Consider the following 424,971-nt stretch of genomic DNA (forward strand, 5'->3'; position numbering starts at 1 on the left):
GTTGTCGCCCGTGTTCCTGTGTTGTCGCCCGTGTTCCTGTGTTGTCGCCCGTGTTCCTGTGTTGTCGCCCGTGTTCCTGTGTTGTCGCCCGTGTTCCTGTGTTGTCGCCCGTGTTCCTGTGTTGTCGCCCGTGTTCCTGTGTTGTCGCCCGTGTTCCTGTGTTGTCGCCCGTGTTCCTGTGTTGTCGCCCGTGTTCCTGTGTTGTCGCCCGTGTTCCTGTGTTGTCGCCCGTGTTCCTGTGTTGTCGCCCGTGTTCCTGTTCCATGCCTTGTTCGAGAACTGTGAGTTTTGTGTTTTTGCTTTAGTTTTATCCTGCCTTGTTTTATTTAAGACGTTGTGTCGTGTTTTTTAGTAAGGGTTTTGCTGTTCTTGTTTTTCCTTTTGCCCCCACGCGGGAAGTCTTTGTTTTGTTTAATACAGATTCTTAGTTTCGTTTTTCCCCCATCGAGGGTGTTTTGTTTTGTGTTTTTGTATAATAAATACCCTTGTTAACCCCTTCACTGCTGCCTGCAATTGGGTTCTTCCTCTCGCACACGATTCGTGACAGAATACACGAGCCAATACTGAGCCCAGCAGGCAGCTCTTTGGAAATGGGGAGCCGGGCTAAGGAGACCCACCGCCTCCTTTCCCTCTGCCAGGGAGACACTAACATCTGGGTGTTCGCCGATCAGTTCCTGGATGTAGCAGAGCGAGGCTGCTTTGGGGAGGAGGAACTCAAGGTAATGTTCAATGGCTGTCTTGCGGAACCACTCTCCCGGTCAGAGATGCGGATGCTGAGACCCCTGGGCTTTGGGAATCTCGTATGTTACGCTAACAATCGGGATCCGCCAGGGGCCTCAGCACGTCTTGCCTCTCCGACCCGCCTGGAGGTGATTTCGGAGGAAGGTGTCCTTAACATTGACACCATTACCTTGGGTCCCTCCGATCCATCTGCCTCGGGGCACTCTGCTGCACCACCTAGCGACACCCGTGGCCGGCGGAGACAAAGGGAGTCGTGGGACTCCCCGTCCGACTCCTCCGGTGCGGAGTATCTCGGGCTCCCCATCGCTTCTCAGCAACCGGCCATATGTCCTGTGGGCCGGTCAAGGAAGAAGAAGCCTTGATTGGATGGCCAGGTGAGCCGGCGTCCAGTCCGGTGCAGCCGGCGTCCAGTCCGGTCCAGCCGGCGTCCCAGGTCCCAGCCGGATCCAGCCGCGCCTGCCCCATCCTGCCGGTGATCCAGCCGGCGTCCCAGCCGGTGTATCCAGCCGGCGTCAAGCCGTCCAGCCCTGCCTCCAGCCGGTGTCCAGCCGGCCATCAGCCCGTCCAGCTGGCCTCCAGCCGGTCGTCAGCCGGCCATGCGGTCCAGCCGGACCTTCCAGCCGGCGTCAAGCCCTGTCCAGCCGGCCTTCCAGCCGGCGTCAAGCCCTGTCCAGCCGGCCTTCCAGCGGTCAAGCCTTTCCAGCCGGCCTTCCAGCCGCGTCAAGCCCTTTCCAGCCGGCCTTCCAGCCGGCGCAGCCCTTTCCAGCCGGCCTTCCAGCCGGCACCCAGCCCTTTACAGTCTGCCTTGTCTTGTCCGTCTACCCCTTGGTGAGCACCTGGAGGTGCTCATTAAAGGGGGGGCTTCTGTCATGGCTCTGCTTCCTTAGTCATGTTTTTCTTGGTCCTGTAGCAGAGCCATGGCAAAGTCTTTGGTTATGTGTGGAGAGAAACATATTATTGGATTATTTATTATTATAAATAAAATAAAAATAAAGTTGAGTATTGTCCTTTTGACAATAATATGCGTTCTCTCCAGTGTCTCCTCATTGGCCCCGCTCCTCTCGTTTCCTTGTGATCTTTCCCTGAGTGTTTGATTACCCACACCTGCCCCATGTCGTTATCCCTCGTTTGTGTTCCCTATATATACCCTCTTGTTTCTTTGTCCTGTGCTCGTGTATTACGTATGTGTATGTGTTCATGCTCGTGTTGTCGCCCGTGTTCCTATGTTGTTGCCCGTGTTCTTGTTCCATGCCTTGTTCGAGAACTGTGAGTTTTGTGTTTTTGCTTTAGTTTTATCCTGCCTTGTTTTATTTAAGACGTTGTGTCGTGTTTTTTAGTAAGGGTTTTGCTGTTCTTGTTTTTCCTTTTGCCCCCACGCGGGAAGTCTTTGTTTTGTTTAATACAGATTCTTAGTTTCGTTTTTCCCCCATCGAGGGTGTTTTGTTTTGTGTTTTTGTATAATAAATACCCTTGTTAACCCCTTCACTGCTGCCTGCAATTGGGTTCTTCCTCTCGCACATGATTTGTGACAGAAGATTCATATTTGTACTCGCTGCTTGCACAAAGTTTGCCGGACTACAATAAACAATATTCGTCAGCATTGTGAGACTGTCAGCTGCCCCCCTGTCAATTAAAATGGAGAAGTACTTCAAACTACGTTTAAAAATACATGGACAGCTTGGATGCTATTGCTATTAGCATGTAACACGTAACGTTAAGGCTGGATAACACTGAATGGCATCATCTTTACAAGGAGTTTATCAAAGATGTTCAGCCCTTAAATACCTTTACCTTTAAACAACAAATTTGTATGAATCTGACCAGATATCAATAACACAGTTCCCGGTAAGACACATCTGTCATATGGCTCTAATATGCAGGTTTGCTGTAAAGAAACAGACATCGCTTGGCTCATAAAAGGTATATTGTTTAAATACTGAATCGGTTTTTAATTTGTTGTTACACAATTCACCTTAAGTTGATGACATTGATTTTTTTAATAAATTTTAACGTTCTCACTTACCTCATTGTTATTTTACGAGTGTGATTTTCAAATCATTAATACTAGGCTATATGTATTTTCTCAGCTCCCAGTCAGAATCAGATGACAGGAGATCAGGGAGAGGACGACATGTTTCAGAATTATGATGAAGTCAGAGAAGACACAAAATTTAGGAGCAGGACACACCAAAGGATAGCTGTGACCTAAAGCTTCAATATATTGTTTTAATAATTTTGTGAAGTTTTCCAAAGATCACAGACAAAGTAGTACTGTTAACCACAAGAAATATGAGAAATGGTTAAGAGCCGGGATAACATAAGAAGAACAGGGACATCTTTTGAAATGGTAGTGAGCATTTTTACTGTGTATTGTGAGAATTTCATATAGTCCATTCATTTTAATCATTTTAAATATTTTACTTTACAATATTCCAATATGAAACCTTATTTAAATCAAAAGCATTTGTTTGACATATTTAATAGTTTTTGTATTTGCATTTTACCAGACAATTTCTCTATATCAGTTATTATATACAGTATAAGCTTACATTAATACATAAATAAATAGTTACACACAAAAAAGTACACACTAAGAACTAAGATATGGATGACTGCACAAGCACATATAATGCATATTACGTACAGAAACAAAAATGTACAGTACATTAATGTCTAAGTATATATTTACATTATTTTTATTTACATCACAATTTGTACAAATAAAACCAAATTTATGTATCCACAGTGTTACGTTTATTCTTTAGCATTAGCTAACTTTAGCGTTTTCACCAATAGACCATTTGATCTTCAGTAGCTGACGTGCTGTGGCTCAATCACATCTGCACTCTTAACGTGATGACAACAAACTGTAGTACCAGTTAAGGTTTAAATCCTTACGTGTAATAAAGTAAATCCATGCTCGGAACATTATTAAATCTCTGTGAAGCTTCATAAAACGACACAGCCATGCCTGACGGAACCACAGTCACGTGTTTTAAACGCTGCAGGTCATGACTAAATTAAAGTTTTGTATTATAGCACCGTTACATGTTTAATATATAGTATTTTAACAATACGATGTATTTCACTTATCTATATTACACGTTAATTCCCCACAAAACGAGCGCTGGTAAAGCACATTTGCTATGGGTGAATACAACCCGGAAGCTTTCCCGCCCCCTGAGATTTTACCGGAAATACGTAGCCAGCACTCCATGCATTGAGTGCATTCCAGCAACTCTTCAGATACCCTACACATATTTCAGCTCTGCAACAGAAGGCTTGAGGTGGCTTCAAATTGGATTTGATGCTAAACATTTTTAATTGCCAAAAGTCATTTATGAAGTGCAAGATGGCTGTTGTTTTGATGAGAAATTCACACAATAAATTTATTCTGCAGCAAAAAATGTGACCAAAAAGTACGTAAAATTGTATTTATTATATTTACATAATGCAAAATGTATAGAATTATATAGCACATATACAGTACATGCTATATAAAAAGAGTATAAAAAACAATATATACAGTATATATATAGAGAGAGAGAGAGAGAGAGAGAGAGAGAGAGAGAGAGAGAGAGAGCACAATGTCTCACTTCCTGTCTGTTGTCATGACAACAGGGGTATTGTGGCATGCTAGTAGTTATACGCCATTTGGTTGAGATGAGGAGAACGACCTGCCACCATGGTAACAGCCTGAGAACCAATCAGTGTTTCTGCCTTGTAGTTTTTTTCCAAGGCTGGAGAATTCTCTCTCCCCTTAAAGGCGGGGTAACCGATTTCCGAATTACGCTTTAGACAACTGAGTCGGGCCGAGTACCAAAACAACCTTGTAGCCAATCAGCAGTAAGGTGCACAGTGCACAGGACGGACATTAGCCGAGCGCTGACAAAAGCGAATGATGGGGGTAGGGGTGTGTTTGTTTTGGTCATTTGAACATCAACAACGGCTAAGAGAAATCGGACACCCCGCCTTTAAGCAAACCCCTCTCTTCCTGAACCCAAGACATGCAAATTACAACTTGGCCCACTTGGGAAAGCCTGGTAAAGAGAGATGGAGAAAGATATGGAAAGCAAGAGGCCAATAGAGAAAAAAAAAGAGTCATAAAGACAAGAACAGAGCGAGAGAGCTCTTTTTATTAAGCCATGTTTGCCTTCATCCATGCATGAGTAAACTTGAAGCACACAGTTCAAACAGGCTCTGGTTACAAGCAGCAAAAAAAATCAATTCTATTGCAACAATCCACTAAAATTCTCTGCACTCAGGCGAGATACGCGTTAGTTTGATGATGGAGAGGGAGAAAGAGATAACAGATGTGAAATCTCACTACAGGAATGGGACTGAAAACAATACTTTCAAGTAACTCAATGCAAAGTGCATTATTCAACACCAGCTCTCTCTCTCTCAGGCAAGAATAAATCTGTTTCAGTCACCAAAAAACCCTCTGTTATTCTCCTGATAGACCCTTCTGCACGTCTCTGTGCAGTTCAGATCACGGGTAACGCATCTTCATCTGCCTCAGGTGCACATGTCAGTCATGATGTAGAACAAAAGCCTCCATTGAGCTTGCGACATTGCATGAATATTTCATATCAAAAGGCCCAAAGAGAGACAGTATCAACAGAATGCAGCTGGACCCGTGTGTGTACGTATACGTTACACATGTGAGTATGTATGTGTGCTGTTCATTATAATGGATCGATGTAAACAGCTGTCCAGCTGAACAAAAAGCAGACAATGTGATGGGTTTCAATACAGCCCCTGGGAATCATCTCTGCAGCAGGCCTCCTCGTGTAACGTGCCTTGCTTAAGAGCACAAATGCAATAGAGAGTGACTGTGTTCTGAATTGGTCTCCAGTTTCAGAGTTAACCCTATTGTAAAAATCACACTTTTCTAAGGTAGCCCAGATCTATACCACAACCACCTCCATAACATGAGACACGAGGCATGAGACCACGCTGTCGGATTCAATAGTTGGCTCTACTCTTTAATAACAATCCACAACGAAATGTGCTACATAAGCTGTTCAGGTATGAATGAACAGGAATCATGATTCAAATTTTATCTTCCATGACTTGTCACTTAGAGCGCTTATCCACCATCGCGCCGTATCGTTCTTGTTGCTTAACCGTTCCACTTCATGCCGAACCATGCCAGACGGTAACGTAAATGGTTTAATTTTCCACCGCAGGGTTTATAACGGAAATCTTTAGAATGTAAACACAAACGCGTCACACGCTGATTTATTAACACAATTAAGCACGATTCTGAGCCGAGAACAGTTTGTAATCATGCCGTGTTGAACCAGGCTCACATGGAAACATAACTGTAACCGTTTCAGACCGTGCTTAGAACGGTTCGGCACGATGGTGGAAAAGCACTCTTCGTTGAACCAGCTGGACGTATACCCAGTCTTAAGACTAGTCTGTACATAAAATGTGCCTTCCTACGTTGAATTTATACCTGTTGCACCATCTTGGCATAGCACAGGCTTGAGACTAAATTTCACACCTATTCAAAGATGGACAAAAGTGAAAAGATTTGACTTGTTTCTGTGGAGAAAATAAGAATTACTTACATAATTAAGACAATAGCACGCCTAATACAGGCTAATATTTTAGACATGACGGAGTGATAAGGCACTGCACAAATCCTTTAAATATATAATTACAGATTCAGCAGCACTCGATTATTAGAATTAATTAACAAATTATTGCCACATGTAACACAGAAATGGAGAGATGTCCATAGGGATGGGTACCGAGAACCGGTACTTTTTTGGACCGGTACATAATTGGGTCGATACTAGAGTATCGATAAGCTTCATGACAAACGATACTGTTATCGATACTTGCGTTGTTTTATCTCTGTGTATTCGGGTGTTAAATGGCGAATTAGAGGCTGCTGACTGTCATTTTCCATTAGGGCTGTCAAACGATTAATCGCGATTAATCGCATCCAAAATAAAGGTTTGTGTTTACATAATATATATCTGTGTACTGTGCATATTAATTTTGTATTATAAAGACAAAACATACACATACTTGTCTATAAATTTTAAATGTATTAATTTATATTTACCAATAATTTAAATTGTAAATAAAAGTTTATTAATAGTTATATTTTTCTTAAATATATGCATTTATGTGTACATGTTTATAAATAAAAAATTAATATGCAAAGAACACCAGCATATATTATGTAAACGCAAACTTTTATTCTGGATGCGATTAATCACGATTAATCTTTGACAGCCATATTTTCCATCCCTGAATGATGTCCGAATGGCCGAAGTTTGCTCGACGTATGTGTGATATCTAGGGCCATATGATTTCCGCGGTGTATTTGTAATCTGCTTGTTTTGCGTGTTTATGAGTGAAAGAGTGGCATGGTTGCGCTTGTAGAGCTTTCAGCATCTGCGTTTCACAACTAGGAAGCTTCCGTCAAACACCCCTTTGCGGAAACCCATCAAAATAAAAGTCCTTAATTTGAGAACAAGTTATAACATTGTTTTTAATAAAACGGCGTACATTTACTTACTTTAGTAAATTGAAGTAAATGTGCTAGTAAAATTATAAAAAATAGTACATATAATTTAAAAAATATTACTTGCTTAGAAAATAGTACTTAAATTTATGTAGACCTAAAACCAGAAAGTAAAAAGAAATATGGTCTACCAGCCAAATAACCATAGTGATGTAAAGTAAATATGTTGAATTACATTATGATGTGCTCCTATGCACATGCTAAGTGCCGTAAGTGCACGTTATGTGGCATTTTCTGTTTGCTCAGAAGCATTTGTAAACTGCAGTTCTAAAGCTCAGCTGTAATAAAGAAACTTAACATGTACTTTTCATCATTCAATCTTTTCACATCATGTGTTTTTGCATCAAATTATAGAGCGTAGTATCGATAACAGTATTGATAAGTACCGGTATCGATAAGCAGTAAAAATCTTAACGATACCCATCCCTAGATGTCCATGGACTTATCTTCTGGCAGCTGCATTGTTTTTTATTCTCTTGCTGCTTCCCAATTCGCATACTATCCGTCCTAAATGGTATTCGAAAATAGAATTAGTATGTCCCAAATCGTAGTATGTTGAAAAGAGTATTCCAAAGATTCCCGGATGGTCTACTACTTCCGGTAGAAATTCGAAGTGCAGAATGATGCACACTCTAACGGCTAATATTACCCACAACTCACCGCGAGTAGGTGGAGTTAAATGACGCTCCGCTGCATATATAAAATTAAATAACTGATGTGTCACTAAATTAATAAATATAAGCACAGAGTTAACATTACATATGAAACAATGAATGAATAAATACTTAAATGGAAAGAAGAGCTGTATTTTGATGTGTGTGACAGTTAATGGCCACAATGTTGTCTAGGCAACAACGGCCACTTCAGTTTCCTGTTAGTATGTCCCAGTGTGTGCATATTGTTTTGCTACACACTAAAATGTATATACTTCTCCATAACATAAACAGTACATACTTTTAGTGCATAGTATAAGTAGGCGAATTGGGACGGAACATCTATTGTTCCCTTTCTGTCGGTCTCTCGACGTTGTGTCGAACCGACAGAATGGGGTTTGTCTTGAGAACCTATCATCTTCTGAGTATTTAGAAAAGGCCAATGAAAATTGGCGAATGAAATTTGCATGCCGGGCTCCTCCCCGGATGTCCGGGTATAAGAGGGAAGCCGGCGTGCTCATTCATTCACCTTTGGTCTGAGGAGCCTAAAGCATCCTCCCCCGACCGCTGGGGTGGGCGGCCAGTGTTGTGGCATGAGGGACACAACGTCTCGTTCCCTCCATCAGGGAACCGAGGTTACATCCGTAACCAAGACGTTCCCTTTCTGTCGGTCTCTCGACGTTGTGTCGAACCGACAGAATGGGGTTCCTATGGAAAACGCCACAGCACTGAGCCGCGTCACAATCTCTGCGGAGCGACGTTGACTGGCCTGGGCGAGTCAGACGAACACGCTAGCGCGAAATTATGACCTTCCAGTGGAGAGGAAGGGGGACCCAGAGCTTTCCACAAAAAGTTGGGAAGCCCCCTAACGCCGGCCGTCACGGGCGGAGGCCTAATTCTCTAAATGGCGAGAAGCCGCCCGGCACCGTACGGGCCACTGGGTAAGCATTATTCCCCCTGGGGGAAAAACGCTGCAGAGGCCACTACCTACCGTAGGGAGGAATTAGTGGAGACACCACATGGTCTCACCATCAGGGGAGAACTCATGGGAGGAATGTGCGGACTGCAGGAGTTAACCGCAAGGTGGGAGTCCACCTGGGGAGGTCATGGGTTGCCAAGGTGGGAACCATTCATGAGGATACATCAGACGGAACAGCCCACGGAGGGGGGGTTACCACGTCTGGAGCACTAGGTCCGGTTAGAGCTATGTGGGAGATAACTCAACTGTTCCCCGGCCTAAGGGGGCAGGGCTGCTCTGCCCAGCCTGTCCCCTGGAAGGGTGCTTAGTGATGGATGGAATGCCTGTTCTTTACCCGAGGGGAAAGAAGTGAGGCGGGATCGCCACTGCTCCCCCCGGAGGGGGAAGGGCTTCCGCAGGCGTACGCCCTACCGGCTGCCGGTCCCACACCTTGCCAGGATGCGGGCTGACACCGGTTCCGCGCGTAGGTATTAGAACCTCACGGAGTTGTTGGGCATAGCCCAACCCGCAGCTCTGCAGATGTCTGCCAGAGAGGCGCCCTGAGCCAGTGCCCATGAGGGGTGTGCCTCACTCCCAACGGGCAGGGGCGAAATGAGATCGGTATGCCCTAACGAGGGCATCCACGATCCAGTGCGCCAGCCTCTGTTTGGAGACAGCCCTCCCTTCTGCTGACCTCCGAAACAGACAAAGAGCTGCTCAGAGCTTCTGGGCTCTGCGTGCGGTCCAAGTAGAGGCGCCGTGCGCGTACTGGACACAACACGGATAGGTTGGGTCTTCCTCCCCGGTGGGGAGCGCCTGCAGGTTCACCACCTGGTCTCTCGGGAGAGTGGTGGGAACCTTGGGCACGTAGCCGGGGCGGGGTCTCAAGATAACGTGAGAATCCCGGCCCCGAGTTCTAGGCAATCTGTGGACACGGAGGGTGCTTGCAGATCCCCTACCCTCTTGGAGGTGAGCGCCATGCGGAAAGCCGTCTTTATCAAGACTGAGAAAGAGCGGCAACCCCGAGAGGCTCGAAGGGGGCGGGGCCTCTTGAGGCCCGCCACCTAGGTCGCAAGAGGGTACGGAGCGCGGATAAGGTGGTCACCCTCTCGCGCCCCTTAGGAACCTAATGACCAGGTCGTGCTGTCCCAGAGGCTACCCAGCACTCGGGTCATGATGAGCGGCCGTAGCGGCTACATACATTCCCAGTGTGGAGGGGGAGAGGTTACTCCCCCGTCTCTCTTGAGGACGGGACAGCCCGTACCCGACCGAGCAACTCCGCGGGTCTTCTCGCCGAGAAGAGCACCAGGACGAGAAGAGGCGCCACCTATGGGCGTATAGCCGCCCAGTGGCCGAAGCCCTAGCCTGAGTGACGTCCCAACCGGACCGGGGGTGGGTCACTCAGGATCTCCTCGTCCCGTCCAGACATGGAGACCAGGTTTTGCCTGGGATGCCGTAACGTGCCCCTTCCCCTGGGGAAGCTGTCCGCCAGGGGGAGCGGCCAGGGGGGAGTTGTTGTCAGAGCCTCAGCTCCGAGAACCAAGTCCTGGTTAGGCCGAAGGGGCGTAACTAGTACCACTTGATGCTCCTCTTCCCTGGCCTTGCACAGGCCCTGTGCAATGAGGCTCACTGGGGGGAAGCGTACTTCCGCTTGTCCCGCGGCCAGCTGTGCGCAAGGGCATCCGTGCCGAGGGTACCTCGGACAGGGAGTACCCAAGCGGACAATGGGAGGAGTTCGGGGAGGCAACAGGACCACCTGTGCCTGGCCAAACTGCCCCCAAATGAGCCGGCTGCGCGGGGAGGGAGTCGCCACTCTCCGCAAGGCGTCAACTGACGAGAGAGCACATCGGCTGTCTGGTTCAGGACGCCTGGGATGTGTGTGGCTCGCAGGGAGCTGATCACCTGCTGACTCCAGAGGAGGAGGCGTCGGGCGAGTCATGTTAGCTGCTGTGAGTGAAGAATACGCCACAGCAGCTGTGCTGTCCGACCGGACCAGCACGTGCTTCCCTGCACGAGAGGAAGTCCCTCAATGCAAGTAGCACAACCCACAACTCTAGGCAGTTGAATGCCAACGCAGGCGGGGGCCCGTCCACCGCCCCGACACTGCTTGCCCGTTGCACACGGCACCCCTTAGGGTGTGTCGGCAGAAAAGCGTGTGACCAACGCCTGCTGCCGGTGTGCCACGCTCTCCAAGGAACTTGACTCTGCCGCCAGTGTTGGAGCGGTCGTATATGCATCGACCCGAGGGGGGGCCACCCCCGCCGAGGATGCCATGAATCCCAGGAGCCTCCTGTTACAGGGGGACCGCTGACTGTCTGATCTCAGGCAGTTCAACACTGACCGGGCGCGCTAGTCCTCGCCCCCCCCCCTGGGGGTGAGCGGGGCCGCTCGTGAGGACAGAGTCGAGTTCCATACCGAGAAAGAGGATGCTCTGCACCGGGGAGAGCTTGCTCTTTTCTCAGTTGACCTGTGGCCCCACCGATCTAGGTGCCGGAGCACCAGGTCCCTGTGTGTACACCACAGATCTCGAGAGTGTGCCCAAACTTGAGCCAGTCGTCGAGATAGTTAGTACCCGCACACCTCCTTCCCAACGGGGAAGGAGGGCGGCTTCCACGACCTTCGTAAAGACTCGTGGAGACAGGGACAGACCGAAGGGGAGGACCCTGTACTGATATGCCCGTCCCTCGAACGCGAACCGTCGGAACGGCCGAAGTCGAGGGAGGATCGAGACATGAAAGTACGCGTCCTTCAGGTCGATTGCCATGAACCAGTCCTGACGCCTGACGGACGCCAGGATGCGCTTCTGCGTGACCCTCCTGAAAGGCAGCTAGTGTAGGTGCCTGTTCAGAACACACAGACCCAAGATAGGGCGCAACCCTCCGCCTTTCTTAGGGACAATGAAGTACGGGCTGTAAAACCCGCTGAACACCTCGGCCGGTGGGACGGGCTCGATCGCTCCCTTCACCAGAAGGGAGGCGACCTCCGCCCGAAGTACGGGGGCATCCCTGCCTCTGCCTGAGGTAAAAGGACGTCCCGGAACTTGGGCGGACGTGTAGCGACTGAATCGCGTAGCCGAGACGGATCGTCTTCCTCAGCCCGCCTGACAGTCTGGGGGCTCCCAGAACTGTGACAGGGGACTAGAGGTTGATCTGCTTCATCGCCCCCGCGGAGGGTGGTTCGATGGCTAGCAGTACGGATTCCTTGCCAGGGGAGGCCCCCCGGGGAGGAGATCGGCTCTGCCATATTTCCTGCCTGGCGACTGCGCAGCTCAACGCACTGTCTGACTGAGAGTGCTGAGGGCTGGTGTTTATACTCGACATTGCACTTTGCCATGACGCAACGTCGAGTTTGCCGTTCACCGTCGAGCAGAGGGTGAGAGCGGCTGTGGTAACCCAGAGAGAGAGAGGAAACTCTCCTTTTTTGAGAGTAAGTGGGCGCTAGCCCCCCGGAGGGGGCCAGCAGATGGAGAGACGGGGCAGGATCCGTCCCTATCCGACTTCCCAGCGATGTGGCTGGGGTCGGGCCCAATGGTAGCCTCGATCCCCCTGAGGTCTTCCCATGAGGGCCGCTTCCCCGCGGCTGCTGATGGGGCGATGGTCTCCTCTTCGCTGTCTCCTCCAGGGGGGGCCGCCTGAGTGGGGGGCGCCAGAGCTGGAGGGCGTCGAAGAGGACCAGGGCTGCTGGGAAGCAGACAGTGCACGGGACTCGACGGCCGAGGCGGCCGAGTCGCGGCACGGAGGACTGCTTCTTTACTGTCGAGAACCCTCCGGGGGAGGCAGCGTGCGGGTCTCGCGCCCCCGACGGGCGGGGGGTGAGAGGGGCCGCTGCCCCTCGACAGTAACACCAACCAGCCCCCCCTTGCGAGACGGGTGCGTCGAGAAAGCGGACCTTCTCAGCGTTACTCATCTGCGCAAGGATCGGCCAGAGGAGTTTCTCATGGACCACAAGTGTGGACATCGTCCGACCCAGGGCCCGCGTGGTCACCTTGGTCGCCCGTAGAGCGAGGTCGGTGGCGGCGCGGAGTTCCTGCATAAGCGCTGGGTCGGTCTTACCCTCGTGGAGCTCTCTCAACGCCCTGGCCTGGCAGGAGCCATAGCGTGGAGAGAGGAGGCAGCTTGGTCCGCCGCAATGTAAGCTCTCGACACCAGAGATGCCGAGACACCACATGCTTTGGACGGGAGTCTAGGTCGAGCCCCCCCAGGTGGCCGCCACCTACGGGCACGAGTGCACCGCGGCGGCAACTCCACCTGGGGACACCGACGCATCCTCCAGCTGTCTCAACCTCGAGGGAAGAGAGGGTGACAGAACTTTGTTTGACGTGAAACGTGCCGGGAAGGGGCGTTCCAGGTCTTACAAAGTTCCTCATGCACTTCCGGTAAACACGGCACTGGGGGCGGGCGCGGCTTGGAGCCGCGCTCAAACCCGAGGCGCCATGTAGCCAGCCGCGAGCGCCGGGAGAGGCAGTGCGGGCACTGCAACCCAACACTCACGGCGGCCCGGGAAAGCATGGCTGACATTTCGACGTCCGCTTCTTCCTGGGCTCGACCCCCCGAGGGAGGGAGCCCGAGGAATCGTCGGAGTCGGATGGCAGTACGTCACCCCCCGATGCTGCAAGAGACATCTCATCATCACGCATCGTGTCCGAATACGTGATTGAGGAATAAGACGGCGGACCGTCTTTTTTGGGGAACGGTCAGACGAGCGAAACGAGGTGTGAACGGTCCGTGAGCCGTGGCTGGCGGATTATCGCTCACAGTAATCCTCATATCACCCTCGCTGCTTGCCATAGCGGACGGCAGGGCCGTAGTCCTGCCGCCACGGAACGGGGAGCAAACGAGGTGGTGGCTGAGTCCCGTGGGAACACAGCCACCTGTGACGCAACGTCTGAATCGTCACCGCCCGCAGTGCGGGCAGGACGTATCCACAACGTCTGCCCCAGCGTACTGGAAGCAGGCATTGTGTCCGTCCCCCTCCTCGATGAGTGTGTTGCACCCATGAGAACAGCGGGACAAGCCACGCTGGAGAAATTTGCTCTTTTAGAAAAGGAAATTTGCTCGAACACCTCCGGAACTGCCGAGACGCCCAGGGGAGAGTCACTGCAGGAAGGGACCGTCCGCTGTCCACGTCGTAGATTCCAGCAGAAAGAATGATCACCAGATCGTAGAGAAGCTCATCAGATGCGTAGGCTCTGAAGAACAAAAGGTGAATGAATGAGCACGCCGGCTTCCCTCTTATACCCGGACATCCGGGGAGGAGCCCGGCATGCAAATTTCATTCGCCAATTTTCATTGGCCTTTTCTAAATACTCAGAAGATGATAGGTTCTCAAGACAAACCCCATTCTGTCGGTTCGACACAACGTCTCGTTCCCTCCATCAGGGAACCGAGGTTACATCCGTAACCAAGACGTTTTGTTTGCATACTTAAAATATGCATAAACTACTCAAGAGCATTATTTCTTGTTTCATATTATGAGTAACTTTAAGCTCAGCAGTCATTCTTAATCAGTCCCCACACGATTTTGTGGTGATTTTTTGTGATTTCTGTGGCCAAAAATATGGACTTGTCACGGACGGCAGGAAAGAACCCAATTGCAGGCAGGAAGAAGGTGAAGGGGTTAACAAAGACTTTAATACAAGACAAAACAAAACACCCACGAGGGGGTAACGAGGACAAGACTAATGTACATATAAACTGAAACCAAAAACTTTCCACGAGGGGAACACAAAACAGCAGGACAAGGATAGACTAAAACTAAACACAACACAACATCTCAAAAAACAGGTAAGGTAATCCAATGGAGAGCACAACACAAGCGGACACGTATACCAACACATCAAATACAATGCACGAGCACAAGACAATAGACACGAGGGGTTTTTAAAGGGAGACAAACAAAGGAAGGTAACGAGGGGCGTGTGAGGAACATAAGACATGGCAGGAAGGTAATACGGGAAACGAGAGGGGCGGGGCCAATGACGAGACACGAGAAAGCACATGGCATGTCCATGGTTAACACCCCATGACTTTCTCACACTAAACATAAGGGATCTGTCACGATCCTGCCACAAGACTAGAAAATCCTGAACAAGAAGGCAGGACCATGACAGGACTTTTACATGTGATGCTCATGTGCATCATGTCACAGTTCTGCGTTTTCACCTGTTGTCACAGTTTACAGGGAGACAACAATCTGAAATCATTAAGTTGCTGAAGTCTCTTTAAATTAAAGAGAAATTCTGAATTCTGAAAATTATACCACATCAAATCCTCTCCTTTCCAAGCTCAAAAAAGGTTTATTTTCATGATTAGACCCCCTCAAAGTCCATAGCACTTTTGTGCTACAGCATTTTTTCGGAACAGGTCCTCAGTGATCCACCTGCACTCTAAACACTGAATCACTCCATTCACTAACTCCCTACAGAGCACTTGAAGAAGGTATCTGTCCTGGCCCTCTGAACAACCACTTACGCTTGGAATTAGAGCAAAAGAGCAGATTGTGGCCTAATGGTTAGAGAGTCGGACTCATGACCAGAAGGTTGCCGGTTCGATTCCCAGGGCCGGCGGGTAACAACTGAGGTGCCCTTGAGCAAGGCACCTTACCCCTACTTGCTCCCCGGGCGCTGCAGTGATAGCTGCCCACTGCTCCGGGGGTACGTGTGTTCACCACTTGCTGTGCGTGTGTTCACTACTCTCTGGATGGGTTAAATGCAGAGGTCACATTTCGTTGCCTTGTACTTGTGCAATGACAATAAATTGAATCTAAAAAAGATGGCACCTGAGAGCTTTGGGCAATGGAGATAAAGGAGCATCCGACTCAACAGTCCATATTTTATTCTGCTGTAGTCGCTATAACTGAGGTTTCCCTGGCAATGGTTGCCAGGACAGACAGGAGGATGTAAAGAAAATCGGAGTGGCCGGGGGCGAGTGTGTATAATGAAAGAAAAAACAGTGACAGCATGTGTGTGCCTCTGTGAGATAGAGAGTAATGGACACAAGTGTGTGTGGTTGGGCTGAGTGATGTAGTGGACAAGGCAATAGCCCTGCTAAACCTTGTTAATCTTGTTGAGGGCTTCTGCTCTAAATTCCATTAGCAATGGACTCGCTTTCTCCTGCTGACCCGAATGAGATCATCAATGTGATGGGTGTTTGCGTGTAATCTGTATGGTCATGTGAAAACCAATGCGTGCCTCGGGTATGGGTTTTTCAATCAGGGAGTTTTGGGTTTGTCCACTGGCTGTCTGTTCCAAACAATAACTTTTCCAACAACGGTCCCACTGGCGTTATGATTCTGAGTCAGAGGTGAGACAGAATGACTCTGCGGTCCAACGCAGCAGTCTGTCAGCTCTCCACACATCAGAGAGGGAGAGAGATTCAGAACCACTGGAATATTGATTACAAGTGATTGTTTTCACAAAACATACAAGCCTACACTAGAGTTTAAGTTTTGGGTTACTTGAGTGAAACGTTTCTCTAAACCTTATAAACATTTTGATCTGAAAGTGTATGCTTGAATGTCTGAAATTAGTTTTGTGCGCACATTTCTTTCATGACAAAATTAAAATGACATTGAATAAAAACGCTTTGGATGACTATGACTGAATAATGAGGAAAAATAAACAGAAGCCCAGAATAGACAGGACACACCTCAAGAAGCTAGTTAAAAATGGCAAATTTTAAAAATTCTAGGCAAAGGGTGGCTACAACAAAGATGCCAAAATTTAAGTCTTAAATTCTTTTGGATTTTTTAAAATCACATAATCGTAATCTTATACAATTACACATTTCAACATAAATAGTTACTTTCATGTTTTTCCATTTTTTTATGAGTTTACTATACTTCTAAAATGTGAAAATAAACTTTTAAATAATAGTGTATATGACAGCATATTATGGTTGGTGAATAACTGAAAATGTGTCTTCTGTGTTCTGTTAAACTGTTCGTGTGTGTGTTTGTGTGTGTGTGTGTGCGTGCGCGAGTGCGTGCGTGCGTGCATTGGCAAGTGCCTCCCAATACGATATATCACGATAGATGTGTCACGATACAATATATTGCTATGTATTTCGATACGATACACATTTGCGATATATTGCAATACTTTAAATAGAAAATGTAAAAAGTAGAGCTAGAAATACAACATGCTGTGCACCACCGGGGGTTTTCTGTAAGGATAAGTGTAAAAACATCCCTTACCTCTGCAGAGTGGCCATGATGTGCGATGCATGGACCTTAGATCAGAGGTTTGGGTTCTCAAACTGTGGATTGCGCCCCTCTAGTGGGTAGCACAGGGGAATAAGGTGGCTCACGCAAGTCACTTGGCTGTTGTGGTGCATTACAGTTAAAACACTGAACATGGGCAGTATAAAACCTCTGGTTCATCCGTGCTGTAAATGTGCTGGTGTCACATCCGTGAAAGCACAATAAATGCCATTGTTACTTTTCTTAATAAACTTTTTGTCTAATGCACTGCAGTAGCCAAGTGACTTGTGTCATAACTTGCAAAGCCTACAAACAGCATTATTTTATATAACTCATTACTCCATGACTTATTTTGAAAACCAAAGCACACCCACACATCAGCTCTGAGAGCTCCAAGCGTTCTTATATTTTTCGCCATGCTCGCTTCCACTTACTTTTGGCCGTATGTATATGACATGATTTTTTTTAAATTATCGATAGTAGAGGTATCACTATCGATACACTATTGAAAAAAAAAATATTGCGATAGTTGCATGTATAGATATTTTTGCACAGCCCTAGTGTGTGTGCGCGTGTTGTGCATAACAGCTTTGGGTGTGTGATTATGAGCGCAATCATCATTAGAAACATAATCACCACCTCAGAGCCAATGCAGCTGATTTCATTCCACAACTGGTCTACTCCATTACAGCCCTGTTCAATAAAACCAAACCAACCAATCTCATATTTTCCAAAGAAAGTGCACCGCATCAACATGGGGTCTAACAGAGCACTCTATGATGCTCTTGGCACAAAATCCTGCTGAGAAGCCCCTGAGCGAACCCCTCTAAACACATTTCACAGCCAAGACAAGAGAGTCTTTGAGGTCTGTGACTTCAAAAAATACACACAGCCAGGCAAAACTCTAGTCTATAACAAAAGAAAACAGGAGCAGCGGCATTTCGCACTTCTAATCCGAAAATTCATCTACATCTGTGGTTGATTATTTCATTGTTTCATTGTGAGCACATTTCACTGTGATTGTGCTGTCGGTGGATCTGTAATCGACGAGCCCCCGTCACAATCAGCCGTTAGTATGTAAATATGAGAAAACAAATGAAGTGACTACATAACGTAATTACATTCTGCATTCCATTCGTCCTAATACACGTGGTGGGGAAACATGAATATGTGGGCACACATACATACACAGCATTCATACAAAGGGCCGGCTGACCTCAGCATACCGACTTTGTGTCCATTTCAAATGCTTTGGTGATTTTCCCAGGCTGCTTTTGGGGATGATACAGAGCATCTATTGAGCTATTCTTGGCTTGGCTTTAAACAGAGTCTCTGACAGTCCACTGGAGCAGAAGTGGATAAAGCAAAGGCAGGCCTGAGGGAAGAGAGGATGCTGTCCATAATGGACAGGAAGAACAGAGTCGCATTGAGAAAAAGCAAAGTGTAGATAAAGAACTCTAATATATACTGCAATATACTGTATATAGGGATATTGTGCATTGAAGAAAAATCTTGTTTTTCCACTGTGGGCTGGATTATTGCTGAAGTGCGAAGACCTCTGAGATTTTGAGGTTGAAATTAAAGACAATATCACAGGTGGTATGATTAAAACAACTCAATGCGGAAAATTTAATTTACTGTGAGCTTTGAAAAAGGCAAGTCAACGCTTCAATAGTAGGAATTATCACGAGTCCTTTTGTCACTCTTGATCTTGTCCACCGCTATAACCAACAATAAAGCCAATACAAACAGAAACAGGGTTTTTCCTGCATAGAGAAATTGGAGGTGGCTGCCTCCATCTAATGTCTTGCCGCCTCAGGCTCTCGCCAAAATTATGTTGTGAGTCTTCACAAGAAATGCTGCGTGCATTTAACAGACTGTCATTTGTAACTGCAGTTGCGACATCACGCTGTTTCGTTATCAGCACACTGAGGCGCTAAAAAGAGTTCCAGAACAAGAGCGAGCCTGTGTTTCACGGCTGTTTGTTTTGCATCCAAGTACGTTTAATTTCTTGATATTTCTTAAATTAACATGACGTACATCATTGTAATGTCTTTAGCTGTGCAGCTGGATCGTTGAATCAGCATATACTGTACACAGCGAGTTAGCCAGTATGAACACACATTGCGTTCAGAACGACTTGCACACGATCATTTGAACCGATTCATTTAAACTATTGAACTTTTCAGTCACTAGCGAATATAAGAGATCTTTGAGTCATTTAAAGTTAACCACAGAGAATGCAAGCTGTGAATGAGCTTTGCTAATTTAGAAAGACTGGTTAATTCAGTTGGCTATTGTGGGCTGAAAAGTTAGTTGAAAATGATAAAAAAAGCTTTATTTGATTAAAAAAATTCAGTTTGGTTGAATAAAAGTAATGTTTTATATAACTTAATAATTGTCATTTTATCTAATTTATTAGAACTTTTAATATGTCAAACTCAAAGTCACTTTCGTTAAGCCACTTAAAGGTACGGTAGGCATACGTGTGTGTGTAAAAGATCAGGATGGCACCACCTCCACCTCATTTTGAGCCAGGAAAAACCCTGAGAAACATCAAATCTTCAAGATGTAAATGTCTGTTTCCCTTCTCTGAAATAATGCCTTGAAGTCCTCTTGTCATTTTAGGACGGGGTGAGCGATGATCCAATTAGGCTTATCTCAGATTAAAGCCTTCGTCCTCAGCCAAGTCCACTGTAAAGACTGCAAACAAACAGCAGGGTCCACAAGCTTTCCCATCATCTGTTGCTGAAAATGATGGCTGACCCATTATGAAGCTTTGAATTTGACTCGGCCTGATAAAATGAGGTTTTATGAAATCATAAATGTAGCTGAAGGGGGCGCATTAAAGGCAGAAACACATGATGAAATGACTCCAGTTCTGGCTCATACAGAAATCATTTACTTCAGACAATCTTGCTAGGCCAAACAAAAGCAACATACTCAGCTTTCATAAAGATGGCACGGAACAGGGTGGCGTGCTCATTTAAACCGTTTATTTTAATGGCATGGCAGAGGATCAGTGAATAGATGTGCAATATACACAAGGGAATTTTTGCCTGGCTCTTGTATCATTACATGAGTCACCAAACATCTGCTCTACCGTATCATATTAAAGAGTACAAGCTTAGATGAAGGCAGTCTTTTGAACGTGAAGAAAGATGAGTGATGTGGCTATGAGACAATTCCAAACTGCTAATATTTATTCCCATGTGCTTATCCAAACCAAAGGGATGGAGAGCAAATGCAAAAGACCAATTCAAACGAAACACGTATAGTGGGAACTACAGTGTCACAAATAGAATTGCAGAACACAAACGACCTGACAATTTCTTAAATACTGTGCACCAAAAAGCAACAATTAAGTACATTTGTCACAGCTTATGTGAAAAGCATCCCCATAAATGTATTTCTTGGTGACCTTGATAAAAATCAATTTTCACTCTAATGGAATGAAGTAGAATGTTTTAGAATGAGAAATGAATACTTACGCGGCTATTGATTGATTTGAAATGCCCAGTTTCGACTCAAATGTACAGTAGCTGCATGGAGGAACTATAACTGTTGGCCAGAACAGCAGTGAAATGGATTAATGGATTTATCATCGACTTTTTCTTCAGCACCCACGTGCTTCTCCACATGTCTCTATCTGGTCTTCCCACTATCTCACCGTTTCTGGCCCATGATCCCTCTTTCCAGCTTCCTCTCCCACTCTGCCTCATATGAAATATACAATGTTTGGCCTGCTGCAGACTCACTCAATTAGACACGGACCTCTAAGGGGTTCTGCTGCTCCTTTCATCCATATATTATTACATAACCGCCTTCATTACAGAACACAGCGTTTGGCTTTCGTACAACTTTAGTCTCCTCACATTTTTCCCACCACACCTGTTATGTTAAACTCCTTCCATGTGTTAGTGTATTGTTTCACACATCTGTGCCTCATCATGACATAACACTTTATGACTGCGCAGCTGTATGGGAGCCTTGGACTGAGGGGGATATTTGCTCTTAATAATTATCTCCTCATCGAATCATGTTATGCATATTTATGCTTTTTTATTTGTGAAAAATCTCTGAAAGCAGATTTGTTCGTTCTTGTTCACTAATGTTCTATAATGGATTGTTCAACAATCAGTGGTCTGACTCAGAATACATTCGTTTTCAATGGCACATTAAAATAATTCGATAAATCTAAATACCATAAAAGCTTTTATGTTTTTAATGTGCATGTATATAGGCCATTTTTTATAAATATCAAATAGTGAAGGGAGACAAAAGTAGGCTTGAGGACATTTTCGTTCTGTGCTTGTACAGCTCATAAACTGGCAAAAGTGTCCCTGCAGACTCAATTAAAAGACTGCCAGAAGAAGCCTTCTATCCATGACAATTTCACCACACTGTCCTGGACCAATCCAAAATAGATATGAAATATTTACGTTTTAGAAACCGGCCAAAATTAATTTACATAAAATTTGTTTACATAGAGAAAGCAAGCGAAATAAAACAAGAATGAATCTAAATGTTTTGTTAACATTTTACAACAAGGTCTTCCAACATAAAATAACAACAAGCACTATATTTTTATAGCATTTAATAAAGTTGATTAATGTTATAGATAACACAAAAACAATTGTTTGTTGTCCATTCATGTATGTATGAACACTTTGCATTAAACTAATGTTACCATAAAAAGCTTTTAATGTAAAATAAACAACAAGTAACAACAAGTTTATTGTGGGTGTTTTATGCATTGTTAATTCATAGCAACCAATGCAGGTAACGAGAGTTGCCTAATGTGAACCCTATTGTAAAGTGTTACCGATGTTTTAATATACAATCTTTAAAAATATATTTTTGGGGTAAAACTTTTGTCATTTCTGGGAGCAGGAGTCAAACCCAGCTGCTAAACACATAAGCTGGTTTTGATCAATAATGCCAGAATTTGGTGTGAAGAGCAGCAGTTTGCTGTTGTTTATCCTGAATTTATTTTATTATGATATTGTTAATACTTGTGTTTTATTGATTTACACCAAGGATACTTCAAATAATTGACCCCAATCTATTAGAAACAATGAAGAAATTTTTAAAATAAACCCTTCATATGCGTATCTTTGTTTTATACACAATCACACCTTACAACAAGTACACAAAACACAACCACACCTTACAGCAAGTAAACGAACAAACAACAAATGTGTAAACCATGTAAAAAGATACTGAAATAATGCAATCGCTATTCCCACATTTAATATAATGTAATGCGGTGAATTTCTCAGAAAATCTTGTTCCGAGTTGCCTACCTACATTTTTGTTTGAGTTTTTGGTAAAGGATTAATACTATGACGCAATAACAAAACAATAAGACAATTCTGTCGTGATGAACACGTGACTAATTCCAACACTGTATCAAATCAATTCAGCTCGTTTGCACAGTGGACAGCCAAAGTGTTCGTGAAAAACAAAACATTTCTACACAATCACCACGAAATACAGGAGTCCCTATTGTAATTGTCGCTTGCTGCTTTTCCATGATACACGGAGTAGCCTACTGTTATGCACAATAATGCAAAACACAATCCAATACAGCGTTTACAACGCTGTTGAAAAAAGAACACACACGCACGCACGCACGCACACACTGAGCAGGAACAATAGCACAACAATATCATCTCTGAGATGCGCTGCCAGAATCCTTGTGACATTAACATGTAGGCTATGAACGTAAAAAATGACGTAAAATACATATTCGTGACGGTGTTCTTAAGCCCTTTTCTATTGCTATGCTATGCCGCATTTTAAATTCCTATTTTTGCTTAACGCTCAATGTAGACAAAGGATTGGACAAAACCTAGTACCATTACCCTAACGTTACCTGTGTTTAACAGTACACGTTACCAAGAAACACTCTGGATATCTTTTATTTAAGAATACATCAAGGGTTTTAAAACTTTGATCCTTTGGAAGCGCACAGTATATAAGTTAAATAATGCATATGAAAAGAGCGACTCACCGTCGTGGCAGCTCAAGATCAGTAGTTTATTTTCATAAGTGTAGCGCGGCTAACTCAAGCGTCGACGCGGCAGTTACAGTTAACATCCTTTGTTAGCGGAAGCCTTTGCATGCAACGCTTCAGTCTTTCATTGAGTTTACTGGGATCTAATGCAAAAACGTATGTACGTTAACCCTCCAGTGTGGCACTGCATCACATAATTTGTCCAGAACCCTTTAAAACGATTCCGTTCATTATATTGTCGCTTTTTGGATTCCCTCTGAATTTCCTATCTTTCCGGTGTACTGTCTGATGGAACTCACTGTTTTCATTTTTATCCACATGCTCTGTCTTTGGACTGTACCATTTGCTTAGGATGCGGGGGTGGCGCGGTGACCGGAGGCGGCGGGGGGAGGTGTGGGGGTATGTGTACAAAGAGGGTCTTAGTGAATGAAGTGCAGTCCATTCAATATAATCGATATAAGTTGCGTATTCTTATAAGGATATAGCTAACTAAACATGAAACATGAAGTCTAGTTTAAGGACATCTTGTAAGTTGGTGATGTAAACTTCCCATGTCTTCTAAAAAAAAAAAAAATAAATAAATAAAAAAATTTAAAAAAAAAAAAAATGTCTTCTATAATGATGATCAGTGTAACGGGGGGATAGGGAGTGGTCGCATTTTTCAAAATGACGGGACATCTTCGTGTAGCATGTGCGATAAATGTAATGCAGGAAGGAAACAAGTAGTGACTTTATGATAGTGCTGTTTTTTACTGTGGTATTATAATGTGAATAGACATATTTTACAAATAAGCAGTTTTATTTAACAACAAAATCAACCAATTGGAGTATCACAGCAAGAGAGTTTTGGCTTAACACTCCCTGGCGCTGTCTAGTGCTGAAACAACACACATCTATTAATAGATAACAAGCTACATTTATCCAAATATTGAAGTCTGTTCTAAATTACTAAAGACCATTCGTGAGGTTACAAACGAATAACACAAATGCTGTATATAAAACACGATGTTTTTTATAAAGCGATGCGGATGGATGGCTACTGATCTGTGAAATACACAAGAGTTCAGTTTTTCTTTATCTGGTTTCAACAGGCTGCTGAACAAGCTCAACTTGTTTCATTGGGCTGCGATATTGAAGCACTAACGCCCCCCAGCGTATAACAGACGCAGCAATAATACAATAAAACATTACTGATTACACCAGTTAAAGCATGACTCGGTTCTTTAACTATTCCATATAACATCAAACTGGAGGTAAGTTGCCAGTTCTACATTCTGAGAATAAATTAAAGGGTCTTTAAATTTTTTAAGTTAAATTGGTTATTGCGTTGATCTGTTACGGTTTATAAGTGATGGGGAATTTTTTATTATTTTATTTTCCATGTTTCAGACAAAAGGTTTAGATTCTGCAACTGTTTGTTAGCACTGTGATAACATATATGATTTAAAATAATGTCATCTTTGAGTTTGGGCTCATAATGCATACAATCAAATTCAAGAGACAGAGGAGGACATTAAAGCAGATTTTAAAAACACAAGAGGCAGGATGTATGAGACGTGTACAGATACACGTGCAAACTGATCCCTCTACTGGTGCTTTATTGTGACTGTAAGTAAACTTTCTTGTGTCTTGTCATATGCACATTGCGCAGTTTACACAGGGTTTACTGGCATTGAAATGTATGAAGCAACAATTTTGCAAAGATACAAAACAGACACACACCAAGTAAATAAAGTATGCATAATGTACTGGATATCTGTGTATCAGTGTGACATGACATAAAATGAATTTAATTTATTTTAGGGCAGCAAGGGCACACATAACTGATGTCATACATAATGTACATTGTGTTCTCAAAACAATGAGCTAGAAACCATTCTGTCAAAGATTAGACATACTTAAGTCACATGAGAAGTGAAGTGTTTGAAAAGTCAGTAATAGTGTCATGAAATCCACAGGTGTGGAGAACCCAATTGCAGGCAGCGGGGGATGAAGGGATTATGTTAACAAGGTTAACAAGGATTTTTATTTTAATAAACACAAAACAAAACCCACAATGGGGGAAAACATAATACAATAAGATAATCACAGGACGAAGACTAACTAACACTAAACTGAAAATAAACAACACTTGACATAAACTAAACTGAACACTTACTAGACTGACGGGGGTTTTCACAGCAAACAGGAATACGAGCGTGGGAAAAACAGGTAATCACTGGACACATCAAGACATGGAACTCAACCAAAGACACCATATACAATGACCGAGCAACAAGACAATGGAACATGAGGGCATTTTAAAGGGAAGACAACTGAAGCGTAATCAACAAGGGCAGGTGGGAAACATTAGACACGGCAGGGAAGCAATACATGAAACAAGAGGGGCGGGGCCAATGACAAGACACGAAAGCACATGAGATGTAAAAACGTAAACAACTCATGGCTTTCTCACATAAAACAAGGGATGCCGTGATTCTGCTACAAGATCAAGAAAGACATGACAAGATGGGGCAGAATCACAACAAATAGTTGTCAAGTGATGCATAACGGCATTACACATTCAAGGAAACTTGAAATGGCAAATCCAGCTGCCAGGTAAATGATACAGATTTATATAAAAAATGACCACATTGCACTTTCTATGTAGCTGTTTAATAAGAACAAATACAGATGCAATGTTTATAGCTTGACTGACATTCATCAGTCAACATTTGTTGTATTATAGGCTGGCATATGGCAATCATATTAGCATTACTGTTTTATTTTAGATATTTTAAAATGCCCACATTATGCAACTGATGAAAGGTGGGTGGGTGGTTGAACAGGTACTAACTTTATCATTCACCCTGTAAACTTTGGTTGGTACTTTGGTATATGTTTAGTATGCTTCTGGGATATTGCCTAGTGTTACCATTATTGTGCATGTGTCAGGAAAGCCTGAGGAGAACTCAATTGCAGGCAGCAGGGAATTAAGGGGTTAAACAAAAAGACTTTATTTAAACAATAAACACAAAACAAAGACCCACAATGGGGTAAAAACAGGAACAAGGATAAACACAAGCACAGAGCAAAAACTAACTAAACACTAGACATGAACTAAACTCAACACTTACTGGACTAGACACGGAACAGCAAAATTGGCACTGAGGCACAAACGGCAGAACGCACGGGTGGCACACTGAACACAAGGCAACTGGAAACATACAGAACACGGACCGAACGTAATACATGAGCACAGGACAATGAAACAAGAGGGCATTAAATAGGGTAAGACAAACGAAGGATAACGAGCAAGGGCAGGTGTAGAACATAAGACACAAGAGGGAGACAATACAGGAAATGAGAGGGGCGGGGCCAATGACAAGACACTGTAGAGAACGTATATTATTGTCAAAAGTACAATAATATGTTTCTCTCCACACATAACCAAAGACTTTGTCATGGCTCTGCTACAGGACCAAGAAAAACATGACTAAGGAAGCAGAGCCATGACAGAAGCCCCCCCCTTTAATGAGCACCTCCAGGTGCTCACCAAGGGGTAGACGGACGAGACAAGACAGACTGGGAGACAGACAGGACAAGGCAAAACAAAGAAAACAAAATCAAGGGCAGACAAGACACAACAACAACAGGACTAGGGTGGGACATCAAAAATAACAAACAAGGGAGGGGGGGTGGGGCCAAACAAGGGCCCATAGGGGGCAGTCCATGGGGGTGGGGAGAAGTCCCAGTCCCCGGCTGCGCTCGAGGGCGCGTAGTCCTAGGGGACTTAGGGGGAGTCCTGGGGGGGACAGTCCTTGACCCTGGGGGTCTCCCCGAGGCCGGCTTGGCTGCCGGACTAGGGACCGGCTGGAAGGCCGGCTGGGCAGGGCTTGACGCCGGCTGGAACACCGGACTGGACGCCGGCTGGAACACCGGACTGGACGCCGGCTGGAACACCGGACTGGACTCCGGCTGGAACACCGGACTGGACGCCGGCTGGACCACCGGACTGGACGCCGGCTGGACCACCGGACTGGACGCCGGCTGGACCACCGGACTGGACGCCGGCTGGATCACCGGACTGGACGCCGGCTGGATCACCGGACTGGACGCCGGCTGGATCACCGGACTGGACGCTGGCTGGATCACCGGACTGGACGCCGGCTGGATCACCGGACTGGACAAAAGACTGAACACCGGACTGGACGCCGGCTGCACCGGACTGGACACAGGACTGGACACAAGACTGGACATCGTGCTGGACACTGGACTGGACACAAGACTGGACACCAAACAGGACGCCGGCTGCACCGGACTGGACGCCGGCCGCACCGGACTGGACACCGGCCGCACCGGACTGGATGCCGGCTGCACCGGCATGGACGCTCCTCCGCTGCGCCTCTCCCTCCTTCTCCGCACCACCGGATCCATAGCCGACCTTGGCGAATCCGTGGGGACCGGAGGGAGTTCCGCAGCGGAGGAATCAGCGGATGTCATCCCCGGATCCCCTCCCGCTCGCTACCGGCGCCACCAGAGTGAACGGGGACCGTGGAGCTCAAGCCGGAGGGTACCGAGTCCCTCCGGGCAGCGGCAGTCAGGTCGAGGCCCTCCGGCGTGATCGACCGCGAGGTGGAAGTCCCACGTGGAACCCCACCCCCGGGATCGTCCCGGTTGGCCACGAACCTGACCATTGCCGCGAACCCTAGGGGACCCAGCAGCCTCTTCTCAGACGGGGTGAGGCGCTGAGTGAGGCAGCAGTTGATGATCGTCTTCAACTCTGCCTCGTTGAACTCAGCCCTCTCAGCCACCGCCGAGAATGCCCCGGCGAACTCCCGATTCCCGTAGTTCCCCTGGCGGAAACCTAGCAGCAAGCGGGCTTGAGCGGACCGTGAGGACGACGCCGTGCCGTCCATCTTGCTGCCCGCTGGGTTCTGAATTGGCTCGTGTATTCTGTCGGCTGGATCATTCAGTCACGGTTCTCAGGGTGAGACACAGAGACAAGGACAGAGGACCCAAATGCAGACAGCGGGTAAGGGGTTAACACAAACTTTAATAATAACTAAAAATACAAAACAAGGACCCACGTGGGGGAACATAACAAAACATAGCAACACGGACAGGAACTAACTAGACTGAAAATAATAACATTTGACATGAACACTGTAAACTAAACTAACTACACAACAAGAACTCACCACGAAGACAAACACAACGCAACAGAACAATGATCCAGCACGAGACAGAAGACACAAGGGCATTATAAAGGGGACAAATCAAGAGGAAGCAGGTGCGGGGCATGAACTAATTAACAAACAATAACGAGGAGACGAAAGGGCGGGAACAGAGACGCCACACCGGAGAGTGGAAGACCAACAGGGACAAAACGTCACTCTCCACATAAAACAAGAGGTTCTATCATGGTTCTGCCACTAGGTCAAGAGAAGCAAGACAAGGTGGGGCAGAACCATGACAGCATGCAACTGATGGCTATTGGTTTTGAAATAGTAATTACATCACTTGCCAAATCCTGGTACTTAATAAATGTTTGATCCATGAACCACTAAGTAACTGCCTATGTGAGTCTAGAGAACCACGAATAAACCAGAACCATCTGCTAAAATCCGAGTGAACATTTGTGGAGAAGCTCAGGAGTTTATGGAGTTCGGTCCACACCAATCCTCAACTGAGCCAGTATTTTGACATTTTCTTCTTTATAAATGGCAAATCATGTAGGTCAGTTATATTCACAAGTTTTGCGACCTGTCACAGTCAATTTCATTCACAATGTTCTCACAACAACGTTGTTCAGTTACCAACATTCTTCAAAATATCTTCTTTTGTATTTTGAAGAAGAAAGAAAATCATACAGGTTTGAAATAACAAGAGGGTAAGTATATGATGACAGAATTTTCATTTTTGGATGAACTTTGACTTTAACAACACAGGTTATAACTTATTAAATACTGTAAAAACTAAAAATTGTGACTACTATTAAATCACTTTGCGTCTTTGTGAGGGCAAATATCTCAAGGATCTACAACCAATACAAAAAGTGTGACACATGAAAAACAATGACTCTTTTTTGAATACAAGATAAAAGTATCTTGTAAAAAATAAAGTTCAAAACATTATGCGCTGATTAATTTCTCTTCCTTGTTTTAATGATATAAAGAAGTATGCGTAAAAAGTGCATAATGTAAACATGGTAAACTAGTCCTGCAATCTTTTAGCTAGTGTGACATTAAAATAATGTATTCTGGTAATCTTTTTAAACCCAATGGGCAAGGTCCTATGAAAACAGCCCAAATTCACCTTTTATCCCAGCATTTAATTTAGGCAAATTGTATTAGAGTTTTCGGCAGAGAAGCAATAACACACTATAACACTTGCAGTGAGCAGATCGTAATTATTAGTATTGGGTTACTGTGCGGCCTCGGTGGCGTGACATAAAAAATAGTGTACTGCCTCTTTAAGACTGCGCTATTGTCATTGGTCGCTGTATCCTGTGTGCGCTCGTGTAGGTTCATTCTATTCCACGGACGGTTTATTACAGGGCATCGAATTTAATGGACCTGCATTAAGGCAAATAATTAGATATTGTGACCGAATGCTCTTTTGACACGTCTCGTGGAAATCATATAATCCGGCAAAAGAATGGCTGAATTACCAATGGGGAAAGGGGTTTCCGCAGGGAGGATTGCGAGCAATGTACAGAAAAAAATAACCAGGGCTCAGGAAAAGGTAAGCACATTTTTAAATGCGGCTTCAAATACATCATCGTGATATTCAGGGTTGCTTTCATCTGGCACGGTGTTATATATCTCTGCGTTATATAGATTACATGACGATCGTAGGCTACATCTAAAAGACCGTCGCTGTGACGTCCCCAAAATAATGTCATTTATGCGATGAGTCGGAGCTCTGAATAGATGCGCTTGAACAGAAAACACATCTTGCCAAAAGCGTCAAATTGTCCTCTACAGTTATAGGCTACGTTTAAATGCATGAATGTATTAGCCTATTTGAAGGCGCAATGCAAGCAGCCCAATGCCTATGAGGCTGCGCCTGCTACGCCGGTTTAGAGAGCACGATGGTCAGCTCTAGATATATTTCGGTTTAAATTAATCAATTTTAGAGCAATAATAGCTATAATACCTTAACTCTTTCAGTGCATGATAGCAGCTGCAATACTGACCCTGATCCTGCATCACTTTAAAAATATTGATGCGGCCCAACTGTATACTGTGTGACAACACTCTAGGGTGGATCTTGTCGTTTACAGAGGTCACTTATGACCTGAATGATATTTAATGCCTATCATGGCTGCGTTATCACAGCACCATACTCGGATTATAAATGCATAAAAAGTTACATTACCTTTCATCTAAAGCCCTGCAGAAGCTCTCTTGCGGGTATTGATTATGTCCAAAATATATCAGGCACTTCAGATAAACAGGCTTTTAACAAAAACGTGTGTTTTACTGATCCAAACAAACATTCCAGCAGGATAAATGTTTTTTTTTCTGTTTTTAAGTGTCAGTCAAGGACATCATGATTCCTTGCTGCATGGTGTTATTAGTATTACTCCAGCTCTAATAATCACTCCAGAATGGAGGTACTAGAAAGGTCTTTTACAACACAGGAGGAATCAATACGGTTTCATCTTTCATCAGGTTCTCCAAAAGCTTGGCAAGGCTGATGAAACTAAAGATCTGGCATTTGAAGAGGGTGTGATCAACTTTAATAAACAGCTGGTGAGTTTTATTATTGTGTTTAATTTGGAAGGGGTTTGTTAAGATGTCCTAAAGCAATCTAAGCATTAGGGACCCTTGCCTACTACGCCCTGGTGTGATCTTCTGTATGACCCTGTCTCAGTTTGTCCTCTTTTCTTATGTGCTTACATAGGTTGAGGGTACCAAACTGCAGAAAGACCTTCGGGCCTATTTGACTGCTGTGAAAGGTAAGACTATTGATACAAATTTACATTTGTCATATGTGGACTTTCTGACATTTTCACTATTTTATACCAGCCTGCCTTTCTGATTCCTTTCTCTTGGTTTCCACAGCCATGCATGAGTCCTCTAAACATCTCTACGAGTGCCTAGATGAAATGTATGAGCCGGATTGGTATGGCAGAAAGGATGTGGACTCCCTCTTTGAGGTTATTTTTTTATTAAGGCTTTGTCAGCATTATGTAAGATAGTTTAAAGGTGATTTAGAAGGAAAATGACAAAAACTCTCCAACATTGTGCGGATTTCTTTGTGAAACATTTCTTTTTTTCAATAAGACCCTTTTACATTGCTGTGCCCTATTTGGCTGTTTTCCATCTTTTTTTTCTTTGATCCCATAAACCACACTATTTTATTTAGCTCTCACAAACAACCTTAATGCATTTTTTCATTCATTTCTCCAACAATGAAAACCCACAAGGCCTCTCGGTAACATGTATTACCTGTTTTCATTAGCCTAGCCTAGCCCATTCATTTTGCTTATCGGTTTAAGATAATTACGAGAAGAAAGTGTAAAAACAAAATATACCTGTCAACGCTGGGATGTAACACATTTTTGTATATATTCACAACTTCTCTTAAAGACCTTATGACATCAGAATTTAAGTTTTATTGCTTTTAGTCCATGTGTATTAGTTTGATATTATTTGTACACTGGTCAAGTCCTCCTAAAAGCAAATTATTATTAAGTCATTAAACATTTTTTTAGGTGTAGTATGTACAGTATTTATTTTTCACGGTAAAAGAAAATATTAATGACTCACCCCGCACCCAGAGGCATATTCAAATTTTGTCATTTCAAATTCTTAAGACAACAAAGTGATGTAAACTAAAGGCTATTATCTATAACAAGAACCAAATGAAAGCTAAAATAGAATCCTATTAACATTATGAGTGTTTGATAAAATTTACAAGACTAAGCCGATCTCTATTTTAGTTTACTGTCATTGAACCTTTGCTTTCTGTTGTTTGAAATATCACGTCTATTCCTCGTGTCTTGCATGCCCAACATTTTCCCTTGATTTCTGCTTTTTTGAAAGGAATATTACAGTATATGCATTATGGGAGTGTGGAAACAGATGGGAGGTAAATCAAGGGGTTTACATTTGTTTTACACCTGTGTGCATTGTTTATTTTCACATCTTATTGTTGCTTAAAAGCAGATACAGAGAAGTACCGTAATTAGAAGAAAATATTATTTAACAGTTGATTCTTGATCTAGAATTAGCCCAAATAGCTTTACAACATCCCGCTGCTTTATAGTTAGATGCATGTGTTTGTTTGTGAACGTCTTAACAAATTGTTTACAATAAGTTTTGTACCATCCAAATAAGCTATTTACAATGTTGTACTTGCATTACAGGACTCAGACCTCCTCTGGACAGATTTCCATCAAAAATTGGTAGATCATGCGCTTATATCCATGGACACTTACTTGGGCCAATTTCCTGACATCAGGGTACAGAGTTCCCATGTTTAAGATGTTTAACATGTTCTGGGTTATTAGCATTTACTGTTATTATTAAATGCTGAAATTTTCTAATATCTGTGTAATGTACAGGCTCGTATCGCAAAGCGTGACAGGAAGCTGGTGGACTATGACAGTGCTCGCCACAATTATGCTGCAGTAAACAAAGGCAAGAAAAAAGAGGGGATTAAGATCACCAAGGTAACACTGGACAAAACATAAAAATGGAATTTATTGTAGTCATGGTGTTTATTAATTTCTTGATGAATTCGACACCTTCTGTAATCACTGTATACAGTATGTGTTCATGTATGTACATTATTGTTCACAATCTCTCTTTTTCCGTTTGTAGCCAGCATCTCTGCTGGAGAGAGCCGCCCCAGGCTGGGCTCAGGGGATCCTGTCGGCCCATAATGTAGCGCAGACCAGTCTCTCCAGGAGTCAGGTGACATTTCATTGCTATTACTTGTTATAAGAGTTATAACTGGCCAGTATTTTCAATTCCCCCTTTGTGAAGAGGACAATATCTTCTTGCCAGGCCAATAATGAGTAAAGGTGAAATGAGATTCCCTGCATTTTCGGGCCGAATGTATGACATAGAGAACTAAAATTAATTAGTGCTGCTCACACAAATAAATAAAATGAATTTCACTCCGTTTCATGTTATAATGTTATTTGTGATATTTGTTTTAGGCAGAAGAAGAGTTGGAGAGGGCACAGAAGGTGTTCGAGGAGATTAATATAGATTTGCAGGAGGAACTGCCATCACTGTGGAACAGGTGTTGTTTTAAACAGTGTTTTAATCTCACAGAGCCTTATGTTTGATTATTGGCATGAAGTCAGATTTCCGCTAAGATTCACTCACTTAGACAAGAAGGTGCCAAATTGACCATTATGTAAAACAACAACAACAACAACAACAAAAACATTTTTAAGTGAAATTTGATTTTTCTTTTAAATTCCGTGTGCAACAACTTTCAGTTTTAGTTATCAGTACGGTCTGTCCTCTTTTCCAGTCGTGTCGGCTTTTATGTGAACACATTCCAGAGTATGGCTGGTCTGGAGGAAAAGTTTCACAGAGAAATGGGGAAAGTGAGTTCAATGTAACACCATTCAGTGATATATTTGTTGCCGTTTAAATTAAATATTATATTTGCTGATGGTCAAAAAATATATAAATAAATAAAATATTGAAATTAAAATATGAAAGAAATAACCTCTTTATATGTTAATTTCCCTTTTCATATTTCTTTATTACAGATTAATCTGAATCTGAATGATACACTGGAGAAATTAGAAAATCAAGATATGTCCAGGTCAGTCGCGTTAAAAATGACATACATAAGTATAAACAGCCCAAACCAGCAGTGTTAACCATGCTGGTTCATTTTTTACCCATGTTGCCTTCTAGGTTTATAAACAGACATGCATATGGCTATAATTTAATTACACCATATTTAAACAAACAAATAATTGAATAAACTCCAACACCACTCTCACAGAAAAACAGGTAGCCAAGGGGCGAGGACATCAGCACCCCAGACGAGGTAACAGTGGTGACCCTGCAGTGCTCTGTGTGTTGAAGAATTTGTATTCGTGCGTGTGTATGTTTGAATGTATGTGTCTGCATTCCCTCTTATTGAAGCTTATGTGTATGTGTGCTGTCCACGCTGTGCAGCAGCAGGCGATGTGCACCTAGACAAGGGTTTGTCACGTGCAGTCCTATAGGTGCTTCACAAGTAATAATTTAGAGCAATACTTTCGCATTCCAACATTGTGTTACAAATGAACATTTGTTAAAGATGATGCTTTCATAGTACTTGAGTTCCCTGCATGAATAGAATGACTTTGCACAGGAAGCAACCGCATCTCAGTCTGCATGAACGATTGTTACATATGAAACTGTCTTCAGTGCAGTTATGGAGAAGTTTTGGCTTTTGTATTCCTGTTAGGCTAACGGTACAAACCGGTCATCTTATATGAAATGGCTTGCAGTTTGAAGCATGCCAGAGAGGGGTTCCTTACAGCAGTCTTAATGTATTAACATAAGAATCTATTTTTTATGCTGTAGTGAGAGAACTGAAGATGCCAATCACACTTTGAGCCCAGGAGGACCGCCAGCCATTCCCAAATCACCATCTAAGGTCATTTGTGTTTGGAATGTTCATTTTTTGCTTAAGAAAACATGGTACCGCTAAACAGCACTCATTGATTTCTCATCAGTCTTTGGGTTGGCATCATTAATACTGCCATCCACTGTGCTTCAGTTCTCATTTCTTGACACTTCATGTGTGTCTACAGCTAAGGCCTGCCGTCCCTCCGCCTCCTAAAGTTACTCCATCAAAGGACTTGAAGCAGGAAAGCATAATCAACCTGTTTGGAGAAGCTGCCACTCCAGACATCAGTGTCACTTCGCCAACCCAAGTCAGCAGTTTTTCCTCTCTTTTGATCTAATCCTATCTTCATTCTAATGCTGTTAAAAGTGGAGCCAAAGAAAATATACCTGATTTCTTGAGTCAGATGCATACACATTATCAATGCTTCCTCTTTTATAATTATGCTTTTTATATTTTTATATTGCATTATATCTCCTAAAAGCCTTTTAATTCAAAACAATAATAATGACATAAGTTGGAAGTCGAGCCTTCATAAACAGTTCATTATGACTTGAAACCTTAAAACAACAGTGCGCACCGGACGAGAAGCAGCGCCGCGCGTCATGTCTACAGTACAACTCGCAAATAGGCAGTGCGTGGCTAGACGCTGTAGAAAGGAAACACAAGCACGCGCAGACATGCGGTGCATTCCAAACGGAATATATCTCCCTCTGAATACCTCGGTAAGGGGACACCAAACAAAACGTCACTCCAAATAATGAGAAAATTACTTTGTTTTTATTGCTCCTTTAGCCAAATGAATTTTAAACGGACAGATTAAGAGAGACAATTGCGTTTTTCCCTCTAGAGTTTACACATCAAGAGCTTCAAAGGGAGTAGGGCATAGGGATGATCACTTCGGAAGGGAACGCAGGGAATGGTTTCTGCGCGCAGGCGGTTAATATGCGACTGCGAGTTGGGTTATTACGTTGCATATAGATCAGTTTTTTGCGATTATCAGTGTAAGTGTATACACTGACAAAAGGGTAATAGTTACTTGAACTTGAGATTTATACTGGGGCACAGCGGATTTATAATGGGGCATGATGGAATGCCGCTCTATGACACCAGAAGAGCCGCACACTGGCGGGGAGCAGAGCGAGATCGTCAGCCTATGTGCCGCGGCCCAATTTAACCCCTGACGAAAACTATATAATGCCTACTACAAGAAACAATAACGTTATGTAGTTCAACATTTTATATTTGTAAGCCCTTCATATTTGAATGATTTCTACCATTTTTTATATGCATTTTGTTTCGCAATCAAATCCCTTTATTGTCACTCAAACATACAGTATACACTAGTGCAAGAGTAGGTGGAATAGTGCAATAGTCGGTTCAGTTCCGACCAACATAGCAGTTCTCTACACAGTTATACCAGAGATTTCTGAACAGTGTTTAAGCACAATAATACAACACATAATTTACATATCTGTATAAACATAGTACACACAACATAATATACAGATAATGTACAATGTGCAGTATATATATATATATATATATATATAATCTATATATAATATTGTTGGTTAGTTGTAGTAATGTGAATGAATGAATGATTTCATTGCAATTCATTCACTTATTTTTTCCATCTTTTGAGTTAGTATGAGGCTCCAGCAACTGCTAATCTGCTGGACATGGACCTGGACTCACTTCAGGCTGCCACCACTCCTGTAGCTCAGGTCTGTCACAGTTACAGCAGTTAAAAGAGAATCCACTTCAAATCATGTTGTTTTAGAACTTATTGTGTTTAGCATACATGGTATACTTAAAAAAGTAAATGTGTTTAAAATAATTAACATAATAAGCATGTTTACTGTCATTTTACTGATTTGATTGGATAATTTTGAGGAGCAATGAAAGATCCAACCAGGGGGCTGGGGTGCACTTGGGGGCAAAAAAAAGTAATAAAAAATAAAATGCATGAACATAAGTTAAAGGAATTTATATTATTTTTAATATTTTATTTGTAAAACAAAATACACATTTCTAGTAATATCATGCTACAGAACTTTTTTTCCAGGTAGAAATTGTGAGTGGGTTGACCTCAGATATTTTTGTGGACGATGGGGGAATGTGACGTCAAAAAGGTTGAGAACCACTGCTGTAGAATGTCTGTAAAATAACTGTTATTTTATGATTATTCTTTTGTTTTTTATTTGCTTTTCTAAAAGAATTGGGACTCATGGGAGGTGAGTGACATTTTGATTATGTTTACTCACAATTATGTAGTCAGATATTTTGATGGATTCTTAAACTAATTGTGAATTCAGTAATAATTGTATGTCTTTAGTGAATAGCCAAGTTATTCCAATGCATTGTAGGGCAGAGAAGACCAAACCAAATTGTAAAGAACAAAAATGTGCCCTTGTCAGACACTTGCAATTCCATTAAATTTCCTTTCACTGCAAGGCTTTCCTACATATATGCTTTAGAGATTGTAAATGTCTGTCTGTCCTGCTTTTGCATTTATAATTGTCCACGATATTAATGTTGCATGTTTCACATCATTCCATAGACTAGATGACCTTCAAAACTAAAACAAAAGAGTGTTCAGCTGTTCAAATTCTCATCTGTCTTTTTTCTGGCTCATCATTCTGTCCAATCCGTATAATCCCTGGTCATGCATTTCCCTGGCTCCCACATGCCCCGCCCCCCATAACTGCCCTTCTTCCCCCTCCCCCACCCACCTTGCCACATGTAGCAAGCAGGCAAGGAAGCTGAGGTGCCTCAGACATGGGACGATGATGGTACCCAGACTGTGCGCTCTGGCTGGGGTGATGATGGTACCCAGGCTACCTGGGATGATGATGGTAGCCAACCTGTGCATGCTCCAGCCGCATACACCACCTGGGATGATGATGATGATGGCTCTCAGCCTGTTCAGGGGGATGAAAATGATGCTACCCAGCAGGCCGAGGGGTGGGACGATGATGGGGCTCAGGTACAGTTCTCATAGAGCTAGCTAAGAGGAGCTGAGGGGATGCTCAACCGCGGATGTGAGCGAGAAGATGCTTAGCATGGCAATTGGGAGAATGATGGTAGCAGTGGTAGTAGCATTAGTAGTAGTGGTAGATGCCGCTGGGCATGATATGCTATGAGGATTGATGTGTAATTTGCATCTTGTTTTGTTTTCTCTTTCAATTCTCGGCTCTCTCTTGATATTTCACCCTCTTGTTGCTCGGCTCTCTCTGTCTTCTTCTATATCTCTCACTCTTTCCATTTAGCAGGCCACAGAAAAGACAGCTGCTCCAGAAGAGCCATCAGCTGAAGTGGTAAGTGTTGTTCAAGATGTTTACAAGTTAAAAAATACAAACACATTACACAAAGCAAAGTGTAGTTAACGAACAGCAAAATTCAAAACATACGAATCTGGCAACCAAATCTTAAGCAAGGTCTCCCTCTAGAGGACCGAAGGAGCAACTGCAAGCTTGAATGAGCTGTTTATTAATCACATAGTATTTTTATTGATAACAGACAATATATACCACATGTACCAATATCAACCACATGGGGAACCATAAGCAAAAGTTCTCTAATGTTGCGTTAAAGGGATAGTTCACCCAAAAATAAAAAATGTGTGATTATTTAATCACCGTCTTGTTGTTTAAAACATCTATATGTCTCTTTCTTCTGTGGAACACAAAAGAAGATGTTTTGGGAAATGTTTCAGTAGTTTTGTGTCCGTACAATGGAATCAGCAATGTTGTTTGGTTACCAGCTTTGTATTGCAAGAAAAGGAAAGTCATACAGGTTTGGATGACATAAGGATGAGCAAATGTTAAAAGAATTAGCATTTTGTGTGAACCATCCCTTTAAATCTTTTAACCTATACTTTGCCTTTGTAAAAGATGTTTCTGTTCTCTGAATTCTTTATATTAATACACATTTATGTGTTTTTTCTGTTTTTATTTTCACATATTCTTAAAATGTAGACACCAGAGGCACCCGCTGAGAGTGTAGAGATGCCAGAAGGCTTGCTTTTTAAAGTGAGTTTATCTACCAACAAATAATTATGCCTTAATTTACCTATATACTTATATATTATATACCACCCATTGTAAATTATGCCTTAAGTTACGTTTATACTTACATATTATATAGCACCAATTAGTTTAATATTTGTTCCCTTGGTCAAAAGTTTAAGCAAATTAAATATTATTTATTTAATTAATAATATTTGTATGCCTGCAGGTGAAAGCAATGCATGACTACAATGCCAATGACTGTGATGAGCTGGAGTTAAAAGCAGGAGATGTAGTGTTGGTGGTGACTTATGAAAGTCAAGATGACCAGGTTAGTATATAGACCATGTTGCAAGATTTAAACAACTGTGGAGAAGAAGCACTTCCCGTAACTGTTAACATGAACAACTGTTTTGACATTAACTTACATAAACAAAGATGAATCAATTAATAAAACCTACAGTATGTTGCTCGTTGGTTTGTGTAAGCTACTGCATTTAATGCTATATCATCTTATTGTAAAGTTTTACAAAAAAATATCAGATTCATTTGCTTTATTATACATATAATTCATAGGTCAAAGCCAGGAAATAAAGATCATTATGCATTATGTGCTTGCAGGATGAAGGGTGGCTGGTAGGGGTAAAAGAATCCGACTGGATTCAGTCTAAAGATCTTGGGAAAAAAGGAGTCTTTCCTGAAAATTTCACACAGCGGATTTAAGAGCCCGGCCGTCGGCCTGATCTGTGACACGTCTGCTGTTTCCCTGTGAATCCTTGTTTCACCTTTGAACTTTCCCTGAAAATGCAGAGATTAAAAACTGTACTACACAGACAAATGCAGAAACCGCTGGCGTAGCCCACTACATTTATGCACCCACAGGCAATCAGTTGTGTTACGTTTGTGGAAGTGGAGTTTGCGTTGTTGACAGGTCAGTCTTTCTGTTTTTTTATTAGCCTCCCTACAGCGTCAAGTGACACTCTGTTATTAAGTATTGCCTAGAAGGAACGTTATTTCATCTGCCAGTATGTTTCGTAACAAAAAACAGGAAATAGTCAAAAACGTATAAATCTTAATTGTTGCTTTGGAGCTCACAAAACAAGTAGTCTCTGTAGTCTAATACTGAGCACTTTGTGAGTTGCATGATGTTGTAAGAGCACTCTTTCAAGGAAACAGATTTTGACTGCTCAATGTCAAATATCTACGTTATTTTTTTCCCGTTCCACCCCGCTAGCTTTGGCCCTGTCTACAGCATCATATTTTCTGCATTTTTAAATCGGGAACAAAGAAAAACGTAAGAAAAAACATGAGACTAATAAGGTGTCCTGTGCTTCTTATTAACAGAAAAACAATATGCACTCATTCAAATGTAGTTAATATTGAAACTAATGAGGCTGACATATATAACCTCAGATTCTTGCTCAGGTTAGATGTTAATAAACCTGCGTGCTGTCTCTGACACTCAGCTTTACTCTATATATGATATAACTGTCCACAGATCCTTAAAAAGCCATTCATGGTATCTGTGTGATCATTTTACTTCACTGTGCGTAATCATTCAGTGAAATATGGTTTATATTCTGTGACCTACTGTCAGATGCTTTCTTTACTTAACATGTGATGCAATAATGTCTACACAGATCTTTATTTGTTTATGAAGTGTATTTATAGACGTGGGTCAGAAATATAGGAAAATTGGCATTTTGTGATTCGAGAAAGAAACATATTAAGACAAAATCGTGTGTAATATGGTGCAACATATAAAAGTCGTTCCAAATATGCATAATTCAGTCCTCTTACATTGTATTTAAAGTTTTATTTTTGTACATTGTGAGACAAATGAGAGTTGCAATGTTTAAGTCTACGTGCCATGAACATGAACCGGTGAGGTATAATCTGCTCATTTCATGTTTGGATCAGATCTTATGATCAATTTCAAAGCAAGTGCAGTTTATGAACTTGTAGATAGCCGGACCTTAAGTCTGTATTTCAGAGAAATTGATTCATCAGTTGTTGTGCTGAATGACAACTTGTCGTTTGCTTTTTGTTTGGTTTGCTACTCCTGATCGCTCTCTTCTCTCCTTGAGGCACGTACGCGTGTGTTTTTGTATCCTGTACTGAGAAATCAATGTAAAGAGACAAATTATTGCGTTATTTAAACTGCCAATGCGTTTTGATGGCCTGTCGGGCGTAATCAGAACGGATGGGAAACACATCCTCTTCCTGTATTTGAGCGCATTTACAATATTTGGTAGTCGTTGTGTTTGTGGCTGTAAACATTGTGTAGTTTTCTTGGGTTTTATCACTAAAATACAAATTATCTTGCCATATCTATATCTGTATTTAGTGTGAATGTGAAAAAGGCATGCTAAACTCCACGAGCAGTGTGTCAGTGTGTACTAACTTGATGTTTTCAGGCTGAGGTGATCTGGGAGACCAGAGCCACTTCATGCCACTATAAGCCATGAGTGTACTCATTCTACAGACCTGTGTCCTGCTAACACACCTATGTTAATAAACATACATTTTATGCTGTAATATGTTCTATGTGTTCACAACAAATATTTTTACTCTTTATTTGTGCAAATGTAAAGTCTAAGGGCGACTGAGGCTTGTCAAGCCATCCCTGAACCCAATGATCCAAACCACTGTTAAACAACTATCAGCATGATTTCCACAGGAATGTCCCCTACACATCACATGACTGAACTTTGTGTTAAACTATACATACACATCTTAGGTATTCTTTAAGAACATATCTTTCCTCAGTATTTTTCCAATCCAAGCATGTCCACCGCTGCAGGTCACTGTAGAACTCACAACAGGTCACTGCAAACACAATCACAGATTCCTTCATATCAGCTTTGCCAGCAATGTTGCTGCAATCATCCATTGTCAATTTAAGTCAATGCAAAGATAATGATTAAAAGTAATACTGATGAAAAACCGCATGTTGCATAACATAGTGTCAAAGGCCACCAAAAGACAGAAAGAAAGAGTGAACGGATTGAGCAGATATTGTGAATAAAGACACAGCCAAAATAGCATTTAAAGTCAGACTAAAGAAGAGCTAAGAAACGGGAAGGAGAATACAATGGTAAAGAGTGACGGAAGTAAAAACCTGGCTGCATGTGAAGAGGAACCTTTGGACCCAAACAAAGCTGGAGGAATAAAGAGTCTAGAAGTGGATTTCAGTCCTTCATTGTTGCTGAATATTCCACTTGCACTGCAAGTAAGTTTTATACAAGTTTTATAGTGAACATTTTTGAAGGTTAAAGGTGCACTCAGGAATGCTTCCACAGTTAAAAAGCTGTACTCTTAAAAATCTAAATGAAATCATGTATTAATATAAGATTAAGTATTCAGTCATTGCAATAGCGAAATAAAAATGGATAAAACATTTTTTTTTCTGGGAATACTACTTCATCTCAAAACAGAACTGTTAAACTATGCCTGATGTTGCTCTTGCTACACCGCTAAGTGTCTCTAAAAAATATAGGTGCTACGAAACTTTCTTCACAGCAATTCCACAGAAGAACCCTTTATGTTCCCCAAAGAACCATACCTTTTTATAGTTAAAATAACCTTTTTTGTTTCTTTAAATAATGTTACTTCACTCATTTTTGAAAACCTGGCAAATTCACACAATGACATTCTTTAAAATAATCTAAAACAGAAGGGTAAAATAAAAGGATGCAGATTAAAGCAAGTTTCACTGCTGAGAAAATACACTCTCAGAAAAGGCCCTAATATGTACCCAATATGCACTCTTTAGGTGCAAAAGTGTACTTTTTGAAATGTACCTTTGTGTTGTCTTAGAGCTTAGGATGTTAAGACTAACTTTGCGTTCACACCGCCAACGACACCCAGCGACAAAGCGAGGCGATGTCATTCATTTCAATGTAGAGCCCGTGACATTGGTTGCTTCTCAATTCTTATTTGTGCATCCTCATTTCTTTCTTCCTTTCCTAGCATCTTAGCTCCACCCCTTCAGGATGCAAAGACGCGAGGATTGAGGAATTGAAAGAAGTGAACTGGCATATCCTCGCTCTCTCTAGCGTCACTTCAATGAGTCGTCAATTAATGATGACTGTACACACTGCACTATTTGAGAATTTATACGCGCACTAGGTTTAGTCGATAAAACACTTGTGTATGCTCGATCATGACTCCTCAGAAAGCCTCCTCTCTCCTTGATCCTCACCTCCTCCCGTTGCAATTACAGAATTGAGATGTCCTTAAAGATGGCTGCGCTCGATCGGTTTCCGGGTCATAGGATGGAGGAGCGAGGAAACGATGAGGCATATTGAGGCCCTGTCCCAAATGGCGCACTCCGGTCTTGTGGACCTCCTCCGAGTCCACACTTGGTGACTTCAGGAAATGCAGACCTATAGTGCACTAGGCAAGGGTACGTGGGAGTGCATTTTGAGACAGACTTGAGGTCATCACACTGGAAAGAGCAAGCGGTGCTTTCTAATCACTCTCGCGGTACTTTGTTGTCAATCGCTGATCAGTCTGCGCAGCGCCGCGTGAAGTCCACCACACTTGTCCCATTGTTGTTATTTGGGAGAATTGGGACAGGAGCTGCCTGTTTTTATAGTTCTGTATTTCATATGTTGATATGCCACCTGAGCATTATGCAATAGAAAGTTATGTTTCGCAAGGACTTCTGGGTTGTAAGTTGTGTGGAACCTGCTGCAGTGCTGGCTTCGCCGAAGACCGCATCAAGGGCACAAAGGGGTCGCCGATGAGCACACCTCAGAACGTAAAAATGACAAATGGGACACCCTACGGACTCGTAGACTTGGCGAGTATGCGCAATTTAAGACCACGAGACCACAAGTCCACGTGAAGTGCGCCATATGGGACAGGGCCTGAGAAGCACCCAGTGACCATTGGCGACAGGAAGTGGGCATGTCTAGTGACGTGACAAAATTGAGATTTGCTCAACTTTATGCAAATGATGAACGACTTTTGGGAGCGACAACCAATAGGAGTAGAGCAGCGGAACTCACATCATCCGTCTCTTGTCAGTTACTGCAGAGTTTTTGTCTATAAATTTTACTAGAGCAACCAAAGCTAGGAACGCCTTCTAACGACCTTGTAGCAAGAGACTAGCGACACCTAGCGTAGAGTCGCTGGTGGTGTGAACGCAAAGTAAACCTTTTTGAAACAGGCCAAAGAACAATTGTAGTGGGAAACAAAAGAATACAAATATTTATATTTTTTCTGTGTCTCTGTGCAGCATGTGTTGGTACAGTCCTCTCTCTGTGCATTGGTTGTGGGTTTGCTAATCCATGAAGTAGACAAGGAAAGAGTAGTGGCCCATGTGCTCTTTTATTCAGGTATATCTACACTACTGCAGAGCTGGATTGGGTCACGGTAAGGTTGCTTTTACCTTTCATCATTCTGTTCTTTTCTATTTAAACTGATAAAGTTTTACTTAAGCATTTGGCATCTAAGGATAAAACCAATGTTACTCCGGTCCACAGCTTGCCACTGATCCAGGCTCCATCTCTGGATTTCCTGATCCCTGCCATGACCCTGATTTCTGCTCAGACCGGTAAGAATTAAAGAGATACTATACCCAAAAATACAAATTCTGTCATCATTTACTCATACTCAAGTTGTTCCAAACCTGTATAAATTTCTTTGTTCTGATGAACACAAAGAAATATATTTGGAAAAAGGTTAGCCGCTAGCTGTTCTAGGCCCCCTGACTAAGTTTAAGGCTGGGCCTTGGTCCCTTCACAACCTTCCCTTTGGTCCGTTAATGGAGGGTCCCCTTAAATGCGAGGGCCCTTAGAATCCTCTTCACTTTCACTTGCCTGACCATGACAACATTTCAGATGATGTGTAACAAGATCAACACTCTAGTTAGTCAGGTTATGCCGTCTCATAGTGCAGTTACATGACATTTTAGATTAGTTATAATTCGGCAAATGTTTTTTCCATCTTCAATTATTCGCATTAACCCTATTTCGCAAAAAGAAAAACCACCTCAAGCGAGCATAAAAACTTTTGCGTTTTTATTTTGAAATTTGCCTTTTCCATCACTCGTTTTCGATGTGAAACTTCAAAATGCGCATAAAACCAGGGCGATGGAAACCCGGCTAGTGACTACCATAGGAAAAATGATTGTATCCTTTTTTTGTTCTGTTGAACACAAAATTAGATATTTTGAAGAATGTAAGCAAACAATTCTAGGGCACCTTTGACTGCCATTTAAATTTTTCCTACTATGATAGTCAGAAATACCAGTTGCTATAGAAATGCTAACATTCTTTCTTTGTGTTCAACTGAACAAAGACATTTATTCAGGTTTGGAACAACTTGGAGGGGAGTAATTAATGACAGAATTTTCATTTTTGGGTGGAGTATCGCTTTAAAATGCAGGGAATTGACCATTTTTGAAAGAAAACACTGCATAATAATGCAAAATGTGTATATTCCTCAATATTTAAATACTATTGACTATTGATACTATCACTATACCAGTGGTTCTTTACAACGTCGCAAAAAAAACTTTTTTTGTTCCTCAAAGAACCATTCACTTCAAGAACCACTTCTTTCTTACTTTTTAAGAACCTCTTTCCACCATGAAAAATCTTTTGAGAAACAGAAAGGTTCTTCTGATGTTATAGGTTCTTTATAAAACCGTTGTGACATTGTGAAGCGCCATTTTCTAAGAGTGTAATCTTATATAGACTCAAAAAGAGCCACTTTCGGAGCATTGTATATTGATATTCATCATTGCATCATCTGTTAGGGATTTCTGTAGCCTGCAGGGGGCAGTGTCTCATACCCGAGGAGACTGTGGCCCCAGCACACCCAATAAGAGAGGTAGAGCGCAGTGCTGTCCGTGGTGCTGAACCTTCAGACCACCCCTCCACTATCTCTCACAAACATTCACAGTAGCACACAATCACACCAACTCCAAGTTGTTTGGCATGCTTTAAACATTTATTTGATCATTTTCTCGTTTTAAGGCAAACATTTCTTAATCATCTTAATTTCTGTGTGTGTGTATACATGCAAGTTTGTCTACTGAAGTGTGTTTATTCATACAACACTCTATGTATCTCTATGTGTGTGTGTATGCAGTTGAGAGGGATGACTGTAGTCACAGGTATGGTGCAGTTGGCAGTGGGATTGACTGGTGTGAGTGGGTTTGCACTTGGACGGAGTGGACCTTTAGTTCTGGCCCCGCTACTCTGCATCCTGGGGTTTTCCATCTACAGGAACGCAGCGCTGCTTTGTTCTGACCACTGGGGCATGGCTGCACTGTGAGAAGTCTCTATGCTCATAATATTGTGTTTCTCATATCTTTTTTACTTGTTCACACCTTTCTTTCTCTTTCAAAAATTTTATGTAGTCATTTAGTAGTTTTGCCTAAATATACCACATGCACTCTCTACCTTTTTACTAAATTGTAAATATTATAGAAGACGTGATTCTTTTTGTAAACTTAATAACACAGAGGTAATACAAATCATGTATTTTCCAGGGCAATTGTGCTTCTGGTCATCCTGTCCCAACACCTGCACTCCTTTCTGCGCTTATCTGTGTTTCCGCTCTGCCGGAAGCTCTGTGTGAGTAGACCTGAAATTCGATCAACATTAAAGGATGTGGTTTAATGTATGACATAGTTTGATTTGAGGGCCAGTGCTCCATTAAACAAAGTCTTTACAACTTGAATCATGTTTTATCACCTTTCATTGTGTTACAATAGACCTGCGACGAAAGAAAAGTTTACTTGTACTTTTACTTTTGTGTTTACTTGTACCTTAAGACAGCTTAAGTCATGATTTATGGCATATCCTGTACTAGATTTCTTTTACAGCTTTTAACCTGCAGTACATTAGATTGATGTTTTGCCTGTAAGAAGATTATACCATTGATCTGGGCAAAGTTTCCCAACGAAGATGTGCCTTGTGTTACAGAGATCTTTGGCTAAAATGTTCTTAATTTAATATGAGATTGAATAAGGCTGATCGTAAGCTCATATTGGAATCTTGCTTTTGGGAAATCCTTATTGGTGTTTCACTTCTGACAGTGCCTGACTGTCTAGGTTGGATTTGTGTCCATCTGGGTTTGAGTTAATTTCTTTATGTGTGGGTGATTGTGTATCTGTGCCCTTAGGGATTATACAGACGCCCCCAACAGTATTGAAATTTAAGACTTGTTTTTAAAGACATACATTTTATTGCATGAGATAATATACTGTAACAATAAAGTAAGTTGCCTTTGCAAACAAAAGATGCCAGACCTTTTCTCAGAGCTAACTTTTACTATAGCAATACTGTCATTTTGGTGTGAAGTGTGATGTCAGATCCCTGCATAGGAGCAATAACATTCATAAGTGTCTTAAGTGTCCACATACTTAAGTGGACTCTGCTTTTAAACAGGTTATGTACGTAACTTTCTAGAGTATGTGCATGCTCAATAACAGTTATATTATTTCTGCTCGTTCCAGGTACTTCTGTCGGTGATGTTGACGTGGGGTGTTTGTGCCGCTCTGGTAAAGTGGGGACATGTTCACCTTACCTCTTTTGCCCAGATACTTTCAACGGAGAGAGTTTTAAATGACACCTTTATACGGTCCATGAACACTCTGAACTCATCTAACATTCTCTTTTCTAATCACACTGTACCCTGGCTTGACTTCCCCCTTCCTGGTAGGTTGAAAGATCTCTTTTCCAGTTTTATTTTAAATGAATTAACACTCCTATTTTAATATCCATGCAGTTCCATATTTTAATGTCACATATAAAGCAGCTCTTCAGGATATAAATCCTAAATTGTGTTGTCCATCAAAAAAGTAATATTGTTGTCTGCTGTATTGTCTATGTGTGCTTTCAGCTTCAGCGCTCCCCCTGCTGTCTGGAAAAAACATTGCAGCAGGAGTGGCTGGAGGCCTCTCTGCCAGTGTCAGCTCTACAGCTGTTTATGTGGTAGCAGCTCGGCTCCTGAAGGCTCCTGTGCCCCCAGCACATGCCTGTAACCGGGGCCTGTGTGTGGATGGGTTGGGAAGTGTGCTCACTGGCCTGATGGGGGCGCCAGTAGGTCTGTGCAGCAGTGTGCCTAATGCATGCGTTATTGGCCTCAGCCAGGTAATGCTCTTACACCAGATGCATGACTTGAGTTTGTTAAAATACTCTTTTGCTCATTATTGTAGCATCTTTTCTGTAGTTTCATTATCAAAGTTTTGTTAAAGGCTTTTGGGATATATACTTTCTTTTCTACACTCCCAGAACAAAAGCATAGATTGCTCTTTTAATAGCTCAGGATACATTTGGCAGGGTGTAGCCAGAACTTCTTTTTAGAGGTGGCCAGGTAAGAACCAGTGATTTTATTAGGGTGACCAAAAAAATCCTTACAGACAGAAATTCTTTAACTTCTACTGTAATTTACACCAATTCTTCATTACACATAGTTTGCTGGTCAAAAACATACACAAAGAATTTGCTAGCTATCATTTGCAGTAAGTTAGCATTTTTTATAGAAAATAAACATTGCAGTACCCCAACTTAACTTTCGCGAAAATGTAATTAATGAATGAAATCCAGTTAAACAAGACTGATTTTACTGACCTGATCTTTCTGCTCGCGATGAACTTCAATGGTACACAGACAGTACAATGTCACGAAGCGGTTAGCAGCTGTTCAGCTATAGCGCTCAGACTGTTTGCGTCAGTGCGTCAGCGTATGACATCATATTAACGCGAGAGTAATGTTCTCACGTTATTTTCAGTGCATACGATAAATGATCTGCGCAGCACTCCGTAAACTCCGACACACATCTTAAAACTTCTTCGCACAACAGAGGTGGCCAGATAGGTGGCCATCAATCATTCAGGGGTAGCCGTGGCCACCCATGGCCACCATGTAGCAACGCCCCTGACGTTTGGGGGTAAATTTAGTTATGTTTAGTATCAACTTCAACTATGTCAAATTCCCTCTGAAAATTGACCATGGTTTTCTTATAATAAAAGGGAAGTAACCAATGTATTTTGGCAGATTGATTAATACTGTGTTTGTTTTACCACAGTTTGACTATACAAATATCTTGGTTAAACTATGGTTACTGTAGCAATACCATGGTAATTTTTGTTTACTATACAATAGTTTTACCAGTAAAACACACAAAAAACCCTATGGTAGTTAAACAATTGTAAAGCTCAGATCATTTGGTCTTGAAAAATTTGGATGAGAAACATGTTCAAATTGAAATCAGGTGTTTGACGTTTGCCAATTTGAGACATTTGTGATATATCTTCAGAAACTGTAAAGGCAATAACCAGTAAACACAGAACGTTCTCCCCTAACGTTCTAAGAATGTTCTTTCCAGGTTTAATTTTTGCAACCAGAAAATAACGGTCTTAGAAAGTTTTTAGGTTTTTAAGGTTTATTTCTGTTTTTGTTTATTAAAATTAAATGTTATTTTTATAACAGTAGGGGAACGTTAGTTTTTGTTTCAGAACGTTCTATTTCTGTAAGGAAAACTATCCTGGATAACCAAAAACAAACCTTAAAACGCTCTGGAGGCCAATACTGTTCAGGGAACGTTATGGGAACCAAAAAATTTTAGCTGGGTAAATTGAATGTCTCATGTGTGGTCTATTTAATTCTCACTGCTAAATATATTGATATTAATGAGATGTAATTTGTAATTATTCTTTTTTTTCCTTCAGTCTGGGTCTCGGAGCACAGTGCAGTTAGCCGGTGTGTTTTTGTTAATTTTGGGTGTGTCTCCACAACTAGCTCAGATCCTCTGCTCAGTCCCTCTGGCCGTCCATGGTGATTGTCTTTAATATCTTCTTCTATATCAACTTCGCATGGTTTATTCATTCACATACTGAGTGTTTAATTGCTTCTCTCAGGTGCTGTGCTCAGCGTGACCTACACAATCGCCACAGCAACAGGCATAACTTATTTCCAGCATGCCGACTTGGACTCAGGACGCAACATTTTCAACATCGGCTTTACATTGTTCATGTCATTGGCATTGCCACGCTGGTTTACACTTCACTCGGGGTTTATTCAAACGGGTATGACAGACTAATGTACAGTACTGTAGGCTATAATAGAGATGTAGCCTAATGCAGTGGTTCTCAAACTGGGGGCCCCAAGATGGATCCAGGGGGGCCACAGATTTTAATAATAATAATAATAATACTTCAAATTTTATTTGTAGGCGCCTTTCAAAACACTCAAGGACAACGTAAAATTGAGTTGTAATTATAAAACGAACAGCAGCAATACAACAAACAACAATTATTGACAGTTAAAAATGATCAGGAAAAGCTCATCTAAAACTAAGAGCAGCAATTACAACAAACAACAATTATTGACTCCTAAGAATGATCAGGAAAAGCTAATCTAAACAAATAAGTTTTAAAACGTGATTTGAAAGTGGTCAAACAGTCACTTTCTTTGTTTAGATTGAGGAATAGGAGCGGATCAGCTAAATGCACTATACCCCATGGTGACTAAACAAACAGAAGGTTCCACGAGGGAATTAGATGAAGACGATCTAAGAGTACGTTTTGGGGTGTAGATATGAAGCAAATCAAGAGAGATATGAGGGGGCAAGATTATGTAGAACTTTAAAAGTGAGAAGCAGAATCTTGTACTCTATTCGATATTTAACAGGATCTTTTAATATAACAATTACATTAAGAACGTGTCCTGTGTGAAAGGCCTAAATGTATTTTTTTACTATTTTTGCACTTATTATTTAGTCTACATTCATTTGGACAGAAATGCATTTGTTGACCCTTAACTTCATCTCGTGTTCAGGTTCACCCAGTGTCGATGTTCTTCTTCAGTCTCTTTTGACGTTACCCGTTTTCTTTGTTGGGGTTTTGGCTTTTTTTCTAGAGCACACCGTTTCAGGTAAGACAACAGAGTAATACACTGAACACAAAAAAATAAAGCTCTGTTTAATGCATATCATTTTGGGAATTTACTAGGAACTCTGTCTGAGAGGGGCCTTGTCCGGCGTCAAGGCACAAGTACGATTCAGTCACTGGCTGACCAGCAGCAAGGATACAGCCATAGCCCAGACTCAGTGTATGACCCACCTCCCCTATTCATAAATCTACTGGAGCTGCGTGGACTTAGAACTGTGCCCTTCTGTGCCTGCAGAACCCCAAATGTTGAAGTAGTGACTGTAACTGTACCTGAGATGTCTAACTTATTAGGTGAAAGAGATGCCGGTGTTAGTAGCACTTGAATGTTTGCACATTACAGTAGTCTTTTGTATTTCAATATTCAAAATGTATTTAAATTTCTGGTTTGGTTAGTTTGTTTTGTGTTTATGACTGATCTGATATCTGTTGGCACAGAATTTTACCAAGAAACTATTCAAAAGAAACATAAACTATGCCCAAATAAAGACAAAGACACGTATTTCCATAATCTTTAATTCTGAAAAATAGATCTTTAAATAGTTTTACAAATATTATATAATTTCTGACATCTTTAAGTAAAATGTAAATAATGCCACAAAACAGATAAATACAGTAAATTGTACGGGAAATTGAGTATTACTGCATAAAGCACACATAAGGCCTACATAAACTGGCATAAACTCTGATGCATATAACATTGCTACACATTGCACTGAGTTAACGTAATGTTTCTAATAAACCTTCATAAAAGTGTACTCAAACCCTTATGTATGCTAGATGGAGAAATACAGTGTAAAGTGTGACCATTAAATAGCTGATTAAGTTGGGAAAGACACTTATCTTTTCAGTGAAAAACGTAACTGACCATACAAATGCAAACAAAACGGTTATGACCTGAGAGCACAGCAGGTTTCTATGCAGTATAAGACATTTTCCTGATGTTTTGCCCATGCTCGCTCTACAGCTGTGAAGTTTCTGTGGGTGTGTTTGTGTACCTTCCAATCTCATTTCTTTTTGAAAAGGACTTCCTTATCCATCTCAAACCTCAACCTTATCAGGCGGGGTTGGCCTGATGTCCGGTGGTTCACTGCTTACCTGAGTATGAGCATTTTTAGTTTACCTGTTTTTAATGATTATAATGATATGTTTAGTGAACATGTAGAAGAGACACAGACGGACATACTGTATATGAGTAAGCGTGTGCGTGTCTGTATATGTGAGAATGTTCCAGTGTAGGCAGTATAGAAAACCCATTTAAACAAGTGTTAAATATTTCTTTACACATGAGTTAAAGGAATCCGTTCATGTCCACTTTCTCAAACGAGAGTCGACACACAGAATCATGGCATCCTTTTTAGTCTCTTGACAGAATCCATTTTGCTCATGCACGATTCTGTTTTTCAAACCTTCTCCCTTACTTCCTTCTCTCCATTAACTTCCTTTCTGCATCATTTAACCTCGTCTCTTCTTTTCCTGTTTCCTACTTGTAGACAATTCATCCGAATTCGTTCAATTCCTCCCCATTTATTTACCAAACGCTTCTGTTCATTTCTCATTTCCTCCTCGCATTCATCTGTCATTGTCCGTCATGCTCCAGGGGTGAAAATGTGTTGGGTCCAGCACATGAGTCCCAACCCAGTGCAGCAGTGAGGAATACCAATGTATCCCCACAGCCTGATGTCCAACTGGCCCGCCCCAGTTATAAAGTACCCTGAGTGGGCCAAACGCCCAATGAGCAAGCCCGTGCTGGTCCACGGCTGCGTAGCAGGAGGAAACGATGCCATTGACCACCACTGTGCCGTGGCGGGTAAGCGGAGCAAAAACGCCCCTGTCCTCCTGGATCTGGATCTTAGTGACCCGGGACAGTTGTCCCTGCTGTTCTCGTGTGGACACCACACACTGACCTAGCCGCACGTCACTGGCATATACGGATCGCAGCTCTCCGCTCACAACAGACCCTGAGCAGTTCCCCACGGACACAAACAGGAGATGGGCTGAGGTCAAGCTCAGTGTGGCACCGGAGTCTGTTTGGATGCTGTAGAACTGCTTCCGGACGGTATGATCTCGGTCCAGGAAGGCGATGACTTCACTGTAGAGGAGCGGTCCGGTGCCGTCGCTCTCTGAAGATGCGAGAACTTTCTCTCCAGGTTGTAAGCTCTCCATGGTCTTCAAGGTACCGCCCTCAACTGTGACATACGCCGATGCAGGAAAACAGCCTCCGGTTTTAGCAGCCACAGAGTGATCTGAGGAAATCAAAGAATGAGAGAGAACAACATCCAATTACAACCAATGTTCTTTTTTGTGACTTCTCTACATGAAAATGTGCCTATAACAATTTCAAAAACCACATGGTTAGTTCATACTGTATGTAGTGGTTTGTCTACTAAAGTTCAGGTTTGGATTTTTCAAACAAACATGGCACAATGCCTTCCCTAGATTAATCTTCAAACGTCTTTAAATTCTTTCAGAGACTATGAACATGACTCAACGCACACACACCCGAGTACACAAACCCACTCCTGCTCTCCTTGTAAACACATAAAAATCCAATCAAACTCCAAGTCACAGTGGCAAAACAACCCGCCGTGCACAGGCAAACATTTCAAACGCCATCCTTCAAGCTAATTAGTTTTCTCTTTTCACACGACTCCAGTCAGCAGGTAAAAATGCAATAAAAGCTAATAAATAACCGCTTGATTCAATCTCAGCTCTCCACGTCTCCTGTCCAACAGAAGTGACTGAGGTCAGAAGTTGTCAGCACGCTTAAGAAACAGGAATGAGTCTTAAGTCTCCGTTGAGTCCTGCACAAATATTTGGGAAAGGTAAGTACCAAGGCCGGGTGATAAGACTGTGATAAGACATCTGAGAAAGGCAACAACAGAATTGCCATCTGGAAAACAAAGAAGCTGGTTAATCATCTCAGAGAACTTTAGCAGTCCTGCTACTTAAGCCACATTCCCTCTTGCATACACACCCACAAAAGTTCATAAAGAGAAAAATGCTCTGATACTCGCATCACAACTAGAAAGACTTTCTCACTACATTCTTGTTTAAAGCAAATAGATTTGTTTTATGCAGCTCTACTGTCACAAGCTCCACCAAAGGTATTCATTCAAACCGTGATTACAAATATTAAAAGAAGTGTGGTGAGGGGACAAATATCTTGGTTTCGACCAAAGTGACACACTGCGGATCCTTGTATCAATCTGATAGTTGCACATACATTCCATTTATACTGAATCCAAGTGTTTGAAATCGGGAAATAACCGCTCAGCCAGATAAAGAACACACCTATAGGACTTTGATAAAGCAAAGGCAGACAACGGGTCTTGCTTGTGTTTGCACGCTCTATCAGACAGATAACACAAGTGCCTCACAAATGTCCACACAGAAGTCCCATTCCCCACTAGCAGTGGTGAAATACTCCACAGACAAAAACTGACGCATTACGGTCACAAACATTGGATTATGGTCCACACTGGCCAGCAAAATAAATGTGTGTTTCTGCACATGCAAGGTAATAGATGTTAAAAAAAACAACATTAATACATTTATAGAGGAAGCACAGAAGGTCAGAGGAAACGATAGACGACTCTTGTCTAAAGGTTGCACTTTTACTTGCTGCTTGTCTGGCCAATAATGTGGTCTCTGGTGACTCAGGTAGAAGCAGGTGTTTAAGGTTTAATGATGTGGTCGGTTACCTTTTTGTTACCTTCATCCCAGGTCTACCACTTACCTCACCCAAACTAATGAGAACTGACCACATTCACCACAACAGGACACACCTGATCTAATTGCACTTTGTATGCATATCTACCTTACAGCCTAGATGTTCCTTAGTTGTGACACCATATAGATGAAATGAGGCCTAAGTTCTGGAAACTGAAAAAAACTGGACAATTTTTAACCAGAACCATAAACCTCATTCAACAAAAATGTATATTTATTTGGTTATCCTGATAGCCTAGTTTTGACCCTATAAAGCTCAATAACGCACAATTGATAATGTGAGATTTTTCTACCTGATTTCACACTGCAGTGGACGTGAGCTTTGGACTCATAGTAGACCCAATCAAAACCGGCCTCCACCGCTAGACGTGCCAACATGCCGTATTTATTACGGTCGCGATCCGAGGTGGTGATATCGACGGCTCTGCCCTCGTAGTGCAGTGAATCTTCAAAGTGATGACCATCTTCATCCCAGCCCTCAGTCACTCTGAGCTTCACGCCGGGCCACATGTTCATCACAGAGATAGCCAGAGCATTCAGCTTATCTTTACAGCGCTGTGAATGCAACACGGAGAGAGGTTTAAACCTGGGTTACGTGGAACACCGTGATGACCCTTCATTGAGTTTCGCAAGAACTAGCCACAACATTCTAAAGTTATAACTCCAAAGGGCTTAACAGGTTACAGAAAACAACATACCAAAGGTGCAGTGAACTATAATTGTGGTATAAAAATAAAGCAGATTAAAAGTGTTACTTTGAAGGGCAAAGATCAATCTAAAAGTGAGTTAAAGTGTAGGACAGTAGTACCATAAACATTATACAAAATAAAAGTAATTTTAAAAAATCATCTCTAAATGTTTTGACTACATAAAAGATATATATTTGAGATATTTTTACTGAACTATTACTGTGTTTCCCCAGTTTTGTTTTGACTAACAATTAATACGTTTGCTTTTCTTAAAAAAAAACAAAAAAAATATTTCTAAATTAACAAAATGAGCAGTTCTGCTATCCTTTTCCGCCTTTCTTACAAACATGTCATTGTCAGTGTTAGTTTATAATCCAGGCACCTCTCTTGTATGCATAGTTTGTTTTCAGAAGCGCCCACGTAAAACATTACATAATATGACCAAATTATTGAATTATGAGGAGAACTGACTGATGCTTCAACCCACAAATACAGGCCGAGTTATATTTACCTTCCCACAGGTATTTTTCTTTGACCAAGGTACAAAATGTGTCCAACATGTTGAGAGTGATTCACTTTTAACCTAACCGCATTCACCACCCTTTAAAAATACACAGGACATTTTTTTCTATTAACAGCAAATTCAAACTTTAACATGGAAAGACGAGCACATTGCCAAAGCAGAGTACACATAAACAACCAAATTTGTTTACATAAGATATTTTTCTGCGTTGATTAAACTGTATTTTATATTTGTTTAGTTTTGACATTAAGTACTTTGTTTATTTTACGGTGTAGCGCAAGTAAAGCTTATAGATGATGACATTTTATCCATGAACGACCTCATTTCTTTAGTATAAGCCTGTAACGAATAGGAAACACCTGCTTTCATTCTTTGGCGTTAAAGTGTCCGATAAACTACGCACCTTAACGATTCTTTTGTATTATTATTATTTATTTATTTTTTAGTGCAAATTAACTAGTGTTGTTAAGCCATTACTAGTGTCAAGCCATTGCGTTAAGTGAAATATTCGAACATTATTTTAAAGATCTTAAAGTAGAGGAAAATTAGATTGGCAAAGCATGCAGACGCAATAACATTATTTGAAAGGTTTCAGATTTAACTCGGAATATGACAGCTGTGTTAACGTTAGCTTTTGCGAGTGGCGCCCAATCGCAATTTACAAAACAAACCGCTGTCAGCAATCAATTCCTCTGAAAGCTGCGAAGATCGATGAGGACCGAGCAAAGGGCGAACTGGTGCGCAACAGGTCTAATGCGCTCGCAATCGAATCAAAGCCACTGAGTGTCTTTCTAATGGGCAGATAATTGAATTCATTCCCCTTGCATTATCCAAGTGTTGCTCACCTGCGTCATGAGTCGATCCGCACCTGTGTTCTCCTCATCTTTGAAGATGATATCGGGGTTGTAGTTCGGCGTCAGCTCTTTAAAGCGCTCAGAGTTCCTTGTTATCTTGCCCTCGTGTCTGCCGCTGGCTCCCAGTGTCTTTTCGGCTACTTGCGGACTAAACTGCTTGTAATTAAGGGGTGTCAGTTTCTGCGGAGGCCGCCTTTTCCCATATCCTCTCCCCGGCCCACAACCCTCGTTAACAGGTGCGAAAATCAGGGCGCAGCCGATGAGGAACCCAAACACCACGGGGAGACGCATTCCACCCCAACGCGCCGGGCACTCACACGGAGTGGTACGGTGGCACAGCTCGCCGATGAATACGAGACTACCCCCAGTAGGTCCTTATTCCCCCCCACGGGGTAAAAGATGGGGGGTGGAGGACGAAATGTCTACTTCTTTATCGCCCTTATCCTCGTCATCGTCAGTGCGTAAAAGTTAAGTCGCTTTACGCAGAGGCTGTCACGGAGAGATGGCGAAAAGATCCAGTGATACCAAGTGTTCAGTGCCCACACAATGCGAAACGTCGGTCTCTCGAGAAAAACACCGAAATGAGAATGAGCAGGCAAGTCCATTTATTTATCTAACAGGAGAGAGAGAGATACGGTGGGACTCCGACGCAACCTAGGACAACTGTCAGAGAGACTGCTGCTGTCTTTGAATGAGCTCCCTTGGCGAACGTCTTCCACTTGAATCGGGAATTAAAGTGATCTGAGTCGCCGGCGCAAATAAGACCGCACCCTGCCAGTTTTTTGCCCCTCTCGATCCCTGCCTGCCACTCCTCCCCACGGGTCACATTGGGTGCGTCGTATACCCACCGGCTCTCTTTAGCTTCACAGCGCCTGACTGGGCAAACACAAATCTCAGGAACGAACTGTGGACTCAGGCGCTCCCATTCATAGATCCACAAATAGCGCGCGAGAGAAGGAGCCTGGCTACTCCTCAAACAAACGTGAGCGCGTGCTGCCCTCCCCTCCTCTCTGTTCATCACATTAATACGCTTAAGGAAACGCACTGATCTGAATGGTTTAATTCTGATTCACAAGTTGTTTGTATGTTGTAGGCCTTTCAGTTTCGTGTAACAATGTGGCTTATGTAAATGCGTTATAGTCTGCGTCTACAAATAACATTGTAAAAGCTCAACAAAAGACCCAAAATCCTGCTCTTGACTGCAGCTGCTCTTCAATTTAAAACCTAAATATTTATATTTGCCTGATATATCGGTTCCATGCCCATCTTGCCCAACAGCTCTCACGTGTGTCATCTATGAACAGATAGAGCTCCAGTGTGTGGTGGTCTGAGTTAAAGTATGAGGGCTTCAACTGTTCTAATTGCAGATGAAGCTGGTAAAGAGTCAGTCTATTCTCCAGAACTGAGAGAAGACGTTCCACCCCACAAGTGATGACTGTGTGGATGTAGCCAGCGGTCAGCACTTTAAGAACAGATATATCCATGAACTCAAAGTCTGTTCACGTTCTCTTCAAACGAGGGAAAGGAAACAGACCCAAGTCTTCCAAATTAGCTCTGCAAATATTTGCCGGAAAGGGGCTAGTGGTTTTGTGCCCATTTCAAAAGCAAATTTAACAGACGTGGTGTTTGGTGTTGATTTATTTGTTTTTATTATTTACATCTGTAAATATCAAAGTATTTTAGTTCTGGTTGGTGTGTCCTCATTTGGAACAGAGAGTTGAAGAGAGTAATTGAGACACTAAACACTACTGTCACTCTTGTACTCTCACCATCAGCATTTGTTAATTTGGTCCCCTTTATATCTAAAGGCGTGTGTGAAATGGTACGTCAGTTACTGAACATTTTACCTAATACCTTCATTTTAGCTGTTCAGTTCCTTCAGTTTGTTCTTCTATTCTGTTCAATTATTGTTAAATCATTAGTTCTTCCTCCAAATGTAAATTTATTGACATTATTAAAAATGAAATGACTTCAAATGCATATGATAAAATCTAGCTAAAACACTTAATAAAGTATTAGCTCAGATAGCAAATTGTTATCTTAATCGTATTTGCACGGGAAAAGCACATCACACACTGTCAGAAAAAAATACAAAGTTACAAAGTACCTTTCACTGTGGCTGGGATGGTACCCTAAAAGGAAAGGTTCATCCAAAAATGAAAATTCTGTCTTCATTTACTCACCCTCCAGTTTTTTCAAACCTGTATAAATGTATTTGTTCCAATGAACACAGAGAAAGAGATTTGGAAGAATGCTTGTAACCAAACAGTTGTTCATCACGTTTGTTAGGGGTACAAAACATTTAACTGTACCTCTAAAGCTACAGAAGCTACTTTATTTTTTAAACAAACTGTTATTTTTTGCAACAATGAGATAAATGGCAACAACATGTATAAGTTACATTGCATTATGTTTTGTGTAGTGAATTAAATCATTGAAAAACATTTTTATTTTATTTTTGTACCAGATGTATACATTTACAAAACCTTTCATCCCATGTCATTTGAATGTTTTTTTGTATTGTTGTGCCATAAGATGATAAATGGTAATATTAATAGACATTCGAGTTTTTTTGTACTTTTTTCTATAAACACTCCTGGTACTGTGTTAACTTAACTGTGTTGATCTTTATTGTTTAATTATACGTGTAAGTTGAGAATCACTGGACTCGTGCACCTCACTTTTCAAGGGTCACTTCTACATAAATTGACTCCTCCCTACTCTTAACATGACTTAAATTCTAAAGATAATCTTAAAATATGCACACCGTATGCTACAAACTTAAAAAAAAAAACGCACAAAATAACCCCCCCTTAATCCTACTGGACAGGTGATGTTCCCACTAACTGATCACACTAAGAGGATGAATGTTTTTGACTGTAAGTCCACGAGCCCTCTGAGAAGCAGGTACTTGAAAGCAACACCAGCATGCACGAATGGAATGTAAGGATGATCTTATTTTGAAACTTTCGCATCTTGATGTGGAGAAACAATTACAGAGCGTGCGGATCCCACGGAGCATGTCCTCTTCCCTTTGATGGACGTAAATAAAGCCATGGCTGCTAGCGGGCCTGCCTATTGAACTTGGCTGTTGACAATGCTTCAGAAGTGGTCGGATCCAGTCAGAAATCCCTTCTGCCCTCAAGAAAAGAGCCCACGTCCTTCAAGGCATCACTGGGGCGGCTGTTCCCCGTCAGCCGGGTGATGGCAGTGGTTCAGACGCCAGCCCAGGCTCTTTTAGCGTGAGTCCATTGATGTAGCGGAGTTATTAATTTGCCCTGTGAAATAAGAGGACACCAGGGCCAAAACAGAGAGAGATGGGTGCCTTTCAAATAATGCCAGCCAGTGAGTCTTTCATCTGCTGTCAGTGGGGTGAGCGAACCGGGTATGCTGGGTTCTCACATGGGCACCAGGGCTACCCACGGAACTAACCAACAAAGGGTGTGCAGGAGGGAAACAGCGAGAGCGAGTACAGAGGGGAAGGAGGAGAGAAAGAGAGAGATGGCAAATTGGTGTTTCTCCACTATTAACTGGTAAACAACTCTGTTTTTAGTTGTTTTCGTCCTTTGGAATGGCGTTCTTGTGGACTGCGGTGGGATTCGGTGTTCTCCGCCGCTCTTTCACTCCCCTCAAGGTAGTGGCGGCTTTTTTCCTTCACCACTTCCTGCTGTCCCTAACAACCTCAGGGTATGATAATATAATGCGATACTTCCTTTATTGGTAGCCTAAGTTACATTTTTCATTCTGTTGCGCTTTCCGTTTCCTCCTTTTCTCGAGGGGCACCTGAATCCCAACCTCTCACCGAGCACACGGGAGGTTTAGGTCCGATGTGAAGTCTCTGGAGGCCACTAAGTACAAGTTTTGACTGGAACAGAGAGAGGAGATGTCATTGAATTCATGCATGCATGGCACTGCACAGCGTCAGTGACCGATTACTCTGTTTCTCCACATGCAGCTGAGCACGAGGAGCGGTCGGGGCAGTCATAGTTGGAGCGAGCAGGGAAAAAATAATACCAGAGATGTATAAAAGCAGAGGCTAAAAGCAGCCTGAGCTAGCCGCCTGCTAAAAAAACAAAGCACTGCCCAGGGGACGAGCACAGGGTCGGTCAGCGTGGACTGGACTCGCCACAGCCGCGTCTCCACACGTTAGTCCTCCTGCCAAATGGCTGTAATTGAGGCCTAAAGTCAAGAGCCCTGAATAACTCAATGCATCAATGGCAGTCTACGGGACCTCCCCCCTGTATGTTTCTCTGTACCTTCTTAACCTAAACCTAACCATTTTTTCATCAACAACATGAAACCTTTCACACTTCCACATGCGAAACTGACCTATACTCTTAATGACATAAATGGTAACAGTTCGAGATGAACAGTGGGTCGTGTTTCAATTTTTAGCGTTGGTTACTAGAGGAACGTTTTTGTTAACTTCTGTTTTGTTAACTTTCTTTGTGCTTGGGATTAAGGAATGTTTGATACTTAGGCGATGCAGCACGTTTTGAAGTCTAATTCGGTATCGCTCAAATTCGACGCAAGATGTGGAGTTTCATAGGGATTATGATAATTATACGAATGATTATTATTATATGATGTTTGCGTAGGCGATATTTGTGGAGGGATCCACACTAATGGCAGCGTGGAAGACGAAGTAGGGCACATGCTGCACATTTCTGCCTGTTTATTGGTCCTGCTGGGTTCTCCTCTCCAGCTTCAGAGGCCTGGGCTGCTTTTTTCCTGCACGCATGCCACAGCTGTGGTCACTGTGGTGATGTTTCACTGCTCAGAATGGATTCACCAGCTCAAAAACGTTCTTATTATATTTATATTTTACTATACCGCTGGTGCTCCTGCCAGTTGTGTACTGGCTAACAGCCTGTTTCCTTTAAATAGGCTGTGACAATATGATTAAACAGTTAAAACTTAGGTAAACATCAACATGCATTGCCCAGTATTGACATAAAGGCCACAAGCAAACAATGCCGGATGCTTTCGGGCCTCGGTTTGTGCTGACAGGCAACTGAACAGAGGAACGGCAAGACAAGAAGACAGAAAAGTCTCCGAAAAGCGAGTGAGATAATAAAGGGTTATAGCTCTCCCAAAAATGACAAGTCTGTCGTCATTTGTTATGATTTTCTTTCTTAGGAAAAGAATGAGAATGTTCTTTTTTCTGAACAATAAAAGTGAATGGAGACGGAGGATGTCAGTCACTAACATCCAGCCCAACATTATCTTTTGTGTTCCGTGTAAGAATGAACCGGTTTGAAGCAACATGAGGTTGGCTTGACAGTAAATGATGACAGCAGTTTTATTCTTAGACGAACTGTTCCTTTAAACTGCAAATTATGAGTGAGACTGTCAAGCAGTTTAGTTAAATGGATCAACTGAAAATATGTCCCGAAAGGCAGAGCAACATTTTAAACAGTTTTGTAAAATACAGGAGGCATAAAGAAAGAAATAATGAAAGGCAGGTGAGAGAAGGAGATGATTGCGCAATCGCGACGAAAGCGGGAACTGTAGAGGAAAAGACGGAACAGATCCTGCGTGTCCATGTTGTACGGGTTTGTCTCGTGATCTTCTGCGGGATGCCGCTGTCACCCCGGCTGTGGCGAGTTGCTGTGGTGCTGCTGCTAGCTTCAAAGACTGCAGGCCCGCCCGCAGCCCTAATTACAGGCTGTTTGCTTGGAGCTGGGGACAGGCTAGCGGAAAGTGTGCGCAAGTGCACACACTGCCCTTCAGTGGCAGCGAGCTGACGCGATGAAGGGAGAGACAGCATCCTACCATCCTATCCCACAATACTTTCTCTCTTTACCAGTATATGGTCCATGGCCCAGGCCTAGGAGGAGGCAGTTCTCGGCCCCCTGATTGTATATTTCTCTGGGTTTAAGCTGCAATTCGTAACATTTTGGGTTAAAAATAAGCAAATAGTTATTGAGCAACTATAAAAAAATAATCTCCTTAATTTACTTTAGGCTTAAAGTGATGATTTATAATTTGAGCTCAGCTGTCAGGTACTTCCGCCCATGTAAAGATAAGTATATGCAAAGTAACCAGCAATTTTATGTTTCAAACAAAGATGGCAATATAGAGGCAAAAGTTGGTGGATGGCCAATTTATGTGTTGATGACATGAGAATTCACCTTCACTTTATTTATTTATCTATAAAGCCAACCAATCTTTTTAAAGTTGATGTGTGTAATTTTTGGAGGATCTATTGACAGAAATGCAATATAATATACATAACTATGTCTTCAGAAGTGTATAAAGACCTTGAAGCGTCTTTGAATGAGCTATTTCTATCTACATACACCGCATGCACCATGTTGTTTCTACAGTACCCTTAATGGACAAACTGTATGGAGCGAAAATTGTGCCTAAACTTAACAAACAAATCCAGCGTTTTGCAAACAAATGCAACCTTTCAAGCAAAAGAGATAAACTCTGAAACAAACAGAAAGCATTTTACAAATACATAATGCAATTCGAGAGAAAATGCACCATATAAATATACTGTGTTTAAGTCTCACATTTTTATGAGATTCTCTGAGCTTGATTTTCTCACAAATGTTAACGTGCAGATTTTCTCACAAATGTTACCGTGCAGATTCACAAATGTGACCGTACAGATTTTCTCACAAATGTTACCGTGCAGATTCACAAATGTTAACGTGCAGATTTTCTCAGTTATGCAACTTCTCCCAAAACAGCAGATAGTTCAATTGTTTGACTTAGATTTATATTACAGTTTTTTTGTGCTGGTTTATTTTATTGCAAAAATTGCCCAATAGCCCAAAAAATAGCAGCATTCATTTTAAACCTAAATAGGCTAATGGCAACCAAACAATGTAGACGACTGACTGAAACAACTGCCACGACGACTTATTTGCTTTTTCATCTTTTATAACCTAGAAAACTCTCTACTTTAATGCCATAGTGTTTAGACATAATGTTAAATACTTTTTATCTATGAGTTGCTATGGATAAAAGTCAAACATATGTATCAATGCAACTTTCATGCAGAAAAATTACTAAAAACTGAGTCGCATCTCAGAAAGAGTGCAAAATACTAAAATCTTCCAAAAAATTGACATATATAAACCAGGCCCAGTTCCTTCCAGGTGCAGAAGGGTGGACTAGCAGATATCCTGGGTGGGAATATACCCCAACCACACAGACAGTATAGCTGCAGACAAAATTAAGAGTCCATTTCAAAAGTATTTTCCTTTTTTTCTGATAAGAATGTGTTTTGGTAAAATGATCATTTCTGTTTATTTCTGTGAACTTCTGACAACATTTCTCCCAAATTTCATATAATTTATTTTTATTTATTTGGAGAAAATGAACTGGAGAAAACAGGTCAAAACAACAGAAAAGATGATCTGTATTTTTAAAACAGAAACACCGCAAAAAACAAGTTCATATTTAGTTTCAAGCAACACAAAACTAATGTTTGTACACGTTAGAAAAAGTAAAAAAAAAGAGTTTTATGAAATAACCCAGATTTTTTAAAATTAGTTTATTATCATGCTCTCAGTCACTCTTGAGGTTTGCTTTTGTTGGAATTCAACAAACACTGCAGTATATGACTGCAATACATGCAGGATTTAAATGATTTATGATGTTATAAATATAACAAACAGGCATTCATTACAGAAGACTGCGAGTTTAAAACAAAAAATAATTATTGTTGATTATTGCCTTTTATATAGTAATTGTGTATAGATTATATAGTAATTTCATTGATGTTTTACAAATTAAATAAAGTGGTTATGTAAACTGGACATAAATAGAAGCCTACAAAAGAAAGCGGGCTAAGAACATTCCCCATCACTGAACGATCACTGATTTCTGTTTAATTTCGTTTAATGAATTGAATGAATTAATCTGATTACACTGCACAATGAACTTTACATGCTTAATTTTACATATGTGCAGTGCATCTAAAATTCCTTTGCACAGTATTTTGCTTCCACCTGTAGCATGTAGCATGCTTCTCTGTTACAAACTAAAGCCAGAGCAGTGAAGTGAAGAGTGACGTTGCTTTCAGCCAATAGAAAATACAACAATTTTTGGTTTTATTTTTTGATTCTCATTGGGTGGGCAAGACAGACGTTTAGGTGGGTTCAGCCCACCCCTGCCCATGCCCATGCCTAGTGCCGGCCCTGATATAAACACAAAATGATGTCAAAATCCCCTTATAAGAAAGTATCCTTGTAAAAGTAGTGTGTTTTGTGAACGTAAACAGTTGGGAAACAAGAACGAGAGAATGAGATGGGGTGGAAGGGGTGACAACATTGCAAATGCATCCAGTTTGTTGTACATTATTTGTATATTAAAACCAATGCATAATTCATTATTTATTATTAAGAACAGCAACTGATTATTATTAACAGTTTCAATAAATTTCATGAGACTAACTGAATGAAACTTAATGAATGAAATTAATTCAGTTTCTGGCACTGGCAAGGGTGGCACGCAAGGTAATGTTCATGGCTTCTTCCTATAGAAACTAGTGTCAAATTCCCAATAGCACCACCTGCTGTTTTGTAAGAGGAAGTTGCACATGCATTTGTGAGAAAATCTGCACGTTAACGTTTGTGAGAAAATCTGCACAGTAACGTTTGTGAGAAAATCTGCACGGTCACATTTGTGAGAAAATCTGCACGTTAACATTTATGAGAAAATCTGCACGATCACATTTGTGAGAAAATCTGCACGGTCACATTTGTGAGAAAATCTGCACGTTAACATTTGTGAGAAAATCTGCACGTTAACGTTTGTGAGAAAATCTGCACGTTAACGTTTGTGAGAAAATCTGCAGGTTAACATTTATGAGAAAATCTGCACGTTAACGTTTGTGAGAAAATCTGCAGGTTAACATTTATGAGAAAATCTGCACGGTCACATTTGTGAGAAAATCTGCACGTTAACGTTTATGAGAAAATCTGCACGGTCACATTTGTGAGAAAATCTGCAAGGTCACATTTATGAGAAAATCTGCACGTTAACGTTTGTGAGAAAATCTGCACGGTCACATTTATGAGAAAATCTGCACGTTAAAGTTTGTGAGAAAATCTGCACGTTAACGTTTGTGAGAAAATCTGCACGTTAACATTTATGAGAAAATCTGCACGGTCACATTTGTGAGAAAATCTGCACATTAACGTTTATGAGAAAATCTGCACGGTCAGATTTGTGAGAAAATCTGCACGTTAACGTTTGTGAGAAAATCTGCACGGTCACATTTGTGAGAAAATCTGCACGGTCACATTTGTGAGAAAATCTGGACGTCACATTTGTGAGAAAATCTGGACGTCACATTTGTGAGAAAATCTGCACGGTCACATTTGTGAGAAAATCTGCACGTTAACATTTGTGAGAAAATCAAGCTGAGATAAAAAGGTGAGACTTAAACACAGTAGCCTACATTTATATGGTACACCTTTGCATTTTCTCTCGAATTGCATTATGTATTTGTAAAACGCTTTCTGTTTGTTTCGGAGTTTATTTCTTTTGCATAAAAGGTTGCGTTTGTTTGCAAAACGCTGGATTTGTTTGTTAAATTTAGGCACAATTTTCGCTCCATAAAACTGCTCTACAGAGCACATTTGGTAAATACGTTATCTCCTTCGGCAAAGAAGAGAAAATGTGACTACATCTTAAGCCGCCTTTTCACTGCACACGACAAACAACGGCCGATAGACCGGAAGTCATTCGTTTCCTATGGAGAATCAGACAGGGGTCACGTCTGCAGATGATCAATTTTCAGATCTGATCTGAGCTTTGGATGAATTAAAAAAAACTGAACTTGAGCGACTAGACCGCATGCGATTCGCCGACCGGAAGTGATGTATTTCAATGTACTCCAATAAAAAAAACTTGAACTGGTTTATTGGAATAAGCTTCCCTCCCGTGTTGGCATGGATTTACGTTCAAACTGAAAGTTCCTCACGACTGCCACTAGGGGGCGAATTTCAACAGTCGTGTCCAAATGTCGTGTGCAGTGAAAAGGCGGCTTAAGTCCACTCTCAGCCACTGTAGTGCTTCGAAAGGGAGGGGTGGTGGAGTGAGCCGTTGGTTGCAATTTGCAACCTCACCGCTAGATGCCGCTAAAAATCTCACAATGGTCCTTTAAGTCTCAAGCATAACATGTTTTTTTTTTTAAATAGCTAAGAGTAAATGACTTAAAGTGTAGTTTGCAGGTCAATATAGTGTCGGATCTTGAGATGTAGGGTTTTACATCTACGTCCTCCTGCTTTATTCACTTTCCCCAAGTTTTTTTTAATCAAATTTATGGCACTATATATTGTGATACAAAAATATGATACGTAATGTACAGTAGAGCTAGGCTATATTGATTTTAAAGGATATGACATCTGATAGGTCCTGTTGGTAAGCTGCCAAAACTTGGCCTAAACATCAATATAGCTGCTGAAAAAACCACACAAAAACAATTTTCAGTTTTTCTGAATTTACCATTTATAGGTAAATGACCATTTGTGTTTCATTCTGTGAAGTAGTGACAACAATTCTCCCAAATTTTGAATGAAAATAATGTTTTTATTTGCATTTATCAAATAAAATCAAAACAAACCAACTGCAGTTGGTTGATATTAATTGGAATGCACAATAAAATAACTTGATTTTTCTCATTTTGGAACCAAGCTCTTCATATATAGTTTATAAATATGTTTAAACAACACAATGCTAATGTATTTACTTGTATTTTAGTATCAGTTCAATATGACATGATGAACATCAATGGATTTCGTCGTTGGGGTCTCTCATTCTTTCACATGCTGTTGGGTGACTTTACTGTATGTCATTCCTGATGTTTGTTTCTGTTGAAATTCACCACACGATGGAATGGAATTGCCGCAATATATACAGAAATCCTGATTGAAAACTAGAGTGGTTTCTTATTTTTTCCATGCCTGTATATTGTTTTATTTTGTAACTGTATGCTTTTTTTCTTTTACAAATTTCTTTCTTGAGTTTACTTTTATTAATTTAATTTTAATGTTAAAATTTAGAAGAAAAAAAACAAGAATGAATTGACTCTCTTCAATTCATGCATTTACATAGGATGACAGAAAGTTAAATGAAACCTTGAATGTTCTCAAAAAAAAATGTTGTTTTGGTAATAAATCTGTTACTTAAATAAGTTACTTTTCTATTTTGTATAACCGAGTATTGTGTATTGTATTGAATTGTGAGCTGAGTGAACCATTTCAGCCCTACTTGCAACACATAGGCCCGGTTTCACAGACACGGCTTAGCTTAAGCCAGGATATGCTTCTGTTGAATTAAGATATTTATGTTGCTTTTATAAAAATGCCTTAGAAGAATACATTACTGGTGTGCATCTTGAGACAAAACAATGGAACCGATATATATTTTAAGATATTTCTGGGCAAGTTATATTCAGTTAAGACAGGTCACATTCATTTTAGTCTGGGACTAGCCTTAAGCCTTGTCTGTGAAACCGGGCCATGAAGTTTAATTCATTCTATTTTTTGACTTAAAATACATTTAACATCTTTGGAGCCTACATCAATCCTACAAGAGTGGTACTTTAGAATTATTCCCACCTTTCACCCCATTACCAACAGTCCTAAATCAACAGCTATAGGATATAGTCCCAGGTTGTGGTTGATAAATGTAGCTAGTTGTTTCCTCAATTTAATGATTTAGCGGACACGGCAGCGCCTGTTCATCATCCCTGTTCCTTAAACGATTATCATTTCACAAGTTCCCTGCTTTACTAAGCCATCAGCACACACGTGACGATGAATCGGTTCATTATTGCAGCCACATCTCAGCCTGGACTGTTAAATGCTGTTTATGATCAGCACTGCAGCATAAAGGTCCTATTTTTGCTCATTTTAACCTCTTCCCGGTCTGTCTTCAGGTCCCCTCACATTCCCTGTCTCACCTATATACAGAGAGAGACCCACAAGCGTGCAGTATAGCTAATCTGACCACAGGTAAACACTGTCTTACCACAGACATGCTCACTTAGGGCTATAATGGACAAAAATACCACATGGCAATGAATGCGCACTCACACACGAGTGTACACACATACACCTTCAAGCAGACTGACTGTTTGTTGCCCTTGCACAGCGTTTATATCATTCAGGGTTTTCCAAGTAAGACCACAATCTGATTCATGACAAATTTTCTGTCTTCACGGTTTGTGTATATATTCAGTGCCTGACAGTAAAGTTTCCCATAGCTCCTTCGGCCGGGGTAAGAAATGAAGAGTTGGTAAAGGAAGGAAGGCGGATTTAAACAGACACAGAATTAGGTTGCCCAGCGATACGGCAGGGAACGGTCAGGATATTTACCGTCGGCTAATATTTACTCAGGTCACACTCTGTAATTTATTGTTATTCCTTGATTATTTTGTTTAGCAATCGTCGGCTAGTGCCTTCATGCTCTATATCCTGCTTTTATAGATTTGAGCAAGGTATGTAAACGTCTCTATAGGTATGGTGGCTATAGTAAGATTGCTGTGGTTTGAAGGCCACAGACCTATCCCTAAATCCCTAAATAACATACTTCTGTTAGCTTCTTTGATATTGCTTCAAAAGACTATGGGTTTACATTATGCTAGTTTCCAATGTTCTTTTCCTTTAAGGCATTAGGTATTAAAGGGGTCATATGGTCATATGGAAGTACGTGTTTTTCTGTGTTTTTGGTGTGTTATAAGTTGCCCATGCATGTATTAGACACGTAAAATTGCACAAATGAAAGTGTGGGAACAAAAGATGAATTCTATCTAAAAGCGAATGCTCAACCAGACTTGCCTGAAACGCCTCGTGTAACCACACCCCTGCGAATCTACGTAACTTCATAACATGATTTGACTAAGACCGCCCAAATCTACACGTAGTTAATGTGGGCGTAATTGTAAATCTCATTGTATCGCCTGTCAGTACAATTGCTTTGGAACCTGATGTTCCGAATATGGTAAGAGGCGTTACATTTCCGTGAAATGCTTGCAGTATTTGACCAATCACTACGCACTGGTGAACTGGCCAATCATAGCACACCTCGCTTTTCAGAGCCATGAGCTTTGTAAAAAATCTGTGCGTTTCAGAGAGGCGGGGCAAAGAGGAGATACAAACATGCACGGTATGTGGAAATACAACGTTTTTTAAACTTTAAATGGTGTATACACATTGCGTTACATCTAAAACAAACAATAATATTCGTTTTAGCCGTGCAATAGGAATCCTTTAATACTTACTAGAGTTGAAGTTCAAGTTACACCCTGTCTAAACGATTACATTTTATTTACATTGCATTGTTTTTAATCGGTTTGTCGTGTCGCGCAGCATCCAGTGTGGACAAAAGCTGCCAGAATTCACCCCCTATCTCCTATATAGTGCACTATATCGGGTGTCCGCCATTTTGTAGTGTTGTCTGAATTCTGAGTGAAAAACTCATTCCCTACATTCGTTCAGTACTTTTTACCCACAATGCAATCTGATTTTGAGTGTACATCCGATGTGCACTTGTTCACTCATACAACGGGAATCAACCGCCTGATTAGAATTAGCTGCCTGCCACGAATCAATGCCCCACTAATATCTTTTTTAAACGTAAGTACAAGGTAACAGATACAGTCTAAACTCACTATTGACTGAAATTTTGTGCAAAACAATAACAAAAAAATCCTTAAGAAAATGGCAATTTCCAGCAGCTGGGGCACCAGTAAAATATTGTAAAATAACAGTTTTGTCACATAAAATTATATGTTTTTATGTTTTTTATAGTATTTTCCAAACGATTAAAAAATGTAAAAGGAAGTAAAATATATTCTTTATACAGTAGGCCTATACGTGAAAAATATGTTTAAAAAAAACAGTAACATTCTGTAAAGTACGTTTTTTTTACAGTGAACAGAAGAAAAATATGAATTCACTTATAATACATGCCATCCCAAATACATACAACTAGTTATTGATATTGGATATCAATGATATTATTTTATATAATGATATTTTGTCATCATGAGACACATCAGAACCAGTGAGATGTTAATGTTAAGTTATTGATGCTACTCAAATTTAGCTCAAATATCTAAGAATTTTACCACACAATATTTCACTTTAACAGATATTTATTCATTTACTGAGTCATACTTTTATGATAGACATACGTATGTGCTTTTTCGAGCTTCAACATTTTAGGATCAATATATTTACAGTATATAAAGTGTATAAGTGACGGATATTTTTATTTACAAAACATCTGGAATGGCATAAGGTGCAAATTATGAGATAACTTTCGTTTTACGGTGAACAATTTCTTTAAATGGAGTCTGTATCTTTAGCGGTTGGTTTTATTTCAGATGTATTGTTTAGTATTTATTTAGGGATGTAACAATATCAAAAAATCTCACTGTGCAATAATACCTCAGAATAAGTCCGCGGTAAGATATTTATTGCAATATTTCAAATAACAAATGATGACTTTGAAACGTGCCAAGTATCCTCTTTTCTTTATCCTCTAATCATAACTGTTGCTTAGAGGTATGAGTTATAGTATGAGATGGGTCAAATGACCTAAAAATCCCTTTTATAAAATAAAATAATTGCACCAGATGGACCTTGCCAAAGGTACCATCAATTAGTTGATCTAACATTCTCTAGCTAAGAGGTAACATTAAGCTATTATATAGACCCAACATGAGTGGAAAATCCACTTTTATATTTTTGGATATCTACAAATGATCAGAGTTTTATTTCCACATATAGATCTGGGTGGAGGTGTTCTCTGCAGGCTCACAATTGAAAGTTGAATTCACAATAGGAAGGAAAGTGGAGGAGGCTCATTGAACAAACTTCATGTTCACAAAAAGATTCAAATCAGGAGGAAGTAATAATGGCAACTCCCATGCAGCCGCTGAAACTCATTGGTACTTTTGTACTAGCGTGTGCTTACAGTCCCACCTCACTGCAATTTGTCATCGGCAGCGATTTAAAACAGGCAAGAGCAATCAGTGACCAGTGTACAGATGCCCTCTAACCAAAACATCGCTCTGTGATCTTCATGTCAACGGCTCGAGGTTCAATCACGCTATAGTTTTAATAGGAACAACAGAACTCACTGGATTTGCCGTTTGATCAGAATAAATAATAATGACTAATGTTATTGTCTTCTATGCATCTGTCAACATATCTTTAATCACCCCAGAAACACCCTTCCTGGACAAATGATACTTTTGGTAATTCAGAGAAATTAAAGAAGAGGATGAAAATGAGTTTAAAAATCAAAGGAGAGAAAGAAAAGGGGGGTGCTGACGGATAGGAAGAGCTGAAACAATGTGAGCAAGGAACAGTTTACACACACACACACATTTTTAATAATATATTTTGAGAAATGTCTCGTATAATGGGAGTCAAAGGGGGCCAGTCTTGTTTGGTAACCAACATTTTTCAAAATATCTTTTTAGCTGTACACTTTGTGAACAAATCATACATTTGAGTGCGATTCGCTTTACTAAACTGATCTAAATTATTTCTTCACGATTCAGAGTTCAGATCCCAGCTGGTCTCGAGTCAAAAGGAATGGAACATAATTAGCCAATAACAACTTGATGTGGCTATAGAAGACTTATGAACTACTTTAAAACATACTTTTATGATTCTTTTATGGTGCTTTTGCGTCCTTTTTGAAGCTTGAAAGCTCCCGTCCCCATTCATTGTAATGTCACAAAACAGCAACCAGAAGTCAACATGAGTGATTCATTTTTGGGAGATATATTCCTTAAACAAAAGGATGTTTGAGTCTATGAGTATGTGCGTGGAACGTTCTGGAAATGAAAGGTATGGTCTGTATGGTGCTGATCAGTGATGTTATACGAGCAGGAGCCAGATTCGCTTGCATCGCCTTGCTTGCACATTCCCACATCCCAGCGCACCACTTTAAAGAGCGTCCCGGCTGCTCTGGTTCGCCACTCCCTGAAGAAAACGCAACTCTGAAACGGCAAATATCAATACGTTCATTATGCACTTTATATTTATACATTTATACTCGTGCTTTTATAAAATCCTTCTATTTTGTTGTTAATAGTATTTTTAGAGAGGAGCTGCAAGGCCGCACTAGACTGGCAGAGAGACTGTATGTTTGTCGAGTGGGTTTGCAAGACTGGGGAAGGAGAGAGAGATTGGGTCCTCTGTGGTTTTTAAAGGGCAAATGTGATTGGTGTCCTGGTCAGTTCGCCGCACAGCTGTGTAGAAAAGAAACAGCCTGAATCCTGCCCAGCTGTGGCCGCTGGTGTGCTGCTGGCTCGAGCCGTTTTAACCCATCAGTGACAATCCAATGAGTATCACAAACCATTAAAGAGCTATCAAAATGAAGCCATTAACTATAAAAAAAGAAAATAAATAAAGCCATTAACAGAATAATTAACTAATGGAATGGTAGTACAGTTTGAAATTAACACCTGGCAGGTAACAATGAATTTCACCTGCTTTTCCTGCCATGTGCCCAACTTAGGAATTGCTGTAGGATATTTGGTTTAAATTTATATAGGCCTACATTGTTTAGCAAATTTATTTGACCATCTGTCACTAGAGAAAACGCAAATATTTTTAGGAATCTGTCAAAAACCTTTTAGTCATTTACAAACTATTTTTTCTGCCTTTCTAGTAAAACAGTAAATTTGAAATTTAATGAATAACAACAAGAATTCTATTTTAGCATTAGGAATACTATTGTGACTAAAGATATAATCTGAATCTTTCAAAGTGTGTTTCAGTTGATATCAAAGATCTACAATAAAAACAGTTTATCTAGATTTACAGATATCTAAGTATATAATGTTATGATATGCACGGTATATCAACATGTGTAATGTGCCCCGAAACAAATTATATAGTAAACAAACTGACAAATCAAATCTGTAATACAATTTCATGGACTACAATCACATCTATATTTCGTTGTTTCTTGCAGTGGTTTTCTGAATGGACAGATTTGCGTCGCCTCTACAAGTTCACATAATCACACAGTCTGAACATTTATTGACAGGGTTGTCTGTAAATGTTTAACCTAAGGAATAAAGGGAAGAGGGCAGAGAGAAAGAGTGAGACAAGTAAGTAAGCAGTATAATCAGATCTGTGACAGGACTGGCCTCTTTAACTCTTTCTTTCTGATAGCTTCACAGCCTCTGGTCCACTGAACTCTGAATTGCAACACAACTTTGAAAAAGTTGCACTGAATGCAAACCAGTTTTAACCCCATTTCATGAGACAGTATTTATTTAGCAGAGCATAGACATCATTGGTAAGTTTTTTACTATATGTGACAGTCTACCGAAGAGCATATTTATCACAGAGAGGTACAGTGTTTGTAAACCTGAAATCTGTTATTCTGAGCCTAAAATTTGTATTAGGTTCAAATGTTCAGCATGAATTATGGACGTGCTATGATGATTATTCTCTACGTACAGCTTATTTGTTATGAATGTTCACTTGTTTTAAGATTAGATTTTTTTTACAGTATATGACATTTTGGGTAGATAATTGAAACAAACTGTATTATTTAATGGCTCTGGGCTGTGTTTCCCAAAAGCATCGTAAGCCTACGTTGATCGTAGCTCCATTGGTGACAATGGTTCTAAGATCAACTTACAATGCTTTTGGGAAAAGCAGCCCTGGACAGTTCTTAAAGGTACAGTTCACCCAAAAACCATTTACCCTTATACCCCCATTACTCTCTTTCTCCTGCAGAAGATTACAGAAGATATTTTAAACAATGTTTTTCCATACAATATTGTATAAACCAAACCATTACTTTTATATACGAAACAGCTCGGACTTTTAACAAAATTTAAACCATTTATGGGGTGAACTATGCCTTTAACACCAAACTGACTGATATTGGGAAACTAAGAAAGACCAGTGGCTCCAGCAGCCCAGCAGGGGGTCTGCCCTGTCGAACAGCGGGTACGAGGGGAGTGATATTTACACTCGAGACTCCAAACACACTCATTGTTCATATGTTTATTGTGTTGAGCACATAATTACTTGAGCGGGCTCCCATAGATTCTGCAGATTGTTCATATTGTTTCATTTAATTTAACACAGACTTAAACAAATGGGAGCTGAGTAAATTTGCTTGCTAATGGTGAGTATTCTAAGGGGTGATTCACATTTCGCGTCTTTCGCAATTAGGGAGCGACGCGGTCGCGACACGCATACGGTGCGGCATGGACATTTTTCTAAGCGCATCGGCGCCGCATCGAAATGGAAATAGTTCAACTTTACAGAGAGCCGCGTGTGCGCCGTGGGTCATTTGACTAGAGAAAGCGGCGCGACTCACGTTTTCCGTGCGGTTTTAGACGCAAATGTGAATCGCCCCTTAGTCATGTAATTTGTCACATAAAGAAGTCACAGTGACATCACACCTTAAGTTACACTTTACTGAGCATGTCATAGAAAGCCTCTTCCATGCTTGAGGATATGATCACTATGACTAAATAAAGTTTTACACTAGATTAAAATACAGGTTGAGTCAACTCTCTTGACATGTCAGTGGATTACCACAGAAAATAATTCTGTCCATTTAAAAAAGAAATAGGAAAAACGTGTTTACCTTTAAGTCAAGTAGTGCAAACGTGCATTGCTTTAAATTATTTAAATGAGCCATATCAATATAAATTAGTAGATTTGAAGAGTTTGGGTAACTTTTTTTGTTGTTTACCTATTTTAATGTTTACACTTTAAAAAGTACCCCCAAAAAAAAATCTTTCACCATTTACTCACATTCGAGTTTTATACATTTCTTTGTTCTGATGAACACAGAGAAAGATATTTGGAAGAATGCTTATAACCAAACAGTTCTTGGACCCCATTGACTACCATAGTAGCAAAAATTACTTTATATTTTTTGCTCTGTTGAACACAAAAGAATATATTTTGAAGACTGTAGGACAGCAAACAGTTCTGGGGCACTTTTGACTACAATTGTAATTTTTCCTACTATTGTAGTCAATGGGGTCCAAGAACTGTTTGGTTAAAAGCATTTGTCCAAATATCTTTCTCTGTGTTCAACCGAACAAAGAAATGTATACAGGGTTGGGACAATTATGGAGTGAGTAATTTTTGGGTGAACTGTCACTAAGTATTTATTTTTTTGTGTGCCAGAAATGCTCATAAAGACAGTAACATTTATTTTTGTGCCAAATTGTCTGGAATGAATCATGAGGAATTTACAAATGTTTTATAGTACAATGGAAGTAAGGTCAAGAAAACCTGGTGACATTTGCGTGGTTTGCATAAAATAACAAGAAAACATGTCTTGTAAGTATTTGTAAAGCAGTTTGAAGTAAACTTCACAGACAGAATTTACATCATAGAAAAGTAGTCCTCAAACAACAAATAATACAGATAAACAAACAATAAACATTTTTACTGACTCATTTCATATTCGTGTGTAAACAAAAATGTGGCTTTTACGCGATTGCTTATAGGCCCTCTGGTGCTGCCATTGTATGTGCATTACAGTAGAGTACTCCTACAAAGTGAGAGACTTGTCTTCAATTATTCTCAGATTATTATATTGATTCGGATTATAAAAACACATCCATGAACAAATAATAATTTGCTTCTCATTTAAATCTACAGTAAATGAATAACATGTCCATCAGGCTTTTGTCATTAAAAGTAAGTCTTTACAGACAGACACCTCAGAATGTATTTGGAAGGACAACAGCAGCAGTGTTTGCAGCAGAATAACTTCCTAGCACCCCCGATGAGGCGAGCGAGAGGAGGTGACGAAAAAGGTTGATTGATTGCACCTGCTTCTACAACCTACAGACCCAACTGCGCTCTTGCATCACAGTGAGATGGCACCACCACACCGCTGACAAATATGTGCTTATACATGTCATGCGTGGATTTTTAAGCGTAGGATATGTTATTTAAGAACTATTTGAGTAGGGATTTGTTTGTACCAGAACCTGAATAAATCAACGGATGTCAGCCTTAAAAATATACATTCAATAGTGATGCATATGGACTGTTGTATTTGTGGAGAGGTAGGTTCGGAGGTGCAGAGCAGAAGCAGAGGCGAGGTGCTGAGAGGCATGGCCGCAGCAGGGACACAGCCCTGCATGTCCCTCACAGAGCACAGCTCCAGGCTGCGAGCAGGAGGGGGTGCGTGCGGTTTCGGGGGGTGTTGGGGTTTAAAACTCCCAGCCTCTAATCCTGACACACTGTCTCCACCAATTAGAACTCCTTCAAAAGGCGAAAGGGGAGGAAAAAACAAAACCAGAAAGCCAGCGAGGGCATATTTAGTAACATTTTGGCAAGCTATAATTACATGTATGGCTAACAGAGAGATTTAACTGCTTTTTACCCATTGATTGACAAGGCAGAGAACGACAGTGTTTCAATACAAGACGGCCAGACAAACAGAGGCAGAAGTCAAACAAATGAGTTTAAGCATGAAGAGAACTTTGCTTGTTTATATTCAGCGATGTCATGATCACTCTGTGCCAAAAAATGCAACTGCTACAGTATGTACTGTAGGTTTTTGAACAATGATGCTTTTTTTGCATCAATTTCTGATAGCTATAAGTGGAGCAGAGGTTAGTTGGATTGTGGGAAGGAAGGGTAAATATTTACCTTGACAAAATTGTCTTTTGATCACGCAATCTAAATCAAAACACCTAACACACTATCTATTGACTGTAAGCTCGCTGTCGGCAGTGTTCAGAGGGTTATAATTACCTTACAGGTCAATATTGACCAGGGGAGAGAAAAGTGTCACTGTGAGGGCTCTGGTGAGAATCTATTCTAGACTCATAACAAACATGGCTAGAAATGTTTAGATCAAACTCCATATCAAAGATTTAGCCATTTTATAAAATATAGCCATTGGCGTTTAGTTTAGTTTCTTGCTTGTTGGTTCATTGTAGAGATTTTTATTAAAGAAAAGGTACGCTGTGCATTAAAAAGAAAAACACAGATGGGCTCTCGAGTTATTTCTCCTAGACCTAGACATCAGTCAAATTAAATGCAGAGCAAATGGAAACCTGTCTCCATTACAGCTTCAGAAGAGATCTCAACAATATCAGAAACTGAGCTCAGATTTGCGAAGTCTGCATTCGAAAGTCAATATTATTGAAGATTTATAATTGACTTTTTTTACACCTCGATACTCTGTATTTTAACAAATCTCATTTGTTTCTTCTAACAACTTTAGGAGAAGCCTCTGAAACTAAATTAATATTTAAATGAAACACAACTGATGACTCCATCGAGTCTACTAAGCAAATGTGAAAAAGCAACCTCAGATTTATTTTAGAAATGAGTCATCAATATTTTTTCCATCAATATTTATTTCTATACTCTGAATACTGTGAATTTTAATGTACATATCTGCAAAAACATACTTTTGATCATTTTTAGCAATACATTAGCATAGATGACCTCAAAACTACCAGACATGAACTAAAAGCCATGCAGACTTAAATTTAGCACAGTGAAATTGCCATTGGCTCTGTGACGTTTTGAAAAAACATTTTGGTTAGGTGACCCTTGAGAAACAGCAGACTCTGTGAAGGTCTTTTAAAAGTCCTGCCCTAGTCCATCCGGCAATCACCTTTCCACCATCTGTATTATTACAAATCACCTCATCCCCACGTTTCATCAGTCTCTCCTCTCTTTCCATCTCTCCCTCTCTTAGGGTTAGAGCAAGCGCATGTTTGGCGTTAGCGGTGAGTTTTCTATTTCTCCAGAGAACAGGTTAACCATGTTAAACAACCCCAAAACAAGACCCCTTTTTTCAAACGAGGAAAAAATCATTCACCAGAAATACCCCTCTCTGGACTTTGATGATGAATGTCTTGGTTCATTCATCATGTGCGTGTGAAAACATTGGACAGTTAGTGTCCTAAATGTGACTGTGTGTTTATGTTGGGCCCTGCGTTATGAAAGTAAGTTTATCATTATTACACCAGAGATTATTTAAGACTCCATAAGACAGACAGGGAAAATAAACTACTGAAGACACGATATTATGGGAAAGTTAGAAGATTGTTTTGTTAGACACTGATTTCATGGAAAGACGGGCTATTGCTTCTAAACTGGTAGAAATATCATGGACACGTAGTTCAGGAAAATGTAAAAGTTTAAGAACTGGTCAGAATTATGGGAAGAGTCTATACACTGTAAAAAAAAAATTACCTGGTTGCCTTAAAATTTTGAGTTAATTCAACTTAAAAACATTAGTCAACGAGTTTAGTCAACTCAACAAAGAAATATATTGAGTTAACTAATATTTTTAACTTGAATTAACTTAAAATTTTAAGACAACCATTTTAAGTTGAACCAACAAAAAACAACAAATATTTTTTTACAGTGTATTGCTTACAGCCCAGCAGAGTTTATCACCATAAAGATAAAATAAAACAAAAATAAAATTCTTTATCATTCCTATATTTTTTCTTACAATGCATTTAAGCTATACATATATTTTTATGAGTATATGTTTCTGGGAATCGAACCCATGAACTTTGCATTCTACCAACTGAGCTACAGGAATATTGAATAAGTATGTCACTTTAATAGTGTGTTGTAAAAAACTTTTGCACGGCATAACCGCACGCACTCGCACCACATTGTCCTGTCAAAAGTGAGACATATTCCTGATAAGAGTCAATAAGGAAGCTGGTGAATATCAAAGGCTGTCTCGGGCCATACAGCGCGAGTTGTTTACTTCCCTGCCAAGTGCCCGACACCAGCCAGCCGTCAGACGACGATGTCAAAACAACAGCACACGCCTCGCGCGCACATCCCGTAAAAGAACAGCAACACCCATATCACAGAGAATTCCACAGCTCCCCAACCCCTCATTTCCTCTGGGAGCTGATGACCTGTAATCACACTTGGAGAAACCACCATACTTCATTACTGGAGTGATTACACCAATTAGCAGCATGTAGGGAGTGGCCCACAATGCCCAGCACCACCGCCAGACTGCCTGCTTTACCCACATGCCAATATTGATGGGAAGTTACAACTTTGTACTCGATCAAACAGCAGTTCTGCTGTGTTTGTAACAGTTTACAGGTACAGACAGTCATTTTGAGTAATCAAAAGGGGCAATTCCAGAGTTGTGGATGTGACATTTTCAGTCAAAACTTTACATTTTCATATTTCCATTTATGAGAAATGGACTGTTATGGATGGGACAATTCACTTATACCTGACTATGGAAAATTATGCTTAAACAAAAAAGTGCTTTAAAAACTAAGAGAGACTTCACATGTCTATTTAAACTACCAAATATTGACATCTCACCTATCAGTATGGCCAAAACCTTTGGTAAAAAATATATTTTATGTTAATGTTGACATCATGGAATGGCCCAAAGGTCTGATGAAAAATCTGATGCGACATGTGGGGAGGACTGGACGATATACCCAAAGTGTGATCAAATTTGACGTTACTCAACAAATATCTCTGTATTTTTGCTTTTAATAAAAAAGGGATTTTCTTTTGCCCCAGTTTAAAAAAGCATGATCTGGAAAGAACATTCAAAAAGTTTACTGTTAAAACAGCAAACAGTTGCTTGAGGTGATGAAAGAGAGTATTTGTGTTAGTATTAGTTTACTGAAAACCGAACCATCCCCATTTTATAAATTTACAGATGCAGATTGCAGGTTACAGTCCTTTTTGGGCACTAATTCATCATCCCACTCCAGTGTCGTTTTCCACACCTGTGTCACTTGCTGTTACCATTTTGATAATGATGAGTTATGTTTTGTGAGTTACATTTTATGAGATAAAACAGGGAAGGTGAAATTGCCTATTGTTTGTGCTCAAATAGAGGGGGGGCTGGGGGATCTGAGACCTCCCAAAAGGCATTGGGGACCCCTATAAGAGGTAAAAATAGACTTAAAGGAGTTCCTGGGATAAATTTATTTTAGAAACAATAATAATGACAGTTATATGCGACAGTGCAGACACACAGTGTAAAACTTTGCTGTAGTTTTGCAGCAGGTTTGCCTACTTACTGTAGATTTAATTACTACGTAATACAACTTTCCTATTAGTACTGTTTTCAATTTGAGTTAGACTGCATTAATCAAAATTAAAACACTTTGACTTTTCATATTAAAATGAGCAAGCAAATAACAATACATTTACATAACAAGAAAAGTTATTTTCTTGATATTTAATCTTGTTTTATAAAAGAAAATATAAGAATTAGGTAAATTTATGTTTAAAACAAAATTGTAAATTAAATCTACAGTAAGTTATTGGCAACCTGCTGCAAAACGTTTTACAGTGTGCGAACGAATTATTTACAAGAATTAATTTGTCTATTTTTAGGTGACTTGTCATGAATCTTAAAGGGATACTTCCCCCCAAAATTTTAATTCTGTCACTCACTTTCGAGTTGTTCCAAATCTGTATACATTTCTTTGTTCTGATGAACACAGAGAAAGATATTTGGAAGAATGCTTATAACCAAACAGATCTCGCCCACCATTGACTCCCATATAGTAGGAAAAATTACTTTATATTTTTTTGTTCTGTTGAACACAAAAGAATATATTTCGAAGAATGTGGGACAGCAAACAGTTCTGGGGCACTTTTGACTACCATTGTTTTTTTCCTACTATGTAGTCAATGGGTGTTGAGATCTGTTTGGTTATAAGCATTATTCCAAATATCTTTCTCTGTGTTAATCAGAACAAAGAAATTTATACAGATTTGGAATAACTCAAAGGTGAGTAAATGAGGACAGAATTTTTATTTTTGATGTGAAGTATCCCTTTAAAATGTAACAATATTGTTTATTGGTTGTTTGACACCTCTCTGATAATTAAACTGAGCAAAAATAGATGTATGCTAATAAATCCTCACTTGAAATTGTAAAGTTTTATACAGATTTTTAGGGTGATTTTATCTCTCTTTCGCTCTCCTTTTGTACTGTATTTATCCATTCCATTTTGAGGTTTTGAATTCCTTAAATACACATTTAGCCTTTGCGTTTTGTCTGCTGTTTTCATTAAAACATGCTGTTTGGCACATTACTCTTAACTTTCTGCACAATTTGATCTTCAAAATATTCTGTATTTTTATATCTCCAGCAGAATATCTCGATATTATCTTATCTTAGATATATCGCTCTAGAAGCGGGTATCTGTTAGCATTGTCTGCAGAGCAAATGCCACATTTCTAAGTACTTGTGAGATATGGAAGACTGCAAAGACCAGGTATCTATACAACAGTGCCATAAAATGTAATAGATTTGTTGTGTTCCATGAACCGCCTTACATCTGTTGCACATTATTCGTTGTGACAGAAGTGCGTTTTAGGTTGTGAATAATTTGCGCAATTAAGAATCTGGTGTCAATCACTGTTTAGAAACACATTTCCTAGCCACTCGTCTTTGATGTGCAATTGTCTGCCACAAAAAAATGAATCATGATGGAATCCAAAGATCTAAAAGCCCAGTGATCTCTACTGACCCCAAGCCAGCCAATCTGAGGACGCTGTTTTCATCTTTCAACTCAACACATGACATGAATCTGAAAATGTGAGCACAAGATTAGCAGGTTTTTTATGCTGTACCCCTCGCTCTTTCAACATCTTCCTCTAAGCAGATGTTATAGTCTCAGGAGTGGCATCCCGATAACCCACAAGCCAGCGTTTTTTCTTCCCACAGGCTTGAGAGAGAAGCCACAAAACAGTCTGCTGCGACTCACCATAAAGCAAAGCACATGAAAAAAGGGGAAAAAATGAAGCCATTTTTCAAAAATTGGGGAGGGTGAAAACTTAAGATTTTGTAATGCAACCTTTATTGAGGTCCCTGGTTTCAGCGCAGCAAACTTTTTTTATGTGTCGGAGAAACTCCCTGTAATTTCTTCACCACTAGCACTGGACAGACTTATAATAAAGAGAAGTCTATTCTGGGATTCTCTGTAATAATGGCCTCTTCCTGTCTTCATGCACTGATGTCTCGTCTGAAGAAAGACAGGCAGCAGGTGATAAATGCCTGGCCAGATGGATGGACGGACGCATAGCTGAATGATGACATTTGTTGGATAAATCAATGGTTAAACTTGGTGAAAATGACCTAATTCAGACATCTTTAACTGTTTTTAGACTAAAGCTCATTTGGTGCATAGGGATATACTTTGTTATCATAATTACAATAATTTGTTATGAAAGATCATTAGTCATACTTGTACATTTGATTATTTGATTAATGTGGAATGAAAAAAACATTTTGTTTTTCTGTTTTTTTATTGAACAGTAATAGTTTGACATCAAACAATAATCGGCTGACCCTCTGCACTACTCAGTGGTTAAGAGATCTGTTGAATCTATCAGGCAAAACGGGATTAAAGCGATAGATCACACAAAAAGAAAATTCTTTGATCATTGACTCACCCTCATGTCATTTCAAACCTGTATGAGTTTCTTTTCTCCAAAGAACGCATCAAACAACATTGGCCCCTATTGACTCCCATTGTATGGACACAAAAGTATTTCATAAAATATCTTCTTTTGTGTTCCACAGAAGAAAGTCATACACAGGTTGAGGTGACAAAATATGACAGATTTTTTATTTTTTGGTGAAATATCCTTTTAAGTGTCCTGCTCAAATCGAGAGGACAACCTTTAGTCCATTCCGTTTTGATATCTTACATAAGGTATTGCAATTATACTTACTGTAACTTTGTTACAGTACATTGTTCTATTCGTACAATGACAAGGAAAATAAAAACTACTCTCTACTAAAAAAAAAAAACAATGTGTACTTTTAACCATATTTCCATTTAAAAATATTTTATTGGGTCTTTCTTGAGACAAAATTATACCTGTGTGGTGAGTCTTCCAATTCTTCATGAAGTCAAATGTGGCTTAATGGGCCTGACATTAGAACCAGAATCTATCACATAATTAAAGAGCATTAAGAATGATTGAGCGTGTTTTGTATTTTATGACATGTTGACTGCAATTATGACTTTAATTCTGCATGATGATATCAAGAACCGTCGACCACAGTTATGAATTACTTGTTATGTTTCAGATCAAATGGAAATTGTTACCATTTTCATTACATGACACGTATCACTCATTCAGCTTAAATCACTGATCGCAATCCACACAAACATGTAAACAGATGTTTCCATTATAATCAAAAGACGTGTCACGTCTTATTAAGCTTCAGCGAACCCGTTGTACAAAGCACATACTCTTCCGATCCACATTCTGGTGGTAAAGGCCATTTAAGAGGAACTCATGTGCGGTTGCTTTGCTTAATACTTACAGTGGCCAAATATCTCAAAAAAGGAGGGAAATAAGTGAAAAACACACTCTTGTTGCATGACAGAATCCCTCCCAACCAAGACTTGTCCTTTAATACCAAGACCTTTTTATGTGGTGCCTCCACGATTGCACATGGGGAAATGCAAACCACACTGTTACAGTGCTTATTATACACTGAGCGCATGTGTATGTGTGTTACTGTGTGAGCAAAGACGGCTCGCTGCAGTCCATGCAGCATGCTTTAAATTGAAATGACACGTCTTAATTTGTAAACAAGCTTGGAAAGGGTAAGCAAGAAGTGAATGAAATAAAGCAAGCACTCACAGCGATTCACTGCTAGATGCACATGCATGTGGATTGGCTTGTGAAAATCTAGACTTCAACATTTTATGATCTAAACTAATATCCCAACAAAAGACAAAGTCTTCTAGACAATACGTTTCCATGACTTCATTGAACGCGCTGTTTAATAAGAGAAATTTCTTAACTGGTCCGACTGTTTCTATTCCTATCCAAGAATAAAGGTAAATAAACATTGCGCAAGCAAAACTGAAAAATATTATTTTTTACCAATATTATTGCAGTGCTTATCATAAATGATTTATCCGTGTGGGTCATTGTTTTTATAAAATCCATGATCTTTATAAAAGGATACCATACAAGGCGCCATAGTTGTCCATAACAAAAACGATGGTTTAGAGCTGATCTGATGCCTCAAGGCCGTTTTGGGACATTTTTCAAGATAATGTCCATCATATTAAGCCTAACTTCCAGTTGTGGCTCGAGTAATCGAGTCGAGTAATGCAACAGGACAATGATCCAAAGCAACAGAATGGCTTCAACAGAAGAAAATCCACCTTCTGGAGCGGCCCAGTCAGAGTCCTGACCTCAACCTCATTTAGATGCTTTGGCATGACTTTAGGAGAGCGATTCACATCAAACATCCCAAGTATATTGCTGAACTAAAACAGCTTTGTAAGGAGGAATGGTGCAAAATTCCTTTTGACCAATGTGAAAATCTGCAATTATAGAAACGTTTGGTTGAAATTGCTGCCAAAGGAAGATCAACCAGTAAAATCCAACCATTTGCATTTTTGCATTTCCCAGACACTTTTATCCAAAGCAACTTACAGTGCATTCAATCTAGACATTGTTTTGTTAGTATGTGTGTTCCCTGGGAATCAAACCTTACATTAGCAACATTACATTCACACTACTGCACTGTGAATGTTTACTCTGTGTGCACATGTATCATTGTATATGTTATTTGTTAAGCAGACTGTGTTTGTCTATTGATTCGACACGTCAGATCCAGTTTTATGACCTATTTATGCTCCTGTCTCTGTATCTTGATGTCACATCAGCAAATATATATGCTATGAAGTGTACAAGCCTTATTATCCAGGGCAACGTTCACATAACACTTTAGATAACAATCCACACGTATTACGGCTCAGCTCAGTATTTATGCTCTTAAGAAACATCAGTTCAGCGATGTGATAAACATTACCACACTTCTCCTCACCTTTTCTGTGACAGAAAATGGAAGATGGCAGCTCTATGGGTGCACGAACAGGCACCAGGGTCGACTGCTGGGTAAGGTGCCGTCCCATGGCCGAACTGTTCCAATTGCCTTCTCCCCCAAAATCCGGTCTGCTTGCTGCCATGCATGAATTGCTAGCCACAGGAAAGTTAAAAAAGAGGAGTCTAAATTAAGTGCCCTTTCATTCCAGCATTTTCATGGTTTGGCTAAAAACAGGGTGCAAGATGATTCACATTTTATAAGCCCTCTCTTGCGGTCGCCTGCGTCACCCAGGCGCTCGGACTTTACCGCTCATTCACACATCCCTCCGCTTCTCTCCCTCTTTTACTTTTCTGTCATTTAGAAATCTGAGTTTTCAGAGTCCTAATAAAGTACAGCTTCATCACCAGTGATATGTGGCAGGGTTAGTGAAATGCACGAGTGCTAGCCAAATTTTGAATAACATTGACAAAAATGTATTATGAAACGATTGTGAATTGTAAAGTCTGATTGGATGAACCACATTTAAAGCCGTTGTAAAATGACTACACCCGACATAGCAGATTTTGTAATAATCTGCCAAGTCCCTATGCTTTGTAATGACCACACAGCTTACAGTGAGAAAAATGTATTACATTACTTGGCGAACAAATGGTATATTCATAATACTGTTAATAATCATTAAACATGAGGGTTTATTACATTGCTGTTTTCCCTATGTACAAAAAATACAAAAATGATGCCTACCGGTGGCAAATATCTAGTACTGCTTGTTTTCTTAATATAGACATTAGTCTGAATCATCTGTATTTCAATTTTAAGTCGGCTCATATTTTACTGTAGAAAATGCTCAATGAACAAGACACCCCTATAGCAGACATCGTTTCAGGGTTTCAGCGAAAACAAAACTCGTGGTTGCCTGGAAGAAAAAGTTAGGGGATAGACATTTCTCTAAACAAGTCTGACAGCTACTACCATTCTGACCACTGTCCATTATCATTTCCGCATCATGGCTGCCGCTGGCCTGGAAACTGGTGCCAAAAAAAACACGAGAGAGGGGAACTTGTCTGAGTGAAGCTCGCAGATGTGGGACTTGACATCTCAAAGCTTTAATGTTGTGCAATGCTGCCCCCTGCCATCTATTGTTGTAAGAAGCAAAGTGTGTATATTTATTTAGAGGGATAGTTGACCCAAAAATAAAAATTCGGTCATTATTTATTCACCCGCATATTGTTATAAACTTGTGACTCTTTTTCTGTGCATCACAAAAGAAGATATTTTGAGAAATGTCTCAGTGGTTTTGTATACAATGGAACTCAATGGGGACCAATGTGATTATCAACATTGTGTAAAATATCTTCAGTTGTGTTCTGCAGAAGAAAGAAAGTCATACATGTTTGGAATGACATGAGGGTGAGTAAATGAAGATACATTTTTTGGGGGGTTCACCTATCCTATCCACCTATCACCTATAAGTTCAAGTAAACAATTACTACTATTGTCTTTTGTAAATTGTCAATTTTGTCTCATCCTCTTATTACCTTCAACCTCAAATGTTTTCAGAATATTCGGCTTTTCTGGAAAATTCATCTGTATTCTTATGATGTGAATCATACAAATATGCAGAGGCGTATTAAGACCTCATGGTGCCCCTGGGCAACAGCCCCAGAGGTGCCTCCCCATCAACCCACACGCAAGAATCCACTCATTAAAAGATGTATATATTAAAAGATTTTATAAGAATGAAACTCAGCAATTTACAATATACTATTTTACAAGAATTATACATTAACATGACACTTTTGTAGAATATAACACAAAAACAACTCTTTTCCATTAAGTATTTTTAACAATTAGGCCTACTTGTAGTTAAGGGGCACCTGCTTTCTGTTGTAATGTTACATTTCAGGTTTTGATGTAGTTTAAAAAAATCACTAACATTGTTTTAACAGGTGTAAATGTTGTGCGTGCCACAAAATGGGGGTACAGTGACACACACACACACACACACACACACACACTATGTATGTATTCACACTAGGGGTCAATGGAACAATGTACAGATTTTCAGGACATTGGGACTTTAATTCACCAAAGTGGCATTAACCAGATTACAATGTACAGCAAGGTTATTCATAAAAATAACATGAAACGTTATTGTTACTATTTTAACTGCTATACAGCTATTCAAACGCTCTTTTTAAGCACAGTATGTGTATATTCTTCTTACTAAACGATCACATAAGTACTAAGATAAAAGTGTACTCCACTAAAAAGGACACATATGAATTGATTGCTATAGTGATGACACCGACCGTTCTTCACTTTCACTTTAAAACCCAGGTTTGGACCTTAAATAGTGGCCTTACCTCCACGTACTATTATTAGCATACATTATCGGCACTATAACATCTTATTTCTGACGCATGCCATGTACCTTTATTAATCAGTGCTAATCCCCACATTTTTAGTCGCCGCTACAACAATGCGCTCTGCATCGTTACCGCTTCCATCTGTTTGAAGATTAAAGTGTAGGCTACACGAAAGACGACTTGCCTAATAACACTCACTTGTGATTGGCTGAATGTTAATTCACTCAAATCTATGTAACTAACCAGATAACATGGGCGGGAATTTTGGCGGAGGTGTGTCGAAAAAGTGCGGAGGACAGAACCATTTTTATCTTAAAGTGGGGGTATTCCCGCACATGGTGCCACGCCTATTTAGCGCAGATGCGTGACTTAAGTCTTAAAAAACAAGTGCTTATGTACATTTATAAAAAATATATATTTTGTATTGCGGGTTTATTTGGTGCCCCTAAAGTCTTGGTGCCCCTGGGCACTTGCCCAATTGCCCATATGGTTAATCCGCCTCTGCAAATATGCACTATATTAAAAAACACAATAATGAAGCCCCAACACTTTCTTGCGACTCAAAAGTACGAACAAGATTCATACAAATAAGCCACTCTGATAAGTTCTGAGATTGTGTTGACATTTGTGTTGACATACACTAGCCTTTCATACACGACCTCGTTCATAATGGAGATGAGGTTTCAGAGCTGGCGGTCTGGTGCAATCACCACAAATGGGCGCAAATACATCAAAAAGTATTTAGATACAAATTACAACTACTTACTCATAAAATGTATTTAAATCAAATACAAAATACTGCTGTGAAATTTTTTTTTTAAATTAAAATACAAGTATCTTGTAATTTGAAAATACAAAAATACAAACATTTTTACAAGCAATCATTTGAAGTGCGAGAGTAACAGTGGAGTTAGATACACAGAAGAAAGAGAGAAAAGTTTTCTAAACAGCAGTCGATCAAACACACTACCTACTATTTTAGCAACAAACAACCACACACATGTAGGCCTTCACGTCATTTTAAAGAGGTCATATGGCGTGAACACGTGTTTTTCTGTGTCTTTGGTGTGTTATAAGTTGCCCATGCATGTATTAGACACGTAAAATTGCAAAAATGAAAGTGTCGGAACAAAAGATGCATGCTATCTAAAAGCGAACGCTCACCCAGACCTGCCTGAAACGCCTCGTGTAACCACACCCCCACAAATCTACGTCAGTTCGTGATATGATTTGAATAAGACCGCCCAAATGTGTACGCAAGTAAGGTGGGCATACCTGTCAGTACAATTGCTTTGGAACCTGATGTTCCAAATATGGTAAGAGGCGTTACATTTCTGTCATACGCTTGCAGTATTCGACCAATCACTACGATCATCATAGCACACCTCGCATTTTTTCGAGCGATGAGCTTTGTAAAAAATCTGCGTGTTTCAGAGAGGCGGGGCAAAGAGGGGATACAAACATGCATGGTACGTGAAAAATACAGCGTTTTTTTACCTTAAATCGTGTATACATATTGCATTACATCTAAAACAATCGATAATATTCATTTTAGCCATGTCATATGACTCCTTTAATATTATCATCATTATTGATTTATTTCATTCTCCAGTGACCCACCCGCAATTAATCAGAATGTGTTTTTTTATTACTTGAACCACCTGCCACTCGAGTATAACTGAGATCCGGTGTGCTGTCGATTTATGCTACCCATCGAATTTTGCTACCCTCGTGTTGTGATTGGGTTGGGGGAGGGGGTAACTTATGTGTTAGGGTTGGGGGAGGGGTTAGACCTGTTTTGTATGGAGGTAGCAAAGTTTGATAGGGTAGTGCAGGTGTTCTGTCGATTTCTGCTACCCATCGAATTTTGCTACCCTCGTGTTGTGATTGGGTTGGAAGAGGGGTATTTTAGGTGTAAAGGTTGGGTTTGGGGAGGGGTTAGTCCTGTTTTGTATGGCGGTAGCAAAATTTGATAGGTATAAATTGTCAGAACACCGGCATCACTAGACAACAGAAGTCACTCTTTAGCTAGCAGATAATTCTAGATATTTGCGCTAATCTTTTGTCATGACTTTCAATGAATGTATCTGATAGTAGATTTTACTAGATCCTTTACCTTAAAGCACTTTAAGCACAAAAGCAGTTTCTTTACTTTCTTTACTTACAGTAAATCAAAGTACCGTTATTGGAAAACGTTGCTTTTGAAACATTCTCGCGACACGTTAATGTCTTAGGCCGATCGGTCTGCATGCGCAGCCTCGGAATAAGTCAGAAGCACCTAATAACAGACAGGTCTGACTCGGTTGAAAAAAAACAATCAAAACTTCGAATTCAGCTAGTCGTTGGGTTACCCGCGCTTTGACGCTCATCCAGATGCACTATGATCGTCCGTTCATTATTGCTAGCATTTACAGTATTCTTAAATGAACCCAAAATGTCTTGGTTTTAACACAACTGTTTTTAGAGTGTATAACGTTAAAAGCAAACTGCATATATGTTGTACAGGTATACATCTACATCTTCTCTCAGACAAAAAGATGATTAAACTGATTTCCCTGGAGACGGATGCATGTAGAATCACTTTAAATCTAGCAATGAATCTCTATCTGTTTTTCTACAGCACATCAATAACATCTAATTTTTTAAAGGTATTAAATGTATACTTAAACAAATATTATCTTCTTAAATATTTTCAGCAATTTAAAGGGATACTTCACCCAATAATGAAAATTCTGTCATTATTTACTCACCCTTAGATTGTTCCAAACCTTTATACATTTCTTTGTTCTGCTGAACACACAGGAAGATATTTGTAAGAATGTCAGATCTCATTCCCCATTGACTTCCATAGTATTTATTTTCCCTACTATGGCAGTAAATGGGGGGTGAGATCTAAATGATGACAGAATTGTCATTATTGGGTGAAGTATCCCTTTAATGGAATGAAAGATCACCATAGTCTAGAACAGTGTTTCCCAATCCAAAATCCTGAGGGTTCTTTACTGTTTAATAAAATTAATTTTTAAAAATGTGTTCTGCTTGCATTTCCAATCTCCAAGATCTCTACACCTCCAAAGTGAGAAAAGGGGCTAAGAAAACCACTTTGGACCCCGCTCACCCAGCTCACTCCCTCTTCGAACTGTTGCCATCTGGCCGGCGCTACAGAGCACTGACCACTAGAACAGCCAGACACAAGAACATTTTTTTCCCGCAGGCTATATTCAGCCTGAACAATTAAAAGCTCTTACTACACACTGTCCATCACGTTGCACATTTGTACATAGCATCTGGAAATTGTACATTGTAAGCAACCATACGAACAACCTGTAAATAACACATCTGTACATTCATTTATATGTATATTCATCTGTACAGTCATTGGCCTTATTCAAGACGGTGATGAATCTGCTTACAGAAAGGAGGTTGCTCAGCTGGCTGCCTGGTGTAGTCAAAACAACCTAGAGCTGAATGCATTCAAGACAATGGAGATGATAGTGGATTTCAGAAGGAACCCTCCATCACTTCCTCCCCTCACCATCCTGGACAGCACTGTGGATACTGTGGAGTCATTCAGGTTCCTGGGCTCCACCATCTCTCAGGACCTGAAGTGGGCCCTGTAAAGAAGTAAAGAAGGCCCAGCAGAGGTTATACTTCCTCTGTCAACTGAGGAAGTTCAACCTACCACAGGAGCTACTGACCCAGTTCTACTCAGTGGTCATCGAATCTGTTCTGTGCACTTCAATTACTGTTTGGTATGGCTCGGCCACCAAATCAAACCTATGAAGACTACAACGGACAGTTCGTAGTGCTGAGAAAATTATTGGTGCTCCTCTGCCCACACTTCAGGACCTGTACGATTCCAGAGTGAAAAACAGGGCAAGAAAAATCATCATTGACTCCACACACCCAGCAAACAAACTTTTTGAACTGTTGCCCTCTGGCCGGCGCTTTAGAGCACCAAACGCCAGGACTTCCAGATACAGAAGCAGCTTCTTCCCCCAGGCAATCTCCCTCCTAAACAGATAACTGCTCCTTAAGAGCAATATTCCACTTCCACTACTCCTATAGTGTGCACTATAGTGCCTTATTATATCTACATCTTATGTATACATGTATATAACACTACCTCTACTTACTACATTATCCATTTGCACAAGTGTACATACAATCTGTTAATATGTATATTCTACTATATACTACCCTGTACAATGTCTCTTATATGTTATTATCCACCAATTTCTGTAAAATAGTCTTTATTTTATATATGCATATTTTAGAATCTTTTAGACTGTAAATCTTAGTATATTGTATTGTCATTGTGTTGAATGTCTGTACTAGAAGCTTCCAACACCAAAGAAAATTACTTGTGTGTGCAAGCACACTTGGCAATAAAGCTCTTCTGATTCTGATTCTTCTGATTTATTTAGTGTATTATAATTATTATTTAATTTTCTTTCTTTTTCTATCTTAGAGTTGTATTTAATGTTTGCACTATGTGTATATTTTCTTCTGCACTAGAAGATCCTGTCGCCAAGTGAAATGCCTTGTGTGTAGGAATATGTAAGAATACTGTGCATATTAATATTACTGTTAAATGCAAGTATAGTGCAGACAGGTGTTGACAAAGTTTTGTCCAGCTTTAAACAGACGTCCAAGTAAATATGTTGTGAGACTGTGCTTTATATACATGTAATTCTCTTCTCTTCTAACGTGCTTATATGATTTGTAATGTGTGGATACATATAATTATATATGCATTGTGCAAACAAAGCTTTTGCTTTTATGGATGCAGAATATTTTATGTCATTCCACAGCTCTAGACTTCATCCATCAGTTTTTTCTGAAGTCTGTACTGTTTTAGACAAGAAACTAATCTGATTTAGTTGACCAATGACATCAGCTAAAGGGGCGGGGCTTGTGCTTATGAAGGCTCTCAAAGAGGAGTCGATACCTTTAATGGCCTTGGATTCGAGGAATTGATTCTTTTTGGAAACTATTCCCAGTACTACTTGTGTGTGTAAACATACTTCGTAATAAAGCTCCTGATTCTTATCCTGATCAGGCCGATCTTTTTTCTTTCTTTCCAGGAAAACGTGCTGTTTTGGTCACACGGCTTACTTTATATGGCAGCTGGACACAGTCAGCCACACATACGCACAATACCTCATCACATGACCACATATTTACTGAGGATGTTTAACCCCAGAAAATCAAAACACTGATCCACTACAAAGACATTCAAATGAATCGCATTCCATAGTTACAACTGTACACAGACGAACCTCCATTCATGCCATAGCAAGAGGAAGTGCTGGCCAGTTGGCGAGAGGAAATGGCGTGGCTGGTCTGAGGTTTGGAGGAAGAATGGGAGGTATGCTGTTACTGTGGTGCTGGTCAGACAGCAGGCTTTAGGTTTCCTCACCACAGCTGCCCTGACCACATCTGTCCTCTGCTCTCACTCAATCTTCTCAGCCATTTAAGCTATAAAATGCTTCCGCACTAAATACTGCTCCACCCAACTCTTAAACTGTGTGCATTAAAAGAGCACCCCTTGCTACACCCACATTACAGTGAATAAAACAGGCTTGTTCGGCTGTTAAAACCGTTGGAGCGGCTTTTCATTCGCATGTTCTGATGTTGTTTGTGGTCACTGTTGCCTCTTTATGAACAAGCAGGAGAACATGAAGAGCAATGATGAGAGGGCCATGAAAGCTGAATTCAATAACAGAGTAAAGTTATACTGTAGAAGAACAAAAAAATGTATATTTAAATTCCAAGACGTTTACAGGATCATTTCATTTTTAAATGGATAAATTAAATAATAAATTAAATCCAGCCCCACAGTACTACAAAACCCCAGGGAAAACACTGTGCTAGTGGTGTAAGGGTTTCAGCCTGAAGAATGATGCCACTCTACCAAATCCTTGTTCAAAGTGAGATTTATTTCTAACAGGCAAACAGGAACTAAAAAAGGTCAAAAAACATCCAAGAAGGAAGGTATAATCCGCTTGATACACACAAGGTATAACTTCCAAAAACAGAGGCAAGAAGATAGAAAACACGGTGGCAATCCAACAAAGAAACAACCAGATCTGACAAAATTACAAGTGAGGTGTGCATTTAAATATTGTCCGGGTAATGGATGACAAGTGGCGGAACAATCAAGATGGCTGCTGGGATGTGATGCATTATGGGTAATGGAGTCCAGTGAATCAATAGTCCGGGGATTGTGAGCGTGAAACGTTGGGGAAGAGAGATGATGCGGTGGGTGTTGTCGGGGCCGATTGGGTGGACGTTACAAGTGGTTTTTAGGTAGTTTAATGCAAAATCTTACATAGTGTGCCTTTAAATACATCACTATCTGGAGGTCTTCTGAGTCAGTGGCGAAACTTACACTATTGGGGAAGAATACTCTCCTAAACTCTGTAAAAAAGTAATTGAAAAGACCAAGGCAGAGGCTGGAGGATGTCCAAGTCACAGTGTTCAATTGTGAAATAGAGCTAAGAAAGAGTATGGCATATCTTCTTAAAGCAGACCATTCTCAAAATATGAAAAAAGTAAACTGGTCAGGAAGGTCACGCAAGCCCAATCACAACTTTAAAAAAGTTAAAGCCTCAGTGGCTCAGATTTGAGAGGCTGTGCATACTGTTGACTGGGTTGTCACAGCTTTATGGAAAAAGTGGCAAAGAGAAGCAAATGTTAAGAAATATGCATTATGACATCCTGGCAACGGTTGCCTGAAAACATGTAGGACACTTTAAAGCCAGCTGGAAGAATTTCTATGGTCTGATGAGACCAAAATTGAGCTCTTGGGCCATCACACTAAATGCCATGTTTGGTGTAAGCCAAGCAAAGTGCATCATCAAAAGCACACAATCCCCACTGAAGCATTGTGGTGGCAGCATCATGCCCTGGATAAGCTCCTCTGCCATTCGTTTTGGAAGGAAAGGGGGGGAAAGAATGCGCTACATTTACGCATCTGGCAGAAGCTTTTTTATATTTTAAGTGACAGTGCATTTGAACAAATGACTTTGGTATTTCTAACATCATGGGAAATCAGCTGGGAAAACTGGGCTCTACACTATATCAAATCATAGAGGAAAACATGATGGAGCATGCTAAACGCATAAAATATCCTAGTCAACCTCAGTCCAGTTACTACTTTATATAAGTTCAAAAAGGCTGTACACTCACAATCTTCATACTATTAATCTTGATCAGTATGGCAAAGAAGAATAGGTGGAAATGCAGAGACCAGTTGTTTGAAGCTGAACTATTTATGTAGGCTCCTAACATCTCTTCAAAACGTGTAATATTTATTAAACAAGTATTTCATGTTTCTTAAAATTTTTATTTATTATTAGATATACCTTTCACTTTTTTCAGATTTTTCAGTTGAGCTAAACAAATAAAGAATAAATAAATAACATGAGTGTTTTCTGTTAAAAATGGCATGAGATCGCTTTAATTAAATATAATATAAAATATAAATATATTAGAATGAAAACAATTGTTTTCATTTTTTGCTTCGGCAGACACCGCATTGACCACTAGATTGTTCGCCAACGTAACCGCCACATTGCCAGGCAAAACACATACAAGGAAACGTGAGCAATGCTGCTTTTCTGTATAAAAATCACAAAAACATATACATTTCTTTTAGAAACATCAACGCTGACATATCACAACAACATGTCAAATCGCTCAATGTGACGTTTATGAATATCATGGATTCTGTATGTTTTATTTTGTTCGCTTGACGGAAACGGAAATGGTCCTTCAATATAATGGGAACGGCTGTATTCAGCTGTATTTAAAGTTCCTACCGGAAATGTATAAAAGTAACGTCTGGTTTAAAGCTAACTTATTTATTTCCGAAAGTTGTATTCGTGCTGGCATTTAATTTCAGTATCGTTTTTAAAATCATTTTAAATGAATAAATGTGGTTCCATTACTTTAATGATTACGAAAGCATCCCAAAAGTAGGTTTATTTTTGTTTAAGAGAGTTAGAGACAATGGTGTGCTTCTCTTAATGGCATTTTCCCCGTGTTTAAAAGAGCTTTAACAAATGCAGAAATACTTCCTATTTCTACACACTATCCTCGATTGGAGTTGTACATGTAAGAGTCATTGGCAGAAGGATCTTTTGCACTGATTTTGTTGCCTTAGCCATCAAAGAAGGTGGAATATGGCTCAGGATTTTCTCCCAGGCATGGAGAGCTCTGCTATCTCTGTCCTAAAGAGAGCTGTGGAGTTGGATCAGAGCTCCCGCTTACAAGAGTCTCTGGTGTGCTACCAGGAGGGGATCCAGCTCCTCCTAGATGTACTGAAAGGTATGCCCAAAAACTGGTTAATGTAGTCCTTATAGTTTTCAATGGTACTCTGAATATGACCACTCTTTTCTAGCTGTAAAAGATGAATCTAAGAAGGTCCACTACAGAGAGAAGATCAAGGGCTATATGGACCGTGCAGAACAGATTAAAGACCATATGAACAAGCTGAAGGAAGGTATTTGTTAGGTTAGGTTTTAACAAACTTTAGTCAATGCTCTCAATCTCTTGAGTCACACTGACTGTCAAGTCACATCAGTTTTCTCTGTTTCTAATTTTCTTCTCGTCTGTCAGAGGGTAAATACCATGAGCAGGTTAAGATCGCTGACAATTCCACTGGTTTCAGTTATGAATCCCTCTTCAAACCATACATCAGAGATGGGCTGACTGAAGTCTGGGTGGAAGACCCCTATGTGCGGCATGTCCATCAGGTAGAGACTACAGCGCTCCTGCATTCTTAAATAATTATTTTACCATTTGAAAAAAAACGGGTAATGTGCATTAAAGTTTTGTTTTGCAGTTGTATAATTTTCTTCGCTTCTGTGAAATGGTGTTGAAAGGTCCTTGTAAAGTAAAGACTATCCACCTCCTTACCTCTAAGGATGAGGTAAGATTTAGTGCTTTGCAACCTTTTATTTGCTACTACAAAATTTTACATATTTGCTTGCATCAAATAATAGAAGAGTGTTTGTCTTTCTAACAATCATTCATTTAAATCTGTGGTTTTCCAGGAAAGATCCTCTCAGCAAGTCAGTGCCCTGGCTGAAATAAGGCAGTCACTACAGAGTGAAAATGTTTGTTTGGATATTCAGTTCTCATCTACTATTCATGATAGAGAGATCAGGTACATCTTCTATATTATTTACTGTATACTAGTCTTTTAGCATTGTGGGAGATAATATTAAAAGATTTCCTGTGCCAATATCTGTTCAAGGTACATTTTAATGATCGATTGATTGCTTGATTGATTGCTTGATTGGCAGAAAAAAAATAACTGGCCATATTTTGTTTGAAAGTGATTCAAAATATTAACTAAAAAATACTTTGCTGCATGAACGCAGTGTCACTCTTGCAGTCATGCTGTTGTGCTTAATACCAGCTAACAGCTCTTATTCAGCCACAGACTGATCTTACTACAACAGGACTTTTGCTTAATTTCGCCATTTTCAATTTAGGAATTTACTTGTTTAAGACTGTGAGAATGGACTATCTATATTTGCCACTAACTTAGAGGGTTGAACAGTGACACCAGCTATAGATAGACCAGTTAACTAAATAACCAGCATCAGCTGTTGTTGTTTTTGCAGGTGTGAGTTATGACATATTGACTTGGTTTCCTCAGGTTTAATAATGGTTGGATAATTAAGATCGGCAGAGGTCTTGATTATTTCAAGAAACCAAAGGTACCACTATACACAACATTTTTACACAGCCCTATTCATTAATCATTTCTATCTGTGAAATAGAACAGAGCCAGAGAACCTGAGATCTGATGTTAGGCTGCAGTACAAACATATAAAACATAATGTTTCTCTTTTTTTAAGGGTCGATTCTCCATAGGATACTGTGATTATGATTTGAGAGAGTGTCATGAGACTACCGTGGACATTTTTCACACAAAACACACAAAAACGACATAAGGCTGGCTTGAAAAGCTTCTGCACTTTCTTATCTTTATGGATGAATCATCACATTCAGCTCTTACATACTGCACGTACCTGGACAACTGGAAATGTGCCTTTGTCTCCTATTTCCATTTTATTGATGTTAAAAACAGTGGAAACTGATTTTATGGTCTTTTTTAACCTATTCTGTGATATTTTATGATGCCCTTGACCATCTGTACAACTTATGGGTTTACACACCCAACATTTGCAAGATTTTTTTATAGCTAGGTGGTGATTGTTTTAAAGATTGTTTTATTTTTGGTACTGTTCAACCGGTTGGAATTATGTAAAGACTTTTCTTTTCTATTCAGGAGAACTTATTTCGGGCAAAAAAGCAAAACATTTAGATTCTGCAAGTGGTTTGTAAGTTTGAAGGGATATTTCATCCAAAAATGAAAATTCTGTCATCATTTACTCACCTTCGAGTTGTTCCAAATCTGTATACATTTCTTTGTTCTGATGAACACAGAGATAGATATTTGGAAGAATGCTTATAACCAAACAGATCTCGCCCACAATTGACCATAGTAGGAAAAAATACAATGGTAGTCAAAAGTGCCCCAAAACTGTTTGTTGTCCTGCATTATTCAAAATGTCTTCTTTTGTGTTCCCCAGAACAAAAAAAATGATAAAGTATTTTTTCCTACAATGGGAGTCAAAGGGGACGAGATCTGTGTGGTTATAAGCATTCTTCCAAATATCACATTTTTATACAGATTTGGAACAACTCGAAGGTGAGTAAATTATGACAGAATTTTCTTTTTTGGGTGAACCATACCTTTAAGGGACATTCTTTTGTTTTAATGTTTATATTTATTATCTTGTCTGGCCTTTTTGTTGTGCTAAAGTTATCAAACAACCTGCATTTGCAAGCAATTTAGCAATATGCTTTCTGGTTTATACTCCGCTGAATTCAGTAAAATATAAATTATATATAGCATCAGCGTCATCTTGTGGACATTTTGTGAATGGCTCTACTATCTAACAGAAATGAACTGCGCACACCTTGTGTTCTACGTCACGATTTCTCTTGATACGACGGTCATGGTGTTTTGCTCCACTGGCTCGTTTAAAGTGCAAGTGTATGACAGACAGAGAATAACTTCACTTTCAACATGTGAGTATATGACATATTTCTGTAAATTTAGAAGCCTAATACAATTCATAAAACAAGCCATATGAATGTTAATTGTCTTTCATTTTTAGAAATAATTGTGAAGGTTTTTAATGGGGAAAATTAAAAATGTTCTTATATACTTTGTACGCAATGACTGACACATTTGAATGTCTTTTGGAGTATTTATTTGTGTGACGTTATGTATTTAACGGGCAACTGAATGTGGGGCATTTGGACTATGAAACAGCTGGCTGTTTAGGAAGGGATAAAGAGTGTAGTAAAGTGAAACGTCGATTTTTTAAAACTATTTTATAACCCGAAATACCCGACATTGTTTATTTTACTGTATTTTGTACTTTTGCGTTAACATACAATAGGCTATTTGTATTTCCCAGCAGGAAGAGAGGATTAAATCTGTCTATAATCACCCTTAATCTCGATATGCGCTCTTCATCTCGCTTCATGAAAGATACGTGGCTCGGAATTACACATTATTAGTCTCTTCAGAAGACAGAAGAGTAGCTGTGGTGATGTTTGTTTATTTATTTTAACGCCACGATGTTTTGTTCAATGGTTTATTTTCATTTATTTATTTGTAAAAACATTTGATGATGATTAAGTGCATTTCCCCAAAAAATCTACAATGAAAAACTATGAAAACTCTAAAATGCATTGTAGTAAATTGATAGCACTTCACAGCGAGGTTGTATTTGTTAACTATAATGCAGCTAACACAAACTTTACTACAGTTAGTTCATGTGAATTTCAACGTTTAAATATAGGCTATGTTTAAAATAAAATGTTGTAACTGTTAATAGTTAATGCACCATGAACTAACATAAATAATTTTATTGACATTAACAAGGATTAATACATGATGAAAATGTATATTGTTCATTGTTAGTTCATGTTAGTTAATGCATTTTCTACTGTCATTTTCTACTGTAAAGTGTTACCAGTCAATTTTAGTAGAATTTACTAGAATTTGGTAGGAAATGCTCATCAAAATCATCACATCACACCTGTTTTTATTACATAAATTCAACGAAACAAATGTCCATTGACTTTTGTTTAAATATTGACTGTTTAAATACTCATTTCAATATACATGTGTAAATTATTCATTGGATTAGATTGAAAGGCCAGACACATAATCTGAAAGTCACCCAGATGTGGAGATGACTCTTGTCCAGTATACGGAGAGGGATTTGTGGCATGCACCTCTGGATCCTGACACAGATTTATGCTCTGTATCTGGGGCATAGCTGCTCTGTGCTTTGCCGAGTGCCGGATACAAAACGTTCTATCCTCAGATATAATGGGTACTTAAATGAATGATTGACTAGCATATGTAATTTTAAAGGGTCAATATAGGAGAGATTAAATGGTGTTGGAATGTTTACTGTTGTTAGAGAATAAAGGAGAACTTTTGAAATCCAGTTGTCTGTCAGTGGTTTATTTTACTTTTTAAACTGGCTTTGTACAAACACCTTTCAAATAGGTTGTAGCCTACTTTCACGGTTACTTATAGTAACATACAAGAGGGAGTTGAAAGCTCCTGTCAGTGTCTGCACGGAAAGAAGGAAAGCATAGCGTCTTTTCCATCATGTTCTAAACCTAGCAACCAAATATCAACACTGAACTACAGAGCAGTTTACTGTACGCTACTGTATGTGCTGTAAATTCAGGCTAACCGAACTTTGAGCGGGGTTTGATGTTGTTACAATGATTTGCATACAAAAACTGAATTTCATTGGAGTGCTTTAATGCAAATTTGCAGGTCATAGTTGTTATAGTGATATCTTAAACAATATATCTAAATACAAATCCAACAAAGAGAAATCTGAATTGTATGTGCGTATGCTTATATGGTTTATGAATGGCTCATAAAAATGAGTCTGTAAATGTTCATTATGACTAAGCATAGTTTCTTCATGATATCAGTCTGTCTATCGACATATAAAGTATTGGGTGATGCATTGTATTGACGGATGGATGCCTTCATCAGTTCTACATTCCAATAGCAGCACACTCCAAAAGCTGTTTAGTGTTTTGTAAGAAGCTTAAGCGTGCTGGAAAACGTGTTGGGAATGTAACAGGGTTTGTGAATGTGTATGTCCAACTCCTTTCTGCCAAACATCAATCCCATCAGTGTGGTGTTTTTCACCTTCTTGAGGGTGAATAAATGATGACAGAATTTTTATTTTTGGGTGAACTACCTTTAAATCGGTTTGTAACTTCTTGTTAGCCCTTTGTTGTAAATATATCAGTTCATAAGTGAATTTTTGTGTAATATCTGCATTTCGGCCCGTTATTTGTCGGACTGTACTACTGTAACTGTATTTCATCTGTAGTTTGGGGATTAATCCTTAGTAAAATATTGTATGCGATGTCAAAGCTAAAAAAAGTCCATGTTACAGTTAATAATATGTTACATACTGATTATTCATTCATTTCTTACAGCATCTGTTTTCTCAAAGTAAGTCAAGAATATGCTTCAGTCAACAAGTGATATAGGCTACAGGTAGCATTGGACATTGTAAGGACAATTTTCTTTTACATAAAAACTATTCAGCAGAGGTCTTAACACAGGGATGGACTTTGCATTTTTTCATTTATTCATGTCTCTGTTATCATGCTCAGTGATAAGAAAAGTTTGCTGTCATAATAAAGAACGTGGACGTTCAACGTGGACGTCCAATACAGGACAATGCCTCTGCTAGAGTGAGTCAGTATATAAACAAGGTTTTGCATCCTTATGGTTTAATAGTAAAAGGCTGAAAGAATGGAAAGCTAGCTGCTTTTAATATGCCGTTTATGCATCACACAACGTATAACTGGTTAATGTTAGAATAATATTTCTAAAACATACAGAAAAGATTTTTGACTAAATCCATTTCCTTATACAAAGCTATAAAATAACAAGAGTGAATCACATGTAAAATGTAACGACTACAGATGAAACCTTTGGTCTCCGTCAGCTTGAGAAAAGCTCTCTGTTATCAGGACTATAACATGCGAAATTAATTTATTAACCCTGAGAAATTGCTGATATACGATTCCTCATTTCATATGTCAATACATTTCTCTTCTGTTCCTTGAAGCAAAGATCACTTTTCTTAACTTTTCTCAACTGTAAATTTAAGAATTACAAACAATCATTTTTAACCATTTGTCTGAGACTATATAGCTTTTCTATAAATCAGATTACTCCATTTATGGCTGAACTGTTTTCCAAACCTTTCTTTGTACTAATTCAGTTTTTGTGATTTCTGCGTAACTGTCCTTATTAACAGCTGTGCTGGTGAAGATGGATGTCTTGGAACCTTCGGGAGACCCAGAAGGGGGAGGTAGTGATGACTTAACAGGTCAGAATTCTTTCCATAAAATAAAATTTAGTAAGTCCCAAATTTGGCTCTTCAAACCCACTTTCGAATGATATGTAAATATGTTGGAAGTACATACGTCACGAGCAATGTGTGTTTGTGTTTAGGGCGAAAGAAGCCTGGGTTAAAGTCCTTAAAGTCACGGCTGTTCGGGAAGATAAAGAGAAAAGATGATGATGGCAGCATGAAGCAGACTCAGTCTGAAAGTGACATCACATTGGGTGCTAAAAACTCACAGCATGAGCAGTAAGTATCAGTCAGTAAACTGTTGGTGTCCTCTGGTTATCTTTCCTGTTGTCCTCAATGTTGCAGAATTTTACACAAATTGTATTTTCACATATTTTGTCACAAAGGTGTGATCCGGAAAATGTGTAACAAATTAAAAGTTCCCCAAAACTGAAGCTCATAAATCTCTGACTGGTCTTTTCTTCTTAGCTCCCAAGGCATGCTGGGATCCCGTGCATTGTCACATGATAGCATTTTCCTGGCAGAAGACTGTCATTTAGACCCTGAGCCACCAAGAGGTCTGTCTCATGAGAACATTCATGGGAAAATTCAAGCACTACAGGTATGCGCTGTCAAACACACACAAGACATGGTCCTATTTATTAAGTAAAACTTAATAAAGTTAATTTTCTTTATTCTAACTTACTTTATTAAGTTTCATGTTCAAACATAAGCGGAAGTCATTTTGTAATCTTTTAGATTATTGTTATATATGGAATTATTATGAACTTGCAGTTAAACATTTTATTTTGGTTGTTTAGATGAAACTCCAGAAGCAGAAGATGCATTTAGGTCCGCAGCCCCTGCTGTTGCCCATTAAACGTCATGAACACATAGGTGCAGGTTCAGAGGAGGACGGGCTTCATCGACTGTCCATGAGCATACCGAACAAGGTGCTTGTACTATATAACAGAACAGTGTTCTGTATAGATGCATATAGTTTATCTGAACCATCTTTATTGTAATGCATGTTGTGTATTGGTGCTAAAAGCTTGTTTTCCTCATGAGTAGGCCTTCTGTCTTTCTCACTAAATTATGTGCATGAGTTTGTGGTTCATTTTGTCATTAATCTATTCAACATTTTCCCTAATATAAACATCCATATTATTATTCTTGCCATTTCCTAGTTGCTTGCCAAGTTTAAAGCCCCGCCCCTTACACTAAATAGGGAAACTAAAACTATTAGTGCATAAGGGGCCGTTATAATATGACGATAACTATAATGTAAACTGTAAAGGTGCACTTGTCTCCGGGATGTAAAGCATTTATTTAGCCAGCTTGCCCAGACTTTTAATATATAAGCGTTATATCAATAAGTATTATAGTCCACATTCGACTGATACAGCTTTTAATTCGAACATAAACCCACATCACATTTGGCAATAGCCAAACAATATTCCATGTGTGATTTCTCACAACATGTGTTGATAATATGCCATTCATACAGGACAAATAAAACTGGAAATATATGGACTAAATGTCCATGGTTTCTTCTATGTAAAATAGTTTGTAATGTCCCTTTAATAGATGTCCTACTGTTCCACCCCCAGGTGTCGTCCCGGCCACTCTCCCCACGACCCATTAGCCCAGTATCTTCACCCATCTCCCCATTTGCCCCAAGCTCAGGAGTGGACTTAAGCATTCCTCCCCAGCTCTCTTCCCTCCTCGACAACTCTGCTGCCCGTCACCGTATGTCTATTAAACCTAAGAACCAACGAGCAAGTGCCAAGAACAAGAGAACAGTCACCACGGTGAGTCCTCTTATAAATCTGTTTATGTAGTATTGATTATGGCACGTATTTTAACTGAATGTCAGTATGTCAATTACTTCATTAGTAAAAAAAATCTATTATGGATATTTTGAAGCATCTTTACGATGTTCTTTTCCTTACAGTACAGTTCATAGTGACCATGTTTGTCCAATCCCCCTCCATAAATAATAATTTTATTATTACATTTTTTCAAATGTGCTTCCTGGACAGGCTGAAAACAGAGCACAATCTGAGAGTATGAACAACTTGGAACATTCATTGACTGACAGAGAGGAAGGATTGCTAGCTAAAGAGTCTACCCATATTCGCTCATATTCCTCTAAGGTCTTACGCCCAGGGGACAAGCAAACTGCTACACAAAGGAAGAGCACCCCTCCAGTTTCACCTTTAATGTCTCTACAGTGTCATGAAGAAAGTAGACAAGTTTCAGCTGAATCTGAGAATGAGAGAAACCTCATGTCCACATCTCCTCAGAGCCCTGGCCTAACGGAGCCGATTCCAGCTGAGACACCAATCTCCACCACAAGACAAGAGGTTACAAAAGAAAGCAAATGCCTTCCAAGATCAGATGAAGCCCAAGCTGCCAAACCTCCAAGCACAGTGCTGTCAATTGACAGAAAAGGGAAAGGAGATGTGTATAGTTTCAGACTGCCTAGGAACAGCCAAAGCAGCCTTGTGTCAACTTTAGGGACACGTGTTGAGGCCACACAAAAAACAAGTATTACCCAAGATGAGAGGAAGTATAATGATGTGGTAGTACAAAACAAAATGGACACATCAGGCAAATGTAGTGTTCAGAATGCAGGGAATGTAGAAAATCGCCATTTCTCTACTCAAGCTCCAGCTAATGTGAATAGTGAAGTGAATTTGAGACCATCATCTCTGAGAAGAAATGCACCTTCTACAGATAAAAATTGTGAGTCAAAGATCCTTCTGCCAGTCATGACAGTGTCTACTGTCAGTCAGGAAGAACACAAGACAGAGTCCACAAAGTGGCAGAGACCACTATCTGGATCATTCCACTTTACTGTCTCTTCAGACAAGATTCAAGAGCGTCCAAGGACTGCAAGCTTTACTGGAGTAATTGGACAGGCCAGACTGAGAAAAGAACCTCTGTCTCCTTCCAAACCACCTTTAACTTTCAACATAAAGGGCCAACAAGCTGAGAAATCAAAAACAGACTCAAGCTGTAACATATTACCGGAGTCGCAAAACGTAGGCAGAGCACCCAGCCATCCAGTGATACCAACAAAGTTTACCGATCCAGCAACGAATCACTCTCGATCCCAGGATATTGAGGGCAATCAGGACAACGGGATGCACGAGCTTGGGGTAGAGGCTACAGAGGAAGAGGTACAGGAGGGAGTGGAGGAAGCAGAGGAGGCAGGAGAGAATGTGACCGACAATACTGAGGAAGGTAAAGAGAAAGACTCTTCAAATGCATTTGGAGTAAAGCTGCGTTCCACCTCTCTTTCACTAAAGTTCCGCCTGGACAAGGCACAGTCAGATATCAAAATAAATCAACATAGTTCTGAGGTCTCCACGCTGTCTCCGCCCCTAGCCTTGTGGTCTAATTTAACCAGTTTCGTGGAACGTGAGGACCATCACACTAGCATTGGCTTGAAACCCAAAGACCCTCCACTCCAAACCAATGAGTCTTTCACATCCAGTTGCTCACTCAAGGGTGTCTGTAAAGACAAGGAAAGACCTGCCCTACTTACACAGGCCGGTGAGTTTCCTTTTGTGGTTTTACAAAGTGTCTGAGAACGTTTAGTTTCCAGTACTTTCCAGCACTTTATTCCAGTAGTCAGAAGCCCATCTATGTGAAACTGATTTGTTAATATGAAACATTATGTATTTCCAGAACCTCCTCCGTCCTCATCAGTACCCAGCAAAGCCACTAAGAAAGTACCTTTACTTCCTAAAGAAACTGCAGACTTGCCCCTAAAAGAGCCAATTGCAGTCTCCTCTCAGGAGAATGCAACATCTACAACCTCTGAGTTATCCTGGATGGAGATGGCAAGAGAGAAGACTAGAAGTCTACAACAGCTTTTTACTAGTAGACTGCCCGAGTTCCCTGGCTTGCAAACAACCACACGACCAACAACCTTGAACACAACACAACCACAAGCCCAAACATCCACCTCCCAAGTTAATGCAAGAACCACCCAAAACATTACAAGCCAGCAGACGCAGCTTCAATTGTGGCCTACAGACACGACTGCAAGAAATATGCCATCTGCGCAGTCTTCAGAAAGATCCACACAACATATGCAAACCAATAGAACAATGAGCCAACCTTCAGCCATACAAACCTGTACAACCACCAGTCAATCACAAGTTGACAGTACCAGAGAAGTCCTGTTTCAATCCAAACCACAAAACAGTCATTCAACACCAAAACCAACTCAGTCTTCAGTTACAAGCACATCAAACACACAACCCACCACTCACACTATACATACAGCAAAACCATTACAACCACAGACTCCACCCATCCAACAGACATCACCACTGCGTGTAGGACCCTTCCAAGCATCACATACCTTCACACAATCTATACAGTGTCCCACAACTTTTCCAGCTTACCCTTGCCTATCATCAAGCCCCAAAATAACATCCAACCTGATGCCCCAACAATCTGCCAATACTGTCTCAATGCATCAACTCCAAAATGAGGGCGGTGAGTCCTCCACAGCTGCAGGGAAAGCTGATAGAATAGTGGCTCAGGGGAAGGGCGCTGGAATTGAGGATGGTAAATCAATGTGGTCAGCAGGATTGGGAAACAAGCCCCCACTGATGCAACGATGGGAAAACCAATCTACTTCGGCAACCAAGGTATTATATACAGTAATTTAATCTTTACCCAGTGAAGTGCAGGGTAGATGCAGATTACCAAAATACAGTTCAAATAATACATGTTTTTAACAACAAGAAATAAGCATTGCAGCTACACGCCAGAAGTCAAAAGCTAACATGAGGCCATAGACTACATCAGGGGTTCCCAAACTTTTCAGCCCGCGACCCCCAAAATAACAGTGCCAGTGAATCGAGACCCCCACTATCCTCGGAGGTGGTTTAAGTATACAAATGTTGCGCACAAAAGCGCACATGCACCTATTCAACCCAAACGCGCATAATGACAACACAAAAGAGCACAGTCTAACATAATATTATTTTATAGTTATTTACCCATTACTTTACTTGTTGGTATACATAAAATATGAACTATTACTACAGATGGTTGAATTTCATCAAACTGATTCGAGTGCTCATGGATGTGCTTCTTTTCGTACTGAGGACTATGGCCCCTCTGACTGCGGCGCTTCTCCGCCCTCCTCCGCTGGCCTCCCTGCGTTGTCTTTGGTCGATATTAATCAATGTTTCATTTCGACAAATAAGAATATCCTAAACTTAAAGCCTGAAAAATAATCTGCGTGCACATGGGACTGTTTACCGCTGTGCTATAAATGGACTTGCTGCGCCTAACCTAATGCGGTTGCTAATGTTGAAAATGTGACGTAATCACCTCAGGGGTCATGATGGAGGGGGAGGAAATTCCTAAGGCTGATGGCATCTTTTTAACTTAACTGATATTTTTATATTTTATTATACTTATTGATTACATACTCTATTTCTAATAATATAAATATATATTTCTGGAAATCATCTTGCGACCCTGCCCTCGCGGCCTTGCGACCCCCACTTTGGGAACCCCTGGACTACATCACGGTCGCCTGACATCCACGTCACCACCAATCCTCTCACAACTATTTTTAAAAAGTAACAAAGTTACAGGGTCATGTTACAATATCTATAATTGTATTGATTCTTGTGATTAAATTGATGATAATTATGGCGGTTTTGTGATTATTCATTTCTGTAGGCAGGTGAGCAGAAAGACACACCAGAGTCCCAAGCCACAGCTCAGTCAACAGCTCCTCTCAGACCTATCTCAAAGGTCTCAGGAACAGACAAAGGCATAGACCTTAGTGAGTATATCGATGCCTGAGTGGGTTTGCATACATGTCAATGTGTATGAGATTGCAACTGACATTCGCTGTTGATAATTCTATAGATGCTTCAGTTTCGTCTGTCACTATGAAGACAGGAGACAGAGAGGATAAATGCCAGAAGAAACCAGTGCTACCTTCATCATCACCATCATCTCCTCTGCAGTTCGTTCGTAACAGTGGCCAGCCATCATGGATGGAACTGGCCAAACGGAAGTCACTGGCATGGAGTGATAAGACTATGGACTAAAATAAAACAGTGCTCAACAGTAGACAGGGAGAGCTCAACAGTAGAAATATTGAAAGGATGCTGAGACTGTTTATAAGATTGGAAAGCATTTTCATGTTAAAGCATCTAATGAAGACCCATGTCAAAACTGTCATCTATTTGTAAGTCAAACTGAACTGCGGTAGAGAGTGATCCAGTGTGATTTGGAAATGAAGCACTATTGTAAATGTTGTTAACGACCGCATATTCATCAGACAGTCTCTGTAAAACAGTGTAGGTACCAACATTATGGCACTGAAACATAAATAAAGTTTTATGGTTAAAGGGATATTTCAAAGGCAAAACAAAATTTCCATGTTTTACTCACCCTCAAGGCATCCTGACTGAATGTGACTTTATTCTTGAAGAATAATGCAGTGTTATAATACCACGTATCATTTTTCTTCCAAGCGGTAGAATGGGAGTGAATGGGGGCAATTTTTTGAATCTCCAAAAAGTGCATCCATTGATCCATCCATCTTCAAGAGGAAAGTCATATTCAGTCAGGATGCCTTGAGGGTGAGTAACACATGGGGAATTTTGTTTTGCTGGTGAAATAAAGAGTAGCTGGTAGTGCTTGCATGAACGTATCTCACAAACACACCACAGAGTGGCACAACAGAACACAGTTGTGTGAAAGTAAACCAGAGGAGAAAAGGAAGGGGAAGAACCAAATTGAGGTTGTGACTCAAATAAAAGCACCTGAGTGAGATCTCAGGAATACAATAAGATTCTTATCCACTTACATTAGTGCATTTTCATCATTTCTGATGTTCACCACTTTGTATCATTGCTTTTACTATGTTAAAATATGAAGTAATTATTCAACTACGATTTATTTCCCTTTCCAATTACACATTTTATTTATTCTATTATTGGAATGTTATTGTATTTCACAATAAAGATGCATTCAATGACTTTGAGCTTGCTTTTGGAAATAGAATCTCCATCTTTCAACATCTGTGACCAATAAGTTGTATTACCAAAACCCTTAAATTGGTATTGTTTAGTAATTGGTTAACAATACCAATAAATAAACAATAACAATTTAAAATGCAAAAAAACCACTATCAGAATATACAGTAATCAAGCTCACCTTGTTGCATTTCTCAGGCGGTTCACGTGGTGTCACTGTTATACTTGGCTTTTCCCTACTATTACCAAAGACTATACATATTAACAAGACGCTGCAGTTCCATTGCTATGGAAGGGGAGAAGAGCGACCCCACGATACATCGCTCTAGCGAATAAAGCCCCGCCTTCCAGCAAAAAGAGCCAATCGTCAAAGACGGTTTTTTGAGGGCGCAGCTTGCACTACGTGACAATCTATGCGCATGCGCAGTAGCTGGAGAACCTAAAATGAATATTTTAGCGCAATCTGAGGTTGCGAAACTAAATATGGTATAGTTCCTGTCGGATTTAATTATTTGCCATAAATGTATTCTTTTATTATGACTTTTGTGAGCGATTTACAGATATCTATTTTCGCCTTTCAAGTACTGTAAATTAGACAGGACTTGGTATTGTATGACTGAAATGATTTTGCAAATATGGCTGCCGAGTGCGGTGACTTTCCTTAAGGCGACTTTGCTATTACGTAACGCCATTAATCTTTGGTTGTGAAATCAACATGTTTCCCATGCAATCTGAAAACACAAGGGCCCACCTTGAAATAATCTAAACGCTATAATGTTGCTTTATTCGCTCGTTGCATTAATGACAGTGTGTTTTAGTCAAGGTTACACCATCAGAAGCTCGGTCTCGTGGGCTGTCACGAATGATGTGGTGGATGAAGAGCTGGACCCGCACTCAGACGAAACGCCCGCTGTGCTCGTCGATAATATCGGGATCTGGAAACAAGCCTACCCGTCCTCTGTGTACCGGGACGGTCCAGACAAAAAAACTGAACAGAGGTCAAAAAGCGAGGACTTGTCATCTGCATCTCGTGTGTTTTCATATCGAATAGCGGAGTTGAAAGTGCCGTCCAGTATCCCTACCCCTCCGCCTCATGAGGAGACGGCGAGGATGGCCCGATATATGGCACACTACAGCGACTGGGGTTACCTAGCAACCATCTCCACGCAGGATAAGGTGATGCTTTATTTATTTGGGTGCTTTGATCTGAAGCAGTGTGGCAGGAGTCGGTTGTGACGCATTTTTAAACTTGTGCTTTAATAAAACTATTGAAACGTAATGTTGTTCCTTAAAGTCCACACCTTGGACTGATAAACTGTGTATATAATAAATGAATGCACTTAATAATCATTTTAATTAATTAGTCATTATTGAACATAATTCCATTATGTCTGAAAGTTTAGTTATTCATGCACATTCTAATACAAATACATTGTAACACTGCTGCATGTGACTAAATTATTTTACATGTGTATTCCTCTTGGAAACTTTCTTTGAAAACAAGAACAATCTCTTCTCTAAATGTTAGATCAAAGGATTTCCATTTGGAAACATCTTCTCGGTCAGTGACGGTCCACTGGACAATAGCACTGGAGTGCCTTATTTTTACGTCACACCTATGGACAACACGGTAACGGATCTTCAGAGCTTCCCATTTGCCTCCTTAACCTTTTCTCAAGCAGAAGGAGATTTTTGCAGGTGTGTCAAATATCTCAAATTCTGCCTATTTACTTGAATTTTTTTAAGTGGTCATAGACATACTGTATGTATTTATACAATTAATATTTTAATTGATGCTCTCTATTCTGTTATCACGCTATATGTATTTTTCTGAGACAGGAAGCAAGTTTATGACCCTGAGGATCCAAGGTGTGCTAGACTTACTTTGACTGGTAAAATGGTGGAGGTGGAGCCAGAGGAGCTTGACTTTGCCAGAGAAGCTATGTTTTCCAGGTAATTATGCAAAATATACAAATTAATGTATTGTGCACATAGTTGTTTTGAATGAATGTTCAGCTATATACACTTTCAAGCCAGTTAAATGTCATAAGAACTTGACAAGGCACATTTGGATGAGGTGTTTTAAAAAATATAGAAACTCATTCAGTTGTTTATTTTCTAGGTTAGAGGGTTAGACTTGGGGACACATGCCACCATTTAATAGAGAAGAACATAAACCAGTATATTCTTTATTCTGATACTTATATTTATGTATGGGTCAATGACTTATAAGGACCACTTATCATGTGGTGCGTGCGTCCAATAATATCAATAATTGTATTAAAATAAAAAATAAGATATTTAATTTTAGTGGCTAAAATATTAATTTCTGATACAGTATGCTTGATACAGTATTAGTGAATGGTATTTTTTATATCAGTTGAATGCGATTTTTAGGAAAAATACATTTGTTAATTTGTTAAAAACGTAAAGATTTTAAGCATGTCAAGGAAATGAATTAATTTCAAGATAATTCACAGTCGCACCACATTACATTTTTTAAGGTTATGGCCAATTCATAGATGAAAAACACTAAAATCACTTAATTTAATTTTTTTATCTGCATTTATGTGTACACCACATTCTCAATGTTTGAATAACTGCAATAGTTATTATTTATTTGTATTTTAAAATTGGCAAGTGGAAAATCCGTACATGTCATTGACCCATAGAAACAGTGAAAGCAGTTTTGGGTGACACTTGAGTAGTTTCAGGGCAGTTTGCATAAATTTTGCCTTCTATATGTCCCACTCCAAATGAACTCGGACCATCTCAGATGTCCACGTTGTCAGCATGGTGTACTTATACATGATTTGCTTTGTGAATGCAGAATTTATTAACATATATTTGCCTGCACATACACAGGGATACAAAAATGGGGAGGACAGAGAAATCTTCCCCATTTTAGCAAGCACAACTGAAGTCATGTGATACATAGTTAATGCTATCAACACTGTCAAGAGATAACTGGTGGCAGAAGCAATCGATTTTAATCGCGGAACCATGCAGCTCTTAGTATTTGGAAAAATACATTTGCATTACTTTTGTTTCATTTTCTTTAGGCATCCTGTTATGAAGAAGTGGCCCCCAGAACATAAGTGGTTTTTCATGAAGCTGGTTCTGGAGCAAGTTTGGTTGCAGGACTGGGTTGGAGGAGTCTCACTCATTTCACTTGAAGAGTATTTCAAAGCAACACCTTTCTGAGAAGGAAAAACAATAACCAGATTATAGAATGAAAACAGTATAAAAATATTTAAACTGATACGACTATGGAAATAAGAAAGTGCTTTTGACTAAATGTTTTGCCTTGGCCAAGATGTTCCATGCCCCTGAATTTTGCTGCTTACATATTCTTAAGGAGTTGTTATATGTATAAAGGTTGGAATTTTAGTTCATGTAGTTTTGTGTTTACATATTTGTACATAAACATTCAAATAACTCATATTAAATCATTCTACTATAACCACTTCAGAAAATTTAAACAACGCTGGCTCAGATGAACTTCCTGTTTTGTTTTTTAAAACTGCACAAACATTTGAATGGAATACAACAGAACATTTGTAACCCAATTAAAATGTTAAATGAATGTCTTTTAAGATGTAATTAATTATATATGTACGATTTTTAAAAAATAAATGAAAACATGAAACTGAAGTGCTGTTGGACCTTGCAAAGTGGTCTAAAGGGCTGTATATTTTTATACACAATAAAAGTATATAAAAGTGTTTATATTAAATAGAGATTAAATTAGGATATCTCCTCTGAAACTCAGTTTACATTTAAAGTCTGACATTTCAGTTATGGAATACATACTTACATTTCAGTTAAGTTTTAGGTCCATAACTTTGTCTGGAGGACAGTTGTTAACAAGAACAAAAATCATCCTAATGAAAACTTAAATAATAGTTTGTGCCTTGAATTTTCACAATGATGCATATGCTGCACAACTGAAATAAAGTATTACGTGTACATATTATGTGCAAAAGTGAAAGTTTACTGTCCTTTTTTTTTGGTTCAGTATTTTGTGGCTGACATTTTTGTTTTTAATTTGAATGAAGAAAAAAAATGTTTGACAGCAGTAATATGCTATAATAGAGGAGCTTAAAATAGATGTTAGCAAAATAAAATGTAACACTTTCTAGATGTACATGAGGAACATATAAAGGTACAATCTGTATTATTTCTGGGACAACACATTTTGTGTTAACTTTTAATTCAACTTTGTTGTCTCTTTTATTTATTTAACACATAATCAACAAAATGACTAGCATAACACATATAAATCACATAACACATCCTTTTTGAGATTGGTAATAGTGTGAAATGAGTGGACTGGATTGACTCAATTACCGGCCATACTGTATATAAGAACGACAAAAGTTCAAACATGACTTTCACATGACCATGTCAAATGGAGATTAGATATGATATGGGGTAAATCAAAAAGTTGTTTGCTAAAGTGTCTGTGGAGAAAAGATAGGAAACACTGTACGATTATATTCGTATACTGCAAGGGTTCAAGCCCTTAAGCTATCAGTGACAGTGAAGGTCAGATAAGCAAATCAATTATTCATTAAATGTGCATGCCCTCTGGCGCCTACATTCAGACGGCAGGCATTACGCACACGCACGCACGCACGCACGCACGCACACACACACGCACACACACACACACATCTAAATATAATGTACATATACACTAGGCAAATCAGACCAAGCGCCAATCTGATGTACAATTCAAGAAACTTCATTTTATGGCTTAAAATATGTGTGGGTAGGTTTAACATTTTCTGAAATAAAAAATTACCAAGATATTAATATGTGGTGACAAAATGTATAATTAACAGAATGGTTCATAGGATAGTGAGCCGCTATAAACTTGAGAGTGCTTTGTAAAAAATTGAATCGGTGCAATGTGTTCAGTCTACCGTGTGGCGGCAGGCAGGAGCTGCACTGTGACTCTAGCCAATCATCTTCCACGATTTGCGATGGCTACTCTTTGTGGGCGAGGTCCGTCGATTTTACCCAATCATCGTTTATGGTGTGGGGTTGCAACCTTCGGTGGGTGTGGTGTTGAACAAAGCTTGATTGAGAGCTCAAATCACCACTGAAGGTTCAGGCAGTACGGTGCGTCCGATTTATACATTTATCAAATTTGTGTTTGGATCGCAGCTTAAAAACAAGTGTGAAAAGGTAAGAACTGTTAAACTTGAGCTATTTGAAAATGCCTGTTATATATGCCTGATATATTTTGGTTCCTCCGACAGGTAGTCAACTCTGTTTGTTTTACAGCAACGGTCGGAATATCTGTTTTATAGAACATTGAATGTTGTATTGCCCCGATTTCTGTATCTCCCTATCCACAATATGAATTGTCCTCTGCAATATTTGTTAATATTTTTTTGGTGATCCTTATAGGGGTTGGTGATTTTCCTACAGTCAGCTAGCTCCATAGAGCAGGAAAATCATATTGCATGTATAGGCTATTTGTCAAAGCTGTCCGTTTAACTATACAGTGCAGTCCCCCTTAACAAAACCGAAGCCCACATAATACCGTTATCATGTCTATTTATATTTCTCTAGGTGCGGGAAATCAAGCAAAGGCAGGCATGAGCATTGCACGTTTTGCTCTTGAAATGCATCAGTTCCGCTGGGTTGCCTCGTGACTGAAAGGAGGACCGCGCGAAGGAGACAGCGGATGATTCGGACCCCTGTCACCTCCCCCTCCGCTCCTCTGAAGCGCCTATGTACGGCTGGATCAGGAGGACAGCTGCACGGGGAGGCGCTGAAATGAGATGAGGCTCAGACATGGAACTGTTGCCACTGCGATCATTTTCTTTACCTCGTTTCTCAGTTTATCTTGGTACACGGCTTGGCAAAATGGAAAAGGTACGGAGATCTCTTCAACTCATTCATATTACACCTTCATCTAGCCAAGCAATGTTCAAAGGAAACTTTGGATTGGTCTTAATGTTTGAAATTCCCAGCTGGAAATGTTATTTTCAAGAGTGGATCATTCGAGTTAATCCATTCATGTATAGTATGTATTAGAGTTGGATAAAGTAGATGCTACACTTTCATATACGTGACTTTTGTCAATAAACGTTTTCTCTAGAATTTAGTCAAATGTGATTGTTCAAATGCATTTGTCCACACGCATTCCCAAAACCACAATTAAATAACTTATCGAATGAATTACTTGGTCAATGCTATCAGGTATTTTAAAGTTTCACTCTTGTGCTATTCTGGTGTTGAATGAGATTTTAGGCATTAACTAAGTTTAGGAGAATTGGTCTGCCAGTAACTTTTAATCAAAAATGCTATACATTTAATAATCTCATACATAAATATTTTGATATTAACCCTTTTCAGTGTAACGTAAACCTTTGGTGCCATCTGGATGCCACAAATTTGTGATTGATTAGGGACCAAGACATTCAAGTGTGGAATTTGTATTTTTCATTATTCATTTTTCAATGCCTGTTTATAAATCAGATTTTAAATTGTGGATTTGTCACTGTGGAATCTCGTACAGATCTTACTGTATAAGCCTATGTACATATGCATTTCTGGACAGGCATCTGAAAACTAGCATCCCTCTAAAACCTGTTGTATTACCTTGTTAAACCTGCTTGTATGTAGCCTTGTGGTTCCTGAACATCCATTTTCTATTCTTATTGACAAGTGTCACACATGATGTTGAGTCTGTTTAAAGGGTCTTAGAAATTACAGCTAAATCTACAGATTACTTCACCCAAAAATGAAAATTCTCTCATCATTTACTCACCTTCGAGTTGTTTCAAATGTGTATAAATTTAAGTGTTTCCCCTAGGTTTACAGCTTTACATAAAAAATTAAATTAACTTGACCTTCAAGGGTGGCGGGAGGTGCCGTTGGAGGGGCGGGGGGCGGGGCCCCCCCAAGGTAATAGTAGGGGAAACACTGTATTTCTTTGTTCTGATGAACACAGAGAAAGATATTTGGAATAATGCTTACAACCAAACAGATCTCAACACCCACTGACTTCCATAGTAGGAAAAATTACTTTATCATTTTTTTTGTTCTGTTGAACACAAAAGAAGACATTTTGAGGAATGTAGACAGCAAACCGTTCTCGGGCACTTTTGACTACCATTGTTTTTTTACCCACTATGGTAGTCAGCAGGTGTTGAGATATGTTTGGTTATAAGCATTATTCCAAATATCTTTCTCTGTGTTCATCAGAACAAAGAAATTTATACACATTTGGAACAACTCGAAGGTGAGTAAATGATGACAGAATTTTCATTTTGGGTGAAGTATCCCTTTAATGTTGTGGTCAAATACAAAGCACTTTAAAGGAATAGTTCACCCAAAAAATGAAAATTCTGTCAGTATCCTTCTTGTCATTTTAAATCTGTATGACTTTCTTACTTCTGCAGAACACAAAATAAATTATTTGTTGGTATTTGAAAAATGTTGGTAACCAGTACCCATTGACTTGCATTGGTTTCGTGTCCATACAATACAAATGAATGAATACCAACATTCGATTACCAACATTTAAAAAAAATCTTCTTTTGTGTTCTGCAGAAGAAAGAATATCATACAGATTTGAAATGACAAGAGTGATCAGGGTTTCCGCTATATTCATTTTGCCGTGATGTGCCGCCACACTAAATCCCCCCACCATGGCTGCAGCTTCTCGATGACGTACTGTTTCCCATTCATTCCTAATTTGTCTCACCAGTGTTTCACCAACTCTTTCACTAGTTTTAGGGATTTTCCAACCCCTTTTGTTCAGTAGAGGCTCATACAGACAAACTTAGTGTCTTTTTGGATAAACATTAGCTTTTGGTCAGTGGAAAAATGTCTTGTTTTCCCTGTGCAGGGATCACCTCTCTCAGCGTCTACTCTGTGCAGGGAGAAGCGGCAGCCTACTTGTGAATTAATGAGTACAAAACAGCGTTTCCAAAAACGTGACACCGTTACCAGAGGTTGTGTCATAATCGTGTTCAGGGCAGGGGTAATAGCCTACGATCACGCTCTAATGAAGGGAAATTACAAAAATGGGAGTTACAAATTGTCCTTATTTTAATCTGTCAAAATGACGGACGGCCTTCAGATTTTTTCGTCACTGGAAAACAAAATACGTCAATGACGGAGAATTTTCGGCTAGCGTGACGACTGTAACTGACTGTTTGATATATAAATATGAAACAGAAAATATGTACATGAGAATGGCTTTATTGGGCAATATGCTGTATTAAAATACAGAATGTTAGAAATTAGAAGCAAAACAGTGTTGTACGTTGCAACACAGAAAACTATGTGATGATGTCACGAATATGTTAATTTCCCTTTGAAGTCATCCATTGCCACAGTTCAACAAAATCCTATCAGAAACACTGATAGTGACAGAATTTTCTCTTTAATATTGATAGTATTTATTGGAAAGAACCCCTTCCTCATATGTGCACTCTTGTTTTAAATTCTCGTGTCTTCAGAGCGTTTAAGCCATATAAGTGACTCATTATTAAATAATTTGATGTCGCTCCAACTCTTTTACGTCTCTGTGTCTTCTGTCTGTCAGGCACAATGTTGATTACTGTTTAACGGGTTTTACGAGCAGTCATAGATTGTACGTGTAATAGCATTGTAACTGCTCTCAAAGGTTCAAGGTTCCATTTCAATGTTTCCCACATGATTAGACTATGGGGGCTAAACATATTTTTCTCTAGGGGGGTCCGGGGGCATGCTCCCCCGTACGAAAATTGAACATATTTTAAAGGTAAATGCTGCAATCTGGTGCATTTTAAGAGCAAAATTAAGTGACTCAATCTATAAGAATACAATAGCTACTAGTAGTAATTTAATCATTGGCACCATATATATAAAAGGGATAACACATGGTAAAAGGAGAGTGCACAAACAAAAAAAGTCAAAAACATGTAGAGCATGAGCCATCAAAAAATGAAGCAAAAAAGTGTTTACAGTTGAACTAATTTGTATATTACCATATATTAAAACGCAGGCCGGGCATCAGGCCTTTTTCACAGTGCCATTGTCCCACTCCCCCGCATGGTAGTAGGCCTATCACTTTACTATCCGGACCAGAGCATTCATACATTCATTCATACACAACAGAGTAATGTAAAGTTTGTGATTTATTATGTTTTCAACTTTATGCGCTAAACTATTTTAACAGTTTAAACAGTGTCATTCACCTCATTAATTCAAATTCGTGCTCCTCATTAATTCAAATTCGTGCTCCAGCACATTTGGCTATCAAACTATGCGTTCTGCACGTGAGCCACAAACAAAAAATACTCCAAACATTTTTCTAAATTAACTTAATATCGAAATTAAAGGAAACATGAATAATTTGCCATTAAAAACAAAACAGAACTATTTTTGGCGATTTGGAAAAGGTTAAACGAAGTGCTTTTGCCGCTAAATAAGGACGGATATTAGAGATATAGCGCCAAAAGATAATCATTATAAAAGTCATGGGTGCGCGTGCTGCGTATAGCTCCGTTGTGTAGACGCGCGCTGCTCATTTTAAATGACAGAAATGGTGTATTTCAAATGTCCCTATATGCAGACTGGTATTTTAGCTGGAAATAATATGATGCTGAAACTGATGAAGCTGAACATAATGATGTTAACGCCATGAGGTAATGCTATCTGTTTGCTCTGTCGTACACTGATAAAATCATGTTTGTACTGGTGGTGGATAACTGCAGTGAATACTGAAACATTAGATTTTACTTCCCTCAAACGATAATTGTCTTAAATCCTGGCCAGTTCACGTGTCTGCGTTTCAACCGTGAAAGCTGAAACAGTAGCGAGCGAGCGTGCGTCTTGAGCTGTCTTAACTGAAAATAACTTGCCCAAATATATCTTAAAACATGTCATTGCCATTGTTTTGGCTCAAGATGCACACCAGTAATGTGTTTATCTATGGAATTTGAATAAAAGCGACTTAAATATTCTAATTTAACTAAGGCATAGTCCTGGCTTAAGATAAGCCTCGTCTGTGAAACCGGGCCATTATATTTTAAGATTTAAAGCAGATTTGCTGTTGTTGTGGGTTTTCTCTTGGTGTTTGAGGCCTATCTTTCCTGCTTAAAAAAAACAATAAAACCCTGCCAATAACACAATAGAAATTTTAATGGATTTACTGGTTATACTGGGAATCGTATTGGTTTTAATGAAAACTAAGATGGAGTCTAATTTTGGTATGTGGTGGATTCTGTTGGTGGGATATAAAATCATACTGGAAAAATCATAATGTTTTACTTTAATGGAAACCATTAGAATTTCTGTGATGGTTTTTATGTTTTTTCAGTAGGGATGTGCTCTGCACTTCTAAGCGGCATCATACTATGTTTTACAAAGTTCTCCTGCTGCAGTTATGATTTTGTGATAAATTGCGATGTATAGAAATATGGGTAGTGATTATATCATTTTGAATGATTAAAGATCTGAGCTGTTAACTGTGTGGTTGTTGGTTGAAACCCAACAAGCATTGATTTGTTAGCTCCCGAGCAAGGCATGAAACCCTGCTGTATGTTGTTCCAAGGGTCACTGTAATTTTTCACAGAAAGCTGCTCTGGGTAAAAAAGTGAAATCAAGATGGGATCTTTCAGCATTCGTTTTTGTTACTGTTCTAGTACAAGAGGTTAAAATTAACTGCACTATTGGCCTGTTCCTTCTTTTTTATTCTCAACAGAGGCTTTCCATCCTCAGGATGTGCGGAAAGCACAATAGACCGAAAATAGCGGGCCACGGATGATTATTCTCAGAGACACAGTGAGGGAGGGGTCAGTTTTCTAATGAACCTTGTGGAGAGGAGAGGAACAGTTTGTCGCGCTTTTTTTTTGTGCGGGGCTTGATTGTTTCTCTTCGTGAGGAGCCCACGCGTACCCTGTCAAGCAGAGCCGAGGTGCAGGAGAGCGAGGGGGCTGTGTTAAGCACACCGCTGCGAGAGAAAGTCACTGATTTACAATAGAAGTCAAATGATCTGTTAGATTTGAGAGCGAGAGTTTGATTAGTGAGGTCGGCATCTTAGTGCTATTTTTACTGAAGTGGAGATTTTTAAGGGATTCATTTAGAGACCCAACTTCTGAGTGATGGTTTTGGTGTGCTATGCTTTTGGCGTTTATAGAAACGGTGACTGTTAAAATCCTCAATGAGGAATTCATTCTGTAACTACCATGATAAAATTGTTCTTTTTGCAGTCATATCCATAGCAACACAATCTCACGACAACTCATAACGATTTTATGAGGTGGCTAATGTACGTTTTAGTGCGATTCGCTTTCGAGCGTTTCGTGCATTTTTCTAATAATTGTACGATTCTTGTGAGACAGGCTTAGGGTTGGGCCAATAGATGATGCCATCGTCCATCGCTGATGGTTGACAGATATCCCGCTGTTGATCCGGCATCGTGATTCCCACATGCAACCCCCCGCAAAGGTTTCACTTATGTCATGTGACTCTCGCTGCAGCGAAACAAGGCTAAGGAGCCTATGAGCTCGTGCTATACCGATAAGATGAGCTTGCTTTTTCAACTGCATAGGTCACGTGTATAGAGAAGTCGCACATGGCGTTACAACTGACACGCATGGCTTTTTATCTGCGCAACTGGCATGTATAGAGGAGTTGCGCCTGACTTTATAACTGCGCTGCTTGTACTGTTTAAAGAAGACGCTGATGTCATCGTCAATCGCAATGTTTCACTGTAGACATCGTCCGATGCCAATCTGGTAGACATTGCCCAACCCTTATCAGGTTATCCAGACAGACAGACAGAGTCACGTCTCACAGTTTTTTTTCTGTCTTACACTCTTTTGTAGGGATGTAACAATATTATCGATATCGTGTTATCGTAATAGCAAAATTGTCTCAATATGAGTCGAGAATGTTAGAAAAAATAATAGATGTACCTTTGGCAAGATCCATCTGGTGCAATTATTTTATAAAAGGGATTTTTAAGTCATTTAAAAATCCATACCTCTAAGCAACAGTTATGATTATAGGATAAAGAAAAGAGGATGCTTATGGCACGTTTCCAAGTCATCATTTGTCATTTTAAATATTGCAATAAATACTGTATTATGGACGGTATACCGAGGTATTATCGCAAAGCGAGATTTTTTGATATTGTTACATCCCTATTCTTTGACAGCGAGTGAACATTAGTTAAAATCTCTAAAGCACTTTAACCTCTAAAGTGTTCTGCACCATGCTGTTGCATGCCTTTCAGCTTGTTTTGAATGCACGCACGCATACCACTAGTGGTACTCGAAGAGACCCCTGGTGGTACGTGACACGACAGGAAATTAAAAACGCTATATATTAGTTTACATTTCGTGTTTCCAATACAACTTCAAATGTTTAATACATGATCGATAAATACGGAATACATCCCATATAGCCTATGTGGAATTTTTAAATAGTTGAATGAATTATTGTTTATTTATCATTGGTCGATGTAACTTGTGACAGGCAGCTCAAACACAGAGCGGGGCGCTGGTGCGTCTCTCACTCTCTCTCTCTCTCTCTCTCTCTCTCTCTCTCTCTCTCTCTTCAGATGAGCTGTGTGTAAATTAAGCTTCTTTTGTATTTCTGAACTTGAACCACTGTTTAAAGCTGTTTTTAATGCTGTAAAGCGGCAATTCAACACATGTCTGCATCTACTTGAGGTTAAATCAATGAAGCGAGCGTTGCGATTTAAATAATAATCGCTCTTTATTTTTGATGCGCCACTTTGACAAGAGCCGATGCAGTAAAGTGTGAGTCTAAAAGAAAGTCTAATAGAAAGTAAAACGAGACATGCAGTACTTACTTAAACAGACCCTATAATCACCACCTTATAACACACCTGTCCCATTTATAATCTGATTTCTAGATATCTATTTGCTATATATACAGCTGTTCTTTGCTATATTTATGCATAAGTATAAATATATCTTCTGTCTGTGTTAAATATTCTTTCTGCAAGTCCCCACAAAGTTAATAAACCCCCCATGAGAGTCATTTAGCCTACAGAGCCCTGTTTACAGTGCACTATAGACGGTTTCATCTTAACAATATAAATAAACGTTACACTGTGTCTACACCAGATGCGACCGGTGCGACACGACAAAAGATTTTAGAAACACATTAGAACCCATTATAATTTTAAGTTTTGTCCACACTGGATGCGGCGCGGTCCTACGCGACAAACCCATTAAGAACAAGCAGGTTGTCATGTCGAGTCGCGCCTGTCGCGTCCGGTGTAGACACGGTGTTACTGCGCATGCGCACTTTTGTGACCCCAACTGAACTTCCGGTACACACAAACAATAGATTGCCTGTGGATTATTTCTGATAACAATCAAAAGAAACCGGGATCAACCTTTACTTGGCTAAACTTGTCTCTCCAATATTTTGAATTTAGACTCCGATACCAAGCTCAACCTTTAGATGTCGGTGTACCATACGGTTTGTTTAAATGTGACCGAACTATAGGACCCATTCAACAAATAGTTTTATTTAAAATAAAATGAAAATACTACAAAATTGAACAAATCGTTTATTTTATACAATTATTATACAGTAAAATAATAATATAAATTAAATTAAATAAAATATACATAGTTATTATTTGACATTAGCCAAACACAAACCAGAAGTTAACTGGGGGTCAGGCGCACGTGCGTCTGATAAAACCGTGTTTAGGAAAGTGTTTTGTGTCCACTATTACTGCTGACTAACTTGAAAAAAAAAGAAAAAACAGCTTGTAAACAAAAAAGTGTATTATTAATAATAAAGAATGTGAAGCTGACGTCACGCCCTATGTTGCATGTTGCAGTAGCGCCGCCATCTTGGGAGGATAATGCTCCACTGCTATTTTTGATTTGTACCGTTACTTGTTTTGTTTGATATATGGTGAAATCGAAAGAGAAAGAACCAGGGGCTTTTCCTGAACGACTCTGCGTAATGGTATTGCAGTTTTTAACACAACAAGACCGACCTACCATAGTTATAATTTCCTAATCAAACAAGAAAAAAAACACTGCATTGAACGCACTAGCAGCCATCCTTCCAAGATGGCGCAACATTCAACGCGACGTGCCGTTGATAAACAAATTCTATACATTAGATTTGGAGGACAAGGTGTATCTAATCATGAGGCATGTAAAGATTTACAGCTCTAATATTAATTTGAGTGTTTATTCATGTGATTTTCTATGGTGGTCATTAGGTGGTACTTAGAACAACTATTTTTATTAAAGGTGGTACTTGATCTGAAAAGAAAGAGAACCACTGTTCTAGATCATTCCAGACACAAGAACAGTGTCAGTGTTCCAGACAAGTTTTCATTGAATCACCATTATACTTTACTGTGGCGTCCCTCTGCTATCCTACCTCCATATTAGGTTGAAGAACGTAGCCATTGTCATTGAGTCCAAAATAAGTTTTTGGCTCGTGCTGTTGACATTTTTCAGTTTTATCACCTCCCATCTCCAGTGCCAAAGGCTGCAGTTTTCAAGAGCTGTCACATGAAGTCATTTCTGGCTGTCATTCCTGGTAGGTGTTATTCGCCTCTGTGACTTTGCTCTCTCTCTCTCTCTTGCTTCTCTCAGGAGGTATGTAGCTTGTAAATGGTGCGAGGAACATTACTGTTTAGGTTGGGAATGGAGAACAGGTTCTTCTGGAAGCAAATGATTTTCCTGAATTACATTTGTCGGATGTGCTTCATCCAGCACGCTTCAGCTGAGACATGTTAAAATATTTGGAATTTTTTTCTGGACCACTGCTGTTGAATCAAAATAAATTGTTTCTGTCGCTAGTTGTGAGTTTACATACTGAATTAAATGCGACGAGTGAATTCTTTGTGACTCAATGTGAAACATACATGATCAAATTCTCCTATGAGCTACTGTTTTTTAATCAGTTGACATGTAGTATCATGTCAGTTTTATCTTGTATGGTGTTCTGTGAGATTAAAGGCTTAAATCACAGTAAATACAGATTTTTATACAGGCTGGCTTCTTTAAGGAAATATATTTTAAACTATAAAGTTGGCTTTCAGTTTACAGACTCTCTTGTGATGTATACGGATCATATGACTTTCTTCAACTGAAGACAAACAGGAAGCTTAAGTCATTCAACCCCTGTAATGACATGAGGGGGAATTAATGATGATGAGAGAGTTTTTTGGTTGAACTATTCCTTAAAAAAAATTCTTGAGTTGTGTTTTTGCAACCAGATTTGTTGAATTCCTAATGATTCCATTTCATGTTGTACTTGAATATACTGTATATATATTTTCATTTCTTTTTCATCTCCTACTAATGGTTCACAGAGATAGTTAATCCAATCGAAGCACATGACTAATGGAGCCCATGCGGTATTTTTGGCAGTCCAGCAACCAAAATGGAAACAAAACAGAGCAGCAGGAATATAAGCAGAACCAGAAGAGGCTTTCAGCTTCAACACTAGACAACTCACTGTGTTTCACCTGAGGGACACAGTCACAAACAGAGGGCTGAGGAATAAGAGCTGGACAGAGAGATATGTGCAAAGAATCTCGACAGATGGCTCATCTACATCCCAAAAGGGCAGTTAGCATGGAGACTATGGTTTAGGCAGGGAATTAAAGCTCATTCCCAAATGTACTATTTAGGAACAGAACCGGATAAGGATCTGGATTTATATTAAAGGGGTGGTTCAACAGTGTTTCATGAATTCTGACTTCTTTACCATGTTAAACGTGGTGGCTTCTCATGCTTGACATGGTCAACTTGTCAAACAAATGATGCAGTACTTCTGTGCTCGAGACACTCCACCAAGGTTCGTATAATTTTCGGAAAGTTTTTTCAAACATGAAATTCCGTTACGTAACAACTTTTCATAGTCCCTTATTGGACGATTCTCCCAGAAAAGCATGCCCACGCGTCAACCATTGAGAGTGAGAAAAAGAGCACGTCCACGTGTCAACCAGCGAGAGCGGGAGAGCACGCTCACACATCAACCAGCTAGAGCGAGAGAAAGAGCAGGGCTGTACAGAAAAAAATCTGTCTGCGCTTAGAATAAATTAGCCAGTGTTACACGCGTGCGATACAGTTTGGCAGGTGCATTAACACAGAGCTGCGTGTTTGTGTGAAGTGTGTTTGTCGTTGCGCTTGTTTGTGTGTGACATTAATCAATGGTGCTTTGCTAATTTATATTGCGGTTTTTTTTCGGCTGCATTGAGTCCATATAACTAGATGCGGACTCGCGGACGTGGAATCCTGTTATTTAAGTACGTCATCTGGCTGTTCTGCATGTCTGCGTGAATGAACTACACAGTTCAATCTGCTACATGCAGATTTGTCTGCGTCTGCACTGTATAAGGATATGAACACATTCACTTCATCTCCAGAGTTCAGGGTTTTTCCTGGGTCAAAATTGCTCTTCGGTGGTGGCTGACGAACACTGTCATCCACACACAGTTAAACGGACTCTACTCTTGAACTGCGAGTCCTGACAATTAATCCAATGTAAATGGCAAAAAACATTTGATTTGTCATTTTATTCATTATTTAGTTTTACAACCTTTTCCAAGTTATATAATGGTTATGAAATACTGTAAACACAGAAATTACCCGTCACTCTCACAACCTCCTTTCTTGCCCTCTTTGCCAAAAAGTAGTATATTTTATATTGATATATAATTATATCAGTATCATAGGACATTAAAAAGTAAAGTATTATTACTCATCCCATACTTTAAATAACAGTTCTTATTCTCACCACATACAATTAAATTTATGATTTGTTCTGGTTTCACCTCTCTCCTGTCTAAACTAAATGATTTTCTAGGTACTACACATTGTCAATAAAAAACTGTAAATACTGTTAATTATTTAGACTAAATCTTACTAACCACTCTTGCTAAACGGCCTAAGCACACTTACGTTCTGAGGTGTTTTGAGTAATTGATTTGATGGATTCAGACAGTGAGTCTCGCGAGTTCTGTGTTTGACATATCAGTTGTTTCAACTGTTCATTAAAATGAATGAGTCATTAGGACGCGAATATGACATTAGCAGATGCGCTGTGTGTTAATCACAGCTGTTAGGACATCCCAAAAGATAGAAGTTAACACGGAAAACACCTCATCGCTGGATTGTTTTGTTTGTTTATGTCAATTGAACGAGCAGAAACCTTGTCAGAGAAAAGGACAGCACTTTTGATCGCAGTTCATCCAGCTATAATTCAGGTAAAGTATTCACCGGATGCGCCACCTGAAACATGGATTCAGTCTTCTGACATCTTCTGTCATCGTGTCAGTTGCTTTTGAATGTTGTGCATGGAAGAGGGTTGTGGCTAGAAGGGAAAATTGTAGTACCCTTGTAGTAAATTGATAAACTGAAGTAAACACTGTAGTATACAATAGTAAGGTTCAAAAGCACTATAGTATCTAGGAATTTTACTGCAGTTTACTATAGTAAATACTATAGTATACTGCAGTAATTAAAGTGGACAAATATACCACTATTGTATAGTAAAAAATGAAAACACAGAACTTAGAAAAATGAAAACAAATTTAGGTAATATAAAAATGATATGGCCCTAATTTATCCATCTCTATAAAACATTAATGTCATTTGTCAGTTACCTGCCTATTCATGTGATGAACTGCACTTGCATATTTTTTTAATGCTGACAACAGACATTTCATACTTGTGCTACAACTGTTTGGCCTGTGCTACAAAACTTTAAACCTCTGTAGCATCAGTGCTATGTGCCAAAAAAGAGGAGCATGGCCATGCGTTTACATGGACCAATGTAATCCGATAAAAAGTCCAATCTGAATGAAAACGCTCCATATAAACACATCAATCAGATTAAAAATGCCCAAACCAATTGAAATTTCAGTGGGATTGTAAGGGGTGGTTAATGCCGTTTGTAATCCGCTTGATAGGACATGTAAACACTTGATCAGATTAAAAACCGAATTAGGAAGTTTTGCGCATGTGCAAAGACGACGCTGGCTCGTACAGACGTAAAGGCGTATGACGCACGGAATGGAGCAGCTGCTGCTAAAGAAACCAACAAATTTCCATATGCTTGTCATCTCTAAATGAACATTAATGTTTCTATGCATTTAAAACGTCTCTGTTTACAGTTAATGCTGATATATGAATCCGCATAAACTGAAAAAAATGATTATGTACCTTAGTAGATTTTATGAAAAGAAATTATTAAAATATATTTAATATAATTATGTTCCTGTTTTTAACAAAAAAATTTGTTAAAATAACGAAAAAATCTTGGGAATAAAATCTACTAATTTTGGTTGTTTTGATTTTAATTATTTTGTTTGAGTAATTTTAATTGAACAAATTATTAAGTAAATCCAACTAAATTTTATTATGTTAAACCCATTTAAATTGGTCAAATAAAGTTTACTTATTTATTTTGTGTTGAGACTACATAAATCATTTTTGTAGATATAACTACTTTGGCAGTTGATCTGTAGTTCCCAGCATGCTTTGTATCTGACTGCATTCGGAGATTAATTTTCAAGATTAATTGTCAGACTTGTTCGTGTTTTTTGTTGATTTATCTTTGAGATTTAGGAGAGCTTTGGCATTTTTTTTTTAAGTTTGGGTTTTTTAAGTTGTTACCGTTGTTCAGAAGAGTGGTGCTTGTGCCTAGGCTGAGGGAGGCACTATTAGTCATGAAGTGAGTTATTTCACTTATTTAGCAGTAACTGTGCTAATGCCAGTACAGAGACAACCAGTCTCTTCTTACTTGACCATCTATGTTGTAAAAAAATAGTATATTTCAATATGAAAGTAAATGGTCCGCAAAGTTTGAGTTAGACACATGATTTTTTGTTCAACAAAGAGCAAAAAAGGTTTTTTTGTTTACTTTAAGTAACATTTACTTGATATTTTAACAAAAACTAAATGTATTTAATAAGTAGAGTTGACTTTATTCTGGTTGGTAAGTTGTACTTGAATTATAGCAGCCAATTTTACTTTAAAAAATTTCGTGCAAGTTGTTACGAGGATTTTATTAAGTAAATTCTACAAGTTATTTTTTTCAGTGTATTATCACTTCTAAAGTTCGGTATTAGCTGTTGCTAAACATTTATTTTAATTATTGTTTGCCTGCAGACGCTCTGGTGGGTCTTGGTAGTTTTGTCATGGTTTTACCATGGTAAAACCGCATCGGATGTGCTTGTGCTTCATTGGCACAAGACATATTTCTGCCTTTATAAACTGTAAAAAAAAATTGTGCCGTTTGTAAAATACATGCATAAGGTAAACAACACAAACTTATTGTGAATCAACAGTTATGCAGGGATAATGCGATGATGTATTGTGTGCTCGTGCTTTAGTTCCGCCCCCCTGCACACCTTCCGGAGGTCGCCTGTTTTCAGAAATAATCGTACAGCTGTATCTGTCTTTAAATGTGATCAAACTATGTAAGGACTATGCCTTATTTGAATTAAGATATTTATGTCGCTTTTATGAAAATGCCTTAGAAGAATACATGAGATTGGCAGAAACTGCGTGTTTTACATCCGCTTTAAAATTGATATTAAGATCAACATCATTTAGACATCAACGAGAATTTACTTGGAGTTTAGTGTAATGCCTTTAATGTAGGACGTTGTAGTGATTCGTAATTTCCATGGGCAGTCATGACACAATCGATCATTTTGTCCTGTATAGTTTTGTCATAGTAATAATAATTGTGTAATTTGAACAGGCATACGTAAGTGTGGATGGTGACAGAGATGGTGACATAGTTGTTTTGAGACTGATAGTTTAGATCTTTGGTTTACAGCTGGCTTCAGATAACTCATGATTAGTAACTTGAGAAACACTGCTATAGACAACATACAGTACAGTCCTGACTAGGGATGTAACGATTCATTCAGCTCACGATGCGATGCGATTCACGATTCTGATCTCACGATGCGATTTATTCACGATTTACTCACGATTTATTTTTACAAAATGAGTTGAAACAAATTAGAAATGGACAACTTCCCTTGCATTATTTCTTAAATGCTTCACGTTTCTTTGTATAATAAAATTATGTTTTATTTCAAATAACAAAACTAAACTGCAATTTTATACCAAATTAATAATAGAAAAAGTCTCTTTAATATAAACAAACTTATACTCTCTGTGCTTTTCTTGGATTTTTTTGCATTTAAGAAATATCAGCATGTCCACGTTTAGGTTTGCAGCCCCTGCTGTTCAAAAAATGTATTGCGATTCAGTTCACACCTCAACCGATTTGAATCGTCACACATTATAATCGATTTTCAACCGGCTCACGGTGAATCGTTACATCCCTAGTCCTGACAACATTGGATAAAAGCGTCAGCCCAAATCTAAACGTAAGCATATACAAAGTGACACAATGCATTCAATCTATACATATCTTGTTAGTATGTATGTTCCCTGATTGATCCAATGATCTTTGTGTTGCTAATCCAATAAGCTACATGAACATACTTGGCTTGTATGTGCCAGTGAATTTAAGAGACACAGCAGTTGTGGTGTGTGTTTAATGTGCTTACTAATCTAATTTAAAGCTTTTTGAAGATAATTTGTTAGAATTTCTGGGCTGTCAAACGATTAATCGTGATTAATCGCATCCAGAATAAAAGTTTGTGTTTACGTAATTTATGTCGGTCTACTGTGCTAATTAATTTTGTATTTATGAACACATACACATAAATGCATTTATTTTAGAAAAATATAAAATACAACAATAAATAAACGTTTATTTAGAATTTAAATTATTGTTAAATATAAATTAATATTTTATCCTTTTATTATCCTAAATATATAGACAAGTATGTGTATGTTTTGTGTTTATAAATACAAAATTAATATGCACTGTACACAGATATATATGATGTAAACACAAACTTTTATTCTGGATGCGATTAATCGCGATTAATCGTTTGACAGCCCTACTCATCATATATCATTATTGATCTGTTTACAAATTTGTTTAGGTATACAGTTCTGCTCATAGGGTTACATACATTTATTTTACAAAAAATCTGCATTTACAGTACATATTTCTCTCGTGTTTTTTTAATGACACCTTTGCCCTTTTTTTAGCTCCAATGACTGTACTGTATAGTTTTTTTTATTAGTTGGGTTTGACCTTAGCAGTAAATCTCGCCGTTCTTGTCTTGACTGGCTTTCTTCAGGTCCTGTAGGTTCTCTGGTTTTCCTTGCATTCTTTGCACATTTGAGTTTTTCCCACAACAGCTCAACAATGTCAAACCAGCTTTGCCACTCGGACATTGGGACTATAACAACTATAACAAAAGGCTGCAATCAGTCATTAAAGCTCAAGGAGCAAACACGTGATATTAAGAACTAAAGATATATTTAAACAGGATAATTTGATACTGTTTTGCCATTTGTAATGTACTTTATTTCTTTAGGACATTAGAAAATGTGGTAAAAAATGTTAAAAAAAAATGTAGAAAATAAAAACATGCATATTTTAAACTTCCTTGTACAAGAATTGTACAAAGATACAGAATTTTGCTTGCCCTGCACTTTCATTCTTTCACTGCACATGGTGAAGGAAAAGTGACTCACCCATCGGTGCCTGAGAACTGGGATGGTATCCATGCCTCTCCAAACCGCTACCTTTCCCTCTTTGTTCGCATTCATACATACCACTCTCTCCCAAAACAATTCACCCACGTGTCATATGACCAACACAGTGATTGTGTCACATGAATATTCCCCTTGTATCTGCATTCCTTATTCCGATATTCATACTTTGTTTCAGTTTGACTTCAGTCTCTATCGCAGTTCTTGATTTGTGTGAATGAATTCAAACATGATTTAGATGGCACTGGTTAAAAGTGACGGTAATTTGTATTTGTATTTTAACAATATACAAATGAAATACAATAGGTTGTTCTTTGGAAAACATTGACTGACAGTCATGTATTGATTGACTTATAATTGACGCTATCGTTGTCCCATAGCAGGTTTTTTGTAAGGGGTATTAAACTCTGGAACCCTTTTAAGGATGACTTGAAGTTGAAAGAGTGAGAAGGAGAAGAGATTAAGAGGGTGGGACTGTTTCCTGAGGAGAGCTGATAAACTGCTGCAGTCAGCTGCAACTCTTGCACTGTTGCTTGTTTATTGTGTGTGTCAGAAAGGAACATGTTGTGATCCCAGCTCTCTCCGTATCCCATGGGTCTTGACCTCTAAACAAGACCATGTGTTAAAAACATGTTTTTGTCTTTTAAAGTCACGCACACACTTGTCTTGATGACATTATATTGCCATAAAACTATTTCCATTCATTTTCAAGTGTGTTTGTTTATGGTTTTGTACAATTTGTTTTAAAAACTAAACATCCTGTTCCTTTCTATCCAAAATTCAGTGCTTGTGGTAGAAAAAACAGCAAAATCATTCATGATCTGATCTTAGGTGACATGATCTTTCAATTAAATGTTGGTCGAACTTAAACGTTTCCCTTTGCTGAAATCATCAGTTTTTATTTTCAGTCTTTCTCTTTCAACCACCAAGCTCCATTCTTCTGTTATTATAGTGTACTAAAACGTGAAAAATGAAAGATTTCGGTTTACTAAAATAAAATATTTACATAAATGTTTTACGTGAAATTTATTAAAATTAGAAATCTTCTCTCAGGCAATAAAATTAGTGACTTATAAATAAAATAAATTAAAACTAAACTAAACTTAGAAACATAAATAATAAACAATTAAATAGTAAAATAGCATGACAAAATTCCTAAAAATAAACTAATAAAACTAAAACTAACAAAATAAATCTACTATAATGCAAATCTACTATGGCTGGGGCCCCAGAACCCCAGAATATGTTTTTTTACACCCAATTTATAAATTTGCAATCCATTTCTGTATTTTTTTGTGAATGACTTCAGCCCTAGTGGCACATTATACTGTAAGCATGAAATTACAGTGTTTCCCATAGGATGTTGACAGACCTGTGGTGCTTGTGATGTCACAAACTAATTAGCATATTTGTGACGTCATCACGTCGTGTTAGTGTTAGCACTTTTTTTTGATCCTCCAACTGGCTGCCATTTTGTTTCTTCAAGCTTGAGCCTTCTCGACCTATCACGTTCCTCGCATGTTGTTATGGAAACGACAGGTCTCTGTCATTGGTTAGCTGTGAAAAAGGAGCTTGACGTAGGGCGTTTTTTTCCGAGAAGTTGAACTTTTTTCAACCTCAAAAGATGCTCTGAGCTGCAGAAAAAGACGCCGGCGCTGGCATTTAAAAAAGCGCTCGGGACGTTTTTTGAAAACACGGTTTACTCCATAGGATTATAATGTAAAACAGACACTAGCAGCTTCAAAAAGAAGTCAAGTCTGAACACGGCTGTATTTTACAACGGGATGCCACTAGCCGTCACTTTAACCGATGCTAAAATTCTGATTTATAAACGCAACATCATCGGACAAAATCACAATACAGTACATTAAAGAGCGGCTATATGCTGTTTGCCCTTTCTCGACAATGTGTTGCTGTATTACGAACGCTTCTTTGATTTTAAATGCAAGTGACAGTTACATAAGAGAGGCCGAGGGCTCGCGCACACACATAGAGCTCATCGGAAGAGAGAGTGCATGCGAACGCGGAAGACAAGGCACGCGGCCACGTGGCCACGCTCCACTCACACCAAAGTCAGGAAGGAGAGAAGACGCGTAAGCGCTTTTTATCCACTAGTTGTTCGATCACAGGTACTGTCATTAGCATGGATGGATAAAAAAAAGTGACACCAAATATACTGTACTTGGGCGGCCATAAATATACCTGGGCGGACCGCCCAAATAAATGCATTGTATGGGAAACGCTGAATTATTCGCTAACACCTACCGTTTCATGTTGACTTTCTTGGTTTATCCAAAACCTTGTACTGGTGAGCTAAGAAACTTTTCTGGGCTGTTCTGTGTAGTCTCGCTGACCCTGAATGATATCATACAGTAGCTCAGGTTCCTGTGGTAGAGCTATGCTACATTTTTAGGGCTGTGTATTAGCAAGTGCCTCCCGATATGATGCATATCACGATAGATGGGTCACGATACAATATATTGTTATGTATTTCGATACGATACACATTTGCGATATATTGCAATACTTTAAATAGAAAATGTAAAAAGTAGAGCTAGAAATACAACATGCTGTGCACCACCTGGGGTTTTCTGTAAGGATAAGTGTAAAAACATCCCTTACCGCTGCAGAGTGGCCATGATGTGCGATGCATGGACCTTAGATCAGAGGTTTGGGTTCTGAAACTGTGGATTGCGCCCCTCTAGTGGGTAGCACAGGGGAATAAGGTGGGTCACGCAAGTCACTTGGCTGTTGTGGTGCATTACAGTTAAAACACTGAACATGGGCAGTATAAAACCCCTGCTTCATCCGTGCTGTAAATGCGCTGGTGTCACATCCGTGAAAGCACAATAAATGTCATTGATACTTTTCTTAATAAACTTTTTGTCTAATGCACTGCAGTAGCCAAGTGACTTGTGTCATGACTTGGAAAGCTTACAAACAGCATTATTTTATACACTCACCTAAAGGATTATTAGGAACACCTGTTCAATTTCTCATTAATGCAATTATCTAATCAACCAATCACATGGCAGTTGCTTCAATGCATTTAGGGGTGTGGTCCTGGTCAAGACAATCTCCTGTACTCCAAACTGAATGTCAGAATGGGAAAGAAAGGTGATTTAAGCAATTTTGAGCGTGGCATGGTTGTTGGTGCCAGACGGGCCGGTCTGAGTATTTCACAATCTGCTCAGTTACTGGGATTTTCACGCACAACCATTTCTAGGGTTTACAAAGAATGGTGTGAAAAGGGAAAAACATCCAGTATGCGGCAGTCCTGTGGGCGAAAATGCCTTGTTGATGCTAGAGGTCAGAGGAGAATGGGCCGACTGATTCAAGCTGATAGAAGAGCAACTTTGACTGAAATAACCACTCGTTACAACCGAGGTATGCAGCAAAGCATTTGTGAAGCCACAACACGCACAACCTTGAGGCAGATGGGCTACAACAGCAGAAGACCCCACCGGGTACCACTCATCTCCACTACAAATAGGAAAAAGAGGCTACAATTTGCACGAGCTCACCAAAATTGGACAGTTGAAGACTGGAAAAATGTTGCCTGGTCTGATGAGTCTCGATTTCTGTTGAGACATTCAAATGGTAGAGTCAGAATTTGGCGTAAACAGAATGAGAACATGGATCCATCATGCCTTGTTACCACTGTGCAGGCTGGTGGTGGTGGTGTAATGGTGTGGGGGATGTTTTCTTGGCACACTTTAGGCCCCTTAGTGCCAATTGGGCATCGTTTAAATGCCACGGCCTACCTGAGCATTGTTTCTGACCATGTCCATCCCTTTATGACCACCATGTACCCATCCTCTAATGGCTACTTCCAGCAGGATAATGCACCATGTCACAAAGCTCGAATCATTTCAAATTGGTTTCTTGAACATGACAATGAGTTCACTGTACTAGAATGGCCCCCACAGTCACCAGATCTCAACCCGATAGAACATCTTTGGGATGTGGTGGAACGGGAGCTTCGTGCCCTGGATGTGCATCCCACAAATCTCCATCAACTGCAAGATGCTATCCTATCAATATGGGCCAACATTTCTAAAGAATGCTTTCAGCACCTTGTTGAATCAATGCCACGTAGAATTAAGGCAGTTCTGAAGGCGAAAGGGGGTCAAACACCGTATTAGTATGGTGTTCCTAATAATCCTTTAGGTGAGTGTATATCTCATTACTCCATGACTTATTTTGAAAACCAGAGCACACCCACACATCAGCTCTGAGAGCTCCATGCGTTCTTATATTTTTCGCCATGCTCGCTTCCACTTACTTTTGGCCATATGTATATTACATGATTTAAAAAAATATATCGATAGTAGAGGTATCACTATCGATACACTATCGATACACTATCGAAAAAAGAAATATTGCGATAGTTACATGTATCGATATTTTTGCACAGCCCTATACATTTTGGAGCTTTGATTCATATTTTATGACACTGGTTTGAAAGTCTGCTTCTTTTCACCTTTTTTCAGGGGATCATATAGCTTTGTTTTGCTGTATGAGCCCCTGCTTTGTTTTATGTGGTTGCCTGTGGACTTTCATCTTCAGAGCTTTGTAGTGCTGCTCTCCATCATTTTTCAAGGCAGAACAAAGTGCTGTTCCACCAGGTTAACTTCTCCACTGAGGTTCTCTGTGCCTAGGCCTGACAAATTTCACCTCTTACCTTGATATTTTTCCTTGAGGGTGGATGACAATTTCAGTTGTTTTTTAGGTTGGCAGGAGATTGGATATTTACATTCATGGTATACCTGGTAAATGCAGTGCAACCAGGGTATTTTATATAGTTTTTAGCTCTGTTTCCTGGTAATTAAACCTGTGACATTGGCTTGACTAACACCACACACAGGTTAAGGAACTGGAACCCTGTGGGAAAAGAAGAATAGCTTCCTCTTTTCACCGCACATTCACAAACGCAGAGGAACAAAGAGCAGGTTACACAAAGAGCATCATTATGCTGTCATCTCCCAACGGCAAACCACTTTGTCAGCAATCAAACATTCAAAAAACGTTCAAATCAAACATGCAATTATGGCATGCAGGTTGAATGTGTCAAAATATTTGGATGTTTAGTGCTATAAGTGCTATGGTCACTTTAAAATGAATGCAAAATCAAAAACTTGCCTCTTTCGCACCGTGTTGTGCATGACTCATCAGGGCAAATCTGAAAAAAGTTTTAATCCTTATAATAGGATACGTCCTGATTTTACATGTTTTTAATGTCTCTACTAAACTCCTCTGATTTTAAGGATTACATCCCATGCCTGTGTAATATCTTGCAAAGTATACTATATTAACACAAAATTGTGCTCTACCGTAGACCGTAGGTAATACTCATGCTGTGCAAATTTCAGCTGCACCCTTTTATTCCTTTCAATATTATTACAGTCTCTTTTCACACCGTGACTGCAAATTTTCCAATGTTTACATCTAGGACTTGCACTAAACTTACATGTTGCACCAACCTTTTTAACTCCAAGACCCACAATTGTATTCAACAATATTCGAAGGCCCCCTTTGACAAAAAACTTCAAAGCTTGACATTAAAGTGATAATTCACCCAAAAATGACAATTCTGTCATCAGCAGATCTCGTCCCCCATTTACTCCCATAGTAGGGAAAATAAATACTATGGGAGTCAATAGGGGACGAGATCCGGTTACTGACATTCTTCCAAATATCTCCGTTTGTGTTTAGCAGAACAAAGACATTTAAACAGGTTTTGAACAATGTGAAGGTGAGTAAATGATGACAGAATTTTCATTTTTGGGTGAACTATCCCTTTAACTGGAAAATTTTTTATTTGTTATAAAAATGACCCCCTGTTGAGAACCACTGCCTTACACATACTTAACATTCCAATAAATAAACCTTACACCAGTGATTCTCAAACTTTTTCGTTGTAAGCCCCCCTTTGTGTAGAGTGCATCGCTTTGTGGCTCCCCAAATAAAAATGAATAATCTTTTTTCTAATTTTAATTCAACCGAAAACAAGTTCTGTTATACAATGCTGGAACATCAATACTTTTGGTTGGTGGTCTTATTTTTCTGGTGTTTGATTGTATAAGATGTATGATTTTGATAAAATGTATGATAACTTGACCCAGTGCTTACTTTTTTTTCTGAAAGCAGGTTGGTAGCCATAGAGACATTTACATTTATGCACACTGTAAGTCGCTTTGTATAAAACCATCAGGCAAATTTATAAGTCACACATTCATAAGCTACACATTTTGTTTTATGTACGTATGTGTGTTCACTGGGAATCAACCCATGACCTTTGCCTTACAGATATAGATTACTGCTTACATGTCTGTTTAGTCCATGCAGCAGGTAGGAGCTCTGGATTGGTCCTAAAGTTGTCATTTTACACAAACTTTTACAATTTTTTTGCTGAACTCTTGCCTGACGAACCAGAGCTTTTCTAGTCATTCCTTGCATTTTGGTGATACAACACATTCTGCATTTAGGCATGTCAACCTTGTTTGAATGTAGATGAATGCAGAGAAGCAACCCAATTTTAAATTGTGTTCAGTGTAGGATTAAGGTTGTTTTTCTTGTAGCTGATCATTTCCATGTCATTGGCAGGGGGACAGACAATGTGATCGGACAGTAGGGTTGGGTATGGTTTTAATTTTAGCGATTCCGATTCTGCTTATAGAATCCGGTTCTTATCGATTCTCTGTTTCGATTCCAATATTTTTTGGGGAGAGAAAAAAAAAAGCAAATACTTAAAGAAAAAAGATTTTACCTTTTATTCGTGCCACATTTAGGCTATAACCTAACCAGTAGGCTAACTGTTAACTGTGACAATTTGTCAAATAATAACAACACTTCCATTAAGGAATAATCAGAAGCAATTACCAACCAAAGCTATTTAAGTATAACACAAAAATACAACATAAAAAGTGTTTAAATGAATTTTTAATTGAATCATTCATTTAAGAGTCGTTCAAAACAGTAGATCGTCCATTATCTGAACAATTATTTGTGAATAAAACACTAAATTAATTCATTTTTAAAAGGTGATTGAATGAATAATTCAAATGAATATCATTTAAATAAACAAGAACATTTGTATTTAATTGTGATCACTATTTAAAAAAATAAAGTAACTTAAACAAAACTGATTGTCTTTTCATCTCTATCTGTAATTTGTACCGAAGTGTGAGATGCTGTGCTATTTCTGCTAATATTAGCTGTTTTTGGTCCGTTGTAGCAGGAGGACTCGATGCTGGGAGATTTAAAAACGGTGCATTCCTTCAGATTAATGCCGTGTTGAAGCAAATGTTTCATCATATTAGAGGTACTTCCTCCCTTGCACGAAATATCTTTACCAAATGTATTGCATGTGGCAATGCTATCATCTTTTTTCACAAAGTTTATCCAAACTTTTGAACGTTTGCTGCAGTCAGTTATAGTGCAGATTGTAATGAACTGTGCCCATGTGCGTAATGAGATAGGGTCCTTGTAGCAGGTCCTCCTGGCAGACAGATACAACTGTAAAACGCTCACTGCCGTTCGCGAGTGACTGAAAAAGTCAGGAATCGATAAACAGAACGGAAATGCGCCGTCCTATCGAATCCCCGGTTCTTTGAAATTTGGAAATCGGTTCTAAAATGGAACCGGTTCTCGATACCCAACCCTATCGGACAGCATGTCAATTTTTTGTCACTTATGTTAATCAGAAGCTCAAAGAAAAATAAATGTAATCCAGGACCAAATGGACCAAATTTGACGGAGATTGTACTTTTGGATGCTGGCTTATTTTACATAGATTTGACCTTCCCTGAAGCACAATGTCATGAGTCATCAAAATGCAGGGAGTGTCTACACATCCATCAGATGCACTTCCTGTATGTATGTGTGCCGTATGTTTGGATGGAGGCTTGAGAGAAACGAACAAAACAGAAAAAGGGCAGGAACGGAGGGGTAGGGAAGAATATAACAAGATTACGGGATGTGCAACAGTTTATGTACTAATCCATTTAAAGGCTGCAGTCTGTCAGGATATTGATGGACTTTCTGTGGTCGAGACAAACACTGGACTAATGGTGATTTAAGGGCTGACTGTCCTTCATGGCTGGTTTATTGATCATTGCAAATTTGCCTAAAGAATGATGCTGGTGTGAAATTATGAATAATGAAACAGACCTATAGAAGTCTTGAAAAGTTCTCTTTCATTTGTTGTGGGCCTGGGAGCATCTTAAAGGAGTCATCCAGGCTGTTCTAAACTTAAATGAACTTCTGTCTTCTCCCGAACGCAAAAGATATTTTGAAGAATGCCCAAGTTGTTTTTGCATGCAGTGGAATTGTACAGCGGTCAAGTGTCAGAAAAGGCATGTAATCCACATGACTCAAAGTCTTCTAGAGCTGTACAGTCACTTTGTATGATGAACAGATTCAAAGTTCAAATCAATTGAAATTGATTTTTATGTCATAATGTTTGGTCACAAGATTCGCAAGAACCAATAAGGTTTGATGTTAGTGGTGTGACTTGAATGATTTGTGATGTTATTAAAGGGTGGATAGTGATGTATGTATGACCCCTGTTGTGTACGCTAACCTTATAGGTTGTTCGAGACGGGCCAAGTTGTTGAATGCTGCGTAGCTTTTGATATGTTGATATGACTGGACGCAAAGTTTTGTTACATTTATTAAAAGGTATTTTTTAAAGACTTTATATTAAAGGTAAGGTCCAATGCTATTGCATACATTCTGGCTTATTTGCGCAGTTAAAGAGTTGGATTCTCATGCTAAACATGGCACAAGATTAAACAAAACATGGACAGAGCAGGGGTCAACAATAAGGACTGCCCGATGGCCCGGGGCCAGCATGGGAGACCCTCGGCCCAGTTGACAGAACTGCAATGCCAAGTTCACACTACATGATTTTAAGCCCGATTTGCAAGTCGTTGAGCTCGCCGACAGGTTGGGCTGTGATCGGGGGCAAAACAGCGTGCGATTAGCGTGAGAGCAGCGCTCGCCAATCATTATGTGTGAACTAGTAAACGACTCATCAAAGAGGCTCCCTGACGCGTCGCTGATGCCTCGCAGACGCCAGACAAATATCTAGCATGATAAATATCTGGAGCTGTCGTCCGACTCGACATCATGTGATGTCAAGTGACGCGACGAGCAACAGCCAATGACAGCAAGCCATGGGTTGAGGTCACCGGAACTGCTCCCGTATGCTGATCCATTCTTTCAAGCATATCCTTTGTTTTTTCCTTTTTCTAGGTTTTTCCGAGCAGATCATCAAGCAAACAGCTTGAAGCGAAAATTTCTTTCCGACGTCCATTTTCACATAAACAATTCCCATGTCACATGCTTTTCGTGTCATTTTCCGTTCCACTTCTCACGTTTTTTTGGGACAATACGTGGTTTGGGGACCGGATTGAGTCGCAGGGTGACAGATTGTTCACAGCTTGTGTAGTGTGTAACCTCCTGTTGCAGATCATTTACGTAGTGTCACGTAGTGTGAACACAATAACAACTTAAAGACTCCAGACTTCACAGAGAGCAAGTCATATGTCTGAACAGCGATCGGCCGATGTTTAAAGTTGTGTAATGTGAACTTGGCTTTACTTGCCCGATCGGGACAGTGCTGTATCGTCACGAAAAATTATAATTTGCTTGTTTTTAGGCCTGTCCTATTTAAATATTCTCAAGATGACGCAAAGGAGAACTTGATTCTGTACTCACGGGCTGTTTGAGATATGCGCGTGGCCGGAAATACCCATCTCAGACAATGCTCAAAATACTGAATTGAGTTCTCTTTCATTTCTTCTTACTCTGAAAAAGACATATCTACTAGGGGTGTGACAAGATCTCCTGCCACAAGATCTCGCAAGGTTAAAATATGACAAGATTTCTTGTCAAGGTCTTGTGATATCAGCATGATGGAGTTTGATGGCGAAATTTGTATTGAATATGCCCTGCAACTTTTAAATCATATTATAATTCATAAAAATAGACGTCTTGTTCTTGTGAACCCAATCTTGTGTCAAGTCTCATCTCGTGGGATAAGTGTCGCATCACTCCCCTAATATCCACACAAAATTATGTCAAAATGCCCATAGTAGCAAGTATCCTTGTAAAAGTAATTCATTATATCTTAAATGAATGTGAAAGTTTGGAAACAAACTCATGTGTTACAGTATATTAGAGCTCTTAAAGGGGCATCAGCATAATAAACATCTCGGTTTTGAGTGTGGCCATGATGTCAATAGAGGGGCTTTCCTTGTATGGGCACTTGTCCCGGAAGTGCTTTCCTGTAGCTCAGTGGTTAGAGTATGGTGTTAGCAACCCCAAGGTCATGGGTTTGATCCCAGGGATTGCACGTACTCGCATACAAATGTACAGTATAATGCAATGTAAGTCTCTTTGGGTAAAAGCGTCTGCCAAATCCATAAATTAGGGCTGTCGCGATAAACCGACGATAAATATCACGTGATTTATGCACAGCTTTTCAGTGAAGTACAGGAAAATGCTGCTGCATCCGAAAGCCAGAGGGCGCTCTCGTGCGGAAACTCCAAATACACACTGCAGAAGAAGACCATAAAACCTTCTAGAATCTAGGAAATGCCTATGGACATCTTTTTTATCACTGTTACTCAAGCCTCATCGGGTATTTTTAGGATAATAAAGTATATTTATAATGATCATGTTTGACGGGTGTTGCTTTTTCAAATGCACATTGTAAGCGACTCAAACTCGCACTGCTTTTAGATCGAGCAGCATTTCCTACTGATCCCAGAGACGTGCTTCACGGACAAGCTACGCATTAAAAAAATATCGACACATTGCATATCGCAGCCAGCTTGATTTCAATAGGATTTAGTGGTATCGCGATAAATTATTGTGCAGCCCTACCATAAATGTAAATGTAAGAGTGCACATTTCGTTCAGTTTACAGAAGTATTCGGCAGCGTTGCACAGAACTTGTTTTATAAACAAGACCTAGTTCAACCTTGCATTTACTGATCGTTTAAAACTGGAAAATTGATATAATTTAAACAACGCAAATGTATAGTGAATTGAAAGTTGTCCAGGGATAATATGATGACGTATTGTGTGCTTGTGACTCTTTAGCTCCGCCCATGGTACAGCTCCAGCACTATACTGTTTTCAGAGGGAAGTGGTATTAATCTGATAAACTTGATTCTTTGGAGGATGCAATACTACTCTATAGGTACTTGAGATTAACATGAGATACTCATGAGATGTGTGTCATGTCCGCTGTAACAGGATGGTCCAGTGGTAAAGAATGGAAAGCACAACAATCAGATTGTTGGTGTTTTCACACTTGGTTCGATTATTTGGTCTGAACTAGTGGTCCAACAGATCGCAAAACTCACGGTTCGGATCATTTTAAGGATTTTGGTTCACGGATCGAATCATTTTTCGGATCAGTTAAATGCTATGTAAATGCTCATCATAGCACTTTCACATTGTACTCGTCGAGATAGTGAAGAGCGCGTGCTCAATAAAACTATATTTTACTCTCATGAATAAACTTACAATTAATCCGCGGGTCACATGCATTCCGAACCGTAGAGCAAGATCAACCGCGATCTGTTTCACCATTAGTCTGAACAAAAACAGCCCTATTTAGCCTTTCATGTCTCATTGTACATTCTTGTTTTTGGTTCTGATCTATCTGTGATACGTTGCATTGTGGGCGAGAGCACCAGCTGCTGTCAGCTGCATGAGGCATGAGGCTTTTACCCAAAGTGACACAGTACATTTAAAAAACATTTCTCATTTTGTGGGTTTTTTGTTTGTGTTCCCTGGAAATGAACGTAATGATCTGTGGTTTGTGCAAGACTCTACCTTGTTGAGCTCCAGGAAGTTCAACTCAAGCTTTCACATCAACCCCTTTACCTAACACATGTACTGTGCTGTATGTGTGTGTTTGTGTGTTGTTTGAGGTAAAACATCTGTACGAAACCCTTAACGGTGTAAGCATCTTTCTTCCTCTTTAGCACATCACTCAGTCTTCAACCGGCTCTGTGTTCAGGGCGGAAGCTACATGCTGCATCTTCATTAATGTGCGTGTGCCAGATGCAGACTAAGATAACTTGGGCCTGCTACTCTTTATAGTGTGTGTGTGTGTGTGTGTGTGTGTGTGCATGTTTCAATGTGAATTTTAGTCTAAAAGCATGAACGCCTTGTGCCCACACTCACATTGTTATTTTCTTTATAGCAAACACAAGTATAACATTTGAATTTTTGTTTCCTAATGTTTCGAGTGTGTTAAGAAAATGCACTAAGCTGCAAACAAACAAGCCACTTGATCCTCATGTTATTGTAGGATGGAGTGCTTTTACTCGCCTGCAGATGAAGTTTGTACCTTTGGGAATATGAGTTTCCCCTTACTGCTGGCTGATTGTCTGGACAAACCACTGAGGAATTTGGTAACACTGCTGAATACAACATTTCTGTTCATGCTGAAAAGATGTTGTGATAGTAGTTGTATTTAGGATAGAGACATCTATTTATATATATTTTAGGGCTGTCAAACGATTAATCGCGATTAATCGCATCCAGAATAAAAGTTTGTGTTTACATAATATGTATCTGTGTACTGTGCATAATAATTTTGTAGTTATTAACATGCACATACATGCATATATTTAAGGAAAATCTAAAAATTAATAAACATTTATATATAATTTCAATTATTAGTAAATATAAATAAATACTGTAAATATTTCCTAAATATGTATTCATGTGTATGTGTTTGTATTTATAAATACAAAATGAATATGCACAGTACATAGACATATATTATGTAAACACAAACTTTTATTCTGGATGCGATTAATCGCGATTAATCGTTTGACAGCCCTAATATATTTCTATATGTTTGTGTGTGTGCCCATGAGAGATGCTTGCAAAAACCCTATAAGAAACATCAGGGGCTGGTCAGGGTTGACATACAGTCATATAAAACATCCGGTAAAACATCTTATAGCAAAAGTTCAAAGCAATCATGCTCCTACGAAAACAGCTGACATTTTACATAGACACTCAATGATGTTCTTGTGTAAACTCTGTGTGAAATGTTCTTGTGTTCAACTGCAGAATTTGAACCTTGAGCTTTTAGAGGAATGGAAGTTGATTGGCCATAGAAGAGGTTTTGTTTCCAAACATCAACACAGTTCTCCATTGTACTGTATGTAAAGCGAACACATTAAGCTTCATGCATCTTTAAAACCTTCTCAGATGCTCTAAACAGACCAGAATCTAGCAGTCCATCTTTTTTGACGCTGAACAACCGTAATAGAACCTTACTGGGACCAAGTATTTTTTTTAATGTGATGTCATCAGGAAGAGGTGGGTAGGTCTGGTTCCTGACCGCAACGGTTGTGTTGATGTTAGAGATGTTTATTAGTTGTAGTTTTTTTGTTGCTTAGAAAGTTATTTTTGTTCAAGCCTCAACTAGCAGCAGTTGTTTATCTTTTTTGCCGCTAGTTCATTAGATTCTTAGCAAATGCCTGTTCATGCACACAGCATGATGTGCGCTTAAAAGACTGTCTTAAATTGAAACTGTTTTCTATTTCGATGTACTTTTTCTTTCCCAGTTTAATATGCAGAAGCAATTTATAAGACCTACACCCTTTAAAGGTCTAGTGTATACAAATTAACGGCATCTAGGGGTGAGGTTGTAAATCGCAACAAACTGCTCACTCCACCCTCCCTTGCGAAGCACTCCGGTCGTTGACACAGGACTAAGATGATGTCACGTTTTCACTTCCTTGCCGAAGGAGATAACGTATTTACTAAACGCACACTATAGGGCAATATGTCCGTTTACGGCTACTGTAGAAACAACATGGCGAAGTCCATTCAAGGGGACCCTTAACTCCCTGAAACTCTCGATGTGATCTACACAGACATACATTAAAACACAATTATTGACTCAACCAATGACTTGTGTTTGGGGAAGAATGTGTTGTTGTCATGTTAAAAGTTTTGCTCGAGCACAGCATTGGTCAGACCTAACGTTCTGTCTCCTCATCTCATCTGTGTAGAAAAGTTGGTAGCTTACCAGAGGGAGTTTCATGCCCTGAGGGAGCGACTCCGTGTGGCTGAACACCGAACCCTCCAGCGCTCATCTGAGCTCAACACCATCCTCGAACAGTTCAGACGTGCCATCGCAGAGACCAACGGCAGCAAAGATGCTCTCTCCAACTTCTCAGGTTATTGGATGCTTCTTTATACATTGTAATACCAAAATTAGTGGGTGCAGGTGAATTCTTTGATTAGCGGCTTAATGTATTTTATGAGAAAATCTGTGCTTACAGAATTTAGTGAAATTGAACAATCAATTTTTCTTATTTAAAGGGATACTCCACCCAAAAAATTTAATTTAGTCATGAATTACTCCCCCCACGTTGTTCCAAACCTGTATAAATGCCTTTGTTCTGTTGAACCAAAGAAAGATATTTGGATACTGTTTGCTTTTCTAAATTCTTCAAAATATCTAATTTCATGTTCAACAGAGAAAAAAAATCTATGGTAATTTATACAGGAACAGGACAACTTGAGGGTGAGTAAATGAAGACATAGTCCCTTTAAAAACACAGTTTACCATTTCAAATCCATTATCACTGAATTATGCAGATTCCCCCCTCGTCAGAACAGAACATGTCACACCCTGACTATTACTGTACAACCACTTCGTGGAGGATCTTAGCATTGCCGATAAATTCATATTGCATTGGGAGGCATCGCTCTCCAGCTGCGTTCTCGTTTCCACTTTTCTTTTTTCAAGAAGCTCTTTATTAAACATTCGGCTGCTGTTCGTCTGCAAAATTGGCTCTTCATCTCTTAGGAGGCAAAACGGCACCAAATGTTCACTGATATGTGGTTCTGTGACTTTGTTCATTCAAACAAAATATATTTTCCCAATAGGAAAGGAACTGGTGCCAGCCCTCATACTATAAAGTTGTCATGAAAATATTTTTGTTTTCATAGTTAAAATCCAAGAGACTTGCAAACTTAAAATAAAATCTCTCGAGATAAAAAGACATTAACACCCATGCCAAGCAGCAAGTACTTGCTAATTAAAACACAGCAGTCTTAGACTGATAGACTGTTCTTTTTTTAGACACCATACAGAATTTAAAACACCTCTGCTTGCTTCCAAGTACTCAATAAGTAAAGTTTTGTATTCTACTGATTGTTTATATGTGAATTAGGGCTGTGCAATTAATCGAAAATAATTGTAATCGTCAATTTTGGCCTTCAACAATTACAAAAACAAAATAATCAACGTAAAAAGATTATTGTGCCGCATTCCATTTTGCAAGGATCATCTCTTTTCTTGTGGTATAAATCCACAGCGTACCCCCTTCCTTTACAGTTGTTCAGCTGTGCTATTTCTTTACATTTATTTTTCAGTTGAATTCACAGTTTAAAAGCCAAGTGTTTTTATTTTTGTATGTTGTTTTAAAACTTAGTGAGTAATCATGTTAAATAATCGGGATCTCAATATTGGCCAAAATAATCGTGATTATGATTTTTGTCATAATCGAGCAGCCCTAATATGAATATTATTAGGATCGGAAAATGATCTATATGTGGCGCAAAATAATACTTTTATTGATCCTAAATTTCTGAATGTGTTTACATTAGTCATCACGTCACAAAATATCAATGATCTGGGACCAGTGATAATGCTTAGTTGCTGTGCTTTCTTACAGATGAGACACAGAAGTTATTGAAGGAGTTGGCTCACAGGAAGCCCCTCCAGGTGCCAAATATTTTCCACCATCTGCCTCACCTGCTCAACAATGAAGGCAGCCTGCATCCCGCTGTACAGGCGGGCCAGGGGCGTACTGGAGGTGAGCGAAACAACCTGTAATTCATTAGCATAGCAAATGATTCAAAGAAAAGATTCCTTTGTATGAATTCATATGTTTCACTATAATTATCACTATAATAATTGTAGCAGGAAATTTTCTTTCAATATGGCCAATTTTTGGATAATCCAGTGATTTAAATGAAAGCAGCAAATGTACGGTGATTTATCCCTTTTGGTTATATTGTCTTTTCTTGATAAACTGGCCACTTGTCTGGGTGGCTTAAGGCGTGCAGTATAAGCTATATAAGGCATGATATTTTTATAATCACAACTCTAATAAACCAGCATAAATTCTACTCTTATTAAATCAGTGCTGAGGAATGGACGCATTTTGAAACTGATCAAACCATCATTGATGAATTATTAATATATAACAATGCTGCAGCTGTGGCCTTGTGAAGCATAATAACACTCATGTAATGTTTGTTTTTCACCCTCCATTTCCTCCCATTTTCACCCAAATAGTGGGAGTGACCCGTCTACTATGTCCTTGTCTGTCGTTTTGTGTTACACGTGGGCTGTCACAGGCCTGGTCAGTTAGTCAGGGCTGAAGCTTTTGCCAGCGGCCCTGAGTGTAGCTCTGGGGAACTTTTGTCCCTCCATCACACCCACAGCAGGCCTATCATATTCTCATTAGAGGAATCAAGCCCTCCTAAGTTCAGACAGGGTTACAGAGAGGACACTTTTTTGTGTTTTGAAACATGATTTATTCTGCAGGCTTGGCTTACATTGGGTGGTTCTCAACTGTTTTTGCTTCCCACAGTGCTATGCATTTATAGCATTGCTCCGTTGGTATATGACCAAACCTACAACAGGTTTTTGGATTGTGACCCACCAGTTGAATCATAGTGGTTTAAAAGTCTTCAAATACGTATGTACCATGAGGGTTATGATACAGAGAGACAAGGAAGAAACTTAGTATTTAATCGAATCTGATTTGGCCCTAAATATGGTGGTCTCGATTGCGAGGATATAACCAAATATTTGAGATAAAGGTGTCCAAAAATCATGGAATTTTGGAAGCTGGTAGTGGTTTTAGTGGTTAAACATTCACCGTTCCAGTGATATTGCTTGTCGACACCCTGGAGGTGTCGTGCTCTTTTGTGGTGAGCTGTGTTTTGTTCTCATTCGCACTATTCTGTATGTGGGTTAACGACAGTTGAGTTAACAACTAAACGGCTTCATTACAAGCCACATCCTATGCCAGGACAGTCTGCGGTTTATAAACAATATTCTTGGATGACAATAATGACGTTAGAGAAACCGGTCACACGAGGAGGTTGTTTTTTCGAGTATATGGGAAAAACACAGAGAGCGTGTTGTTTTTGGAAAGCCACAGGCCACCCGTGCTCTACGCCCGTCCCCTCCCTGACTCGTAGATGGACATCCCCCGCTGGCTTACAGAAACGTCAGCATGCTCTTTCCAAGACTGCCGTTGACTCTGGCTCGTAGCCCTCTCTCAATGAGATCGTGGCTAAGGAGAGGCTATTTTTAGATCTGTAAATGGGGACATCTTCTTCTGTCCGGACCCTAGAGACTGTGCACCATATCCCACGCTCACCAGTCAGAGAGAAATATTGAAATGAAGCTGACATTCGAAAATGAAAATATTCTGCAGTACAGGGTTGAATGTGAGAGCCCCTACTGAGCCCCTAGGAATATAAAGTAAGCAATATTGTAATGATTGTAATGGGCGTTTCTTAGCAGGTTAAGTTTGCTTTAGACGTATCATTAGGCTGGTTTCACAATTCTGTTCCTTCTTTCACAATCGTTTCTGATTTAAAGGAATAGTTCACCCCCTCCCCCCAAAAATACTCACCTTCATGCCGTCCCAGATGTCAATGACTTCCTTTCTTCATGATTCATTTTATTATTAAAATAGCATCAGCTGATCTTCTTATATGGGGGCAAAATGCACTGTAAAACATTTTTTACAGAAATTTACTGTTCTTTTTTATAGTTTTTTTCGGGTATAATGTAAAAAAATGTTTTTTACAGATATTTCACATATTGTTGAAAAAGTCCAATTACAGAAAAAGACTGAAAATTAAACATGAAAAACGTAATTTTATGTGAATTTTTTTTTTACTCTATTTTTTAAATTAAAAAGTCAAACAACAGAGAGACTGCAAATTTGCAAGAAAAACATGTAATTTTATGTGAGAAAACTGTGAGATAAACCTTAGCTTTCATTCAGTGGGAAAACAAATATTATAGTTTGTTTAAGATGTAATGCAATGTGTATACACGATTTAAGGTTCAAAAACACTGTATTTTCCACATACCGTGCATGTTTGTATCTCCTCTTTGTATCTCCTCCTTCGATTTTTTCACCCACCCCTATAATAAAATACATCATCCCACACAATATGGAGGATGAAATCAATGCATTAGATTATTCTTTTAGCCTAATAATTCCTTTTTCATTACTGAAGTAGCCTAATTTTCGATTTAAACAGCACAGTATATCATTTCTAATAAAACCACACTGTGTGTAGGCCTACCTCAACATCAGACATAGATATTGAAATAAAATAACCAATGACTTCAACACAATATTTAAAGCAGATTTTTATTGACAGAAGAATAAACATTTAATTATCTTCAGGCTAACAATATTCTTGTCTCACCACAGAAGTAAAGCGCAGCTCCGTCTTTAGATATAACAATCAAAAGTCCTGAGTTTCAGTCCTTACATCATGGTCTGTTGATTTAGATGTGTCAAATCAATCGAAAATCACGAAAATCTAATTTTACTCTCAAATCTGTACGCTTTTAAATAATAAAATTTAAATGAATGAATCGCTAAAATAATGTGTTAGTGGGTGAGGTAAAACGAAATGACCGTAAAAAATTTTAATGACGGGAGTGCGCGGCAGAGCGGAGAATGCACGTGCTCGAGCACACACACATACAGTAACAGACAACCACACTAATGAAATACACATGGATATATATGATTGTATTTTCATTTAGCTAAACTAGTTTATTATTTTCAGCCATTAAAGGGTACATTTATTAATTTAATTTGGTCATTATAACATGTGTTAATGTGATCTTATAATTTCTGTATTGCACGTCACTGACGTTTACCAGTTTTTCCTATTGTTACCATTGAAAAATAACCAAAAAAGAACCATCAGGTAACGTTATTTTCTGGTTATTTTCTGGTTGCAAAAAATAACCGTCAGAGAACGTTATTTTCTGGTTTAAAAAAAAAAGAATAACCATCAGGGAACATTATTTTCTGGTTATTTTCTGGTTGCAAAAAAATTACCGATAAATAACCAGCTGGGAAAGTTACTTTCTGGTTGCAAAAAAATTCCAAAAAATAACCATCAGGGAACGTTGTTTTCTGGTTATTTTCTGGTTGCAAAAAATAACCTATAAATAACCATCAGAGAACGTTATTTTCTGGTTATTTTCTGGTTTCAAAAAATAACCAATAAATAACCATCAGGGAACGTTATTTTCTGGTTATTTTCTGGTTGCAAAATAATAACCAAAAAAGAACCATCAGGTAACGTTATTTTCTGGTTATTTTCTGGTTGCAAAAAATTCCAAAAAATAACCATCAGGGAACGTTGTTTTCTGGTTATTTTCTGGTTGCAAAAATAACCTATAAATAACCATCAGAGAACGTTATTTGCTGGTTATTTTCTGGTTTAAAAAATAACCAATAAATAACCATCAGGGAACGTTATTTTCTGGTTTCAAAAAATAACCATCAGGGAACGTTACTTTCTGGTTATTTTCTGGTTGCAAAAAATAACCATCAGGGAACGTTACTTTCTGGTTATTTTCTGGTTGCAAAAAATTACCAAAAAATAACTGTCGGGGAACGTTATTTTCTGGTTATTTAAAAAAACAGCCTGCAATGTTCTGGGAACGTTATTTTCTGGTTGCAAAAATGAAACCTAAAAAAAGTACTTATAACGTTATTTTTTGTTTCCCAAAAAAATAACCAAAAGGAACCAAAAACTAACGTTAGGGGAACGTTCTGTGTTTGCTGGGCTTTTTTCCCGACACTTTAATTTTTGCAATTTTACGTGTCTAATACATGCATGGGCAACATAACACACCAAAGACACATAAAAACTCGTTTTCGCGCCATATGACCCCTTTAAACGGTCATATTAAATATTTTTGTTTCATTTGAGAGTCATTAAAAATGTAACCGCATGTGTTAACTAGTCAAGTAATATAGAAATATCTATTAAATTAATCGAATCGCAAACATTTCCGAGGTATCAGCAATTATCGATTCGCTTGCGGAGAATATGGCATCATATCGTGATTAACTGTCCGATTTACACCCCTACTAATTATACCTGTCTAGAATCGATTCTGAATCGCAAAGACTTCGATTCTGTGTTTCATGCACAGCTCTTCCGTGAACTATGGCTCTTTGATCAGTAGGAAGTACTTCTCGATCTAAAATCACTACAAGATTGAATCGTTTATAACGTGCATTTGAAAAAGCAACACTCGTCAAACATCATTATTATAAATATACTTTATTATCACGAAAATACCTGAAAAGGTTTGAAGAACAGCGATAGAATATGACCATTGGCATTTCCTTGAACTTTGGCTGTCCGAAATAGCCCCCTAAACCCTAATATAGTGCACTATTTGAGGGGACATCCATTTTTAGTGGTGTCTGAATTCATAGTGCGGATCTAGATATCCGCACCCGATCATAACATTATTCATTCCAATTCTAATTCTTAGAATGTGTTATTAATAATTAAGTGCTCAGATCTGCTTGTTTACTTTTTTATTTTTAGGTGAATTATTGGAGGCCGAAATGTTTTTACATCAGCCAGCCCTAATGTAAACACTTTCGTCAGTGAGCCACTGTAATGTTTCTAAAGACTGTCTGTATTAATCTACCATAGTTTATTCTCAAGGCATGTTAGGTGGCTCCATCTCAAACTCAAAGTACAAGAGCATACAGACCTCACAGGGCTCTAGACTAACTTTTTGCACTGGTTGCACTGGTGCGCCTAACTTTTTTTCTTAGGTGCACCAGCACAAAAGTTAGGTGCACCCAAATTTTCGACCGCATCGCATTTAACACCGCAGTTTTACCAGTTCATAGGCAAAATTGACTTGTAAATGATTAACTAACAACCTGGTCAACATAAAGTTCTTTATTTGAAGCACAATTCTACAAGAAAGGTAACTTACTGAAAAAGTGTTGGTGCTTAAAGTGCTTCACTGAACTGAAACTTAAAACATCTCAAGATAAATGGACCAGGGCTTGACATAACCTGGGAGGTTGATGGCTCCGTGTCAGAGCCTTGCTTATGATTTTCAGACGGATCAGGCCTTAATTTAACATTATTCACGAAAAAATTGTCAATCGTTCTTTTCATCTTCTCTCATCATCCACGGCTACATCCACTCTGTTTAACTGACGGGCCTATAGGCTCCTCCCCTCTCTGTCTGACTGCAGCACACGCATTTTCACACGTACACACCAGAGGTTGCGCTAGACTTTTTATTGTCCGTCATTTTGACTGACAGGCTCGTAAAAAATCCGTCATAATCTATTATTACCCGTCACTATGGTGCAAGGTGGCGTTAGGTGGTAATTAGTATGTTCGTGACGTCATCACACTGTACTTGCGTCTCGGAACTTGTTGTATTTTAATACAACTGAATGCCCAATAAAGCCGTTGTTGTTTATATTCATCTATATATTTAATGTTTTAATGTTTATGTTCATATGTGATTCGATCTGGGAAAACCCAACACATGGTGCAAATTTATATATTACAGTTTTTCATACCAAGCCCTTTCCAAATCAGTTTTTATTTTGCTCATTGTATGTATGTAACAAAATTTATGGCTGAGGTCGGCTGAAGCGCTATGATTTTCAGGAACGGAATTTGGAGGAAAACGGTTTTAAAGTTAAGTGATGAAAATAAAAGCACAACAGTCCAGTATCACAAGTAAAAGTCACTTTACAGTGGTGAAAGACTTACTCTAATAACAATTTAATAAAAAAACATTTCCTAGTGTTGAAGTCTATAAAAATACTGTACAAAACCGTTTGAATAAAGGTGCAGGGCACACTTAAAGAACGAGAGCTCTGCCGTTATCACTACATGAGGAAACTAGCAAACATTACGGACAACAACTAATAAGCAGTGAAGCAAGTTTTACCTTGTTTATCATGTGCATACTGTAGTGTCTGGACTTTTGATCATCCCTTGTATGTTTTGCGATCGCGGTCCGGCTCGCATGAGCAGCGATAACTCCCGGTGCTGCAGACGATCCGCCATCTCACGAAAACATTGTATGAAAAAAACTTTGCATGCCGTAGTTTACACAGGACTGGCGGGAAATGTGCATTGATACTCCTTCATTCTTCATGTTATGTAGTTTACTTTGATAGGTGAACTGTCTTTCCCGCATCCCAGCGCGACATCCGACGGGTTTTCTCAGATCGCATCACGTATTAGATTCAGATTCAATTTTATTGTCATTGCACATGTACGAAGGTACAAGGCAACGAAATGTGACCTCTGCATTTAACCCATCCAGAGAGTAGTGAACACACGTACAGCTATCACTGCAGCGCCCGGGGAGCAAGTAGGGGTAAGGTGCCTTGCTCAAGGGCACCTCAGTTGTTACCCGCTGGCCCTGGGAATCGAACCGGCAACCTTCTGGTCACGAGTCCAACTCTCTAACCATTAGGCCACAACTGCCCCTTTTTTTTTTTTTTAGATTTTTTTTTAGATTTTAGATTCAATTTATAGTCATTGCACATGTACGAAGGTACAAGGCAACGAAATGTGACCTCTGCATTTAACCCATCCAGAGAGTAGTGAACACACGTACCCCCGGAGCAGTGGGCAGCTATCACTGCAGCGCCCGGGGAGCAAGTAGGGGTAAGGTGCAGTTGTTACCCGCCGGCCCTGGGAATAGAACCGGCACGGAACTTCTGGTCACGAGTCCGACTCTCTAACCATTAGGCCACAACTGCCCTGCCAACTGCCAACTGCCCTATATGTCTAGTCGGTAACAATGACGGGTGAAAACACGCACGTCCCTTCGCGAGCATATCACGCTCTAATGAAGGGAAACGGGGAGTTACAAATTGCCATCATTGTAATCCGTCAAAATAGCTGATGGACGGACGGACGGCATTCAGATTTTTCCGTCACTGGTAAACATTTTTTGTCAATGACAGAGAATTTTCGGTTAACACGACCTCTGGTACACACACTTACAGGAAAATCTGGACCACGGCCAATCAGAGGGGCGGTCCGCCCTTCACTATCTCTGATTGGTTTAGACCACGATATGGGCCTAATGTGTGTCTGTTGTTGAATCACAGGAAGACTTTCAGAGTCGCGGAGACTTTTTTTCTCCCTCGAACGGCTGGTTGCACCGGTGCGACCTCAGATTTTTCTTAGTCGCACCATTGAGAAATCAAGTCGCATGTGCGACCAAATTGGTCGCACTCTAGAGCCCTGCCTCATGCTGCAGCTGGGGAGAGTCTTTGTGATGTCTTTATAAAACCGAGTGCCTGAAGGCCAAATGTTACTTCTGTGAAAGAGAAGAGGTGGCGTAGGAGAAAGATGACTTGTGTTGAATGCACATCAACTGGCTTTTTAATGTGCCTCTGTTACTTTTTTCATCTGGGTCTCTCAGGTGCTTTATCTCTGTCTGCTAGACTTTCCCTTTCATAGGCTATTTCTTTCTTTTCCTCATCCACACTACAACGCAAAAACGCTGTTTTCAAATGTATCCACTTTCGATTGCATTTTCGAAAAGCTCTGTTTTCGTTGACAAAAATGCCGTCTCGGTGTGGACGGAAGGCCAAACGGAGAGAAAAAGATGCGTTTTCAAGCGAAACACATTAGTGTGGATTGGTCTTAATCCTCTCTCAGCCTCTGTAGTGCTTAGAAAGGGAGGGGGGGAGTGAGAGGCTGGTTGCAATTCGCAACCTCACCGCTAGATGCCTCTAAAAAATGACACACAGCACCTTTAAAATAGGAACTGAATTGTTACACTGTTTTGAAGATAAGCACTCTCTGAATACATTGATCTTTGACACGGTTTGTTGACTTAGGTGCAAGAACCACAGGATCTCTGTCAACACATGTGAAAAAACATTTGTCTTCTCTGGCTGACTCTAAATCAACTTATTTCACATTATTTAGAATAATTTGTCATCTACGGAGCAATATGTGTATGAAATGTTGGCAAATTGAGTACGAGGTGAAAATTTAGTTTTTGTTTGATGTCCTATGCAGTTTCCATGGTGATGGGCATCCCAACAGTGAAGCGGAAAGTGAAGTCGTACCTGTCAGAAACTCTTCATTCGCTCATCGATAAACTCTCAGCGGAAGAGAAACTTGACTGTGTCATCATAGTGTTTGTTGGAGAGGTGAGTATTCTCTTAAAGTGTGTTTGTGTGTGTGCGTGTGTAAGAAAGAGACACAGTAGTTGTGGTTTTGTCTTCCTGTCTGAAGATTTCAGATAAACTTTCAGAAGTTTGTTGCTGAGCCATGTTCACACGAATACGTACTTAACCGTAGTGGTTATGGTTATTGCTGTGTGAGCGTCACTCATCATGAATGTTCTTTTGAATGACAGTCCTGTGTGAAAGGCTGGTTTCAGAGGCAGAGGGTTTCTAGGTTGTTTGCTTGTGGAGGGGTGTGGGTGGTGCAGGGGTCTTGGTGCTTTCATGCTGCAGAGGAGCAGACATCTTCCACACGGTCTCTGCGGTCACGTCGCTTAACATATTGCCTCCCACTCTATGTTCGAAAAATAAGTAATGTTTCTATGTCATATTATAAGTTACAAAAATGTAGGAACTTGTTTGAGGAAAATGTGTTATACATTTGCAGAACTAACAGTAGATTATAATAAATTGAGTTATTATACTTTTGAGGTCTCGATTGGTTTTGAAATCCTGAAGAAATATGAAGCAATCCTAAAAATGATATTATAGTTAGGGGTGTGACGAGATCTCGTGGCACACATCGCGAGAACACAATATCCTCAGGAAATTGGCAAGATGGAGTGCTGGGTTCGAAATTGCGACCATTTTAGTCACATATGCTCCCTAAATTGAACCTGTTCGACCTCAAAATATGTTTGGGAGCATTTGTGTGAGTGCTCATTTTGTTGTGGTGCGACCTGTTTTCATTACTGTGCAGAACACGCTAATAACTGCACAAAGTATGTGCGTGCTGTGAGCTACAGTGACCGGTCTGGCCATTCATAGACAACGTGATTTCCCGCCCCGCATTGCTACTTTTCCACAGTTTTTCTATGTAAACATGCTCTAGACGGACTGGTTTCAACGTTCGCACGTGTCTCTCAGTTTAGTTTAAACTGGCGGACAAAACAAATCTTTAGCCGAAAAATATGTCGCTATGGTTACCAGTTTGTCGATCATCACAAATGCGGGAGTGTGTGGCTAAAGTCATTCGCGAACCAGTGGGCGGGGCTAGAGAAGTAGTCGTTGATATTTTTCTGTGGAGGCGGTGTTCAACCTGTCATAGATAGGTGCATTCCAGGACCTGGCGTTCGCACTGCTTTTTAATTTTAGTCTCCGCAAATCCAGCGCCTTGCGCATAAGCACTAGTATTTATGGCGGTTCACGCTGCCAGCAGCGCCTTGAGCGCATAGCTGAACAGCAGCGGACTGTACCACAAGTACAGTATAGCAATTGCAAGCTCACATTACGTTATTTTAAATACATTCACAGGCTAACCTCTTCAAAAACAGATAATCTGTCTCTTACATATGTGCAATGTAAGCATAAAACATGATGTGTTTATGTAGTTTTAACTGTTTCTCCAAAGGCTAAGAGGGTTCAGTCAGTGGAGGAAGAAGGATTGACAGTGTGATATGATCGCCGCCTCTGCTAACACGAGCACTATGCAAAAGCATATAGAGAAAACAACCACAGCTCTTAAAGGTGTCCTGAACTGGGCTTGTTTATTGTTTTATACTGATGTATGAGGTCTACTTATGATGTTCGTGTGGTTTGTACATTTGAAAACATCAAAATCAATAAGTAATATGCTATTTTCTAACTGGGTTTTGAGGCCGTCTCGTCAAACGCTCTGTTTAACTTGGCGTGTCGCCTTGAAGACTTGGAAGTTAACACCCAGTGCTATGATTGGATAGCAGTTTGCGTAGTAAACTTAGTTGGAGCCTTCTGTGAATTTGGTTAGACACGTAACGTTAGGTTACACATTATCAGGACATATCAAGCGATCTCTAGCAAAGCAATAGTGACGCATAGTACAAATATGTTTTACTCACAAAAGATTGCTGCGCCATTCCTGTCGGATCCAATATTGACTGCACAGCACTGCTTTTTAATTTTAGTCTCCGCAAATCCAGCGCCTTGTTCACAAAGGAATCCATGGTGAAATGAAGCGAACAAATTCTCAATGTTTCACCCACGTGAGCAGGAACATACTTAAAAATAAACTTCAACCACGCATTCCTAATATCAGAATCCGAAGGAAGCGACTGTGTTCTTCCACAACCAGGCGCTGCACAATGATGCATGTTTGTTGCTTGGTCGCTCTAAATAAAAATAACAGTGAAACAAGTCCTCACTTTTGCACATATGACACGGGGCTAGCCGGCCTCGAGAGCCCTTCACTAAAGTAAAGGGTTGCCAGATCTTCACAGAAAAAATAAGCAAATAAAGACAACAAAAACAAACCTTAAAATGCAAAGTGTTTATATATTTTATAAGACCAAAAATTCTTAAAATCTGTAACAGACAATTTATTAACACCTAAGTGCTGAGGCTTTTGGATCTAAGACCAAACGACAAGCATAAAAGCACTTATTAATATGCATTAAGCGCATAAACATGGCAACACAGCAAAAGAGCACAGTGTGATGGAGCCTTCCGAGCATAAACACAACACAGCAGTTTATATCAGCAGTTTAGTTTAAACTGGCGGACAAAACAATTCTTTAGCCGAAAAATATGTCGCTATTGTTACCAGTTTGTCGATCATCACAAATGCGGGAGTGTGTACTATGTGTGGCTAAAGTCATTCGCGAACCAGTGGGCGGGGCTAGAGAAGTAGTCGTTGATATTTTTCTGTGGAGGCGGTGTTCAACCTGTCATAGACAGGTGCATTCCAGGCGTTCGCTGAGCCTCGTGTCAATAATAGTAACAAGGGCGTTTTCAGTTGTGACACTTACAGGATGTTCGCTTGAATATGATTCCCTCTTATACAACAAAAGCTCGGGTTAAAATTGTGGTTTTAATTCATGGCTCCTTTAAAATTTTGTGCAATTACTGCCTGTCAGTTGAGTTTGTGACAAAACATTTTGCAGTGTTTACATATTGTTTATTACTGCATAATATAATTCATTAAAATATAAGTTTAATTTGTTTCATTAAGTACAAGTTGATTTTATAATGCCTACATTTTTTGCATTTTGTGTTTTTAAGTTGAATAAAACACTATTTTTCCCTATATATTTCATCATTGAGGATTTCTTTAAAAAGTCTAAAAATCTTGTCTCATCTCGTTCTAGATTAAAACTCTTAAGAAACATTACAGTGGCTCACTGATGAGAGTGTTTACATTAGGGCTGGCTTATGTAAAAAAAATATTTTTGCCTCTAAAGGGCTGGTTAAAAGGAATAATTCACCTAAAAATAAAAAATTAAACAAGCAGATCTGAGCACTTAATTAAACATGGTGGATCATTGATAAATCTCTTTTGTTCTTTGCAGGTCCCATGACTAGATTTCTTAAAACATTTTGTGGAAGAACCAGTAAAAATCAGATTTAAAGTTATCAACGTCACATGCCACCATAAATTTATTAAGCTTGAATTGCGTGTCCGAAATCGCATACTATGACAGTACTTATTTAAATGAAGTATCTACCTATCGACCGGTAAAACAGTACGTTCTATGTAGTATGAGTGCGGGTAGTATGAATAGATTTCGGACGTACTGCATCCGGCATGTTCCGTCTTGTGGGATAAGTGTCTTGTCACACCCGTAATTATGGTATATAGTGATTACAGTATTACTGAGGGCTGTATTTCTAAACAGTAGCTCTCATAGTATAATATATTCAGTTATTCTTATTTGGCATGTCCAGAGCTCATCTTTGATTTCTGTTAGCCGTCTGTTGGCTTTGTTTGCCGATGTTCTTCAGTCTGATCTGTCATCATGTATTGTGGTTTTCTGGAACAATTGCAGTCGTTAGTGTTGAGTGCTTTAGTTCAGTGAACACACCCTGTGACTGTGATGCTAAAGAACCTTTAATGACGGCCTTGTGTTGCTCTGGTTTGTGTGTGTGTGTGAGAGAGAGAGAGGATATCCCTTTCTTTCTACATCGTCCCCTGTAGTTTTGCCTGGTCTCACAATTGGCCTAGGGTTAAAAAATCAGACAACAAAAACTCCAGGCTCTCGGGCATTGACTTTTATTTACTTCCTTGTTACTGTACCTGCGTTTTGTAAATAGTGTGTGTGTGTGTGTGTGTGTGTGTGTACTAACCAGTTATTTTATCATGTTTGTTTTCTCACAGACAGACATTGAGTACGTAAACAGTGTGGTTGCAGCCCTTGAGAAAGAGTAAGTGATGTCCTTTTTCAAATATAAAAACAGCTAATAAAATATTTTAAATATAGCTGCAAGCAGCGGATATGAGGTCAAGCTGACCAAATTCGAAAAAAACATAGCTCAATGCATGACATGAGCCAAGCAATCAAAAATAGTTTCTAGGATTTGCGAATCAAAATATGAACATGCATAAACATGTGAAGTTTGAACTGCTCATTTAAGCTTTTGTTTTCTTTTGTTTTTGTTAGGTTTTACACAGAACTGAATTCTGGGTTGTTGGAGGTTATATCTCCCCCTGTCAGCTACTATCCAGACCTCAACAACTTGAAAGAGACTTTCGGCGACTCAAAGGAGAGGGTGAAGTAAGTATGCAAAAAATTAAATTCTCATTGTTCTAGGACTGCATACTTCTACAGTGTATTAAATGTAATTGGAAAGTGGCACACTGTGATTAGAAGCATATAGCAAAAACAAGATCTAACTTTGGAGTACATTTAAAATTTGCCTTTGCAGGTTTACGCTGCGTGCACACCAATAAGCACAGTTTGTACGTTGCAAAACTCATTTCATAAGCTATATTTCATAAGGTTTTGCAAATTATGTGAGAAACAAAATAGCAGTCAAGTTCGCTCAAGCATTATGCTGTCAGTTTATTTAAGCATGTACATTTGGGTGTGCAAGTATTGGTTTAGGTCAGATTGTTGTCGTGGCGGATGCATGTGATATTTAAATGTCCATAGTATAGTTTCTGTGGTGAGGGTGAAATAAAGTTTTTTATTAGCTCAGATCTCATATTTCAGTGGCAGAGACGAAGCTGATTTACTGCCTATAATATGATTAGAGAGAGAGCGAGACATCAGTTAGAGAGACAGACAAACAGCTAGAGGATGGGTAGTGATAGACAGGAAGTGGATTGAGCAAAAGACAGCAGTGAACTTTATTCCTTACTTCTCAGCTAGCTCAAAGTCACACAAAGACAACTACTCTTACTCCACACTCATCTCTCTCTCTGTCTCTGTCTCTCTCTCTCTCTCTCTCTCTCTCGCTCTCTCGCTCTCTCTCTCTTGCGAATGCTCGATGATGATGATTCATGTTGTCTGCCCTAAAAAGACTCCTCTTCTCATCTCCGGCTCCCTCTAAATCTTTCATCCACAGCTGTCTCAATTTAATCTCAATCACTCTGGGTAGCTCTTTCTTTGCCCTCTTTTACATATTTTCAGTCTCTTTCTCTTTCATTATCAGAAGCGGGATTCTGTCAGAGACATTATAAGATGGAGGAAGCAGCCCCCTGATTAAAAAATGAATGAATGCTTGAAGTCACAGTTACTCATTACGGGCTTGTAGGAAAGGAAGTTTTATCTTTAATTTAACCATATATATATACACAGTATAATGCAGGTAATATCCCATCACCTTGCAGCATCTTATATGATGAGGTCATCGCTCAGCACCTGTCAGAGAAAGAATGTGTTTGATTGTTCATCTTAATTTAATTTGTGGGTTTTAATGTTACGTGTGTCCCAAATCATTTTTCAGTGAGGTAATAATAAACTTTATTTTATATAGCGCCTTTAAAAGCAGCATCTCAAAGCGCTTTACATACATATACAAATATGGAGTAAAAAGATACACACAAAAGTACAAGCAATAAAAACAAATCAAACAAAACAAAGGTCAAAATAATAAAACACAGATTAAGCACATAAATCACCTAAACGCTAACCTAAAAAAGTAAGTTTTAAGGGACGATTTAAAAACACTAAGGGATTCAGCATTTCTAATCTTAGAAGGTAAGGAATTCCACAATTTAGGAGCCAGTGAAGAGAAAGCCCGATCGCCCATAGTTTTAAGCCGAGTTGTTCGAACAGATAAAAGACCAGCTTCAGAGGAGCGTAGAACACGTGTAGGTATGTAGGGGGTTAAAAGCTCTGACAAATATTGAGGAGCCAAATTATTCAAGGCCTTATAAGTAAGCATGAGAATTTTAAAATCAATACGAAAACTAACAGGATGCCAGTGCAATTTTTCCAAGACAGGTGTGATGTGCTCCCTTGCGCTGGTCCTAGTCAGTATTCTGGCAGCTGAATTTCGTACCAACTGTAATTTACTTAGGGTAGTTTTTGAAACTCCAGCCAGCAATGCATTACAGTAATCAATACGCGAAAACACAAAAGTGTTGATTAACTTTTCAGCCACTGAAAAAGTCAACATGGGACGTAATTTGGCAATGTTTCTGAGATGAAAAAACGATGCTTTGAATGTATTACGAACATGCAGATCAAATGTTAGGTTGACATCAAATATCACCCCCAGATTTCTTAGTTTAGTTTGAAACTGTGAAGCAGACCCATCCAGACCTAAAGTTGCGGACTCTGCTTTGCGCAACTGGTGGGGTAATCCAATAAGTATCACTTCGGTCTTATCACTGTTTAGACAGAGCAAATTTTCAGACATCCATTTTTTCTGAGTGTCATCGGCATAAAAGTGGAAGTTAAGACCAAGTGTTTTTAAAACTTGACCAAGAGGAAAAATGTAAATATTAAAAAGTAAAGGGCCCAAAACTGATCCCTAGGGAACACCAGAGTGCACCACACCGACCTCAGACCTGCAACCACCCATCACAACAAACTGCTTGCGATCAGAGAGATAGGATTTAAACCACTTTAATGCAGAATTAGAAACTCCAAAGACAGTCTCTAAATGGGTGATTAAAATAGAGTGATCTATAGTGTCAAAAGCGGCACTAAGATCAAGAAGAATCAGTATAGATAGGCGACCCAAATCAGAAGCCATTAACAAGTCATTGGTGACCTTAACTAATGCCGTTTCAGTACTGTGTAGTTTTCGGAATCCAGATTGAAGTGGCTCAAAAAGATTGTTTGAAGAAAGATGTGAAAGCAATTGAGAAGCCACTGTTTGTTCAAAAATTTTGGCAAGGAATGGAAGATTAGAGATGGGACGAAAATTATTCAGGTTATCAAAGTCCATGTTGTTAGTTTTTGGTACAGGGGTGACAGCAGCAATTTTAAGTGCAGCTGGCACAACACCAGTGCACAAGGAGTCATTGATAATACTCAAAACAACAGGACATAGGGAATCAAAACATGATTTAAACAGACAAGAAGGAACCGGATCAACTCTAGAAGTCGTAGCTTTCATTTTCAATACCATATTACAGAGAGACTGGGAGTCATGAATGGCAAAGTTGGAGAGAGAAATACCAGAAAATGCCGAAATACATAAGGAAGAATCAACCAAAGTATGAGTATTGATAATGTGGTTAAATATATAATCAATTTTGGTGTTAAAAAACTCCAAAAACGTATTACAAAGGTGAGTTGAAGCAGGAACACTAGAGTGATTTTTAAGCAGCTTGTTGATTGAGTGAAACAGTTTAGGGTTTCTCTGTAGGTAAAAGGTAAAAGTTGTTAAAAGATGCACCAACCTTGGCTGGTGTTTTCTGTGGGTCTTTTCTTTATCTGAAATGTGTACTTACCTCTGTGAGGGGTAATATTCCTGTAATTCGATTTAAGCTATGTATGTTGCCGTTCTTAATGTATCTGGCCACTGGTGAGCTATTCGGTTTCATGTATTCATCAAAACTAATTTTTACTCTCATTTGGCACTCAGTGAGTATTAATTTTAGACTCTGTCGGGGGCTTTTCCAATATTGCTTGTCTTAAAGGGACCCAAGTTCTGCCCAACTATCCCACCATCTGCATGCGCCAGCGTAGGTGTGTAGGGTGTAACTTTTACCGCATGTGCGATTTTAGTATGCGTTGTCAAACTTGTGCTTCTTCTTCATCCAAGTCTGTTTGATCAAAGCTTTGATGCTCCTCCCAGTTAAAGTTCTTTTTGAATATTTAAATCTCTGTTCTGTGGACCCCTCACTGCAGAGGTCGAATGAATAACAAGACTTTTATTGTGTGTGTGTGTGTGTTGAATTTTCTGCTGAGGACAGGAATGGTTTACCGTATTTGCCTCCCACTTATAGCCCAGTTTTGTGTGTATGTGATGAATCTTTGTTTACAGCAGCACTCACACTTATTTTGGCCTTAGAATTCTGTATACGTTTTTAGTTTCTGTCAGTCACACTCAACATACACACCTGTCCTGTAGATAAGTGGTTTTCAACATTTTGTCCTTGAATCCTTCCCTCCATACATATAAGAAAACCTTATTGAAAGACCGGGTCTCTTTTTTTGTGAAATGTGGCAAGCCCTCAGGTGAAAGTTTTCAAAAGAGAACAGCACGTGGATGCAGAATTATACACACAATTTAACTGTGATATTATTGGACTCTAGCCCAGTCGGGACTGAGACGACACCACTGCTAAGCTCTTTATATTCTCTTGGGTCATAAAAATGCGTGTATGTATGAAGTTAAATTAGTGCCTAAAAGATTTGCATGCGCAGGATAACATTTGTAAAAGCGTACGTGACATTGCAAGCGTAAAATAAATTTGCATTCGCACAAAAGTTTTGTAAAGGTGTAAATCAAGCTGCAAGCGAAAGAAAACAAGTTTTGCAGCATTGTATCATTTTTCGTAAGTGTAATTCATGTGTTGTGAAATGGCAACTTCATATTACGTCAAATAATTATGATCTGTATTCTTCTGACCTCCGTTTTTTCCACGCTTAAACTTTTGGCACGTTTTTTGCGCTGAAATACGGCCAAAAGCATTGCGAGTCTGTAAACGAAGGTGTGCATGCAAAAACAATGGTGTTATGAACTGCAAAACGGATTCATCGCGCAGAACCTGTCTTTGTGTGTGTAAAATAAATCTGTTGCAAACGTCTTGCCTACGCAGGCGAAAACTGTTTCTTGCAGTAAACCGATGTGTACGGTTCCGTCTCGCACGTACACTTTTGGCACGATATACAATTCTTTAATCATTTAGCTGATTGACATGTGTTGATACTGAATTCTTAGCTGGTGTCTTGGAAAGAAAATCTTGTTTAAAATGTATTGAATTATCAGTGCTATAAATTCTATACATCATGTAAATCTGCTTAAACCATGAACTATAATTATACAATCTACAATTAAAACAGTTAATACCAAGTTTCTAGGTCTTGCGTTTATGCAGTGCTTCTTCCCAATAATACCAGAAGCCATAATTTACTGCAAATGGCTGAGATTTGGGTGACTCAAGTTCTCAACACGTTTTTATATTTTTAAACTATTTATGCAGGAAATTTATAAAATGTGCATAGCTAATATGCATAGTATGCTAAATCCTGGGAAAACCTAAACTCCAATAAGTCTTAATCAATTGGTTGTGGACTAAGCGGGACAGTCGCAAACGAAGCCTATCCAATACAGCATCCAACATCAAATCCTTAAGAGACCATTAAAATTACAGTGTAAATTCTCATACATTTGGAATTAACAGTTTTAATTATAGATTGTAGCATCAGTTCAATGGTTTAAGCACATTTTCATGATGTACAGAATTTCTATCCTTATGAAATTAACCATGTTTTTGTAGTAGCAACCATGGTGTTAGGATTACCATTGGCAAACCCAGTTTTACTGTGGTTAAACAATTATTTTTTAATTTTCGTAAGGGTATATAGTAGTAATTCAACACATGTCAGTCAGGTTAATGTTTAAAGAATCGTGTACAAATTAGATATCTGTGATCGCCTGGGTGCATGCATTAAAATGTCTGATGTCTGCTTGACTGGCGCGTTATTGAACCAATCAGATAAGAGAAAACGATGAGTCATCAGGAACCTCATTTGATTGGTCACAAGAAGGTAGCCCCGCCAAAAGTGTACGCGCGAGACGGAACCGTACACATCGGTTTACTGCAAGAAACAGTTTTCGCCTGCGTAGGCAAGACGTTTGCAACAGATTTATTTTACACACACAAAGACAGGTTCTGCGCGATGAATCCGTTTTGCAGTTCATAAAACCATTGTTTTTGCCAAAAAAACGTGCCAAAAGTGTAAGCGTGGAAAAAACGGAGGTCAGAAGAATACAGATCATAATTATTTGACGTAATATGAAGTTGCCGTTTCACAACGTCATGTGAGTGTGTGTGCACTGTATACTTTGTGTGTGTTGTGTGTGAATGAGAGTGTGCGTCTGTGTTTTATGCTATATTCACAGAGATACAGAGGAATGAAATGTGTTTTACAGGACGACAGTTTTACTGTCATGTCCGCTTCATTCATACAAACTTGTTAAAGTAACAACTCACAACTCAAGCAACTTGTTGTACAATGTGCATGATTAATAGAAAGAGCTTTCTGAATTTATCATGTGATTAACGTGATGTTTTGCTTTTGAAACAATACCGTTTTTCTGCTGAGGGAGATATTTTGAAAAACCACATATCGAATTAAAAAGGAAGTATCGACTGGTCCCAAACAGTGGAGGATCTTCTGGTATATTCCATGAAGTACCTATGACAAACATTTTTGCATTCGTGTTTCACCTCAAAGCGTATAAGCTCCTGCCTGTACACTGTCCCAAGGTTGTGAGCAGTTCTAGAGTCACCAACAGATGAACTTCCACATTCATGTTTTTATTTTCCAATTTTTGTGATGTCATTTTTTTGTATTATTTGTTTTACAGATGGCGGACCAAGCAGAACTTGGACTATTCCTTTCTAATGATGTATGCCGTCAACAAAGGGATCTTTTATGTGCAGGTAACCAAATTCACAAATGTTAAATTGAAAATTTGTGCGACGCAACATTGGAATTGCAAGCAGTCAAACAGACCTCTCCCATTCTATACTGGTTAACAAATAAACCATCCCACCACAAAATCTTGCCACTGACAGGCGTACCCAGATTAATGTTTTGAGGGGTTTAAAAGGAAGAAATGTTAAAAAGGCTTTACCTGATCATCTTCCAAGAGGGATTCTTCAGTCAAGAGGGATAGTCCAGATTATAACACTTAACATAACACTGTGTATATTCCCCTCTGGTGAACAAGCTAACATGAAATGCAGGGGCGCACAGACCTGTTCAACTTGTTTCATATTTGGAACAAGTTTGTGATTCCCCCACACAGACACTTTATAGAGGTGCTGCATTAAACCAAAGTCCCTTTAGGCAAGTCGTGGCTCTCTGTGTCTATCTCTGAAATCCCTGGCTAAACTCGCAATTAAATAACATTTGCGACCAACAATTAAACCATACATCATGTGCATAGGTTGGCAAGCAAGACTCTGTATAGAGCCCCGACCTTTAGCCATTGACGATTGGTTCTTTTTACTGGAAGGCGGGACTTTTTCAGACATATTGAACTTTGCGTTTCCCCCACTCATAGTGATAGCAGTGCTGCATCTTGTTAATATCTATAAACTTCGATTAAACCAAAATTTAAAAACCAAGCAGGCATCTCTATATTTAATATTTATTTAATATACATTGATACGATGTCACAGCAGTGTTCATGAGCTGATTAAAATAAAAATTACAATGCCTATTTTTTTCATGAAATATTGCAGCGTTTATTGTGAATAGTTTATCAATGTGGGTCATACTCTTTTTAAAACTCATGTGCCCTCATGAAACTAAATCTGAAAATGCACTTCTGTCCTGTAATGACTGTCCATCTTAAATGATGGCTTGGGCGGAGCATCTGTTTACTTCTCCCCTCCAACTGTCAGTCTGCTGCCAGTTCCGTTTCAAAATGCAACGGCTGTTTTTATACCTCCAATCAAATCGCAGAGAAAGACGAAAGCCACGGCCACTATTGTTCTCATTCAAAATTCCATGCATCAAAATACGGAAGTAAAAACGATGGCAACTTACAGTTCACAGGGACTTTAATAACCTTGATCAACATAAATGCTAACTGACATTTCTGGTTTCAAATTGAGTTTTTACGGTTTCATATGGTACACATGTAGGGATTGACAACAATGTTAAACTTCTGTAGACATGCTGATGTGAGAGGTAATATATCCCCCTCACCTTTTAGTTCACTCTCATGCTCCTTAGGTTTAGTTTCTATGCGTTTGCATTAAATGTCGTCTGACCTTTGACATTTTCCCAAGAAAAAGAAAAAACACCATCATCTGATATTGTTTATGTCATTGTAAATACAATCATGTCTGTCTCATTCTCACACGCTCCTGTCTGTCTCTCTGTCTGTCTGTGAATGTTGTTTTCATTCATTTTGTTTTGTTTTGTGCTTTGCCAATAAACCTCTCCAGTATCCTCATGTCTTTGTGTTTTGTATACACGCTGTGCTGTCGTAGGAGAGGGGAAAGGTATTGCTTTCATCATATTTTGTAACTCAACAAGGGTGTAGAACATGCGCTAATTTGGTTTGGCTGTGCTTTTATTAGCAGATGGAGCATGTATGTTTTTTCCCTCTTTCTTCGGGTTGATTGTTAGTTATCGGGGTGATGTTTGTAGTATGTGCAGGTTGTGTCAGTATGATGTGTTCTGTATGATTCACCTGTTCCTGTTTTTCTTTCAGTTAGAGGACGATATCGTTGCCAAGCCCAACTATTTTGCCACAATGAAAAACTTCGCCCTACAACTCGCCAGTGAGGACTGGATGATTCTTGAGTTCTCACAGCTGGGCTTCATTGGTGTGTGTCTTTTTTCTAAAATTGTTTGTCATTTTTTAAATATATAAGCTACTGCAGACAATAGCCAGTTTATATCAATTGCTATGTTGCAAATGTGTGACTTATCTGTGGAACACAAAAGAAAAGGTGAACAAAACATACATTCACAGCAGGTTGTCAAACCAAAAAAATGACAAAATTTCTCCTTTTGTGTTCCACAACTTCAGAGTGAGTAAACAATGAGGTTTTTTATTTTTTTACTACTACTTCAATATATTTATAAAGTTTATTGTCATTATATAAGATTATGGTTCAAGTCTGTTCAAGTCCGTTTTTCCCAATTTCAGGAAAGATGTTCCAAGCCCCAGATCTAAATCTCATAGTGGAGTTTATCTTCATGTTTTACAAAGAGAAGCCCATTGATTGGCTGCTGGATCACATACTATGGGTCAAAGTTTGCAACCCTGAGAAAGACGCTGTGAGTCAATACTCGCTCCATGCATGTTTGTTCAACACCTCTGCTGTGGTGTGTCAGGACAGACCTTTTCACTCCTCTGTGCAGCATACACACACATTCAGTGTCTTATTTCTTATATTTTACGTGTCCGTCCTTCTCACGTTGCAATGTTCTCTCTAGAAACACTGTGAGAGGCAGAAGTCTAGTCTGCGCATTCGTTTCAGGCCCTCTTTATTCCAGCACGTTGGTTTGCATTCCTCCCTGGCTGGGAAAATCCAGAAGCTCACGGTAACTCTTATTTCATAAGTTTTCTTTGCCAGTATCTTTTTTACCAGTTTACTGTTGTCTCAACTTCTGTACTACGTTTACACTTGGCATAAACATTCGTCTTTGGTGGTCAGCCAAGACACAATATCGCTTGCACCTGGTGGTAACATGCGTCTCAAGTACTTCTCCTGTGACCGCTTGTGATTGGATATCAAGTGAAGAGGCTCTGATTTCAGTACTACGCGACACGCACCAATATGTCTGAGCCATTACCCTTGTTGGTCATGTGACATATCGCTCATGCAACATACTACATATCGCTCATGCAACATACTACATATCGCTTGTACTGCCATACGAATGACCCCGGTTTGTATCCTGACTCTAATAAAAGCAAAAAAAAACTAGTGTTCAACAGCAGTGGTTCTCAAACTGGGGGCCGTGGCCTCCTGGGGGGGGCCCCAAGATGGTTCCAGGGGGCCACAGATTTTGTGGCAGTTTAGATATATAGATATCTATCGTACATTTTGTGCAATCAAACATCAGAAAAAACAACACCACCAACCAAAAGAATTGATGTTTTAGCATTGTTTAACTGAATATTTTCTTGGTTTAATTAAAATTTTAAGTTTAAGATTATAAGTCTTTGCGGCCCCCCAAATAAAGCAATGCACTCTACACAAAGGGGGCCTTACAACAAAAAAGTTTGAGAACCGCTGTTCTACAGCACACTAATACACTTGAATTTTAAACCTAGTTTAAAGCAAAATGCTTTTTAACAAAATTTAAACTACAATAAAAAAAAATACTAAAAATAAAAATGAGTATTTTTAATCAAATAAAAGGATATTTAGAAAAGCTTATTTTTAGAAAAGCACTTTTTATTCAGTTGTTTCATATCAGACTGCCTACCGTTGACAATCTGTGTTTCAGTGCAATAGATGATTTACATGGGAGTGTCCTGTCCTGTTATCAGGGTTTACAGTACACAACATGATCACATGTGTTTCTGACTACCTCTGAATGTGCTTTCAAAGAACTGTTTCATAAAACAGACCCTGTTGACACCCTTTTGTGACACTGTACTTCTGATCGGACTGATTCTAAGATGAGACCAGATGTAAGCCAGGGCTTTCTGACCTTGCTGAAGTTGCATACACACATATTTTGCCTTTTTGTTATCTTTTTTATCCTGTTATCGCTTCTTGAATCACTGACATTTAGTTTGCTGTTATAAGTACAGTATCAATGCCGGACATCACTTGCACTTCCTGTTGGCCGCAGTCATAACTTCCTCTGCTTTCTGCTCTCTAAGGATAAAGACTTCCTGAAACCTCTACTGCATAAGATTCACGTGAACCCGCCGGCTGAAGTTTCCACCTCTCTTAAAGTGTATCAAGGCCACACGCTTGAGAAGACCTACATGGGCGAGGACTTCTTCTGGGCCATCAATCCAATGGCTGGAGACTACGTTCTGTTTAAGTTTGATCGACCGGTCAACATAGAAAGGTCGGTGGCCACGTCTTCTGTGCCGGCTTTGTGTAAATGGCTGGAGGTACAGATGGACACGGGTTCAAGTGTTCAGAAGTTTGACAATATAGCTGTTAAAGTGCTTGGGTTATTTAACTTTAATTTGCTGTAATACTGCGTTGTAATGAAATATTAATATTTACTTAATCCTCACTTCACCAAAAGTGTTGTTCACACTTGTTCAGAGAGCTCTAACCAGAAGTCGTCATTCACACTTCTGCATTTCTCTGTGTGGAGGTGTCTAATAAGAAGCTTCTAAAATAAGGAGCTGCATACACAAACCTCTGGAGAGAGCGAGAGATGTAATGGAAGAAATGTTGAACAAATTTATATTTTATATACGGTTTCAAAGGACGTACGCATCTGGCTGGAAGTTAACTTCCAGTCTGTGTTTGGTTATAACAATTTATTTTATATCAAATTAATATTAATTTATATTAATATTTTATTGTATATTAATTGTATTAAATGAAATTAAAATGACTCAACGGTTATTGATTCTTTGCGGAGGTCTACCGGAAAGGCCACATAACGTTTATGTTGTTGCCACTGAAACCGTCTATAACTTTGTAAGATAGCATTTCTTACTTTTTGAAAGCGTATGAGACCTGGTTCAAAACATTTTCCCCAACTTCCGGTTTCATGTTCAGAGGTATTCAAAAAAGCTCATGATCACATTGTGTTTGTAGCATAAGCTAAACTTGCCTGGTGTATCCCGGACAACAATAAAGGACTACCCACACACCTGGCAATTACCTATTGTGCTAAAAACGCGGATATTACTTAGATATATGCACATTTTTAAGGAAATAAACATATTTTTCAAAACTTCAACATAGATTATGCATGCATTTCCATGAAAATGAAGTTGAATTGATACAGGTGGTTACCTAAAATAACAAAGTTTTCATTTAAATTTACATGCATATTTTGTATAAAAGTATCTGCCAAATGCATGTTATGGTTGTTTATTGGGATTTTTGTTTGTTTGTTTTTTCCAATCTGCATGCAGTAACATACAGTGATAATCATTCAAGGGATAGTTAAAAGAAAAATGCTATCGTTTAATTACCCTCATGTCATTCAAAACCTGTATACAGGTTTATGGCTCTTTCGAAAATGATGCATATTTGGAATGATATGAACATGAGTGAATAATGACATCATTTTCATTTTGTGTAAAAGTTGATTGGAATAAGAGACCCTTCCCTTTGAGACCCATCACAAACAGTTGGAGATTTCCAGGTGAAGACATTGATCTTCTGATCACTAAATCAGTCAGAATCAGGTATAAACAGGACCTATGATAGGTAGGGAGACCGTATCTGTATCTCAGAAACAGACCCAGACAGGCAGGCAGACCGTTATAAGAACATGCAGCCATTAATGTTCCTTGTCTAGCATGGGCTTGACCTCTTCAGAGTGTATAAACAGTGCTAACAAGATGAGCTCTCCATTTACTTGTGTGACTAGATTTAATTAACAGCTTTCATGTAGAGACCCTTTATCTCTCTGTGTGTGTGTGTGTGTGTGTGTTCTAAGTTAGGCACAACTTTCTAAGTTCTGGCCCATGTCCTGCAAATGGGTGTGCGCGCGCGTACAATCCGTACATGCGTGTTCATGAATATTCATGAGTTTGTGCCTGGACATGAATGTTCATTTACAATCAGCTTTATGATTGGCAGGTTCCTTTTTCGCAGTGGAAACCAGGAGCACCCTGGAGACAAAATCGAGAACACTACCGTCGAGATCCTGCCCGTCACGGTAAAAAATAAAAAACACACTCTTTATTAGATTAATACAGTTTTCTTCAAACGTCCAGACAAGCCCTGGGGTGACAAGTTTGTCAGAGTCTAACTGCAGGCTTACTGACAGCAATATCTAGCATACGCCTCCTGTGTATGCTGTTACCCCGGCTAATTTTAGTCAGTATCAGGTTGGAGCGGTCGTGGTAATGAGGCCGTCTACTGCCACCCTGCTGTGATACACATCTTAAAACACCTTCAAATTGGCTTTGATGTTTGTTCCCGTAGACTTTCCGTGAATAAATGAGACCGGTAATACATCCAAGTTTGTGAGCTTGGTTCCACTTATAATTTGATCAAAGTTTACTTAAGTTGCTTCCAAAATTGTGTATAAATGTGTTATCATATTATATTGTAGTGGCCCCCACGAAAGCTCTGTAATCGCATGTAAATGAGAATTTAATCTCTTACAGGACACTGAATTGAAGACCAAAGAGAAATACAAACGAACAGAGGACCGCTTCTATAAAATCGGTGAGTTATTGCATGCTGACAGCAGCAATTTTGGACTTAGGATATATAATAGGATCCGTGCAGGGACAGAATAGCAGTTTTTGAAACAAGACCTGGTATTACACTCGCACACAAACAGACAGTGCTAAATCATTTGAAACTATGTTTTCATTTTTTATAACATCACTTCGTCTCCTGTGTTCTTCTCCTCGGACATCCAAGTCTGCAGGATAGTTAGATCTATCAGTTTTGCCGTATGAACAAGATGGAACAACACTACGGTGTCATTTTGGATGAATAACAAGATAGTAGAATCTATCAGATCTATCACCCGGGACCACAAAACAAAAATCAGTTTTTTGAAATTGAGATTTATACATCATACATAAAGAAACATCTAATGACACACATTTGTTCAACTCAGTTTTCTCGCTCAGCCATACAATTCACAATAACTGAATAAATGTGACGTTCTGATGGTCAAAGCAGGACATTATTGCTGTTCATAAACTCACTAACTGACAATGTTTCTCTCTTTTCAGCTGAATTTGAGAAGGGAGTGGCAGAGGGGACGGTTGACCCTGCTTTCAACCCTGTGGTGGCTGTACGTCTGTCTGTCCAGAAGGACTCTGCTGTGTGGGCTATTATTAGTGAGGTCTGTGTACTGTATTTGTCATACACTCCTCATTTTTAAAATATGGATCACTTATATTAACTACTGATGTTGTAACATACTGTTCTATAAGGCATCAAGCAGTAAATTGCATCACTTTGACGAACGTTTGATTTCAATATGTGACACGTCAAGCAAGCAAGCAAGCGTCATTTAAGGCGCAAATATCAGAAATTTGCATTTTACACCTGTTTTGAATTTAGATAGGCATGATTATGTGGGAATCATTTTTAATAGATGTGCTCCGATTTCTTTTTTTTAGATTCACATCAAGAGGATACCTGGGTAACTACAAGGGTTGGGCGATGGATGATGACATGATGACAAGTGAGGCACATACAATGCGAGCTGCACAGACACGCCTCGTCTTTATACAACGCGGGCTGCACAGTATGGAAAGCCGTTTGGGTGGGTGTTTGGTTAATGGTGAAATTTGACCTTAACGGCTTTCCATAGCACAGACACGCGTCATTTTTATACAATGCGGGCTGCGCAGACACGCGTCTTCTTTACACAACACGTGCTGCGCAAACTGCGCGTCCTCTTTATACAGCACGAGCTTTACAGTTATAAAGTCAGGCCAGTCTGTACAGCGCGAGCTTATATGCCCCTTAGCCTTGTTCATATTTGTTTACAAAGTGATTTGCAGCACAGAGCAGCGAGTCAAGTGACGAAAGTGAAACATTTGTTGGAATCACGATGCCGGCTCACCATTGTGATGTCTGTCAGCCATCAGCGACGGACGATGGCATCGTCTATCGGCCCAACCCTAGTAACTACCAACATGTCTCCCCGCTAGCTGAGGCCGTGATTGGTCTCCTGAGATGGGATGTGCTGCCTGACACACCCTTCTGCTGCAGTTTTAAAGAGAAAGTGACATTATGGGATCTTTATATTGATGAAGGAGGCAGTCACAGTTTCCTTTGAAAGGACTTGATTTATCTTCACCCCTCCAACTTCACTGTTTCATCTTTCTCTGATAACTTCGTTATTCTTTTTGACTTTGTCCACATCTTCTCACTTAGATTCATTGTTCTACTCTGAATTCTGTTGTGTAAACGTGACTACTACTGTACAGAAAACAACACTTTTCGACAGACCGTTTCCAGACATTGGGTTTGTGTCACAAAGAATTGCAATCATTGCTGTCATGAAGGATTCTAGGCTGCACCAATGCTGGAGAAAGCATATGTCCTACTGGTGAAGATGTTCTCAGCACTCGTGGACCATAACTGACCTCAAACCCATGGTCAGATAACCACGGCTGGATTGGTGAAAAAGGTGAAGACATTGTGAAAAAGTGGGACAGCAGAAATGTCAACGTTTTTGCTTCTGAGAAGTTTTTTTGTGTTTAGGTTTTAGATTGTTGATATTTGGCACTCTGTTGAAATGTGTAGAAAACCATTTTATTTTATTAACTGATTTGCCAAAATTTCTAAACAAATTTCTAAAAAAACAGGCAGCGTATCTTACGACCTCTACCTGGTCAACAAAAGTGTCTTTTCTTCCTTTGAGTCAGTTTCTCGTCAAGTAGTCAAACATGACTTTCAATCTGAAGGTTTATATATAGATATTTTTATTGTTATTATTGTCATGACGATCTATGAAGGTGAATTAATTTATTTGAGATAAATCTTTCATTTTTACAAGAGGTAAATCCTTTTTTTTATAATCATTGGAAATTTATGACGTGGCAGAGAATTTATTGCTTTTGAGTGATTGTGGCTCAAAGTCGAGTGAAGATTCATGTTTGTTCCTATCTTTGTATAATCCTGAAGGGTGCAGGGCCGCCCACCTCTGTGCCTTAACATCTAGCGTTCCCATGGGACCTGGAAAAGGACTGTCTTGCGCTGTTGTCAAATTGCTTAAAAATGCAATAGAACTTCTGTCATGTGCTTGATTTGACTGATACGTTGTATTTTAGAGCATGGCGTGTCCATATTCATGTTATCGAATACATCATGTTACCTTTTGTCTATTGGGCATTTTTTCTTTCAAATATCATCTTGTCAGTCAGAAAGGCATTCTTTTCTTTGGCCGTATTTAATGCTGTATCACCTACCTGTAGATGAGTGTCTGTAGAACGTTTAGAGAGTGATATGACCAGGCCCAGACAAAAGCTGCGCTGATTTGGGGGTATCTATGGGATTCTGTGAAATGTGTTTGGGAAAATGAATTCAGTTGAAGTACTTTGCTCCTATTGGGACGCTGAGCTGAAAGCACCATTCATTCGAGCTTGCCAAAATATTTAATAAATAAACATGGGCGTGTGTAGAACGTCAAGACTGACGGGCATTTCCAGTTATGCAGAAATCTGGAAATGCCCGTTAAGTTCTGTGGTCGCAACTGTTCCCGGTCATGAGCAAATTAATACCAGAACCATAGATTTATAATGGTGATGAATGAAGAAACACTTCAGTGAATTACTTCTTGCAATATTATGTGTTCTGCTTGGTCACTATGATTGGATGTGGATGGTTTTTTATTTGGTAAACCTATGGTTCTAATTTATTTTGCTTTTATGTGCTGGCTTTGAGAGTTGATGGTGAGGTAACTACTGTACAAATTTTCCAAAGTGCTCTCATCTCATGTGATTGTATATATCTTTAAGATGATAGATTATAATGAAGTTCAGCCTGTGAAAATGTCTCATTGTCTAACCCTTTATGTTTCAAGCAGAGCGTTAGTTACCCGCTCCCACATTTTTGTAACTACTTGAGGCTGGATGTGAATTGCAGAACTTGACCGGTTTATGTTGTTGACCAGTTAACAAGCCAATGTACTGTCATACACGTTTGTTTACAATTTGTTTATGATCTCTCCTGAGTGGTGGGACTAAAATGTTTCCTTTAAGTGTAGAGTGCACTGTATCGTTCTTGTTTGCATCTTGGGGGAATGAAAGAAAGAAGAAAGTGTTGCCTTTTAGTCAGATTTGTGCTCAATGATTAATGTTCATGACTTGTTTCCACGCCTGTGGTGGATTGTTGTCTATAATGATCTCTACTCGCTCACGTGGCAGGTTTCCAGACTCATGTGGTTTAATCTGGGATCCGCATGTATCCATCTTTAAATCCACCCTTCAAAATTGCTTTGAGATGAATCGGACATAAAACGTTTCCCTCCTTGTGAGGTGCATTCTGGACTTTCATGTGCCTTCATCTGTCTTGCTCCTGCTCTGAAATTGATTTGAATAAACTGTTCTGTAATAAACCAGTCTTAAAACCATAGCGTCTTTTTCTTTTATTTCATTGTATGAGAAGAGGTGTGGTTTTTATAACATTTTAGGGCCATTTAAAACTGCATGCTTAAACTGTATTCTAATCTAATAAAGTGAGTATAATGCCCTCAAAACCAACCCTTACAAAAATTAACCACGGTTTAACCCTATTGACCATAGTTTTTGGATTTATTTGTAGCAAACATATGTTAACTGTTCTGACCCCAGCAACCACCTCTTTACCCTGCTGCCCCCTGGAAGATGCTATTGGTCTCTTAAAACCACGCCTCCTGACCCCTGAACAGTTTTATCCATGTGCCATCAGAGTAATATATTGTCCACCATTAAATGAAGTTCAGTTCTATAATCTTCAGGGTTTGTGTAATAATATTAAGGACAGCACAACTTTACACCACATTATTCACACCATGATAAGCTACAAGATGCATGTTTAACCTATGTGCAATAACGTTCTGTTGTTTACCAGTTATGCTTTTCTATATTTTAATCTTCTAAGCCTTTCACACAGTTCACTACAGTGAACAGCTATTCAAAAAGCCATTTCTTGCATATGCATTGGTCTTGATGGCATTACACATCAACCACTGCAGAGGATACTGGTGCGTCATCCTATACACCGTCCATCACCTCTTCAGATAAAAGTGAAAAAAATATGTGTAATAATGTTCAAATCTTGTTTCAGATGCCCTAAGAGCAATCAACAATCCTGACTGAGGTTGTCATAATATATGCATGAATAAAGGGATAACATATTTTGTATGCTCTTCTGTACATATTGTTTACATGTGCACTCCTCCATATCTGCTGTATGTGTTTTAATGGATCTGTGTTACTACTGAAGAGCTAAAATATTATTCCATTCTATCCTTACAGTTATAATTACTACAATCTCTATAAAATAATTACAATTACTTAAGTTTGACCACTCCCAAGTACTACTTTTGTATTTATTTTGAACAGGTTTAAAAGTGAAAAATATATTTTGTGTGAAATATTTGGGCTGAAAAGTGTACTTCTGCAATATATTCTTTAGAATTATGCAACGATCGGAGTATGACATCGAAGTAACGCGAGAGCAATTCGTAAGCATGCGGAAGAAGTCTGTTCTCGCGGTCCTTGCATGTCACGCTCCAAATGGTGTGCGCAGCACCGCATGAAATCGAACACACCAACTATGTCGTTGTTTTAGCGCCCTCTTGTGGTCAAAATATATGAACATTTGATTTTTGCTATTGAAACATTCTAGACATCGATATCGAACATAGAATAGTTTCACGTTTCATGTTTTCAATCAAATATTTGCGTCCCTGTCAGGCCTGTCTATGGTTAATAGTTAATATTATGTCTATAAATGAAAAAAGCAACCCCAAAAATGCATTTCCCTTCAACTTCCGGAAGTACGTATACTTAACATGGCCGCATTCATAACAATTTCTGTTTGACTCCTATATGCTGCAGTTTTGACGTTTTTATACACCGTTTCTGGCTCCATACATTCTTCGCTGTAACTTGCTCGGATGAAAGCTCTACAGAATGCCCAAATATTATGAGGATAAAGAGGAAGATGGGCGTGCCTGCGCTGGAATCAGAGAGGATTTTAAAACCTGTCTCCTTCAGCATGACTGTGTAGTGAAGGTAACACCAGCATCATGTCACAAAAAAGGGAAATTATAATATTTTGTTTTGTAACACAGAGGAGTAAACATCGGAAGTTGCTTTAGATAAATGCAATAATCATTTAATAAAATGGTTTACAAGGTATTAAAGTTAAAATAAGCTACCGCTTATAAACTGCGGTGAGGTTAAAGGGTGCTGTTATGTCATGCGTCATAGGAAGGCAAGATGCCCAGCGAGTGTCTGAAGGAGGGACATTGCAAAGGCTTGCAGGTGGCTTTCTTTGAGTGCAAGAGATCCATGGTAAGTACATCTGCTGCACTGATTCTTCAGCTATGTGATATTTGAAGTACTTGGCGCAATAACAAAAACATCTTGGTACTATCAGTGTAATAATTATAGAAAACCCAAGGTAAAAATCACCTTTTTATGCCATGGTACCACTAGAGCTGTCACGGTTATTAAATAATCGTCTCATCGCGATTGTTTGACCTCATCGCGATGGTTTCAGATCATCGCAATTATTGCACATCTCAATAGAAGACACTAGGGGGAGCTGTACTGCATCTTCATATTGCATATTTTATTGTATATATTGTAACTAAAGCATGGTAATACTTGTAAAATGTACCACCACAACACAATCACTTTAAAAAAAACTAATGCATATACCATAAAAATAACCTGCAGTACAATTTAATGTTATTTCAGTGTGAAAACCAGTCTACCAAAATCTCATTAACATAGAAGTAAACTTTTATTGTAGTCTTGCAAGTGAGAAACAAACAGACTAGAAGCTTTTCTATGACTGATAGCATTTTAATGGTGGCTTCAATTCACTCCTGATCAATTTACTTAATTTACAAGTATTTTACGGTTGTATTATTGACCGGTAAAAGCCTAAACCTTAAGTATGATGACCCAATTTTTTCCTATGTTTTCCAAGAAAAAGAACATAGTCTTTATATTCAGAACAATATGGTCGTTTCAAAGCTGAATAAAAAATGTATGAGAATTAAAAGTCAAAGCTCTAAAACAGACAATTAATCGACATAATCGCAATGATTTATCAGACAATTAATCGTCAGCCAAATTTCATAATCGTGACAGCCCTAGGTACCACACCAGGAAGGCTCTTTTATAAGCTCTTGGTGCCAGTGGTTCATTTCTACAGCTTGTATAAAGACTGTTCTGTTCTATAAGATACCCACACGCATTTCAACAATCCAAATTGGTGAAATATATTTTCATCCCCTTTCTTGTAGCTGGACACACGATCTCGATTCCGAGGCAGAAAGGGATACTGAGTAACGGCTACCTTGTATTAAACGTGAAGACTCTCCTGATTTGTGAATACTTGTTCTTTTTATGCAAATGTTTCTTCGAAGATCCAATCGTACAATCCAAAAACTCTTCATTTGGGAACACAATGAACTGCATCAGTGTAAAAAGTCATTAAAGGGCTCATATGGCGGAAGTACGTGTTTTTCTGTGTTTATGGTGTGTTATAAGTTGCCCATGCATGTATTAGACACGCAAAATTGCAAAAATGAAAGTGTGGGAATAAAAGAGGCATTCTATCTAAAAGCGAATGCTCAACCAGACTTGCCTGAAACGCCTCGTGTAACCACACCCCGGCGAATCTACGTAACTTCGTAACATGATTTGACTAAGACCACCCAAATCTACACGTAGTTAAGGTGGGTGTAATTGTAAATCTCATTGTATCGCCTGTCAGTACAATTGCTTTGGAACCTGATGTTCTGAATATGGTAAGAGGCGTTACATTTCCGTGAAATGCTTGCAGTATTTGACCAATCACTACGCACTGGTGAACTGGCCAATCATAGCACACCTCGCTTTTCAGAGCCATGAGCTTTGTAAAAAATCTGCGCGTTTCAGAGAGGCGGGGCAAAGAGGAGATACAAACATGCACGGTATGTGGAAATATGTTTTTTAAACTTTAAATGGTGTATACACATTGCGTTACATCTAAAACAAACAATATTCGTTTTAGCCGTGCAGTATGACTCCTTCAAATGTCTGCTCACCACTGAAACGTTTCTTTCATCCCAATCACTGAAAGATAATTCAGGATCCACACACCCTTATCAATTATAAGCAATTTACATCTTATTCAACTAATACTTGCCATGGGATTAAACATTTTCTTAATTTTCAAGTCACCAATGAGCTGCCTTACTGCCTAGTTGATGCTTTGTATTAAGGGGTCTAATACTGGTGTCAAAGTGGCATTCAGGACATCAAGGTGTAATCAGATGGAATAAATGCGAGTCAATTTATGGGATTTTGTAGATAAATGTAGAATCGTACATAAAGACAAGACAATCTTATCCATTTATTACATTATTTTTAAAAAATGTAGTGCCTAGGCCATGATTACAAAAATACAGTAGTAAAATGACATGTATGGCCATGATGCTACTAATGTACAAATTAACAGTTATTTTAAAGCATTCATCATGAGCATTTTAAACTTCTCCAAGTCCACCTTCTTCATGATTTGGACTTTGTGAGCTTTCTTCATAAGCTCAAGATGATCTACAACCATCATTCCTCTGCAATAGTTGCCTGCGAGCTCTACCGTTACGGCTTTATGGTCAGTTTCAACAATGTATTTGTCATCTATGGCTGCTGCCATGGCATAAGAATCACAGGAGATGAAGCCCTGCCCTTCCACCAGTTCTTTCTCCATCCTCTCACTGTGGCTGTTCTCCATGCTGTGCTTAAAGATCTGCTTCATGAACCGAGCCTTATCGGTGTCCTGGGCCAGCCAGCCATCACAGAAGTCCTGAAACAGACAAGTACAAATATAAATGGGTATTATATGTACATCCCAGTTTATACTTCACGAGTTCGCCTTAGCAAAAAATTAAATTGGCGGCAATTAAGTAAGAAGAGAATATTGTATGCGTATTTGGCGTGCTGCCCAGGGAGAGGGCTCCGAGGTCGGTATTTTTTCCCAAACCCAGAGCACTCCCCCTTGTCCGGGGAGAGGGCTCCGATCTCTGTATTTGCCCAAGCCCAGAGCGCTCCCATTCCCCCTACCACCTGGGTAGAAAAGAGGGTTAATGGGGAGGAGTCGGGATGGAGGAGGGATACTGCGAAAATGTAGAGTGAAAGGAGCAAGGCGATTTAACTATTTATAGAGCTCGCTCTTGATTTGATAGGACGGGTGACGTAATAGCTAATGACGGGCAGCTGCGTAATTATTTGCACGTGCTCCTCCCGAACTTTGTTAATAAAACATCATGTGTTAAACTGAATGCAACAAGCAAGCCTAAACCATCAAGAGAAGATCTTACCCAGGGTATTTTACTTCGACAGGTGAACTCCCAGGTTGCAATGTACGTTTGGCAAAGGAATTCATTTAGAACAATGTAAGCTGCTTCTGGATCAGTTGCAAAGTTGAATTCTCCACACATAGTGGTGTTCCCATGAGCTAAAGATAAATATTTGTTGTTATTCTCTAAATTACAAAAAATATATTGTATAAAATTACCAGCAGTGCAGATCAAACCCTGTTTTTATATCAAACTTGCTAACTCTCGAAATCTTTGCTACAATGTAACATAACTGTACAGAAGTGTTAGGGACTTACAATCTGTGTTTCCACCCATAATGTAAAGCCCTTTGAGTTTCTGGCCGATTGAGGGGTCAAGTTTCACTGCCAAAGCCAGATTGGTCAATGGAGCCGTGGCCACTAGAGATACCTTGAAGAACCAAGGAAAATTGTGGTAAAATGCTGGTAATGTGTGATCAATCTATTAACAAATGTTTCAATAATCATACAGTACACACCTCCCCAGGATTCTCATTGACTATTCGAATCATGGCTGACACGGCCCCCTCTGCCTGGATGAGATCCAAACCAGGAGCGTTGGGGTCTGGGGCATCTCCAAGTCCATCTTTCCCATGGAACTCTCCAGCACTGCTGGTCTGACCCAAGAGCGATTTAACTGCTCCACGGAATACAGGAATCTGAAACAAATTCAGGCAGTTTTTCATTATTGTGTAATAAGCGGAGTGAAATCGTTCAATCTTGCAAAGTCATTTAAACCCAGACAGTATAGCTAAAGGTTACTGTCAGATTTTTATCATAATAGACTATTAAAAACAACACTGTCATCAAAACCAGCCCTTTCCTGCTAATTTACTTTTTCAAAAGTCAACAAATTTGCAACAACTGAACATTTTTGACAACAACAACAAAAAACACTCGGGCACCATTGACTACCATTAAAATAGTTGTTAAATGTGCCCCAGAACTGTTTGTTTTCCCAAATTCTTAAAATATTTTCTTTTGTGTTCAACAGAACAAAACGTATATATAATAATTTTCCCAGAAATGTCAGTCGCATTTATACAAATATCTTTGTGTTCAACAAAACAATGAAATTTATTTATACAGGTTTGGAATGTGACAGAATTTCCCTTTTTGGGCGAACTAGGAGGAAAAATCTTAAATGCATGATAATGTCACAATATTTTATGTGGCGACAACGTATCAATACATTTTAAATGTGAAATATAAACTGTGACAATACTGAAAAAATAGACAGGTTCTCTCATGTAATTTAACATTTTAGTTTGCTTGAAAACAGCTGGTAAATAAAAAGTTGAAAGAGTTTCAAGTGTTTGTATGATTAATAAAAAACTGAAAAGTAGGATGCATCACATCAGATCGTGATGTTAAAGCATGTGATCAAGCAAGTTCAGGTTACCTCCAGACGCTTACAAACTTTCAGGATGCGCAGGACATTCTTGCACACATTATCTACTTCAGTGTTTCCATGAACGCAGGTGATGCCCAGGATCTGTACATCTGGCACTGCCAAAGCCATCATAATAGCCTGAGCATCATCCACCCCAGAGTCAACATCCAAAAGTAGTTTCTTCATGTTGGCTTCTAGATGAAGATAAAAATATGTTTTGAGTTCAAAGCCCACAAGGGGTGAACATTAACAAAATATCAGATACTGCACTCTAAAAAATAAAAACGTAAAATAGGGCACAATATACAGTATTAATATGAAGGAATTTTCCGTATTCATTTTTTACAGTTGTTTTACCTGTATTTTGCACTGCATTAACGTACATTTTCGCATTAAGGGAAATGTCCGTAAATTAAAGGAAAATATCCAGGTAATTTTCTGCCAATACTTTATTTGTTTTTTTACCGATTTTTTAACAGTGTGTAAATGACTAAGGTGCATGCTCTGCTGGTAACAAAACTCCAATGGTTTCCAAATACCATTCTGAACCATCAACTGTTTAACGTTACTGTTAAAACCATTATAAAATGTCAATGTAGTTATGTTGTGAGCCTTATTCCAGTAAGATTTAATGGTAGGGGTGTAACGATACTTCGCATTACGAGATTTCACGATGCAAAAATGTTACGATGCGCACCGTAGAGAGATGGGGATATTTTACAATATGTTTAGAAGCACAAGACACAATCTGTGTCTCCAAGTGGTTTACAAAGCGTCATATTTTCCTTCACAATCGCCGTTAAAACACAGCAAACTTGAAGCGTGACTGCAGGCGAGTCACCCCGAAGCTCATTACAAAGGCAGCACAAACGTTCCCTTTCGAGAGAGGTCTCTCTACATTGCGTGAAACGCTAGGGGAATCCCCTTCTCCAACCTTTACTGAATCCTTATTGAATAACGCCAGTGAAAATAAAATGTAACTGGCCAATGCCGGTCAAGACGGCGCTTAGGGGCGTGGCGCCACCCCTATATAACTCGTCATCTGGACCGCATTCCTCAGAATCTTTCTCCTTCACTCACTTTTCGCATGCTGTTGAGGATACGCTTCAGAGAAGAGGAATTCATCGGATCCTTCTGCTCGTGTGTTCCGGTATGCCAATTTGCAAGTTATGTTCAGGGCCCATCGACCCGCAGGACACGCACTCACACTGCGTGCTCTGCCTAGGTCTGGCCCATGCAGAGGGGGCTCTCTCTGAGTCTAACTGCCCGCACTGCAAAGACCTTCCGGTGCGGGTGCTTAAGGCTCGGAGAGTCGCCGCCCTCAAAGATTTTGTTAGGCAGCGTCCCGCCACCGCCAGTGAGCCGCTGGCGGGACCGCCGCCCCTCCCCCCCGGGGAGATAAAGAGCTGGACCGCCGTCATCGCTCTCGGCCCCCAGGGTCTCCAATGTCCTTCGCGGATGATAGCCTCCGTCCCGCTGATGAAGCTACGGAGATGATCCGGTTTGGCGCTTCGGGAGATGAAGACGAGCTCATGTCGCTGGCGGCTTCGGACAGGGATCTGTCGGGGTCAGAGGAGCTAGCGGCGTCGGGGAAGGAACGGGCGGAGTGGGATGCCCCTCCCGCGCTTCACGAAGAGCTCGTTCGTGTTCTCACCAGGGCCGTACAAGAACTTGGCCTCGAATGGAACTCCCCCGACGAGCCGGCGAGGAGTAAGCTGGACACGTGGTTTCTTCAGCCGGGCTGCTGCGCCGCCGCCCAGAAGAAACGCGTGCCTTTTTTCCCAGATGTCCACGAGGAGGTCGTGAAAGCGTAGCCTTGGGATCGGCTATCTTCTCTCTGGTGGATGGGGCGGAAGCCTGCGGCTATGTGCGCATTCCCGCCGTCGAGCAGGCGATTGCGGCGCACCTGGGTCCGTCTTCGTCATCGCTGCGATCCGAGGCCGTGCTGCCATCTAAATCGAGCCGGATGACCGCCCACATAGCAGAGAAGGCATATGCCGCCTCTGCTCTGCACACCATGGCGGTAATCCAGGTTTTCCAGGCTCAGCTGCTGCGTTCTCTGGACGGGGAAGAACCTAACCCGGACGGCGTTAAGGACCTGCGCGCGGCCATGGTTTTCGCGCTTATGGCCACTAAACGCACAGCCCAAGCCATCGGCCACACCATGGGCTTCATGGTTGCGCTCCACCGTCACCTGTGGCTGACGCTCACGGATCTCAAGGAGGCGGACAAGAGAGCCCTCCTGAACGCTCCGTTGTCTCCCTCTGGTCTATTCGGGGACGCCGTGGATGCCGTCATCCAGCGTTTCACGGAGGACCAAAAGCGCTCACGTGCTATGAGCCAGGTACTCCCCAGACGCCCCGCCCAGCTGTCTTCGCATCACCGATCCTCATCTGCACGCTCGGCGCAGAGACCGGTGAAGCAGCCCACGCTCGCGGCCCCCTCCGCCGCAACAGCTCCCGAACCGGCGGTTCGCCCCAAACAATGGCGAGACATGCCCAGGAAGCGCCAAGGCCCAGGGAAGGATCGTAGCCCGAGGGAAGGTTCAACGTCGGGGCCGAAGCCGAATTCCTGAAGAGTTCGCTGGGAGGAGGAAAGCGTTCGACGGGGGACCTCTCGCGAAGAGTCCGAGGTTATCGTCTGTCCCCCTAGCGGTTGCGGGCGACACAGAGAACGATTGTGTTATGGATGTTGTTGTGTCAAATGTAATAAAAATGCACACATTTTCACAATCAGAGTATCTTCCTCCTCTGATGAATGCTGCAAGCTCGCCGCCTCCGTGCCGCGAGCTGCTGTTGTCTCATCCTGTGCCGGTTTTACGGCGATGCACCAATCCCGCCTTATGTCCTGTCTCATACTCTGGTTACTGCGAGTCAGAGCTCTCTCGGCGGAGCTCGGAGCGGCGCTCGTACGCCGCCGCTAAGTCCGCCGACGGCGGTTTCTCCCTCGCGCGGGATAACCTGGAGAGTGCAGAACGAGACGTTGCGTCCCTTGCAGGCTCGCAAGGCAGCATGGCAGTCCATCCCAGGTATCTCGCCCTGGGTGCTGAACATAGTAGAGAACAGCTACTCGCTCCAGTTTCGGCGCAGGCCGCCCCGCTTCAATGGCGTGGTCCCATCCGTAGTCTCCCTGCGGAATATACCACTGTTGAGACAGGAAATCGACAGCCTCCTCGCGAAGCAAGCGATAGAGGTAGTCCCCTCAAGTGAGAGAGAGAGCGGCTTCTACAGCCGCTATTTTGTCGTTCTAAAGAGAAATGGGGGCTTCCGGACGATTTTAGACCTGAGACCCATCAATCGTGCGCTGCACAAACGCGCTTTCAGAATGTTGACGATAAAACAGATCATCGCGCAGACTCGGCCCGGGGACTGGTTTATTTCAGTAGATCTAAAAGATGCATACTTTCATGTTCAAATAGCCCCTCGCCACAGGCGCGTTCTGAGGTTTGCATTCGAGGGCACCGCGTACCAGTTCATGGGGCTGGCGTTAGCTCCGCGCACTTTTACAAAGATAGTGGATGCGGCTTTATCCCCTCTGAGAGCGAGCGGTATGCGCATTCTGAATTATTTGGACGATTGGCTAGTTTTGGCCCACTCGTAAGAGATGCTCGATGCCCATGTATGCAGGCTCCTTTCGCACATGAAAGCGTTGGGGGCTGTGTGTGAACAGACAGAAGAGCGTGCTTCTCCCCAGCTGGTCGATCGTGTATTTGGGAGTGTGCTTAGACTCGATCACCATGCGCGCTCATCTGAGCCCAGAGCGCGTTCAACGTATCACGTCGACCTTGAGCCTTTTCAGTCTGGGACGTCTCGTCTCGCTAAAAGTGTTTCAGAGGCTTCTGGGGCTGATGGCGTCAGCAACCGCAGTGTGCCACCTCGGTTTGTTGTTCATGCGTCCCCTCCAGCTCTGGCTGAGGTCCCGCGTGCCGAGAAATGCTTGGTTAGCGGGGCACGTGAGAGTCGCGGTAACACGCGGATGTCTAAACACCCTGAAGCCTTGGAGCAACCCTGACATGTATCGCCGCGGCATCCAGTTGGGTCCTATCACAGGGCAGAAAGTGGTTACGACAGACAGAGCGCTTGCGCGGTATCCAATGGGCTTGATACTCGTGCTCGAGGCTACGCCCTGTGGATTAAGGGGGAGTTTTTTTCTCCTTTTCTCCTGATCATGCGGGGGGGGCGCTAGTTTACACTCTTTGCTGCTCTCACGGCGTGATTTTATTCGGTTCCCCTAGCGTTTCACGCAATGTAGAGAGACCTCTCTCGAAAGGGAACGTCTCCAGTTACTGTCGTAACCTCGGTTCCCTGAGAGGAGGGAACGAGACATTGCGTAAACCGGCCTTGCTCGCGTGCTCAGATCGTCGTGCTGTATGTTTCAGTCGTAAGAGTCTGAGGAATGCGGTCCAGATGGCGAGTTATATAGGGGTGGCGCCACGCCCCTAAGCGCTGTCTTGACCGGCATTGGCCAGTTACATTTTATTTTCACTGGCGTTATTCAATAAGGATTCAGTAAAGGTTGGAGAAGGGGATTCCCCTAGCGTTTCACGCAATGTCTCGTTCCCTCCTCTCAGGGAACCGAGGTTACGACAGTAACCGGAGACGTTTTTAAATGCCAATGTTAATTAATCCGCTAACGTGAGCTGCTGCATAACGTGATATGCAACATAAAGTAAGTCAAAAAAAAAACAGCGCTGTTCCGATCAGAGAAGCGATGAAGTGAGTCGTAATGTATATTAAAAGATCGAATGACATGCTAAAAAACAAGTATGTGATTTGCATGATTGAAGAAATGTAATAACGTTTATGTAATATGTCTTGAACACGCCCTTCACTGAACGAACGAGTCAATTGAGTCAAAATGAGACTGAATGAACTGAATATTCTCTGTGTTACAACAATGCATATCCAGTAGTTACTCAACTTTTCTGAAAAATAAAGGTAATGACCAGGTTTAATTTAATTCCAAGTTAAAGTAAATTATGTCGAAACAGTTAAATCTTTGTATGGAACATTTAATTACACCAATTAAATGAGTTAATCCAGATAGATTTTAGTAGACTAATATAATGTAGATTTCGTCGACTAAAAATAGACTAAAACTATGATAAATTGGGATGACGAAAACTAAATTGCATTTTAGTCAAAAGACTAGGACTAAAACTAAATCAAAATTTGCTGTCAAAATTGACACTGATCTTAATTCTAATTTCAGTTAAGCCTTAAAATGTTAAAATTCTTTATTAAATTGTATATGCAACAAAATAAGTTACTGAAAATGTTAATATTTTGAAAATAAATGTTATTTGAATTTCAGTTTCATTTTTGAATTTTGTTCAAAATATCGAGATGTGTATCGTATCGTGAACCCAGCATCGAGATACGTGCCGAATCGTGAGTTGAGTGTATCGTTACATCCCTATTTAATGGTGTTCTATATGTTCCCATTAACCAAATACCCATCCCCCAACACATCCCCAGCAGACCATTACAGTTTCCATTATAACCATTAAAATAATTATAATTTCTGTGATGGTTTCTATTGTTTTAAAAGGATTCTCACACATTACCTGTAGTGAAGTTCAGATGCGTTTCCTGTACACAATTTCTCTTAATCTTTAAACAGAGTTGTACTGCGGTCGGGGAGTAGTCTGTATCTGTGAGTGTAGGAGGAGTTTGAGTTAATGTGAAAGTACTTGTTACGTCCTCTTAATGTTTTAAAACAGCACCATAGACGTGTAATCCACAAAACAAAGTGAAATTATGTTTGTAATGCTTACCGAGTTTTGATCACACCTCGTGTAAATTGACTGTTAAATAATGCACTTCTTAAAGTATATGTCAACAGTGCTGAGGAGATCCTGGGACACAACTAATCCTCCATGATAAAGAAGACGCACGTGCACTCTGCAGTCGACTCACGATTTCCCGAATTCTTAGTAGCACTCACTCAACAACAAGCACAAAGGTAAAATGCGTAACGAGGCGGACAATACATACGTTCGCTGTAAATCTCACTTGTTTCAACTATTAACGTTACCTCTGTATTTCAATGGATGCACTTTAGCGCCTTGTAAATATGATTTTTTTCTGGTAAATTTGTTTTACAGTGTAGGGGCGGAGTCGCAGACCGCAGACGCTTTTGTCACGTGATGCATGCTACTTTCACAGCGTAGTTCCGGATTGACCAATGCATGCGATTTAAGATTAGTACATTGATTTTGATCATTATTTTACAGAGATTTCTGGGGGGGGGGTTATCTGAAACACCAATCCTCGGAATTGTTATAAAACTATTTTTAGTGGAAAAAATACCGTGATTTGGGCCGCGAGCGCCCCTTCGAGGAAGCAGCGAGATAGCGGGCTTCTTGTTCCGCTTTCTGTGACTCTTCTGTCACAACCATGGTCACAAGACTCACGGCACTCGCTTTAAAGCAATAGTTCACCCAAAAATGAAAATTCTTCAGATTTTTTTAGCTCTATGCCATACTAGATGTAAGTTATGACTTCTTCAGTTGTACACAAACGAATAGGGCTGCACCACCGTAATGATTATTTGCAATTTATCGTTTGCAGAATATAAGTTTTTGTTTACATAATATATGTGGGTGTACTGTGTATAATAATTATGTTGTGTATATACACACACACACACACATGCATTTATAATTTTAAGGAAAAAAATATATGAAATGTTTATATTTATATATAATACAAATTATTTCTTAAATATAGAGTCATGTGTGTTATATTCATAATTATTAAACAAAAAACACCCACATGTAAAAAACATATAGTATTCTGCAAACGATTAGTTGCAACTAATCTAAGCAGACATGGTTCTCAAAATGTTGAAGCTCGAAAAAGCACATCCATCCATCTTTAAAATAATCCAAATGGCTAAATTAGGTGTCTTCTGAATGGCTAAAAACATTTATTAACCCAAAAAAAACCAGGAACATAAAAAAGCTGGCATGCCGTTTAATCTATTACATATTTTTATTATTTAAAATCTGGATGTTAGGAGGAAAAGGGGCATTTTTTTACAGCATTAGAAACAAACCCCCCCAAAAAAACGAAATAATAAAACGGACAAATACAATAGGTTTCTAGCGCTTCTCGCTCGAACCATAAAAACAGGGATAGTAAAAGACCAACAGGACAGCATGCTTTTACAACACCGTGCTTTAGCATGTACAATAAAATACAAATCTTACATGAAAACATAAACGAGCGATTAAAAACTATAATTAAATGTAAACTTTTCACATCTGTACATGTGAAACTTAGAATGATGAAATCTTAAAAACAATAATTTAAAGGCTAGTTTTCATGCAGATCTCTGAATTTTAAACTATTACAAGTGTTATTTTAAAATGTGTCCTGCATTATGCAAGCAGGGGCTAAGACACATGCTCTTATCTTTAAATTTGCAGTTGTAAGCTTATGTTGCAAGTCCAAACCAGGTACTACCATTTGTTCATCTGTGCAGAAAAAGGCTGATACAATCTGCATGTTTGTTGTTGTGCAGACATTATGCCATTATATATAGAGCTAGCATTCACAGAATCTTTGTTCATTTTATTATCACGTTCTATAATGCAAGAGAAACATCATGGTTTTCTTAAGATAACTATTACAATAAAATAAATAGTCTGAGCGTATCCCAAACAAAACAGTGCAGGATATTCTTCACATTTTAAGACCACTTTTACCAGTGTTCCTTGATAAATCAGTACTGACATGAATAACATATTTACATGTCAACTCCTACAAAGAAACTCTGTACTATGAAAACATATACAAACAATCAATAAACATCGTATAGTGTCTTCTCACACATCTTCATAAAAAGTGAATGTATATTCACACTGTATGCTCACTGTACAAAGACAAGCTGTGCTTGGCAACAGTATGAGAAAGCTTTTCCTTTTAAACTCTATAACCCGTACAACACAAACCAGGAACTATGCTGTCAACAGGGTAAAGCACTTACATTTTTAACCTTGTTGTCTTATGGTCAATAAATAAAACAAACTCTGGCACGTCACAAGCGGTCATAGAAATATCTACCTATTTATCTTGACATTGGGGGCGTTTGCAATAGTGAACTCTCTTAAGGCAGTTAGTATTGTGTGCACTTTAAATGGAATGAATATAAACAATGGTTTTATGTTTATATTTGATGCATATCTTGTTTTTCATACAAATGTGAAAACTGACTCCGGGAACAAATCGTCTACTCTACACATTACCTATAACCTACTGAACTTTGCAAGTACTCTACAGAATGATAAAACACAGCTTTGCTTCAGTTCTGATATTTCTGACCTTTGTAGTATGTACAAAGACCAAGCATGAGAAGATACTTAAAATGTACACATTAGCAAAATCTGAATGGAATGGATTGGATGCTTTGGAATTATTTGGACTATGACAGTCCAGCAACAACAAAACTATCTGTATACATTAAAGTGTCTCCCCCCCTTGGGACTAAGAAAATATTAAGATGTTGGAAATATACATTGTCATCTGCATGATAACTAGAGCTGACTGTGCATAATGAAATGTTTCTTCAGATATGTGGTAATAAAGCAAAACAGATAGAGAGAAACATGCAGTTCTGGTCACGTGGACTAGAACAGCTGACTGCACATCAAATCAAGTCTCCACTTTCCCGAAGGTGCCCTCTGGTGGTCTGTACTGTTTGGGGAAAGTCTTCAGCTGGAGAGAGTTGAAGGCGTATTTGCGGCTGCCTACGTTTTTCATGGTGTTTTCTCTCCTGCAGCCCTCGCTGTTGAAAGAGATGGAGATATAGAGCAATGTAAGGATGAGTATATAAAGGGTGAGTAATGAACTTTTATTTTTGTGTGAGCTGTCTCACCTGCGCATACAGTCCAGTGCCTGGCTGAAGACCTGCGGGGCCATACAGTGCTCGTGCAGGAGGATCTGACATTGTTCCAGGGTCACTGACATGGCCGTACGATCCTTTGCACTCTTACAGCTGGTCACCCGCACACCATTCAGACGCCGACAAACCTGAAGCAGACACCGCATTCAGCCCGTTGGAATACAGCACATAGAAATAAAGCTACAGTATGGCTTCCTGTTTTCTGTATTTGTTTTGATTAAAAGTTTCACACATGAAAATAGGGCTGGTAGGGCACTGTAAAAAACAGTAATGGTGGATCGCTGTACCTCTGCTGCCTGCGACAGGATGTCCACGTTCTTGCTCTTCCTGGCGTTGACGTTCTGACTGAGAAATTTCAGTAGCTCAGGCACACAGTTCTGACTGCGAGAGCGGGGCAGACCTATGACGAGAGACATTCAGCCTCTTACCACACAAATAAACCACCATCAGGGCCATTAAGGGGATTGTTCACCCATAATCGTGCATCATTTATTCATTCCATGTCATTCCGAACCTGTATGACTTTCATTCTACTTTGGAACATAAAAGAAGGTCGTTGATAACGTTGGTAACCAAACAACCTTGGCCACATTCCCCACTGACTTCCATTGTATGGACACAAACCCATTAAATCATTCTTCAAAATATCTTCTTTTGTGTTGGAAAGAAGTAAGAAAGTCATTCAAGTTTATAATGACAAAAGGGTGAATAAATGAAGCAAAAATGTTTGTTTTGGGGTAACCTATACCTTTAAAATAAATGACTTTTTCTTATGCTCAAATCAGGCTAGACATGAATTAATCATGTGAATACTATAATCCTATTAATATTTATTTGATTAGTTGTTTTTCTGTGTTCAAATGTTTTTGTAAAGTTGCTTTGCAACGGTGCATATTGTGAAGTGTGCTATATATATAAAATTGAACTGAATTATTCTTATAATTCAATTTTACCCATAATAACTGTATTATAAAGGAACATGCCGTGTAGGTCAGTGTAGTGTGAAAGACTCACAGTCTTCAGGCAGGACTTCTTTAAACTGGTCATAATATGATGTAAGCCGAGCTAAACTCTCTATATTCACAAGCTCCTGTAGCGATGTGTCTCCAAACCTAAACAGTAATACACACCATAAAGCACATGCTAAACTATATAGCTGTTTTGTATATTTATAATTCAATGAAAAATGTAACATGAAATGGTATGAGTTTATGATATTTAACTTACTTTTCCGCTAGCGTTTGTTGTTCATTAATTCCTACATTGAATAATACTGGTTGAACCCGCAGCAGCATCCCATTTTGTATCTCCCGTGGCAACACATCAAACATCATTGCTGGTAAGGGAACACGCACATTAAACCCATCTCTGTTTCCCGTGATGACCGGTAACATGTCGGGGCTGAAGCTTGAGGTCGCCTGGGTAACTTTAAAGGTAACATTTCGGAGGTCCATGACACCTACACTCATGTCTTCCAACATGGCAAGCTCCTCCCCTGTCGAACAAAAGCAGTGCAGACAACAACCATTCTTACTTTAACATACACTCAAACAAATGTATAAATTAGGTCATTTTTATTTTTCACACAGAAGTTTACCATAGGTGCTCAGAAGACTCTCAAACTGGACCAGTAAACCAATAGTGTGGAGCTGTCGGAGAAAGCCGCTGTCACTGAGACAGTTCCTCAATTTGATAACAAATCCACAGATCAAAGCAGTCAGCTGTAGAGAAATATAGAATATAATACAATAGATGTGGCACTATTGTACGGTCAGCTGGGGAATTGTGTATACAGTATTTAAAGCTGCAATCTGAAACTTTTGCCTCTCTATCACCTTCTCTGTTTGAAATATAAAATTGCAGGTTACTTTACATACTATATGTACTGTATGCGAATTGAAGTCAAGTGACATCATACCCGACAACTTAACGTATAAACTATTATTATAAGAACAGATTTTTTTGCGTTCCAGCGCAATAACTGTTTGTTGATTTTTTTTAAAAGCGCCCGTACACCGAAAGTCATGATCGACTTTACCTTAACCTTGACACACATTCCAGAGTAAAACAGAATATCGAATGTGAAAAATAAAGGTCGTAGCTTGTTTTTCAAATGCGAATTGATCGGCTTTGAATCAAAAACTGTTACGGATTGCAGCTTTAAAAACAGACAATTGGACCATTACTGCATTACAAAAACTGAAAAAAGTGTTACAGTATAGAACAATCATTAGTAAACAAAACACAATCAGTATTTGCCACAGCACTTCACTGCAGTAACTACTGCATTATGGGTAATGACTTCAGTATGCCTTGATGGAACTGGCAAAATTGTTCGTTTTTTATATAAAAATCTGGATGTTGAAACTGGTAAAAAGTGGTGACAGTACTAAGCTTTTTGGTAGCTGAATGCATCTGCTTAATATATTTTGAGCTAACCGTCTGACAGAAAACCACATCTCTGCGGTACTGCAGTGTCAAACTCATGGCAATGGTGGGAGCGCTGTCCTGCATCAGTACAAACACCATGGACTTCTTGGCTTTGTCGCTCATCATGGACACACACTCGTTCAGAGTGGTCAGGAGTGGATATAGAGCTTCACTCCATTCCCCTAAAGCCATAAACACATACAGGTCATGTCAAGAACACACATGATGGGTTTCAAATGAAAACTAAAAGTGTTTAGCATATATATAAACACATTCTTACCAGGAGAGGAGCCCTCCACACTGGGACTACCATCTGAAGAAGGTTGAACAGAGAATTATTATATTACTAGTATTTTAATAATAACGTTTTAAATAAGCACATCTATTAAATATAAATAAACAATTGAGCATAGTGACTATTGTGACATCAGTGTATTTAATTACTTTATAAACAACCAGGAATGATCACTTAGTGTAAAACTGAAAGAGGATGTAAAACAGAAAGCATTTGTGGTATTAAAAAGGTGAAGTGACATTTTTTGGGGCACAAAAATGACGGTTGACTAAAAAAAAGACCCTGACTACTCCCCCAAATGCCATTGTTTGAACAAACCGACTGCCTGGCCCCAAACTCATGCTATTTTGTTTTGACAGCACCATAGGAACACAACGTCAAATACCTTATAAAAGAAACAATTTACAACAAAAATGACACACATCACCTGTTCAACTTACAAACAACATTCAAAAGAAGCCAGTGAACATTGAGCTAAACCTACAGGAATGTCTTTTAAAACTGGATGAGCATGCAGGGGGCAGTAAAAGTGATGATGATGTTAATGATGGAGAGGACTGATCTGAAAGAGGATGCGATGAGGGAGGGGGGATGTCGGAGGAATGGAAGGAGAGCCCGTCACCAGGGTTGACCCAGAATGCATTGCCCTGGCTACCTCTTTTGATGCTATCAGCCTGCTGGTCACACAGGAAAACGTCTTCACTGCTGTCGCTCGCCATGCGTTCTCTCGTCAGGAGTCTGTCCACACAGCGGATCACACACTCCAGACTCTTATCCACATTGAGCCAAACCTTTTCCTGGATCAGAAGTTATATTGAATCAACTTCATGTAACTTTGCACTAAAATATTGCAAGATAAAGCGACAAGCAAGACCTTACCCACTCCTCCTCCTGCCAGTTCAGATTCATGGAGGCTCTGTTGCTTTTTCCGCTCCATTTGGCCTGCGGAGAGCCCTGGTCATTTCTCAACACCACACGCTCGGTGTCATGGGCAGAGGGGGAACGTCTGGAGGCGATGAACTCTGGACGTGCGGCATTCAGTGCTTGGATAGCTGTGGTCAGCAGCTTACTGTCACACACCGTCACCAGCTGCCGAGTCTGAGAGAAAATCAGAGAGAGGGTGAGAGAGACAGAGAGAGAAAGTATTACAGTATTTCTCAGCAAATAATCTCACCTTGTCTGTGAGGATGGCGAGGGTCATCTCCAGTGCATTGGTCGAGCGTTCTTTGGCAGCGCGAGACAGGCGCTCTGTGTAATAGCTGATCTGAGTCTTGAGGGTGTTGATGTGGGAAATGATTTCTTTAGCTTTTAACACATCCTGTGGCTGGTATCGCATTGAGAGCGAAACTGATTCCCCGGCACTAAAAGCAGAGAAATGGCACATTCTCAAATTCCTCATTTTTTATCACTTGTTCAGCTGTGAATTTCACTATTTTCAGATGCGAGCGAGTGGAGTTTTGCAAATGAGATGGTGCGATATACAAACACATGGTGGAAATTTACACAGAGTTGGATGCAGTGGTTACACCCGGTATTAACATCGGTCTCAAGCGGTCACGACTAAGCACAAGTGTGAACGGAGCCAAATAAGATTTGGCATCCGACAACTTTTGAAAAAGCACATGCTCACGACATCGAAGAGCTCCTCGGGTTCGCTTGACATCAAAATGCAATGACACAGATCATGTGATACGTTAAAGAAACAGTTCACCCAAAAATGAAAATTCTGTCTTCATTTACTCACCCTCAAGTTGTTCCTAATCTGTATACATTTTATGGTTCTGATGAACACACAGAAAGATATTTGGAAGAATGCTTGTAACCAAACAGTTCTTGGCCACCCTTGACTACCATTGTAGAAAAAAATGCTAATGTTTTGTTGAACACAAAAGAAGATATTTTGAAAAATGTAGGAAAGCAAACAGTTCTGGGGCACTTTTGACTACCATTGTAATTCTTCCTACTATGGTAATGGTGGACAAGAACTGTTTGGTTGCAAGCATTCTTCCAAATATCTTTCTTTGTGTTCATCAGAAAAAAAGACATTTATACAGATTTGGAACAACTCGAGGGTGAGTAAATTATGACAGAATGTTCATTTTTGCGTGAACTGTCCCTTAAAGCAACACTAGAGAACTTTTGCTTATGGTTCTCCCATGTGGTTGATAAAAGCACTTGTCTGTAAATACTGTCGCTGTATAAGCTTCCCCGTGGGCAGCGTAATACACGTAAATTTGTTGACTAAGCAGAAACCGCTGTTGCGCTGTCACTTTCATAAACTGTGCATGTACTAAAGCACTCTTTTGGCTCCCGCGGGGTATACTACTGGCCTATACTAATAGCTCAAACTAGATTCAGTGGTAGCAGCTGGTTGTTAGCCATTAGCGCATAGCGTACTAACTACATAGCAGCTAACGTTTGCAATCACCCAAAACACAACGCATGGACGTGAATGTGTTTAGTTACCAACGGATATAATTTTCTGTAGTCATATTTTCAGAAACACACTCGCAACTAGGCGTTGTGCTTTGTGTAATAGGTGCAATCACTAACTTACACTCAACTCGCTATGGGAATAGTGCCTAGCATAGTAACTATAGATACCGATAACATTAGTCTACGTGCATGAACTAAGGAATCAGCGACTTTTGACCATAAAACATTTATTGTGGTTTGGTAGTCATCATTTACAAGCATAACACTAAATTCGTGACAAGGCACGATCATTCATGCTACGAAGCTATTGATAGCAGGCAACATTTATTTATCTCTATACTTACGGTTATAAGTTGTGAACCGGTAACGTTAGTGCGCCAAAAAACAACCTGAGCACAGCCTAATAACTAATAAGCTCAAAAGTAGTGTAAGTCTGTCAGATATTGATTCGTGTTTGGGCTCGTGTCCGATCACTCTCTCTCTTTTCCTTTTTTTTCTGGCTCTGCCATGGTGATGGTTTAGAGATTTGCGTTGAACTAGATCGTTTCGTCTTTTTGTTAGCTGTTGGCTAACTTCACCCAGGCTACGAGTAAAACGTGACGTATGCCGTAAAGCAACTTGTGTACCTACCCGCACACCAAAGTTTCAAGTGTGATTTCAGCCGATAGAGGGCTGCTTAGGTAGCAGCGGCAGTAAAATTCATCCAGTTAACAGTTGTCCTACCACTAAAATAATTTTAGAGAGATTATTTTAAGTAAAAAAAAACTCCCTAGTGTTGCTTTAAAAGTAAATTATGATGTCATGAAATTTGAAACCCCACTTGAAATCTGATGCATACCGGCGGTGATCACTCATAAACAGGTAAAAACACATTGTTGGTGCAAACAAGAAAGACCCTTGACATTTAATGGACGTGAAGTGAAGAACACAATACTGACCAATCACAATCAAGATGACACGTGACCACATAAATACAGTCAAAAACCCTTAGAACTCACCCTTCACCCTCACAAGCACTGACCAGAAAGCAAACAACATAACAGCAAAATTACAATTGCAATCAAAATGTAGAGTTTCTATAACTTATAGAATAACATGATAAAAAGCAAAACCAAGCAGAGCAGCACAAAATCCTCTATTCACATTGTTCACCATGAGACTGCATGTGGTTAAGAGTAACAGCTGGAGTCGCTTTTAAAAAAAGATCTTACTGCTTTTTGGCTTCCTCAAATTTCAGAATGAGTTTTCTCAGTCCGCTGCCCTTGAAGCCTTGATGATGAGCCGCGGGCGCTCCTGTGGTCACCACATCATATGTGCGATCTGAAGACCGATAGCATGAAGTTAATTTCGACAATCTCCTCAAGGATGTCCCTACTAAAGTACAAATACAAAACTGTAACAGATCTCACCGTAGCCAGACTCGCCCTGCACTCGCATCCTCTGAACGTGGAGGTTTGTAGGTATGAACTCTAACTTTTTCTCCCCTTTCAGAGTGCTTGATTTGAAGGACGGACCTGAGGAATAACAGGCGAGAACCTTCCAACATTTCATGATGTCTATAGCGGTGATACTTGAAAACCATAAACGTGTATCTTCATAGTAAACTATGCGACAAAACACTCACCCTTGTATTCATGCAGATTACTGAGAGTCTCCTGATAGGTGAGGATGATGGTTTGGTACTGTGTGATGATCTGTCTGCGCAGATTCTCCCAACAGGGCGACAACTCGCCCAGCTCTTCTAGCTCACACACCCTATGTGCAGAAAGAATTGTGTAACAGTATCATGATGAAACATCATGAAAATATTAAAATGCAAAACCCCACCAGCTAAATGCTACATTTCAAGGGTGGTTGCCAGGGTGCTACTGTTTGTTTGGTAATATGGTTACTAGGGTGTTGCTAGGGGGTTCCTTGGGTGTTTTGGATTGTTGCCAGATGGTTGCTAACTAGGATCAATTAAAATCGGGCACAGCTAAATCTCTACGATATTCTGGTTTTTAGATTCTAGGGATGACTTGGGTCCCTGCTTCAATGTATCTGCGATTATTTACCTGTCTCTCAAATCATGATTACAAAAGTCTCTGATTACTTAGAATTATACAGTACTGTGCAAATTTTAATGTTAAAATTTTAAACCCCCAAATGGTTTTAAGCCAGTTATTTATATATTTTGCAATAGTGTGAGTAGGAAATATCAGTTTACATTTCCAAACTTTATTTATTCCAAACATTATTGTAATAGTGCAGTGACATTTATGTATGTACAAGGAGAGTGATCCACACAGAGATCTAGTCTGACCATCATCAATTCCATCTATTATTACATGAAGAAAGAAAAATCTGAGACTAAATCCAGAAGAGCTGAGGCAACGTCTCCTTGCTTAAACCTACCAGCACAGCTAGTTTTATGAACTTGTGTAAAAAATCTGTTAAGTGGGGATGCCTTCAAAAATAATGTTATGAATCGATTATATTGATCGGTTAACTTCTATTAACCAAATCAAATCAATATCTGGTGTGACCACCTTTTGCATTTAAAGTAGCTTTAGTTCTAGGTATACTTGCACATAGTTTTTCAAGTAGCTTTGCAGGTGTCTTCTAGCGTCATTGCAGCAGTTCTTTTGGATTTAGTTTTTCTCAATTCTTCCCCTTTCTTCATGTAATAATTGATTATTATTACAAATAATGGCAAAAGGAATGTTTAGAAGTGTACACTGATATTTCCTACTGACACACTACAGCAAAAGATAGAAACAACTGGCTTAAACCATTTTTTGGGGGTAAAAATATTAATGAGCCTACGAATTATCACATTAACGTGGAATTTGATGTATTTGTCCATTATAAATTTAGGACATGTACCTGGCAGCATCTTCCTCCAGCAGCAGTTTGACGAACTGTCTCGGTATGTGCAGGGCAAGCATGCTCTCTGCCATCTGCTCCAGGACACGCAAGTGGTTTCCATCAGTGGTGGGAAGTCGGTACATCCGTGAAATAGTGCCTCCAAATACTGCATTAATCAATCAACCAATCAATATGAGCAATAGTAAGTCAGTTAGAAAAATAAGTAGAAAAGAACAGATAACATTTCCGACAAAACAATTAAATTGGCATTAACTGTACCATAATTGTTGTTCGAATAGCACTAAAACACGCTTTACCGGGTTTTATAGCCACTGTCCATAGTCAAAAGTTGGTATTTACCTCACAACACTGTACAGAGCCCCTCCCCCAGAGCGTCATTACATTAGTGTTTAATTATTGATGATTGGTTCTCTTTACAGTAATGCCGGACTTCCTTTGCTAGATTGGTCATATTAAGAGCTGAACATTCCCTCATTCATATAAAACCACAGCAGGGTCATGTTAATATCTATAGTTTTTGTATTTGCACCGTGACTAAATGTCATTCTGCTGCAGAACTGATGCTGCAGTTGATTTATGCCGAACCTCTATTCAAAAATATTCTTTTGCCACTGCACAAGTGTTGGTATTTCAAAACAGGAAGTGCAAATCTAGTTAGAGAAGTGATATATTTACACAGAATATTGAATACAATATAAATAACTGCTGTCACATGGATGGGTCTCTTTCAAGGGAGGCATGCCTGCCGCATTCACGAATCTCCACAGCAGGAAGTGAAGGTTATGGCCCATTTATTATGCTACTGTATGAGGGGCATATTTATAAATATACAGCTGCCTCCAGATGGAACCGAGAAGCAGAAAGAAATAAAAGGGGGAAATCATCATATAAACGTCAGAGTGATGGATTAGACACTCACCTGCCTTTAAAAGGCTGTCTTTACACAGGGAAGCAGATTTTGCTTTGACTCCCATGGATTCAGTTAGACTTTCATCAACAGGTAACACCATCTGTGTGTGAGACACATTAATGCACTCAACCTGTAAGTCATGAAAATGAGTCGCAGGTGTGCTCTGATATGCTTGTGGGCTGTAAAACGGTAAATAACAAAACTAACTATGCAATAATGTATAGACAGGTTTAAAAAAATAATAATAATAAAGGTGAGAGAAAATACCTATTTGTATGATCTTATGTTGTTGATGTCAACAACTGGGAATATGTTAAAAATCTAATATTTTTTGCTTGCAAATGTGTATTTCGTGCATAGAATTAAGCTCAACTTATACTCGTGCGTAGGACCTATGCCATAACCTACGGCGTAGCCTACGTACGTAGACGACGCCATCGTGAACATTTATGGTTTTGCGATGAGAGTCTGCGTCGTACTGCAATTACACCGCCGAAACGCCAGTTGGCTCTTTGTGTTTTCACGCGTTTGCTCTTCTTCGCCGATGTTTTGTGTGTATGCTAGTGTTCGCAAACGACAATGGAAGCTGATCGCATCTTAATGGAGTTGGAGCTGATCGAAGTAGAAAAACAGTTACTTTTAATTAAATTACTTAAACAAAAAGCTAGAAACCAGAGAAGGCGTCGAAGGAGATGGTATGTACGACCTGTGAACCGGACGAGACAGCCGGAGGGCGAATTTTCTGTGCTAGTCCGGGCCCTGAGAGACATCGACGAAGAAATGCATTTCAGATATTTTCGCATGTCTGCAGGTAGATTTGACGATTTGGTTCGTGGTGATGCGTAGAAGGAAGTACGATGCTGCCAAACCGACCAATCACAGCGCTTGTGGTCCGCGTTGAGTTGACGCTTTGTTACATTTTTGGAGAGGTGCGCGTCAGGTTACGGCGTAGGGTACGCACAGGGTACGCGGCTCTGCGTAGGCTACGCCGGTCCTACGCAGGAGTATAACTTGAGCTTTACTGGCTGTTGAGACCTTTTACTCATGTAGACTGCAATTCTTGGTTTTAAGGACTTTTTGGTTTACTTCTCACAGCTGTATGAATCGTTAAAAAACTGTGCATGCAAGCTCTTACCCTGCCATTGACTGTGTCTGAACGTGCCAGAGGAGCACGCTGGTCTCTCCTCTCCTCCATCTGCCACGCAATAATCGTGATGTTACCTATCCGCTCACTCTCTGCTGACCTGAAGTGATTTTCCAGAATTCACAAGCATTTTGTGACATAACATGGTTGAACACAAAAAAAGATATTTGGAAGAATGTTAGCTGAGGTTTCTGGGGTACCACTCCATTGACTACGATAGAAACGATTATTGCATTTTTTTCTGTTCTGTTGAACACAAAATAAAACTTTTTGAACATTTTAGGAAAACAAACAGTTCTGGGGCACCTTTGACAACCATTTTAATGGTAGTCAATGGAGCCCCAGAAATCTCAGTTGCTAACATTTCTCCAAATATCGTTCTTTGCGTTCAACAGAACAAAGAAATGTATACAGGTTTCGAACAACTTAAGGTTGAGTAATTCATGACAGAATTTTCATTTTTGGGTGAACTATCCCTTTAAGCTACAGGAACATAAGTGAAATCTAAAGCAATGTTATGTAATGGACTGACACGTACCGCAGAGTGAGGTGCAACCTGTGGTGTTTGTCTTGAAGCAGCTCTTTCGCTGTGAACATAGCCGAGCCGAGCAGGTACATCTAATAAAACAGAGAGAATGAGCTCAAGTTTATGCAGCTGAAAAGAGCAGATGAGGGAGCTGAATGGTAAAAATAAGGTTTTGAGTCTTACTGTGCCCTGTGAACGGTCTTTCACATCATAGACAGACAGCTTGATCTGAGTCTGCTGGGTAATTAAAGAATCCTGGAAGAAGGCAATGCTGCTCAAGAAGATTGGATTACTGGTGCCCTAAGAAAGAGCAATATTTGAATGAAATGCATCTCGATATGCAAAATACAATGTACAGGTCAAAAAACTAGAATTAACTATTAAGTTAAATAAAATGAGTTTACTATTAAATGTAAAAAATGAGTTAGTGACCCTAAACCAGTTGGACCGTATATAAGTCATACACTATACACTATGGCCTGGTTTCATAGACAAGGCTTAGCCTAAGCCAGGACTATGCCTTAGTTAATTTAGGCTATTTAAGTCGCTTTTGTTAAAATTCCTTCGAAAAAAACATTACTGGTGTGCATCTTGAGACAAAACAATGGCACTGACATATTTTAAGATATGTAAGGGCAATGTATTTTTCTCAGTTGAGACAGCTCAAAATTAAACCTCTTAAACCTTGTCTGTGACGCCGGGGCTATATGTACAAAAGTATTGGGACGCCCCCTTCTACAGTATAATAAACAGGTTTGACTACTTTAGTCATTTTGTGGGCACAAATCTTAATATTACAGCATATAATGATCTTTTCCAACACGGCAATCCCCCTGTGCACAAAGCAAGATTAAAAAAGAAATCTTTGATTCAGTCTAGTGTTGAAGTACTTGACTGGCCTGCAAAAATCACCGTAGGTATGACTTGCAGGTTTTGAAATAAACACTCATCGCCCAAAACCCATCAATGACTTGTAAACAGGGCTACGGTCATTTTGAGAACAGAAAAAGGCCCTTTCAAAACTGCTGCAACAAAGATGTAAACAAGATTCTTTAATATGGTATTGTGTGTTATAGCATTAATATTTGTTTTGATTGGAATTACTGGAATAGAAATACATGTTTATTATAAGGAGCGTCCCATACTTCTGTCCATATAGTGTACTGTATGTACAGTACAGTATACACGCTACAGATCAATTCTCACCTCTATAATTTCAGTCTGTGCATGTTTGGTCCAAAATGCCTGTGGAGGTGTGGTGCAGCTCACTGCTACAAAGCCACTGGGCTTGCGGTCCAATGATGGAGTGACCAGCTCACTGCATGCTGGGAAAACAAGAATTCAAAGGGTTGATCCTGAAAGGAGGGCAGAAATTTGGTAACCAAACATCTCCAGCATTTCTGGGGATGAAAAGTGAAATATGTAATGTAAAGGAATTTAATGACCTCTATATGTGGCTATACTGCTTTTACTCCAACTCAACTCAACTCACTTTTATTGTCACATCACCACGTGTGGTGAGTGAAAGTCTTGGGTGCATACTCCATACAAAGTAGAATGCAGTTGGACAGACAACTGTATGACAAACAACTGTATGACTTTACAGACTTTTACAGACTTTACTCCACTACTATCAAGAGCAAACACAGCCAAATGAAAAAACCCAGTGCTTCTACCACAATGGAAATATTTGTAACAGCCCTAAGACAAACCGTATAAATCTGTATTGCATGTGAACTAAGAGGGTACTGCTGATACAGTTTATTTCATTCACAAACAGGCTGCGTGTTTTTCGTGTAAGTAACCAAAATAGGACAAGTAATGGTCCCATGACTGAATGAAAGGACATCGGCTTGTAACGTAGTGGCACTAGTAGGAACCCTAGTTTGGCTAAAAGCGCATTATCACTCCATTATTGACTGTACCACCCATCACTCACCAAGACTGAATTCAAGTACTGGCTCATCTGGATCTTGACTGTTTCCTAAACACAAGAGAAGGTGACAGATTTAGTACCAAATTTCCTGGCGTTGGTCACAATTTCCACTTTAGTTGGAATTTCAATTGAATTGGCCACACCACACTGGATGACAGCTTTGCATTGGAATGTTTGTACATTGAATTTTACAACGTACAATTCTTAGAAATACAACCCAGTCACATAACAGAGGACTTTCATTCCAAATAAAGGTAATAATTTCTCACCTGTTAGTGCCAATCCCATCATCTCAGAGGACAGATCAAACGTGTTGGCTCGGTAGACGGACCATGGCCTGTGGCGTGGACTGCGCTCTCTACCTGCCATCTTGACTCCTGGTTCTTTAGAGCCTTATGAAAGTCTCTCTCACACCCTCAAATTACGTTGCTGGTAAATTCGTCAAGTTTATGCAGAATCTAAAAGCCTGAGGCCGAAACGGACAAAAAGGATGAGCGGTTAACGTGAGACAACCAAAGAATGAGACAAACTACAGGAAAGGAAAACATTTACATTAAATGAAATAAACAATAACATAACTGAAAAAACAATTATACAAACAATATAAAGAAATAAATTCAATATAACTTGAAATTCGTTATGTTTTTTAAATGCATTCAAGGCAGTAAGTGATAAAATGATCATCAATTCATACTGTAAGTTTCCTCCTCTGTGTTGTGCTTAGACATAAATTCCAAATATGAGCACGAGTTAAAATTCAAAACAACTACAAGTTTAGATTTTGCATTACATAAATAAAAAAAAAACATTATAAAAACTCACCCATCCCAAAGACACATAATCTAAAGCACAATTCACTTGAACTCATTTCTGTACAGAAAACCTAATGCAGCAAACGTGAATGAAAATGGACTCAAACCAGCCCTAAATAAAACAAGCACAATGTGAGCCTGACACAGAGAGAGCAAACAGGATGAATGAAAATGCAAATATACTGCATGTCCATCCCACGTGGTCAGTAGTGGTTGGAAAATGTTTGGCTTTGGTGAGTGGAGCAGCAGGTAGTGGGCAGCAGTTTGGGGCTGAAGGGGTGGATGGCTGACTCAGCCTCCGGCAAACACAACCTGCCACCTACTACCAGCCATCCATCTGCCTGTTATAGTCCACCACAAAGCTCAGGAATAGATCATATTAGAGGTGCACCGATTGACCGGTCAGAGACCGGAATCGGCTGGTTTTTCGTATGATCAGCCGGACCGGTGACCAGCCGGTCAGTCTCACGTCTCGACTCCAAGCCGATCTTCTGTTGCCCGTGACGCGGGCAAGAACGTCACAGCCGTCAGTACACTCAAAGCCGCAAGTAAACATGCGCACGCACAGCCTGTCTTTCACGGCTCGTTTATACTCGCATGTGGGTCCACCGGACCGCGAGTCTCTGCTGACTGACGCGCATCTCTCATATCCGCTGACTGCACGCGCGTGCACACGCATCATGTACTGTACAGACAAAAAAGGTGCACTGTAGTTCATCTCTCGCTGCTCCGTCTGCATGGGGTATGTATGCTAACAGTGATGCTAAGCTCTGACACATGCTAAACTCATGTTGAAGTCGTTCACTCTGTGTAAAACAAACGTAAATTCCATTCAACCTGACTGCTTGTCTTACGTTAAAACAGTGGTCATTTCACCTAGGTAAAATGACATTCAGCACGACTTCTACTTGTTTTTAAAAATCCAAAATATAAAAAAATGAATAAATCAACCAATATATGTGATATTTATCTGATTGAGTTCTTTACTAACACAAAAAACTGCAAATACATATACATCTTTAGAGTAGAATTCACTCATAAGATTTTAAACTTTTTTATTGAAGTTGCAGCAAAAATCAACCCACTTACAGACCCAAGATAAAGACAATTTATTTTACATTTCAGAAAAAATGAAATAAAGCAATGATAGTTTCAAAAACAGAAACAGACAAGAATAAAGTTGAAGTATTTTATTGTTATCTTAGACTTTTGTGAGAGGAGTACAAAAATGAAAAAGGTAAATTAAGTGACATGTTTACTTATATTTTATTATTTGTACTTCTTTTCAGTCACAGAGTTCTTCAATTTAAGAGTCGTTCGGAAAAGAGAAGATTCTGTAATTTAATGCAGCTTGGAGAACTGCATTTAGGGAAATTTTGGGAAATTGTAAAGTTCAATCATTTATGTAATGAAAATAAAAAAAAGTGCATTGATGAAAACTTAATATGGTTTTATATACAGTATACTGTCAATTATAGTTTGTGGATAGAAAACTGGAATCGGCAGGTTTCACTTATAATAAAATCGGAATCGGCAAAGAAAATTGCAATCGGTGCATCGAACAACATGTTTACCATAATGTGTTCACAGCAATCAAGAATAGGAGGTCATAAACTGTGGCAGCAGGTTTTGCTGCATTCATAATAAACCCTACAATTACTGCATTGACATTTCACGCACTTTGACATCTTCATGCCAAATACTTTATGAATAACATCATTATTTGTATTTTCCAACATTTTACATTGATAACAGCTAGTTAAATCCATACGACTCTGGGGGGGTGGTTAATAAATGTCTTCTGAAGTGAACGAATACATTTGTAAGAGAAAACAATTAATATATAGAGGTTATGAAGCGATCGTGGAGTATAAACACAACAATCTCTTAAAGATGCGGTAACATGCTATGTCATGGATTCTGACTTCTTTATACTGTTAAACGTGCTGGCTTCTCATGCTTAACATGGTCAACTTGTTAAAAAACGAGTTGGACGTATGACGTAGTATTTCTGTGCTTGATACACTCCCCCAGCTCTCCAACTTGCTTTGGAAAGTTTCGTAACAGGGATCCTATTCCTTTTATTGGGCAATTCTCCCGGGAAAGCTCGGCAAGGCGAAAGAAATAGCCTGCCCACGCGCCAACCGATGAGCGATAGTAAGACCCGCCTACCATCAAGATTGGCTGAACTGCATCAAGATTGGCTGCGCTGTGGGCCTGCAGCTGCAGCTCGTTACTCTTGCAATAGAGAGAAGTCAGTGCTTTGTTTGTTCAGGGCATTTCATATAATGCTGGATTTGGAGATCATTTGAAACAGATAGACGGCGAGGTCCCAGTGCTAAAAGATGCCGGACATGAACCGCACGCGGTAAGTGAAACTAAGTCAACTAAGGCAATCGGCATGTACGTGCATAATGTAAAAAACATGAAGGGATTAATGCGATAATATAATGTTATTTTGTGCTCATGCTCTAGTTCCGTCCCCCTGCCTGCCTCCAGCAGCTCGTGTTTTTCCGGAAATGATCATACAGCTGTATCTCTCTTTGATAAATGTGATCAAACTAAATACTCTTCGAAGTCATGACGTATGCAATACTACTGTATAGGTACTCAAGATTAATATGTAGGGGTGTGACGAGACACTTATCCCACGCGACGAGACGAGACACGAGACTGAGTTCACGAGAGTGAGACGAGATTTTTAGACTTTTTTAAAGAAATCCTCAATGATGAAATATATTGGGGGAAAAGTATTTTATTCACCTTAAAATGTAGGCATTATAAAATCATCTTGTACTTTATTAACAAAATTGAACTTCTATTTTAATGAATTATATTATGCAGTAATAAACAATATGTAAACACTGCAAAATATTTTGTCACAAACTCAAGTGACTGGCAGTAATTGCACAAAAATGATGCTTTGTTTTCTTAACAGGTGTGGCTTTTATTAAAGAGCTGTGGTTGTTTTCTCTATTAACATTTTGCATAGTGCTCGTGTTAGCAGATCATGTCACACTGTCAATCCTCCTTCCTCCACTGACTGAACTAGGGCTGCAGCTATCGATTCTTTTACTAATCGAGTATTCTACTGATTTTCCATCGATTAATCGGGTATTCGGATAATAAGTACTTTTTCTTTATTAAAAAGCAATACTAAATATACAAGAGAAAATAAGACAGGTCTCTTAAAATGAGTAAAACAACTAATTTGTTTCCTTTTTAGAACAATTAGTTTTTATTGCTGAAATAGCATACATTAATATCTGTGAAAACTAAACCCATTTAGTACATTCCATTGCCATATTAAATTCAAAATGCAATATAATACAAATATATAAATAAGAAACATGAATAAAAATGGAAATAATAATTTCAAACAATAGCCTATGACTTTTATTTTGGCAGGTTGTCAGAAGACGCTTATTTTTTAGTATGTCTGTTTCTTCACTCAAACAATAACATGTTTGTGAAATAAACTCTCAGCGCAACTCTGGAGGTGAAGTTCATGTCCTCATTCAGCGCAGACGCAGACAAATTTATGAGCATCACGCGTGTAGCACGTTAAACTGTGCAGTTCATTCACTCAGACACGCAGACCAGACAGATGAAATGTGTAAATAACAGGATTCGGTGTCCACTAGTCCGCATCTAGTTTGATGGACTCAATGCAGCCGGAAAACAAGTTTCACTCGTAAAATAGACTAAAACTAAGTAAAATATCAGTTCACCGTTTCAATAAGCTATTAGGGCTGTGACGGTGGCAGTTTTTTACCACCGCGGTGGTAATAGACAAATCGACCGCGGTGGTGCGGTGGTTGAGAAATATATATTATTTATATAAATAATATTTATATTATTATATTTGCGTGTAGCAACCACATGACGAGTGGAAGAGAAATATAGACCTTATTTAAATACTTGAAATTGTTAAATAATTGAAATATGATATCTGAAATAAATGAGGATGAAACATCCGTCAATGTTTAACGCGCAAATCCATCAGTGAAACGGCACACTACAGCATATAAAACATTTAAATAAACATCAGTAAATAATGAAAACTTAATTGATATAAGAAAGCTAAATACTAAATAAAAAAGCTCTTGTTGCAGTAACTTCAGTCAGTGGCGTATTAACCCTTACAGTCCTTAACAATTCCATTTGAAACAAACTGTTTAAACCTACATTGGCTTTCCTATTCAGATTGCCATAAAAACTTTACTTTTTCCGACTCGTTGATGTGAAACTTACTTGTTGACATTGTCCAGATTAAAATGTGTACAGCTGCACTAAATGCGCGTTCAGAAGATGTGCACAGGAGCGCAAATGAAGAGATGTCTCTCCGCAACCGCGGCAAAACCTGCGCGCGCTCCGACACTAAGCAAGCGGGTCATAGCCAGTTTTGATTTTACGTATCTGTTCATTTCACAACAAGATCCATTGCAGAAGCCGCAGAATAACCTGGGTTTTGCCGTGCAGGCCTGCGCTCGAACGCACCAACGGACACGTATGCCAATAATTTCTGTTAATTTAAAATCTTTTAAATAAAACCACCCACAACTGAAAGGCTACAACTAGCAATCGTTATCGCAACTCTCATATTTATTACACCTATATTTGTCAGAGTGACGTGCACTACCGCCGGTGGCAGTTCACCGTCATGGCACTTTACCACCGCGGTGGTGCGGTTGTTACGGCAACCGTCACAGCCCTATAAGCTATCAGTTATTTATCAGCATGAGAAACACGTGTGAGCGTGTGAACATACTAAAATGCGTGTGTCTCACGGTGAATGCATGAGACTGTAACATGAATAGAGTTTAGCGGGCTGTGCGTCAGTAATAACGGTCCGTGGGGAAACGCAGTGCTCCGTGTGTACTGTAGTTAAATGGATTAAACGAGGCTTCGAGGCAACAAAAATTGCCTCGATGATTTTTTGTATTCGAATAACTCGAGTTACTCGAGGAATCGTTTCAGCCCTAGACTGAACCCTCATAGCCTTCAGAGAAACAGTTAAAACTACATAAACACATCATGTTTTATGCTTACATTGCACATATGTAAGAGACAGATGATCTGTTTTTAAAGAGGTTTCCCTGTGAATGTATTTAAAATAACGTAATGTGAACTTGCAATTGCTATACTATACTTGTGGTACAGTCCGCTGCTGTTCAGAAGCGCGCTCCCAAAGTGCTCCTGGCAACGCGAACTGCTGTAAACACTAGCGAGGCGCTGCAGATGCAAGAGACGCACGTGAAGGTTGAAACCGTACATCTAGCGCGTTTACATAGAGAAACTGTGGGAAAGTAGCGCAGCGGGATGGACAATCACGTCGTCTATATGAATGACAGGTGTCCTGTAGTTCACAGCACGCACATACTTTGTGCCGTTATTAGCGTGTTCTGTACAGTAATGAAAACAGGTCGCACCACAACAAAATGTGCACTCACACAAATGCTCCCAAATATCTTTTGAGGTCGCACAGGTTAAATTTAGGGAGCATATGCGACTAAAATGGTCGCAATTTCGAGCCCAGCACTGAGGCCAATTGCATGAGGATATTGTGTTCTTGCGAGATCCGATTGGTCTCGTGCCACTAGGGATGGGCGATATTATATCGTTTGCGATATACCGGTAGAAATTCCCCACACGATAGGAATTAGTCTTCCCGCGATATAAACGATAAATTCTAGTTGATGACGTATTTCTTTGTGAGACCCATTCACAGCTCATATGTGAAGCGAAAACGGGTATAGCGGAGGGCGGACGTGAAGCTGAGAAAGAGTTTGCACTAAAAGACGAGCTCTAAATCTCGTTTAGGTTGGCACTGTAGATGCATCCGAGTTAATGTTTAGTTTCACTTTCGTTTTATTTAATTCGTTTGTTAAGTATTCGTTGATAGTCATAATACGTTACACCACAACATTTAGTTTGGCTAAAAGTATTTATTTAAACATTCGTTAGATGTTATGCGCGTGTGCGCAAATTGTTTAATATGATTTCTTGCCTATATACAGGATGAATGGAGCGTCCCGTGCGCAGCTCGCGCCCACATGTGCTTTCATAGCGACACAGCGTGCACAGCACTGCTGCCTGTTTACATACAGTACAAATGCGAGTTTGTATTACGTTATTTTAAATATGTTTATGAGCGTATAAAGCATGGATTATTTAATTAGATTTCTTTTATCTGCATTTTTCTGTTCTCTTTCTGTAGCGCGAGTCATAGACAGATTCAGTGTATGTTGCTGTGAGAAGAGAAGGTTCACACAGTTCAAGAGAGAGTGATTGACAGCGTGATGCGATCGATCGTTTCCACCCAACAATAGAATATATACAATTTTAGGTATGACATGATGTGTTTATTGAGCTTTAGTTCATTTAACTTTTCTTTACTACAACCTTTTGAAGTCGAATCTCACTATTATATTTTATATTTACAAAAATACTGTAGGTATATTTTAGGAGCTGTTTGATTTGGGGTAAGTTTTACTTTTTGATAATATTTGTTTTTATGAGGGTCTAGACTACATACAGCTACTATCACTTGATGCAAAAAAACAGCGGTGGATGGTGTTATGGATATATCGTCATTTTGATCGTTATCGCAACAAATACCAGGAATTATCGTGATAGAGTTTTAGGGCCATATCGCCCATCCCTACATGCCACGAGATCTCGTCACACCCCTATTAATATGAGATTGGCAGAAACTGCGTGTTTAACCCCAAGGTCATGGGTTCGATCCCAGGGGATTGCACATACTCAGATACAATGTATAGTATAATGCAATGTAAGTCGCTTTGGATAAAAGCGTCTGCCGAATGCATAAATGTAAATCTTTAACAAGTAAAAGTGCTAATGAACATCTCAACTTAATAACACCATTATTATATATAATGTATTTTGCATAGATGTGTTTTGCATAAATCTGATTTGCAGCAGAGCAAAACTGTAAAAAGCACTAAATACATTTTAAATTAATTTAAATTAAATTTAGGTTCCACATACAGACCTCCTATTAAAGTCTCATTCAAAACTGTCGATTCTCAGTCTGCCAAACACTCCTCCACCTTTCACAAATCACAACCACATCCTGACCTTTTGCTTAATCAGGAAGTGGGATTGACTCCTTTCAGCTGAGCTTTCTGGGACTGTCAGTTAACAAACTGTTTTAACATTACCTCAGCAGAGCCGTGTATGTCCAATGAGAAAAAAAACACTTAACACATAAAGAGTTGCCCTTGGCTACTTGCCTAATGTCTACAACAGGACTTCTGTTTCTCAGTTTCTGTTTTTCTTGAGAAACAGACCTCAATAACCAACCATGTGTCTTCTCTTTAGAATTTTAGACGACCTCAACAATGTCTTGTACTGTTTTTCAAGATCAAGATTTTGAGCAACTTTTCTCTAGGTGCATGCTACAGATCTGTCACCTCTTCTTTCGGGTTAAATAATCAATACCTCTGATAATCAAATACATATGTTTTGTTTTATCCAATGCTCTTATTCATCTTTTTGAACAAGCATACCAAGATAAATAATACCGCGGGCTAGTGTTGTCACGGTACCAAAATTTCAGTAGTCGGTACCAATACCAGTAAAATTCCACGGTTCTCGGTACCAATTTCGGTACCAAAGCAAAACACCAGTACATGCTAATTGAAACAATTTTATTAATAAAGCTCATTGTTAATATAAATGTATAGAAAGCAATGCCATTTTGTATACATGAAGTATAAGTTAATTGTTGCTGAAACTGTTGTGTGCTCTCTGCTGATGCTGATGAACATCCTCCTCAGTCTGCTGCTGTATAAGACAAATAGAATAAACTTCAGTAAGTCAACTGACTGAACAAACATGCATATGCAATATTAAAACAAACCTCCGTTTTTATACTGCATTTACACAAGATTACTTACATTAAGGTAACTGTATATTAAAATAATAAATGCAACAGATATATTTTTCTTTAGTTTAAATGTGGCTTTTTAAACCTAATAGAGTTATATATTGCATAGTCATACAGTTAGTATGATAGTTTTGTAGCACATAGATTTCAGATAGGCCTAAATAAAATAGTACTGTAAACTAGGGCTGTCACGATTATGAAATTTGGCTGACGATTAATTGTCTAATAAATCATTGCGATTATGTCGATTATTGTCTGTTTTAGAGCTTTGACTTTTAATTCTCATACATTTTTTATTCAGCTTTGAAACGACCATATTGTTCTGAATATAAAGACTATGTTCTTTTCTTGGAAAACATAGAAAATTGGGTCATCATACTTAAGGTTTAGGCTTTTACCGGTCAATAATACAACCGTAAAATACTTGTAAATTAAGTAAATTGATCAGGAGTGAATTGAAGCCACCATTAAAATGCTATCAGTCATAGAAAAGCTTCTAGTCTGTTTGTTTCTCACTTGCAAGACTACAATAAAAGTTTACTTCTATGTTAATGAGATTTTGGTAGACTGGTTTTCACACTGAAATAACATTAAATTGTACTGCAGGTTATTTTTATGGTATATGCATTAGTTTTTTTTAAAGTGATTGTGTTGTGGTGGTACATTTTACAAGTATTACCATGCTTTAGTTACAATATATACAATAAAATATGCAATATGAAGATGCAGTACAGCTCCCCCTAGTGTCTTCTATTGAGATGTGCAATAATTGCGATGATCTGAAACCATCGCGATGAGGTCAAACAATCGCGATGAGACGATTATTTAATAATCGTGACAGCTCTACTGTAAACCCCACCCTGTCCTCCCATTTATTTTTCCCCATTACAGTTATAAAAGCGTTAAATGGGTAATAAAGACACTTGACTGGATTAGCATTGGCGCTAACAAATTAACACGCAAACAGGGACGTTTATTTTAATGTAACCTTTCAATTTAACATATGCTACAATATTCATAATGCAAACGCGAACAGAATTTGAAACTTACCGCTTGAACTTGTTAACTTAAATCCGGATGCTTCCTCGTTTCACCACAAAACTCTGTTCGTTTTCTTCGTGATATGACTTGAATCTGAAGTATTTCTGCGCGCATCTCTTGTGGATCGGAGCTGCGCTTATCCGCTCATCACGTCTTATTGCGTCTATGAAAAGTTTCCGACTGACAACCTGTCAGACACAGCATCAGTACCCGGTTGACCCTGGACGGCGGTACCGGGTTTTATGAAAATTAGGTACCGACAACTTTTTTATTTTTAGGTACCGACTTGGACCCGAAGTACCGGTACTTTTGACAACACTACCGCGGGCCTTGCTTTTCTCCTATATTTATCTCTCTTGCTTCATGCTGGCTAATCTTTTTCACAGTGTTTCTCACACTCTGCAGACTCAAGCTCTCCCCACTCAACACCGATCAATGGAAATGACTCAAGAACAAACAGAAAGTGTTTCATTCATAGACTAACAAACATGCTTCTTATGTTCTTCTGTATTTCATGCAAGACATTTCCTTCAAATGCCACCACTCTATTCCTCCGCTCAATTTCTCATCTCTGAAATTTAACATGACTTAACATGATTTCCATTATTTTTATCATATTACAGAATACTCATTTATTTGGAGGTAAGAGAGCAGATAGAAAACTCTTTTCAACAAATAAAATGTTTATTTGAACTGTTAGTTACAATAAAAAGCTTTTCTTTATGTTTTTTATGTTTAAATCCATTTTATGAATTTTCCTCCCAAATACACAAAGATTATGTGAAAAAAAGCTGCAGATTCCATCTGGGCCTGCTGCTGAACGAAAGTCTGTGAACAGCGATTTATATGCCACAACAATACATTTTCAGATGTGCTATATACAAATTATACTGTGTTATATACAAGTTATGCAGGGGAATGTGGATAGCTGAATATTATATCAACAACATATGTATAATAAATATGAGTATTTAGTTGTGTATTGCACGTGTTTTTATTGCACAGTAGAACATTTAACTGTTCATGAGGTAGATGGCCTGAGGGAAGAAACTTTTCCTATGTCTGGCTGATTTGGTACTCAGTGCCCTGTAGCGCCGACCAGACGGCAGCAGTTCAAAGAGAACGTGTGCGGAGTATGAGGGGTCCAGAGTGATTTTGCAAGTTCTTTTACTCACTCTGGATGAGTACAGTTCTTGTAGATTGGGGAGGCTTGTGCCAGTGATTCGCTCAGCAGTCCGGACTATCCGTTGTAGTCTTTGGAGGTCAAAGTTGCGATTTTCTAGGCCGATATGATTAGGAACTATACTCCCATTCCGGCGTAATAATCAAGGAAGTTTGCTGCCGTAACATGGCCGCAGCAGGCGCAGTGATATCACGCAGCGCCTGAAATGTCTCCATGTTTGCAAGGCACGCGGGCGCTCCTTGTGCAAGCAGTTGGTCACGTTGGATATGTTGACGGAAGTTAGCCTATTTCCACATGCACTGCGTGATATCAATACGTGATAATTATTTAAAGTAATTTAAACGCAAAACCGGAAAACCGCAATTCACTTACACGTATTGAACCGTGGAGGCCGTACCGAACGATGAATGAAATGTCTCTTATAATTGACTCACCCCATCCTGAGAATATCTGACTTTCTTTTCTCAGTCGAACACAGAGTTATATGAAATAATATCCTGGCTCTTCCTATTGTAATGCAATTTTATAAGGGTTGAAAAAGTTTTCTGTAGCGAAACATTAGCTTCTGGTGTCTGTGCTATAGACATGAATATGGTATGAGCCTGCGACTTGTAAAGCTCAAGTGAGAATTTTGCTATCCTCTGTGCTTGAGCTTAACCTTTTTCAATGTTTCCAATAGGTTTAAGTTTATTCAAGTGAAGACTAAAGATACACTAAATACTAATTATGCACGTCACAAAATAAAAGGAGGCTTTGCCATTTAATCTCTGATTCGATTGGATTAAAATAAAACTGCAATTAACGCAGTCATGATGAAGCAGTAATAAGCAGCCATCTCCTTTAGTGATGAGTCATTGTCTGGGTGAGAACAGGATGCGCTCCTTTCATCTCCAGCCCTTCTACTGGCTGAGTAAAATTCCTCTCTCCTATGAATGAACAGCCAATCTTACTTTTTAAAATGTGTGCGTTGTCATTATCTATCTTTAACACAAGATATGTTCTGTCTGTATAAGGACAAACTTATATCATTTCAAACGGTGTGAAGAAAACGTGCAGGTTAAAGTGAAAGGGCAGACAGACACTGAACTGCACAGCAGACATAACATAGATGAGAAGATCATGTATTCTGAGTGTGTAATTCAGGGAAAGATAACAGAATAACAGACATCCAAAGTACAAGACCTGCCATTGGCAGCTATTGTCTCGCCAAGAGAAAATCCATGAACTTTATGACCAAGAACCAATGGATTGCGTATGTGGCAAACCTTTACCTCTCATTATTCGTCCTTGTGAAGGCTGGTAAGCACCTCTTGCAGTGAGAGGCACTCGGATGGAGACACAGTTTTTAGACACTAAAATGTAAAATGTGTTTATGTCAAGCCAAACATTGTGTTCACAGATTTACTGCTTGGCTTAATTCTTCAGCATGATAAGGAAAATGGATTGGTGCGTTGTACATTATGGAGTGGACCAAACAAGGAATTTGAGCTGATGCTTTTTGATTCTTTCATTTCTGTAAATTCACATATCCACACCCCAGCACAGACTTATGTTGATCTGCAATGCACCTTTGCATTAGCAACATTGACTCTTATCTATAAGACTTTCTTCTCCATCATTAGCAGCATGTAAGTCTTTGACACCCTCCATTAAACATTAGTGACGTCGAAGGGATAGCTCACCCAAACTATCATTCTGTCATGAATTACTCACTCTCAAATTGTTCCAAACCTGTATAAATGTCTTTTTATAGTTGAACACAAAGAACGATATTTGGAAGAATGTTATAAACCGAGAACATCGTGGAATACCATAGTAGTAAAAATAATTGTTTTTTGAAGAATTTAGGAAAACAAACAGTTTTAGGTAGGGATGGGTATCGGGCCCGATACTAAGCTCATGTACTCGTACTCGTAAAAATGCACCGATACCAAAGACCGATACATCATGTGACAGAACTGACTGAAATTTGTTGTGAAATTTGCTTTAAAAGTTTGTGAAATGTACATAAAATTATTTATTTTTTCATAATGTGTTAAAGGTGGAGTTGTTTGTAATTATGAAGCTATTCTATTTTTATTAGTCTCACTGTGTTGTAAAAAGGCACAGGGATCGGTACCGGCATCGGTATCTGCGAGTAGTGTTGGCTTGATACCAAAATTTTGGCTTCGGTACGGTACCAGAATCTCATAACGGTAATATCGGTACCACATCGGTACCATAGGTGATCAATAACCAGCCCCAAAACAAATTATTTGAAAAAAATATTAAGAAGACTGCATGAAACTGCTGTAACTGTTGTAATGCATATTTATATATTATTTTTATATTTTATATAGCACTATTTTATTTGTACACTTTTACACTGTATTACTGAAAAATGCTTTGGTTATATAGACTTATCATCATAATTAGGGATGCTCATATTGACCGGTTAACCGTTAACCGATCGTTAAAATTTTGACCGGTTAATACTATCAGTTAAACGATTTAAAAGGTATGTTTATTTTAAGTTTAATAATATTAATAATATTTTTTAATAATAAAAATAATATAATAATACGTTTTTAAATAACTATTAATTCGTACATGCTTTTAGTTTTCTGTATGGTGAAAGAAAAACATGCTAAGCATTAACTCACGGAGCGTGCAGACCCGTACGACTAGGTGTAAATGCCCTCCGAAACATTTTCGAGACAGATTAAAATACGATCACGCAAATCACTTGATGAAACTGGACACGTGTAATTCATCCGATTGTTGAGGCCACCTTTGTCAGGGCTTTACTCCTCCAAACGGAGTGCCACTGCCAGCCTTGCTCAAGCTCAAGTTCTTTGTTTTAAATGTAGACACGAGCAGATCGGATTTATATATGTTTAGCTAAGACAGGCTGGTGGAAAGCAAATGTGACGCGCTTCCCGAGGCGTTATCTCTACATTCCCGGGACATCCTTGCCATCTGAAAGGGTGTTTTCTGCCGCGGGTCTAATTGTCAACAAGCTCCAGACTGTCACCACAACACGTAAACATGTTACTTTATTAAATAAAAACTCCAAGCTTTGGATTGCGGTAGGCCTGCTATTTTTATTTGATGAAAAAACTTTCTGACTGAAATAAACTTTGCCGGTTCTTCTGTGTTTTCGTTTAGTCATCATTTGTTAATTAATTCAGTTTTTTTTCTTGCCTGTTTATTTTATGCTTTGGATTTATATTATTTTAGTTTTTCTCCGTTGTCCAAAACGCCGCAGGTTCGTGAAAATGTGATAATATGTGAATGCAGGTGCTGTTGTTGATGTATTCGTTATGCTGCTGTTTGCATGTTTAAATTAATCTGTGAAAAAAATGTTTGTATATTTAACGTGTCACAGACCCTCGTCAACTGTAGATGTGTTCTCATTTCGAAGTCTGCGTCCTCCGGATGTCGCATGCGAAGGCGTATGCGGTGGACAAACACGACCTCCGGAGGACGCAGCCTTCGAAATGAGACGCAGCATGTATTTTTTTAATTCCAATTTATTATTAAGCGGTTAACGGTTAATGTTCAGATAACGAGTGTCGGTTCTCGGTTAGGGAAATTGAAAACTGAATAATCAATAAAAATAAAACACTGCACAGTCTTCACTGTATAAAATAAATATGCAATGACCCTAAATAAAGCTACAAAAGTTTCATTTTCTCTTTAATAAGTGACACAGATTTATTAGGTTACTGTCACTTTAAGGCAAACTCTTTTTTGACACGGATATACATTTAAAACACAACGGACTGTGCTTATGTGAACCTTTTGTGTTTTTGACATAACAGCGTGTGTATTTGACAGTATAAGAACATATATAAGACGCGAAAGAGAACTTCATGGTGATTAGTAAGCTAACTGAGATGTCTGGAACAGAGATAAGGTTATATATGCTATGTATGCCGTTGAATGGGGATGTACAGATGCATTGCAGCATGTAGAATATACGTTACACTGTAAAACAATCTAAACATCTCTCAGCAAAAGTAGAAAGAGCCGAATTTGTTATAAATCACTCACAGTGTCTCAGTTTAAATGGTCGCAAAAGTGCATGTAGAGCGATTCATCTTGTTCTTCTATGTTGCCGGTTCTGCGTCAGTTCTGTGGCATACTGTTGCATAGCAGTGAACTTTGGAACAGCAGTGTTTCAAGTACTGAAACAAACAAAATTCTGGTATTGAACCGATTGAAATCTAACATGTACCGGTAAATTTCCAGAACCGGTTTACCGCGCAACCCTATCTGCGAGTACCAGAAAAAATATATCGTTACTCGTACTCAGTCTTTAAAAAATAGTATCTGTGCATCCCTAGTTTTAGGGCACCTTTGACTAGCATTTTCATTTTTTCTACTATTGTAGTCAAAGGTGCCTAAGAAATCTCAGTTGCTAACATTTTTTCTAAATATCTTTCTTTGTGTTTAACAGAACAAATAAATTTAAACAGGTTTGGAACAACCTGAGGTTGGGTAATTCATGACAGAATTTTCATGTTTGGGTGAACGATCCCTTTAATCCACGTGCTTAAGAATCTATGAACTATGCCCTCAGACAACATAGTCATGTCACCTTAAAGTCAACATCGTAGTGAAAGCTCATGCTTTCTCAAGGCACAGTGTAAATAAAGCCATGACAGAATTTATGAATAGCTTAGTTTTAAGCTCAAGAACATCGTTAGATCATGCCGAAAACAATCACTTAAAAACTGTTTACAGAACAGCTAGTTTATTGAATCGTGTTGACGCACTCATGACGGAATACAAAGCGTGATGACGATTACACAGAGCACTGCGTCTACCGTTACTCCTTATAATAACCTAATAAACATTCAGAAATAAACCACCCGAAGAGCTAATTATTAACCACAAATCATCGTATCACATCACAGCTGACGATTCGCATTAAGGGAAAATGATTTCTTTCCGCTTTCTTCCAGGCGATTATTTTTGTATTATCAAATGGCAGACATGTAATGATAATCTAAAAAACAAGCAGTGCGGACATCACTTAGACATCACTTACGTGTCAGTTGCCGATATGCTCCATGTTTTTCATGTAGTCTGCACATCAGTGTTTTCATATACGGCGATCTCCGCTATTCTTCCACTTGCTCTGCATTCTGGACTCGCCCTGTCTTGACGTCAACACGTACGACGTCAGATTTCGTTTCGTTCAATGCCCCGCCCACTTGTCTTGCTGCGCTTTATTTAGCGAAAGCGTTGCATATAAAGGAAGGAGTAAATAATGAGTTTGTTTATCGAGAGGCTGTTAGGGTGCTTTGTACGAATATGTTATTCGTTGTAAGGAAAGCGAAACGGACGTCTGGCAGGTGCAGTAAAAAGCTGTTACTTTCGGAAGTCCTTCACTCCCATCTAGTGGTTAAAAGTGGAGTTATAGTTCTTAGATCTCATCACTTCCTGCAAACGTGGTAGTTGACAAATAAACTGTACCATAAGTGTCTTATGGTGTGACAGCAAAAAATTTAGAAAACAAACGGTTAATAATATTTTAATATTATTAATAGTTATATTTAGCCTATAATATTAGCCTATGATACTTTTTTTGCTGTCACACCATAGGACATAGGCTATGTGCGGTTTATTTGTCATCTACCCAAATATATATATATATATATTCTTTTGTACAGTTGTCTCTTTATATTTTACCCTTTAATTGTATTATTTTACGTGATTAAAATTGTATTATTATTAAATTGCTACAAGAAAATTTCCTTGTGAAATTAGCCCGGGGCTGTACTTTGAAATGTTTATTATGACAGAAAGGAATATAGTAATTCCTATAAACACTATGGAGGAAGTGAAACTACTTAAGAAGCAACTTTACCCAAACAAATGCAACATCGGTTCACGCCCCTCTGACCACACACCTGCTGCCAGGTACAGAGTAGAGCCAAACGCTCGGTTCAGTGGATCTAACGACGTTCAGTGAGCTATAGCAAATTCTTAATATACTGTACTTTTGTCATTCAAAAATAATATGGCAGTGTTTCGAAATATACAAGGATTTATTTTGTGCTTTTGATAACTATTTTTAACATGTCATAACTTTTGGTAGCCTATAATACAGCAACCATGCCTTATGTTTTTTATTTGAGGGCGATTCACTTTTTAATGTTGTGTGAGATTCTCTCGCTTGGATATGGAGCAAACGTCGGTATGCTTCCCAAAGCTACCGGTACTTCTTCATCTAATCTTCCTCAGTGGAGCCCAAAGGGTGATGCTCACCCCGACTCGGGTGCATCCACCCTACCGCTGTTTACGCTGAACTACCCCCGCGTTCAGATACCCTTGGAGATTACGCTATGGGTGCTGCTTGCTTCCTTTGCCAAAATAGGTGAGCAAACTCTTACAAGATCTAAAAAAGGAAGTGTGACCTACTTTAATCATGACTTAGGCTACATTTTAATAAACGTTGTTCATAATCTTTGGTTAGGAGTAAATATGGATGATGCATTTTGCATTTTATATATATATATTTTTTTCAAATAGGTTTCCACGTCTACCATAAGATCACAGTCTGGGTGCCAGAGTCGTGCTTGCTGATCTCTATTGGCCTCATCGTGGGGGGCATCATGCACTCAGTGCACGAGGAGCCCCCGGCGGTGCTCACCTCCAACATGTTTTTCCTATACATGTTGCCACTCATTGTACTAGATTCAGGCTATTTTATGCCCACTCGTCCCTTCTTTGAGAATTTTGGCACAGTGCTATGGTTTGCTGTTGTTGGCACCTTATGGAATTCCATCGGCATTGGCATCTCTCTGTTCGCCATCTGCCAGATCGAGGCGTTTGGTGTGCAGGACATTAATCTCCAGGAGAACCTCCTCTTTGCCTCCATCATCTCGGCTGTAGAACCGGTGGCGGTGCTCACTGTCTTTGAGGACATCAGCATCCACGAGCAGCTCTATATTGTAGTATTTGGAGAATGCCTGTTCAATGATGCTGTTACTGTGGTGAGTGATTATGTGCACTGGCTGATAATTGGCTCCTTTTTCCATGTTTAACCAATCTTGTGGAAATTTTCACGTGTCTGGTTTCAGCTAGAGCGGTGAAATTTTTACTTGGAACAGCAGATCTCTGTTCTTTTCCTGTGTTAAGGCATCAGAGTTTCTATGTATATTTCTCCTATTCAGTGTGTATGCGTATGTAGTAGTGTGTTTTGGTATCAGACTATGGGCAAAGATCCAAAATGACATCTTCCAACAAAGAGTAATTGGTACTTTTATAGAAACCGGCTCTTGTATGAAGCGTATGGCAGATCTTCTTTCAACTCACGTCTTTGTTTGAAATTGAAAACTAAACACAGTGGTAACTTTTGGTCATTTGATACAGGCATTAACCCCATGTTAGACACCAATGTTTCAAAAGGTATGAACATAATCTCCACTCCCTTTAGAAAAAATGAGAAGTAAAAGTTATACAGTCAATACTGCAATGTAAAAAACAGTAATTCGACGAAATTTCACAGTTTTATTTGACAAAATAATTCTGTAAACGGAAAAACTACATTTTAGGGTACCTCTTTTGTACCGTCACTAGTACTCTTTTTTTCTAACAGTGTACACAATCACAATGGAGCTTTGTCCTCTAGTGTTTACACATTTAATTTAGCTTTGTACCTGGCAAATAGTCTTAGTGCATACGTGTGTTAACATTGTGTGATTGTCTGGATGTGAAGCTGTTTTAATCATCACCTTTGGACTCTAGCGCTGCCTTTTTGTGTCATTATTTGATGTGTTTGTGCATCGATTGTGCAATAATTGTATAGTATTTTTGCTACTAGTAAGTGTCTCACTAACTTATGTTTCAGGTATTGTATAATCTTTTCAACCATGTAGCAGAGCTGCATGTGGTGGAAGCCGGAGATGTTTTTCTGGGCATTGCTCGCTTTTTTGTGGTGGGTTTGGGTGGGATGCTTTTCGGCCTGCTCTTCGGCTTTGTGGCAGCCTTCACCACACGCTTTACTGGAAAGGTGAGGGAGATTGAGCCTCTGATCATCTTCCTGTACAGCTACCTGGCTTACCTCATAGCTGAACTCGTTGCGATCTCTAGCATCATGGCGTGAGTATGGGGACCTAATGCTCAGACAGACTTCTGTCAAAATAATGCAGGAATTCTCAGTATTTCAACTGAAAGTTGTTCTCCTGTCTTTTCAGTATTGTAACCTGCGCACTGACCATGAAGTACTATGTTGAGGAGAATGTGTCACAGCGTTCCTGCACCACTATTCGCCATGTCATTAAGATGGTCGGAAGTGTGTCGGAAACTCTGATCTTCTTCTTTTTGGGTGTTGTTACCATAACAACAGACCATGAGTGGAACTGGGGATACATCCTCTTTTCTCTGTTGTTCACGCTGCTTTGGAGAGGCCTAGGTTTGGAATTGAGTTGTAAAGATGCTGTAATGCTTCATTGGTATAAATGTAAAATATTGTATCATAAATTACAAAAGTTATTTAAATGAACAAAAATGATAAATTAATGTAGCGGTTTTAAACACAAATCAAAAATCAGTCACGAATAGGTAGTGTTCTGATAGTAACCATAGCAAAATAAATAGCCTTATCAACTTTTAAAAGGGATGAGACAATGCTTAGCATATTTTGGTTTTGGTTGACATCAGCTGCTGTATGTTAAATGGGAAATGAAGCCATTTTAGGCAACAGGCTGCATTAAATACATTCATCCCATAAATTCACAAACAAAACTTTACAATGTACAATAAAATAGGATACAGACAACATAAAATATGGGTTCACTCACAAAAAAGGATGAACATGGTTTGTGCTGACCCCAATATATTTTATTGCAGTGATTAATAGGCTATTGAAACCACTGGAATTTGAAATTTCAATGAAAACACTTGATACTTGAACATTAATTTCTTTTTAGGCATGTGCAGTATGTAGTAAAAGTAGTACAACATTTGACTTTTTTACAGACATTTTGGTTTTGGTTTTACGTTTTTGTGCTATTTTAGTAAACAATGAACATGACTGATTATTACCACCAGTTGAGAATCACATTATTACAACATATGATGACATCACTGCATTAATGCAATCGTTTACCTTAGAGAACAAAATATACAATTATTCAAGTTATGCCAGATGAATTTATAAATACAATATATATTTTATTTTTAGGGATTCTGGTCCTGACACAGATTATTAACCCCTTCCGCACCATTCCTTTCAACTTCAAAGATCAGTTTGGTCTGGCCTTCTGTGGACTGAGAGGAGCTGTGTCCTTCGCCCTAGCCTATACTTTACCGGACAGCATCGGTCCTAAGAAATTATTCATTACAGGCACGATTGTCATCATCATCTTCACAGTGTTTATTCAGGTATACCCTGTAAAACACAAGTGACTGTGTTTGTTTACCATTTTTAGCAGTAACTTGTGCTAGCTAAATTGCTGTCCAAACTGCATTGTGTACTGTAAAATAGTGAAACCTAAAGTGTTTCCATACATCTAAAAACTGTCTCTTTGCAGGGTATCACTATAAGGCCTCTTCTAAAACTAATGAATGTCCGCAAGACAAATCGAAACTTAGAGACCATCAATGTGGAGATTCACAAAAGGGTATGCTTCCAGTGGTTATAATCATTTTCCTTTGTCTGTGTTTCAAGGACTTGTTTTTGATTTAAGCAGACTAGTTCAGAAGTGATACTACAACAACTGCCTATTGTTTCAGTTAATGGAGCACACTGTTGCAGGCATTGAAGACTTATGTGGACAATGGAGTCACTACTATTGGAAAGACAAGTAGGAGTCAAACTATTCTTGTACTACACATGCTTTAAAAGATATCTGCTGATATTAGTAGAATCTGCTAATTTATTCTCCTAAAAACAGTTTTTAAACTGTTAACACACTTTTGGGTTTAGCAAGATTTTGACATTTTCACTCACCCTAAAGGCATTCTACAAGCATTTCTGTCACTGGTTAGACTGGTCCTGCAGCTCTGTCTTAGGACATTTTCCTGCTTTGTCATGGATTCCAGCAATTCATTAATCATATGTATCTCAATCTGTAACAGCGTTTTTTTAAATAAAATATTTATTAATAACACATTTGCCTTCAATTTCATTAAACCAATGTTACATCACTCCCTATTTTCTTCTTTCTTGTGATATCGGGTATTATTTTTAGATTCTTTCATTTTGATCAGATTCTTTAAACAATGTCTTTGTCAGGTTCATGAAGTTTAATAACCGGTTCATCCGCAAGATTTTAATCCGTGATAATCGCCCCGAGTCCAGCATTGTGGCTCTGTATAAGAAACTGGAGCTTCAGAACACCATGGAGATACTGGATTCAATGACTGGTGACATCAGTGCTACTCCCTCTTTAATTTCATTACAGTACGTCTCTTTTTCAGTGTCCTCTGTATATGCATCTTTATACTGCCAGGCTACTTTGTGTCTGTGCAAAATAGTGTAAAGACAAAATTCTACATATTAAGGATATAAAAATGTTTAGATTTTTTAGTTAAAAAAAATGCAGCTGTAATGACTGTGTACATGCATATTCTACCTCTTTGCAGCATTTAACAGTGAACCACCCATTATGGCGTACTGTTTTTCCCATATAAATCAGCTACCATATATATTTGTTTATGTTGCTTACTCAGTTTTAGTAATCATTAGAATGATTTTCTAACTTGTTTCTATGTTCTGATTTTTATAGTGAGGAGAGAAAGAATGCCTCCAAGTCCAGGAAGGTCTTGCCATCTGATGTCAGAAATATGCATGAGCTCTTATCAAAGAACATGTACAAGATCAGACAAAGGGTGAGTTTTGACAAAGTAAAACAATGGAAACAACACCTGAAAAAATATGATGTGAAAGTAATCAAAAGGCTAAACTGAACTCAGCAAATCAAAGCCAGTATTTTTTTCAATTATTGTTGACAATTAGCATACATTATTATAAAGGTGGTAACTGTGAGATTTCATATTTATCAAAGCAAATGTAGATATTTGTCTAATAGTAAAAAATCATCATTAAATAGCTCAGATCTCACCTGAAAAATGACTACAGAATTAAAGAACAGCTCTCTAGTTCAGTCTCAACAAACACGGCACATCACAGGGTTACCAGAAATTTGAAGGTTGATTGACCTTACACTGTTCAGTTTTATTTCAAAAGTTTTCTTAAATAATAATCTTGTAATACCATCTTATTTGAAAAAAAAAACGTATTCAGTTTTGTTTCTTTGTCCTTATGTTCGCGGGTCTCCGATCCACAGCATTATTTGGTTTTTAAATCAATACAAGCATAGCAAATTATGTCAAAATATTTTACAGACGTTTACAAGCAATTACAGTACAAGCAGCATAGACAGCCTATATGGATAAGATTGGTCATTTATGTTAATTCACATTTACCAAAAAAGGTGCTATTAGCTATATGTGTAGAAATTAAATTTGCTGGTTCTAAATTCTCATATTTCATATTTTGCATTATGTTTCACAGACCGTGTCTTACACCAATAAGCATTCATTACCTAATGATGTCACAGCAAAAGAAATTCTAATAAGGCGACACACAAGCTTAAGACGCAGCCTCAGAGCCGGAAGCTTTCATAGCCCTGTAAGTAGGCCAACACTTATTTAAGAAAGTGCATCAGTCAATGACAATGATAACATGTACAACCTATAAGCAACTTTATACCACAGTGTTTCATAAAAAAATATGAAATAATACTGTATTGACACTTTCACTGCTTCTCTTCTGTGCTCTGGCAGCATGGTAATAAAGCATCTCAGAAGTTTTTATCTCTACCCGTGAACTCCAGACTTCCTCCAGGGAGATTCAGCCATGCTGGTGAGAGCATTAACTATTGAAGCACTGGTCACTTATCTGTCATTGTCTGAGGGAGCGGCTTTAAAAATGACATACTGTACTGTAAATTTTGGTAGTAGTATTTTTAAACTATAGATTTTAAGCATCTGAAGTATTGTTGTAACAGGTACATTGTTAATGTTTTTAGGGGATGGTGATAATGAACCAGAAATGAATTTATCATCAGTCAGCTCTATGTTCAGACACCCGCAGCGATCTTCATCCAGAACAACGATACCTCTGAGGCCACTCGGCAGTCTGAAGGTAGTTTCTTCCTCTGTGAAAGTGGTAGATGAAGAGAATGAGAAGCAGAGGGGGTACAGGTCCTCACATCTGAGGTCCAGCTTCACCAGTTCAGCACAGCAGTCCTCACGTTCACTTTACGGCTCAACTAGAAACATTAGCGATGAAGATGGTGGCTCTGAGCATGAAGAGCAGGAATCACCACCAGATCCACATGCATGGGTACAGGACCCTCAAAACAACAGTGATATGCAGCATCCCCTTCTGAGGAGATCCCAGTGGCCACCACAGAAACCACAGGACGAATGAAATCTGCAGGGGTGGACACACTGTACAGTAAATGCAGCTGGACTGCTGTTACTTACCGAAACTAAAGCACTTCTGCTTGAAGTATGATGATGTTGTCATATTAAACACACTCAGAGATATGAATCATCTTTAACACTGGAATTACTGAGTATTGTTGGTATCATATGGTCACTCTCACGATACCACTGAAGCAGTACAGATTGTAATTATAAAACATATAATTTGGTAACACAAAAAATTATCCTAATAAACATAGTTGTGATCTCTACCTTGCACAAAGCATAATCTTAACATAGGTATTCATTATTTATGTATTTTATTGCTTTTTATGCTGAAATTCTCATTACCGTAACACGTCTGAGTGCATTATATGTTGTAATTTAAACAAGAGTAAAATTAATATATTCTGAAGAACAACAACTGGATGTTCTGCTAGATGTTCTCAAATGACAAAAGAAAAATCAATGGCAGAATATTCATGTGTCATAAAAGTGAAGAAATAGTGACTTGTGTTCTCACCTTCCGTAACATTTTTACACACACTGTTAACACACACACAAAGATATTTAAAATAAAGTTTGATTTTATTTGCAGAAACACATCAGTACCTTTCAAATGGCTACCAGGTTAACAGATTACTTTTGTTACTTACCTTACGTAAAATTTTCAAGCTAAAAGCTTAATATCTCTTGTCACGCTGTTTCCACAACTTTTTCTATTCTCATTACCGATACAGGTAATTTTCTGCATTTAAAAGAATGTTACATGTATAATTTCCATTAAAATATACTTCATTAATGTCTTATTATATGAATAATGAAAACCTAGCTTTTTTTAGCAAAACATGCTATGGGATTGACCGTTTTAAATTGTTACGGTAATGAGAATTTTTAAGGATGGCAAATGAATGCTTTTAAACATGTCATACCTTGTTTTAATGAATTAAAAGGAAATGCATTGATGCAAATGTTTTTAAGTAAATCATGTTTGACATCTTGAAACCAAGATTTCGTGTGAATTACCCAATTAGATGCATTTTTTTTGTCACCAATAAAATGTAATTCCGTTTTTTCATTCAAAATTGAAAGCTAACTTTATGAACAAAAAATGTATAAAATGTCTTGAATTAATAAAAAAATGTTTAAATAACATTATGCCTATTAATATAATGATTAGTAGTATTACATATTTTTTGTTTAATCTATCAAAGGAAAAGACATACATTATTATTGACATTGTCATTACCCCTACAAGATTATTAAAAAAAACCTGTTCATATCTAATGTACTCCTCCTTGCTTTGAAAGACACGTACAATAGTGCAACTGTATGAATGATATACGGCACATACATATGTAAATCAAATAACACCACAATTTTGTATATGCTCAGACGTTTATTTTAACTTAAAATAAAAAAAATAAAATGAAAATAAAATAAAATGAAAATAAAATGGTGTTCTTACACACAACATTTGTGTAATTAGACTTAAGTGTTCACAGGTATTCTGTGTCCTGACATACTGTAAACAAAAGCGTCCTTAAGTAACAATTGCAAATACACAACATGAATTCAGAAAAACAGTATAAAAAAACAAGGCAACATACTGCAAGTTATCTTCTCCAAAGTTTCTTGTCCAGTTTTATCAAAAACTTGCTTGACTATAGGACTATATAGAGAAACTATAGAGAACTTTTATTTAAAAACACCAATGGAAATGTTCTGAAGTGCAAGAATAATTAGTAGTGGTTAAATGCGTCTCAATGCCACAGTGAGGTAAAAGTCCATTGCAATGATGGTTCTTAAATCAGTTAAAACTGATTTCTTAAGAGCTATAAGGAGGTTTGAATGGATACTGTGCTTCCATGGCCAACTAAGCAGACAAAGCCTTCAGATATAAAGTAGTGTTATTTAGTGATATAACTTGCTTTAAAAATAAATAAATGTCACCAATTATAGACCAGCTTCCTTTTTCATGACTGATTACAAGACATATGATTTTTGGTTCCATTTTAAGTTCAGGACTTGTTTGCTGTATTTTTGGTATTCGACTCTATCAACCTTGCACTTACTGGTCACAGCGCACACAGCAAGACAGCTCAGCCTTATCGACTATTTAATAAAAACCGTGATGGGATCCCACATACAATGACTCAATGACATTCCAATGCTTATATAAGGACCCAAACCACAGGCAAACCCAAAAGTTCAACACACAGATCACATGACCTGAGAGGAAAAAAGACAGCTGCCATCACAGTCCTTCATCTTTTCTTCACGTTGCACGTTTTTCACTTTGTTTTCTTCTGTCTCTCATTGTTTGTGACTCTTCTCTTTAACCTTTGTCTTACTGTTCCATTCAGGAGTCCTTACAAGCAGCAAACCCACAGCTACCAGTGCCAGCACAACCCCTACACTAGGAGGCCCACAGGGGCTGAATTCTTGAGCCAGACCGGACAGCAGTGGTGCTAGAACCCTTCCCACAGCTGTGACCGACTGCCCCGCTCCGATTAATGTCCCGCTAGCCTGTACCCCCCCATGCTGCAGCTCCAGGTCAGTGATACACGTGCGTCCGATAGAGGTAGAGATGGCAAAAAACGTGGAGGTGAGCAAGACTTGCCAGACGTTGGGCGCTGTGGCATACAGGAAGATCAATGTGGAGGTGAGCATGGTTGAGTGCAGCAATAAAGCGGGCATGTTGTTGCCATAAAGGTGAGTGACCGGACCCACTAAAAAGCCTGAAAGGGCACCCAGTGTACTGCTGTAGCTGATCAGATAGCCCGTCACCTTTGGCTTGAGCTGAAAGCGTTCCTCCATGGCTAAGGAGAAGTTACTGTAGTATAGCATGATGGATAATCCCATTAGAAGACGGACCAGGAACACATCCCACAGGTCGGAAGAACCCAGCGTGCAGATCCGCATCCACACTGAGGTCAGCTGTCTCCAGACTTGCTGGAAGGGAGATGTGTCCCGCCATTTCCAGTCCCGATCAGCTTGACTACAGACTGGGGACGCATTATGATGCTCAATGTGTTTTTTATCCAAGCAGTTTTTGAACCCATTGGAGGATTTGCTAGTTTTGGAATTACTATTAGCATTAGTATCCGTATGGTGATTTAGCGTCTCATTCCATGGTAACATCCAGACCAAGCCTGAGTGCACAAAATCTGGATTAGAAGGCTGTATTTGAAACTAAATTTATGTTTAGAAAAAATGTCAAGTGTGTAAATGGTTCATTATGCCATGTTAAAGGGATAGTTCACCCAAAAAATTAAAACTCTGTCATGAATAGAATGTTGTTCCAAACCTGTATACATTTCTTTGTTCGGTTGAACACAAAGAAAGATATTTGGAAGAATGTTAGCAACTACCAGTTCTGCGACATCATTGACTACCATAGTAGGAATTATATACTTTTTTTCTGTTGAACACAAAAGAAGATATTTTGAAGAGTTTAGGAAAGAAAATCGTTCTGGGGGACCTTTGACTACCATTTAATTTTTTTCTACTATTAATTTTTTTCTACTATGGTAGTCAATGGTGAACGATAACGGTCAGTTGCTACATTCTTCCAAATATATTCCTTTGTGTTCAATTGAACAAAGAAATGTATACAGGTTTGGAACAACTAGACGGTGAGTAATTCATGACAGAATTGACATTTTTGGGCAGAGTTTCCCTTAAACATTCAAAGCAAACAATAAGTAAACTATCTGTAAGGAAACCAAGTAGGCCATCTGCTTTGCTCACCTGCATTTAGAAGGAAAATGGCTGCACAGACGAATGAGGATAAATAAAAACCTCCTTCATGTTCGGTGAGGTAACCACCAACCACTGGTCCCAGGATGAATCCCACACTTGAAGCTGCATTAAAGTGGCCCATTACTAGAGGGCGCTCTTTCTCTGACACAAGATCTGACAAGAGCGCCCGGCAGATAGACAGAGAGTGTTTAAAGAGCCCTGCGGACAGAAAGACAATCACGTTAGGGTGTGACTTTCCGTATTGTCAATATGAAGCAGTATGAACCTGAGTACTCACCCACTGGTATCCTTGCCAGCACAAAGAGCGCTATACTACTGGACAGACCAAGCAGGCCGTATCCAAAGGCACTGAGCAAAAGGCACGTCAGCAGTGAATAACGCCTCCCTACCACATCACTCCAACCTCCCTGACCGCCACAGAATATAAAAAATACATAAGTCTAAGACATAAATATGCACATCAACAGTATTTGGATAAAAGAACACACAACACAATTCTCATTTATATCTCGAGGCAATCCAACATGATAATATCCTACATGGAATCAAAGGGAATGCACCGCAACAGAAAATAGGCTACCTGACAAACTAAAACTTGTAAGAGTATCTAAACAAAGCAAAAGTTTATAGCGCATAGACAGACTGATCAAACCGGTCAAACTACTCAGTCCCTGAGGCAGGAACCACAGACGTTTCCATAACAGCACTCATTACAGAAAGACACAAGCAGACAGACAGCACACTGCATAATGCAATAAAAACTTAAATTGGATTTACTATGTTCTTCCTGTTTCTGGGCTACAGGCATGCCATAGAGGCTCACTGTTCCTGACAGATTTGTCTGTGCTTAACATCCAACAGATGACAAACCTCTTCTTATTAACTAGACTTGTGACCCCTAATAAATTTGTATGCGTCTCATTTGGTGCTAACATTTTACAGTAACCCAATCGTGATGTGAGAGCAATTTGCAGTTTAAGGCATCTCGTATGTTGATTATAATACACAATTATTGCATTATGTACTTTAATCTCCATAGAGAGAGATCAGCTGAAGTTAACATGGGTTATTAAATTGAAAGCAGCATATTTATAATCACATTACAGCAGCAACTGATCTTTAAAAAAAACATCACTACTTACAACCACAGTGCTGGAGAAGAGTTGTAGTACTCCATAAGTGGATCCTGCAAGAATGAAACCTTTACATCACCAAATAAAATCATTTAAGGACAATTTTAGTTGTTCAACCTTGTGATCCCAATCGAAGCTATCTGCCTTATAAAATCAGTTATTTTCATTAAGATGATACAGTACTTAATCAGAAGCACAGGCAGCATACCGTTTTGATTTACATTTGAACACGTTACACAAAAAATATATTCATGAAAACAAAAATAAGGGACAATTTTGGGTGAACTGTCCTTTTAATATATATTATAAAACAAATATTTGTGAAACAAATAGTCTGGCAAAGCTTCTTGAGCTTGTTTAGTCTTTGATACATAAATGGGCCAATGACGTGACGCTCATTTTTTTGTGTCCTTGTGATTTAAATAAATTTAAAAGGGTTAAACTTTCAAAATAAAGTTGCAAATGACTTGCATACATTCTCTTTTCTGAAGACCAAGACTGAAATTCTGGTTTTAATTCATTGTGAGAGAATAATTGGGGAATGATTTCAGAAATGTCTATGTTGTGTAACTAAAAGCTTGAAACCAAAAAATTCACCTTGTTTAAAAACAATGAAATTCTCAATAAAACACCATATCATATAGCTTGGCATAATCTCACATTAGTCCTATTTAATAGTAAAAAGTAAATGGAACACAATTGTTCTAAATATTATAATTAATACGCCCTTTTCACATGACGTCACGTATCTTCCGTTCTGCCGCGAAGCAGTGTATCGTTACTTCCGCTAGCACTCCAGTTCAGGTGTAAGGTGGCGGTAATGCACCTATAAGATGGTTTGCCAACCGCCAGTAAAACTCAAGAAGAAGAAGTTACTTCCGCTAGCGCCTCAGAATGGAGTTTACCACGTCCCTTGCACATCTGCCACAAATACGGCTAGATGATGTACAACGTCTTGCAGACAAATTTTTGCTAACGACAAGATCAAAGCTAGAGAACAGTTGAACGGTACCTGTTTGATTATGAAGGTAAGTGTTTTGTTTTCTTTTTGTGTTAGCGAAGGTGCTAGGATAAGTACTTGAATACGTGTTCTGTCAGTTTTTTTTCCACTGTTGTTAAATTCCAGCGCGACGGCAAAATGGAAGTTCTTCTTATTCTTGTTTGTTGCAAGACGGATGTTATGATACACTGCTTTGCAAAAAGGCGGAAGTTAAGTGAAGTCATTGTGAAAAGTGCCTATTTGGGGAATCATGCGAGTCAAGTCAAATTCATGAAGTGTCAAGGTGGTGTAACCACCATTTAAGGAGGAATTTTGTTAATATTATGTAAGGAGACATGTAGCAGGAAATTAAAGCACAGAGAAGAACCCCTGGTGCAACTAAGGTTAGAAACTATTTTTAAAAATGAGATAATTTGACATTGTCATCATGTCAGGTATTCTAGGTATGCATGTCAAATGGTATGACCCCATAAATACATTGATTTTCATCATTATTCTAAAAATGAGTTTTAACTTTATAAATGTCATTTGAAATATTCTCATCAAGGCCATCTGTGTTATAGGTGTCCATTTATGCCTGTCAAATTTGATTTTAAATTGAAATCTCAAATAGTGTAATCGGTTTATTGGATAACAAACCATTCTGTTAGGGGCCAATTTAGTCAAATATCAATAGTTTATTATGCTAATTAAAAATGTAATATAAACTAAACTTCTATTTGGAACTATTTTCAAGTGTTCAGTGTTATATTTTTTGAGAAAGTGGTACTTTATCCACAATTTCCGAATTAAAGCTCTGAAAGTCCATGATAAATTATGATCAATAAGATAATTTAGCATTGAGAAAAATAAAGCTTAACTTGTTGACCCTCATGCTTGATTTTCAGTTTTAATGTATTCAACAAACAATGGTCTTTGGCTGTGGAACAGGTGGATAAAATGTTTAATATTTCTCATTCTTTGCCAGTACACCAATTGACATTTTAAGGTACCTTCAGTGTTAACTTTTATAAAAAATGGTGCAAATGTTATTTGTAATTACACAAAATCAACATAAATACTAGGATAAGTACTTGAATACGTGTTCTGTCAGTTTTTTTTCCACTGTTGTTAAATTCCAGCGCGATGGCAAAACGGAAGTTCTTCTTCTTGTTTGTTGCAAGATGGATGTTATGATACACTGCTTTGCGAAAAGGCAGAAGTTAAGTGACGTCATTGTGAAAAGTGCCTATTTGGGGAATCATGCGAGTCAAGTCAAAGCATGCGAGTCAAGGGCAAATCATGCGAGTCAAGGGCAAAGAGGAATTATTCTGACAACTTAAGGAACAAATTCTCTTCCAGTGATCCTGCTTCAGTGTGGAAAGGTCTGAAAGATATCACCAGTTACAAGACACCATCCCCCAGCACTTTGGAGAACCAACAACTAGCTGACGACTTGAACAAGTTTTATTGCCGGTTTGAAAAAAACACCCCACACCCACCCTGAACACCTCTCCACACAACCATTCACACCTCCAGCAACGCCCCTCTCTCCCACACCTACAATTCAGATCACTGAAGAAGATGTGCTCCAGGTCTTCAGAAAGAACAAAAGAAGGAAAGCACCAGGCCCAGACGGTGTATCACCAGCCTGACTAAAAATATGTGCTGACCAGCTGGCCCCCATCTTCACACAGATCTTCAACAGATCACTGGAGCTGTGCGAAGTCCCCTCATGCTTCAAACGCTCCACCATCATCCCAGTCCCAAAGAAACCCAAAAGTACTGGACTTAATGACTACATACCTGTGGCTCTAACGTCTGTGGCCATGAAATCATTTGAAAGACTGGTTTTGGCCTATCTGAAGGACATCACTGGTCGCTTACTGGACCCCCTGCAGTTTGCCTACAGAGCAAACAGGTCTGTGGATGATGCTGTCAACATGGGACTGCACTTCATCCTTCAGCATCTGGACAGACCAGGGACCTATGCGAGGATCCTGTTTGTGGACTTCAGCTCCGCTTTTAACACCATCATCACGGACACCCTTCAGAATAAACTGGCACAGCTCTCCGTCCCCACCCCTGTCTGTCAGTGGATCAACAGCTTCTTGACAGACAGGCAGCAGTTAGTAAAGCTTGGTAAATTCAAATCCAACACCTGCACCATCAGCACTGGAGCTCCTCAGGGCTGTGTTCTCTCCCCACTGCTCTTCTCCCTTTACACGAATGATTGCACATCTAAAGACCCCTCTGTCAAGCTCCTGAAGTTTGCAGACGACACCACACTGATCGGCCTCATTCAGGACGGTGACGAGTCTGCTTACAGACAGGTGGTCAAGGAGCTGGCTGTCTGGTGCAGTCTTAACAACCTGGAGCTTAACACGCTTAAAACTGTGGAGATGATCGTGGACTTCAGGAGCAAGCCCCCTGTTCTCCCCAAACTCACCATCATGAACAGCACTGTGACTGCAGTAGAGTCATTCAGATTCCTGGGCACTACAATTTCTCAGGATCTGAAGTGGGACACTCACATTGACTCTATTGTTAAAAAGGCCCAGCAGAGGCTGTACTTCCTTCGCCAGCTGAGGAAGTTCAACCTGCCTCAGGAGCTGCTGAAACAGTTCTACTCTGCCATCATCGAATCCATCCTCTGCACTTCTATAACTGTCTGGTTCAGCTCAGCTACCAAATCTGATCTCAGAAGACTACGGAGGGTAGTCCGGACTGCTGAGCTTATCATTGGTACAACCATCCCCACTCTCCAAGAACTGTACTCATCCAGAATGAGCAAAAGGGCTGGTAAAATCACTCTGGACCCCTCACACCCAGCACACTCCCTTTTTGAACTGTTATCGTCTGGTCGATGCTACAGAGCACTGAGCACCAGAACGACCAGACACAGGAACAGTTTCTTCCCTCAGGCAATCCATCTTATGAACACTTGACATTAAACGCGGAACACACAACTCTATTTTACATTATTTATTCACCAAATTTCCACATATCAGACCTGTACATACATAATTGTCTATATTGTATATTGTGTTTTTGCTGTTTTGTACATTGCCTATTTCTATATTATTGTATATTATTATTATTCTTTTTATCATCTGTGTTCTGTCCTGTTGCTGTCTTTCTGTTGCACTGTGGAGCTTCTGTCACTATAACAAATTCCTCGTATGTGGAAACATACTTGGCCAATAAAGCTCATTCTATTCTATTCTAAGTACATTTTAAAATTTGATGCCTTTAAAACCAGTTTTTTAAAGATTTTTCATTTTCTCATCTTGCCAACCCTGTTTTGAGTTGTTTGGTCATACTTTCTTATTAATTCAGATACAGATCAAATTAAAGACATACAGGTAACCTAGTTCACCTTAAAATAATAACTGCTGTGGCTGCCTCATTTACTGATCCTTCCGTTGTTTTACATGCATCATGTGGAACATACATATACATGTTTAGGGAATTTCCTTGACTTTCTTTATGTAATGAATGAGTAGGAACTGGGACTGCCAAGCACTGAACGTATCTTACATTTATTTATTATTAATTTATGTATCTATTTTTTAACCATTTTTTGGAGCTTAGCACTACCATTTATGACCATTGACTGAAAATTTGTGGTCAGCACATTTACAATTTATCTGTTTGTGTTCATGGAAAACACATTACTAGTTTAGAACAACATGGGTAAATGCTGACAATTTTGGGAGAACTATCCCTTTCATAACAAAAACATATATATAAATCACTGGAAACTAAGAACATAACAACAACATCAGCAAGACTCACCTACAATCCCGGCCACTGTTGGGCTGGCTCCCAGAGACTTGACATGATGACTTAACAAAGGGATGATCATACTGACCCCAAACAGGTCCTGAACAACAAAATGAAAGCATGAAATGGATATAGCAGTATCAGAGTAAATCGTATTATTCTTCAAAAGTCATCAAATGTGAATACAGCAGAACTAAATACCAGTACATCAATCCTGAAATGAAGAACAGGCCTAGCGTGATCATAACATTTTAACAATAAACTTGATTCCTTATGGCTCTGTGTCAGCATTGTGACTTTGTGTACTTGTAACGTGTATCACATGTTGAAATCAATAAGGAATTCACTCTGCCTAAATTTCTTTCTTTGTTTGCTATGTGACATCCTATAATACTGTGTGAAAACCTCACACATCTGAGACCATTTTTAAGAGAACTGATGAGCAGCCTGGTCAGCCAAGGACTTGATTGAAGTCACACTGAAGCTTAATTCAGTGTCACGGCACTTTTTATTCAACTGAAAATCTGAATCTGGGTAAAACTACCAGTGAATTCAAGTCAGGTGTGTGTGGGTGGGTGTGTGTCGGTTATTTTCTCATGGGTGTAGTCTCAAGACCCATGAGAAAGTAACCCAACCCGACTGCTTTTATAAAAGATTTCCATTGCCATGACATCCCAATTTAAGTAAGCTGACACAAAGCAAACGTTGACAATAAAAATAACTGGATAATGAATAGTGAAAATTACTGTACCAACTATAATCAAGTGATATTGATGAGGAGCAACTGTTGGAACATTACTGTTTACCAACAGTTATAGAAAATGAACCTTATCTAAACCATTACATTTACATTTATTCATTTGGCATACCCTTTTATCCAAAGCGACTTTCAAGTAGGAGAGCATAAACATTTTGTCAACACGCTAAACAGTACCGTTAGTTTACAAGACATTTCTTTCATTTCATGAGTTATCAAGAATATAAAGATGCAGGTAGTGTGACAGCATATATCAGGCATTATCAAGTGCACAAAAGAGACATCAGATCCATGTAAAGTTATCACAGATTGACAGCAACTTCATATGTGTCATTGCAAAAAAAATGTTACACAGAAGAGCTCTTAATACAAATAAGGTCACTCACCATGAATCCGACCACGTATATACACTGTATGATGCGTGCTTGTCTCCTCGGTTTGTAAGTAATGTCACATTTGGAGTTATTCATTCTCCCGCATTGACATTCAGCACTGCGGTCAATGCGGAAGCGATCTGCTACTCGTTATGCTGCGCTCTACGAAAGCTCATTGAGAAACGAGTTACACCATCTTCCCCTATAAAAGGGGTGTGAAGGATGTTGCGAGAGTAATATCTACCTACAAATCACGAATATTTAAAGCAGACTGTATTTGAGTGTTAGTGAAAGCCGTTTTTTATTTTGTGTGCGCGAATGGACAAAATATATTATTGCAAAAATGCTGACCAGCCGTTTAATTTGTTTAATTGAGTCCCCAATAATGGTACGGTTCAATAAACTCACAGGGGAGCAGCAAGAGCGCTCGTTTTAAACGAATCCATTTCATTTAATCTTAACAAAGCATCAATTCCTTTGTTGTCAGTAAATATTTAAGTTAACATTAAGTAAATGTTATTTAAAGAACTGTCATACGCGTGGGTATTCAAAAGTAACGTTAGCTGGCTGGCTACACCCTAGATATCTATGGGCTACACACCACCTGTAACGTTAACAGTTAACGTTACCTGACTTTATGATAGCCTACTGTTGGCAGTTTCACGTGTAAAACTAAAGGATTCATAATTGAAAATTGCAAGAGAAGAAAGTGGACGTGGACAAAGACTGCTTCCTTACCTGTTTAAGGTATTTTATCTTGTTTACCTTAGAATGAACCCTATTTACATTTGTTTATGTAAACAGAAGCCTTTATCCAAAGCCCCTCACCCATCAGGGAGCATTTTTTCCTTATGGCCTAGAAACTTATTTTTTTCTTTACCTTACATGTACTCGTTTACTTTTAATAGCACTTGAAAATACAGTATATTAAAGTTTTATCATGACATGACATGAAAATTGGGGTACAAGGCCTATATATCCCAGAATGAGTCATATAGAAGGATTTATTGGGCGTTTTTGTGACCCTGAAGGGCACGTTCCTTGATAAAGAGAAAATGGCGTTGTTTTTATTGTGTTCTTCGTCAGTTGTTTTTCAAAAGACCACGTTATGAGACACAATTCCCATAAAGGAGTTATAGTTGAGTATAGTGAGTATGGATGTCACTAGCCACAAGATCCTGGGAAGGCTACAGTATAAGGAGAAAGAGTTGTTCATAAAATATGATGAATTTACTTGAAAATTAATCCTTTATTTAATTCATTGATTCATTTAAGCTGTCACACATGCATTTAAATAAATTACACGTTCTCTTTCATGGAATATCATACCTACATGGCTTCTCTAATATTCTATATTCTTATCACAAATGCAGTGTACTTCTTAAATAGAAAACCAAAATCCCTACTGCAACAAACATTATTGTTTTATATTTCAAACAGGACCATGGTTTTATACATGTCAATCATTAAAATTACTTGAGCTCCATCTAGTGGCTAAGAAATGTCCTGACGTTCCCTAGCCTTTCAAAAATATTTATTCTGCTGAGCTACACGACTCGAGTCATCCTCAAGTGAGTGTGGTTGCCTTCCTATTGAGATATGAGATGTGTCCCCTTATACAGCCCATAACTGTTTATATTGTATCTCTGACGTGAACTTTAAAGGACTAGCTCGTTTTTTGTAGTGGTTTTACTGACCATTACCTCAGTGTTATGCTGTCAGGTAAGCATGAAACTTTAAGCTTCTATCGTGCATCATGGAGTTCTGTTTACATATCTTTACCAGCTTTGGATATGCAACTGTGGAAGCCAAAACACTCCATCATCTCATCGCAGCTGATACAGTGATGTTCCTAAGATAGTTTACATAAACAGATCATGTGGACCCACATAAGCAGACCGCACACCTTATGCTAAAGGAATGCTTGTGACTTAACGAAAACATAGGCCTGTAACTTAATTTATTCAGCAAGAAAGTGGCCCAACCGTTTTCTCTCTGTGTGGATATAAAGTGATGATGTTTCCTTGTATCATAACAAGATGAATATCTAATGTTTTACACAGCAATAAGAAGTAATAGAACGCAAAATGATCCTATAGTAATTTCACATATGTACTTTTGACAGGATTTTTACAGCTCTAGAGCCGAGCTATTATAGTTTTGAATTTAGTTTTAGTTCATTTGTATTCATATTTTAAATTAGCTTTTATTTTTTAGATTTTTTGTTTTTATGTTAATTTTAGTTAAATATTTAGAAAGTTTGTTATATACTTTTCTCATTTTATTATTTATTTGTTTATTTTTTATGTAATAAACAAACTTTATGCTATGTAAGATTAATTAATTAGATTATTTAAGATGAATTAATTTAAGTTTTAGTTTTGTTTGTTATTATAATTTTAGTGCTTTAAACGTACAATACAATACAATATTCTTTATTGTCCCCTTGGGGAAATTTGTCTTGGGCTTGGTGAATGCCAAATTACACAATGACACAATATGTAAGTAAATAAATACACAGTAGGTAAATAAGTCAATAAATTAATCAGTCACATAAACTCGCTTCAACAATCTAGACATGGGAACAAAACATGCGGACAGGCATCATATTGCACAGCTCAACCGGCCAGTATTGTTGCACATATAACTTCTGCGTATATCATAAAACTAGCAGTAAATAACAATGACCAACAATAGAATAAATAGTATAAACAGTAGTACTCTAGGGAAATCAATGCTAACAGGGACAATCATTGGCCTTTATCCTTACCATTCAATATTCTAATAGAGATAGGCACAAAGGAATTTTTAAATCAGTTAAGTCGACATTTGGGCGCTCTATACCTTCTTCCAGAAGGCAGAAGCGCATACTCGGGACTTATTTCAGTTTATTTCTGAGGCATTTACATTTTTTGTTAGTTTATTTTTTCCCAATAATTTTTAGGCCAATGTTTTATTTGATTTTAATAAACAAAAACACTTTCAAAGTTTTAATTTTAGTAATTAAAAATAACCCTGCTCTGGAGTCCAACTAGATGCAACAATTATGAATAGTTGTTTTCATGAATTAGAGTTTGACTTTATTTTATATGAGAACTATAATAAATGTCATTAAGTATAAAATAGTGACATGTAAGCAATATTTTCTTTTGGGCAGTTCAAAGCAGGGACAGTGTACTCTCAGGATAAGCTGCATGTGATCACCACTGTACTTTCTTCAGTGGAGCAGAGTTCATTCACAGCACAATGATAATTGGTCACTGGTTTATGTGCTTAGTGCAAAATATCCCACTCAACATATAATGAAATGTTTCCCTGTTTTATCGTTCAGACAGTTAACCAAATTATTTGATCCAAGATCCCAAGTCCTATAATTCACTAAGCTCTATAATACACCTGTGAAGGACAACCGTGAAACTGGTGAGCTACAGTGTCTTCCTTCATTTTCATTTCTCTCTCAGCCGATTGTCCTGTGGAAGGATATTTTGGTCCACACATCTCTCCCCTGAAATCTTTTCCAGTTCTCAAGCCACTCCTCTGAGAGAGACAGCCGGCACCTTCACTCAAAAGACCAAAATAGACGATGGGCAGCTCTACGCTATAGTGTGTGTTCATGAAGCCCACTCCTCATCCAAGTCAGGTCCTGCCCTGACACCAGTGCTCCGTGTGCAGGAGAACACATATACACATAGACACAGGGACAAGGAAGAGTTCTTTTTCTTATAAACGTTTGCTAAGCGCAGCTGAACCGGAATTCACATTGTCACGCTGATTGTGAAAAGTTGTTATTTCTCCATTAGTTTCATGTGGGAAAGAGGAGAGGCTATTTGAAACAAACGCGAAATAGTTGAAAAACATCATTCTCATCGTTGTCATCATGAAGTTGCATGTGGCGCTATTTTTCGCCGGGCTCTTTGGTGCACTGGCAACACTATTTATTCTCTTGTCATTTGGCACGGATTATTGGCTCCTGGCGTCAGAGACCTGCAAAGCACATGGAGTGTTTACTTTGGAGGTGGGTGGAGGCAATTTTTTATTCTATGAGGGAAAAGAGAAACGGCTTATAAACGTGAATTTTTGGAATAATTTCATTGTTATGAGGATGAATTCTGGGGCATTATCAGAAGATTATCTATTGAGATGCTGTCTGTTTAAGAATATGAACTACTTTTTTCCAAAATTGTGAATTTAACCATCTAATTATGCAAAATTAATCTTTCCGCTCTCACTGAAGCAAGATCCTCAAGCAGTCACAGTCATATTTGGGTTCTCAGCAGGGACAGTCTTGTGACATTCTGTACATCACTGTTTACATACTCGGAGTTGCTGTAAATCACATGTTACAGCGTGATACCACACTTAATACTGACCAATGAAACTGGAATCTCTATGCAATGTCTATTCATAGAAGTCACGCATGAATTAGGTTTCCTCAGAGAGAACTTGGAAGGGGCACACTTGCTTTTCATGTGTGTTATTTAGAGATATGTCTGTGGGGAAGGCTGGAAGGATTAAAAAAATGAAATGACTGAAACTAATGAAGGAATGTTTGTATGATACTGGATATATTAGGATGGTAACTTAGTAGCACTTTTTTGACATGCACAATTACTAACGCAATACTTCTCCCAAAGAAGAAATGTATGCCAAAATGTACTCGCCCTCGTGCCATTCTAGGTGTACGTCTTTAACTAAGCACAATTTGAGTAATAATAATCCAAATCCTAGTTGTTCCTAGCGTTGTAATGGCAGTAGATAATGCCCCAATTTCAAACATCCATCCATCATAATCGTATTGCTTGTTGTGTGTCTCGTGACCAGGATATTATTTAAAATTACTCGGATTGAATTAGGTTGAAGTATAGAAAGTCATATAAACCTAGGATAAGTAAATATTGGTCTAAATTTCATTTATGGGTGAACTAATACTTTAAAATGAACTTTTACTGTATGTTTTTTTGCGGGGGGGCTATTAGCAACTATACTAGCATAGTCCACGCTTTCTACTGTGTTCTTCCGGAAATTCTTAAACTGCATAGCAGTTTTGATACAGGATAGTCAGATTCAGAATGGTTGGTCCAATATGCAAATGAATATTTCTAGTTGTGCCAAGCTGTTGAATATTTTTGGGTGGACATTGTGAGGGAGGACTTTGAAATATTACTCAGGACAATGGTGGAAAAGCTAGAAACTGATAGACCGGTATATTGGGTCGATGTTTGAATTTTTTTATTTGTCGCATCGGGTGATTTTTGATTTCTTTTTTTCAATCGGCCAATACAATATAGCTCACTAGTACTGTATTCTTAAAAAAAGGGCCACTCAGATTTAAAGCCTGCATTTGACACGTAGTAAAATGACCAAAGTAAAATGGGTCATGTGAGGTAGTTGAGATACAAATATTGTATTGAACGAACTAATAACACATACAAATTCATATACTTCATTCATATTTCACTGCATGAGATTAACATAATGTCATGTGTGCACCTTTTCATGGTTTCAAGTCTGTTTTAACTTAAGCTACATGCTACTAACTAGCCACAATAATTGTTCATTTAGTTTAACACATTTTCCTTATGTCTCTCATTTACTGTTAATTGCATTTGTGTTATGTCAGCCTCTTATTGGCCAATCGACCAGTACTTTCTTATCGGTTTTGGCATCAGCCATCAAAAAAAAAATCATCAACCGCTACTAGAAACTAGCTACTGTGCTCCATAACAAGTACCAACGTAAGCTACGTTTTGGAACTTTTCTAAGACCAAAACCGTCTCTGTAATCCATGTGTGTATTAAACATCAATGTAATTGACATGCTGCATCTTTGTATGCAAATTCATTGGTAAATTCATGAATGACAAAGTCCCACCCAAAGAGTACAGACTACAGACTGTCATGTTATAATTTATGTGGCGTCAAAACAGGTGTCTTTTGCTCTATGACCTCTTCTCTCTGCTCTCTCATAGAAAGGTGGCACTGTGGTCAATCAGGATAATGACTTAAATCAAGATGAGAACACCTTTTACCATGAGGGGTTCTTTTGGCGTTGTAGCTTCGATGACAGTATGAGCAAGGACGACGACCTGTGGAAGTTCTGGTTCGGTAAGGAATCATATTTCCTATTTCCACAACACATCAGTTGTGATATTCCACGATCTAAAGCTCTGGAGGATCTAAAAAACGTATTGTGTTTAATTTGACTAAACTATTTGTTGACCTTAAAATTGTTCAAACCTGTTGTCCTGCAAAAGGCCACAAAAGGTTTTAAAAGGTGTAAATACTTTGGAATTCTAAATTAATCAATGATTACGTACATTAATATGCCACTTTATTGCTCTTCCTTCAGAAAATCAGGCACATGCAAAAGTATGCAAACCTGCATATTTGCTCCCCTTTCCTTTCCCTGACCAGAACTACAACATCACTAGTTATCAGACTGCCATAAGTAAGTATTTTTTTAGCCTATTGTTTATCAAAATAATTTGCTCTGCATTTTTTTTCTCTGCAATTTGCTCAAATTGATTCCCACTTATCATGATAAAAAATATATATCTCGTTACCTATTGACTATAAATTGTTTAATCGGACGTGCGCGTCTGGACTGCAGTTAACTTCCGGTCTGTGTTTGGTTATCGGTCTTGCTAGTGTATAATAATACAGTATAACTATTGATATTTTATCGGATTTATGTTTTATGTTTTATGATTTGTTGAATTTTGTTGTTTGTTAATTTTATTTTAAAAAATGTTGAATGGGTCCTGTAGTTTTGTCGCATTTAAAGAAACCGTATGGGACATTGACATCTAGATTCAAAATATTGCAGGCAAGTTTAGCCAAGTAACGGTTCTTCTCGTTTTCTTTTGCTTGTTATCAGAAATAATCTACAGGCACTCTATTATTTGCAAATGTGTGCCGGAGATTAAGGGCAGTCCACGAACAGAAACGCGCAGTAACGTTTGTTTATGTTGTTGCTTTGAAACAGTCTATGAATGTCTCGTACTGTCTTGTGTTAAAAATGTGTTACTATTTAGTCTACAGAGGTTTCTGGAGTGTCTCGATGTTGCTGGGTGTGGTCGCTGTGGTGGCGGGCGGTTTCATTATCATTTGTGCAGCTCCATTCACCAGTCATCGTCTTTATAAAGCAGGAGGTGGCCTCTACCTCATTTCTGGTAAGATATGAGTGATTTTTTTTACAGTATTGAATGAATTATTCAATTGAATGAATTATATTTTATATTAATTTGTAACTAAGGATTATAGCGTAAACCCCCAAACTGCTGTCTTTACTATCACAGAGAACATATTTAGAAAGTTTTTCCAAAGTTATATAGTTGGTTACAATGATGAAGGAAACCTCTACCAGAATTAGAAATGTAATACATTTTCAGATTTTTAGTTTATGATCTGTTTGTTAGATTGCAGTTCCAAGTTGGTCATTTTCTGATATTTTTACATCATAACTGACCCATTTCTTTTCTATTTTTCTTGTTGCGTGCAAGGCTTATCTAACCTTTACTGAAATAAGTGACAACAAAACTAAGAAATTACATTAGAATCACACACAGTAATAAAATCCACTAAACATCTGATATTTTCTTACCTTCAATGTCTTTATTTCTATCACTTTGCTGTCTCTTTCTTCCAGGTTTCTTCCTTCTCATTGTGACTGTCATGTATGTTATCTGGCTGGATGTTCTGGATGTAATGAGCTTATATGTGGATTATCAGATCTCTACTAAGTGCACAGGGTTTAAGATCAGTATGACTTATGGTCTCTCTTTCATGCTTGCTCCGGTTGGTGTGTTCTTCTGTTTTCTGTCTGGTCTTCTCTTTCTAGCCATTGGGCGTACCGTCAAACAAAATGACCTCTGAACCACATGCTGACAATATATAGAAAAAGAGGAATGATGTTGTATGTTCAAACACATTGACATATCCATCACAAAAGGAAAACTGGCCTATTAATAGTTATCGATCTTAAACCTCTGAGGATGCAATGGCGATGGCATGTACTGGGGTTAAGATTTGATCTGAATTTGCCTTTGAATTCTGCAAATGTTGTTTTGATACGTTATTGCTGTTTTGTGGGTTGTGAGCAGTACTGTAAGCATGGATCGCGGTTGGTTTGGGATCACATGTGAGTATTTGTGTAAGTGTGATTGTATTGCACAAAGAGTTACATTGTGTTAAAAGTCTTTTATGAACCGCTACATTTTGTATAATGCCTGAATTGGAACCACATAATGAAACACGTATTATAGGAAGACTTTATTGTGCCTGCTTGAACTTTCAGTATATTGCGTTTTCACTCTGCGTTTTAATTTTTTGGTTTCTGGTTATTTGTAGGCTTGAGCATTGTAGTTTGATATACTCTGTTAACCAGAAACACAGCAGAACACACGTATTACTTGTTTTGGTTGAACATCACAAATTCTGTCAAAACACAACCTGATATTTGAGTCTCTAAGTCTGAGATTTGCTGGGATAAGCTCCAGTATTCCGTGCGCATAAACATAATAAAAGATGAATGGATATTTTACCCCAAACACAAAAGGTAGAAATTGAAAACTTTATTTTGCTTAAAGAAAGTCAATCCCATTATTAGAACCATTAAGAGTTTATGCATTGTATTTTTTATTGTAGTAATTATTAAATGCATAAATAAAATTCTAATATATTTATACATTGGGGTATTAGTTGTTATGCTTCTTTTAGTTTGTCGATTTAAAATAAAAATGATCACATTGAAGTATTTTTTTACTTATTTAAATAGATAATAAACTGTACAGTAAAATACTGCAGCAAAATACAATGAAGATGGTGCAATAGGAATCACCAGTCAGTGATAATAGAAGCAGAAGTGAAATGTTATTACGTTTATTATATTATGCGGCAAAAATGTCACAATGCAACAAATTTTGATGGCCCTAAGAATATTTGATTTTAATAATAAAAAACTAGGATTATAATAATATAGGAACTGAAACTGTTTTTGTGTGATTTACAGTACCCTTTGTAAATAATATGTGTCGTTACAACCAAGTACAATTGGCATGTAATATTTCGAAAGATTCATTAAAGCTTAAAAACAAACTGATGCATGCTGTGTCCTTGTTTAGGATTCAGACTGCTGATGTTCAGTCTGCTGCAGTTTATAGATATTTTGCTCAAAATTCACAAAGAGAGTGGTGGGCCAAATGCAGAATAGACACAGTATGGGACGAATTCTTTCATTCGGGTCAGTATGAAGACTGGACACTGACAGGTGTGTTCATATAACAGCAGGAATGTTGAGAGATACAGTATGACTCATCTTTATAGCAGGTGACAGCTGTATGTGCTGTACGCTCTCTTTACTCCACATAAGAGTGTCTGCAGGAAAATTAATTCAGTGTTTGCGTATCTATTTCTGCTTGTTTGTATATGTTTAACTGTCACTCTTGAGTATGTGTATGTATTGAGTTTCACTAGAGCCAGCTGTAGGCCTCCTGCTATGCTGGACAGTGTGTTATTTACAGATCTTGGATCATATTACACATGAGAACCAAACTGTGAGTGCTCATACTGACCCGTGAGTGCTGTACTGTGCAGTAGATGTGAACAAAGGTAACGTGTAAGATGCAGATGGTAAGGATTTTGGCCCTTGTTTTCTGAAGAGGGTTGTGGTTACCTCATGATCTTATGAAAAAATCTTACATTTTACATTACATTTATGCATTTGGCAGACGCTTTTATCCAAAGTGACTTACATTGCATTATACTATACAATCTTACCAAAAGATTGTAGAACAAAACTTAAACTATATTTCTTTATGCTACTTATACAGTTTTACTTATACACAATACCACTTTACGTGGTGCTTAAGCACTTACCTTAAAGTTTTTCTTAAGTAATTAATACTTGGTTGCGTTTTAAAATTGTTGGCTCCATATTCATGTCAGCCACTAGAGGTCACTCTTGCATGAGAAATGAAGGAATACTTCATCCTGCCAGGTAAATACCAGATGTATATGTATTACTTCAGAGATTTTTTTTTTTCGTTTCATGAACCAATCCTTTACGGCCCAGTCAAAACCGCCACACAGTAATGTAGAGGAATTAAGTTATATAAAGGCATAGTTAATCGATCACTTATTAGTTAAAATGTCATACTGAACAAACGAATTGCAATTTGATTTATTTATTGCAAATTAGTTAGACGAAATTAGAAATACAATATTAAGTAAGTTTAGGAATACTTAAGTGGATTATATGGTTCCATGTCGAAAGGCACATGTAAATGCATTGGTTGCTTTTGAAGGCATCACCTCAGCATTTTTAACGTACAAAGTGTTCAGATAAACACAATAGGCATATCTTTTAATCTAAAAATATCAATAATTTTAATCTGTATTTATATATAATTTTAGTATTCTCATGATAATCTAGGGAAGATTATCTCCTTGAACATTACACATTCATTCACTGTAAAAGTTTTCCATTGAGCAGTTGGCTCAGTTAAAGTTGTGTAAGTTTCACAAGCGCATGTTAAAAGGAGCACAAGTGATACATTTATGACACCTTGCAACTGCGACAACTGGAAACTTTGGATCTTACTAGAAAATTACTAGAAAATTTTGAGTTGAGCTCTGATTTTTTTACAGTGTTTAGTGTGTGTAAATATGCGTCTGTGTGAGGATCATTCAGGCCAAGAAATAAAAATATGGACTGGACAATCACAAGAAAATATCTATTGACATGGACACTCTCCTCGTCATGATGAAGTGTCATGAAATGTGTTTATGTGCCGCTGCATGTTTAAGTCTGGGTGAAAATGTCATTGGTTCTTTAGTCCCCAGTGATTGTTGTGCAGTTCCACATGATTAGGGCAGATAATTGTGTGTTGATAATGAGCGTGTTCACAGCACTGCACTGAATACTGCACTAGCAGCACTCTCTTATAGGAGAGCCACAGAACATGTGTAGGCTAGTACATGACCTCAGGACTGAAAGACCTCGCTACGGCCATACATCAGAACTGCCTCACCAATACAAACACATTTCAATGAAAAACAAAAGGGAAAAGGTATATTAAAAAGTCATAAAAGGCAAGAATCAATGCACTCATTTTGAGTAATATGCCAGATAGGAAAGAAAAATCACAAATGTGTTTCTCCTGGACATAAATATGATTAAGTGGAGAGCAGATTCATTAAATTCTTCTACTTTTTAGACAAGAGTGTTCAATTATTGAAAACATGAAAATGAAACCCAATTAAACAATTCAAAAAGTTTATAGCTTCATGCTCTTACTGTTTTCAATTGTTGTTTCATGAGCAAGTGAAATATTAGACACAAAGTCAATGTTTTAAATCTTTATTTTTTGACCATGGAACACCTTACAAATCCTCAATGGCACTAAGTTTATACATGGTAAATAAAAAAATACTACTCAACGCAAACTCATTCATTTTTATATTCATGGCAAATTTAGCCTTTTTTGAAAATTTGGCTTTGACTTCATGATTATAAACTATTATCCGCTTAAAAAACTTGACACTGTATTTCATAGTGCTTTACGTTTTATTACTGGTTGTAGTATTAAAACACATCACTGTTTGTTATATGATAAGGCAGATTTAACATCTTTGTATATTCGTAGTTTTCATTGGTATTGTTCTATTTTTAAATCAATCTGTGGCTTAACACCATATTACTTATTTCTTAGTCTTTCAGATAAAAATTCAAGCTACAGTTTACGTTCACACGATTTTTTACATCTCACTTTACCTCGGGTTCGAACTGAGTTAGGAAAGAAAGGATTTATTTATAGTGCCTCTTTTGCTTGGAATAATCTACAAAACATTTTAAAGCTGACTGTACTTCCGTCCTTAAATGAGTTCAAGACACTTTTAACAAATGATGTGTTTCGTTCTTTGAAAGCTTGTTGTTGTGAATTATGATTGTTGTTAAGTGCTTTGCTGTAAATTTGTGTATTTATTAGATGTAGCACTAGCTGTTGTCTTGGCCAGGTCCCTCTTGTAAAAGAGATTTTAATCTCAATGAGTTTTTGAAATAATGAATGAATCAGGTGAAAGACAAGTGTAGGTATGACATAAATCATTACTGAGCACCGTAGCTCTATTAAACTCTTTAGTCACATTGTGCCACAAAAAGAGCAATAGCCTAATCGCACAACATCAACGTTGGCAACTTTGAGTTGTCTACAGACTCCTACCCCTTCTTCAAGATTTCCTCAAGCCCTGTTTATATAAAGCTTTGTAATCCCTTTTGACGTTTGTTACATTTAGTTCATTTTGCCCCTCAGAATCTTGCTAGTATTTGACTTGCATGAAACAAAATGGCAAGTCTTATTAAAGACTGCTCTTTGTTTAGAAATGGTTTTACATAATTTCAGAAACGGCTTGGAAATAATGAATAAACAATGGGTTATGTTAATGCACATATTAATGCAGAGCACGAGCAAATAATTAACAGCCATGATTCAAAATGAACAGTGCTGGTGTGGGCATCCACCTTATTTTTTGGCGTTAATGTGTGCGCCGCCATCTTTGAGCTGTTTGTGTTTAGACTTCCGGTGAGCCACTACAGCTAATGGCAGTCGTGCGAGGGAGACGAGTGTGCTATTTTGACTGGCTAGTTAATATTTATTATGGAACCCAAAGGTACAGGCTTAATGTGTGCAGTTAGAGGTTGCCGTAATAGCCAGTACAAACATAAAAAATGTCTACAAAACTTTTGTTTTAACCATAATCCTCGCACCAGAACTGAATCTGGATGTCGCGCAGCCTGTAATCTGCATCCATTATTCATTATTTTAGCCTACTGGATGCCCTTTCTCCTGGACAATTAACCTTCGTGACTACATTAACTAGTAAACAACAAACTTTATTAATAACGTTTATTAATAAACGTTCAAAAGCAGGCATTTATGGGGAGAGTGACACTAAATGTAGAAAAATATCAGATTACACGTAAAACATATTTAGCACAACTAAATAAACAGTATGCAAATAGTGGTATAATATTAGAAGCAGTTAAAAAGGCTAAAGCAAACCTTCCTTCCAGAGGATTGCAGCTGAATGACTAACAGTTACAGGACATTACATTTTCATTAATTCGGCAGACGCTTTTAACATTTTGTCAGCACGCTAAACACAGAGCCATTGAGAGAGAGAGTTGCGTCAACTCCGTTGACTCAATGGAACAGTTTTTCATAGCAATGGCGGTTCATGGAGTCTCTCAATAGTTCCCGGAAGTTAGTAACGCGTGGAGCTGCGGCTAAACAGACCAACTGAGGTAAACTTTTAACCCATTTAAAGACGCAAGTCATTTAATGAATTAAAAAAATAAAGCATTTAAAGAGAAAACTTAACTTCCTGGAACTATCTGAAGGCTCCATGAATCACATGACACGCGAAAATTGTGAACTTCCGTTGGTGCAACTCTCTCTCTCTCATTCTATATACACCTTTATTTAACCAGGTAAGTCAATTGAGAACCAGTTCTCATTTACAATGACGACCTGACCTCTGCTCTGCTCTGGCTAAACAGTACTGATATCCTAGTTTACCAGGCCAAGTTACTATGAGGATTAAAGCTGAAGTAAGCAAGGGAGAGAATGAACAACATGAAATAATGTCTTTATTTAAAGGAACAATACGGCGTTTTTAGGAGGATCTATTGACGGAAATGCGATATAATATACAAAACTATTTATTCAGATGTGTATAAAGACCTTACGTAATGAACCATTATGTTTGTAATACCTTAGAATAAGTTGTTTATATCTACATACAGAACAGCCCTACATACATTGAATTCGCTGCCATGTTTTGTACAGCAGCCCTAAATGGACAAACAACTCTACAACGCGCGTTTCCTCTTCCTCTCCACTGCAGTATCGTGGTGAAACAGATCGCGGGAAGATCCGTACGGATCATGCTCTCCGGTTCGGAACGCATGTGACCCGCGGATTAACTGAAAGTTTATTCATCATCGAGTAAAAAAGTAAAACGCGCTCCCGCTCGCTCTCCAGTTTCAGCTCCAACGCGCTCTCGCTCTCTCTCTCAAGTATCTGGACGAGTACAATATTAAAGCGGTTCCAGATAAACAATGACGCTCAAAACTGCTCCGTCACACAGCCACACTGTAAACCCGGATAAGTTGGCAATACTCAAATATTTTGAGTTTTAGAGATTCTTGGTTTAAGTAAGCAGAACCTTCAAATTTTGATTACTGTTAAGTTAAAGTTCGTAAGAAATCTTAGTTAGTGCGACTTAAATATTTAATTTATCCTTTTTATGAAATTAAGTAGACTGAACTTAAACAAATAAGTACCAAAATTGCATTTTTAAGTTAACTAAACTAAATTCTTTCGGTTTCATTATTTTGCATATTCCTTAGTCTTAATATGCATAAATCAAACACCTTGATTTATGCAATCCAAAATGAGCAAGAAGAGACTGATCTCAGAACTGGCATTAGAACAGTTACTGCTCACTGGTGACATAACACATGTTACAGGTGAAATGTAGCTTCGCAGAGACTAGGCACATGCACCACTCTTCTAAACAATGGTAACCACAAAACTGAAAAATATGTCAAACTCTTCTAAATATCTAAGAGAAGTGAACATTAAACACTAACAAGTCTTTAACTTTACTAAAAACATATAAAATAATCATATTTTTTTTTATTTACTCTCCTAATGCAGTCTGACGCAAAGCATGCTGGGAATTGGAAATCCTTCTTGACCAATTGTTGAATTAACATGTTTAAATTAAGTAAGGAGCAAATAAAATTTTAGAGTTTTATTCAAGTTAATCAAAAATAATCATTATACTTTACTCAAAAGTAAAAAAGTGTTTCACGAACTTAAAATATTTAGGTAAGTAGAACTTTTTTATAAAATTAAGTTTACATTACTTAATCTGTTTGATTATTTTGAACATTTGGGTTTACAGTGTAATATTACAACAACATATCTTGGTATGTTAGTATGTTACTCACATACTGAGTCAAAGCAACCTCCTCCAACGTCTCTCTCTGCTGGAAAGTATCTCCATAGATATTCTGCTAAAAGCCTTCGTACCGCGGGTCTTAACGCATCTCTGCTGGAAAGTCTTTATAATATTAACACAAGTCCTAGCTCCTGTCTGACTTTTATCCTTCTTTTTAAACTTAAAATCCACAAACCGTTTATTTTATGTAATACATAAGACATAGCTCGTTCTACAGTCTTTCTAATGCCCGCACAATCTTTTCCCTGCGTCAACATGAGAACGACATCTTTTTGTACTGTGGTGGCCACCGTCGTGTTTGGACTGAGCGATTCGTGGCAAATCTATAATACAACGCTAGTGGCCGCTGTTAATTAAGAACTGCGCCTTTAATATACACAAAAACGGACAGTTATTGGTTAGTATGTTTTGAGTTGTTTTTGAAAATTGTGAAGGATGCTGCAGCTCGGTGGAGACCTGCGATACAAGAGCAACCAGCCGTCTCCATTCTTTCGTTATTAGTTGTAAGGATCCAGGAATGTTTGCTCCACTTTGACTAGGATTCACATCTGCTTTTAAAGGGGTCATATGGCGCGAATACGTGTTTTTCTGTGTCTTTGGTGTGTTATAAGTTGCCCATGCATGTATTAGACATGTAAAATTGCAAAAATGAAAGTGTCGGAACAAAAGATGCATTCTGTCTAAAAGCGAATGCTCACCCAGACCTGCCTGAAACGCCTCGTGTAACCACACCCCCACAAATCTACGTCAGTTCGTGGTATGATTAGACTTAGACCGCCCAAATATATCCGCAAGTAAGGTGGGCGTACCTGTCAGAACAATTGCTTTGGAACCTGATGTTCCAAATATGGTAAGAGGCGTTACATTTCTGTCACACACTTGCAGTATTCGACCAATCACTACGCACTGGTTAACTGGCCAATCATAGCACACCTCGATTTTCAGAGCGATGAGCTTTGTAAAAAATCTGTGCATTTCAGAGAGGCGGGGCAAAGAGGAGATACAAACATGCACGGTATGTGGAAAATACAGCGTTTTGAACCTTAAATTATACACATTGCATTACATCTAAAACAAACGATAATATTCGTTTTAGCCGTGTCATATGACCCCTTTAAAGACACAAATTCGTGGTCTGTCATGTACAAATTTTGACCGACTTTTCCACTGTGCATGTAACGTTGCTTTCATGGTTACGCATTGAAGACCCGTCGAAGTAATTGAATATATCTTCATACGATATATCAGGCCACTTCATCCTCCCACTTTGTAATACATCGCGGGTGTGAAAAATATTTGCCAGAACTGTTTTAATAGTGTTTTGAGCATCATCCCGCTGCAACACACTTCTATTGTTTTCCACTGGCCGGCTAATACGTAAGTCTCAGCACAAAAAGAAATTACGTCACTACGCTTGCTTACGCGTTCAAAAATTAGGTGGATAAGGCTATGGAGAAGAACATAAGACGCAAACTTGAAAGACCTATGAAGTCAAAAACAGTCAGAATGAAAGAGAAAATACTGCTAAATGATTTATCACATAACCAGTTTGAGGGCTGTACTAGACTTTAGTAGACTTTATTTAACATGCAAATCGTCCTTGTCTTTCCAAAACCTCGGATCCAACTTTCTTCAAAACATCTTTTTTGTTCTGCGGAAGAAAGAAAGCCATAAAGGTTTGAAATGACTGAGGGTGAGTAAATGACATAATTTTCATTTTTAGGTGAACTCTATCACTTTAAGTTTTAAACTTTAACCTTTTATAAATGTTCAGTTGCTTTTGTATTTGATTCCTAAAACTCTCTCTGCTTAGCAAAGTGTCCCGCTTGTCCATTTGAATATTACCCATCTGAGGTGAGTATAAAAGGGCAGGTCATTTCTCATCATGTGACCCAGTTCCAGCTGCCCAAATCATCCCATTGGCTCCATGGCACACAAAGGGTTATGGAGGACTGTTGCTCGGCTGCGCTGGGCTTTTGATTTTAATTGCGGTTGCACTCATCTGCTCCTCTTCACTCAAAGGCTCAAATGCCCATTTGAAATCTAGTGTATGAGAGATGCTGTTTTCTTTTTTCTCCTTTTTAAACCCCCCTCCCCCTTCCCTCTCCTTAAAGCTCGCATTACATTAAAAGGTGTAATCCAACTGAAATGGAAATTGCGCTTCTTGAAAACAAATGATGAGAGGACCACATAGGGGCTCTATCGGCGAGGCCGCGAGGAGGCTCGTCTGTTTTAGACACCAATTGTGCCGGGCTTCTCATAGTGGCTAATGGTGGAGCTGCTAGGCAGGTTGATTACAAGGTTACGGTAAACAAACCCTTTCAGCTGCACTGGACGAAATTACATGTTGTGTTCATATCTGTGCATATAGTTTTTCGTCCGTGATGTGGAGTGTCAGGTGGTTGGTGGTGGAGTAGGGCCATAGGATTATGGATAATTACTTGCAATCAAGTGGTACAGAAACGGTGCACAAACAGTGTTTATTTGCATATCGTTCTTCTTGCGTTAGATGTGTAACATGTCGTAGACCCAAAGGCCTGTGACTCGTGTTTGTTGAAGAGTTTGTGGTGCTCCATAATTTGTCTTTTAGCCCTCTGAAATATGATTGAATAATTGCCATATTATTGTATTAGGCTGTTTACATGGTTCCAAAGTAGCATGATTTGCATCATGAATAGTATTATCATCATAGTACAAAGGAACTATTATTTGCTATTATTTTATTTGTATTGACAAAAGTTTTTAATATTTTACGGTAAATACTTGTTACATGTATATTTCAAATAAATGATGCATAATTACATGTAACTGACCCTGAACCACACCCTAATCCTAACCCTACACTGTAAAAAAGACCATCATTAGATTTTTCAAAACTTTTCTCAAAACTAGAATTTTGCAAATTTACAAGAAAAACTGGAAAAACGTAATTTTATAGGGAAAATGTTATTTTACAGTATATTTCTGGCACCTCAGCTGCAGGAAAATTTCATTAAAAAAACGTAAAATTACAGGAAAAGACTGCAAATTTACAAGAACAACGAGGAAAATGTTATTTTACAAAAGATTATTTTACAAAATATTTCTGATGCCCCAGCTGCCATAGAAAGTGAATATGGACTTGTGTAATTACACGGTAACAGAGACACCTTAACATAGTCTAACCATATTATTTTTTCATATTGTAAGAAGTTTGCAGAGACTGCCAGTTAAGTTTTGAACACATTAAAAAAAAATAAAAAATAAAAAAAAATATATATATACAGTATACTGTATATATAAACATACAAGGGTCGTTCAACCATAAAAAAATACAAGTTGCACTTGTGCATGTTCATTTTGTATTTTTAAACACATACACATATACTGTATGTATATAGGAAATATTTGCATGTATATATTAATATTCATATATAATTTAAATTATATATAAACATTTATTTATTTTTATTTAATATTTTCTTAAATAAACATATAAATAGACAATTAATATGCACAGTGCACAGACTTATATTATGTAAACACAAACTTTTATTTTGTATGGAATAAATCACGATTTATCACTGAATTGTGCGTATTCAACAAAAGTGTGTACCTTTTTTAGATACAATGTTATGAAGTCTTACTACTATCTGCTTGTGATTTTGCTACTGGTCTCAAACATGAATCGTAGTTAATCGTGGTGTTAAAATTTTGGATTGCTCAAAATATGACCAGCTGTAACATTGATTTTTTGAGGATATTTGCATTGGAGAAATAGATCTGGTCCCCTCCTGGTTTGAGATGGATTTTAGTGCATACGAGGATGAAACACAAATTAAACCCTGCACTATTGTCTTATTAAGTGTTTGAAAAGATTGCTCTTTGGGCACTGCCCTGGTTTGGAGAGAAAAACAGACTGTTGGGTGTTGGAATAATTAGTTTAATTTGAAGCTGTTCCTCTCACAGCAGGTATAGGGGCAGGCAGTGTGAACTGCTGGAGGCTGTGTGGTGCTGTGGTGTGGGGTGAGAGCTCAGATCATGAGTTTGGGTCTTATGGGTCTGGAGAGGCCTGAAAAGGGTAACGGGTTCTAGGAGGAGGAGATGTGCTGTCTTCTTTCACAGCTGCAAATCCTCTGCGTTCACCCTTGTAAAAAGACCTATTCAGCTGAGAATAGCTGATATATTCACCTTCTCTTTGTGATACTGTAAGATACAGACACCGTTTAAGCATAAGTACTGTACTTGTCAGAGACCGTTTTGCATTTCAGTGGTTGAACTAAAGATTGATCAAATTGTCTCTTACTTTACCATCAATTGAAAAGGTAAATAGAACCCTGTTGTAAAAGGTTTTGTTCCTTTCTGCGTTTTATGATAGATGTCTGTTTTTCTCTATGCTAAACAATGTAAAGTATCTGTTTGGGTCTAAAATAATTTACAAAATACATACATACATACTACTGTACTATTAATACTGTATTATTATGTAGATACATACTTCACTATTATATAATAAGAGTAGATGTTCATTACTTATTAAACTATTCAATTCAAATTGATATCTATCGTGGCTTTTACTGTATAGAGGCACACACAATAGAGGGATGAAGCAAAACAGTATAAATAAATAAATATGTATATATATATATATATAAGTAAATAATATAATAAAATCATAATAATAATGATTATATAATGGAGATAATGGAAAAAAAATTAAAAAGGCAAATCATAGAATACATAGTAATACATATATATAGTTTACACATAAAAACGAACTTTCAATTTCCTTCTTTTAGAGAGATCTTACTACAGTTATTGCCAAAAGCGACACAGCGCTGAAACAAATACGTTTTATCTAGTGTCAGCATTAACTGAACAAATTCAGAATTAGAATGAGATTTATTCAGTGTACACACACATAAAAGGAATTTATTTATTTTATGTACTATACATACATACTGTCTATAACACAGGAAAAAAGGAAGAAACCTGATTAGGTTAAGAATAATAATAATGAACATGTTATCATTCAAGTTTTTACAACAAGTGTGTCATATTCATTCTATACAAAATACACAGTGTTTTGGTTTTCACCATAAATACACTTTAAGTAAAAGGTTTAAGGATTTATTACCTTTATTTTTGTTGTGTTCCGTTCAGCGTTTTGATCCTTTTCTTCTAATAAACCATTGGTGTGAGTTGAGCATTGTGACCTCAGAGAAACTTGAAACACCTGATTAAGATTCATCAGGTCAATTCCAATCATATTCCCCAGCTTACAGATATGCCTCTGTAGAAATATCTTTTATTTTGCTCATGTATTTCAGATCCTCTTCTAAGACCAGACTTTGAGCCTGCAAAGCTTCGCCAAATGGGACAAATAGATTTAATGAAAATAAAACGTGGAGAGAAAATAAACAGTGCTTTGTGTTGTTGAAAGCCCAAGAGAGAATACACAAACATTTCCTTGTGTTTATACAGCATGCTTTCCAAAACCTTACGCTCATTGCTCCATTGTTCATATATTAGTATTATTAATATTACAAAAGGCGTGCATATCAGTGTTTTGATTATTTTAACTATAATTCAATGACCTCCTTGTTTACACAAGTTATGGTAATTCAAGTCATCCACTTGCAGAAGTTGTCAGCGACAGTAACATTAAAATATTACGATGTTACTGTTTTGTTAAAGAAATGACTTCACTTGTCCTGTCTGTTAAACACAATGACATGCACATAATTTTATTTATACCTTAAGCATATGATAATGAGTCAAATAATCCAAATGATATGGAAATGATATTCTAGATCACGAGGACACCTCACTAACATCTGTATTCATGTTACTGCATATTAGAGTTAAATACAAAGTGCTCATTCAGGAATAATACCAAATGATTGGTTTACAGAAAAGGTTAATAAGATCTAATGCATAATGGCTGTAAATGTATGTAGGCGGATATATTATGGATATAACATCCAAGAATCCATGTACAGAATGTCTGTTATCATGCACTGAGTGGATGGGTTGCCCATCTGTCTTAATCGCATAAAGATGAGAACAATATCTTTTCACGCTCTTTAATTTTATATCCAAAACCACAAATGGAGAAAATTAGCACTCTTTATTCTCACCTTCTCCAAAGCACATCTGGACAACATCTGTACATAACCTGAACATTTCAGCGCTAACAATGAAGGAAAATCAGCCGAACGCAGAAATGAATTGTTCATAACCAAATCAACTTTCTTTAAATGTGTGTTAACAAGTCATATTGACTTTGTTTGTCTGCAACATTTGCGAGCCGTGTGTATTTTTGCCGGTTGTGTGCGTGCTTGTGGGAATCGGTCTGTGGGACCGGTTCCCCCATACCTTGTTCAAGCCTAACCAGCCATTAGTGGGATTGCAGGCCTCCAGCATTTCAAACACCTTAATTAGTTATTCAGCTCCTTATTTGTGTTTGCTTCCCCCTCCGGCACCTAATTAATGCTTAATGGAAACTGCTGAACTGAGCCTGTGGAGAACTCATGAATATTGAAATTAGCCTCAACAATTTTAAAAAGGGTTGCAGGGAAAAGAGGTAAAAACTGGTTGCAGAGGTACTCATTACTTTTGTGGGATATAAGCTTGTGACATATATCTGTAGTAAGTGAATTTTTACTTATAAAACGCAACTTGAAATGAAATAGAATCGATGATTCCATGTATTGTACATGTGTTTACACAAATACAGTGTAAGTGTACACAAACCGATGCAAAGCTAAAACTATGTCTTAATTGTATAATATATGTTGTTTAGAATAAGTACTGCACTGTTGAATTAGGGACTCGCACATGGTGCCAAAATAATACCCGCCTTTTTACTGGCAAGACCAAGAGATAAAGGTTATGTCTGTGAAATTATTCAAATCTTTTAGAAAAACAAAGCAAAAACATTTAAAAATTCTATATTTTTGTTTAAAGTATATTTACTTATTAAAAGTTTACTGATTATTAATATCACTACTAAAATAATTGATTAGTACAAACTTGTCATTAATTTCAAAATAAATGTACTTATTTCATCATAAACAAACGTCAAGGTAAATATATATACTGTGAACAGATATTTTATTTATTCTCCGTTGTTGTCTGTTGTCTCTAGTATCAAACAAAATAATTTTGTGGATTTCCAACATCAACAAATATGTTTTGAATGAATTAGTTTGGTATTCATTTATTTATTATTTATTAAGGGCTGACCCATCTGACCCACCCAACCTACAGTCGGCTTTAGTTTGATCAGAGAAACATATAAAGGCAAAACGAAACTGAAGTTCACATAAAAACCTTACATCAAAATGCTTTATGCTGGTTTCTTTGTTTCTTCTTTACCCCCAAATCCTTTGCTCCAAGTTTTACAACTTTTCTTCTCTGTTTACTTCCCTACTTTTACTAACATTTTACACTAGACGTATACTGACATTAAATCACGGCATGTTTATTAATGTTACCTTGCAGTGATGATCTGTCACATCTCTGTGTGCCGATAACGCTGGAATGTGGAAAATCATTTAAAAATATACACTAAATAGCACTGTTTTCCATATATAATGAACGAATGTCCAATTCAAATGCCTTTTATTTAAATCCGTAGCATTTCCATTGTTGCGATTATTCACGTGAATTCACAGTACAATTGAATATGTAACGCAACTTCATTTGAATAAGATTTATGAAAATTACGCCACTTAATTTATACAAACAGGGCCTGTTTGGAGACCAGTGGCCAAATCAAGACTGGCGCGAAGTCACATCTCTGTAAAAAACATTTCAAAGGTTATTCAAATGTAATTTGACTTGTGACAAGGCCGGTAATTCATGAAAGAGAACGGGAATATCAGTGTGTCCTGCATTTGCATAACGAGGACTCTTCTGTTTCCACAAGCTCAGTTTGTTGACGTCTCCACCTCAAGCCAGTTAAGTGTGGAAACACAGTTCATCTGAGCAGAGTTTCGACTCAAGATAGCCGGAAAACTGTCTGAGCGCGCGAGCCCTTGTAAAATCAACTAGACAATAATAAATCTTTCACTGACTGAGAATATTGCCCCTAAAGCCTTGTATGTGTATAAACCACACAGTAAGTCATTATAAGAACAGCAATAAAAAGTTTGTTTACCAGTGTCATCACTTAAGATTGATTTTAAAATATTGACATTCATAAAAGTAGATTCCGCTTTAAGATCTACTGTATATTTGCATCAGGTACTTGTGTGTGTGTTTGAAAACTTTGTAAATTGCTTTTAGATTGCATTCTAGGAAATAATATTTAAGAGTTTTCATGTAAAATATTCAGGAGCCCAACTCAACATATTTTAAAGCAGTTTCACAACATGTATTTTAGCTGCTACAGATGCTGACAGGTTCAAATAACCTCTGTACCCTCACACACACAATACAATAAAAGAAAAACCTACTCACTAATTTCTGAAAATGTTCCCTTGTCTTCATGTTTGTTTGAAATCTCCAGTGGTCCTCCAGCTTTCATCGAAGCTTTAGTTATGGAGTTGAAGTTCAGTTCCACAGCTGCAGTGAATGCAGTGAAAGAACTCCTTTGTCGTCGCATTCTCTCACACGAAACTTTAAAGCGGCTTTCAAAGCTGTTTCTTTCACGTTATATATATTCTGGGTGGTTATGTTTTTAACATATCACTGGAATTGCAAATTTGAGACCTGTGTTGAACCCTAAAAGAATTGACATTAGAAAGAAGTAAATACATTCCAACAAACTGAATTTCTTAATGTTGGAGTGGTGGGCAATGGTAAAACTGAGCTATGAAAGTATAATGATATATCGGGCTGAAATTCACCGAAGTCGGTGCATAATGCGTTACAAAGTAGATCTGCAATGAATATGTTCATGTATTCATTTATTAATTTATACTCTTAGATGGGCTTAGAGTTATACTGGAGACCTTGTTCAATTCAAAGGGCATTTATATATCAATTATACATTTTAGCCCCCCCCAAAAAAAATCTGTTCATGACAAATGAGAAAAAAGTGTTTACTTTTTCTGCTCTTTTCATCCTGAAGAATACATCCTAATGAAGATTAAAGACGGTCTTAATTTAACCCCCGGGTCAAAGTTAAAACTTGGAAAATTCTTAAAACAAGACGAATGCGGGAGTTCTTATATGAAAGACACAGGTCACAGAGCAGCAGCGGGCCTTGTTTAGGCAGCATAATATTAGTGGAGATAAATAAACATTATTTAAAGGATCCGTCAAGCCCTGTTAGATATCCCCGGCATGGTTCACTTGTTCTTCATTCCCAGGGCAAAGACTATTTAATTATCGCACTAAATGAATAATCAAAAAGTCAATTTCCAAAGAGCCCCTCGGTTGCCGCGCAAAGAAGACAATTGCATTTAAAATATCTGCATGCAAAATCTGCCTCTCACACCCCACCACCCCGTTCTACAACACCCCATATGCCTTGGAGCAGTGCAAAAACAAATGCATGAGGATCCCTCCTCCTTGCCTGATTTAAAGTTGTCCTTTACAGCTAATGAGGTGTTATGGTGGTGGATGCTGATGGTACATCATGTCCTACACCGGCACTTTAGTGATCTTTATTGATCTGATTATGTAAGGCGTGTCAATAGAGGTTAATTATCCAATAACCCATGGTGCCTTGTCTTGGCAAGCATGTTGAATGTAGTGAGTGCTTGAGTTATGAACTGAATTGTCCTCATCTTGTCTTCATCACTGTTTGTTGATAATGTAAATATGAAAATGACGTCAAGATGCTTTTGCAACAATATTTTCATCATTTATGAATATAACATTAGCATGAAAAATGAAATCAGACTTTTCTGGTAAATTTTCATTTGATTACATTTGTTATTGTTTGCTGTCTACACCAGGTCACTTTTGATCCACTAGATGGCATTACAGTTTGGCATGTCCTTTATAGATTTTTACCTCTTGTATTCTGATGGTGAATTTATTCAAAGCATTTGCTGTAACAGTGATGCAGTTTCTCATTTACAGTACATTAATGATAAAGGACAAGCTTTTGACTTTGTCACTGCAAAATAAAATGGTTTTCTTATGGACATCAAAGGTTCCAAGAAAGATTTTTCTATATGTGATGGTGACATTTAGATGTTCATTTGGAGTTCATGCCTTTTTATATTCCACACAAAGTTTTGGTAGGTAAATAATCAATGAAATGTAGATGACATAATGTTTCGCAAACAAATCGATTTTAAATGACAAATACAATACTTTTAAATATTTTTCCAGAATACATTATAAAAATATTTAAATTGTATACATCAAAACTCTGTATTTAATGCCTACACTGTAGTGTGTTTAATACTTTAATAGTACATTGTAATATATCTATATAAATTTTATGTATTATGTTGCACATTCAGTTTTCCTTTTGTTTTAACAAGGACTGACTTCTAATATGTCTAAGTGTTGTCTTTTGATTATATTTGCATGCTGTTGTCAACTTTTCTCATTCACTTACTGATGTGTTCATTTTTAAAACTGTTGCTGGCGGTGCGTCTAGACGTGTGCACACAATTACATTATTAAATGGTATTGATTTTTGCCTAAATCTTTGTCTGACTAGCCACTAGAAAAGAATTTGATTGTATCTCCAGTACTTTTCATATACAGACTTAATTCTGTCATTTATTTTTATAAAATTAATGAAAATGTCTAAAGCATTTATATTTTTGAATTTCTAATGATTATTATACATTTTATTTATGTAAATTAGTATTATACTGTAAAACAATATAGGGCGCTACTATACTTGCACCATTTGTATTTTACACACTGAATTTTCTCACAATTATTCCTGCAATGAATTAGTTACGTTTTCCATCGGCAACATACTGTTGGGTTGTAAACCCAAGTTTGATTCTTTGCTGATTTGTAATGCCGTTTTCTTTTACAAACCCTAATGAAGTCCACTCCTGAGCGAAGCATCCGGCTGCCGAGCTCATTTTAGTAATTCAGTTCATTCTGAAATTAACCTTTGCTCTTCAGACTCGCACATTCTCACATCCAAGCAGCGCAGAGTGACGTGTCTTCTGTTCCTTTCGAAATGCTTTGCATAAACACAGCTGCTATTCAAACAGATATACAAGATTTCTCATCAAAGAGGAACCGAGTTCAATCCCAGCTCAGTTTCTTTCATTTGCGTCCTGCCACTCAGCTGGCACAAGTCCTCTCATCACTTCTCCTGAGGTGTTAGCCTCTGAAATGATCATTGCATTTCTTAAACCATCCTCTGAGCTGAGTGTTGAATCAACATTGAGCCAGCATTACTTGAGCAGGGTTTAGTTGTGCGTTTAGCAGAATGCCCCTGCGACACATGAATTTTAATAACACACTGTCAATGTGGCAGATTTCAGGTTCCTCAAGAGTCTGTTCCAGTGGTGACCATGGCACCAGAAGTGTCACGGTCTGAGCCCGTGCCAAACCTTCTCATGTGATAGAGTCTCTCTCCTGAGACTGTACTTTAAAGCTTAGCAGTGGGATTATTGACCAAAACCCATAACTGTACCCGGAAACCACATCTGGTATGTGGCGGACAGAATATTAACTTATCAAGATTTAAAAAGTCTATAATTAATCAGATTAATGATGTGTGTATTGTTTTATCCATATTCTAATTTACAAATATTTTGGTGAGAAATATTATACCTGTCTAGGTAGGTCCTGGAATGAAAAGTTTTGGTAACCCCTAGGGATGCACCGTTATGTATACATTTTGGCCGATAACCGATAATTCAAACATTGGAAGTCGATAATCGATATATTGCCTGATATACAGTATCTAAATATTAATATAAAATTCCCTAAGACTGACACAAAAGGCAAAACGTGGGCATTATTTGAAAACATTCACTGCAGTGAATTGTTAACGATTCTTTAACCTTCAAACTTTTCTGGTATGTTTTTTATGTAATAAACAAATTATAGATGTCCTTCCAGAGCAACCCAGAAAAATGTTCTTAATAGCCACATGTCTAACAGGTGCCAAGAAAGAAAGCAGTCTGATTCAAACAACATGCTTTTGTTCCTATAATTTACACATTCATAAATACTGTATCTACATACTGTACTTACATCAACAATGTTTTGCTAATAACAGTGAATGATCATGACAGAAAGTTGAGTATTTTAACTGTGAGCAGTGTGCAGCTGAAGAAGTTTAACCAGAGGAAATGATTTATGATTTATCGGCTATAATACATCGGCCTAAATTTAATTATCGGCCGATACTGATAACATTAAAAATGACCATTTATCGGCCGATACCAATATGGCTGATCATTTATTGTGCATCCCTAGTAACCCCTGTTCTAAGATATGTCTCCCTCTGAAAATAGATATCTTTTCAGCCTCTTTGTACATGTTTTATGATCAGACACTAGATAACTTGTTACCTGTCCAAACGAAACACAGAGTCCCACTAATGAGGCTCCCTCGCCTCTGCTGTTAACCTGCTCTAATTGAATCTCTGGTGTTCTTTTGTTCAAAGATCAGCCTCGGGTACCGCTGAGATGCCCTCACTCCGCAGGCTGCCTCATGCACGGAGAAGGTGGAAAGAGAAAGGTGGAAAAATAGGGGTTTAGTTATGTTACTGATCTGATGTGCATCTGTGCCCCTCTGCACCCTGTCATGGCCTGCAGACCTATACTCACACCTTTAGTCTGTTGGCACTGTCACACCTGCATGTTAAGGTGGGGGGAGTGAATGGCATCTGTTCTGTGGAATTAAAGTATAGAGAAGTCAAAAACTTATTGCCTTATTGCAAAAACGTATTGTAGCATCCAGTGTCCACATATTGTATGTGTGGGGATGATAATGTGGATAGGTATTTTTTCCTTTACACAGTGGTACAATGTTAATGCAAATAAATGTATACAATTTTAAAATATATAAGTTATTTTGTATATTCTGTGTGAATTTGTCCAAAATGGATATATGTAAACATGGTAACACAGCCCAGTGCAGAGTGCACTACACTACACTCGTATTGGCAGCATGATTAAATTATCCAGTGTGGACAAAATGTAAAATTGTTTTAGCGTTTCTAATGTATTTTGTCGTGTCGCATCGCTGCGGTCGCTTCCGGTGTAGACACGTTGTAAATATTCGAAAGTTTGTCATTTTTTATTGTTTTAATACTTTCTTTTATTTCTATTTAGTATGCATAGACAACTAAGTTGTAAAAACTGTGGCTATATGGTGCTATCAAAACAATTTATATGTACAGTATGTAGATGCCACATTTGAGCTCTCCAGACACATTGAGGCTCTGCCATCTTGATCAACAATCCGAGACGCGTTCAAAAATGGATCTTTATGAAAAGTGAGAATATATTTATTAATTCAATATTAAATGTTTTAAAGGTCAAGTGTATGAAATTTGGTGAAACACGCTCGGTAGAGGAGTTTGTCTGTTTAGGGCTACTGTAGAAACAACATGGCGAATTACATGCAAGGGGGACCCGCGGTGTATAGAAATAGCTCATTCTAATGTAATGCTTCATTATGCAAGTTTCATTATGTACACCTTTGAAGACATAGTTATGTGTATTACTGTATATTGCATTTTTGTCAATTGATCCTCCAAAAAATTACACATTGGACTTTTCAATGTTATGTTAGCCAAAGCTTACAATTTGGTGTATTGTCTTAGACAACTTGAAAATAGCGGCACGCCGAAAGAGCCGCTAGTGAGGCATCTATGTATATACATCTATGTTCAAAACATTACTCTGATGTGTACCAAATCATCCAATTATGTACTATTCTACGACATTTTGTAGTGTAAATAGTGTATGTAGTGTACCCAGATGATGCACTCATTCAACCGAAAATATGAAGTGTGGAATGCTGGACACTTCTCACACTCAATGGTCGCAGTTTCGCTTGCATATTGGACGTGAGGCGGGGCTATCAGACGCTGCATACTTTATATTGCATTTTACACAGGAAAGATAATGTTTACTTGCAGTTATTGTCGCCAGCGGATCGCTAGGACTTTATAGTTTTATAAATTTATAGTTGCATGTTAGCTGCAGCAACATCCATACCTCCATACCTCTGTCTATTTAAAAAAAACTCTAGATTGCCGCAGCATTATAATATTATAATAAATTAATTATAATTATAAGTGGAAAGTAGATAATCACCTGACAGAAATGACACATATTGAAGAGTGAATGGGCAGCAACTGGAAAACGCTAAAAAACACTAGTGTGTTAAAATTAAATGTTCGTTTCAAAGGAAAACGTATTAGTGTGGACAAGGTCCTAGGTCATGTTGGGCAAAACAGCTAAAAACTACATCAAGAGTACAATGTGCTGTACAAATAGATTTTTATTGACTTGTGTTACGCGTTTGACGTAACTTGTCCTCGTCTGGGAAACTGCTTATACTTTCAGTTAGTATAAAACCATTAAAGGTGGGGTGGTTGATCTGGAAAGGTGCTAACTTGAGCCTGCTAGCACTGAAATTATAATTCCACCCTCTATGCGATTCGTCGTCCAAAGCCACGCCTCCTCCAAACACATGAATGTATTTTGTAAATCCAGGTAACGAATTACAAACTAAATCCATGAAATTCTTCTCTGTCCAAAAGAAAGAGAGCAACCATGGTAACGTCTTTCAGACCCTTTGCCTGCCGGAGCTGTCTCCATCGTGTAAAAGCTGATCCGATGTTAATTCGAGTTTTTCCTCTTTCATGATCTAGATGTTTTTTCGTCACTGCTTTTTCAAAAACTGACTTTCGTTTTGTAGATTTACTCGTTGTCGGTTCGGCAAGATTTAAAAAGTTTTATTGTTGTCGATTGTCCACCATTCTCCCTATATTGACACATCGGTCGTGAGCGTGCTGATGACGTATGATGTCTGTGCAGAGGTGGACAGTAACGAAGTAAATTTACCTGAGTACTGTACTTAAGTACACTTTTTGAGTATCTGTACTTTACTTGCGTATTATTTTTTCTGAGTACTTGTACTTTAACTTCACTACATTTGAAAGACAAATATCATACTTTTTACTCCACTACATTTATAAAAAGGTCCAAAAGTAGAAAATGATTTCTATGCAGCGGGGTTTCCTGTGTGCGCATTTATCTGGCTTGCGATCTGCCAGGACCTTTTATTGTTGCCAAGTATTTCAGTTTTTCTAAGCTCGCGGTTTTCCGGCAAGCTTTGAATGGCCATTTGGCAGATTTTTTTAACGGAAATCTGGCAACTCTGGGATCTTCCCCGCTAAACTAATGTAAACGTAGGCGCTGCTACACCGTTGATAGCGCTCTAAAAAGGCAAATAGAACATTAAAAGACAAAAAAGGCACGTTAAAGTGTGGTGTAATCATCTGTGGGTTACGATCAGTCAAAGATCGTAGAAATATTGTCATGAAAATGATCGGCATAACGGCTAAACGGTAAATAAGCATCACATACACCTTGAGCTACGCGTGCGTGTTAACTTCTGATCTGCTGCTATATCATTTAAAGCAATTTGGAAAATGAATGATGTTTTTAGTGAAGTAACTATAGTTGAAGTATTCCTGTTGAAATAAAAACAATAGTTGTGTACATCGTCCACCTCTGTGTCTGTGTGACCAGGGTGCGCAATGGTAGGCAAAATGCGTTGGCTGAAAATGTACACATGACCAGTCACAGCGTTAGGCCAGAACGTTTTGATTGGGCGAACGTTTTTTGGTCCTACACCTTTCATGGACGATACATAATTATAAAAATATTATTTGACCACTATACTTCTTGATTGCTATCAGGATGTAAAGAGATTTCCAACCAGCATGACAAAAAATGTTTCTGGACAGGATCACCTATCCTGCCTTTAAGTCTTCAATTTAAGACAATATTTCCCTTCTAAAATTGATGGTGGAATGCATAGTGCATAGATTCTGTTCGTTTTAGCTGCAAAAAAAGTATGAGTCTGTTTTTCTAACCAATGGCAGAGCATGTAGGGCATGTTCACAAAACCTTCTACAGTAAACAAACATGTTTTTGTGCACTTCCTGGTGATGCATAAATTACATCTTTAATAAACAAATATTCCAGATGGGTCTATGTGAATGACGAGAACCTGTGTGCCTGTTAATAATAAGTGTATTGTTATTGATACAAAAACTGCAATGTGATGTCCTTGGTGCTCTGATGACTCAGCTGTATACCCTCTCTGTTCCCGTTTCCCCCCAGTCTCGGCACACTCCCTCAGTCCTCATTCATCCTCTCTTTTATCTTCCTTTTTTATCATATTTCTCCAGTTTTTCAAAAACAAACACCATTAATAAACTATCGTGCTGACATATGCAGAATGCCAAAATCTAATTTAATACACATGGCGAAATCTCCCTGTGGCCTGCATGTCACCCACTGCATCTCAATGAGCACATACAGGATACTCCCTGCAAGAGACGCAAACAGAACGAGCAAGCGTATCCATACCTTCAACCTAGTGGTGAATCTATAAGGAGTTATCTTTACGGGTAGATAATAATCACAATCAAGCCTATATTTATTTACTCCTAAGCATATGTTTAATGTTGGATTACGGTGACGGTTATGTTCTGCACTTTAATAGCATTTGGGTGTTTTGGTAATCAGATATAGTTTGAATTCCTAGCAGTTTTGCTGTGTTGGTTGCCATGGGGGCAGGCCAATGTCATGGATGTGCGGTAAATTGATTTCAGTGCTGATCTGATGGATGAATTGAAAATGAATGTCTTCATAGGTGACCTCTTTGCTGGCGACAGCGTGATTGCCTCCCCAACGTGCCTCGCGTTGATTGACAGGCCGGCTAACGAGTTCTGTCTCTGTGAGAGTTATAATTTACCTGTGCGAGGGACTCTCTCTCCACACACACATACACACACCGCGGGCTGAGATGAGCACCCTCGGTCCCTGACTGAAAATAAAAATAAAATGATACAAGAGAGATTGCATTGAACTACTGAAAGAGGTGCTGTAGGTGTTTGCATGAGAAATCAAATCAAGTTTACATGTAAAATCGATCACTGTCCTGTGATGACTTCAAGTGCAGAACACAACTGTTAGCACTATTTGCAAAACTGTCAAATATATAGTTAAGAAACTTTTTAAATACAACAATTGATTGTACTGATATTTTTAAAGTCATGCCATTAAATCAAAATTCTCATTTTTTTAATGTAATATTGCAGTGTTTGTTATAAGGGCTCGCCTAAGGGCGGGACTACACTCACTGTCCAATGGCCACGCTTGCAACTTGCAACAATCCAATCAATTCCCAAAGGTCAAAATAAAGCCCCGCCTTACATTTTTCTCTCAACCCAGAAGCTGTTATACTTAGAATTACAGCAACAGCACACTTGGGAAGAAAACATCGTCGCAACTTCCGTTTCATGCTGAGGTTTTTGCATTATGAACAGTGTTGGGCACGTTACGCTGAAAAAGTAATTAACTACTAGTTACTAATTACATATTCAACAGTGTAATTCGATTACTGTACAAAAGTACTCTCTCCGAAAGTATCTAATTACTAATTACTTTCTATATCCTACATCAACCTTGCTTAGTTAAGTGATTCAAGGATAGACATGAAACGGCTCTTTTAATTCATTCAAATAAATAATATAAAACTACACAAAGTAGTATTATTAACTGACCAAAGTATTACAAATGTGAGAATAATACATTAAAGCACGGATTTTAAAGTTAGACTTTGAATTTTGATGTCAATTCAACTATTGCACACACAAATATTACACAAAGTATTTAGTTTGATTACATCAGAAGGAACTGTAATTAAATTACAGAAAAAAATTAGAGTAATCCCTTACTTTACTTTTTCAAAGGTAAAGTAATTTAATTACAGTAACTAATTACTTGGTAACTAGTTACACCCAACACTGATTATGAATTACTATAAATTATTATACATTTAGGTTTTTCTACAGTTTTCTACATTTTGGGGTGAATAACAACAAGGGGAAATTAAAAGAAAAGGTCATTTAAAACACAAAGGCATGTTCATACAAATGTAAACATTGAACCTCTGTTTTCACGTTAGATCAATACATGCAGCCCTAGAAACTAGAAAGATTAGAGGGATAGTTCACCCAAAGATGAAAGTTTTGTCATCATTTACTCACCATCTTGTCATTTTGTTCTTCAAAATATCTTCTTTTGTGTTCTGTGGAAAAAAGAAAGTCATACAGGTTTGAAATGACAAGAGGGTGAGTAAATGATGACAGAATTATAATTTTTGGTTGAACTCCCTAAGACTCCACTGTAAAATTATTTTCATTTTTCCTAAAAAAAATATTTTATGTGTTATTATTTTTATAATTTTTGTGTCCTTTTGCAACCTACTATGTGAACAAGATTTCTCTTAAATTCCAAATAGAATGATAGTAATAATATTTTTATTGCCATTCATTTGCAGAAAATTGAAAACTGGTCAAAGTAACAAAGGTACTGCAAATTAATTTCTTATTATTTTTAACCTAATATAGCGTTTTCACATTTATTTTAGGAAAAGCTTAAAAAAAATATTTCATGGAATGAGCCTGATTTTTATTCACAGTTTTCATGTGTTTTTTCATTCTCTCAGTCTTTCACTTTGGTGTTTACATTTTTACTTTTAGCATCACTCCTGAGGTGTGCTTTGGTTGGAATTTAACAGACACTGAAATGGAATGACCACCATACATGTAAAAACTATTTTTTTCCCCCAGAGTTGTATTTGAAAACTTTTTTAACCAAACTTTTAATGACTTTTTGGTCAAGTGTAACATCACAAAAAATATTAGAACTTATAAAAACAGGCAGAAGAAAAGGCCTTACAAAACATTCACCATCACTGACCAATTAGCATGTGATGTCATTTAGGACAGCGATGTCATGTCAGGTGTAGGGGTGAGGGTGAAGTAAACCAGATCTGCTGAAGAGGGCTTTATTTGAGTTGGAGGAAGGTGATATGCCATTAAAAGCTAGAGGTCAAAAAGTGTAGGGACCCAGCTGTTCCCCCTGACAGTACCCCAGGAGAGAGTGCTCTTAGTCCGACACGGGGGTCCTTGTTGCCCTCACTGTGATGGCGCGCATGTAACCTTCCTCCCTCTTCCTGCGGAGAGCTAATGGAAAAGGGATAGTGTGCACAGGAGAATAAACACAGAGGTCTGGAGAAGTCTTTCTTTATTAAACAAAATTCTATGCCACCTTTGTACTGTACTCCAGTGCAGTTTTATACCTACAATCTCATATGATGTTCACCCAGTGGCTGTGCAAGAAACAGAGGTGGACGAAGTACACAACTTCCTTACTTGAGTGAAAGTACAGATACTACTGGTCAAATATTACTCCACTACAAGTAAAAGTTGTAAAGACAGATTCTTACTTGAGTAAAAGTACAGAAGTACGTGCTTTTAAAAGTAATCAAGTATTAAAAGTAAATTTCCTTTATGTCAGTTGTGCATTGTTTTATTGTCGTATACCTTATGCCTCTGAAGCAACCTACTGAATACACCGAGTAGCTCACAGTATCAGTTGTATTAAAGTAGTTCACTTCAAAATTTGCCCCCATTGACTTTCCATAGTAGTTTTTATTCCTACTATGGAAAGTCAATGGGGGCAAATTTTGCAGTGAGCAACTCCTTTAAGAGCTTCACATGTTTAGCACATATATGTTTCGTTTAGATATAATCCTGTATGATCATTTAGCCTAATTATATCCTCATTAGCCCCCTGGGCCTATATGTATTTATGAGCAGTGTTCTTATATTTTGTATATTCCCTTTACCAGTTTTAGCAGCAATTTACCAGTAAGTAGTAAGGTTCTTGTAAATAGTTAAGTGTAGAAGCCCTGTGTTTGTTGGATTTATTACCATTTGTATTACCATAATTTAACTACAAACATAAACTATAGCTAGTATAATGAAACTATGGTATGTTTAGTTGCTGTGGTTTTACTAAAGAATTCAAATGAGATTTTTTAAATTAAATTCCTCTTTGTAGTGTGTTTGGGGTTTTATTCCAATATGATTTACCATCCCACCAATAGAATCCATCACGTACAAGAAGACAACAAGTATCCATAGTACAATTCCCATTATAACCATTAAATCCATTACATTTTATGTTGTATTTTGGGCAGGGTTCTATTGTTTTTATTTCAACAAGAATACAACTATAGTTANCAATTCCCATTATAACCATTAAATCCATTACATTTTATGTTGTATTTTGGGCAGGGTTCTATTGTTTTTATTTCAACAAGAATACAACTATAGTTACTTCAGTAGAAACATCATTCATTTTCCAAATCGCTTTAAATGATATAGCAGCAGATCAGAAGTTAACACACACGCGTAGCTCAAGGTGTATGTGATGCTTATTTACCGTTTAGCCGTTATGCCGATCATTTTCATGACAATGTTTCTACGATCTTTGACTGATCGTAACCCACAGATGATTACACCACACTTTAAAGTGCCTTTTTCGTCTTTTATTCTTCAATTTGCCTTTTTAGAGCGCTATCAACGGTGTAGCAGCGCCTATACGTTTACATTAGTTTAGCGGGGAAGATCCCAGAGTTGCCAGATTTGCGTTAAAAAAGTCTGCCAAATGGCCATTCAAAGCTTGCCGGAAAACCGCGAGCTTAGACAAACTGAAATACTTGGCAACAGTAAAAGGTCCTGGAAGATCGCAAGCCAGATAAATTGCGCACACAGGAAACCCCGCTGCATAGAAACCATTTTCTACTTTTGGACCTTTTTATAAATGTAGTGGAGTAAAAAGTATGATATTTGTCTTTCAAATGTAGTAAAGTTAAAGTACAAGTACTCAGAAAAAATAATACTCAAGTAAAGTACAGATACTCAAAAAGTGTACTTAAGTACAGTACTCAGGTAAATTTACTTCGTTACTGTCCACCACTGGCAAGAAATGATCTGTAGATCTTGTACAAAATACAGGGTAAACGTACCTATAAAGCTCATGTACCCATTAAACACACTTCCATCTTTGAGCTCAGATTATAAAAAGAAAAAATAATGTATTATCCTTCTTGATGTCTTAAACAATTGATGTGTTTGTTATGACAAACCTCCCGAAATTTTGAATCAATCAGACTATTACACACGGAGATATGAGTGTTCATGTGTTCACACTGTCTGGTGCCTGTTCTGAAAACTGTCTGAAAACTTTAACCAGAAGAGTAACTCTTTAAATGTGCAGTTTTTAGTTGTTTAGACCTTTATGTAAGAATCACTGCTTAATACAAAATTAAGAGATTAATGTTTAAACTTTTGCGCATTATAACCTGGAACATGAATGTGGGAAATATGTGGGAAATAATTACAATTAAATCAAAAGATTGTTTTTTCAAAATAGAGCAGATGCTACTGAACATAGTCAGCTCACTATCTGTAGAAGATTGTGTGCTACACTAATATATTACTCCACAGGTAGGGTTGTCACGGTACCATAAACATGTCTTAAGATACTATACCAGCTGAAGTATCTCGATACCAAGTAGTATCACGATGCTGTGCCATGTTCATAATTCAAATCTATACAAAAAAACACAGATTTAGATGAAACATTTTGTATTTACTATAGTAAACCGTATTATACTTTGCACTATAATATTTTGTTGTATTAATTGTACTAATTGGTTAAATTGTAGCAAATACTGTAATTTACTTATGTTTACTATCGTAAGACTCAAAAACACTAGTGTCTATGAGTTATAGTAGTTTACTGTAGTAAATACTAAAGTACACTAGATAATTTTTCACGTGGGAACTAATTCAAATGTGTAACAAATTTCATTGATACAGCAGTCTTTATAAAGGGAAATATTAGGCTTACTTTAAATGCAGAACTAAGACGGCTAGTAGGTGGCATCAATTTTCCACTGAGTTAGTGAATCATTTAAAGGGGTCATATGGCGGAAGTACGTGTTTTACTGTGTTTTTGGTGTGTTATAAGTTGCCCATGCATGTATTAGACACGTAAAATTGCACAAATGAAAGTGTGGGAACAAAAGATGCATTCTATCTAAAAGCGAATGCTCAACCAGACTTGCCTGAAACTCCTCGTGTAACCACACCCCGGCGAATCTACATAACTTCGTAACATGATTTGACTAAGACCGCCCAAATCTACACGTAGTTAAGGTGGGCGTAATTGTAAATCTCATTGTATCGCCTCTCAGTACAATTGCTTTGGAACCTGATGTTCCGAATATGGTAAGAGGCGTTACATTTGACCAATCACTACGCACTGGTGAACTGGCCAATCATAGCACACCTCGCTTTTCAGAGCGATGAGCTTTGGAAAAAATCAGCGCGTTTCAGAGAGGCGGGGCAAGAGGAGATACAAACATGCACGGTATGTGGAAAATACAATGTTTTTTAAACTTTAAATGGTGTATACACATTGCGCGTTACATCTAAAACAAACAATAATATTCTTTTTAGCCATGCAATATGACTCCTTTAACCAACTCGTTCAAAACGCTAATTAGAATCATTCGTACGAGTCATTCAAAACACACATTCATTTAGGAGATAAACACCGCAAAAAGGCAGATGTATGTAAGTGTTAAAATGAATATTAATGCGCATATGCAACATTACCTACGGTACTGATACTACCGTTTCAAAAATAGAGAGGCATCGCAGGTATTTTGAAGCTTTAGCATCGCGATGCTACCGTAGCACCGGTACACCCGTGCAACCCTATCCACAGGCGTTATTGGATTGTATGTTCACTGTAAAATCTAATTGCTGTCCTTACTTACAAATGATTTGTTAACTTTACTCCATTGTCAAAATGTATACATTTGACTAGTTTTTATTAAGTTACGATTACTTGCAGGGAAATAAAACAACTTACTTTTCGCCTTTAGTATATTTGACTTAAATCAAGCAAGTAGTGGCAAGCGAAGCAATTACTTTACTACACCAGCGAGAGGCAGTAGAGAGCAGAAGTTGTCTGTGAGCAGAAAAGAGAAGAAAAACACGCGGCAACAAAGAACAGAGCATGCGCAGTAAATACATTTCGGAACTTGTGATGTGATGAGGTTTTGCAGCAGCTGAGGACTACGTAAGACCATTTAATTATTTCTGAAGAAAAAAAAGGTAAGTTGTCACGCAAGTTATAATTGTCCGTGAGTGTATTTTTGACTAATGAAATGTCTGTGAACCATTATTTAAATTTTAGATAAAAGTGACTTGACTGACTTGACTTAGCTAACGTTAACAGGCACAAAAAAAACATGTTCTGGCAAGTCCATATTTGTCCACTACATTGCCTAAAAGGTTTTGTAATTTTACAAATGTGAAATGATGTACTTATTTTCTGTTTTACCACGTGCTGACACTGAAAATGCATATTTGGCAAACATTTGTTGAAGTAATACAGAATAATTTTTTGTGATTAAGGCCTTAAAAATGTATATATTTGTAGCATATACATTCATAAAAATAAGTTGTAAGTGTTTTATTGTAAAATTGGTAACGCATGCAGGTATCAGTAATCTATTTGCTACAACACTACAGGAACTAACGTTTTACTAAAGTATTGTCTTTTTAGGAGTCTTGTGGCACCTGCCAGAGAGCCCCTCAATGCTGCTTTATTGACACAAGCCTAAGTACACTGGAGGTGAGGATTTCAGCAGTTTTTTTACAGTGTTCACAATGATGCACTTTATTTGCATTTACTAGAGAGACTTCCGCTTTCTTACAATCTTAAAAAAAAATGCTGATGGACTGGAGTTGTAAGAATTGTATTTTTTCTGTTGCCAAAAGAGGACAGTTGTTAAAACACTACCGCTTAAAACATGGAGGCTTCACACGGCAACAGCCAATACCAATAAGTGCATTTATCTGCTTGGCGCTCTCAATCAGACTTTGGGCAAGCAAATAAACCCCAATTGCATTTCACTGCCAGTTATGTGAATACATAGAGTCCTGCACAGAAGCGTTTTTTGCACACTTGTGCACCCATTTAAAACGTAAACAAAGTGTACAATGCCCATATGAAGGCTGTTGTTTTCAGAGCAGTGTGTATTCAACATTTAATGCACACAAAAGTAAAGCTCACAGTCAAAGTTCTACAGCACAATTTAAAAGTGGAGTAATATCAAACATTGAACGTCCAGATCAGATGACTGAAGTGGAAGAAGAGGTGTTTTTTTACAAGATACATTGACTTTGAGAAATCTGTAGCTGACACACAGGACTTAGAAATTACAGCCTGAAAGATGTATTTATATGCTTTTTGTCAAAAGCAACCGTTTCATATAAGATGAGACATAATAAAAACACTTTATATTAATAATAAAACAGTAACCACCGGCACATATAATGTTTAATTGCATGTTTTAATCATCGGTTATTTGTTTTTGTGCATCGATGCTTCAATCATTCACATCTGCATCGCAATGCATCGTATAATCTATTATTTTTGACAGCCCTACTATTAAAACACATTCTGTTTATCTATTTGAATTTCATTATTGGGTACATTATCTCCTATGCACCTCAAATACAGTTAAATTGCATTACTCGTAAAGGCAGACCTTCTAAATATAGCACATAAAGTGTCCAGTGGATATTTATTAATAACAAAATTAACATGGACAAACAGAATGTATATTTTTAGGGAAGGCTGATGTGGCGGTGTAACTTGTTTGGCTTCGTAATATAATCTTATCCTCATTTTCAACATTCTTTAGAAAAACAGCTAGCTTGTGTGATTCAACATCTGCCCTCGTCAATTTTTTCCACTTTTAAGATCACTTAAGATCATAAATCACGTTAGCTCCAGGTTGGTAGTCCAAAGCATAGCAGTTATTGTTAACTTCTTGGTTCATGGAGTCATAATATTTTTAGCTGATCATGCTTATCAGCATTTCCTTGTTGTAATATTGTTATTAATGTTTTATGCAGGCAGCGGATGTTGATGTGACCTGGGAACAGGTATCTGTTGGGTTCCTGACTTTCGTTGATGACGTACCTCTTTCTGTCTTGAGCTGATGTCTACTGTCTCATCATTGTTGAGGGAAGTATTGTAATGGACTATCTTCCAAAGCTACCTGAAGCAATGTGCGTTTTGTTTGGGCTGTCATATGCCTTAAATTTGGATTATCCAAAAACCATGAAGAACACTTTCAATTGTATTCAAAGAGTGATGCTTGGCTTGGGACAGAACAGACTGCCACCAAAACTGCAAGCTCTTAAAAATCTGTTGTTGAGTTAGATGTGAAAAAAAGTACGTGTAAGAGTGAGAATGTTTGGCATTAGTTAGTGGCACCTGTTTATGGCAGTGGATTCAGTTGTTTTTGGTTAATTTAAAAGGATAGTTCACCCAAAATGAAAATTCTGTCATCATTTACTCACCCAAAAGTTGTTCAAATCCTGTTTATATTTCTTTGTTCTGCTGAAAACAAAGGAAGATATTTGGAAGAACGTTAGCTATTTTCAGTTCTGGCACATTATTCACTACCAAATAGAAAAAATACTGAATTTCAACTATGGTAGTGAATGATATCCCAGAACTGAAAATAGCTAACATTCTTCCAAATATCTTTCTTCGTGTTCAACAGAACAAAGTAATTTATACAAATTTGGAACAACTTGGGGGTAAGTAAATGGTGACAGAATTTTCATTTTTGGGTGAACTATCTCTTTAAAACCAACAAGCTGATAATTTTAAAAGTGCTAAAAGTGTTTAGAGGTCGTCTATGCTGCCAGTTTATTTACAATACATGTGTGCCAGAGTTATCTGCTCTTTCATATTGAAATGCTTATGCACTTGTCAACCTGTTGGTTGTTTAGTCTGTAAGTTTGGTCAGCAAGTCTGGTCATAGTGTTTTATTGATCAGCAGGTGTTTTATTTAAAAACAGCTGTACAATTAAAGGTCAGGGATGTATATTGTAGTTATACTTTTATTTTTATAAAATAGCAAACAATTTGGTTGTCAATGTTTTACAAAATAAAAACTGTTCAAAATTGAATATTGAACCGTGTCACTGATTTATGTGTAATTATACATGTGATTATTGGAACTTTTGATTCATAATGGATGTTCGAATCACTTAAGTTACTGAGATAACAGTTACTTGATTGTTTTAAGGCAATCGGTTTGCATGGTTTTATTAAGTAAATCAGATTGTGGTTAAAGTAAATGCAACTGAAAAAATCCAAGTTGTAGGAAATGTCACCTTGAGTTAGCTCAACTTAAATAAACACAGTAAATTCAATGGAAATTCTTTAGTTGATAATAATAGTTAATTCTGAGTAGTCCACACTAAGTCAAGAGTACATCTGATGTACATTTTTTTAGTTACTTGAACTCAACAATTACCATTTCACTTCGTTTTTTAAGGCAATCGGTTTGCATGCTTTTTTTAAGTAAGGTTAACTAATTAGATTTACAATTTTATTATACATTTACAGTTTATCGACAGTCTTTGGTTTCACACTGCTGTAATTTTTAAAGATTTCATAATATTTTAAGGTGAGCTTAAAGGGTACACTACTATGAGAATCACAGAGCTTCAGTGTGACATCAACATGAAAAAGTATTGTTAGATATTGTCAATATTTTTTGTTCATATTAAACTATGTAAACACTTAATACATGTCCTAGATTATTTATTTTGTCAAATCTTGTCCTTTAAGTTTAATGTAAAATTTATGAATTAAAAATAGTTTCTGCTCCTATTAAGGTCATTGTATGCTCCCTTTAAACTCATCCCCATTGAAAGTACACCGTGTGTGCACAATTATTAGGCAAGTCGTATTTTTGAGGATAAATTGTATTATTGAACAACTACAGTGCTCTTGGTCGATCCAAAATGTTAATACCCTTGCACCTGAATATTTAAGGAAGTACAAGTTAGGTTTAGGCTGTTTTAGGAGAATATCTATGTGTGCACAATTATTGGGAAACTATTATTGTGCAGAATTATTAGGAAACTAAATGAAAAATGAAAATTTTCCATCTCACTTATTCATTTTTATCTTTTAAAGTGAGAATAAATAACTCAATTTACAAATAAACATTTCTGACATGCAAAATAAATCAATGACCAATATAGCCACCCTTCTTTTCAATAACAGTCAATAAGCCTTCCATTCAAGGAGTCTGTCAGTTTCTTGATCTGTTGACGATCAACTTTTTGTGCAGCAGAAACCACAGCCTCTCAGACACTGTTCAGAGAGGTGTACTGTTTTCCTTCGGCATAAATATCCCGTTTAAGAAAAGCCCACAAGTTCTCAATAGGGTTTAGATCAGGCGAGGAAGGGGGCCATGTCATTATTCTTTCATCTCTAATGCCTTTCCTGGCTAGCCACGCAGTGGAGTACTTCGATGCATGCGATGGAGCATTGTCCTGCATAAAAATCATGGTCTTCTTGAAAGATACAGACTTTTTCCTGTACCACTGCTTGAAGAAATTGTCTTCTAAAAACTGGCAGTAGGTTTGGGAGTTGATTTTGAGTCCATCTTCAACCTGAAATGGTCCAACTAGCTCATCTTTAATAATACCAGCCCATACCAGTATCCCACCTCCACCTTGCTGGCGTCTGAGTCTATGTGGAGCTTTGTGTCCATTACTGATCCGGCCATGGGCCCATCCATCTGGTCCGTCAAGAGTCACTCTCGTCTCATCAGTCCATAAAACCTTTGAAAAATCTGTCTTCAGATATTTCTTGGCCCAGTCTTGACGTTTCAACTTATGTTTCTTGTTCAATGGTAGTTGGGTTTCAGCCTTCCTTACCTTGGCCATGTCTCTGAGTACTGAGCACCTTGTACTTCTGGGAACTCCAGGTAGGTTGCAGTTCTGGAATATGACAGCACTGGAGGATAATGGGTTCCTGGTAGCTTCGCGTTTGATTCTTCTCGAATCTTTGGCAGTTAATTTGCGTCTTTTCTTCTCAACATGTTTCTTGCGACCCTGTTGACTATTTGCAACAAAACGTTTGATGGTTCTGTGATCCCGCCCCAATATCTTAGCAATTTCAAGAGTGCTGCATCCCTCTGAAAGACATTTTACAATTTTTGACTTTTCAGAGTTCGTTAAATCTCTTTTTTGGCCCATTTTTCCTGAGGAAAACAAGCTGCCTAATAATTATGGACACCTTGATATAGGGTGTTGATCTCCTTAGGCCACAATCTCCCTCATTACACAAATACATATCACCTGGTATGCTTAAATCCAATAAGCATTCAAGTTTATACAGCTTGGAGTTGGAAAATATGCATGAAAATGATGGCCAAAATACTCGCTGGCCTAAAAATTCTGCACATAGTGTATATGTAAACACTTCATAAACAGACTTAAATAATTACAGGTGGTTTTCACTTTAAGGTAATCTTTATAAAATGATTAATAAATGATTTATCAAGATGATGAAATCGAGATGGAACTAGTTTTTGCCCAAAGATGAAAGAGGCATGTTATCTGTTCAAAAGTGAGCCACCAGAAACCATATCTCAAATATGCCTGGTCTGTCCAAAAATATAAAGAAGTTCACATAAATTCACATTCATTTGAGAGGCTACATAATTGTGGTCATGCCTGTGAAAACCTAGCTAAAGTCATGTTTTGTGTTTTACCGTTCTCTACATCTTAATATAAAAAACATTCAGTGAAAATGTAACATTGAAATTAAAATATTAAAATTATTTTAGTGGTCGGTTTTATTTTTGTGATTGACTCTGTAGCTTCAAATAAAACATTTCAATTATTCCTTAAAAAGGTTGCTATTAAAACATGATGTGAGCTTAATGGGAACAGGGGTGTGCTTAAAGGGTACGTAAATGTACCCATTAAGCACAGCCAGACTTTTTGCGTTTATGATGTTTATTTTAATTTAAATGCTTTTGTCATTTAAAATAAAGTTAAATGTTATTGTACGAGAGATTACTATTTTATTTTAACAGAACGTTTTGTTCTAAAATCAAAATCTTGTGCTCTAAAAATGTCTTAATGTAGATTTTGGTGAGCTTAATAGTTACGTTTACCCTATATACTAAAATTGTACTGAACATACATAAAATACGTATACACTGAAGTGTAGAATAGGCTCTATGCACGGCAGTGCATGACGTATTTCCGGGGAATATGCTCAGAACCCTCGATTACTTCCGCCGCCGATCGTGGAGTTCTGTGCTACAGTATACTACATGGAACAATAGTCACTAAAACAGTCAAAACATGACGCTTGTTTGCTTTATACAGATATATGTATTTGTTTACTTAATGTTATAATGACATGTAACTTATGAAAGTATAATTTCAAACACGATAGAAAAGCACTTCGATTTACCACTGCTGTGTACAGCATCTTTATCAGTTTCCCATTTCTCTCCGCTTTAAGTCTCCCCAACCAGAAACTGGTTCTTGCGTTAAATGTGCAAGTAACGTGTGCATAGAGCCCATTCGATTTTTTGGGGCACATGAGACTGTACGTTTTAAATGCTTTTCTCTTTTAAATGTGACTTTCTTTAGTATTTTTTTGGATTACCAGTTTAGTGAAAAAACTTAATTTCATACTTATTTCATGGGTATTTTAATGATGATTTTTACTCTTTTTATTTTTATTATACAGTAACTTCTATGTAAGGAATAATTGACGACGGGCCGTTCAATTATCGAAAGTTAATGCACACCCCGAGGTGGTAATGCGGCCACGACGCGAAGCGGAGTGGCCGTTACACCTCGGGTGTGCATTAACTTTCGATAATTGAACAGACCGGAGTCAATTATTCCGCTTATACCACGGTCACAACACCACAAGACGTTGTTCCGATACCACAAGACGTTGTTACGATGTTTTATCTCAAGACATTTGTATGGTATTTGTCCCGGAATGCACTTGCTGGTAGGACTAATTTCTTACGCATCTCAACTGAAGGCGTTGCTTGAGCTGCATATGCAGTTTTCCGAGAGCGAGAGGAAGACAGACAGTGCACGTGCACACGCGTTTGCTTCACTGAGAGTGAAAAGACAAGTATCTATATTTGATTTGTTTTCGTCGTATTTAACACCCCTGTCGTATAAGAAAAGTATTAAGAGAAAAAAGTGACACGGAGCTTCCTGCTGTGTGTTTTAAGTCCCGTTTACCCATTCCACAGACCAATTTAACATGTTGTTGTTGTTGTTATTTTTGTGCTTCGTGTTTTATCTTTAACCCGCTGATTGTGTCATGTAGTTTGCCGTTACCTTTGATATATGTTTTAGTTTTTCATCTGAACAGTCCTGTACAGTGCTCTCGCCATTGTTGTTCAAATGTTCATGCTGTCCATAAATATTAATAGTTATTTATTCTCAGACAATGGAATTTGCCTGTCACTGTGTCTGTTGTTAAATACATATTCACTGGCGGACAGTAGGCTAAACTTGGCGAAGTGATATGGAACTGTAATGCGGTCAGCAGACCTGGAACACCTTCATAGGTGTGCGTTTAACTGAAAAATAATGCACACCCGTCGAACGTTCGTCAGCCAATCAGAATGAAGCATTCAACAGCCCCGTGGTATAAAAAAGCAATAAGGTACACTTTATTTTGAAGATATAGTCACTTCGTATTGTGCGTTATTGCTTAATTGACCATATTGCTGCTGTCCTTCTGAAACCTCCTATCTCCATATTTCGTGATTTCACCCTTTATGTTTGTCACTGGGTTTTGCAAATATTGAACCTATAAAAAGTATTAAAAAGTGCCTGTCAACTTTGAGAAAACAGTGGTAATCATTTAAAAAGTAAAGCGTTTCGTCTATTTCCGGAAAACAGTATACGAAGTTTCAGAAGGACCGCGACAATATGCACGGTTACTTCCCTGGTTTTCGATAGCTCAGGCATTTCCGGTGATGTCATTGTGCATTTGTTGCTTTTAAAAAGTGTAAAAAGTGATGTTTGAATGGAAATTTGTTTGTTGTTTGTTGTCCCCTCATGCCACTGAAATGTACACGTCTTTTTATCTCGTACTTTCTAGTTCGCACACAGAGTCTGTCACTTTGAGTGAGTGAGGCTTGTGCTACATTAGATGGAGTTTCTTGCTGTACTTGTGAGTCTACAGGGGAAAGGAGGTGTGGGAAATGACAGAAGTGTCATTGCATCCTGGGATTGATTTAGCTTTGAGACTTGTTCCTCTGACAGCATGCGATGTGCCGCATGTTTGTGTGTGTATTTACTGCTGAGGCTGTCGGAGAGACAGACGACATCTCTGTCAGCACTACGCAGTGGAAATGATCGGGTGGTGATGTCCTATTAGTCGGCCCGCAGTGTGTCTGAAAGAGAGTGCTGACTGCTCACAGCACACTGCTTTGCTTTGATGGGCAGAGGTGAAGCTCTCTGTCTAGTTTTTCTTGTGTAGTTCCTGTATAGTAGATTGACTGTATTTTCTAAAGACTAAATGAGGAGAGAAGACCTGTCTTGGTCCCTGCTCTATGCAACACTTTGTCGCATGACTTGCATCGAGGCTTCAACGCACTGCTCAATGCACCTTGCGGCGTTCTGAAAAGCATTGCAGATAGCGTCACAGAGGGACGATTTCACAAGGTTGCTAGTAAGCGGGAAAGCTGGTATGCACAATTTCACACAGAGACGATTCTAGGACTTCAGTGGGGGGCTCTGAAAGCAATGGGGAATATTTGTTTTCATAATATGAGAGCTTGTGAGCCTGAATCTTCCTTGAATTACAGGTTTTTAAGTAAATTAAAAAATCTGTCTGTAAATAGAAGTATATCATTACATTTTTTGATGACAGATAAAAAGATGAGGATGACACTAAAATAAGGTAATACTGTAAGAAAAAACGTCAGTCAGTCACTTTATCTGACGCTTTACTTCATAGACCTCAGTCGATTGGGCAGTGCTGACGCGGGGCGCATGTGAACTTCCTTTTACTCTCATTAAACATGATGTACGCTGTGCTTTGTACCCCCCTCTCTCTCTCTCTCTCTCTCTCTCACTCAGTCTCAGTCAGGTCCAGATGTCCCTCTGTGCTCCTTGTCTCTTTCATGTAGTCGTTAATGAGAGAGTCACATATGGTCTTCACCCTTGTTAGGAGGACTGGGTGACACTTTTGGGAAGCTGGGGGTAGGTTGTCATGGGGTTGGGGGGGCCATCTCTGTCTCATGGCCACATTAAAGGGAAGAGCAGGGCACTGTTCCAGGTACATGGGGGCGGTGGAAGGTGGAGATGAGCTCGGGTGAGCAGGCCGAAGGGTCACTTCATTAAATGCGTATGGGTTTCAAAGTGGCAGAAAAGACCTAAAACTGGGCAACCTTATACTGTTAATGGGGATTCACCTAATATCACTATAATCTGGAATTAAACGTGTGTATAAGAATTCAGTCTCATAAATGAGTCATGCACAATTGTGAAACAAAATATAAATGAAATGTAAATAATGGAATGCTAACTAATCATATAGTTGTACATCTAGGGAAGCAAAATCAATATGCATATTCATTTCTAAAGGGCAATGGAAAAAATGATTTGTGATTTGTCACAATTTGCTCATGTTGGCCGGATTAGGCAGATGCCAACACAATCGTGTTGAATTATATTATTCTGATCTTTCAAATAAATGTTGTGTTTGCACAATATCTGTAGTTTATTCACAATAATTCACAACTATGGCCTCTTCACTGGGCTGCTGTTTGTATAACTGCACAAGTTTATTTAGGTTGCGTAATAAAGTTTTGTTACAGTTTATTGTTTAGGCACTATATTGTATATTATAACTTAAACATGGTATTTATTGATTTTACTTGATAAGTAACATTTTTGTTAACATTTGTGTCATTAATATTTTATAATATAATAATGATTTTTATTAACAACAAGGCACTTAAGACGTAATCTTGGCAGTTGCCACATAAAATCTGGGTCTTAAAGTAAAACCAGATGAGAACAATTTATGCAAAGTATTTCACAGAATTCTACTGTTTTATTCAACAGAATTTTATGTATTTTAAAGTTAAATTACAAAAGTACATCGGCACATTGGGTGTAAAACAACATGAAAAACATGCAATACATTTTTTTTTCTGGCACCTCAGTTGCCGGAATATTACCGTTGTAAATTATAATACACACTACATTTTAGTAATATTTATAATTTTACATCATTTGTAAATCATTTTATTAGTACATTTAAACTATTTTTGTTTAACTATACTTGTTTTCATTAATATTTCATAATGCTAAACACACATTGTATCAATATAAAACTCCTTAATATAAGTTGTTGTGGAAAGGGAGATGTAAAAAACTGTCTGTACTTAAAAAATATTCCCACTTGAAAAACTCTGAACACAACAAATGGAGTTCAAGAGGGTTCAAATAAGTTTGCTGCAAACAACTGTAATTTGCTTTGCATGTGTCATCTGAATATTCATAGACACCCCGTGTTTGACCTTTCAAAAACAGACATGTTTTTTTACTTAATATGGTGAGGCTGAAATCTTGCAGTGAACCATGGGAATTGTTACACAACAGGTTTTAGAAAAAAATCTTGTTAAAAAGACAACCTTAATAAAATGCTTTAATGATACATTTAAATGTTAGATTCGATAAAAACAATATAAAAAAAGTTTGTCAAAATGTCATACTTTTGTCTCGTTCTTTATAATGCAAATGCATTGCAGACAGTTCCAATTTCCATAATCAACATAATTCAAGTAGCGAGAACATTTTGATTTATTTACTCTATCCATATCTATTCTCTGCTTTATGTGAGCGTCCAAGCTTACCGATATCACCTGTGAGATGCTCTTGTTTTGTCCAGGTCTTGTTTTTCAAAGGAACCTTTATTCATAAGAGCAGAGGTTCAAAGGGCCGTCCGCCGTAACTTCAAACAAGTAAAACCAAACTCTGTCCCGCTTTCTTCTGCAGAGTAGCGGTTTCAGTTGTGTTGTATCTACAGAGCAAGGTCAACGCTCAACCCTTTGGTCTCCTCAAAATAGCCACCCTTTCATAGCCCACTTAGACAGAGAAAAAAGGTGAGCGATAGAGAACAATAGAGTGAATAGTTAAAAAGAGTGGGCAGACAGAGGAGCGTATGGATGATGTTTGAAAGAGAAGGTGAGTGGAGGACAGTAGAGAGAGAGAAAGAGAGAAGAGACGGAATAGTTGTTAGGGCAGACAAGAAAGAGAGAGAGCGGGACAGGTTGAGTTCACATCAGGCACCCGACTGCTCCAAGCTGATTGAGCGATCTCGGCCATCTTTTGAACTTGGGCTACAATGCAGAGGAGAGAAGACAAAAGCAAAGGAGAAGTTCAGTGTCAGTGATGTTTGCATGAACCTGAGATCTTCAATTCTTCGTGTTAAAATAAAGAGTAGCTCCACGACGAATGGAAAAGGGAATACAATGGCATCAAAAAGGAAAAGTGAATTAACTTAAATAATGAATACCATACAATATGTGAAACCAAGAGTGTTTCAAAAGGAATGAATATTGACTGATAGCTCACAAATACATAAATACTTGAGAAGCGTAAACTTGATACATTTTATTATCATTATTCACTCACCATGAAGTCATTTTAAAACCAGAAACTTAAAAAAAATTGCCCATAAAAATACTGTGGTGTAATTTAGTAGTTACTATAGTAAACTGTAGTAATTTATATTATACTAAAATGTATAGTATATGACTATTATAGTATTCATGCACTTGTTAATGTATACTACAGTATTATGTAGTATTAACTGTATTAATTGATACTGTAACTACTGTAGTATACCCTACTATTTCCTAAGGTTACTATAAAAAGCTATACTACTATACTACCATACCATACCATATCGTACCCTACCATACCATACCATACCATGCTATAGTACGCTATAGTATGCTATACTGTACTAAATGTAGATACTAAAGGAAAATCACAAATGAGATCCCTTTGATGCCTCAATAATCTTCTACACATCAGTGATGCTAAAAGGAAAGCAAATGGAAATGTTTGATCTCCAGCTTCTCAAATATTTCTCTCGGGAAAAAGGCAGAAATCTCACAAATAGGGTTGGGAATCGAAAATCAATTCCAATTTGGAATCGGAATCGAAAGGCTAGGAATCGGATCGGACTCGAAAGGAATAGGAATCGGATACTTGAGATTAAAATTTGAATTCCTCATCAATTCCTGTGTGCATATTTTCAGAAAAGTACATGCGTTGCATGATCTGCTGATATCTCAATAAAAGCCCTTATGAAAATTATCGATATTTTTTACTATAGCAAGCATAGTTTAGCTATAGAATTTGCATTAAAGCGCAGGAATCACAAATTAACCATAGTTGCATTATAGTAACTGCAGTTTAACCATGATGTAGTTCAACTATGATAATACAAATTGTAATAAATCAGAAAAGGTGTGTTTCTATGTGTAAATATACACAAAACAGTGCTCATCAATATATATATATATATATATATTTTGCAAACAAGTCAATAAGCAGGCTAAATGACCATACAGGTTGATATCTAAATGTTTTACTTCAACTGTGGAATCGAAACTGGGAATCGATAAGAATCGAAATCGATAAGCAGAATCAGAATTGGAATCGGAAATGATAAAATTGAAACGATTCCCAACCCTACTCACAAATGTCTCCATTAGCGTTACAGAAAAGATATCAACAATGGCTCAAATTGAGCTCATTGTCAAGGCTGCAATCAAAAGCATTAAAATAAGTAAAAGTAAAAAAAAATGTTATTAAAGATTTTAATATGAACACAAACATTTCTCATCAAATTGACCGAAATCCAGATTATTTTACCTAGTCTACATTGATTTTACACCTCCATAATCTTCATGTATTTTAACAATAGTCTTAAGGTCTTTGCACATACAGTCTGAAATTTTCATATGCGTTTTTCCGTATTTGGCGCTCGATTGTACGGTGTCTCTGAATTGTCCAAACGCCTCTCAAAATGCTTGCTACAGATGCGAAAAATGCAGAAAATCGAACCCAGTCCAATTTTTTTGATTATGGATGAAAATATCAGAGGCAGTGTGTAAATGGGATTGACACAACGTGGGATCGTATTTATCTTTTAACGTGCGGAAATTTCAGATGCAAATTTCAGACTCAATAAAATGTGAAGAATATTGTGGTCACTTTATTTTCTTAATGAAAGTGAAAGGGGACTGTGTCTGTCAAGTTCCAAAAGCACAAAAATGCACTGTAACTGTATCATTAAAGTAGTTTATCATTTATCAGTTTTATTAATACAGATATCACAAAAATTGAAAGATTATCCCTTAAATATGTTTTCTTTGTCAAATGTGTTAGGTGTAGCTACATTTTTTTATTTAAGATGATGTCGACTCGGAGGTTAAGCACACTTATGACCCTGCTCACAATTGTACTGCAAGTCTATCACAGTGTAGTGTTTACAGATGGAGAAAAGTTAGATAAATATTTCATATGTTAAATGTGTACTTAAACATCATTAAGCTGTCACTGATATCCAGCTCATCTGTCCAGGGCTTTATAAATGAATTTAGGTCCCAAACCGCAATGTTTAGATTTATGCGGTGGGGTGGCTTTTCCGTTTGTTTTGGGATTAAGAATTACATGTTTAAACTCAAATTTCCCTTACGCGTTGGCCGTGACTGCAGATTTTTGGATCGCTGGAGTTACATTAGAGGGAAGGCACAGCGCAGGCAGACATTCAGACATTCAGACATTCAGACGGCTGTGCACCGGCTGTGCAGCTTTTTTTCCTCTCTGTAAAAATATCACACCTTATTTACAATTCAATGAGGTGAACTGAGTAACAGTAACAAAGCCATCCCCCTCCCTCCCTTCCTGCCTCTCTCTCTCCGTCTCCCTCGCCTCTCTCACGGTGCACGCACACTGCTGGGTGCACCAAGAACAAATAATCTGAAAAGAGAGTCCAGATGCTGTATAAATAAGAATATTCACTTTCTTGCTCTCTTTCTGGCGCTCTTTTTTCCTTCAGATTAAACGGTGTGATGGATGAATTCGGAACATGCTACGGCTCTCTTTGGGCCGTCGTGTTCTCGTGCATTTCTCTAATTGAAAATGACTTGAATGAAAAGAGGGTCAGAAACCATATGGTTTCAAACATCCATGGGGTAGCCAGTAATTACGTGTCACGCCAAACCGCTGCGCGTTGACGGATGTATTCTGACCAAGTTGTATTACAATACATGAAGTGAAGTTCATCCTCAGGAAATGTTGGAAAAACCTCTTTACCCGCAAGCTTGGGCGACCCTAGCCGAGGAATTGTTTTTGATTTTAGCCCGACTGTGTCCCAAAACATTTGTTCTACACATCATGTTTTTAATTATCAAATTAGATTAATGCTCTTTTGAACTAAAAGATTCCTTAGTAATATATACAAGACACAAAACATGCAACCTGCCACACACACACGCTTTATGCAAATAAAGACACACACACACACACACACACACACACACACACACACACGCACCAAGAGTGCATTGGCTAAAGCAGCTGTCCAGATGTGGGTCGTACATATTCATGTGGGCTGCCTCGGCTGTCTGGGTTGTCATGGTGACGTCTCTAGTGTAGTGGATGCCAGTGAGTGTTTCATTCTCATCCATCACCCTTGGCAAAGGTCAGTATTATTCTCATTCATTTCCAACTCTCTCTCTCTCTTTCTGCTTTTTAACTCTACCCTTTGAAGGTTTTTGGTAAATTAATAACATATTAGCCAGAAAAGAGGATAATGTAAAGCAAGAAACAGTCATGCGTCCAGAAAAAGAGATGTTTTAATACTGTATGGATTGATATATTCGGGCCAGATTAATCGATTTGTGACTGTGGAGTTAATGTAGATGTAAAAATAGGAATAATTCATGCTTTTGTTCTGAAACTTCAAAGCTGAACTGTGTTGCTGAGGTTGCAGGAATGTTAATATAGTATGTGGATGTAGGGGAGAAGCCTCAGGCTCTGGACTGTCTACACACTCTGAATGTTTCTACTGTGTGGACGTGTTCCTCCTTAGAGGCTGGTCCAAGTCAGTGGTACGTATCAGAGCAATTTAAGGGTCAGAGGTCATGCAAATCTTGCCTTGATCAGGGTTATGTCATTCATAATCATATACTGTATTTTACTGTACATATTCGTACATAAACTGCACCACTTCTATATGGTTTGTATCAACACAGAAATATACAATCTTAACAACATACACATAGACTATCTAAAAGATAGATCTAAAATGTGAACCCGTATTCTTTACAAGGGTGCTGGAACTTAGTTTCAAAAGTTTGGCGTGTTTTGAACTCTTTGTTTGGTACGATTTATCATCAAAACTTCAGACACTTTTAATGCTAGGGTGTGCTTGGCTCATTTATTGATGTGTGTGTGTGTGTGTGTGTGTGTGTGTGTGTGTGTGTGTGTGTGTGTGTGTGTAGTCAACGATGGGTTGAAAAGACCTAGCATTTTGGGTTGAAACAATCAGACGTGTTCATTTTAGGGCTGTCAAACGCATCCAGAACAAAAGTTTGTGTTTACATAATATTTATCTATGTACTGTGCATAATAATTTTGTATTTATTAACACATACACATACATGCATATATTTAAGAAAAATCTAAACATTTCTAAACATTTATTTATAATTTCAATTATTGGTAAATATAAATAAATATATTTAAATATTTCCTAAATATGAATTCATGTGCATGTGTTTGTATTTATAAATACAAAATTATTATGCACCGTACATAGATAAATATTATGTAAACACAAACTTTTGTTTGGATGCGATTAATCGCGATTAATCATTTGACAGCTCTAGTTAATTTATAACCCACCGGTCGGGTTTGTCTCTTTTTGACCCAACGCTGGGTTGAAAATAACCCAGCATTTTCAAGAGAGTAAACATTGTACAATGTTTCACAATCTAAAATGATTTTCATTGAAAACAGTTCAGTGGCTTTGCTTCCTCATATCTTCCTTTTTAATGTCATTCATAATCAATGTTTTTTCTTTATTTCATCACTGTGTTGTTTCGTTTGCTACCACAAGCCTCTTGTGTCTGCCTTAGAACGCAAAACGCGACACCCACATGAAATCGAAATTGCGCACACATGTCTCAGACCCCGAGGTGTTACGAGACCCAGTTGCCCCTTCACCCACCCCGTCTTGCTTCCCCGCCACCCCACTTCCTCTCTCTCCTTCAGCCGGCTTTGCCAAGGGAGCAGAGGGGAAGAGGGGGGAGCGGGTGGGAGGGGCGATGGGGCAGCCGTATCCAGGAGAAAATTTGCAAAAAGCTGCCTTAATAAATATTCATCTGTGACGGTGGCTTGGGCTGTGGCACGTTATCCTGGCTGAGATGCGGGATCCTCGCAGGCCGTGATGTGAAGCGGGGGAGAGGGGGGAGGGAGGAGGAACATAAAGGCCCGTGGCCGATCCCATTACCCAACGCCGTGCAGGCTTAATGGGATTCAGCCAGGAGACTGTGTGCTGTGGAGACACACTATTCTGTGAGATTTCATACGGCGCTTTAAACGAAGGCTATGACTACAGTCTTCCAATGCATGATACGCATGAGCCGATCCCACGTATCTGAGATAAAAAAGCTGATGTCTGAAATCCTCATTTGAATAGATTTAACTCATTCAAGAGTGGAAAAAGCATGAGGTCCCAGATTCAGTTTCATTTGTTTGTGTGGGAGGTGATAAATGTAACTTTTGTATGAAACATTTTCCCATAATGTAAGATTAAGGTGAATATTTACGGATTTTGTGGGACTTCTATTCATGCTATCCTTTGAGTTGTGACTCTTTTTATGAATATGTCCATTTTGTATTTCATTACGAGTGTATAATAATCTCTATTGCTCTGTTCAAGTTGAGGTACTTTGGCAAGAAACTTAAGAGGATGTATAACAGGATGGAAATCAAGAGGCAAAGCTATTGTTCTGTGTGGAATTGAAGGTTATTTTACATGACTTGAAGATGTATTATTTTTTTTACTTTATTTATTATTTTACCTCTTAATCATTGTATACAAATTTTTGTAGTTGTAATCTAAGATGATTTTTTTTTAGAAATATGTTAACCAGCAATACAAAACATTACAGCGTTATAAAATGCATAATCTCTGATGTTTGTGCATTAGTTTAATCTCAAATGATGTCACTTCCTGGAAAATGATGTCATTAAGTGAATATTATAGACTTTATTATTATAGAATATTATAGGTTATAAAGCAACAACATAAACGAATGTTACTGCGCATGCGCGCTTTTGTGACCCAAACTTAATTTCCGGTACACGTCCGCAAAGAACAGAGACTGCAGATTATTTCTGATAGCAAGCAAAAGAAATAACAAGAAAGTTACCTTTTCTAGCAAGTTAAAAGTATGTCTAGCCAGTATTATTTTGAGTTACCAGTAGAAGAACTGTAATGCGACAAAGTTACACGACCCATTCAACAAATTGTTTGTTAATAAAATCAATGTACAATAATATTAAACAAATAGTTTATTGAATGCAATTATTCTACAATAAAATATCTATACAAATTGAATAAAATATAACTTGTTATATTTTTAGCCACTAGCCAGACTGATTAAAAATAAATAGACCGCAAGTTAACTTAACCGTCTATAACTAACAATTGAAGATAACCTATCTAACTGGTTTCCGTTGAAAAACAATCCTTATCTTTATTCTAAAGATATTCATTTGAGAAGGAAAAATTTAGAAGCACCTGAACATTTTCTTGCAAATAAGATGTTCATGTTAGCAGAAGATGATCCACTTGAATCCACTTTATCCAAAGTAATAAAAATTGCCCCATTTTTAAACAATTGTGATTAACTGTGTTTTATAGATTACTGTTTTATAGTAACTAAACTGATGTTCTTTTTAATATCAGTATCTTAGAACATTTATTAATAAGGTGTCCAGTATATTAAACATATATGATGTATACTTAAAAATGTATCTGCAGAAATGATATGAAAAAGAGTTGTACTGTCCCTGCCATTAGTATCCTGATATTTGGACACATCAGCGTTATGGAGAATGTCTGAGCCAATGTCTTCTTTTCTTTTCCTCATGTCTCACACAAATACACACTCAGAGCGTGTCTGTGACAACCAATCTCCATCTTGGAGTTCTTTTTCTTCACCTCACATTAATTCTTTTGTTTTTCTGTTTCATCTGTGAATGTGTTTCTCCTCCCTTACTGTCCGAAACATTCCCAAAACAAGTGCTGTTCCCCTGTCACAATGCAATGTTTCATTTATTTATTTAGTTGTGCTGACTGTGTAGATGCAGGTAAGAAGAGAGAAATACATTTTTGCTTTAATCCCGTTTGATTTCGTCTCTTTGAAGGTTTGCCCTTTACAGAAAAATTCACACTGAATACTCGAGAGTAACCGCTTGAATAAAATCCTTATGTGGCGAAGTGAAGAGGAACCTAGTGTTGCCAGCCTGGCTGGATAGTTTAAAGGGGGATTGGTGTGTTTTTAATTCATTGTGATCTGAAGTGTTTGCAGGTACTCTGGTGCTGGCCTCTCTGAAATCTGACTTTGTTGAGGACTAGTAATCCACAACCAGAGGCATCACGGCACCCTGAAGATTTAAAAGAGGGCTCAGCGTTAAACCGCAACTCTGTTAACAGCGTTACAGTTAAACCACGTACACAAAAAAGGACAGATACAAAAAAAAGAAAAGGGAAATTACAAAGCGTTGGCGAGGTGTGCTACTGCAAGCATTTAGGCAAACACAATTTTCAGATTATCGTGGCAAGCTCTCTTTTACCCATCATCCCTAACTGCACCTCGCCTCACGCTCACTCCAATCCGGATCATTTTCAAATGCAAATAGCAGCACTTCACAGTAATCTCACCCAACAGAGAGGCGAATCTATTTGCATACATAAATTGGCCGCTATTGCCATAAGTTTTAAACACACAATCTGCATAAAGTCTATGGGAAGAAGTAAAACCGACCAAACGCACTGTGTCAAATTTAGCGAAAGCAATAATGAATGACTTGGTTTGTTTAATGTTTAAAAAAGGTCGGTCAGTAATGGGAGAGATGAAATTATGTGTAATCATAGTCGTAAATTAGCCCCAAAGGTTCTGTTTCCTGAAAAGCGGTGTAAAGTAAACTCGGAGACACATTATCTTTCTCCTGGGATAACCTTCACTCACTGCTTCATCAGCATTTTCTTCTTATTTCTCTGAAAAATCCATTCTTCTGTGGTGACATTAATTTAATGTTTTACATGGCAGAATGATGGATTAGTCTGATTTTAAACTGTAACTTTGACAAGAAAAGATGGAACAGCTGCATATACTGTGATTGTCCTGAACAGTTTGAGCTTGTTGTGCATTTTTTAAAACCCGAATCAATACTGAATGAATCTGCTTGAAGGTTAAAAGGATATATGATTGAATTTTTAGGTATTATTATTATTATTAAAATTTCAGGTAATTCTTCTTCTTCTTTATTTATAGAAGAATACACAGAGAAAACGCTTTCACTTCACGTCATTTTATTTTTCTATACATATTCTTTAAATTATGTTACAAAACACAAATACATGCAGTCTAATAAAAAAACCAATTAGAGCAATAACATATTGTGAACCCCCTGTGAATGCATGTGTGTTTTGACGTGGCTGGATTGAGATGGTAGTCAGTTGTGTTGTGTAGACATCACAGACAGACGTACTTCAGGTGCCTCACATTACTGCTGGGAGTTTGTTTCAAAATAATGTTATATTACTTGACATATTTTGAGATTTGTTGTATAAATGATAAATTCGTAATCATATTGCATTGTTCAGTAACATCTAATGAAATACTAGTAACAATCTGCTACTGTATGTGTTTTAACACTGGTAGTCAATAATTATTGTTATAAATATTGCTCACAAAAAGTGTTTTGTGTATAATATTATTTGTATTTATCAATTTAATACAAAATAGTAATCAAATACAATGCTATATTTTAGAAGCACTGACATAAGAAATAAGACTTGTTTCCATCATTTAAATGAACCTTTATGGGGATTTGATTTAAATTATTATTCAATTAGAATCTTTTAATATTAATATATTTATTTATTTTGTAAACTTGTCTTATTACATGTTAGAAGTTCAGTCCCTAAACCTGCCAGTAGCGTACAATATAGATTTACAGACTAAAATAAATACAACAAAGGTTACAATACAAAAAGGGCAAATGAATTCTATTTGTCTTTAGATAATGCACATGGTATAATGCATATACTTATTTTTGATTACAACAATAGTTACAGGAGGCTAAACAGAACCGGTTTAAAATATATACAAATAATTAAGATTTGAAGTAAGTCCTCAGTGCATCCTCCTTCAAGGAGTTAGCACCTCATTAGCAAGTACAAATCTTGTGGGGGAGACGAAAGAGGTGAAAGAGGATGAAGGGCAGAGAACTGAAGGAGTAAAAGTGTCTGCAGGGTTAGTTATGCCTGAAGGGTTAGTTACGGAGCACATGAGTAGCGGTGTATTTCTCGGAAATAAACAAGTGCACAGTTTGTAGTTCAAGTTTTTATGAGTGTAGTATTGTGACGCATGATTCATTTTGCATGCACGGTAAACACCATAATGGCAAAAAGCTGTGTGGTGTAATGCCAAGTCTGAGTTACTGAGGTAATACAGTATACCTCCACTGAACACACAAATTGTTGGCAAACACCATCTGTAATGTGGCTTTCCTTCTGTTTATTTATAAAAATAACGCTGCGGCTGAGACGTGCTTGGCAGGAAAAGCAAATGGCTTTTGATGTTACCAATGTTCAGCGAGGGTCGTCATTTGAAGAGAACCCTCTGCATTAACATTCATAATTACCTACATGGAGAATCTGATATGGTTCATTTAGCAGCCGAGTGGAGAAACAAGCTGTCAGGAGTGTGTTCTTTAATTAGGAATACCATGTTGCAACGTGTCCCTCATGGCCACTAATGGAAGTGTTAGTTAATTCACTTATCTACGCATGAAATTCTTAATGCTTGTTCAATAACTTACTGTATAGTAATTTCTACTAGCAAATGTTTTTACTGATCCACAGACAGATATTTTACACATATAGACGGTTTCATTCATTTAGGGAGTGGGTGTTTTACAAACAAAACATAACTATGAAAATACATTACATTTAGGCGTTTAGGAGACACTTTTATCCACAGTGACTTACAGAATCGAGGAAATAATGAAGCAATATGTCGAAAGGAGACTACAATCATACAAGAAGTGCTATATTAACTCCTCTGGTTTCACAAAGAAGAGAGGAGGGTTCAGAATGTTCTTTAATTGATACTAAGAGAAAAGCATTTAGCATGTTTCTGTGAAGTGTTCACAGAAAGGTTTTTTGTTGATTTTCGAATATTGTGAAAGATGTGGCACGGATTGAACTTGGAAGTTTATTCCATGAACACGAAATTGATGGAAGAAAGTAAATCCTTATAACAATGCAGTACAAAAAACCAAACATTTACAAAAATTTACAATTTTTAAAAAAAATGTACAAAATTTTACTTTTTTTTTTTTAATTTACAAAAATTTACAAAGATTTTACCGTTTTACTTTAGAGAATTTTCAGGTATTTGTGAATTAAAGAAACAGACTGCGAAGTTGGGTCTAAGATAACATGAAAATGTAGTATTACTTTACACAAGTTTTTCTTTTACAACATTTTGTTGCGCCCCATCTGCCCCATTACATTTTTACAGTGAGGAAAAATGTATTTACAGGGTTTTAAAGTTGAGATGATGTCAAAACGTAAACATTGTGCAAGAAATGCACATTGAATGAGTTGCAGAATAAACAGCTGATGTGGTATCCACGTTCATGACCTACAAAAACACAGAATAAATCTTTTCATGGCTGAAAATAAACGAAAAAGTTGAATTGAGCGAGTTCATAAAAACTTTGTTTAAAACCGTTTCCTTACCTCACCCCAATTCATAACAGTATCAGTTTAACATTTGTAAGTTACGCTGTATATGGTACAAATTTGCATGAAATATCAGTTTGACGTCGATAAATACGTAAACCTGCAGTTTTATATTTCAAATAAAGATGTATATGGAGGCAAAAGTAACGGATTGTAGCTTTAAATGAATGGCATGACCTCACGATGTCTTCTGGTTTTCATGAATAATCCGAGATCATTCGTGTAAACCAGGAGTGTCAAACTCAATTCCTGGAGGGCCGCAGCTCTGCACAGTTTATCTCCAACCAATCCCAACCCACACCTGTTTAGAGGTTTCTAGTAATCCTAAAGACCTTGATTAGATGAATCAGGTGTGTTTGGGTTGGAGCTAAACTGTGCAGAGCTACGGCCCTCCAGGAATTGAGTTTAACACTCCTGGTGTAAACTCACTCAGTGAAGAATCTTTCCATTATTTAAGTGTGATCTTTTTGAAGATACAGCTCTCTACTGTGCTCACGTTTTGATATGAATCTTCTCAGGGGCACTGTGTTTTGAAGTGAAACATCAGAAGTTCAATATGTGCTCTCAACAAGTTTGAAGAAAAGCAGCTTAATTGTTCAAGGTTGGACGTGTTTTAATCAAGGCTTGATCAAATACGTAGGCGGCCCTGGCTGTAAATAATACATTAATGCCCATACAAAGGCAGCCCCACAGGCGGTGTGCAGAGCGCTGAGAGCTAGGGAATAATACATGTCCTCAGGTTATGCACCACTTTTCTGTTGACTCGTCAAAATGAGAGGAAGTTCAGAAAGCGCTTCGTTCTGAAGTTACAGAACTGTTCTCAAGGGTGATGGGAGGCTGGACAAAGTCACTCTTCAAAGGGACCCTGAATGTCCTCTTGTCCACCGCAGGAGATGATTCAAACACAGAGGAGCATAAATGTTTAGAGGAGCAGTCCTAACAAGTCAGTGTGAGTGAACAGTGATCTCGCTGAAAATACTGCTGCCTTTGTTCCTTACTCGGGCAGGCGTTGCTCTTGAGGACCTGGGTCTTGGAGTTTAGTCTTTGATCACAGTCTCTTTCGTCTTCTGTTTTGGTCTGGATGCGAAGGGACAGGTTTTGCATCTCCTTCACTGAAGTCATGATGCAATGGTCCATGTGCAATTTGTCGGTGATGTTTGGCAGAGATAGTGTTTGTCATTGCTCACTGTTGGCTCAGGAATATACACACCAGTTTATGTAGAGAAATAACCGTAACGTGAGGTCCGAAGGGATCTCATTCCACAAATACGTGTATGGGATAAAAATCGATGCCTATAGAAAGACTAAAATATCATATTGTTTCTTAATTTGCAAGATGTTTTTAATCCATAAAAATACGTATTTATCGCATGTCCAACTCTGGAAAATTGATGGCTTTGCTATTTATAAAAAAATTAAAGATATTTTAAAAACGTATTATTTATATAGTTGTACTTGGAGTGTCAACTTAACCTGAGTGTTATGAAAAAAAGTCAAAGCCCAGGAGAATGGTTACAAAATATTACAACACAAGAGGTAAAATCAGTAAAATAAAATGATCAAAACTATGGAATAACACAAAAAGGGAGTTGTATTTTGATTAAAAGAATACAACATAAATCAAAAGTGTGTTCAATTTTTGCATCTTCAAATGAGGCACCCTTTGACCCCTGCCCCAGAATCTGAAGAAATGTATCCTATCATTATTGTCTTGAGAGAAAAATTTTAGTGAAATGGCCCTAAACTTTTTAACAGTAGTGTATTCATTATTAATTTACTAACTCGTTACTAGACGTTTTTAAAGGGATACTTCACTCAAACATTCTGTCATCATTTACTCACCTTCGAGTTGTTCCAACTCTGTATAAATTTCTTTGTTCTGATGAACACAGAGAAATATATTTGGAAAAATACTTATAACCAGACAGATTTTGCCCCCCCATTGACTTCCGTAGTAGGAAAAAATACAATGGTAGTAAAGATTTTGCCCCAGAACTGTTCGCTGTCCAACATTCTTCAAAAGTTCAACAGAACAAAAATAATGATAAAGTAATTTCCTACTATGGGAGTCAATGGGGGGCAAGATCTGGTTATAAGCATTCTTCCAAATATTTAGCTCTGTGTTCATCAGAACAAAGAAATTTATAGGCGAGTAAATGATGACAGAATTTTCATTTTTGAGTGGAGTATCCCTTTAAGTGTATCTTTAACACGTAGACTTGTAATATGCATAAAATTTTATGTGGCCCATACAAAAATGAATTAGAGAAATATAATGAATCTTTAATACATTTTTGTTTGTGTTAGTATTTAACAGTACCTGAATAGTAAGAGGGTATTTTATAATTTATTTAGGTTCTATTAAATAACTGTGATCTAAGACAAAGCAAATGATAGACAAAAAAGGGTTCAAGGTAAGTTTCGAGCGATATATCCATCAATTAGTGATCCGCCCAGTGCTCATTAACAATCTCCAGTCTCCACTTAAAGCAGCTTTAGAGATTCTTGGCAATATTGATTAGACTCAGAGGTTAGTCAATTGAAATTCCCATTGAGAGAACTAAAGCATATTAATAAGACCCGTCTGTAATGGCTGTAACGGCTTTCGTCTTCATTATATTTCACCGTTACGGCACTTCACACTCAGAAGCTAATAAAATGACTTCATATAACCCTGAACACACGGAAGTAACATGGAAATAAATAGCTTTATTAGCCTGTATTCATGCTGTAGTGCATGTGTCTGGATCTGAGTGTAAGGATCTTACGATCTATTGTCCCGTCCACACCTCTTCTCACCATTACATAGCCAGTGATTATCTGCAGTCATCGCTGCTTGCTCAGCAACATTAATATGCTGACTTCACACTTGAAGTTAAACTTTGTATCCTCTTTGCATTTACATTCAGTCTCACTTTGTTTACAACGACAAATACAGGCTGACTCAGTTTGCATGTCGTGCCGTTGCGGGTTTTTCTTCCACGCAGGAGGAGCCGAAAATACTAAATTTATGCAAATTACAGGACGTGGCATGAGTGTAGCAACAAGGTTTAAACTTAAAGCAGTCTTTAACTAAATCTTAATTCTTAATTAAACTTAATGTGGCAAACAGGCCAACATGGTGCTTGCGGCATTAGAAAAGGATTTACAATAGGCTTTAATTATCTTTTAGATACATTATGATTTTGTTTTGAGCCTTCTTTATTTTGGTCTATTTTCATTTTAAGCAGGTGCCGCAAACACATTTTCAATTTCCCTTACTGAGTTTAGCCTTCCGCAGCCTTATAGTGATTTCCAAATATATATAAATAAACTGTTAAGATTTCAATTTACACACACTTTCATCTCTATAGCGTTCTGAAAGAACTGAAAGAAACAAAGTATGTTGCCTCCCGATACAATCTTTTTATTGTTTGCGCTGCTCTTTTTCCATTACAGCAGACCTGGCTTCTCTTCCACCCTTATCCAGTGCTCAGCCCAACAATTGCTTTTTGAATGAAATAGGACAAGTTTTCATCCATTTTTAATTGAAATGCAAACTACAGCAGTGGGTCAGAGCAACAGCGGTGCTTTCACTCCCTGATGATAAAGGCTGCAGTTATTTGTCTGGCTATCAGCTTGGTCATGTGTGTAATTGCCTTTTACCATTCTCTGGCCACAAAAATGCACCAGAGTGATACATGCTGAGGAGAAGGCAGTGGAAATCACATACAATACAACCCAGAAGATTCCACATGTGCCACAAGGATGATTTTGCTCAATGAGCTCTTTTTAAAAATGAAATAAATGTGACAAATAGTCATACTTTACATCAAAGTTTTATTTTGGAGACCTTTTGTAATGGTGAGTAGAGTTATTCCTGCTACGTTATACCTTTTGAAATATTTAATTTCTAAACTATTTAAATGCGAGACCAAAAGGTTTGTAGCGCAAGGTTGTGACACCATCAGTTTCACAACGTTACAAATTAGAAATGAACTACAGTATTGATAGGATGAACCACAATAACCACCGCCTTCCAGGAGTAGACGTTGTGGGTCTCTGTTAAAACAAGGGATTTGCAAGATTATGAAAGTAAAATTTCATATCTGGTTTATAAATTGATTTGTGTAAATATTTTAATTGTTATTGCCCAGTATTAAATGGCAAAAATGTTATTACCCAAAGCTCAACACAACAAAAATTTACAAAGCAAACCGAAGTTTACAACAGAAATGTGTTCGGGGAAATGCTCTGTTTAATGAAATAAAAATAAAGGTCCAGTCAGTGAAATCTAGTGGCAAGGTTGAGAATTGCAACCAACCGCTCACTCCACCCATCCCGTTCGAAACACTAAGACGGCTGACAGAACATGGCGAATTATATGCGAGGGGACCTGCGGTGTATGTAATAAAAACATAACGCTTCATTGTGTAAGCTCTTTATACACCTCTGAAGACATAGTTATTTATATGATATTGCATTTCTGTCAATAGATCCACCAAAAATGACACACTGGACCTTTAAAGTGAATTGCAACACTGTCACTTAATGCATGTAATATACATTTTTATTTTGATGTTGCTCAATACAGACACCTTTCCGGTCTGGGCTTCATTCTCTTTGCTTTTCTTTTGACTTTTTGTTGCTTTTTTTAGTGATTTTCTTTGTATTTTGGTATGTGCTTTTGTAATTATCTGAATCTGTAGATTCACTTGTTCAGTTTAACGTTTTGGTCCTACCTAAACATCTATGATGCTGCATGCACTCTCAAACATAAAGGTGCTCATAGAAGATTCTTTTTTGTCTAAATGGTTCCATAAAGAACCTTTAATATCCTGTTCCAAAAAAGGTTCTTTGTGGCGAAAAAAGGTTCTTCATATTATAAAGAGGTAAGAAAGAGATGGTTCTTTGACTAAACTGTTCTTTGTGGAACCAAAAATGGTTTATCTTTGACATCGCTGTAAAGAACCTTTTAACAACTTTTATTTTTAAGAGTGTGGACAATTTATATTTTAAGCAAATTTGATAAAATTTAATTCCCACAATAAATGAATGCGCTAAACCTAAAATGCTTTCTATTTGTTAGAATCCACCCACCTACTCTTTTAGGACCTGTCAAAATGTTTTAAAATCATTTAAATTGCTGCTGTCTGACTGAAACCTACACACTGAATCTACATTTTCATGTTTTTTCTATTACTATTCAAATCATTACTATTGGTCACCCTTCATGTTTGTCTGTGGGTTTTGAAAAAAGTAAACAAAGTGAAAAGTAAGCTTTTAACTTCCAAACACGGTTCACAATGCAATGTTTTTTATTTCCTGTAAAGTGGCAGTTTTGAAGATATAAGCTTTTAGTTTGATAGCAATAATAGAAACAAACTAATGATTTCTGTATTTCAAAAATATAGCATCATAAATTTACAATATATTTGATAAAGGGTCCCATGTGTAGCAGTAAGAGAAACATCAAGATTTCCCTTATAGACAGAACAAAAGGAAAATGTGTTTTAAGAGCAAGAGAGAGAGAGAGAGAGAGAGAGAGAGAGAGAGAGAGAGAGAGAGAGAGAAAACCAGATGTTGTGCTGGTATTGATCTTCTCAAGGTCAAAGCAGGCATGAACTTCACCCTCAGGAGAATTCTCTCTGTCACCTTGACCATGAGCCAACACCAGTCATGTGACCTTTGCACCTCATGTCCCCTGGAGACTGCTTACCTCCATCCTTCCCCCCGGTCACCTTCCCTCGGAGCTAATCTCTTGTTTGACCTCTGAAGTTTCACCTTGACCATGCGCTAATGCTGCATTCTGACCTGTGACATGACCTTTGAACCCAGTCGATGTTCTTCAGCTGAATTAGGACGCTCTGGGAGGAACCAGCAGGACAGTACAAACGCCGGCCAAACGCTGTTCAAATGAAAACTGACAACAGACCCCTCCTCCAACCCCTCAGCTATATCTGCCTGCCCACTGGCCAGTTAGAAATGTGGGTTAAAGTGAGTCAATAGTGTTTCACAAGGCCAAGATACATCCCCAGAGTGGGGGCTTCTGTCTGAAGTGGTTTGACATTTATTATTTGGAAGAAAAAGAGAAAGGGGGAGAATGCGAGACACACACACACACACACACACACACACACACACACACACACACACACACACACACACACAGAGAGAGGTGATTAGTAAGAGCAGGTGGGACAAGAGAGGATGGAGACTGACAGGCAAGGGTGAAAGTGAGAGATTGGTAAAGTGCAAGGGAGAGAGAGAAGCTTCTTGGTCATATTGATTTGGATACCACACACGCACACACACACACGCCGTCTCTCACACACAAACAGGCACTTGGGGCATGTCTGACCCTCATAATATGAATAAATTATAAAAACAAAATATTTGATTATGATACTCTAATATGAGCATTTTAAAACCAGCAGTGTTTACCGCAGTGCATGATCGTAAAACCAAAGCGTGTGTCTTTGACAATAATGGTATGTAGCTGAATTAGTTGGTTTGGCAGTGAATGTGAGAGAGTTTCAGCGCAAGAAGCTGGGGAAAACAGAAGTGAAATATTTATAGAGGTTTGACTTGCTCCTCTCCCACCGGGGCTCCACATGCATGCTGGAGATAGCTGCAGGCTTTCCAGAGCAGCAGGTCAGATTCGGAGGTTTACACATCATAGAAACACACAACATGTCAATGAGAGAGAGAGAAATAGAGAGAGACGCTGGGAGGGGTCGTGGAGAAAGTGCACACGGAGGCAGATTTGAGCCTTGGAGATATAGATTTGTTTTCTCTTTTTATTTTATCATCTTGTTGTTTTGACATATACCTTTCCTGTTTATTTTCTTCCCTTCAGATCAAAAAATTCTTGTGTGATATTGAATCTGACAGCTACCTGTATTCCTATCAAACTTCATTTTGGGTTGGAGTTTTGATTTCTTTCATGTGAGCCTACGAATATTTCAGATTTTCTCTTCGTGCCAAAGCAATGGATTTGGGATTTTTTGATGCCACACAAGCCAGGGTCCAGGTTCAGGCATCTAGAAACATCAACTCAAGTCAAGAGATTTAGAAATATACTAGAGAAGAGAGTTTAGGTGGTTTCATAGGCTTAGCAGACTTTTATTTAAGAATTCATTGGTGCCCATTGCAGTACAGCTGCTTCTGTGCTTAGAATTAAAATACCCATTAATGATACATCTTCAGCGCGTGCATCTTCTCAGCCCTCCATTTGGTTCATCGGTGGATGTTGCCCCAAGTCAAGTCCAGACTTGATCAATAGGTCATCAGACAGAAGGGTCGAGGCCAGAGGTCAATGCTAGTCTGATCAGGAGATGTTGGATCAGGCTGGTTTGTGGGAGGAGAGCATGCAGGAATAGATGAAGATTGCTGATTCAGGAGCCTGCAGAAAAGAGATGCCCCTTTCTCCATTGATAGGCTTTCTCTTAAACAGATGATTTATTCTATCCTATAGGGCATGGAAGGGAAAGTATTGATTAGGGTAGCGTTTAGCCCTCGAGCAGCCACCACCTTAGACTGGAAAAATAAATACATGGCAGCTCTAAAAGGATTTAAATCTCCCTAACTGGGTATTTTGTGGTTAAATGTGTCAAAATGAGATGCAGTTTGTCAGAGAATTTGGCAGTTTGGTTGGATAATGTTCTCCATATTAAAGCCGCAGTTAAAATGTGTGGTGATTCTTAACAAGCCATGATTTTATATTCTACAGTGGTGATCTAACACACTACCAAAATTGGTATCATACAAAAAAGAAATTTTATGGTTTCATGCTCTCCACAGGCCATAAATAATTGTGCTAAATACACTGTGGGATACATTACAATGTAGTCTCAGTCAATGTGTTTGTACAATCTAAAAAAATAAAGGTCCTAAAAGGGTTCTTTGCAGTGAAGTCACAGAAGAACCATTTTTGGTTCCCTTAAGAACTTTTTATTCAAATGTTGTTTTTTAAACATACAGTCTACATAAATTTTACAGACCCACACTGTAAAAAAATATTTTTTTGGAATTTTACAGTTATTTTTTTGACAGATTTTTCACGTATAATGAAAAAAAAACAATTCCAAAATTTTGCTGTTGTTACAGATTTTTCAAGTAAAACGAGAAGTGTTTTTTACAGTGCATACTTTTAAATAATTTCGTTACTTACCATATTTCTTTATATTTTTATTTCTTAAGCAATTAAAAAATCATCTAAACAACATCAGTCAAATTTCCAAAACTATGAAAAAGCAACCTCTGAGCAACAAAATTATTTGAATGTATTGTTTTCTCAGACCTGTGACCTAATTTTGGTCCATGACCCACCGATTAAAAAACGAAACAAAAACAACAAATTGAGATCCATGCTTTTATTATTTTGAGGTCTAACTCAAAGGTCGTCACATACTTTTTGAGCTCTCCGGACCCTTCAAAGCCTCTGGTATAGCGATGCACCGCCCTTTCCCATCTACCCTTGTTTTAGACGGTGTTGTGATTACATTTATTAATCTCATGGCGATAGAATAAAGGACTGCATGTTCAAACAGCAATTACTCCCTCGTCTTTGGAGATACTGTCCGGGCATAATTGGATTTAAATGAACTCAAATTTTCCTTTGTTATGGCACATAACACGCAATGCTTTTTAATTAAGATCGCTGGGCTCGAGTAATGATACAGGCCCACGTGGAGAGCCGCACTTTCTTTCATGTTTCATTCTTCAAACAGCCCCGTGTGAGGAGAACCCACGATGGTGGACGGACCGGCCGACCGACCGTCTAGCTCGGGGGAGGGGTGTGGTTTAATTACCATCCCACCTTATCAGATCCATCTAAGTGTCTGCTGTCAAGATGAGATGCTCTGTGCTTGAGCTCCTCGTTCACAAACTGATGCTCATAAAGTGCCATTTCCGGCTCATCTCATGCAGAGAGGATGATGGGAAAGTTGGATACCGTGGTACTGATATTCTCATTTGGTAGCCTGAATAACTGAGCTCGGGAGATGTACGGTTGTTTTGTGTATGAGGTCATTGTTACCTCCACGGAGCTTTCACAAATGAATATTATGCGTCAAAAGTTAAAGAGAGAGTTATTGGAGGTTGATTAGATCAAGTACCACTTCATCGTCACCAAACCATAAATGTGTTCCTTTTAACTCTTTAAAGGGACTCTTATACTGGATATAATTTAGCGTTATGATTAATATAATGAAAATTCCCACTATTACAGTTATTTAAAGAGTACATTCCTCAATATTTTTAAGGGCTTATTTTGGTTTATGGAGTGTCCGACAACAAGTTTATGTACATACATGATGTAAAAATACTATTATTTCGTAATAATAAGCAGTTTTTATTACCTTACTTCTTGACTGACTCTCAAATGATTCGTTCCGCGATTCATCTGTGTAATCTCCGCCTTTCCGCCGGCGTAGTCTGATCTGATTGGTCAGATAGTGTAGTCTGCTGTGATTGGTCAGATGGTCTAGTCTGCTGTGATTGGTCAAATGGTCTAGTCTGCTGTGATTGGTCAAATGGTCTAGTCTGCTGTGATTGGTCAAACGCGTTCAGCATGTGTCGCAAATGGACCGCCTATCATTACTGCTGTATTACGGTTTGCAGGTGGTTGGATATTAACAGTGTATAGAGAGAGATGGCGTCGATTTTACCTTACCAGTTCGAGTCCGAGTCTGACGAATCATTCTTTAATCCTTATACAGATGCCAGTAAGAAAAAGGACTGTTTTAGACACTTCTCTTGTAACAGTTAGTTATCACGGCATACAGTGTACGGTGTTCGTATCTTCAGATGTTATTATAACTATAGTACACCACGCAGTTCTTGAAATAAAGACTTTGCGAGTTAATATGGTTGAACACTTACATTAGCGCAACGAGTTTATAGCTAACGTTAGGTAAACAAACAGTAACAACCCCAAAAATAACGGTAACGTTAGCTAAACACAGACATGAGATAACGTCACACAAATTTAATTTTAAGTAAAGACAAAAATAAAGAGTCACACTTACAGGTTGTGATTCGCTGGAGCTTACAGGTCCAAATAAAGTTGGTATTGCAACATCTTTTAAGGAAAGACGTTTAATGTATCCTGCAGTAAAGGCGCCAAGATTGATGAAGCAATCTTCGGTAAAATGACGCGCGCAAAGTAAAACGTTCGGTTTATACTCCTTTGGTGTCGTTTGAAAAATAAATAGTAACCATTTTTTCCTCAGAAGTTCTTCCTTTGGTAGTGAAAATAAGACTGACTTAGTTTCACTACATAGAACACAGCTTCTCTTAGACATGATGCACACGTCACGAACGAGCTAGTACAGTGTTTGGGGAGGAGAGAGTTAAGTTTTTGCAGTCAGTAGGCGGGGATTTTTCTAGTGACGTAGGTACATTGTGGTTAAAGATTCGGACAGGTCATGGCTTGTTCGCGTGATTCAGAGTCGATTACCTTTTTTATAAGCTAATAACTTTGTTATTCGTTCACCTTCGGATTTACAACTTGGCAGATTGCTTACATTCAAACACGGCAAAATTAAACACTTCATGAAATGTATTTTTTATGATCTCGAGGAATGTACTCTTTAAGAAAAGATCGAGCAAGTATCCTCCTATCAAATCGAAGCACTACCAGTATTAGTTTGCTATTGGTTTGATTCAATGAGAAAATTGATGGAATCAAAACAGAAAAGAGTGTAATTGTATATTAACATTTGTGTATTGGCAAAAACAATATACTGTATGTAATAAATGCTGTCATATTGTCTGCATAAATTGGCAAGACAAACATAATATTTTGTTTCCTAATAAAGGAAATACCTATGAACATATTTTTTGACAGTCCTGAATATTTTAAAGACTAATTTATGGTTTTCTCTAGGCTAGGGTTAGCACAGTAAAAGTCCCCTTTGGGCTACACACACTGCTCTTTTACGAATCATTGGCTTAAATTGCATTTTCTACGGTTTCTTCCTTTGTTATTCGTTCTTGCTTGCTTTTAATCATTGGTGCTTATGTCAGCTTTTTAAACATATGTCCCGTTCTTGGTTTGCATGAACATACTGTCTGACCTAAAGCTACAGTGATCAAAGAGAGTCAAAAACGTTGGCATCGTTTTTTTCCACACCGGAAAAGTTGCAATGTTTTTTATTTATAATGCTTAAAAAAATATGGACCTAATGCTGAGAAAATTCCATAGCATTCAGTAACCAAGAGAGATACACCACAGCAAGAAAGTGAGCAGGAGAAGGTTATCTGCTGAGAAATGACTGCATTAAGTGCGGAAAAGGAATACAATTGCCACAATTATCCAATATAATCACTTAATTTAATTTCCGCAAGATATATTTCATAATTGGAGCTGATTTGTTTCAGCTAATGTGAACTTAAATTGCTATTTGAATTAAAGCTGCAAAGGACCATACTTTTTATATGGGATTGCTGAGCGTATATCTAGACAGTATACAAGTCCTCCAAAGGAGGTAATGTCTAGTAAAAGGTGATAAACAGTAGAATTTACATACCTTGCTTAAAATGAAATGGAAAAATTCCCCACGTATATGTGCGAATATAGCACATGAATGTAACAAAAATGCCGTCTCTCCAGAATCTCAACATCTTGTTCCAGTCACATATGTCGAGTGGTCTCAGATGGACATATGGTTGAGAAGTTCTTTAGTTTAACGCTATACTTCTTAGTCCACTTCCTCTGTATCATATGGACATGCAGTGAGGTAGCTCTGGCAGAGCTTCTCTGACAGTGATATACACTAATGCAGACAGAAATAAGTTATAGCACAATGATGACCTGGTGCTTTTGATAAAATACCTGTGCTGTATCAAGCTGGTTCACAGCTTGGGTTTGAGATCTGGGTGACTGCGTGATTGATAGGGCGTCGTTTTTTTACACATGTACTCCATCCACACCCTTTACAAGAACATATCGATCAAATGATGGAATAACACACCCTTCAGTCATGCCGATTTTTTTACCACTGAGACATACACACACTCTCCTTGTCTCTTTCCATGAGACTGACTGTGCTAGAGGAAATGCTGTGATAGGAAGCTTTAAATATATATATTTTTATACACACAGCACTCAGAGGGTAAAAATGCTAAAGGCAGCGTTATGGATGTGACATTTTCAGTCAAAGTTGAAAAGTTGAAATACAAATTCTCAGATGTATTTATTATCAATATATTGAATAATCCGTTTATATTTTACTAAACCTCTGATAAAAGAGTCCAGACATCAGAAAAATACCAGTCTATGCTTAAGTTTCCTATTATAAAAATTCATACGTTATGGATGTGACAAAAAAGGACACACATTTTTGAGAGACGACATATATTGTATAGGCAGGGGCGGATTAAGGTGGTCAGGGGTCCCTAGGCTCCTCTTTGGGTGAGGCCCCCCTCCCCTTAGGTGGCTTTCAGGTGGCTTTCATGCTTGCAGTTTAGTTCGGAACAGGGTACGGTTTGCATGAAAAATCGCTAATGTAAAAGTTGTCACGCAAACTCAGGTGCGCACCAGGGTACCGAACCCTGTGCGTGCGCTTTAGCCAATTACAATGTATTTACTTCAATAAAACACATGAAAGAGATGATAGCGTTGGTAATTTACCTTGGATTTGAGCGTGAGTGAGCATGCATTGTATTGCGCATTATGAGTGGAATTAGAGTGGCAAATGAATGTTAATACGATGTTTCCAGATTTAAAAATAGTCTGTTTGCAAGCAGCAGAAAGCTGCAAGCGAGCATACAGTAAGACCAAGTGTTGTTTACTCTGCGCATAATAGCATCAAGTGAATAAAAAAACATATATATGACCCGTGTTTTGTTTAGTATCATGTGTCATGCACGTTCGTGATGACGTAAAGTGAATGCAAACGCACCAGGGTTCGATAGAATCAAGCTGAGACAACAAACCAACGTTGCAAGGTTCGCCGGGAACAATCACAGTCAGATACACACACATTGAGACAGCAAATACTACAGTGTTTCCTTTACATTCATGGACGCTTAGCAACGGCAAACACCAGGAGAGCGCAAGTTCCAGTTTTACACAAGTATACGCGAAATATGAACGGCCCCTAAAAATATGGGATTATTTTTGTATCAATAAAAATGAACGCAAACTTAAAACAAACAAACAAAAATATACAATGAGAAAGAAAAAAAACACTTTGATAATGAAAACAATAAACACAATTGCAAGAATGTGACATGATTTTCAAATAAACTGCTATTTTTCTTAACAATTTTCTAAGTTTCGTTTTTGCAAATAATAATTTTGAATTCGCTGCTATAGATTTTTCATTTGCGCTTTCCGAGATTTCGTTTACGCTTCTCAAATTTTCGTTCGCCTCTCTGGCACAAACTCACGTGTAGGTGGGACTTATGGCCGCTTTACGCTGATTGGCTAGTGAGTTTTTGATTGATAGCTCCCTTACAAGGAAGTCGATACTTAAGACAGTACAGTGCAACAAGTTTTAGAGAACGATCTGCATGCTGTTATCTTTATTGTTTTGTATTGTTTTTAGTGTTTGTAATTAAAACTACTTTCTTATTTAGTTAGTAGAATAGTAATTGGTATTTGAAGATGGTAAGTCACGCGCGGTGTGGATCCAAGCATCTTCCTCATCCTCATCATCATCATCATCCTCCTCACCCTCAGGTAAATGAATGTAATTCAGATAATAAAGAAAATCACTAAAAGTTTTATTCCTGTACAGTAGCAATTATGTCTTTACTTAGCTTGTTCATTGTGAGCTTTATAAATTTTGTCAGGTATTATTTTAAGGACTATTAAGATTATTTTCTTAAAAAGGAGAACAACTTGCATTATAACATTCAATAAAGACACATTACAGATTATTGGGTTGTGAGAAATTAACTTGCTAAATGAAAACATTGCTGCATAGTTACTGTACAGAGAAACTTTTAGCGATTTTATTATCTCGGTTACATAAATGTACCTGAGGGTGACTTGTGTCCAGCTGAGGAGGAGGATGACGATGATGCCGCTCTTGCATACAGTCTCCTTTTAAAGAATTAAGTCCACTTACAAGTCAAGTACTTTATCTTTATTTTTAAACTAATGGTTAATGTACAGTATTATACCCAGAGATGGCAAAAGTACACACATCCTTTACTTAAGTAGAAGTACAGATACTCATGTTTAAAAGTACTCAAGTAAAAGTTGAAGTACTGACTAAACTTGTTTACTCAAGTAAAAGTATAAAGTATGGGCTCTAAAATGTACTTAAGTAAAAAGTAGCCAATACTACTACCTGTTTTAGAGTCACGCTCGTACCTCACAACTGAACTACCATTATGTAGAACACGAGCATAAAAAAGACTGATGGAAAAATCTATTTGCCACTACCTAGGTAGTGGAAAAAAACACAAATTTATAATACAATTATGATGTAAGATAAGAGTGTAAAGGACAAGCGTATTGATAATAATTGTGACAGAATTCCCTTTGTCTCAAATTCTCAACAATAATTTTAGCTATTCTTTGTGTTGCCTTCCGCCTTGGTCCGTGGCAGCTTCTTAGACTACTAGCCTATGTCTGCGATGCGTAATAGCCAGGAAATGACTGTTTGGTACTGAGATTGTCAAAACATTTTATAACAGAATTTCACTGCTTTCAATTTTAGATTAACTGTCCCCTTAAATTTTAAGCACAGCCCATTCATGGACATATCATTATACAGTACAAAGGTTGTAGACACTTGGGAGATCTTGTCAAAAAGAGAAAACTGAGAAATAAAGAGATAATTAATTAGGCAAGTCAATTTACTTGGTAACCATTACTGTTTTTCTCGATTGGTTAAACACATTTCTTGAAATTATGCCTCGCTTTAAAATATTAAATGTTTAGCCTCTTACATTGTACATGTCAGTGTTGCTAGATTAGGTGGATGATTTCCAGCCCAAAGGCTCACTAAAACCTACTCACTCCAACAAAAACCAGCCCAAAATTTTAACTTCCAAAATAATGTGATAGTATTTTATTGCAATGTCAATCAACGTTGATAAGGATCGTTTTTTATTTCCTTATAATTTTAATCATGACAAGATGAAAAAATATAATAAAAATCAGGAAAATAGATCAAACAGATCAAACAAGGCAAATGCATTAAGAAAATTAGAAAATAAGACTAATAGGATATGTCCAGAAACCACTTCAAATGGCAATCAGGAAATTAGCGCATTTTTGTGCAAAAGTGCCCACTATAATTAGTTCATCGAAAGCAACGCAATGAGCAGGTATTTTTCACTCGTTCATGAACTTAACGCACACACCACGATAGCAAAAAACATGCAATTCATACATACTAATGAACAACAGCAACAATAATGCGCTTAACTTAACGAGCTGCCTTAACTTCTGACAGAACTATAGTACATCTTTCGTGAAGTATATGTTTGTAGAACATGCGAATAGCTAAATAGCTAAATTACATATTTAAAATCTGGTCCTTTCGCGCTAAAAAACCCTACCATTCACGAGTCACCACATGATGCGGAATATCACGCTCGAGATCTGAGAACAGTTACTCCGTCTTCTTTGATTTGATTGGTCACCGATTTGCTCTGTAAACAGTAACTCCCGCCTTCTTACATTTGATTGGCTAGTGGCCACCTCACACAGCGCTTCGACTTTTAGGCAGACCTATCATTAGGTTGAAAAAGTCACGCAATGACAAGAAATAATATTGATTGTGCATCAAATACAGATTAAAACTAAAGTAACGAACCTGGTTTGAAAATGTAAGAAGTAGAAAGTACAGGTATTTGCGTAAAAATGTAAGAAGTGAAAGTAAAAAGTCGTCAGAAAAATAAATAGTGGAGTAAAGTACTGATACCAGAAAAATCTACTTAAGTACAGTAACGAAGTATTTGTACTTCGTTACTTCCCATCTCTGATTATACCCCTTTCTTTACATTCACAGAAAGTACACCTCATAAAATAGTACCAATACATTCAAATCATATTTATGTTTTTTTAAACGCTACAACAAAACAAATTCATAAGGACACAATTAGAGACCTTTAGAATGTTTTATTAATTAAGTCTGCCTCTTGCAAACAACTATTTCATTTACATTTACATTTAGTCATTTAGCAGACGCTTTTATCCAAAGCGACGTACAAAGTAGGGGAAAAACAGTAGAAGCAATTTGTGCAATAAAAGTACAACAGTGCATAGGTGCAGTACAACTGGTCTCAGTCAGCCTATCACAGTAAACGAAGCTAAGAATTTTCTTTTTTTGTGGGGGGGATAGGAAAGTAAAAAGACTGTACTAATGGATCAGATGTTGACGGAAGAGATGTGTTTTTAGCCGATTCTTAAAGACCGCTACAGAATCCGCTGATCTTGTGGCAAGAGGTAGATTGTTCCAGAGTCGTGGAACACATCCGGAGAAAGTGCGTGAGAGTGATTTTTTCCCTTTGTGGGATGGCACCACAAGATGTTGTTCGATTGCTGAGCGCAGGGATCGGGCGGGTACATAAGTCTGAATTAGCGAGTGAAGATATGGGGGTGCCGAACCAGTGGTGGTTTTGTAGGCCAAGAGCAGAGATTTGAATTGGATGCGAGCGACTATAGGGAGCCAGTGCAATCTAACGAAGAGAGGAATGATGTGCGCTCTCTTCGGTTCGTTGAAGACCACTCTTGCCGCTGCAATCTGGATCATCTGAAGAGGTCTGGTTGTACAAGCTGGAAGACCAGCCAGTAGAGCATTGCAATAGTCCAGTCTGGACAGGACAAGAACTTCCGTAGCATGCTCAGATAGGAAAGGTCTAATTCTCCTAATATTGTAGAGGATGAATCTACAGGACCGGGTGGTGCTGGCAACATGATCAACGAAGTTCAGCTGATCATCAATTACCACTCCCAGGTTTTTGGCCGTTCTGGAAGGAGTAATGGTTGATGCACCTAGTTGGATGGAAAGGTCGTGCTGAGTTTTCTGGTCGGCCGGGATCACAAGCAGTTCAGTTTTTGCAAGGTTCAGCTGCAGGTGATGGTCCTTCATCCAGAGTGAAATGTCATTCAGACATGCCGAGATGCGCTCAGAAACCGTCGGATCATTAGGCTGAAATGACAGGTGGAGCTGTGTGTCATCCGCATAGCAGTGATAGGAAAAGCCATGTTTCCGAATGACAGAGCCAAGGGACATTGTGTATATGGAGAAGAGCAGCGGTCCACGAACTGAGCCCTGGGGTACCCCTGTACTGAGATGCTGGGACTCGGAGACCTCACCTCTCCAGGATACTCTGAATGACCTATCCGAGAGGTAAGACTCGAACCACTGTAGCGCCGCTCCAGAGACACCCATAGTCTTGAGGGTCGACAGGAAGATGTGGTGGTTGACAGTGTCAAAAGCTGCAGATAGATCCAGGAGGATGGGCACAGATGATTTAGAGGCCGCCCTTGCCAGTCTCGGGGCTTCGATGACTGAGAGCAGTGCAGTCTCGGTGGAATGACCGCTTTTGAAACCAGACTGGTTGCTGTCCAAGAGGTTGTTCTGTGTGAGAAATGAGGAGAGCTGGTCAGCTACCACACGCTCAAGGGTTTTTGCAATGAAGGGGAGGAGAGATACTGGTCTGTAGTTTCCTAGCAGTGCAGGATCAAGGGTGGGTTTCTTCAGTAACGGGGTTATACAGGCCTCCTTAAAAGCAGAGGGAAATGTACCAGTGGTGGGAGAATAATTTATAATTTCATTATGTATATACACACCTACATAAAACAGGTTAAAAAAATAGCAGTTTATTTGAAAATCATGTCAATTTTTTGCAATTGAGTGTATTGTTTTCATTATCAAAGTGTTTTTCTTCTTCCTCATTGTATATTTTTGTTTGTTTTTTTGCTTTCTTTTTTATTGACGTTGCGTTCAAAAATAATCCCATATAAAAATGCCTCGGTGGATCTTTACTGAGACACAAACCACTGTGCATTACATAAACTGTGTATAAAACAAAGCCACAATTAAAAACCAACCTGTAAAAGATGCGTGTCATTGTGGAATAACTCCCTGAAATATTACTAATGACATGATGAGCTAATTGCTGCAACAGCTAAGGATCAGTTGTTTCAACCGCAGCACCGATGTTAGCCAATGCGAACTGCCAGTCCTCCTGCTGCTATCTTGGTCACGTTATCCTTATTTTCCATTTTTGTGCTCCACTACTGTACTTTCTTTCGGACATTTTGCCACTATGACGTCTAGCAAATAGCAGTGAATGAAATGAAAAATGCAAATAGCAGTAAATGAAAATGATTGACATGATTTCACCAGCAGCTGATTGGACAGATGTGACCCAAATGTCACATCTAGCCAACCACCGTCTTATTTTGTATTTATTTCGTATGGGCCAATGAGGGTCTATTTTTTCCGCGCTGAAAATAAAAATAATCTGGCCAATAAGAGGCCCCTAAACAGGTGGGGCCCCTCGGCTGCAGCCTAGGCAAGCCTGTGTGTTAATCCACGCCTGATTGTAGGATTTCTGTGCAAATTTACAAACCAGAAGCATTAATACTCGAATGGAGAAGGGATGACTCTTTCTAGAACATAAAGTTCACTTAGCGGACTATGGAAAACTATGCTTTAAAAACAAACAAACAAAATATGCTTTAAACTTGAGAAAGACTTCACATGGGTATTTAAACCACCAAATATTGACATCTGACCTATCAGTATGGAAACAACCTTAACTTTCATCGTTAGGTTGACATTGGCATGGAAAGCATTATCACCTCCACTATACTCACACATTTTTTTTTGTCTTACATTAAACTAAACTATTTGTACGTGTCATGTTTTTATGATTATTCATATTCTCCTTTTCTATCCATATTTAAATATTATATTGCAAATATAATTATTATTCCTACTATATCTACATTATATTTATTGCATGTTTGTTTCACAGAGTGTTTTCTGTACAGAATATTCAAATTTGTAATAAGCGCTATAGAAATACATCTGTTCTCATGTTTGTAACTACTTTATAATGTGGTGATTTCATATCAGTTTGTAGGATGTGAATCGTACAAAAATGTACCATTATGTGAAAATAGTAAGAACCCCTACACACATCTGTCACTGGGTGATAAGCAAATAATTTGAAAACAAAGCCAAATAATTCTTAAAAAATGTAAAATATACGAATTGCCATGAGATTGTGTTAGTAATTCATATAGATATTAAAAGTATGAGTTATTGGACTAAACAATGTTTTAAGCACAAAATTATATGCTTGTGTAGACTGTGCCGACAGCAAGTTGTTTCTTTTCATGTTTTTGTTTTTTTGGAGCGCAGTTGCTAAATATTAGTTGTCAGATGAAATGTCCTTGTCTGATTTTGACTCTTCAAATGAATAGTCTTTCATCTGAAATATGTCTTTAAAGGGGTCATATGGCGCGAATACATGTTTTTCTGTGACTTTGGTGTGTTATAAGTTGCCTTTGCATGTATTAAGACGTGTAAAATTGCAAAAATTAAAGTGTCGGGAACAAAAATATGCATTCTATCTAAAAGCGAATGCTCACCCAGACCTGCCTGAAAAACCTCGTGTAACCACACCCCCACAAATCTACGATATTTTGTGGTATAACTTGACTAAGACCGCCAAAATCTATACGCAAGTAAGGTGGGTGTACTTGTAAATCTCATTGTATCGTCGCAGCCATGTCGTGGAGACGCTGTGTGTTTCGTTGCGAATAGAAAGCCTTTTTATTTACAATACTGTTTCAGAACAGTGCAATCCGAATATTCAAGTGTGTGCAGCGCATTTCACAGATGATTGCTTCATGAACCTGGGAGAGATCAAGGCCGGCTGTGCAGGAAAGCTTTGTCAAAAAGTGGGGCAATTCCAACCATTACAACTTCGCAAGGACAGTTTGGCACTTCAGATTCGCAGCCTGTAAGTATATTTTCATTGTAAAAGACTTTGTTACGGACTAACGCGAGTTTGTCGTGTGTTTGTAGCGCATGTTGTTTCTTTGTGTGATCTGCAAATGCAGACACGCGCAATGTGAAAAAAGACAACATAAGTCCTAATAATCAGTAATTATGTTCCAACTAGAGGCAACAAATGTCGTGTTTATAATGGTGTTTATTGTCTTTGTTGAGTTGCGACAAGATATGGCGTAACACTGGTTGATCACTAACGGCAAATCTTTATAACGTCGTATATAAAAGCTAAAACAGTTAGCTATATTTTTTAACTATTTAACATAATATTTTTTTAAAAACCTTACCAATCCTTTACATCCTGCTCAAGTCGCGCTGGCAAAGTTGATGTATCGGCTTGATCATCTTCATTTTCCGGATCAGATTCCGTCACACGCTTGCAGTATTCGACCAATCACTACACACTGGTTAACTGGCCAATCATAGCACACCTCGCTTTTCAGACCGAAGAGCTTTGTAAAAAATCTGTGCGTTTCAGAGAGGCGGGGCAAAGAGGAGATACAAACATGCACGGTATGTGGAAAATACAGCGTTTTTTAACCTTAAAGTAGTGTATACATTATGTGTTTAAAAGCACATTTGTCTTCCATCTGTCTTCATTGTTGTACGGTTAATCACTTTCCAAATCACACTTTATATACATGCACATACATAAAGATCTTCCCCATTATAAAAAGAGTGAAATGAAAAAATAAAACACGCACCCATGACTATTGGTTTGACACAAAAAGTTTGAATCCCAAGCTCTCTCTCTCCGTCTCTCTCTCCAGGGACCAGTAATTACAAAAGAGGCTTGGTGTCGACTCTCTCTCTTTCTCTCTCCCCCCGTGCTCTGCGCAGTGTGAGGGGGAGAAGTTGCTTTACTGAACAGTTGCAGCTGGTTTGTGGAGGAATTAATCATGATGATTAATTGGGCTTCAAGTTAAATATCCACAGAGCGACGTCAAGCTGACAGGCGTCACGCTTAAATTGACACTGTTTTAAAAAGCACTAGATTGATTTACAGAAAGGACTAATGAATAGCTCTCTGAACCAGGGGAGACATAAACAGGAATGTGTGTTTTTGAATCTGACCTGAACAGTCAGTTTGCGGCTCTCTTCGTCAGTACATTGCTTTTTCAGTGTGCTCTTCTAGCTTTAATTTGCCTGTGTGTGTGCGTGTCTTTCCCATTGTTCAAGCACATTGGTGTGTTGGGGATGGGCTCCAGTCCTGGCATTTGTAATCCATCTATTGTGTTGGACCGCTCCAGCACTGGATCAATGCTCGGCACTGACTCTGGCCCACAGGTCTGTAACCGAGCCTCTATTCAGATCTCCTCACCCTTCTCTCTCCCATGTCGGCTTTGGAGGAGGAACGGTGAGGGTACGGGTCCACCATGTGCGTGTCTTTGTAGGGTGAATAAGTGTGCGTGTGTAATTGCGTGAAGCTTTATAGCAGCGCTTATATTTTCTCTCCTGTGCCCAAAAGCATGTTCACATTCCCCTCTGGAGTGAACCTCACTTTAACTTGAACTTTGGTTTTTCTTTTTCCATTTTACATTCATTTATGCACTTGGCAGATGCTTTTATTCAAAGCAGTTTAAAGTGAACTCAAAGTATGCGTTTTAGCAATGTGCGTGCTCTGGAATCGAACCCTTGACCGTGGCGTTGCTAGCGCTGTATCAGTTCAGCTGTATATTTTCCACTGTACATTTCTCCATTTTTCCACTTATGATAATCTTGCTGGCTAATATTTTTTTTAAACGCCGCATGAGTCTTCCCATGAGCTCTGATCAGAATTTGTGAAGTTAGCATTTGCCGCCTCTTCTGAACTTCTCTTGAACCCAGAGACGACTTCTTCCTTCTTTGCAAATGCTCTACATTTTTCATCGTCGCAACACTGCAATTCTCTGCTTTTGTGCGACAGAGGAAAAAATGGTTAAGGTCTTTTCTAAATCAGAGGTTTGACTTTGAGGAAGGAGAGACTGTGGCAGCCGGTAGGGGGTGCTAAGACAAAGAGAAATCCTGCAAACTCTCCCCCCAGCCCCCTTGTCTGCATCCACTCACCTTCATCTCATGAATACATAATGTTCTGGCAGAACCCAGTAAGCCTCTGAATTCTTGAACACACAGAGCGAGTGTGTTGACTGTATGTGTTTAACGAATCTTTCTGGTAGTGTAGGCCTGTCTGTTCGGCTTGTATTTGCATGTTATTGTTGTGTAGTTGTTTGTCATTTTAACTCCTCCCCCTCCTGCCTCTGAGTTAACACCGTTTTTATATGACTGGATAAAGGCTGTTCAGCACAAACTCTTTCCCATCATTCTGACTTGGTTTAAATAAATGAATGAGGTACAAAAGTTGAGGCTAATCGTGAACATGGTAATTGTTTTAAATTTAATACAAAATGTATGTTTTTCTATTCGCAAAATGAATTCACGCTACATTATGATCAGTATACAAAAGTCGTTTTGGATAAACTTCAAATACATCAAATGTAAATTTGATTAGCATTGTAACAATTTAAGTGACAAGTTTAACCTAAAAATGTAAATGAACGTCTGAATTCCTAGGGTTTGTTTTGCCTCCTCTTTGCTTTATTGACAAATTTATGGAGCTCATGCATTCGAGCTGGGGTAAACTCTATAAGATTTGTGAAAATCCAACACAATCTCACAGGAATTTGTTATTAATTTACAAGGTGTCTAATTTATGCATTAGAAACGATCTTGTTAGTATTTTAGGACATTTTGCTTCACGCCAGTGGCATTAGGTTAAGGGGTGGGGTTAGGGGAGGGGCTTCAGTATTGTTTATTATACTATACACATATACGAATTCATAGGAATGGACCTTTTTCACGTTTCCGGGTTTCTCAGCAGTGGAAGTTGTCATAGTTGGGTAAACTTCTATAGCGGTGAATGGGAGACTACCACAAATACATTTTTTACATTCTCATTTGCTCAAATAGCAAAAGAAAAACCCAACGATAGTGTTTTCACTACTTTCAACAAAATGAAAAAATAGAGAGAGTCTGATAACGGCTGTCAAAATAGAGAATGTTGTCAAATTTACCGTGACTTCCATAGACGCTGTATAAGAAACACCCTTTCATTAGCATTAACTATTTTTTAGTAATTTGATGCAAAGGTAATATAATACAATGTATAGTGTTATAAACGTACATTTAAAACAAAAACATAAAAAACTTTGGAGGATTTACGATGCTGATGACCGTTGAACGCATCATCACAGGCTTGTGAAAAAGGTCCATTGGACACCTGGTAAAATAGTTACGAATTTCTTTGACATCAGGTTGGAAAAAATCTAATGATTCGTGTTATCCCAGCATAATGTAAAGGAGCCTCCTTTGTGCTTCAGTAAGAGCAAAAAAACGTCACATTTCTACAAACAAGTCAACATGGTCATTTTCACAGATTTGATTTAATAAAAACTGACATAAAAATATAAACCATATTTACTCATTTGACATCATGTTTCTTTTTTGTTCCCATTTTGACATTACTTCTAAACCCCTAAACTTACTGTTTATTTCCAGGTTTTAATATTTCAACATGTTCTCAGACTTTTTTGCACTCTACTGTATTCATTCACGTTTCCCTGTCTGTTTCCCTGTCAAGCGCGAGTCTAAAAGTCAGATGAAGGGGAAACGAAATCAGATATTACACTCAAGATTCAAAACGAAAACCCACACCTGCTCACAGAGAGAAAGAAAGACATAAAGACTGAACCAGGGAATGTTTTTAACACAAAAAGAGAAAGATCTCTCCTGTTTCTGTCCATTCTAATCTTACGGTCTTGTCACTCTCTTAAAAGCCGCAGAAAGCTGTTGCACACACGATTGAAAGTTCATCTGGGTTTTAATCTAGCAGGTAAGAGTCAGTATAGGTCCGGTTTCCTTTTTTAAGTAGGCATCTCATTCACAAGCAGCAAGCTCGTGTTCCTCATAAAGAGTGGCTTCAGTCTCTACTTTACTGAGTGAATCTGTGTTTTTGGCTGATGATGTCAATGGAAAAGAGTCAGAAAGATGCTCGCACCCTGTTCTGCTGTTTCATCAGGAATGAAAATAGATTCCTAAACATCTTAGCTAGAGTGGTACAGTAAGTAGTTGTGTGTACTGTATTAAGCCTGAACATTTGCTTGCTAATCGTGTGAAAGTGACTCCTGCATAAAAGCATAAAAACATAAAAACATTGCATTTGTTTGAGATGTTAAGCAACTTGCCCGAAAGACATTTGCAGTGAGGGAATGAAAAGAAAAAAATGTAAAGGTGTGATGAACTGGGCTTGTTTATTGTTTTATACTGTTGTATGAGGTCTACTTATGACGTTCGCGTGATTTTTACATTTAAAAACATCAAAATCAATATGTAATAGGCAGTGTTGTGCAAGTTACTTACAAACTGTAATACATTACAGATTACTTGTTACTGTTATTTAAAAGTAATCCCTTACCTTGCAATATTACTGTCTCAGAATAGCAATACGTTGCATGACTCCTGTATTACTTTTGAGTTACTTTCACCAAAATAACTACAGAAGTAGAACTTAACATTCTAAAATGACAAAATGTCTTTGTATTTTTGTATTTTCAAAATACAAAATACTTTTTGCCAATAAACCTCTTTATTAGACGGCTGATTTCTTGAATTAACTAGGGTATACAAAAATAAATACAAAAAAATACTAAGATTAAATGCATTTAAATACAAAATACTATTACAAAATAATAGTATTTTGTATTTCAAATGGCTGTATTTGAAACACTGCCCATCAATGCAGTCTAATAAGGAGGTTGATTGAAAATACAAAAATACTAAGATTAAACACATTTAAATACAAAATACATTGAATTTTTTTCAAAGGTATTTAAATACAAAATAGTCCCATCCCATCACTGAACTAGATTATATAGAATTCTAGCTAGTCATCATGTCAATGTTAGCTTACCTTGTCATTGCTGCTGGTTACAGGGATTCTTGCTAACTAGCTTCCTGAAAGCAGCCCAATGACCCCTCAAAACCCGCCCAAAAGGAATGAAAACTAGCCCACTTATTTTCCGGGGTCAAATCAAAGTTAACAATTGCCAAAAGATGTTTCTATTGCTATATTTACTTATCTGAATGGTTTCCTCGGTATTGTATTTTTGTTCTGTTGAACTCAAAAGATGTTTTGGGGGATTTAGGAAAGCAAACAATTCTGGGTCACCTCTGACTACCATTATAATTTTTCCTGCTATGGTAGTCAATGATGCCAAAGAATTTTCAGTTGCTTACATTCTACCAAATATCTTTGTGTTAAACCGAACAAAGACATTTATAGAGGTTTGGAACAACTAGAGGGTGAGTAATCCATAACTGCATTTTCATTTTTGGGTGGAGTGTCCCTTTAAAAAAGATCCCATGTGTGCTCGAGGCCACGCACGGAAATGGACGAGAAATGTGTTTTCTCATTGTAAAACATGCAAAAACTTGCTTAAGAAATAAGCATGGTTAAATATATTGCATGATGTATAATGTGTACCAGCACATCAATGTTTTAGTTGTTCTAGACTGCGTATAGGGCTGCTCAAATATGATATTTGGCAGCCGGAAGAATCAACTGTTTTACACTCAAGAGTGATTTCTTTCATTGTGCAACGTGACATCCACCTTAGTACAAAACATTGGTAAAAACATCATTCGGATGCATTGTCTAATACCACCGCTTTATACCACGGGGCTGTTGAATGCTTCATTCTGATTGGCTGACGAACGTTCGACGGGTGTGCATTATTTTTCAGTTAAACGCACACCTATGAAGGTGTTCCAGGTCTGCTGACCGCATTACAGTTCCATATCACTTCGCCAAGTTTAGCCTACTGTCCGCCAGTGAATATGTATCTAACAACAGACAAAGTGACTGGCAAATTCCATTGTCTGAGAAGAAATAACTATTAATATTTATGGACAGCATGAACATTTGAACAACAATGGCGAGAGCACTGTACAGGACTGTTCAGATGAAAAACTAAAGCATATATCAAAGGTAACGGCAAACTACATGACACAATCAGCGGGTTAAAGATAAAACACGAAGCACAAAAATAACAACAACAACATCTTAAATTAGTCTTTGGGATGGGTAAACTGGACTTAAAACACACAGCAGGAAGCTTTCTATGCCACTGCGAGAACCGCAGCTGGCGCAGAAACCTCCGTGTCACTTTTTTCTCTTAATACTTTTCTTATACGACAGGGGTGTTAAATACGACGAAAACAAATCAAATATAGATACTTGTCTTTTCACTCTCAGTGAAGCAAACGCGTGTGCACGTGCACTGTCTGTCTTCCTCTCGCTCTCGGAAAACTGCATATGCAGCTCAAGCAACGTCTTCAGATGAGATGCGTAAGAAATTAGTCCTACCAGCAAGTGCATTCCGGGACAAATACCATACAAATGTCTTGAGATAAAACATCGTAACAACGTCTTGTGGTATCGGAACAACGTCTTGTGGTGTTGTGACCGTGGTATAAGCGGAATAATTGACTCCGGTCCGTTCAATTATCGAAAGTTAATGCACACCCGAGGTGTAACGGCCACTCCGCTTCGCGTCGTGACCGCATTACCACCTCGGGGTGTGCATTAACTTTCGATAATTGAACGGCCCGTCGTCAATTATTCCTTACATATTTCCCTCCCTGTACTGTAGCCTGCCTGTCAGACGCTCGTTCCCCACACTTTCGAGAATATTTCTTAGAATATAAATAAACATTTGGCGGCAACTGCATTTACAAAAAAACAAACGCGACCTGGCAACACAGGCGCTAGGGTTTACAGTGAACCGGGCGGGGCCAATAGCCTCGGACCTCGAGCTCAGAGGCTGAAATCATGCCGCGTTACAATACAAAATACAAAGTTCCACCAGCCAGAGGGGAGATGAATGACACCACACGCACCTATTCACGAACAGGAAATATAACTTGCGGGATTTTTGATTTGTTAATGTCTCGCGGGCGAAAAGTTTGTTGTAACGCAAGCGTTACTGAACATGTACCGAGTAAAATATTACTGAAAATTGATTAGTAATGCCTTACACCACTGCGTTACAGCAAAAAGTAATATGTTACTGTAATATGTTACTTTTGTAACGCATTACTCCCAACACTGCTAATAGGTTATTTTCTACCCGGGTTTTGAGGCCATCTCTTTAAACGCTCGGTTTGAATGGGCGTTCCGCCATGAAGGCTTGGAAGTAAACGCCCACTGCTATGATTGGATATCAGTTTGCATAGTAAACTTAGTTGGAGCCTTCTGTGAATTTGGTTAGATACGTAACGTTAGGTTACACATTAGCACCATTCGCATGAGATTAGCATTATCTGGGGACCTCGTGTGATTTATAAATTACCTCCCCACATCAGTATTTCATGTGACACATTCGCAAGGGATGATTTTACTCAAATTTACTGACTTATTTCCCGGATGTGATGGCAAGGCTTTGCGTATAGCTTGTATAGCCTATAGTTGTATTGCGTTTAATGATATGTGACCGTACCTGTCAGCATTTGAGACCCGTGATCGCGAACCGGACAAAAGATCGCCGCAATCGCGGGTCTCAAATGTTACGAGAGTTTCCATGATAAATAAACAAACGGGAGACTCCCAGTAACTTATGGATATGACCCAGCACCCGAAATAATACCAAAACACTTCAAAACAGCCTCCATTATTCGCAAAGGTGGATAAAACCTTGAAAAATCATATATAACCCCTTCAAACCACAGATCCCGATTCGCACGGGCTTAAGATCACGGACAACCTCTGCAATTATTACAAATGACTAGAGGTCCCCAGGTAATACTAATCTTGTGTGAATAGTGCTCAGGGCATATCAAGCGATCTCTAACAAAGCAATAGTGACGCATAGTACAAATATGTTTTACTCACATAAGATTGCTGCGCCATTCCTATCAGTTCCAATATTGACAGCACAGCAGCACTGCTTTTTAATTTTAGCCTCTCCACAAATCTAGCGTCGACCTGTGTCTTGTTCACGAAGGAATCTTCAGAGAAATGAAAGAACAAACGCCCCATGTTTTTCCCACATGAGCTGGAAAGTCTTTAAAAATAAACTTTAACCACGCATTCCTAATATCGGAATCCGAATGAAGGTTATGCAGCGACTGTATTCTTCCACAACCAGGGATGGCACAATGTTTAGCTATCTTTAACGGCATGTTTGTTTGTTGCTTGCTCGCTCTATCTGCTTCCGTGCCACTTGTGTTACTTCAGAATTGTCATGTGCGAACCAGTGGGCGGGGCTAGAGAGTCGTTTGATATTCTTTCTGTGGAGGCGGTGTTCAACCAATCAATGACGTCATAGATAGGTGCATTCCAGAACCTGGCGTTCGCTGGACCTGGTGTCAGTAACAGTTGTAATCTCAGTAACAAGGGCGTTTTCAGGTCTGACACTTACATGATGTTCGTGAATATGATTCCCTCTTATATAACAAAAGCTCAGGTTAAAATTGTGGTTTTAATTCATGGCATCTTTAAACAATTCTCACCTCTCGTAGCAGAGCAGCAAAATTTGCAAGAAAATGTCAACTTTATGTTGTTTGTTGTTGATAAAGCAAATGCAACTGAAATGCTTTTACAAGCAGGGAGATCTAATGATGTTTCCTATGATCATAATTTTACTGTACACCAAATACAGTGTATTTTATTTAAAAACATATACCGTAATTAGTTTTACTGAATGAAAACTTTCCAATATTTTAAAATAACAAATAGCATATTTAATATTACAGTAAATATTGTCAATTATTATACGGTATGTTTTAGCTACTGTATTACAGTAATCTCCCTTCCCAAACATGACCGTAACTGAACAAAAATACTAATTCTGTAAAAAAATCCATAAAAAACATATATATACTGTATATATGTATATATAAATATACCGTAAAATAATATTTTTATTAAATTGTTTTACGAATTTTGGGGGGCCAGAAATAAACTGTAAAATAACGGTTTTCCCTGTACAATTACACGTTTTCCTCCTTTTCTTGTAAATTTGCTGTCTATTCTGCAATTTTGCATTTTTGACTGTATTTCAAAATAACAGAAAAAATCTGTAAAATTACGTTTTTTAACAGTGTTACGAATTACCCACCAATTTTGTCGTAAAATAGTTACAAATTGCCATGAGATTGTGTTAGTAATTAACACATATTTAAGAGGTATAGTTAGTGGTCTAACATTTTTGAGAAGTACTAAATGTTGTTGTGAACCAGTGAGTGTTAACAAAGTCCATTTACAAAAGCCGTTTCACTCGGAGGCCATGTTTGCAGCTCCTCCCGGCAGCTATTTCAGTCATAGCAAAACCACAGTCCTATCTTGAATGGGGGAACAGATATTTTGAAATCCATGGCAAAAATTACATTATTTTTCCCACCAACAATTAAACCTGACATCAACTGTACCATATACTGTGTTTCCTAAGCTTAAGTTGTGCTAAAAACACTTTATTAAAGTAGCTTTAGTTACAGCGTATGCACACAGGTTCGCAAAGAGAATTCTCAGAGAATCGTCAGTCTTTATTGATTCACAATTGGTTCTTACTGGAAGGCAGGACATCTTTCATTATAGCGGCCATATTGAGCTTTGCATTCCCTCCCCATTCATAGTAATGACTGTGGAGCATCTTATTAATTTATAATATCTTTCGTGTTAAGATGCGCCAAGTTATTTCCTCTCATGGTTTCATTTTTTGGAGTGAACAGGCTACTGCAGTGAAATAACCTATCGTAGCATGATCAATTCCTCAGTTAACAAGAAATCAAGGCTACAGTGGACATTGGCTAAACAGCAATCGAGCTGTATTTGAATTTTAAAGCCTTCTTGAGTATATTGCTCACCTTGTTTATCCTTTTTGTGGTTGGAGTTTACTGGATAACGTCCCATGTCACAAAGCGCATGTCATCTGCTTCCACAAACAATACAATCAGTTCAGTGTTTTCCAATGGCTTCCACTGTCACCACATCACAATCCATTAAAGATCCTCTGAGATGCGGTGGAACAGCAGATTCGCAGGACAAATGTTAAGTCAACAAATCCGCAGCGGCTGCATGATGCCATGATGTCAACATGCGCAGGAATCTTATAGAAATATTTCCTTTCAGACGGCAAACTTGGGATCTTAAGAAGTATAAGAAAGATAAGTAGTATGCCTACTTAATAAGGATCCCATTGTGTGGAGATGTAACTTCGTTGCACAAACAAAGTTGCCGTAAAGAAGAAAATGAGCTTGTTTGAATTTGCGGACAGGTTGCATGTTTGATGTTGAAGTTTTAATCCATTTCCTCTGAGCAAAACCCCTGTTGAGTTCTGCTTTTTCTTGAGCGGGTAATTAAAACCTCCTCACTGACCTTCGCAAACAGAAAGCCAGTATGAAAGTCATGGTCAACTGCCTTTGTACAGAGCATTATAGAAAACAACAACAACTATAAAAGTAACCTTCCTCACAGCAGCGGACATGGGAGGTCTTTGATTGTGCATATCAAAGAATGGCTCCCCCTGTGTGCTCAGAGTAAGTCTCCCAAGGTCAGACTGTCTACCTTTAGTGCATCACCACAGACTGGCGAAAAACATGCTGGAACAAAGTTTTAAACCCAAAAAGGCCTGCAAAGTATGTTAGATTCCTTGTAAAACATGTAATAAAAATCATCATGGGACATTGATACATTTTATGTCATGTTCAGTATTAAGGATGTTTGGAGGGATTGATATTTCAAAATACTGCATATCGCTGCTGTCCTTCCGAAACCTCGTATCTCCATATTTTGTGATTTTTTGTCATAGATTATTATTATTAGATGCCCTTTATGTTTTTCACTAACATAAAGTAAAGGCGCCAGTAAAATATCAAAACAGTTTTTTACAGTATACGTAAAAAACCTGTAAAAAAGCGGTAATATTCTGGCAGCTGGTATCATAAAAGAACTGTTTTTTTACAGTATGCTTGAAAAACCTGTAAAAAACTGTAAAATACTGTAAAAAAGTTTTTTTAACTGTGTGTCCCTGCTGTTTTATAGCCTAATTTTGCCTTTTGGCTCTAGAACTGGTTTAAAAAAAATTCTCAAACACTCACCCCATTGATTACTGGTTGACCAAACAGATAGTCCCGCCTCTAACTCACTTCAGTGTTTGATCCAATGTTGTTATGCCAGGCAAGTTGGGCGCTCAAACAAACAAAGCAATGTTTAAAGAGCACCACAGTGTTTACACATTATTTTTTTAAATCAACCTTCTAATTCATAGCTATCTCATATAAATCTGCCAAAGTCAAAATAATTTTAACGTTGAAAAATTACACTTCACCTTTAAAAAGGAGGACATCTAAACATAACCAATCATCATCATTTGATGTTACTTCCCGGGTGTGTTGGCCTACACAGAAACCACACTGGAACAACGTGAATACACAGACCAAATTCTCTAGCAGACAGAAAAGCATTTCAATAGCGACGGAGCTGAACAAAACAAGAGAGGAAAAAATGTGTCACTTGCAGCTGTGGACTCTTAATCCCTCAGAAAGAGAGAGAGAGAGGGAAGGCGTTTTGCTCGCGAACTTGCGATTGAAGCAAAAACGCAGAGGGAAGCAATGTCAGAGATGCAAAACTGGTAATAGGATGCAAGTGGTTAGACATTTCTCAAGTTTAGCCTCATGTGTTTCGGTGGTGGTCTGTGGCATCGCAGAGATAATAACTCTCTGTTGTATCCAGGGACCCTCAGAGAAGGACTCTTTCATTTTAATTGCTTACGTTTTGTTTCCCGGTCGAACTGACCTGTAGTGCTATAGCGCGAGCAGTTAAGTAGCTCTTTTATGAATGAGGCCAAATCTGTGGAGGCATGAGGCAGTACTGGGCCAGTTTGTCAGCAAGGAAGGTCCGAAGAGAATTTAACGTCCTCTCTGGGGTGGATGGATTGCCACCTACCCGTGCAATCATGCACCATGTGCCGAGACAGAGGACACAATGGAGAAATAAAAGATCTTTTGTGGAGCCGGAGAGGATGGAGAGATAAACGCAAGGTCTGTAGAGGCTTGCTTCAGATAGACAGACAGACTGGACAAAAAAGTAAAGATGCCTACTGTAAAGTGGAAGTAGCCCTTTGTTTAAAGGTGTCATGAACTGGGCTTGTTTATTGTTTTATACTGTTGTATGATGTCTACTTATGACGTTCGCGTGGTTTTTACATTCAAAAACATCAAAATCAATAAGTAATAGGCTATTTTCTACCCGGGTTTTGAGGCCGCCTCGACAAACGCTCGGTTTTAATGGGTGTGCCGCTGTGTTAGTAGTGGGACATTTGAGAGAGAGACATAAGAGAGGGGAGATTTTTTTTATCCTGGGGGAGTGATGAGGTACGACCAGAGAGTGAAGAAACAAAAGAGAGAGCAAGAGCTTTTTCCCATAGTTCCCAGGAGGGTTTCAGTTAGTCGGAGCAGTCAGAGAGATGCTGATAGCGCAGAGGTAGAGCTCTCAAACTGAGCTCAGGGCTCACAAACAGACTGCTTCTGTCTGGATTTACAGATCAAACACAGTACACCTAAAGAACTCAACTGTATGCAAATCTGGCCAATAAAACAACAGCAGATAAACATACCTGTTAAAACAGATGCATGGGGAATCACATTTTCCTTAATTCTTTTTAATAACCACAAAAACATACAGTATTGTGACTAATAACATTACAGTGTAACACAGACTTTGCAAAACTATCATCTGCTGTTGCTTATTTCATATGTGATGGGGGTGTAATAAGGAAGGTGGAAAATGTTCAAACTTAGTTTACCATTGTGCTATATACCTGTGTAATGTTTGCTTTAAAAAAAATTCAGATCATAGGTGCATTTGACAAAGAATACTACACTGCTATTTTGCTAATGGCCTTCATTTTGCATTCACCAATAAGCTATGCATTAAGAAGATTGTTAACTCAAAAATAAAAATAATTTGAACATTTATTCACCCTCATGTCATTCCAACCCCGTATGAATTTCTTTTTTCTGCAGAGCATAAAAGAAGATATTTTGAAGAATGTTGGTAACCAAACAGCATTGAACCCCATTGACCTCCACTGTATGGACACAAAACCAGGAACATTTCTCTAACTATCTTCTTCTGTGTTCCACAGAAGAAAGAGTCTTAAATTCAGGTTTTAAAAAATTGGTGAATAAATGATGACCCTTTAAGTTTATCAGTATGTGTACAGTAAAGTATGTTTGTTCCCTGGGCATTGAAACCATACATTTGGGCCACTAATGCAATGCTTAAGCTACAGGAACAATTATTTATAATATTCATCAAACTATTATTTTTGGTAGTCGTTTAAAATGTATTAATAATAATCTAAAATAGTGAAATTTATAAAAACGTTTTTTCTCTTGATATATAGTGCATCTGAGCTTGTGCAGAATACCTTTGAAACGAATAATTGAGATGTTAATTGCTTAGAACAGAGATTTTCTGACCTTTTCTACTGTTATTACTTTTGTCTGTGTTTAATTAGGGGTCGAAAAGACCTTGGGACCAATCATTTTACTAGAAACAAAGTCTAATGAGAGGAAGGAAAAAGGCCTTTTAATTGTATGTCAATGTCAAAGGAACATTGTAATTAATTATTAGTCAAGGAGTCAGGAATTTCTGTTTCGTGAAAAGGTGAGCGTGTGTACTGTGTATGTGATACATGCAGGAATGTGTCAAATTTCTTGTGTGAATAGAGATGTAGACACATACTATTTTGTATGTGTGCCTGTCTACACATATAAGGAAATCCAAAGATGTATCAGAGAAACATTTCTTAAAGGGATGGTTTACCAAAAAATGAAAATTCTGTCATCATTTACCTAAATTCATGTCATTCCAAACCTGTATGACTTACTTTCTTCTGAAGAACACAAAAGAGCAAAAGATCTTGATGAATGCTGGTAACAAACAGCATTGGCCCTACCTGACTTCCATCCACTTGTTAAAGGGATAGTTCACCCAAAAATGAAAATTCTGTTGTGAATTACTCTCCCTCAAGATGTTTCAATGTATAAATCGCTTTGTTTGGTTGAACACAAAGAAAGATATTTGGAAAAATGTTAGCAACTGACATTTCTGGGGCACCTTTTACTACAATTTTTTGACTACCCCAGAAATCTAACATTCTTCTAAATATCTTTCTTTGTGTTCAACAGAACAAAGAAATGTATACAAGTTTGGAATCCATGACAGAATTATCATTTTTGGGTGGAGTATCTCATCCTAAATCATGACATTAGGAATACTGTTTTCAGGTCCCAGCCTCCACTCGTTTAAGTGAGGTGACTATTAAAACAGCCGTTTATGAGCACTTTTTATTCAAATCACACATTTACGCGAAACTTTTAGAAACTTAAGGTGTACATTACAGTCTCACGGAATCTCCGACATCAATATTTTAATCAATTGTAAAAAAGAACCGCTGTGTGGACGAATGGGATTTCATACTAGAGATAAAGTTTAGGATCATGTTTTAAAAAATTTTTTAAAGGCAAACCATCAATAAACAGTATATTAGCATTTTTGTTGTTTGCCTTTGGCATCTGATAGAACGTTTGGACCCGGAAATGGTAGATGACCTTCCATATATGGTGGTGCGTGAAGTCAAGCTTAATCCATCCATCCATTGTATGGATACAAAACCACTGAGACATTTCTCAAAATATCTTCTTTTGTAAGAAAGATTCATTTACAGGTTTAACACAACGTGAGGGTGAATAAATGATGAGAAGGATTGTTTTTTGGATAAACTATCTCTTTAAGGCATTCATCAAAGAGGGTTCTTTTGCATCCATGAGGTGGCTGCGCATCTTGATTCCAGTAACCAATTCCAGATCCAATGCATGAAATTCCATTGAGCAGATAAAGCTCAGTTCGCCCATTTAAATTATAAACCTTGTGCACGTGGTATAATCTGTCAAATCATCTGTGCGTTTGCATTAAATAAATTACATTTCTTTCATTAACAAGGATCAAACAAACATCTGACAGCTGTTATTGTGTTTGACCATATTGCAGTTTCTGTGTTTTAACGGTAAAATCCTCTCGACGTGTGTTCAGTATAAGCGTGTAAATTGTGGATGTGTTCAACCGCAGCAGTGTCAGGCACAGTTTAGTAACTGTATGTACTATCAGCCTCTGTTCCTCTGTGTGACTTCACTTCTGCTGTGATTGATTACATAGCTGGAGGCTCAAGCAGGCTGGACTGTGGTGGTTGTGGTTGTTTTTCCCTCCACTGAAGATTATAGTCTGAGCTGAAAATACTGTTCAGTTGTGTATCAAAGTCATTTTAAAAGTATTTTGCTGGTGACAAAAAGACTTAAAGGAGCAGTTCACCAACAAATGAAAGTTCTGTCATTATTTAACGTTTCAAACCCATATACTTTTTTAGACATCGCCTAAAACCTTTGTCCATACATTCACGTACACTATCAATGAAAAGTGTACAAGTAAACACTTACTCTCTTATTCATATTTTTTCCACAATTTAGAATAATACTTAACTCATCAAAATTATGAAATAAAACTAAGAGAACTATGGGAATTATAAAAGGAAACTTGTTATATTTTATATTTGTTATATTTTAGCATCTTCAGAAATTTGCAGAAATGTTTTCTTGTCCTTTTATCAAGCAGCTTCTTAAGGTCTGACCCTGACATGCTTTATAAACACTATTAAAGGAGTTCCCATCTATTCTCTTTGTTCATTATTCAGTCAAAGTCAACCATTTCAAAAATTATAAAATGTTAGTTTTGTAATAAAAAACCTTTTAAAAGCTTTTGAGTATTTAAGTGGGTTCTGTGGTTGTGGTGTATTGTCTTTTAAGTAAGTAAGTAAGTAACATTTATTTATATAGCACCTTTCACAGACAAGGAGGGGTCACAAAGTGCTTTACATTAAAATAATAACAGTAAAATACATATGCATGCTTTTAAGTCCATGTCTGTCCGACTTAAAAAAAAAATATATATATATATATATATATATATTGAAGAACATTTAGGTGAACTTTATTGAATGCAGCAATGAAGCATTAAATGTACCCTGACAACATGTAATACTAAAAAATATTTGAACATTTGAAATATAATATAGGATTATGAACTGTGTTACACCGTATTTAATATACTTTGCTGTCAGCAGAGAAAAATGAACTCAGAAAACACAAGCAGCATCTGAACACCTCAGTAGGCTTTGAAGTGTTGGACTTCTCAGCTGGGCTCTGAATTTCTTCTCTGACAGCTGATGATGAGATGACTGCTAATTGTCACGTCCTTCTTGTTCTTTGAAGTGTTAAAAGAGACAATTTCCTATGATATGTTTGCGTTATTGAACTGCATGAATGGATATAACAACATGCGCTAATTTTTACATCTTTGAGATTGGTGTAGTTTTTCTTTGTGAGTATAAAGATTTTTTGGAAGACAATACTATATATTTTAGCTACTGACACATATGCTTAATTGGAAAATATATTGTTTGTCTCTAATGCATTTGTTACAAATAAATTAATAAATAATATGTACATCCTAAACTACAATGTTATTGAAGCAGTCAGTCAATTCATCCCCATAAATAAAAATATAATCCTGTTCTGAAACAAAACGTTGTCAGGTACAATATCAGAAGTCTGCTACATACCAAAACAATCCATATGCCATACTATTGCTGGTGTAGATTTGATTTCTCTGATTTATTGCCAATCCCACATAATAAAACAGAGCAATTAACATCATTAATTTCTCAGGTTATTTGGATACTATGGGAGAATGTCCAGGGGAGGTTTAAAACCACCCATGGTGACACAGTAAATTGCAGACTCTGGCGCATGAATAGGTGATGGATTGCAGTGTGGGATCTCCGGCTCTGCTCTGATTGACAGCCCTGACATATGGAATAGTTCTGGTGCTCTCCAGGGACTTGGAAAGAGTGAGAAAGGGTGGGAAATAAAGAGAGAGAGTGTGACGGGCTGGTGAGTGAGCCGTACTGCCTGCCAGCCCGAGAGGAGGAGGAGGAGGAGAGGGTGGCTTCTTACTACAATCTGTATTTCTGATCAAAGGAGCACCAGATCTCACTCTCTATATCTAGCCTTCTCTCTGCCTGTCTTGAGCTTCCCTCTTTTCCATCTTTTTACTGCTCTCTCTCTCTCACTCTCACTCTCTAAATTTAGCACCAGAGGCAATTAGTGGTGAAGTGCTCAGAGCAAGATCTGTAACTGCTGACAGGTTCCACAAGTACAACAAACCGTGCGTGTGTGTGTGTGTGTTTGGATGTTTAAATATGCAGCTCTTTGCCCGATCAAGCCTCTGAGGAAGAGGTTGTATTCTTTGCTGTTTAGACAAGCCTACATGGTTTGGACACTGTTTTTTTATATCTTACTAAAACATTTAATAATATATTTTTAACCATCATCTTTTTTAATAATGATCTTTAATAATGTTTTGTTTTTGTGTGTACTTTTTAATATGAATTCTAGTATTATAAGGTAAAGCTTAAAGGCACTTTTGATATTATTTAAGCCCAAAACAACGAATGGCAACAAGCATCACCACAAACCCATTTGTCACAATGCACTGGAAAATGAAATGGAAGGTCAAAATGTTGCATATATAGTAATTTAACTAATATGCCTTTTTTCACATTTCAGGTAGACTATCCACAAATATATAAATATATTATTATATGGTTAAATGATTTATTTATTTATTATTATTAATACATTATAATTTATTTATTTATTATTTGATTGTTAAATAAATTCATATTTTTTATATTTTTTTGAAAATTTTAACCAATTCTCTTGTATCTATATTACCTCTATATCCACAGTACAACTAAAATATATTTGGAAAGAAAAAAATATGCGTATTGCATTCTAATTATGTATATTGTGATTTGTAGTTATGATGTGAAGTTTTCTTTTACTAAATATGTTATTCTAAGCTGTAACACAAGTATAACCATCCTTATATTTCTTAACACAATTAATGATGGCATAATAATGTAAAGTATGATTTTTTGTAATGGTACTACTAACATATGTGCATTGCTACACAATCTGCCACTATTTAGCTGGGTACTGTGATCAGTTATAGTTTTGATGCAGGGCTGATTGAACATTTCCGTGGCCGTTATGGAAAGACGTTTTCACTGGAAACGTTTATTCAGGTGGGAAGATAATGCGGAATGATTTGAGAGAGGCCGATAGCTGCAGAGGAACCCAATTCTCCGGAGAGTTAGCGGCCTGTCCGCACTCATTAATCGCCAACTTACTCTCTCCTGCTTTTCTACCCTTAAAATGGGTGCACGTCTCCATCTCAGATTCAAGGAGACTATTTAAGGACATAATTCAGTTGTTCCACTAGTTTGGGAATTAGCTATTATTCCACTGTATAATCCCAGTGGCCCTGAGACTTTATTCCTATCATGAGAATTTGACAGAATAGATTTTTTATTTGTACCATTAAATGCCAAATGAAACAAGACATTGAAAGATGAGTGACTGATTGGTTAAACAACTGAACCAATATTTGGATGTTCAGGTCAGGTATTTGCAGGACTGCAGGAGATAAAGATTTATTACTTCTCATCCACGGATATTTCCGACATGCACACGTCTGTGACTGGAACGAATTTGCAACGTTTCTGCATGACTTTAGCATTTGTTTAATGCAAAGTCATTAATGAATGAGATGTGTTTTATATCTCAAATTGAATATCTCCTACACATCAGTGAGATTCGATGGAGAGCAACTGGAGACTTTTCATTGATTTATCCTGCTTCTCAGACGTTTCAGTGTATTTAGATCAAATTATGTAATTCATCCAAAGTTTATTGTTATGTTTTCAAATGAATTTAGGAGGAACATCTGAGACGCTTTACTAAAATCTACCTGAGCTATGAAAAAGCAACATCTGCGCATGAATGTTTTCCTCTGGGAGTCTTCACACATCAAAACACATCAAAAAATAAAAAGCAAATTTAGCTTTTATGTGATTTATGTGACAGTAAAATGTTAGGCAATAACTAGGCTTTGCTATTTCAGTGGCCAAATTTTACTCAATCCCTGCTGTGGCTGTATGTTTGACATAAATGTGTTCATTAGCCAAATTCAATTCAGGACAATAAATCCATAGAAGTAACAGTAAAAACACCACTGAAGATTTCAATTCTGGCATTTTGATTATATCAACCTAAAATGGCCTTCCTGTGATCCAGCTTGGAAAGCACGTGGAGTTCGTAAAAATGTTTTCTTGGCTACCTGAGGCATCGCCAGAGCCCTATTGTCTCAGGTGGAGTTGTATCATCCCCATGGGGAATATCACATTTGCATAGTGTGATTATCTTCAATTGTTTATATACGCATCATAATGCCTCTGCGTTCATGGGCATGTGGGTTTACGGATGTTTAAAGCTCATCTTTGTGTTGAGATTTGAGCTGTGAATCAGACTCTGGTGACTCAGGGAGAGAGATGCTCTAATGAGGGACTTGCTTCTGCCAACTGGTATTATGTTACGTTTTGTTGTCATGTAAATCTCAACGCTCAATAGAGAATAAAAGCCATGACTGACATTTTCAAGAGCTATGCTGTTTTCTTTTCTGTCCCTGCATAGTTCGACCCCATGTGATAATGTTGTTGTAATATGTAAAGAATAGCAGCTTTCTACAAAATCCTCATTCGCAACGTAGTGTGCGATAATATTTGAAAAATGCAGGTCTTAATATACTCTAGGACCCCTTGAGGATATATGAGGAGCCTTGGATACACTGAGATCTTTTGTGTAAGTAGTTGCCTGTATTATTTTGTTTTATATTAAAATAATGTGTTTGAGAGATTTCTCTTCAGTTTTGTATTGCCATTAAAGTGATAGTTCACCCCAAAATGAAAATTCTGTCATCATTTACTCCCTCTTGTCATTTCAAACCTTTATGACTCACTTTCTTCCGCACAACACAAAAGAAGATATTTTAAAGAAAGTTGGTAACCGAACAGCACTGGCCCCCATTCACTTCTGTTGTATGGACACAAAAGTCAATGCAAGTGAATGGGGTCCAGTTCTTCAAAATATCTTCTTTTGTGTTCTAAGGAAGAAAGAAAGTCATACAGGTTTGAAATGACAAAAGGGTGAGTAAATGATGACAGAATTGTTATTTTAGGGTGAACTATCACTTTAAGTTGGTTATGGTATGGATGTTGGAGAGGATGAATGCACATTAGTTATTTTTGTTAGTTAATTTGGTTGCTTGTGCTCTGATTCACCTTGTGCTGGAAATATCCACTATAGAAAAAAAGATGAATACAAACATTCAAGAGAAAACATTTGTATATTTAATTTCCAATTTCCGAAAAATCATTTAGTTGATTTTTATACCTGATATTGAGAGATATCTGATATACAGTTGATTGGTATTTATAAACAATAATAATAACAATGGGTCAATACATGCACGTCAGCCAATACATGCTCAAAGTACTTGGTTAAAATAATTCACCACAGATGCCGGACAGAAAACAAGAAAACACAGTCAAACAAACCCAAACACGAGAAGAACCCACATTCATCTGAGGATAATTTCCTTGCCCTACATCTGGAAAGTTTTGTTTTCACAGTTGTGTGATATTATCGGATCTTTTGGAAGTTAGCACCATTATCAAGAGCAGACTGTGAGATTTTTGGACCCAGATTGAGTCAGAGGCTCATAGACGTGAATCACTGGTAACAAATGAATTTAATCAAGGTCCAGTCCCTTCAGATGAAAGAAAAACTGATGCACATATACTGAAACATGGACGTTTTAAACCATGCAATGAATTACTGGTTTGGCTTCATTGGATTCCAATATACGCAGATCTGAAAATACAAATGAAACCAGTGCATTTCTATAGTGGAGTGAGGTGGTAAAACTCAGGCAATAGGAGCAGCATGGTGGAGCCGGTACATTCATGCCACGCAGATTCGTTGGTGTTTTCTGTTTGGTCAGTCATTTCCTCTTGGGGAGTTGCTGTTTGAGTTGGCCGCTGGTGGGTTTTGGGGTACAGGGCCACAGTTGTGTTCCCCACTATGTGTGCTGCTCCTGTGGAATTTCCTGTCCGAGCTTTTCCTCTGGGTCTCTGTGGTATTCTGTGACTGACTGAGTCCTGCGCAGTGTGTGTTAAATATTAGAAGAGTTATTGTGAGCTTTCAGGTTTTTACTCCCTCATTGTTTTGGTGTAAATATTCAATGCTCACTTGCAGAATGTTCAAATATTGTTATAGTGGATTATTTGTATTTCCTGTAGAAGATCCACAATAAAATATATTTTAAACTTGAGTTCATGCCCACTAGCAAGTTCTCCAGGCTTTTGTGACCTTGTAAATATTAGAAGTCGTTGCGCATTTAATTGCTTCCTATATTTATGTACTCTCAATATAACCTGTCATGACAGGCAGCAAGCTAGATTGAATCATGTTCACTGAGCATTAAAGAGTATTTGAACTCTTAATCAGCTAGTAAAAACACGGTTCAGTTGTTAGATAAATCAGTCCATCTGGACAGATACATTAGGATACGGAAAACAGTCTAACTGCCATGAGATCTTTTCAGTGCTTTAGATGGAAATCATGATTGTTCTATGATGATAATATAAGTGGGTTTCTTCAGCTGTGGACATTATTGACTCCTTTAAACCCAGTTTCATAAGTCACCAGTTTATCACTGAATGCTCCGATACCATTTTTTTAAAGACCGAGTAAGAGTCCAAGCACAACACACTGAAACCAATAAAAATAGAATAACTTCTTTATTACGAATAACTCCGCCTCAAACACATTATGATAAAAGACATACTTTTATGTGCTTGTCATAAAATTTCAAAGCACAAATTTCAGTCAGTTCTGTCAGGTATGTCACGTGAGGTATCGGTCTTTGGTATTGGTGTATCCTTACGAGTACGAGTACATGAGCTTGGTATCGGGCCCGATGTATCCCTAATTATCACCATAGCGTGCATTCTTAAAAATAAAGGTGCTTAAAAGGTTCTTTATACCGATGCCATATAAGAACCATTTTTGGTTCCACAAAGAACCATTTAGTCAAAGGTTCTTTAAAGAACCATCTCTTTCTTATCTTTTTATAATCTGAAAAAACTTTTTTCACCACTAAGAACCTTTTGTGCGACAGAAAGGTTCTTCGGAAGTCAATGGTTCTTTATGGAACCATTTAGACAAAAAAGGTTCTTCTATGGCATCGTAAAGCACCTTTGTTTTGTCTGTAGTTATATATGTATAGACATATACGTATGCTTTATTATTATTATTGTTAATATATTATTTATATAAAAATGCTTTGTTATGTCCACTGTAGTAGACTCAAAAAATGAAATGGAATAAAATAAAATAACATAAAAAGGCAAAAACAATAGATTTTTGTTCCATTCACCAAACATTGTAAAAAGATGATTCTTAATGTTATAAAAGATATAACAGAAGGATTATATATACTATTTTACTTAGGGATGCATGTTAAATTATCGGCCATATCGGTATCGGCCGATAAATGGTCATTTTTAATGTTAACGGATAATAAGATTTAGGCCAATATATTATACCCGATAAATCATAAATAATTTCCTCTGGTTAAAATACTTCTGCTGCACGCTGCTTACAGTTAAAATACAGTATAGTACTGTCTTTCTGTCATGATCATTCACTTACTGATATGAGCAAAACATTGTTGATGTACAGTAGGTACAGTAGATACAGTATTTATGAATGTGTAAATTATAGGAATAAAAGCATATTGTTTGAGTTAGACTGCTGTCTGAAGGCTTTCTGTCTTGAGACCTGTTAGACATGTGGCTATTAAGAACATTTTTCTGGGTTGCTCTGGAAGAACATCTATAATTTGTTTATTAAATAAAAAGGTAACACTTTACAATAAGGTGCTATTAGTTAACATTAGTAAATGCATTAGCCAACATTAGCTAACAATGAACAATTTAGTTTGTCAGCATTTATTAATCCTTGTCAATGTTAGTTAATGGTGCATTAACTAATGTTAACAGTGACAACATTTGATTTTAATAATGTATTGGTAAATGCTGAAATTAACATGAATTAATATTAATAAATGCTTTAGAAGTATTGTTACTTGTTAGTTTATGTTAGCTAATGCATAAACTAATTGCTAACAAATAGAACCTTATTGTCAAGTGTTACCAATAAAGAATATACCAGAAAAGTTTGAAGGTTAAAGAATCGTTAACTAGTGTAAAGTAGGCTTGGTAGGCTTTCTGCAGTGAATGTTATCAAATAAAAGCAGTTTTCCACTTTTTGCCTTTTGTTTCAGTCTTAGAGAATTTTATATTAATATTTAGATACTGTATATCGGCCACTATATCGGTTATCGGCTTCCAATGTTAAAGAATTATCGGTTATCGGACAAAATTTACATAGCGGTGCATCCCTAATTTTACTTTGTATATCATATGTGTTCTTTACAGGACATCCAGACTTAAGACCTGTCAAGTCTCACAGAAATTCACTGAAACAAAATGTGCACTACAGTGGACAAAATGCTATGCTTGGGTCTTAAGAGGATTTACTTATAAAAAAGTATTTTCAAAATTGAAATGTGAAACTAAAGGTGCCATTTTACTTGAAAATGTCAAAAAATTATATTTTAGGGCAGATTTTTATATTTTGAAATCAGGGATGATAAAAGTGATATCTAGTTATGATGTGACCTTTATGTAAAAAGTTATTAATAGAATGAAATGTAAAAGTAAAAGTAATACATTAGAACTGTATACATTTTGTCACGTCATTAGTAAATGGTAAGAACCTCGGTTACAGTAACAAACCAGTATGATTTTTTTAAATCTTTTGTTTACTTGTTGTATTACTGTTTAGCAGACAGACAAGTGAGTTTTGTCAGAAGCAAGACTAGAATTAAACTAGATTCGATTTTTTTTCTGTACCACATACATGTATCATTTAGCCTGATATAGTCTGTTATTTGTGACAATGTGAATGTGGACAGGATGAATGTTAGAAAAAGACAGAGATACAGCTCTCAAATTATTCCATAAATCAAAACAGAAGTCCCACTATTTCCTTTACAGCTATTGAATATGAAAACAGATGTTGCCTTCGTACACTTCTTCGTTGTTTTTGACTGCTTCCTTTTTTCCCACAATGAAGCGAAATGTCCTGTCTGCCCGGGGTGCTGGTCTGTTTTGAGTTGATATGAGGAGCTAGTGAACCTTTGACCAATCCTTGTCAGTTTTCTCAACATCCTTTATCTCACTACCCTTAAGCGTTTCGTCTGCGATTTGACAAACAAAAACACAATGTCCGCTTCGGGAAATGTTTATTCAAATATGCTTTTTTGTGTGTCACCTGCACCAGACATATGCGTGTCAAACATTATTCATCTTCAGCATCTTACTGTATCTGTATTGAATATTCATTTTAAAGCCCTATAGGATTTTTTCTGTGAATATTACAGAAGCCCTGAGGATATGAGAGAAGAAGATCAGCGGTCAGGTTGGGATACAGAACCGCGGTGAATGCGGTATCAGTGCGGATACGTCAGAATCTATTGATCTAAACTGTGCTTGTAAGTGGAGCTAACATTAGCCATTCTCAGTGGCCCCCGAGTCGCATCTGCTCACGTGTTGACGCTTTCCCTGTTTGATCAGAGAGATTTTGCACCAGTCTGTTCAAAGGGATCAGTCGTTACTTTTTGCGGGCAATGCTTAAGCAAATATTTCTCTGAGGTCGTCCACGACTGCTTACAGCGCACATGCTAGTGCTGAAATGAAAGGAAATACAGTATTTCCTCTCTTTATTTCCTCTCTCTGTCTTTCATATGGACCTAAAGCAAATGTTGACCTTGAATTCAGATAGTGCTGATCCGGGGGATCCTGCAGGGACAGCGGATCCAATATATTTGTGTCTTTATTTGAGTTGAGAACATCGAGCCTTTGAATAATAAAGCAAAATTGAAAGAAAAAAATGTGCAGAAAAAATGTAAGAGGAGAAACGATGAAATAATAGAAGCCACTCTGTTTTAATTCGGTGGAAGGTCGTGGCCCTAAAGTGGGCCAAAGGTCGCAGACCTTTAGCATAATGCAAAATGTATATAATGAAATTACATTTATTCACTTGCAAAACCATTGCAGGCTATTTATCGTCACAGCCAATACTATTTGTAGTACAGGATGCTAACTAACCATATATCCCAAAATAAATAGCCGAGATCACCCGAAAATAAAAATTCTTTCATTATCTATTCACCCTCATGTCATTCCATACCTGTATGACTATCAGTCACAAAAGCAAAACAACACTGGTAACCAAACAACACCGGACCCCATTGACTTCCATTGATTGGACACAAAACCACAGAGACATTTTTCAAAATATCGTCTTTTGTGTTCCACTATAGAAAGAGTCATGTATGGATTTTGAAAGATGGAGGTTAAATAAATGATGACAGAATTTTTATTTTTGGGTAAAGACTATCCCTTTAGGTGTGCAGTATTTTGATAAATTCTTTGGCACTTTGGTAAACATAAACAACAAATGCAATTCTGACTTTGTTGAGTATGGCTTCACTTTGTGCCAAACCATAATTATTTTATGCCATGAGCATGAATTTCAAGAACTGTTTAAACCATATTTGTATAAAATCCCCTGCTGGTTGACTGGTGATGTCATATTTGGGCGGAGTCACAGAAACGCCCGAGTTGAAACCACACACAAATACCCAAACAAACCCAAAGAATGTACATCTCCTGAGAAGCATTGTTAAATGACTGGAACCAAATGCGATTGATTTATAAATCAGAGACTTTGTGCTATAGCTGTCATGGAATTCCTATTCTTGCATCATACTATAACCTTCTGATCAAGGTTGGGGACAAGTGTTGACACACCAGCATTACACAAACATCTATAACAATAGTTGTCCGTTTTTCTATTCAAGCTTTGTCATTTAGCATACTGTTGGGCTTATGCACCTTATGGCAATATTAATACATACGTTTGTTAATAAACAATGTTCAGTTTTCATCTTCAATGTAAAATCCAAGTCCTACAGTTTGTAAATCTTAAAATTTGTTTTTCTGTTATCTGCACATTATAAGAATAAAATATGCTCAATAAATCAGTCCAGCATCAAAGCTATTCTAAGGACGTCAACCCTCATGTGTCAGTTTTCCATAAGACAACATGTCATTGCGCTCATATTTTAAGAGCCTTGAAATTGCTCAGATACATACATGTATGAGAGATTCATGCCGATATGTCGGTCGACTAGAGTCAGAGAAGAGTCGAGTTAGTTCTCAAGTCTCAGCTGCAACTGAGTATTTGGGGAGGCATTTGCATAAAGAGCAAATCCCTGCAGTCCTAACCTTAAGAAAGCCGGGCAGACAGGACTTCCAAACAAACGCTCTGCCAATTAAAGCCACTATCCTCACTGTCTGCAGCCAGGAACCCGGTCTCTCCGTAATGACTCAGTCTCTCCATCTACATGACAGCATGACAGGAGACCTCTCCCCTGCTCAGGGAGCTATCTTAATTGGTGAAGTCTCATGGGAGTCTGTGTTGAGATGTGGTCGTAAGGGTGGGAGCTTTTCCCCATCTTGGTCGCCGATTTATTTTGTGCCCTACTTTCTGTTGAGTTAGAGGGCATATTTTAGATATTAAGGGTTTGGGGTATCACACTGATGATCTGGTGAGATAATCACCTTTTTGTTTATGAAATACGAATTGTAATTTTGACCTTTCGCAAAGTCGTAAAGGACAGCTAAATATCTCCAGTATTAAAGAAGAGACGGCCCTCCTACGATTAATGGAGAGGATCAGAGATGACGTATTTTAGTAGGCTAACCCGGAAGTAAGTGCCGCGCTGGTTCCCTTGACCGAAAGCCTATGCATTTTTCCCATAGACTTTTGGAAGATCGCAAAAAAAAGATCCGTGATTAACAAAGGTTTATGATGTTTACATGTTTCGTCTATCAAGATAATCTTTCCAAATTGCTTTTGAAGCCGAAATACAATCGGCAGAAGTAAAAAGCTAACTCAATGCTATAAACAGACTACACTTAAGGTCGCTCGATATCAACGTCACCACCACCAAGCATCCGACAACTCTTTCAACTCTTTATTAAATATGTGTTCACTGGTAAGTAATTACTCCATGAATGAATCCACATCTACGTTTTAAGAGATTTGTGCCCGTGTTATATTATTTGTAAGCTTTGTATGCACAATGATGTCTAACGTCCCCGCCAAAGGAAGTAGTCACTTTTAGCAACTTGTTAGCAACCGCCATTTTTAAGACACAATAAGGCTTTAAAAAATCACAAACAGGTTATAATTGGTGTGTTTTATGTCATAGAATAAAATATGAAAATATTTAGAGGTTTTGTTTACCACAGACCTTATTTCGGCGATTTACCAAAACCCCATTAAAAAAACCCATAAACTTTGGAGCGATGGAACCAGAAGTCCTAAAATGCTAACTCGCTTCCTGGTTTTGCATACAAAAATACGTCATCTCTGAGCCTCCCAATTGTAACCACAGGCTGTCAAACCACAAAAGCACCATAAAGGTATAGGTCATTTGCAGTCACGTGGTTTGTGGCTGGAGGGCAGCAAGTGATTTTCTCCATAGGAATTCACTATCACAAACTCGAAGTACCTATGTTTATCGACCCAAACGACGACCAGGTGAGCCCAAATTTCTGTTAAACCTTACTTGTAATAAACACTAGCTTCCGTTAAGAGAATGAGCCTTTAAGTGGATAAAGTGAAAAATCTCGAGTTAAGCTTTTCTTCCCCATAGAAGTCCATTATAAGGAAACATAACAACAACCACGGAAAACCAGAATAAACACATTTGTTTATCACTGATATCAAACATAAACATGATAACAGAAAAGTCTTAGTTCTCTGTTTGTCATTGCCTTGAGCCACGTTATGTGGTTTCTTTATAATGAACTTCTATGAAGAACAAGCTTAACGTGAAACTATTCTATATGCCTGGAATAAGTACTTGTTATTTTAACAGTAGCTAGTGTTTATTACAATTAAGGTTAATTATGTGTTTTTACGTTGCTGTTGTTTTGGTACGTTAAGCTGTTTCATTATAATGGACTTCTGTAGGGGAGAAACACTTAACGCGAAATCACTTTATCCGTTTAATAAGGACTCGTTCTTTTAACAGCAGCTAGTGTTTATGACAAGGTTTGACAGAAATTTGAGCTCACCTGGTCGTTGTTTAGGTTCTTTAAACCCCGATAAGTGTTTTAGAAAGTCATCCGGCTCGGCTCATCCCAACCGCAGTTTCAGGTTTGCAAAGCCACTTTTATCTCAAACAATGTGTTCCTCAGTCAATACTTGCATTTTCCCCTTCATGAACATCAACTTTTGCGACACTATAAAAACATTATTTTGATCGGTTTAAACAATCAAAAACGACACAAACATTGATATTTTGAGTTTGTTATAGTGAATTCTTATGGAGAAAAACACTTCCTCCATCTGCACTTCACGCAGTGCTGCGACGTCATGTGCATACAACCTATTCCAGGCGACTCCCAAGCCTTCTAAAGCTTTGTGCAGTAACCAGACTTATAACTCACTGGAAATATGAGTAGACCTCCAACATAGCTCGTGTGTAGTTCACATCCGTGTTCAGATTCAAAAAATGGACTGTGGGCATCATTGATGCGCACTATTTTTAATTCTGGACATGAATGCTGGCCGGAGGCGAGCTTCAGGGGAGGGCAAAATTATCAGTTAATGACTAGTTTGGTCTGTTTCTCATCATACAAAATTATAGTTTTATGTGAACCTTACAATATGAGCGTGTACATACCCATAAGTTATATAAGCTTATATATATAAATATATATGAACCTTTTACATTATATTTGTATATATATTGATTACCTTGATCAGTGTGTTTTGGGTGAGGAATTGTCAAAAATTACAACCATTGTTACTTCCTGTTTTAAAGGGAAATACATCAACAAAGGGAACAAACTGATTTCACTAGGTGCCACAATTGAGAAAGAACAAGAACATTCAAGGAGAGTTTAGTAGGAAAACAAAAGGCTTTATAAAACATTGATAAGATGGGAAAAGTGCAGGTTTTTTATCAACACCTCACAACCTGATCAACACCGCAGAAATCTCATATGTGACATTTATCAGTGCGATTTCCCCCCACAGTTCTTTGGCACGTTCTGACAGAGATGTTCTCCTTGACTCTCAACTAAACAAAACATCCACGTGTTTAATGAGTTTTTAAATATCGGCACAACGGTAAGCTGTCACTATGGTGAGCTTTTAATTTCGCCAGCAATTAAGCACCGGCTCTCATTCATCAACGCTGGTTTGTCTAGTGGGAGTCTCACCGCTGTTTATTGATAGCTACCACAGAAACACCGCCGCTGCACAAGCTCTCCCACAGCGGAGGTCATTTCAGCCCACTTCTGGAAGCTAACGCTAAACTGACACTGGAGATTAATGGGGCTGCGGTTGGCCTAGCCAGTTACACCTTAGATACCTGCGGATATCAGCAAACGCGACAGGGTAGGTCTTTAACCGGTATGATGGATATTTTTGAGCTTCTAGGCCCCATCCGCCATCTGTTTCCAAAACAGAGACATTTTTCATCGAATTAATAGGAAGTCTGTCTGTGTGATCGCTGTGGGACGTAAAAGTGTTTGTTTTCACATGCATGTTATAATGTTTAGAGGATGCAAAGATTTTTTAATGCTGTATGAGAGAAAACATCACAAATCGCCATAAATGTTTCACACCGACATTTCAAATAGAATCTGTCGTACGTCTAGATGTCAGGGTTTAAATCATGAATCAGATGAGACATCATCCATCTGCAGCATCGTTGTCAAAGATGGATACATTCAGTGCATAAGCGGGTCTCGCGGGGGCCATCTTGACCCTCTGACCTCGACGCGTATGGTGATCCTTTCACACAGCGGAGCTCATCCCGCTTAAAGGAATACTCCCGAAACGGCTTCTTTCCAACATTTTCCCATCCGTCATCCCAACAGACACAAAACGATGGGAAAAGTGCAGGAGAAGAATATCCTGCCTCCCTTGAGGAGCCGGTAATAAATTATACTTTCATCTACTGAGCGAATCGTTTGAGGTTCTATCCATCTCTCTGTTTTATTTCCTTGCAGCCCTCGCTCTTCATCCTGACTTAGCTGTCAGGAACCACCTGGCCATGCTTTTGTATGTACTCTTGTGTGACTCTACGGACGGACTCTGTAGCTTTGGTCCGGTGGCACACTTGATTGAATAACGTCATGTCAATTTAAACTACAGGGACATGTGACTTGTAAGAAGTCATGTCATGATCTTGTAAATGCAAAAAGTAAATAATTTGTATTTCTGAAAGGATTTTCTAATTAAAGTCCTAAAGCTACGTCATTTTGTTGACTGGACTGGAAATCTTTGTGTTCGTCTACTTTACAACAATTTTACATGAGAAAGTTCCCAGCATGCATTTTCAACATTATAATATCAATACCGAATCTCCTTTATTCAAGTATTTTTTGTACCATCACAGTCTTCCGAAACGTTTTATCCATGTGCTTGTTTTTATCTTCGTTCGTTTTCATACAAACATACATTTGTAAGTCAGACAAAAGATCATGTGACTAATAGGTAGAAATTTGATGTGGCTAAGAAAGACAGATTGAAAATCCAAACAAAAGCCTGTTCATCCATCACAGCACGTTTTTTCCTCTCTTGCTCATTCACAGTTTTTTCTTATGCCCTCAATTAACATGAGCCGTACACATATTTAGTTACAAGCAGTGAATCCTCACATAGCCTTTTTGATTCAGTCCATCTGAGTTGTCCTTTTGCGTAACTTCACTTTGTCGCTTTTCACAATAGACGGCCATTCATCTGCATCCGTCTCTTTCAATCCCCCCTTCTCTATTTTGCTTCTTAACCTTCGTCTGATTCATAAAGACTTATCGCCCTTGGGCAAAGCCAGTGGCATTTCCATAGCAACCGTCTGCCCCCTCAAGCTCCGTGGTTGCTGTGGATCAGCTGAGTTATCTGTCCTCTCTTTTGTAAAACTCTCTCTCTCTGTCTGTCACTCTTTCTCTTTTACTTCCTATTATCAGCGCACATAAAACGTGCATAATGCTTTTCTGTCCTCTTTTTCTCTGCGTCCCACTCCTCTCAAATGCCATTTTTCAGTAGGCAACCCTGAGGGCAGACCAGGATGTGAAGCTTGAATAGAGTCTGTTCTGACATTTAACGAATGTCACCCCAAAATGCTGATCACAGAAGGGAGTCTCCCCTCCGTTTGCCTTACAAACCATCATATTCTTATCGTGGTATAGCCGTTATAAATGCAGTGTGTCCCATGTAACATTCTGTTCCCTAACCAAACCTCTTTATAACCTACATGAGGTGCAAATTTTGGGTTGAAAAGACAAGAATATGGTCACCGTCATCTGTGTTTGTTTTGGATGTTGGCCCCAGCTTGGGATGTTGGAATGCTGGTGACCCCATGTTGATCGAACAGCATATTTTTTGCTGGTGAACGGGAAAGATTTGCTGGTCCAGTATCTGGACAAACATCAATAACCAGCATAAATCAGCTTGGAAATTCATGGTGCATGCTTGACTTTGTACTTTCATAAATAACTGCAACCACTTCATGAATATTAACCACATTATTGACAAAATGTATGAATTCGGCTAATTTAGGGAACTATCCAGTTACAAAAATGTACATTTGTGCATTTGGCAGACGCTTTTATCCAAAGCGACTTACATTGCATTATACTATACATTTAGTTTCTATGTATGTGCAATCCTCCTGGGATCGAACCCATGACTTTGGCATTGTTAGCACCATGCTCTAACCACTGAGCTACAGGAAATCCTATCTAATATTTACTAGCTGATTATAATTGACATAATAGTGATCGACCGATATATCGGGGCGTTTGCCGATATATCGGTCGATCACTATTATGTCAATTAAAATTAATTAAATGTTTGTAACATCATTTTTTAAATATTGTCTCTGCTGATTATTCTTTACATTTGACTGCCATTAGCACCTTGTTATTTAAGAAAATAACTGACAGACATTCAAATGACCAATCAACAATCGAAGACGCAAACAAGATGTTGTTTTCCTGTCACCCGAAAAAAGTTGTGTCATGTAAGGTGGATGAGATATAAACATTGTATGATAGGGAATAATAATACATTTGAATATCCAATATTATTTTTCATTCAATATTCGCCATATACAACTGTCCACACTTAATGTAATATCATGTGTGGACTGTAACTTTTAGTGTTCAAATCTGTTTTGATACTAGGCCACATGCTGCTAGCATGTAATGAACAAGATATATTCATTAAGTTTCATCAATTTTTTGTATGTCTATCTCTTATTTAATGTAATTATGTTTGTATTATATCTGCCTCAAATCGGCCAATCAGCTACATCGCTTCCTTAAAATCAGTATTGACATTAGCCATTGAAAAACCTGTGTCGGTCAACCGCTCTTACATCATACCAACAATTTGCTCTGTCCAATGCCACTGCATGATGAGTTATCAGCCTAACCAAATACTGAATGGCAGTTTCTCATCCAGGTCATAACAGAACATCATGTAAAACTAGTTGTTACATAAAAAGTTACCTTATTCAACGATAAACTTGATCTCTTGGTGAAAAATAATTTACTCCATTGACCTCACTGCCTTGGTCCTACTTATATTGAATACGGTGAAAACAAATGGCTTCATTGGTGAGCGATTGTCAGCTTCCATTAACGGCCCACTTAAAGCAAAGTTATTAGTGATGCATTCTCAGATTGTCAAGAGTTGTTATGCGAAACAATTTTGACACCCTGTTGTGTTTACTAGCACAGACACCCCCACAATACAAGCAAACATGCACACACAAATACACACACGTATAAACAAACAAGCGTTGTTATTCTGCCCTCCACACAAGTCTTGACCTAGACAGAGCGTCATGGCCAGTTTGAGAGTGGTCATTGTTTAGCTGTCTCCCACCTAGAGTGCTTCACCAACTTTCAAGGACTTACAAGAGTTGGCGACACTCTAGTTTACTTTCCGCTCTATTCCAGTGCAATAAGTGGGCAGTTACCTGCTAAACACTCTTGGTCAGATGAAAAGAGTGGGCCGCACCTGCTCCAGTGGGGTTTTAGCCTGTGATCTTTGAGAGCCGCTCGATGGCTGCCCAATGATGGCCAGTTGAGCGTTACATCCAACTGTCCTATCTCTGTAGCCTCCTAAAGTGGCTATGAACCCCTGACACCACTAGAACCGCCATTTATAAAGCAGAAAACCAGTTTAAAAGCTTCATCTTAAAATCCCTTTACCATGCATGGGATTTTGTGTGTCATCCAAGTACACAAAACACAGGTTACTTGCACCTAAAAGGGAACAGCTCCCTTGTTGACGTATCTTCTCTATAATACCAAGATTACTGTAATTGTACTTTGTCATTAGAAACGTAATAGAGCTGTAAGGAGTTTGGCAATCTCTCTCCGTTTTGAGATGTGAGTATAACTGTAGAGAATGACCCGGTGGTGTTTCTCCAGTAAAACATAATGAGTAGCTTGTTGAGGCTGCGGCTTCAGATAAAGTTAATGGAGCTTGAATTGAGCTCCTAATTGCCCTGTCTGTGTTACATTTATTCAGCTTCACCACACCAAGCAGCCGTGAACGACCATCCAGGAACAGATATCGTGAGCTGTGGAGGAGGCGAGGAAAAACGGAGAGCAGAAGGGAAGAGCCGGAGACGTTGAAAGTGAGATGGGCAGCACTGTTGACGGCAACTTCAGTTGTAGCACGCTATGACGTTCACAACATACTTTCCAGTCTTAGCTGTTGTTCTCCAGCAGAAACTATTCGAGACATGACAATTGAGCAAATCTGATCTTCTTTAAAACACAGCCAGTGAAAAACAGGTGCATCATTTATACCCACACACGCACATATACATGCACTCGCACACATACTACACAAAAAAGCGCATTAGAACGATTTTAGCAGATGAGGCACTTAGCTTGCTCTTAAAAAGAGTGTCATTCTTTCCGTGTCCCTGTGATGGGTTCGTGCACTGCAATTACACATACAATTAGAGTTACACACATTCAAACATAAATCTCTGCCATGGTGGCTTTGTTGAAAGTGTATTCATTCCTGTGTGTGTGTAACTACAGGGAGTGAAGGAGCAAGATGCGTGTATTGTATTAGCTGGGACAGTGTCGGTTTTGTCATTCATTTGAAATGGATTCATACAGTATCAGTAAAACCATGTCCTAACCAGACATGACGTGGCAAAGCTACAGGTGAGAAATGCTATTCTTTGTGTACATTTGAACTTTTGTCCAAATCATCTGTAACAGTCATGAATTCATGATTTTTTGTGAATGACAACAAGGCTGTGAGGAATAGATCTGTCCAACACAATCTCATGGCAAAAACTGAACCATTTTACGAGGTGGCTAATTTGGCCAATTCATAATAATTCGAATGATCATGGATTGTGTGTACGATTCACAACGTATGAATCACATGAATTAGCCACCTAGTAAAATAGTTATGAATTCCCAGTTGATCTGTGTGTTCGATGGGTATTAATGCTTTGATGTTGGTCAATCAAATATTCTTTTTCCCAAAAACAAAATCCTGGTGACAAAACTAGATGTGAATATTAGATATGACAACACAATCTCACAGGAATTTGTCAATATTTTACGAGATGGCTAATTAGTATAAGTTCATTCAATCTTATTCGGACGTTTTAGTACGATTTGGTTTCAAACCAGTGATGGTTACATTTAGGGGGTGGGGTTAGGGGAGGGGCTTCAGTATTGCTTTTTTTCTAATATATTGGTACGATTCAATCAGCCACGTTGTATTGAAAAAAATGTACAGGAATAGTTGACCCAAAAATGAAAATGCTATTGCATCGGTGGAAAAGAAAAGCTGTTTTTAAACACTTGAGGCAAACTTGCCGCAGTTACAAGAACATACTAGTGGTTTATTCTACAAATGTGGTTTATTATAAAAAGGTGCTACAAAAGCGATCCCATAGAAGAACCATTTTTGGTTCCCCACAGAATCATTCACTCATATGTTCTTATAATAACCATTTCTTTTTTTATAAAAGAACTTTGGAGGGTAAGGAAGTGATGAGATCATTTTCATTTTTGCATGCACTATCCCTTTAAGTAACCCACAGATTTCATCTCGAAAGATCCATCAGGTATGCTTGTGAATATTACGATATCAGTCATATACTGTATTCATCTAATATCAGTATCAGTATCTGTCAGTATGTTGGACTTTATTCTTATCAAAAAAGGAAACCGGTTTTGGTCCTGTTGTCTTGGTGTGGTCGATATGTGATTGCAGAGTGATTTCAGTTACACCTAAATGAATTAAACTAAAAAACGCAAACACACAAACGACAGATATATACAGTATATACAGTATATTAAAGTGCATTTTATAACAGCTAAGGGGGTTTTACGCCCTTAGCTGTTATAAAATGCACTGTAACCCACTGCTTCGCGGGGCTTATTGCTTTTATAAAACGGTTACATATGCATAGCAAGGTTTCATAAAATAAAGTAAATAAAGTGATATTTAGGCTATGTAATGCGGTCAGCCGTTATAAATCGTGGACGTTGCTCGGTGGCTTTGGTCGGGGTCACTGAGTGCAGCTATGACACGTCAGAGGAGATCTGGCCCTCCCGGCTGAGCCTGGTTTCTCCCAAGTTTTTTTTTTCTCCATTATTCATCATTGGAGTTTGGGTTCCTCGCCACAGCAGAGCAGTGCAGTGTTGGCTTGCTCACCGGGAGACTGCATTTATTTATTTATTTATTCATTTATTTATTAGATATTATTTATTATAATGATCTTGCTTGGTCTATAAACACCATGCACTGTGCTATGTTTTACCTTTCTGTGTTTTTCTTATTTGCTCCTGTAAAGCTGCTTTGGAACAATGCACATTGTGAAAAGCGCTATATAAATAAAATTGAATTGAATTGAATTGAATAAATCGGGGTATTTTATAACGGTTTAGAACTTGGCTCAACCAATCAGAATCAAGGACCAGAACTGACCATTTTATAAATCAAAATTTATTTGACCCCTCTTAAATGAACCTTGTATAAAAACACCATTTGAAATGACTCCGAGCTCATATAGAATCGTGTATTATTATTCTCTGTTACAGATGTGTGTTTAATTCTTTTTTAATGCATATGTACGTACTACATCAATGTTTCAGCAACACAAATGGTGCGTTAACCATAATTTGAACTAAATCAAATAATCTGCTCTCTGTTGTCATGGAGTCATTAGACTTTCTTTATGTGCCCTTTTAATTATTGCTAAGTATCCTGCACCTGCTCTATCATTTCCTAATATCCATTTGCCACATTGGTTTATAATTCCTTGTAAGCAGCCATTATTTATTTTTCTCCATTTCTAGCTGTGTGCCGTGCGTGTGCATTGTGCCACAGTGTCATGCGGCTCTATGTTCGGTCCCCCGTCCCTGGCAAGGGGTCCCTTATTTAGCGGATTAGCCTGCACAGACGTGGGCTTGAGTCCAAAGACTCATGGTTTTGCTGTTTCAAAGCCCTCTGGATATGGGGGAAATGGCCCTTTGGAAGCGGTGCCAAGAACTCCAGCTAGCCTGTTGTGTCAGACATGTTGCCACGGACTCAGTAGGAAACCAATCTGACAACATTGTTGATTATTTAGCGATTAGTCAGTCGTCTCTCCAGAGTCAACAATCTGAGGTCACGTTGCGAGCAGGAGAAGTTATCGCTGTACCGTAACTTTTGCTCTTTTGAAATTGCTTCTTAAGATGTTTTTATGTTAGCTCGAAAGCTCTACGTAGCTTAAAGGCATCAGCAATCTTGCAGCTCTCCTCTGCAATAATATAATTACTGTCAAACGAATCATAATATTTTTCTTCGGTGTCAAACGGTGTCCATATGTGGTCAAAACCAACAGGACTTTGGGGTCGTCTAACTGCTATTGCGTGATCATCTGCACACAGCTCGGAGGAAGTTGTTGTCGACTGTGTCAAGGGCTTCCTCCTCCACATTTGCTCTTCCTTGAGTCTCCCTGTCAATCAATATTCAGTTACCGCAGAAACCAAGGGCTCCTGAACCTGCTATTATGCAAATGCATGCGCACTGATACTGTTTTCATAACAGCTCTTGGTCAACCCACATCCCAAAACAATTGGTCATCACTTCTTAACTCAAGCAAGCAGAGGACGCCTTCGTGTGTGTGTTTCTGTCAGTGACTCATTCACTTTCTGTGTGCCTGACCCTGGCACTGCCTACACAAACAGAGCTCAGCTGAGTGCCGTCTTTGTGTTGGCTCATTATTTGACCTTTGACCCTCACCCTGCTCCTCTCTGCCACCGATTAACCTCTTTTTTTGCTATTAATACGGCCAGTTTCCGTGCAGATTGCTGCTGGCCTTAACCAACACATATGCATTAGCTAAAGCATGGTTAACTACTCATAGATGGGAAGAACTGTATTCAGGCTGCAGTAAATGTTGTGATTAGTTTTTTTAAGATGCATCTGTTCACCAAGCAGGTGTTTTTCTAGATGTAGTGTATCTCTCTACGTATGCTTGCTGTTTACATGAATACTTGTCTGGAGAATAGCCAACAGGTGGCGTTATGCTATTTTGTGTGGATTGGATTAGAGGAGGGTAGAATCAGGCACACTGTAAAATAGACCTTTAATTCACTCACCCACTCTCTTTTGCTTTCTTTTTTCTCTTCTCTTCACCATCAAGACAAAAATATATATATTATCTCAGCTGGTTATCCTAGGCAATAGTTTTAAATGAAGAACAAGATTTTGGCCAAAAGGTGATTTCTCAGTGACATTTTATTTAAAAAAAAAATTGTTCAGGAATACCAACCAGCCCAATAAAAACTCAACCAATGACTTTGGAGCATAACTTTTAGTTTAAAGAATGGCTAATGAGCAAATCTCTTGTAAACTCGCTCCTTTCATATACTGTATGTTCAGTTGATGCAAAAAAAGTATGCACTTTACCTTTAAAGTAATAGTTCACTCAAAAATAAGAATCATCACTCATCATTTACTAACCTTTATGCCATCCCAAATGCATATAAATTCATGACTCAAATTGTTTAAGTTCTAAAAAGCAAATCTATCATGGAAGTAATCCAAATGACTCCATTGGGTAAATACAGTATATATCCTCTGAAGCGAAACGATACGTTTGTGAGAGAAAACCATTAACATTTTAAACTTATTTACCAAAGTAAAATTTGAAAATACAGGCAGATGTGACCACTAAATTAAAATATAGCAGTACGTTGACAACTTCAAATGTAATAACTATAAAGGACATGAGGCATTTTAATGTAATCTATATTGAATTTGTTTTTAACTTGTGTTCAACTGACAAAAGGAAGTCATATATGTGACCCTGGATCACAAAACCAGTCTCAAGTAGCACGGGAACATTTTAAGTAAAAGCCAAAAATACATTGTATGGACATCTTTTATGTCAAAAGTCATTAGGATATTAAAGGGATTGTGCATGCAAAAATGAAAATTCTGTCATCATTTACTCACCTTCGAGTTGTTCCAAATCTGTATAAATTTCTTTGTTCTGATGAACACAGAAAAAGACATTTGGAAGAATGCTTATAACCAAACAGATCTCGCCCCCAATTGACTACCATAGTAGGAAAAGTAAGTAAATGATGACAGAATTTTCATTTTTGAGTGAAGTATCCCTTTAAGTAAAGATTATGTTCCATGAAGATATTTTTTAAATTTCCTACCCTAAATATTTAAAAACTTTATTTTTGTGAGTGGATGGCCTGTTAAAGTGCCTCTGATTAATAACATCAAAGGCAATTTTCTCAATATTTTGATTCTTTTGCACGCTCAGATTCCAGAGGTTTAAACGGTTGTATCTCCGCCAGATATAGTCATATCCTAACAACCCATATATTCATTGAAAGCTTGATTATTCAGCTTTCAGATGATGTAAAATTCTAAATTTCGAAAAATGGACCAATAAGACTGGCTTTTATATGGTTTCATATTCATCTGGGATGGAATGAGAGTGAATAAATAATAAGAACATTTTGGAAGAACTATTCCTTTAAGTCTGAACCGAATTGAACTGAATGATGTAACCCCCTTATCCGCGACAATAAACGCAATCACACATGCGCACAAACTATACACGCATACACACACAAAAAAGAGTCACACACAGGGTTCAGATCAAATGTAGAAAAGACACCATTGTGTGTGTGTGTTTGTTGCAATCGTTCTCTCCTGTGGAGCACTTGGGTGAATGCCTGGGTGTGAATGAGGGTCAGAGGCAGCGCTGGCCTCTCGTCGCATCCCGCCAAGTCTCATTTTCGCACATTAATCACCCCCATTCACAGATAATGGGCTCCCCCTCAGTACCGTTTAACCGCTCTCGCTGTCCTTTAGACCTGTTCATTTAAGGCTCGGTAGGGGGGATGGTGTATGCTTGTATAATTCCAATCAAAGTGATAAACAGGTTAGTCATCTTATCTGGGTTTCTGGACACATCACAACATAGACCAGCAACACCAATGACCTCCCCTCCCCCCCATCATTACAGTTTTGCTCATCCATTCATTCCTTAATACTCTACTTTGTGTGCTTTGTTTGAACCGTGAAATAAAAGATTTTCGCATGAATTCAAGCAAGCGGATCGGAGCAGAATGGTCAGCTGCCTTGTCTTTTTTTCACAGACATGATATTCTTTATATTTTAGTGGAAGTATGATGAAAAGCCTGCGTGCTCCAAATATCACTTGGTATGTGAAATTCTACTGAAATTATTTTTTTTCTTGCTGTGCCGACTTCATGTATTTATATATATATATATATTTTTATGTAACACTTTTTTTGGTCGAGCACACACTTGCTTTTTTTTTGTTTCGTTTCATTTCATTTTGTTATAGTAAAGTACCACATTTTTGGACAATTGATTACAATTTGTATAAACTTAGTTTTACTAAATGCCATAGTCAAAATATGGTTATTGTACACTGTAAACAACTGTAATTTTACAAAATGTTGCTGTTATTTTTACAGATATTACATGTGTAATGTAAAAAAAACTCTAACTACAGAACTGTACTGTTTTTCGTGTATTTCTGAAATAAGGTTAAAAACGACAAGTTATTATATTTTTCTGGCGGCCTGCTTTTTACAGGATCTTTTTACAGTGTATAGTAAGACTGTTGTAAATGTGTTGTTACTACAAATACTATAGTTAAACCAGGGTTACTGTACTACTGGTGAAACTGACAAACCAATTTGGATTTTTTGGTCCATGATTTGTTTTTTGCTTTGACAAATTTCCAGTGGCGATAGTGTGCATCCAGTGTGTGTTGAAAAGTGCTTTAAAATTGTAGAACAGCACTCAATAAGGTTCGTTTCAAAAGGGAGGGCACACATCATCCCTCGCGCTCTCTCACTGTCTCGGCGAATGGCTGGATTTCCAACTTGTTTACAACCTGAAGGAAAAAGAGAGGGAGAAGGTGAGAGAAAGAGATAGGTATGTTTGCATACGTCTGTGTGTGTGTGGCGGTGCTGCAATATGAGAAATGTCCATAGGGATTCCCTGCTCTCATATCTCTGACAGGGAAAGCATGGTGACTAAGGGCTAATTAAAACATGCTATTAGCTGAGAGGCCACATTGACATGATAAGAAAGAATGGGCTGAGGGAAATTAGCCAGCGCAGCTGCTCTATCAAACACTGTTTCTACTGTGTCAGCAGACGGCGGAAGACCATTTTTCTCCTCAACTGTTTACTGCCTGCTAAAATTTCTGACATGTTTATGGGGCTGCTACCTACAGCAAAGTGAGCGGTCACTGTCACCATAATCTACAATAACATTTTTCTTTTGCCCTTTACTGCTTGCCTGAAATACCAGGTTTTAAATCATTTTATACCAGAGTTGTTTGACAAATTGCTTCATGTTTTGGCTTAAGCTGTGAAATGTTTCAACATTTGTAATGTGAGTTTTATTCATATGTATTTACCATTTTATGCTTCTTTCACGGCATAAATCTCAACAGTTATTTGTGCTGACTAACACTATGTCACATCAGCGCAAAGGATATCCACACTATAGATTTGCGAGTGTGATGGGTAAATTTCCCAGTAAAGTAAACAACCGCGTACCCCAGAGGCAGCACCCCACCTCCTCTTTACACCCACCACGCCTGTACCCAGAGAACAGGAGAAGACTTTCCATTCTATCGTTCTTCTTCCTGCCATCACATCTGCTTATTCCCTTCTCAACATCTTTTTCCAGAGATTTTTGTGTTCCATCTTGTTTTGGATCCGTCTTCGATGATTCCTGTTACTGTAGATCTATCCCTCTCTCTACTTTTAATTCTGCATCCTTTTCTGATGATGTGATGCTGTTTTGGTGGTTATAAAGACTACAGGGGTTATGGAGAGGGTCTGGCTCATGCTGTGAAACCCCAATTGATCTTTTCTCCTGTTAACCTCTGTCTCTTTTTTGGATTTTTATTGTTTTCAGTTGTTTTCATTGTACATTCGTATTTTTAAAGCATTTCCTGTACATGCACAGCAGCATATAAATAAATAACATGAACAACACGGAACAATATACTACGTAATGTAAGAAAAAAGGACACTTTACAATGTATATAGAACAAGTGATAATAAATTACACATTTACACACGTTTCCTTTGTATTTACACATACAAAGAGGATTCAAATTCTGTAGATTTAGTGTATTTTGTTCATGCTGTCATAAAGTGCATCTCTGTCTTGATTTTTGTTTTGTGTGGACATAACCTTTCTAACTGTGGCATCCATATTTTTGTGTCTGTCCGTTTCTATGGCAAGGTTGTGAATGCTTTGTCTCTACTTTGTCTAAGCAACTATCAGTTTCTACTCTTAGGGTCAGGACCAGCTGAGTGAGGGGCTCTTTTTCCCTTGGTATTGCTGGACTTCATATCAGTGATATTATGGGTCACTGAGATTTTTCCAAAATGTGTCCAGAATTAGACCAAAATTTCATATTTATGCCACATTTTATTACACATTGGTAAAAATTGACGTCTTTACCTCCCATGCAACTTTTGACCATATGCCAAACTGAATTCAGTGCTAATAGCGCATACATGTTTTTTGCCATTATTATGAGACGACATGTTTTTCAATTACAGTACATTGTGTCATTATGAAATCAGATGGTAATGTGGTAGGATTCAAATTGACCCCTGCTTCAGATATTTTGTGTCATGATGAAGTCCAGAAGTCTAGAATGTATATGTCTACAGAACACAAAACAAGCCCCAAGAAATGCTTTATTGAGACTTGACTCCCCTGCATAAAGTCCAGATGTAAACATCAGTGATCACTTAGGATCTGGATTGCAGTCTTCATTTCAAATCATCCCGATCGCCTATAGTGCATAAACTCACTAATGCGTTTGTTTCCAAACTGATACTAATTTCTCCATCAATGCTCCAATATTGCAAGCCTTCCCAAAGAGTGGAAGCTACTGTAGCAGCAAAGGCAGGACCAGCTCTTTATTAAAGCTATTTGTTTTTTATGTGTTTGTTCAGCACATATGGGTGTTGATCGAGTGTCCACATACTTTTGCCCATGTAGTCAATCATGTATGAAGGAAATAGTGACACTTAATAAATGGGCAAGGTGGCACTATAACTACATGATACATCAACTGCTCTGATTGTACTGTAATGAATGCAGTAATGAGCTTCCTCACTAACAAGGCTCTTATTAATTATGTCTGTTCCATGTTCATAATGTTCTACTGTCATAATGCATTGCGTCTTACCGTAGCATATGTGTCTAACAGTTCTTCACAAAATGTTTTTGCCTCCAAGCCATAAATGAAACTCAAGTTTATAACATTTGTGATCAGTTTTGAGTCATGACAGCTGTCCATATGTCTCTTTTTTCTGTCTAAACGTCTTCTTTTGTGTTTCACAGAAGTGGAACAACATGAAGGTCAGTTAGTAATGACAGAATTGTCATGTTGTTGTACATCATTTCACTAGTTTAACTAGAAAGTGTTCCTTACCTCGCCAAAAACATTTCTCATTGACCAGCTAAAGCACTAACCACCATGAGTATTTTAGTGTCCTATTTCTCCTCTTTTATACTTTTCAAAAATAAAGAAAGAGACAGATGACAGACGTGAGCGTGTGCATCATATTTGCCCTTAAAGGCAGTGAAGTTTAGCGCAGAAATAGACAGTGTTTGTTTAGGAGTATCTCTGGATTCTTTTTCACTTGTCACTGAAGCTGTTTCAGACTCCAGAGTGTTTTCGTACTGAAACTCCAGATGAACTGCACAGAGTGTGTCTGAGCTCCAGGCATCAACATTTTAAAAATAGGCCTGGCAGGCCTTGACGGTGAGAGCGATGTCAGTTGCTTCACCGTCTTACAGCATCGCTGCTTCCCTTTGCGCTCACTGCATGTTCCTCACAGTTCCCCCCAGGGAACAGTGTGTGTGTGCGCGTGCGTGTGCGCTGGTGTGTGTGGACACTGGATAAGACAAGTGGCGGAACAGTATAATGGCAGCATGTGGAAGTGGAAATGTAAGAATTGCTCTAGCAGTTGGCTGTGTTACTCATACGGCCAACACAAGTTTAAATGAGGCTTGTGACATTTTCTGAATCTGTTGATGATATTTTCATCCTAATTTCTTCTTCTCTTTCCACTATTTTACTAACAAAAGCAATTTAAAGGAACAGTGTGTAGTTTTTTGGAGGATCTATTGATATATATATATATATATAACTATGTGTTCGGAGGTGTATAAAGACAATGAAGCGGTATGTTTTTCTTACCTTAGAATGAGCTATTTCTACATACATACAGCACGGGTCCCCTTGCATGGAATGTTGTTGACATGTCGCCATGTTTTCCACAGTAGCCCTAAACAGACGAACTGCCCTACAGAACATGTTTCATAAATACGTAAAAACGGGACGACATCTTAATCCTCTTTCAGCCTCCTTAGTGCTTTGAAAGGAAGGGGTGGAGTGAACGGTTGGTTGCAATTTGCAACCTCATCGCTAGATGCCGCTAAAAAATTACACAATGGTCCTTTAAAGTGTTTATTTCTCATATCTTGTAATGCACCGCAGAACCCCGCTGTCCACACAGCATGACTAGGTAAAAGTTCACAGCTCAGTTTGACCAAATAGTGACAGAAATCCCGCCTTCCAGTCAAATAAACCAATCATAAGTCGTTAAAGACTTCTGATTCTTTGGGAGAGGGTCTCTGTACACAATTTAAGCGTAAGAATCTAAATTCATGGTACAGTTGATGTCAGGTTTAATATTTGGTTGGAAATACAGTATGTGACTGTAGCAATCTATTTGTATTCAAGTAGACAGCTCTTGTATGACTGAAAAGTGTTGCAAATATGGCCGCTGAGTGGGGTGACTTCCCTTATAGGACTTTGTTGAGGACTATGATTTTCCTTGTGCTTACATTCTGGTTTACCTGTAACTTTTGCGACATTGTGCTAGCAATGCAAAAGTCAAATTCAGAAAAGTAAATATAACGCAATGAGAAAATAATGACAACCACTTCATGTAAACACACAGATGGAGCAGTACTATACTGTACCTGCCCACATGTTCCCGGATAAACTGCGTTGTGGGTGGTTGGTGAAAAGATGCACATTTTTGCACTAAAATACCTCCCGTAACACTGATATGACTATTTAGTGAATGCGCCGCATAGCATCACTGCTAACACACCTGACTAAAAAACTGCACCCATGTCTAGATATAAGCTGTCTCTCTTTCATCCCTCTCCTCTTCTTACAATATTCCCCCCTCTCACGTAACTCTCGATCTCTTAATCCCTCAGCCTTGCCTATTTCTACTGTATTTCTCCCGCTTTTTCTTTGAACATCAGACGGGACTTAGCGTGTCACTCGGGCTGCCAGCTTGTAGAGGATCTTTTAATCAGCGTGTGAGGAAGGTCTGTCAGAACGATCACAGTTTGCTCTGTACACATTACCTCATGCTTCCTCCTCGCCGCGGCGCAGGGGTAGGGTGGATGGGTTGCCGTGGGAACGCAGCAGTGCGGTGCCCCCGCTTTAAGAGGGGCTCGCTATAACAAGCAGACAAAGGGGAGAATGCCCTAGCTCGGCTACTGGGTCAAAGGCACAGCCCCCAAACAATAGGTCACTCTGACTGAAGTCCTCACAAATTGTGAAAACCCGTCGAGAGAGGTGGGAATGGTTGGGAAGAGAGGGGTGAGATGGGACAAAAGAAAAATGTAACAGTGGGAAAGTAGAGGACAGAGCAAATGTTGTGCTAGTTTCGGTGCATCCGGACGCGCTAGAGAAATAGAGGAAACGTCCTCGCACCTGCGGACAACACCGCTAAACAAACATTTGAGCTGAGGTGTCTGCAGTGTGGGAGGCAGAGTTGCCGCATTGCTCGGGAGAAAGATCATTGTTTGGAGGAAGGGGGTGTGAGAAGGGGCACGGGGTCACACACGCTTGAAAAGAAGGGGACACTCGTTCGGAGAACGCTCCACAAGTTAAAAGATCAGGGAGCACAGGCACGGAAACAATGCTAAGCCATTAGAAAGAACCCAGAGAAACACAATGCAATTACTGCCACTGCTCCTCCTGGTAACCATGCTTGGGTGGGAAGACGCTATTTCACAGTTGTAATGCATTCTGTCGAGATTCACTGCACACGCACATTACACTTAGCATGCTCATTTGAAGCGGGAATTTACAATAAACAAATGCAAGGACACACGTGCCGTGGCTTGAAGTGAAATTCGAGGAAAGTGTCTTGAAGTCTCTGTGGAGTTGAAATGGAGTAGAAATAATCTAAAAGCACTTGATTTGAACTGAGAGTGCTCTCATGCGCTCTGTGTCATGCTGAGTTGTTAAGCTGTACTTTAAAAAGCTCTCGCTCTTTCTTCCTTCTTAGGATTGGGCAAACAGTTTCTTGATTTTCATACAGAGGAGTTTTGATGGAAATAGAGAGGAAATGACAGTCAGTGTGTGTGTGTGTGTGTGTGTGTGTGTGTGTGTGCGTGTGCGTGTGCGTTGGGGGATGGGGTGGGCAATCTCTTGAATGCCATGATGAAAGCCCAAAAGAGGTGGCAAAGAAAAACCTCGGGAATATTCTGGGGTTGCCACGGTGATAGAGAAGGCCCACTCACAGCGTGGCTTTCAGAAGTTCGGAGGCTTTATCAGTGAGACACAGCATTTGGCCCCAGGCCAGCACTCCAGGAGTACACAGGCAAACACAAACACACACACACTCTCTCACAAATTTAAAACGAACTACTATGAACACTGAAATGCTCATCATTCATCAAGAAGATTCCCAACTCCAAGACCACACACTCATAAACCCATAACTGTTACCTGAATCTGAGTCAACCTCTATTGGTATCGTACGATAATACCATCTGAAGCTGATTCCAAAAAACATGGTTTTATTATCATTGTATTGTACATTGTACACAAAAACATAGTTCCATGGTACTTTGTGGCACATGTTTGTTAGTGTACTGTAGCTTTAAATCATAAACTCCTCCCATACTTCTGCTTTAAAATGTAGTGAGCTTTCTGCCTAGGCAGATTTTGGCATCATACTGACATGAAACCTGCCTGCAAACTTTTGTCAAGTCATGATTGCATATCAGTGAAACAGGGTTGTGAGGCATTTAGAATTTAATTGAGAATGCTTTAATCCAATTCTGAAGGTAAAGGCACAGTATAATCTTTTGCTGCTACAGGTCGCAAAACAATTACAAAGTTGTTGCTTGATGATACTGTGAAGGAGCGTGGAATGATGGGAGTTGTTGTCCTCACCTCCACTACCGGTGGAAATCAGTCTGTTCATGGATGATACAATTTTATAACCGTTACATTATAATGCCAACAGAGTGGCTTGATAGAACACAAAAATAAAGTGGTGTGCCAGACACTACAACTACTAGGCATTTTTTCATGAGAGCCACTGTTTTGCCATGAGGTGTGCTCGATTGCATGCGGATTGATCTGCGCATGACATCAAATCTGCGTATAAGATAAAAGTATCACGAGAACGACTTGACTGTACTGTTTTTGAATCTCTCTCATGGTACTTTAATGTCATACACAAATATCTTACCTATTGTTGCTTTAAATTCAGCTTGTTAGGTCGGGATTTTAATTTTATTTTGATGGGGTTGAATTACAATGTCATGAATACCTACAGTGTTTCTTTTTTTTAGTATGAATTACCGTTATACTGTATAATCATACACAGATTATATAGGACTTTCTTGTCCTACTGTATATGATCTGATATACTGAATAAAAGATATAGAAGTTTCTTGTCCATTTCGTTACTGTGCTGGACCTCCGTTGAGTGACTGTGTTGAATTCTTTGACTTTCTTTGAATCTGTAAATTCTAGAGATGCACCGATACTAAATTTATCCATCAATCCCGATAGTCGATTATTCATAGTGATATCTGGCGACCGATTCTGAAGATTAAATTCACATTTCTTAACTTTCTGAATGTTTCATATAATGACTATTAATATTGAACATTAAACAAAGCACAAATTCATTGCATTTTCCACAACATGCCCTGATCATCGGCGGTTTTAAACTATTTAAACGATTAATTAAAGGATGCCGATTATTGGCCGATATATCGTTGCATCTCTAGTAAATAACTATAGTTCTAATTCCACTTCAACAGGTGTATATTACTAGCAATGTTTCCATTACCGTTCAAAATGCGTAAATTGAAATGGCGCATTGAAAACACGCCCAATGGAAACACGTCAATTTCGCGAAAAACTCCCATGTATCACGCTCGCATGAGGTGTTTTTTCAGGCAATACGATAAAGGCATATTTCGCAAAACTGCAATGGAAACACTTTTGTCGTATTTAGTCACATGGCGTACAAAAAAGTAACATGACCATTCACGGTATGTTTTGGCAGAACATTTGGAAAGATAAGGATGTAAGGAATTCACATATCTTATATGATAGCCCAAATGCAGGAAAACGAGTGAGTGCAGTATAGAGATTTATTAGGAACAGTGAGGTAATATGAAAATATATAAGGATATAGACATTTCTCTTCACTCTTTTATCACAGTAGGTGGCACTGTGCACTAAAGTCGGTTTACAACTTGCCATAAAATGTACAAAGAAGAAGTGCGGCCAGAATGACTTATCGCGAGAAGAAACAAAATACACTTTAATTGCATAACATCATTTAATGGAAATGCAGTCATTCCGCAATATTTTTTTTAATCAACATTTAGAAAATATCGCTTAAGGTTTTGCGCAAATCTGTACAGAAAACCTGGCTAATGGCATTTTTTCGTCTTTCTATTTTATGGAATTTTTAATATTATTTAGTATTTTGCCTAATGGTTGAAATAGAACTGTATTATTTAAGCCAATATTTGGGTGTTATATGCTTTTGGTCCTTACTAGAGGATCGCATTGTTAGCTGAGCAACTATTAAGCAATTAGACTCAATTGTAGGACGAGTCTCCTACACGGAGTGCTATTTGTGTCATATCCACAGTTTACTATCTATGTAAACCATGCCAAAATAGTCACTTGGTTCCATCACTGTTGGGATGCTGTCTTAAAAGACAACTACCTATTTAAGGAGTAGCCTTTGTGTTATCTTTCAAATCTTGATCTATAATCAATCATTATAGAGTCAATATGAGCGTTGAAATAACACATACTAACACAGGCAGCCTTTCTTCTAGCCTTCCCAGTGCCAGTCCCTGAAAACATTGAAAAATAGAGACGCAGAACTGTGCAGTAGAGAGTGAGGAGAGAAGCTTGAGGTTGGGGGTCATTAGATCTGGGGACACACCGTGCTCAGAAGAAGAGAAAATAAAAAATTATTTGAAGGTGTGATTTTGCGCGTATGTGTTCAGACCTTCTCACCCATGAACCCCTGAAACTGCTGAGCGAGGTGATATGCGCTGACATGCATATATACACACATTCGGTTTCAATGGATTAGAGGACTAAGTCTCAAACAGCTTAAAAAGGCACACACATGCACGCATAGCTGATTTATATTCATTGCCAGTCACAAACTCGCAGTAGGACATTGGCAGAGTGCCTTTGTGCAGCCTGCCATTACGGCTTGGCACCGTGCCAGTATCTATGGGGAGCCGGCGGGTCAAGACGACAGCGGTGGGGCAAGAGCAGCGAGGTCCCCGAAGAGTCGAGCTGAGCGGCCGAATCCTCCTCCTCCTCCAGCGCAAGGTGACTGCTCTCTGGACTCCGAGCATCTCTATTCCCCCCGGAGGCCTGGATCTGCCAGTCCTCTCTACCCCAGAGTTGCCCTCCCTGTGCCAGCCTGGCTTTCCACAGTCCCTGGGTAACTTGGGCTAGTTGGGCCAGCTGGCTGCTGAGTGCCACAGCGAGGGGTTTTTACTGGTAATTTCTGTGAAACACACAAACAGGGCGAGCTGTGGCCTCTGAATACATGTTGTAAATACCCAGTGAAAACATTCACGCACAAAAACGAGCTTTGTGTACTTTTGCTCACTTGGACATCCTCTGTTGCTTTTCCTTATTTTCAGTTACTTAAGATAATTTGACTTGCGCAAATATTTTAGTGTTTGCTTGGGAATATATTTGTGTTGTGCATATACTAGAAAAGATTAACATTCCTACGTAAGATTTCTAGCAGGCATCATGTTGCCAGATATTCTGTGAGGTTGGCACTTCCTGTTCAGCAACATCCAGTGGAACACAGCAGGGGATTACTGGAAAATACTTGGCAAACTATAGATCCGTTTCAGCAGAAATGGTGTGGCATTGCAGCGTGTGAAGACGAGGCAGTGGTGATGTTTAGCACACCAGATGTCCTGCTTTCGAGAAGTTTTATAAACTGTACATCGTTTCTGACCAAATGGCAAGTGTTGTGTGCCAAATTGCAGCGGATAGTCAGATTTGTTCAGCGAAGGCTAGTGCGTGCTAAAAAATGTTGAACTGTGTTGGTTGCATTCGGTGCTGCCAAAATATCTATCCAACTAAAAATATTTTGCATAATTGGTTCTAATATTTTTTAAGAGTGCCTCAAAGGCTGCTAGAATTTAGAGTAGTGTTTTTACTTTAGTCTTCAAGTCAAGTCAGTATGTTCAGTGAAACATTGTATCGCAGTAAAGACACTGCACACCATCAGCTGTAAAACAGTCTACTGTAGTGAAATGAATCATCTGGAACTTTCAGCTTTAGGACATCGGGAACATTCAGCTTAGGGACAATTAGTGTTAAAAGAACAAGAATCATCAGCCATTCGACTACAACTGCCATCTGTTAAGAACCCAAGAACCATGTTCACATTGTCAGGTATCACAGAAGCTGTGACCACCAAAAAAAGTGATTGTATATAAGACTTTTGTGAGACTTCAAAGAATGCTTGATTGTCTAATATCTGCCAAACCTTAATATTTACAGCAAAATACTCTTAACGTAACTCATGTGAAGTATTTTAGAATGCAGCTTTTATCAAATATGTCAAGCTGAAAACAATAGTGATACATTTGAAAAAATTTAACATTACGACAGAGACCCGTGAACTGTCAGTGTGTGAAAGATCACAGGTCATAATCAAATGTACATGGAGTGACAGTTTATTCTGTGATTTGTACATTGGCAGAAATTATGAGGGTAGAGAGCCAATGTATTCCGACACTGTTTTTATCACCCTTTGAACAAAGAGTTACATTTGTTTTACATTTTTACAATTATTTGTTGTAGTTTACTTAATAAAGACTAAAAGCATAAAATTATTTATATACTGTATAGCCACTTGCATGACAAACGGAATACATTCTGTTAATGTAATACTGTAAAAGTGTTTTTTTTTATTGTGAATGTTTAACTTCACAAGAAACAGTATTACCAAATCATGTACATTTCCAGTGGGTATTATATACAGTAGTGGCCAAACGTAATTGTTCTGAAAATTGATTTGTTTTACCTTTATTTAAATATATTATTAAAGATGTGTTAAAGATGTTGCATGTGTGTTGTGTTGTTGAGCTTGGAGTGCCTTGAGTCAGGGCCCAGAAGAATAACTGCTGTAGTCAAAAACAAAAAGAGATCAACAAAATATTTATTTAACAGATACAATTGTAGTGAATGTATGCTTTGCCTAGCACTGTGTATTTTGCCTTTTTGCCAAATTACTTTGTCAAATAAATAAGTTAAATGTGTGTGTGTGTGTGCGTGCGTGCGCTTTCATGAAGCAGTGTTTGAGCAGCCTGTTGTGCTCCACAGACTCTGGAAGCTCTTGTGAGAAGGAGATAAGGGCTGTGAAGAAAGACCTGGAAAGCGAGAGGAGGGGCATATGGGAGAGAATAAACAGAAAACTGTATTTTAACTTCATCTAGTTCTACTTCACAGCTGCAGTTGATGTTCTGTGCTTCTGAGACTGGCCAGTTGTCAACCAGACTTCAAGTGGTCAAGCGATGACATGTCATTGTCATAAAACCAGATTAAGCATGAATCTCTTGAGCTTCTACTGTATCAATCATATTAAGATATGATTTGCTGTGGATAAGTGTCACTGTAAAACAGTCCTCCTCCATGATGGATGTTTTCTTGCGGTTCTCTGGGCAAAAGATTGTTCGTCTACATGGCTGGAGTTAATCATGTTGATATATGACCATAACAGCATACTTGTGCATACAAGCAGCCTAAAGGAATGCACACTGGCGAAATCAATCACTTTTTCATAGTATTCTTTCAACAGATACTGTGGCAGAATGATACAAAACAGTAAAGCATCTCAGTGCTACATAAACACTATTGGAATGCCTACCGTCCAATCAGATTTAAGGTCAGGAACTAAGTGTGCAAAGAGCAAAGGTACATTACCTGTTAAAAGTTTAGACACATTACTCATTCTTGTTACATTTTAGATGTTGTATTGTTATATTTTACTCTTAAGTAATAAAATCATTACAACTTTGAAATAACACAAAAGATGGAATGGAAATTATGTAGTGAAAAATTCAAAGCAGTGTTATAGTTTTAGACGGTGTCAGCTGGAACAGCATAAACAAATGTTATGTGGCCCAAACTTAACTTCTGGTAGACCTCCGCAAAGAATCAATAACTGTTGGGTAGTTTTAATTGAATGCAATACAGTTAGTATACAATAAAATATGAATCTAAATTAATATTAATATAGGTTAAATAGAAAATAAATTGTTATATTATAACCCAAAACAAACCGGACGCTTCGGGCCATGAGTGTGCATCCGATGAAACTGTCTATAGTCATATTTCTGTTATCTGCCCTTATGAATAAAGTACAGACTTCATTCCCCTTTTCTGTAGTCGTTCAGGTGTCTATGCTTTATGAATTACGGTAACATATTTTAAATTAGGGGGACCAGTGTTGGGTGTAACTAGTTAGCAAAGTAATTAGTTACTGTAATTTAATTACTTTTCCCTTGAAAAGTAAAGTAAGGGATTACTCTTGTTTTTACTGTAATTTAATTACAGTTACTTCTGATGTAATTAAACTAAATACTGTGTAATATATTCAATAGTGGAAATGACATCATAATTATAAGTCTAACTTTAAAATGTATGCTTTAATGTATCTTTCTCACATTCGTATACTTTGGTCAGTTAATAAGAATAATTTATGTCATCATTTATTATTTATTTGAATGAATTAAATAAGCCGTTTCACGTCTATCCTTGAATCAATTCTAATCAAGGTTGATATACAGTAGGATATAGAAAGTAATTAAGTACTTTTTGGAGAGAGTAATTTGTACAGTAATCTAATTACACTATTGAATATGTAATTAGTAACTAATAATTAATTACTTTTTCAGAGTAACTTGCCCAACACTGACAGGGACACTGTTCCAAATGTCCCAATGTTGTGATAACAAAAGCAGTGTTATCCTTTCCTGGCATGATACCGTCCACATTGGATGCTGTGCATATGAATTCACATACAGCAGTAAGATTTTGGGTAATCAGAATTATATCAGCAGTTAATGGACTGTTGGAAAATATAACAGTACAATACTATTCTGAGAATGCTGCATTGCAAAACAGTGAATCGGTTTGAAGGGATAAAGTCTTGTGTGCACATTAATCATGCAGGCATTGCAGGGCTCAGATTTGGCATGAATTACCCTCAGGATATATTCACTTGCATTAAGTTAAGTCTTACTGTATTGCGGAAGGTTTAACAGGTTTTGTTTTTTATCCCACACGAATAAACATCCACCCTGCTTGAAAAAACAAAAATTCACAACACGGTAGACGATTTTAGCATTTCTTTATTTTCAAACAATAAATGTTGCTGATTGTTATGGAAATGAATATATCTGTCTATGTTAGACAGATGTATAAAGACATATTCTTAAATCAACACAATCTCACGAAAATTCATAACTGTTTTACGAGGTGGCTTGTATGAATTGGTACGATCTTCAGTACTGCCTTACTCTAATGATCGTACGTTTTTGTACGAATCGCATCGTACAAATTAACCACCTCGTAAAATAGTTACGAATTACCGTCAGATCAGGTAGGTTAAGCCAGTTATAAAAAGCCCTGTTCACACCATGAACGATTACAATAACTACACAAAAAGTTTGAGAATTGTTATAAACTAAGAACACAAGATATTGTTGATGAACGATAAAACACTGGCAGCCAATCAAAATCTGAATCTGAATTGGAAGGACTTTCGCATTTGTGACTGGGAAACTGCAGTGCACCAGCTTAGAATAAACATTACCGTCTGTTGGGGTGAATGGGCCTTAAGAGTGAATATGAAATTGTGAAAAGGTACATACAGTGTAAAATACAGTGACATACAAAAGCGTGACAGTAGATATTCGTGAAATATCTTTATTTTATAGAGAAAAAGCAAGATGTATTCCTCTGCTTCCTTGTCCTTTGTTTGTGTGCGAGTGTGTGTGTGTGTGTGTCTGGGTGTGTTCGAGAGAGTGGAGATGAGAATCATCATCTGGCTTTGACTGGCATAATTGGCTCTTTTCTTCCCCGCCACTACTTAGCGCTGATAGCCCAATTTAGCCGCCACATGCTAAAGACACTTTCAGAGTGTAATCAGAATTAAAGAGAACGGGTTTTACTCACTTTAAAGGCCCTTTGAGTCATTCTCTATGGGCAGAAACATTGATGGGTCCCTTTAGATGTCAGAGGAGCCAGGGCCACATACAGTTAGCGGGCCTGATGGCGATAACACGCCCGTGGCTCCTCGGGTAACGTGCTAAGATACGCTCTGCATTGGCTTCTCTGAGAATGACCTCATCTCAGTAGACAGGCCGAAATAATGCCTCTGTTCTTCAGTAATAACGGCAAAGTTCTTTTTTGTAAATTGGTTTCAAGATAGCATCAAAAGACTATTTAAGACCACAGAGTGAAGATATCCGTGCTTAGGTGACAAAAGGATGCATGGATTGCGCCTCATCTAGCGGCGTGCATGCTGATGCATTTTTCCCATTACGCATGATGGCTTGTGACTACAGTGGAAATGGACAGTAGTACTGAGATTATCTCTCATTTCCTCCAGTCTGCCTGCCTCTGTTCTTTTGCGCTTCTTTTATTCTCTCTCTCTCTTTCTTTCTTTAATGCATAGTGGTTAGAAAGTTCTCGCTGCAGGCCATTTCTTTTGGTAAGCTGAGTAAAATGCAAATGCAGCACATGGGAAAGAAAGACAATTCTGTGATTTCTACTCCAGCTGGTTTGAGCTTTACCCACAGAACACTTGGAGCATAGCTGAATAGCACCTTTGCTTCAGAGCCCTTTAGAAGTGCGGTAGGTCTGTTTTTAGACAGAAATGATTAAGATCTTCCTATGAGTCAACTAACAGTTTTTGTCAATGTATGACAAAATGTATTTATTTATTAGATATTATTTATTATAATGATCTTGCTTGGTCTATAAACACCATGCACTGTGCTGTGTTTTACCTTTCTGTGTTTTTCTTATTTGCTCCTGTAAAGCTGCTTTGGAACAATGCACATTGTGAAAAGCGCTATATAAATAAAATTGAATTGAATTGAATTGAATTGACAGTGCACAGTATTCTTCAGAATCTCCATGTCTCAAAATATGATGGTAAACGTAATACTAGTTTGTCTACAAATTACAGTGTGACTGTTTCTTGTACTGTTGAGTATTCAGCCAGCTGAAAGAGAGAGCGAGAGAGAGAGAGAGGACACAAGGAAAGATAATCCCAGTCATCCTGCCCTTATAAAGAAGCTTTCACTGAAAGAAGGCCTTGTGTGTCTTGTGTTTATCAGTGGCACTTGCTCTTACCTGCAGGGGAAAAGAGATAGAATTAAACTCACTCGCTAAAGACAGAGCAGCACATTTAAAACTTTCCTGTTCAGCTCTGTAGAGCTGGAAATGGAAATTCACAACATCACTCTGATGGTACATAATTAACTCAAAGGGTGGCGAGGCATGAATGGTTTAACGATAATCTCATATACCTTAACTAAATGTATGCATCAAATTCACACTTGTCTACAGCAAAACATAAGAATGAGCTCTGGTTGATGCATTTTGCTGGTGTTTTCACAGATGAAATACTACCGGCCAATGGCGCTACCAGCCAATGCCTTGTCTAGCTGGGAAACAGCAGTTTATTCAGTAGTGAATGTCAATAGGTGTAAATATTCCTCATGTATTCTCTTACAAGAAATCACTCAAAAATATGTATAGAAAATAACAGCCAGGCTGCTGAGTTGGGCCTCTGTGTGATTCAATTTCACTAGGATTTACTGTGATCCATGAGTGAATTCCCCTGGGAAATATGTGCTTTGATTAATGTAATACAAGGACTGAGGGAAATAGGTGTGTGTACCTTGGGGAGTGTCTGAGTGTGGAGTAAGCAATGGAATCATTTGGAGCAAACTGTGACGTACACAGCTTGCATTCATGCAACTGAACTTAATAAATAAGATGGTTGATGTGCTTGTTAATTTAATATATTATTTAATCATTTATAGTTTTCTTTGCCTCAACTTCAGCTGATATACGAATTTAGTCATTATATACAAACGTATGCCTTAATTTTAAAAATGTACAGGTTTCATTTTATTTCCTTTTTTTAATTACTTTGTAAATGTGTATACTTCAAATGTAAATTTTTCAAAGAATAATTTGTAAAAATATTGACTGCAATATTGTAATAACAATTCCACCAATTTGTTTTCTCCAGTTTTTTGTTTTGTTTTCTGAAACAGTAGCTTGTATAATAGCAGACGTAGTGCTGCCTACCATCGATTGTAATAATTACAATTAATTAAATATTTTGTGGAAGCAAAGGCATTTGTAGATATTTGAAGACTACATTTTATTACGTTTATGCAAATCTGCTACACCACTTGGTTTAACCCAAAGGAGCCTTTTATTAACACCCGTCAATTAGCGCTGAAAATGTACACAGGCGTAACGCAGCTCAATTTATAAATGACACACCGAGCCATTGTTGAACATCACATCGCCAGACAATGATTGATGGATCATCTAGATATATACCAGATGATTAGACAACACATTTTCCTTACAAACCTATTGCATAACAACTTTCAAAAGTCGTTGCTAATTGTTTCTGTTACAGCAAATATAATAACAACATTCATTGTTTTATTATGAATCAATTTAATTTTAAGGTGTTCTTGGTGAATTGATAAAAGGGAGCACATTTATAAAAATAACGAATATCACAGTCATACATGAGTCAACTTCATCAGCTACAAAATAGCCTGTTTAACACTCACTGCTGCTGTAAAAGAGTTTGAAATAAAAGTTTGCGCTGCTCGTTTGGACTAAACGTACTGTAAGCTCCAGATTCTATATCTGTTTAGCATATTATTTTTCCTTTTATTCAATTACTGGCAAAAGCACACCAAGTTACTGCACTTTGATTAATTTCTGAAACATAATAAATTCCTTGTAAATGCATCACCTTAATTCAGATAAGTCTCTGCTCGGTCAAAAGAATCTTAATGAAATTGTTAAGGAGTTGAAGGCATTTAACCCACTGCTATCCTACTGCCTCTCATTTTTTACGATCTGTGCGTCATGGTTTGCTTTCCAGTCACACCGCGTTTTTATGAATATTTGATTTTCAAAACCTACATTATTATTACCGACAATGCAAGGCCCTCAATGAAAAACTAGCTCTAAACGTGCTCTGAAATCTGCATGTGCCTATAACGCATTTTATCGTAGTGCAAAAAACACGGACCTTGAATTCAATTTATACGGTTTTACACGATTAAAACAAAACATTCAGCCAGTGAGTGCAAGAAAGAGAGAGAGAGAGGGATACATCTCTTACCGCAGGAACGAGTCCAGCGCAGCTCCCTCTCTCTCTTCCTCCGTCTCGAGTGAATCCGGCTCTCCTCTGCTCCGCTATTATTTTCACTTAAACATATGAAAATGTATGCAAATGAAAATCAGCACTAACTGTTCATCGCTCGCAGTGCAGGAGTGTCCCTGTCCCCGACACCATACAATAGGTTAAATGTTGCAAGGGGTGGATCAGGTTACTTTATACAAGCAAACAAACAAAGAAATAATAATACTAAATTAATGCACCTATTAATAGTGTAATTTTTAATGGTACAGATGTATTTATGGTTTGAAAGGCCTTATATATTTTGATCAAGTGTGTCTGGTGAAGACCTATGTTTGTTCGTGTTTAAATTAAATATGCCGGTTTTGCATTCTGATTGGACGAGTTTGGTGTTACAGAGGACGCAGTTGTAGACATCATTTTTATAAGAAATAAATTTTTATATTAGTTCATTTTTATTCTTTACACAAACGTAAATAAATCTTTAAACTTTCCGTAAAGTTGTAATTGCCCAAATGGTATCATTTATTATAAATAATTTCATACTAAAAATGTTATTAATTAATCCTTACATTGTTTGAACTTCCCCAAACAATTGTTAGTCATGCTGTTTCGCTGTTTTATCTACATTACCAAGCAACTTGTTTAGCCTTCTAATTGTTTGTTTGTTTGTTATTTGCTCATAGGTAAAATATTCATACAGTTCTAACACAATAATAATATGTTTTCAAAATAATTTTAACCTTTCAAATGCCTGTCGCAGTCAAAAGAACAATGCATTAACACAGTAATATTTAAAAAGGCGTGAGGCGAACAAAAGGCAAAAATATTCCATCTAACAAAAACAAAGCATTCACAACGTCACCGTATGCCAACTGATCCAACCAACAACGCAGTGCAATAGAAATGCGCAATTACCTAATTATATTAACCAAAGCTTCCCGATCAGATAGAAAGTCTAGTCAATTTTATTTGTATGTTGACATATCCAAATTAGACAGCAAATTGCAACGCCTTGACGTGATTCCTTGGCTTCGGCTCTCAAAGCTGTTCTCTGAGATCTGTCACTCTCCCGAAGGATATCCAATGAGCATCAATCTCGCAGAAACTTCCTCGCGGTAATTGGGTGAAGGATGTGGATGGTGCGCGCACGCGGGGGCTGAACGTAAACATTCTCGTGCTCTTGCGCTCAGAGAGAGGAACTAAGAGCGCGGGGACAGCGAAAGCTCCTCATTGCGCATTGTGCATTAATAGAGCATTGAAGATAAACGTGGGGTGGACTCCGTGAAAGGAAGAAATGTGAGTTCCAGGACTCAGTGAGAAACGTTTTGGAGGTTCTCGGGACAAGAGAGAAGTTTGCGAAGGAACAACTTCTGCTAACCATCCACATCAAGTAACGATAACGCGCGATTAAGTTCTGCGTGGAATTTGTGTTATCGTCACATAAAGTTGTTTTTAAGGAGAACCAACATTTTTTATATTTATGTGGTCCTTTATTTTTTGATCTCCTCATTGCCATTTCGGAAAAAGACATTAAATATAATGGAACGCATTGGAACATTGTAGAAACAACTTTCATGCATAATGTGGATTTCTACGTCGAAGGTATTTCTTTCTCCTTTTGCTTATAATACAAGGAGTTTTTGAAGGATATATTTTACTGTCTTTGGCGGACCAAATCAAAATACCAGGCATACTTTTCCAGTTTGAATAATTCATGAAATAGAGCGTGCCTTCGAGGGCTGGAAAAAAGTTACGACAATACGGGGAGGGGGAATAATAAGTAGATTTGTTCGAAGTGGTGAAGGGGGATGGCCACAGCGGCTTCCAATCCTTACCTGGCCAGCAATAGTATTCTCTCATCAGCCTCGATCTTGCACTCGGAGTCCGGAGGTGGTGGCATGCAGCCGGGAAGTGTTGCCGTAACCTCGGTGTCGGGCGGCTACAGAGGAGACCCCGCGGTCAAGATGGTGCAGAGCGATTTCATGCAGGGAGCCATGACGGCCAGTAACGGGGGGCACATGCTAAGCCATGCCCATCAGTGGGTTACCTCACTGCCACACGCCGCTGCCGCGGCCGCCGCAGCAGCAGCCGCCGCGGCTGCAGAAGCCGGCTCCCCTTGGTCCTCCAGTCCTGTTGGCATGGCTGGTAGCCCACAACAACAAGATGTCAAGAACAATTCCAACAGGGAAGACCTACACTCGGGTACCGCGCTGCACCACAGACCCTCTCATCTAGGTGTTCACCAGTCCCATCAAAGCGCGTGGGGTGGCACCACAGTCTCGCACATCTCCACCATCACCGGGGGGCAGCAGCAGTCCCAGCAGTCTCTCATTTATTCCCAGCCGGGTGGTGGTTTCACGGTAAACGGGATGTTGAACCCTTCCGGGGGTTTAGTCCACCCGGGGCTGATGCGAGGAGATTCTCCCGACATGGAACACGGGAGCCACCATCATCACCACCACCATCACCATCAGCAGCACCCTCACCACCCTCACCACCAGCATCACTCGGGAGTGAACAGCCACGACTCGCACTCCGACGAGGACACGCCGACCTCTGACGACCTGGAGCAGTTTGCCAAACAGTTTAAACAGCGTCGGATCAAACTGGGTTTTACTCAGGCCGATGTCGGTTTAGCACTTGGAACACTTTACGGAAATGTTTTCTCCCAGACCACTATTTGCAGGTTCGAGGCTCTGCAGCTGAGCTTTAAAAACATGTGTAAACTCAAGCCGCTGTTGAACAAGTGGCTGGAGGAGGCCGATTCCACCACGGGCAGTCCCACCAGCATCGACAAAATAGCAGCTCAAGGCAGGAAAAGAAAGAAGCGCACCTCCATCGAGGTAAGCGTCAAGGGGGCATTGGAGAGCCATTTTTTGAAATGCCCCAAACCGCCGGCACAGGAGATCTCCAGCCTGGCAGACAACCTACAGCTGGAAAAAGAGGTCGTTCGGGTCTGGTTCTGCAACCGAAGGCAGAAGGAGAAGAGGATGACGCCGCCCGGAGTCCCTCAGACGCCCGAGGACGTGTACACCCATGCCGGCAACGTGAGTGCAGACACACCGCCGCCGTCCATGGACTGCAAACGTATGTTCACTGAGACGTAGAACAAATAATTTTATGTACACTTCAAGTAATTGGATGATCAACATATATTCAAACATATTCTATGTATTTACAGAGAAACTAAACTCAAACCCAGACCTCATCTTTTAAAACTGTCCCTAACGTTAAATGACTGTTTGCTCTGTGTTTCAGGAGAGTTTTGTGGTAGATTACTTAAAAGGTGCAAGTTTGAAAGATGAACCGGACAACCACAACGTGACAACCACGAACACCTATGGCCAGGAGATTCTGGTGCACTGACAACGAAGTCGTAACAAATCCAAACCCAACAAAGACTTTATGGATTCCCTTTAGGGACGGACATGGATCAATGCAGACAAACATTAAATATTAAACAGCGGAAGAATTTACCCCAGGACACGTATCAATTTTACGCGCAGGAATTATATTACTCGTTTTAACAAAAAGGAATTGTCCTGTCTATACTCTTGGAGCATTATGTGCAACAAACTACACCTTTTCTATCTCATAGTATTTTTGTGGACCACACTTATGTGAATAGCTTTTACACAGAGAAAACTCTTCAGAAAAAATAAGGAAAAAAGAAAAAAAAGATGCTTTAAAAAAGTTACTCTGAAGCTGCACTTATTTTCCAATTTCAGCCTACCCCCTCTAAACACTTTTTTGTTGTTGTTTGGCTGAATGATCGTGGATATTGCCCTCTCTTAACTGTCTTTGCTAAGGCAGACATTTTTGTGGGTTTTGATAACACGTCTATGTAAATTTGGCAATATAAATTCTCTGTGTTGATTTAAATGACTTGCTTTATATTTTTCACTAAAATCAATCTTTCAACTATTTTCAGGTGCGAAGAGAGATTTGTTGCGCGCTGTGATGACTTTATAGTAGCATCTCTTGTAGGCCTTCCCCTTTGCCATTTTTAATACTGATTATATTTTATACTGTTAGTATCACACTTGTTATTATATACAGATATTGTACACAAACACGTTGACAAAGCTGAAACAAACCGTTGTCAAACCCCCGTTTCCCCCGTTGGTGTTATTTAAGTTCAGTACTGACTCAGCGAGAGGTGAATGAGAATAATAAATCTGATAGCTCTCAGATGAAAGTGTGTAACTGCTTTCTTTTTAACTTTCTTTCTTTAAATATTCTAAAACAACATTCTAAAAAGTTTTTTAATTTGTGCTCGAACTATTGCGACATTGCTGATCTTTAGATTTAATTTTCCTTTACTTGTTCTCCTGACCCTTGGCCTGAATATTGATGTCCTGTTTCGTTTACTGCCACTGAGATGTTTGTTTGCTTGATTTTCTTCGCTGTTATTTTTTGGGAGGAAAACATTTATTTGTCAGCATCAATAACGTTTAAGCCAAGCTTCACGGAGTTGTAAAGCAAAAAGTAAAGTATATTTTACATTCAAATCATTGTACGGTTAGGGTCCCAAACTTGCAAACAGCAACTGTTTATATTATAAATAAAATACCACGTGTACATTACACGTTATGCTCGAAAATTCAGATGCCTTCTTAAAAGGAAAGAGAGACGAAATATGACATTACCTATAGTCTACATCATATTCTGCAAAATAATAAAATGTGTATTTTCCATAGAAAACATATTAGCTAATCTTCTTTACCAGACCTTTCATCCTCATCAGGCCAAGGTAATGTTTCCATATTTCTGTTGGATATTTGGATTTCGTTTGTCAAAAAAAATAACATTTTTCTTTTACCCCATGTGATTATAGTAAAGAAAAATGAACTATGGAATTATAGACTATGTATTTACCATTAATATGCATAATTAGCATGAAATACAAACGTCAGAATTGTTATATTTAAACAAAATTCATGGTGCTGATTTGGCGGGATTTCGGCAAATTCAGGCGTCTATTTCATTGTTGTTGTTTTTTCAAAATTTGAATTAGAAAAAAGCACAAGCGTCCCGCACAGCGAGTGACGTAATTTGGAATCCATTCCGTGCACGCTCTGAAGCAGGAGTGAATTTGTATGCATGGAAATTCGTATGCCTGCCACGTAGCTCTCCGAGTGCAAAAGGGCCTAGATCCTTCCATCAGATTGCAATGTAAAAGCGTGCAAAAACGATTGTGTGACTGAATTGCCTTTTTCTCTAAAACGACAGTTTCTGGTGGTGAATAGCAGAACTATTAGGCCTTAATTTTCATCAAGACAGTTTTGAGGTTTCTCTTATTTGTATTCATTTATACTATGTTTGAAATAGCTGGCTTTGCACTCTCTAAGCAAAAGCAACACTATTCTGTTGAGATTCTGTGAGAGCAGCTGATTTTTTTCCCTGAATAACTTTTGTGTGGTAGTGACTATTCATCCAAATGCACGGCCCTTCTCTTGAAGATTTAAATTTCGCGGATGATTTACCGTACATCCGTTGCGTGGCAACGAAATTCAACCTGTAGTTATAACCAAGAGCCCCACCCTTCATGCAATATGTCCACTGTTAATAGCATCCTTCACACACACAAAGTTATTACATTTTCAAATGAATAAGTTTTCCTTTAAAAACCTTTTTCTGTTCGCCTCGCCTCACCTCGCCAAGGAATGTTGTAAGCGCCAACAATGACTAAATCTTAAAAAACAAAAAAGTTTATTATTACATATATCATATTTAAATGTTGTGCTTTTTAATCCAATAAAATATATAGGCACAAAACGTTTATTATTGTAAAAGTATATTTTCAATTTAAAAAACTTTAACAGAAAATAAAATGTGTCCGTTAAATTTCAACAGAAGTGTATGAAAATACGTTCGGCTGTGCTTCCTGAACAAACAAATAAACTATTTAATGACTCCCATGTATTCGGCCTTAACGCAGATGAAGGAATAGCGTGTCATCGAAACTTTTTTATTTTTATCTAAGTGTAGACCCTGAGATACACAGTATTATAGCCTACCTTTACGAACTTTTATCTATTAAACTTTACTTATTTCATGTCGGCGCTAAAATGTATGAAATATCTAAAAGTTTCTAAAACTATTCAATTAATAAAAACCTATTGACGCTTTACAATAGCAATATTTTTAGTCCTTTTATTTTTTCTTTAGTAATTAGTCAAATAAATTGTCAAAATATATGTCTTAATGTTTCTGAGCACGCTCAGTTTCGGTGAACAGAAATTATAACTAATTGCAATAAGTTGAATTCATTTTTAGTGTTTATATTAATATATGTTGTTTTATACGATTTTTTAGCCAGAGTATTCACTGAAGTGAAGTCTTAGCCTCTCATATTTCTTTAGCGCCATCTTTTGGAATTTCCTCTCGCTCTAATAGACTATCAATCTCATATTTCTATCGGTATAGAGACTACATTTTTTTTTTAAGCAAAATTATTTATACTTTATAAAACGCACTGAGCACATTAACATTTCCCCAAGCTACAGCGTATTTAATGTTTTATTTGATCTATTTAATAAACAAAAAGATTAAATTACAGGTTAAAAAAATATCATATTATCCCAAAGACCTTAAATCCCAGTTTCAAATGCAAATAAGAGCTTTAACCCGTTATTTATAGAGAGCATTCCAATGTTTTATGGTTTTATTTGTTTATTTTTATTTGCATAATATCTACAGTCCTTCATCCTTTGTTCCATGCTGACCGACTGGTCACTTAAGTGTGTCACTACACAGCATAACATTTTCTTTTCTAGGAATTCCCATCAGACTTCAGGCCAAAAGACATGATCGAACAAAGTCTGAGGCTATACACGGCGGCTGCATTAGTGGCCAAGGGACCTTCGCTGTCACACACCTGCTGCAAGCCCATGGCACAATGCCAGCTGAGGTCAGTTAGCCCGCCAGGCACATTACCCTGGCAGCAGTTGCCAAGGTGACAGCATGTCAGAGCCTTCCCATTGAGAAGTACTGGGGGCTGACGGCCAACACATCGCTACCTCTGACCGGTCCCTGGAACTTGAGGAAATTGGGACCAAGACCATGCTTAGCAACTAACTGACGTTACACACGGCAATATAGTGTAATATAGGCCTGATTTGTGATAATGTGATAAGTAACACACTTTTCCCTCAGACTTCTGTAAGGTATTCAAATTGCAGCCTGTTCTATAAGCAGCAATCATAAATATGACCACATGCATATGTGTGAGAAAGTAAAAGAGAGGATGACCAGTGATAAAAGAGAACAGGAGGTGAAAGGTGTCGCCGCTTTGTTGTAGCTATCACATTAACTGGAGGATGTGAAGCAGAGGGGAAATAGGCTGTGGGCGCTGCGGTTTAATAGATTACTTACAATTGGACACAGGTATTTGGAGTTAGCCATTATACCCTTGAGGCCCAAAAAAGGTAAAAGAAACAGCACGATGCATCAAAATATGCTACCACTTCTTGTTCAAACGCCTTTGTGGTTTTATGAAAACAAACAATGTCATTTAGTAAACTAAACACCGTGCGAAACAGTTTGGTGTTTTCAAAATACATACACTACGACGGGGAATATTTGCATTGGCTTGTTTTTTACTGTTTCTGAAGAACACTTACACATTATCAAGTGTCCTTTCAGGCATCAGCTCTTTTAAATTCAACTCATCGTGGGCACCGCACAATTTGTTAAGGTCAAATCTTTGTCTGAATGGATTGAGTCAGAATTGTATTGAGGTCATCAAAAAGCACAAAGCCATATCTTTTCAAGGGCACATCTGAATTTGCGCTAAGCTCTTAGAGCGTCAATCTCCCCAGGAAGGAATGGGAAAAAATGTAGATCTAAACCCGTTGAATAAGGTCTCAGCATTAGAAAACAAGCCCCCTCTGAAATGCTATTACGGCATGCACATCAGCTCAAGAGACCAAATTCAATACACACAAGAGGCCTTTACGCCATTTGACGGCTCAAGAAAATCATCCTCGATATTCATTGTTTGGTTTTAATCCTCTGGTTTTAGCAAAGGAGTCGGTTAGGATGTTAAATGCAAATCGTCACACTTTGGAGAGATGTCTCCTTGGACCACGTCATTATTACAACTGATAACAAATGGCACAACAACAAAATCCTTTCATAGATGAGAGGACACTTTTCATTTTCTCTGCACTCATATTTCACTGTACTTATCAGTATTTAGAGTAGATAAGTGCAGGAATTCCTGTTGTTCAGACCTCTCCAAACATGTCACATAAAACCGTAGAGGAGAGTTTGCGGGCTGAAATAAAAGTAGCTAATTGATGCAATACACCAAGGACATAATTATCTCTTTGAATAACTGGCGGTGGTTTAATTGCTAGTAATTGTTCTCCAAACCTTGTTCAGAAGTGATGAACACAAGACTGTTATTATGCATCATGTGTTAATCCTGCTATTCTGGCTTAGTCATTAGGGCTTCTGTATCAAAGTGTCGTGATAAGGGTGGGGGGGGAGAATCATACACACGTGCGCAATATACACTTGTAGTGACATAATGCGTCATTGTACATTATTGGCCATTTCTATCCCAAGCCGCACAAACATCTATGTAAACATAAACATTTCTTTGTGCCACCTTTGACTTTTCTCTTTGCTGTCATCACAGCCTTCGGTGTAAATTCTCCCTCAGATGTCATATTTATAACAGTGGGGCTTCAGTTATCCCGTGTTTGCTGTTAATTATTGCCACATTGCAACAGCAGACTTGGAGCTCGACAGGAAACAAACACTGATTAACGTGATTGGGCCTGCTGAGAATTGCAGTCCGGTTGAAGTGTGTTGATTGTTGAACCGTTCCCACCCTCTCACCCCAGCGGTCTTGCCCTATTGCCCCCTGAGCCTGGCGAAGCAGGTTAGTGGCGGTTACTTCAAAAGATGTCTGGGGTTTGCATAATCTGAAGTAATACAAGATCTGAAGTGCTTACAATTGTTTGTTGTATGTATTGAGTATTTTAAATAGCCAAAAGCAATATAAATTCCAAGATATTGAAAGAAATACAAGAACATTCATATGCAGTACCAGTCAAAAGTTTGGAAACACTTTTTTTCCACCTTTAAGAATAATAGTAAACTACTAACTGTCCCACAATTGTAACGTGGGAATGATGTTGTGAATAAAAGTAAAACGAATCAAAACTCTTGAAAGAATTTGCTAAATTGTGCTTCTTGAGATCATTGAGCTTTTTAAGAGTAACCGGGGCTCTAACTGACAGCTTTTTCTTAATATAATTTGGTCATTCATTACATTTTTAAATAAAATGTTTGTTTTCAAATTAAATAAATCGATATGTTGGCACAATTATATTTTTGTCTACAAACGTAATTTCAGACATTTAAGCGTATCAGATCAAGTGTTTCCAAACATTTGACTGGTACTTATTGGTTTAACCTGTTTTCAGATTTGATTTGTTGTACCTTGATGTAGATTGATGACTGGCCGGGCTACTGTTTTATATTCAAACTCGGCACTACTCTTGCATGAGGAAAAGGGGGAGAAGGAAGTCTGTGTCGCTCTTTCCTGTCTCATTCCTGAGTCTCACGGGCTCATGTTTCACCTGCTACTTACACATGTGTATTTGAGTGTATCTGTGTTTTTTTAAGCAATGAATTCCTTCCTTTCAACATTTTGAACATTTCGAACATCTGGGTACGACCAGATGGGCTATGGTTGAGATGGTGAAGGAAGTTTTGAATTAGACTGAATTACCTGAATTAACAAGTTGGTGCAAGGATTTCTGTGGTTTCATTTGTTTCGATGCTGGGCGATAACTTTACAGACTGATCATCACTGCCCCCTACTGGTTTTGAATTAGGAAAATGTCTTCAGTCCACAGGATGTAAATTATTAAAGAGATTTATCAAGATTAACACTGTCTAATGGTGCACTACACCTTCCTGGTTCAATTACAGGCAAAGTAATGCCATCCCACAGTGAGAATATCTAACCTTGACTTTTCAGCAACAGATGGAATGGATACTGTATAATTAACTGATTGTTCAAGCTACTTAAAAGATATAATAAAGCTATACCCAATTTATCATAAGTATAACTAGATTTGTAGCAACCTGATGATTCAAAACATGATTGTAACAAAGTTCAATGTAGGGAAGGAAGGAGGCGGGAACCGGCGAACATTTAAACAATAAACTTTAATCAAAAATAAACAAACAAAAACACGGAAGTAAAAGGCCGGCAGCCACCTCACGGTCGACTGCCGGCCACACAAACATAAATAAAACTTAACATTTCCGGGCCCGGTCCTCTCTCGTCGGCAGTCCCGTCGCTCGTCCTCTTATGCTCCCTAGCTCCCCGTGAGGCATGCGGGACCGGTGCGCGTACAGCTGATACTCATTATCACTCACGCCACCGGCCCCGCCTTGCTGCCCCACGGCTCTCGTCCCGCCTTCCTCGCTACAATGATATTAAGTAGTGTTCTTAGAAATACACATTTGTATAAGGATTTACATGAAGGCTATGCTGAATTAATTACATTTGGGCATGATGATAGTAATATTCAAAGTGATCTTGTTATCCACAACGATTCAAGCCACCAAAGCGGCCATACAGAATATGAGACTAATTATGAATACTTATGTTAATCCAACAAATCACAGAATCACAGAAAAATACATTATTAAATGATTGTGGATCCACGTTTGCCTCATACAGCAAGCCAAAAAAGACACGGTTTAGTCCACTAAAAACAAAATTAATTTTTAACAAAGAAATATGTACATTGATAGCACATAAACGTTACGTTTACTCAGCATAATTTGTCTATATTCAAGTCCCCCAATTTATATTTGTTAAACATGATATTTAGGTGTAGATGGTTTGTATTATGAAGTCCTCAACCAAATGTTTTAGCTAATGTTGCATAACATTTTCAATATCTTTTTCAAGATATTAAGTTATTGGAGCTTAACAGAAATTCAACTCAAAACTGTTACAAACTTAAAAAATAAATGAACATTAAACACTAACAATACTATTACTGAAAAGCACATAACATAAAACCTTAAGAAAATTACTCTCCAAATGCAACATTTTGCAAAGCATGCTGGGAACTGGAATTCCTCTTCCCAGTTTTAACAATTATTATGGGAACACAACACAAATCTTTAATGTGGTGCCAACTTGAATGAATTAAGTTAAATGAAAAACCATGAAAAACCATGTTGTGATAAAGGTTTGTTTAAATTGAGCAAAATAGACTAGTAGCAAAACTCGTTTTTTGTCCAGTGAATATGACACTTTTTATGTTTTTTTGTTTTTTTTGAGAGAGAATTCAGTCCCTCAGGTTAAACTTTATTTTAATATAAAAATACAATAATATAGGAAGCAGTCTTTACAGGTGAACTTGAACTATAAAGGTTTTGCATAAGTGTGTGTCAGCCACGGTTCCTCTGTTTGAGGTTATACTGACAGGTTTTGCCATTAATGAGTATCAAACCGAGGGCAAAGATGTCTGCATATGGCCTTTAACCAAGCAAACAACCTATAAAAGTGGAGGAATGATTAACCCATGCGGCCACCAACAAGGCAGGTGTCCGCACTGGGGTTTGCTAAATGGCGAATTGTAATTCCTCGACAGAGATCGACCACCACTCATCCTCTAATCACATCTGCAATTACAGAGCAGAAATATTACCCCTAATTGATATGGCCCACCGATTTGTTTCGATTTCTTGTGGCCTCAAGCCGTTTTCTCCCTTTTCCCGCTGGCTGCTAATGAATGGACTTGTTAGGAGGGGGCGTGTCTAAGTGAAAGTGACTCTTAAGCACAGCTCCGCCAGATGTATGACAGCAGAGAAAAGGGACAGTGTTAAAACAGCAGGAGGTGTAATGGCACCTCGGAGCTGTAGAGATGGGAAGGGAGTGGGCACCTGTCCATTAGACCCCCCTGAGGGTGGATGTGTTAAGTGGCTGGGCTGCGGTCAGACTCTAGAGGGACAGTTGTCATAGAGACGCAGCTGTCAGCCGGTAAGCGAGTTTGGGAACTGCGGCTGTGCTGATGAGGACAGCAGATTAGATGATGTGAAAGACTGACTAATACCTACACCTCTCCTCATTTTCACCCACACCTGAGGGAGAGACGGTTGTCTTCTGACAGGAGCTGTGAAGGGGACTGATAAATGAGAGCCATGCAGAAGAGGGACAGATGTAGGTGTAGGAGTTTGGATTGTCTCCTGCTGTTAAATCTTATAAATCGCAAATATATGTCCTTACTGGCATATAGAAACATGTGAACTTATATTTCTCGTGTTTACGAGTCATCTATTTATCCCTTCTCTGCAGGAAGAGAATGAAAGAAATAGGCCGATATACAGTTGGGTATAAAAGTCTGAGATTGCTAGTTCAGTTCAATTCAAGTCAAATTTGGATTTTTATAGCACATTTTTGTATTGTTGCTAAGCTGCTTTACGTACTTAGAAATAGTAACGGAAGTAGAGTTAAAATAGAATACACATTTAACTGAAACTGTTCATAGTAAACATGTTACATTTGCATTTTAATTGCTGAAACATGATTTCAGTAAAAAAAATTGAATTAAAGTTAGAAAGAGTTTCAACTTTCTTCGTTTTTTGTCATTTCTCCAATGATTTTATGATAGCATACATTTTAGAAGTTAATCATGTGAAACCTGATGACCAACAAGATTTTAAGTGTAGCCTATGTTCTTAAAATAATCACTGAAAAAGTGAAACTTTGGACCAACTTAAAAAAAATACGTCAACTTGTTACAAGCAATTTTATCATTTTTCTCAAATTATATTTATGGCTTGGTTCAAATCAAAATGTATACATTTCAACAAACCACCATTATTGTGAGCAGTGTTTGTTTTAGTTGGGCTTTTGATCCCTGGCTTTGGTTAAATTAAACCTCTTTTCTTTTGAAGTGTTTACAATAGTGTTTCAATAGTGCATTAATAAGAAGGGAAGAGATGCTTTAAAGCTAAGTTTTTGTGATGTCTAACAAGCTTTGATAAAGATGAGAAGTGCCAATAAATAATGTGAGAGTTGATCTTTTATGACTGATTCGAATGTCCTGGTTCACAAATGCATACTGTGATAAAATAAACAGACAATTGTCTTGGCACACTTAGACATCGACAGTCATCATACAAACCTCAACAATGGTGACAAACATCAAAGTAATTCAAGTAAACAGATCAACTGCAATGCATGCTGGGAGTCATGAATGAGTTTTGTACTATGATGTTACCCAGCATGCATTGCAGCATGAAGCTTTCTTTTGTTGATTGTCACCATTGTTGAAATGCATATACACTGATTCTTGATATGATTGAGTCAGCAATTTAACAATATTTTGAGTGTTTTCTATTAGTTCATATTGTGTTTTAGTACCACTGTTTAAATCTCACACTGTAGGATCACGCACTATTCACACATTAATAAGCAATTATTTAAATTACCACACAATGATTACAGTCACCAATCACTTGATCCCAATGGATCTTAGCTTTCATTGCCTCAACAAATGTATATTAACACACTGTCACAATAGACAATGAAAACGTATCATTAAAATATAAGAGTCAAGAGCCCAACTAAACACTGATCACAATAATGGTGGTTTGTTGAAATGTATACATTTTGCTTTGAACCAAGCCATAAATATAATTTGAGAAAAACTAATTGTAACAAGTTGACATAATTTTTTTAAGTTGGTCCAAAGTTTCACTTTTTTCAGGGATAGGGACTGACATTATGGTTTTTGGACAAAGGTGTAAATGTGGTCAATACTTATAAATTTGATAAGTTACCTAAAAATGGGAGTAAATTATTTTGATTTATAGAAAGTGAGATATTGCTTCATCTTTGGTTTCCTCATGTATAAAACATGAAAAACTGTTATAAGAAACAATTTGGTGAGAGACTAAGCTTAAGTTTAAGATTAAGATTAATCTTATTCTGTGCCTGTACCTGTTTTCTATTTATACCGAGGAAAATTCTCGTGCTCCTCATATTGGCTTTTGTTGAGCGAGGGCTGGTGGATTAGAGCAGCTCTGTTGAGATGGCATTAGAGGAAACATCTGAGAGGTAATTGACAGGGAGATGAGCTCTTGTAGCGTCGGTGTCACTCTGCGTGATCTGCAACACTCGATGGGCATATCCGACTGCTTGTTTGATGTCAATTTAGACAAATATGCCTGCATGTTTTGTAGTCACCTCACACGCAAGCAGGGATGTATATTATTTGCTGTATTGTATATTTTACATTCAGTACTACAGCTGAATATTTTCCTGTGAGATTTCACCGTTTCAATTCCCCTAATTATTAATATGACTAATTAAATAATGCTATTCCATGCAAATGTCAACCTTAACTGGAAAAAAATAAGTTTTTACCAAATGTTTTCACCATATACACTCACCTAAAGGATTATTAGGAACACCATACTAATACGGTGTTTGACCCCCTTTCGCCTTCAGAACTGCCTTAATTCTACGTGGCATTGATTCAACAAGGTGCTGAAAGCATTCTTTAGAAATGTTGGCCCATATTGATAGGATAGCATCTTGCAGTTGATGGAGATTTGTGGGATGCACATCCAGGGCACGAAGCTCCCGTTCCACCACATCCCAAAGATGTTCTATCGGGTTGAGATCTGGTGACTGTGGGGGCCATTCTAGTACAGTGAACTCATTGTCATGTTCAAGAAACCAATTTGAAATGATTCGAGCTTTGTGACATGGTGCATTATCCTGCTGGAAGTAGCCATTAGAGGATGGGTACATGGTGGTCATAAAGGGATGGACATGGTCAGAAACAATGCTCAGGTAGGCCGTGGCATTTAAACGATGCCCAATTGGCACTAAGGGGCCTAAAGTGTGCCAAGAAAACATCCCCCACACCATTACACCACCACCACCAGCCTGCACAGTGGTAACAAGGCATGATGGATCCATGTTCTCATTCTGTTTACGCCAAATTCTGACTCTACCATTTGAATGTCTCAACAGAAATCGAGACTCATCAGACCAGGCAACATTTTTCCAGTCTTCAACTGTCCAATTTTGGTGAGCTCGTGCAAATTGTAGCCTCTTTTTCCTATTTGTAGTGGAGATGAGTGGTACCCGGTGGGGTCTTCTGCTGTTGTAGCCCATCTGCCTCAAGGTTGTGCGTGTTGTGGCTTCACAAATGCTTTGCTGCATACCTCGGTTGTAACGAGTGGTTATTTCAGTCAAAGTTGCTCTTCTATCAGCTTGAATCAGTCGGCCCATTCTCCTCTGACCTCTAGCATCAACAAGGCATTTTCGCCCACAGGACTGCCGCATACTGGATGTTTTTCCCTTTTCACACCATTCTTTGTAAACCCTAGAAATGGTTGTGCGTGAAAATCCCAGTAACTGAGCAGATTGTGAAATACTCAGACCGGCCCGTCTGGCACCAACAACCATGCCACGCTCAAAATTGCTTAAATCACCTTTCTTTCCCATTCTGACATTCAGTTTGGAGTTCAGGAGATTGTCTTGACCAGGACCACACCCCTAAATGCATTGAAGCAACTGCCATGTGATTGATTGATTAGATAATTGCATTAATGAGAAATTGAACAGGTGTTCCTAATAATCCTTTAGGTGAGTGTATAAAGCTTTTAAGCATGATTCTCCATAGTCAGTAAGTGATACTTTCAGAATTGTCATATACGGTGGCCCACTGGTGCACAACACAACGAAATTTAAAAAGCAAATATAAGTTCACTGCGCAATCAAGCTACAACAGAATCGAATAAAGCAACAACACAACGGAATCGAGTCACAACGCAACGGAATCAAGTCACAACACAACGGAAATGCTCCCGACCACTAGGGGGCACTTTCGGCATGAAAAAAGCGACGTCATGCCAGGTAGGAGGTGCGCGTTTTGCTGGGTGTTGTTTTAGTAGTTTTGGTAGCCTGTTTTGTTTGTGTAGTTTTGGTAGCCTGTTTTGTTTGTGTAAAGCATTTAAAAGTAAAGTGTGCTCTACCGTGGGAAAGCTGAATGTCAATGGAAAAATTTCATATGAACAAATTAGAGACTTGTTACACAGTGCTTTTGAATGCTTGATTTTGATTGGCTAGTCATGACATTCTAATGTATGTTATGGCCCGTTTCACCAGACTTGGCGAGCTGTGGAGTTGCTGTGCACCACCTCCGTGCCGGTAACGAAACCCCCGCGTTTTGCCTCTTACCGCATGTATCCCACTGAAAATGAGCTAGACATTCGTGACTGCCGCTCAAAACTAATAACACAGGATAATCCCGGTACTTCGAGTTACCTTGACCAGCAGAGTTTACAACATCATATACAGTATATGTAGTGGGTTGGACTCAGTCCTTGTATATTTGGGTGATGTCACTGCAAAGTGCGTCCTATGTAAGTTCCGCCTAAATGAGATAAATGGCAGACTACATGGCGTGGTAGGGAGTGCGCACATGGCTGTTTAGCGTGATAAAGTAGCGAGTAGCTCTTTACATGGAATTATACATTTTTCTTACATATTTACATATTTTATTTTTATTTTCTGTTAAGGATGCTAGGAGACAAATGTTTATTAAAACATCTCCAAATATCACTGGATGTACTGTATATGCACACCTTACAATTTCCAACAGTTAAAGGATGTTTGTAGTGAAGGATAACTGCAGAGCAATTGCATATCATTACTCTTCACTTATTAGGCAATATTTGATGCATTGGGGCAAAGATAGTTGTGGCCTAATGGTTAGAGAGCCAGATTTAAAACTCAAAGATTGCAAGTTCAATTCCCAGGCTGGCAGGCTTTATTAGGTGGGATCACCATGGCATATTGTTCACATATTTAAATTCTTATTATAATTTTAAATCTATTTACATAAAAATACATAAAAACTTAGGTTTTCCATACTGACTGTATTCCTTAAAAATGTCTTTCTGATCCTCAGCCTCCGCCTACAGTTTAGTATTGAAAGGCCTTTCTCCCAATTACAATTAGCCTTTCAGGATAGGCCGTTTCCCCTCTTTTAACATTTGGAAAGCCATGGCCATTTAGCTAACAAAGTCAAACCAAAAAATTAAAATGGATATATTTGAAATACATTAATTTAAAAGGCATATATTACATGACATATTGGACATGTAACTGTGTGCCTAACTTTCATTCTTCATTCTTCGCCCAGACCTTCATCCTCTAATGCAATGCAAGTGAATGATCATGGTAAGTTTGTACTGAATTTTAAACAATTTTTTTTAAGATTATGACAATCGTAGCAATTTCTATAATTAAAAGATTCTCCAATAATATGAATACAACAGCAACTGTTGCAAATAAAGCAGATACAATGCAAACTAAGTTTTCAGATAACCAAATAAAGGTAGATTTTTTAAGGAACATACAGAGAAGGAACAAAAGAGAGGTTTAATACTGCCTTCAAAATAAGCAATGTGATCAAATACATATACACAACACAATTTTGGTAAAATACCATGCTAGACACGTTAAAATAATAGTTACAAACATCTCAACACATCCACAGTTTATGTAACAAAGAGCCATGATGAGTATTTAAAATATTAGAGTATAAAATGTAATAAATATTTATATATTTATTATTCAGGGTTAAGTTACCGTCAGCTAAACTCTGGGTTGATTAACCCAAATCTTGCTTACTCGGGGTATGTCGGTTCCAGAACACGCTTGAAGAGTAAGTTTAATCAACCTCCCGAAAGATACCCAGAGTTAACGCGCGCTCACAGAAACAACATGAAGACATTGTCAATCGATCACAGATTTCACGAGTCACCATGGAAATGGTCGGGAAGCTTAAAGTTTTTGACTGTAAACAACGTTATAAATCAGAGGTTTTTTCACAGACTTAAATCTGCATCAGTGTATAAAGTGCGGGATAAAGATCATAAAATGTAATTATTTAGGTTATGTGTTTATAAAACTATAAACGCTATAAATTAATTCTTTAATTAAGGATATAAATATTTTTAATATATGCACTATTTTTATACTATATTATTTAAAATATATACTCATCATGGCTCTTTGTTACATGAAGTGTAGATTTGTTGAGATGTTTGTAACTGTAATTTTAACGTGTTTACCACAGTTTTACCAAAATTGTGTTGTGCATATATCACATTGGTAATTTTGAAGGCAGTATTAAACCTCTTTTTGTTCCTTCTCTGTATGTTCCTTAAAAAATACGTTTTCTGAAAACTGATTTTGCATTGTATCAGCTTTATTTGCAACAGCTGCTGATGTAGTCATATTAATGGAGACTCTTTTAATTATAGAAACTACTACATTGGTCATAATTTTGGGGAAAAAATGTGTAATGCTTTTCAGTACACTACATTATGTATGATAATTAATTTGCAGCAGAGGATGAAGGTCTGCTGTGACATGAGGTAGAGGTATAAATTGTTAGGCCCAGTCATATATACATAATAATCATGTAGCCTTTATATATCCCTTTCAAATACACATACATTTTGTTTTTTTGTTTGTATCTTTTGACTTTGTTTGCTAAATGGCCATGGCTTTCCAAATGTAAAAGAGGTGCAAACGGCCTATCCTGAAAGGCTAATTGTCATTGGGAGAAAGGCCTTTCAATACTAAACTGTAGGAGGAGGCTGAGGATCAGAAAGACATTTTTAAGGAATACAGTCAGTATGAAAAACCTTAAGTCTAAGTTTCTCTTGTATTTTTTATGTAAATGGTTAAGATTATAAAACTGCCAGCCTGGCAAACTTCAAGTTTTAAATCTGGCTCTCTAACCAGTTTAGACCACAACTATCTTTGACCCAATGCATCAAATATTGCATAATAAGTGGACAAGATTAATGATATGCAATCCTCGGGAGTTAAAATACTTCACTATTAACATCATTTAACTGTTGGAAATTGTAAGACATGTATATATATCCATTCATATTTGGAGATGTTTTAATAAACCTAATTCAAAGTATATACAATATTTAATATAAATAGCCTACATAAAGTTTAACGATAACATTTTAAATTATTTTATTTAAAGATTATTTCATTTTAAAATGTTAAATAATAAAGTTAATAAAAAATAGTTGTGAATGCTAAATTGCGATGGGTGAGATTGTAAATGTAATTGTAATATTGCTGTAAAATTATAATATATTATACGTAATCTGTGCTTCCACGCCCACTTGACGCTCATCAAAAACGCACACATGCGCAGACAACCCGTAAAGCTTAGTAACATTTCCTTAAAATGAACTAACCCTGGGAGCAGGTTATCTTCAGAGAGTAAGTTGCTATGGTTACTTACATACCCTGAAAGTTATCTCCGTTTTTGGAACGGAAAATTGGGGTTATCCGCTAACTAACCCTTAAACTTACCCGGGTATGTCACATAACCAGCTTTCTGGAATACACCTCAGGACTCACCAGCACTCGCGCGCTCACAACACCCGGGTGATGAAAGTGTAAATGACTGGTCATATTACTGCATATGTCAATCCTATTGAACTCTACGTTATTTGATTTGTTGTAGGTATTAAATATGTATCCATCTACAAACATACATTAGCTAAACTTTGTCAGTCTGTTTTACGCATTATGATTTTTAACAAACCATATTATAAATGCGTCGTCAGATTTAAGATGAGCCGCGGTCCAAGCGCGTGCCGAACCGTTGTTGGAGAACCTTTCGTGCGGTTAAATTTTTACCGAGAACCGTTACACCCCCGTTTCCCATATCTGTGAAGAGCTTCGTTTCTGCAGCTGCTGCTTGGTGATATGATATTCTCAGTATCAAAGAATTGGAAAGAGTCATCTGGAAGTTTGTTTTGTTGACCACTGTTTTTCCAGTAGCCTATTTTTGTTAGATTATATTTTCTTATTATTCTCTGTATCATGTTATATTTTCCTTTTGTTTGCTTGTTGTTTTTGGGCTGTAGCCGTGTCTAACAGGTTAATCGTCCCCTTGGCCCATAGAGGGTGGTGTGCTGCACTGAAAACACAAATAGTGGATTGATTGGTGATGCTTATGGGCCCGTATCAATAAGGAGGTTCAACCAACTCTAGGTTAACGGGTTCGAACCCTGCTCTGAACAGATTTGAGTTGGAATGGCTGCACGTCATAATTACTTGTTTATTACCTTTATCGCTTCATTTCTGCATGTATGTATTTATTAATTTCTTTATTCGTGCACTTTATTTATACACTTTATTAAGTCATTTCTCATCGTCCATAGAAAATTATGCTCGGATGTAATACACGTAGCCTACGGAGGCTGATGTTATTGATGTAAGAGATATATTTTGTTTCACTGTTAATAAAAATGGACAGTGAAATGACAAAATTCCACTCGGGTCCTAAATTGCTATCCTAAAATCAAAGTACATTCCAATGAATTAATGCAGCCTCTTCATGAATCCTCTATAAAAGCACATATGACATATAAGTCACTGAGATGGTCTCTGTGTGAAATGTGTGCCATGAATGACTGTATTAATGAATGAATGAATGAGTTACTCCACTTGTGCTTTAAAAGGGGGAGGAGATCGAAATACACTCTGGGTTTACCAAAGAAAACCTGCACCCGACCAGGTTAGGTTCACAGAGTAAGTTACTATGGTTACTGACTCTGAGTATAAGTTACCTCTCCTTTAGAAACAGGCTTGAGTTACCCCGGTTTTGTCAGGTTTGACATACCTCACATTCTGAAACGGAAACGGATAGCTAGTATACATCATTTGGATTGAAAGAATGGATTCCAAAACCTCCACTGACACACCCGGGTATCGTAGTCTCTTGAGTTTTTTAACTGTGCATATGTGTTTAAATGATTTTAAATGCTAGAAGCTGTATTGTGAGCTATACATTGGTCACATCATTGGAGTTTGGGTTCCTCGCCACAGCAAGGCAGTGTTGGCTTGCACACCGGGAGACTGCATTTATTTATTAGATATTATATAATGATCTTACTTGGTCTATAAACACCATGCACTGTGCTGTGTTATACCTTTCTGTGTTTTTCTGTTTTTCTTATTTGCTCCTGTAAAGCTGCTTTGGAACAATACACATTGTGAAAAGAGCTATATAAATAAATTGAATTGAACCATTACATCACATCATCTTGAGCTAAATATTGTCAAACGGTATAAGGAAATAGATGGCTGTATCCACGTTTATTTATAATTGTATACATTATTTAACCTTTGCATGCATTAAATCTAAAACAAAAAGGGAATTATTTAATTATACTACCTTTCTGCTTTTGCTTGTTATAATCATTTCTTTCTGGAATTGAACTAAAAACATTGATCATTTAACATTTCTTTGTTTTGTGAAACTTTTGAGAAGTCGGAATACTTCAGGGGTTCAAATACTTGTTGTTGTTACAGACTATGCATTACAGTACATTACATTACATGACATTAGTTTAAATCATTGTAAAATTCATGAACAACTATATAAATATCCTAGACTCTTTTAGCTTATGTTGCATTTTTGAGCAAGGCATTTCGCCACAAAACCTCTTCCAAGGAAATGCACTATAAACATTGCTTTTTGTAAACAAGACAATTGTGCTAATTTATTCTTTTTATATTTTAGATTTGACCATCATCATGTGTGATCTAAACTGCAGACCATCACCACATTTTCACTGCTGCTATTGCACTTCAACAGTAATCAGACGGGATGGTATTATTAAACATTTTAAAACCTGTAAAAACATCCAGACGGCCTCCATTGCCAGCAGCAGCACCACCACCACCATCTCTATAGCATCAGCAACACCACCTCCATCTCCAGCATCAGCAGCACCACCTCCATCGCCAGCATCAGCAGCACCACCTCCATCTCTATAGCATCAGCAGCACCACCTCCATCGCCAGTATCAGCAGCACCACCTCCATCTCTATAGCATCAGCAGCACCACCTCCATCTCTATAGCATCAGCAGCACCACCTCCATCGCCAGCATCAGCAGCACCACCACCATCTCTATAGCATCAGCAGCACCACCACCATCTCTATAGCATCAGCAGCACCACCTCCATCTCTATAGCATCAGCAGCACCACCACCATTTCTATAGCATCAGCAGCACCACCACCATCTCTATAGCATCAGCAGCACCACCTCCATCGCCAGCAGCACCACCACCATCTCTATTGCATCAGCAGCACCACCTCCATCTCTATAGCATCAGCAGCACCACCTCCATCGCCAGTATCAGCAGCACCACCTCCATCTCTATAGCATCAGCAGCACCACCTCCATCTCTATAGCATCAGCAGCACCACCTCCATCGCCAGCATCAGCAGCACCACCACCATCTCTGTATCAGCAGCACCACCACCATCTCTATAGCATCAGCAGCACCACCACCATCTCTATTGCATCAGCAGCACCACCTCCATCGCCAGCATCAGCAGCACCACCACCATCTCTATAGTATCAGCAGCACCACCTCCATCGCCAGCATCAGCAGCACCACCACCATCTCTATTGCATCAGCAGCACCACCTCCATCGCCAGCATCAGCAGCACCACCACCATCTCTATAGCATCAGCAGCACCACCTCCAAAAAGATTACGTGTCCAGCAACAAATCAGGGTGACTTGCACACACTGTGGAATTCAGATAAATCAAAGGAACTTGCTGGTCCATATTAACAGAAGACACAGGCAAAGGGTAACTGAAATAACAGCAAAACTACACCTGTAATGTAAATGCATTGAAGCTAAAAAAGGCATCTGCATTCACTCTGATAACATGCATATGTTTGGAGTTTATACTAACACAAATTGATGTCTGTGTTATGAAAACCACCTTGTTTTATCCTTTATTTATTTTTAAATGAACTAGCTACAAATTTTTTTTTTTTCCAGGTGTGAGGAGTGGTGGAACGATACTTCTGTGATTTCATGAACTGAACTGTGTAATGCATTATGAACTGTATGGCAGATCTGTTTGAAATCATACTTTTTTCAGCCAGTTATGATTTTCAGTATTGTATTATTCAGTCATAGTAAAACTAAACCACTGGCTATAACATAAGTTCTCTTTTAAACACTAACATTTTTATTGCAATATGATAATTTATGTCTTTATTTGGATTTGAATGTCCATATTGTTATTTAATCTAGAATTTCTTGTTTTGTTGTATTTCTTTAGAAAATTTCTCCAGCAGGCCATTGGAACATGTCTGTACTGACAGATTTTGAGGTACACCTTTTTAACTTCTTTGCATGTACCTCTTTAATATCTGTAGTGGAGAGTTATGAAAGAATACAGTACACATTTTTTAACATAAACGTTTGCCTAAACATTAAACAAAAAGTCATTACCAGACTTGACAGCTACATTCTGTATTTATTTGTACATCACTTCAGTTGGTAGGAATTGATTGTGGGTATTCATGTTGATGGTAAGTGGTCTTATAATTGCTGTACAGTTGTCATGTTGTGTGCTAACCACCAACATTTCTTAATATAGTTTTGCTTTTGTATTTCTGTATGCACTCTGTTATGCTCTCAATGCCATTTGATTTTGCTTTGGTAAGTTTGCATCCATTTATGGTTATTTGTTAAGCAAGAAGGACAGAGAACACCATCAAAAGAATAAAAAATTATTCAGAATTTCAGTTGCTGTCTTTAATCAGTCTGACATATACCTAAAATCATAAAGTGGTATTGCTATCAGTAAATTTAGGCATTTCCCCTGACAAGGTATGATATTGGTAACTATACTTTCGGTTAAAACCTCCATAATGTGCATTTCCAGTATGCATTCAGTATATGAAAATAAAATAATGCACACCTAAAAACATTGTAATGTTTGTCACTTTCCACAGTCAAATCCCACAGCCAGTTGCTCTAGAAAGAAAACCAGCAAAACCAGATGAAACACCACCTGAGTCAGATGTCAGTGAGATTACCCCAACACCAAGAATCTCTGTATGTAGAGAACATCTTTATGTATTACTTGACTATTGTTTGTTTATGTATTTACCTTTCTTGTTTAAATGTTTATGAGACAAAAGAAATATATGTGTGTCTTGTTTCTTCAACCCTGACTTGTGAATATTGTGGGATGTTGTAAATATAATGTGTGTATATATGTAAAATATCGTTTGGGTTTTGTAAAATAACATTAAAATTCTGTGTGAAAATAAGTGTTGTGTTCTTGAAGTATATTTATATTTTTTATTATATTATATTATTTATATGTGCATATTTGTTTTATGTTATATTTTGCTAAGTAAATAAATCCAGCAACACCCGTAGAACAGTGGAATATGTGACTATTAAATTACACAAATGTCGGTGGATTGGAAGCTTTACTAGTCTCAGAGCACACGTGTTACCATGTTCATTCTGGCAAATCACATGGCTGGTTTCAGACTACTTTTAGACTGGTTACATATTTAAATAGCTGTGGCGTAGCCACGGGTGTGCCGCAGCAACACCTAAAAATAAATGCAGATTTTTTAAAAGTCTTAAGTTAACCCTTTGGCGCGTATACCATCACACCGGTGTGATTAGAACATTCGGCGCTTTGGCTGGCACTGAGCCAGAGACAGACTTACTCAATCCTCTCACATATCACAAATATGCAGTGCTTTCAATCACAAGTTTATTTTAGGCTTCATACATTTAAAATCACGTGCTGTACAATGCGGCACAAACAAACATGACAGCGCCCGCTTATAACTGTTAGCTCAACTAATGCGATCATTATAAAAGTGTTTAAACAACAAAACACATTCATATACACATATTTGACAATCGGAATATCAACAAGTTTGTGAATATTTTGAATAAAAAAGAAAAATTACGTAAAAGCATCAGCTGCTGTCGTTCTGCGGTGTGTCTGTCACATGATAAGCAGTCCCGCGTGGAAATATTAAAGTGATAAGTTCTAACGGTTGCCTTGAAAAAAACTCATGCCAGGGAGTCATTCTGAAAATTTTAAACTTACGTGTGAACGGGTTTCAATACAAAAAAAGCATACTCGTGCTATTGTTGTTTACTTACAATATTTGTTCATTTGAATTATTTTGGTAAAAACACATTCGGACTGTCAACCAATCCGCATTCCGCAAACACTGACTCACGTGACCCCACCCTAGCACCCTCGGAGACGTTTGCCGCGCATAATTAACAAAATATAGTCCTTGACTGAAAGTTGCTAGCTAGCAATATGTTACAGAGATCCCTGCTTAATTTTTCATTAGGACACAAGGCCTAATGTTACAAGCTGTTCCGTGGAGCGCTTATTTTCATCAGTAAATCGAATCAAAACCAGCAACATAGCAACTATGCTCACTGAAGACTCTTCTTTTCCTTTCGGCTGTTCCCTTCAGGGGTCGCCACAGCGAATCATCTGCCTCCATCTAGCCCTATCCCCTGCATCCTCTTCTCTCAGACCGACTACCTTCATGTCCTCCTTCACTACATCCATAAACCTCCTCTTTGGTCTTCCTCTCGGCCTCCTGCCTGGCAGCTCTAACCTCAGCATCCTTTTACCGATATATTCACTCTCCCTCCTCTGAACATGTCCAAACCATCTCAACCTGGCCTCTCTAACTTTGTCTCCAAAACATCTCACATGTGCTGTCCCTCTGATGTACTTATTCCTGATCCTATCCATCCTCGTCACTCCCAAAGAGAACCTCAACATCTTCAGCTCTGCTACCTCTAACTCTTCCTCCTGTCTTTTCCTCAGTGCAACTGTCTCCAAACCATACAACATCGCTGGTCTCACTACTGCCCTGTACACCTTTCCTTTCATTCTTGCTGGTACTCTTTTATCACACAACAGACCTGACACTTTTCTCCACCCATTCCAACCTGCCTGCACACGCTTCTTCACCTCTTTTCCACACTCCCCATTACTCTGGACTGTTGACCCTAAGTACTTAAAATCCTGCACCTTCTTTACCTCTTCTCCCTGTAACCTCACTGTTCCACTTGAATCCCTCTCATTCACACACATGTATTCTGTCTTGCTGCGACTAACCTTCATTCCTCTTCTCTCCAGAGCAAACCTCCACCTCTCTAGACTTTCCTCCACCTGCTCCCTGCTCTCACTACAGATCACAATATCATCCGCAAACATCATAGTCCATGGAGATTCCTGTCTGACCTCATCTGTCAGCCTGTCCATCACCACCGCAAACAAGAAGGGGCTCAGAGCCGATCCTTGATGCAGTCCCACCTTCACCGTGAACTCCTCTGTCACACCTACCGCACACCTTACCACTGTCCTACTGCTCTCATACATATCCTGCACCACTCTAACATACTTCTCTGCCACTCCAGACCTCCTCATACAATACCACAGCTCCTCTCTTGGCACCCTGTCATACGCTTTCTCTAAATCTACAAAGACACAATGCAGCTCTTTCTGACCCTCTCTGTACTTCTCCATCAACCTTCTCAAAGCAAATATCGCATCTGTAGTGCTCTTTCTTGGCATGAAACCATACTGCTGCTCACAAATGCTCACTTCTCCCCTTAGCCTTGCTTCCACTACTCTTTCCCACAACTTCATTGTATGGCTCATCAGCTTAATACCTCTGTAGTTTCCACAACTCTGCACATCTCCCTTGTTCTTAAAAATCGGCACCAAAACATTTCTCCTCCATTCCTCAGGCATCCTCTCACTCTCTAAGACCTCGTTGAACAACCTAGTTAAAAACTCTACTGCCATCTCTCCTAGACACTTCCATACCTCCACTGGTATGTCATCCGGACCAACCGCCTTTCCTCTCTTCATCCTCTTCAAAGCTCTCCTAACTTCACCCTTGCTAATCCTTTCTACTTCCTGCTCAACAATATTTGCCTCTACTACTCTTCTCTCCCTGCCATTTTCCTCATTCATCAGTTCCTCAAAGTACTCCTTCCATCTTTCCCTCACCCTCCTGTCACCTGTTAACACATTTCCATCTCTATCTTTAATCACTCTAACCTGCTGCACATCCTTTCCATCTCTATCCCTCTGCCTCGCCAACCGATACAAATCCCTCTCACCTTCCTTACTATCTAACCTTGCATACATATCCTCATAAGCTTTCTGTTTGGCCTTTGCAACCTCTATCTTAACCTCACGCTGCATCTCCCTATATTCCTGTCTACTTTCCTCAGTCCTCTCACTGTCCCACTTCTTCCTAGCTAACCTCTTCCTCTGGATACTCTCCTGAACTTCCTCATTCCACCACCAAGTCTCCTTGTCTTCTTTTCTCCTTCCAGATGATACACCTAGCACCTTCCTACCTGTCTCCCTGATCACTTTGGCTGTAGTAGTCCAGTCATCTGGAATCACCTCCGTCACCTTGCAGATGTGCCTCTCATTGGCTGTTGCGAAAGTACCAACGTCATCACCCCGATTTAAAATCCTAAATATCAAACATGTTTGATATGATCGGGGCGGCCCCGATTTCTCTCGGAGCAGATCGGGAGGTGTAAGATTCGATCTGTGAACGCCTCACATTACGTGATAATCTGGGCCGAACCTCGGACCCGATCGAGGTTCTGGACCCGATTTTTTCAAAGATTCTCGGGAGGGGAAATCGGGGTAAATTCTGGCCGAGAATCCTGTAATCTGAGCCAGGCTTTAGCTTAGACTATATAAAGGCTGAAACCACTAGCTTTGCTCATTGTCATTTCTGCTGCGTTTTCTGATAGTGGCCTACGGTGCGCTTAACGTTCGCTTACGGTTTGCTTAACGTTCGCTTAACTGCAATCGACTAACGGTGAAATGGGTCAAGAATTTGGCAAATGCGTTAAAACCGACAGCGTTGACGATCGGAGCGGTGTGTACAAACAATGCACACCAGAACCATCGACCGCTAACGGTAAATGCGATGGAGGAAGGAAGAAGTTTTGGAGACGGAAGAAAGGCCGAGGAAAAGGTCAGGTTCAGGCCACTGAAGTAATCGATGTGGCATCTGACAGAAACACAGACGGTAAGTAACGTTAATATCATCACTTAATGTACTGTACACTTCCGTTCAAACGTTTATGTATAAATATATAAACGTTCACTTATAAATATTTCCCTGTGTTTCTCGAATAGTAAACGCATCAAAACGAATTATTTCAAAACCAAAAATGCAGTTAAAATATATGTGCAAATATTTCAAGTTGAATCAAACTTTCATAACCTTTTGGATCTGTTATATAATGTAAAAATGTTTCTTATACCTTATATGTTGAATATTATTTATGGTGTTTGCCAGGATGTCCTACTGTAACTTATTGGTTAAACGGATGAACAGATCCTTTTGTTGAAAATCTGAGTGAAATTTGTCCATTTTCAGTATTGTGTAGGAGTCATGAATGTAACGTTAAGTGTTGATTATTTCATGAATATTCTTTGATTGAATTGATCTTGTGTGTTTGTCACTACAGAGTTTCAGGAAAACCAGGAAACTATCACCTGTGACCTGGAGATCCTCAGCACTCAGGATCCAGTCCTTTCTGAGTCCCTTGTGCAGGTGCATTTTGGGTCGGAATTGACTGAGGATGCCGTTCAGGATCCGGTCCTTTCTGAGTCCCTTGTGCGGGTGCATTTTGGGTCGGAATTGACTGAGGATGCCGTTCAGGATCCATTCGCTATCGAGTCGGACTGGGAGGAGGTGTTGGATTGGGATAAGGAAGTCCAGCCAGCATCAGTCAGTCTGGCTGAGGAGGATATGGATGAAGATGATGAGCCCAGCGTGGTCATTCGGGGTGAGTTTACTTCCATTACCCCAACATACACCTATACACTTCTGCTCATATGTTGGATAAATTTTGTTAAAATAGTTTTGGATGAAGTTTCGCTAATGTTTGGCGTTTTGTGTCAATTTCATGTCTCTTTTAATAGAAATCGAGTCATGCCGGTGTGAGATCAGTGACATGCTGGCTGAAAGCACTTTTGGAGCCATTTATGAAGGGACCCGGGTGAAGGATGGCTTGAAGGTTTGATTTTTTTACTCGCAGTAACTAACAAATAGTCTTGTGCTCATCTGTTTAATATCTCACTCCTTTACACACCTTCTGAATGTATCTTGTATCCGCTATTAAGTAGTGCTTGTATTTCTTACATGTCTACTCAGGATGAATGCTTTGAATGAAATGATTTAAGTGTAAATCCTTGTTTGTTTTGTTGATCAGGTGGCAGTGAAATGTGTCAATACGTCTAAGCATCTGGATTATATCATCATCGTAAGTAGTACCCATTATTTTTCAATTGAAAACATCTTCATCACTTTTTACATACACACAATTCCAGTTTTTCCAAACTCTGTGTAATGATGCTATTGTCTTTCTTCTAGCCGGGTCATCCTGAGCCTCTTCCACGTGAGGTGGCTCTTCACATGCTTGCGTGTAAGGGAGAAATAGTTCCTGAGGTTGTCCAGCTCTTGGACTGGCAGGTGTATCCGGACCACTACGCCATGGTCCTGGAGCGCCCGTCTCCCTGCGTGGATGTACGTGATTTTGCTACAAGCAACGGGGGAAAACTCAGCGAGGAGTTAGCCAAAGACATCATGTGACAGGCGACCACAGCTGCCTACAAGTGCTGCCAATAGGGGGTTTTCCATTGTGATATCAAAATGGAGAACCTCCTCATAACAACAGACACCCTAAACGTCAAACTCATCGACTTTAGGTGCGGCGATCTGCTTACAAGGTCACCTTACAAGATGTTTATGGGTATGTTTGATCATTTCAGACACGTCATTTACATTTGTATAAATAAGATGACAGCATTCAGATTCAGTGCTAGGCACACTTAGGCTACAAAATACTGTGGCAGTGTAAACGGGTAAATGATATGAAATCTGTTTTCTTCAGGCACAAGAGACTACGCCTGCCCAGAGTTTTTCAAAACGGGCGCGTATTACGGACAGCCGGCGACGGTGTACTCGCTCGGGGCGCTGCTGTTCGCCATGGTGTGTGGGACATTTCCCAACTGCATTGACCGGTACTCGATCAACAAAAGCACCTTGTACAAAGACGGCTTGACTGAAGGTGAGATCTTCATCAGACCAACTGTAGTTCTGAATGATAGAAAACAGAACAAGTGCTTTGATAAAGGAATTGAATAAGATGATGAATGAGAGTTTAAAGTGTCATTCAGATAAACTCACAGTTTAAGATGATAATCGTCTCTTCTGTCTTTCTGAACAGAATGCTGCAATTTGATTGAAGCCTGTCTGCAGGAGGATCCAGATGATCGTATTGATCTGGATGAGATCCTTTACCACAAATGGTTTCAGGTACTGACACGTTTATACACCCGACACATTTTCTGCATTCGTTTTTTGCCGTTGTTTTTTTCTGAAATCTGGAAGATGGAAAGTCAATATGTGTCAATACAATGTATTTAGACAATACAGCACTTATATTACTGTTTATTTCAGGACAAATATCCTGCCTACGGCCTCCAGACTCCCATCCACTTTAATAAGGACAAAGAGGGTGATCAGAAGCCCCGTGTGAGAATTGAAGGTGAGTTTACTTTCATAATTACAACATAACACAACGTATAAAACAGATATAGTTTCACCCCTTGATTCTGATTGGTCAATAGCCGTGTTTTATTCACACAATGATTCTGTGCATCACTATGCAGTACTCCTAGTAACATAAACATTCTGTTTCTGTAATATAAATGAATAAATAAGAACATATTCAGCAACAAAATTCAGGTTACATTAATTTTTTTAACAACAACGCTATATTTTTCATGTTAAACAGATATTGTTAAATCGTTTTAGGTTGAGTATTGCTAATGTTTGGTGATTCATGTCTGCTGCATTTCTCTTTCAATAGAAATCAATGGCCAGCAGTATAAGGTTGGCGGACAGCTGGGTCAAGGCGGATTTGGAACCGTCTTTGGCGGGACGGATTGAAGGTTTGATATTTTTCTCTTTTTTTCTGTCTTGTGCTCATCTTCTTTTCAAACCTTAATGTATCCAGTGTCCAGGACTTCAGTGCTTGATCTATTGAAACCTGACCAAACTTGCTCTTTACTGTTGTAAATGTATTATAGTACAGTTCTGTTCAGGATGAATGCTTACACAAATCCTTCTTTTTGTTTTGTCTATCAGGTGGCAGTGAAAATTGTCGATAAGAAGGATGATGTGATCGAGGATTATATCAACATTGTAAGAAGCTTGTGTTGTTATTCAATTGAAAACATCTTCACAGTTTGTTTGCTACTGAGCTAAATCCTTGTTTGTTAAACCACCTTCATCTATTCATGACAAACAATTGTTTTTCTTCTAGCCGGGTTATCCTGAGCCTCTTCCACGAGAGGTCGGTCTTCAGATGCTTGCCTGTGAGGGAGTACATGTTCCTGTAATCATCCAGTTTCTGGACTGGCAGGACTATTCGGACCAATACATTATGGTCCTGGAGCGCCCCACTCCCTGCATGGACGTCAGCAGTTTCGTGGAAAACAATGGAGGCAGCGTGACAGAGAATACAGCGCAGTATATCATGGGGCAAGCGACTTATGCGGCTCAAATCTGCTGCCAGCGGGGGGTTTTCCATAGAGACATAAAAATGGAAAACCTCCTGATTAACCCGGACATGCTGGAAGTCAAACTGATTGACTTTGGGTGCGGCGATCTGCTTAAAAGATCAGCCTACAAGGAGTATATGGGTATGTTATATCACTTTCCTAATGAACTGGTGTTTACATAAAAGATGATGATTTTCATATATTTTCTGATAGTTCTTCTGCTCACTTTTGAGACATCACATTTTTTGCACGCTAATCTATTTTCTTTAGGCACAATGAACTACACCTGCCCCGAATACTTTGAATGGGGCCAGTACTATGGAATGCCGGCGACGGTGTACTCTCTGGGTGTGCTGCTATTCGCCATGGTGTGCGGGAGATTTCCCACCCATTTTGACCTGGACCAGATCGACGAGAAGTCATGGAGTAAAGATGGCTTGACTGAAGGTGAGATCTTCATCAGACCAACTGTAGTTCTGAATGATAGAAAACAGAACAAGTGCTTCGATTAAAGAATTGAATAAGATGATGAATGAGAGTTTAAAGTGTCATTCCGATAAACTCACAGTTTAAGATGATAATCGTCTCTTCTGTCTTTCTCAACAGAGTGCTGCAATTTGATTGAAGCCTGTCTGCAGGAGGATCCAGATGGTCGTATTGATCTGGATGAGATCCTTGACCACAAATGGTTTCAGGTACTGACATGTTTATACACAGGACACATTTTCTGCATTCGTTTTTGTTGTTGGTTTATTCTGAAATCTGGAAGATGGAAAGTCAGTATGTGTCAATACAATATATTTAGACAATACAGCACTTATATTACTTTTTATTTCAGCAGGAAGATCCCGCAGACGGCCTGCAGACTGCCGTCACACTGGGGGTGATGTTGTTGAGGATCCAGATGATGCTGGCTCTGACTTCAAAGATCATGTGGGCATTTTACTCCTGCACACTTTCACTTCAGGCAGGCAGTCTGAAGAAAAGTTGAAGAATGATCAGAAGCCCTGTGTGAGAACTGAAGGTAAGTTAGTTTCATAATTCCAACATAACACAACTTATAAAACAGATATAGTTTCACTCCTTGATTCTGATTAGTCAAAAGCCGTGTTTTATTCACACAACGATTCTGTGCATCACTATGCAGCACTCCTAGTAACATAAACATTCTGTTTCTGTAATATAAATGAATGAATAAGAACATATTCAGCAACAAAATTCAAGTTACATTAATTTTTTTAACAACAACACTATATTTTACATGTTAAACAGATATTGTTAAATCGTTTTAGGTTGAGTATTGCTAATGTTTGGTGATTCATGTCTTCTGCATTTCTCTTTCAATAGAAATCAATGGCCAGCAGTATAAGGTTGGCGGACAGCTGGGTAGAAGCGGATTTGGAACCGTCTTTGAAGGGACGCGTCTGCAGGACGGATTGAAGGTTTGATATTTTTCTCTTTTTTCTGTCTTGTGCTCATCTTCTTTTCAAACCTTAATGTATCCAGTGTCCAGGACTTCCGTGCTTGATCTATTGAAACCTGACCATACTTGCTCTTTACTGTTGTAAATGTATTATAGTACAGTTCTGTTCAGGATGAATGCTTACACAAATCCTTTTTTTTGTTTTGTTGATCAGGTGGCAGTGAAAATTGTCGATAAGACCGACGATGTGATCGAGGATTATATCAACATTGTAAGAAGCTTGTGTTGTTATTCAATTGAAAACATCTTCACAGTTGTTTGCTACTGAGCTAAATCCTTGTTTGTTAAACCACCTTCATCTATTCATGACAAACAATTGTTTTTCTTCTAGCCGGGTTATCCTGAGCCTCTTCCACGAGAGGTCGGTCTTCAGATGCTTGCCTGTGAGGGAGTACATGTTCCTGTAATCATCCAGTTTCTGGACTGGCAGGACTATTCAGACCAATACATTATGGTCCTGGAGCGCCCCACTCCCTGCATGGACGTCAGCAGTTTCGTGGAAAACAATGGAGGCAGCGTGACAGAGAATACAGCGCAGTATATCATGGGGCAAGCGACTTTAGCCGCGGAAATCTGCTGCCAGCGGGGGGTTTTCCATAGAGACATAAAAATGGAAAACCTCCTGATTAACCCGGACACGCTGGAAGTCAAAACTATTGACTTTGGGTGCGGCGATCTCCTTAAAAGATCAGCCTACAAGGAGTATATGGGTATGTTTTATCACTTCCTTTATGAACAGGTGTTTACATAAATACTAAGATGATATTTGCAGTCCTAAGACATTTTGCATACTAATCTGTTTTTTTTCAGGCACAAGGATGTATACTTGCCCCGAATACTTTGAAACGGGTGAGTACTATGGCAAGCCAGCAACGGTGTACTCGCTCGGAGTGCTGTTGTTTGTCATGGTGTGCTGGAGATTCCCAGACATCAATGACCTGTACCTGATCAGCGAAAATATCTGGTAAAGACGGCTTGAGTGAAGGTGAGATCTTCATCAGACCAACTGTAGTTCTGAATGATAGAAAACCAAACAAGTGCTTTGATAAAAGAATTGAATAAGATGATGAATGAGAGTTTAAAGTGTCATTCAGATAAACTCACAGTTTAAGATGATAATCGTCTCTTCTGTCTTTCGCAACAGAGTGCTGCAATTTGATTGAAGCCTGTCTGCAGGAGGATCCAGATAAACGTATTGATCTGGATAAGATCCTTGACCACAGGTGGTTTCAGGTACTGAGACATTTATACACACGACACATTTTCTGCATTTGTTGTTGGTTTATTCTGAAATCTGGAAGTTGGAAAGTCATTATGTGTCAATAGCATATATTTAGACAATACGGCACTTATATGAGTTTTGTGTTTATTTCAGCAGGAAGATCCCGCAGACGGCCTCCAGACTCCCGTCCACACTGGGAGTGATGAAATCATTGAGGATTCAGATGATGCTGGGTCTGACTTCAATGATGATGGGGAGGTTATAATACAGCAGACCTCAGTTGGTAGTGTGTCAGGCGTGGTAAACCTGCACACTTCAGTTAGTGTTGCGTCAGACTTATACAGGATGGTTAAAATAGATCAGAATTTGTGTGATCGTGCGTCGGACTGGGAGGGTGATATACGGCAGAATTCATTTGATATTGCATCGTACAGAATGGTTAAAATTCCGCAGAATTTGTTTGATAGTGCGTCAGACTGGGAGGGTGATATACGTCAGAATTCTTTTAATTTTGCATCATACAGGATGGTTAAAATAGATCAGAATTCGTGTGATCGTGCGTCGGACTGGGAGGGTGATATACGGCAGAATTCATTTGATATTGCATCGTACAGGATGGTTAAAATTCCGCAGAATTTGTTTGATAGTGCGTCGGACTGGGAGGGTGATATACGGCAGAATTCATTTGATATTGCATCGTACAAGATGGTTAAAATTCCGCAGAATTTGTTTGATAGTGCGTCGGACTGGGAGGGTGATATACGGCAGAATTCGTTTGATATTGCATCATTCAGGATGGTTAAAATAGAGCAGAATTCGTGTGATAGTGCGTCGGACTGGGAGGGTGATATACGGCAGAATTAGTTTGATATTGCATCATACAGGATGGTTAAAATAGAGCAGAAATCGTTTGATAGTGCGTCAGATTGGGAGGGTGATTTACGGCAGAATTCGTTTGATATTGCATCATACAGGATGGTTAAAATAGAGCAGAATTCGTTTGATAGTGCGTCGGACTGGGAGTAATTCTTTTGATATTGGCCTGGGGGTGAGTAAATAAAGAGCAAATTTGAGTTTTTAGGTGAACTATCCCTTTAATGCTTTAGCATAAGAGTACCTATACCATACAAGCCTGTATTTTCCTCCTAAGAAGTTAAAATAGGGTCGTTGCCTTCATGTTATAACCTGTAAATGCGCTGTAATTCCTTAGTTACCATTTTATTTATTGATGCAAATGCAATGCAAAGCTAAACCAGACAGACACTGACCATGAAACGACAAAGAAAACAATATTTATATGCGGTGGGGTTATCAGGATCAGCAAATATCTTCATCAGATTACGGTCAGGTAATAAACAGGACAACAAGCACTACAAGGACTCCGTCTTTGTTTTTAGGATCTTATCAGTCAGCATGGAGGTGTCAAGCCTGTTTACTTTATTTATTAGCAACAGTATAAATAATAAAGGCCGATATTCTTGTCAGATTTGGGGTTTGTACCGTGAGTTAGAAGAGCATTCAGCGCGTTTTCTCCGCAATCGGCTTGATAACCGGTTGAGGAACCTTCACCAGAGTAAAATAGGCTTATATGCTTGTTTTTCTGATCACATGGATTAAAGTTCTCCATCGCTACGACGGATTTCTGTTAATTGCAGCGAGTCTACGACGGATTTCCGTCAATTGCAGGGTTCCGGCCTGTCCTTAATGTCATAAATTCACTTTTCAACCCTTGAACCCTTAACGCATGCGATCACACCGATGTGATTAGAACATTCAGCGCGTTGACTGGCACTGAGCCAGAGACAGACGAAATCCTGCTACCTATAACAACCAGGGCTCGAGAGAAAAGAGAATTTTACTTCCCCGACCGGACAAGTAACTTGAAAAAAATAACCGGGCTGTACAGTGCGACATATATGTAGAATAATAAGAATATGTGCATTAGACAGAGCTGCGTGTTTGTGTGAAGTTCGTTTGTCGTTGTGCTTGTTTGTGTGTGACATTAATCAATAGCGCATCGCTCGCGGACAATGAATCCTGTTATTTAATTATGTCATCTGGCTGTGTGTCTGAGGGAGTGAGGTGCACAATTTAACATACTACACAAGTGTTGGTCTAGAATTTGTCTGCGTCTGCACTATATGAGGATATGAACACATGAACTTCATCTCCAGAGTTGCTAAGAGTTTATTTTACCAGCATTGTACTGTTTGAGTGAAGCTATCGTCAAAAACATTAACTCGGGCGTCTTTCCGACAAGTCGTCAAAATAAAGGTCCCGTTAAACTGAACACTCAAGACGAAAAAATACTGTAGTGTACTATAGTATTTGCTATGGAAAATTGTAGTGCCCTTGTAGTAAATTGATAAACTAGAGTAAACAGATAGAATACTATAGTAAAGTTAAAAAAAACTATAGTATCTAGGAATTTTACTGCAGTTTACTATAGTAAATATAATAATATAATATTTAATATTATAATTAATATTATACTACAGTAATATACTACAGTAATTAATGTGGACAAATATTGTATAGTAAAAAATGAAAAACACAGTACTTAGAAATATTAAATCAAATTTAGCTACACAAAAAATTGTATGGCCTTAATTTATCCATCTGTATGTAACATTAATATCATTTGTCAGTTACCTGCCTATTTATGTGATGAACTGCACTTGCACTTTTTTTAATGATGACAACAGACGTTTTATACTTGTGCTACGACTAGTGTTGTAGTACTCGAGACCGGTCTTGGTTTCGAGTCCAGTATCAAGACCATTTTGTGATGGTCTTGGTCTTGTCTCGGTCTCAACTGTCTTTGGTCTCGGTCTTGTCTTGGTCTCAGACTTAGTGGTCTCTGGATTTTTTTTCAAGACTGGTCAAGACCACAACTGTGGGAATTACAATAAAATGATGGTGCATTGTCTGATTTAAGTGTTAACATTATTAATGTGATTGGATGTAAAACTTTAATACCCGGTTTCACACACAAGGCTTAAGACTAGTCCCAGACTAAAATAAAAGTTTGAGCTGTCTTAACTGAAATGAATTAGCCCTGACATATCTTAAAATATGTCGTTGCCATTGTTTTGTCTTAAGATGCACACCAGCAGTATTTTTATCCAAGGCATTTTAATGAAAGGGACTTAAATATCCTAATTTAACTAAGGCATAATCCTGGTTTATAGGCGGGGTAACCGATTTCCAAATTACGCTTTAGACAACTGAGTCGGGCCGAGTACCAAAACAACCTCGTAGCCAATCAGCAGTAAGGTGCACAGTGCACAGGACGGACATTAGCCGAGCGCTGACGAAAGTGAAAGATGGGGGTAGGGGTGTGTTTGTTTTGGTGATTTGAACAAAATGAATACAAAAGTCCACAATATCCAAGATGTGATTGCAAAAAAGGTACTTGTATTAGATCGTGTTTCTTTATATTATAAAGTCTGACGTGATCTGAAAATGTGATATTTCGCTACTGAATAGTAGATAAGAACGCTTAGAACGCATGATTCTGTAGTTATGACTTTTTAGTGTTATGTGGATCTTTTAGATGAATTTTAGGAGTACTGGTCTTGCCTCGGTCTCGGCCTGCAACGTCTTGGTCTCGACACCCTCTGGTCTTGGTCTTGTCTTGGTCTCGGTTTAGGTGGTCTCAATTACAACACTAGCTACGACTGTTTGGCCTGTGGTTCAAAACCTCTGTAACACCAGTGCTATGTAAAAGTTAACGTACAGTCGTGCCACTAATAATATTTACTGTAAAACACTTGGAAGCAAACTTGAGCACTCGACAAGGAATATTTGTACTTGGACAAGTGAATGACAAATGTACTTATCCGAAGGACAACCACATGACAACGCTTAATGTCAAGCCCTGAAAAACCGGCACTGATGTTATGTAGATGGTTGATTATTTGTCAAGGTAAGTATAATATTTTCATAGATTAAAAATAGCTTTTAAAATATGCAAATTGGCAATATGAAAGCGATTTAAAACATCTCCCCTTAAAACACTATTGGTCTTGACTATTTAAATAAAGTGTCAGTTAAAGGAATATGACTTGGCCTTATAAGAAATTCAGTCAGAAAACATTTCACTTTAATCTATGTGATCAAGAACATATACAAAACAAAATTATCAGGATAACCATAAACCACAGAGACTGTCAATATACATTGCGTTTTGTTCGTTTTGTTTTGTATGTTCTGTTTTTGTATGCTTTCGCTCTGCGCAGGTTTAAATGCAGTTTTCGTGTATGCTATCTTGCAATTTTTTCATTTTTCCTACGTTGCTAATCTTTCAACATTAAAAAAAACTATATACAGGATATAATAATATTGCGTTCAGAATATTTCATGATAATTATAAGCTTGATGTGAAATTATGAATAAATAAAAATGTAACAAATTATGTCTTTATTTACTTAATTTAAATAAATTAACATTCGAATATTCGTTTTTATGAGCTCAAATATTCGAACATGAAATTATTGAAAAATGCCCAAAATACAGCAGAAATCTTTTTAAACTGCATCGTACAGGATGGTTAAAATACAGCGGAATTCATGTAATAGTGCGTCAGACTGGAGGTTAAAACATTGCAGACTTTTAGTAGGGAGTCTGCACACATCAGACAGTCAGTCTAAAGAGGAGCATGATGGAGGATGATGAGAAGCCCAGCATGTTCATTCAGGGTACGTTTATATATTCTTGTGTTAAATGTTTGTCTTTAAAATAAGTTTGTAGTGTTTCTGCAAGTCCCCACAAAGTTAATAAATCCACAATAAGAGTCATTTACAGAGCCCTGTTCACAGTGCACTGCAGAAAAGTGTTTTGTGTCCACTATTACTGCTGACTAAATTGAATAAAAAAAAAACACGTTCTTTAGTTTGAAAACAGCTGGATTAAAAAGTGTTTGTATTATTAATAATAAATTACAATTAGAGGACGAGGTGTATCTAATCACGAGGCAAGTAAAGATTCACTGCGCTACTATTAATTTAAGTGTTTATTCGTGTGATTTTCTATGGCGGTCATTAGGTGGTACTTGAAGCAACTCATTTTATAAAAGGTGGTACTTGATCTGAAAAGTTTGAGGACCACTGTTATAGATCAAGAGCGGAACAAGTTAAACAAATATTGTTAAAGATCGGGTATCATGCTATGTCATGCATTCTGACTTTACACTGTTAAACTGTTATCTGCGCTGCGTCAAGATGGGCTGCGCTGCAGCTCATTACTCTTGCGATAGTGAAGTTTAGGTGTGTCTGTTTGTTCACGTCATTTCAGTGATGGATGTTATATAAACAGTGGATAAAACGCTGGATTTGGAGAGCGTTTGAAACTGATAGATGGCGCGGTCCCAGTGCTAAAAGATGCCAGACATGAACTGCAGGTAAGTCAAACTAAGTCATACGTCTGTGTTTTGTTGGCAATCGGCGTGTACGTGCATAATGTACAAAACACGAAGGAATTAATGTGATGATGTGTTGCTTGCTCGTGCTGTAGTTCCATCCCACTCTCCCCACTAGTCCCACCTCTATAGCAGCTCGTGTTTTTCCGGAAATAACCGTACAGCTGTATCTCTCGTTTATAAATTTGATCAAACGAAATACTCTTCGAATATACGACGTATGCAATACTACTGTATAGGCACTCAAAATGAATATGAGATTGGCAGAAATTGCCTGTGATACGCGATCTTTAAATCGTTTTAAGTTAAGTATTGCTAATGTTTGGTGATTCATGTTTGCTGCATTTCTCTTTTAATAGAAATCAATTGCTACCACTTCAGTTGACAAGTCACTGTCTCGTATATTTAAATAACACACAAGTTTTGTTTATTTCAGGTCAACGAAGTGATGTAACCATCAGAACATCAGCCGTCAGGACCACCAGAGCTCCTTGTTTAAATCCAAGATCCCAGACCTCTTTGCCTGACCGCCCTAGCATATAAAATAAAAACAAAGAAAAGAAACGATAATAAAATATAACAAAAAATATAAAGCTTAAACTCTTAAACCTCCAACGTAACAAAAACTTAAAATAACAACACAAAATATTATTTTATAAGTATTAGTGTTACTAGTCCTGTTCTCATCTTTAAAGTGCATATTGCAATTAGATTTTTTTATAAAATGAATATATAACCTTGTATAAAAAATACCATAGGAAAAGTTAATGCCGGATTTAAAATATTTTTCAAAACATGAGGGCACAAATTTAGTAGAAGAAGTGACAGTTTCTTTGACCGTCTTCAAAAACAGTCTTTTTTTCAACATCGCGTCATTTGACGTCACGAGAGGGAGACGAGGGCAGCGCTTTGCCTTGGTTCAATGCAGAGTATGTTGGTATTCAGTAGGAGCGGTCGTGAGTCAGTGTGTTTTAGCTAGTTATTGTATTTTAATGTATCATCATCATGGTAAATGATTGTGTTTGTGGAGGTTGCACAAACTCCTGCCTGTCAGGACATCGTGTCCACGAAAACGTGAACTGTGCACCGTAAGTATTGCTTTTAACGAAGTATTGTTTTTGCTATCTACCAGCATGATTGATTTAATGATTTCAATAATGAGAAGCAACGTGAAGTGTTTGTTGTGAAGCACCGCAGCTAACGTTAGCTTGTAAGCATTTGGCAAAAAAAAATCAAAACCGCAGAAACAACGTTATACAGACATGCACATGTACACTCAATAAATCTAGCTGCTGACTGTATTTATAGTAAAAGTATTCAGGGTCAGTCGTGGTCTAATGGTTAGAGTCAGACTCGTGACCAGAAGGTTGCCGGTTCGATCCCCAGGGCCAGCGGGTAACGACTGAGGTGCCCTTGAGCAAGGCATCTTACCCCTACTTGCTCCCCGGGCGCTGCAGTGATAGCTGCCCACTGCTCCGGGTGTACGTGTGTTCACCACTCTCTGGATGGGTTAAATGCAGAGTCACATTTCGGGTATGGGTCACCATACTTGACAAATAATTGAATTATTATTATTTAAAACTGAAATGTTATTTTCACATAATCAATGTGTTGTGTCCCACATTTTAGGTTGCCAAGTGGAGTTGTGTACAAAAGGAACAAAAAGCCATTTTTTGGACATCTGGCATATTGACAGTATGTATGTTGATGAAGATAGTTTTGTTTAGGTTTCCTATAATAACATTTATACCATTACTATAATTAACATTTTGTGTTTCTGTTCTGATACAGGTCTAGGGAACGCTTTAGAGGGTGTGAGGGCCAGCTGTTTTTAACCACCTCTACTGGATTGCAGCTTCCACTCCTAATGGAGATGGAGATGTGATGGAGGCCAAGTGGAAAAGCATGGTTAACAATGTTCAGAACATCCATGAACACGACACTCCAATGTTTCTCTGCTGTGCACATGCATGCCTGGAGGGGGAAGTAAGGAACAAGGCGTGGATGGAACCAGGTACAACACACTGTATTCATTATGTGGCTGAAAATTATCAAAATGTAAAACAAGTCCCATCTTATTGTGATGGTACAATCATGCTTCAACTTAAAGCGGCCCTAACACGCGCGGTTTCTGCCAATCTCATATTAATCTTGAGTACCTATAGAGTAGTATTGCATACTTCGTATCTTCGAAGAGTATTTAGTTTGATCACATTTATAAAAGGTAGATACAGCTGTACGATTATTTCCGAAAGCATACGGCGCGTGCGGGGGGGGGGGAGGGGTATGCTGAACTAAAGCACGTGCGCACCCATTGCCAACAAAACACAGACATCAGTTTAACTCGGTTCATGTCCTGCATCTTTTAGCGCTGGGACGGCTTCATATATGAGGTTCAAACGATCTCCAAATCCAGTGTTATATCCACCGTTTATATAACATTCATCACCCAAATGCAGTGAACAAACATACACCTGAACTTCATGAATGTATGCTCGCTCTCTCCTGCACACAAGTGAAAGTGACGTCTGCGCATTCTCCTGCTCCTCCTTCTCCTGCTCTCCTTGCTGCCGAGTGCTTTTCCGGGAGAATTGTCCAATAAGGGACTAAGAAAAATTGTTACGAAACAGTTTTATATGTTCGAAAAAAACTTTCCGAAACCTGTACGATCGCTGGGGGAGTGTATCGAGCACAGAAATACTACGTAATACGCCCAACTCGTTTTTTGACAAGTTGGCATGAGAAGACAGCACGTTTAACATTGTGAAGAAGTCAGAATGCATGACACACTGTTGCAGCACCCCTTTAAAGTGATAGTTTACCCCAAAATGAAAATTGTGTCATCCTTTCCTCACCCTGTTGTAATTTCAAACATGTATGACTTTCTTATGGAGAACACAAAAGAGGATATTTTGAAGAATGTTGGCAACTTGCCACTGCAGTTGCAACGAATGTAATCTTTTTCTTCTTTCTCCCAGCATATGCATCAGCCCTCATGGAGTCTCTGATACCGCTTTTCCACCGGGGCTGGTGTTGGAGCCGGAGCTGGTTCTGGGCCGAGGGTGGTGCTCTTCAGAACCGGCTCGCGTTTCCACTGTCAAGGAACGGAACCCTCTACGTCACTCAACTCAACTTTATTTATATAGCGCTTTTACAATTTTCATTGTTACAAAGCAGCTGTACATGAGACATATTGACTATAAGCAAAATAATTAAAGTTGTACCTGCAAAAACAAGAAAAGGTTGAAAACACAGAAGACAGACATACCCACATACAAAACACTCCACACACACAATATGCACACGTACTAACACACATAGACATAGAGACACACACACACACACACGGATGCGCACGCACACACACACAACACACACACACACACACACGTACACAGACAAGTACGCACACACACACACGCTCAGTGAGAGCACACATTTAGGATAAAGGAGAGAGAAGCACAGGTCAAATATAACAGATAATAAATTCCTATATGCAATATTAATTAAGTAAAACTTTAAAATTCTAAAGCAGCCCCCCCGGTCAGGCAGATAGTGCAAAAACAGTATGCAAACGGTGGCGAGGAACCCAAAACTCTAATCGAGAAAAAAAACCTCAGGAGAACCCAGGCCCAACCAGGGGATTCCAGTTCCCCTCTGGCAAAAGCTGCTGCCTCTGCACAAGCTCCAGAGAACTTGCACAACAAGGCTAAATAAAATAAATAAACTTAATAATAAAATAAATTATAGTTTAAGATTATCATTAATAATCTAATAGCATTTGAAGTTTTGTGGTGAAGACATGTCAAGAGACCGCGTCCTTCTTTATCCAGCTCTATCATCTCAGCTCTTGTCAGGTCCCCACTTCCCATTCTCCGCTCTACCATCAGGTCAGGCCATGAACTGCATCCTGCTCGCTGTGGTAACCTTGGAACAATGAGACAAGACTGGCTGAGAGTAGAGTACTGTTCTGTACTCTTTGATGCAACAAGTACATCAGTTGTGTTTTTGGTTCCGGTTGATCTAACTAATGCAGCCTAAACCCTCTGAAGATTTATATTATGGAAGAGTAGTGTATGCAAGATTAAAAAGATGCGTCTTTAGTCTAGATTTAAACTGACAGAGTGTGTCTGCCTCCCGGACAGTGCAGGGAAGACTATTCCAAAGTTTAGGCGCTAGATAGGAAAAGGATCTACCACCTGCACTTGATTTTGAAATTCTAGGTATTACCAACTGACAGGACGCCTGAGAGCGTAATGCACGTGAAGGACTGTAATACAAAAGGAGTTCATTCAAGTACTGAGGAGCTAAACCATGTAAGGCTTTATAGGTAATAAGCAAGATTTTAAAGTTAACGCGATGCTTTATAGGTAACCAGTGCAAGGTTGACAGAACCGGGCTAATATGTTCATACTTTTTTGTACGTGTAAGAACTCGAGCTGCCGCGTTTTGGACCAATTGGAGTTTTTGTAATAAGCCTGCAGGGCAACCACCTAACAGTGCATTACAGTAATCTAGTCTTGATGTCATGAATGCATGAATTAACTTCTCTGCATCTGAGATTGACAGCATATGACGTAGTTTAGATATATTCTTAAAATGGAAAAACGCAATTTTACAGGTGTTGGCGACGTGGCTCTCAAATGACAGATTACTATCGAATAGAACGCCAAGATTCTTTGCTGACGACGAGGGTTTTATGGAACATCCGTCAATAGTTAAACAGTATTCTTGGTTGTTACTTATAGCAGTTTTCGGTCCAATAAGTAACACTTCCGTTTTGTCCGAGTTCAGTAATAAAAAGTTGTTACTCATCCAGTTTTTTAATATCGACTATGCATTCCATTATTCGATGGAACTGCTGTGTTTCATGAGGCTTCGAGGAAATATAAAGTTGAGTATCGTCAGCATAACAGTGAAAGCTAACTCCGTGTCGCTTTATTATATCTCCTAGAGGTAGCATGTATAATGCGAAGAGCAGAGGCCCTAAGACTGAGCCCTGTGGTACACCGTACTGGACTTGCGATTTGCATGACACCTCATTGTTTATTGTTAATGACAATGCATTATAGTATTAAAATGATTTAAAATGAAGTTGTGTTTAATGAAATTGTTGATAAGCATATAGAATAGATTAATAAAATGAACGTTTTATTTATCAACTGTTTAACAACACTAAATGTTTATTTACATTCAACATTATCAGCATTACTTCGTAACAATAAACAGGTAATTGCAATGTAAATTTGCATGTTTTGACAAAATAGTCTTAATGTCAGTGTAGTTTTTTGTTATCGTTTTCATCACTATATGTTATTATCCTTTAGGATTTTTTTGTAAAATTTACTTAATGACTAAATGTAAATGACTCTACTTATTAAACATAGGTAAGGTAAGGTAATAAGGTAAATGGCACCAAATGTGCATACATTTATGAAGAGTATTTGTATCTAAACTCTAATTACAATACATGTTTAATAGCACTACAAAGGTAAGAAACAATTGTGCAATGAAACGTATGTAGTTATTACATTTATAATTCAAATATATTTTACCTCAGGTTAAATATATTTGCTATTTATTTATATATTTATAAATATAAAAAACAGAGTACAAGATAAATCAGTGTTTCTTAGTTTTTATAGTTTTCTCAACACTTTAACAGGCAGAACAAACACAAGCAAAATATATTTACATGGGGAAATTTCTCATTTACTTTTTTCTGAAACCCATCTCTGTCTTTCCATGTTGTAAAATTGAGACTTCTGAAACTCTTTCCATGTCATCTCCTGCTCCATACCATGCTCTCTGTAAATGGAAAAGACCAGATCAGAGACTGTGTCTATCAGCTCAGGCTGAGGAGGTAAATGCCACAGTGACACAGTCTTCATGGTGTTGCTCACAGGAGGAGAGCCTGGCCACAGACCCATGGATTCCAGCTCTGTCTTCATCCAGATCCACTGTTGATGAGAACACTTCCACTGATGTGTGTCATGATTGTATCCAGGAAGCTGTGGAGCAGGAGCTCTAGGAAGAGTTGTGTGCCTGGGTGTGATTGAAAATGAGAAGAAACGAATTAAGTATAGCCACCGATATTAAATATGGTAATTCTATCCACAAAATACTCTCTTACTTTGTGCTGTCTGTCGCAAAGGTGGTGGGCTGCACACTGAAGAAACGGGAGCAGAGGAACATGGTTCTGAAAGCACAAAAACAATAATTAAAGCTGTTCTAAACAAAGTAAAACAAAACAAACAAATAAACTACAAACTTACCATGCGATGCCTTAGCTTTGTGTGGGACGCTATGGGATGAGGTCTCTGAAGTGTATAAAATGAATATAAAAAAATAATTCACAATTCCAAACAGAAATGATTCAACGCATATACATGTAGTGCAAAACATTCTTACCATCTTTGTTACATTCCTCAAAATAAAGTGTCCTGCACGCTCGAGACATACTCCTTTCTGCTGAAGAGACGCATTGTAAAAGAGGTGATAGATTATAAATGCATGTTTTTAAAACGATAATTCAGTGCATCCATAAACTTGATATTAAAAACACACCTGTCGCTGAAACACTTTTCTTTGTTTGTGTAGAAGCCGATGGTTTCTGCACAAGAAACATCAGCTCTTTAGGAAGGGGCACAGGCGTTTTCAGAGCTGGTGCTTTAAAAAGGAAGACACAAAAAACAAAGAAACCAGAATATTACCAAGTTATATGGAAGACAGTTATTTGATCAGAGGCGGAAATGCAATGTCTTTACCATCCACAGGAGACAGATGCAGTTCATTTTTAGCGGCAGTCAGTGGTTTTGAAAGGACAGTAGATGGTTCTGCAAGACATAAAATCTTGTTAATATAAATACTCTTAAGAGATCTGCTTACTCAAATAGAATGAATGAAAAGGATGCATTATGCCTTCTCAAAGAATGTCACAAACATTACAAACTAAACAGGAAATGTAAAACATTTAAATGCAAGAACATGCACGTCGTCTTGTATTAATACACAGAAATATGTATAAGTTTACAGTAAAAGTGAGCACTTACCCAGAACAGGGATTTATCAGTTCATTGTGGTGGGGGAATCAATTCATAGCCCCTTGAACAGTTAGTATAATGTCAACAGCACACAGATTTGTTAGTGACACACAGCCAACACATTAAGACAAAAATAATTCATATTCAGTTTTGTATAACATTTCATATCATAATTCATCAATACGACAGTGCTGAACCTAAAATGTTTAAAAACCGTTGCTGTTTCCACGGAGTGTATCACTTCAGCAGCTGAGGACACTGATGAAGACTGTGCTGGTGCTAACAAAAAGTAAAAAAAATGGAACAATTATTAAATATATCAACTAATTTAATATAAGGTGTCATTTAAGAAAAAAAACACTTGCATTGCACCAGCAGCTTAGAGGGGGTGATGTTCAGCAATGCACTCTCCAGCTCAGCATCTTCATCCATCTCTGTATGGTTGACAAAGAAGAGTTAAAGGTTGCTTTTATGCTGCACTTGGAGTTTTTTCAAATGTAACTGTGCTATACAAAGAATAAGGTACACATATACTTATTGACATAATTGTAAAGATTCTCTTCTGAAGGGCAAATGAGGGGAAATAAACCACTGACCTGTGGGCTCAGATGTGGCACTTGAGGCAGGCAGGGACACGCAGACGGGCAGACTGCTGCTGCTTCAGCAGGTATTGTTGCAGTTTATACATCCGTGTCCTTCAGACACATTTTGCCCCCATTATAAAGGAAGCGTAACCATCAGCTCTGCTGTCCCAAATCTCCCTCCATGTACTCTTGGCACGAGTGCTGAAACCAAGCAGCTGGTCATCCTCCGATGAGGCCGCTGGTGCAGCTGGAGTTTTAGATGCATATCTTAAAAGAGACTGGATTTCCTCAAAGCAGGGCGTAATTCACAAAGGAGATCAGGCTGCTCTTGCTGTGCCACTCAGTCATCATAACTCCTGCAACCTCTTCCTGCTGAAGGTTCTTTATCAGGTAGATGATGGTGTACCCCACATCATTTTCAAGGAGCCACCGGAAGGACTCCCCCTTGTATTTTCCAAACTGCAGGATGTACTCTCCAAAAACTTATTTTTGGTCTGATGCATCACCTCCTCTTTGATGGACCACATTCAGAGCATTTTGTCTGACAAGCTCCACCTTAATTGGTGCCGACTTGTCCTGCAAAGATGGGTTGTTTTTTATCGCCCTGGCCTGGTCAGTTGGATCCTGCAGAAGATATCCCAGCGGTCCCTTACGGAACGTTACCTGAACCCTTCCAGGGAAAAAAAAGACCTTTTTCTGCATGATGACCTGTGAGACATGAAGGGCAGTTTTTAAAATTTAAAGATTTACATTTGCATTCTTAAGTTTAACTGTAGAAGATGACAATCACAAGGGTTTTCATATATGCAGTACAAATAGTGTTGTGAACTTTTGTGTTCTAATAAGCATTCCAATATTTTACATTTCAGAAAAAACTCCATTCATTCATTCATTCATTCATTCTTCAGTAAACATTAAACACTTACAACCAATGATGTCCCTTACGAAAATTAACCATGGTTTTATTGCAGTTAAAACAAAACAAAAAAAGTTTACTGTAGTAAAACCATGGTTACCACAGAATAACCATGGTTTAAAAAACATAGTTAAACCATTGATACTGTAGTAAAACCGTGGTTTTGCCAATAGTTATCAATACATGAAGAAAATAAGGTTACAACCATTTTACAAAAATATAAAAAAATATGCTTAAGGGTTATAATAAGGAAAACAAGGCAAGCGATCTAATGTGCTTTGTAATTAACTGAAAATATGAACTGTTTTAATTTGCAAAATAAAAAATAAAAAGTTTATGCAAAAAAAAGGTAACTTAAACATCCAACAACTCTCTCAGCAAACAACACCCGAATCTATACGTAAACATAAAAAACCATTACAAAACAACTGAAATGTACAAGCATAAACATGAATTAGGGTCATGTTCATTCATACTTAGCGTGCAAATGACCCAGCGATGTGTTTTAGAGAGAAGTTTGGGAACAAACAATATATCATTGGGTGCTTCCCGGAGTTTTTGACACAAAAACTATGGAGGACTAAACCTGCAAAAATTATAAATAAATTAATGTATAAATAAATAAATATATAAACGAATAAATGTAATAATATGAAAATAAATACAGGAATGAATGGTTTGATAAAACAAAATAATTCGTTTTAGCTATTATTGATCTTAGCTTTAACTTTTCTTTTCATTTTTTAAATTGATTTATTATTTTTTGTGTCCATTTTTAATTATTTTTAATTATTATTATTATTTTTTAGATTATTTTATTTATCATTTCCTTTTATTTTTACATTTATTTATTTTTATATTTATTTATTATCGCATGTATTTATTTCCACTTTTATTTATTTATTCTTGAATTTATTCTTACTTTTCTGTGTCTTGTATAATTAGATGGGTTGGTCTTGCCTACTATTGGTTCAGCGTAGATTGAAGCGTTTGATCGATTAC

General features: G+C 38.5%; 15 protein-coding genes, 2 long non-coding RNA genes and 1 pseudogene across 26 annotated transcripts in view; 12 read left to right on the plus strand and 6 right to left on the minus strand.

The window, feature by feature from the left end:
- Nucleotides 1–23,434, minus strand: part of tmem198a (transmembrane protein 198a) — a 41,923-nt gene extending 18,489 nt beyond the window's left edge. For both annotated transcript variants that reach the window (XM_057336240.1, XM_057336239.1), the window contains exon 1: nt 23,115–23,434. The gene's annotated coding sequence lies outside the window, so the exon portion shown is untranslated. The remainder of the gene's footprint in view (nt 1–23,114) is intronic.
- A 6,143-nt stretch (nt 23,435–29,577) lies between these two features.
- On the plus strand, nt 29,578–41,261 carry LOC130555908 (myc box-dependent-interacting protein 1). 5 transcript variants are annotated; one of them, XM_057336453.1, is made up of 20 exons: nt 29,579–29,843; nt 30,776–30,856; nt 31,008–31,062; nt 31,169–31,263; nt 32,476–32,571; nt 32,674–32,781; nt 32,933–33,025; nt 33,274–33,359; nt 33,597–33,672; nt 33,841–33,896; nt 34,083–34,127; nt 34,652–34,724; nt 34,882–35,004; nt 36,344–36,421; nt 36,914–36,931; nt 37,444–37,683; nt 37,967–38,014; nt 38,675–38,728; nt 38,934–39,035; nt 39,326–41,261. In XM_057336453.1, the coding sequence occupies exons 1-20, from the start codon at nt 29,757–29,759 to the stop codon at nt 39,425–39,427; spliced, it is 1,716 nt and encodes a 571-aa protein (XP_057192436.1). In that variant the 5' UTR covers nt 29,579–29,756; the 3' UTR covers nt 39,428–41,261. The 5 variants fall into 5 exon arrangements, with proteins under 5 accessions (XP_057192438.1, XP_057192436.1, XP_057192437.1 ...); XM_057336454.1 differs by having other exon boundaries at nt 37,970–38,014; XM_057336455.1 differs by lacking the exon at nt 34,083–34,127 and having other exon boundaries at nt 29,578–29,843.
- A 537-nt stretch (nt 41,262–41,798) lies between these two features.
- Nucleotides 41,799–50,941, plus strand: slc23a3 (solute carrier family 23 member 3). The gene is made up of 12 exons (XM_057335829.1): nt 41,799–41,936; nt 43,950–44,086; nt 44,197–44,267; nt 45,474–45,547; nt 45,809–45,990; nt 46,212–46,296; nt 47,181–47,382; nt 47,567–47,817; nt 49,398–49,503; nt 49,587–49,754; nt 50,506–50,601; nt 50,679–50,941. Exons 1-12 carry the CDS (start codon nt 41,799–41,801, stop codon nt 50,939–50,941), a joined length of 1,773 nt encoding a protein of 590 aa, XP_057191812.1.
- A 252-nt stretch (nt 50,942–51,193) lies between these two features.
- On the minus strand, nt 51,194–57,331 carry ihha (Indian hedgehog signaling molecule a). The gene is made up of 3 exons (XM_057336203.1): nt 56,405–57,331; nt 54,641–54,902; nt 51,194–52,861 (listed from the first exon to the last, which is right to left on the minus strand). Exons 1-3 carry the CDS (start codon nt 56,702–56,704, stop codon nt 52,188–52,190), a joined length of 1,236 nt encoding a protein of 411 aa, XP_057192186.1. The 5' UTR covers nt 56,705–57,331; the 3' UTR covers nt 51,194–52,187.
- Nucleotides 57,332–95,438: 38,107 nt separating this feature from the next.
- On the plus strand, nt 95,439–97,599 carry mitd1 (MIT, microtubule interacting and transport, domain containing 1). Its single transcript, XM_057336612.1, has 7 exons — nt 95,439–95,946; nt 96,020–96,121; nt 96,238–96,374; nt 96,464–96,550; nt 96,675–96,787; nt 97,286–97,346; nt 97,488–97,599. Exons 1-7 carry the CDS (start codon nt 95,802–95,804, stop codon nt 97,581–97,583), a joined length of 741 nt encoding a protein of 246 aa, XP_057192595.1. The 5' UTR covers nt 95,439–95,801; the 3' UTR covers nt 97,584–97,599.
- Nucleotides 97,600–98,246: 647 nt separating this feature from the next.
- On the plus strand, nt 98,247–109,283 carry cracdla (cracd like a). Its single transcript, XM_057336610.1, has 11 exons — nt 98,247–98,344; nt 98,599–98,727; nt 102,024–102,095; nt 102,221–102,359; nt 102,549–102,681; nt 102,881–103,012; nt 103,670–103,870; nt 104,102–105,620; nt 105,756–106,729; nt 107,778–107,883; nt 107,970–109,283. The coding sequence occupies exons 2-11, from the start codon at nt 98,601–98,603 to the stop codon at nt 108,152–108,154; spliced, it is 3,588 nt and encodes a 1,195-aa protein (XP_057192593.1). The 5' UTR covers nt 98,247–98,344; nt 98,599–98,600; the 3' UTR covers nt 108,155–109,283.
- A 253-nt stretch (nt 109,284–109,536) lies between these two features.
- On the plus strand, nt 109,537–113,065 carry creg2 (cellular repressor of E1A-stimulated genes 2). The gene is made up of 4 exons (XM_057336088.1): nt 109,537–110,263; nt 110,616–110,785; nt 110,927–111,040; nt 112,150–113,065. Exons 1-4 carry the CDS (start codon nt 109,862–109,864, stop codon nt 112,289–112,291), a joined length of 828 nt encoding a protein of 275 aa, XP_057192071.1. The 5' UTR covers nt 109,537–109,861; the 3' UTR covers nt 112,292–113,065.
- A 1,100-nt stretch (nt 113,066–114,165) lies between these two features.
- mgat4a (alpha-1,3-mannosyl-glycoprotein 4-beta-N-acetylglucosaminyltransferase A) lies at nt 114,166–176,143 on the plus strand. The gene is made up of 16 exons (XM_057335364.1): nt 114,166–114,280; nt 114,671–114,976; nt 144,771–144,938; nt 146,445–146,585; nt 154,879–155,012; nt 159,157–159,203; nt 159,440–159,553; nt 165,777–165,852; nt 167,640–167,754; nt 168,081–168,211; nt 168,371–168,478; nt 169,773–169,966; nt 171,673–171,751; nt 172,206–172,266; nt 172,788–172,900; nt 173,181–176,143. Exons 2-16 carry the CDS (start codon nt 114,883–114,885, stop codon nt 173,205–173,207), a joined length of 1,602 nt encoding a protein of 533 aa, XP_057191347.1. The 5' UTR covers nt 114,166–114,280; nt 114,671–114,882; the 3' UTR covers nt 173,208–176,143.
- A 1,404-nt stretch (nt 176,144–177,547) lies between these two features.
- On the plus strand, nt 177,548–180,003 carry LOC130555285 (cytochrome c oxidase assembly factor 5). Its single transcript, XM_057335386.1, has 3 exons — nt 177,548–177,791; nt 177,990–178,073; nt 179,036–180,003. The coding sequence occupies exons 1-3, from the start codon at nt 177,690–177,692 to the stop codon at nt 179,075–179,077; spliced, it is 228 nt and encodes a 75-aa protein (XP_057191369.1). The 5' UTR covers nt 177,548–177,689; the 3' UTR covers nt 179,078–180,003.
- A 108-nt stretch (nt 180,004–180,111) lies between these two features.
- On the minus strand, nt 180,112–188,647 carry si:dkey-4e7.3 (uncharacterized protein LOC402865 homolog). The gene is made up of 7 exons (XM_057335373.1): nt 188,283–188,647; nt 188,073–188,159; nt 182,516–182,700; nt 181,593–181,772; nt 181,393–181,504; nt 181,097–181,233; nt 180,112–180,582 (listed from the first exon to the last, which is right to left on the minus strand). The coding sequence occupies exons 3-7, from the start codon at nt 182,690–182,692 to the stop codon at nt 180,235–180,237; spliced, it is 954 nt and encodes a 317-aa protein (XP_057191356.1). The 5' UTR covers nt 182,693–182,700; nt 188,073–188,159; nt 188,283–188,647; the 3' UTR covers nt 180,112–180,234.
- An 810-nt stretch (nt 188,648–189,457) lies between these two features.
- Nucleotides 189,458–220,079, minus strand: inpp4aa (inositol polyphosphate-4-phosphatase type I Aa). 2 transcript variants are annotated; one of them, XM_057335361.1, is made up of 24 exons: nt 219,945–220,079; nt 204,228–204,424; nt 203,962–204,006; nt 203,229–203,347; nt 202,206–202,322; nt 202,035–202,114; nt 201,488–201,596; nt 200,362–200,452; nt 199,440–199,587; nt 198,199–198,329; nt 197,984–198,088; nt 197,786–197,894; nt 197,573–197,590; nt 195,313–195,499; nt 195,018–195,236; nt 194,794–194,935; nt 194,124–194,156; nt 193,853–194,025; nt 193,011–193,134; nt 192,641–192,908; nt 192,428–192,525; nt 191,701–191,813; nt 191,387–191,541; nt 189,459–191,296 (listed from the first exon to the last, which is right to left on the minus strand). In XM_057335361.1, exons 2-24 carry the CDS (start codon nt 204,325–204,327, stop codon nt 191,164–191,166), a joined length of 2,817 nt encoding a protein of 938 aa, XP_057191344.1. In that variant the 5' UTR covers nt 204,328–204,424; nt 219,945–220,079; the 3' UTR covers nt 189,459–191,163. The 2 variants fall into 2 exon arrangements, with proteins under 2 accessions (XP_057191345.1, XP_057191344.1); XM_057335362.1 differs by lacking the exon at nt 197,573–197,590 and having other exon boundaries at nt 189,458–191,296.
- Nucleotides 220,080–220,822: 743 nt separating this feature from the next.
- Nucleotides 220,823–228,584, plus strand: slc9a2 (solute carrier family 9 member 2). Its single transcript, XM_057335363.1, has 12 exons — nt 220,823–221,276; nt 221,432–221,895; nt 222,753–223,003; nt 223,099–223,316; nt 224,088–224,287; nt 224,437–224,526; nt 224,639–224,709; nt 225,141–225,308; nt 225,634–225,736; nt 226,422–226,538; nt 226,694–226,772; nt 226,939–228,584. The coding sequence occupies exons 1-12, from the start codon at nt 221,015–221,017 to the stop codon at nt 227,340–227,342; spliced, it is 2,427 nt and encodes an 808-aa protein (XP_057191346.1). The 5' UTR covers nt 220,823–221,014; the 3' UTR covers nt 227,343–228,584.
- Nucleotides 228,585–228,717: 133 nt separating this feature from the next.
- Nucleotides 228,718–238,264, minus strand: mfsd9 (major facilitator superfamily domain containing 9). The gene is made up of 6 exons (XM_057335379.1): nt 238,145–238,264; nt 237,014–237,101; nt 232,246–232,289; nt 231,381–231,510; nt 231,092–231,301; nt 228,718–230,493 (listed from the first exon to the last, which is right to left on the minus strand). The coding sequence occupies exons 1-6, from the start codon at nt 238,226–238,228 to the stop codon at nt 229,655–229,657; spliced, it is 1,395 nt and encodes a 464-aa protein (XP_057191362.1). The 5' UTR covers nt 238,229–238,264; the 3' UTR covers nt 228,718–229,654.
- Nucleotides 238,265–241,748: 3,484 nt separating this feature from the next.
- tmem182a (transmembrane protein 182a) lies at nt 241,749–397,944 on the plus strand. Of its 3 annotated transcripts, none has more exons than XM_057335381.1 (5): nt 241,749–242,147; nt 244,101–244,236; nt 244,481–244,579; nt 245,166–245,303; nt 397,392–397,944. In XM_057335381.1, exons 1-5 carry the CDS (start codon nt 242,010–242,012, stop codon nt 397,646–397,648), a joined length of 768 nt encoding a protein of 255 aa, XP_057191364.1. In that variant the 5' UTR covers nt 241,749–242,009; the 3' UTR covers nt 397,649–397,944. The 3 variants fall into 3 exon arrangements, with proteins under 3 accessions (XP_057191364.1, XP_057191366.1, XP_057191365.1); XM_057335383.1 differs by lacking the exon at nt 397,392–397,944 and adding an exon at nt 265,691–265,796; XM_057335382.1 differs by lacking the exon at nt 397,392–397,944 and adding an exon at nt 245,780–247,221 and having other exon boundaries at nt 241,751–242,147.
- pou3f3a (POU class 3 homeobox 3a) lies at nt 376,907–379,970 on the plus strand. Of its 2 annotated transcripts, none has more exons than XM_057335366.1 (2): nt 376,907–378,840; nt 379,012–379,970. In XM_057335366.1, the coding sequence occupies exons 1-2, from the start codon at nt 377,562–377,564 to the stop codon at nt 379,056–379,058; spliced, it is 1,326 nt and encodes a 441-aa protein (XP_057191349.1). In that variant the 5' UTR covers nt 376,907–377,561; the 3' UTR covers nt 379,059–379,970. The 2 variants fall into 2 exon arrangements, with proteins under 2 accessions (XP_057191349.1, XP_057191348.1); XM_057335365.1 differs by having other exon boundaries at nt 376,908–378,800; nt 379,012–379,969.
- Nucleotides 397,945–405,334: 7,390 nt separating the features above from the next.
- LOC130555536 (uncharacterized) lies at nt 405,335–410,540 on the plus strand (annotated as a pseudogene).
- A 6,406-nt stretch (nt 410,541–416,946) lies between these two features.
- Nucleotides 416,947–419,124, plus strand: LOC130555288 (uncharacterized). Its single transcript, XR_008963107.1, has 3 exons — nt 416,947–417,121; nt 417,218–417,440; nt 418,405–419,124. It is a non-coding gene; the product is annotated as an uncharacterized LOC130555288 (long non-coding RNA).
- Nucleotides 419,125–422,835: 3,711 nt separating this feature from the next.
- The window catches only part of LOC130555287 (uncharacterized), a 13,941-nt gene continuing 11,805 nt past the window's right edge, over nt 422,836–424,971 (minus strand). Inside the window, exons 2-3 of the long non-coding RNA XR_008963106.1 lie at nt 423,066–423,761; nt 422,836–422,903 (exon numbers count right to left, since the gene is read on the minus strand). This is a non-coding gene — a long non-coding RNA (uncharacterized LOC130555287). The remainder of the gene's footprint in view (nt 422,904–423,065; nt 423,762–424,971) is intronic.

This window comes from Triplophysa rosa, linkage group LG6, assembly GCF_024868665.1.
Source record: "Triplophysa rosa linkage group LG6, Trosa_1v2, whole genome shotgun sequence".
NCBI lineage: Eukaryota > Metazoa > Chordata > Actinopteri > Cypriniformes > Nemacheilidae > Triplophysa > Triplophysa rosa.

Coding starts and splice junctions, on each gene's coding strand:
- LOC130555908 (XM_057336453.1), top strand. CDS start 29,757: ATGGCTGAATTACCAATGGGGAAAGGGGTTTCCGCAGGGAGGATTGCG. Junction 29,844..30,775: donor TAACCAGGGCTCAGGAAAAG/GTAAGCACATTT, acceptor ATCTTTCATCAG/GTTCTCCAAAAGCTTGGCAA. Junction 30,857..31,007: donor TCAACTTTAATAAACAGCTG/GTGAGTTTTATT, acceptor GTGCTTACATAG/GTTGAGGGTACCAAACTGCA.
- slc23a3 (XM_057335829.1), top strand. CDS start 41,799: ATGGTAAAGAGTGACGGAAGTAAAAACCTGGCTGCATGTGAAGAGGAA. Junction 45,991..46,211: donor CACTGGGGCATGGCTGCACT/GTGAGAAGTCTC, acceptor TGTATTTTCCAG/GGCAATTGTGCTTCTGGTCA. Junction 50,602..50,678: donor TCTAGAGCACACCGTTTCAG/GTAAGACAACAG, acceptor GGAATTTACTAG/GAACTCTGTCTGAGAGGGGC.
- ihha (XM_057336203.1), bottom strand. CDS start 56,704: ATGCGTCTCCCCGTGGTGTTTGGGTTCCTCATCGGCTGCGCCCTGATT. Junction 54,903..56,404: donor CGGATCGACTCATGACGCAG/GTGAGCAACACT, acceptor TTGCATTCACAG/CGCTGTAAAGATAAGCTGAA. Junction 52,862..54,640: donor CCACTGCAGTGTGAAATCAG/GTAGAAAAATCT, acceptor TGATTTCCTCAG/ATCACTCTGTGGCTGCTAAA.
- mitd1 (XM_057336612.1), top strand. CDS start 95,802: ATGGCTCAGGATTTTCTCCCAGGCATGGAGAGCTCTGCTATCTCTGTC. Junction 95,947..96,019: donor CCTCCTAGATGTACTGAAAG/GTATGCCCAAAA, acceptor ACTCTTTTCTAG/CTGTAAAAGATGAATCTAAG. Junction 96,551..96,674: donor TCCTTACCTCTAAGGATGAG/GTAAGATTTAGT, acceptor GTGGTTTTCCAG/GAAAGATCCTCTCAGCAAGT.
- cracdla (XM_057336610.1), top strand. CDS start 98,601: ATGAACTGCGCACACCTTGTGTTCTACGTCACGATTTCTCTTGATACG. Junction 98,728..102,023: donor AATAACTTCACTTTCAACAT/GTGAGTATATGA, acceptor CCTTATTAACAG/CTGTGCTGGTGAAGATGGAT. Junction 103,871..104,101: donor ACAAGAGAACAGTCACCACG/GTGAGTCCTCTT, acceptor CTTCCTGGACAG/GCTGAAAACAGAGCACAATC.
- creg2 (XM_057336088.1), top strand. CDS start 109,862: ATGTTGCTTTATTCGCTCGTTGCATTAATGACAGTGTGTTTTAGTCAA. Junction 110,786..110,926: donor GCAGAAGGAGATTTTTGCAG/GTGTGTCAAATA, acceptor TTTCTGAGACAG/GAAGCAAGTTTATGACCCTG. Junction 111,041..112,149: donor AGAGAAGCTATGTTTTCCAG/GTAATTATGCAA, acceptor CATTTTCTTTAG/GCATCCTGTTATGAAGAAGT.
- mgat4a (XM_057335364.1), top strand. CDS start 114,883: ATGAGGCTCAGACATGGAACTGTTGCCACTGCGATCATTTTCTTTACC. Junction 167,755..168,080: donor CTCACAGCTGGGCTTCATTG/GTGTGTGTCTTT, acceptor TCCCAATTTCAG/GAAAGATGTTCCAAGCCCCA. Junction 172,267..172,787: donor GGACCGCTTCTATAAAATCG/GTGAGTTATTGC, acceptor CTCTCTTTTCAG/CTGAATTTGAGAAGGGAGTG.
- LOC130555285 (XM_057335386.1), top strand. CDS start 177,690: ATGCCCAAATATTATGAGGATAAAGAGGAAGATGGGCGTGCCTGCGCT. Junction 177,792..177,989: donor AGCATGACTGTGTAGTGAAG/GTAACACCAGCA, acceptor CATGCGTCATAG/GAAGGCAAGATGCCCAGCGA. Junction 178,074..179,035: donor TTGAGTGCAAGAGATCCATG/GTAAGTACATCT, acceptor CCTTTCTTGTAG/CTGGACACACGATCTCGATT.
- si:dkey-4e7.3 (XM_057335373.1), bottom strand. CDS start 182,692: ATGAAGAAACTACTTTTGGATGTTGACTCTGGGGTGGATGATGCTCAG. Junction 181,773..182,515: donor AAGTTTGTAAGCGTCTGGAG/GTAACCTGAACT, acceptor AATTTGTTTCAG/ATTCCTGTATTCCGTGGAGC. Junction 180,583..181,096: donor GTCGAAGTAAAATACCCTGG/GTAAGATCTTCT, acceptor TGTCTGTTTCAG/GACTTCTGTGATGGCTGGCT.
- inpp4aa (XM_057335361.1), bottom strand. CDS start 204,327: ATGGCAGGTAGAGAGCGCAGTCCACGCCACAGGCCATGGTCCGTCTAC. Junction 202,115..202,205: donor AAGACCGTTCACAGGGCACA/GTAAGACTCAAA, acceptor CTGTTTTATTAG/ATGTACCTGCTCGGCTCGGC. Junction 199,588..200,361: donor AGACAGCCTTTTAAAGGCAG/GTGAGTGTCTAA, acceptor TGATTAATGCAG/TATTTGGAGGCACTATTTCA.
- slc9a2 (XM_057335363.1), top strand. CDS start 221,015: ATGCCTTATGTTTTTTATTTGAGGGCGATTCACTTTTTAATGTTGTGT. Junction 224,527..224,638: donor ATGTGGAGATTCACAAAAGG/GTATGCTTCCAG, acceptor CTATTGTTTCAG/TTAATGGAGCACACTGTTGC. Junction 226,539..226,693: donor CCGGAAGCTTTCATAGCCCT/GTAAGTAGGCCA, acceptor GTGCTCTGGCAG/CATGGTAATAAAGCATCTCA.
- mfsd9 (XM_057335379.1), bottom strand. CDS start 238,228: ATGAATAACTCCAAATGTGACATTACTTACAAACCGAGGAGACAAGCA. Junction 231,511..232,245: donor TCTTCTCCAGCACTGTGGTT/GTAAGTAGTGAT, acceptor TGTGGCGGTCAG/GGAGGTTGGAGTGATGTGGT. Junction 231,302..231,380: donor GCTGGCAAGGATACCAGTGG/GTGAGTACTCAG, acceptor TTCTGTCCGCAG/GGCTCTTTAAACACTCTCTG.
- tmem182a (XM_057335381.1), top strand. CDS start 242,010: ATGAAGTTGCATGTGGCGCTATTTTTCGCCGGGCTCTTTGGTGCACTG. Junction 244,237..244,480: donor CCTGTGGAAGTTCTGGTTCG/GTAAGGAATCAT, acceptor CTCTTCCTTCAG/AAAATCAGGCACATGCAAAA. Junction 244,580..245,165: donor TAGTTATCAGACTGCCATAA/GTAAGTATTTTT, acceptor GTTACTATTTAG/TCTACAGAGGTTTCTGGAGT.
- pou3f3a (XM_057335365.1), top strand. CDS start 377,562: ATGGCCACAGCGGCTTCCAATCCTTACCTGGCCAGCAATAGTATTCTC. Junction 378,801..379,011: donor TGTACACCCATGCCGGCAAC/GTGAGTGCAGAC, acceptor TCTGTGTTTCAG/GAGAGTTTTGTGGTAGATTA.